General features: G+C 38.6%; 2 protein-coding genes across 4 annotated transcripts; both read left to right on the forward strand.

Annotated features, from left to right (window-relative positions):
• Window positions 1-84468: 84468 nt before the first annotated feature.
• Window positions 84469-85279, forward strand: LOC131036189 (lachrymatory-factor synthase). The gene has a single exon (XM_057968019.2). It carries the CDS (start codon window positions 84578-84580, stop codon window positions 85040-85042), a length of 465 nt encoding a protein of 154 aa, XP_057824002.2. The 5' UTR covers window positions 84469-84577; the 3' UTR covers window positions 85043-85279.
• Window positions 85280-204536: 119257 nt separating this feature from the next.
• On the forward strand, window positions 204537-476817 carry LOC131036194 (uncharacterized). 3 transcript variants are annotated; one of them, XM_057968026.2, is made up of 10 exons: window positions 204537-204770; window positions 253057-253152; window positions 253331-253405; window positions 254003-254071; window positions 332151-332227; window positions 332425-332513; window positions 421431-421560; window positions 475788-475878; window positions 475996-476102; window positions 476285-476612. In XM_057968026.2, exons 1-10 carry the CDS (start codon window positions 204609-204611, stop codon window positions 476307-476309), a joined length of 921 nt encoding a protein of 306 aa, XP_057824009.2. In that variant the 5' UTR covers window positions 204537-204608; the 3' UTR covers window positions 476310-476612. The 3 variants fall into 3 exon arrangements, with proteins under 3 accessions (XP_057824009.2, XP_057824008.2, XP_059068994.1); XM_057968025.2 differs by having other exon boundaries at window positions 204538-204770; window positions 475996-476061; window positions 476285-476817; XM_059213011.1 differs by having other exon boundaries at window positions 204635-204770; window positions 252991-253152; window positions 475996-476061; window positions 476285-476817.
• The last annotated feature ends 31035 nt before the right edge of the window (window positions 476818-507852 follow it).

The following is a 507852-nucleotide window of genomic DNA, read 5'->3' on the forward strand; positions in this document are numbered from 1 at the left end:
TTCATATTTTCTTGCAATAAAATTTGCTAAGACATTAGCATCTGAATACAGGGCCTGAGAATAGAGGCAATGTGTTATATGATTAGATTCACTTATTTTTATTGTCAGAAAACATTTTTATTAGATTTGTAAATGTTATTTTCCATGGCACTACTAAGAAATAACCTGACTTTGAATGATGAAATTTCCATCAGAGTGGGACTGGTAGGATGAATTCCTTAGCTTTGATTGAAGAGTATTGGTGAGTTGATCGCAAAAAATCGTAATGATATTGGCACTAGTTCAACACAACGAAAACAAACATTAATATCAATTCATTTTCTTGCATGTGTGCTCTATTAAATATCTAGCTGTTAGTTTAGTTAGAAAATGACATTAATGGTTTGGCTTTGGTACAGCTTAGGGCTTACTGTTTGGCTCCTTTTGGTTCTCTAGACTGCATGCACGGGACAATCTAAGAGATTACTCATTAATTTTGCCCCTAATTCTGCCCTTCGTGAAAATTTAGTCCATTAAAATGGCTCTTGCCTTACTTTCTGCAATCTTGCTACAGACCATAGGTAGTTGTCCCCGAAGAGAGCATGCAAATTTGTCAAGGTCCTTGACACGGTAATGATAACCCTTGTAAATGTTTCTCTTAAAATAGATGTTAATTTTGTTTGCTAGTTGAATGAGATATAGCTTTATTGCTTATGATGTTGGTAGTGTCTCTTAGAACAATCTCACTACTTCAGTTAACCATACTTGGTAACCCTCTAGCATCAAAGCTCACTAGGTTTTTTTTTTTTTTTTTCTATTTTCTTTGAAAGGCAAATAGGCACACAGTTTCAAACCACTCTAGCTTGTGTTTTTGCAAATCACCCTTTTGGTGTTGTCTCGCTATCATTTGAAGTCTCTAAGTAGGCCGTACTCACCTATACTAGTCAAGCTTTTAGGCCTTGGTAGTTCCTATTCAGGCTGTCTTGGAGCAAATCTTCCAACTTTTGTGGCAATTTATTTGTCATGAGTCATATGTCTCCATTGGTGGGTTTGTGTTGAGGTGAATCTCACCTTTGATCTTAAAAAACTTATAAAGATACAAGCTAGTACCTTTCACTTTTCATAGGTGTCCTATATTATATTCCCAAGTACTTGCTTGAGATGCCATTTTTTGACAATAAAATCAAGGGTTGGTACTTTTATGCCATGTTTGTCTTATGACCTATTGGGCTGGAATACCATGGGAGGGAAGAAGCCCTCAACCTTGATTCTTGTCAAACCTAGTGAGGCGACTCCTTGCAAAACCCAATAGTCTATTTGTAAGAATGATCTAATTCCTTTTGTTATGTGTTTAGTCTCTAGCTATAACACTTAAATTTTGTTAGCTCAAGGTAGTTGATTGTCTTTTGGGACATCCACAATGAAATCTTAATCCTCCATGTATTGTAGCCCATTGCCAAGCAATTATGATTCATCAAGGATAGGTTATGGGTGCAAATGTTGCAAATGTTGTTTGCTTGGTGACTATCTTTTGTCAAACTAGCATGCACTCTTCGGTAGTGTTGGTAAATAGATTTGTCACTGCGGTCGTTTATCTGAAATTGACCCTGTTTGCCTGATGAGCAGTGACAAACGTTCCAACAGTTGGAGAGATTGAAGTGAAACCACAATCTTCTTTTGCGTTTGAGAGGGGCAGCTCCCTCGTATGATAGGGGTATTTATGATTTTTGTGTACTTTTAACTTGAAAGTACATAAAGAAGAAAACATAAAACTAAAAAGAAATAAAGATAGAAACCCCAACAATAGACATAAGACCATCAACTGAGATTTCTCAACATTAGCAACAAATTACAAGGGGAGTTTATAAGGTAATATGCTTAGCCATGAGATGACGATAAAAAAGAATGACAAATCTCAACATACGGAGAGATAAGATACTTCAACACATTCAAACTGAGATACCAAAGGTTGCTTGTGCATCATCACATCAATTGTACAAATCACATATGCATTAAAAGACTACCAATTTGACATACGAGAAATCAACAATGATAACACATGAATACATTTAGAACACACGAACTAAGACGTATTCTTCATTATCCTTTTGGAAATATACAAGCCCAAAATCCTTTCTATACATAGTGCAAATCAAAATGTCATTACAAGTTTCTCCTAGAATTCCAGTAGAGTTTTCCCCTCCGTAAAAAGTCTCCCCTTTACAAATGAAATAGCCTTGCATTTATAGGTTTCCCAGAATAACCACCTTAGTAACTAACTTTGGATAGGTTAATAACTAACTCATTTTTATGCAAAAAGAGATTAGTTAGAAACTTCACTTTTGCGTGAATAAGGTCCACTTTCTAACCTTTAGTTACAATGAGCTACATAATTCACTTTTACAAAAATACAAATTCAGACTCGCAATATCGATGAAGAACCAAGTCATGAGTTATGTTGAGGCACTTCTCCATCTTCATCCACTTCATCTGAAGTTGTCATCATCTTACCATCTACCCATTTGAGATCACAACATGCCCATTCTTTGCAAATTTGCAATCATGTGTTTCATTCGTTGGGATGACATCTCTTTGAGCTCTCTATCGAACAATTCAGGCACCTTCCATATTTGGCATGTATATTGGCCGTAGTATATTTGCAACTATAATATCAGTTGTATTTGCTTTGAAATTTATAAAGCTTTCCCAACAAAAAGATTTTGTACATATCCTTGTTTCGAAGCTCCCATTTAACCACAGGTAGAGGCTTTACACACACCAGTTGTTTGTGCTTCAAAGATTCTTCGACCTTTTCAACAACCGTTCCACTCGAACGAAACTTCTAACTGAACTTGTTTCAAAGGCCAAAGACAATGAAAGCTAGTGTCAATTAAAGCTCGATGATCGAGTGGCTAAAGGCCAAACTATAATTGCGCGTAGCATAGTCATTCTTAATGAATTGCAAAGGTCAATTCCGGATCCTTCCCCAAATTCAAGGTAGCCTCGGTTCTGAACCGCAAACAATGGAAGGGAAATGGAAAGTTGTTAAAAATACGGGGTTGGAGCAAGTTGATAAGGCTTGGGACATATAGAAATACTTGGGAATTTATTTTGTGTATTTTCATATTGCGTTCCATGAGATTGACATCTCTTTGAGGCAATTTGTCGAATAGTTCAAATGCCTTGCCGATGCCTTCACATTTTATGTGCATTCCAAACAGAGCATTGATTGGGGAATTCGGCTTTGCTCTGCCGATTGCATTAGCTTAATGTTGAAGCCCCACCGATAGAGAGATAGTGGATGCCTCTTGGTTGGAATGCTTTTTCTAATTAAGTGTATGGCATGAAACCTGCCAGTCGGCGTGACTTCCTTCATCGAAAGCACCCAGGAGTCCCTCACATCAGATAAAGAATTGCAAAAAGCCCAAATCATCAAAGGAAGGAAGGCCATCCGAGGGTGGAAGAGTGCGAGACTCGGTGGCTAGCCTAACTTCGACTTATTCGAGTAATGACCATCCCATCCACAAATAGATCTCTCCGTTCGCCGAGTGCTGTATTGCCAAGATTCTTGATTCTTAGTTCTGCGTAGCATAGTTAACCACTTGAATTTTCATTGACCCATGGCGATAAAAACACACGAAACATGCACCCCCCATCTACATCAACCATTCAAATTGCGCATAAAAGCACACCAATGCAACACTTAGGAAATCCATTTTGTGCATATCCTGCAATCATTGGATTAAATGAGACCACATTTCTTTAAGGCATTCAGTCAAACAATTCACATGTCGTGTCTAAGCTTTCCACATGGCATATATTTCATGACATTCTGTTAAACAACTCAATGTGCTTTGTCTATGCTGACATATTCTGCAACATTGCAAATGAATCCAAACAGTTCATGTGCAATGTCGATGCTTCCATGATCTGCAATTATGTCTTCCAGTGCTGCCTTGATGAATGTCCATCCTGTTGTTCTTTGTACACACACAAAATCTTCTAGAAAGGTTAAGAATGCTCCAAAATGGAGCATTTCTAACCTTCTTGACAAGGCAGGTCCACAAGGTTAGGAAATAAGGTTAGAGATGCTCCATTTTGGAGCATTCCTAACCTTTTTGCGAGAGGTTATAAATATGGGTTAAGAATGCTCGAAAACGGAGCATTCCTAACCAATTTTTTCTCAAAGGTTAGGATTATGGGTTAAAAATGCTCGAAAATGGAGCATTTTTAACCATTTCTTTTAAAGATTATGACCTTGACCTCCAGAAACCATCGACCATGAAGGAGAATAAAGGAGAGATGAATATGACATTTTAGACAATGTTTTCCCTCAAATGACCACAATATAAAAATAATCTAAACTATTAAATTATTTATTTGAAAAATAATTTAAATATTTTAAATTTAATGTTTAGGCTTGAGAAAAATGACCATATCTTCCAAACGGTAGGGAGTTAGATCCTGAAATTTGAAACATGAGTCGATGGTAGGGAAACGAGCCAACAATATCATTTAGTCATGACGAATCCTAAAATGAGAGATTTTAATCATTTCTAGGTGACTGACACCAAAATTTGAAAGTTTAAAATATGACAAACTATGAACTGGGTTCATACGAAAATTGGCCACATGACATAAAATGATGCCTAAAACCTATCTATCAAATGATTTCCCTCAATTCTTGGAAATTTCCAAAATTCATCCATTTTTCATATTTTGATTGGCAACGACTTTGGACCACGTGCTCACTACTTACGCATAAACACCTATTGGATCTTTACTCGACACTGATATCGATTTGATGTTCAAATTTTATGTAAGCCAAATATGGGGGCAATAGGTAGTATGTCTTGTGTTGCGGTGATTGTTATTTAGTGCCCAAGCTTTTTGAAACTTAGTAGATTGGCTTCGAGGTACTATCTTCTATGGTTTCTAGATATGACCTGTCTTATATTTCTTTGAGTTTATTATTATGCTATCATCAACAAACAATATTTCTTCCTTCCTTGAATCAACAATTCCATTTGAATCAACGAACGTTTTTAAACCTAACAATGTTCTAAAAGTATTAAAGGGCTCTTTCGTTTCAACTACTTCAAAATCTATTATTTGTGAAAGTCCTTAGATGTCTACTTCCACATTTTTCCAAGTTCCCAATGTTTCCATTGTAGAGCCTGTTGTCCTCATTTTTGAGTTTTAAAAAATGTGACAACCCCTACAAATTTTTACCTAAAATGTGTCATTTTTGTATCCAAGGCACATTTTACGAGGTACAAAAGTCACATTTGTTAGTGTCAAATCATTGGTGGGTGTCTTTTCCATCATTGTCCAAGTTTTGGTGAGTTTTGATATTTTTCCTAGCTTTTTGTGCAATTTCGGGTTTCAGAGCAGTCATTGTAGGTTGAAGATTTTACTCTTAAGGCATGCTTCCTGAGGCAAAATTTTTGCTCCTTGGTGAAATGGACTAATCTTTGGTCCATCCTCGATTCACGTTTCAAATTTCATCGCGTTTCGAGTTCGTTTGTTATGTCTTTCCTTCAATTTTGGGTTTTTTTCTCCCTGACTGTAGGTGGGAAATTTTCCTTTGATTGCAAGTTTTAATTTTCTCTTGTTTAGGTGTTGTAGGAAAATTTTAAAACAATTAAAAGTGCACTTTATTTAAAACTTGTCACTTGTAACTTACTTTTTATCTCCCCCTTGCTTTTTATGGCTGTGTCTATTCTGGCTCCAAAATGAACCTTTCGTACAACGTGTTAGTGGCAAGTTAGTCAATCGCAACTGTTAATTGCAATATCGACGGTGTAAAATGACGGTGTAAAATGCGCGACTAACACGTGTTAGTCAATCTGTACTGTTGTTTTGGAGCAAGAATAGATGTGTCCGCTTTTTATGTCTTTTAAGTCATTGTAGGAACCTTTTGGACAAATTACAAGTGAATTTAAAATTATATGTTTAAAAAGAACTTGTAATTTCTTTTAAAAGTTCCGACTTAAGTGATTTTTAGATGTAACCGGGATTTTATTTCCCTATTACATGTTTTATGTCCTTTAAGTCATTTTAAACTTGTAAAGGGGATTTTATTTCTCTATTACAAGTTATTTTGACATGTCTTTTTGTAGTTTCCTCTCACAAACCCGAATTTGCCTAAGTGATGAAAAGTGAAAGATTTAAAACTTGTAGAAGGGTTTTTAAAACCCGATTACATGTCTTTTGCAAAGCATTTTAAACTTGTAGTTTCTTGCCAAGAACCCGACCTGCCTTTCCTTCCAAAGAGTTCGATTTTGGAAGAGTTTGAATTCGATTTTTGTGGGAGAATCCATGAAATGAGGGATGCGTGTCATATTTGAAGCGTTTTTGCTACATCTTGGGCCACGTTTTTTGCCAAATGGAAGGCGTTTTGCTGTTCATTTGCCATGTTTTTGCCTCCTTTCAATCCGTTTTTGCAGCATGTATGGAGGCGTTTTTGGTCTCCTAACCCAAGCAATTAATCTCTTTGCTTCCATATGTGGGTTTGCTAGGCGTATGGACCCGTTTTTTCTTCTCCTTGGGTGCCGCTTTTTAAGGAGGAGGTTGAATCAAAATCCGTTTTTGGCTACCAAGGGTTTTCATCATGTCTATTTATGGAGCATTTCAGTTCTTCCCAAGCTCATTTGTTTTGGTCTAGGGCCTTGACAAAGCAAGGATTCGGGTTTCTAAGTAATCTTCCCAAATGGATAAGTTCTTTGAATGCAATTTGTAAATTTGCATGATTTTTCTCTCTTTCAGATTTTTCCCATTAATTTGATTTCGGGTTTTACAAATCTGATTGCAAACAAGAGTTTTTGCCATTTTCCAAGTTTGCCATTATCGGTTGGTATCATTCTTTCCATTTTCCCCTCATGTTAAAACCCTATTTCATCTTCATCCATTTTTCCCATTTAAAGTCTACTTGCAATCAAAATTTTAAAACTCAATTGCAGTTGTATCTTCACTTGCAGTTAGCCTTTCAGAATCCGAAATTGGTCTAAAATGCACTCAAAAACACTTGAAAATGACTCTTAAATTTCCAATTACAAGTGCAAACTTGTGGATACCTATTACAAATATGAAGTTGCATCTTTGTTCTCCACAATTGCAAGTTAATGCTCTTGTTTTTCTATGCATGTAATGAAATTTCCAGAACCCGAAATTTGCTTTTGAGCCCATTTTTGCATCAATTTATCCCTTCCCTTGTCAGTCTTGTTTGCACACACGACCTACCAAATCAGTGGATTAAGGCATGGGCCTTATTTTGCAAGCAAATTTCAAGATTGGAGGATGATACAAAGAAGAGATACAACAACAATTCATGGATGCAAATTATAGAATGATTTCAAGACAGAGATGGTCATGACATGAAAAGAGGAAGGCAACCCTTTCCCTCTTGAAGAAATGGTACTGCCCCAAGCATGTGAAAGGTTGGAGTTCACTAGTTAAAGATACAAATACTATCAAGGGTGCAAGTTCTTGTTCTGATTCAAGATGTCTTCACCTATCCAAAATACTTCAAGTTCTAACATCTTGTAGCGGCATGAAGATCATAATAGATAAATGATGATGTAGTTAGAGTCGTGCCTTCAGACATATAGAATAATTTCAATTATGCATTTGTAATTTTGTTTTGACAAGTTACATGTAAAAAAAACAGCTTTGTAATTGCAAGTTAACTCATCACTTGCACTTTTGTAATTACATGTAAAGCAACTACAAGTTGAGTTCAATTAGGATTGTAGTTGGAATAAGTCATGGTGGTTGAGAGAATTTCTCAAGTTAGTTAGGATCCTCCCACCTTTTTCTCAAGGTTCCTCTCCTATAAATACTTGAGGGGGTTTATTGTAATTTTTGTCTTTTGGCAATGCAACAAAATTTTGCCAATTTGTATGTGCACTCTAAAACTTTGAGCTTGGATGTAAATTAGATTGCTTTCAATAAAAGAGGCAAGTTGTGTTAAGACGTCGTGCCAATCCAAGTTGTTATATGATGACATTTTCTGGAGTTGATTGTGATTTTTGTTTCATTGTTCAAGAGGGATTTAAATTGAATCTTGCAGACTTTGAGTTGTTAATTGCATTTGGAGATATAGGTTTGATTTTTTAGACTTGGTCTTGTAGACTTTGAGTTGTTTATCACATTTGAAGCTAGTGTAGAAAGCTCGAGCAAAGGGGGTAACTTGTAGACTTTGTGCTGCGTTTATTTCCTATGTTTGTGCGTAAGAGGTGCATCATGTAGTTAGACTTTGAGCTGCTACATACTGTGCTTGGCTAAAAGAAAATCATCTAAAAAATAGGTTGATATGAGAATAAATAGTTGAAGGCTTTGAGCTTTCTTTCTATTTTCCCGTCTTGGGGAAGTGACAGAGGTCTTTGTGCTTTCATGGAAACTTTGCTTCCCTTTATGTTCCAAAATTCCTACAAAAAAGTCTCATTTCTGTATTTGTTGTTATTTATTTACAATCGCTATTACTTTTCTATGAAGAGAAAAGAGTATAGTTTTTTTTGAAAGAAAAACTGTTGTCTCACTCATATTAGATTAGTTTAGTTTGTAGATAGGGGGAGCCTTCCCTAAATTAGGAGAGTATCATACTCACACACTGTGGCTGAAACCACAATTTTGCACATCCCCCAGGTGTACAAAATTTTCAACCAACAAAGCCATCTGCCAAATTGATGTTCATTGATATTTTTGGTAGCTTGGGTCATCCTAATCTCTCCCAAGTGGTTGTTGAAATAATACTTAGTTCCACACCTAAATCCACCATTACATGTTTAGCTTTAACATCATTAAGATGCACAATAATTAAAAGATGTCCATTCTTCTAGTTATGGTCTTCTATGATTTGATGAACAACTTGTTTTTTCTCATTCCAATTCTTCCATAGTTGTTTTAACCTTACCGGTGGGTCTTTTTGTTGGGCCAAAGATGCTAAACTCTTCAACACCATCACTTGTTTTTTGATCGATAAGGGGCGAAAGCCATTAATGCTTTTGATTGGAGCTATGAATCAGTGAGGCCACATTTTTTAGGGACCTCATCCTTAGAGATGATTTTTTGTCACTGCGCGTGCATGACTTCTCCACCTTATCACTCTGTTGCACACTCATGACAATTGACCCTTATATCTCCACTACCTCACACAAGCGAAACCTTATCTATCACCGTGCGTAGGCGTCACCTTATCTCTCCATCGCCATGCGTAGTTATCACCCTATCTCTCCACGGTGGCAGTATTGTCTCCTTATAACCTCCACCACCACCATCATCATGGCCACCTCCACCATATTCTCCACCACCACTTCAATGACCTTCATAGCCACCACTGCCACCATCAGCATATCCTTCGCTGCCACCACCTCCTCCACAATAGCTATCATCGCCTTTGGATTGGGCACAAATTACTTGTCGGGGGTGCTTGCGTGATGAAAGACACAAGTTTTGAACTCATGACCACCCTATCAACAAGGCTCGTGACTTACCGTCACGTTGTGGGGTCATCCCCAACACCATCACTTCTTTTGAAAAACACGCTACAACATAATTTTGTTGCTGAATGATTTGTTGCTTTGTATCTAACATAATCCTGTTATGTTGCTACTTGCTAGGATGAAAGTAATCATACTCCTCTTCTTTCAGACTTGACTCCTCACTTATTCAATTTCTTTTTGTTTATTCTTACCACTATCAACCCCTTGTTTGGTTAGCACAATAGCTTTATTATTCTTATTTCTAGATTTCATCTTCTTATTGGTCCACAATTGTTGTTCTTCATTGAAATACTCCCCATTTGATGTATCAGATGACCATTGATTCATTCTTTGACAACCTCTTACTCCTTGCGGTGGTACTCTTCTTTTATCATCCTTGGTCCCTTATGCTCTTGTAAGTCATCACTTATTAATTGTGGTTTTACGTTTTGATAATATGGTTGTGCTTTATCGTATTTAAATATATTATGGCAGTCATCTCCACAAAATGAGCATGTTTTTTTCAGCCAAGCATTTAATAGCATAATGTCATACCTTTCCACAATTTAACATGTTGCATCATTTCTCTTGTGGTAGTTTCTATTGCATCCTCTTCCTTTGCTATAATATGAATATCTATTATCTCCTATGTAACGTTGCGGTGGATTGTTATGTAGGGCGTACTCATTTCTATCATTTCTTCGAGGTCGTTGCCTATATCCTGCATCATTGGCATATAGTGGTATTGTCACAAGTCCTTTAACATAGGCCATATTTCTATCTATATTCACATCACAATTATTGTTTAATGGGCAATTCTAGACTTAAAATTGATTTGCAGAGTGATTCTTTGTAAGGTGGTTGTCTCATTCTCAACAAGTTTCATAGTATAATGAATTTGTTTTGATCGGTATTGTTTTGCATTCCACTTGTAATGTTGCAACTGTTCTCCCTCCCTAAGCTTTAGGGCATCATTCTGGACATGGCCTTCTCTTTCCTTAGCTTTCTTTGATTCACCTCTGGCCAAAATACCATTTTGTATTGTCAAATTCGCTATAACCAATTGTAGCTTTTCAATTTTCTTTTTTATTCCATCCTTATTTGATCAACCACAAGTTTGGGCCTTTATGTGGTAGGCCATTGTGATAAGATATGTGTAAGTATGAAATATCCTTCCACCTAATGCTACTCTTATATCTTTCTACAATTCAAAGATAAATAATTCAATCTTTCATTATTCTATTTGTGATTCCTCCAATTTGTGATAGATTTCCTTGAATCTCTTGTCATAGGCTTTCACAAACTCATCTTCTTTTTACACCAGATCCCTCATTTTTTTCACACTCTTCATGGGGATATCCAAAGTGTCAAAGTTTTCTAAAAAGTCCTATTTAGCTTCATCCTAGTTTTTTTTCATGCTTTGGATAGGTCTTTTTATACCAATCTAGTATTTTGTTTCGCAAGGAAGATACACAATCTAATAGTTTTGGTTTGTCCTCCATAATGTCTTGTCTCCCCCAAAATAATTCCAATAAGAATATGTGCTCCACGACCTTTGTTATTTCTTTGCCGAAGTTTGGTATTTAATTGATGACTCCCTCTTTGTTTGTTTCTTTTATGTCTTTAGTTTGCGGGTAGCTAGATTATTTTCATTTTCTGTCTTTACACTCTTGACTATATGGGGCTCATGCTCTCTACCCTTATTTCTCTCTAACTTAAAGTATTCCTTTCCAAGTATCTGTTCCCAATCTATTGCTGTCTTCTTTCTCTATTGTCTCTTTGCTTTGTGGTATCTCTTTTACTAAATTTCTCCTACTCTTATAGGAGTTAGGGAATGGGTCTTGATCTGGGGTTGTGACTCTTTAAAACATCTCTCCATATTCTTGTTTGTTAATGCGATTTCATTAGTTGGTGAACATAATTCTTTGTCCAAATTAAATTTAAGCTTTTTTTCTTTTTCTATTTCATTTCTCCTTAATTTCTTATTCTTTTACTAACTAATTCTTCCAAATACTCTTCTTGAAAGGAAAGAACCTTCCTCAAAGTTTCCAATAATTTGATAAATACATCATTCAAGTTTATTGATTTTGATTAATAAAGCAACATTAACCAATGCGCTGACCCTTAACATAGCCAAGAGCTATCAACATCACTTTCACAACACAAACAGTATCAAAACATCAAAAACCAAGAGTTCGAAGAGAGTTTAACAACATAACAAAAGGGTCCAACCCCAAAAGAGAGAAACATAAAGACCAACAACCTAAGACCTAAGGGGCCGATTTACAAACCCTAGTCATGTCCATGACCTTGTCCCAATCATCATAGAGGAACTTGTAAAGTTTCCTAGCCACCTGTTTGTCAACATCATCCTCAACAATTCTTTCGTGTAGGAGGGAGAGTGTTAGCACAGAGCTATGAAGCACCTGTAGGTAGAATTTGTTGACGCTGACCATCTGTTTATCTCTAATATCCAGCCTGTATTTAATTTCCTTGATTTCCTCTTTGAGATCCTTAGTTTCCAGAACCGGTCCTAGGCTATCAATGCGGCTCAAAAGCTCATGGACCTCGCTGTTGAGGCCTTGCAACTCCTCCATACTAGGGTTACGCTTGGGGACCTCTTCCTCCTCATGAATATCCTTGTTCTCTGCTTGTATGGGAAAACTCATGCCACCTTCTTTTTCTTCTCCATCCCTACCAAACTTTGTGTCTTTAACTCCATCATCTCCAGGAACCCTCACATTAGCCTAAGCTCCAATATGCACCTCAAAATCCCTACGAAGAACAAGGTCCACCATTTCCATAATTTTGTCCAGGTCCACAAGGTCAATTTTACCAACTAGTTCCTCATCGTCAGAAATTAAGTTCTCAGTACCTAGAGGGGGCGCAGAGGTATCCACATCCGCCGTAACCATAGAGGCCTTGACAGTCTCTTCATCCGCCAACTCATTCAAATTACCACCACCCCTACCCTTTTCGAGATCATCCTCACAGTCAGTAGCATTTTGGGGTTCACCCTTCTTCTCAGTGGAGCCCTTGGAAGCAAGTCTACAAGACCTTCTTCTACCCTCAGATTCAGGAGAACGGTTTTACTCTTCCAACTTGTCAGAGGAGGAATTATCAATGACAATTCTCTTACGCTTCCCTTGGGACTTGCTTTTCCCTTGTTAGAAATGGGTTTCTTATCCTTCCCGACAGAGGAGGAGGGGAAGGTGTGATGGGCAAGTTCAGTAATAGAAAAAAAGGAGGAGGGGATCGGGGAGGAAGCAAAAGCTTCATTAGAAAGTTGAAACAATCTAGAGGGGACCAAACCACTAGCAAGGGTCGCAAGAGGATGAGAGACAGTCAGCGGGGGTTGAACGAGCATGAAATTCCTGGAGGGGTAAAGAGCGAAGTGGTATCTGTAAAGCCTGTAAATGAGACCCTAGTGAAGGGGGATGGGGGGCTTATCTGCATTCTTAGGGTTGAGGGCTTCCTTGATAGAATTTTCCAAGGAATGCAGATTATAAAAGGGCAAACAAAGTAAATAATTGTTAGGTTTGATAGGTCCAGACTCATTTTATATAAATTTTGGAGAGTTGTGATAGGAGTACAAGCTCCTAATAATAACCTTCTAGATCTTCCATAATCATTTAGGTCCTCCAAATGTTTTAATAGTTGTCCTACTTTTTACCACCTTGAACTTGACTTTTTTTGGGGTCTTCTAATCTTCTTCCATGTTTTATTTTCTCTTCTTTTAGACCTTCACACACTTAACAACACCCTCATTAGTGTGCTCGATCATTGTTTTTTCTACATTCTCCATTCTTTTGCAATATCTTTTCTATCTCAACAATTTCTCTCTATCTCTTTCTTCTACATTTGGGTTTGCCTTGTTCAGTTTTCTCGCTAATTTAATTTTCTCTTTTATTTCTCTTGAATTCTCGTTATCTCCTTTGGCCATGGGTGTGTTTGATTTGGGATTACATTAATCCTTTATTATTCCCATGGTAGTTATTTGGTAACTTTTCTATCAATCACATCTCTTCAACGATTTCTTTTAGAATTCCTCCCATTTCCCATTATCCACCCCCTTGGTGCCTAAAACCCTCTCATAAGGAAAACAGTAAAGAGTATATTATTGCAGATTATCATATCTTCCTCATTCTTCTTTCCTCTTTTCTATCTGTTGATTTTTTTTTAAAATTTGTATGTCCTTGATGTCCTTTATACAACCTAGCTAGGGCCTCAAAAATTGAACCAATATTAGCAAGAAAAATGTGGAACAAAAAATAAAGTTTTGAGCCCCCAATTACTTTACGAGTGTTGTACTTTATACCTTGAACTTAGTTTTACAAAGGAAGCAAGTATTTTATCCTATTAGAATACTAACTAGTCAACTAAACATAAAAGAATATCACGTAACATTTTGTATATATAATTATGGTATATTTATATTATCAGTATCAATTAGATATATTCATTCATCCTTATATCTCCTTTTACATTATCTTTATTCGTCCATATACCATCATATACCTTCCTCTATGCTCTCATATATAATCACATACATACTCCTAAATACACACTATGTCTTACAGATAACTTTTCATACAAATATTTAGAGGTTAGGACGTGACCATATATTCTATGCCTATCCTATATGGTGTCTTTCAAATATTAGTCTCCACGAGCTCCTTGCAGTAGAATGCAGTAAGGTTTGCCCAACTGTGTTTGCTCTGTACCATTAACCTGCCAACAAACCAAAAATAATGATGTTATGGAGATGGATTTTTAAGAACATACTCATTTCTAATTTTCCCGTTTGTTATAACTTTAGCATGGTGATGTCATTTGAGGATAAAGAAGAAACTAGTTGACCCATTGATATGTTAGCTAGTGTAAAACTCGATATTATTCTAAAAATAATTGGGGGTTGTGAGACGTGGATTTGTAGTGGTGGCTTGTCATGTTGAACACCTACATTACATGATCATGCATGGTTTTTGAGCAATATGTGTTCCACCTTTTTGATGATGAGCACTTGAAAGTACATCTAAGATCTTCCTTTTTCATCATTATCCCATCAAATTTCAACTTGTGTGGGATAGTGAGCATTTGCAAATTTTGAGCATTAATTTCTCCTTTAACATATCATTACTTTCTCATATGGGGACTATCTAACTCATCACACTAGCATGTAAATTTAAGTCACATCCATTTATTTTTGCTATCTAAACAAAGTAGTGCAATGTAGTTGTTGTTGGTACCACCACCTTTATAGGGTGGTTAGAAGGCCCTTGAATTGGATTTCCTTCCATGTGAATTATTTAAAGCTACATGGTGTAACATTTGTCTAGACCTTTAGTAAATTCTAAACTATTTTGTTTTCATTAGGCAGAACTGCTTAATGTTTCTTTCGCTTTATCCTCTAGCCACTACATGAAAAATGTAATGCATATCTTAATTATTTCTATCTTAGTTATAAGTTTTTTTACATATAAAAAGTTTAAAGTATTCATGCATAATAAAGTTAAGTTTATATTCAGACTTTAAAAAAAGTTTATAAAGTTTCTTTTAAATTTTTTTTTTAAATATATAAAGTTTTGTTAATATAAATTATTTTATTATTAATAAAGATTTAAAGTTCTTTTAAAATACAAAGTTTGTTTTAAAAAATTTAAATTTGTTATTTAAGATTTGAATATAACATTTTTTTTATATAAATTTTGTTATAGTTATTATTCAAATCTGGTTTATTTTTAAATCAAGGAGGTTAATTTTTTTGTTTTTTTAATCAAAGGGGTAATTTTTTTCTAATCATTATTTTGCTATCATGTCTACATTAATTCCAGAAATTAAATTAAATAGCAGTAATTATCATTCATGGAAAACACATATTTCGTTTATTTTCGTTTCAAGCACCTTTTGGATGTTGCTACCAATAAAAGTTTTGAGCCCGCTTCAACCGCTCCTCAAGCCGACCAAGATAGATGGAAGGCTCAGAATGAGGAAGCACTTGGTTTAATTGGTATTTCAATGGTTCCTAATTTGTATGTTTTAATTGGAAATTGTACAAAAGCGTATGAAGCTTGGGAAATTTTAAAAACAACTTATGATAGCTCAAATGAATCCCGAAAAATTCAGCTTCAAGATCAACTTGAAGATCTCAGGTATACGGATTTTAAAACCATGGATGAATTCTTATTAAAGTTTGATTCTGTTAATAGTCAATTAACTGGTTTAGGAGTTACTCTAGCTGATTTACGTTTAATTCATCTTATTCTTAAAAAATGTCTTCCTTGTCAATTTTAGCAATTTATTACTAATATTCATGCTCAACTTGCTATTCCTAGCTTAGCTACTCAATTAACTTATGATATTTTTCGTAATTTATTACGTCAAGAGGAAGCTAAATTAATTCAATTTGGTACTCTTAAAAGTAGTAAACATGTTTTAATGTTTAAAAACCAAAATCATAATAATAATTTTAGATCCAATAATAATAATCATAATCATAATAATAATCACAAAACTTCTAATTATCAATCTCATTCTAAATCCTATCACACCAATTTTCATAATAATAATCATAATAATTTGTACAATAATCAAAGGAATAATTCTCAAACAAGACCCCATTGCACATATTGTGGGAAAGATGGACATATTACTAATAATTGTTTTAAGAAACAAAATGGTAAAAAGCCCATGAACCAAAATAATCAAAATAATCAACAACATAAACCTCATTATAAGAAAGGTAATAATAATGGTAACTGAGCTTGTCATGCATTTACATGTACTTATAATGTTTCTCACCCACTTGAGTGGATTATTGATTTTGGTGCATCTCAGCGTGTTACTTCTCATAAAGAATGTTTTGAATCTTTGCATCCTAATACTTCTAATATTCCTGTTCAATTAGCTAATAATCATAGTTGCAAAGTTGAAGCTATTGGTGATGTGAATGTTCCTAATGGGAAATTACATGATGTTCTTTATGTTCCTGAATTAAAATCAAATTTGATTTTAGTTCCTAAACTTTGTCAAGATTATAAGATTAACTTTTATAGGGGCATCTGTTCTATCATTGATCCAAAAACTAATCATGTTATTGCTACTGCTAAAATGGATAGTGATAACTTATTCAAATTCTATGAATTTGCTCCTACAAAGTATTCCTTGCTGACTATTGTTGATTTTACTATATGGCATGAAAGACTTGGCCATCTCAATTCTGATTATATTTCATTGATGCAAAAAACAAATATGGTTGATGGATTGCCTACTATTGTTCTTTCTCAAATTGTTTGTAATGGTTGCATGAGTGGTAAGATGCATAGAGAACCCTTTCCTCATGGTCAATCTTGGAGGGCATATACTAAATTGCATCTAGTTCATAGTGATCTCTTGGGTCCCATGGAGAATCCCTCCATCCAAGGTTCAAGGTATGCTCTTACCTTTGTTGATGATTTTTCAAGGAGAACACGGATATATTTCCTTCATAGTAAGGATCAAGTTCTTGATGTGTTTACTGAATTTCATATGTTTGTAGAAAGACAATCTAGTTCTAAAATTAAGATTCTTCGTACTGACAATGGAAGAGAATATGTCAATAATGCATTTAATGCTTATTTGAAAGCTTTTGGAATTAAACATGAGCTTACCATTCCTTATACACCACAACAAAATGGTGTGGCTGAACAGAAGCATATGACCATTGTTGAAATGGCTAGATGTTTATTCATGCAAAAAATATGGATTACAAGTTTTGGGATGAAGCTTTGGCCTGTGCAACTTATTTAATTAATAGAACACCTACCAAATCCTTAAAGGATAAAACTCCTGAAGAAGCTTGGTCTGGTAGAAAGCCCAATTTACAGAATTTAAGAATTTTTGGTTCCACGGCTTATGTTCACAAACCTAAGGAGAAAAGAAAAAAATTAGATGCTAAATCTTCTCCTTTTATTTTTGTTGGCTATGATGAAAATACTAAAGGTTATAGAGTTTACAATCCTATTACTAACAAGGTAAAAGTTGCAAGAGATGTTTGTATTGCAGAAAAAGGCATTCATGATTGTTCTAAAGTGGAGGATGATGAACTTGCTCAAAGCAAAGTTGTGTTTGTGGAGGACCAACCTCCTTCTCTTAACCCTACTCCTAATGCATCTCTTTCTATTCCTTCTAGTGATAGTGATGATGATAATAATAACTCTACTCCTCATGACTCTTCTTCTAGTGATGAATCTATTACTTCTAAAAGAAGACCCAAATGGTTTAAATCTTTAATTCAAGATAGTGATGAATACTTAGCTAGAATGGATAGACTTCAAGCTAGAAGATTTAATTATTGTAATTATGCTTTAAGACTACTATTATGAATTCTAATGATCCTACAACATTTGATCAAGCTAAAAATCAACCACATTGGCAAAAAGCAATGAAGGAAGAATATGATACTTTAATTTCTAACCAAACTTGGGATTTAGTTCCCTTGCCTCATGGTAAAAATGTTGTTTCTTGCAAGAGGCTTTATAAAAGTAAATTGAATGCTAATAATCAAGTTAGTAAATTTAAAGCTAGATTAGTTGCTAGAGGTTTTTCTCAAATTGAAGGCTTAGATTATATTGAAACTTTTGCTCATGTTGCTAAAATGCCTACAATTAAACTTGTGCTTGCTTTGGCTTCTAGAATGAATTGGCCTATTCACCAAATGGATGTTAAAAGTGCTTTTCTTAATGGTGATTTACATGAGGAAATTTATATGTCTCAACCTCCTGGTTTTATTAAAGAAGGTAATGCACACTTAGTTTGTAAATTAAAGAAATCAATTTATGGATTAAAGCAATCTCCTAGGGAGTGGTATTCAAAGATTAATGCATTCTTTCTTTCTCAAGGCTTTATTAGAAGTAAAAATGATTATAACTTGTATATTAAACATAGTGAAGATGATATTAGCATTGTTATCGTGTATGCAGATGATTTGATTCTCACTTCAAGTTCCAATACTTTGATTTCTGATATTAAGTTTCAACTTCATCAAAAATTTCAAATGATTGATTTAGGTCTTTTACATTATTTCTTAGGAATGCAAATTTGGCAAACCTCTAAAGGAATTTTCTTATCTCAAAGTAAATATGCTCAAGATCTCATAGATACGTTTAACATGAATGATGCTCACCATGTTTCAATTCCTATTGAATTAGGCACTAAGTTAATGCTTGATATGCAAACCTCCTCTTGTTGATCCTACTTTGTATAGACAATTAGTTGGAAGTTTGAATTATTTATCTCTTACTAGGCCAGATATTGCTTATAGTGTTGGTTTGGATTCAAGATTCATGTCTAAACCTCAACAAACACACTTTAAAGTTGTTAAAAGAATTTTAAGATATATTAAAGGAACTATTAATGTAGGTTTGTTTTATGATGCAAATTCTGATTTTACTTTAAAAGGTTTTACTGATTCCGATCTAGGTGGAGATCCCAATGATGGGAAATCTACTTGTGGTTATTGTTTTTTTGTTGGTTCAGGAGCAATTTCTTGGAATAGTAAAAAGCAACAATCTACCTCTCTTGGATCCACTGAAGCTGAGTACAAAGGATGCACTAATGCTTCCAAAGAAGCCTTGTGGCTTAGAAGACTACTTGAAGATTTGGGTCTACCTCAACATGAACCAACTCTATTGTATTGTGACAACCAAAGTGCCATTGCCTTGGCTAAAAATCCAGTTTTCCATGCAAGGACAAAACACATTGCTCTCCAACACCACTTTATTAGAGAACAAATTGAAGACAAGCAAGTTTCACTCCTCTATTGCAAGGGGGAAGACCAAGTTGCAGATATTTTGACCAAGCCACTTTGTAAAGAAAAGTTCTAGTTTCATTGTAAAAATCTTGGCTTGCAACCCATTGAAGGGTTTGATGTAAACTCCCCAAGTAAAGCTTAAGGGGGGGTGTTAGAATATTTAATCTTTACTTAGCTTAGGTTTATTTGTATTTAGTTTAGGATATTCCTTTGGAATTCCTACATGTAATTTGTCCTCTAGTACATGTGTGAGGACAAGTCATTTTTTTAATTTTCCTTTATTAAGGAATATTAGATTTCCTCCATAAGAGGATGTGGACACATGGCACACACATTTTATTAATGGTGGCATTCATAGATTTAGGAGTTACTTTGTATCTCCTCATCTCTATTTAAGAGATGTCTCCTCTCTCATTTCTTCTTAATGAAATTATTGTAAAGAGCTTCTCTCTCTCTCTCTCTCTCTCACACACACACACACACACACACACACACACACACACACACACACACACACACACATTTTAGGCATTGCCTCATTCATAATATCACAAGGGGTTTTTCTTTGCTTTTCCCCTTTCAAAAGTTCTTGTGCCTCCTTCTTCACATTTGGGTGATTGCTCCAAGGTTTCTGCATTTCTCTTGGTAACATTTACTTCATCAATAAACTTACTTGGATTTTGTTTTTCTTTCCTTGCTCTTGTATTTCCTTTCACCTCAAGAAAAATCAAGGCCTTCAACAATGTGGCTATCAATAATAAGAAAATAAAAAGGCTAATTACCAGCAAAAATATCACCCTGTTAAATGTCTCCTACATTTGTTCTTAAGACTTCCAAGGCCTTTTCCTCCTTTGCAAATGCATAAAAATAGGTTTAGCAATTATTCTTATACCTTTGTAGAACAATCTACCAAAGTAATGCACTGTATTATCCCATTGAGTATATCACGTAATGCAAGACACAACCTTATAGCCTATGTTGGGACTAGTTATACTACTTTATTAGAATGAAGCTTTAACTCTTCCTAATTTTCTTCCTCACAAATAGTGTAAAAAACAATTAAGCACCAATGATGTAACCATGATGAATTTTGTGGATAAGGATTTTGGGTATTCAAGTGACAATGTAGGAATGAATAATTATTTTACCTACTCAAAGTGACAATGTAGGCATGAATAATAATTTTACCTACTCAAAGAAAAGAGCAATTGAAGCTAGATAGCCTTGTCGATTTCCAAGGTTGTAAAAAATGCACCTTTTTAAAGCAACATGTACCTATCAAAGAGGCAACTTTTCTACCTATTACTCGCAACCATTTTTCAAACACCTAAGAAGTCAATTTAAATGTTCATCCCTCATCAAATTACCATAAGGGTTTCATTTGAAGTATCACAACCTCAAGTTTAAATCACTAAGTAGTGCAATATTATTGAGCTACTAAAGAAAGTGTTTGCAATCCTATCCATATAAGAATTTACATGAATTCTTGGATAGTTGAACCTAGTGTAAAGGTCCATGAAGGGATATATAGAAGGAATCAACAACCACCATATTACAAAGCCTATTGTGGCCCTTAGGTTGTTGGACACTTCATTCAAGAGTTGGGCTTTGGAATAGTTTTAAAGGGTTTCCCCTTGAGCTATTCCTAAGCAAGACAATTTGGATGCACACTATGTGACTACTTCAAGGTCAAGGGTGGAAAGCTCTCTCTCATGGAGCAATCGACAAATATTAAGTGCACACTCATAGAGATATTTTTTGACTTTAACTTATGTTTTAGTTGAACAATGGAGTTGATTCATGTTGAGACTAGGCATCCCAATGGTATTACATTCTTATACTATTTTGAGGAAAAATTTCATATATAGCTTTGACAATAAATATGATGGGCGATGGCATTTTAGTAGGAATTCAACAAGGCCATGTGTAAAATTTCTCCACTATTATAATATGCTCAAAGGTATAATATCCACCAATCATTCCTAGCCAATAGTAAGTTCATATCATGCACCTATAACACCCACAAACACATCTGCTACATCTATACACTCCTTAGACATTGAAAAAGAATAATGGAAATGATGTGAAAACCTTCAAATGAGTCGAGAAACCTCATGTTAGAATATTTAATCTTTACTTGGCTTAGGTTTATTTGTATTTAGTTTAGGATATTCCTTTGGAATTCCTACATGTAATTTGTCCTCTAGTACATGTGTAATTTGGCTTTGTAATATGGTGTAAACCACACATATTGGAAATATTTTGGATATTCTATATAGAGGAAACAAATATTTCCCTATAAACAAGGGAAATTTTCTCAATGTAGATATTGAAAGGTCATTTAATCATGACACAAGATTCGTTTCTTTCCATAGTAATGAATGTTGTTCTATTAGCATAAAGGTAATAGGTGAAAGAGAACAATCTTCATAATTTATTGTGTGAGGTGGAAGTTGCAAAGGAATAGAACCAATCCTCAACTATTTTTTGTTTGTGTGGGACCCTATTCAGACTCTTCTTGTAAAATACCTAGTTTATGGGTTTATTTGAGAGAGGAGTCATTAGGTGATTAAAAATATTCATAATGTAGATAATTCAAGTTTCGCTAGTGCATTGAATGAAATGGAACTTTACATTATATATAAAATAGTTTTGTAATTGTGAGACCCTCGATTAAGGTGACTACAATGTAGTGTACAACCCAAAGTGCAACTATTTACCACAATTTTTAACAATAATACTACTAGCAAGATTAAGGGAATCATGGAACTTGTTGAATAGGTTCCATTGGGTTTACTAGAAACTTTTGAGGTTATAGGAAGATTTACCCTCTTTTTGCACATTCTTGGCGGAGTGACTCTACTCTAGTAGGGAGGCGAGGGAAATATCAAAGGGTGAAGCATAAGAGGTCTCATGTGGGGAAAGTAGAATCCCACTTGACTTATAATAGCTCCTTTGATGATAATAATAAGAAAAAAATCATTCATGTGGTGTGAATTAGTAGACCATGCATTTGGCCTTCTCAAACATGTCCTATGCACCACACTTCTACTTGTGATGATTCATTGCTCCACATAATTTCTCATTGAAAATGAGGGTTTAGGGGTTAATAATTGGGAAATTATTGATGCAAGGAGGATCCTTTATGTTGATTAGAAAGTCACTTGTAGTAAAATATATGGTAAAATCTACATTTGAGAAGGAAATGTTATCCATTGTTCATGTTGTAAGTTATTGGTGACCATATATTTTGGGGAAACATTTCTACATTAGGATGAAATATCACAATCTTAAATATTTATTGGAACAAGAGTTCTATTTACCCAATGAAAAAGATGGTTTCTAAATTATTGCAAATTTAAAGACCATGTTGTGACATTCCTTACCAACTTGAGACTAGTTGCAAGAGGTCAAATAAGACTGACAACATGGTGCATGACAACTCATTCATTAGATCACAAACAATCCTTCAACTATGCCAAGGTAATCTTCAGTTGGATAATACTTGTGTAATAAATGGTGTATTATGGTTTCTTCAAATTTTGCTATTCTAGGAAATTTGTTATAAAAATATCTACATCACCATCCATAGTGCATTTTGACAATATGGATGAAATAAAAAAAGGAATTCCTAGATTGGAATGAAACATGATATTCAAACAATTTGTTGAGTGATAGATGTAGAGTCATAAATGAGCTATTAGAACTCTAGGCACTACTGTAGTATGGAAAATGCATAGCCAAATTATACTTTGTAACCTAAGTTGCTTCATTGTATCATTTCCATAAATACTTTGTGACACATATGTAGTGTCAAAAATTGCATACCCCTTTGTAAGTTGACCTACATCTTTTGTAACCACTTTGGTGTCCATTTCCCTAGCACCTGAGTAGGCTCACTTCAGCCCTTGCATCAACCTTTTCCCTCTCAGGATGCTCGAGAACCCCCCCCCCTTTTCTGGCAACTCCCTCGTGGCAGCAGTACTGTTAGCCGCGTGTCTCCCTTGTCTCATGTCATTTTTGACCGTGATTCATTTGTATACTAGCGCACCATGCAGACGTCCGTGCACCACACATTCTCTTGCAAAATCTCAATGTTCGAATGTCGGTTCTGTGCGCGCCTTTCCACTTGTCACTTGTACATGTCGGTGGAAACGGCCTCGAATCTTTCAAACGGCTCAGCAATCCTCTTTTCTCTTTTTAAACGAATCTTTTTTCTCTAGCTCTCTCTCTTAGACTCTCTTAGACTCTGTTTATCTCTCTTTGGCTCTCTAGCGCTATATCTTTGACTCTATTGGCTCTTACAACTCTCTTATTCTCGTGCACTTGCTACATCAATCTTTCATTTGTTACAACGCTCTAAACCTCTCACCATAATCTCTTTGCATCTAACTTGGCTTTTGTCAAGCCTATTTCGTAATATCTATCTATTTATCCTATCTTTGAGCATCTTGGGATTTACCACATCCCTTATCCATCAAATCATTTATCATTTATCTTATCTTGAATTTATTTTATTTATCTATCTATCTATCCGACTGTCTGTGGAGGTGGAAACACCAAAATAGGGATTTGATTGAGGCAAGTCCCCAAGCAACCCCAAACATTTTTCCTTTCTGGCTTGTGTGTAGGTTGCATTAGAGAAGATTTAGCTGGCTGGACGCTTCATAGCGTGGAACTATTGTTCGTCTATTTTCTTCCATTTTCTCTTATTTCACTTTATTTCCTAGTTGTCTGTATTTTTATATTATCACACTTCTTTAATTTATTTGTATAACCATCAATCCCTTCTTTGTACGGTTCTTTGTTTCTATCTGTACAAGACGGTAGCACGCCAAGCTGGAGTCCTAGTTCCGCATGTTCGTCCTGGTCACAGAGAGCTACCAGAACTATTTAGAAGGTCTGTCTGTCTTGTATTAGCTTAGTTCTATATCTCATATCCCTTGGCTCACCCTTAGTACCAGTTTAGGCAAGGTAGTGGTGGATAGTTTGTTCTTTAAGATTCATCATCTAAGAGGTAACAAATTCCCACCTCTACAACATACTATTTGGTTTTGGTTGTGCAAGGTGCTAGGGATTTCACAATTGTTTGAATGCTAGTTACTTATTAATATAATATCATGATTGTTTTCTTGTATAATGAGGTGGAAATTGGGTATTCACTAGTCTAGCTATGTAAACTAGGAATAAACCTATTTCCACTAATCAATTATATTAAAGGGCTCTCCAAGTGAAGTCAATAGATCCATTCCCAAGAAATAAATACTGATTGAATTTTGGTGGTCCCTTTGTATGAGTTGAAAATGAGCTATGGAAATTTGTAAATTGAATTCTAGATCTAAAGTTGTAAAGTTATCGTAAATCAACATGAATAGGTAGTTTTAGATTTGATATGCAAACATGAATACAAATTTGGAATAAGGAAGCTAAGAAGAACCTATTCCTAAAATCTAAGCCTGAAAGTGCGAGATAAGGATGCTTTGAGCGACCCTATCCTCAGAATGTTGGATTCATACAACATATCTTTTTGGGATTAAAATGCAGTCTACAATGATCTCGTAAAGATTCATTGAAATTTTGTCAGACATAGGTGTGTGGGGCGACCTTGTCCTCCGCCTTTTGTTCCTGCAAAAGCTATATCTAATTGTCCTTGTCTACTCTACTTGATTATGCAATTTTAGCTTTTAGACCTATTCCCTACACACAAAAGAAGAGAAATTGTGTTGGGGATAGAGGTTTGCCAAGGTAAAATCCTTGGTTTGGAATTAACCCTTGAATCGAATTGAAATGTTGAATGTTATACCTAAGATCGGTTGTAATTGCTAAAGATCGATGATACAATTCTCTTTGAATGTGATCACATTGATGCAATAACATAACATGATGTGAAAAGATGTAAATGAAATCAAGCATGAACATACATTCTTAAATGAAGATTGTTGTAATTTTCTACTCCACGATGCCTAGATCTTGAGGGATGCTTGATGGATATGGTGGGATGAAATATTGCCTTGATGCTTGAAGATGCTAGTGAATACTTGAAGGTGGATGATGGATGGATAGTGGATTGATTGTGGATGTCAAAATTAATTAGAAGAATGATCTTATATAGGGTTCTCATGGTATTTCACTAATTAGGCCAACCTCCAATGATCAAATTGAGGCATCATGATTAGGAGTCGACTAGCAGGAAGTGGGCACTGATATATTCAAATTTGAGCCTGGTTTTGGGGGACAAGGACACCCTAGGAACCCTTGGTCCTTGTCTAGGACAAGGGTGACTCAAATTCCCTTGTTTACCCAAAACAGGGTGAAGAAGCCAAGAATGAGGTGCACTCAGCTCGAGAAAGGGGTTCAAATTAACATGCAGATAGATGACATCAATTTGAGGTAAAAATGTTGGAAATAGAATTCAGTAAGAGATAAAAGGGAACACACTGAGGTAGGGGCATAAAAATTAGTGTAAATTGTGTAGGATAACAATTTATGACACTATATTTAGCCCTGACTTTAGCAAGAGTATGAGATTACGCACATACTCATGGTAAAGCAAAAGAAAGAGAGAGATATATGAGAAACTAGGAGCAAGATTACAAAGGGATAAGAAAACACTAAATTCAAGGGAACAAGTCCCCAAGTTTAGGATCTTAACTCACATAATCACATACAAGGACACACAAAATAGGACAAAAACAAATGAAAGGCAAAAAAATAAACAACGACAAAAAGACGAACAAAAAAAGGGGTTAGTACTAATAACAAAGGCTCCAAGTCAACTAGTTGTAGATACCTCGATAACCAAATGTCTCAACCACTAATACAATTATCAGAATGCTATTACAAGAGCACAATGGTCACATGGAAAGAGAAAGAGCATGCATTGGGTGATGAACCATGATCCAACGACTAGCAAGGTATGTTATGCCATGGGTTCACAAGGAAGGAGAAAGGAAACATAGATTCTATAGGCTAGCAAGTTGTATTATGCTTGGTGATCTATGGGAGAGAGGGGGAAGAAACATAGACTCCATTGGCTAGCAATATGTGTTATGCCAAGTGATCCATATAAGCACAAATTCTCATGGGACAACAAGGTGTTATGTTGTGTGATCCATGTGGAAAGGTAAAATCGAAATAGTCTAGCAAGTTGTGTTATGATGGTTCCACTCATCTTGCAAAAGGGGTTCCAAGAAATTTATTGATGAAAATTCGTAGGAAATATTTTTCCAAGAGAATCTTTCTTATCACAAGGTAAATAACTGCAAAGAAGGTGTTACTAGGACACCACAACCAGGATATTTAAACAAAGCATTGTAAGGAAATGTGCAAAAATAAATTGAAAGGAGCGATTTTGCCAAGCGAAGATTTCTTATCACAAGGCAAACAATTGCAAGGAAGGGGCTACTATGACACTACATTAAGGATAAACAAACAAAGCACATTGTTCATAAGGAAAATGCTGCAATATTGAATTGAAAGGAAGCAACAAGTATGCTGCATATATGCCCCCTTTAAGATGCCAACATAGCCCTATGCTGATGTCTTATGGTGAAAAGAAAAGACAAGGATAAACACCTTCAACACCAAGGAGATCTTTTAAGCAAAAATGTACAATACTCCAATCTAAAGAGGCCTAACTCTTTTCAAGCAAGGACGAGATGGTTGTAAAAGAAACGTATCTTGCAACAAGTTTAAATGGACCCTTTTGAGGGATGCATAGTGAAAGGAGGAAGAGGTCTTCACCTAAAAATTTCTACCTCCAAAATATTTAGAGGACATCTTTAATAAAGATGACATCTTTGAAAGGGAAATGAGACTAAGAATACACACCTTCCCTATTGCTAGAAATAGTGGATTCTTGGTGAAGGATTGAACACATTCATAAAGGAGAGATTATTCATAAAATAAGTACCTTCTCAAGAAAGGAGTAGGTCCAAACCTAGGGACACATGTACTCACATGGAGGACAATTCTATGCAAGAAAGGACATCAAGTTATGAAAGATGCAACTCAACAAAGGAAAACAAAATCCTTAAAAAGGGAGGATATTGAAACATTATTCTTGGCCCCCAAGCATGGAGACAAGAATAAGAAAGACTATTGTATTGCTAACAAAGTATAATTGCACATGAAATTGCACCACCACGAATGACAAAGAACCCCCAAAAGGTAAGGTACTAGTGTCACATAGTGAGGAGAAACATAATAGGCAAAGGGAGTACCATTGTACTACTTTCAAAATTGGATCAAGAAAAAGCATGAGATCTGTTGTGATATGTATACAAGCTATATCATATAAATCTTGAACAAATGCTTTAAAATATTTACAATCGGAAATAGAATGAGAATAGTTGTGATGAAAGAGGCAATACACACTATTGTCTTTTTTCTTATAATTATTGATATATGTTACAAAAGGAAAGGTAATGTTTTTATCATATTTGATTTTCCAAAATTTTCTTTTTGCTAGCTTTTCGTGATTATCAAAATGGATACGTCTTGTCCCTTGAGGAATAGAAGGAAAAGGTTTTGGTATAAGAATTGATAAAGGAGGGGGGGGGGATTTTTTCGTTATGATATTTATTAAAATTTGTTATGTATGGATATGTTGAAAGGCCAAAGGGATGAATAGGTGAGGGCGGAAGAACCTTTGTAGGAAGATTGTCATTTCTATCACCATTATTCATATCCACTTTGTTAGTTTGGGAACGAGTTTTTCCATTATCTATTTCTCAATGTTTTATGAGGAGACATGTCATGAATAAATTGCATAACATCATCTTGCCTCAAAATATGTTGGTGATTAAGATAAGCAATAGGGGAATAAAGAGGATCTAGAGTGATTGATGTATTGAGATTAACACGTTTACGTTGTCCCTCTTGTACCAAGGTACCTTTTTGAGAAGAGGATTGTTTAATGTTGCATCTCCATTGGAGAGATCATTGATAGGAGTATTAATTGTTTCCCCATGAATAAAAGGTAATCTAGGAGAGGTACAGGTATGATTCATTTCAATATCATCTCTAAGATAAGAAAGGGTTCCATTTGAAATATCCACCAAATCTTTTATGAAATCTAAATATCCCATTAACTTCTTAAAAAATATCATTATATAGCAACAAAAAACATGTATGAAAGCTTTGAGAAATGACTTAAATGTAGGAAAAATCTTTGAAACCCTCACAATGCAATACATCAAAATTGTATAAATGAATGCAAGCAACATGAAGTGAAAGAAGCTATATTCCAACACACGATTTTGATAAAAATAACTAATAAGCAATGTGATCACATGTGAAATAGAAAACAAATTCATTTTTGTAAATTCCATTACGAAAAATTATATATGAAAACTTCCAATCAGAACTATGTAAAATTCTTAAACTGTCAAGTTCACCAATATGTAATGAGGTGAAAATGAGGTATTCACTAGTCTAGCTATACAAACAATGAATAAACCTGTTTCTACTACTCAATTACATTAAAGGGAGGTAAATTCGATAGATTCACTCCCAAGGGATGAATAATGATTGAATTTTGGTGGTCCCTTTGTTTGAGTTGAAAATGAGTAATGGAAAGATGTAAATTGAATGCTAGATCTAGCATTAAATGTGTAAAGTTATCATAAATCAACATGAACAAGTAGTTTTAGATTTGATATGTAGACATGAATGATATGCAAACATGAATATATATATTGAGTAAGGAAGCTGAGAAGAACCCGTTTGTAGAATCAGAGCCTGAAAGTACAAGAAAAGGATGCTCTAGGTGACCCTATCTTTGGAATGTTAGATGTAGACAACATATATCTTTTCAGGATTAGAATGCACTCAAGAATGATCTCCTAAAGATTCATCAAAAATTCATTGAACACAGGTGTGTGAGGTGATCTTTTCCTCCTCTTTTCACTCCTGCAAAAGATGTATCTAATTGTCTCTGCCTACTCTATCTGACTCTACAATTGTAGCTTCTAGACTTGTCGCCTGCAAACAAAAGAAGAGAAATTATGTTGGGGATAGGGAATTGCATAAATGACCTAATTAACTATCACATTAAGGAGGAGAACAATTTAATATATCTAGCCTTGATAGATCAAGATTCTGATCAGATTCCATCCTCTGGGAAATAGGGCTTTATCCTCCTTGAATTGAATTGAATTGTTGAAGATTAGGGCAAGATACTGAACTATTGAAGCAATCTAACATAAACACTAAGCTATAGATGTCATAGGGAGCCATTAACTTGGATTTGATTAGAAGAATAGGTTTTGGATTTGTTCCTAGAAGTTTGACTTGATTTTTCGAGACCAGGTAGTATCAATTCGCCATGGTCCTTTGAATTTCTAGCTATTGAAAGATGAACCTGTTCGTCTCTATGAATTCTATCGATTCTCCTGATTATAACTTTGTACCTATTCTTACACACAGTGAAAAGGGGAAATATGTTGGGAATAGGGGTTTGTGTTAAATCAAACCCCAGTTTTGAAATTAACCATCAAATTGAATTGAAAATGTAAATGAAAGACTATAGTAAAATGATTTCATTTTCAGGGAAAGATTGAAAATGAATGAAACACTAATAATAGACCTCAATGAAGTTTTATTTTTCTCTACAAAAGAATTAGGGTTTCATGTAGGTTGTCTTCATAAAAAATAGATCATGAATGTCATCTCTAATGCTTGAATCTTGACTTCACTTCTGCTCCAATGCTTGATAGCAGATTGACTGCTTGCTCACTTGAATGTAGGATCTCAATTTTTCTCTCTTGAGTTGATTAGGAATTTGAATTAGAATTAAAATGAGAGGAGTAGACCTCCTTTTATACTTTCTTGTCAAAAATTTGATTGAATATCTACAATAGGCTGATACAGGGCTAGATTTCTTGCTCATCAAAGGTGACTATTAGAGGGGGATAGTTTGGGGCCAAATTAGGAGGCCCATGGCATATATACCTTGGTCCTGATTTAGGACCAACTTGTGGTATGCCATAGTCCTGCAAATTAGGTCTCCAAATTGGGGGTCAGGCTGAAAATTGGGTGAAAATGTGAGATAAATGGGTGGTGTGAGCAAAATCAGTGTTACAATCTAGCCTTGGAGTGTGGAATGCCAAAGTGAGGCCTAAGTGAGGACAAAATTTTAGGCGAGTACAACTTAGGATGCTACACCTAGGTCAAACCTCAGGTATGAAATTAACCCTTGAATTGAATTGAAATGTTGAAGTAAAATGTTAAAATGTTATACCTTAGATTGGCTATAATTGTTGAAGATTGATGATGTGATGCTCGTTGAATGTGATCACAAGTGTTGATGCAATAACATGATAAGACCTAAAGGAAATCAAACATGAACATATGCTTGAATGAAAATTGTCACAATTTGTTGCTCCATGATGCCTAGATCTCAAGGAATGATTGAAGAATATGCTAAGATTAAATATCATCTTGATGCTTGTGGATACTTGAAGGTGGATGATGAATGAGTAGTAGATTGCATTATAAAATTGAGTTATGCTGAGTTGTGTTGTCATTGATGTCAAACTTATCTGGTGTTTGTCATTGATGTCATAGTCAGTTGTATGCAGAAGTGATAAGGTTGTAGCGGGATTTTAGTCATTGTTTAGTTATGTGAATGTTGCATATGGTCCAGAAATATGTATTCAGATGTTGATATGTCGTGTGATAGTGATGTTAAGTAAGTATGAGGTGTTTTCGAAAGGATAGATTAGTGGAGGTTTCAATATGTAGGAAAGAGTATTTAATGTCCTAGTGGAAGAATATCTGCATTCATCCGATTTGAGAATATTATGGCTTGTAGTTTTGGATATAATGTTTATGATCTACGTATATTACACTATCAAGTTTGCAGGTCCTCTATTGCTCAGATGGTAGAGTTGGTTACTACTATTTCTGATAGTGAGGTTATATTTAAAAATTGGTCTGGAGAATGCTTGGTGATTCTCATATATGTGGATTCAAGTGTTGCAGACTTGACAACATGTTCATTTGATTCATGCAATGTTCCATTTCAATTTTCTATTGTTAGTTTGATTGACAAGTGAAGTTATGTTGTTTTGTGTTTGTCTTGCTCAGTTGTGTTGGCTTCTAGCTGACCCAATTGGTTTATCTTATTTGGGTCATGCTCTTTTGGTTTGGATATGCATTGGAGGTTGATTTTGGATGTCGATATGGGTCTCACCATGGTGTGTGTGGATATGCATTGTGTATTTTGCATTGAAGGATGTTTTTGGGCTGACTGGCTAGCGTTCTTTATTAATAATTTACATGTTTCATTTTCGGATGTTGAATTTGAAGGATGTGTTAGTATGTGTAGTTTCTTAGAATCATTTTAGAAGGATGTGTTTTGATTTGTTTGGCTCCTTTATCTCCTAGAGTGGACCAAACTATGTGCTATTGGTCCAAGTGGCCTAATTTATGTAATATTGTATATTTTGTCTATGGTTGATCTACTTGAGGGTTTTAATGAATGATCTTGTATATATAGATGTGTGGTCATATGAGTTGAGCTATAGAATGTGCGCGAATTGATGTGAAGTGAACGTGAATGATGTGCAAGCAAATTTAGTGTAGTAAACATGCAAAAGTTAGTTTGTGAAGAGCTTTGAAGATGATATTTTTAGCATGACAGTATTTTATGATAGTGTTTTGAGAATGTGGTTGATGTTAGATGTGTTTTCAATGATATTAGTCACTTGACACAATGGTTTAAGGACAATTTCATGATCAGGAGATCTTGTTCATTTCAATTCATCTATTCCTTGTACTTACCAAAATACAATATGTTCCTTTTGGCAACTTGTGTAGTCCTTTATATCTTTCCCTGAGATAGTGAGTCTTATAACACAAGTGGGTAAGTGCAAGAAGTTGTCCCCTTTTTTTTCAATTTCATCCCATTTGACCTAAATATTTGAGGCACTTAAAGAATGAATCTTGAAAAAATTCACTAATAGAAAATGTAGTGCTCGAAGTCTATTTTCCAAATATGTAATTTATTTTAATACCCAGATCTTAAAAATAAAGTTTGAATAGGCATTACTAAAACCTATAGTTTAAAAGTCACTTTTCAGGACCATACCATGCCTGTGTACGACAAGCATAATTTGACCTAAATGAAATTTGTAGTCACACAAATCTGTCCAACTTAATTAAATAAATATTCGCTATTTATTTGATTAAAAATCCACTAGCCATCAGTTAATTAAATTAATATTTAATTAATTCATCTCCAAACATTCTTCTATTAATTAAATAAATTATTCAATTTATTTTAATTAGTTCATTAAATCAAATTCAAATCAATTAAATAAATAAAAGCTATTTATTTAATTAAATCCCCTTTTCCTCTTTTAAATAAATTAAATAAAATATTTATTTAAATCATTATCTCCACCCCACTTGCATTTTCCTACAAATGCAACTTGCACACATTTATTGAAATAAATGAATTTTTATTTTAAAAAAATCCTATTTTCCCTCACCCACCAAATCCAATTTCAAAATCTAATCCCCTTCTAGATTCTTCTAACTCCATCCTAATTAGCCTAATCCATCCCCTAATTATTGTCACATTCCTAAGAAAAATGGAGTCACTTCTCAAAGACTCCAAAGTCTTTGAAAAGCATTTAATGCTTTGTGTGTTCAACAAATTAACCCCCAAACTCTTCCAAGACCACTAATGGCTCTTACATGACCATTTATGGCTCTTACATAACCATTTATGGTTCTTTCAAACTTGTCTCCCCAAACATTTATTGTTTTGACCATATTCATCCATTTCACATTTGCACAAGAGTTTATCCATTGGATAAAAGCTTTATTATTTGAATAAAGATTTTATTCATTCAACCAACCTTGACTCTAAACTCCCAAGCTCATGTCAAGCATTTAATGTTTATTCCCTCTCCTCTCAACCTATCTCACATTGACACTTGTCATCCTGGGATTGGGTTGAAAGCCCTCTCATGGATTTGAAATCATTCAATCCTGACCCTTGTTGAGATTGCTCAATCTCAACCATCCATTGCTCCATTTTTCCTATAAATAGAGCCCATTTCCTCATAATATGGATCCTGAAAACTTACATGCATTTAAGCTATAGGCATTTTTAGAGAGCATTTTAGCATAATCAACTAATATCTTATCATTTTGGTTAAAATATATCATTTTAGCATCAATAGCATAGCATTAGCTTTTCATTTCACATTTAGAGCTATACTACAATCTCAATCCTCCATAAGCATCCATAGTGCAAAAAGCTACTGAGAGCTACACTATTTTGGAACTTGGAGAGAAGAGGAACAAGGGAGAAGAAACTAAGAGCATGTTAGGAGGTATTTGGAGATGCCTCATCATGTTTGCTTTGATAGTCAAATATGCTTGCATGTTTTTAGTGTCTCTCTTGGTATGCCTTTTTAGATTAGTTTTTGATTGACTAACACTAACGGTTTCGTGTCTTTTGTGTTATTTGTCATTTACTAACCTTGTGCCATTTAGGAGGGCATCATTTGGTGAACCCGACGTGAATCCAAGCACCAAAAACATATCATTTTTTTTTAACTAACATGTTTGATTGTTGAAAGTGTCACACAGGTTGCGCTTTAGCGCTATTGAACACGTTCTGGCGCTATTGACACTTTTTATTTTAGTGCTATTGCTCTTACAATAGCGCTATTGTAAAAGTTTCAGCGCTTTTGACACTATTTTAGCACTTTGGTCATTCTTCTGGCGCTACTGAAGATCTTTTAGCGCTTTTGACTCTCTGTCATTGTTGTTCTTTCAGCGCTTCTGTGTGAAATAGCGCTTCTGTTTAAACGCAGACTAGCGCTATTGCAACAGAGTGTCGTCCAAATCGCCTTGTAACCACAAAAATGGAAATTCTTAGGCTTGTGGAAGCCCCCCTTGAACATCGATTTTACTAACACGTTTTTGTTTGTGCGGGTTAAAAACTCACCATAAAAACCACAAATTTGTCTTTTGGTGCTTAAAAACTTGACAAAACACAAACTTGTATCGCTTTCTAGTTAGGATAAATTGTCTTTTGGTGCTTAAAATCAACAAATAACTTTGCTTTCCTTGCATCAAACTTAAAAATCACAATCCACACTTCAATTTTTGGGAAAGTAAAAAGAACAAACCACTTGTTTTTGATTTTTGCAAACAAATTTTACTTCAAGCAAAAACGTGTTTTTCATTAAGTTGACCAGGATTTTCGAATTCTAGATTACACAACACATTGCCTTTGAAGTTAAAACAAACACCGTGGCTGTTGGATCAACATCTCCAAATAGTTAGACCACATTTTGAAATGATGGATTAAAAAGAACAAGTGAATTTTGTGTTTGGCACGCTTGTGCACAAAGTCGGTCGAGTGGTCCTACCTCTAACACACACTATCCTTTCCCTTGGCTTTCGTGGTCCTAGGTGCAAGAGAAAAGTGTTAGTAACACTCAAAATTTTATCTTTTTAAGAGAGGCCTGCCAAGAGACACATCACTCTTGGGAACGACCTCGCAGGATAAATCCTTCGAGCCGCTATAGAAATCAGGTGAGAGTCAAAGCTGTAGCCTTGGGTATAGCTGTTCCTACAGTGTAACTGGCCGAAAGGACAAATGGGCCCCACCACCAGTTACAAGGCTCTTAAGTGAGTCACTGCAGAATGAACTTATGTCCAAAAACATTGAACATGACTAAACACCTTTAAGTAGTAGCCCACCCGTTCTATTGATTGAGGATATTTGCGATATAATTTAGTGCAAGAGCATAGATGGTTTTGCTCCCAAGATACTCACCATACATATTTCCTTGAGTAGAAACATAGCTTTTTGAAAAGTCACTTGTGGCTTGATAAAAGTGGTGACTCCCCCATCATAGGGATCATCTATTTGTTATGCTCGTGCAAGACTTAGTATATCACATCCTTACCTGCCACGGCGGGATTCATAAGGTATGTAGTACCAAAGTCGAAGAAATATCAAGATGTGGGCTAAATTTATCACAACTGGCCATTTGACCTTAGGGATAAAAAGTGTTTGAAGTGTGTTCGTTTTAAAGACCTAGTGCAAATTGAGCCAACTTCAGGCTTTGGAAATACACCTTAAAATACATCTAAAGGAAGGGTCATATACAAGTCCAAGGATTGGGTTGATCTAGACCCATACTCATTTTGTGCCTTTTAGGCAACATTCTTGTGTTTGTGTGCTTGCTTTGTTTTCTTGTCAAAGAAAAATCAGAAAATCACTTCCCAAAAACAAAGTATTCATCCAACATTTCTCAAAAACAACCAAACACATCAAAAAACAAAGTGCAAACAAAGAGTCAAAAACTTTATGACCATTCTTCACATCTTGCGAAAGAAGAAGTGTCATCAGAATATCAACTTGAAAAGAAGACCATTAAGCTCAAAGGCTTTGATCAACAGGAGGAAATTCTTCTATATCAATCGACAAATCTTTGTCTCCCATAGAGTCTTTCTAAATCGCATGCGTCTATACATTCAAGGCAAAACAAACGAATTTGATTCTGAATCATTGAACCACAGAGCTTTTATGCAATATAGAGCTCTGAGTTATCACAAAAACCAAGGAGAAAAGATCAATCCCAACTTCTTCCCAAACATCTACATCACCTACAACACAACTTGAGAAATACCTCCAACACCTGAAAGGGAAGAGGTAGAGTTTGTACCATTTGTAACACAAAGTTTTTATTGAAGTTGAAAACATTTTCATCCATCATCTCACTCATACATCATTTCATCATCAATCCGTCCCAACTCTCAAAACATTAAGAGGTTATTGTTCCAAGTTCTCTTTTAGATATTGCTTGAAATAAAACACTTCACATCACTTTTTAGATTGTTTCTACATCTAGGATAAGCTCATCCTAAGAGACACATCTACGTAGGTTAAAACTAGTTCATGAGTGAATCCTCTCATTACTAGGTAGTTCAATTTGTAACACATCTTAGATTTCTCTACACCTTATCACATCAAATCTTATCAAACAAGCAAGCAATTCAAAGAAGGAATTTCGGTTACATCTGCCTTAAAAAGTGTTAAGAGATCCACATACAACACAATTCACCAATCATCGAATCTCTCGTTTCATCAAAAACTCATCATCATTTTCATGCAATTTCAACAAAGACTCATAAAAAAAATGGCTCAAACCCGATCACAGTCACGGCAACGAGAAATAGAAATAGAAGAAGAAGAAGAGGAAAATCTCAATGAATTCCAAGAAGCACTTGGAGGAAATGCAAATGACGAAAACCCAAGTACTCCTACTCCTGCAACAATAGAAAGGGCTCAGCATAACCCCCTCTTTAACAGATTGTTTGACGAAATACTCAGGAGCAATGCGGATGCTCACTTCTTAAAACTCGCTCAAGAAGGAGCCAAACTCCCCTCAGACTTTGATCTTGCCCAATTAAGACAAGCATCAGAAAGACAAAGTCGCCATGAAGAGGAAAGAGGTAGAGATCCCATCAAATATAACATTTCTCGAGGTAACCCACCACCTCCTCCTCCAAATGAAATGGAGATGTTGCGGCACCAAGTCAAGAATCTCGCCCAACAGCTTCATAGTGGTGTCAAGACTAACCAATTCTCACTCAATGACATCTGTCCCTATCCTTTTGATAGGAATCTTTACATGCCACCATTTCCTCGAGGATTCGAAACACCCAAATTTGAAAAATATAGAGGAAAGGGGGATCCCCGCGATCATGTCCGAGAATTTCATTCCGCTTGTCTTGAAGTGGCATATGAAGACACCTACCTAATGCGCCTTTTTCCCCAAATCTTGGGAGGAACAACCACATCATGGTTTTCCCGACTACCAGGAGGCATTAGAACATTTGAGGAACTCATCCAGAAGTTCCTAGCTCATTACTCTCATAACATTGAACACGACATCACCATGGCTGATCTGTGCAACACCAAACAAAAACCAGGTGAACAATTCTCAGTATTCCTCCAACGATGGCGTCAAATGTCTAGCAGACGTTCTCTTCAGTTACTTGAACGAGAACTAGTGGAAATATTCATTTCCAACTTAAACGAAGAAATGGAATTTCACCTGGATGTCAAAGACACAGACTCTTTTAATGATATGATCACCAAGGGTTTAAAATGTGAACGGGCACTCATCAAGAAAGGACTCATCAAAATCTTTAATGAACCAAAAGATGGTCCTCGCCCACGCTTCAATAGCGATAAACCGAACTTCTGGAATAAAAACAAGAATATCGTCAACGATGGGGTTGTGGATGCCTGGACTATCCAAAATGCACGACCTGTGGTGCGGTTTGCAGGACAAAATCCTCCACCTCAGAATAACACAAGCATTCCTTCCAATCAAGGTCGCATCACATCTCATGATGAACCAAGACCTCGTCAGCAAAAACAAAAACGCACATACACTCCCTTAGGGGAACCCATTGAAACAGTATTGCGGCAACTCATTTCTCAAAATTTGGTCACTCTACCTAAACTATCAAACTATGAGCCTCAGGTCAAACCGGCATGGTGGAGAGATACTGAACACTGTGAATTCCATCAAGGAAGAGGGCACAAAACAAGTAATTGTCACCGATTGAAAGATCTTATTCAGGATCTTATTGATCGAGGAGAAATTGAAATTGAAGGACATGACCCAAAAACAACCAATAATGATCATCTGATGTTCAAAAATCCACTTCCATCACAAGATCAAAGGGGTCCTTCCACTTCTAGGCGAGGCACTAATACTACTGATTATACGCAGGCTGCGTACAATTACACTGTAAATCATCTATATGATGCCAATGAACAAGTTACAACCATAACCTTCAAAAATCCCAACTCAAATTGTAATGTTGTTACACGTCGTGGCAAAGTTACCATCAAGGCAGCTCCACAAGGCACCACCTCCATCCCAAAGCAGTACAATCTTGTGGAACAATTAGACAAAACCCCTGCGCTTATATCCATTTTAGAGCTTTTGCGCCTATCGCCCTCTCGTAAAACTATCTTGGATCAAGCACTCCAAGAAGCGTCGGTCCCTGCAAATCTGAATACGGACCAATTTCAAGCCATGGTTGGAAGTCTAAAGTCATCACCTTGTCTCACTTTTTCCGAAAGTGACAACTCTTCCTTCCAGCAACCTCATAACGCCTCACTCCACATCGAAGGATTTATTAACCAGCATAGGATCAAGCGAGTCTTGATCGATAATGGAGCAGGCCTAAATATATGTACACTACAGTTGGTCACAGCATTGGGATATGCGGTAGAATCAGTGGATCCTCGTCAAAAGATCACAATCAAAGCCTATGACGATGCGGAGCGTTCATCCAAAGGAGCTATGGTACTACCAATTTGAGTGGGTCCCGTGGTAAAACACATCATTTGTCAGGTTCTGGACCTTCCTCTGCCATACAATCTATTATTAGGGAGACCTTGGATACATGCCATGCAAGCCGTTCCATCTACCTACCATCAATGTATCAAATTCCCACATAACGGTGTAGAGATCACAATCCTAGGCGATGCAAATCCCTTTGCATATTGCCATAATATCAGCCATCAACTAGAGATTACCGTTCCTAATAATAGCAAAGCCATTTCTTCCACATCATATATAAGTCCCACCTCTCTTGCCCGTTCAAACACCACTATACCCAAGCAAGAAAAGCTTAAGATGAAGATAGCAGAGGAGGGTCCTGGGGAATACAACTTGAGTCAACTCTTTTGTGTGGGACAAATGCCCACTTCTCCTAGAACACATGGTAAACCACAACAGGTACTCCAACAACCACTAAGCATACCAGCATGTGCTTTGACGCCCTTCATTCTTGGAAAGAGTCAAGATGAAGAAACACAAGATGAGGACCTGGCGGAATGGATCTATAAAGATCCCATCACCACTAATATACCGCGAGTTACACTTCCTACGGAACAATATGGCAAAGGTCTCCTCATTATGCAAAGAATGGGGTATGATGGTCAAAGTGCTTTGGGATATTGAAAACAAGGACGACATGAACCTCTAATACCAGAATTCAAGCCTAAAGGTAATACAGGCCTAGGCTTTGAAAAAGAGATCTTTCCTAAACTCAAGTTCAAAGGAAAACCCAGCAAACCATTTTGTCCACCTACTGCAAAGCGGACACCTTTCATAATCAAAGCACCCTCAAGCACCATCCCAACTGCCCCACTGAGGCTCACAACCCCAACGCAACCATCACCAAAGCCATTTAACGAACTGGTAATCCCATCAGCAACACCATTAACAACAACAATTGTATCAGAACCTACAGTAGCATCTATGACACCAATAGTTCTAGTAGAAGTCACTGAGTCAATATTACCGATACTCCCTATACCAGATTCCTTGATCCCCATCAAACTTCCTGTAGCACCGATCATTACAAAGGTACATCAACCAATCACACCTGCAGTATTTAACTCAAAGGACATCCCAGTATGGTATAGTAATCGGATGCTGGAAAGTGATTCAGAGACCGACTCACATGAGTGGGAATTTGATTCAGTACAGCTTAACACTTCAGATGAGGAAGACACATCACCACCTCCACCACGCAAAGACATCCCTTTTTACGGAGAAGCACAGATAAAGACCACTTGGGTTCCTGAGCTGGAAACGTCTTCCATAGACCCTACGTCTCATCCTACGCCTGATTCTGACAGGGAAAGTACCATCAACGACCTTCACCATAACGTCTTAACCCTCACTGATACATCTAACACACTTAACCTAATCGATGAAGTAATGCCCATTATCCACCCTGAACTCATCGAATGGAACCAACCAAATCCCCCATGTCTTGACTTCTTCCAAAACGATGAGGCCATCATTGACTTTTTGGAATTAAGGGATAACCTACCAAGCGGGGATCACAAAGCTGGATTCGCCATTGAACTTAATAGTGCAACATACTTTGGGGCGGATGCCAAACCTTTCAGTTGCAAAAATCTAACAATAAAACATGGATCTTCTAGTGAAAACCACACTGTGGCATTATTTGATCCAACAAAAGTAAAAAGAAAGAGCGTATCCAACGGTGAAAACCTCTCTGAGGCGCCTGAGGATGAAGGGTTTGACATTCTCCCTGATAGTACACAACAGGAACGATCAACGATTCTCATCGAGGAAACCAAAGAATACAATGTGGGGACTCCTGAAAATCCTCATATTATACATCTGGCATCTCTTCTCACTCCAGAGGAATAGCCTAAGTTTATAGCGTTCTTCCAGAAGCGTCAGATCAACTTTGCCTGGTCATATGCAGACATGCCTGGGCTTGATCCTGATTTAGTCATGCATCACCTTACTGTAGCAGAAGGGGCCAAACCTGTCAAGCAGAAGCTTCGTAAGATGCATCCCCAGATTGCAGTGCTAGTCAAAACAGAACTCAAGAAACTCCTAGATGTTGGTTTCATTAGACCAATTGATTATGCAGAATGGATCTCCAATATTGTGCCTGTCGGCAAACCGAAAGGGGGCATCCACATTTGTACTGACTTCAGAGATCTGAATAAGGCCTATCCTAAGGATGACTTCCCCCTTCCAAATATCGACATCATAGTGGATTTGACAGCAGGACATGCCATGCTTTCACTCATGGATGGCTTTTCATGATACAATCAGATAAAGATCGCACCAGAAGATTAGCATAAGACAACCTTCACATGTTTATGGGGCACATACTGCTGGAATGTAATGCCTTTCGGTCTCAAGAATGCAGGAGCAACCTATCAAAGAGCAATGACCACCATCTTCCATGACATGATGCATACCATGATGGAAGATTATGTGGATGACTTACTAGCAAAATCACTCACCAGAGAAGGACATCTCCACATCTTAGATAAGATCTTTGATAGACTGGAACAATACCATGTTCGACTCAACCCAAAGAAATGTGTCTTTGGAGTAACCTCCGGGAAACTTCTAGGATACATCGTCTCAAGCAAAGGTATTGAGTCGATCCAGCAAAGGTAAAAGCAATCATGGATATGCCACCTCCAAAGAATATCAGTCAGCTAAGGACATTACAAGGATGGCTTCAATCCATCCAAAGATTCATTGCACAATTGGCTGATAAGTGTCACCCATTTACACATCTGCTACACAAGAATATCCGCTTTCAATGGGATGCCAAATGCCAGCAAGCATTTCAGACACTTAAAGACTATCTCATGAATCCACCATTGCTAATGCCACCAGATCCAAGAAGACCATTGTTACTCTATATCTCGGCAACAAGTACAGCATTGGGTGTACTACTGGCACAACATAATGCAGAAGGCAAAGAGTGTGCTGTATACTACATCTCTCGTACACTGGTTGGCTATGAACTCAATTACACACCTATTGAGCAAGCTTGCCTAGCAGTAATCTTAGCAGCCACAAAATTGAGGCACTATCTGTTGACACACAAGGTACAACTCATTGCAAAGATTGATCCACTCAAGTATTTACTTAGCAAAGCAGCATTGATAGGTCGCTTGGCCAAATGGGTGATGATTCTAAGTGAATTTGACATTGAGTACGTGGACCGTAAGGCTATCAAAGGTCAAGTTATTGTAGATCAGTTGGCCGATGCACCACTCATAGGCGATCATCCTCTCATTTCCAATTTTCTAGATGAAGAGATATTCATGATCACAACAGCACAACCATGGAAACTATACTTTGATGGCTCGTACACTAGGCACGGCTTGGGGGTAGGCATTCTGTTTATCACACCTCAGGGTGATAGCATCCCAAAGTCTTATAGGCTCACATTTCCATGCACCAACAACATAGCAGAGTATGAGGCCTTGATCACAGGACTCAGGTTAGCCGTACAATGGAAATTACAAGAACTACAAGTATACGGCGACTCACAACTGGTCATTCGACAAGCAACTGATGAATATCAGACAAAGGATGATAAACTCATGCCATATAAGCAAATGGTGGACACTTTAAAGACATCATTTACTACTATCACTTTTGAGCAGATACCAAGAGATCAGAATCGAGTTGCTGACGCTATGGCTACCATCGCATCTCTCCTAGATCTTCCACAAAATTCAACACGCTATGAGTTCTTGGTGGAACAGCTTTGGATCCCCGCTTATGATATCCCTGAATCCGAGATGATATGTCGCCTTGTCAGTCCTGAATCCCCATGGTATGGTGAGTTTTACACCTATCTTCGCGATCATACCCTTCCTCCCAACCAATCGAATAACCAACAAAAAACCTTCATTCGCCAAACTGCTCGATATACCATTATTGCCGAAACCCTATACCGACGTGGTCTTGATGGTACTCTCCTTCGATGTCTGGAACAAGATGAGATAACAAAGGCTTTGGAAGAGGTACACGAAGGAATTTGCGGGACTCATTCAAGTGGTCCATCACTAGCCAAGAAACTCCTGCGAGTTGGATATTATTGGCCATCTATGGAAAAGGATTCCTACTACTTTGTCACAAAATGCAAGAAATGCCAAGTTCATGGCGACCTGATAAATGCACCCGCCCAGGAACTACAACTAATCATGACACCATGGCCTTTTTGTCAATGGGGCCTCGACCTTGTGGGTAAAATCCATCCATCTTCATCCAATGGCCATAAATTCATTATTACCGCCATTGAATATTTCACAAAGTGGATCGAAGCTGTTCCACTTACCCAAGTCACCGACAAGCAGATCGCCTCATTCATCCTCAACTACATCATCTGCCGGTATGGTGTACCCATGTCCATCGTCACAGATAATGGTCTTCCTTTCAAAAATCAGGATGTCCGTGAACTTTGTGAGAAATTTCACATCCAACACCGCTTTTCCACTCCCTATTACCCACAAGGCAATGGTCAGGCTGAAGCATCCAATAAAAACATATTGAGGATCCTAAAGAAGACAGTCAATGATGCCGGCCGTGACTGGCATGTTCAACTAAATCTAGCGCTATGGGCATATCGAACTAGCATTCGAACCCCTACAGGTGCAACTCCTTATTCATTGGTTTATGGTGCAGAAGCTATCTTGCCTATTGAGGTCGAGATACCATCATTACGGGTTTCCTTGCATAATCTAATAGATGATGATGCTTACAGAGTATCCCGTCTTCAGGACTTAGAGTTACTTGATGAGAAGTGACAAGTTGCATACAATCACCTCAAAGCCTATCAACAACGCATGAGTAGAAGCTACAATCACCGAGTTAGATCCCGTACATTTGAGGTAGGTGATCTTGTTCTACGAGAGAATCCTTGCAACCAACCAAACAGAGAACATCAGGGCAAGTTTGAATCAAACTGGCTAGGCCCATATGTTGTCACTGCTGTATTCGGGTCCGGGGCATATCAGTTGGCTACATCAGAAGGAGAACCGCTTGCAGATCCAATCAACAGCATGCACCTCAAACGGTTTTATACCTAAGCTGTACAGAGCATCAGGCTCCCCTGCATACCAGAAAATACCAAAAACATTTAGAAAAATGTCCTGAAGAAAATACAAAAACATTCAAAAACAGTAAAGAAAAATCATGCATCCAAACGGTGCACAAACACTCCGGTGGCACCTTGGGTAAGTACGATGGTGAAAACCTGGCAAACAGGCGCCACTCGTAAAGGCTATGGCTCCATGGTCTTTCAGACTTGTTGCGATCACATCTACTTCATACATACATCCATCCGTCCAAAAACCATGGCCTGTTATTTGTCTGCAATTATGATAATACTTCATGCGTCTAGCATCCCGCTTTTTCATAGTCATGTCTAAAACTGGGGGCAATGCCCTTAACCTATTGATGGAAGTGGATTCTACATTGAATTATGATTCATTAAAGTTCTTCATTCAAGCAATCATCAAAATACCAAAAACATTCAAAAATGTTTCACAAAATACCAAAAACATTCAAAACAATACAAAATCCAAAAACATCACAAACCATTGAAAAATCACACAAAAACATGGCAACACTTTGTACATACTCATCCATACAGATACCAAAACAAGCATTGACAAAATACTCACAAAATGCCCACTTATCAATCAACCACACAATCAACATCAACACTCAACACGGTCTTCAACAAGGATGTATCCTTCCTTTCCAAAACCAAGACAAAAGTGACATTTTCTTTGACAAGAAAATTATGTTAAGCTATCAAATACTTGGTTGATTTGTGAGTACAATCATTCGTTTATCTGTATCGGGATCTTTCAGCATTGTTGTATCTTTTGCGCATTATTTCCGATGAAGTTCTGGGGCATGTACTAATGGTGTCTACGGGGGAAGTTCACTATGTTACGTGATCATAGGCAAAATTGCAGTCATAGATCACTACGGCTTGCTGACTACAGCGTATACCTCGACCATATGAGCATGAACCATTACCAAGGATCCATATTCTTTATTCTTTATGTATATATTGTTTGTTTGCAGGTACAATGCTCTTCCTTTGGTTCCTCCTACCTCATCCCAACGAGATAAAGGTTTTTATCTCTTATTACGGTATGCACTTGTCTCAGGATATGATCAGTCTAAGATCAAGGAGGATGATCCAAGTCATGCATGAACGAAGATAATCCTTGTCTGTTCCGCAGGCAATACTCTGGTCGACTTGACCCTTATATCAAGTCGTTTGTATTAACTTGCTATATTAAAATCCATGAAAGGAATACTCAGGTCATCTTGAATCTTTATGTCAAGTTGCTTGTATTCTATTCCAACATTTTAAAGCTCAATGATGAAAATAGAGCACTATGGATCGTCATTTCATCTCATCTATTTATATATTGCATTCCGTTGCATATCACCCATCCGTTCGCTCATTCATATATAGGCTTTATATGCAAAATGGGAAAATTAAGCTGGTCTTGGATACAATCACGATCGAGTACTCTGATACATCATCAATAGATCATACAAAGTCTTACAAAACCTTGCATTCCTCATGCTCATATCATCCTTACATTTAGTTGCATCTTGCATTAAACATTCATGTCATTTTTAACTTTGCATATAGTTCATTTTCTTGACATTTAGTTTTCATTAATCATTTTGTATCATTGCATCAATCATAAATAATTAGATTCATTCATGAGATCAAATTGTCTTTGATTATATTAAGCCATTTACTATGCATTCCTTTAAGTGTCAGTTATACATTATCATTTTATTATCCTTTATCATTTGTCATTGTATACATTCATTTATCCATTTAGTGAAAAAGAGCATTCATTCATCCATTCCCTAAGTATCTTATTATGCTTATTTTAGGATTCATTCGCATTGCATTCATTATATTCTTTTTAATTGCATTACAGTGCAGTTATTAGAATCCCATTATCATTTTTACATAAAACATATTTAAGTATTTCGAATCATAAATCCATTCATTTCAAAACATTGGTTCATAACATTTTATATCCATTACACATATGCATTCATTTAACACATTATCATATAAACATTTGTACTTTACATTTTGTTTATCCATATTGCATTCATTTAACACATTATCATATAAACATTTGTACCTTACATTTTGTTTATCCATATTGCATTCATTTAACACATTATCATATAAACATTTGTACTTTACATTTTGTTTATCCATCTTACATTCATCTAAAAACATCTAGATGCATAACATCATTCATTTGACCATTGCATTAACATCATCGCATAAATCATCTCATCATTATATCAAAATAGGAAACACCAAAATCCTGTTCATAAATCATCATAAGCATACATCATCATCATAGGCATTACATACATAAAAGCATTACCTCAACAAAATCAAACAAATCATACATATATAACCCTGCATTCATATGTCAGTATCATCATCAAAACATGCATAGAAGAAATATCTCATCACTGCATACATGTACACATATCCATCTAAGCAATCACTCATCATCCCGCATAAACATCCATACATAATCAAATGCATATCATCAAAATATGGGATCTCCTCATATTTCTCATCTCATGTATCAGAGTACAATGAAGTCTACAAAATCAGCTACCAAGAGCCATCCAAGATACAGTCAACAAAACAAAAGATACAATACATATATGCATGCAAAAATGCTCTCTTAAATGCCACTCTGGCCAGATGCTGTCTCAACACCTCCTCCTGCTCCACCACTGGTGCCTGCACCACCTGATCCATCTCTCTGTGGAGGCCTCATCGAACCACCACTCCCTCCTGCATCCCCTGATCTCTCCCTCCTCAAAGGACCCATCACACCCCCACTGCTCTGCATCCTCTGTGATCGCTCTGATCTCGCTTGCCGCATCTGCGAATAACTGAGAGCTCGCTGACTCACTGGCACCACTTGCTCATATAACCCCCACCAGTACTCTGTCTCTGCCTGAGCTCGCCGCATCTCCCTCATAACCTCCTCTGTAGGCCCCTGTGCTCCTACTCCAACCCAGACTCTCTCCTGCAGCTCCGCCAATCTCTCCACTGCAGTATCTCTCTCCCGCAGCACCACCGGCAGCTCTGACTCCCGTGCAAATAGCTGCACATCCCTAGTTGCCACCTCTGCCTCCAAATCCTCTATCCGCGTCTGCAAGCACACTATAATGTGATCCCGCAGATCTCTAGTGGCTCCCTCCCCGGTGTCCATAGCTGCCTCCCCTACACCTCCCTCTCCAGTAGTCCCCTCCCCTCTGTCCATCGGGATCTCCCTCTCCATCCCCCTCCCACTCAGTTGAACTCCTCTCGGTATCAGTGGTCCCTGTGAGATCTGTAGAGGCAGTCCACCTCTCCCTCTCCACTGACTCCGCATCCCCAATCCTCCTCCACCTCCACCACCTCCTCCATCTCCTCCTCCACCTCCACCTCCTCCTCCTCCATCTCCTCGACCTCCTGCCCTCCTCCGTCTCCATCCCCTCTCATCCTCAAACGCTGGGATCGGCTCTGCTGGATCCGATATCTGTAGGATCGGGTGCGCCGCCCGATACTGCGTGTACTCATCTGTAACCCCTGCATCAACGACCCTCGATCGTAGGTCCCATGGCCTCGCCTGCAGTGTCTGAAACTCTACCAGTGCCTGATCATAAGGTAGCACTGGACCCCATGCATACCTCTCTCGAATCACCCGCGCATACTCTCTAGATCTGCTAGGCAGTCCCTGCTGCCGTCCGAACTGCCTCATCACTCTCCCGGGCACCTGTCTCTCTACATGGTAGGAGGTCCTCCCAATGAGGAATCGGGTCATGAAAACATAAGGCAGTGCCTCTGCGTCATCATCCCATGGCTCACACTCCAAGTATGGCTGCCATATCACTGCATCCAAGTCATCCAATGCCCGCCGCCACCACTCTAACTTCCCCAAGTGGGGCTGGCTCATCATGCCACTGTACATAAACATGTACGACTGGTCCACTGCCCGGAATCTAAGACTCACTGGTCGAGTCACTGGTAGGTGCTTCCACGCCCAAATATGTAGCAGCGTCATGCCCACTGCTAAGGAACCCCTCCCCCGGTATACTACCTCATGAAGCTCCTGATACATGTGTGCCAGCACGCACGACCCCCATGCAAATCGGGTCCCCTCGGTCATCATCATCTCGATAACTTGTCCCCATCCCACCGCGAACCCATGTGACCGCCTATCTGGACACAGCAGACCTCCCACAATCCCTGCCAACACTGCTGGAAGAGGCTTATATAGTGCCGTTATATCCTCCCACGTGATCGAGCCATCATCAATGAACACATCCTCATCAAAAATCCTTTGTACTGCCACCGTCCCTCGGGATCTATCATATGTGACCAACTCCCCTCGAATCGGAATCCGAAGGATGCGCCACACATCCTCCAAGGTTACGGTCATCTCCCCCTGTGCCAAATGAAAGGTTCACGTCTCACTGTGCTACCACTTTGCTAATGCTGTAATCAATCCGTGATTCATACAAATCACGGGCATGTGCATCACCTCGTATAACCCAGTCGTGGCAATGCAGTCTATCTCCGCTTGAGTCAATCGGTCCCGCAACCCCTGTGTCGCAGGATGGCGCTCGTGTAACTGCAACACGCGCAGATCCTCCTGCACATAGACATTCATCAATCACTATCAGTTGTTTTGTTTTCAAACTTTCTTAAGTTTAAACCTAGACTATCAACAGATACTTTGATCAAGTATCTTCGGGTCTCAACAAGTAAGCAATCATGGCCACCTAGACTTCAATGGGCATTTATTCTAACAAATGACCTAAGTCTCATCAGGCTGCTATGGTTCAAAACAACTCCCACTTCACATCGCCAACCATCCATCATTAGGCATCGAGAGATTTTCTTCATCCAAACTGGGGCATCTTTTTCTCCTCAAGCAAAAGCGCTATTTAACCAACAAAAGCGCTAGTTTTCAACAATAGCGCTACAACCCTAACAAAAGCGCTCAATCAGCTATACCATAGCGCTAAAACTACAACATCGCTAAATCAACTACGCAATAGCGCTATTTTAACTCAATAGCGCTCAATTAACCCAACAATAACGCCACTTAGTCAATAGCGCTAAAACTTGCATACAGTAGCGCTAATGCAGAGCAAAAGCGCTCAAACAAGGGGACAATAGCGCCATTGCGGCACAATAGCGCTAGTTTATGGAGCAAAAGCACCAAAACCAAAGTTCCAGCGCTCTTGCTCCGACTTGACTTAGACTCAGCTAAAAACCTATCAAAAATGCATAAAAATTAAGTTTTCGAATTTGCGTACCGCTGGTCCGTAGTCATCTGGGCGCTGGAACTGTTGGACTCGCTCGAATCTGTGCTCGGTGATCGAAATCGGTATCGTAGCTGCTGCTCGCTCCTCCAAACGTCACTATCAGAGCTCTCGTTTTCAATCGGTCGTGGTCACAAATGATCCTGTTTTCACTCCTTTCACCCCATTTATACCTTTCGTGGTCACCGTAACTTCTCCCCGCTCACCGCCGTGGTCCCTGTGAACTTCCCGGGCCCCCCATTTCTCCATGTTTCCCCCGTTTTCTTCTCTTTTTCACCCGTATGCCTAACTTTTTCTCTTTTACCACCTCGCCAATTTTCATTCTTTTTCGGCCCATCTCTCGAGGGGGCATACCACCCATTAAATTAACATTTTATGGGGCATTTTCTTCACACCAGTTTTTCTTTCTTTGAAACGACGCGATAAACCGCACCGTCTCAAAGATGGGCAAATGTAGTCACACAAATCTGTCCAACTTAATTAAATAAATATTCGCTATTTATTTGATTAAAAATCCACTAGCCATCAGTTAATTAAATTAATATTTAATTAATTCATCTCCAAACATTCTTTTATTAATTAAATAAATTATTCAATTTATTTTAATTAATTTATTAAATCAAATTCAAATCAATTAAATAAATAAAAGCTATTTATTTAATTAAATCCCCTTTTCCTCTTTTAAATAAATTAAATAAAATATTTATTTAAATCATTATCTCCACCCCACTTGCATTTTCCTACAAATGCAACTTGCACACATTTATTGAAATAAATGAATTTTTATTTTTAAAAAATCCTATTTTCCCTCACCCACCAAATCCAATTTCAAAATCTAATCCCCTTCTAGAATCTTCTAACTCCTTCCTAATTAGCCTAATCCATCCCCTAATTATTGTCACATTCCTAAGCAAAATGAAGTCACTTCTCAAAGACTTCAAAGTCTTTGAAAAGCATTTAATGCTTTGTGTGTTCAACAAATTAACCCCCAGACTCTTCCAAGACCACTAATGGCTCTTACATGACCATTTATGGCTCTTACATAACCATTTATGGTTATTTCAAACTTGTCTCCCTAAACATTTATTGTTTTGACCATATTTATCCATTTCACATTTGCACAAGAGTTTATCCATTGGATAAAAGCTTTATTCTTTGAATAAAATTTTTATTCATTCAACCAACCTTGACTCTAAACTCCCAAGCTCATGTCAAGCATTTAATGTTTATTCCCTCTCCTCTCAACCTATCTCACATTGACACTTGTCATCCTGGGATTGGGTTGAAAGCCCTCTCATGGATTTGAAATCATTCAATCCTGACCCTTGTTGAGATTGCTCAATCTCAACTATCCATTGCTCCATTTTTCCTATAAATAGAGCCCATTTCCTCATAATTTGGATCCTGAAAACTTACATGCATTTAAGCTATAGGCATTTTTAGAGAGCATTTTAGCATAATCAACTAATATCTTATCAGTTTGGTGAAAATATATCATTTTAGCATCAATAGCATAGCATTAGCTTTTCATTTCACATTTAGAGCTATACTACAATCTCAATCCTCCATAAGCATCCATAGTGCAAAAAGCTGCTGAGAGCTACACTATTTTGGAACTTGGAGAGGAGAGGAACAAGGGAGAAGAAACTAAGAGCATGTTAGGAGGTATTTGGAGATGTCTCATCATGTTTGCTTTGATAGTCAAATATGCTTGCATGTTTTTAGTGTCTCTCTTGGTATGCCTTTTTAGATTAGTTTTTGATTGACTAACATTAACGGTTTCGTGTCTTTTGTGTTATTTGTCATTTGCTAACCTTGTGCCATTTAGGAGGGCATCAAAATTATTTTTATAAATCCTTTTGGAAAAAGATCTATAACTCACTCACCTTTGCTGAGAATATTTTTTTGTAATTTTTTTCTTCATTTTTTTTCTTTTGTTAATTTTTTATTGGGCATAATTATTGTTTTGAAAAATTCTTGTGTACGACAAACATAATTTGACCTAAACTTAACATTTTTTATTTTTTTTAATTTTTAAACTGTATAGAATTGTCTCTAGTTTGATGCCATATAAATTTTTTTTCAAAAAACTTAGAGACAAAGGTTATTAAAAAACTAAAAAACCATGTTATTTCGAGTTTATAGACCTCTTTCATTAGTAATTATTTTAAAAATAAAAATATTGATCAATTAAAAAAAAATTACATATTTCGAATCTAGATAGTCTCTACTATAATGGGTTTTCATTGTTTAAATTTTTTTTGAAAATTTGGTGTTCAGATATATTTTTGAAGTCATTATTTTATATGAAGATTGATTTGGCCTTCAAGTTGCAGGTCAAACCAAGTCCAAGCCAAAGGGTCGGCTCTCCAAGCCATTTTTCAAGCCAAACCGAAGCTACAACCGAACCAAAGTTTGAAAATTTTTGAAAAAGGATCCCGTTTACGAAATGAGATCCCGTTTCGTTTTTAAAATAATTAAAAAAACATTTAGCAAACGGGATCTCGTTTCTCGTTTCCCTTTTTTTTAATTTCTTTTTTTTTAAAAAATTAATTTTTTTTTTTAAAATTAATTTTTTTTTTATTTATTTTTAATAAACTATATATACATTTTTTAAAATTTTTTTTTAATTTAAAAAAAAAACAAAAAAAAACTATATATACATGAAATATAACATTTAAGTTTAAGTCACATTTCCCTTTGTCTTTTTCCTTTCTTATACTTTAAGTTATATTTCATGTATATATTGGTAGGATGTTTGAGAGCGCTTTTAGATCTCTAGGAGTTCTAATACAGATTCTATATTTTAGAAGATCTTATAAATTGTAAAGTAATAGGACTTATAATGTCATAATACAACCTATTATGTCATAATAAGTCTCATTGTAACATAATAGGTCATAATGTGACATAATAGGTCCTATTGTGTCATAATAGGTCCTATTATGACATAATACGACCTATTAAGTCATAATAGGTCCTATTATGTCATAAGACCCCTCAAAAGGACCTATTATGACATTATACCTCTTAATAGGAACTGTTATGACTTAAGACCCCTTAGTAGGACCTATTATGTCATAAGACCCCTTAAGAGGACATGTCATGTCATAATAGGTCCTATTATGTCATAAGACCCCTTAAGAGGACATATTATGACATTATACCCCTTAGTAGGACCTATTGAAGGGTATTATGTCATAATAGGACTGATTATGACATAATAGGACCTATGATGACATAATAGGTCATATTATGTCATCATAGGTCCTATTATGACATCATAGGTCATATTATGTCATAAAATCCCTTAAGATGACCTATTATGAATTTATACCCCTTAATAGGACTTGTTAAGGGGTATTATATCATAACAAGACCTATTGTGACATAATAGGACCTATAATGTCATAATACGACCTATTATGTCATAATAGGTCTCATTGTGAGATAATAAGTCCTTTTGTGTCATAATAGGTCCTATTATGTCATAATACCCCTTAAGAGGACCTATTATGACATTATACCTATTACTAGGATACATTATGACATAATACCCCTTAGTAGGACCTATTATGACATAATATGATCGATTATCATATAATAGGACCTATTATGTCATATAGGTCCTATAATGTCATAAGACCCCTTAAGATAACCTGTCATGTCATAATTGGCCCTATTATGTTATAAGACCCCTTAAGATAACCTGTCATGTCATAATTGGCCCTATTATGTTATAAGACCCCTTAAGAGGACCTATTATAACATTATGCCCCTTAGTAGGACCTGTTAAAGGGTATTATGTCATAAAATGACCAATTATGACATAATAGGATCTATGATGATTTAATAGGTCCTATTATGTCATCGTAGGTCCTATTATGACATCATAGGTCATATTATGTCATAAAACCCCTTAAAAGGACCTATTGTGACTTTATACCCCTTACTAGGACATGTTAAGGGGTATCATGTCATAATATGACCTATTGTGACATAATATGACCTATAATGTCATAATACAACCTATTATGTCATAATAGGTCTCATTGTGACATAATAGGTCCTATTATGTCATAATACGACCTATTATGTCATAATACGACCTATTATGTCATAATAGGTCCCATTGTGACATAATAGGTCCTATTATGACATAATACAACCTATTATGTCATAATAGGTCCCATTATGTCATAATAGGTCCTATTATGACATAATACGACCTATTATGTCATAAGACCCCTTAAGAGGACATATTATGACATAAGACCCCTTAGTAGGACCTATTATGACATATGTAGAGAAAGATAAGTTGGTTGGAAGAGAGAGATGGTATGTTTAGAGAGAGTTGAGGGGTATTATGTCATAACAGGACCTATTGTGACATAATAGGACCTATAATGTCATAATGTGACCTATTACATTTAATAGGTCATGTTATGTCATAATAGGCCCTATTGTGGCATAATACGACCTATTATGTCATAAGACCCCTTAAGAGAACCTATTATGGCATTTATACCTATTATGACATAAGACCCCTTAGTGGGACCTATTATGTCATAATAGGTCCTATTATGCCATAAGACCCCTTAAGATGATCTATTATGACATTATACCTCTTACTCGGACCTATTATGAAATAAGACAAACCTTAGTAGGACCTATTATGACATAATAGGGTTGATTATGACATAATAGGACCTATTATGTCATAATAGGTCTTATAATGTCATAAGACTCCTTAAGAGGACTTGTCATGTCATAATAAGTCCTATTATGTCATAAGACCCCTTAAGAGGACCTATTATGACATTATACCCCTTACTAGGACTTGTTAAAGGGTATTATGTCATAATAGGATTAATAATGACATAATAGGATCTATAATGACGTAATAGGTCCTATTATGTCATCATAAGTCATATTACGTCATAAAACCCCTTAAGAGGACCTATTATGACTTTATACCCCTTACTAGGATGGATCTATTATGACATAATAGGACCTATAATGTCACAATGTGATCTATTATGACATTATAGGTCCTATAATGTCACAATGTGACCTATTATGACATTATAGGTCCTATAATGTCACAATGTGACCTATTATGACATAATAGGACCTATAATGTCACAATGTGATCTATTATGACATTATAGGTCCTATAATGTCACAATGTGACCTATTATGACATTATAGGTCCTATAATGTCACAATGTGACCTATTATGACATAATAGGTCGTATTATGACATTATAGGTCCTATTATGTCACAATAGGTCTTGTTATGACATAATACCCCTTAACTCTCTCTAAAAGTACCATCTCTCTCTCTCAACTAGCTTATCTTTCTCTACATATGTCATAATAGGTCCTACTAAGGGGTCTTATGTCATATTAGGTCCTAGTAAGAGGTATAATGTCATAATAGGTCCTCTTAAGGGGTCTTATGACATAATAGGTCCCATTATGACATAATAGGTTCCATTATGACATAATACAATCTATTATATCTTAAGACCCCTTAAGAGGACCTATTATGACATTATACCTCTTACTAGGACCTATTATGACATAAGACCCCTTAGTAGGACCTATTATGACATATGTAGAGAAAGATAAGTTGGTTGAGAGAGAGAGATGGTACTTTTAGAGAGAGTTATGGGGTATTATGTCATAGCAGGACCTATTGTGACATAATAGGACCTGTAATGTCATAATACGACCTATAATGTCATAATATGACCTATTATGTCATAATACGACCTATTATGTCATAATAGGTCACATTGTGACATAATATGACCTATAATGTCATAATAGATCACACTGTGACATAATAGGACCTATTGTGACATAATAGGTCCTATTGTGACATAATACGACCTATTATCCCATAATAGTGTCCTATTATGTCATAAGACCCCTTAAGAGTACCTATTATGACATAAGACCCCTTAGTAGGATCTATTATGACATAATAAGATCGATTATCACATAATAGGACCTATAATGTCATAAGACCCTTAAGAGGACCTATTATGACATTGTACCCCTTAGTAGGACCTGTTAAAGGGTATTATGTCATAATAGGACTAATAATGACATAATAAGATCTATGATGGTGTAATAGGTCCTATTATGTCATCATAGGTCCTATTATGACATCATAGGTCATATTATGTCATAAAACCCCTTAAGAAGACCTATTATGACTTTATATCCCTTACTAGGACTTGTTAAGGGGTATTATGTCATAATAGGACCTATTGTGACATAATAGGACCTATAATGTCATAATGCGACCTATTATGTCATAATAGGTCCCATTGTGACATAATAGGTCCTATTATGTCATAAGACCCCTTAAGAGGATCTATTAAGACATTATACCTCTTACTAGGACCGATTATGACATAAGACCCCTTAGTAGGACCTATTATGACATATGTAGAGAAAGATAAGTTGGTTGGGAGAGAGATGGTACGTTAAGAGAGAGGTAGAGATGTATATTTAGAGAAATATAGGTAGGTAGGGGGAAGGGGAGGTGTATAGAGATAGCGAAGATACAGAGTAAAGAGTTAAGGACGCCATAGAGAGGTAGAGACATAGTTTTAGATTTTGGGAGAGGGGACAAAGTGAGATAGAAAGGGAAAAAAAGACAAAGAGAAATGTGACTTATATATAAATTTTATATTTCATGTATATATAGCTTGTATTTTTTATTAAAAAAAAAAAAAATTAAAAAAAGGAAACAGGATCCTGTTTTAGAATGGGATCCCGTTTTGTTTTTCAAATGGAGTCCCGTTTCAAATTTTGGCTTGGGATCCCGACGTGAAACGGGATCCCGTTTCGTTTCTCATGCGCTTCATGAGATTTGCCATTTTTTTCTAAGTGTAAAGCTTCCACACTAAGTGGACACAATTTTGTGCATTTACCCAAGTCCCTTGTATCTTTCCCTAAGGTTGTGGACCTTAGTCTTGCAAGTATAATCAGGTGCAATGAGCTCATTGGCCTTGAGCCTAAAACATTGTAATCAATTATTCATTATGTGAGTGTGATTCTTAGTATTTTTTTCCCCTTGTTTAGGGGTTTCCACGTAAATTTGGTATTTATGTGTTTACTGTGCTTTATGCTTTCATGTTTCAATTTTTTTGTAATAAGTTAACTGTGCTTTGAAGATTAAAAGATCACAAGTAGAGTATTTTGAGGTCCAGAATAATTCCCCCCCCCCCCCCCCTCTTAGTCTTGTGGTGTATTCAACAAATTTATTGTGGATATCAAAATGAATTAGAAGAATGCTCTTATATAGGATTGTCAAGGCATTTCACCAATTAGGCTGACCTCGAATTGTCAAATTGAGGCATTGTGATAAGGAATTGACTAGTAAGAAGCAAGCTCTAGGATATTCAAATTTGGGCCCAGTTAATGGGGACATGGATGCCTAGGGCACCCTTGGCCCTTGTCTAGGACAAGGGCACCCCAAACACCCTTGTCCACTGAAAACATGGTGAACAAGAAAAGAATGGGGGGTGCACTCAGCTTAAGATAGGGATTCAAATCACCATGCAAACATATGACATTTTTTTTGAGTTAAAAAGGCTTGGATAAGAGCTAAGAGGGAACGCACGAAGGCAGGGGCTCAAAAAGTGGTGCAAATTGTATAGGGTTACACTTTACATTGCTACAATATACAATATTTTTTTATGTATCTTGATACACTTGTTGGTTAATGATTAATTTTGTTAGATTAAATTTGATAAATTTATTGGTCTACTACAAGATGAGAAATTTGATGAATTTTGAATTGGAGATATCCACTTGGGCTCTCTACAATATAAGAACCTCAAAAAAACCTCACACTGAGGATTTTTTTTGGAAATTTAATTTGGCTAACTAATTAAAGTGAAGGGATCGGAAAGCCACAAGCAGAAGAACAAATATCTTGATTAACCATATAGATCTCTTAGATTGGTTATAGTTAGTGGGAAAATATAAGGGGGGAAAATGACAACATTTTGATGACTTGTATTGGATGCCTAGATTTTTTGACTATAGTAAGATTGAGCCCAACTTCAATCCAGTAGAGTTATATCCCTTATGGCCTTAATATTTCTAGAGGTGCATGAGACATTTGTAAAGGCTCCTATTTTCAGAGGCTTTCCACGTGGAGGCCTCATGAAGAACTAAAATCATAAAGAGGGGAGATCTTCAAAGATTTTTTGACAACATGTTGCGTGCCCAAAGGAAAGGAAAGAATGAAAGTTTCCCTACATTCTCTCCAAAGATTCTATTCCCGAAAGTAAATGTTGTAGCTACACAAAGGAATGGAATGAAAACAAAAGAAAAGCCTCACAAACTTCTACCATCATGCCACTTGTTGCAAGACCTCTTCTGTTGCAATATTTTTGTGAGAATTTGGACACAGGGAAGCCCTGTGAGATCCAAGCTCAAATTAAGAAACATCATCCTCATAAATCTTGAGGATGCACCACATGTCTCAAAAACGTGTAGGCCTATAAATGAATCTAGACGCTCTTTGGACCCAAGACAAAACCGGTTGCTCAAATCAGCTGCCAAAGGATTCTATAAGGAATCACATGTCAAAACCTTTTGCTTTTGACTGATAGAAGGTCCAGATGGAAAGATTGAAAGTTTCACTACATTCTCTCCAAATATTCTATTCCCGAAAGTAAATGTTTCATGGAAATTTAGATGTTGTAGCTGCACAAAGGAATGTAATGAAAATAAAAGAAAAGCCTCACAAACCTCTGCCATCATGCCACTTGTTGCAAGACCTCTTCTATTATAATATTTTTTTTAGAAATAGGACACATGGAAGGCTTGTGAGATCCAAGCTCAAATTAAGAAACATCACCCTCAAAAATCTTGAGGATGCACCACATGTCTCAAGAACGTGTAGGCCTATACATGAATCTAGATGCTCTATGGACCCAAGACAAACTTGGTTGCTAAAATCAGCCACCAGAGGATTCTATAAGGAACCACATGTCGAAACCTTTTGCTTTTGACTGATAGAAGGTCCAGATGGAAACAATGAAAGTTTCCCTGCATTCTCTCCAAAGATTCTATTCCCAAAAGTAAATGTTTCGTGGAAATTTAGATGTTGCAGCTCCACAAAGGAATGGAATGAAAACAAAAGAAAAGTCTCACAAACCTCTGCCATCATACCACTTGTTGCAAGACCTCTTCTGTTATAATATTTTTGTTAGAAATAGGACACGTGGAAGGCCTGTGAGACCCAAGCTCAAATTAAGAAATATTACCCTCAGAAATCTTGAGGATGCACCACGTGTCTCAAGAACATGTAGGCCTATAAATGAATCTAGACGGTCTATGGACCCAAGACAAAATTGGTTGCTAAAATCAGCCGCCAAATGATTCTATAAGGAACCTTATGTCGAAACCTTTTGCTTTTGACTGATAGAAGGTCCAGATGGTACTCATGCCTTGAGTTGAGGGGAGAAAACAACACAAGGATCTTTCATGCTGGTGAAATTACAACAATCATCATGATTGATTGAGAACACATGGTGAGTATGCAAAGGATAATTCCGTTGTAAAACTAATTTTGATTCTAGTGGAATGAATTCTATAAAAATCCTTCGAGGATGCCTATATAGGAGTTCAACACTTTTGAATAATAAGGTTCTTGTAACTTTCTGTAGAGAAATAAAAAGAATGTTGTGGAGTTCAATAGCCGACATTTGTGATCTAACCTTAGCATGTTTGTTCTTAAGTTGAGAACTAGACTATGCCTTTGTTTGCCTTTTGTTTGCTTTATTTAAATTTACATGGTCTATGTTGCTTTAATTTCAAATTGGTTGTTGTTTATTCATTTCAAATTCTTTATTTCCCACTAATTTGAAATAATGGTTCATGTAGTGGAAATTATTCTATCATTGTTCTCAGATTAGGACTTGAATTATGTGATTAGAAGAGAATCTTTTAAGAATGGTTAATTATTGTGAAAAATCAAAAGAGATCTTTCTTCTTCCTATAAATCCTTGGCGTATGCTCTCCATGAGAGAATTTGAAAGTTATGTCATATGTTGTAATGTCCCCTTCTCAATGATGTGCTTCCAGTGGACCATTGGCCTATTACAGAGACCTGTAGGCTATGTGGAATGGAGAATTAGGGTTTCAAATGTTGGTGAAGCGAGAACTTACTATTTTTAGTAAGTTAGGGTTTGGTTGTTTCGATGATGTTATCTTATTGATCTTTCCATGTTCTGTGCCTGGGTGCGAAGATCGTACTTGTCAGAGGAGTAATTCATGACTTACTATTTTTTAGTAAGTGACAGTATGGAGCATTTCTATTTTTGGCAGTGGACAAGGTCCTGATCCTACAGTAGTTCCATGGTCTTCTTTACTCCGCTTAATCCTGGTTTTGTTGATGATCAATATGGGAGTCATAAGTGATTTAATTAAATATTATTTCCTTGTTCTAAGGTTTAATATTTAAATATTTGTATTTACTGATTAAATGTATTGAGGATGACTTAGGGAAAACTAATTATATGTTATCAATGTATTATTTTCCTAAGTCAATGGCGTAGTATTTGGTGGCAATTTGGAATGATAAAACATCTCATGTTTTATATTTTTTATGTTGCAAAAAACGTCACCAAAGGTAAAGTTCAAACTTTGCCTAGGAAGAAGGGAAGTGGGCACCATGTTGAGTGGAGACTTGAAATGAAATGAAAAAAGTTTGAGTTGAGTTTGGGTGCCATTTGCATTTGAATTTGGGGGATCATGAAGTTATAAATATGAGCCTTGGGCTCTCATTTTGGCATCTTGAAAACTTGCATCATTATGCTACCGGATTAGCGTATGAACTTGAAGCTTTGGAGTGTGGCTCCCTAGTATTACCAGTTTTGTACTTGAGACATAGTACCTAGCTGAGTGGAGTATTCTTGTGACATTTTCAGTGCATAGTTTCAGAATTGTGGAGTGTGGTGTGTTTTCTGGAGCTACTGGTTTCCTGTGGTTGAAGCAAGTTTCCTATCATACCTCCCTGCCTGAGCGACCGGTCATTCTGGGTATTGGCTCAATCTTTCTTTATGCTTTTGGTGATATATCTTATAAGTTTACAACACCATATTTGGAGTTTTAGATTTTTTATTGCGAATCAAAATTATCTATCTAGGTGTGGTTTTTGGTGAGTGCATTGGGATACGTGTAAGGTGTGTTTGGGGTGTTTGGTAGCTCTTCTTTGGTTTGTTCTTAGTTGTTGCTTGTATAGTGTTAGTTTGGGAGTGATTTGGGGTGAATTGAAGGAGATTTGAGTGAGATATGAGCAATTTAGTGAGTTTATGGGTTGCTGGTTATGCATTTCTAGCTTACTGTTTTTGGTATTGAGTTAGTTTGATGGTCATTATCTTATGTGTTCAGCAATATACTTCTACTCTCTCTTTCCTCTCTATTGTAAGGTTAAGTAGTAGTACTACTAACTGTTTTGGATTGTATTCTTCATATCCCGCTAAAAAGTGGAAGAGGCTGACTTGCCGCCTATGTCTGATATTTTGTAATTCACTCCTCCTGCTGCATAAGCGCTCGAGTTGAGTTGGTTTGTAATTCAGTCCTCCTACTGAAATATTGCGGTGGAGTGATTTGTGTTTGAAGTATTATTCTCTTGGTTGGTTTACTGCCAAGTTCCTTGCTTTCCCACTGGATAAGCTGAAGGGGTTGGCTTGCCGCCCCCCATTATTGTATTTCAGCAGTTCAACAGTTTATCTCTGATGATCCCCTACTACCGTATGCTCTCACCCTCCTAGTCTGGGCTCTCGGTGATCAAAAAGTGTAGGGTTCCTTCCAGTTGTTTGGATTTCATTATTCTAACCCTAATGGGTGGTTGGTGTGAATGTGATATTGCTCTAAAAAAACAAAAAAAAATAGTGGGAATATTATAGTGGTATCAGAGCTGGTTTTCCTGCCAGCGTGTGAGTTTCAGAGTGGTCAGAGTTCTCCATGAGTGACAAAGACGTCCGTTACTACAACAAAGAACAAAATAGATAACAGTTTCAGATTCTTTTAGTGCCGGAAGAAGATACCTTTTCAGAGGTATTGAGAAACAGAGGGAAAGAAATGGATTCTGTAGATTCAGTGGATTCGATGGCAGATAAGGCTACAAAACATAATGAGGCACCTGATAAGAAGGCTGAGAGACAATTCAATGTCGTGATGGATATGATGTCTCAATTGATGACCAAACTTAATCAAAATGTTGTTGGGACCCCTAATCAACCCAACAATGGACCGAAAGCCAGTACTTCTAATGCTCCTATAGGAAATGGAAATGTGAGTAACAATGGAGGTTCAACCCCAAGACCTCTGCAACCTGTCTTCCTACCAAGAGAAGCACAACAAGCTAAAATTGAGATACCTACAATTGATGAAATAAGGAACAACTATATGGAGTATGCTTCTCTCCCTGGAGAGATCCAAGATATCCTCACCCTGGATCAGTTCATGAATCAGAAAATGAAGCGAGGAAGGAGGAATGACAACATATTTTCTTCCCCAAGAGATTATCAACAAGCTCTTGGAAGGGTGACTCTAGAACATTCTGATGGGAGCACTAAGAGCACAACTAGAGCATGGGTGTAGAAGTTGGACAATTATTTGCCCTTGAGGCCTATGCTTGAAGAAGATGCCATAAAGTTCGCCACTTTGCACTTGGATGGAGTGGCCCACGAATGGTGGTACCATGGGTCGGTCACCCTTGGTCATAACTTGATCACCACACATGTTGATTTCACCAACAAGCTCATTGAGAGGTTTGATACCAAGGACCCGAAGGTGAAATTTAGAGAACTTGCTCAACTCAAACATCAAGGTTCTTTGGACACTTACATAACTAAGTTTCAAAGTCTTTCAGTTATGGTTAACAACATCTTAGAGAAAAGGTTGGTGGTCCTATTTACTGAGGGACTTGAAGAACCATTGAAAGGTTGGGTAAAAGCCTTTGACCCACCCACCTTGGCTGATGCAATCAAGAAGGCTCAAAGCAAGGAGTTGGCTACCCCAAAGAACAAATTTTAGTCCAAACCTTTCCCTTTCCGAAAGGATAAGAAGAAGTTTACAAATCAGAGCAAGATGTTTCCTTCATGAATGGATGATGAACTTTGTCAAGAGCTTTAGAGGAAGAATCTTTTATATTCTTGCAGAGAACCTTGGGCCCCATGGCATAAGTTTCATGGGAAGGGCAATTTGCATCAAATGGAGTGCTATTTTGTGGATGGATCGGATTCTGAAATGTCAGAACAACAGACTAAAATTGAGGACAACGAGTATGAAGAGGCCCCTGAAGGGCCTGAAAATGAGTTAGATGACAAAGGAGTGGTTGCTCAACTCTCGATCATTCACAAGAATGAGTCCTTTAGAGTTCGGGGTGTGATAGGACAAAATCATGTCATTTCTCTCATTAACACAAGAGCGACTCATAATTTCATTGATGAGAGTTGTTGCAAAGAGGGGGCTAGTGGCAGAGGAAGTAGAAGGCTTCAAAGTCATGGTAGCGGATGGCTCCACTATATCTTGCAACCAGATGATTTCCAACATGTCTCTGAAGTTGGGAAATCATAAAATTAGAGATGACCATTTTGTGGTTAGCATTGGTGGGGCTGATGATGCGGTCCTCGAGATTCAATGGTTGAGATGTCTTGGTGAGATACCATGGAGTTGAAATTCATGTCTGATGGGAAGAAGGTGGTATTGAGAGGAATGTCGAATGGTAGTCTTAGAGTTGTTTCATTGAAGAAGATGGAGAGGCTAATCAGCCATAACCAAGTGGAGTGGGCAATAGAGTGTTTGGTAATGCCGTCAAATCCATTGGAAGACAAGAGCAGTTACTCAGTAGACATTCAAGCATTGGTCATAGAGAAAAGTAAGGTTTTTGGGAAGGAATATCTTGGTAGACCTCCCAAGATCATGGTCATGCCTTCCAAATCACTAGAGGAGAATCAGAGCTATCTCAAAGACATCCAGGCTTTGATAACCAAGAGAAGTAAGGTGTTTGAGAATCCACCTCCTGGTAGACCTCCTGAAAGAGGTGCATAACACATAATTGAGATTGAAGAAGGAGCTAAGTCGGTAATGACTACTCCATATCGGTACCCCAAGAAGAAGAAGGATGAGATTGAGAAAGCAATCCACGAATTGTTTGACATGGGTTACATACGGCCAAGAAAAATCCCATTTTCTTTGGTTGTTGTCTTGGTGAAAAAGAAGGATGGGACCATGCGCATGTGTGTCGATTACCGGGCCCTGAATCAGAAAACTATTAAGAATCGGTATCCTGTTTCAAGAATTGATGAGCTACATGGTGCGATGTTCTTCTCTAAGATTGATCTTAGGTCAGGGTATCATCAGATTAGGATGAGAGCTTCAGATGTGGAGAAGACTGCCTTCAGATGCCACTTTGGGCATTTTGAGTTCCCAGTCATGTCCTTTGGCTTGACTAATGCCCCTGCCACATTCCAGTCATGCATGAACAAAATCTTCCAGAAATAGTTGAGGAAGTTCGTGCTCATATTCCTTGATGACATACTCATATTCAACAAATCTTGGAAGGAGCACTTACAACACTTGGATGAAGTGTTGAGCATACTGGAATCCAAGTCCCTATTTGCAAAGGATTCCAAATGTGAATTTGGAATGGAAGAATTGCTCTAACTTGGTCACATTATTAGTGTAGGTGGTGTGAAGGTAGACCCTACAAAGATTAGAGCTATCATTGATTGGCCTCCTCTTGAGAACATAACACACTTAAAGGGATTCTTGGGTCTTTGTGGCTTTATCAAGGGTTTGTGAAGGGATACTCTCAGTTGGTTTCCCCCCTCACAGATATTACAAGGAAAGGAGCTTTTGAATGGTCAGAAAAGGCACAAATAGTATTTGATTAGTTTAAGGGGATCCTGAGTTCCTGCCCTATTTTGGCTCTACCTGATTTCACCAAGCCTTTTGAACTATAGTGTGATGCGTCTGGAGAAGGTGTTGGTGCAGTCCTCATGCAAGACAAGCATCCTATAGTCTTTGAAAGAAGGAAGTTGAGAGGCTCTGAAAGGCTATATTCGATAAATGACAAGGAGATGCTTTCCATAATGCATGCCCTTGCAAAGTTTAGACAGTATGTTGTGAGGAGTAAGTTCCTTGTTAAGACAGATCATAACAGTCTTAAACACTTCATGCATCAGAAAGATTTGAATGAAAGGCAACAGAAGTGGGTGAGTAAGCTACAGGCTTACAACTTTGATATCAAGTATGTCAAAGGAAAGAATAACATAGTGGTTGATGCCTTCTCCAGAAGGCCCCATTTGAGCTCACCGTGTGAGCTTACTATTGATTGGAGGGAGTTGTCGCTTGTTGATTATGCCAAAAATTAGTTTGCAACTAGTATCATAGAGGGTACTTTTCATGATGAAAAGTACAAATTGGTTAAGGGATTGATTCTATACAAAGGAAGGATCTTCATTGTGGTTGAATCTAAGCTGAAGGAGAAGATTTTGAAGACTTTCCATGACATTCCCCTTGTTGGTCACCAAGGTTACTTGAAGACATATAGGCAAATCCGAGAGAGGTTTTCTTGGAAGGGGCTAAAAAATGATGTTTTGAGGTACATCAAGGAGTGTCATACATGCTAGAGAAACAAAGATGAGCACAGTCTTCCAGCTAGTTTGTTACAACCCTTGCCCATTCCCAGTCAAAAATGGGAAAGTATATCCATGGACTTCATCACTGGTTTGCCACGGGCTCAGGGGAAGGATAGTGTTTATGTGGTGGTGGATAGACTAACTAAGTTTGCTCACTTTTTTGCCATCACCAAATCATTTACAATAGCTTAGGTTGCTGAAGTGTTCTTTCGGGAGGTGTTCAGGTTACATGGGTTATCGAAGAACATTGTGAGTGATGGGGACAACAAGTTCCTAAGTGCTTTTTGGTAGGAGATTTTTAGATTATGTGGTACTGTGATCACTCCAAGAACAAGTTATCACCCACAAACTGATGGGCAGACCGAGATAGTGAATAAGTGGTTGGAAGGATACCTTAGAAACTATGTCTCAGAGCAGTAGAATACATGGGTGAGATGGCTTCACCTAGGAGAGTATTGCTAAAACTCCCCCTATCACATGTCCATCCAGATGTCACCATTCATGACATTATATGGTTATGAAGCTCCTAGCTTTGCTGACTTGATATTTGGTGATAGCAGAACCCCTCAGGAAAGGATATGATGCAACAGAGTCAAGATATTTTGAGGACTCTGAGGGATAATCTCCAGCCTGCGCAGAATCAACAGAAGTTGTATGTTGATCAACAACGAATTGAGCGCACCTTTGAGGTGGGTGACATGGTTTATTTGAGGCTCCAACCCTACAGATAGTCTACTCTCAAGAAGAGTGGAGTTGAGAAATTGAAACCACAATTCTATGGGCCTTTCAAAGTCAATAGGAGGATTGGAGAAGTGGCATATGAGTTGGAACTACCGGTGAGCAACAGGATTCATAATGTATTTCATGTGTCTCACCTTAAGAAGGCTCTTGGACATAATGTTGTTGCTTCGATAGAGTTACCTCCCCTTGATGAGGAGGGAGAGTTAGTTTTGATTCTTGAAGCTATCCTTGATTTCAGGGAGCATTCTTTGAGAAGGGTGATCAAGGAATAGTGTATCAAGTCAAAAAAATTGCTAGCAGAGGATGCTACGTGGGAAAATGAAGAGATTTTACTACATCCAGCCTTACAGTTGCTATGTCCCCTTCTCAATGATGTGTTTCTAGTGGGCCATTCGCCTATTCCAGAGACCCGTAGGCTGTGGAATGGAGAATTAGGGTTTCAAACATTGGTTAAGTGAGAACTTACTATTTTTAGTAAGTTAGGGTTTGGTTGTTTGGATGATGTTGTCTTACTAACCTTTCCATGCTCTATCCTTGGGTGCGAAGATCATGCTTTTCAGAGGAGTAATTCATGATTTACTATTTTTTAGTAAGTGGCAATATGGAGCATTTCTATTTTTGGCAGTGGACAGGGTCTTGATCCTGCAACAGTTCTATGGTCTTCTTTACTCCGCTTCACCCTGGTTTTGTTGATGATCAGTATGGGAGTCATAAGTGATTTAATTAAATATTATCTCCTTGTTCTAAGGTTTAATATTTAAATATTTGTATTTATTGATTAAATGTATTGAGGATGATTTAGGAAAAAATAATTATCTAATATCAATGCGTTATTTTCCTAAGTCAATGGCGTAATATTTGGTGGCAATTTGGAATGATAAAACATCTCATGTTTTATATTTTTTATGTTGCAGAAAACGTCACCAAAGGTAAAGTTCGAACTTTGCCTAGGAAGAAGGGAAGTGGGCGCCATGTTGGGTGGAGACTTGAAATGAAATGAAAGGAGTTTGAGTTGAGTTTGGGCGCCATTTGCATTTGAATTTGGGGGAACATGAAGTTATAAATATGAGCCTTGGGCTCTCATTTTGGCATCTTGAAAAATTGCATCCTTATGTTGTCGGATTGGCGTATGAACTTGAAGATTCGAAGTGTGGCTCCCTAGTATTACCAGTTTCGTAATTGAGACATAGTACCTAGTTGAGTGGTATATTCTTGTGACATTTTTAGTGGGTAGTTTCAGTATTGTGGAGTGTGGTGTGTTTTTTGGAGTTGATGGTTTCCTGTGGCTGAAGCAAGTTTTCTATCATACCTGCCTGCCTGAGCGACTGGTCATTCTGGGTACTGGCTCAATCCTTCTTTATGATTTTGGCGTATATCTTGTATGTTTACAACACCATAATTGGAGTTTTATATTTTTTTATTGCAAATCAAAATTATCTAGCTAGGCGTGGGTTTTGGTGAGTGCATTGGGATACATGCAGGGTGTTTTGGGGTGTTTAGTAGCTCTTCTTTGGTTTGTTCTTAGTTGTTGCTTGTCTAGTGTTAGTTTGGGAGTGATTTGGGGTGAATTGAATGAGATTTGAGTGAGATATGAACAATTTAGTGAGTTTATGGGTTCCTAGTTATGCATTTCCAGCCTACTGTTTTTGGTATTGAGTTAGTTTGATTCTCATTATCTCATGTGTTCAGCAATATACTTCTACTCTCTCTTTCCTCTCTATTGTAAGGTTAAGTATAAGTACTACTAATTTTTCTGGATTGTATTCTTCATATCTGTTGAAAAGTGGAAGAGGCTGGCTTGCCACCTATATCTGATATTTTATAATTCATTCCTCCCGCTAAAATATTGCATTGGAGTGATTTGTGTTTGAAGTATTGTTCTCTTGGCTGGTTTATCATCAAGTTCCTTGCTTTCCCACTAGATAAGCGAAAGGGGCTGGCTTGCCATACGTTATTGTATTTTAGTAGTTCAACAATTTATCTCTAACGAACCACTGCTACCGTATGCTCTCACCCTCCTAGTCTGGGCTCTCGGTGATCAGAAAGTGTAGGGTTCCTTCCAGTTGTTTGGATTTCATTATTCTAACCCTAACGGGTGATTGGTGTGAATGTGATATTGCTCTGAGAAAACAAAAAAGAATTAGTGGGAATATTACATATGTATGAGTTAGTTTGTGCATCTCTTACACCTCTCAACAATGAAGGATTATGGTGTGATGTTCTCACAGTAGGAATCAATGTCATTTTGTTATTTCACAAAAAAGGGGTATTTAAAGTGTTGTAAAGGCTTTGTATATGATGTATTGCCTATTTTTAACTTCCAGTACTTTTCCTCCTTCCCCTTTCTATTTCCCCCTCAAAATGAAGAGCCAACTTCTAAAATCTCGGAGGTTGCTTCATATATCACATCCAGGTCTGACATTTGTGAAACTTCTAGGCATAAGTTTTCTTAGGGATCAATAGTATGCTTTATTGCTAAACATAGAATCTAGAAGCCTTATGAATCCATTAGGTATAGGAATAATAAGAGAAATAATAAGCAAACAAGGAGTGTTGAAATAACTATAAAATAAGGCACAAGAATGTGCAAGTTGTGATTGGAGGGAAACAAAACAACCTTATCTAACCAACGAGACAAATACTTTAAACAAAGTCATTGAATGGGATGTCAAAATAGCTACCTTTTCTAATCATGTTGAGATTATTTTCATGTTCATGGATAACCTACCAAATTGGGAGAAATGATAGAAACTTAATAGATTGTTGAAGGGCATCCCAAAAATTTAGAATAAAAAAACTTACCCCCTCAAGTTGAGTACGATAAAATCCCTTCTAAAGTGGATGGGTAAGAAAATATTTCTCTCCTTGATTCACATCTTCATTCTTAGGAACAAGCATGACATAGGATAACTTACCGACCTCCAACTAAGCTATGTTCATGATAGGACATCTTATTGAATGCACAAAGTTTAGACAAACAATGTTGAACTCTTGATTGTGCTCTACCTCCTTATTATCTTGCTAGTTGGAATGGTTTAATTTTCATGAATCAATTGTGTATAGGCATATCATCCTCAAAATCATGTTGGTAATGATATTTTGGACTAGGAGATGATGACTTGATCCAAAAGATTGAGAGTTACTCTTCTGACTCATCCCATAATAGGTCTTCATCAAGCTCCTTGATTTTTTCCTATGAGAGGGTTCATCTTGACTTGATAGGACATTTCTTGATAATTAGAAAAAAATACCAAGATTCTTCCCTACAACACATGCTCTTGTATAATATTACATTGTCTAAAGAAAAGATTTGTGCATATCAATTTTTTCATCTTTAAAAACAAGGTTGTTCTCATCTTCTTTTTCAACTTTAGACCTATATTCTTGGACTAGTAACTTGTCAAGCTCCCTCAACATCCTCTAGCTACTCTGGTTTTTCTATTAATGTGAAGATGACTATGAATTATTCACCATAGTCAATAATACAAGGGAGATAATCAAGGAAGAGCATCATACCTTCCCCTCCATCATCACCTACTTGATCAATGTTCTACTATCATTGATTGTGATCAAATTTATCTTATAATATGTCTAATTTTTTAATTTTCATATCACATAATGGTTCAAAAACAACAAGTTTCTCTTTGTGTACCTCAAACATCTCCTTATTTTGTTCATTTAAAAAACTATCCTACTAAACAATTGGTCCACCTTTGAAGAATGGAATGATGTCGAGACAAGCAAACCAATCTAGTGGGGGAGTCTAAAATATTTGTTGGGCCTCTTATGGGATAAAAGACTCTTGAGGAGGCTATTTGTATGGGATAGATGAATAATTATATAAATTTATTGTCTCTTGCAAGGGCTGATGGCCTCTTAAAATTTAAAATTTGAATCAAGGAATTTGTGAGGCTAGTCTAGCTTCTTGCATTATTTGTTTTTCCTTAGCTTCCAACTATTTGATTTGTTCTTACTTAGCAACAAACTTGCTTGCAAGACATTATTCATGATGTTTTATTTGTGTTTATAAATATTTCTCATAGCTCTATTGTGTTTAAATCTCTTTCTAATGAAAATAACCTCAAAAAGCAAGCTCATTTTACTACAAGTTATACTTATTCTCTTTTTCAATTTTTTTCGTTTGTATTATTAGAAATTAAACATTATATCGTTAATGCTAACATTTCCAATTTTTTAATGTTTTGTGGTTAAATGAGAGGATAAGCATGTTGATGGGACAAAAAATAGTCATCTTAGGGTTGACAATAAGCATAGTTGGGTTTCCATGAAGGCTAAGTAGGGGTGGGAGGGAGGTAACTTTAAGAAGAATGCTCATAACTTGTAGTAGGATTATTTGGATTCAAACCAACAAAATTACCAGTATGATATATACACAAGGAGGAATAACATTTTTATTTTCATGGAATAGAGGGAATAGTACATATTGTCCATGATACCTTGTCATGCTAAAGCACCATAGAAGCTATAAATTCATTCAAAAATTCTTTAAACAAGAGCAATTAACTTTGTTCAATCTAAATAAACAAGTACATGCCATCATATTCATCATTTGATTAAGATCATTAAGCACTTATACTGTACGAACCGGGAGATGACCAACATAGTCTCCATGGTGTTGAAGAAACTTCTCTAAAAAGCCAAATGCACTGAAGAGAACACTAGAATCCTTTAGTGGACGATCTAAATCTCATGAAATCGGTCTTGTTGGGCATGCTACAAGTTGTTGTCAAATGAAATGACACCTTTCTCAAACTATTTCAACATTACAGTAAAATAATGAGAATGATCTCAAGGTGGGGACCTAGTAGTTGAGATCAGACATCGAGGGAAGGCCAACACATTCTTTTCTAACATAGATGCAAAGTATTGATTCAACTCAATATTATAATCCTATAGACTAATTCTAATCTAACAACTTGTAGAGGAAATGCGAGAAATATAAAAAATTAAAATGGGTGGTGATGTACATAGACTAAAATACTCCTTCCTATTCACAATCACATAAAGAATCAATAAGAATTTGCTATAAATATTCACCTAGTTCTCTATTACATACTAGCTCCTAGAAGAATGAATAGATGTTAGGGTTTGATAAGGTAGTAAGAGGGAAAATAAGATCCACAATTAGCTCTTACAAAACAAATCCACATAACATAAAAACATATAAATATAGTAAATATTCATTCATACATAGAGGTAATAAAGTTTTACTTAGAATGCAAGAAGAGAGAAGAGGTGAAAAGGATACTTTTTATTTAATAGAAAGGTATGGGTCTATTTATAATTTAGAGGATCAAAATACATGTATCTACTAGAGAAACCATGGAAGAACCCGCTATAAATGAACACCAAGTGCTTTTTAAACCCTCAAAATAGGCACAATAAAAGAGATCATGTAATAGGGAATGAAATCCTAGCCGCGACCTTGCCAATGATATACATACTTGAAATCTCAAGCCAGAGGTATATGAAAATACTCCTAACACCATAGTCATGCATCAACATTGATGAATCTATGGATTGAAATGTAAAAACCTCTAGAAAATCTATTGAAAAAAATGCAACCACAAATGACCCTTTAGTAAAAAGCAGTTTGTGATCCAATAAATGAATCATGGGCATCATTTTCCCTTTGGAATCCATGAAAATGGTTTTAAAATAATTTCTACAACTCCACAGATTGATATTTGCTTTTCATTGTAATTGTTGCAACATTAATGGCATTTTCTAGGAGCTATTTCTTTTGTCTTGAGATGTCACAAAAAATCAACCCTCATTTAGGATATATGACTTTGCTAGTGTTTAATTCAATTTTTTCCTTTTTTAGTTAAGATATGGATATATCTTGTCATCCCTAAAAAAAGGTAATATCCTTGTAACATCATAAATTGCACCCCATGCAATTCCACGTCACATAAACGACTTTGCTTTAAGCTGATTGGACTCGTCTTTCATCTCTTTGTTCATTTGTCCGCATAGACTGTCTTGTCAACTTGGAATATGACCTTTTCTTGACCAAGTTGACCATTGGACTTATAGACACTAGCGCATTGTAGAGACATCCACACATCACAAAAGTGTCCCATGAATATGTCAGTCCATATGTGATCATTTGTGCATTATGCCTGCACCTGGAAGAGTTTGTAACGCCTCTGTTTGCGGCCATCGACGTTAGGATTCTTCCTTGGGCTCTATATCTTACTCATTTGAGATTATTTTGGGACTTCTTGATCATTGGGAGAATTCTTAGGCTCTTGACATTCTATTCTTTATCTTTTACAGGTTTTTCCAGCATTCAACGTCCACCATTGTCACAACTTTGGAGAGTTCTTGGTGCTACTCCTCTGGGTGATAGCTCCTCGGGTATTGAAGGGGAGTTCTATCTCTCTTTGTTCACTCATACATCTATTATTTTCTATCAAGCATATATGTTATCTTGGTTATCTATTTGTATCTTCATCACTATTCTTTTATCTGTGACTATTATCTTGGTTGTCCGTGGAGGTGGAAACACCAAAACAAGGGTATGATCGAAGTAGACCTCTTAACAGAGCCCCAACATTTTCACATAAAAATAATAAAATGTTTACTACTTTGATTAATCTTCAAAATCAAACTTAAGCTAAATGTTAAAAAAATTAATTCTTTATTACTATCAATAAATATCACATAAATAATAATTTTCAATCAACATTTATTTTTATAAAAATATTCTTGATCATATAAGTTCATACAAAAATAATCAATATCTTATCCCACCTTATCAAAAACTAAGCTTGTTTATATAAGTTCAAATGTAAGACAAATTTGAATTCCTCTCATTGTTGTCTTCAATGTTGATTTAAAGAGAAACGAAATTCTCTTGTATTCTCCATCATTTCTTGAATTGTAGCGGGTGGACACCCATTTAAAGATACCACCGCCCAAGTTTGTCCTAACCATTTGGTAGTTGTGACGGCCAAATCAACAAGTTAAATATCTCTATTGTCATCCCATGTGACCGACCGTTACGACCCCAAATCCACTTCTCCATTTTCGTATAATCATTACGTCATATGATTTATGATTTATTTAGAAGAAAATAAAATCTTAATGAATTAGCTGTGTATAGTATTAAGAAGAAATAATATTATATTTAAAAGGTGATGAAAGAGATTATATATTACTTTTAAAATGTTTGGTCATTATTTTTAAGTTTTTTTCATTCTCAAAGTTAAGTTAAGGGATATGTAGTATGCTAGAAATTCTTCACACGAAGAGAAAATAAATAAGGATTACTATTTTTCTTTTTAATTTAGATTTAATTAGATATGTAGATAAAAATTATAAGAGTATTGAAGAAAGATTGGATGTAATTTTAGTAAAGGTATTTCAACCTTGCTTCTAATTTTATATAAGAAGAATGTAATTTTTGAATTGTAAAACATGAAAAGTAAAAGTTTATTTCTAGATTATACAATTTGTTTCTGGATAAAATAAAAAAATCTAAATTGTTTTGCATTGTTTTTAAAGATACATGTTGCAGGGATCTTTTCAAGTCTTAAAATTTTAATAAAGAGGGCCTCCAATAACATTCTAGATCAAAAGTTATGGTCTCTAGAAGTTGGACCTCCGACATTAGGTACAAATATTTAAGACACATAAAAAAGTTGTAAGGAGGATTTGCATTTGTTGACCAACTTAAATGATGAATGTTATGACACATCATAAGACATCTTTGAATGGAGATAATGAAGCCAAAATAGAACTCAAGTTGGTGCATGGATTATGACACACTTATGATATGTGGATGAAATATGCTATTTTTAACTTGTGAGCTCATTTTGAGATTTGGGTGTTAGTTTTTTAATTAGGTATTTAGGTGCCACTCTTTCAGATAGCTTTTAGTTCATGGTTTTTTAATCATTGCTGGACGATTTCATGTACTACTTTATTTATAGGATGTTTAAGATGGAGGTATTACTAATGAGTTTGTAGGTATCGTTATGCCGTTGAAATTAATTTAGATCTCTGGTTGACAATGCTCCTCTAAATGGTTTTCTTTGCAAGCATATTCTAACTATGTTTGGATTACTAAAGAATACAATGGGCTACTTTGGAGTGTCTGCTTTTTCTCTCAAAATTGTATTGTTCATAGACACATGTTGTAGTATATTTTTGTTTATGTTTTATATGTATTTCTCCTTTTTTGTAATTGTAAAGATCTAATTTTGCACAATACTCTCCTGTAATATTATTTTAGAAAACATTTTCAAGTACCTTGCTTCCTTTAAATTGATTTTTTTGGTTGCTAGATAAATGGTTACCTTTTTAGTTAATTGAGAGGTACATTTCGAGACATGACATGATAAACATAATATGTGACGCAGTCATGGTCCAGAGGGTCCTCAAGGAGAACAATCCAGATCATGCAACAAGAGTAACACCATGGAAGCACCAATACAAAATAGAGAAAATGCAAGATTAGACATCCACAATATCATGGAATCATCATAAATTAGTCGGCAACATGCAAACAAACATGCAGGCTTACAAGCCTAGTTACATAATACATTTCATATTACGATCCATCCGGACCTCCAAGAGGTGTTCTAATTACAAATCAAGAATCAATATCATCCTATCTCTTCCATATCACCCAAAGAATCAAATACAACAATATATATAGCATCTGGAACACATCTGGGTCGATCACAAAAGATTACATTCTCCAAGATAGGAAAATAAAACGTGTAAAATAGGTCGGACCCAAAGTGTGAGGATCTCCTCTGCCAAGGACAAGAATGAAGTACGGACCACCAAGGAAGGTCGACCAAGGGCCTGGTAACATTGTGTGTGGTGCTAGTTAGATCCGCAAGTCAAGAAAGTGCTCCACAAGAGAAGAAATCTCTAACTAGCCAATAAGCTCAAACTGCTCCAGGAACTAAGAAACAAATAATTCGAAAGCGATAACTTGCTAGAAAAGGGTCCAAATGAACTAAAAATATAGAACAAGGAACAAGAACAAGTCTAGAAGCCAAAAATTTGATCCGCAACGAAAAATGAACAACTACCGGAGAATGTTGAAAGAACCACAGAAGTTGCAACACAGAACTGAACATGAACAAAATTGAAAACAAATATTTTTTGGTTGATGCAAGTTTGCTCATCAGCCGAGGATGCTCTTGCATCAATATGGATATCAATAAGCTATTAGACAGCTAAGAATACATTAAAAAAAGTATAAAATTATGGACTAGGGCATGCCATGCATATCGATCTAGGGTGTGCCCTTAGCTTTCGCTAATGCAATATTCAGGAATATGTATCTTTTTCTTCTATACATGCTTATGAATGTGGTTATGCTTATAAGAATAGTAGAGCTTTCTTTAAGATGAGACAAGGGATCGTCAAAATATCTCAATGGTAGTGAAGCCTCTAAAGTAGAGAGCATAATGCTATAATCATGTTAAGCATGTAATGTAGATACATAAATGATCTATAGGTGTAATAGTGCATTTCAATTATGCAAGATTTAGCTTCGAGTGCTCTTTAATGTATTTTTTTTATGTGATTATGTGAATCTTTATTATTCCTAATTAGATTCTAATGACTTGGGAATATCCTTAAATGCATGTCCATAGTTATACAATATGAAGTTTTTGGCACATGGGCTAACAAGATAAGAATTGGTTTTCAAAAAGGTTAGCTTTGGATCATGAGATTTACATTTTAAATGAGGTGGACCATTTTATATCATAACAATCTAGTTCATGTAGGACTTGAAATATGTATGAGTTAAGGTGAAGATGTTTCATATAGTGATATTTGGATAATGGGTTTTGGTAGGAGTTAGTTTTGTACAAAATAAGTCAATTGGGCACTATAATTGTGTAGTTATGAGATATATGCAAAGTTTTATAAAATGAAAATCTAAAAATGCATGCTATACTTTTTTTTTTATCTCTTGCAAATTTTCCATTTTGGTGTGTGAATCTACATGAATCATGCATTCCAAAGTAAATATGTAATAGAAAGAAAACAAGAATAAAATGGTACAATGTTAGATCTGTAAATGATACCTCATTGTCTCCATCTACCTATAAAACATGTCATATTTCACACCAACACACAAGTTGATAATCATATATGCATCAAACATTAATGCCATAAAATCTATAATGATCATTTAAAACATGAAAAAGGTGTGGAGCATAGTTTTAAGGAAGTGTAAAATTTGGAGCAATATGATATTGTACATAAGATGATTTGAATTTGGAACTATTGCAACCCCCATAAATTATGCACATGGAAAGTGGTGTAATAGATCATGTTGCATACAACAATATAGAGTTGGAATTGACATGGGCCCCCATTACAATGACATATAAGGTGAATTGGAGTTAGAATTGGTGTGATCTCTAGAAGGTATACAAATAGAAATTCAGATAGTTTGATGTGATTTTATACTACCGTCAAATTGGTGTATCATGGATTGTACATTCACTTAGAAAAAATAGAAACAAAGTTTTGGAATGCCATGATACAACAATGTGATAACCCTAGATATTCCTTATATGATTTTATTAATGCAAATCATGTAATACTAAGAATATGTTGTTGCCTCCAATATTGTCTCCTAAGTAAGGATTATCATTTGTAAATTGTGTGACCATAATCACTAATTGTTAACATGTAATCTATTAATGTAGCACAATATATAGAATGTTGTCATACAAATTAACTATGGCATGTGATAACACATGAGAATGGCATGTAATTGATTGATTTTAATTTCCGAAGGTAGATAAATTATTTGATATTCATGATATAGTTTGATAAATACCCCTAACATGGAAAATAGGTTATATGGTGTAAAAACTACATGACCATGTATTAAAAAAAATCATGTAATAGTACAATAATAAGTGTTGTATAAGATGTCACATATGAATGGTGGTATGATATGGTGTGATAATTTACATAAATGCCCTCAAAGGGGAAACCAAATTGTAATGTGGTGTGTAAGATGATGAAAATGATCGTGGATGAAAGGAAGAAATAAGCCAAGTATAGATAAAGGAACATTGGTAATGAGGCTAAGGCATTAAAAGAAAAGAAGAAAAATAATAAGAAAATGGAAAAGTAAAACACACATGTATGGAAGGAAAGGGATAAACAAATTTAAAAGGGAAAACTTGTAAATAATGAACAAGAGAAGGATCATATGAATGTAAAAGAAAAAACATGTAAGTAATAAATGATAGGGTACACTGTAATTAAGGATAGAGGAATATTGTACACTAATATACCAAACATCATATGATATAAAGTATTAAGAATAATTAGTTTAGGACTACTTGTGGTAATAAGATTGCACATAGTGGTTCTTGTTTGATATAATATAAACCTAAAATAACAAAAATATATATTTTTAATGTATATGTATCTATCTTAATATGATTCAATCAATCCTTACTACATATGTTGGGAAAAACATAATAGAATAAGCTCTATTTAATATTTGTTATGCCACACCAAATCATCATATGTAGTGATAATGATATTTAATAATTATACTGGGTAATATGTCTTTTGATTTAACTATAATTATAATATCATGATTGCACATAGTCTCAAGGCTAGTTTATACTTGTAGGCATCTAAATTCATCACCTTCCAACACTACATCTAACATTGCATCTTGACATCATTTCTAACACCAAGTTACTTTACTAACTTTGACAAGACTACTGTGACAATATCTTCCTAATAAAATTAATTCCAAGCTAATAATCCACTTTCATATACCAATTCGATCATATTGTTGCATTACTAATTAATTAGATAATTCTTATTTATTTAATTAGGATAATTTCCTTCCATTATTCTACATAATAAATAAATTCATTTCCATCTATTTTTTTATTAATCATGCTTGGTCAAAATTTTAATGTGACCGGTGACGTTGGCATGACACACCTTTTGACTCCACGTGAAACACTTTTGAACTAGATTTGTGAACCATCAAGGCCACAAACGAAGGACCTCATCCCCACACTTCACTCGATTAAACCTATGACCTCAATGGCCTAGTGAAGGCACAAGGCCTGCGAGCTCAGCGGCCTACTAGGAATTTGAACCTTGGCGGCCACTTCACCAACGAAGTGTTTTAACTGTGACGCTACAAATCCAAAGAAAATTCATTTCCATTTATTATCTACAAATAAATTTTTTAATTATTCATGTGACCACATACCCTGATTTTAAACCATCTTAATCATCATATTACAATCAATCTTGACCATTCATTTTCTATCTTGCTATAGAAGCCAACACAAACTTATTAAGAAAATCTTAATGCATCTCAATCATTCATACATAATAATTTTTCAATAGCTAAATCTCAACCATTAATAAAATTAAATAACCCAATAAATATCTAATTCTACATTAGCTCTATTTTTTTCTTCTTGTGTCTCGTCATTTTTAGCATATATTGTATGGACACTGACACATCTCATGGACATTCATGCATCACACTAATGTCCCATAATAATTTTTGTTTGGTGGTTGTTTCTAATAATGTTTTCACTTATCATCTTCCCGAGTCCCTGAAAATGGATGCTCGTCAATAACTTTCTATTGCCCCCCTCTTCTCATTTTTTTGACTGACTTTGTTTCTCTTAAAATTGTCAAGCTCATACAAAACTCTCTCAATCTCTACAACTTCTTATATCACTTTTGCAACATTATTTTTAGTGTTAGAGTTATCTTTTATTAGCTAATAATTATTTATTTAATTATTAGTCTATTATACTCTATGTTTAAGCTAAACTTAGGAATCTTATAATTCTTAGGGTTTTCACCTTTAGGGTTTCAAGTATCCTTTTATAAGGATTATCTCTTTGTATTTTCATAACAAGTGTAATTATTGAATTGCATTTTTGTTGCACAATCAATATGAGTCCTCTTTTCTGGATCTCTGAATTCTGGCCTTCATAGCTTTTTTGCTTCTCTCCTTCTATGACAGGTTTGCATGCAGGTGATCTTTGGGAGTTGTAGAGTTGATTTTTCCTCAACTCCAATATTTAGATATATTGTTCTCTTTTTCTTAAGGATATACAAGTGATATTATTTTTGTTTCTTATTGTTATTGTAAGGATTTATTTGGTTTTTCCCTTGAACAACTTGAGATCCTCGCACCCCTTTTCTTTCATTCTAGTTACACATGGCACATTCATAGCTCAAACTATTCTTGGACACACTTGGGATAGATTCATTCACACATTTTTTAATTGATATATCTAATATAGCTATTTGTGGAGGTCAAAAGATTAGAATGGGGGTTTGGTTGAGTCAAACCCCTAAATGGCCCCATCATTTTTCTTTGTTTCTTTACATTTGTAGGTTGGAGTAAGTTTAGGATAAAAAATTTATATTTTGGGATTTTTTAGTTTGACAATCATATGGATGAAAAGGTGACACATAGATCTTCATGTGAGGTGCTAATCTCTTAAGCAATGACTTCCTCAATTTGGCTCTAGGTTCCTTTTCTTGTTCTCTTTTCTACTATGTAACTTACTTTTTATTTTATATGATTGTAGATTTATAAAACCTCTTTTGAAACAATTTATATGATTATAGATTTATTGTGCTAAACATTAATAAACTAGTTCAATCCTACTGTAAAAGGGGAAAATCGTTTGGCTAACTATTTTAGCTAAATAATAATGTTTCCTCTTTTACAAGAATTATGAAAGATAAAAATGATAAAAGAATGTAATAAAATATAATTGAGTAAGTATATATAGGGTGAGATCAAGCTAATGAGGATTGAAAATGACATAAGAGGGGAATATTTTTTCTTAGAAATCAAAGTTTGCTATACTTGGGATAATGATTTGAAGCACTTTTAGATACAATATGAATATAGCGTATTTATATGTAACGTAGAATTGTGAATATAATTTTCAAATATATAATTTATTCTAATATCTAGATGATACAAGTTGGTTAATTGAAGCATACTCAAAAGTGACTTTTTTTTCAACTTTAATAGAGGCAAAAATATGTGCATGTACAAATGACCTAAAGACTAGTAAATGAAATCTTTAAAAAAAATATTTTTGTGGACCAATATAATTAATATTAAGGATTGGGATAGATAATTTTGTGATTATTTACAAAATTTCAATAAATTATTTAATAAGATTAAATATAGAAAATTCAAATGACTCATTTTTTGTTACCATAAACTCATATAATTTTAAAAATAGAAATTAAAAATTAAAAGTTATTAGAAAATAAAAAAGATACCCCAATTCAAATTTTCAAGACATCATGTTTGTAGAGTAATGAATAATTTAAAAATTAATTAGGTTTATTGACTAGAAAATTAAATATTTGAAAAGGAAGATTCCCTAATGCAATCCTTGTTAATTTCATAAAATATTTAGAATATAAGTTAGCTAGTTATATTGTCAAAGTAAGGTTTGTTATTGGATGACATGGAAAAAATTGTAGTTATAAGTCAAGGTTTTGGTTTGGTTTCTCAAGCATAAAAAAAAAATTGATTAATTTAATAAAATATTTAGAATATAAGTTAGCTAGTTATATTGTCAAAGTAAGGTTTGTTATTGGATGACATGAAAAAAATTGTAGTTATAGGTCAAGGTTTTGGTTTGGTTTCTCAAGCATAAAAAAAATCGATTAATTTAATGGTGTGGTGGGGTGGGGTGGGGTGGGGCAATAGTAGGGAAAATTTAAATCTAATAGAAAAGGTATCATATTTATAATTCAAATAGATACTTTAATAGAAAAATATACAATATATTTTTGAATGACTACCACTATGAGGAAAAGTGGGTTGACAAGCTCGATATGTATATTTTAGTTGAGCATCTCAACCTAACAGAATATCCATCCCAATATATTTTCAATTATCATAAGAGAAGACATGATGCCCCACTGTTTCCCACAATTTGGGAAATACAAAATAAAGTGAGCTATACAAGGTGGGTGTGATCATGCTAATATAATTATGGTGATGTAAGCTCTAAACAATGATAATGAAATTGAAGATATATAATAATATAAAGATAAAATGAGAATCCAAGCATGAAAAATATGTGAGACAAAAATGATAATGGTTGAAGTATGTAAGCAAGTTTTTTATTTAGATATTATATCATAAGATAAAGCATTGGTTGGGTTTCTATCATATAAGATTATTGGTTAGAGTATAACATGGAGCATGAGGATAACAAAAACATGTGAATTAAATAAGATGTAATATTAGGTATATGTAATTTACAAAAAATATATTGTGATTATGTGTATAACGATGACACATATAACACATAAAATATAAGTAATACATAAGTAAAAGACAAAGAGGTCAAAAGGTGTAACACGAATCACAATATAACATAATAGTGAGATATCACATTAGAATAAGTAGGATAGTAGAGAAAATGTATAAGGATTAAAAAAAACATAGTATTAAAATGAGGAAAGCATAAAATGAGAAATGTGAAATATAAGGAAGAGGTTCCCTAAATGATTAGAACAAAACATGAAAAAAAAATAAAGAAGGTGAAATAAGATTAGAAAGGCACACCAAACATGACATAAGAAAAGATCAAAATGTGAGAATACATTTGAAGCAAATGATAAAACACATATGAGAAAGGAAAGACAAAGATAATAACATACATAAATACATAAATATGTCTAGTAAAGAAAAAGGGAGAGCTCATAAAATCACATTAGAGGGATCTCCTAAATGATAATCCTCATTCCAAAAAGTAGTATCACTCTCTACATCCTCAAAAAAATGTTTTTCTTCATGAAAAAATGTTTTTCTTCATGATGGTATGTGGCTCTTAGCAAACATGCTTGTTGTGGGTGTAACAATATATTTTTCTTTCTTAGACCATTAGACTTTTAGTTTAAGTACCCATTTAGAAGTATTGACCCTTTGATGAAACTTTGGTTGGTCCTTCGTCACTTCTTTATCTTTTGTTAGATTTCTTAGCATCTATAATTTGTTTCATATCGATCCTTAGAAGGCATGGAAGTATCTAATCTATTAATAATGTTAGATGTGCAATGGTTGGGTTTGTATGTCTTTTTACTTTCTTTAACTTTATATAAGAAGATGCAATAATTATAGGTTCATTAGGTGGAATAAAATCTTGATTCTTTTTCATGTTTTATCTCCATTGTTTTTTTTAATGTATCTTGTATATATCATACAAATTATCCTTTCATTCATAATGGAGTTTCTTGGGAGGCTTTACAAATGTATTCAATGTGAAATGACTCATATAAAATAATGGTCTATAAAATCTTTGTCAACTTTAATTGCTTTACCACCATACATGAACTTAAAACATTAGTGTAAAATGGATAGTATAATTTTCCATTGTTCTATCCAAGGTCTCCCATGTTAAATTTGAAATACATATAAAAATATAGAGATGACAAAGTAATAATCTTTGTTTAGGCCCAATCTTCAAAGCTAAACTAACACATCCCATAGTCTCCACTAAAACAACATTTGTTACCTTTACTAAAATCCTTGAATGCACGTGCAATTATTGTATTATATGATTGTTAGATAGTTACTCTTCAATGCATACACTGAATTGTGAAGCAAGGTCAATATAAAAATCACTAGGTGAACATGCTACATGGGATCCACTCGCTTGCAATTGACCATAATAGTTATAAGCGATGTTTCCTCATAGAAAAATATAGTCAATAGTGTACATCTAGAGGAAGGAGGTGTGTAATTCATATCTTTCATCCAAACACCCATATCACCACATGTATGTCCTTTTGAATTGACATAGTAATAATTTAAAGTACCATGGTCCATGACAACTAAATCTTGTACATCAACATTATTGGCATGGCTAAAGAATGGTTTGGTATATGTTTGCAAGCTTTGGTTTGGAGGTGCAATTGAATGATTTTCACCATCATTAATACCTTCAACATGGATCATATTGTTATTAATAAGATCTTCTACCTTATGCTTGAAATTAAAAATTATGATCCTTTAACTATATAAAAATTATAATTGTTTACTTGTCATAATTCTTGGGAAGTGTTTTAGTTAGGATCACATGGATGAATAGGATAAAGATTAATTAAATTGTAGGTCAATATCCTTCAAAGTATAATATCCAAAGATTTCGACGATTTTGCTATGAATAGTTTGTTTGCCGAAAAGAATAATGTAGGTGAAATTAGCACTTAATGATCATTTTCCTTCATATCTTTGCATAGAGATATATAAAAGAAGTAAATATGCTAAGGTGTACATTATCAACAATTGGTTTGATCAATGTTTGATAAAGATATTTTACAACTTCAAATCATGCAAGGAACAGTTTAATTTAAAACACAAAGAATATAATCTTATGACATAATCATTTATACATTCATTTGGTCCTTAAGCACATTCAAATAAATTAAATTTAGCAACTTGTTTCAGAAGAGAATTATTGTACATAATTAGCAACTTGATTAATTTCTTTCCTATCTTCGTAATCATTTCCCTTACATGATTATGTAGATTTTTTAATTTTGAAGGGTCTGAAGAAGTTTTTGAAGTGAATGATCCATATTTGAAGACATTATTTGGTATTAGCTTAGCTTCAATTACATTAACATTTTTACATGTGCATAGAGATATATAAAAGAAGTACAAATGCTAAGGTATACATTATTGACAATTAGTTTGATCAAACCCTTGATAAAAAGTACTTCACACCTCCAAATTGTGCAAAGTATGGTTCAATTTGAAACACAAATATTGGAATCTTATGACATAATCATTGATACATTTATTTGGTCCGTAGGCACACTCAAATAAATTAAAAATAGTACCTTATAGCCCATCTTAACTTTGAATTGCTTCAAGAATGTCTTGCTCAAATTAGAAAATGTATGTATGGACCCATGAGGCAATGAAAAAACATTCAATAGAATATATATGTTAAAGTCCTTAGAAATAATTTATCATAAATAGAATCTAAATATGTTGTAGTCAAAGAGCATAAATGGGTATTTGGGTCACTTTTCCCATTATACATCTGAAAGTTAGGTGTCATAAAAGCAACAATTAGAGAATATGTAATGACCTCAAATAATAGCATCAATAGATTCATTAGTGTCTTGTCCCTAGGCATATTATCAACTTTTTCTCTCAAACTTGCCTAGCTTTTGAATGCGTGTATATATACATAAAGGAAGGAATAATAACATGCAAGGCTTTGAAAAACATAGGAGTGTATGTAGAAGTTACCTAGCTTTTGAATGCGTGTATATATACATAAAGGAAGGAATAATAACATGCAAGGCTTCGAAAAACATAGGAGTGTCTGTAGAAGCCATAGCATAAGACATAGAATGCAGATGAGTGTGAGGGACATAAAGAGAGGTAGAATGAGGACTGGAATGAGACATGAGCATAGAGGAGGATACACAATAATATATAAGTAATGAGATGAAATGAAAGATTTTAATGATATCCATGAGACCAAGTAGTCTAATGGACCGAGAATCGCAACCTTAAGTTATCTTGAAACTTCTTTCGACATCAGATCTCCTACTATAAATCTTGACTAGGAAATTAACAATTTTGTTGATCCCAACTTCCTCAAATAATTGAAAAGTATGAATAGATCGAAAAAGCGAATGAGAATTAGTCGTGGTGGAAGAAGAAATAGTAGAAGTGAGGACAAACCTAGTTAGGTTACATTTGGGCTCAAGTCCAAATTCTACAAGGTATAAGATATGTACGTCTCATTTGTAGCATAGATAGATGCCTCTTATATAAAATATGAAATAGTCCCATAATACTATAAATCATTTGTATCGTCCAATATCATAACTATAAAAAAAATCGTTTTCCACTTTGTGGGCATATACAATTTGGGAAACCATTGTCTAAGAACAATTCCAAGCCCATCCCTTCACATAGCATCAAGGGCTCCACCATGAATTGTCCTTTTTGAAGACGAATCTCCTTTCCTCTGATTCCTCGACCTGATCCTTTTTCTATTTATCTCGCTTTCCTGCCCTCTGTTTCCAACGGCTAAGCCTGCGAATTGAATTAGAATGGAGAGCTCCAAATGGAAGGGCTGCATCCAAGCTCCTGTGGCTGCTCCTCTGCAGCTTGTGTGGGAGATCACCAGCGACTTCTATGCAATGAAAAAATGGCACCCTGGCCTCGACGTCTGCGAAAGAGTGGAGGGGGCGCCAGAGAATGGCCCCGGCTGCACCCGCTATGTTGCTTCTTCAACTCCAACCGGAACTCTTTGGGCCAAGGAAAAGCTTAACGCCATGGATTCTGCTCACCATTCTTATAATTACACCGTTGTTGACACCAACATTGAGGGTTTTAAGGATTACCAAGCAACCTTTCAAGTGATTGAGGGAGAAGAGCAGGGGACCTGTCTGGTAAAATGGAGTTTTGAGTTGTATCCAATTCCTGGCAAATCTGAAGAGGATCTTGTGAATTATTGGAGCTCTTTGTTATCTGGTGTACTCAAAACACTCCAAGATGCTGTTGCTCCATCTTAAGCGTGTTACAGATCGTTAATTTTTAATTTGATGGTTCTCTGCAATTTAAGAGCGGTTTGTTAGTAACCAAATTTATAGGTTAGTGCTTGTGGATCTACCTCTTTCTACTGTTTGGGGTCTCCCTGGTGAACCTTCTTGTTTTCACCAGGGTAAAAAAATGTTGCAGGTCATATTTCAGATAATAAATCATATTTCTTCCTCACTGGTTTTCTGAGAGTAAAGATGTTAGAGCAATCATGGCGCTGGGTGTTGATAGAATCGTTGAATTGGTTCTGATATCCAATATGTAACATTCAGGATGTACATAGAATGTTGAATTGGTTCTGATATCCAATATGTAACATTCCGGATGTACTTTTCGTTATATTATTAATTAATTAAACTAGTAATTGTATTTTGGTGTGCAATGGGTACGTCGAATAATTGTGGAGGGTCAATTTGAAAAAAGGGTCCATTTCTTGTATACATTTATGCAATACATAACATCAATTGGTAGGCCGTTTAGCAAATGATGTTTTTTTGTGAAAAAGGTATCAATGGAAAAGTGAAAAGCTTCAAATCAACTATGCATCATCTTACAAGGATTGAAATGCAATTGAAGCAAAACTTCTGAATGAGAAAGTTAATTAGATTCCAAGAACAATTGTATATATATTTTGTGCATATTTTACAATCATAGAAAGCCATGACAAGATGTCTATAAGAAATTCTACTAAACAATTTTCTCCCACATAATTGGATCACTTTAACTAAAATAAAGATTATTTCTCTACTTAGAAACTAATATTAAATTAATCTATAAATTATGATGTAATATTAAATAAAATTTTAATGATATTTATTATAAAATATATATTATAATATAATAATGAGTAAAACCTTAAAAAATAAAAAATTATATATATATATGCAAGAGTAATATTAATATAAATAGTTTATTTAGTGTATAATTATAATTCATGGGATCAATTTGTAGCCCATCTAACAAATGTTGTTTGTATGTCTTAATGAAGAAATGATAGCTTGAAAATAATTATGCATCCATTTATAGGGTATGTACACTTATCATGAGTCTTAGAAACAGTGACTCCATATATGGTATGTACACTACGATAATCGTACTCCATGAGATGTGATCACATTCTTCTTTTTTCATATGGGTTATTTATGGGTGTCCAACAATGTTCTATGCTTGACTTGCATGTAAACAACCTGAATTTTAACAAGTCACTATTATTTTCTTGTTCATGATTATAATTTGTTCACTTTCTTGTAATGAGGGATAGACTAGTTGAAAGGTGTTTGCCAAAACAATATTTTATATATTATATATTAATACATATTTAATATATGTATGCATTTAATATGACATATGACATATTAATATACATGTAATATTTATTATATATTAGACAAAAGAAAAATTAATTATATATTCATTATATAATATTTATATGTATTTAATATCTACATATATTTAATATAAAAAAAAAACTAAATAAATATTATAAAAGAACAAGTGTTTATCACAACAATGTTTAATATTTAATAATAAAATTAAATAAAGATTGTACAGATAACTTTTTTTTATTCTTTAATTTAATATTGAATTTACAATACATATTAATATATTATATAATTATAATTAAACCTATTTACTTAAAATTAAAATGGACAACTTTTTAGGCATATTTAAGGCTAGTGTAATGTTGTGTGGAAGGAAATTTTGGAGTCTACCAAACTTGTAATCCTAATAATAAAAAAAAAATTGAAATGTTATCGCTTGTGTTGAAAGATGGAAAAGGTAACATGATTAAGATAGGTATGTGATGTCCCATGCTATAATTTTGTAATATATTAAGCAATACCTATACGGTGGCATATATGAATTTTTAGACATCAAATCGAATTTGGTGTGATGTTTGTGAAATCTGGGATTTCTTATACCAAAATATAAATTAGATTTGAAAAAGGCAATAAATGTATGGGATTATTTAAAACAGTGAATGTTGTGCATTTCCCCATGAGCAATGGCGAAGTGGAGCGACAGGTTAATTTTGTGAATGGTGAACGGTGGATGGCAGTAAAGGAAATGACACACATTCCAACCTTGTATGCACGAGATACAAAAATGAGTGCACAAGATATGAGAAAAAATGAGAAAACGGTGAACGAAACCCTATGAAACCCTGATTACCTTTCTTCATATGCGCGCATTTAGTAATGCATCGGGAGAAGTAAAAATTCCCAAAATAAAAAATTTATCAATGGCGGTAGATGTCCCAATCATCTTGCACGCCTTTAGATAAATGCACACCATTGATTTTATATTGCAAATCGTCCATTTCATAGAAGGAGACGCATAAAAATAAAATAGAACAATTTTTCTACTTTTAGTTAAGTGCATCTTAGGTGTTGCATAGACATTTTGAGTCATGGATATAGAATTGACATGTCTTTATTTGTTCTATTTTGTTTCTAAAGTCAAATGGGTAATGATTTTTTTCTTGATTTGTGGACCATGTGTAATAGTGAGAGGGGTCTTCATCTTTAGTAAGAATATGTTTAGCTAGTTACAATGTTAGTTTAAGAATCGTTCTTAGATTCTTATTTGTTGAATCATTTTTAGATTCCTATCAGTTTAGAAGTGTGAGGTTTCAGAGAGAGAAAATGAAATAGCTAGAAGTATCTATGAGAATTTTGTGTTTATTTTCAAATAGATTATTGATATACTAACACATTGTCTTGAACCAAGAATATGATGGGCTACCGAATTTTCTTGTCACAAGGAATATAAAGTGCAAGAACTTTAGCTATGATTTTGTTAAAGTAAAAGCAAATACAACTTCAACAAAGGTTCTCAAATCAGTTTGATTTGTATGTCAAATAACTTCTAAGAATTTATAGGATGCAAAGAATGATCACTTTATTCCATAATAGTAGACATCCTAGAATGTGGAAAGCATAGACGATAAGAACGACTACAAGTTGTTGAGAAAATACAATTAGAAATTGACTTTAGTAGATGCAACTCAACCTAGTTGCATTAATTGTATGTTGAGATTTTGCTCTTTAGACATAAAGTTTTCTAAACAATGCCTTTGAGAAGCCACACCTTGCCAACTTGTTAAATGTCTTGTAATGCCTTAAGATCCAAACATGTTTAAGACATGCACATAGAATCAAACTATCATTAATTCACCTAACATCATATCTATAAAATAAAATATTAAATATAAAAAATTATGAAGATTACACAAAAAGATGATTTTCATTCAAATGATTTTATCACATTTATTATGTATTTCCTCCAAATATGGCAATCATGAATAAGCTTGCAATTTGTCATACCATTTTATATAGCAAAAACATTGATATGTTTCAACATTGTCATAATAACTCAAAAGTAGCAATTACAATTAATTCACATATTTTTCAATAATGATAAAATGTGGTAAATTTAAAATTAAATGAAAACTAGGAACTCACCAAGATTTTGAATAGAACATCATGGCTTCACTTATAACTAGTGATGGTAAGTCTACCACACAACCATGTGGAGCCCAAAGGTCCATCCCATTAGACTGTACGAGCTCATGGATTGCAAATGCACTAATCAAACACATAAGTTTGGCAACACACTATAGAGAGAGAAAAATAAAAGAAATATGACGAAAGAAATGCAAAATCGAATCCTACCACTACCTTTGATTGAATGAACTAAGAATGCAAACTTGCATAGAAAACTTTAAAAAACAATGGAAACTAATGTGTGTGTGTGTCTATAAATATGTTGATGGTATATTTGACATCAAGTTGTTCTTTGGAGTCCTTTGTGGTAGCATGCACCTACTTCAATGGAATCTTCTCATTTGCATCACTTTTTTCATCCCTTCATTAGTTTGGTTAAGGGATGAGTCTTGATTTATAGATGAGGGGTGAGATGAATGGAGAGCTGAGATTTATTGAGAAACAATGTAAAACTATTACAATAAAATCCTCTACAAATGTATGTGAATTTAAATTTATTTCTTTAAACAAGATTACAATAAGATTTTTAGATGATTGCATACAAAAATGGTGTGAAATAAATCAACAAACCTTGTCAACACAAGTTTCACATAGAGAAGCCCTTTAAAAAAAACTCTACATGATAAAGAGGACACGTATGTATTTATCTTCAAGAATGAGATACTTCTAACACACCAACATTCTCTTCACTCCGATAGCACTTTGAAAACACCTCTATATCTATAAAATAACCTTATGTAAAATCACCATCTCATACTCTCAATATTTAGGCATAAAGAGAGGAAAAAACCATATATGGTATCATACAAAAACCCACATCCACCTTGGAGAGCATCTTTGGAGAATAACATATATATTAATGACTTCACATAGACATCACATGGGCCCAATCATTCGACCCCCCACAATTTAGTAAACACAACCACAAAGGAATCTTTGGTGTCATAACCTTGATGACTCAAATCTTGAACAATAACACTCCAAAAGGGATTGGTCAACTTAGGAGGGTCCCCACAATTTAGTAAACACAAACACAAAGGAATATTTGGTGTCATAACCCTGATGACTCAAATCTTGAACAATAACACTCCAAAATGGATGGCCAACTTAGGAGGATCCCATCCATCATACAAGATTCTCCACTTCTCAATCTTAGTACCTAAAATTTGGAAAAGCAATAAATGAGTCCAAAGTCAACTATAACCACCATCATTGTGTTCCACATTCTTCATGAATGCATATGGAAACTGTATACACATAAAAATTGGCTATGAGCAATTAAATAAATATTTTATATTTATTTAATAATTATTCTTCTATTAAATAGTTAAAATGATTAATTAATTTAATTCATTTTCATGTCTTTCTATTAATTAATATTTTATTAATTAATTAATCTACCCTATTCTTCTAATTAATTAAATATCTAATATTTAATTATTCTTTTAACCAAGTTAATTAAATATCTAATATTTAATTATCTCCTCCAATCAATTAAATATCCAATATTTAATAGTTATTCTCCTATCCTATAGTCTCAAATATTAAATAATTCTCAAAATTATTTAATCCCTTTTCCAACTCACCCTCCATCTCCACTTCATCTTGTTGAAATGTGGCGATTGATCAGCAAAGTACTGTACACTCAGCCGTTTTTCGTTGATGAAAACCGACATTGTAATAAAACCCTAAAAAGGCCGACTTTGTTTGTTGCCCTAAAAACGCATGTTATAAGCGGCTGGGATGCTTAAGGCATTGTAAGGTTGATGTACTGTTTTTGCTGGATAATAAGAAAGATTGGACGGCTGTGTATGGTGGACGTAACCCATTCTGGGTGAACCACGTTAAATCTCTATGTTATCTGTGTCCTGTTTTATTTCTTTATCTTTCGTATTTAAATCTGCATATAATTGTTAGTTCATATTTGCTTCGGATCTGCTTGAAACCCTAACAATTGGTATCAAAGCGAGGTTTTCTGTAAATTGGCAGGACTTTCAGATTTGAGTGGGAGCAATGAAGGATTCCAAATTCAAGGTCAAAAAGTTTAACGGCCAGAATTATCAGTTATGGAAAATGTAGATGGAGGATTACCTGTATCAAAAGGATTTGTGGCGGCCATTGGAAGGAAAGGCAAAGAAACCGACCACAATATCAGATGAAGAGTGGGACATTTTAGATAGAAAGGCACTGGGATCCATTCGATTGTGCCTTGCGTCGTCTGTAGCATTCAATATAACAGAAGCAAAAACGACTGTAGATTTGATGGCAACATTGGCTAAGTTGTATGAGAAATCCTCGGCTTCAAACAAGGTATTTATTATGAAGCGTTTGTTTAATTTGAAAATGAGTGAGGGAGGATCTGTAGCAGAGCACTTAAATGAATTTAATACAATTACTAGTCAATTGTCTTCGGTAAAAATTACCTTTGCAGAAGAGGTTAGGGCTGTCTTGATTTTATGTTCTTTGCCAGAAAGTTGGAATAGCTTGGTTATGGCTGTAAGTAACTTTGTCTCTGGTAAAAATACTTTGGTATTTGATGATATTGTTGGTGTTATCCTAAGCGAGGAAATGCGAAGGAAAAACACAGGTGAGACTCCAACATCATCGGGTAGTGTTTTGAATGTGGAGAATAGAGGAAGATCAAAGGAAAGAGGAAAAGGCCCTGGGAATGAGAAGTCACGAGGGAAGTCAAAGAAAGGACACTCTAAATCTAGAGGAAAGAAAGATTGCTGGTACTGCGGAAAGCCTGGTCATCTAAAGAAAGACTGTTGGTCTCAGAAAAACAAAGAAGGAGACAAAAATGAAAATGACAGCAAGGAAGCTAATATTGCAAGTAATACTTTACAAGATGCTTTAATCTTATGTTTGGATAATGTTAATGATTCCTGGGTAATAGATTCTGGGGCTTCATTTCATGCTATACCCCATAGAAAATACTTTCTAGATTATGTTCAAGGTGATTTTGGACAGGTATATTTGGGTGATGATGAGCCCTATCAAATTGTTGGAAAAGGAAAGATAAAGATCAAGTTGTAGAATGATAATGACTGGTTTCTGCAGGAGGTAAGACATGTTCCTAATTTAAGAAGAAATTTAATTTCTGTAGGGCAACTAGGTAGTGAAGGTTGCATAGTTACCTTCTCAGACAATATGTGGAAGGTCACTAAAGGATCATTAGTAGTAGCTAAAGGTGCGAAGGTAGGCACATTATATCTGTGTACTGGTAACACTTACTCTACCTTAGCTGCTATAGATAAAGTTACTACAAGGACAACAATAATAAATGTTGCAAGAACAGATTCGATAATGTGGCACCATAGGCTTGGGCACATGAGTGAGAAAGGGATGAAAATCCTTCACTCCAAAAATCTATTGCCAAGACTAAAGAAGATTGATTTAGAGTTTTGTGAAAACTGTGTTTATGGTAAATAGAAAAGAGTCAGATTTCTGAAGGTTGGGAAAGAGAAGAAGAGTGAGAAGTTAGAGCTTGTACATTCAGATGTATGGGGACCGGCTTAGGTATCATCTCTTGGTGGCTCTTGTTATTATGTTATTTTTATTGATGACTCAACTAGAAAAACATGGGTATATTTCCTAAAACAAAAATCAGATGTTTTTGAAACTTTTAAGAAATGGAAAGCTTTGGTTGAGAATGAGACAGGAAAAAAATTGAAGTGTCTCAGATCGGATAATGGAGGTGAGTATTGCAGCAAAGCATTTGAAGATTGATGTTCCTTAAATGGGATTTGAAAGCAGAAGACAGTTCCAGGAACTTCACAGGAAAATGGTGTGTCAGAGAGAATGAATAGGACCATCATGGAACGTGCGAGGAGCATGAGATTGCATGTTGGATTGCCCTTACATTTTTGGGCAGATGTTGTACATACTGCTGTCTATTTGATAAATAGAGGACCTTCAACCCCTTTGGATGGTGGTATTCCAGAGGAGGCATGGACTCGTAAAAAGGTAAATTATTCTTTTCTAAAAACTTTTGGTTGCGAAGCTTTTGTCCATGTTGATAAAGAAAACAGAACCAAGCTTGATGCTAAATCTCAGAAATGTACCTTCATTGGATATGGGATAGATGAATATGGCTATCGGTTATGGGATTTTGAAAATAAGAAAATAATTAGAAGTAGAGATGTTATATTTAATGAGAAGGTTATGTATAAAGAACAGATGGAGGAAAAGAAGCATGAACAGGACAAACAAGAATATGTGGTGTTGGATGAGATTCCTGAAAATGAAATGCCACAGGTACCTGATGCTCAACAACAACAGATTGTCCCACAGACTCCTGCAATTGTTAGACGTTCTACGAGGACAAGTAGACCCCCTGAAAGATTTTCTCCTTCTTTGTATTCTATTTTATTAACAGATTCTGGTGAGCCAGAAGAATATGAAGAAGCAATGCAGGTAGATGCCAAACAACAGTGGGAGCTAGGCATGAAAGAGGAGATGGACTTCTTGATGAAAAATAAGACTTGGGACTTAGTCCCTTTACTTGCAGAAAAAAGAGCCTTGCCTAACAAATGGGTTTATTGGCTGGAGGAGGAGGAAGGAGGTCAGAAAAGATATAAGGCCAGACTTGTGGTAAAAGGTTTTGCACAGAAAAAGGGTATAGATTATGATGAAATATTTTCTCCAGTTGTAAAAATGACTTCAATTAGAACTGTACTTAGTCTTGTGGCTGCAGATGATTTACATCTTGAACAATTAGATGTCAAAACAGCTTTTCTCCATGAAGATTTGGAGGAGGAAATTTACATGTTGCAACCATAGGGATATGAGGTCAAAGGTAAGGAGAACTTGGTGTGCAGGTTGAAGAAAAGTTTGTATGGCCTAAAGCAAGCACCCCGACAATGGTATTTAAAATTTGATAGTTTCATGGCTGAACACGGTTATCATAGATGTCATTCTGATCATTGTGTATATTTTAAGAGATTTGATAATGGCAGTTATATTATCCTGTTGCTTTATGTTGATGACATGCTTATTGCTGGGTCTAACATGTAACATATAAATGATCTTAAACAGAAATTAGCCAGGTCATTTGCTATGAAGGATTTGGGTGCAGCTAAGCAAATTCTCGGTATGAGGATTACACAGGATAGGAAAAATAGAACCTTGAATTTGTCCCAAAGTGAGTATATAAAGAAGGTGTTGAAAAGATTTAACATGCAGGATGCAAAAGCAGTTAGTACACCTTTGGCTAGTCATTTCAAATTGACTAAGGAGATGTGCCCAAAGGCACAGGAAGAGGTTAATAAAATGTCTAACATCCCATATTCATCAGTTGTTGGTAGTCTGATGTATGCAATGGTATGCACACGGCCAGATATTGCACATGCAGTGGGAGTTGTGAGCAGGTTTATGAGTAATCCAGGTATGGAACATTGGAATGCTGTGAAATGGATTCTTCAGTATTTGAAAGGAACTACTACGAAGGCATTATGTTTCAAAGGATCTAATGCTGCTCTGAGTGGATTTGTTGACTCTGATCTAGTGGGTGATATTGATTCATGGAGGAGTACTACAGGGTATGTTTTTACTATAGGGGGAATTGCAGTCAGTTGGATTTCTAGGCTGCAAAAGGTTGTTGCACTTTCAACCACTGAAGCTGAGTATGTTGCTGCTACAGAAGCCAGCAAAGAGATGATTTGGTTGCAATGTTTTCTGAAGGAATTGGGTCAGACACAAGAGGATAGCCCATTGTATACTGATAGCCAGAGTGCCATTCATCTTGCGAAGAACTCTACTTTTCATTCAAGGACAAAGCACATTCAGCGACAAAGCACATTCAGCTCAGGTACCACTTCATCCAGACTATTTTGGAGGAGGGTTAGTTACGGCTTGAGAAGATTCACACAAGTGAGAATCCTGCCGATATGTTCACAAAGGCAGTTCCATACAAGAAGCCGATTTCTTCATCAGTTTCTGTTGGTCTTCTTGATTGATAATTGTGGACTTTATACCAGTCAAGTCCTAGTGTTTTATCCAGCGGATGTTGCATGTACAGTGGTGTCATGTAGTATCAGTCTCCAAGTGGGAGATTGTTCGGTGTGGAGCCTGATCAGTCTCCAAGTGGGAGATTGTTGAAATGTGGCGACTGATCAGGAAAGTACTGTACACTCAGCCATTTTTCGTTGATGAAAACCGACATTGTAATAAAACCCTAAAAAGGCCGACTTTGTTTGTTGCCCTAAAAATGCATGTTATAAGTGGTTGGGATCCTTAAGGCATTGTAAGGTTGATGTACTATTTTTTCTAGATAATAAGAAAGACTGGATGGCTGTGTATGGTGGACGTAACCCATTCTGGGTGAACCACGTTAAATCTCTGTGTTATCTGTGTCCTGTTTTATTTCTTTATCTTTCGTATTTAAATCTGCATATAATTGTTAGTTCATATTTGCTTCGGATCTGTTTGAAACCCTAACACATCTTCCCTTTGCCAACTCATCCAACATGTGGCTAAGGAAATTAATATTTCTTAAATATTAATTCATCATTTATCTCCAACTTCCAAAATTAATGAATATTGTGTACGTACACATATTTCATAACCATTTCCTATATTCTCTCCAACACCCTCTACATCTTAGGAAGGACTTGAGTTCACTTGTCCTCTCATGCCTAAATCTTCTCCAACCATCCCTAGATTCCCTCAGTCAGCAACCCAGTCAAGGTGAGATGAGTGACACTTGTCTTCTTCTTCCCCCTTTCTCTCAACCTTCACCTTTGCTCACAACCATCCAAATTTGTAGATCAAATCGTGACCATTGATCTAAGCCACATCATCTCATCCTCTCAAAGACTATAAAATCAAGAGCTTCAGTTGAGAGAGAGTTAGATTTCAAGAGACTTCAAGTGCATTTTGGAAGCTAACCATATGCATCTGTGAGTTTTAGTTTTGAAGCAAATAGCAAATAGCATAATCATTTTAGCATAACGATGTAGTATTTGCATATCATAGTATCAGTTAACTACAAGTTATCAGTCCATTCTTCATATGCCATCTTGGAAGCCATCAGTGCATTGTCTGAGAGCACACCATCTGCAACCAAGAACAGTGGAGTTAGGACACAATGAGACATAAGCCACGAAGGTAAAGGTTGAGTTTGGATTTCCTGTATGCATTTCCATTTGTATTTTGTGAAACTAACTTATTACAGGTAACATTCTGAGGATGAAATTCAAGTCGACACATTTTGGCGCCCACCATGGGGCTGGACCTCGCATATACCTTTTAAAATCTCGCAAAAAGTTAAATTAACGCATTTGTAATGCAGAATCATGCATGTGTCAATTCTGACAATGCTTTTGTTCCAAAGGTTAGCGCATTTGCACTATAGGGTAGCGCATGAGCATTTTAGGTTAGCACTTTTGTCTTAAAATCTGCGCATATGCATTACAGGTTTGCGCATTTATGTCCTAGGTTAGCGCATTTGTCAAAGAAATCATGCTTTTATATCCACAGAGCAATGTTTTTGTAGCCTAGGTTAGCGCTTTTGACCTACAGGTTAGAGATTTTGAGCAAAAAGATAGTGCATGTGTTAAATTAGCGCTTCTGTTTACAAACTGACAAAATTTCTTACAGGTTCGAATGCCCAAGAAATCAAAATTTTCAAACTACTAACATGCATGTGCAGGATGGTGTTTAAGGCAAATTTTATGCATTTCCTCATCTAGTTAATTAAAAGTCTTTATTTGGGAAGTAATATATCATATCTTGTTCATCTAGTTTAACTAAGAGGATGAATTGACAACATGCAACTTGCATTTTTAGTATTTTCTCTAAAATAGTTGCACATAGACTTTTAAAAGGCTAAAATGAACACCATGCTTGTTGGAGCAACATATCCAAATAGGACTTAGCCAACAATTGCTTTGAAAACGTTAAAAAGAATGCTTGTATTTCGTGTCTCGAAAGTGGTAGGTATATGCTCTCCCCTTAATTGGGTGACCAAAAAGCCAAACCCACTCTTTTACACTTTCTTTACTTTCAAGCAATTAAATCCTTTAGAGGGTCTACCTTCCCGAGCTGCCTTGAGGGGGCCAGTGAGAGGGGAACGACCTAAAGTGGAAACGGGCTAATATCGAGTCCTTCCAATCCACTATAAATAAATCATGTTTGTGACGAAAGTCCCAAACAACATGTGTTGATAAGTTCATACCGACACTATGTTTCCCCATAAACCCTATGGAGAGTAACCTCTATAGGCTGGGAACCTTCTATATATACAGAGCTGAAAGTGCCGCATGTATGGCTACATGACCGGAAGCCTTTACTAAAAACCACTTGTACTAGTTGCCAAAATCTTTCTAGTTGTTGGTGCAGGAGGTCGGACCTCTGAAGCGGCTCACATACATATAGTTCTTAGTAGAGATATAAAGTTTGTCATGGGGAGTTTTCATGGAAATTGGTGCTTGGCTACCCCAAAGAAGTGAGTGTTGAGGGTGGAGCCAGTGGGGTCAAGCATCTAAATATCCGCTTTGAATAGTGTAGCCTCGGGGGAAACCCCACCTGAGATTCAACAATTATTGTCTCAGCCTGCCATAGGGATTGTACTTGCTTGTGCATTTTATTTATTAGACACTGTGTCTTCTATGTCTGTAACATGTTCCAAATGGTCAAAAATTGAAGAAAAATGTCATCTACAAGTGAGCAAAAATCCAACAAATTACTGAAAAAGTTTGATTGGAAAGGGGAATACAAAAACTTTCCAACACTTGAAACGCTAGATCAAAATCAAAACATCAAAACATCAATATCAAAATAATTCTTGAAGTAGACTCATCTCTAAACCATCACATATTTTCAAAACTAGCTCAAATAACTAGGTCAATAATCCAACAGGTTATACCCAAAAGGTTCTATAAACATCAACATTCAACAAGCTATTGATTCAAACATCTTAAGTGCAAAAATCAACATCCTTGTCAAGTTTCTCATCAAGATAATCAAATCCTCTATCACGAAGCTTGATCAATCTATACTAGGTTCCTAATCTTGGATATATCTTTCCTAGTTTGAACCTAGGTTATATCAAAACCAGAACCGCACCAACATTGGAATCAAACAAACTTGTGAATTGCCAAATGCTTATATGACTTTTAAGTATCACCTTAAGAAAAGAAACCCCAGTTATAAAGCTACTCAGAAAAGGATAAGATTCTTGTATATCAATCACAAGATCTTATTGAAACATAGGACATTTCTACACCGTTTTCGTTACTACCTACATGGCTGCGGTACCAAATTTGACGGTGAAATTTTGCAAAGACGTGATTTTCAACAAAGAGACGCTTTATCCCAACGAACAAACAGTAGTGGTAAAATCAACAAGGCATATCTTCCTAAACCAATAATCACCTATTGACTTTGTTCTTTAGAACTTTCAACAACTTTTGAAATAATCACATGCCAGTTTGGACTAGAGCCCAACACGAACAACTTAGAAAACAACAACAAATGGAGGAAGAAGATACTCCTGTATTCCACGCTTTTGGATTTACCGTTGTTGACGAAGAAGCAATAAATAGCACCATTAGAGACCTTGAGCAAGATTTCAAATTTGATAGGCTAATGGAAAAATTGTTAGCAAAACAAAAACAAAAATATCTCTTGATGTTGGCAAAATCCGGAGCTAAACTACCACAAGACTTTAACATAGAAAGCTTGAAATAAGATGTGGAGGCAAGTAACACCCAAAACACAGATGATCCAAATGACGAGGATGTAAACAAAGAAAGTCATGAAGAAACAAGGAAAGAAAAGGATGACACAAGAAAAGAGCGTAGTGATAAGAGAACTCACAAAAAAACAAGGAGAAACTATGTGGATAATCCATTGTCAAACCTTACTCAACAAATACGAACTCTACAACAATAGATACAAGACATGCAAAATGGGACAAGCTCCAAGAAATATTCATTAGAAGATATATGCCCATATCCTTTTGATAAAAATCTGAATATGATACCATTTCCGCAACATTGCGAGATTCCTAAATATGACAAATACGATGGAAAATCTGATCCTCAAGATCACATCAGGGAGTTTTGTACTATGAGCATGGAATTTTCTCATGATGAAACTTACCTTATGCATCTTTTTCCTAGGAGTTTAAATGGACAATCAATGGAGTGGTTTTCAAGATTACCATCTGGAATCAAATCCTTTGAAGAACTTGTGAATAGGTTTATTTCACAATACTCCTACAATATAAGGAATGAAATAACAATGCTGGATCTTTGCAATGTTAAACAAAAGAATGGTGAATCCTTTATGATTTTCTTACAATGATGGAAATGCATGTTTAATAGGTATCCCCGAGATGTACCTGATCAAGAAAAAATGGACATATTCATTGATAATCTTATCAGTGAAATGAGTTATCGACTAAGGATGCAATGTCCTCCCTCTTTTGCCAAAGTGATCGAGAATGGTCTAAAAATAGAGAAAGCAATGGTAAAGAAAGGAGAACTAAAACTTTACAATAATTCATACAACAACAACAACAACAACAACAATAATGACAAACCCAAGTTCTGGTCAAAGAATAGGAATGTCAACAATGAAGAGAATGACGATAATAGTACTAAAAAACAACAACAACCAATTTTTAATCTATCAAATCAAATCCCAAGCAATAACAATCCAGAAAACAATAAAGCCAAGTCTTTTTTTTCCAATCCTCGGAGGAAATTCACAAACATTGGAGAATCCTTGGAATCAGCCCTAAAAACTTTTCTTGCCAACAAATTGATTGTTTTACCATAAGCAAGAAGTTATGAACCACCAGTGAAGCCCAATTGGTGGAATGACAATCATTTTTTGCAATTATCATCAGAATAAAGGACACCTAACAAATGATTGTCAGAGATTGAAACACCTTATCTAAGATCTAATCAATAATGGAACCATCACAGTGGATAGCCATAAGACAAACGAATCACATTTGGCTTTTAAAACTCCACTTCCGAATTATGACAAAGGTGAATCATCCCAATTAAAAGATAACAAAGAAAAAGCCAAAGTTAATTATACTTATACATATGATGATGTGGTGAATGTGATCATTGTTAATGAAAATCCATCTTTAGAACCAATCAATGTTATCACGAGAAGCAAAGCAAAGGTTACTTTTCTAGGTATAGCAAAAGACCCAACATCTACATCACAACAATACAATTTAGTCAAGCAATTACAACGAATACCTGCTCAAATGTCAATTCTGGAACTTCTCAAGGTTTCACCTATGCATAAGGAAATTTTGGAGAAAGCTTTAGTGGAAACAACAATTTCAAAAGATTCGGATGTAGATCAGTTCCAAAACATGGTAGGACACCTCATATCTCCTCATTGCTTATCATTTTTTGAAAATGATGACGCATCCTTACAACATCCTCATAATGCTCCTTTACATGTTGAAGTCTCCACAAATAAAACTCGTGTCAAACATGTGCTCATAGATGGAGGAGTTGGCTTAAACATTTGTGCATTAAGTTTGATAAAAGCTTTGGGATATTCAGAGAATGCAGTAGACCTGAAAAAGAAAATAACCATCAAAGCTTATGATGAAGCAGAACGTTCTTCTAAAGGAATTGTTGTGCTACCAATAAGGATATGGCCTGTGGAAAAGGATACATTGTGTCAAGTTTTAGATTTGAACCTCTCTTACAACATTCTTCTAGGAAGGCCATGGATTCACAAGATGCAAGTAGTTCCTTCTACATATCATCAATGTGTGAAATTTCCTCATGAAAGAAAATAAATCACTATAATTGCAAATTCCAGTCAATCCTTATACAGTCAAACCTACCAATATTTGAAAGATCATATCCTTCCTCTTGAATTATATCGTAATTTGTAAGTTATGATACTAAAAGTAAAGTACAGATGCCAATAGCTAACAAGATGAGAGGGGGGGGGGGTGAATCATACAAACTTAATCTTCCATGAAATCAACAGATTCAACCTCGGTAACTTATACTTTAGTAATATAACCAAAAATTGCTAAACATGTTAACTCATAAACACATAATCATCATAACACTCATAACACCAGATTTAACGTGGAAACCCAAATAGGGAAAAACCACTGTGGGATTTCAGACCCACTAAGAAATATACTCTTCTAGAGTATGCTCGGTTAAAAGCAAATCCTGTTAAAGATTACAAACACGTTGCTAGATGTGACCCGGTTAAGGGATTTCCCTCAGATCTGTTAGGATCTTCACTTTGTTAGAAGTGACCTTGTCAAAGGATTTCAAACACTCATTTAGAATGTTACCTTGCTAGAGGGTTTACAAATAAGACTGTTAAGTCCACTCGGTTAAGAGATTTTCTGTCACTTATAAAATAACAGTAATAAAAGTATATCTGCAACTTCACATCTAAAATGCTAAAGCAGATTCTTATTTGCTCAAAACAATCTAGTCATAGGACTTATCTTGTCCCTCTGCTGGGCTCTCTACTCTCTTATTCAAACAGGTCTTCAAGCTTCTGTGCTCGGTAATCACTATGTAGCATCCTTGTGCTTACACTTGCCCGCATAGATTTTTTATTAACAATTCCTTATTTATAAACAATTGCTAACCGCTTAATCTTCTTGATCACATTTCCCATGATCAATCTTAACCATCAGATCCTCAAACTTGACCAGGTTCAATGTATCCTTCTGATCTGAAAATGTTTTACCTTGCCTAGGGACTTGCATTCCCTTCTTGGAACTTGCACAATGTTATTGCGGTTCAATCTGCGATGTAGATCTTCCTGCCAATTTTCCTTTGCCATAGATCCTTAACAAACTTCATGCACTGCATACCAATCATTTATACATCTCTAGCTAATCATTGCCCTTCATTAAATAATGCTTTTATCCATCCAATGTGCACTGTCATAACTCGGTTGCAACTCGATGAATACTCAACTTTACTCGGTAGACATTCCGCCTTCATTAACCGATATCGATAACCTTAGGGTTTACCAACTAGGTTCCTTAGGGTTTACCGACTAGGTTCTTTGCTCGGTGACATAGTATAGTATTAACCTTACAATCAACATCATATGTAGGATATCAAAACAATCTAAACATCATGATCTCATCATTGTCTAACTCGGTAATAGTTGCCCATTGAATAACTTATTTCTCCCCTTATTCATCACATTCTTTCTGTGTCTTTTACCAACATCTTAATTCTCTTCAAATCAATCTTCTCAAGATATGGCAACATCATACTGAATCAGAAAATCAATTTATTGACATCAATGACAAAATAATGTTATAAAGATAGTTATCATCCTTCTTCAGTTATATCAATAATCTCCAACAACCTTCTCAATATCCTTATTGAATATCAACAATCTTTCTTTCTACTGAAAATGCCAACAATCTCCCCCTTTGGCATTGATGGCAAAACCAACAATTAAATGGTAATACCAACAAGATATTCAAATTGATTCGGATTCAGATTGTTGTTAGACTTCTCCTGTTATCCTTGAGCTATTGTCTTGCATTTAGTCTTCTCCATTTTGCAATCTTCTCCCACTGTCATTAGTCTTCTGTTATTTTCATCATTCAGAATTTTACCATTTAGTCTTCCAACCATTTAGTCTTCTCCCCCTTTGACAACAATGCCAAAAAGTAAAAGAACTAAATCATGATTACTTCTTCTATGAAGTGATTTGCCTTGCTATGTATCATCTCAGTCTCGGCCAGAGCAACTTGTCTCTATTCACTATTTCCTGCACAACTTTAGAAAACCTTCTAAAGTGCATAAATTAGCATCAATCCACATACAATATTCTATAGATTCATCGAATTGATGCTTTCACCGAACTCGGTCAGTGAGTAGAAGATAGGGGTAGGATCCCTAACTTGTTTCTGAGATACTCAAAAGTGTCCCTTGGCAATGGCTTTGTGAAGATGTCTGCTAGTTGCTCCTTTGAACTGATATATTCCAACACAACTTTCTTCTCTTGAACTTCTTCTCTAAGATAATGATACTTTATAGATATATGCTTTGTCTTAGAGTGCATTACTGGATTCTTTGAAATGTTAATGGCACTAGTATTATCACAGAATATAGTTACTGGCTCGGTAACTTTCTCATTTATACCTTCCAACAGTTGTTTGATCCATGCTATATTGGTACAATTCAATCCTACAGCAACATATTCAACTTCTGTTGTTGACTGTGAAATACATCCTTGTTTCTTGCTGAGCCAACTTACTAGTCTTTCTCCCAAAAAGAAAGCTCCACCACTTGTGCTTTTCCTGTCATCAATGTTGCCTACCCAATCAGCATCAGTATAAACTTTTAAATCAAAATTATTTCTCTTTTCATATACTAAGCCATAATCTTCAGTGCCTCTCAGGTATCTGAAAATTCTCTTAATTGCTGTCATATGTGTTTCCTTGGGATCTGCAGAGAATCTTGTTACAATACCTACTGCATGTGCTATATCCAATCTACTATGCACAACATATTGCAACTTTCCAATCATAGATTGGTAAAGTGTCTCATCAACAGATGTAGATTCATCATTCTTTGATAGTTTACAATTAGTAGTCATAGGAGCACTTACTGGTTTAGAATCCTCCATTCCAAATTTCTTCAAGATTTCCTTTATGTACTTGGATTGAGTAATGAAAATCTCATCTTTTATTTGCAGTATATGTAAACCTATAAAGTACTTTATCTCACCGATTAGTGACATCTCAAATTCTTTGCACATTTCATTTCCAAAATTCTTGCATAAAGAGTCATTTCCACAAAATATAATATCATCAACAAATATGGCTAAGATCAATATTCCATTGTTCTCATCATTCTTCATGTACATATTGTTGTTTTCACTTGTCCTTATAAAACCAATCTTGATTAAGTAAGAGTGCAGTCTTTCATACCATGCTCTCGGTGCTTGTTTCAGACCATATAGAGCTTTGTTCAGTTTACATACCTGATCTTTACTCTTGTCTTCAACAAATCCTTCAGGCTGTTCTATATAAACTTCTTCTTCTAGTATACCATTCAAAAATGCAGATTTAACATCCATTTGATATACCTTGAAATTTTTGAAAGCAGCATATGCCAACAATGGTCTTACTCCCTCAAGTCTATCCATAGGTGCAAAAGTCTCACCATAATCTATTCCTTCTTCTTGAGCATAACCTTTGCAAACTAGTCTTGCTTTGTTGCGAATGACCTCACCTTTTTCATTTAGCTTGTTTCTGAAAATCCACTTAGTACCGATTACATTTGTGTCCTTTGGTCTTGGGATTAGTGCCCATGTGTCATTCTTCTTGATTTGATCAATCTCTTCTGTCATAGAATTTACCCAATCTTCACTGTTGAATGCCTCTTTCACTATTCTTGGTTCAAATTCAGATATCAGACATGTGTTCGGTCTCAGTTTGTTCCTTGTCATCACTGGATCATCCTTATCTCCTATAATCTGACTTGATGCATGATGTCTTCTGACATATTTGGCTAATATAGGCTCGATAGGTTTTGTATGATCTTCTTCATCACTCGGTAACTGGACATTATCTTCATTTTCTTTAGCAGCTTTCTCGGTAGGACTTCTTGGTTGAACATAAACAAATTCTTCATAATCATCTGGTTCATTGGAATTTCCTTCATCATTTCTTTCTACAAATTCATCAATTTTCACATTTGCACTTTCCACTATTTTGTTAGATGATTTGATCAGACATTTAAATGCTTTACTTCTAGAAGAATAACCAAGAAATGTTCCTTCTTCACTTTTCTGATCAAACTTTCCATTTCTATCATCTTTGTGAACATAGCATCTACTTCCAAATATTTTAAAGTAACTTACATTAGGTTTCTTGTCATACCAGATCTCATATTGTGTCTTCATAGTTCCTTTCTTCAGTTGAACTTGGTTCAGGGTGTAAACTGCAGTGTTGATTTCTTCTCTCCAGAATGTTTAAGGTACCCTCTTTTCTATCATCAGGGTTCTTGCACAATCCACAATTGATCTGTTTCTTCTCTCGGCTATCCCATTTTGCTGAGGTGTTCTCAGTGTAGATACTTGCCTCTTTATACTATGATCATTGCAGAATAAGTTAAATTCATTAGAAGTGAACTCTCCTCCTCTATCAGATCTAAGACATTTCAGTTGTCTTCCTGTTTCATTTTCAACTCTTGCCTTGTACCATTTAAACATTTGAAAAGCTTCTGATTTTTCATTTAAAAACATAACTGACATCATCCTTGAGTAATCATCCACAAATAATATGAAATATTTATCACCATAATAACTTTGAACTTTCATAGGGCCACATTGATCAGTGTGTACTAGATCTAAAATTCCTTTAGAAGTGTAGGACTTACTTGTAAAGCTTGATCTTGTCATCTTACCCATCTGGCATCCTCAACACATAGCATTCTCATGTTTTTCAAGACTCAGTAGACCTCTTACTCGGTGCTTCTTACTTATTTTGATTAGATTATCAAAATTTACATGACAAAACCTTTTATGCCATAACCGGGTATCATCTATCTTAGCATAAAGATACTTGTTCCGAGTTGAGTCAAGATGAAATGTATTACCTTTTGTTTATGTCCCGGTAGCAGCTAACTTTCCATGCTTGTCATGAACTTTGACAATTCCTTTCTGAAATTCTATTCAGTATCCTGTATTGTTTAGTTGTGCTACACTCAACAAATTGTATTTCAAGCCTTCAACCCAGTATACATCATCACATTTAGCATTGTCAAGAAGTGTTATAGATCCTTTACCTTTCACCAGACATGGTGCATCATTACCAAATCTTACATAGCCTCCATCATAATCTTCTAATTTAACAAACTTGTGTTTATCACCTGTCATATGATGTGAGCATCCACTGTCTATGATCCAAGAATCATTATTATTTATGTGAGATATTAGGGATTTTTCTTCATACCTTTCTTCATCAGATCCATCTTTAATAGCCACATAAACAACTTCCTCTGTATTAGTTTCATCAGATTTGTCATCATTTGATTCCTCATCAGCTACTAGACATGTCTTTCTATCTCTCCTTCTGAAGTCTCAGTGTCCTCTGTATTGGTTGTCTTTCTGCCTATTATCTCGGTATTCTCTCTTTTCACTAGATTCTTTGTCAGGGCAGTTAGAAGCTATATGTCCTATTTTATCACAATTGAAACATTTTAAAGGTAGCTTCCCTTTATACTTACCTTTTCCTCTCGGTAACCTTTTGGCTAATAATGCTTCAAACTCTTCTTGCTTCTTGATTTCTTCATACAGTTTGTGCACTTCTTCCATGTTCTTACGAAATCTTTCACTTGCTCCACTATGATTCCCTTCAGAGTACTTACTCATTCTATCATTGTAATCATCTGATTTACCAATATGAAAAGAACTGAATGCAGATTCTACTTTATTTACCGAAGACCCACTATTATCAAAATTACTTAACTCAAATGCATGTAGCTTACCAATAGTAGCATCCAAAGAAACTGGCATGTTAGGTACAGACCTCAATTCATTGATTGCAGAGACTCGAATAGCATAAGCTGGTAGAAGGGTTCTCAACAACTTACTTGTTATATCCTTTTCTTCAATAGTTCCACCTGCTCCTTTAATTTGATTGACAATCTCCTTTAGTCTTGTACTGTATTGGGTTATGTTCTCACCTTCATTTATTCTCATGGATTCAAGTTGTCCTCTTAGACTATCTACTTTTGCTCTTTGAACATGTTCATCACCTCCATACATAGATATGATCTTAGTCCACATTTCTTTTGCATCATTGCAGCCTTCTAGATCATTAAACTCTGAGTCGGTCAATGCTGATGTTATTTCAATCATAGCTTGAATATGTTCTTGCTTTGCCTTTATCTCTTCCAAGGTCATAGGGTTGGTGCTCGGTGCAATGTAATCATTCTCTAGCTAATATGTTGCATATTCTCCAATTCCTGATAAATGGAGCTTCATCCTTTTCTTCCATGTTGAGAAAATTGACTTGTTCAGCTTCGGTGCATCCCTTTTATACATCTTCGGATCTTTGCCTCAAGTACCTTTAAACTTTTCTTCTGGAGTCCAAAGCTTTGATACCAATTGTAAGTTCTGATACTAAAATTAAAGTACAGATGCCAATTGTAAGTTCTGATACTAAAAGTAAAGTACAGATGCCAATAGCTAACAAGATGAGGGGGGGGTGAATCATACAAACTTAATCTTCCATGAAATCAACAGATTCAACCTCGGTAACTTATACTTCAGCAATATAACCAAAAATTGCTAAACATGTTAACTCATAAACACATAATCATCATAACACTCATTACACCAAATTTAACGTGGAAACCCAAATAGGGAAAAACCACTGTGGGATTTCGAACCCACTAAGAAATATACTCTTCTAGAGTATGCTCGGTTAAAAGTAAATACTGTTAAAGATTACAAACACATTGCTAGATATGACCCGGTTAAGGGATTTCCCTCAGATCTGTTAGGATCTTCACTTTGTTATAAGTGACCTTGTCAAAGGATTTCAAACACTCATTTAGAATGTTACCTTGCTAGAGGGTTTATAAATAATACTGTTAAGTCCACACGGTTAAGAGAATTTCTGTCACTTACAAAATAACAGTAATAAAAGTATATCTGCAACTTCACATCTAAAATGCTAAAGTATATTCTTATTTGCTCAAAACAATCTAGTCATAGGACTTATCTTGTCCCTTTGCTGGGCTTTCTACTTTGTTATTCAAACAAGTCTTCAAGCTTCTGTGCTCGGTAATCACTATGTAGCATCCATGTGCTTACACTTGCCCGCATACATTGTTTATTAACAATTCCTTATTTGTAAACAATTGCCAACCGCTTAATCTCCTTGATCACATTAGCCATCAGATCTTCAAACTTGACCAGGTTCAATGTATCCTTCTAATCTGAAAATGTTTTACCTTGCCTAGGGACTTGCATTCCCTTCTTGGAACTTGCACAAGGTTATTGCAGTTCAATCTGTGTTGTAGATCTTCCTGTCGATTTTCCTTTTCCATAGATCCTTAACAAACTTCATGCATGGCATACCAATCATTTATACATCTCCAGCTAATCATTGTCCTTCATTAAATAATGCTTTTATCCATCCAATGTGCACTGTCATAACTCGGTTGCAACTCGGTGAATACTAAACTTTACTCAGTAGACATTCCGCCTTCATTAACCGATATCGATAACCTTAGGGTTTACCTACTAGGTTCCTTAGGGTTTACCAACTAGGTTCTTTGCTCGGTGACATAGTATAGTATTAACCTTACAATCAACATCATATGTAGGATATCAAAACAATCTAAACATCATGATCTCATCATTGTCTAACTCGATAATAGTTTCCCACTGAATAACTTATTTCTCCCCTTATTCATCACATTCTTTCTGTGTCTTTTATCGATATCTTAATTCTCTTCAAATCAATCTTCTCAAGATATGGCAACATCATACTGAATCAATCAATTTCTTGACATCAATGACAAAATAATATTATAAAGATAGTTATCATCCTTCTTCAGTTATATCAATAATCTCCAACAACCTTCTCAATATCCTTATTGAATATCAACAATCTTTCTTTCTACTGAAAATGCCAACATAATCAATGAAGAAACTTTATTCGACAGTCCTCTTGCTATACTATTATTGTTGATATCCAATATAGGTGTGGTCTAGATGGTACTTTGTTGAGATGTCTTGAAAAGGATGAATCTGAGAGAGTTCTTAATGACATTCATGCGGGTATTTGTGGTACACACTCAAGTGGTTTAACATTGGCTAGGAAACTTATTCGTATGGGTTACTTTTGGCCTACTATGGAAAGAGCTTCTTTCACCTATGCTAGAAAATGTAAACAATGTCAAATCCATTGAAATCTCATTCATGCGCCAGCACAAGAGTTATATCCTATGACAGGATCATGGCCATTTTCACAATGGGGCCTTGATTTGGTAGGAAAGATCAATCCTTCATCTTCTAATAGACATAAGTTCATTATGATTGCTACTGAATATTTTACTAAGTGGAGTGAAGAAATGCATTTAACAACAGTGACAGGAAAACAAATATCATCATTCATTTTGAATTACATAATCTGTCGCTATGGAGTTCCTATGACCATTATCACTGATAATGGAAGACCATTCAAAAATCAAGATGTGAAAGAGCTATGTGAACAATTTCATATCCAACATAGGTTCTCTACTCCATATTATTCACAAGGTAATGGTCAAGCTAAAGAATCAAACAAAACTATCTTGAAAATCTTGAAGAAAACAATCAATGAAGCTGGAAAAGACTGGCACATTCAGCTAAATCCTTCTCTCTGGGCATACCAAACTAGCGTCCGCACTCCAACAGGGGAAACTCCATATTGTTTGGTCTATGGATCAGAAGCTATATTACCTATAGAAGTAGAGATACCTTCTCTATGAGTATCCTTGCACGGTCTTATACAAGAAGAACAACAACGAGTCTCTCGACTCTAGGAACTAGAACTGATTCAGGAACGTCGCCAAAATGCAATAGAAAATTTGAAAGTATACCAACAAAGAATGGCAAGAAGCTATAACCATAGATTCAAGCCACATATTTTCCAAATTGGAGATATAATTCTAATGGAGAATCCAAGAAATCAGCAAGACCGGGAAAAGAAGGGAAAATTTGAACTAAATTGGTTATGACCTTTTGTCATAGTAGCAACATATGGATCAGGAGCATACAAGTTATCTACCCCTGAAGGTGATTGGTTTGATGAACCTATCAATTCTATCCATCTCAATAAATTTTATGCTTGAGATATACAGTCCTGAAAAAATCAATAAAAAGCATATAAAATCCAAAAAATGCAATAAATTTTGATGGTGAAAACCTAGTAAACAGGCACTATCTAAGAAGTAGGTTCCTCCATCTATGAGATCGCTTTGCACACCTATCCACTCCATCCTATCACATCTATCGCTTCCATATATCTTAGCTTATCCATTCCATCTTTCGCATCCATTGCTCTAAACCATTTAGCAAGAAATATGCAGCCTACTAACATTTATCAATCTTTGACATATTTGTCGTAGTCATTGTCTTGGACCTTATCAGAATCAATCATTCTGCATTTGTATTCCTCCATGGTTTGGATCTTGATCAATTCATACATCCATAATAAATTTTTGTTTCCACTAGGGGCAAAATCCAAATTCCTTTTGCTAAGGTGATCTTTTGAACCTTTGAAAATCCAAAACATTCAAAAACTTAAAAAAACCAAAAACACCTAGGATTTTGAAACAAATAACGAGCAAACAAAGCAACAAAAATCAAGGCATTTCATCAACAACTGAATCATGCAAATCAGAAACTGAATAATCAACTAACAAGTAACAAAGGATTATCAAAGATCATTCATCAAGATGATTATATCAGTTAATGACCACAAGAACATGTGAATGACATACAAGATTTAGTGTTTATATCTTGCTTTTATTGCTAATCATGTACTCTATGCAACTCAAGGATGTCCATGACTAGAGAAGCTATGATGAGACATGATTATTTTCTTTGATTGTTGTATGTGGTTTATCTCTTACTACAGTATGAACTTGTCTCAGGATATGATTGGCAAAAGATCAAGGAGGACGTTCCAAGTCATGCATGAAAGGAGATACTCCTTGTCTATTCTACAAGCAATACTCAGGTCAACTTGATCCATTAGATCAAGTTGCTTGTATTAACTTGCTATATCAAAATCCATGTAAGGAATACTCAAGTCATCTTGAATCATTATGTCAAGTTGGTTGTATTTTCTTACAACATTTAAAGCTCAATGATGAAATCAAGCACTGTTACAAGATCGCATATGAAGAATGGTGGTACAATTTTTAGTTAGCTCATTATTCAGTTGCATTATAAGCATATCATTTCATTAACAGATCAATGGTCATAAATAAAGATTGAGTATACTTGGACAAACAAAAACAATTTGCATTTAATCATTATAGGTGTATTCATTTCTTATAATTATTTTATTCTTCATTCATTTCATTTAGTTGCATTTTATCATTGCATTAATTTGCATTCAATTAAGTGCATTTCATTCATCATGTAGTGTATCATCATTATTATTTGCATTATCATTCCATTAACGATCATTTAGTTTCATCTTTCAACTTAGATTCATAAACATTACATATAAAATACAAAAACATTTCATGTAGATCATTTTCATCATCATAAGCATTAAAGCAATCATTCATTTGCATTTCCATATAGATCATTACATTTGTCTCATTTACATATCATTTAAGTTAGTAATCATTTTCATTTTGCATCCAAGATCTTCAAAATAAAAATCTAATAAAAGCATTTATCATGGCATCATCATATAAAGTATCATCATCAAATAAAGTAACATGCATAAAGATCATCATCATCATCATATTATCATAATCACTGCATGCATATAATCACAACATATAGATCATCATAAAACAATAAAAGTCCAAGTATACAATGATATCAGATAAACCATACAAATGCCTCATCAAATACAAATCAAGTCATGGTTGTCCTATACCACTACCACCTGACTCTGTCTGTCTCTGTGGTAGTGGATGAGAAGATCCTCTAGATACCTGTCTCCCATCCTCACCACTCCTCTGAGGAGGTCCCATGACCCCACCACTGCTAGTATCCATCAATACAGTGGTATGATAACTACCTGCTCGCTGGCTCTCTGCAACTATCTCCTCATATTGTTGTCACCAGTGGGAAGTCTCCTTCCCAGCTCGAACTAATTCTCTAATAGTGTCAGCCAAGAGAGTACCTGATCCAACCTACTAAATATGATCAAGAAGGCCCTAAGTATCCTATTGTCTCCTAACAGCTCTATCCCGCTCAGTCATAAGAGTCTGTACCTATGCTCGAAGCTGATCAATCTATGCTCTCAGACTGTCTATGGTATCCTACCCTGGCACATCATGCTCTAGTGCATCTTTCTCTAACACATCATGTACTGGTGCATCCTGTTGAGGTGCATGAACCCCAATCCCCTCACCACCACCTTGTCCAACTACTGGAATCTCGATCTGAGTAACTCTACGAACCCGTCATCTAATAAGAGGAACATGATCCTCAGGATCCTCATCATCTCCACCATGCATTGTAATAACCCTAGGGTCTAGCTGAATCTGTCCAAAATCAATGCCTCTCCCGCAACCCCCATCCAGTCCAGTCACCCTGCCTCCTGTCAATGGAAACCCTCTTGGTGATTTCATACATGCCCTGCCATGCTCCCTCCCAATCCATCCAACATCTCTCCCACCCATAGGATGTGCTCTCTCAATCCTACCAGCTGGTCCAAACGGTCCTCCACGGACTCCCAATCGACCTCCCCTCTGTCCAGGTCTCCTCCCACCACCACCTCCATCCCCACCCTCATCTCCACCTCCCCCAGCCTCATGAGTATCTCTAAGCTCTCATCTTCATCTGCGTCTCCTAGAAACTGGATCATCTAAGTCATCATCATCATCTCCTGAGCTAGGAGGAGGATCTGCTGGATCAGTAATACGAGGAAATGGATGAGCTAATATGTACTGAGCATAATCTGCAATAACCCTAGGATCAAGAATGTGTAATCTAATATCATAAGCCACTCTCAAAGTAGCAACAAACTCTACACGAGCAATCTCAAATGACAAAGAAGGTCCCCAATCTCACCTATCTCTGTACCGCCGAGCATATATCATCACACTAGTAGGCATAGGCTGGATGATACCAAACTACTCAAAATACAACCAGTCAACTATCACTCAACAATATAAGGAGTCCGACCAATGAGATATCTACTCTGCATAATAAATGGTAATGTATGTGCATCATCCATCCATGGCTCACAATCAAGATATGGTCTCCAAGTAATGCTATCCAATAAATCAAACACCCAACACCAATACTCCATCTCACCCAGCTTATGCTGAGTAAGAATACCTGCATAAAATACACATATGGCTGCCTCTCTCCATGAACTTTGTGATGGATAGGCCGTGTAATAGCAATAAGCTCCCAGCACCAGATCTGCAATAAGGTACATCCTGTAGACAAACTCGCACTCTCATCATACACTACCTAGTGAAGATCATGATATAAATATGCCAGCATGCAAACACCCCAAGCATATCGAGTACGATGCTGCATCATACTCAAGAGAATCTCACCCCAACCAACTGAAAAACCTCATGATCTCCTATCAGGACATATAAATCCTTCATTCTAACCAGCAAGAATAACAGGAAGAGCCTTGTAATATATCACCATATCTACCCATAGGATCTCTCCTTTACCAATGCTATCATCAGCAAACACGACTCTGCAAGCCTATGTTCCAACTCGATCCTGAAAATCATACTGCACTAGCTCGCCAATCACTGGGATGTGCAGAATCCTGTAGACATCCTCAAGAGTCACACTAATCTCACCCATAGGAAGGTGGAAAGTGTTATGCTCGTTGTGTCATCTCTCGGCTAACATCGTCAACAATCCTCTATTATGCAGTATCTTAGGCATATACAAAAGATGGCGTAAACCACAGGCATCTATATGTCTAATCTTAGCCTGTGTCAAATCTGGAACTAAATGGCGCACTGCCGGTAATTTCTCCCGACACTGGAGAACATCAAGTTTCTCCTATTTTTCAAGAGAAATCAAGTAGTCATCATCTATCTATCTATCTATCAAATCAAACTGAAACAATTATCATCTATCTATCTATCAAATCAAACTGAACCAAATCATCATCTATCTATCTATCAAATCAAACTGAACCAAATCATCATCTATCTATCAACTCAAACTTAATCAAATCGCTATCTATCTATCAAATCAAATTGAAGCAACTTATGCTATCAAAACATTTTAAAACTTATCAATCATGGTTTTCTATCAATCACTGAGTTCATTCAAAACTTTGCTAAGCTCTTACATCAGAAACTAAATTGGTTTCTTAAAGCTACTCTATCAATCAAGCTAATCAAAGCAATCCTATCAATCAATCCAGCAATCAAAACTATCAATCAATCTATCAAGCACACATCGCTGAATCAAGTCACTATTTCATCATCAATGCGTATTAAACACGTTAAATCTAATCATCAAAGTGATTTGTAAACCTTTGCACTTATCAAAAACAACAAATTTGAGCAAAAACGCTATCCTATTGAGCATTTGCACTAAACTATAGCAAATGCGTTAAATCTAAAAGTATTTGTGCTAAACTTGAGCATATGCGCTATTCTTTTGAACAAATGCACTAAATCTAAAGACATACACGCTAACCCATGCAAAAGCGCTAACAAACGATGCATTTGCGCTATCCTATGCATAAGCGCTAACAACTTTAACATATGCACTAACAAAACAAACATTTGCGCTAAAACATGCATTTGCGCTAAACCTAATTGCATTTGCACTAAAACAAATTGTAAAAGCGCTAACCTAACGTCAAAAAAAATTCAAAAATCTTTGAAAATTCAAAAACACGAGAAAACATGAAAATTTTGCACAAAAAATTGAAAACAAAGCTCGGGATAAGATACCTACCGGATATCCATGCTCGACAAGTCGCTGATAACGTCGAACACGCTCAAATCGATGATTCTCCATGGGAATCACCATTTCGCCACCTCAGCAAGAATATTTTCTCCACAAGCTGACAAGGATAACAATGAAATTAAAATTAGCCTTGGTTAATTTTATATTTACTATTTGAAGAGTAATTAATTTCAATGGGGCAATTTAATTTGTTTTTTCCAAATGAATTTAATTGACTTAATTTTTATCAATTATCATGAGATCAATCATTCAAACAAGAATTTTTGACAATTTCATGATCAATCTTCTGAGGGGGCACACAATTAGGATTTTTTATCTTCGCCAGGTGCATTATTGAGATTTGATTTAATCTTTGAAACAATGTTGTCTCGACATCATTTCAAAGAGAGGCAAAATGTATACACATAAAAATTGGCTATGAGCAATTAAATAAATATTTTATATTTATTTAATAATTATTCTTCTATTAAATAGTTAATTTGAAAAGATTAATTTATTTAATTCATTTTCATGTCTTTCTATTAATTAACATTTTATTAATTAATTCATCTATCATATTCTTCTAATTAATTAAATATCTAATATTTAATTATTCTTTTAATCAAGTTAATTAAATATCTAATATTTAATTATCTCCTCCAATCAATTAAATATCCAATAATTAATAGTTATTCTCCTATCCTATAGTCTCAAATATTAAATAATTCTCAAAATTATTTAATTCCTTTTCCAACTCACCCTCCATCTCCACTTCATCTTCCCTTTGCCAACTCATCCAACGTGTGGCTAAGGAAATTAATATTTCTTGAATATTAATTCATCATTTATCTCCAACTTCCAAAATTAATGAATATTGTGTACGTACACATATTTCATAACCATTTTCTATATTCTCTCCAACACCCTCTACATCTTAGGAAGGACTTGAGTCCACTTGTCCTCTCATGCCTAAATCTTCTCCAACCATCCCTAGATTCTCTCAGTCAACAACCCAGTCAATGTGAGATGAGTGACACTTGTCTTCTCCTTCCCCCTTTCTCTCAACCTTCACCTTTGCTCACAGCCATTCAAATCTGTAGATCTGATCATGACCATTGATCTAAGCCACACCATCTCATCCTCTCAAAGTCTATAAAATCAAGAGCTTCAGTTGAGAGAGAGTTAGACTTCAAGAGACTTCAAGTGCATTTTTCAAGCTAATCATATGCATCCGTGAGTTTTAGTTTTGAAGAAAATAGCAAATAGCTTAATCATTTTAGCATAATCATTTTAGCATAACCATGTAGTATTTGCATATCATAGTATCAGTTAACTACAAGTTATCAGTCCATTCTTCATATGCCATCTAGGAAGCCATCGGTGCATTGTCTGAGAGCACACCATCTGCAACCAAGAACAGTGGAGTTAGGATACAATGAGACATAAGCCATGAAGGTAATATTAATATTTTATTTCATATGTATTTCATGCAGTTTCATTGGTTGAGTTTGGATTTCCTGTATGCATTTCCATTTGTATTTTGTGAAACTAACTTATTACAGGTAACATTCTGAGGATGAAATTCAAGTCGACATAGAAACTAATACCAAGAATTTCCATCAAATGTTAAATTATAATTTAATTTGGAATACACCCTGTTGGGTCTCAAATCAACAGATTGGATAGATTCTAAGGAAATGCCAACTCCTATGATCAAACCCTCCAATTGACTTGGCCAACTTATAGAGTGAACCTATTTGGTTACTAACTCTCTCACTTTAGGCTCTGCAGGACCTAGGCGGGTATACCTACTCACTAGTTGTTCCTTCAACTAATGCTTTTTATAGCAGATTTAGTTTCTTAATCTGATATCCCCTAGTCTCAGAATGGCATAAGTTCCTAGAATGGAGATACAATAGATGAGTTCAAGATTGTTGTTGTAGAAGCTATTCGATCTATGTTTCCTAATTACTTCTGTTTGCTTTAAAATAACAAATGGTGAAATATAGTGATGAGTGTAATCTGTTTTTGACCAGTGCCTTCTTTGCTGTTTGGGCTACAGAGTCATTATACTTTCTTCAGGACTTATTATGCGAGCCTGTGAGACAGTTTTTTAATCCACCCTTTTATAGACTTGTCGGTTATTATTTCTTTTGAGATCAATTTGAATGCTTATATCATATGTTGATTGAATGAATTTAACCCTACCTTTAAGGGACCAATCAATGAAGTACTGCGAGGAACAATTACAATTCGCAAGCAAAACTTTTGTTTCAACCTTATAACATGAAGCACAAATTTGATTTCAAGAATATGAATAACCTTATCACTTTAGATAATATCACAGACGATTGCCAAAACAAAGTGAAATAATCCACAACACATACGCAAAGAAAAACAACAATTCATAGCATGTATTCCATCGAAGTTTGTAAAACTTACAGGCTGTCATACATCGCCATCTTTTTATTGTGTATTTTTTTCGTCTCCTTTTTTACTTTACAAAAACCATTCTCATATATATATGGGAATGAAAGCTATTCATGAAAAGACACGTCTTTTCGAAATGCTAATCATTAGTTTAAACATTTCTAACAAACTTAAGCAAAAAGAGATTAAGAATTCCTAAATGATGAATATAATCATCATCTTTAAAGATTTTGATTTTAGCACTCTGTTTCTTCAATTCTTCTCCTTGCGACAGATATTTGAATATCATCTGGTTGACGGTAGGGGCCATGTCTTTACTTCGATCCATTTCTGACAAAGCCCAATCTTTGACGCTGATAAGCTCATTCCGCAAGTCCTCCAGGGATATTACATCTCCTTCTTTATAGACCGAGGGCATTCCAATAGGTCTCCCATCATCCAATTCCTTGAGATCTTTCCTTAGCGCATCTTCGAGTTTAACATGATTCTCCATGTACGCTATCCCTTCAGTCTTCTCCTCTGGCGTCATTGTATCGACACTATTCAGTACTTCATGTAGTCGTGCTTTTAATCTCTCATGCTCTGTTAATGCCTTTATAGTTCCATTATATACCTTCCAATATGGTTCGACATGCGAAAGCATGGTGTTAAACCGATGTCCGATGATATCATTGACCAGTTTATCCATCTTTTGTTGGATACTATTTGCATGTTTGGTGGCTTTATCTGCTTGATACTTCCAGTACAGAGCATCGGAAACATCATCCAAGCTACGTCCTGTGGGATATGAGGTGTATTCGCTTATGGGAGTCCCTGTCTCAAGTTGCAATATTTTTGCTTGCAACTTTTGATTCTCCTCTTTGGATTTTTCATACAACCCCTTATATGTGACATTTTCTCTGACCAAAAATTCTGTCTGGTCCAGGTTTAATCTGGCAACATCCAAGTTCAATTTAGCAGTGACCCTAGGGTCAGTCTTTCCAACCTGATGAACCATGAGGTGTCCAAAGGTTTCTTCAATATCCACAATGATAGGCCTCTTCCCCTTTGGATATAATGCCCATTGTAGGAGAGCCTTCTTGTCAGGATCATATCCAGAGCCTAGGAATAATTTGTCTATCTCATGAGGCAACACCTGTTGATTCAAATCTTGCTTTTTCAGGAACCCGTCAAACAGAAGTGCTGAGTTTATATCCCAACCAGAAAGGATGATTACACCGGCCTCTTTTAGTAATTTTCTCCCTTTCTCAGGGGTCATATCTTTCATGAGGATATCAATCTCATCCTGCAATTTCTTCATCTATTCTTCTTCTGGTCTTCCAGCCATGCTTCGTTTAACACGTGCTCCTTTGTACTGGTACAAAAATGAAAGGAATTCCCTAGAAGAGGCAAATCCATCATCAGCAACAAAATCTTCATGTTCAGTCATCCTTATATCGATGACATCCTTAATATTAATTTCACCAGTGTCCATATTCATCTCTGCTTCAAAAACAGGAGGATAATCTTCTCTAGGAGAATCAGCAGGGATACTACTAGCAGTTGATTTTGGTGACATGTGAGCTAAGGGTTGACTATCCTTCTCAGTATTAATAAAATGAAGGAATTGTGGGGGCACTCTATGCATGATCTCTGCTTCATGTTGAAGCAGCCTTTTAGCCACTTCCAAAGGATCTTGGAGATTTCCAATTAGATCTCCATCTATCATTCCCCTTGCCCTTTTCCATTTGTAGGCCTCCCAAGTCAATCCACTCTTTTCTCTCAAAACCCTGGCCTCTTCTCTTTCAAGATTTTTAATCAGGTCATCTGGCATTTTGGCTACATGTATTCCAGCTTTGAGTTTTTGTGATGCTCTGGCAGCTCTTATATACCCTTCAAGATCGAAGTTCTCTCTAGGCTCACCCAGAGTCATGCCATAGTAATCTAACTTATTCTATAGTAAATGATAGCTTTTTGAACTTTTAACAATAAAGTCAGAAAAAACTAATAAACCTGGAACGATGGACTGCTTACCGGAATCTGTAAGGTGTTTGGCACTGACAATAGATAATTGTCTTACAATCTCCAGGCTAGCCACCCTGTTTGGTACTGTAATTGGAAGCATGTGTGGTTTTCCTTCATACCCAAATACCCTGATTTCTGTGTGATTATCATGGCAATACCAATCACCCCAATTATGATCAATTTGTGACTCTGGAGAGAAGTCCTTTGGCCTGAGGAATCTCTTAATTTCAGGGGACAAAGTATAATCCCTGTGTTGCCCAAAAGCTGCACTAAGAGGTTTCACAAAATATTCTTGAAAGTGCCAGTACTTGTTGTTCATGAACCTCTGGTCCCATGCAGAAATCCATAACTGAACTGGCTTCTTCAAACCATTCTTATCATAAGATCTAATGCAGAAATCATCTAACCAGAAGTTAATCTCTTGTCCACAATAAAGAATAATATGCATTAACAAGGAGTACAACAAAAAATGAACATTCACAAGGTCCCCTTTCAACTTCTCCAACCCATGATTTAAGGCATCTGCAACATAAGTGGCAAAATCAAATGACCTAGGGTCTTTTGACTGTAAATCAGCACACAGAACCATAACCCCAATATCCATGAGTGGATGAGCCTCTAGGCCTAATACTTGGGCTGCAGCATAATATGTATATTTAAAATATGGATGGAAGTGGTTGACATCAAACGACACCTTGTCACCTTTGTTGAACGGAACAAATGACCCACCCACTTTTGGCCGGTGAATAGGTAGTCTCCAAGTCCTGTAGATGTTTTCCAAGCTAAAGAATTCTTGTGAAAGTTTCTGCATATCGATTCTCTCCTCCACCTCCCAGTCTAAATCAAATACCATATCAATAGTTTGTTTGTTAATCACCACTAATGGATTCCCTCTGTAATCGCATATGGTTTTGGTTCTCGGATTATAACAATCTACCAGAGCTTTCATTAATTCAACATCTACAAACACGTTCGGGACTACCAATTTCCCTAAGTTTTTCTTCCATAGATTACTTATGGGCTCAGGAGCATCCCTTCTTTTGTAGCTAAATAAGAACAATTCATGTCCTCTGATTTCAGTCCAAATGTCTCCTAGATTTTCAAATCTATCCTCCAATCCTTCTTCTTTGCTTTTGATCTTTTTAGACCTTACACTAGATGTGGGACACTGGTCTAACAAATCCTGAGTCAGAGCTCTCCCTTCCTTCTTTTGTCTTTTGGGCTTCTCTTCAGGGTTTAGTTCTTTTCCTTTCCTACTCTTTTTAGAAGAAGAAGAAGAAGGTTCCATGATTACAGCAAATACGAGAGACAACACTTACTTGGAGAAATGCCCAGCTCTTCTGATTGTCGTTCACAAGTTTCCGCAAGTTCTTCGCAATTTTCAGTCTTTTGGCATTGATCTGGCTCTTATGAAAATTCAATCAGTTCAACTATAATCGTATGGGCAACTTGTGCACAGTTAATGTTCTGCGTCTACAATGGCTACTCAAGTGTTTAAACTTAATTGCAGATGTGACATTCTTCACTTGGGCCTTTAACTCTTTCGTAGGAAGTATAGTTCGACCAAAATAATCGTAATTCAAGTTATCGATGAAACCCTTGTCTTCGACCGAGTGTTTAAATCTTTCATCGAAAGCCCATTCTCTTCGATATTATTCTTTCGGTGAGTAGCCCATGTCGAGAAGCCACTTTCAAGACTCATCGAAATCATTTTTTCATCGACAAACCTCTTTTTCGATAGGTCACTCGCAAGTTTCATCGAAATCATATTTCGATGAGTTCCTTTCTTCGGTGAAGGTTCATGTATGTTCATCGACAGTCCTTTTCCATCGATATCCTTCTTTATTGATAAAACACCTTTGCTTTTGTTCGACATTATGTCATCGATGAGATTTTGCATTTCGATGAATGCTTTATGAGTTTCTTCAGTAGTTATATTTCTTCGAAATCACTTTTTGCCTTTTGCCTTTTGTTTTTCACTTTTTCGATGAAACTTGGAGTATCGATGAGCGGTTTTCTGTATTCATCGAAGGTGACTTTTTGCCGAAATACTTTTGTTTGGTGCTTTACATACTTTATTTCGATGAAAGTACTCTTTCGATGAAGCTTCTTTTGAAACACTCGATACAATTTATTTGCCGAGAAATCTTGTAACCTTTACGCTTATGGAAATATATATATATATTTTTTTTATTTCAAATATACTGTTCAACACACCCTAGGTATCCAATGACACTTTCCAAGAGTTTTGGAGACACATGAATTATACGCAGGCTTACAATGTAAATGACATCGTAATCCTAAAATTCCCCCACTTGACATTATATATTGCAAATGCATCCATAGGTAAAATAATACAATAATTAAGTACAAGTATCAAGGCCCATGTCCTTCCTACACCAAGAAAACTTATTCATGATTACTAGCTTTTACAAAAATTTACAACACTATAAAAAATATTAACCTTCTCTAAGAAGACCTTGCCACTCTCAGCCATTTCTTGCACAAAGTGATATTGTACATCAACATGCTTAGCATGAGCATGCTACATGGGATTTTTGGTCAAACAAGTAGTACTCTAACTATCACATCTATAATATTGCAATCAAAACCAGTACATGTATCAAGTCTTTGTAATGAACCCACCTCCTAAGATGCATGTGTAGCATCCATATACTCTTTAATTCTACGATGGATAAAGAAACCATGGGATGCCTTTTACACATCCAGTCATTGCACTTCCAAACATATAATAAACATAACCACTATTGGATCTTTGACCATTCGTGTAGCTTGCCCAATTTGTATCAATGAATATATATATATATATATATATATATATATATATATATATATATATATATATCTATATATATATATATATATATATATATGTCCAATGATTTGTCTACATAATTAGTGTCATAACACAAGCATTAATCATAAGTTCACTTGAATGTTAAATACCATCCTAATGAAAGTTCAGTGCTCTTTACCAACCAAAGGATTGTAGCTCAATTGGTTGGGCACAATTAGTGAGGATGATTGTATGAGATATATAAATCCATCCACCAAGGTTCAAACCCCAAAGGCACATTTGGGCCAGGTTTGACCCCTGGGTGAATTTGATAGGCTATATCCCCCTACATATGATTGCTTAGCGTCATTGTAATTTGCTATATAAAGGCAGAGATGTCGACATTTATGTATGTTGACATGTTTCCATAAAAAAATGTTCTCTACCAAAATTCCTATCGCTTGGGTAATATCTTGTCTAGTGAAAACCATTGCAATATCAAACTACCAATTACACCAACATAAGATATATTAGAAATTTCATCAAAATTATGATTAAATTTAAGATACATGTCTAAACTAGACTTAAGTACAATAAAAACTGGAATACTAATTGGTTTACAACCATGCTAATGCACATTTTCTAACTTAGCATCCACAACACAAATTAATTCATTCATAAGAATTTAATTAAACAATTTATCAATCTATTCACAACATCAAGGCCATTCATTTGTTTTTAATATGTCATAACCAATGTTTCAAGATTACAACAGTCGACTTAAATCCATAAACTATTTCGACAATGTTACTCTTCCCCTTATAACTTGATCCTCAAATATCCAACACCATGAGAGCTTTCCAGAATTCTTCCTCAATTTGTCCTTTGAACTTTTCAATAAACCAATGCTTCTTTAGACACCTTACAAAGAAAATTTGTCATTTTACATGGCAATTGAAGAAGTTGAATAGTCTATAGTTAGTTCAATCATTTGACAAACTAAAACACTCCCCAATAAATGTGTTCCCTTCTAGAGCACAAGAAATTTTGATCACCATTATTTTAAAAATCTATCTCTTGTCCAAGTCTTCTATCAACCAAAACCTTTCATGTTTTTTTTTTGTTTTTTTTTGACAAAATGAAACTTTCATGAATCTTTTTTTATGAAATGGTAAGTTCATGAACTAGTGAAAGTGTCCAAAAAAAAATTCTTCTTTCAAAAAAACATTCTTCCGTGAACCACTTCATCTCGTTCATCATCAACTTATATTTTTTTTCGCAATTTTTTTTAATGAATCAAGGAATTTTCAAACCAAGTTCCTTATGAAAAAAATGTTCACAAACATTTTTTTTTGTTAAAATACAAAAAAACATTTTTTTTGGCTAATTGATATTTTGGAAAATTTAGGTTTCAACAAATCAAGAGATTTGCAAATCTATGATTTTACCAAAATGCTCTAACTTTGTCTAAAATACTTCAAGCTTCACCAAATTTGAATTGTAAATACTTATTGAGCTCTTCAAATTGGTAATACATTAGCTTAGTCATTTGAACTTTAGAATTTAACTTGAGGCAAATCATCAAAAAACAAACCAACCAGAACACAGACAAACTGACAAAAACAACATAAAAGATTAATTTTGTTTTAGTTGATGCTAATCACTTTGTGCACCTAGATCTGCTCTTGCATCACATGAATACTAAGCCATCACAAAATGGTATCCAAAAATTTACTCAATCAAATATTTTTTTCTACCCAATCCCTAGTAATCTCCACCCCAATAATAATTTTTATAGTCCTCAATTCCTTCATGTGAAATGTGTTGAAAACTAAGTTTTGATCTACTGGATCACTACCTTGTTGTTACCAATTGTGTGCGGGAAATGAGGGCAACAGAAATGTAAAAGTCAATTTCAAAGGGTCCACACACCAATGAGACTCTTGGTGCAATTTATAGGAGCTATATTGAATAGCTCAACTTCCCAAGGGGTGTCTCATTGTTCTCTATCTCACAGGATCCCTGAAGTCAATGCCCTTGGTCTCAGATCATTGAGAAAAGTGACTTAGGAATGACAACTTCAAGAACAAGTGATGTTTGATTATAAGCATGAATGCATTCCTATCATGTATATGATATTGAAACTATGATGATTAATCTAGCATAAAGATGATGATAAGATTAGCTAATTATCCTAGCAATGATATACTTGTCTAAAATGGATATTCTATGATATTAGAATGTTTCTAAATGCTATTAAGATGATTTATCAAAGAGAGGCTAAAATGCTTAGTAATTAGACTATAAGTTTGATGCACAAAGACTTGGATCTCCCAAAATGAGAGAATGAGAGCTCTATTTATAGGAAAAATAGGGCAATGGATGGTCAAGATTAGATAATCTTAACAAGGGCCAGGATTGAAAGTTAATCAATCCCTGTTCACAATTCTCACCAATGAAATGTGACAATTGTAAACAAGAGGTTTCTTGAGAGGAGATGAAAGAAGAATTAAATGCTTGAGAAGACATGCAGGTTACTTTAAGAGGTAAGGGTTAAGGTTAAACTAGGGTTATCCAATGGATAAAGCTTTTACCCAAGGGGTAAACTCTTGTGCAAGGGTTAATAGGATAACCAAGGTTAAAGCCATGAATGATTGATGAGACCCTTGGGTTAAATGGGGGTTGAGTTAGAGAGAAAGTCTTTAATCATGCAAGAAGGTTGAGTTAACCATTAATGGTTATGTAAGAGCCTTAAATGGTCTGGAAGACTTTGAGGGTTAACTTGTTGAGGACATAAAGCCTTTAATGGTTTTCAAAGACTTCGGAGACTTTGAAAAGTGACTTCTCTTTGCTTAAGATTGTGACAAAATTTAGGAGATGGATTAGCCTAATTTGGAAGTGATTAGAAGAATCTAGAAGGGGGTTAAAGAGGCAAGTGGGAGATGTAGAAAAATGCAAGTGGAGGAAAAATGATTTAATTAATTAAAATAAAATTACTTTATTTCAATCAAATAGATGCATCTTGCATAAATACAAGTGGGGGTTTTAAATAAATAAATTATATTTATTTATTTGCAAGGATCAATTTAATTAAATGTAAATTTAATTAAAAAGGGAGAAAGCGGAATTAATTAAATAAAGTGATTTATTTAATTAAAGGTTAGAAAAAGCTTAGGTGAATTTAATTAAATAAACTGAGTAACTTATTTAATCAAATAGATGAATGTGAATAATTTAATTGAATATAATTTAATTAATAAGGGGAATGAGGTTAAAATGAATATTAAATATTCACTTAGGAAAGTGGTCAGATTTATACGTCTACATTTTGCCCCTCTTTGAAGTGATGTGTGTGCACATGTTGATTCAAAGAAAATTTGTCGGATATGATGTCAAAAATTGATCAATATGATGTTGTGTGTCGAGATGTCAAAATGATGTCCCAAATTTGATGAACGATATTGATGATGCCCCCTCGGGAGATGAATCAAGGATTTATAAAATTTTGTCGATTTGATGAGCGTTTTTAAATTAGTTGCATTTTGAAAATATCGACTATGTTGAATGCACATTATTGATTCATCTCTCGAAAATGATGTTGATAAGATTAAAAATGGAAAAGTGAGGAAAATACATGCCCCACTTATTAACCTTGTTGATTTTACCCTATAAAAAGGTAAAAAGTGACTGTAAAAATATCATTCGCACACTTGTCTCTTTGTGATAGTGACATTCAGCTCTGATGAAGATGTCGGTTCCATATGCTTCGCACCGATTAGAGCGCATCGGGCGACACCGAAGACCCTCCGCCTATGGCCCACCTGTAAGTGATTGAAATCTCTCCATGTTTTTTATTTATTTTGCCTGTTTTGATCACATTTTTTAATTTTTGGTCAAAATTTGCCGATTTAGCGCATAGGTTAGGTCACGCAACGCATACGATAAACAAGTTAGCGCATAGGGTAAACCTAGGTAGGTTAGCGTCTAAGTAGTGTTTGGTAGCGCGTTAGTAGGTTAGGTTAGTGCGTGCGGAGATTTAGCGCATAAGATCTTTAGAAGGGCGCATAGGGTAGATAGAATAGCGCGTCAGGGGTTTTAGTGTGTAGAGTAAAGTTTCTAGTGCATTGGTGGAAAAGGATAGTGCGTAAGTTGCAGCTTAGCATGTAGGAGCCCTGGTTTAGAGCGTAGGATCCAAAATTGGTGAAAAAAGGATGATGAAGAAATCGGCGTGAGTCGAATAGATTAGATAGATGTTGTAGCTGTCGATATGTGTCTGTTGATTGTTCTGTTATGGTTCTTGAGCCAATGTGAGTCATGCTTTGTGATGATGTTTGATTTATGATATGCTGGTGTAGGATGACCTGAGTCTTGCTGCCAATATGAATTGTTGTCGATATGGAGTGCCAAGTTGATTGATTTTTTATGTGGATCCTAATTTTGAGTTTGATATGGATCTTTAATGTTTTCCTTTTGAGTTAAATGTTCGATATGAGTCTCGATTCTTGATTTTCGATATGATTCCTGATTCGATGCTTGCATTATGAGTCCTGATTTGATGCTTGCATCATGGATCTTGATTTGATGCTTGCGATATGGATCTTGATTTTTGATAGGAATCTTGATTTGATGCTTTCAATATGTTGCTTGCGATATGGGTCTTGATGCTTCTTTCAATATGTTGCTTGCGATATGGGTCTTGATTTTTGATATGGGTCAGATTTTTGATATGGGTCAGATTTGATGCTTGCGATATGGATCTTGATTGATGTTGTGTTCTTGAGATGCTTTGTTGTTTCAAGTTGATTGTGCTTTGATTAGATATATCAGATAGATATGGGAACTAATGATGGACACTTGTTGTTTTGCAGGCATAGCTTGGCGTACTTCAGTCACGAGAGCGGTTTCCAAGACCATGGTCATTGATTCCTTGCTTATCACAAGCTGATAGAGATGTGATTGAGAGATGTGGGTTGTCCTCTTTACTAGACATGCCTCGGTACATCATTAACCGAGGTTTGTTGATAACTTTGGCAGAGAGGTGGCACAGTGACACGAACACCTTCCACTTGGCTATGGGGGAGATAACAATCACACCAGAGAACTGTTATCGAATTCTATGGATTCCTATAGTTGGGGCCTTATTTTCGTACGAGAAGACTAAGGAGGGTGGGACAGAGGCTCTCCATTGCATCTTCCAAGATGATCAGATTAGTGGGTATGAGATCTCATGGCAGGAGTTTTTGGATATTGGTTATGCTTTGTTGCCATCTGTACTAGCAAGGTTTATTGGTGGATTTTTGTGTCCCAACTGTAGGTTGAAGGGACTAGTTGTGGGATGGGGATTGGTTCTAGAGGACGTGGTGATGCAGGGATGCAGGTTTTCATGGGGGTCCTATATGTTGGCCCATCTTTACAGAGAGCTTCACCAGGTGGTGTATATGGGATACACGAGTTTATCAGCTGGGGTGACATTACTACAGGTGTGGGCCTAGGAGCACATTCCTGTGTCGAGACCACTTGCAGATAGGAATAGGCCAACTGGGCAAGCTTATGTTTATGGTTATTGAGGTGTAGTTGTCTAGCGTAAGCTAGTAAAACTAGAGCATTGGTAGAGAGCACTGGATGATATTGACATGGTCATTTGGAGACCGCATATGGATTGTGAGGTGTGGGATGAGGACGGGCTAGAGATGCCCTATGTATATATGTCGAGGTACTTGATCGAGCAGATGCTCTTTATTATTGAGTGATTCTTGCATAGTCATGTTCAGCGTCAGTATGGTAGACAAAAAGGGATGCCATAGGGAGCATTTTTATATGCTCGTCAGTGACAGGATGTGCCAAAGTGGGGACCCACTTTAGATAGTGTAGCAGTGGTGGAGGAGTACATGATGCTGGCAGGACAAATCTGGGATGATGGAGTTAGTGTTGTGGATGCTAGGATGATAGAAGAGTTTTCAACGTACTTCATAGCACATACAGTGGAATGTATATATTATCTAGCAGAGATGTTATCTGCCTTTGATGATGATGAGGATGAGAAGCCATAGAGGCGAGGGGGAGCCAGATAGAGAGATGAGGAGGGAGAGGAGTTAGGAGAGGGAGGCGGAGATGAGGGAGGAGGTGGTGGAGGAGGTGGATTTGATAGAGGGAGAGGAGGAGATAGAGGAAGAGGAGGAGATAGAGGAGGTGGTGGATTAGATAGAGGACAAGGGTTGGTTCTTGGTGTTGGTGGAGTTGGTAGGGTAGGTGTAGTGCTAGTGACGGTGGGTGGTATAGAGGATGACAAGCGACCTACCCAGAGGAGGAGATATGATGTTCTACCTCCATCGACGCCTCAGACAGGCATAGGTGTGGGTGGGACCATGACACAGGTACCTATTCAGATTAGGGTACCCACTCATCGACCAGATTCACATATTAGAGCACTAAAAGTCAGAGTGTGGGATCTGCAGGCATAGGTGTTAGCACAACAACACCAGATTATGTAGATTATGGCAGAGTGGGATACAAAGAAAGAGCGTTGGGGCCGAGCAGAGGAGCTTGCTTAGAGATTGGAGAGAGTGATGTCTGGTGCCTCGATGCGGGACATGCTGAGGAAGATATAGTACATGACCAAGGAGGCTAAGTATTATAGGCATTTATACGAGGAGGTGGTCCCTAGAGATCACAGAGCTCCTAGCTATGCAGCTAGTTGATCCGGTCGCAATCATACGAGGATAGAGAGCAAAGGTGTTACGAGGCCTGCCCAACGTGATCCACCTGGTGGAGATCTAGGGGTTGGGACATCTACTACGAGACCGTCACCTTGAGGATATAGTCATACCTGAGAGACCTGTCTCTATTGTATTTTGATCATTTTGTTTTATTTGGATAGACATGATATTCTTTGTACATTTCAACCATTTGCATTGATATGATGATTCTATGATGATGATGTGATGCTTAGATAATAATGCTCTTGATTTTGATGATGATGTATGATTTATGATGAGATGTAAATTTGATGATGTATTGATTTCTTTGATTTATGAGATTTATCTTGAAAATGAAATGTATGATAACGATAATGATGTGAGATGTATCTTGAAAATGAGATGTATGATAATGATAATGATGTGAGATGTATATTGAAAATGAGATGTATGATAATGATAATGATTAATGCAAGATTTAAAATGATATGCAGCTAATGTAAGCTTAAGAATGATATGTAGCTAAATGATCACTTTAATTCTGTCATTGTCATTCCTGTTTAGTCACTTGTTTGTGCTCTGTTTTTGTTTATCATCATTGAGCTTTTGATATGTTGAAAGTTAATACAAGCATAATGGTATAATTGAACCATAATGACCTAAGTATGACTTACATGGATGTTTGATATTGCAAGACGACACAAGCATCGAGGTATAATTGAACCAAGACGACCTGAGTGTTGCTTGCGTAAAACATACAAGAGTTAATCATCTGTATGTGCAAAGTGGAAAATGTATTCAATTATATGTTTCCAATCATGTCTCGAGACACTATTTGCACAGTACGAATGATCGCCTCACAGACAAAAAACTAAAAAATATCAGATTCCTTTGTTGCTTTCTCTAGCTCGATGCATCCTCGAGTAGCTCAGGAGATCTAATGATTCAAAAATTTAAGATACAAAATAGTCAAAACTTCATGCTAGATGTAAACAAATCATAATTCAAAAAATCATCCATCATGTATGTGTTAAAGTTTGCAGTTGGATAATGGTGTTGTTTTCTAGCCTGATGAGCAGTTGTTGACATTGTTTCCTTAGTGTGTTGTGATCCTTGTTGTTTGTTGTCAGAAATGCTTACAGTGAGAGGAATGTTTCCCCTAGTCACAAATATGCATCGATGTGGATATATATATGTTGATCACCAAGCCATGGTGGGATATGATATGGATAAGCATTTTTGGATAATCAAGGACAGTGATTACGCTAAGTATGTCCAGGATAATGTTACGTGAATGAGTGTTGGTTGATGGCCATTAGCTGAGACTTGCATGAGTACTGATAGATAGAGGAGTCGGTCTCTCACAAATAGTGTCCGTTGCTAGGTTTTCACTACCTATTTTTATTGCACTTTTTTTATTTTTGGTTTTTTTGTATTTTTCTGATTTTTTTATTTATTTTTTGTATTTTTTGCTTTTTCCATGCGTTGGACGACTCAAGTGTAGAATTTATTCAGATGGATACTGTCGGTTGGTTCGTTGAGCACGTCCCCTTCTAAAGTTGTTAACTGATATGCCCATGAACTGTAGGTCGATATGATGACAAAAGGACCCAACCAATTAGGTTCAAAATTTCCCTTATTTTCTCGATTCTGTTGATTTCTCCAATTTTTCTTTAGTACAAGATCACCGACTTTGAAATCCCTAGGGATGACTCTGTGATTGTAGCTCTTGTACATTCGATGTTGGTATGCTTTGAGATGGTCATAGGCATGTTGGCATTTTTCATCAAGAAGCTCTAGTTCATGCAACATGTTGACTTGATAGTCCTCATCTGGTATGAGGCCCTTCAAAGATACTTTGACAGATGGAATATCTACCTCAAGAGGCAGAATTGCTCCTGCTCTGTACACCAATGAATATGGCATAGCTCATGTAGGTGTCCAGATACTAGTCCTATATTCCCAAAGTGTCGGATTGAGTTGTACATGTCAATCCTCACCCGCATCATTTACTGTTTTCTTAAGGATTTTTAAGATCATTTTATTTGATGCCTCTACTTGACCATTCCCCTGTGGGTAGTAAGGTGTAGAGAAGTGATGTTGGATTTTGAATCTTTCACATAGCTCTCACACATCTTGATTATTGAAAGGATTCTCATTGTCTGTGATGATGGAACTGGGAATGCCATATCTGCAAATGAGATAATTGAGAATAAATGAGGTGATTTGTTTTCCAGTTACAGTGGTCATCGAGACTGCTTCAATCCACTTTGTGAAATAATCTGTTGCAGTGATAATGAACTTGTGTCCATTTGAAGAAGAAGGATGAATTTTCCTTACTAAATCAAGTCCCCACTGACAGAAAGGCCAAGATGTGGTGAACGGCTGTAGCTCCTGTGCTAGTGCATGAATAAGATTGCCATGAATTTGGCACTTAGGACATTTCTTTGCAAATTGATAAGACTTTTTCTCCACTGTCGATCAATAATATCCCATTCTCATAAGTTTCTTGGCAAGAGTAGGACCACTTGAATGCATACCACAGATACCCTCGTGAATCTCGTGTAAGGTAGAGTCAGATTCATTACAATCAAGGGATCGAAAAAGAGTACCATCTAGACCTCGACGATAAAGGTATAACGAGTGGCTTGCCAGATGAAGCTGCATTTTTGGTTGCGAGATAGGTCGAGTGGAAGGGTATTGTTCTTAAGATAATCATAGATTATCCTGTATAGAGGTGAGTCTAAACCGGTTACGACATAGATGACTTGGGATGCGGAATTGTCATAGGATAGGGAAAACAATTGCTCTACCAAGAACTCGTAACAACTTCATTTCTCTGGAATTTGTAGCAATGAAGCGATAGTGGCCATTGTATTGGCAACTCTGTTGTCCAATCTTGGTATTTGTTCAAAGGTGATGTGTACAAAGTACTATTTGAAATCATCCACCATTCTCTTATAGGGCATTATCTTATCATTCTTTGTTTGATATTCATCATTGATTTGATTGATGACTAATTGAGAATCCCCATAGACTCTCAATTATGTTATTCTCCATTCCACAACCATTTCGATTCCTGTCACCAAGGCTTCATATTCAGCAATGTTGTTGGTGCATGGAAACATTAGTCTATAAGATCATGGAATTGTGTGCCCTTCTAGAGTGACGAACAAGATGCCGACACCCGATCCATGTTGTGTATAGGATCCACCAAAGTATAGGGTCCACTATTTGGGTGTGATAGTAAGTACATCTATGTCTGGAAATTCCACCTGCAATGGTTGTTTATCTAGTAGCAGTGCTTCAGCCAGTTGATCTACAATTACTTGTCCTTTGATAGCCCAACGTTCTGTGTACTGGATATCAAACTCATTGAGAATCATGACCCACTTAGCCAATTGTCCTGTAACAGCTGCTTTGCTGAGTAAATACTTGAGAGGATCATTTTTTGCTACTAGCTTGATTTTGTGAGCTAGCATGTAGTTCTGTTGATGTAATATATAGCTCGTTCCTTGCCTTTTAGATCTTCTTGTGCTAGCAATGCCCCCAATGATACTTTAGTTGTTGATATGTAGAGAATGAGTGGCTTGCCTGCTATTGGTGGTACCAAAATTAGCGGATTCATCAGATATTGTTTGAGCTGGTGGAATGATTCCGCACACTTGTCTTCCCATCTGAAAGGTATGTTTTTGTGGAGCAGATGATTAAAAGGGAGAGATTTATTTGCTAGTTGGGTGATGAATCACCTGATAGACTGCAACCGTCCTTGTAAAGATTTGAGTTGGCAATTGTTCTTGGGAGGTGGCATCTCCATGATGGCATGTACCTTCACTGGATCTACTTCACTGCCTTTTTCTGACATAATGTAGCCTAATAGTTTGCCTGATGTGACCCCGAAGACACGCTTCTTAGGGTTTAGTCTGACCTTGAACTGTTCCAATCTTTGAAAAAATTTATCGAATATGCCCAGATGTTCTGCCCGGGTGAATGATTTAGCCAGTAAATCATCCACATAGTCCTCCATGAAGCTATGCATCATATCGTGGAAGATTATCATCATGGCTCTTTGATGAGTTTCCCCAACATTCTTCAAGCTGAAAGGCATGATGTTCTAACAATGCGTTCCCCATGGACAGGTGAACGGAGTTTTATCTTGATCCTCTGGGGCAATTTTGATTTGATTATAGCCAGAGAAACCGTCCATTAATGATAACATTGTGTGGCTTGTTGTTAGATCCACAATTATGTCGATGCTTGGCAAAGGAAAGTCATCCTTTGGACATTCTTTGTTGACATCTCTAAAATCTATGCAGATTCTGATGCTTCTGTCAGGTTTTGAAACTGGTACAATGTTTGAAATCCATTTAGCATAGTCTATAGGTCGAATGAATCTGACATCTAATAACTTCTTTAGTTCTTCTTTGACCAATAATGCCACATGCGGATTCATCTTTCTTAATTTCTATTTGATTGGCTTACCTCTTGGAGCGATGGACAAATGATGCATGATCAGGTTCAGATCTATTCCAGGCATATCAACATAGGACCAAGCGAAATTGATTTTCTTTTCCTTAAAGAATTTGATAAAATCTGGTTGTTCCTCTTTTGTCAGTGATTCGGCTAGGTGTATGGCTTTGACTACTGCTTTAGTACCGATGTTTATTGATTGAGTTGGCTCAATCAATATGGGTGACCTCTCTTGATAGTGTTCAGAAAGAGTGTCAATCTCCCATCTTTAGGTGCCTCGAAAAGGTTTTCACCTGCAGATGCATCCTTTATTTTTACTTTTTTGTGGTCTAATACTGCCATTGACTAGTTTTCAGTATTAGATCCTTTGTTTCTTTCATTTATGCAATTGAGAGACTTGGCACTCCCCTAATTGCAGATATCATTATTTTGTTCACTGGTAGAGCAAGTTTTCAGGTTGACTGAACATAGATAGTGGATAATGGATTCATCAACTGGGAAAATTGGTATATCATGGTGTTCAGGTTCTTCCCAGTCTATGAGATCAGGAAATACGAGCAGTAAGGGGTCATTTGGTGGGTTGAGATTGGTTTTGGTAAGTGTCATGATATAGGCATCATTATAGTTGTTTGGGATGCTGGTTAGGTTAATGATAATGTCAAGGTCTTCGATGTAGCCTTGTTCATATTCTTGTTGCTCGTTTTCATTAGCCTTGTTGATATGTTGTGGTCCAAATTCAGGTGGTTGAGATTATGTGCCTTGTCCCTCCTAAGAAAGGTGTGTGTGTGAATGGATGGTACCTACCTCGATATCTTTAGTAACATTTGAACAACTACCCCATTCATATTCATTAAAATCAGTTTCAGAAGTACTGTCCTAGAGTCTCTCACTGCTTTCAATAGGTATGTTGTAGGGCGAGAAAAGATCTCTGACAATTGATACCAGTTTTGTAGCTTTTTTTGATTTAGAATTGGAGCCTTCTTGTACTCTTTGCATTTGTTCATACACTGTTTCTCCTCGGGGAGTAGGAATTTCTTTGGGTGGTGGCTCTACTTTGGTTTGAACAGGTTCTTGCACATGATGCACTTTCTTATAAGATGCTTCTTCCCTTTGAATGGCCAATTTCTCTTGGAATTTCTCTTTTTCCTGGTGTTCTTTCTCTTTCCTTGTCATTTCTGTTGCTTGGTGTAGTGCCTCTTTCCATGAGTTTTCATTATATTTCTTCTTTTCTCTCCATTGAGATTTTTGATACTTTTTTTTTTGCCTAGATGGTACATGTTGTCCATATCCCAGTCTTGTTTTGTCTCATGAAAATTGTGAAGGAGGTTGTAGAGGTTTTGTAATGCCTTCTTGACACTTTCCTATAGGTCCTTTGTCATTGCATCCCATATGTTGTATGATCCAGAATCCTTTTCCATATTGTTGTGTCGGTATGGCCACCTCTAGGGTAGCAACTCTGACTTCTTCTTCATCCTTGTATAGCCAGCTAAGGATGTCTTTCTCTTTTGATTCATTGGCTAGTGTGCCCAATTGGATAAATTTGCCATCAAATTTGGCAATGGGTTGTGTTGCTTGATGTGTTGATGCAGAAGGTTGTCCATAAGAATTTGGCGATGTTGGTAATTTTGATAGGCATAAGGGTTCAAAAGAGTACTCCCCCATGCCTTGTTCTTTTATTTTCATATTTTGTTTGAAGTCTATGGATAAATACTTGAGTTTTTCTTGATGCTGATGGAATCCTGAGGGAGCTTGGGCCTCCCTATTGTGTGGAGCTAGGTCGTCTTGAGATGCCCCCATAGCAGTGCAATGTTGAAAAGGGTTATTATCGGCAGATATGGAAATTTCCTGTCCATTGTACGAGAACTTGATACACTGATGGTATATCAAAGGCACTACTTGCATTTCATGTATCCAAGGATGACCCAATAGAATATTGTATGTTAAGTCTATGTCTAAGACCTAGCACATAGTGTCCTTTTGTATTGGTTCTACCTGAATAGGTAGTATCACTGTTCCTTTGGATGACCTTTCTTCATCATCATAGGCCTTGATGGTAATCTTCTTATTTGGATCAATAGACTGCTCAGAGAAGCCCAATGCACAGATAATCTTTAAAGTATAGATATTGAGACCAACTCCTCCATCTATTAACACTCTTTTAACTCGAAGTTTATAGACTAATACTTCGATATGGAGTGGAGTGTTATGCGGATGATTCAAGGAGACATCATCATTTTTAGAAAAGGTAAGGTTATGAGGCCTTGTCATATGAGCCACCATGGCTTGGAATTGATCAATGTCCAGATCTTGAGGAACCTTTGTTTCAACCAGTGCTTGCTCTAACATATCTTTGTGTTTTGGCGAGAGTTTGAGTAACTTGAGTATGGGTATTTGAGTGGGAGTTCTCCGCAGTTGATCAACCAAATTATATTGAGTCTTGGGGATGGTTGTGGATGTTGATGCATTCCGTTTCAAGACGTATTTTGTGCTCTGGTGGTCACATTATCAATGCTTGTTCTTGTTTGTCCTTGATTTTTATGACATTTATTTGGTTGTCATCTGTCGATATGTGATTGATGGTGTTATTGTATAGGTGATTTATACGAGATCCTCCGATATCGTTTGATGTTGAGGCTCCTCCCTTGTTGTAATTTGAAAGAGGATTTTTAAAGGTGTCATGGTCACCATTTGTTTTGAGACCATCAACTATTAAATCACCTCTATCGATCATGTCCTAAACAATGTTCTTAAGCCTCATGCAATCATTTGTGTGATGTCCTTTCTTTCGATGAAAATCACATAAATGCAAGTCATTCCACCAAGGTGGTTTGACCTGGGGTTCAAAGTTGTTTATGGCTGGCAATGTGATGATCTTATGCGCCAAGAGTTCTCGAAACGTTGATTCTAAGGTTTTCCCTAATGGTGTGTAGATGCATCTATACGGGAAAGTGTTGGTGTTGCCTCTCTAGTTTACATTATTCCCTCAATTAATGTTGTTAGTGTTGTTGCCTTGGTTAGTGTTAGTAGTGTTGTTGCCTTGGTTATTGTTGTTGGTGTTTGATGTTGAAGTTCCTTGATTGATATTTTGTGGATAAGTGTTAGTGCCTTGATTAACACTTTTTTTATTTTTGTTAGATGGTGGGTTACTTGATAAAGCCAACACTGGTTGTTTGGACTTCACATTATTAGCATCAAATACCCCATCATTAACAACATTTTCGTTCCTTGTCCAAAATCTGGATTTGTCTAAAGTTTTATTGTTGTTTGGATTGTTAAAGGGGTTAGTGTTTGACGAGTTAACTCCTTCCTTAAAGAACTTCAATGTTCCTTTCTTGATGCAAGCTTCCTCCACTTGGATTTCGTTTTCAATCAACTTGGCAAAAAATGGTATGCATTGGAGTTTGAGTTGATAACTCATCTTACAATTTAGATTAGCGATAAAGATCTCCATCTTTTCCTTTTCAAGCATGTCTCGAGGATATCCCGAAACCATGCGTCTCCACCGCTGAAGAAACACCATGAATGTTTCATTGTTCTTTTGTTTGGTGTTACACACATCCAACATGGTGATTGTGTGTTGAATGTTATAGGAGTATTGCGTGATAAATTTGTTTACCAACTCATCAAATGATCTGATGGGACGTGTGAGTTTAGATAACCATTCCATTGTTTTCCCTCCCAAACTTCTTGGGTATAGTCGCATTAAGTAACTGTCATCGTGAGAAAACTTCAGGCTTATGTTACAAAATTCCTGAACATGATCATGGGGATCACTTTACCATCGTACTTGTCATACTTTGGTATATCTGAATTTGGGGGAAAAGGTACCATGTTCAATCTCCTATCAAAAGGATAAGGATAGATTTCGTCCAAGGAGTATCGCATTGTGGTTCCTTGTTGCATGTCTTTCATTTGTCTTTGCAACGTTTGGATTTGTTGTGTAAGAGCGACCATGGGTACATTTGTACTTCGATGGAGAGCTTCATCTCTTTCATTAAGATTGTCCCAATTGCAGGCATGGTTGTGTTCATGGGTGTTGTTTTGCTCATGTATGTTTTCTAGGTCATGTGTTTCTTCTTCTCTTTGTTGGTCTTGATAGGCATAATTTCTAGACCTTGTTCTTAAAATTCTTTCGTCTATATTCCTTAAGTTTTTGGTATCAAAATCTTTGGGAAGTTTAACTCCTTTCCTAGTTAGCATGAGTAGATATTTTTCCTTGTCTGCTTCAATAAGTCTTTCCATGAGCCTTTGGAATGATGGATTTTCTTGACACTCTTGGAGAAGTTCCTCGGTGATCTTTGTTTCGCCCATATTAGCATACTCATCAAAAGGGTTGGATAATCTATGACCCATACTTGATTCTGGTTGTGATTCTCTTTGTTTGTTTCTCTGAGATCGAGTGACAAAGGGCATTTAGTAAATTTTTACCATGATGAATTCTTCATCTTCTATGGGAGTTCTAGGTGGTGTTGGCGGTTTAGGTCGAGCTTTGTTATATGTGATATAAAACTATGGGAATAAAGCAGGTTTAATCTTTCCTCCATGATTTAGGCGTTGGTTGAATGTCGCTTTCTGAATATAAGCCCTACTTCTTAAAGGTTCCTTGTCAAACTCGTTTGTTTTGCCTTGGATATACAATCGCATGTGATGCGAGAATGCGCGATGTGATGCAAAGAGTTGGTGATTGATATAGAGAAACTTATTCCTTCTTACAAGTGCCTTAGAACTAGGTTGTCTCTTCTTTAACTTAGTTTTGTGATGAAGACTTGTTCTTCTCAAAATATGAAGAGTGGTCATACATGAATGATCAAAGGTTGACATTGATGTTGGATTTGGATACTTCGTTTGAATACTCAAGTTTACTTTATCAAGTAGAGGTTTAGTTAGATTCGCCTCCATGACAAAGTATGTCAAATAATATGGATAAAGTCTCCAGAAATGGCAACTTGATTTGACAACTTAAGGATTAAACTAGGCATGTTGTTTTGATAGAAATCCGTTAGATGGTGGAACCTTGATCACTGTTATGATACTGCCTGATTTTGTTGGATGGAGTCCGATCTCAAGTTGATGATTTGAAAAATTTGTTCTAAGAACGCTTTGTTGGATTTTGGAATTGTTTTCTCTGATGATCGGATTCAAATTTTGACTACTGAGTTTGGTAAAGGATCTGAAAGGGTGTTCAAGACTATCGATGAAAATTTCCCGAAATTTTTGATTTGCTCTCTATTTTTCTTAGTTTTTATCATGCGCTAAGACATAGACTAGATGCACTAATGAATGTTCCAGATGCGCTACAGAAGGTTCTCTATGTGCTAAGTTGCCTCTCCTACATGTTGTTTTAGAATGTTTGAAACTGACTTGGTTGGATGAGTTACGCGCTTATATGTTTGGATTACGCACTACTGTTTGAGCTGAAAGCGCTATGATGTGCCTTAGATGCGCTAAGTTGATGTTTTAATGTGCTAGGATGATGCTGAAAAGCGCTACTAAAAGTTTTACTAGTATGATATTGGTTATGCGCTAATATGTTTGATGAAAGCTCTAAGATTTGGTTGAAATGCGCTATAGAATGGTTGTGACATGCTAGGAAGTTTCTCCTATGCGCTCCTGTCCTGATTTATTTGTTTCTGCCATTTTGAAAACTGACACTTGTGATTTTGATGGATGATTTTCAGAAAATAACTTGAAAAACACAGCACATAAAAGAGATAACAATTTTGCCTATGCTAAACAAGTAGTGTATGTTCTGTGAGGATGTGTTCAAATCCCCTATGTTTTCACAGGTTTAGATAACAAATAAGACAAATCAAGTAGACTCTTTATTCAAAGGTCATCAACAACATTATAGCCCACTAGTCTCGATACTCCGTCAGCTCAAACAACCTTGTCACCCCCTCGAAGGCGCCTATTTTTGTGCCTTTTTCCAGAAATTAACCCAAAGTGAATTTCTTCACAATTGAGTAGTTATCTTGGGAGATATATGGTGAGTGATCTTGGGGGCGGATTCTTCCCCACCCTTGCACTATGATGTTGAAAATGTCTGGTAACTGACTCGACTCAAAGTTTCTAGTGTTAAGGTTCATAATCAGGCGCTTTCATTCGGTCTTCAGTGATAAACTCGCTCGAGAGGCTTCCCAACCTTTAGAACAAAGGCTTTATGTATCTTAAAGATACTGGGGGAAGGCTAATCATTGAGAAAAACCATTGGAGGGGACTTTCGTCACCCTCCACATTTGATTATAGTGGGTTGGAACACTTGGTGATAAAGCCATTTCCCATTTAGGTCGTTCCCCTCTCACCGGCCATTAATGGTGCTCTAAGAGCAACTCAAGAGGGCAGGCCTGCTAAAGGATTTAAAATGCTTGAAGTAAAGAAATCTTTTAAGAGTGGTTTGGCTTTTTGGTCACCCAGTTAAGGGGAGAGCATATACCTTCCACTTTCGAGACAAAGCAAACAAGGTTCTTTTTATCCTTGAAAGCAATGATTTGCTAACTTCTACTTGGAGATTTTGCTCCAAAAAGCATGGTGTTCTTTTTAACTCTTTATAGCAATGATTTTCTATCAAAGAAAATGAAATCCTGGTCAACAAAAGAAATCGCGATATTGGTCAACAAAAGGTAAAGTTGATAAATGGAAATTTATTTTGCTTTGCACAAAATAGAGATGAGGTTCTTTTTATCCCTTGCAAAAAATGAAAAATGAGTTATTTTTATACACCAAAGGAAGATGAAGTTCTTTTTACCTTTTGTAAATAGAAAACCAAATTTGCTTGTTCTTTTTAAACCCAAATTTGAAGTGTTTTTGCCCGACTTGCAAGAATGAAAAGTTTGTTTTGTTGTTCTTTTTATCCAACAATGAGATTCTTTTTAAAACCCAAATGAAGTTGTGGTGAATTTTGAACCCAAAAGACAAATGATATTTATACGTCTACACCAATAAATAACATAGTAGGGTGTGTGCATTGGAATGGTGAAAAAAAGTGTCCAATATAAAAAAAAAAAAAAGCAAACATGAGTGTGTTATTGTGAAAATGAAAAACGTGGTCACATTATGGTTTGATAATACGAAGACATAATGCAAGCACATTTTGTGACTTCCATAATGTGCTCATGTTATGTTGATAAAAAAACACAAGCATATTTAGCCTCAACATAATGTGAGGGCATTTTTGAAATATAAAAACAAACAAAAAATAGGTCCTCATTTACAACATGTGGCTCCAACTCACAACTTTTCCTATTTGCCTTCTGCTCTCCAAAACGAGATCATGTTTTATTAATTTCACAAGAATCTTCATAATGCCACATCAAAGAAGAGGTAAGTGTTCAATTTTAGTATATTAGAATCAAATTTGATTTATATTTGAAAACAAAGAATTATTTTTATTCATTTTTAAAAAATTATTTATAGTAGATCATATAAACCCTAATTTAGAGCCAAATTTAGATGATGAAATGCCTACAACCAACCTTGCAATACTTGAGTCTCCTCCAACACTTATAACAAACATTGGACAAAGCCAAGAAGATTTCTTAGAGTATTTGGAATAAAATAAACTTCAAATTATGGAATTAATTTCAAAATTGAAAGCTTCACTGTCATTTCCCCACCATAGGCCACTTGCTTCATCATTGGAATTAATGATGATCAATGTTGACATAGTGACAAGTCAAATACATATATTGAAAAGACATAAAGATTCATGCCATGAATTTTACACAACAAAATTATCATATGATGAAGTAAAAAATCAAAACATAGAAAAAAATCAAATATGTATTCTTTTTATAAATCCTAGAACTAATTCACCCATTTTTTTTTGACTTCAAGGAGGTTTCCAGTATATTGGTGCAATCATGATTAGATGAAAAAATTATTTTTTGGATAGGTGGTGGATGGTCTTTAACCAACCTCTATGTAATATGCATGGGATGCCATTATATTTTTTGAAAAAAATGTATTGTCAGTTTGTTCTTCACAAAATTCTCAATTATTTTGATATGAGAGAATTTGACGGTAGAGGTGGAGGCTCTATCCAAGATAGCCCAAGAGATCATTAAGTAGAAAACATTCAACAAAAAAGACCACTATCACAAAAATATATATTCATCATGTGACAATTCCATTGCTCATCAAGGAGACTATGGAGGTGCAATCTCTCCATGTAATCTCTAGCCTTACTAACACACTTATAGAGCATGGAACACATATATCACAACCTTATATTTTAGTAGACAGTCTAGTAGGTCAAACATTTAGTTCTAGTGCATAAAATAATATGGTGATGAATTCAATGATATGCTAAATTATTTGTTTTCTCATCACATTCATGTATTTTCATATAAATTTATAATCTTGTATATTTTATACTTAAATTTTGTGAATATAAAATATTTTTTTAATTATGGAATTGAATTAAAATTATGTGCACATTATACATTTCAAGGTGTAATGTTGGAGGGCAGTAGGTCATCAACCATCCCACCACCAAGTTATACTGTTGCATTTGTATCAAAGGTAAAAAATTTATAATATATCAAAATAAAATAATATTTTATATCAAAAAAGGCTCGTTGAGGAGATTAGCTGGGTTAATTCAGCTTTAAAAGAACCAAATGAGGATGTCTGGGAAAAACTAATGGAGGGATGGTGGAAAATTAATTTTGATGGAGCATCTAAAGGGAACCCTGGGCCATCAATAGTCAGTTTCATCGTTCGAGACTGGAAAGGGGATGCTTTGGCATTGGGGGCGAAGAATTTGGATGATGGAATGAACAATGTTGTTGAAGATTTAGCAGATTTAACAACTATTAGATTTGGCAAGAACTTGGGAGCTCAAAAAATTTAGTTAGAGGGTGACTCCCTAATAATCATTTAGGCAATTATGAAGGGGGAAATCAATGCATGGCATCTTCAAAATCCAATTGCAAAAATAATGGAAGAACTAGCTTTTTTTGAAGATTTTCCTATTAGCCATCTTAGGAGATCTGGGAATTCAGAAGTTGGCACTTTATCAAAATGGGCTCTAACTTTTGGAGTGGTTGGCAAATTAAGGGCTGAAGATTTTAGGCACACCTCTTTAGAGAAAATTTGTGATTGAATGGGTGATGTTCCCGCAACATTTAATGAGCTCAAATTTATGATGGCTCAAAAGGAATGCAGTGTATGGTGAAGTGAGATGATGAAGGGCGGTGGAGTAATGAGGACACTTAGCATTATGGCCGAAAATGTAGTGACAATGATGTTTTAATTTAGCTTGTCCCCCATTCTCGATGCTTTGACAAAATTATTTGTGTAGAGGAAGCTTTTGTGTTGATGTGAAGCAGGGTGGCAACATTGTTGTGAAGAGAAATCATGGAGGCAAACTTTACTTTAAAGACCAACAAACAATTGTGCCCTTTCTTTGGTGATGTAACTGAAAGGAGATTGAAGGGAATGTTTCTTTTTAAAGATGATAGATTGTTAAAATGTGTGCAATTGATCTTGGGCAAGGTGTTTGGATATTTGAGGCATAGGTACATAACAAATATGAATATCTACTCTCTAATCATGACATGGGGCTTGTATTTAGGTGAGTCAGAGGAAAAAATGAAAGGGATAATGGAGTCGATTGTGCACAAAGACTGCCTGGATAGAATGGACTCAATTATTGAGTGGGCAATACTGGGTGAAGGTTTTGATGTTCGTGAAGGTGTTAAAAATGATGAGCATGAATGTTTTGAGAAATGCATTTCGTTTGTTAGGTGACCGAAGGGGCGCTTCAAAGAACGTTGTAGAGAGGAGGTGAGACATGGATGGGAGGCTTTGAAATTATTTGTGCAGTTGATGAGAGTGGAAGATTTGATTAAGAAGGCCAAGATAGAATCCGAGCTTTTAGATAGAAGAGGGCTTCGACCAAGAAAGAGGAAGGTGGTGAGCGAGCAAATGAAAAGAGCGGACTCGGGGAGTTCACATGGTGCTAGTTAATGTGCTATGTTCTGTAATTCATTGTATACTTTTTGTCTTTATCTTGAATCACTGGGGTTTAGCCCTATTTAGTCTTAAGATTTATATTTTGTCCGGTTTTATAGGATGGTGGATTGTCCTTTTTCCATTGGCATAAAAAAATTGTTAACTATTTTATTTTGAGCGGATTTTTGATCTCGAAAATGATGTAAAGGCGTTAGGGATGGGTGGTATGCTTGAAAGTTGTTTAAGCATGACCAACTGGTTTTGTGTTTTGTCAGTGGTTTTTTGGGTAGTTGGATTGATGACTAAAGCATCATCTTTCAAAAGACAATGTACTTTTTTTATAGTGAATAATATAAAATCTTATTACCAAGCAAAAAAAAATTATATCAAGAATAATGTTTAATATTTCAAAATACAATTAATTATTGAATTGGTGGGCATTACATCACCATCTAGCATGCTTGTTCATAGGGATGGTGTGACATTGGATTCATTGAGGTACATTAATACATTAAAAAAATTATTTTGTTAATTTCAAATTTGTTGTTAATTTGTATTTATGTTTTTAAGTTTAACCTGCACTCTTTTAATTATTAGATAAATTCAATTGCCATATCTCTTGATATATGAGAAAACTTGAAGTTGGTGTTAGTGATGCAATTTCATTGTCAATGTCCTTAACATAGGTATGACTATATATAATTTTATAATACCTAATGATGTCAATTGCGACAAAATAAATGATATGATTAGGTATTATAAAATAATTGATATATATATATATATATATATATATATATATATATATATATATATGTTATTTATTGATGTAAACACTCCTATATGAGGGCATTCCTCTCTTGATGATGTCAAGCATCATAAGCAATAAGAACTAGAGTATGAGTATGTTGTAAGTGTGTTTATAATGTTTATATCATTTTAAATGAATTTTGTAGTTATATATTTTGACATAGTATCTAACTCGATAATTCATATTTACAAGTTCAGATGCAAAATATTGAGGGAGGCAAGAGATTAGAACAATGCTAGACACCAATTGATATAGGGGATTGAGGTTCAACCTCTACTTGGGAAAAAAGAGGTTGAATGTTTTAGCAATAGTTTTTGATTGATAGGCGAAGACACTATATGTTTGTACATGACACATAGATAATAAATTTGTATGGCTATATGTATTGATGATATTTTGTAGTTAAAGAGATAATACATTAGCCTCATGACATTGTTTGACATTGTATGCCCTCATGGCCTTATCGAGATCAATATTTATAAATATTTTTATGTATATTGACAACTTAAATGGTTTAAAATATTCTCATATTTTATTTATCTCTTAGCAGCATATTTATGAGGACCTAAAAGTTGTAACAATACTTATCTATTTCTATTATCACCACTTGCTTCAACAATGCACTGTTTAAAAATTTGTTTTACCTTTAGCTAAAGAATGAAATTATATTTGATCATATTTGATTTCAATGTAAATTCAAGTATGAGATTTTCATTAGCTATTTAATTTATAGATTTCAATTAGCGAACCCTTAGCCGAAACAAAAAGCAATATACACATAAACACCTACCTCTACCAAAATTAAGCATTTAGATCATGTCACAATACAAATTTGGAAATAAACACCACTTCAAACCTTAGACTAATCCCTATTTTTAGCTCAAAGAAAGGAGAATGTTGAGACTAATAAAAAATTAGTTACTACCACTACATTGGGCAATGATCGCATGCCATATCCAACAAATTGTAAATATGCATGTTCATGTATTTTTCATGCACATACGAACACAAAATAAAATACCCAAAAGTATCTTATCCTCTCTTGAACAAAGTTACTCAAATGCTAAAGATTAGATTGAGGATCACTTGAGATAACTCCAAGGTTCTGGTATGTCAGGTCACGACATGTGGATAAGCACACTGGTTTGATGTGATTATGTTGGAATCACGAGGGGACTTACCTTGAATTGTTGAATGTCTGAATTGTTGGAACTCGATCATCTATTGTTGCAATCTTGTGATTCTTTTATCCTAAACTAGCTTGAATTGAAAAAAGGGCAAAAGATAAAGGGTTGAGGAAGCCTATTATAATCCTAAGAATGCAAGAGAATGGGTGAATGATTCAATGGAATCCTACTAGGTGAGGTCTCGCCATCAACTTGAGCAATTTGACACAAGCTTAGTGCAAACTTCTAAGGGATAATTCAAAGATGTCCAAATTGTTACCATCAAATATTGAATACCATTCAAATTAATGCATAAATAATAGACGTATAACAATTGAAATTAAGCTCATTCAATGCCAATTGATCACACAAGGCACACTTACAATCAACAAGAGGCTAGTGGTATGGAATAAACAGATTCCATGCAAATGCATTCAACAAACTCTTCCATTCAATCTAATCAACATGAGAAGTAGAAACCATGAGACTTGTTGAAATAATACATCTCACCATAACTTCAATGAAAAGAGTATCTCATTTACAAGTCTTTAACAATAATTTCTTCTCCTCCTAAACTATACTAACTTCTATTCTATCTTCTATTCTATTCTTCTCGTACTACTATTAACCTTTACAAATGAAGAGCTTGTGCCTTTTATAATTCTCTCAATAAAATTCAATGGCTTAGATCAATTTGAGATCAATGGCCGAAATTTTACAATAAAAACCCTAATTAGGCTTTGTTACAATAAACTCTATTTTGGCTAGTGAAACAATTACAAAATTTTTGACACATGTCTAAAATATTTGATTAATAGATAATAGGGGTAGGTGTCTCAGAGTTTGTTCCATCATAGGCGAGTCAGGTACATTGCAACTAGACATGTTAATGTGGAACTTCTTTGATTAGTGGAGTGATGACTGGGATGCCAGCTCAATTCGCTTCTATAATTGGAAGATTTGATGCTCAACATTACGAGCTTGATCAATGCTTAGTGTGATGATGTGAAGCATCATTCATCCATCCTTGTTTGCTTATCCTACCTTGAGATGCTTGTATAATCTCTCCCTTATACTTTGGGGTTTTGTCTTCCTCATGTCATTATGATGTGGTGAGAGTTCTTGGATACCTTGAGTTCCTTCCCATGTAATCACCTTCCTTGATATCCCTGTGCTTGTTGACGAAGTTTTTTCCTTGAAGTTGCATGATGGTGTAGATGTTGCAATCTCCTTTCTCCTATGCTTTCAAGGTGCTACTTTTCAATTTGCATCATCTTCCTTTCATATTTGTAAAACAAAACAAGTATGGTATCAAATACTCATGACATATAGCTTAATAAAATCTTTGATTTTTCATATGTTGCAGGTCTGATATAGGTGTATCTAGGGAAAATTCACTCTCATGAAGGAACAAACGAAGTGTTTTTCACTCCTAGAGAGGAGCATTTGATGCAACCATAACCAGTAAAACCCTCAAAGAGAATCAATCGGCTTATGTAGCAAGAGTAACACAACGAAAGAAATAATAAAACATAACAAGATTGCATAAACAATTCATATTATTGCTTTAGAACTTCTGAAAACCATCTGGTTATCATCATATAATCATCAAAGAACATCCGGTAGTTAACCGGTTACATGCAGGTTATCAACCAGATACAATCCAATCAGGGACTCTAAGAATCAACTGGATCCCAAAAAGTGAATCTCAATCCGTATTCTCAATTCTACTTCCTCTGCCCTTACAAATGATTACATAACATCATATTTATACCCACCGGAACATATCTGGGTCGGCCTCATAAGATTACATTTACCAATGCAAGAAAATGAAACGTGTAACTAGGTCGGCCCTATGAATTAAAGAAATATTTTTGGAAAATAACAACCACAAAGTGCGGTTCAGTAGAAAGGTCAACCACATGCCAAAGAACATCATACAAGACCCAAGATAGATCCACATGCCAAGAATCACATCGGTAATGAGGGAAAACAATCGGTAAGCACAAGAACTGTCCCGGAACCCAAAAATAGTCAACCGGAAGCAATAACTGACCGAAAAATAACCCAAATAAATTGGAAATATGGAATTAAGCACATGAACCAGCCTAGAAATTGAAAATAAGATCTGCCATGAAAAGAAATCAACTACCGATGCAAACCGGTAAGAATACAAAAAACTGCATAAAGAACTAAACAAAAACAAAACTAAAAGGAAATATTTTTGGTTTATGCAAGATTGATCATAGACCAGGGATGCTCCTGCATCAACATTTTAAGTTCTCTCAAATATATTCCAATTCCACCCTTCATCACTTCAATTTTGAATACTTTTTCATTCATGCAAGTGGAGGCATCAAAATTACTTGGTAGAGGGTTCTACAAGAAATTCGCTCCTATCTTGATGCACTTGAAGTTCGCTCCAACATTGATGCGCAAGAAGTTCACTCCAACTTGGATGCACATGAGAATTGATCCAACTTGGATGCACATGAAGTTCACTTCAACTTGGATGCTCATGAAGTTCTCTCCAACTTGGATGCTCATGAAGTTCGCTCCAAGATGAGTGCACATGAAGTGATCTTCAAATCGTCATCGAACTTGCTTTCACTCTCTTCCCTTCATTCTATAGGTTCTAACATTGAGTCTTTCAACCATTTATTTGATGAAAACATGACAAACTAACCTTAGGGAAGGCCTCTATAGGAATTTCACTCTGAGTGTGGAGCACATGAAGTTCGCTCCAAGATGGGTGCACATGAAGTAACCCTCTAAGTTTCCCTTCATTATCTCAAATTCAAAATGTTCTTTTCTAATCATGTGAAGATGTCAAAACAGCTCAAGGGAATGATCTATAAGAAGTTTTGCATCTTATATTGGGAAAATGAAGCAAATTCACTCCAAGGTTCATGCACATGAAGTTCACTCTTGAAGGCATGCACTTGAAGTGAATTTCAAACCAAAAATAAACTTTCCCTCAATCACTTCATTGTTTCATCAATTCAATCCTTAGGTTTTTTAAACCTTCATTCACAAAAACATGTGAAACTTACCTTATGAAGGCCTAAAAGGAAAATTTGCTCCTATCTAAGAGCACATGAAGTGAACTTTGCTCCAAAGAAGGAGCACTTGAGGTGATCTTTAAATCAAAATCACACTCACCATCTTCACTCATGATGACTCAAATGCTCTAACTCGCACTCAAATAAGGCTTCTAAGGCACATTCGCTCCAAAGGTGATGCACATGAAGTTCTCCCTTGAGGTCAGGCACCTAAAGTTCGCTCCAACATTGATGTACTTGAAGTGGATTGAAACTTTAACACTTAGTGTTTGCTCACCCACCTTAATTCATTCCATTCATTCAAGTTTGTTAAAATTAGGCTCATGGTGTGTTCTAGGAACAACTTCTCTCTCAACTGAGGGCACTTGAATTAAATTTCGCTCCTCAAGAGGAGGACTTGAATCTTTTTTGCCCTCTACCTTAAGCACTTGAAGTAACTTGAAAATGTACTCTTAAGTTTCATCTCACTACTTCATGCCTTAGTTCATGTTTCTATATACTATAAGACCTTAAAACTCACCTTGAATATGATTTCTCCTTCAACTTGAGGCAAAAGGAGTGAAATTCACTCTAAGAGAGGGACACTTGAAAACATATGAATGAGCACTCAAATACATATTCGCTCCTGAGAGGGAACAAAGGAAATCTTCATGTACTTAGTGAACCACTTAATCGTCTCAAAACTCTTCATTTCACACCTCACATAAGGCTATCTACTTTATTCTTGTCTTCTTGACCATTTGTACCCTTTCAATGCAAAGGCTAATAGCTAAGGACTCTAAAAAAGTGGGGCTCCCCATTTGCAATGGAGTGATGTGTGAATACCTCACAACATCTAGCGCCACCTCAAATAAATGTTGCTTGAACATTTAAAAGATAAAGACTCAATCCTTACCTAGAACCTTCGGGAAATTCAGCCCAACCTATCAAGAGACTAGAAAGTGTACTCAAAGTGGAAGAAGAAACCTGGACTAGATCAAGGAAACTATTCTTTGATTACCCATGTGTGTGCAAGTATATTCATTCCCCTCAACAAGAACATTATGACTTCTAGGTTCCATCGTGATTAGCTACGTAGTTTGTTTAAACTTCATAAGCATCCTGGATAGAGCCTCATTTCCAGTCAAATGTCTATAGCCCTAATGAGGTTATCATTGTATTCCAACGAATATTTCTTCATTGCCAGTCAGGCATCCATAGCCCTGATGAAGTTACTTGCATGTTCCCATAGCCAATTTTTGATATTTCATTTCATTCTACTTTTCTTTTTCTTGATTTTTTTTCTCATCTTTTCTCTTTTGATATCGCTTTATTTTCTTTTATTTTGTCAATTCCTTTGGCTTGTAAGAAATGAAGCTCACTTGGGTTTGACGATTATAGTGGCGTTGAAGCTAGACTTTGGACTTTTCACTAATCATAGCTTTGCCTAAAAACCATAATGACTCAGAGCTTATTAGTGTGTAAAAATATAGTAATCAAAAGATGTCGGTATCATGATACAGAAAGTAATTCCCTTCCAAGTCAAGTACAAGTCCTAACCAAATGATAAAGTTGGAGAGAAATAAGCTCAAATTCAGAAGTACTTCATGAATAGATATCCAAGAAATGAAGCAAACATAAGATCCAAAATGTACCAGTGCATGAGAAAACAATACAAACGCCTTTCTCATTAATGAAGGTTCCCACTTAAGACACATAAATTGAGAAAACCGTCTGACTCGAAAGAAAACTAAAACTAAAGCACACAAAAACAAACTACACTGAGACAAACCAAAAAAAAATGAATTAAAGAAAGCCTACAACTAAACTACTTGAGCCACGTAAGAATCATGAGTCAAATGACTCAAGGCAAATTAAGAACAAGGCTCATTAAGACCTCTAACATAAAAACACATGAAAGGAAAATCTACTCTAAATCTTTCTACAAGGCTCCTAGACTTGACACGACTCAAAGAAGTGAAATATATACATAACTTTACATGATTCCTCAAGGTATGCAACATGAGCATGGTAGAAGTGATACTTCGCAGTCGAGAAAATTCATCTTTAAATATGGAATCAAAATTTCTCACCATCCATCTCTCATATTTAAGCAATTCCTCACGCAAGATAAGCAATTGAGGCAATTCATTAGGACTGTGCTCTATCTAAACGCAAGTTGTTTTTCCTAACCCCCCATAATCAAATTCATAGCATTCAAATTTGAGAGTAGGGAAAGAGACAACTTGGTTTCGTTCATGCTCGAATGGAAGTGCATTGTCGGAAGCGAGATCATCAACTGCTTCCGGAGGTTGTCATTGGTGATGTACCATTACATGAGCATTCACAACATGTTGATCCTTCTTTAAATAAACTTAGTGCCCTTTCGAATAGGTCAACTTTATTTTTTTTTGCAATTACATCTCACTCATCTCTATGCATAAACGACACATCTTTATGAAACTTGGTAAGCATATCTTCAAAAATTAGAGTCTCCTTGATAGATTTATTTTCAGATATTTCTTCTAGCGATTGTTTAAATGCCGATATTGATGGAAATTCCAACTCAAAGTTTATTTCACTTTCTAGCTCCATTTATCCACCTTCAAGAACGTTCAAAAATTCTTTCTTTAGGATGATTTGACATTATTCATTTGATTCTCCTTCTTGTAGTACATATGGATTCTCACCAAGGATTTCATTATCTTGAATATCATATGATAGGGAGGTAGATGCAAGGTGGTTGCCAAGTGGCTAGAATATTTACTAAATGAAAGGCTTTTTCTGTTTTCAAGGTGTAGTCACCAAAATCAGAGTGCAAAAGGCTCAAAGGCAATCTAGCAACTCTCCTTGTTCCACCTCCCTAAGTCAAACTCTCCTTGGTTACTCAAGGGCTTCAACTCCATAGTTGTTGTCATCCTTTTAAGTGCTACAAAACCGACTTATGAAGTCAAACTCACCAAATATGTTGGATTCATGTTAGGTCAACCTATTTCAACTTGATTTGTTGGGTTTCATGCTTTGCAACCTTCTTTGGCATACCCGATTTGACAAAATCCAAGTTTTAGGCCTAAAACGGGCTACTAGGAATTAGCCCTCCTTTTGGGGTTTTGTGCTCACCCTGCTCCAACGATGGACTTCCAGACTAAAAGATTCACATATATGGATACCCTTTTGGGAATTCTTGAAGATTTACTAAGTTTTAGGGGCCCTTAAGCCTTCTCCATGACTGTCCCAAAAATGGGTACAAAAAGGAGGGTTTGCAAGGGTTTTGGTAGCAACTAATGGCTAACAAGTTGGAGACCTTCAATATGGACCAAAAAAAATTGGTTCTACCATGTTACTTGCTAAATAGGCCATGAAAAGACAGTTTTTACACCTTCCAAAGGTTATGGAATAAAATTTGCAAAAGTTGCTCATAAGGCATATGCAACGTTGAGAACTTTTCCCATTATTGTTGTCTACAAGCACATTTTTAGTATGAAAGCAATTACATTTCAAAACATGAGAACATGTCCATCTTTAAAGACACACAAATAACACATTAGCCCTGCACAAAAGCCATTAGGCAATTACAAACAAAGGTTTGTTCACAGTCAAGTCATTTATGACTGCACTTTTCTCTTTTCACTATTTTTTCCACTTTGGACTTGCACTTTACAATGTCAAAACTCTTATTTGAAGGTCTATTTTGTGCTTTCTTAGAAATTCTCTTCCTTTTTATGCTTGATGTCCTTCATACCTGCCACTTGGAGAGGAGAATTTCATGTACAACTTCAACAAACATGTAAAAATCAGTCATACTTGACTGTGGCAGCCAAATGGGCATTACAATTTTGCCTCAAAGATCATCAATTGATCTTGGCAACTTTCCAAACCATGGAAAATACCAAAAATCACTCCTTGTTCTTTTTTTCAAGCAATTAGAAGGAGGTACAAGGCTTAACAAGCCCCAACATGTGGTGGAGAGTAAGCAAATGAATAGAAAATCAACTCTAAAACAGTGACTCGCTGTTTTTTACATCATTTTCACAAACTGAAAATGCAATCATCCTCCTTATGGCTTAGAAAGACTCTTTGACTTGACATACAACCTTAAACATCAAAGCAAGTCTGTCCATCTGACAAATGCATTTTCTATGGAAGAGAAAAGCATCAAACTACTTCAAGACTCTAGCCAAATGGCACACTTGCCTAGGGCTTCATGGCCACAAAAATCCTCACACCTGCAATTTTGAAAAAAAAACAAGTATGTACATATCCTACAAGTTGACCAACTGGTTCTTGGAAATCCATGAGCACTTAGGGCCTCAAGAAGCCAAGTTGGCCAAACATCCTTGCCAATTTCCTAGACAAGGAAGTGAAAATGTCAAAACCAAATATTTTTGCACAAAACTCAAAACTTGATGAAATTAAATGCCACCAAAGGGAAAAGATTCAAGAAACATGAGAGAACATGAAAATGCCAAAATAGTACGGACAAGTACAGCAGGTGTATAGACTGCTGCTCAAATGGAGTCAAAACATAGGAAAAATAAGGTAAAAACTAGTGCAAGTTTGCAAAATGCTTCATAACTTCGAATGATCAACCCTTACAATAGTTAAAATAGGAGATTAAATACCTCTCCTAGTTGGTTAGCCTCTTGTATGGACAGGTACATGTCCAAGAGCACTTAAATTTGACATTTTGATGCCTAAATGACAACTTTTGGTGCCTAGAAAATGCAAGATTGATCTCAAAGACCTACAATCAACTAAGAGGACTACTCACACCTACAAACCAAGCATAAGACATGTCTAAGAAATTTTAAACAAAAACCACATTAAAAACTCATTTTTCCATCATTTTGCTAGGCAACACCAAACTGGCAATTTTGAGCAAAAAGATGAAAACAAGAAACCAAAACCACACAATGAGTTCAAAACTCATCCAAACAACCTAGAACAACTTCAAAAACATGTTAGACAACTTTCCAACTTAAAACTAATAAAAACCAAAATTGTTATCAAACCTGAGATGAAAATGAGACCTAGGTGCTCCTGCACCATCATAACACTCAATTCCTTGTTCTTGGGATGGTGAAACATCAAATGTGTGATAATCTGTCAAGTAATATATGCCTCTTGCATCATTTTCCTTCTCTATCTCTTGATGATCCTCGCTAGTATTTGTGTTTTGTAGAGTTTCATGTCTTGATGTGTCCACACATTGATCTTCACCTGCTAGCATTTTAGTAATTTTAACGTCTTCCACTAAATCTTCATCTTCTTTGGACACAAAGTAGTCTTCACTTGTGATGCCTTGACTGCTTGTCTTATTCGTACTATCCTTTTGCAATTCATCCCATAATGTTTCAGGAGGTAGAAGTTGATGATGAATCACATTACTCACCATAACTTTTTTGTCTTGAAAAGTTTTTCACAGTGATTCCATTCATACTTCTTCCATAAGATCTTTCAGTGGCCCCTCAAATAGTATGATAGTGATGATGTCTTTGAGCACTCCCTCAAATTGTTCTTCATACTTGGGTTCACTTATGATGACTTTCATTTCTTCATTCAACAACTTATGATTGTGTTCCTCTTCTCCTTCAAGGCTGTTACTTGAAATTTCTTGCATTTCATTCTTAAGGATCTCTTTTTGTAGCACAAATGAAAATTCTTTAAGTGATTCCTCTTCTTCTTGCTTGATTTTTTGCTCAACACTTTGATCATCGCTTGCCACTACTTGAACATTCTCAATTGTTTCTTCAAATTGAATTCCATGATACTCCTCTTCATGTGCAAGGTATGGTGAGCTATTTACTATAACACATTGATCATCTGGTGAATTTGTATCATCAACTTGCAACTGGCTCTTCTCACAGTCGGATGATGTAGCAATGTCTCGTTCATATATTCTTGTAAATTTAGCTGCAAGGTGTGCACTCCAAGATCTATTTGCAATACACTCTTCCTCAGATAAGACTAGCAATCCAAACTGGTATCTGACTTGGTTGATAGCCATTTCACATAATGAGCAACTAAATTCAGAGTGAGGTGCATTGTGAATCCTACACCACAATGGTAACAATATGCTTTCTAAATGCATTTCACCATTCAAAATAAGATAATTTTCAATCATCCATAAGAAGCTTGAAAGAGGATACTTTCTCTCTAGGACACTGGAATCACCTTCTTATGCCCCTAGCCTAGGAACATCCCAAAATAAGATCTTTCCTTGTATTGTTGATTCCATCCTTGATAGGTATGTGAAACAAAGCATCTCATCATGTTCATTTGTCTCATGGATTCTACACTACCCTGGCCTTGCAAACTTGGACAAATGGTGTGGGTAAAGCTGTGTATTTAATCCCCACCAAATTTGAGGAATATCAACTTTTTGCTCATCATGAAACTATTTTTGCTCCATCGAGATTTTTTTTTTTGGGGGGGGGTGGGGATATTTCTAGTTTTTCACCTTTTTTTTGTATTTTTGGAATAAGAGAGATCTTAAAAATCTCAAAATTATCTTGAAAGCTCAACTGGTTCTAGTTGTGTGAACTGCTTCCTTTCTTTTGTAATTCCAATGTTATTTTCTTATATAAATTCTGTTGGCGACTGCTTCAAAGTATGACCTAATAAACTCCAGCATCAAATGCTTCGCTCATGTATCCACAATCATGCCCTCCTTGTGCTTCAATTATGTTGAGCGTGAAGAGGAGGATGCAAGTCTGAAATATTTGAGGTATCTTCTCCACTTTGATGATGCTCCACTTGGAAGAAAACTATTTTGATATACAATTCGATGTTCGCCCTCCTTCTAGCACCAATTTTGTTGATGTATTTTTCATGCACATGCGAACACAGAATAAAATACCCAAAATTATCTTATCCTCTCTTGAACAAAGTTACTCAAACACTGAAGATTAGCTTAAGGATCACTTGAGATAACTCCAAGGTTCTGGTTTGTTGGGTCAAAATGTGTGGATAAGCACAGTGGTTTGATGTGATTATGCTAGAATCACGAGGGGACTTATGTTGAATTGTTGGAACTCGATCATCCAATGTTTCAATATTGTGATGCTTTTTATCCTAAACTAGCTTGAATTGAAAAAAGGGCAAAAGATAAAGGGTTGAGGAAGCCTATTCTAATCCTAAGAATGCAAGAGAATGGGTGAATGATTCATTGGAATCCCACTGGGCGAGGTCTCACCATCAACTTGAACAATTTGACACAAGCTCAGTGCAATATTCTAAGGGATAATTCAAAGATGTCCAAATTGTTACCATCAAATATTGAATACCATTCAAATTAATGCATAAACAATAGACGTATAACAATTGAAATTAATCTCATTCAATGTCAGTTGACCACACAAGGCACACTTACAATCAACAAGAGGCTAGTGGTATGGAATAAATGGATTCCATGCAAATGCATTCAACAAACTTTTCCATTCAATATAATCAACATGAGAAGTGGAAACCATGAGGCTTGTTGAAATAATACTTCACCATAACTTCAATGAAAAGAGTATCTCATTTACAAGTATTTAACAATAATTTCTTCTCCTCCTAATCTATTATAACTTATATTCTATCTTCTATTCTATTCTTTTCCTACTACTGTTAACCTTTACAAATGAAGAGCTTGAGCCTTTTATAATGCTCTCAATAAAATTCAATGGCTTAGATCAATTTGAGATCAATGGCTGAGATTTTACAATACAAACCCTAATTAGGGTTTGTTACAACAAACTCTATTCTAGCTAGTGAAATAATTACATTTTGACACATGTCACCTCTAAAATATTTGACTAATAGATAATAGCGGTATGTGTCTTGGAGTTTGTGTCATCATGGACGAGTCAGGTACACTGCATCTAGACATACTGATGTGAAACTTCTTTGATTGGTGGAGTGATGACTGGGATGCAACCTCAATTCGCTTCTATACTTGGAAGATTTGATACTGAACATTACAAGCTTGCTCGATGCTTGGTTTGATGATGGGAAGCATCATTCATCCATCCTTGTTTGCTTATCCTTCCTTGAGATGCTTGTATAATCTCTCCCTTATACTTTGGGGTTTTCCCTTCCTCATGTCATTATGATGTGGTGAGAGTTCTTTGATACCTCAAGTTCCTTCTTGTGTAATCTCCTTCCTTGATATATTTGTGCTTGTTGATGAAGTTTTTACCTTGAAGCTCCACTATGGTGTATATATTGCAATCTCCTTTCTCCTATTCTTTCAAGGTGCTAGTTTGGAATTTGCATCATCCTCCTTTCATATCTACAAAACAAAACAAGTATGGTATCAAATACTCGTGACAAATAGCTTAATATAATCTTTGATTTTTCATATGTTGTAGGTCAGATAGGTGTATCTAGGGAAAACTCTCTCTCATGAAGGAACAATTGAAGTGTTTTTCGCTCTTAGAGAGGAGCATTTGAAGTTCTCTCAAACCTAGTCCAATTCTACCCTTCATCACTTCAAGTTTGAATACTTTGTCATTCATGCAAGTGGAGGCATCAAATTTACTTGGAAGAGGGTTCTACAAGAAATTTCACTCCTATCTTGATGCACTTGAAGTTCACTTAAACATTTATGCACATGAAGTTTGCTCCAACTTGGATGAACATGAATATCACTCCAACTTGGATGCACATGAAGTTCAATCCAACTTGGATGCACATGAAGTTCAGTCCAACTTGGATGCGCATGAAGTTCGCTCCAACTTGGATGCTCATGAAGTTTGCTCCAAGATGAGTGCACATGAAGTTATCTTCAACTTGTTATTGAAATTTCTTTCACTTGCTTCCCTTCATTATATGGGTTCTAACATTGAGTCTTTCAACCATTTATTTGATGAAAACATGACAAACTAACCTTAGGTAAGGCCTCTATAGGAATTTTGCTTTGAGAGTGGAGAACATGAAGTTCACTCCAAGATGGGTGCACATGAAGTAATCCTCTAACTTTCCCTTCATTATTTCAAATTTAAAATGTTTTTTTTAAAGTATATGAAGATGTCAAATCAACTCAAAGGAATGATCATAAGCAGTTCTTCATCTTATCTTGGGCAAATGAAGCAAATTCACTCCAAGGTTCATGCACGTGAAGTTCGCTCCACAACCCATGCACATGATGTTTGCATGCATATTAAGTTCGCTCTTGATGGCATGCACTTGATGTGAATTTAAAACCAAAAATACACTTTCCCCGAATCACTTAAATGTTTCATTAATTAAATCCTTAGGTTTTTCAAACCTTCATTCACAAAAACATGTCAAACTTACCTCATGAAGGCCTAAAAGAAAAATTTGCTCCTATCTAAGAGCACATGAAGTGAACTTCGCTCCAAAGAAGGAGCACTTAAGGTGATATTTAAATCAAAATCACGCTCACCATATTTGCTCATGATGACTCAAACTCTTTAACTCGCACTCAAACAAGGCTTCTAAGGCAAATTTGCTCCAAAGGTGATACACATGAAGTTCGGTCCTGAGGTCATGCACCTGAAGTTCGCTCTAACATTGATGCCCTTGAAGTGGATTGAAACTTTAACACTTAGTGTTTTCTCACTCACCTTGCTTCATTCCATTCATTCAAGTTTGTTGAAATTAGGCTCATGGCGTGTCCTAGGAACAACTTTGCTCTCAACTGAGGGCACTTGAAGTAAATTTCACTCCTCAAGAGAAGGAATTGAATCTTTTTTGTCCTCTACCTTAAGCACTTGAAACAACTTGAAATTGTACTCTTAAGTTTCGTCTCATTACTTCATGCCTTAGTTCATGTTTCTATATGCTATAAGACCTAAAAACTCACCTTGAATATGATTTATCCTTCAACTTGAGCCAAAAGGAGTGAAATTCAATCTGAGAGAGGGACACTTGAAAATGTATGAATGAGCACTTGAAGACGTATGAATGAGAACTCAAAGACGTATGAATGAGCACTCGAAGATGTATGAATGAGCTCTCAAAGACGTATGAATGAGCTCTTGAAAAGGTATTCACTCCTAAGAGGGAGAAAAGTAAATATTCATGTACTTAGTCAACCACTTGCACAATTGCATCAACTATGGTGACTTTTACCTTAAAATTTTGTATTCATATCTTATGAGATGCACAATGACAACACAAACAATGTCTCACCAAGTATATACCCAATTCCATGTGATACATATGGAACCCTAGATATACAGGTCACCCATAATCTATTGTTATGCAACACATCAATAAAAAAATTGACTTATTTCCATCCACATGTGAATCGATCTATAAAATCAATACGAATATTGAATACACCCTTGTAAAGCGGAAAATCGAACCCTATGTGTTCCCCCACTCCATGGAGAGAGAAAGGAGGTCACTAGGATTGACGGTTTTCACTTAGGAGAGACTTTACATTCAAAAAAGGGGTTGAAACCCACAAGATCCAATCCCACACAATGCAAGATTGAATTCTAAATGAGTTTCAAGGGTTGAGACATCAAGGATACCCTCTTTTGTAAAGAATGTAGATAGAAGGATTGAACTAGGAATGTATGTAAAAGAAAGAAAGATTCGCTTGTAGATGGAGATAGGGACACGGGATGAAGCTACGGACCTGAAATTAGCAGTAAAATGTCGAGATGATGTTGTCCTGCAAGTTTGAGCGAAAGTTGACGGGACGATGGCACTCGGAGTGCACACTGTCCTCTGAAAAATCTGCGAAACGAAGGGGGATCTGTTCGTCTCTGCACAAGGATTCTAAATCTTCAATTACAGCCGCGTACTTGCAACCTACACACAGAAAAGAGAAGACGATTGGGGGGTTAGGGATTAGGGGTTTGCCTTCAGGTCAAACCCCGGTTTTGGAATTAACCAAGAAATGAGAATGTTGTAAATGTAAATGTTTGTAATGTAATCAAGTACTGATACCTTGTTGTAAGAATGTTTGTATTCTTACATGCGAAGGTGTAATGATGTTGTATGTTGTATGTTGTATGTTGTAGGTGATCTCCTCTTCAATGGTTGAATCCTTGTCTTGAATGCAACACCTAGTCTTGAATGGAGACTTAGAATGCTCAATTGCTTGAAGGAATGCTTGAATGCTTGAATGTTTGAATGTTTGAATGTTTGCCTATCACTTCCGCCTCTTGCACACATATGTTTTTTTCCTTTTTTTTACTACCACCCTTTCTGGGAGGGGAAATGTAGTTTATATACTTGTCAATTAGGGGTAGGAGACTGATTTTTCTGACCTTAGGCCGACCTAGGAGCATTATTTTCCAAATTGCAAACTTGAAGACCCGATGCCCAACAAGAGACCGGGCCCAAAATAGGGCCAGGGACCAGGGCGCTGGGCACCATGGTCCCACCTCCCGGGACAGCAAGGTGCAAGGAGGATCAGGCCAAGGTGCAGAAAGATGCAGTTTTTGATGTCGCAAACAAGTTTCGGGGTCTCCATTCAAGTTCAACATTGCGCCGCCATCGTGAAGACCCAAATGCAGTCGAAATTGTAAGTGTCACAATTTTATGACACTACAACCCTTCATATAGACTTGCCTCATTTAATTCTACTAATTGTTCTACAGGGCCAAAAAATATTTCATGCACTTGCCACATGCTAGTAATTAATCTTCCCTAATCTTAATCATGAAAATACACAAATAAAATATAAGTCGATATCAAATTACATAATTTCATTGAGAACTAATTAGTTGGCCAGGTAGATTTGATAGGATAGGTTGGCATCTGTGTGTTTACAATAAAACAATCATGATTGTGCAACCCCCTCACTAATTTAGACACAAAGAACACTTGGGATATAAAACCCTACTATATACTTATAACTATTAGCAAGATAAATTTAATAGGGAAGTAAAGGTTAGAAGATGACTAGGATTCAAACTTGTGAAATAATGGATGCAAGAGCACAAGTTAAACATAACTCACCAAGAACTTAAGATCAATTGAATCCCCCAACATTTTCACTGTAGGCAACACATATATGCCCAAAAATGAGCCTAGGAGATAGAAAAACTAAAATTATCACTCAAGTTCATTTTGCATAGATTAGTATAATTAAAAATATATGTGATATTAGTGAGATATATATCATCAACTAGTGGCCCATGCATGATAGTGAAGATATTTATAATTGATATAAAATAATAACATTTTTATTTTCTTATGTTTTACAAACAGAGGTATAGATGTACAAGCAACCTCAAAAATATATAAATGGTTGATTTTTACATGCAATACCCCTCAACAATAATTTAGAGTGAGCAATCAAAAAGGCCATAAGTTTTAGATCTGTGTTGGCACTACCCACACTACACTTATTGACACTATTGATTGAGACGTGTTACTTAAATACAATCATATTCTACCTCCTTGTAGGTGGGATGGTATTGAATGTGGAGGATGTATGAAGTATTTTGTAGATATTAGTGAGAGGAATTATATTAGATTTTTACAACAGTACATTATAGAAAGATTAAGAGTTGCACTAGTGGTTAAGGGTGTAATACCCTAAAAATGGCCATCTAAACCATGAGCCCCTAATCTCGACAACGTCACCAAGGTCCTAACCAAAGGCAATTAAATAAATCTCAAGCACATAATTAATTCTTTAATCATCAAATGTCACATGGCAAAATTAATCACCCAATATTAATTAGATATTTATTTAATTAATTGATCATTCCAAGTAAATCATTTCAAACAATTATCTTATTTATTTTTATTAAATATCCTAGCATATTTAATTAAATAAATCAATTTGCCATTAAATCATCAAAAAAAGAGGAATTGGAAATTATGAGCACAAATCTTCAAAAAAGGAAACAAATAAAAAAAGGAATTAATTGACCAAAAAAGAATTAAAATTTGAGAAAAGAAATCAATTGGAGATAATCTTGAAAAAACAAATAAAAAATTGATAGATAATCTCAGAGAAAGCAATTAAAATAATTAAATATTAAAATTGAATGAAATAGAGAATAAATCAGTTTTTTCCTGATTTTATCTTAATTTTAGTTCAATTTCCTTTAAAACTGAGAAAAGCATCCAATCACATCAATTCACCTGGATTGTGCTTCCTCTTGGAAAATCTTGACCGCTCATCATCATTTGATCTCAGCCTTTGGTTTCTTTCTGAATTTTCTATAAATTCAGGCTCTCATCTCTCATTCAAAAAAAAATCCTGGAGAATATATTGCTATTATGTTGTTTTTGCTCTAGGTTCATTGAGAATTTGCATTGAGATATTGCATATTAGTTACTTCGTATTTCTTAAATCATTTAGCTTAAATATTCATATATTGCTTAAATCATATTAGATTAATCTTGCATATCTAGCTTAAATCTTGCATCCATCTAGCTTGAATTCATGCTCATATAGATTTAAAAATCCTTTGTTTAGGTGTTGTCTAGTCACTGGATAGCTTAGCAATCTAAGAGCAGTCTAAACTCGCATCTACTAGAAGGCAATGGGTTGCTTTGTTATGGTTTTATTATTCATTGATTACTGATTTACTAACCATGCATCTAATGACTTAATTGAAGTGTTGTGTATTCTAGATATAGATACAGGTCCACTTTTCACACACATCTTTGGCGCCTACTGTGGGGCAGGAAACTAATTTTTCTACCTCAAAATCATTTTTTTGTCCTGCAGGTTTCGTCCGTACAATCTCTATGAAATATCGTATGAATAGTATCACTGCATCGTATGACATTATATTGAAGCCTGTCATTTGTCGTAAGACATTATATTGTAGCCTGTTACTTGTCGTACGAATCAGAAAGTGGTGTCGTATGACATGTTGTTCTGATTATCTGATTTTATCTTCTGTCATCCTATGCTTAGTTCTGACTTGTACGATAAGTCTTTTATCATTTCATTCTATGATAATTGTCGTATGATACTATATTTTGTTGGGTAAAAGCAAGTTTCGCTTTTTAGGTCTTCTGTCAAATTTTGATGATACTGATGCTAACCCTGAATCGTCTTCTGTCTACCTGATAATTTCACAGCCTAACTAGTTCCTTGTAGGACGCTTGTCAAAGAATTTATCAATCAAACATACGACTGTCAAAGAATGAAAACAACATGACTACTGATACATTGTTTTTGTAGGTTTCCTAAAGAGAATCAACCAAACATTGTGTATTCTTTAAATTCATTTTTTAGGCACCTAACTTGCTATCTAGTTAAAGAATAAATCTGTATTTCGTGTTTTAAATAAATTTTGAGAGGTAGGAGAGTATGCTCTTGTCTTTTTAGACAATCAAAAATCCAGACCCTTGAGGCATTTTCTTTGTTTGAGATTTGTACATCTTTAGCAGGCCTGCCCTCCCGAGGAGCTCAAAAACTCCTAAAGCCTTTATGGCCGGTGTGAGGGGAATGACCTAAGTGGGAATGGCTAAACGCCAAATACTCCAACCCACTATAAAATAAACATGATTTGATGAAAATCAAGTCAACGATAGTGCTTGGGAATAGCTCTCCTCAGTACCTTCAGGTATATTGAACCTTGGTTTTCAAGGCTGGGAGACCTCTTAATTGAGTTTATACCTCGACGGGCCGAACGGACCCCTTACTAGATCCAATTAAAATTAGAAGCTACCCGATTCACCTTCGAAAGGTTGATAATCTTTGTGCAAGAGAGATAGTAACTCTCCCAAGACACTTGCCATATCGTGCCCCCATTAGCATTTGGAGTCGGATAATACGGTGTCGAGAATCCATTGCATGAGACTCAATGGTCGTATTCTGATTAGCTATTGGGTGTGTACCTAAGTTAGCAAGCATAGGTTTTCTTCTCTAAGCCAACTTCCATAGGGTTTTCATGTTGTGATTGGAGTTACTATTCATGCTACATGTTTTCTGTGTTTTCATCCCTCAAACTAAAACTAGAATACCAAAATTGGAGAAAACAAGAAATAACTCAGTGATCAAAAACTCTGTCTATGTTAGAACTAGTCTACCCTAAGTCAAAATTCTATCCAAAACTAGTCTATCATAGTAAAAAATCAGTCCATCTCAGAATTGGTCATACTCAATCGTCATACTCAGCTATTGAAAAAATCAAAATTTGTCTCTGTCTTGTTAACAATCATACGAACCTGATCATTTATCGTCCTACACCATATCCTGTGTCATACAAGTCTGCTAATTTGTCATCTGAGCTCAATCCTTTGTCATACGAAACCAGAAGTTTGTCATCCTAAGTTAAATCTTGTGTCATACGAAACATAACTGCATTGAATCCTTTGTCGTTTTGGACATGCCCATTTGTCGTACGGTACTAGGCAGCAACTCGTACGAAACAGAACTGTTATTGTCCTGAAGCTGTTATATTGTCGTACAGTCTTAGAAATCCTTTCATACGAGTCTCTAATTTTGCTAGTCCAAAATAGTCAAACCTGCCTTAAACAGTCTACAGCAAGCCTAAAACTGGTTATCATCCTTCTGAGCATAAACAACCTTGATAGTGTACCCCTGTCATTGCGTTGCATCATTTTGTCGATCATCTCTCAGCTAGTTCAAACAACATCTTATCAAACATAAGTTAACTTAGATAATGTCTTACATAGGATAGATCATTCCTGAAACCAGATCAAATCTTAGTAAATTCTCTCAATCACTACGTTAAACGAGCTACTAGCTACAATTTGATCTTGACTTCTGCAACACATTTAGCTACTGGTCCTGTCGATTGTAAATGCCTATTCAAACCAATAACTCTTCTAAAATTTTTGACAAAAGTAAGAATTCCATGACTTCCTTAGCTCAACAAATTTAAGATCTCAAGAGAGAAATATATGACATTCAAGCTCAATGAAAAGATTCAATGACACCTCTTGAGATAAAACTTCATGATATTAAGAACACTAGACTTCAAGAAATTATAAAACAATTACATAAGATGGAACAAGAAGTAATTGACAATTAAAAGCCAAATCTCAAACAAGCTCACAAGGCACCTTCACCAAGACATAAAGATATTTCCTCTAGATATCCTCTAGATAGACAGTTTACACCTTTGGGGAAATCTATTGAGTCGAATTTAAAAGAGCTTCTTGAGCATAATCTTATCATATTGCCTAAAAAGACCACATGGGGATGTGAATTTGTGAGTAATTATTGTGCATATCATAGATAAAATGAACATAAGACTTTGAAATGCATGGAATTAAAGCATAAGATTTAATATGTCATTGATAATGGTGGCATTGAAATTGAAGATCCTAATGACTCGCCGAAAGAAAAAGAAGGAACTACTTCTAAGAAGGATCAAAATCATGAACCTATGTCTAGCAAGGCTCCATATGTGGCCTCCATCTCTTCCACAATGCCTTCATCTCCTAAGACTTATCAACAATAATCCATACCATCTCCTTCAAACAATGAAACTTCTCATGTTTACCTTTAAGGGCTATCTCCTATGGAAATCCAAGTTAATGCCAATATTGATACAAGTTCCTATAAAGATTTAAAAATCCCAGATACTATGCCATCATGCACTCCAATTCCAATCATACCCACTCCAGAAGGCCCTTTCCAAAATGCTTCCCCATCATGTCAAAATATGGAGACCTTCCAAGAATCCCCTACGCCTATGCACAATCCTACCCCTTCCTTAGAAGTGACTCCATGTCAAGAGGATAATTTGAAGAATGAAGAAAAAAGTCCTATTATAAATCAAGATCAAGACACCAAAACTCCTCAATCCCATCTAATGATTAAAAAATATCCTACGTCCCTAGAATCCCATGATGATCCCCTTATACCTTTCCATTTCTTTCAGGATGATCCCTTTCTATCTCAAGAGAAAACCATCCTTCCAAATATCATTCGTAATCCACTTCCTAAGCAAGATCATGATGCCTCTTCCACCTTTTCAAATGGTCCTATTCAAAATGAAGAGTCAAACACCCTTCCTACTCTATCCAATGATCCTCTTCCATGTCAAGATCAAAGTATCCCTTCATCTCCATGTCATAATCCTCCATATTCACTACAAGGATCCATCATGCCTACAAATCCCTCTCATGATCCTATCATTCCTTACATTCCACCTCCATCTCATAATGGACTCGTGCCTTCTTTCCAAAGCAAAGTGTATCCTACAAGTCAAAATATTTATAAAGGCAAAGGGGTAGATCTCCACAAGCAAGAACCCCTCCATATTAAAGAAAGTGTTAAAGGTCATGGCCTCAAGGACATTTATCAAGATGTTGGTACCTCTCATAAATCCTACCTTTCTCTAGTTAAATCCAACTACATGCCTTCCCCTTCAACCCTTCCATCCATTCTAGGTCCCTATATCCCTCCATCCCTTATGCGGGATCAACAAAGGCACACATCTTCGAGTACCTTCCATCCATCTAAAATACCTCCATATCATTCCTATCTATCCACGCATCTCCCTCCAAGCAATTTGGATGCCAAGCATAAAAGTCATAAATCAAGCAATCCACATGTATTCAATGATCAACATGTCCCATCTAATCGACATGTCAAAACAAAGCAAAATATGGTCCAAAAAGAAAAAGAAAAATACAAAATGCCATAAAGGCTCACAAAGAAATAAGAAAAGTCAAAAGTTATATGGGTTCCTAAGGCACTTGTACAAGCAATGCGCTCTAAGGAACTACAAAAGCATGAAAAATCAAAAACCATGTGGATCCCTAAGCGACTGCTTGAAGCACAAAAATCTAAAGAAAAATCAAAATTGGCATCCAAAATTGTTGTTCCTCCATCCAAACCTTCCAAGTCTATTCCTCCATCACCTCCTTCATCCATTTTGGGTTCTTATGCCCCAAAATGTGTAACCTTTCCTCCATCAAAATCTCAAAATCTGAGATTCACTTCTCCTCCATATGTCCACCATCCATCAAGATGTGTGCCAATATTGATCTTTCCAACATTTCCATCTAGCCATACACAGTTCTTCCAACATCCCATCCACTATCCAACACCTCTTTTTCACCCTTCCATCCCTCTTATCCAATCCTTTGCATAAATCCCTGCCCTAGTTTCATTTCATTATCCTGCCAACATCTTTGAGCATACCTTCATAGCCATGGTCTATTGAAACTCATATTCTAAGGGTACCATCCAAAGAAGTGAGACGCTGGAGTCCTTCTTCCATCTCCTATCATGCCTCCACTATCTTCCAAAAGAAAAAGAAAAAAAAATGATGAAAAAATGAAAAAAAAAATCAGAAAAAAAAGTAAAGAGAAATAATTTCGTCCACGAGTGAAAACCACTTCTTGTGATGCCTTGGACAAGTACCATGATGAAAACCTAGCAAACAGGCGTCATGTGTAATTCACTATCATTTTTCACTTTACATTGTTGGAAATTTCCAGCCATGTACATCCTCTATTATCCTTCATCCTCCATTATCCCTCATTCGCTCTATCTACATTCATATCCCTTTTCCACCTTTGATCTTGACGAGGTTAAGGATCTTTATAGGTTTTTTATGTCATATATATTGCACTTGATCCAGACCCTTTAGCTCCTATCCATTGATCTCTTGTATCCTTCATAACTCCCTTTTGATCTTGCTTATCATATTTGCCTCCTATCCAAATCTATCCCTTGATCTTGATCAACACTATGGACAAAATGCAAAAACATGTTTTCCACAAACCTCTTGACATGGACACTTCTTTGGACCATATGGATTCGTTATGCTATATCCTTGCTTTACATCGCTAAAATCCTTGCTTTACATTGCTAAAATCCTTGGTTTACATTGCTATATCTGGACCCTATGCTTGGATTAACGTTGTGAGATAGTCCTTGAAAGCATCCACCATCATTCGATTATCCATTCATGTACTCAAAATACCTTTTGCCTTGCTAGACACTAGGGGAAAACATAAAAATCATAAAAAATCATAAAATGTCCTGAAGAAATCCTAAAAATCAGAAAAAGTCCTGAAGAAATCCTAAAAATCAGAAAAAGTCCTGAAGAAATTCAAAAAAAAAGAAAAAAGAAAAACAAAAGGGAAAAAGAGAGAAAATGCCTTGGTGAAAACCTAGTAAACAGGCACCTTGGTAAAAAAAAATGAATCTCTGCCAAGCAGGTGAAAACCTGGTAAACAGGCGCCTCTTATACTCAAGCACTCCATCTATCAACGCCAACATTGGCATTCCCGCTTTCATGCATCTTTGCTTTCGCTTGTACATATTTCAATCACTTTTTGTGACATCCTGGTTCATTGGAACCCTCATGGCTTGAAACTGATCAATGTCCTAGTCTTAGGGTAATCGACTAATCAATTTACATGTCCTAAGCAGTATCAACCAAGTCATCTTTACGTCAGTGATACTCGGTCATTCACTCCCAGTTAGTCACCTGTCTCCTAACTACTAAAGAGTTTTATCACTGAGTACACAAGCAAAACAAAACTGAAAACAATCACTAAACAATTTGAGCTATGCATGAAATTTTCTTTGTGTGATGTCTTTTATTGAATTTTGATTATTATCTCTTTGAGTAACTCAAGGAAGTCTATCTTGACTAAGAGGAGCAAGGATTGTGGGCATAATATCTTTGTTGTTTTATGCTTGTGGGAATGATTATGATGATCTAAAAACATCTAATCAACTGGGTGTCTATGATAAGTGCCTTCACATTAAGGTGAAATCGCCACACATACCTCGACTCCGCTTATTTGAATGCTACAGGGAGGTTCCCATCATTTCTTTGTTTGTTTTGAGGGAATTTCTTTATTATGCAATCCGGGTCCATGCGTAATCTGTCCAAGGATATGAACGAAAAAAAGGGTCATTGCGAACAAGATAATTAATATTGCACATGAAAAGAAAGGAACTCTAATATGCCTGCTATGTTTGTAAAACGCTCAATGATGAAAATTAAGCTTTTCAAAATCCAGTGAGTAGGTTTCGATTGCATCTCAATCATTCTGCATCTTGTGAATTTAGAATTATTTCGGTATGGTAACAATGATCTCTTTATTTTTTGAATGAGAGCTAGAAGCTTCATCATTTCTTAGCTAAGTGGTCTCTTTTCATTATTTCTCCGATCGAGTACTTGTGTTTTGAGATGTTAGCTACATACATAAGCATTTTATATAGATTCATACATTTCAATATTCCTCATTTGCACCATCTTATTGCATAGAAAAATGAAAAATTTGAATTACTCATTCTCCTCATTTATTTGCATAAAAAGAAACAAAAGTAAACATCCATAATCATTTGCATTACATACATCCATGCTGAAAAAAATGCATACATATAGAATAAAGCATATAGAATGCATCTCATAAACAAATCAACACAAGTACAATGAAGTCAAATCAGATCTCGTATATATATATATATATATATATATCGTATAAAGTCAGAGTACAAAATGATGTCAAATGACATGTACAAACTCTCATCAGAGAAAGAATCGTATGGCTACAAAAAATGGGTGTGTCTACAAAAATATCAGAGCTACAAAAAGAATATCTAGCTCTCAGCCTCTCCCTCATTGCCTGGTGGAGGAGGTGGAGCTTGCTGACCAAGATCCTGATGAGGTGCCCAAGCTCCCTCCGACTGTGCCATGTAATGTGAGTAGGGGACAACCTGTTGCACAAATGGAACTGCTAAGTTGTACGTTGCAACATAATAAGCTGCCCTACTCATCTGGTGAAGGACCTCTTGCCGCAAAGCCTTTTTCTCTTCTCTCATCTCTGCGACCTGACGGTCACGCTTAGCCCTAAGCTCTGCTAGTTGTCGGTCACACTCCGCCAGCTGAGTTTGAGTCACTGCGAATTCTGATTGCAGCTCCGTAAGATGTTCTCTCATCAACCATCCCACGTCAGTCCTCTGCTCTCTTGTAGGCTCTCCACCCCCATCTCCACCTCCACCTCCCTCCATTGTCGGACCTTTCTCAATGCTTCTCTCTCCTCCCCAGCTTCGCTCAATCTCACGCCTATACTCTCTAGGGATCCACCCTCACCCCTTTGTTGTCCAACACCAGCTGGAACCCTGCTGCTACTAGCACTAGGATTGCCACCTGCCCGCCTCGGAGCCTCGACTATCTGTCCCTGTCCTTGTCCCTGCCTCTGTCCTTGTCCCTATGCAGGGGCATCATCCTCAATCTCCTCGATACAAGGAGCCTGCTCAGCTGGATCTGTCAACCTAGGGAACGAATGCTGCTGGAACCAATCCCTATACTAGGGAAATACCCCTGCATCCACAACATCATCCATGTAGTCCCATCTCAAGCATTGCAAACTAGTGAGCTCCTGCATACTCAAGGCATAGGATAACCTTGGTGACCATCCCTTCCTCTCCTCATCAACATATCTTGTGTATGTTGTGAGATCCCCTGAGGCCTACCATAGTGCCTCATCACTCGAGATACTACAAATCGCTCCACCACAGTGGGCGCGTAACAAAAAAGATCCCTGCGTACTAGTCGCCAGTCATCCCATGGCTCTAGGCCCCTGTATGGTCTCCATATCATGGCTATAAGGTCATCTAATTGCCGCCGCCAAAAATCGGTCTTGCCCAGATGGGGCTGTGTAACATAACTGGCATACCTATATATAATCGACTACCCAGGCTCTCTACTATCATCTATAATAGGCCGACAAATAGGAAGGTGCTCCCAAGCCCAAACCTGTAAGATCAACACACCAGCGGCCATGCTCTTTCCCTCCCTGTACACTATCTCATGCATCTCGCGATACATGTGGGCTAATATGAAAGAACCCTAGCCAAGCCTCTAAGGGGTCTCCATCAATCTCTCCAGCATCCTACCCCAACCACACTGGAATCCCTGTTGTCCCCTATCCGGCATCAAAAAGCAGCCGATAAACCCTGCTAGGACACAAGCCAGAGGAAAGTCCTCACTGTACCTGCTCATCATGATGTCCCAACTAATGGAACATGTCAATATATCAGGATCCCTGAAGACATGCCTAACTGCCTTTAATCCGGGAAGGTGTGCTGCATCATAATCCACCTTATCCCCAGGAAAAGGGATATAGAGGATCCTATATACATCCTTGGGAGTGATGATCATCTCCCCAACTGGTAAATGAAATGTGTTATGCTCTGAATGGAATCTCTCTACCAACACCGTGAGCATACCGTGATTCACATGGATATCAGGTAATCTAAGAAGGTGCGTCAAACCGCACAATTCAATGTGAGTCTACTCAACCTCTAAAAGCTGCCGAACTAATGTCATGGTAGGAGGATAAACACATATGAAGAGCACAGGAGGTAATCGAACCTATAAAACAAAATCAAACAACGAAGCATCAGAAAACATTCCAAATAAGCCTACAAGAGAAGCAAAACATCACGCAAATCCAACTATGCCAATTACAAAATCAAAATTTCAAGTTTAGACATTGAAAAATGCTCACTGTTTTCCAAATGACAAAACACAGAAGGGCAGCAACTCATACAAGTCAGGATTAGGCCCCGTACGAAAAAAGACTTGCATACAACAAAAGATTAGACTTCAGACAACAAAATGGTCTTTTATGAAGGTTGTCATATGACATAAGGGTGGGGTCCGAACAACAAAACTAATGGCCTCAAACGACAAAACCAAATTTAGCAGTTTGTCGTACGAGACAAAATCTTGTCTCGCACGACAAAACGAGATCGGCCGACTTCAAACGTGCTAAAACTTGAAAAATGAACAAAAAAATTCAAAATTGAGAACATAAAGAGGCTTAAGATTGATCGCTTACCGCTGGCTCATGGTGTCGAGGTTGATTATGTCATCTCTGGTGCTCGAATCGATGCTCACGAGTAGGGACCACCATTTTCTTCACAGAAGGCTTTTTGAATTTTCACACTTGGGAGGTTAAAATGAATTGAAAATGACACTTTTACCCCTTATATAACCAAAACCCTAATTTTTCAACTTGCTCTGATGGACATCAAAATTGTACCCTTAGCTAATTCGCCCATTCTGACTCCATTTTCGGGATCGAAATCAAAATTTGAGATCATCTTGCTAGTCAATTTCACAAAGTTTGGACCACTTAGCGCCTTTTTTATCAAAAGCTCATTCTTTCTCCAATTTGCGCTCAAATTCTCATAAATCAACGTTGAATCTCAATTTAATTTCTACAAATCAACTTTGCACTCAATTTCTTATCAATCAACGCAAAATTTTGAAAAATTCCTTTGAATCAATTTGTGCTCAAACAACTTATCATCGCTCAAAATTGCCTATAATCATGTACCCTCACTATCTTTCAATTTCTCTCCTGAGGGGGCATACTCATGACCTTATGACCTCACATCTTCAAATGTCGAGAAAATTTTCAAATCTCCATCGAAAGTCGAGCAAAAAAAAATCTTTTTTAACTAAAGAAAATCAATCAAGACCTCATTGCTAGGGGCATCTTAACTTCATCACTTTATATCAAGTTGAGATTTCTTGATCATCTAAATCAAATCAATCTCTAGGGGCATATCAATTTCATCACTTCAAATCAGGTTGATATTTGTCTTTTATCTTAATCAATCTCTTAACGTTAATCAGTTTCATCGGTTATCATCAAGTTGATTATTCGTTTAAACTCAATCAAGGGTTTAAAGAGTATCTTCGATCACACACTCAATCTAAGCAGGTGTTCAATTTCATCACATCGAATCAAGCTGGACAGTTTATCTTCACTCATCATATCTTGATCAATCAATTTCAAGGTCAATTTTATCTTCACTCACTATGTCTAGATCAATCAAGTTCTAGATCAGTAAGATCTACTTCTTGATCAATCAAGTTCAAGTTTGGTATCTTTTGTTTTCTATCGTTCCTAGTTCAATCAAGTTCAGGATCGGTATCGCTTTAATCAACTTTGTTCAGTTTCATTGCTTCAAAACAAGCTGAATACCTCGCTCTTCATCTAGTTCATGATCAATCAAGTTCAGAACTGGTATCTGCTAGACATCAAATTTTCTTTGAACCAACGCGCTGCTTGCACATTAATTCAAAGAGGGGCAAATGTAATACCCTAAAAATGGTCATCTAAACCATAAGCCCCTAATCTCGACAACGTCACCAAGGTCCTAACCAAAGGCAATTAAATAAATCTTGAGCACATAATTAATTCTTTAATCATCAAATGTCACATGGCAAAATTAATCACCCAATATTAATTAAATATTTATTTAATTAATTGATCATTCCAAGTAAATCATTTCAAACAATTATCTTATTTATTTTTATTAAATATCCTAGAATATTTCATTAAATAAATCAATTTGCCATTAAATCATCAAAAAAAGAGGAATTGGAAATTATGAGCACAAATCTTCAAAAAAGGAAACAAATAAAAAAAGGAATTAATTGACCAAAAAAGAATTAAAATTTGAGAAAAGAAATCAATTGGAGATAATCTTGAAAAAACAAATTAAAAAATGATAGATAATCTCAGAGAAAGCAATTAAAATAATTAAATATTAAAATTGAATGAAATAGAGAATAAATCAGTTTTTTCTTGATTTTATCTTAATTTTAGTTCAATTTCCTTTAAAACTAAGAAAAGCATCCAATCACATCAATTCACCTGGATTGTGCTTCCTCTTGGAAAATCTTGACCGCTCATCATCATTTGATCTCAGCCTTTGGTTTCTTTCTGAATTTTCTATAAATTCAGGCTCTCATCTCTCATTCAAAAAAAAATCCTGGAGAATATATTGCTATTATGTTGTTTTTGCTCTAGGTTCATTGAGAATTTGCATTGAGATATTGCATATTAGTTACTTCGTATTTCTTAAATCATTTAGCTTAAATATTCATATATTGCTTAAATCATGTTAGATTAATATTGCATATCTAGCTTAAATCTTGCATCCATCTAGCTTGAATTCATGCTCATATAGATTTAAAAATCCTTTGTTTAGGTGTTGTCTAGTCACTGGATAGCTTAGCAATCTAAGAGCAGTCTAAACTCGCATCTACTAGAAGGCAATGGGTTGCTTTGTTATGGTTTTATTATTCATTGATTATTGATTTACTAACCATGCATCTAATGACTTAATTGAAGTGTTGTGTATTCCAGATACAGATACAGGTCCACTTTTCACACACACAAAGGGTGTTTTTTTCATAGAGATCATGATGGGAACATCATCTAGGAGGTGTAAATGGCTAAATTATTCAATGTTGTTTTATTCATTCTTCAAAATGGATATTGGTTCACATACTATGGTCTCATATAACTATGTGAGGAGGTAGAGGAGTCACATATAGTGCTCACATGAGGTTTTTGTCTCCTATTTGATCCCAATGACTTTTTCCATATGTTTGTTGATTATTGTGTTATGTCTCCATGAAGGTCATCCTTACATTGGTACCAATTTCTAAGGTGATTTATTTAAAAATTAAATGTATACTTATCTCCTCATAGAACTAATATATTTCACCTTGTTTCTTTCATAGATTTCACATAATTTTGAATTTAGATTAAATAATCTATATTAACTCCAATGTGAACAACTTAGCCCTCCTATGAAAGCTTTCCCTTGTTTGTATATGCATCAATTGTGATTTTGCCTTTCATGGGTGAACATTTTTCCCATTCTCTATTACAAAAAAATTAAATGAGGCCTTATCCTTGGATGGATAAGACCAATTCAAATGATTCTCACCTAAAATAATGATGGTCAACATCACATTCACTATTACTAGCAAATTTATGTGGATCACTTTGCACTTGATGTGTCAATGGGAACTAAAGGTTTGCAAGACCATTCATCAACCCACTCTTTTGATTGATAGTCTTCCAAAAAATATCCATAAATGAAGAAAATAATATGCCATATCTCTCATGTAAATAGTCAATGAAATTGCATTTGAACTTCTAAAAAATTGCAACTCACTCAACCCCACAACTACACAACAACCACAAAACTTTGCAATATTGCAATCATTTACCAACCAAACATATTTGCAAATTATAGACTTACATTCATTACCTACTCCTATTTTGAAGTTACACCATTACATGATTGTTGTTGCATCTATCTACTTAGCACCACCTTTTTCCTTCAACTCTTCTCTTGCTAGAGCTCTTTTTATACATGCTCTTGCACCATCATGATCCCCCTTTCCATGTCACCGATGAGGAGGGACCTCAAAGAGATCAATCCGGACCAGTCAGCATGAGTAACACAACTGAAACACAAAGATATGATGGAGGCAATGTAGAACAAATTATTTTATTTCATGAAAATTGATTACAACCAACCGGTAATAACCAGGTTACAGCTTAACTGACTCACAGGCCTAATAGAACATGCATAATAGGTCACAATCGGGACCTTGAATCTTAAGATCTATCTTCTATGCACAGTCTTGCTACTTTATTCTTTGATCGATTATATTCTAATGTGCAACTACAATTATATATATCGATCCAAAGAATCCAGGAGGCCCCAAAAGGGATCAAAACCCGAAGAATAAGACCTGACGTGTAAAATTAACAAGGTCGGCCTCCACCAAAAGATTCCTCTGGAAAAATGCAAAGGATGAAACATAGATTGTGGGAAAAGGCTGGCCACACGCCAAGGAACATTGAAATCAATGCCCAAGGCTCCGCAAGCTTCAAAAGGGGTTTCGGTAGATCACCAAAATAGGTCCAGGCAGTTGGTAATAAGAACTGTCAACTAGTAATATGAAATTGTCAACAGAAATGATATCGATATCTTGTTGGAAAATGATCCAAATGCGATGCGGTCTAGAAATAAGAAAGGTGATGAAGTACTCAAGTAGAATCCAAGTCCACAGGATCCAGTGAGCCAAAAACGAGACACACAGAAAGAAAAATTAAAACTGTAAACAAAAAACAAACAGAAAAGAAAATGTTTTTGGTTGATGCAAGATTGCTATCAACCGGGGATGCTACTGCAACAGACATTTGGGGCTATTGAAAAAGTGAGTCTCTCACTTTGCTGGGGTCAGGGGAAAACCAAGGCAGTCTACCTCTGCCTGAGAAATCCAAGATGAATCTTCAACTGGTCTATCCTTCAACTTCATAAGATATTCCTTATATTGACTGCCACGGGTACTACACCCAATCCTATTGTCAAAAATTTGTTCAATCTTATCCGGTTCTTTTCGGGGCAACTATTTCTCCAAGTCTGCAATATTATCCTCAATTAATTCTGGTTCATGATACTCACGAAGATCTACAATGTTAAACAAAGGTGAAATACTCATACTATCAGGTAAGTCCACTTCATATGCATTTCCAGAACTGAACTTCCTCAAAATCTTGCAAGGTCCAAACTTCTTCATTTGCAATTTGTTATAAGTTCCAATCGGGAATCTCTCTTTTCTTAGATATATCATTAATTCATCGCCAACTTCAAATTCCTTATATCTCCTCTTCTCATCTACCTTCTCCTTATACTTGGTGTTCATGTCTTCTAAATGTTGCTTAACCTGAATATGCAAGGCTGTCATGTGATCTGCAAAATATTCTTCTTCTGAACTTGTTCGGTCTTCACTGCTAATATCTCTCAATTCTAATATACTTCTAGGATGCACTCCGGTAACAATCTCAAAAGGTTTTCTTTCGGTACTCCTGTTCACTGAATTGTTGTAGGCAAACTTTGCTTATGCAAGGACCAAATCCCAAATTCCGGTTTTTTCAACAACTAAATATCTCAACAAGTTTCCCAAGATCCAGTTAAATACTTCTGTCTTCCCATCAATTTGTGAATGAAAAGTAGAATCAAACTTCAAATCTGTCTTCATCTTCTTCCAAAGCATTCTCCAAAATAGCCAACAAACTTAGTATCTCTATCTAAAAATATGCTCTTAGGTAATCCATGCAATCTCACTACTTCCTTGAAAAATAGGTCTGCTACATGTAATGCATTTAATGACTTCTTACAAGGTATAAAATGAGCCATCTTCGACAATCTATCCACTACCAAAAATATATAATCATTCTCTCTCTTTGTTTTAGGCAATCCAAGTACAAAATCTATGGTTATATCCTCCCAAGCTCTTGCAGGTACTGTCAAAGGTTTATACAATCCCACATTCTGACTACTACCCTTTGCAACTTGACAAACTTTACAAATTGCACATATCTCTTAACATCCTTATGAATCTGGGGCCAAAAGTACTGCTCAATCACCAGTGCTACTCTTTTGTCAATACCAAAATGTCCAGCTACATCTCCACTATGTTTCTCCTTTATCAGATTCTCCCTCATAGAACTCTTAGGTATGCACAAATGAACTCCTCTAAATAACATCCCATCTCGAATGAAGTAATCCAACCACATGCTTCTATCTATCATAACCGGTTCTCTACCAACTTTCCAAGGTTCTACAAAATCCAGGTCATCATCATACAAGGTCTTCAAATATTCAAATCCTAATACTGTCAGTGTCATCTTTGTCAATAGATTCCTTATCCTACTCAATGCATCAACAACTTTGCTAGATTTTCCACTTCTATGCTTCAACACAAAGGTGTGAATCTTCAAGAATTCTACCCATCTCATATGTCTCTGATTTAACTTGCTCTGACTATTCAAATACTGCAAAGCTTGATAATCTGTATACAACACAAACTCCTTAGGCAACAAGTAATGTCTCCACTTTTTCAAGGCTTGAACTATGGCATAAAACACTTGATCATACACTGAAAATCGCCTCCAAGAATCATTCAATTTCTCACTGAAATAAGCTACTACTCTCCCTTCCTGACTCAAGACTACTCCTATTGTTGTTTCACTTGCATCACAAACCACTTGAAATACTTTAATGAAATCCGGTAAAGCCAACACGGGCTACTAGACCACTTTCTACTACAACAATTCAATACTTTTGGTTGCTCCTGTGGTCCACTTAAATTCCTTCTGATCTCCTCGCATGGTCTCGGCCATAGGGTTACAAACTGAACTAAAATTTCTGATAAACTTCCTGTAAAAACTAGCCAATCCATGAAACGATCTTGCCTATCCAATGCTTTCCGGTATAGGCCACTCAACAATTGCTTTCACTTTCTCAGGGTCCATCTTCAAACCATCCTCAGATATCACAAATCCCAAATAGACTAACTCATCCTTCATGAAAGTACACTTCTTAATATTTATTAGCAAATTCTCCTCTCTCAACCTCTACAAAACTTGTCTTAACTACAACAAATGCTCCTCTTTTGTCTTACTAAAAATCAGAATGTCATCCAAATACACAATAACAAACTTACCCAAGAATTTCTTCAATACCTCATTCATTAGCCTCGTGAAATTACTTGGTGCATTAGTTAATCCAAAAGACATCACCAACCATTCATACAGTCCTTCATTTGTCTTAATTGATATCTTCCACTCATCTCCTTCTCTGATCCTGATCTGATGATCTGCACTCTTCAAATCTATCTACGTAAAGTATTTTGCTCCACTCAAACAATTCATTATGTCATCCATCCTAGGCAAAGGAAACCGATATTTCATTGTGATCTTGTTTATTGCTCTGGAATCAGTACACATTTACACATTCTCCACTCTCCATTCTTCTTAGGTGCTAATACTACTGGTACTGTGTTGGGTGAATATTTTGTCACCAACGTACTAATGACAAAATATATAATTCACACAACGCTATGCCGAGAAATTAATCTCTCCTCTCATCAAGGGGAGGTTCCCTATGAAATTTCTCCTCTAATTAATATGAAATTAAATTTGTGGGTTGATGTTGGGCATATAACTCTCTTTTTTCAGAGTTTATGTATTCTCCCTTCACCTAGTTACAATTTCTCTACCTCTTTAGATACTTAAAGAAAAGAACTATTAATCTAACAAACTACACCAAGAGTTACTATTAAGCAACACAAAGTCTCCTTTAAGGTAACACTAATTCACACTGATCGTTACAAATTAAACAATTAGAAACTTAGCTTAAAGCTCAAAGTCTTCAAGTATAGATTTCTAATCCATTAAACTACAAATAACCACATCAATACAAAGCTTACCACAAGTTACTTAATTTATCAGCAGATTTCTCAAGTATGCTAAGAGCACAAAGTCTACTTTGCAAGATTTGAGAGCTCTCTAACCAGGTAGCAATATCTTAAAGATCAAAGAAGTAAAGATAATATAGATTCAATGGACATAGGAACATTAAATTATATAAATGACTTTCTTGATACAACACAAAGTTTGTAATCAACAAAACTATTTTCTTTATTTGTTTGATTGAATTTTCACCACAAAAGCCCAAAGTCTTAATTGGGATAAAAATTCAACAGTTTTGCTAAGCATGAAAAAGATAAAATATTTACAAAAAGGTCCTCCTTATATAGGAAAAGAAGTTGAGAAAAAGGTGGGCACAGTTGACTTATTCAACTGCACAATCCCATTTTACTACAACTACTACATAAAGAAAACATGCAGCTATGAGAAAACTTGCAGCATATAACAATGAACTACATGAAAAGAAAGTGTCAATGTGACAATTTATTCATTTTTCTCCTCATCGGATTTCTAAAATTCTTCAAACTGAGCCAAAGCAAATTATATCTCAGTTTTTTCTGATGCCATATCAGTAATCTCATCAGCACATCTTTTCTTTGTTGTTTTGTTGGGAGAGGGCTCAAATGTTTCAACATTGATCATTAGTATCTCGAAGATCATTAGCATCAGAAGGGAAAATTCCATCAATTGGGATGAGAATCTGGGGTCAAAAAGAACTTAGGAGAAAAACTAGGAAAAACTTGCAGGTCGTACTTTAAAGTTCGACTTGTCAGTCACTAACACGACTAACTGACATGACTAAGAAAAAAGTCTGACGTGTCAGTCACTAACATGACTAACTGGCATGTCAGAGAAAAAAGTCTGATGTGTCAATCACTAACATGACTAACTGACATGTCGGAGAAAAATGTCCGACGTGTCAGTCACTAACATGATTAACTGACATGTCGGAGAAAAAAGTCCGACGTGTCAGTCACTAACATGGAAAATTCTAACTTCTAAACGACTAAACATAAAGACGAAAAAAATGAAAAGTGACTAATCGACAAGGTCGATTAGCCTTTCCCGAAGCTCGTGAGGTACAAAACGGATGAGTTTTGTAGGGTTGCCTCACAATTTTGGCCATGCCAAAATCACGGACAACAGTTGGCTCTGACTGGGGAACAAACTTCACCACTTGAAGATTGTAGAATCTGGAACTCCAAGTGCCTGTATCCATTGAGCTATAGAGTCAAGCAACAAAGACATAGACAACAAGAGTGACACGAAACAACCAATTGAAAACAAGACAAAAACTTATGCAATTTTTGATTGAAAATGGAAACTAATCTAACCTAAATTAACTGACCATAGAAACCTTCCTAAATGAAACAATTCACGGGTTTACCAAAGTAGCTGCCTTTCTTTAGCAGCTTGCATTTCCTTGCATGATCATTAGCAACCACAACCAATAGAAGCATGAACAATTGTACTAGGACTTGATGCAACACTCCTTGGAAAAGATGAACAAATTCACCTTCCTCTTGAAATGAATCATATGTATTGCTACTCCAAAGTAGATATTTGAAACCAGATTGCTCTTTCTTAGCTAAAAATGCATGTTTGGTCTCTTCCTCAAGTGTATCTTCAAGATCATATACAAGTGAAACCTTTGGCTCTCCATTGGCTTCCAACCAAGCAAGATGTCTAATTGGACATCCTCTTGATGAGGCAAAACCAAAATTCTTCTTGTTGATTATACCTTTATCAGCTGCTTCTTCAATTACAACCTCATGCTGAAAAGAATGAGTTTCTTCATGTGAGTCAATTAAAAACATGACCGCATTGCTTACCTCAACATGTTGTTCACAAACTTCAGATTTGAGAGGATCGTCAATAAGACTTGAACAAAATTCTTCTATAGTACTCATGAAATGATCTTCATCAAGTTATGGGGTAGGTCTCTTATGCATGATATGTCCAAGTTCATGACCTTGGAACATGAATGCATTCATTTCAACTTGAATGGGATCTTCATGCATGTTCACCTTTTCACATCTCATGATGTGATTGTCCTCCTCCATGGTACCTGCCATGGTCTTTTCTTTTTGTTCAATAGCTTTTTGGAACTGCATAAACCAGATTTGAGAGTCACCAGCTATGTCTGCTTCCTCCTCTTGGAATAGACTAGCAAGATCATTTTGTTCAGATTCAGAGTCCTCCACTACTGCATTTGTTGATGTTGCCTCAAGTGCAAGCCCTTCTGGTGGCGAAGGAAGCTTGTCTTGATTTCTAGCTACATAACTAGGAGTAGTATTTGGATATGGCCTCCTAGGAATGTCTTCATAAGGGGAAGAAAATACACCTTGAGCTATTTGCTTTTTGAGGGCAAGCAACTCATTAGCCAACCTTTGCACCATGGTATCTGCTCTCTTGGTAGACCATGGTCCGAAAGAAGAGTTTTCTTTGGACCCATTTGGCTCTATCTTTATCTTACCCGCAAGGATAAGATCATCTTCAACCTCAACTGCTAAGGTTTGTGCAGTTGCAAGGTCTCCTGGAACTGCTCTTCTCAACAAGAAACTCACCTCAGGTGACTGAGCATTCATGAAGAAGCACTTCAAATTTGTAGCAGTAGGCTGAGAAGCAACCGGGATGTGGTTATGTAGCTTGTTGAATTTAGCAACAAATTCCCGCATGGGCTCTTGCAGTTCTTTCTTCATTTGAGTTAATTGTGCCAATAAAGCATGATCATCTTCAGCGGACTTGAATCTCACCTCAAACAATGTTCTGAGAGTTGCCCAATTTGTGATACAAGCATTAGTAAGATGATAGAACCAATCAACAGTAGCTCCATGGAAAGTCTCAATGAATAATCTCATTGAAACATCTTCGTGTTCAACACCTAGGACTTCACATGCGATGTAGAAGGCAACAATGTGTTCGTCTGGGTGCTGAGAACCATCCCCAAAAAAATTGGGTAAATTTTTTCGTGTACCTTTAGGAAGTTCATGCAAAGGTGAGGTCAAGTTCAGAGGACCAAAAGCAGTGCCCCAAGGGCCAGCAGCGGCCATCCTTAATGGATTATAGGGTGGTATTACAAAATGATTTACAAGTTGAAAAGTTGAAACTTGCAAACTTGATGCCTCACTTGGTACGGGAGATCGCCGTGCAGATGGAGGAAAACTTTGTGTCCGCTGCAAAGGAGAAAGTGTCCATGGAGGTGTCACAAAGGGAAAATTAAATTGCTGCAATACTTCAAAACTAGGATCAACGATTCCTGCTAATCGTTGCCCACGAGTGTAACTTTGATCAGCCATATTATGATTTGAAGAAAAAACAGCAATATGGAAATTACAATGAAAGCACATTGCAACCCAAAAGACAAATCGGTTGCACGTCGCTCCCCAACAGAGTCGCCAAAAAACTGTTGGGTGAATATTTTGTCACCAACGTACTAATGACAAAATATATAATTCACACAACGCTATGCCGAGAAATTAATCTCTCCTCTCATCAAGGGGAGATTCCCTATGAAATTTCTCCTCTAATTAATAGGAAATTAAATTTGTGGGTTGGTGTTGGGCATATAACTCTCTTTTTTCAGAGTTTATGTATTCTCCCTTCACCTAGTTACAATTTCTCTACCTCTTCAGATACTTAAAGAAAAGAACTATTAATCTAACAAACTACACCAAGAGTTACTATTAAGCAACACAAAGTCTCCTTTAAGGTAACACTAATTCACATTGATCGTTACAAATTAAACAATTAGAAACTTAGCTTAAAGCTCAAAGTCTTCAAGTATAGATTTCTAATCCATTAAACTACAAATAACCGCAGCAATACAAAGCTTACCACAAGTTACTTAATTTATCAGCAGATTTCTCAAGTATGCTAAGAGCACAAAGTCTACTTTGCAAGATTTGAGAGCTCTCTAACCAGGTAGCAATATCTTAAAGATCAAAGAAGTAAAGATAATATAGATTCAATGGACATAGGAACATTAAATTATATAAATGACTTTCTTGATACAACACAAAGTTTGTAATCAACAAAACTATTTTCTTTATTTGTTTGATTGAATTTTCACCACAAAAGCCCAAAGTCTTAATTGGGATAAAAATTCAACAGTTTTGCTAAGCATGAAAAAGATAAAATATTTACAAAAAGGTCCTCCTTATATAGGAAAAGAAGTTGAGAAAAAGGTGGGCACAGTTGACTTATTCAACTGCACAGTCCCATTTTGCTACAACTACTACATAAAGAAAATGTGTAACTGCGAGAAAACTTGCAGCATCTAACAATGAAACTACATGAAAAGAAAGTGTCAATGTGATAATTTATTCATTTTTCTCCTCACTGGATTTCTAAAATTCTTCAAACCGAGCCAAAGCAACTTATATCTCAGCTTTGTCTGACGCCATATCAGCAATCTCATCAGCACATCTTTTCTTTGTTGTTTTGTTGGGAGAGGGCTCAAACGTTTCAACATTGATCATTAGTAACTTGAAGATCATCAGCATCAGAAGGGAAAATTCCATCAATTGGGATGAGAATCCGGGGTCAAAAAGAACTTAGGAGAAAAACTAGGAAAAACTTGCAGGTCGTACTTTAAAGTTTGACTTGTCAGTCACTAACACGACTAACTGACATGACTAAGAAAAAAGTCTGACGTGTCAATCACTAACATGACTAACTGGCATGTTGGGGAAAAAAGTTCGACGTGTCAGTCACTAACATGACTAACTGACATGTCGGAGAAAAAAGTCCGACGTGTCAGTCACTGACATGACTAACTGACATGTTGGAGAAAAAAGTCCGACGTGTCAGTCACTAACACGACTAACTGACATGTCAGAGAAAAAAGTCCAACGTGTCAATCACTAACATGGAAAATTCTAACTTCTAAATGACTAAACATAAAAACAAAAAATGAAAAGTGACTAATCGACAAGGTCGATTAGCCTTTCCCAAAGCTCGTGAGGTATAAAATGGATGAGTTTTGTAGGGTTGCCTCACAATTTTGGCCATGCCAAAATCGAGGACAACATACTGCACAAGGACTCAAACTTTCCTTGATCAAATATTTCTTCAACAACTACTGCACTTGTCTATTCAATTCTTCATTCTTTGTTGGTGTCAACCCGTGTGCAACTTTATTAGGCAAACTAGCTCCGGGAACCAAGTCCATGCAATGACTTATACTTCTCACAAGTGGAAAACCATCGGGTACATTATCTGAAATGATGTCTTCATATTTTGTTAGAAAATATTTTATCTCTTCCGGTTGTTCTCCTTCCGGTTCCGATTTCTCAGTTTTCTTAGGAATTAAGGCAAAACACTCATTCACATTTCTCAATCCATCTAGGAATTTCCTTCCATCTAGCAAACAAGTTCTAGCATTCATAAAAACTTTATTCTTCAAAGGTTCCTCCAAAGGGAAGAAGGTTTGCTTCATCCCATTGGCCACAATAGTGTATGTATTCTTCCTCCCATCATGTACTGCCTGTCTATCAAACTGCCAAGGTCTACCCAACAAAAGATGACAAATATCCATAGGCATAATATCACACAAGACTTCATCATGATAATTCTCGATTTTCAATTTCACCAAACATTTCTCACTTACTAACAACTTATGTTCATCCTGAATCCATGCTATCTGATAAGGCTTAGGGTGTTTCGATTTGTCCAAATTCAACTTATTCACCATCTATTCTAAAACAAGATTATCTGAACTACCACTATCAATAAGAACTTTACAACACTTACCGGATACCTTATATCTGGATTTGAACAAATTCTTCCTCTGCAAGGTCTCTTCATCTCCTCTAATATGACACAAATCTCTCCTCATCACCAACAGTTCTCCATCTTATGGTTTATTGTCTGATTTGGTGGGGTTTTCTACCATCATTGCTTCTCTTCTAGTATTCTCTATCTTCTTACACTCGAAAGCACAATTTCCTTCTCCTCCATACTTATAGCAAGTTCCTCTAAATGTTCTCTTGTCTTGTCTTCCAAAATTCTCATTTTGGTAACCATCTGGTTCTGTCCTCTGGTAGAAATTTCTATCATCGTTTAGATATGAATTACCTTCTTTGTTCACTTCCTTGTCCTTGTTCTGATCTGTGTAGGTTCGTCTACGTCCGATATATGCTCTTCCTCTTTGAAATCTTCTTCTAGTAAACCTTCCACCTTTGCCTCTCTGCCTCTGCTCATATCTTTTGTTTAACTTCTCTTCTGCCTTTAGGGCATACTGGTAAGCCTCTTCAACACTCTCCAATTTGATCAAACTGAGTTCATATTGTATAGACATCCACAATTGATTCAAATATCTTGCAATTCATTCAAATTCATCAGCAACATGTTTGGATCTGATGTTCAACTTGTAAAATGCTTCGGTGTACTCCTTCACACAAGATTCCTTCTATCTCAAATTCTGCAACTTTCGGAATAGGTTCACTTGATAATCAACTAGCATAAAGTTTGACTTTAACTTAGTAATCATTCGATCCCATGTCTTAACCTTCTCTTTACCTCTTCTCTGTCTATCAACTTGCAAATGCTCCCACCAAAGGGATGCATGACCTTTCAACCAGGTATAGGCATATTTCACCTTCCTCTCTTCTGCAATGTTTTTCAAAATCGAAATACTTCTCCATCTTTGAGATCCAATCCATCAAATCATCCGAATCTAACTTCCCATCATATTCTGGTGGGGTAAAATGAGGTTTAGTATTCACCCTACTCAAAACCCTCAAAAAACTTTCCTCATCCAGAACAACCGTCGGTGGGTTTTCTTGTTCTTCTGGGGCTTCTTCTCCTTCATCTTCACTTACATCTTTGATATGTCGGCCTCTTCTCTGGGATGTCTCGATGACTTCCAACCAGGCTGCCATACCTCACAACATTTCCATCACAACAGGGTTTGCATTCCCATGCGCTACACCATTCCTAGCTCCTTTTCGCGCTATCGTTCACACTGGTCCTCTGCAGCTGTAGGTTGGATCCACAATCCACCACCCTACAACAAAATTTTAGGACACACAACCTCCAGAATGAAACTTCGCTCTAATACCACTTGAAGTAGTCACTGACGAGGAGGGACCTCAAAGAGATCAATTCGAACCAGTCAGTAGGAGTAACACAATGGAAACACAAAGATATGATGGAGGAAATGCATAATAAATTGTTTTATTTCATGAAAATTTATTACAACCAACCAGTAACAACCAGGTTATAGCATAATTGGCTCACAGGCCTGGTAGAACATACAAAATAGGTCACAACCAAGACCTTGAGTCTTAAGATCTATCTTCTATGCATAGTCTTGCTACTTGATTCTTCAATTTATTACATTCTAATGCACAATTACAATTATATATATTGATCCAAAGGATCCAGGCAGCCCCAAAATGGATCAAAACCCGGAGAACAAGACCTAACATATAAAATTAACAAGGTCGCCCTCCGCCTAAAGATTCCTCCGAAAAAATCCAAAGGATGAAACATAGATCATGGGAAAAGGTCAGCGACATGCCAAGGAACATCATAATCAATGTCTAAGGCTCCACAAGCTTCGGAAGGGGTTTCAGTAAATCATCAAAATAGGTCCAGGCAACCAGTAACAAGAACTGTCGATCGGTAACAGGAAACTGTCAAGGGAACCAATTACGATATCTTGCCAAAAAATTATCCAAATGTGATGCAGTCTGGAAATAAGAAAGATGATCAAGTCTTCAAGTAGAATCCAACTCCATAGGATCCAGTGAGACAAAATTGGGACACACAGAAAGAAAAGATGAAATTGCAAACAGAAAACAAACAAAAAGGAAAATGTTTTTGGTTGATGCAAGATTGCTATGAACCGGGGATGCTCCTGCATCACCAGATATAATGAATTTTCAAAAACATTGAACACCATTTGTCACATGCATCTTGCTCAACCAATAGAACATCCTTGAATTCTTAAATTGTGATGTGTAGTTATCCAACCATATGATGTGTTGACTATATGTGATTCTTTTGGAGCTAAAATTATCAAAGAAATTTGAAAGAAACCTTGCAAAAAGTCTGTGGAATGAGTAAGATAGTCACTAGTGTAGAAGTGATGCTCTTTTAATATGTTTCCATCTTCCTTTGTGCTATTACGTGCATACATGAATGATTTATATACATAAATAGTAACTTGAATAGAGTTGTAGTACTGACATTGAGTAGTGCATAAGTCAACCTTTTTAATGTGGAAGTTGATAATTAATGTTTTGAATCCATAAATATCATTATTGCTCATCCCATAGCTTATCTCACTCTTTATAATTCCATTTTCCTACATTGGGTAAGATATGTGTATAGTACAGGGTCTAGATTAGTTCTATGCAATGGATTTGGACCGCACATTTTAAAAATTCTTAAGAAAAATTCAGACCTTTGCTACCTTTTTCACTTTATTGTTTTTTATTAAGAAAACAACAAGAACAAGGGTGCTAACCCTTAATACAACAACCTGAAGGCAGTATGAGAGACAACAAAACAGTGGAGAAAACCCCCAAAAACACATGGTCAGATATGCCAAAAGAAAAAACTTGTCAAACCAACAACAACCCAAAACCCAATTCAAGGAAGGGGAGAGACACATGAACTTTAACAAGGGGGGTTTGGGCAAGAGGAGAAGACTTCCCCTTCTGCTTATGACAAACCATGATCCACACAATACTATCATTAGGACCAATAAAAGAGAGATCAAGCAGGGAGGACCCCGCCAGGTTACAATCAGAGGTAGCAACAAAATGTTGCTATAAAGGAACAACATCAGGAGCAGAATCAGTAGGAGTAAAATGAAGTTGCAAAATAGGCTCAATAGGAGTTGAATCCTCAGGGATGGTAGCAATAGCACCGACAACAACTTTAGCGACAATAAGAGGCACAACTTCATCTTGAGAGGAGGTATCATCCTCTTGAGAGGAGTCAAAAAAATCAGAGTTAGACACTGACAGTCAAGTGATCAACTATAGCATCCTTCCACCAAGTAGCAACACCATTGTGATGCGGAAGAGAGCACTTTGAAGCTAAATGACTTGTAGAGAAGCATTTTCGATAATGAAAGGGGAGACCCTCAAAATCCAACGATTGAGTCCAAGGCCTATCCCCAACCATAAGAACCACATCCCCAGTGAGAGGTGAAGAGATGTCAATATCGATTAAGATGCGGGCAAAGGTGAAGTGGCCCATGGAAGATGTGGCATCATCAACTTTCAAGAAATGACCAATAGAGTTATCGATGGCCTCATAGCAAGAATACTCCCAGAAATAAAGGGGAAGATTCGAGAGGTAAACCCAAACCAGATGAACATTAAGTGGTTTAGTAAGAGGGTTAAAAGAAGTTGTTCAGGGCTTAATAGAGAGAGAGAGAGAGAGAGAGAGAGAGAGAGAGAGAGAGAGAGAGAACTCCCCAAGCCCACAACTTGCCCAGTATCAAGTCACAATCAGATGAAGAAGCAAAGGAAGCAATGAAAAAGCCTTTAGCACAAGGAAAAAACTCAAGAGTATGAGCAACCAAATGCTTTCAAGAATCACTCACCCGATGATGAAGGTCCGATAACAAAGGCCAAAGCCTAGAGAATCTGCACACCGAGGCACAATGTTGATAGAGCCCAATGTTATCCACAACATCCTATCCAGAAACCATCATAGGGGAGGAGGCACAGGGAAGAGGGCAAACCTCCTTAGGGGGCTGGGCAGTAGATTTGGCCACACAAGAAAAGTTGCGCTTACTAGCGAAAGAAGAGGGTTTGGGTGGGACCTTAGCACCCACAACAAGGTCACCATTAGTAGTAACATCACCAGACATAGGAGCAGCACCACTGGCTAAAGTTTCCACAACAACATCAACCCTAGGGAGGGCATCCACGAGGGGGAGGGCACAAACCACCCACAGCTAGAGCATAAGCATTGACATCCGCGCAAGGGGGAGGGGGATCCGATCCTCCCAATGGTGAGGGCATGAACATAGGAGGAACATTGAATGGGGCCTACAATGCAGGAGCATCATTCAAACTTGAGTCGGAGGGAGCAACATTCAAACTTGATTGGGCAAGAGCCATCGATATTGTTTCACTTGATTATTATGTGCCAACTAAAATACAAATTTTCCAAATTTCACGCTAGGACAAGTATTTAAAGACTAACCTTATTTTAAAATAATTTCCTAAAAATCTACAAAGCACATCTAGAATTCTATTTGGAAATGGATAAATAGACTACATAATCATTGCATCCTCATTTTCAAGTAATATTGTTGCTTGTTGTTCTTTACCTTGGTTCATTATTGTTGAATTGATCCATCTAGGGGTTAACTTAGGAGAGTGATCCTCACATCTTAGTCCAAAGGTGTTACAAACATTGCCAATCTTTATGCATATTTAAAACATTTACAAGGACAAAAACAAGTATTAAAAAACAAACATTTGCTAGATTAGATTCACATGTTACAAATTAAGATCCACTTATCAAATTAATTTCCAACTCATTTAAATCACATCCACACTTGTATAAATGACCCATATCATACATAACTAGATTTAATGATAAACAACAATTACCAAATAAATCCTAAACTTATACCAGATCTTGAAATCCAACCATACCAATTTCAATATTGAAAGGCTAAATGAATTCAACCACAAAACCCTAGCCTAACAACAACAAAGATCCACCATAACATATGAAGATTACCTAAGACAATGCAAATCAAATGAAATCACAAAGATTATACCATCACATGTCCAATAGGGTTTTGATCTCCATTCTTCCTATCTCCATTGATCTTGCTTGATATATTTGCTCTCAGATTTTATGTGCACAAGAGCTCAACAAAGAACGGAATGTGGTTGCAAGTAGGATCGTAGTGTAGTCAAAATGATCATTAGGGCCTTAAGTCATTAGCTCATCAGCTCATTAGGGTTTGATAATGAAGAAGGCATCTCCTTAAATAGAAGACACAATAAGAAATGGAGGGATAAGATTGAGAGGTGCAAAAAAGGAGGTCGGCTAGGTAGAAGAAATAGTAAAATAATGAAAGGGGTAGGTAGTGTATGAATTAAGAGATGAATGACATGTGTCATGGGTAGAAAAGCTAATGAATTAATTAAATAAATAAAGATTTATTTAATTAATAGAAGAAATGAGATCAATTAAATAAATCAATATTTATTTAATTTAGGAAAAGGATAATTTAAATAAATAAATGTATTTATTTAAATGAGAAATAAGGCTAGAAGAGGATAAATGAATTAATTAAATAAATAAAGATTTATTTAATTAATAGAAGAATTAGGCTTAGATAATTAAATAAATAAAATATTTATTTAATTAGACTGGACAATTTTAGGTGTCTACATTTTGCCCCTCTTTGAGACAATGCGGCTTGTCGCGTTGTTTCAAAGAAGATAAGATGAACTGATACAGAGTTGCCCCAGAATGGGAATGATATGCCCCCTCGAGAGATTGGATGAAAATGTCTGAAAAGATTGCAGACAATCTCTTGATAAGAAAGAAAGGCTAGAATGGATTGACCGGATAAAATGACAAAGTCACGGGATAAAGAAGACTGACTCAGGAAATGAAGGTGAGTGCTAGGGTAGGCTATAAGATAGACCACGGGGGAAAATACATCCTCATTGTCATCTACACGTCCACGAGATCAAAGTGCAGAGCGAGAAAAGAGCAGGAGCAGTCAGCAGCGATGGCTTTCGTGCATAGATTCGACTGTGTTCGCCGATTTCAGAGGCCAGCAGAGGCAGGAGAGCCGGTAAGTACCACCAAACCTCCTTGTGCTTTGATGCATTTAATTTTGTCATTAATGCATGTCGAATAGGGTAATAAATGCGCTTAGACTAGGGTCCAAAAAGTGTCAAAAAACGTCCAGGCGCGTCTGTGCAGAGCATAGGCACGTTTGTGTCAAGAAGGCGCGTCTGTGTTTTTTAGGCGCGTCTATGCAGTCTTTGAGCACGTTTATGTCATGTAAGCGCGTTTGCGTTTGAAAAGTATGAATTTGCATCTTCTAGGTCAAATCGGCAGTTCTGTGATGAACATATGCTGTCGATTGGATAAGCTGCTGAGAGGATACACTCAAGCAGGTCCTCTAGGAAGACTAGGATAGATCAAGGCACTTTGTGATGAACAGTGAGTACCAAGATAGAGTACTTTGTGATGAACAGGGAGTACTGAAATATGAGCAGCACTTTGTGATGAACAGGGAGTGCGAATGTGAGTAACACTTTGTGATGAACAGGGAGTGTCACACACGTAGTACTTTGTGATGAACAAGGAGTACTACTAGGATAAATAGCAACACTTTGTGATGAACAGTGAGTGTCCCTAGGGTAGATAGCCATATGCATTTAGATAAAAAGTAGCATTTTGTGATAAACAGTGAATGTCACTATAACTGACATGATTGATTTGCTTGACTGCAGGAGTATTTGCCGATGCTGGAGTCACGGGAGAGATTCCCGTCGACACAGAGGTTGCGACCTGAGTTGTCGCTCGAGGACAGAGTTGCCATCAAGGAGATGGGTTTGAGACATGTGCTGTATGTGCCTGAGTTTCGGGCAAACATGGGTTTGCTGACTGCGCTTGCTGAGAGATGGCATTCTGAAACGTGCACGTTCCATTTGCCTATGGGTGAGATGACAGTCACCCTAGAGGATGTATACAGGATTCTGCGGGTGTCGATCGATGGGGAGCTAATCCCATACGATCGAGATGGCGACAGAGAGGCCCTGAGATGAGTATTCCAGGACCCTGGATTAGAGATGAGGGCAGGACACGTGGCATGGGATACCATGAAAGTCATCGGGTTAGCATTGTCGGCAGTGATCGGAGGAGCTATCAGTGGGTTCCTGTGTCCAGATAGGGCGACACGGGGGTTGGCTGTGGGCTGGGGGGAGCACTAGAGACGCTGATGACACAGCATACCAGATATGCCTGGGGACCGTGTGTGCTGGCACACTTGTATTACGAGCTGCATCAGTTTGTTTATCACGGGTCAATGGGATTGGGCTGCGGAGTTACATTGCTGCAGGTATGGGCTTACGAGCATCTGCCGGTTACCCGACTGATACACTTTTGGGGCAGAGGTCATGGGTGCATCTTCGTGCATTTATATGATATGATCACTCCGCAGCCATGGATTGGCAGGCTAGAGTACTGGCGGCGAGTGAATGATGACATTGATGAGGTCATATGGCGACCTTATCTGGGCTACGAGCAGTGGGAGGATGGTGCAGTCGAGCTACCGTACACCTTTCAAAGCAGGTACCTGATTGGGCGGACGCCCTATGTGCTAGAGAGGCAGCTGGTAGACAGGATTGGCCGACAATTTGGCCAGATTTAGAGGATGTCGTGGGGCTTAGGCATGTATGCCCGTACCGTGAGAGATCAGGCACAGTTTGGGCCGTTGCCGTCGTATGATCAGGTAGTGACACAACTGGTGGAGATGATACCTCTACCCTCGGACATGTGGCCAGAGATCGAGGATGCCGACATGGATGCCGAGTATACAGCTTATTGGGCAGAGCATCCGTTCCCACGGTTGACAGATCCAGGAGAGGAAGTGGAGGGAGATGGTGGTGACAGTGGAGGTGATGGGGGTCGAGGCCGACGGAGGAGGAGGGGAGTAGTTGGAGAGAGGAGGGTTGCACCTCGGAGGGAGGGTGATGAGGAGAGACCGGCTCGGGTGGTGAGGGGTCGCGGTGGATTGCCGCTACAGGTACCAGCAGCACAGGGTCCCAGATAGGTATAGGCACAAGGACAGGGACAAAGATAGGGACCAGTACAGGTACTAGTATAGGTACAGGTACAGGTACAAGGACAGGGGGAGCCACAGGCAGAGGCAGAGGCAGAGGGGGTTGATCCAGTGGAAGTTTAGCTACTGGATCTGAGGGAGATCTGCCAGGGACAGGCAGATGAGATTTAGGAGCTGGAGAGGGAGAGGGATCGGCTCAGGACGAGGCTCAGAGATATTGAGCGGGAGAGAGATCAGGCGATCCAGCGCTATACAGAGGCCGAGACAACACTGAGGGCAGGGAGACAGGCGGCAGAGGATACAGGGGCAGGATATGCATATGTCCTGCGGGCAGGAGAGGAGATAGGCTACTGGAGGGACCTCTACTATGGTGCAGTGCCAGCAGATCAGCGGGCGAGGAGCTTCCATAGACCATCGCGTACAGCGACAGCTACGGGGGGGAGCCGGAGGAGACAGGCATCGAGTGGTGGGGTCATGGGTCCTCCACCACCACCAGATAGAGGGGACAAGTAGGATGATCCTAGGGCGGGTCCTTTAGGGGCTCAGATTCCACCAAGGCCAGGCGGCTCCGAGGGAGGGAGTTCATCATAGCCTTAGAGGGCTCCCTTTGTATCAGTTTTGTACCATTTTTGTATTGTAGACATCTGCGGGTGCTTTTGTAGCCATATGATTTTGACATCATTGTATCATGACACTTTTGATTATATATATGAGATTATTCATCTTTGCGGAAGCTATATGCATGTGTACCTATGTGATGAGATGTTCTTATGTGATGCTTATGATATGGATGCAAATATGTATATGATGCAATGCAATATTTTTTTATTTTTCTTTTGGTTCGTTTATGTTTTATATGTGTATGCATGATGCAAATGTGAATGTAAGTAATGCAGATGAATATGATAATGCAAATGTAAATTGTGCTAACAGGTGTTGTGTGCAGGATGTGATGCAGTTGTGATATCTATATGTATGTATGAAATGCTTATATGTGGTAATGCAGGTGCAACTACATGAAATGCAAATGTTTTTGGTGTGTCATTATACTCAGTCATCTGATAGTAGGCTACACGGACTCGAGAAGGATGATGGAAGTCAATCAAGAAAGGGGGGATGGAAGACAAAAGATATGAAAGTGAAAGAGCTTCTTGTGCATTATCATCATTGAGCTTTATTATGGCAAAATAGGTTATGACAATCAAGGCATATGTTCGACCCAGAAAGTCATTGTACTTGTTTGCATGGAGATAAGACAGTCACAAACAAGGAATGCCCCACTTCATACTAGACTCACAATGTCCTCATATCCTTGGACAAGTCATAGCATTACTAAGAGACAATCCACAGACAGCAAAAGAAAATAGGTGACGATACCCCATCCTCGCCTTTCTAGTCAAAGACATCCTAGAGATAGAATCTCTAGTCAAAGACATCCCGGAAAAACTAAAAGACATGTCACCAAAAAAAGATGAAATCAAAAGAAAACCAAGACTCGACACCAACATCCACTGTAGTCCTCAAGTTTAGTGTCTCTTGTCACTTGTATAAGTCTTATTTGATTGTGGTCACAATGTTTACTTTCACAGAAAGGATAGATAGCACTGAACCATAATGTTGTCTGAGTCTGTTGAAAGATTTGATTTGTTGAAGCCCTTTGTTGCTGCTGTGTCTCATCTGAAACTGACTGAATCCATGAAACTGATACTTTATTGCGAAGAAGACGAAACTTTATTGCGGATCTGCGATGCAAATGTTGCTTTACTGCGGATTGTGCACGGATAGACTGAAGGAAGCTGGAAGAAACTGTACTCCTCGAAACATGTGATGTTCTCAGTTCCACACCCATCACTAGACATAGGATTTGCCTTAGCCATAGATAGGATTTGATTTATTATGGATGGAAAGGGAGGTGAAAAGGGATGTTTATTATGAATGGCTAACCAATCTTGGGTAGATCAATAACAAGCCATGATGGGAATGGGTAAGTTTATTATGAACGAATAAGTTGTGAGTGTGTGCAAAGTGAAATGATGAAGGAGAATCCTGAAGGAGGGAGGAGCAATGTCTCTACGCATGGTGCTAGTGACCCAGTTTTCACCATGGTACTTGCCCAGGGTGCCACCGAAGTGGTTTTCACCGTTGGACGAAATTATTTCTCTTTACTTTTTTCAATTTTTTTGATTTTTTTTTTGTGTCACAAGGCGCCTGTTTGCCAGGTTTTCACCAAGTAACGATTTTTTTGGTTTATACTTTTTTTTTGTATTTTTGAAATTTTTGATTTTTTTTGTATTTTTGAATTAGGATATTCTGAAGAGCTATGTGTAAAACCTGCGAAGGTGCATGTTTTTGATAGGATCCTCTAAAGGTTCACCTTCTGTAGTTGAGAGATGATATGCCCCAGATCCATATGCTACTGTAATGATGTAAGGACCAAGCCAGTTTGGTTCAAACTTGCCCTTCTTCTCTCTGTCTTGCTGATTTTTGGGGTTTTCTCGGAGAACCAAGTCACCTACCTCAAATGTACGAGGCTTGACTTTGTGATTGTAGCTGCGACTCATTCGTTGTTGGTAAGCCTTGAGATGATTAAAAGCAGTTTGTCTTCGTTCATCTAGCAGTTCCAGTTCTTGTAAGCGAGAGACTTTGTAATCTTCATCAGTGATGATGTTTTGCAAAGAGACCCGTAAAGAGGGTAACTCGACCTCAATAGGCAAGATGGCTTCAGCGCCATAGACAAGTGAATAGGGTGTATCTCCTGTAGGTGTGCGAACACTTGTGCGATAGGCCCAAAGTGCAAGATTAAGTTGAATATGCCAATTACGGCCAACATCGTCGATTGTCTTCTTTAGGATTTTAAGGATTGTTTTATTAGACGCCTCAGCTTGGCCATTGCCTTGGGGGTAATATGGTGTGGAGAAACGATGAGAGATATGGAAGCGGTCACAGAGTTCGCGAACATCCTGATTTTTGAAGGGACGCCCGTTATCAGTGATAATGGAAACAGGAATACCATATCGACAAATGATATAGTTAAGGATGAAGGTAGCAATCTGTTTTCCAGTGACTTGTGTGAGAGGCACGGCTTCAATCCATTTTGTAAAATACTTTGTGGCAGTGATAATGAATTTATGACCATTGGAAGAAGGAGGGTGAATCTTGCCTATGAGATTGAGTCCCCATTGACAAAAGGGCCAAGGAGACGCAAGTGGTTGTAGTTCTTGTGCTGGCGCATGTATGAGGTCTCCATGAATTTGACATTGCTTACATTTCTTGACAAACTGATATGAGTCTTTTTCCATATTGGGCCAGTAATATCCAGTTCTAATGAGTTTCTTGGCCAAGGTAGGACCACTAGCATGTGAACCACATATCCCTTCATGCACTTCATGTAACACAATCTGAGCTTCGTCGCTTTCTAGACATCTAAGAAGAGTGTCATCTAGACCTCGCCGGTATAGGATATCAGCTAAAATGACATATCAAGAGGATTGGCGAATGAAGGTGGGGCATTGGTTATTTGATAGATCAGGAGGTAGGATATTGTCATGAAGGTATGTGAAGATGGAACCATATAACTGGGATTCAGGACCAACAACACATATCATTTCAGTAGGAGTGATCTCATATGATGGAACCAAAAGGTTATCCACCAAGAACTCATAGCGGGTCTCATTTGGAGGTAAATCGATCAATGAAGCAATTGTAGCCATGGCATCTGCGGTGCGATTTTGCTCTCTTGGTATCTGCTCAAAATCTATCCTTGTGAAGTATTGTTTCAGATCATCCACCATTTGTTTGTAAGGCATTAATTTTTCATCTTTTGTTTGGTAATCATCAGTTGCTTGATGGATGACAAGTTGAGAATCCCCAAAAACACGAAGTTCCTGGATCTTCCACTGAACTGCAATCCGTAATCCAGTTGTTAATGCCTCATATTCCGTTATATTGTTAGTGCAAGGAAATGATAAGCGGTATGATTTTGGTACAGAATCCCCTTGAGGAGTTATAAAGAGAATACCAGCTCCTACCCCATGCTGTGTGTATGAGCCGTCAAAGTACAGTTGCCATGGCTTTGCATGTGATACTGTTAAAATGGATTCATCTGGAAATTCTGAACTTAGAGGAACATCATCGATCACGGGAGCATCTGCTAATTGATCTACGATGGCTTGTCCTTTTATTGCTTTTCTGTCCACATACTCGATGTCGAATTCACTCAGTATCATTACCCATTTGGCCAGTCGCCCAGTAAGTGTTGCTTTATTGAGAAGGTATTTTAATGGATCAATTCTTGCAACCAACTTAGTCTTATGAGTGAGCATGTTATGTCATAATTTCTGTGAAGCAAAGACCACGGCGAGACATGCACGCTCGATTGGTGTGTAGTTTAGCTCATATCCCACCAATGTGCGACTAATATAGTATACAGCCTTTTCCTTGCCCCCAGCAATTTGTTGTGCTAAGAGTGCTCCCAGTGCTGTTGGAGTAGCTGATATGTATAGTAGCAAAGGCTGATCTGGAACTGGTGGCATCAGAACAAGCAGATTCAAGAGATAATCCTTGAGCGTTTGGAAAGCCTGTTGACAGTTATCATCCCATTTGAATTTGATATTTTTATGTAGCAGGTGTTGAAAAGGATTACACTTATCTGCAAGTTGTGCTATGAATCTTCGTATAGACTGGAGTCTCCCTTGTAAGGATCGAAGTTGACTGATATTTCTAGGTGGTGGCATGTCCAAGATAGCCTTGACCTTTGCTGGATTGGCTTCGATTCTTCTTTTGGACACAATGAATCCTAGGAGCTTCCCGGAGGTTACTCCAAAGACACATTTCTTGGGGTTTAATCTTACTTTGTATTTTTCCAACCGATCAAAGACGACTGAAAGTATGTCCAAATGTGTATCTCTGTCTACTAATTTACCCAAGAGATCATCAACATAATCTTCCACAGTTATGTGCATGAGATCATGAAAGATAGTAGTCATTGCTCTTTGATATGTAGCACCTGCATTTTTTAGTCCGAAGGGCATGACATTCCAGCAGAAAATTCCCCAAGGACAAGTGAATGATGTTTTATGTTGATCCTCGGGTGCAATCCTGATTTGATTATAACCAAAAAATCCATCCATCAATGATAACATTTCGTGACTTGCCGTGAGATCAACAATCAAGTCAATATTTGGTAATGGGAAGTCGTCTTTTGGACAAGCTTTGTTGATGTCTCTGAAATCTGTATATATTCTGATGCTGCGATCTGGTTTATTGACAGGTACCAAGTTGGAGATCCATTCAGGATAATCAATTGGGCGTATGAATCCGACATCGAGTAATTTCTCAAGTTCTGCTTTGACTAGTAATGTCACTTGTGGATGCATTTTTCTTAATTTCTGTTTTACTGGTTTTGCCCCCGGTTTGACTGTCAGATGATGCATTACCAAATCCGGATCCAATCCAGGCATATCAGCGTATGACCAGGCGAAGTTGATTTGTCGCTCTTTGAAGAAATTTATGAATTTTGACCTTTCAGACTCAGTCAATGATTGAGCTAGGAATATGTTGTGTGGAACCTCTTCTGTACCGATGTTTGTTTTGATAGTCTCCTCTACCAACATGGATGATTTTTCCTCATATGATGCTGGGAGAATGTCGAACCTTCCATCTTCGGGCGCCTCAGAGAGGTTCTCACCCTCGAATACGTCCTTTCTTTTTACTTTTTTGGGGTTAGATAGCACCACAATGTGGTTTTCGCTATAAGATCCTTGATTTGTTCTTATTTTCACATTTTTGCGACTGGAAGGTCTGACACCCTCACCAAAATATGCCACGCTATTGAGTTCTATGGTGTATCCTGCTTTATGGTCTCCAAGGGGAAGATCATCTCGTATGCCTAGATAGTCAATAAAAGCTTCATCGTTTTGAAATGTATCCAACTGTGCAGTTCCTTCATGATCCCAGTCAATGAGTTGGTGGTGAACAAGGGGAAGGTCGTTAATGCCTTCAAAGTTAGCGGGGATAAGAGTGAAGATGTGGTTATATTCGGGTATGTCAAGGTAATTATCGAGGTCATCAATGGCACTCTCTTCATCAGTCTCGATCACGAACGAATCCAAATTGTCATCACTAGTAGCGCATTCTGGGACAGGTGTTCTCATCCTATGTGATTTCAACCTAGAACCTTGAGACAAGGACTGTGTAGACTCCTCATGGGTTGTTTCTTGACCAACGCTGAATTTGTTATAAAACTCCTCCTCTTCTGTGGGTTCACCTAGCTCTCTGAATGTTTTGGTGAGCTCGTAGTCACTGGAAGACTTGTCGGAACCCCATTCCCATTCGTTGGAATCTGTGGAATAGCGATTCTCTTGTTGAATCTTGGCAGCTTTGATTTGTAAGGCTTCTTCTGTCCTTTGGGTGTGGACCTTGGAAGTTAAGAAACCAAGTCCTTTCGAGCGTTCCTTCTTGAAAGTCAATTCAGGTTGTAAAGGTTCAATGATGCCTTCCTTTCGTAACCCCAGAGGGCTTTTTCCATCGTACCCGAAATTTTGTAGAATTTTGAAGCCTTTGCCATATTTCTCACATGGTAGATTGACGTGATCTTGTGTTTCCTCTTCATTATCTCTGAAAAGCATTTGGTATAAACCTTCCTCTTCTAGTTCGCCCCATCTTTGAAAGATAGTAGGGTCCCATTTGAGCGTCATGATGGAGATTTGCTTGTTAGGATGTGGTCTTCCATATTCTTTTGGGGAACTCATGACTTGTCTTAAGTACATGGTCTGATTGAAAGTATATTCCCCCATGCGTTTGTCCTGAAACTTGCCTCTAAGCTCACCTTGTTTGGATGTCGAAGGTTTTAATGACTCAGGATCAATGTATGCCGACGAAGGAACAACCTCCCGATTACTAGGAATGATGGTCTCAGTCTTTGATTTCAGGTTATTGCAATATATGAATGGATTAGGATCGCCATTAACTGTTACTTCCACTCCATTATGAGGAAACTTAATGCATTGGTGATATGTGGATGGGACTGCCCTCATTTCATGGATCCATGGATGTCCTAGTAATATGTTATAAGTGAGATTTAAATCCAGGACTTGACAGACCACATCCTTTGTAACTGGTCCAACTCTGAGAGGTAAGATGACTGTACCCTTGGATGAACGCTCTTCATCATCATATGCCTTAATGGTGATCTTGTTTGTAGAATTTACAGCTTTATCAGAATATCCCAATTATGTGATAGTGCTTAATGTGCAAATGTTTAGACCTGCTCCTCCATCTATTAGGACACATTTTATTCGATGTTTGTGTATGAAGGCTTCAATGTGTAATGGTGCATTATGTGGCTGACTTACGGAGGCATCATCGGCTTCTGTGAATGTAAGGGAGTGTGGAATGGAAAGGTATCCCACCATGGCTTGAAATTGGTCCATGTTTAGATCAGTAGGAACAACAGTATCTCTCAAGATTTTATCAAGAATGGCTTTATGTGCGGGAGATATGCGTAAGAGCTCAAGAATGGAGATGAGTGCGGGTGTCTTCCCTAATTGTTCTACAAGGTCATAGTCAGGTTTAGTTGATGAAGAAGCAGTGTTTTTAGTTGAAGCACCTGGCAAAGTAATTTTACCTCGACGGGTTGTAACATGACACTCAGAGGTAGGCTCGGAAGAAGATCCAACACCTCTTAGGACAATCTTGGGTCTCTAAGGAGGATTCTCAAGGTTTTTGTCCTTGATGATAATAGTAGAGACATGATTATCCATTGAGATGTGATTGATAGTTGAATCATAGTTGTAAGGTGCTCTAGTATAGTTGGCTTGATCATTTGTGACTTTAGCTTTTCCCTTGTCGTGCTTTGGGAATGGTTCCTTAAACATCTCATATTCTTGGTTGGATGAGTGTCCCTCAATCTCAATGTCACCTCTATCAATGAGATCTTGCACGATGTTCTTTAGTCGATGACAATTTCCTGTCTTATGACCCTTGCTCTTATGAAATTCACAATACTCATCGTCATTCCACCAATTTGGTTTGACCTTTGGTTCATACGGAGGGAAATCTGGAACTGTGATTACTTTGTTTGCCACTAGCTTCTTGAAAACTGACTCAAGTGGTTCTCCCAATGGGGTGTACTTCCTTCGTGATCTTGAAGTTGTTTGAGTATTCACTTGATTGTTTGTAGAACTTGATCCTGAAAAGATAAATTTGGGTCGCACTGTGTTGGCATCAACAACACCATCATTGACTGTGTTCTTGTTTTTATTCCAAAATCTTGGCTTGTCTTTTCCTTTATAGTCATCTTTGTTTTCCTTAAATATCTTAATGACTCCTTGTTCAATTAGGACCTTTTCTGTTGCTAAGCCTTTTTCGATAACGTCCTTGAAGGTAGACAAACAAGCTTTCCTTAGATCATAGCCAATGTCTTTGTTAACATTTTGTGTGAACATCTCTACCATTTGTTTTTGTGGAATTTCACAAGAGCATATGCTAGCTAGATTTCTCCATCTTTGTAAGAATGATGCAAAAGATTCTCCCTCTTTTTTCTTGGTGTTGCACAAAGTAGTGACTGATATGTCTATCTCTATGTTGTAGGAGAAATGTTGAATAAATGCCTCTGCTAAGTCACCCCATGACTTAATTCCTGGTGGAAGTTGGGAGAACCATTCCATAGCTTGATCACCTAAGTTTTGTGGGAATAATCTCATCAAATATGTCTCTTCTGCTGCTACCTCAATGCAAGCTGTGAAAAACTGTCTTATGTGTGCCTTAGGATCCCCTTTTCCTCTATACTTATCAAATTTAGGCATCACAAAGTGTGTAGGAAAAGGAGACATTGGAATGCTCTTGTCAAATGGATAAGGACATATGTCTTTCATTGTGTATGTTGGCTTCGGTGTATTTATGTCCTCCATTTTCTTTTGTAAGTCCCTGATTTGTTGCTCCAAATTACTCTTAGGTGGAGATCGACTTCTTGGACCATACCCAATGCTTGAGGCACCAATTGGAGGAGGAGCATGTTGCATATATGGATGATATTGATCATACACATGTTCATATGGAGGAGGTCTATAGTGATGCTGCGTATATGGACCACTTGGTATAGATTCATGTTGAGGAACACCATATCTATTTTGTGCATGTATACCATACTCTACAAGCATGTCATGTTCTATTGTATTGCCCCCAAATTTGACATGAGGTTTCCTTGTGTCCAAATTTTGAGCATGCCTTGGAATATCCCATTACTTTGGTGGTTGATCCTTAGCATTGATATGTGATTGAGCATATTTTTCTCCATAAGACTTCCATAATGGTCTGCGAAGGTGAGTATCATATGTTTGACCATGTGTATGTGGGACCTCTGGTTTTTGAAGCAAAGCTGATGGTGATTCAGGTACCATGTGTGGTCCTCTATTTCCTCCACTATTAGGTCTCCTTTGATCCATGTTGGAGTGAGGTTGTTGCAAAGGTCTATGTTCCATTATTTGAGACATGTCAAAATCATGAGGTATCTTGGCTCCACTTTGTGCCATCATGTGTAAGAAGTATTGTCTATCTCTCCTCATTATTTCCTCAACCAATCAATTGAAATGGGGATTCATAATGGATTCTTCCACATCTGCTGAATGTATTGAAAAGTTGTCCACATTGTCATTTTGTGTAGCATTGTTGTTTATAGTGTCCATGTTCTCAACATTTGGAATGTTTCTATAGACATCCATGTCAGGTAATGTAGTGTGATCAGTGTTGAAAAAGATATCATTCTCATACTCATAAGAACTCATGTTTGCGGACTCTTGAGCCTCTTTAGTTTCTCTCCTAGATTTTTGAAGACGGGTTTCAACCATGAACTAGGTATTGACCAAGATGTGAGAGACTAGATGAAAAATGGAAAGAGTCTAGAAGACCAAGAGTTGGATGGAATGTAAATGAATCTGAAGTGTACTTGCAATGTCCAAGTTGAAGACCAAGTATGTATGTAGTAGAGTAGGTGTGACTTCCAAAGAGAGGATAGTTTCTCTTGATGAGGTAAGCTGACCTTGACTCTAAGTAAAACCAAATGAGACCCAAAGGTAAGAAACCTTGATGAGGGACCACTTAGCAAAGTGTTGTTGTATGTAGTATGTTGACAAAGTATGATGAGGACAAGCAAGTGACCTTTTGACTCAAGTTTAGACAATTGTGAATGTAATGAGAGATGTAAAGCAATGATGGACTTTGTGAGACCCAAGGACAGGTTGAATGCTAAATGAAACCTTAGAGAGATGATCTAGGAAGCTCAAGATTTTTGAAACTGACTGTGTTTGCTTGCTGGACTGTAACAGTTTTTCAATTCTGGACACAGACGCGACTGTATACTTCACAGACGTGGTTTCCTGACACAGACGCTACTCTGTTTAACACAGACGCGCTTCTGAGATTTTCTTGTTTATGTTTGCTGGACTGTAACAGTTTTTTTTTTTCAATTTTGGACACAGACGCGCCTGTATACTTCACAGATGCAGTTACCCGACACAGACGTGTTTATATTCAACACAGACGCTGTTATAAACACAGACGCTATTCTGCCCTTCACAGATGCACCTAGACAACACAAACGCGGTTAAAACAGACACAGACGCGTTTCTGTAAAATTTGTGCAATTTTTTCCAATCTGTGAAGTCGTTTTGTTGTGACTCAATCTGACTGTTTGATTGATTTTCGTGACAAGAGGACACAGTGTTGATGAAGATCCAATGTTTGCAAGTGTCTAGACTCAAAATGACTCCAAGAAAAGTGTGTTGTTTGATGTAAAATTGTTTTGCATACACTTGAAGACACAAAAGACACAATGTTTTGCTGTTTGGTCTTGAATGTTTGAATGTTTAAAATATGTCAAGCACAATTCTTATATCTGGCCAAGACAATAGTTGTTGATCCCACATAGGGTTTTACCCCCGAGGCTATGCTATTCAGAGCGGATACTTAGATGCTTGACCTCACTGGCTCCACCCTCGGCACTCACTTCTCGGGTCAGCCAAACATCAGTCCCCATGAAAACTCCCCATGGCGAACTTTGTATCTCTACTAAGAACCGTATGTGTGTGGGCCGCTACCAGAGGTCCGACCTCCTGCCCCAACAACTAGAAGGATTTGGGCTTCTAAAACAAAAAGGTGCTAGTAAGGGCATCCGCTCGTGTGGCCATACATGCGGCACTTTCAGCTCTGTAAATACAGAAGGCTCCCAGCCGGTAGGGGTTACGCCCTATAATCGATCAAATAAATTTGATCAAACGGGTTTATGGGGAGACATAGTGTCGGTATGAACTAATCAGCACACGTTATTCATAGTTTTCACCATGAATACATTTATTTATAGTGGTTCGGAAGAAGATGGCTTTTCTTTTGCTACCACTTGGGTCGTTCTCTTCTCACTAGTAGTCCTAATGACCAGACGAGAAGACAGGCCCTCTAAAGAATTAAACAAAAAGAGCCTATTGCTCAAGACACAAAAGACAATGATTCAATTTTAGTGCACCAATGGAAGTGTTTGCTAGTCTATGAAAACAAGACACACAATAAAAATAAAAAAAACCTTGCCAAGGACCTGCAACAAAGAGTTGTTAGTAGTTTGGATTGTTTGAAATAATCACCCCTTCCTGCAAACACACAAGTTAGGTAAATTTTAAAACCCAAAAGACTTTGTGAAAATAGGGGCCTTCAACCAAACGATTTTGCTTTTAAGACAAGCTGCACCAATTTTGTTAGCTAGATCTGAAAATGTTAGCTCAAAATAAACTAGATCTGAAACCCTAAATGCAAAATCCGAAAACTGAATCAATAAAATTTCAAAATTTTGAAACAGGCCATACATAGACGCGATTACCCCCGACGCAGACGCGACTCTGCGACACAAACGCGGTTTTGTGAGACACAGACGCGAGTAAAAATCACAGACGCTCTTTCCAAACACAGACGTGGGTAAAAATGACACAGACGCGCTTCTGTAACACAGACGCGCCTCCCTGGAACCTGCAAAATGAAATATTGCCAAAACACAGACACGGATCCAGTTGTCTCAGACGCGCCTGAAAATCAAAAACGCGATCCGAAAGTGCGCAGACGCGAAAATACCAAAAATGCTGCCGAAAATGTCCGATCTACAACTTCAAAAACACAAGATCTGCAACAAGGAGGTTAAATGCAAAGGGACAAGGGTCCCATCGGGCGTGCCAAAATGTGTATGGTGAAAATGGATAACAATAATAACAATATTGAAAGGCTAAATGAATTCAACCACAAAACCCTAGCCTAACAACAACAAAGATCCACCATAACATATGAAGATTACCTAAGACAATGCAAATCAAATGAAATCACAAAGATTATACCATCACATGTCCAATAGGGTTTTGATCTCCATTCTTCCTATCTCCATTGATCTTGCTTGATATATTTGCTCTCAGATTTTATGTGCACAAGAGCTCAACAAAGAACGGAATGTGGTTGCAAGTAGGATCATAGTGTAGTCAAAATGATCATTAGGGCCTTAAGTCATTAGCTCATCAGCTCATTAGGGTTTGATAATGAAGAAGGCATCTCCTTAAATAGAAGACACAATAAGAAATGGAGGGATAAGATTGAGAGGTGCAAAAAAGGAGGTCGGCTAGGTAGAAGAAATAGTAAAATAATGAAAGGGGTAGGTAGTGTATGAATTAAGAGATGAATGACATGTGTCATGGGTAGAAAAGGCTAATGAATTAATTAAATAAATAAAGATTTATTTAATTAATAGAAGAAATGAGATCAATTAAATAAATCAATATTTATTTAATTTAGGAAAAAGATAATTTAAATAAATAAATGTATTTATTTAAATGAGAAATAAGGCTAGAAGAGGATAAATGAATTAATTAAATAAACAAAGATTTATTTAATTAATAGAAGAATTAGGCTTAGATAATTAATATTTATTTAATTAGACTGGACAATTTTAGGTGTCTACAATTACCAAATAAATCCTAAACTTATAACAGATCTTGAAATCCAACCATACCAAAATCAAAATTAAATACCCAAACATTTGATTTCCATATTTATAAACATTAATTATAACATTTATATAAATTACCATCTCTTTAATCTAAGTTAATTGTTTGCTGATTGTTTGCAGTTTTAATTTTTAACTAAAACATTCGATTGTTTTAAATTTGAATTAGAGGAATACAACATTATCCTTTGAACAGCATAAATTAATACCGTGTACAATGGCGAACCACTCGGTTCAGTAAGCAGTATGGACGCTCTCACTCTCCCACGCTGGCAAATTGCTCTTCCCAGTACACTCAGCCATGGCAAGGTCCACAGAAGCAAGCACAGGCCTAATCTATCTCAAATTAGAGCTGCAACTGCTGGAGTGGATACAGACTTAAAGAATTTAGAAGCTGCCATTATAGCCGTAATTTTTTGATCATCTATCTGTTTTAGTATAATTTGATTGCCAGTTGGGTATTTTTCATGTGCTAAATATAAAATTGATCTATAACGAGTCACTGGCATTTGTTTTTATTTTATATTGCAAAACTTGAAAGCCTTTAGCGGTGAACCATAACAAACTACTAACATTTTTGCTAGAAAAACTGAAAACCCTCAATCAATTTGGTTGATTTTCTAACTTTTATTGGTAAAGATATTTTTACCATTTCTAAATTGCTTTTTTCTTTTCAAATCACACTTATAATTTCCCAGAGACCTGTGTAGTACACTTCATTTCCAGGCATCTGCTTGCGGTGAAGGCAGCACTATATAGAAAATTTTCAATTCACAAGCACGTTTCACTTTTAGCAAATAATTTAAACGAATGTTAAATAAATTTACGAAAGTCAAAATTTAATGAAAATATGCATTTAATCTCAGAAGAACATTACAATTGATACAGAACCTTGAATTGGAAAGCATGATTCACTCTCTATCACATAATTTAATCGAATTTTAAATAGATTCACCAAATGACTAAACCTAAACAAACGATGAAGATGATCTCAGAAGAATGTTGCAATTTGATACTGTTGAGACATGGACCAGCTAGGACTCGAACCTAGGACGTTCCATACGCTGCTGGAGTACTTTACCACTGAGCTACTGGCCCTCTTGGACCAGTCCATCGTCGGTCTGGGTGTGGCTTATTTCCAACACCAACAGATACAATGTAAACAAAAAGCTCTTAAATATAAAATTCACTCAATTTTAGTATAATTACACAATGGTGCCATTTAAGCGGCATTTAGATGTTTCACTCAACAGGCACTGCAAAGGAAATTTCAGAAGCATATGTTATATAATTCTTTTGACATAATTAATAAAGGGTTTTCTTGAAGAGAAAATACCAATAAATCTCTCGGGAAGAAGCAATGCTTACAGAATTTTAAAATGCAACAAAATAAAAATGGCACACCCACATTATACACAAGATTTTATTCTAGGAAAACTTAAAAAAAGCCCTATCAAAACAAAAATCACTTTATGTACTAACTCAGTTATTCATAACATGATAATATATTATACTTGTGTTCAATCCTAATCCATGTGTGATATTTCATATTATAGACACACTAATGCAGGAAACGACTAAGAGGTATTACAATACAGCAGGTATAAAAGTGTGGACTGAAAAGCCACCCATAAAGGTCCCTAATTGTAGCTGGGTGTATAATCTGCAAGAGATGTAAAACACTAAATGTATACCACACATATCCAATATACAGGATGCTACAGCTGTAATAAATTAACTTGTACAAGAGAAGAATATAAAAGGAGATATGTCACAAATATTTGATTATAATAAGTCATTTTGAGGTGACAAACCTCCAAATGACTTCAATGAAAACACAATTCATAATATAATGATAATAAACTAAACATTAGCTCCTCTATATTCTCATGCCACCTAGGTTAATTTAACTACCAATATAAGACTATATGAACAATCATTTTGATAGACACAAGCCAACTACTCATAACTCTATGCACACTATAGGATTAATGGCATAGCATGCCTCCGTCGTTCTCACAAGCATTGTCCTCAATGTTGATCAATTGTGGATATTTTTGCACAAAAGCTTTATCATCCTATGTGACATTTTTGACTGGTAAATTCTTCTATTCTATTAGTGTCCTAGTCCTTGTCTCCTTTGTGCGTGTTGATAAAATTAATTTAATTTATAAGATGGAACTTCCTTCTACATCTAGTGTAGGTAGCACTTTTTGTGTTAATTTTTTTTTGCTGATTAACTTGTTGCTTCATTTTGTTTTGTGCCTTTGCCTTGTTGTCCTTCTGACTAGAGAGTGCCTCTTGTTGGTGCTGAATGTGTTTCTCCATTGCTCTATCGTTTTGGTATACCTTGAGAAAAAAGCTAAAGTATGGTAGATAGTACCCTATTATTGATTGATTGATCTGCTGAGGATCTCTTTTAGGAGATAATCTTCTTGGCCCACCTTTCAAAAATAGCTTGCAGATTAAGCAATGTAAGAATCATCAACTACTGCACTTCCAATGATAATAATTGAGCCACACCTCTATCTACCCCATCGCTATCATCTTTTGCATTCGGTGCAAGCTTACCATTTGTGGATACTTTGCATGAAACCCTTCTAATTCAAATTCTTTACCCTCTAAGAGAAACAACATGAACAACTCCTAGAAGTTCATCTTAATTGTTCCGAAAGTGGTGAACCATTGGATTCCCAAAACAATATCTACTCAAGCCATGGGGATATCAAACACAGGACAATCAAGCATGTAGTCTCCCATGGTAAGTTTAATACAATGGTATTTCCTTGAATAACTGATTGTACCTCCATCTGCAGTCATAACTTGAAATTCTGGGGTTGGGTAAACAAAACAGCTCAATTATTTTGACAACTTACTATTGATGAAGTTATGATTACTCTCTAAGTCAATCAATTCTGTTACCTTTTGATTTCAAGGGAACCCAATGCCTTAGGGATTTGTGGGGTACTAATACTCGACAAACAATGGCAAGACTTAGTTGGCTGGACATCTTTTGAGTCCTCTACCACCACTATTGCCTTTTCTTCACCCCATTCTTCATCATAGGTGCCTTCAATGTAGAACAATCTCTCCTTAGCACATTTATGTCTATCATTGTATTTTCCATCATAGCTGAAACATGGTCCTTTGGCCCTTTTCTTTCATTGTATTGATGCGTCAATCTCATAGAAGTCAATTTTGGCTTTCTTGACAATGCATCTGCCACTATGTTCTTCTTACCTTTGACATACTCTAAGTCAAAACTGTAAGTTTGTAGCTTGCCCATTCTTTTTTTTTTTAAGCAAAAGGCCAAGGCCTATAATATATTAATTATAATATAAAAGAGATTACAATATATACGGAATAGACGAGAGGGAAAGAAAGGACACCCTCCATTCTAGGATGATAGAAACATTTGACCCCTAAGCTACTAAATCTTCCACAATATGAAGGACAGAGAATACATTACAGCCCGAAATACATGGTAATAGTATTGCAAAATAAATCTGATCGGGAAGGATGATCAGAGAAGAAAGATAATGTTCCTTAGCATCTCCTTGACTTCTACCATTACTAGCTGAAGACACTACATCCTCCATCAAAATCAACCATCCTCTGATAAAATGCTCAAAAACAGAGAGGCTTCGAAGCCAACCATTCAACCAACCTCCAGCTGAGACGACCAAGTAGGGATAAAATGCCTAGATATCATTCACGACCACTACTCACTCAAACCGACCAAAACCATCTCTGGCACTTCCCAAAAGCTAAATATCAGTCTGCTATCTCCATCAAAACACCCGAGCTCTCCACCAAAATCTGCAGTGAGTGCACCTACTGAGAAAGCCTCGACCCCAAAACTCTGTGAACACTGACTATTGTGCAATTCCTGATTCGTGAGAAGAAGCTGCTTCACTTGGCCGAGGAAAGGAGATTGAAAGCCCAAAGAAGTCAATCATTGCAAACTCCCTCAAGATCCATACCTCTGTGAACTTGTAAGAACCTCAAAAGGCCCTCAACTGAGACAACTAACGTTTTGCTGAACTTGTTGCGTTTCAAGTGTGTTCTTTGCAAATAATGACAACAAATAGAATTTTGACAATCTTAAGCACAAAAGCAACTAATTGTATTTGCTGGAAATCAATTTATATTCAACAACACTGATCAAACCCTCATTACATCTGTTCATCATTTATTTAATACTCAAATAAAAATAACAAGAAGCTAGAGAAGAACTGATAAATACCAGTATATTCTGTTAAAACCCTTATTTTTCCTATTGCTGGTCATGCACAGATTTTATGACAGCAAGCTGCAATTTATTTTAAACTAACCCGAAATACTCGCATGTTATCCTGATGGAAAGACATTGGCAAGGCGTCCCTTTTGGCATTTGTTTCGGAATTTTTGGACGACTCCTCAGCAAAAATCGTACCCTTTCAAGGAAGAAAGGTACGGCAGATCAGCAAGCTGTACATGCACAAAACCCCCATCTGTCACACACTTATTCCTGCCTCTGTTCTAACTCTGCGGCTGCAATCAATCTTTTGCATAAAAATTAATAAACCCCTTTCCAATCTGTTCAATCTTGGTTTCTGGATAAAACCAACTGAAAGGGCAAGATCAGCTAATATTTCACAACCTCTGATGTTGTTGCACAAGAATCCCACGTTTTCCTGTACCGATACCTCTGATCACTGCAGAAGAATCTTCTGTTGAAACCCTAGGCCAACACTCCTCTCAAAGCTCCAAACAAAAAATATCAAAACTTAGCATAATGAAAAGAAGACCTAAAATCTTCTTTAATCTTCTCCATTTAGGGTTGGCGCAATTCCCAAGAAAGGTGCGACTTGGCCTTTAATGATGTTTTAACTTTTATTATTTATTTTTGACTATTGAAGTGTCAAAAATAAATCATCTTCCATTTAATATAAAAACTGGCCCCATCTGATGAGAAATAGACCCTCACTTAAGTTATAACTTAGAGTGACTTTTTTAAAACATTAAAACATTAAAGTTCGCCATTTAATATTTAATTAAAAATAATTAAATATTAATATCTCTCTAAGTATTCATCAGAAATGCCTGCCGTCTGAATTGGAGACTGCCAAACCATAATCTGTCCTTGCCCAACCTACTAGCTATAAAGAGCAGGACTGCTAAAAATAGAAAGTATCTCAAACGGAGTCCTGGAGACCTCAAACGAAGACCAGACCTGGAGTGCTTGCTCTGAAGGTGGTGAATCAAACTTTGGAGGACCCTCTACCCAACCTCATCAACCTACGAGGGTCAGTGATAGGCTAATCTACTCAGCTGACAGATGTCAACTAGAAGGGGACATTATAGAACTTAGCTACCACTATTGACATTAGTGGTTCTCCAATTAACCATGCAAATTGATGTACCCAAGAAAGGAAGGGGTGATGAGAAGGGCAATTTATACCATGGATGAAGGAGAAGCACACTACCTTGGGGGTGGAATCAAACAGAAAGTAATCCCTATTCAAGAAGCCTCCCCACCATATATCTCCATTGAACATATCGTATTTGTCCAATTGGAGATTCAATTCATCCCAAGTATAGGCAAAAGAATGAGCGAAAGCTCCCATTACCAACTTAGTGAGTTTCTGCGACTGTGATAAGTCCATAATATTAGTTGCAAATCTGGATGCGACGATGTTTGGTGAAGCGAGTGGGTTTGAAGCTATCCACTCTTCCCCAATAATAGTCCTTACCGCCCATTCTATTGTACCCCTCGAGATTGCAAAAGTGTCTGACATGATGATCTGGTGAACAAATGCAAACCGCATTGGTTTGTTGGGACTCCCTTGCAGATGAATTCGCAAAGCCATGAACCGACGAAGCAAATAGAGCCCAGAAGCACTCACAACACCCACCCAAACCTTACCGCAAACCACCTTGGACTGCTGCAAAACCACCCTCGACAGAAACCTTCCACAAATGGAAAAAAATTGGCTTGAATTAATAAAAATACCAGCCAACTTGCAGGACCCGATAAGCCTGATTGTAGAAATGCCCAACCTATCTTTGGCCTCATATTTCAAGAACTTTCCCATGTGCAAAATCCTCTGAATTCCACAATATCATGTGATCAATCTGAAACCCGAAGCTTGGAATGACCTTCACCTAGCGTTGCTGTACTATGCAATAATCTCTGCCCTAGATTCATAGATAATCAACGTAAAATTCATTATTGTTTGATAACCCTTGAAGCCGCCAATTTAGAAAAAATGTGGGAGTAAATCCTCGATTAATTGGAGGCTTATCTACAACTCGTTTAAGGCTACGATTATAGGCTCTCTACTCCCGCTTGTCAAAGTATAGTTCCTATGATAATCTGTTGCCACTTAATCTCCTGCCATGTGCACTATTACGCTATGAAATGACTTTCCCATAAAATGTGGATGAAGATCTCTGAATTATATACACTATTAGTGCGAAGGACTCCTTAGATTGATTGCCCACATGGTACCTTTCAGATGTCATATCCAGATGACTTACAAAGTAAATTGATTTGACGGTAACTGCACTTCGGCCTACAAAAATTATATTCTGCCGAAAGAGAGGAGATTGAGGAAGTTCGTGCCAACACTTTTATACGTGCACATGGGTAGAGCCCCTTATGAAATTAGGTATTTTTGCGTGTGAAATCCTTCCCATTTTTTGAAGGATATAAGTAATTGCCCCCTAGGTAGTAAACCACAACTATGCCAATTCTGCAATCATCACAAAATAAGGTTAAAGAGAAGATTATTAAACTTGAAACAAATCCCTCTCTGATTGCTCCCTTTGTGATTTGATTTTGAGGAATTCCATCTGAGATAGCACCACCTTTTTTGATTCTTGTTCACACCCCATATTTGCCAAAATATCTGCCAACCTATTAGCTTCTCTGTTACAGTGCACAATTTGATAAGGAACTAGAGAAGGAATTAATTCTCTTGCTTTTTGAATAATGTAGTCTAACTACCAATTGGGAGTTTGCTTCTTTAGGAGTGCAGATATGATATTCTGAGAGTCCCCTTCTATTATTAGATTGTTGGCCTTATATTTGATTGCTAATTTGATACCGAGAAGGAGTGCCTTTGCTTCTGCAATGTTATTAGAACCATTCAGGATCCTCCCATAACCTGCTACCAGGATTTTGCCCTCTTGATTTCTGATGACACAACCAATTCCTGAAATTCCTGAAATTCCTGGGTTCCCTTGAGCTGCACCATCAAAGTTCAGTTTTGAAAACCTGTCATTGGGGGGTTTCCATCTAATTTCTTTTCTGTCGATTCTAAATTCTTGTTTGCACATTAGACTCCCCTTGAATGGAAGCTTAATGTATTTCCATTTTTTCAATATGTTATCATCCCAAGACGAGAAGAGTGAGTTTAATTTCTTCTTTCTGGTTGTGTATGCATTAACTGCCTCTAATATTGTTGTCTCTATTCTGAGCTTCATATCTGATATCTTATTTTTCTCCTTTCTAAAGATACGTTTGTTCCTTTCCCACCAAATATTCCAGATCAAGACTACTGGGGCTACTTCCCAAATGACTGCCAACTTGGACTCTTTATGAAGTCTAGGCCAAGCGTCAAAGACTTCTGAGACTGACTGTTGTAGGGGGGAAGTCCAATCTAGTTTGAGGAGAAGCCAATTCCAACATTCTTGAGCTACTTCACACTGTAAGAGTTGATGATATGTAGTCTCAATGTTTGTATTGCACAATATGCATTGGAAAGGTGGGGCTATTCTCAGTAAAGCCAATCTGTCACTAGTAAAGATGCACCCTTTTAAAGCAAGCCACGCAAAAGCTCCAGCCTTTTGCAAATTACAATCATTCCAACAGAAGGTAAACTTTCTTGGTGAGGGAGTGGAGTCATGATTAGAGAAGACTTTCAGACCTTCCTTGACCGAATAAGCCCCAGATTTTGATGGAGTCCATACAATTCTATCATCATTTTCTTTGTAGAAGATATGTCTAAACTCTAGTTCTGAAGCAAGTTTCTGTTTTTTAAGTTGGGGAACTGGTAATTGTGCAAAGGATTTCCATTTTGCTTTCATCTTGCCTTTGATAGAGATGACATTAAAGTAATCCCTCATTGAACAACCCCAAGCATTTTGCAAGAAAATTTTAATGTCCTCTAACCCCTGGATGTTGATCAAGGCCGGGTAATTGTTCCATGGGTCCTCCCAAAATCTTGCTAGTCTTCCATTATGCACTACCCAAGATAGATTTAGTAACATGTGCCCTCTACAGCTCACAATAAAATTCCACATTTTTGATCCTTTGGAGGATTAGACAGAGTGAAGATCCTTTCAGGTTCATTGGAATCAAGATATTTGCCTCTAATAATAGAAGCCCGGATGGATGAGGAATTTCCATAAAGTTTCCATGCTAGCTTTGCACCAAGAGCAATATTCATGTCTTCAAAGTTTGGAATGCCCACTCCCCTGTGCCTTTTAGGAACACACACCTTTTCCCAAGCTAGAAGGTGAATTTTATTCTGGGGGTCTCTATTTCCTTTCCATAAGAACTTCTTGAGATGAGACTCAAGTTCATCTCTAGTTTTTGAAGGCATAGGTAAAACTAACATGATATAACTGGGGATAGAAGACAACAGTGACTTGATTAGTAATATCCTACTAGCAAGAGATAACCAATTACTCTTCCAAGAGTCCATCTTGTTCTTAATAGTTGAAATGATTGAATCCCAATACTGATTTCTGTTCACACCTGAGAACAAAGGGATACTCAAATATTTACAGGAAAGCTTGGCCTGTTTGAATCCTAGGGTACTGATCAATTTTTTTACCAAGATGGGAGAGCAATGAAATAAGAAAACTTTGGATTTTGCCTCGCTCACTTTCCGACCAGACACTTCACAATAAGACTAGAGGACTTTTTTGATGTTCTTGGCTACCTTAACCGAAGCTTCCCCAAACAGAATAGTATCATCAGCGAATAGGTAGTGAGTGAGGACTACTTGTGTTTGAGGAATATGAATCCCCCTCCATATTGTGGACTCCTGACTTGCTGATATCATTCTGCTTAGGGCTTCGTCCATAATGATGAAGAGAGACAGAGGTAAAGGATCTCCTTGTCTCACACCTTGAGAGGACGAGAAAAAACCCACTGGAGATCCATTCAACAAAACTGAGAACTTTGCACCCGAGATGCAAGAAAGAATCCATTTGCTCCAAGCTATTGAGAACCCACATCTAATAAGAACTTGGTGTAAGAAGTTCCAATTTACTCGATCATATGCCTTTAGCATGTCCAGTTTGATCATCATTGCTTCTATTTTATGCTCCATGATTGTGTGAACTGCTTCATGTACCACCAGTTCTCCTTCTGCAGTTTCCCTACCCTGGACAAAACCCCCTTGCTGTTTCGAGATGATCCTGGGAATAAATTGTGCCAACCTCAAAGAAATGGTTTTTGAGATGATTTTATAAATCGTGTTACATAACGATATCAGTCTGAAATCTGCAAAGGTTGAAGGATTGGACATCTTAGGGATGGGAACTATAAGAGTAGTATTAAACTGAGATAGCATTTTGCCATTTTTCTTGATTCCTCAACCACTCTCCAAATGTTTGATCCCAAAAAACTCCAGCATTTTTTGAAGAAGAGGGTAGGGAAACCATCAGGCTTTGGAGACTCGTCCGGATGCATAGAGAAAACTGTCTGTCTTATTTCTTCTAGAGAAAAAGGTTTCAAGAGGAGCAAGTTGTCTTGGTCATTGATTAACTGGAGGATATGCTGGAGGATGTCCTTTGATTTTTGTTTGATATCTTCCCTTTTTGGAACCCCATTTGTAAATAGTGTGGTAAAGAAGGAAACTGCTTCTTGCTGAATCTTTTCTACATCCACTATGATATCACCAACCTCATTCTTTATTTGGTATATTTGATTGCTAGCTCTCCTCATTTTTACCGAAGCATGGAAATACTTTGTGTTTCTGTCTCCTTCTTGTAGCCACGTTTCTCTAGACTTTTGTTTCCAATATAGCCCCTCTCTTGCCAAGATCTCTTGAAGCTGAGCATTTAGGTCATTTTGCAGCTTGTAGGTGTTCTCATCTATTCCATCTTGGATGATGAGTACATTTAATTCTTTGATCTTGTTTTCTATTTGACTTTTTGCTTGAAAGATGTTTTGGAAAGAAGATATGTTCCACTCTTTAATTTTTAGTTTTATCCATTGAAGCTTTTTACAAAACTGAAACATCCGACTTCCTTGAACAAAAGGCGCATCTTGTTACCTCTCATTAAGATCTTTTTACCTCTCATTAAGATCTTTTTGGTTAGGAAAATACTTTAGACCATTATGATTAGTTTTGACAACAAATTTTCCTCCAACCAAGTATTGTCCAAACTTAGTCAAAACATTCATGACGGCTAACATTTCTTTATCATAAATGGAATAGCTTCTCTCTACCCCTCTCAACTTCCTACATTGAAAGGAAATTGGATGCTTATTTTGCATCAATACATCACCAATCCCTACACCTAAAGCATCACATTTAAGCTTAAAAGGCTTTGTGAAGTCTCTTATGGCCAAAACAGGACAAAAGCTCATCACCTTATTGAGCTAATCAAAAGTTTGCTGCATTGAATTAGTCCATGAAAATGCTCCCATTTTTGTCAAATCAATAAGAGGACCAGCCAACTATGAAAACCACTTCACAGGTTTTCTGTAGAAGCCACATAAACTAAAGAATCCTCTGAAATGAGTGAGAGTCTTTGGTAGTGGCCAATTCAAGATGGCCTGAATTTTCTCTTTATCAACTTTTACACCATTAGAGCTGATTACATGTCACAAATACAAAAATTTGTCATAGAAAATTCACACTTTTTGGCAAACAAATGTTGGCCTCCAGATTCCCAATAAATCATCCAATGCCTCATGTGCTCTTCCCAAGTCTTACTATATATTACAATATCATCAAAGAATACTAAAACAAATTTTCTAAGCTGCTATTGAAGACTTGGTTCATGCAAGATTGGAATGTTGCAGGTGCATCAGTCAAACTGAAAGGCATGGCTAAGAACTCATAATTTCCAAAGTGACATGAGAATGCAGTTTTATGGTTGCCTTCTTTAACTCTGATTTGCTGATATGCAGATCTTAACTCTACTTTGGAGAAATAGGCTGCACCATGTAACTCATCAATGAGCTCATTAATCCTTGAAAGTGGATACCGATTCTTGATGGTCTCCATGCTTAGAGCATGATAATCTATGCACATGCACATAGTTCCATCCTTCTCTAGTACCATAAAAAATGCAAAGGGACTTTTGCTAGGACGAATGTGTCCCATCTCAGGGAGCTCCTTAATAGCCTTTTCTATCTCTTCCTTATTCCTTCTAGGATGGCAATAAGGAGTGGTAATGATGGGCTTTGCTTCTTTGTCTAACTCAATTATTTGCTTTATTCCCCTACTGGTGGTCTTCTTGGAGGCATTCCAGTAAAAACTTCCTTGTGCTTATCCAACAAAGTTAGAACATCTACATGATATTCTCTCATATTTCTTCAAGAATGGGTAGGCATGATCAAGCATTGGGTTTCCCACTCTACTTAGTCATGATGTTAATGTCCCATCTATCTTTGTTCTAAATGAAACCCTACATTCACAAATTATATTTAGAGTAAGAGAGATGACTTACAAATAATTAATTCTTCATTATACCTTTAAATAGATATCCTGCAATCACCATATGGAGAACACAAGTGCATATACATATGCATAATACATATAAATCCAATGATATGGTTAGAATTAATAAACATGTTTCCTTCGTTTCTATTTATTATCAAACAATAGTGTAATTATAGAGATGGGTTCATGATAGGTTTGACCAAGCTATCCCATACTAAGCCCAAGAGTGGGACTTTGACGCTCTTGGCTTCGGTGGCAGGACTTCGACATCCACCCAAGATATCCCACTTAGTGGGATACTTGTCTTGCTTCCCTATCCTTGACTCATCCCCTAGAGTTAATAACCCTTTATGGTAAGGAAGGCATGGAGAGCGTAGTGGGGTCCTTTGTTGTCCAATCTAAGCCCAAGAGTGGGATTTTGACCCTCTTGGCCTTGGTGGCAGGACTTTGACATCCACCCAAAGTATCCTACTTAGATGGCAACCTTCCACCCTCTTACCTACTTCTCCTCCCTCCTATCTATGAAGAGATTCGTTATTAGATTACATATAAATTAAGGTGACTATTCTATCAATTGTTGCCATAAATACTGATATAATGGTGCTAAGTTCCTACTTATACAAATTATTTGATAGTGATATTGCAGTCATTAGTGCTATATATTTATTATTTTTAGTGAATCAGAATTGGACTGCATTTATAATCCTACTTCCTCAATTATCTATTTAGTGTTTATCAAAATTACCAGAGAACAATGATCATATCATTTAGTGTTATCATTAATAGCAAGTGAATGTTATTCACACTATCTAGTGCTGTTTGAATAACAATAGAACAGTGATCATATCATTTGGTGTTATCATAAATAACCAGTGAAGAGTATTCAGACTATCTAGTGTTATCTGACTAACAATAGAAAGTGATTATATCATTTAATGCTATCAAGAATAACAAGAGAGAATCATCATATTATCTAGTGTTCAGAATAATAATAGATGGTGATAATACTGCATCCAAATTTATTGTGAACAAGATTACAGTAATCTGGACAATGCTAGGTGGTACGGACTGTTACAAGACATTAGTTGGGGGGTGTGATATCCCCGATGTAATTAAATAATAAATCTAATTACTTTGTTGTAAGGCTCAATTTTAATAACAAATATTTCGGGCCCTTTTTAGTTAATTAGATTAGGCAAGTTTTGGTTGGTCATGTCAGCCCGTTTGTAACCCTTCGGGAAGTTTCCCGGAGCCCATATATTTGGCCGTGTTAGTCATTGTTGGGGGTATGGGAGTTTTGATATTTATTTTCTCTTGTGCGAATTCCTGTTGGAGTTCTGGTTACTGCCATTTCGGAGGTGAAAGACCCTCCTTATTTGGTACTTGCAGTTTTGGTGGGATTCACCTCTCACCCTATCCTGCCTTGTATTCATTCCGGATCTGGCAAATCTTGAAATATATCATTGCTTACTTTCTCCAGTTGCGTATCTGTTAATTTGGATTTACATGCATAAGGGGAACAAATAATATTCCGAACCCGTTACTCCGGAAACCCACAACACAACTGCTGCAGTTCACCAAACCTCGGCATCTTTACCCAATCCGCACCACCGTATGGCCTTCACCGTACACCTTCAGCACCACCGCACAGCCTGCTCTGCAACACCGTACGGCCAGCCCTACACCATCATGCGCCGGCTCTGCACCACCGTACGATTAGCCCTACACCACCGTACGACCTGTCCTGCACCACCGTACGACTAGCCCTACACCACTGTACGACCTTCTTGGTGCTATCGTACGGCATGCCCCTGCACTACCGTGTGGCCTGTTGCGCCACCGTACAACTTCCTTGACCCTACCGTACGACCAAACCACTGTACGACCCTGCTCCAACCCCACCGTACGTTTGCCTCCCTCGCTGGTGCGGTCAGGGAACATTACAGGGGGACAGTGTATCAGTTCATACCTGCGACCCTTCTGGCCTAAATGCAACTTACAGCTTCTGCAGTGGCTTGGGAACTTCCACAGTGGGTGTCTTTTCCTTCCTGTATTTCTTCGATGCCCTCCCAAAATGGTTGGGAGCCTTCTTTTACTGTTATTTGCAAAAGATGTGTTCCTTCCTATCCAACCAATGTTTCCTTTCATTGGTACGTTGCATGACTTAAACTGATTTGTTAATTCTAATAGGATCGCCGTGTTACTACAGATCATCTTTTGTTAAGATCAGATTATTAATAGGTAACTGATGTTAGTTGCTAATCGGGTAGTAGTATTGTTAAATTAATATTATAATTAAATAATCAAAATGGATAAATAGTCATGACCATAATAAATTAATAATCATAAGGAATAAATAATATTGCTTAATACAAATATGTATATTGTCATACAATTATTGTGTTACATCAGCAAGGTCGACCAAGACTTAGGAATTGATATTTATAGTAGAAAGGAATTAATACATCTCATTAAAGGGTCGGGGTATGACATGATGGAATAAACTCTCCATCCTTTTGGTTGTAAGAACATGAGGAGTTCCATTCGAAATACCCCTAAACACCACCTTATCATCAACATGGTTTCAAAATTTTGAGTAATTTCACCCAATGAGTGAAGCCATTGGACACCCAACACAACAACTATGTCTCCTATGCTCACCACATAAAAATCATCCTTCACTTCATAATTCCCAAGTAAGAGGCTTGTAATGTCCCCTTCTCCGCAGTGATTAGTTTAGTTGGCTGTTAGCCTATTTCGGAGGCCCGTAGGCTAGTCAGGAGCAGAAATTAGGGTTTCTTATTTTCTAGGAGGATTCTTTGGTGTTTTTAGGGGGTGTATGTGGGAGTTTGACAGTTTGGGTTCTGGATTCCTTCTGGGTTTTCAGAGAGCTTCAAGATGGTTCAACATGCATCTGCATCGGGTGACTTTTTTCGGACTTGCTATTTTTAGTAAGTGTGACGATTGCTCAAAATGTGGTTAAAATCACTTTGGAAACACTTACTATTTTTAGCAGTATGCTATTTTTAGTAAGTACTATTTTTAGCAGTTCTTTTTTTAGTAGGATGTCAGCAGACCTATTCAGATGGCTATTTCCGACAGGTCAGTTTGAGCAGTTGGTCTTCCAAGCATTTTTTGGTGCTATTCTTGGCAAGGGTTCTTCAGCTGAGTCCAGTGACTATTTCTGGTAGGGCAATTCTCTCGGGCTTGTTTCCCCATATCCTTGGAGCTTGTTTTGGCAGGTTTAGTATTTGATGAAAAATGGTGTTTTGAATTAAATTATAACTTAAGGCAAAGGTTGGACGATTTATTTAAAGGGATTGCTTAAGTTATATTGATATCTAAGTCATTTCCTTAATTATATATTGGGTGTAATGTCCCCATTTTAGCAGACTTGGATTTTGTGAGATTAGCCTATTATCTTGACCCTCGTGGGCTAATGTGTTGGATAGAGGGTCTTTTGAGGATTGGTATCATCTCCAGTGTTCAGAGTGCTTCAGTTTGGTCTTCGTTTGGCATCATTCGGACATCATTTGCTCTACTTCCTATTTTTAGTAAGTCTTGGGATGTTAGAGATGGACCCCTGCTATTTTTAGTAAAGGGGGTATGGTCATATGCAGCTTCATCATGTCAGCTCCCAGTTCAGACGACGTTCAAAATTGTTGAATATTAATGGAGATATTAATGTTTATTTAGTTTAAATAAACATTAATGTTTTGAGCTTATATTATTAAGTTATGATATAATTTATATTATAACTTAAGTAAGGGTCCAAGTATCATTAAAGGGGACCATTTAATTAATTAATTGTGGCTCTTTTACCAAGGTGAAATATTAAATGACAAAGTGAAAATATTATATTATTAAATGTCATTTAATATCATTAATTGATTTAAGGCCTTATTGGAGAAAATCAAACCTTCATGGGAAATATATATAAGGCTTTTGAAAAGAAGAGAAGGGGGATTGATTATGTGATTGGAGTTTTTGATTGAAGTTTCTCTGGAGCATTGAAGTGTAGAATACCAAGGGTTTCTGCAGGATTCAAGGCTTGTCGGCATTGGAGAGCGTGGCTTCTTCATTGTAACAGCATATAGAGGGTGTGCAATATCATCTGATTCTGCTTGTGAGAATTGGCTTCATCCAGAAGTCAATATTGAGCTGATTGGAGGGTTTATTTCAGAGTTTGTTTGCAGATTGAAAGAGACTACAGTGCGCTACAGTGCCATGAACAGTGCGCATGAACAGTGCGCTACAGTGCCGTGAACAGTGCGCATGAACAGTGCGCTACAGTGCCGTGAACAGTGTGCATGAACAGTGCCATGAACAGTGCGCTACAGTAGTTTGAGTTCTATAGAAGGGGATTTAGAAAGGTTGAACAGCTATATATATTTGACAAGGGATTTGCATATAAGGAGAATCAAACCAATATATCAAGGCAGCCATTGAAATTCCAGGTTTTCTATCTATGGTCATTGTATTAGAAAATCATTACTTCATTGCATCATTTTCTATTATGATTATATCATGAAATACTTGGAGGTTGCATATGTTTAATGGAGATATAATTTGCACATTCCACATTCATGGTAACATTCAATATTGATCAGCCACTTAGCTTTCATGCCAATTGTTTGCTTAAATGCCTAATGGCTGTAGGTATACATTGGGATGCATGACAAGTGTTTGTTTTAATGTCAACTAGCTGTACTAGTTAATTTCAGTCATTACATATGTGTGGAAAGGTCTAAAACAGCTAGTATATCATTTCTATAACAACTTTGCATTGTTAGAAGCTTTCCATAACTTCATTTGCAGCCTACAAACTCAGAGAAGATAATAAAAATTCATAATAGCGGCTTCAAACATTGTATGCCAAGTGTTTGACAATATTCCTTGGGGTTCAAATAAGCGAAACAGGGTCAGATTAGCCAAGGGATATTACATTGGGCGATTTATTGTTGAGGAAAAATACTTTATAAAATGAAATATTAATAAGGCAAGATGGGCACCTTATGGAGAAATAAGTTAATTTCATAATATATTTCACTTATCTACCTTGGATGCCACATTATGATTTTATTGTCATTTTTATAAAGTATATTTGGTCCTATGAGAAGGTCGATTTGGAGAAAGGAGAAATGAAATGTAATTTCAAAATAATGTGAAGTGAATGTGCGTTTGAGTTTGGCGTTCATTTGGAGACACAAAGTCTATAAATAAAAGTGTTGGGCTCTTGTTTTTGGTATCCAAGAATTTTTATAATGAAATGCTGCTGAAATGTAGAGTGAAAGCTTCGGGGAACACTTACCTCCTAGCCATAGCTTGATTTCTTGCTTGCAATACAGCAACTAGTCGAGCCAGAGACTGCTCTTCATTCAGAGGAGTGGATTGAAGATAATTTTGCAGATTTATATATTAGATTTCTGATTTTTGGGAGTGCTGTAGTGTGTTCTTGTTGCTAGTCGCGGAGTGTGCTGAAGTGGATTTTGGGTCACAGGTCTCAGTGTGTCATTCTCCTCGTTTTGGGTATTTCACCTATCTTTCTTTATGGTTTAGGCGATTCATTTTGTAAGTTTATAGAGCTTAAAATGGTGTGTTGGATTTTATTTTTGCAAAATCGTACCCCAGCTGGCCGTACCATGTGGCTGAGCGCTTTGGAATGCATGCATAAATTATTGGGGTCGGTTTGCCATGTTTTGTTGTCCTAGGAATGATCGCCTACCTCCTAGTGATCATTTGCTTTCAGTTTCGTGTCATTTGGTTAAGAATTGGGTGAGTTGTGAGTGTTTTAGTGAGATTTGGTGTTGCTGGTCTGTGTGTTTTCAGCTTGCTAGGAGTATATCAGAATTAGAGTTTTTGGTGTTTGGATTTGGTTTTGGGGTGTGTGAGTTCATTGGTGTGAAGAGAAAGGACTTGGTTTTTGTTGTGCGTATTGCACACCTCGCCCCATTTTCTTCAAATAGGGGACCCTCGTCTCTGAAATCTTCGCAGTTGAGAAAGTTCGAGTCAAATACCGCTAAAGCCAAATTCGGCCTCTAAGGCCAAATTACAAACTCCAACCCCGAAAATCGTGATTCACAGAAGATAAACTTAAAACAAGTTTGAAAATCGGCCTTATAGCCCAAAATATAAGATCAAGTTTCAAAATTGGCTTCTAAGGCCGAAAACCCCTCACAAGTCGAAAATGCAAAACAAAGACCAAAAGCTCACAAATCGGCTAAGTAGGCCGAAATGTAAGACAGGGCTCACAAACACCTTAATAGGCCAAGTTTGCAAAGCACTCGAGATGCCTGAAAATAGAAAAGCTTGAATCCCACATTTCTCAGTCATAACCCGAATTTCAACTTGCTGAAAATGAATAAAAGCTTCAAAATCGCGCCAAAGAACCTCCTGAGCTGAAAAAACATGAAGGGGTCTAATTCGCGCAAAATCTCCTTCAAACTCGAAAATCATTCAGAACCTCCAAAATTGACTTATAGTCCGAAAATGGGAAGCAAAATGAAGATTGTAAAAAGAGAGCTTTCAGGGCCAAAAGTGTTTCAAGTCAAAATCGTGCAATGTACATATTTGATCCGAAAACCTTAAGGACTCGCGAAAGTAACTCTTTAGCTGAGATGAAAGGTGGTCTCCAAAACTCGCCAAATCAGTCTCAGAGCCGAAAATACCAAGTAAAAACTAGGAAACCCGGGGATGCGTACCCTACCTGAAAACCCCCGTCCCAATCCCAGGGACGTTTCGGGGACTTGGGGACGGCTAGGGGACATCCCTCCCTCCCGTCCCCAAATTGTCAGAATTTTGAGGGGACGTCCCCGAAATGGGGGGACGACTTCCCTAGCTGTGGGGGACGTCCTTATGTCCCGGGGACAACTGGGGACGGATTGGGGACGTCCCAGCCGTCCCCCACATCTAGGGCTAGGGAAAAATATTAAAAAAATTAAAAAAAGTTGCATTTTCAATTTTTTTTTTTTTCTAACATGGGCCCTCTATCAATTCAAAATTTTCAAAATAGTTATATAAAAAAATTGAAAATATGACTATCTATATTTATTATTTTTCTAACATTGGCCCTCTATATTGAAAAATTTAAAAATTTAAAAAATGAGTATCAATTTTTTTATTATTGAATTTGAATAGTTATGAAATCAAAATACGACTATCTATATTTTTCTAACATGGGCACTCTATCAAAAATTAAAAGGCAACATTAAATTTATTAATTCATATCAAATATTTACAATTTTAAATTAATTTATATTATAAATTTTAAAATTTATAAATAGAAAATAATTAAATAAATTAAATAAATTAAATTAAAATAATAAAATATTAAATAATAAATTGTTAAACGTTAATGGTTTTGAGTTTTTATATCTATGTTTTATTGTTTCATAATTCATATCAAACATTAAAAAATTTAAAATTAATAAATAATAAATTTTAAAATTATAAATAGAAAATAAAAATAATAAAATATTCATAATTTATAAATTTAATTCATAAGTCTTAAAGACTTAGAGTAACTTGTTACTTATATGATTATATCATACGATATAATCATATACGATATATGAGTATATTGTATGATATAATCATATACGATATATGATTATATCGTCGTAATATCGTGTATTACTATTATTTCATCGCTGTGGAGTCATGGACATTGGGCGATTCCGCAGGAAAAAAAAGAAAATGCAGGGCGGCGATTTGTAGCCTGCAGGGCACCAAAAACATTCCAGCTGGTCGGAGATTTTGTGTTTGCAAGGCGAGTCTGAGATTCTGTGGTTGCATTGCCTAGGGTTAAGGAGGATTTCAATGTTCTTTTTGGTCTTCAGGGTGCGGCAAGTCGGTAACGTTTGGCAAGGTTTGTAATTTTTTTTTAAGGCTTTTAGTTTTAAGTTTTCTGTTTGTTCACCATTGTCATTCCTAGTGGATAAAGAGTTGAAATTTATTATTTTTATTTACAGTTTTAAGTTTTATGATTATCTATTTTAAATTTATAATAAAACTTCAAAAATTTCTGAGAATCTTTTAGCACCTGATATATTATGAGATAAATGTCTGATTTTATTTTATTTTATTAGTTCATTCAAAGAATCAAAATAAAAAACAATGAGCAGCAGTGGGAGTGACAGTAGTAGTGACAATGAAGTGGAAGTGGTTGGTGGAAATACAGGGGAAAGTGCTTAGACTGAGAGAAGTAGTGGGCAGCAACCTAACATAATTAAATGCCCCTCAAAAATTATGAGCACATATGCAAAGGGCTCTTTTAATAAAGACAAACCTCTTCTCCAATTTGCTACACCTAGGCCTAGAGGTGAAGGGAAAAAAAAATCTGGAGGGAGTAGGGTGTGGGGTTGTCATGTTTGTTTGAAAGAATTTAGGGGCAGCTACACAAGGGTAAAGTCTCACTTCTTGGGTGTTTCAGGTAATGGGGTCATAGCTTGTCCAAAGTTAACAGATGAGGAGAGGATAGAGTGTCATAGATTGCATATGGAGGCAGAAACGGGGAAACAAGGTGGGGCAGCCCTAACACCTTCTTTTGCATCTTCACAAGCATCTGGGCCTATGACATCCACTATTGGCAGTAGTCAAACTGAGACAAGAGGAAAGAGGAAGGTGAGTAGTGATAAGGGAAGGTCGGTAGACGCTTTGTTTAATATAAAAGGACGTGAAGCTATAGAGTCATCAGTTGGTAGATTCTTTTATGCTAATGCCATCCCATTTCATGTGGCATGCTCCTCTTACTTCAAACAAATGGTCATGGATATAGCCACTTTCGGTCCTGCATTCACACCCCCTGGAGATCATAAGCTACGAACTACTCTCTTAGACAAAGAGTATTCCAAGGCTAATGTGTTAATGGAGGATATGAAACGAACTTGGATGAGGACAGGTTGCTCTATTGTGATGGATGGGTGGACTGATGTTAGACATCGGCCACTCATCAATGTCATTGTCACATGCCTTGCTGGTTCTTATTTTTTGAAAGCTGTGGATTGTTTAGGGAAGCGTAAGGATGCAGAGTTCCAGTTTGGCATTTTGAGAGATGCCATAGAGGAGGTTGGGGCTGCTAATGCTGTACAGGTGATCACTGATTCAGCATGTGTGTGCAAATCAGCAGGTTTGATGGTGGAGGGTGCTTACAAACACATCTTTTGGACCCCATGTTGTGTTCATGCATTGAACAATGCATTAAAAGACATAGGGAAAATAGTTTGGTTGAAGCAAGTGGTGGCAGAAGCTAGAGACATTCGAATGTTCATTTGCAACCACCACACCTCACTTGCTCTCTTTAGATCATTTTGAAAGGAGTTCCTTAAACCCGTTGAAACAAGGTATGCTAAATTGCTAATGTCACATAATTTTTTTATTATTTTAATGAATGTAGGTATGCCACTTACTTCATCTTGTTGGAGAGGATGCTTGAGGTGCATGATCCTCTATAGTTGATGGTGGTGAATCCTGAGTGGGGTAGATGGCGGGAATCAAACTCTATTGAAGGAAAATCTGCCAAACAAAAGATTCTTGATGACAATTGGTGGTCCACTGTGAGGTAAGACATCGTTGATTTTATTATCAAATTGTTGATTGTTTTAAAAATTAAATATTAGATTGCTGATTTTCATATTCTAATTTTAATATTTTGAACTTTGCACTTGTAGATATGTTTGCTTTGTCATCTACAATAGGTGTCATTAGATATGCTAATACAGACTCTCTTAGTCTTGGAGAGATATATGAATCATTTGACAGTATGCTTGGGAAGATTAAGCAAACAATTTTGGCTAAGGATCCTACTTTGGGGTTCTATGAGCAACATATTAGGCCCATTGTGACACGGAGGTGGAACATAATGAACACCTCGCTTCATATGGCAGCCTATGCATTGAATCCCAAAAGGTATGCACCAAAGGATGGAAGGGTGCCTCCATGTGACGATGATGAGGTTTTAGATGGGTTCACGCGAGCCATTGATAAGATATATACAAAGGAGCAAGCTTCCATACTTTGTGCACAATTCCTTGACTTCACAAATCTTCGTGGTCCTACATTGAGTAAACCACAGGCAAGGTTGGACATAGCTATATTAGCCCAGTGAGACCCTATTGGATGGTGGACATGGCATGGGAGGGATACACCACAATTGAAATTGCTTGCCACTCGCTTACTTTCATAGGTTGCTAATTCCTCTGCTGCAGAGAGGAATTGGTCCACATATGGCTTTATCCACTCTATCAAGAGGAATAGACTTGCCTCTAGACGAGTAGAGAAGCTAGTGTCCGTGCATAGTGCTTTTCGACTTCAAGATCGTCAGATTCCAGAGTATCGACAAACTCTAGCTTTATGATGGGATGTTGATCCCGAAGATGTGGCCCAGGTTGATGAGGAGGAGACACCACAGGGATTGGTTGGGATTCCATTGGACGAGGTGGATGTTGACCAGGACAATGGCATAGACTCAGAGGACTCTGATTTTGATGCAATGTTAGGAGATGCAGATTAGGGGCAGCATTATACTGTGCTTTTTAGTATTTACTTAGTACCATTTTGATTTCCATATCGCAATTGACAATGAAACAATATGGTAGTAGTGTAGCCTTTGGGCATTTTGTATGTTATTTCTTTTAATATCTATTATGATATGCATATTGACAATGTGAATGAATTGAAATTCTGAATTATGAGTGCATATTGAGTATTGACTATTGAGTCTATTGATAATGTTGTATGTTCGATGTTTGCATCCTAAAATGTTTTCATAGTATCATACACATGCTATATCCATGTTTTCATATGAATATAAATATTTTAAATTTTCCCTATATTTTATATAGCTGTCCCCCCCCGTCCCCAAATTTGGCAAAAAAAATGGCCATCCTGGAAACTCGTCCCCCCGTCCTGGAAACTTGGGGTAACGTAGAGTAAAACCAAAAGTCCCGAGCATAGTGAAGATTGCGCAAACACAACATTTCGCCCGAAAGTCGTTAAAAATCTAAATTCATATTTTAAGTCAGTAGGCCAAAAAACTGTGAAGGAATGAAATCGTGTGAGAGGCCCGAAGTTGAAGACTTAAGGCAAAAGGAGACGCCAAAGTAGATAGCTCACAAATTCTCCTGTTAGGCCGAAATTCACCAAAGAGTGAAAACCGTGTAGAATTTCCTTGGAGGCCGAAGTTCAAAAGCCCGAAAATGAAGAAACACATTAAAACTCGCGAAATTCTAAGAGCCCAAAATCACATTCGCCCCAAGTGACCCGAAATAAACCAAAAGTTTTCCAAATCGTGCAATTCCATCAAGTAGGCTAGAAAAGAAAGAAAAATCACACAAAACAACTTCAGTAGGCCGGAAATTAGAAAGGGACATTAGGTTCGCATTTTAGCTTTATAAGGCCCGAAAACATTAAAGTTTGCAAAATTGGCATTTAGACCGAAATTGCTAAGAAAGACTAAAATTGCGAAAAATAAACTTATAAGCCAAAGATGAAGTAAAAGAAATAAATCGTGCATTTAAGGCGTTCAACCTGAAATTGGAAGGCAATACAAAGAAGTCTCGCAAAGTAGCCCCAAAGGCCAAAATTCGAACATTAAGGGCCAAAAAGAGGAAAGAGTTTTAAAATGCCTAAAGCTCACGAAATCTCTCAAATTTGCCGAAGGGTCCGAATTTCATCTAAACAATCCGAAAATCAAAGCAAGGCTTGAACTTAGAAACATCCCATAGTTCACCTCTCAGGCCTGAATTTTGTCTAAGTTGGAGAATGAATCAAGACGAAGAATCAGGATTTCACGTTAGAAGAGAGGTATTTAAAAGATACATCTCACAAAGAGCTTCTCGAGCCCAATCTCTACCAGGACATAGCCTGACGTCGTTAAATAAAATTTAATATTTGTCAAATTAATTTAATTAATTTTTCAAATTGATTGTAATGTCCCCTTCTCATTGATGTTCTTTTAGTGGTCCATTAGCCTATTCTTGAGACCCGTAGGCTAGGTGGAATGAGTAATCAAGGTCTAGCATCGATGAAACGAGGACTTACTATTTTTAGTAAGTCAGGGGATGACCATTCTGGTGCCACTGCCCTACTGAGCACTCCTTGCTTTGCCTCTGGACGCGATGATCATATTTTTCTGAGCATTAATTCTTGACTTACTATTTTTAGTAAGTGGCTGGGTGGCATATTTCTATTTTTGGCAGTAGACAGGGGTCTGAATTCTGCAGCAGTCTGTGGTCGTCTGGGCTCAGTTTCATCTTGGTGGTGATAATAATCAGTGCGGGAGACATTTGCAACATAATTAAATATTATTTCCTTATCCTAAGGTTAATATTTAATTAATCTATTTATTGGCTACTGGTTTATTAAATTTGGAATTAATGCCTGTTTAATCCTAAGTTTGGGCGAAATTCAGTTGTTTTATGGAATGTGAAATATTTTAGAAGGGATATTATTTCACTTTGCATCGCTAACATGTGCCTAAGTGTTTAACGTGGGTCCTCCCCTTTCTTGGGCGTGACTTTTGACTTAGGAAGTTGGGCGCTACACTTGGGTCCACATGAAAGTGGAATGAAATTCAAATGCAAGCGTGGAATTTGGAGGGATGTCATTTGAATTTGAAGAATGAAGTTATAAATATGAGGCTTGGGTTCCCATTTGCATCATCTTGAAAATCTGTAATGTTATGTTGCCGGATTGGCGACAGAACTTGAGGCTTCGGAGCGCGTCTCCCTAGTGCTACCCGGTTTCGTACTTGAAATACAGTACCTGGCTGTGCCTTGTATTCTTCTATCGTTTTCAGAGCTTTGCCATAGACATCTTGGTGTTGCAACAATTCTGGACTTGCTGGTTTTGCCTGTGGCTGAAACACATTTTTGCTCACATCTCTCTGCTGGAGCGTCTGACAGTTATGGGTATTATTCCTATCTTCCTTCTCAGCACTGGCAAATAAGTTTGTAAGTTTTTAGCACGTTTGTTTGAGTATTGATTTAATTATGCAAAATCGAAATTCCTAGTCTAGGCGTGGGTTTTTTTGGTTGCATTGGGATGCATGCAAAATAAAAAAAGGGTTGTTTGGGGTGTGGCTGTGATTGGTTGTCATTGTATTGGATGTACGGTGGGATTGGGCTTGATTTGAATCAATTCGGGTAAAAATTGAGTGAGTTATGAGTATTTTCATGTTTTCATGGGCTGCTGAAACTGTACTTTCAGCCTGCAGAGCAGTGTAACAGAAAATTACAGTATTGTGTAGAAATTTGCAGTTAATCTTCTCATCTCATCTCCATATTGTAAGGTTGTTTCAGTAGTACTGAGCATCCCATTCTATCTGCTTTTATTTGTAATTCCCACTGCATAAGTGGAAGAGGTTGGCTTGCTGCCTTCTCAGTTTTGTAATTCAGTTTTCTTTGATAAATAGTCCTCCTGCTGAAATATGCGGTAGAGTGATGGTTTAATGTAATGTCCTCCCGCTGAATAAGTGGTCGAGTGATAAGTTCAATGTTTTTGGTCCTCCCGCTGAAATATGCGGTAGAGTGATTGTTAATGTAATGTCCTCCCGCTGAAATACGCGGTAGAGTGATTGAACTTCTATTTCTTGTAATCTTTCCCTTGGTCGGTTCACCGCCAAGAAGTTTAGTTTCTATCCTGCTGGATAAGCAGAAGGGGATGGCTTGCCGCACATGCAGTGGATTCAATGGCAGATAAGACTACAGAAACAAATGAGGCACCCGACAAGAAGGCAGAGAGGCAATTCAATGCCATGATGGACATGATGTCTTTACTGCTGTCAAAGCTCAACCAGAACGTTGTTGGGACCCCTAATCAGCCCAACAATGGACCAGAAGCCAACACTTCTAACATTCCTGTAAGCAATGGAAATGGGAGCAATAACGGGAGTAACAATGGAGGTTCAGCCCCAAGGCCTTTACAACCTGTCTTTTTGCCCAAAGAAGTACAACAAGCTGAAACAGAGATACCCACAATTGATGAGATAAGATATAGCTAAATGGAGTATTCTTCCCTTCCTGGTGAGATCCGAGATATCCTAACTCTGGATCAATTCATGAATCAGAAAATGAAAAGAGGATGGAGGAATGACTACAAGTCTGCTGCCCAAGAGATTTCCAGCAAGCTCTTGGAAGAGTCACCTTAGCACACTTTGATGGGAGCGCTAAGGGTACTGCCAGAGCATGGGTACAGAAGTTGGACAATTACTTGTCCTTGAGACTAATGCCGGAGGAGGATGCCATCAAGTTTGCTACCTTGCACTTGGATGGAGTGGCCCACGAATGGTGGTACCATGGGTTGGTCACCCTTGGTCACAACTTAGTCACCAACTACGCTGATTTCACCAACAAGCTAATTGAGAGATTTGACACCAGTGATCCAGAGGTGAAGTTTAGAGAACTTGCACAACTGAGGCAACAAGGTTCCTTGGACACTTACGTGACTGAATTCCAAAACCTGTCAGTCATGGTGAGTAGCATCTCAGAGAAGCGACTGGTTGTCCTTTTCACTGAAGGACTTGAAGAACCATTGAGAAGATGGGTCAAAGCTTTTGATCCGCCCACACTGGCAGAAGCTATAAAAAAATCCAAAAGTATGGAGTTGGCTGCCCCTAAGAGTAAAATTCAGTCCAAGCCTTTCCCTTTCAGAAAGGATAAGAAGAAATTCACTAATCAGACCAAGAGGTTCCCTCCGCGAATGGATGATGGGCTCCATCAAGAGCTCCGGAGAAAGAATCTATGCTATTCTTGCAGAGAACCTTGGGTTCCCGGGCATAGGTGCCATGGAAAGGGGAATTTACATCAAATGGAAGGCTATTTCGGAGATGGATCAGATTCTGAAATTTCAGAACAGCAGACTGAAGTTGAGAACAGCGAGTATGAAGAGGCTCCTGAAGGGCCGAATTTGGGTCAGAAGATAGAGGAGTGGTTGCTCAACTCTCGAGCATTCACAAGAATGAGTCTTTCAGAGTTCGGGGTGTGATTGGAGAGCATCATGTCATAGCTCTCATTGACACAGGTGCAACACACAACTTCATTGATGAAAGAATTGTTGCAAAAAAGGGACTAGTGGCAGAGGAAGTTGAGGGCTTCAAAGTCATGGTAGCAGATGGCTCCACTATATCCTATAATAGACTGATTTCCAACATGTCTCTGAAGTTGGGAAATCATGAAATCAGAGATGATTTCTTTGTGGTAAGCATTGGAGGGACTGATGATGCAGTCCTCGGGATTCAATGGCTGAGATCTCTTGGTGAGATCACACTAAACCTACAAACCATGGAGCTGAAATTCATGTCTGAAGGGAAAAAGGTAGTTTTGAGAGGAATGTCGCATGGGGGACTTAAGGTTGTATCCTTGAAAAGAATGGAAAGGCTGATCCGCCATAATCAGGTGGAGTGGGTAGGGGAGTGTTTGATAATGCCTTCCAATCCATTGGTGGATAAGGGCAATTATTCCTCAGACATTTCAGCAATGGTCAAAGATAAGAGCAATATTGTGGTGATACCTTCAGAACCACAACAAGAGCACAGAAGGTATCCTGAAGACATTCAAGCTTTGATAACTAAGAGAAGCAAGGTGTTCGAAAAGCCACCTCCTGGCAGACCTCCTGAAAGAGGTGTTGAACACATTATTGAGCTTGAGGAAGGAGCTAAGCCAGTCATGACTACTCCTTACCGATACCCCAAAAAGCAGAAAGATGAGATCGAGAAAGCAATTTAGGAATTGCTTGACATGGGTTACGTCCGGCCTAGCAAAAGTCCCTTTGCTTCGGCTGTTGTTCTGGTGAGAAAGAAGGATGGGACCATGTGCATGTGTGTGGATTATAGAGCACTGAATCAGAAGACCATCAAGAATCGGTATCCTATTCCGAGGATTGATGAGCTCATTGATGAGCTACATGGGGCAGTGTTCTTTTCCAAAATTGACCTCAGATCGGGGTACCATCAGATTAGGATGAGAGCTTCAGATGTGGAGAAGACTGCTTTCAGGTGCCACTTTGGGCACTTTGAGTTCTTAGTCATGCCCTTTGGTTTGACTAATGCTCCTGCTACATTCCAGTCATGCATGAACAGGATCTTCCACGAACAGTTGAGGAAGTTTGTGTTGATATTTTTTGATGACATCCTGATTTTCAGCAGATCATGGAAAGAGCATCTTCAGCAGTTGAATGAAGTGTTGGGCATACTAGAATCTGAATCCCTGTTCGCCAAGGAATCCAAGTGCGAATTTGGGATGGAAGAGTTGCTCTACCTGGGTCACATCATCAGTGCAGGTGGTGTGAAGGTAGACCCTGAAAAGATTAGGGCTATCATCGATTGGCCTACTCCAGAAAACATAACACATCTGAGAGGATTTTTGGGATTGTGTGGATTCTATTGGAGATTTGTAAAGGGATACTCTCAGTTGGCTGCCCCCCTTACAGATCTTACCAAGAAAGGGGCTTTTGAGTGGTCCGAGAAGGCATAGACAACATTTGAGCAGTTTAAGAGGATCACGAGCTCCTGCCCAGTTTTAGCATTGCCCGATTTTACCAGGCCATTTGAACTACAATGTGATGCGTCTGGAGAAGGTGTTGGTGCGGTCCTCATGCAGGATAAGCACCCTATAGTTTTTGAGAGCAGAAAGTTGAGAGGTCCTGAGAGACTATACTCCATTTATGACAAGGAAATGCTTGCCATAATGCATGCACTTGCAAAATTCAGACAATATTTGGTGGGAAGTAAGTTCATTGTCAAGACTGACCACAATAGTCTTAAGCACTTCATGCACCAGAAGGATCTGAATGAGAGACAGCAGAAATGGGTGAGTAAGCTACAAGCTTACGACTTCGATATTGAGTATGTAAAAGGGAAAAACAATGTGGTAGTAGATGCCTTATCACGGAGGCCCCATTTGAGCTCACTCTGCGAGCTTGCTGCTGGTTGGAAAGAGTTATTGCTTGCTGATTATGCCAAAAATCAGTTTGCAATCAGTCATGTAGAGGGCACTTTTTATGATGAAAGGTACAAATTGGTTGAAGGATTGATACTGTACAAGGGAAGAATCTTCATAGTACCTGAATCTAAGTTAAAAGAGAAGATTTTGCAGACCTTCCATGACATTCCCCTTGCTGGTCACCAAGGTTATTTCAAGACATACAGGCAGATCCGGGAGAGATTCTCTTGGAAGGGGCTTAAAAATGATGTTTTGAAGTACATTAAAGAATGTCATACATGTTAGAAGAACAAGGATGAGCACACTCTACCTGCTGGTTTGTTACAACCCTTGCCTATTCCCGGTCAAAAATGGGAAAGTATTTCCATGGATTTCATCACGGGGTTGCCTCGGGCTCAAGGAAAAGATAGTATTTATGTGGTGGTGGACAGACTTACAAAGTTTGCTCATTTCTTCGCCATTACTAGCTCTTTTACAGTAGCACAAGTTGCTGAAGTGTTCTTCCGAGAGGTATTCAGATTGCATGGTTTACCGAAGAACATTGTGAGTGATAGGGACAACAAGTTCCTAAGTGCGTTTTGGCAGGAAATTTTCAGATTGTGTGGTACTGTGCTCACTCGAAGCACCAGTTATCACCCCCAAACTGATGGACAAACCGAGATAGCGACTAAGTGGGTGGAAGGTTATCTCAGAAACTATGTCTCGGAACAACAGAATACTTGGGTGAGGTGGCTTCACCTAGGGGAGTATTGTTACAATTCTTCCTATCACATGTCCATCTAGATCTCACCATTCATGGCACTATATGGTTATGAAGCTCCTAACTTCGCAGACTTGGTATTTGGTGATAGCAGAACCCCTCAGGAAAGATATGATGCAGTAAAGTCAGGATATTCTGAGAATCTTGAGGGACAATCTCCAACATGCACAGAATCAGCAGAAGTTGTATGCTGATCAACAGCGTATTGAGCGCACCTTTGAGGTGGGTGACATGGTTTATTTGAGGCTCCAGCCTTACAGGCAGTCTACTCTCAAGAAGAGTGGGGTTGAGAAATTGAAACCTCGATTCTATGGGCCTTTCAGAGTCAGCAGAAGGGTTGGAGAAGTGGCTTATGAGTTGGAATTACCAGCAAGCAGCAGGATCCATAATGTATTTCATGTGTCTCGCCTTAAGAAGGCTTTGGGACATAATGTAGTTGCTTCAGCTGAGCTACCTCCACTTGATGAGGAGGGAGAGTTGGTTTTGGTTCCAGAAGCTGTCCTTGAATTCAGGAAGCGAACTTTGAGGAGAAGAGTGATCAGGGAATACTTGATCAAATGGAAGAATCTACTAGCAGAGGATGCTATGTGGGAGAATGAGGAGATTCTATTGCATCTAGCCTTACAATTGCTGGAGGACAAGCAATTTTGGGGAGGGCGGACTGTAATGTCCCCTTCTCATTGATGTTCTTTTAGTGGTCCATTAGCCTATTCCTGAGACCCGTAGGCTAGGTGGAATGAGTAATCAGGGTCTAGCATCGATGAAACGAGGACTTACTATTTTTAGTAATTCAGGTGATGACCATTCTGGTGCCACTGTCCTACTGAGCACTCCTTGCTTTGCCTCTGGATGCGATGATCATATTTTTCTGAGCATTAATTCTTGACTTACTATTTTTAGTAAGTGGCTGGGTGGCACATTTCTATTTTTGGCAATAGACAGGGGTCTGAATTCTGCAGCAGTCTGTTGTCGTTTGGGCTCAGTTTCATCTTGGTGGTGATAATAATCAGTGCGGGAGACATTTGCAACATAATTAAATATTATTTCCTTATCCTAAGGTTAATATTTAATTAATCTATTTATTGGCTACTGGTTTATTAAATTTGGGATTAATGCCTGTTTAATCCTAAGTTTGGGCGAAATTCAGTTGTTTTATGGAATGTGAAATATTTTAGAAGGGATATTATTTCACTTTGCATTGCTAACATGTGCCTAAGTGTTTAACGTGGGTCCTCCCCTTTCTTGGGCGTGACTTTTGACTTAGGAAGTTGGGCGCTATACTTGGGTCCACATGAAAGTGGAATGAAATTCAAATGCAAGCGTGGAATTTGGAGGGATGTCATTTGAATTTGAAGAATGAAGTTATAAATATGAGGCTTGGGTTCCCATTTGCATCATCTTGAAAATCTGTAATGTTATGCTGCCGGATTGGCGACAGAACTTGAGGCTTCGGAGTGCGTCTCCCTAGTGCTACCCAGTTTCGTACTTGAAATACAGTACCTGGCTGTGCCTTGTATTCTTTTATCGTTTTCAGAGCTTTGCCATAGACATCTTGGTGTTGCAACGATTCTGGACTTGCTGGTTTTGCCTGTGGCTGAAACACATTTTTGCTCACATCTCTCTGCTGGAGCGTCTGACAGTTATGGGTATTATTCCTATCTTCCTTCCCAGCATTGGCAAATAAGTTTGTAAGTTTTTAGCACGTTTGTTTGAGTATTGATTTAATTATGCAAAATCGAAATTCCTAGTCTAGTCGTGGGTTTTTTTGTTGCATTGGGATGCGTGCAAAAGAAAAAAAAGGGTTGTTTGGGGTGTGGCTGTGATTGGTTGTTATTGTATTGGATGTATGGTGGGATTGGGCTTGATTTGAATCAATTCGGGTAAAAATTGAGTGAGTTATGAGTATTTTCATGTTTTCATGGGCTGCTGAAACTGTACTTTCAGCCTGCAGAGCAGTGTAATAGAAAATTACAGTATTGTGTAGAAATCTGCAGTTAATCTTCTCATCTCATCTCCATATTGTAAGGTTGTTTCAGTAGTACTGAGCATCCCATTCTATCTGCTTTTATTTGTAATTCCCACTGCATAAGTGGAAGAGGCTGGCTTGCCGCCTTCTTAGTTTTGTAATTCAGTTTTCTTTGATAAATAGTCCTCCCGCTGAAATATGCGGTAGAGTGATGGTTTAATGTAATGTCCTCCCGCTGAATAAGTGGTCGAGTGATAAGTTCAATGTTTTTGGTCCTCCCGCTGAAATATGCGGTAGAGTGATTGTTAATGTAATGTCCTCCCGCTGAAATACATGGTAGAGTGATTGAACTTCTATTTCTTGTAATCTTTCCCTTGGTCGGTTCACCGCCAAGAAGTTTAGTTTCTATCCTGCTGGATAAGTAGAAGGGGATGGCTTGCCGCCCATGCAGTTGTAATGTTCAGTTTGTTTATTGATGCTGACGATCCCCGGAACACCGTATGCTCTCACCCTCCCAGTCTGGGCCCTTGGTGAACAAAAGGTGGAAGGGTCCCCTTTTAGTTGTTTTGCTTATTACTCTAACCTTAATGGGTTAATTGTTGTGTATGAATTGCTATTGGCCTGAAAAAACAAAAAAAAAATTAGTGGGATATTACATTGATTGATTAAAGGTGAAATTGATTGTTTGCAGGTCGAAGGCATCGTCGGGAAGAACCGGGAGAAATCCTGAAACGCAAATCGAAGAAGGATCGCGATCAAAGCCAGGCGCTGGAAGTTGGAGAAGAAGATGCAAGAGCGCAAGATGAAAACCAAGCATTGGGAAGCGTGCCATTGGATGACAAGTTAAAGTCCACCATCGATACCAAAAGACAAAGAACACAGAATGTTACCAAGTCTATACATTCTAGAATAATGCACAACTCGCCCATGCCCCCACTATGGATAGGGAGCTTCCTTATCAGAAATTAGAGTGTGGGCCCTACTATATAACGTCGGGGGCCCTTTCATCTCGGGGGCCCTACTCGGCTAATGGGGCACTTGATAGGAAACCAACCTCTATTGAAAGGCGGGAAGGAGTCTCAGGGGGAGGGAGCCCCCTTTCTGTAATTTGGGGTTGGTGTTAATTCTAGAAATTCAGTTTTGAAAACTAAAATTGTTTATTGTAAAGGCTGCCTGTGGGTTCCGCTCAAGATATTTTGAAACAAAGTGGAACACAGGTCAGTTGTGGTTAGTTATGTCCAACTACCGGATAGACCCAAATTGAAGCCAAACAATTGCCAGTAGTTGAGATAGTGGTTGGGTAGATAACTGAGAATTGAGTGGGCATGGGTTAAAGCTGTTAGCTTCTGGAAGGTAGATCGGGGCCCTTGGATGCAGTCAATCCTGGCCTCTAATTCAATATGTAAAATCTATAAAAGGCAGAGGCCTGTATTTTGTAAAGGGTTAGATAGTTAGAGATTTTTGTTAGGCTGTTAGATTTCAGTTAGAATAGGTTAGAGATTGTAGAAAGTTAAATTTTAGTAGTAGCATAGAGATGCTACAAAAATTGTTGTAATGGCAGCTGAAGCAAATATATGAACATTGAAGAATGGTGTTTATTGTCTTTGTTTTCTTCTGTTTGCATGGTTTCTTTCAACATTTTAGATAGTCTTTCTGTTTTGGGTGTGCAGGTATTTGATGGATTCAAGCTCATACCGTTAAGGATATACTAATTGTATGTTCTTGTGTATGGTTAGTCTGAGTCTTTAATTGCGTTTAGTTCAATTGCAGGTGTCCGTCTGAGCTGCGCTAGAACTGGGTGCTTAGCCATGCATTTGTAGTCTGAAAATCTTCCAAGTCCCTTTGAAGATTGCACCGTTCCTGTGAGGTTGTGAGCCATTTTGGCCAAGCAGAGATTGGTCATGTTGAATCTATCTACACGCATACCAATCTTGTTAGTTTTAGGTCTCCTATCCCTTCCACTTTGCTTTTTCTTATTTCGTACTCTGAGAATTGCAGCTAACCAGCTTGTTGCAAAACGTAAGATCCCTTGTGCTCCCAGCAAAACACATCTACTGTTGAGCTATCCCGCAGTCAAAAACTAACATTTGGAACCTTGAGGTTGTCCCCTTTGATTAATTAAAAACAACATTAGGGCTTTCTTATACAAGAGAGGATAGGATACTCGGTGAGATCATTCTATTCTGCGTTGGCCGGATGAAGTTTTAGCAACGCGACTTTAGCCACATCAACAGTTTCATTTGCAGCTGTTGGTCATGTTATTGCACTTGGTTCATCACTCTTATATGCTATGATTTATATTGTAATGCTGGTAGTAGTACTAACAACAGTTTCTATTGTTATTTCTTGTCCCACTGCATAAGTGGAAGAGGTTGGCCTTGCTGTCTATATTTGAAATAGCGATTTCCCTTAAATTGTAATCCATATTGTGCATTGTAAGGCTGGTTAGTAGTACTAACAGCTATCTAATTGGATTATTGCTCTTAGTCCCACTGCGTAAGTGGAAGAGGTTGTCTTTGCCACCTATTTTGAATATTGTAATACTATCCTCCCGTTGCATAAGCGGTCGAGTTGATTGTAATTTCATTTCTAGTCCTCCCGCTAAACAAGCGGTTGAGTGATTGCATTCTTCAGTTCTTTAGCTTGTCCTTGACTGGTTTACCGCCAAGTGATTGCATTAATTTCAGTACCCCGCTGTATAAGGGGAAGGGGCTGGCTCGCCGCCCGAAGATTGTAATCATTTTCAGTTATTGGCATCTAACGATCCCCTCGACATTGTATGCTCTCACCCTCCTAGATTGGGCTCTCGGTGATTAGAAAGTGGAGGGTTACTTTCAACAACATTTGTTTTTCATTTCCTAACCATAACAAGTGTTGTGTTGAATGTAATTGTGGAAAAAATTTGGGAAAAATTAAGGGGGATATTACAAGGCTCAACTTAGGAATACTTTAGTACTCTGAAGAGTAAAGCCATCAGCTACTTTTACATCAAAACCTTCAATTTTTCCTTTTTCCAGCCCTCTTCTAGCAATAACTCCATCAATTAAATTACTAATGGCTCCAGAATCAACCGCCGGTGGGTTTGCTTGTTCTGTCGGGGCTTCTTCTCCTTCATCTTACACTTACATCTTCAATATGTCGGCCTCTTCACTGAGCTGTCTCCATGGCTTCCAACCGAGCTGCTATACCTCGCAACATCTCCATCACAGCAGGGTTTGCATTCCCACACGCTCCACCATTCCTAGCTCCTCTTCGCCCCATGTTCACTCCAGTCCTCTGCAACTGTAGGTCGGATCCGCAATCCGCTACCCTACAACGAAATTTTAGGAAATGCAACCTCCGGAACGAAGCTTTTCTCTGATACCACTTGAAGCAGCCACTGGTGAGGAGGGACCTCAAAGAGATCAATCCGGACCGGTCAGCAATAGTAAACACAACGAAAACACAAAGATATGGAGGCAATGCAAAACAGATTGTTTTATTTCATGAAAATCGATTACAACCAACCAATAACAAGCGGGTTACAACATAACCGACTCACAGGCCTAGTAGAGCATACAGAATAGGTCACAACCGTGACCTTGAATCTTAAGATCTATCTTCTACGCACAATCTCGCTACTTGATTCTTCTATTGATTACATTCTAATGTGCAATTACAATTATATATGCGATCCAAAGGATCTAGTCAGCCCAAAAGGGATCTGTTGACGTGTTTTTTGTACACAGCCAAACACAGAATAAAATACCTAAGGGTACCTTATCCTCTCTTGAATAAAGTCTCTGAATGCTAAAGATATCGCGAAAAGGATCAATCAGGATGACTTCAAGGTTCTTTGCTGTAGGATCTCTACGTGTGGATAAGCTCTCTGTGGTATGATGTGATTTGCTGGAATCACAAGGGGACTTACACTTGATGACTGAATGTCTGATTTGCTTTGAATATTGCTGGAACTGTAATATCCCTTGGCTAATCTGACCCTGTTTTGCTTATATGAACACCAAGGAATATTGTCAAACATTTGGCATACAATGTTTGAAGCCGCTATAGTGAATTCTTTATTTGTCTTCTTTGGGTTTGTAGGCTGCAAATGAAGTTATGGAAAGCTTCTAACAATGCAAAGTTGTTATAGAAATGATATACTAGCTGTTTTAGACCTTTCCACACATATGTAATGACTGAAATTAACTAGTACAGCTAGTTGACATTAAGACAAACACTTGTCATGCATCCGAAAGTACACCTACAGCCATTAGGCATTTAAGCAAACAATTGGCATGAAAGCTAAATGGCTGATCAACGTAGAATGTTACCATGAATGTGGAATATGCAAATTATATTTCCATTAAACATATGCAACCTCCAAATATTTCATGATATAATCATAATAGAAAATGATGCAATGAAGTAATGATTTTCTAATACAATGACCATAGATAGAAAACCTGGTATTTCAATCGCTGCCTTAATATATTGGTTTGATTCTCTTCATATGCAAATCCCTTGTCAAATATATATAGTTGTTCAACCTTTCTAAATCCCCTTCTATAGAACTCCAACTACTGTAGCGCACTGTTCATGGCACTGTTCACGCGCACTCTTCACGGCACTGTAGCGCACTATTCACGGCACTGTTCATGCGCACTGTTCATGGCACTGTAGCGCACTGTTCACGCGCACTGTTCATGCGCACTGTAGCAGCAAGAACAAACTTGCAATTTGCTCTTAAAACCTTGAATAATTTGTTGCCAAATAAGGATGATTCACAACCAACTATAAATGTTCTTCAACAATAAACTTCAAACCCTTGTAGAAAACTTCACCAATTTGCACAAATGAAAGAACTGAAGTATTCTTTCCCACAACTGCAATAATTCAGGGGTTATTTCACACCTTCAAAATTGCTATCAATAGGAAGTTTTCGTTTCCTATGATCAAAGAAGAAAATTGCGAAAGCCCTAGGCTCCACAATAAAAATCAATCAAAATACTATTCATCAACTGGATGCTGAGAATGAACTCTTGCCTTTCCTTTTATTCTTTCCTTAAGAGAGCTCAAACACCTTCCTGGCCAATGTGGGATAAAAGATTTATTCCCACATTAAATTATTCACTTAACGCACTTTATTATATTAAAGTGACTTTATTATTATAAAGTTACTTTAGAACTTTATAATAATATTAAAATATTAAATAAATCACTTAAGTCACTTAAACTTTAATATCTCTTGATGTACTTGTCTGATTGCTAAACCGTCTGAGCCAGGAGTCGACTCTCCCTGTTTTCCATGTGATTGGATGCCTGTCTAAAAATAGAAACCCTGAATAGTGACTTACTATAAATAGTAAGTATGTGGAACTGAGTCTAGAAATAGCTGCAAAGGCCCAATCAAGGTTGACACTGCCAATAAGCTCTGCTCAGGTGTCTTTCTATTAATAGGAACCCTGACTCTCCCAAAATAGTAACTTACTATAAATAGTAAGTGTGCCAATCTGAGTCAAAAAACCTGTGCAAAGGCCAAAACCTGAATCCAGCTGAAGAGTAATGTCTCTAATCACCAAGTAACTGCCACACGAGGCCCTCTATCAATAATTATTAGCCTACGGGGGTCAAATGATAGGCTAATTCTTACAAACTCTGATGCTCGCAAAATGGGGACATTACAGTCCGCCCTCCCTAAAATTGCTTGACCCCAAGCAATCTCCACTGCAAAGAAACTCCAATCCTCGGGAGGCCCAAAAGGAGAATTGTGAAATGTCCCACACATCCTTAACCGAGTCCTGTAGCACCAACATAAACATAGTTGCGCACAATATTCCTGGATCCCAAACCTGGAATGGAAGTCTGCCAAGCCTAATACCCTCTGACTTCCTCTGCACTACTCTGATCTCAACTTCACCATGCCAGAAGTGGTGAAGCCAACCAATGGGACCCATCCAATACACTGTGCCAAACCTGTCGCCTCCTGGATCCCAAAACAACTGAACCCCACATCCATTCACCATATAGAGATAAAAATATCTGGAAGCGTCTATAACACAATATCTCTCTACAGCTCTCGGTAAACTCCCATGGATGTGATAACTAACCAAACCATCATGCCCACTGACACCATAGTCATCCTGTAACCATGTACCCATAAGAAAACTTTGTGACATAGAAGTAGCAAACGCTGTTGGATACATATCAGCATGATGTATAACTGACAGCTGTCCCTGCAAGTAATCCCCCATAAACTGCTGAGTCAGGCGCTCGCAACTGCTAATCCCATCTTCTGAAGATGATGAATACCCATCCCACAAAGGATGGCATCTCGGAGCCAATCCACACGGATGCATCATCAAGTCCTCTGTGTGTGGATCAAAAGAAAAATGACGAGCACTCCTCACTGTGTAGTCACGGTAAAATGCTCCAACCTCTGTCAATGGCTCATCACTAACAACACTTGAATCGAGCAGCTGATCCATTTGATTCTGAAAAACAACAAGTTGGCATCCAAAATCAGCTGCATGGGATGAAGTGACAGATTTGCTTCCAGAAGATGGGAACAAATCAACATGGGAGCCATACTCCCAACTAGATGACACTCTGCAAATGCCCTGTGAGGACGGAGTAGCATTGTGTACTACCACACAACTCTCAAGAGAATCCACCATTGTGACACAAGAGCTACCAGTAAACTGTCCTGCATCAACTGTCACAGTATTGACCTCAGGAGAACTTGATGCAACTAGTGGTTCTCTACTGCTCTCAACCAAGGTACTCATCCCAGCTGAAACTTTCGTACCTATATCTGTGATAGATGTAACCACATCTTCACTACAACCAGTGGATATAAAATCCTCATCAACTGCCTCTGTATATAACTGTACTATATCTGCAGTTGGTGGAGACTGTGCCAAACTCAACTCCTCGGTAAGCTTCTCAATCTGTAACTGTGACTCTTGAAGAGCCAACTCGGCACTCTGCCATGAGTCCATAGTCACCTCAAGCTCATGAGTGAGCTCATCGACCTGCTCCTCCTTTCCCTTCAATGCATCATAACAAATGCAATCCCACTCGAGAAGAAAATCCCTATCCGCAAGTAGTTTTAGGTAATTTTGTTTCATCATTCCAATTGCTTCTCGAAGTGCATGTATCTCTGCAAGGGAAAAACCACTATCACCATGCTCATCTGTCAAAGGAGTACTCCAACCATAGGTAGCCAACATTTGACGAGCAACATCAAAATGCTCAATGGTTGTGGCAATCATATTGTCATTCACTTTTAGTTGCCCAACCAAATGATGAGGATTCCGTAGCTTATGACCCCCATACAAGTTTTCCGGTTCACAATATGCACTATGATATGAGGCTGATTCGTCATCACTTACTACATGATAAGCAGCATCATGTGTGCTTTCATCCATGCACACCTCAACATCTAAGGTACTGCTGCTTTGTACCTCAAAGGATGGCTCAACTGATAAGGTAGAAGTTGCTGGTATGACAGTATCTTCACACACCTCCACTCTCAAAGTAACTGCATGCCCATCCAAAGCACGATCTTGGGATTCCGTATCAACATATGAATCTTCTAGCTTGTTTTCAAAGGTCTGATCTGGAAAATCAGACTCACCATGACATGAATCCTCCACATACAATGCATCATTAGTACCCAATTTTTGAGTACTTTCATGTGACAATTCAATAGGATCATTTTGCACATGTGAAAACACTGCTGTCTCATGCTCATGCAAAGTTTCATCATCGCTGTCATGAAAATCAGAAGTAGCCTCTATATTAGAAACTTCTTGAGTCACCTCTTGCAAGGATGATGTAGATAAATCATTACCCGAAGCTGTGCTAGTGTCTTCTTGAATCAAATCAGCATGTCTATCAAATTCATCATATAAATTTCTGCATACTTCATAGGAATTTGAAGATACCAAATCATTTTGATGAAGAGTTGTATCATCCTTATGTGTAGATTCTCTATCCATTTCATGTGTAAACAATTCATGAGCTATAGTGTGATGTTTCTTCCTTGCAAACTCTGTCTTATGGCAAGGACTCGGGTGCAAATCCATGTAACTCATGAAAGGAAGTTCCTTCTTAATTTTTTGAGGAAGAGTGCTATACTCCTTAAACATGCTAATCACTTCTTCTTCTTTGTTTTGTGGTGTTTGACCTTTGCTGGTAGGAAGTGAATTGAATCTTTTAGGCAACCCAAACTTTGAAAGCGTTTGCTCTAAACGCAACAACTCTCGGCTGAGCTTGTATTGTGATTGTTCAAGTTCTTTCAGTGCCTGTTTATCGCTGAACAATGTTGTCATGTAGCCCATTTACACTACCCAACTGAAAATCAAATCAAAACTGATTTGTACACGGATGATTTTCCCACCAATTGAATGCAACCATCACCCAACAGGTTGGCAGGAAACCGCTCTGATACCACTGTAATATCCCTTGGCTAATCTGACCCTGTTTTGCTTATATGAACACCAAGGAATATTGTCAAACATTTGGCATACAATGTTTGAAGCCGCTATAGTGAATTCTTTATTTGTCTTCTTTGGGTTTGTAGGCTGCAAATGAAGTTATGGAAAGCTTCTAACAATGCAAAGTTGTTATAGAAATGATATACTAGCTGTTTTAGACCTTTCCACACATATGTAATGACTGAAATTAACTAGTACAGCTAGTTGACATTAAGACAAACACTTGTCATGCATCCGAAAGTACACCTACAGCCATTAGGCATTTAAGCAAACAATTGGCATGAAAGCTAAATGGCTGATCAACGTAGAATGTTACCATGAATGTGGAATATGCAAATTATATTTCCATTAAACATATGCAACCTCCAAATATTTCATGATATAATCATAATAGAAAATGATGCAATGAAGTAATGATTTTCTAATACAATGACCATAGATAGAAAACCTGGTATTTCAATGGCTGCCTTAATATATTGGTTTGATTCTCCTCATATGCAAATCCCTTGTCAAATATATATAGCTGTTCAATCTTTCTAAATCCCCTTCTATAGAACTCCAACTACTGTAGCGCACTGTTCATGGCATTGTTCACGTGCACTGTTCACGGCATTGTAGCGCACTGTTCAGGGCACTGTAGCGCACTGTTCATGCGCACTGTAGCAGCAAGAACAAACTTGCAATCTGCTCTTAAAACCTTGAATAATTTGTTGCCAAATAAGGATGATTCACAACCAACTATAAATGTTCTTCAACAATAAACTTCAAACCCTTGTAGAAAACTTCACCAATTTGCACAAATGAAAGAACTGAAGTATTCTTTCCCACAACTGCAATAATTCAGGGGTTATTTCACACCTTCAAAATTGCTATCAATAGGAAGTTTTCGTTTCCTATGATCAAAGAAGAAAATTGCGAAAGCCCTAGGCTCCACAATAAAAATCAATCAAAATACTATTCATCAACTGGATGCTGAGAATGAACTCTTGCCTTTCCTTTTATTCTTTCCTTAAGAGAGCTCAAACACCTTCCTGGCCAATGTGGGATAAAAGATTTATTCCCACATTAAATTATTCACTTAACGCACTTTATTATATTAAAGTGACTTTATTATTATAAAGTTACTTTAGAACTTTATAATAATATTAAAATATTAAATAAATCACTTAAGTCACTTAAACTTTAATATCTCTTGATGTACTTGTCTGATTGCTAAACCGTCTGAGCCAGGAGTCGACTCTCCCTGTTTTCCATGTGATTGGATGCCTGTCTAAAAATAGAAACCCTGAATAGTGACTTACTATAAATAGTAAGTATGTGGAACTGAGTCTAGAAATAGCTGCAAAGGCCCAATCAAGGTTGACACTGCCAATAAGCTCTGCTCAGGTGTCTTTCTATTAATAGGAACCCTGACTCTCCCAAAATAGTAACTTACTATAAATAGTAAGTGTGCCCATCTGAGTCAAAAAACCTGTGCAAAGGCCAAAACCTGAATCCAGCTGAAGAGTAATGTCTCTAATCACCAAGTAACTGCCACACGAGGCCCTCTATCAATAATTATTAGCCTACGGGGGTCAAATGATAGGCTAATTCTTACAAACTCTGATGCTCGCAAAATGGGGACATTACAGGAACACAGGATTTCACTGCCTTAGATTTGAAAAAAGGAAAAAAGATGAGGGTGAAGAAAGGATCTAATCCTAATACTAAGAATGTAGGAGCAATGAATGATCTTTGATGAAATTCTAACTAAGTCTTGTTTTGACATCACAGGAACATCTCCACAAGGTTAGTGCGATCTTCGAAGGAAAGCTTTATGATGTTCATCATCACTACAGGCATAGACACCATCAGACTGATGCATATCAATGAAGAAGCGACAATTGAAGTTAAGCTTAAGCTGAATGATTCCAGTTGACTACGCAAGGCAAGTCTCCAATCAACAAACTGCTAGTAGTATGGATATACGAATTTCACCATTAATCAAGCACATTTCTTCCATTCATCTAATAACATGAAATCAAACATGAGAAGTATAGAGACCATGCGAATTGTTGAATCGACCCATAAATTTCACCATTTCTTCAATGAAGTTTTACAAGTCTTTTACAACAACATCTTGGCAACAATCTTTGCCTTCTCTCTCTACTCTACTCTAATTGCTATTCTATCAGCTGACTAGTTCACTATTCTAACTACTGACTCTCTATCTTCTATTCCTCTCTAACTATATGCCTTTACAAAATGAAGAGTCGGGGCTTATATAGTGCCCTTAGTACAATTCAATGGCTAAGATCAATTTGAGATCAATGGCCAAGATTCTACAATGAAAACCCTAATTAGGGTTTGTTACAACCATTACATAACATTTAATGCTTGACCAATGATAAAATTGTATTAATTGGACACATGTCTTCTCTGGAAAATTCGACCAATGGATAGTTGGGGTAGGTACATCGAAGTTTGTGCCACCTTCCATGAGTTAGGTACATTGAATCTGGACATGCTGAGGTGGACCACACTGACTGGAGAAGTGATGACTGGGATGCCACCTCGTCTGACAGTTATAACTTGGTAGATATTCAATTTGATGATGCTGAGAAGCTAGCTTTAATTAATTCATCTGGAACTATCTGCTTCTTCAACGAACCCTTTGCTCTGACTTCTTTTGTCTTTGATGTGCGGGATGATGATGTACCTCGCCTTGTAATGCTGGATTGGAAGAGGTCGCCCTTGTCCTTGCTTGATCTTCTTGGAGGAGACCTTCCTTGATCTGGCTTGATTTTCCAACTCCGGGATCTCCATTTGATGCCTACACAAAATATTAAAGTTAGTCTTTTGAGCATCAAACCTTAAAGCATGAAATTTAAGACCTTTCAAAGGTAAAACTTAAGATATTAATTTGAAAAAAGTCATGATAAATCAAGAATTACACATTTTCAAATTAATAATGAATGGAATTTGGATCTTCAAGACTTAGACTTTACAAAATTGCAATGGGATCACAATAAGTCTTGAATAAGAACTTCAAAAATGATTCTTCATACCTCCTCCTTTGAGTGCTTAACTACAAAACCTTAAAAAAAATGATGAGAGAAGACCGGATTTTGATGGACAAGGCTTAGTTTATAGTCCTCCTTTGGATGAATTACGCCTCCATTAGTCTTCAAAAGAATTTCGCCCTCCTTAGTCTTCAACACTTAGTAGAAATTCGCTCCAAACAAGCTATATTTCGCACTTAAAGGAATGATTGAATGATTTGAAATGTGAAGCAACACTCATCCAAAATATAGAGCGCTCACCTTCCACTTACCCATGAGGTCGACCTAGCAAATAAAAGGTGAAATAATAAATAAAACCTCAAAAGGAGTAGGCCGACTTGTCAAATAAAGGCAAAATAATGCCTTGTGTGCTCAACTTTTAATTTTTTTTTAAATTCCAAAATTAATTTTAGATGCCTCCAAGGGAATTTTTTATTAATTTCAAGGCTTAAAAATTAATTTATTAAATTCAAAATGCCTTAATTTAATGTGAATTTGATTCAAAATCTCCAAAGGGCTCAAAATTAGCAAATTTGGTGAATTCTTTAAGAATTTCAACGCTCAAGCAATGTAGAAAATGAAGGATATCACAAATTTTGCCCTGGGCCCTTGGTGAAGGCCAGAAGCGATTTTTCCATTTTTGCTCAAGATTAGCATTTTTCAACGTCCAAGACCTCTTCAAGACATTCCAACTAGGTCTTGTCACTGACTCGCAAACTTGGTTTTATCAAATTTTGAGGAAAAAGTATGATTTTTAAGTTTCTCGCCCTGGACCCTTAGCAAAGGTCAGGAGCGATTTTTTATTTTGTGACTAAAATCCTCAATTTTCAAAGGCAATATAATATTCATCAAGTTTCTTGGGGTCCTTTTGCCTTATCTCATCCTTGCCTTAGCACAATTTTGAAGAAAAGTTGTAGTTTTTTTGCAAAAATCGCTCTGGGCCTTTAGTGAGGGTCAGGAGCGCTTTTGCAAATTTAAGGTTGTCCATGCCTTGTTGTTTCTCCAAATTATCTTCAACGGATAGAACACACCCTCTTCCATTTATTTTAATCACAAAACTTGTTTTGTCCTTGCAAGAAAATTGTACTTTTAGAATCTAGCTCCGGACCTTCAATGAGGGTTAGGAGCGCTTTTGCAAATTTAAGCTATTTTCTCTCACCTTTCCCTTTGAAATCACCTTGATAAGGAAGAACTTTCCTTTTTCATGCTATGAATAAATCTTTAAGCCCAACAAGTGATAAAATAATGTGTCTTTCAAGAAAATCGCTCTGGACCTTCAGTGAGGGTCAGGAGCGCCCTTTTCGCTTCTTGGTATATTTCCTTATTCTTTAGACTCCCAATCGCTTCTAAAAACATCATCTCTTGATCTTTAAACGAGTTTGGGGCTTCATCATGCTCATTCCACCGCTCATCTTGCCTTTAATACCTCATCTTGATCACAACAATGCTAAAAATGACCTTCATGGAGAATTTCGCCCTGGACCCTCAGAGAGGGTCAGGAGCGATTTTTCAATTTCAAGCTTATCTACCTCTTGTTGGCCTTCCAAATTTTCTTCAATGGGTAAAACATACCTCTACGCATCCATTCCAACCATAAAAATTGCTTTGACTTTGCAAGAAAAATGTACTTTTGAGAATTTTGCTCTGGACCTTCAGAGAGGGTCAGGAGCGATTTTCTCTTTGTTGCCCAAAATTCACCATTTTTCAAACTTTCAAACTTTCAAATGCATCCAGTAACGTCCAATCTTGTCTCCGGGAAACCCTACACAAAACAAGTTAGCCAAAATTAGCGAGAAATAAGCTTGAACAACATTTTCGCCTTGGACCTTCAGCAAGGGTCAGGAGCGAAATTTGCAATCTAGGCTAAATTGCTCAATCTTTTAGTTTCAAACCACTTCAGAGGGCAAGGTAAGATCATTTTCAAGGCCAGGAACAAGGTTTCAAATTCAAGCGAGTTGGCATATGATGCCTACAATGAATTTCGCTATGGACCCTCAGCAAGGGTCAGGAGCGAAATTTCTAATCTTGGAAAAAATTCATCATTTTCTTCAAGGTGTTCAATCAATTCCAAAGTCCAAACAAAATGCTTTGCAAATCAAAATTTGGTCGAATAAGGCCAGAAATGAGTCCTAGGTTGATTTTCGCCTTGGACCCTCTGGAAGGGTTAGGGGCGAGACTCGCTTTGGACCTCCTGAGAGGGTCAGGAGCGAAATCCGCTTTGGACCCTCAGGAAGGGTCAGGAGCGAAATTTGACTTTTTTGAACTCGCCGACAGGATAATTTTATGGAATATAACATTTAAGTATAAGTGACTAGTTTTTTTGATGTTTTTCAGTTTCCAGACTTATTCAAATTTCAGGATCAGGACATTCCAGACTTAGCCAAATTTCAAGATCAGGACTTTCAGACTTAGCCAAATTTCAGGATCAGGACATCACTCAAGCAGGACTTGCTATCCATGTGATCCCCTTGGCGACACTCAAAATGCAAAGGCTAATGGACAAAACCCTAAAAAACCTAAAAACAAACCCTAGAAAGCAAAAAGCAGGGGTCCCCATTTGCAATGGGGTGATGTGTGAATACGTCACAACAGGATCAAAACCCGAAGAACAAGACCTAACGTGTAAAATAAACAAGGTCAGCCTCCGCTAAGAGATTCCTCCGGAAAATCCAAAGGATGAAACGTAGATCCTGGGAAAAGGTTGGCCACATGCCAAGGAACATCGGAATGAACGCCCAAGGCTTTGCAAGCTTCGGAAGGGGTTCCGGTAGATCACCAAAATAGGTCCAGGCAACCGGTAACAAGAATTGTCAATCGGTAACAGGAAATTGATAGCAATATCTTGCTGGAAAATGATCCAAATGCGATGCGGTCTGGAAATAAGAAATATGATCAAGTCTTCAAGTAGAATCCAACTCCATAGGATCCGATGAGCCAAAACCGGGACACACAGAAAGAAAAGCTGAAACTACAATCATAAAACAAAACAAAAAGAAAATGTTTTTGGTTGATGCAAGATTGCTATGAACTAGGGATGCTCGTGCATCAATTCAAGTAGTGGTAAACCTGAATGAGGCTAGGAGGCCGAATGGCAGATGCCATTAATAAGCTCTTGGGCTTGATGGGTAGACTCAATGTGCCTTGTATGATCTTGAAGGTGCTCCATAGTGTGGATGGAATGTTGGGAAAAGCCCTAAGGGAATCTCATGTACTTTAAGAGTATTATAATGATGAATAGAATTCCCTGTGGAACATTGTTAAAATATATGTTTATTTTCTATTGATGACTGAACTGGTTGTGGATTTGTTATGTTGCAAACATGCACGCCCCATTGCAAATGGGGACCCCCACTTTTCGGTTTTAGCTTAGGTGTTTTTGATTAGTTGTCTTAGCTTGGTAGGTCCTAGTCATTAGTCTTTGCTTGTGAGAGGTGGGATGATGTCAGTGTTAGGATTGAAGGATGTGAAAGATGCATAAGTTGTTAGGTTGCAAAATGTTGTCAAAGTGCAAGAAATTGTTTTGAGTGGATTGAAGAGTAAGGAGTGGTAAGTTTGCTTGTAGTTCCGTCAGGAACTGCAAGCATGATGCCTAGGGTCACGCATTTCAAGACCACATTATGTAGGACCTAGGAGGGAAAATCATGGAAATTTGTCTAAGTATGGGGTCAACTCCCTCCTAGCATGTACAAATTTGTGCAAGGTCAGGGGGGTAGATTGTGCACTAATGTCAAAACCAACCTCATGATCAAGTTCTTAACAATCTAGATGTTGCATCAAGGGGCCTTAATTCCCCCTAAGGGGTATGAGTTGTGTGCATCATCATGCCATATGTGCTCATGACATTCTATGCAAGGGGACCCCCTTCATGCGCCTTAGTTTGTGCAAACTGACCCTTCATATGCACTTCTGATTCATTGTGCAAGCATATGTCCTAATTACTCCCTCATCTACTTGTGTAGATAGGGGTCTCAAACCCACCCTCAACCTACACCTTAGTTGTACATGCTTACACCTTGAATGTGCTCATCCTCTTTGTAGTGCAAAGCAACATGTTAAGTGCGATCAAGGAAATTAAGGGGTGAAGTATGAAACTGCCTAAGTATTTTGTGGAGCAAAGCAACATGTTGAGTGCAATCGTGGAAATTAAGGGGTGAAGTATGAAATTGCCTAAGTATTTATGCAACCCTTGAAGGCCGCTCCAAGGATCAAGTCACATATTTGTGCAAGCTCAGGTCTAGAACCCGCTCAATTTTGTGCAAGGGTACTAGCTATATGCACTCAAGCTAAAAAGGGGGAATTGTGTGCAAGTCTACCTTGCATATGTGCTCCAACATTAATACAAAGCTCCACCTAAAATGTGCTCCACTTTACTTGTGCAAGACTTCATGCTAGATGCACTCCTTTAACTCATGCACATAGGCACCTAAATCCCGCCCGTCAAGCCTTGGCAACTTTGTGCATGTCTCCACTTCAAATGCACCCATGAGGAGTAGGGTAAGGATCAAGGTTGTGCAAGCATACTTCTATGATGCGCTCAACCTACACCCACTTGTGCATGTCTATATACCAAATGCACTCCACTTGCCCTACTTGTGCACGCTAGCTCCTGAAATGCACTCATAAACTGCACATGGTAACCCTTCAAGTGCACTCTCCTTTTGTGCAGAGGTAGCCTCTAAACCCTCTCTGCCATGGAGACCTTAAAATGTGCTCAGCCCTTGGGAATTGTAAGCCAGACTTGAGACTTAAATCAGATCTTAGAAAGATTAAAATCAGACCTCAATCAATAAATCAGACCTAAAACATTGCGAATCTGACCTAGAAGCATGTGATACGTGAATTGGACATCACATCAGAGGTGTCTAGATCACCTTGGATATGATTGTCTCAGAAGACCATAAACTGTCTGTCCTGTTTTCTTGACCTGAAAAACTCTTTGGAAATGATCATGAAGAAATGCTTCTTGAGTCACATACTTTGTCTTTGTGAGAATATTTTATCTTATCTTGGCAACACTTCATGATTCACTTTGGATCATTGTTACCACTTCAAGGGGCAATGGCCTATTACAATAATACTCAATGTGAGGCATCCTTCCTTGAACATAGAATTTTTATTTATGTGAGAGAATAAGTATGTCACATGCTACATAGTATATGTGGGATAAAAGAACAGAAGGATCAAGAGAGAAGGGAACAATGTGAAGAATATGAGAGGAGGACAGAAAATTGAAAAACATAGGAGGTAGGAGGTGGGTATAATATATAAAATATTTCTATACTCATCATGCCCATAAATTCTCTTTCAATATTCACAGTGGTCCTGGTTAACTCTGAGCACCTATATGCCTATTGGTCTATCTGATTTTGTTGCCCTAGCCCCTGCCAATGAATTCCTTGCTTTTTATTAATTCATTTGGATTGTCTTTACTGTTCTATCTATTATTGTCCAACAATTGCAGATTATTAGAATGCATTGCACAAATCAGGGTGGATACAATCCAGGTGTAAGGTTGCAGCATGATACATAAAGACTGTGTAGATTTTCCTTGCATAAATTTGAGGTTACCGATTTTCAATAGTTTTATGTTATTTGTGTCAGTGGTTTGTGAATTAATACCTTTTCTTATTTGTTAAAGTTTTGGATGCACACTCATGCATTTTTCCAATTATAAGGAGTATGTGTAAACATGTCCTTGTGTGCACATGCATGCAATTTGATCTTAGTCAATATAGCTAGTTTATGGTTTCTGGTCCTTATTTATCTACTTAGAAAATCATTTTCTGGGTTTATATCTAATGATCAGAAAGAATAATATCTGATAGAGGGGAAATGCAGAAGGATGGAGATTCTGTCAAGGAAGCAATGGACCAACTAAATCAAATTGGATGGGCAAAAATATGGAATTCTCAGCCTTATGTCTCACGACGCACGGTTAGTCACTAGTTCAAATTGCCATATGGCAAAATGATTGAAAACTTACTGCTTGCAAGTATGCATTTCAGGCACTTAACTTGTATATTCAATATGTTTGTTACATGTGTAGCATAAGTTGCCAGTTCTTTTTATCTTGTATATTTTCTTTCACTTACACTAATTTTTTTTGATGCAGACATTTATGCGTGAGTTGACTTCTCTGGGAATAAAAAATGCAGAAAATTTAGCAATCCCAAGCACTCGAAATGATGTACAGTATCCAACAGATATCTTCTATATTTTGTTAAAAAAATCTGATTATTTTAAATTGAATTTAAGTTTATTTTGTTTATGATGTTTTTTCTCAACATATGGGTGACTGCTAATGTTGGTTTGTAATTACCCTGTTTCTTTTTTTGGTCTTATCTTGTATATAACATTTTGACTATGAAGGATTTGCTTGGTTTGTCAAATTGAATTTAAGTTTATTTTGTTTATGATGTTTTTTTTCAACATATTGGTGACTACTAATGTTGGTTTGTAATTATTCTGTTTCATTTTTTGGTCTCATCTTGTATATAACATTTTAACTACGAAGGATTTGCCTGTTTTGTCATTTGAGCAATTTTTTGTTTCACATGATTTTTCTCTAATAAATGGTATTCTTGATGAATCAATTGCCAATACACAAGATTTGTTTTTAACTAAGATTTAAAATTATATATATAGCACCATGGTCTACATATTCTGAAATTGATTCAAATTTATAAAATTACTGTTTCATAAATCTGTGCCATTCTTCTATCTTGTTACATTTTTCTTAAATAAATTTATAATCTCCTTTGACATCTCCTTTCCGGTTGTGCAGGCAGCTTTCTTGTTCACTGTGGTGGGTAGCACAGGATTTATAGCTGTTCTAGCTGGCCAGCTTCCTGGGGTACTATACTGCATATAATGAAGTTCTAGTTGTCTAATATTAGATCAATGAAAAGAAAAATCCTTAAAATAAAGATTTCCAGGTGCTGCTTCTCATAAGCATCCCTTGTTTGTCTTTCCTTTTTGAAAATGCAAAGATGTTTGAAACAATCTTATGAATTATGTTTCTTCCTCTAACATAGGCATTTTGTTATAAATCCTCAACTAATCCAACACAACAATAGATTGACACACATTATTAATGAAGTTTCTGGTATAGGTCAGTAGTTTGCCAAAAAAATTCCCAAGTTCTGTATGATTGGGTTTTGAGCATTAACATATATGTATGTGTGTATGTTACACACACACACACACACACACACATATATATATATATGTAGTACTATAGATAGATAGATAGATATATAATGGTAACCGCAATTTGCACAAAATTCAAATACAGAAGATAGCTGATAATTGATAATTGATAATTCAATGCCAATTTTCAAGTGTTAAAGATAAATCAAGATATTAGTGCAATTAAACATGGAAAATCAGTACAAATCATCATATTAATCTTAATTGCGAGCATTGACATCATTAGTTGATTCATTAGAAACACAAGCAGCCTTGTGCCAGTGATCCAGACAAACTGTGCAATAAAAGCGTCCAAGTTGGGATACTCTGCACTATGGTTCTGTTTTTGTTACCAGATAATTGCATTTAATTGAGTTGATAACGGAGTATAGACTATAGTTCTACTCAGCTGGAGAGGAACTTGAAAAATGTAGAGATTCAAGACAAAAAACAATACAACATTCAAAATTATAGCTGCCAAAGACCAGAGTTAAAAAAAAAAAATAAAAATGCCTAGGATAGAGTTTTGGTGGCAAGACGTTATAGTTAAATAGATAATTGCCATGGAGGCACCAACACACTAGTGTCCTTTTTGTACACATTGAAGCTACAAAATTCCCAAACTTGCCCATGATTATGTTGTCTACACCTAAATCAGGTAAATGTTTAGTGAATGTTTCCTTGTACCCTCACTAACTTTAACATCTTTGTATGGTAGCAACCCATTGGAAAAAGGAAGTATTTGGCACTATAATACTTATGGTTCAAACAAAATACTAGGAGATACGATGAGGTGGTCATTTTGTTCTATTGATCAATTACAAATTTTTGCTCTTCCTTCAAAAATATTTTAGAGGGGTCTTGCTGTTCAGCTACTATTAAACTTCTTTTTTCATCATGGAGTCAATGCATCATAATTTTTGCCCAAATATGGGTTATTTGTATCAATAAACCTGATCATACTCATGATGGGATCAATGAAACTTAGCATATACTTCACACAAGCCCATCAGTCATCATCTGAGAACAATGCTTTGACTTTTTGGGTCCTCTTTGTATCGCACTACCTCAATACACTCCAAAGGTTGTTGATTATTGTGGCACCCAATGGCTTTCACACCTTCATGAGTCATCTCAAGATGATTGTGTGTGAGACAAACCAAGTCTTAGCAATCTAATATAGTGTAGAAAAAAATAAAATCCCAAGTTGAAAACATTATTCACTTAATTTTTAAATTTTCAAAAAATGTAGATTAAAATTTCAAAACTGAAGTAGATAACAAACAAAATTAAATTTTTGACAATTGAGAGTGAAATTGTTATGTCCCCATCTTTGCACCTCCCTAAGCATTAGTCGTTCCTAGGGGTTAGCTTGTGACTTTGGTGTAGGCTTTTAGGGGACCTTTTGTGGGTGTTGTGGGGCTTTCCAGCTAGCCCTTGGGTTGTTTATTTTAGTGCGCTTCATCTTAGAGATTCAATTTTTTGGTGGTTTGCTTTCCAGAGCTTTTTCAAGCTGCATTTGAACATACTATTTTTAGTAAGTCTCTTGAGAATTTTGGTCCCATACTATTTATAGTTAGTCTCTTGAGAAATTTGGACGGTTGGAGGGTACTCTGACTATTAATGGTTAGTTGGCAGATTAAATTAAATGCCCCAATATTGGCATTTATTGGAGTTAATGATTAATATTAAATTATTGAAGTCTCCACTTTAATAATATTAATCAAATTAATGACTTTATATAATAAGGGGATATAAGGGGCCTTTGTTGCATAAATTATATTGATTATATAAAGTCAATTATTAAGCCTAACTGGGATGCCGACTTTATTAAATGCCATTAAGTGAAATTAAATGCTTTTAATTGCCTAGGGGTTGTGGGTTTTGAAGAGGCATATAAAAGTTTAATTGAAGTCTTTTTTATCCATTCATTCACTTATTCATTTTGGAGAAAATCGATGGAGATTGAAGAGCAACGGTTTTGCTGAAGCTTCAAGCTTTTTGGGAATGAAAATTCTTAGAGGGGACAGTACCTGCAGGTGTGAGATATCATCCTAGAGTATTTAGTGGATAATATCATCCAGAGATTATGCTTGTGCATTGGATTTTGATTTACAGAGTTGCAAAAGGGCATTCAGAGGATCAATTCAAGGGCAGATTGAAGATCAATCATTTGCAGATTTTAGACAGTTTAAAGCTAAGTCACGTTTGCCGAATTTCAGCTATGACATTCAAAATTTGGCGGACCTAAAAACACCTAAAAAATTTGCTAGAATTTGCCCATAAATTCGTACAAAATAGGGCTTAGCATTTTATATTAATTTTTTTTTAATTAACAATTTTTAAGTGCAACGCGGTGATTGTGTGAGCCGGAAAGTTCAGACATTTTGTGTGATTGAGGTCATTTGAAAGTTCGAGATCCGATTTTGGGTTTTTCACGGAATTTGATAGATGATTTGCACAACTTGGAGCCCGTGCCTTTTGTTCGACACCCTACCTTTAGCGGGGGAAATCCTCCACTCTATCATTGACCATCTGCGTGGGAGGAGATAGATTTAGCAAGGGAGAGATGCGATTTTGATTGGTCTTTCGAGAATCATCCAATCCAATGCGTCAATTTAATATTTTAAAATATTTAGATTAGATTTTATTTATAATATATTTATTATTCATATATTAATAATATTTAAATCAAAATTTTAAACATATTTGAAGTACTCAAATTGAAATTTTTAATATTTTACTATATTATTTATAATATATTATATATTACTAATATTAAAATTAAAGTTTTGATATAATTTATTATTTATAAAGTTTAATGTATTTATTAGCTATTTATTAATGACATTTAAATTAAAATTTTAAACATATTTAATATTATTGCGTTCTTTAATTTATTATAATGTAGTCAAATTGAACATAAAAGTGTTCTATTTATGGATTTATTATTTATATTTTTTTAAAATAAATTTATATCAGACAAATTTAATCTCGAATTTTTTTCCAATTTTTTTTCCCTCGCTGAATTTCATCCAAATTTTCTAGTTGCCGAACACGAATTCAAATTCGAACCTTGTGACTTAGGTTTAAAGGTTCATATTTCAAGTCGTTCCATCTTCCAAATCAGGGTATACTTTCTCAAGGGTTGGCCGTATATGGTCCAAGTTTGCATTGGGTTTTTGAAGTGAGTTTTCAGATCTACTGTGTCGTGCGTTCTGCACACACACCCCTGTTGCAGGGGACCCCCATTTTTTTTGAAGTTTGTCCGATAGAGAGAGAGATGTTTGCAGAAGGAAACAAAGCATAATCGTACCGAATCCTCAAAAAGCCCGAAATCACTAAGGCAAGAGGGCGTCAAAAATGAAAATTGCGCATATAGGCTTCATAAGCCGAGGGATCAAAGATGCAGAAGTTCGAAAGAAACAAGTAGAATTGCACAAAACAACTAATCTGCTTGAAAAATCATTTGTAGAAAAGGGCAAACAAAACCCTAAAGTCGTGCGTTTTTTGTAAAATTGCCGAGTTTTTTATTTCTTAAGGCAAAATCAAGTTTGCGCATTTTAGGCGAAATGGCCGAATTTCGTATTGAAAGAATAGGGATGTTTGAAATAAAAACTGCACGTCTAAGTCAAAATGCCTGAATTTTAGGGCAAAGTGAGGGGCGTTTAAAAGAACATTTTGCATTTCTCATAAATGGCCCCAAATTGGCAAACAACCCGAAATTTATAGAGCAAGCATTTTAACTTAAGTTTCAACAAGTCTAAATCGTGCAAGGAAGCCTATGAACCGAAAAAGACATCAAGTTCACGCTATTCGACCGGTAAGCTGAGATTCACCAAGAGGGGAAGGGCATACAAATTTTAAAGCACACATTTCGTCCTAAGGAACCGAAATGCATAGGAAGGACGCTGAAACCATAAGAGGCAAAAATCGTGCAATTTCACCTTAAAGGCCGAAAAGTAACAAATCGGCTTCAACTAGCCGAAAAGGTAAAAGGGCGTTGAAACTTAAAATTTTAAAATCACGCAAATGATTAGAACAGCCCAAAGTTTTAAAACTTAAGGCGACATAACCTAAAACAAAAAGTCGCACAAAACATATCAAAGGCCTGAAATTCATGAAAAGGGCGTGTATAAGCTTAAGTGCAAAATCATGCAGAATTCATTCTCTCGAAGTTTTGAGGGGGCATTTTAAGGTGTATTAGCAAAAAAGTCGTGCAAAAGGCCTTGATAGCCCGAGGTTGGAGACAAAGGGCATTCAATCAAAAGGGCATGAATTTATCAAAATTGCCCATTCTACGCTAAAACCCGAACTCGCAAAAGCCAAGATAAGCCCAATTTTTTTTATGAAAGGGGGAAATCGCACAACTAAGTGAAAATCGCACATCTTGATCAAATGACCGAAATTCAAAACTTAGGCATTCGTAGGCAAAGTCTCTCTTTTCATGATGCAGGAGCATCCCTGGTTCATAGCAATCTTGCATCGACCAAAAATATTTCCTTTCTGTTTTGCTTTTTGTTTGCAGTTTCAGCATTTCTTTTTGTGTTTCCCGGATTTGGCTCACTGGAACCTGTGGAGTTGGATTTTGCTTGAAGACTTGATCATCTTCCTTATTCCCAAACCGTGGAGCATTTGGATTGTTTTCTGGCAAGTTATTGCTACCGGTTTTCGAGACAATTTTTTGTTACCGGTTGCCTGGACCTATTTGTTAGGATTAATGATAGTCCCAAAGATACTGAGAGGGGGGGTGAATCAGTATCTAATCGGTGTATAGAATATTTAACCTTATTAAGTATTTTGCATTCCAAAACAGTGTACTAGTAAATAAGAATTAATGCAGTAAACAGGAACAATAAAGACAGCATAGAAAACACACCATAACACAAGATGTTTAACGAGGAAACCCGGTGTGGGAAAAACCTCGGTGGGATTTGTGACCCACAATATTCATTCACTGGCCAATGAATAAATATTACTTACAATGAGGGGCCTGCACATGCAAGAAGGCCAATTGCCTTGAGCTCACTGCTCAATCTACAAAATAGAAGTCTCACTAACTTACAAAATGGATTATGAGAATCCAATACAATGTACTGCTTCAAATCAGCATCAACTATGCCAAGTTCAGTACCGGTTTAAGCTCATACTATAACCATAAACCTTATACAAAATCTGTCTTATGCATTCGCATATATCTTCCTTATTATTCGCTCATTCCTATTCCATCTCATATCTCAAAATGATTTACAAGATCTCATACATATATGAGTCTATTACAATATGCCATGTCGGCTTTACAAAAGATAATTATAATTAAATACAATAAACAAAAGTTTATTCCTGTCGGCTGGGGTGCCGGTATGCATTGTTGCCACTGCCGGTGAAGTGTCTGCCGGTGCCGGTGCTTGTTGGTGGTTTACTAGATGAATGCCACATGGTTGCCTGAAGGTTGCCATCAATGACAACACCATCAATTCTCATTAGAGTGTAGAATGCCAACAATCTTCCTCTTTGGCATTGATGGCAATACTCATGAGAAAAATCCAAAAACTGTTCCAAAAAAGTGAAGTCCAAAAATTTACCAAAAAGATGTGCTCCCCTTGAGCAGATGATCTCCTCTTAATAGCCATTTTTCTCTGTCCACTACTCCCCCTTTGACATCATTGACAAAGGTTGTCAAAAATTGTTAAACGAGTGCAAAATTTTACCTTAAGGTTTGTAACCGGTTGGTTACAATCTGAAATATATCAGCCAAAACCAAATTTAAACTCTGCATGAATCTGTTGCTATCATTCATGGTTGCCTCAATTTGTTGGATCGTGCCGGTGAGATGATGCATATGCTCTTCCGGTGATCTTTCCCCTTGAATTAATGCCGTAGAGATCTCATTTCTCAGAGAGATAAGGTTATCCAATTTAGGACTAAGTTTATACTTAAGCTCTCTGGCATTTGCCTTGATCCTTGCTTTTTCCTTCTCAAATTTCTCCAACTTTCCCTCAAATCCTGCTATTTCTTGCTCAATAACTGATATAGGTTCGGATGAACCAATAATGTTATCAGCTATATCATCAATTTCCTTCTGTACTCTGCTTATTTCTTTTTCAATGTCCTGGGTCAACAGATTTGACTTGCATGTTTCTTTGTACAGTTCCTTATACTCCAAAATTGCTGTATTCAGTGCCGGTAAAAGTGTGTTAATATGTTCAATCCACTTCTTTATTGTCTCCTCAAAGAATTTTTCCTTTTCTTTTTCCATTTTCTCTTTGAATGTATCCTCATTTACTCTATCAACTGTTATTACATTTCCAGCAATAAAGTTAGACAATGTGTCTAACTGACTAAAGAATCCTTTACATGATCTACATTACATTTTGGTGCAATCATCTTAAGAATAGGTATTGCATCATCAATTGCCTTGTAGGCCAATGCATTACAGTCAGTTATCTTCTTAATAGAGTCCAGAAGTACCTCAGTCACATTAGTAGGTCTGAATTTGTCCTTGTCCTTCTGATATACTTTGAATGTTTTCTTAGGTCGGTTTAATTCTTCCTGTTTTTCCTTTTCTACAAAAAAGATATCCCATTTATTAGCCATTTCCTCTGCAATTTCATTAACTCTACCAGCCATTAAGCTTACTTGCCGGTGACCGCTAGCAAAAACTGATCTGTTAGCTTCATAGATTAGGTCATCAATTTCCTCTTTTGAGTTAACTGGATGTACAACTAGAAGTTTTTCAACCTTAAGTTTCTTGTCTAACTCCATTACTGCAATCCTCTTTGCATCTAACCTTCTATATAGATCATTTGGTAAGTCATCTACCACTTCAATTAACACTTTATTGTATATGTCCAGATGTAGAATAATACTGTTTCAACACTTTCCTTTTCTGAACCAGTGAATGTGTTATACAATTTGCTCACATTTGCCAAGTTACCGTCATCACTGATTCATTCAGTAAATTATCCAAAGGTGGTATAACCTATTTCTGTTTCTTTTCGGGTGTTAACTTCTTTGCCGGTTGTCTTACCGCTTGTTGCTTTTTTCTCAGAGTTCTTGTTTTCTTGGGTGAAGGAGAGGGTACCGGTGAGGGTTTTCTCTTCCTATTAACTCTCTTAAATTCAGAAAGTATCTCACTGTCAGATGATGTGCCAATCGGTGAAATATGTGCCTCCGGTTGCAATCCTTCCAGTTCACTTTCCTTTATTCCAGTAAGGTTCATAACATTTTCTTTAATTTCCTTTACCTATTTTGATGCACTCTTTATGTACTTTTCTCTTTTCTTTCTTTGTTTAATTGTTTGTACACCACTCTCAATTGTTTCTGCACTACCAGAAACTTTTTCTGGTGGTTCTCTAGGTGCTTCTAACAGGGCTTTAGCATAAGTCTCAATAATATTCACATCAGCCTCATACCCCATTTCAATTACCCATACAGTTCTAGGAAGAACTGCTTCCATCCATATTTCATCTTTCTTAATCACAAAATAGATTTCCTTATCATATTTATCTACTATACTCTGTGGTAGTCTCTCTCTGGTTTTCATTTTGGCTTGGAAAGATTTGAAATATTCAGTTATGTTGTTTTTCCTAGTAGTACCCATGCCGGTGAAAGCTTCTTGCAATTGTTTGCCTACCGATATGTCATATCCAAAATCTTTCTGTCCAATACCGGGAATTTGTTTTGAGAAATACAACATAAGGCATACCAAAAGATTACCAAAACGAAATGTCCCTTTCTTTTCACTTTTTATCTTTTTCAAGTTATCTACTAGTTCATCCTTTAGCCATTCACACACATCTATTTTTGCATTATTATTTACCATGTCATAAGCACTTTTAATGCAAAGACTAGAAACTGAATTAAGTCGGTTTGCATGTGTAGTCTTGTAACCTAAAATCATACTTATGAATCTCACATTGATATCCTTGATGTCATTTACTCTCAGAGATCTACTATCAGATATTGCTCCGGTTAAGGGCATGACTGTGTTGTTAGGTACCTTCTTTGTCTTGTTTGGTCTGCTGCCGGTTGAGGGTGAACCTGTCACTGCCCTAATTGCTTGCCGGGTGAATTTGCAGACTGAATCTAACCAAATAAATTTTCCATGTGCCCTACATAGGACAATTCTCACTACTTCCTTCAGAAATTTAGGGATGTTCAAGATTTCCACAAAATGTAAAGTCTCAATAATCTTGTGCTCGGGTTTGACATTTCCATTTTCATCACAAATTACGGTTCTAAACATCTTTAACACTTCCTCAGAACCTAATTCTTCAATATTGCAGTGAATATAAATCCTAGGGTCTTCAGCATAAGCTACACCTTTAGGAATTTTTGAAAATGCGCCTATGGAATCATCTTGCTTAGCTATCTCGGGAATAATTTTGAAAACGGGCCTAGGGCGTTTTACAATTTCCACAATAGTAGGGTTTGCAATAAATTCGAGAGCAGAAGAGGAAGCCATTTGAAAAATACCTTAAGCTGCCTGATAATGTTTGAGTGCTTGAAAGAAATCGCTTCACTTCTTCGCCTTGAATGTCTTCGCTCGGATTTTGCGCTCTCTGTTAATTTGAATGCTCGGTGAATCAAAAATGAAGGAAAACCAATGATTTATAATGAAATTTCTTTCAACAACCGCAATAAATGCTCGCCGGTTAAGTGGAAAACTTAACACATCTGCCGGTAAACAAGAAATCTATCTTCTCACCATCAACCGAGGGTAATTTACATGATATTCAACTTGTTGCAATACCCCCAAAGGGTTACTTCTCAATTGGATGAAGAATTTCCTGCTGGTGGAGTAATACTCTGTTCTACGGGTGAAGAAATAGTCTCATCAACTTTCTGACGTGTCTTTCTAATCCATTGTTTTGAAAATTCTTGCTTTACTTCATCAACCTTTTCTTTGCCTTTCAAACTGGGTCCTTTATTGTTTGCCGATGAAGTCTTACTTCTACAAAATTTTGCAATATGTCCAATCTTGTTACAAGCATAACAAGTCACATTATTCTTCTGAATAGCCTTTCCGTATCCTATGCCAGTTTGTGTTCCGCATTGATTAGATAAGTGCCCAAATCTTCCACAAACATAACATCTCACATTTATTTTGCTGTTTTCTGAATTATGACCAACTTTGTTGCATTTGGAACATTGACCGGTGGGTGCATTAATGTTCTGATTGTTTCTAGATCTACACTGATTTTCTCTATGACCATACTTGTTACAGTTAAAGCATTTCCCATTAAATTTGTAAGCATTAGGTTGTCTTACCGGTTTACTGTGATCATGATTGTTTGCAATACCAGAACTTTCTCCAACTTCAAATCCAAGTCCATTAGTATCTCTATTAGGTTTCTGACTTTTTAGCATATCATCAAGTTCTTCTGAACTTTTCTTGAATTTCTCTTTATGTTGATTTGCAGTACCCAACTCATTTTCCAGAATTCCCACTTGTCTCATAAGTTCAGTTTTATCATGTTGCATGTGAATCAGATCTGTCTTTAACATATCATTTTCATGACTGAGTCTTAGATTTTCATTTCCAACATCATTGAGTCTCCTAGTCAAGTCATCTTCATTCTTCTTCCTGTCTTCAATGTCTTTACAAAATCTCATAGTCATATCTTGCATTTCATTCCTCATAGTCACGTTTTCTTGCCTCAATTTGTTCACAAGCTCATTAAGAGTTTCCTTTTCATCATTATCATTCTGCATCTTCTCACGAAGTTCTTTTCTTTTATTTCTAGCAATAGTAAGATTCTCTTGAAGTCCTTGAATGAATTCCTGTGCAATCCTCAGATCATCTTCAAGTTTGATATTCTTCAACTTCTCTAAATCATAGTCTACAAGAGCTCCTTCTAATTGCTTTCTTAAGTTCTCCATCTGCACCGGTGTCAGAATCTTCCTCAAGCTGTTAAGCTTTTGATAATAGAGGACCAGGCTTTGATACCAATTGTTAGGATTAATGATAGTCCCAAAGATATTGAGAGGGGGGGGGTGGTGAATCAGTATCTAACCGGTGTACAAAATATTTAACCTTATTAAGTATTTTGCATTCCAAAACAGTGTACTGGTAAATAAGAATTAATGTAGTAAACAGGAAAAATAAAGACAGCATAGAAAACACACCATAACACAAGATGTTTAATGAGGAAACCCGGTGTGGGAAAAACCTCGGTGGGATTTGTGACCCACAATATTCATTCACTGGCCAATGAATAAATATTACTTGCAATAAGGGGCCCGCACATGCAAGAAGGCCAATTGCCTAGAGCTCACTGCTCAATCTACAAAATAGAAGTTTCACTGACTTACAAAATGGATTATGAGAATCCAATACAATTTACTGCTTCAAATCATCATCAACTATGCCAGGTTCAGTACCGGTTTAAGCTCATACTATAATGATAAATCTTATACAAAATCTGTCTTATGCATTCGCATATATCTTCCTTATTATTCGCTCATTCCTATTCCATCTCATATCTCAAAATGATTTACAAGATCTCATACATATATGAGTCTATTACAATATGCCATGTCGGCTTTACAAAAGATAATTATAATTAAATACAATAAACAAAAGTTTATTCCTGTCGATTGGGGTGCCGGTATGCATTGTTGCCGCTGCCGGTGAAGTGTCTGCTGATGCCGGTGGCTTACTAGATGAATGCCACAAGGTTTCTTGAAGGTTGCCATCAATGACAACACCATCAATTCTCATTAGAGTGTAGAATGCCAAAACTATTTGGATTGGTGATCTACCGGATCCTTTCTGTAGCTTGCAGAGCCCTGACTGTTGATTCCGATGTTCCTTGGTGTGTGACCGACCTTTCCCTGTGATCTACACTTCATCCTTTGGATTTTCTGGAGGAATTTCTTTGGTGGAGGCCGACTTTGTTGGTTTTACACATTAGGTCTTGTTCTTCGGGTTTTGATCCCTTTCTGGGTTGACCGGATCCCCTTGGATCGTATAAATCATTGTAATAGAGCATTAGAATGTATCGAAGGAGTTAGAAAGAGCATAGAAGATAGATCTTAAGATTGGAGGTCCTGGTTGTGACCTGTTCTGTATTTTTAGCATGTTTTAGCAGGCCTGTGAGCCGGTTACCATAACCCGGTTGTTACCAGTTGGTTGTAATCATTTTTCATGATATAATTCAATCTGTTCTACATCGCCTCCATCATGTCCTTGTGTTTTTCATTGTGTTTACTCTTGCTGACCGGTTTGGACAGATCTCTTTGAGGCCCCTCCTAACCGGTGACTGCTTCAAGTGGTATCAGAGCTAGCTTTCGTTTTGGAGATTGCATTGTTGTAGGGTGGTGGACTGTGGATCCGACCTGTAGCTGTAGAGGACTAGCACGAAGATGGCGTGAAGAGGAAATAGGAATGGTGGAGCGCGTGGTAATGCAGACCCTGTTGTGATGGAAATGTTGAGAGGAATTGCAGCCCGGTTGGAAGCCGTGGAGACAGCCCAGAGAAGAGGCCGACATATTGAATATGTAAATGAAGATGAAGGAGAAGAAGCCCCGACAGAACAAGAAAACCCACCGGGCGATTGATCCGGATGAGGAAAGGTTTTTGAGGGTTTTGAGTAGGGCGAATACTAAACCTCATTTTACCCCATCGGAATATGATAGAAAGTTGGATTCAGATGAATTGATGGATTGGATCTTGGAGATGGAAAAATATTTTGATTTTGAAAACACTACAGAAGAAAGGAAGGTGAAATATGCCTATACCTGGTTGAAAGGTCATGCATCTCTTTGGTGGGAGCATTTGCAGGTTGATAGACAGAGAAGAGGAAAAGAGAAGATCAAGTCATAGGATTGGATGGTTGCTAAGTTGAAATCAAAATTTATGCCAGCTGATTATCAAGTAAATCTGTTCCGGAAGTTGCAAAATTTGAGACAAAAGGAGTCTAGTGTGAAGGAGTACACCGAAGCATTTTACAAGTTGAATATCAGATCCGGACATGTTGATGATGAAGTTGAACAAGTTGCAAGATATTTGAATGGATTGCGGGTGTCTATACAAGATGAACTTAGTTTGATCAAATTGCAGAGTGTTGAAGACGCTTACCAGTATGCCCTGAAAGAAGAAGAGAAGCTAAACAAAAGACATGAGCAGAGGCAGAGGTGGAAGGTTTTCCGGAGGAAGATTTCAAGGAGGAAGAGGATATACTAGAGGTAGAGGAACCTGTATGGATCACAACAAGGACAAAGAAGTGAGCAAAGAAGGTAATTCATACCAGAAAGATGATAGAAATTTCTATTGGAGGAGAGAATCGGATGGCTACTAGAATGAGAATTTTGGAAAAGATGACAGAAGACAAGACAAGAGAGTGTTTAGAGGAACTTGCTATAAGTGTGGAGGAGGAGGACATCGTGCTTTCGATTGTAAGAAGACAGAGAATACCGGAAGAATAGTAGTGGTGGAAGAAAACCCCACCGGATCAGCTAATAAACCGGAAGATGGAGAACTGTTGATGATGAGGAGAGCTTTGTGTCATACTAGGAGAGATGAAGAGCCCTTGCAGAGGAAGAATTTGTTCAAGACCAGATGTAAGGTATCTAGTAAGTGCTGTAAAGTTGTCATTGATAGTGGTAGTTCAGATAATTTTGTTTTTGAAGAGATGGTGAATAAGTTGAAATTGGAAAGATTGAAACACCCTAAGCCTTATCAGATAGCATGGATTCATGATGAACATAAGTTGTTAGTAGGTGAGCAATGTTTGGTGAAATTGAAAATTGGGAATTATCATGATGAAGTCTTGTGTAATATTATGCCTATGGATATTTGTCACCTTTTGTTGGGTAGACCTTGGCAATTTGATAGACAGGCAATACATGACGGGAGGAAAAATACATAGACTGTTGTGGCCAATGGGATGAAGCAAACCTTGTTGCCCTTGGAGGAGCCTTTGAAGAGTGAAGTCTGTACGAATGCTAGAATCTATTTGGTGGATGGAAGAAAATTCCTGGATGGATTGAGACATGAGAATGTGTGTTTTGCCTTAGTTCCTAAAAAGACTGAGAATCCGGAGCATGAAGAAGAACAACCGGAATAGATAAAAGATCTGTTGACAGAATATGAAGATATCATTTCAGATAATGTGCCTGATGGATTGCCACCTGTGAGAAGTATCAATCATTGCATGAGCCTGGTTCCCGGAGCTAGTTTACCTAACAAAGTTGCACACCGGATGACACTGACAGAGAACGAAGAGTTGAATAGACAAGTGCAGGAGTTGTTGAAGAAAGGTTTGATCAGAGAAAGTCTGAGCCCTTGTGCAATACTAGCAGTATTAGCACCTAAGAAGAATGGAGAACGGAGGATGTGTACCGATTCCAGAGCAATAAACAAGATCACAGTGAAATACCGGTTTCCTTTGCCTAGGATGGATGACATAATGGACTTTTTGAGCGGAGCCAAGTACTTTACAAAGATAGACTTGAAGAGTGGATATCATTAGATCAGGATCAGAGAAGGAGATGAGTGGAAGACAACATTCAAGACAAATGAAGAACTGTATGAATGGTTGGTGATGCCTTTTTGGTTAACTAATTGTTGTGACGTTTTCACACATCGTCCCATTATAAATGGGGACCCCTACATTTTGCTTTTTGGGTTTTGTTTTTCTAGGTTTTTTAGGGTTTGTCTATTAGCCCTTTGCATTTTGAGTGTCGCGAGGGGGATTACTAGGATGGCAGGCTCTGCTTGAGCCAGGGTGAGTCCATAGGGCCCCAGAATTAGAGTTTCTTCGAGAGTCTTCCTTAGGGCTTGGTTTTGCTCTTGTTGCTAATTGTGTCTTGCTTGGTGAGTGAATATCATCTTTGAAGGTCCGAGTTAGGTCAAGTTGGTGAGTGATGAAGTCTGGAATGTCATCCTGATCTTCAAATGCCCTGAAATTTGGCTGTCTGGAATGTCATCTTGATCCTGAAATTTGACTAAGTCTGGAAAATTGAAGAATCCTCCAAAAACTAGATTTTGCATTATAACTCCTGGAGGTCCGAAACCACTCTCAAACATCCTGACAGTATATATGGAATATAACTTAAAGTATAAGTTCTTATACTTAAATGTTATATTCCATAAAATAATCCTGACAGAGAGGCCAAAATGTCAAATTTCGCTCCTGACCCTTCCAAAGGGTCTAGAGCGAAATTCTCCATAAGACATTCTAGTTTGACCCAAACTTAGAACTAACTCATTCCCAGGCATGATTGAGGGCAAAACACTTGTTTGGATGGAGAAATGTGAGGAATGAAGTCAAGATCTGAGCCTAAATGTGAATTTCACTCTTGACCCTTCCAAAGGGTCCAGAGCAAAATTCTCCCTAGACACCCTTTTTCTCCTTGTTTGCACTGGAAACCTTGATTCCTTGGGCATGGTAAGGGAAAATTGACATATTCTTGCCTTAGGAAGTGATTTGAGGTGTTTGCAAGTGTGGATTTCGTCTAAAGCATGAATTTCGCTCCTGACCCTTCCAAAGGGTCCAGAGCGAAATTCACCTTTTCCTCTATTTTGCTCTTTCATATGACCTTTCTTTGAATCATCCTTTATACGATCATATTTTTTTTCTCTATTTCTTTTATTCCCCATTACACAAAGTATTGAAATTTTCTTTCCTAGAATCGCAAGTGAATACTCCTTAAGAAAAAAATCAACTCCTTTGCAAAAAATCACCTCATTCAAAAAAATCGTCTCCTTCCTTGAAAAAATAGACCAATGGTGAAAATCAACCTAGAATGGAAATTTCGCTCCTGACCCTTCGAAAGGTTCCAGAGCGAAAATCCTCATAACCCCCATTTCCTTCCTAATTTTAGCTAAAGTGTTGGTCTCTAAGGCATGTTGGAAGGTAGATTGATGTGTTCTTGCCTTGGGGGATGATTGAAAGCGTTGAAAAGTGAAGATTTTGCCTAAAGTGTGAATTTCGCTCCTGACCCTTCCAAAGGGTCCAGAGTGAAATTCATTATAAACCTCATTTGATCCCTTGTTTGGGTTTAAAACTTTTTTTTCCTTGGGTGAAAACGATGAAATTTTGTCTTGCAATGAAGAATGAGATTGAAAGGATGAAGAACCAAGTCAAGAATGAGATTTTCGCTCCTGACCCTTCCAAAGGGTCCAAAGCGAATTTTCTCAAAACCTCTCTTTTCTCTCAACTTTGTGCTAGATCAAGTGTGGGCTAAGGTAAATTCAAGAAGGAGATGTCCCTAAGAATGACTTTGAGTTGTTGGTGATCCAGGAATTTGAAGGAATTGAGCAAAATAGTGAATTTTGCTCCTGACCCTTCCAAAGGGTCCAGAGCGAAATTTCTAAAATCACCTATTTTCCCTGCAGGTCAAGTCAAACTTTGAGTTTTTATAGCTTGGAGGAGTGTGAGGAGAGGTGTTCTTGCCCTTTTGAAGTTGATTGAGGTTGAAAGATGGGGGAGTAAGCTCAAATCATGAATTTCGCTCTTGACCCTTCCAAAGGGTCCAGAGCAAAATTCTTCAAAGCACCTATTTTCTCCTTGGATGAGGTCAAAACTTTGGTTCCTATGGCATATATGGAAGTGGAGTGATGTATTTTTGCTCGGAAATATAGATTGGAGCTCAAGAAATGAAATATCAAGCCTAGAATGCGAATTTCGCTCCTGACCCTTCTAAAGGGTCCAGAGCGAAATTCCCCAAAACCACTTTTTTCCTCAATTTTATGCCAAGTCTAGGGTGGTTCAAGGTGAATTAGGATTGGGAGTGTCCTTAGGTGTGACCTTGACTTGCTAGTGATTATCAAAATGATGGAAATTAGCCCAAACCAAGGATTTCGCTCCTGACCCTTCCAGAGGGTCCAGAGCGAAAATCCTAGGATCACCTATTTTCTTTGCAAGACAAGTTTTTGGTTTTTATGGCCTAGATAGGAGTGAGGTGATGTGTCCTTGGTCTTGGAGGTGGATTGGAGTTGAAAGAATGAGGAAATAAGCTCAAAACAATATTTTCGCTCCTGACCCTTCCAAAGGGTCCAGAGCGAAAACCCTAAAATCCATCTTATCCTTCAAATTTTGTGCTAAGTCAGGCCTAGATCTAGGTGAGAGAGGCCCTTTGGATTGCCTTTGAATGATTTTTGATCACCAAAAATGCAAGTTTTGAGCTAAAACATGAATTTCGCTTCTGACCCTTCCAAAGGGTCCAGAGCGAAATTCTGGATAGGTCTTGTCCTTGGCTAGGATTTTGAGCGAATTTTCCTATTCAAGCCGTTTTAGGATCAAGCAAATGTTGCCAGGTTGAGAAATGGATTCAAGTGAAGGAGTTTAGAGGAAACAAAGTGAAAAGAATGGAGCTAGGTAGGAGAAGACGAGCAAAACATGAATTTCGCTCCTGACCCTTCCAAAGGGTCTAGAGCGAAATTCTTCAAACTACCTATTTCCTCCTTGTGTCAAGTCAGGACTTTGAGTTCTAAGGCCTGGTTGAGGTTGAAATGATGTTACTTTGCCTTGCAAGATGAAAGTGAAGTGAAGGAGATGAAGAATCAAGCCTAAGACTTGAATTTCGCTCCAAAGGGTCCAGGGCGAAATTCACAAAATGTCTGTTTTTCCTTCACGTTTGAGCTAAGCCAAGATAGTGGTCAAGGAGGATTGGACTTGGAGATTGCCACAATCATGCATTTGAGTAAGTTTTGGGTCCAAGAGGTAAGGATTTTAAGCTAAGACTTGAATTTCGCTCCTGACCTTTCCAGAGGGTCCAGGGCAAAATCTTTTGAAACTCCTATTTTTCACCTTGTTTGGGCCAGGCAAAGAGCTAGTTGTGAGATAATGTTGAAATGGGGTCTAAACTGGGCAAAATGCAAAATTCGCTCCTGACCCTTCCCTTATAGGGCTTGTCCCTGGGAAGGATTTTGAGCGAACTTTATTTTAAAGTCTTCTTGTTGATGATTTAAGGTGGAAAATGCTTTGTTGAATGAACATGTCATATGTACTTAATCACCTTTTGGTTTATTTTGCAGATGGAGAAAACTAGGCCAAGGCAAGGACGACCACTTCTAGTCCATCATCATCAAGGACGACCACTTCTAGTCCAACATCATCAAGGACGACCAATTCCAATCCATCTTCGTCAAGGACATTCCACAGGCAAAAGGGAAGACTCAAGGTGTTCAAGGAATTGCCAGCTATCTCCAAAGCCCTTCACTTCGCCACACTAAGGAACCACAAGATGACAAAGAAAGGCGATGCCAGCATTTCAAGGAAAGGTACACCATCCATCCAACACATCAAAGACAAAGGAGGTCAAAGCAAGGGTACGTTGAAGAAGCAGATAGTTTCAGAAGAGTTAATTAAAGTTAGCTTCTCAGCTTCATCAAATTGAACATCAACCAAGTTACAAGTGTCAGACAAGGTGGCATCTCAGTCATCACTCCTCCAGTTAGATTGGTCCACCTCAGCATGTCCAGATTCAATGTACCTAATTTACTGGAGGTGGCACAAACTTCGAGGCACCTACCCCTGCTTCCTATTGGTCCTCACTCCTGGAATGTAATTTTCTCATTGGCTAGAGGAAGTTTGTTGTAACAGACCCTAATTAGGGTTTCTATCTTGTAATCCTAGCCATTGATTCTAAATTAATCAGAGTTGTTTATTTGTAAAGGGTTTCTCTATAAAGCCCTGGCTCCTTATTTGTAAATAGTTAATAGTTAGTTCATAGAGGTTAGAATAGCTAATAGTGAATAGTCGGAGAGTAGGAAATAGTTAGAGTAGAATAGAAAGAGAAGGTAAAGATTGTTGCCAAGATATTGTTGTAAAAGATTTGTAAACTTCATTGAAGAAATGGTGAATTCTATGGGTTGATTCAACAATTTGCATGGTCTCTATACTTCTCAAATTTGATTTCATGTTATTAGATGAGTGGAAAAAACGTGTACGATCGATGGTGAAATTCGCATATCCATACTACTAGCTGTTTGTTGATTGCACACTTGCCTTGTGTAGTCAACTGGAATCATTCAGCTTAAGCTTAACTTCAATTGTCGCTTCTTCATTGATATGCATCAGCCTGATGGTGTCCATGCCTGTAGCGATGATTTGAACATCATAAAGCTTTCCTTAGAAGATCGCACTAATCTTGTGGAGATGGTCCTGGGATGTCAAAGCAAGACTTAGTTAGAATTTCATCAAAGGCCATTCATCGCCCCTACATTCTTAGTGTTAGAATTAGATCCTCCCTCGCCCTTATCCTTTTTTCCTTTTTCAAAATCTAGGCCAATGAAATCTTGAGTTCCAGTAGATCAGACGCTCAGGCAGTCGAATGTAAGTCCCCTTGTGATTCCAGCAAAATCACATCATACCACGAAGAGCTTATTCACAAGTAGAGATCCTACATAACAGAACCTTGAAGCTTCTCCGATTGATCCTTCTGCGATATCTTCAACATTCGGGAGCTTTATTCAAGAGAGGATAAGGTACCTTTAGGTATTTTATTCTGTGTTTGGTCGTTTACAAAAGACACATCAACACTAATGCACTGAGTACTTTCATGAGGTTGATGAATGAGGTATTGAAGAAATTCTTGGGTAAGTTTTTTATTGTATGGTTGGATGACATTCTGATTTTTAGTAAGACAAAAGAGGAGCATTTGTTGCATTTGAGACAAGTTTTGTAGAGGTTGAGAGAAGAAATGTTGCTGATAAATCTTAAGAAATGTACTTTCATGAAGGATGAGTTAGTCTATTTGGGATTTGTGATATCTGAGGATGGTTTGAAGATGGACCCTGAGAAAGTAAAAGCAATTGTTTAGTGGCCTACACTGGAAAGCATTGGAGAGGTAAGATCATTTCATGGATTGGCTAGTTTCTACCAGAAGTTCATGAGAAATTTCAGTTCAGTTTGTAATCCTATGACTGAGACAATGAGGGGAGATCAGAAGAAATTCAAGTGGACCACTGGAGCAAACAAAAGTTTTGAACTGTTGATGTGGAAAGTGACTGAGCAGCCTGTGTTAGCTTTACCGAATTTCAAAAAAGTATTTCAAGTGGATTGTGATGCAAGTGGAACAGCAATAGGAGCAATCTTGAGTCAGGAAGGGAGAGTTGTAGCTTATTTCAATGAGAAATTGAATGATGCCTGGAGGAGATATTAAGTGTTGCAAGTGGAACAACAATAGGAGCAATCTTGAGTCAGGAAGGGAGAGCTGTAGCTTATTTCAATGAGAAATTGAATGATGCCCGGAGGAGATATTAAGTGTATGATCAAGAATTTTATGCCATAGTTCAAGCCTTGAAGAAGTGGAGACATTACCTGTTGGCTAAGGAGTTTGTGTTGTATACGGATCATCAAGCCTTGCAGTATTTGAACAGTCAGAGTAAGTTGAATCAGAGACATATGAGATGGGTAGAATTTTTGCAGAGTTACACCTTTGTGTTGAAGTATAGAAGTGGGAAATCAAACAAAGTTGCTGATGCATTGAGTAGGAGAAGGAATTTGCTGACAGAGATGAGAGTAACAGTATTAGGATTTGAGGAATTGAAGATCTTGTATGATGATGACCGGATTTTGTAGAACCTTGGAGAGCATGTAGAGAACTAGTCATGGTAGATAGAAGCAAGTGGTTGGATTACTTCATTCAGGATGGGATGTTATTCAAAGGAATACAGTTGTGCATACCTAAGAGTTCTATGAGGGAGAATCTGATAAAGGATAAACATAGTGGAGGATTAGCCCAACACTTTGGTGTTGACAAAATAGTAGCATTGGTGAGTGAACATTACTTTTGGCCCCAGATTCATAAGGATGTTAGGAAATATGTGCAAAGTCGTAGAGTTTGTCAAGTTGCAAAGGGTAGTAGTCAGAATGTGGGATTGTATAAACCTTTGACAGTACCGGTAAGACCTTGGGAGGATATAAGCATGGATTTCATATTTGGATTGCCTAAAACACAGAGAGGGAATGACTCTATATTTGTGGTAGTGGATAGATTCTCGAAGATGGCTCATTTCATACCTTGTAAGAAAACATCAGATGCATTACATATAGAAGACCTATTTTTCAAGGAAGTAGTGAGATTGAATGGATTACCTAAGAGCATAGTTTCAGACAGAGACACTAAGTTTGTTGGTTATTTTTGGAGAACACTTTGGAAGAAGATGACGATAGATTTGAAGTTCAGTTCTACTTTTACCACAGACTGATGGATAGACAAAAGTAGTTAACCGGAGATTGGGAAATTTGTTGAGATGTTTAGTTGGAGGCAAAAGTGGAAGTTGGGATTTGATTCTTGCACAAGCAGAGTTTGCCTACAATAATTCAATAAACAGGAGTATCGGAAGGACACCTTTTGAGATTATTACCGGAGCACACCCAAGAGGTATATCAGGATTAAGGGATATAACCAGTGAAGACTAGAGAAGTTCAAAAGCAGAAGAATTTGTAGATCACATGAAGGACTTACATATTCAAGTTAAGCAACATTTGGAGGATATGAACAACAAGTATAAGGAGAAAGCAGATGAGAAGAGAAGACATAAGGAATTTGAAGTTGGGGATGAAGTGATCGTGTATCTGAGAAAAGAAAGATTACCGGTTGGAACTTATAACAAGTTGCAGCTGAGAAAGTTTGGAGCTTGCAAGATTTTGAGAAAGTTCAGTTCTGGAAATGCATATGAAGTGGAGTTACCGGATAGTTGGAGTATTTCACCTGTGTTTAACATTGCAGATCTTCATCAGTATCATGAACCAGAATTCAGTGAGGAGAGTATTGCAGACTTGGAGAAACAGTTGCCCCGAAAGGAACTGTATCAGATTGAAGACATTTTGGACAGTAGGATTGGGCGTAGTACCCGAAGTAGTCAGTATAAGGAGTATCTTGTGAAGTGGAAAGACATACCAGTTGAAGATTCATCTTGGATTTCTTAGGCAGAGGTAGATGTTGTCGAGTAATTATGTCATATTGTAATTAGAAGGTTACGGGTGTTAAGGGTCGGTGGTTATGTGACGGTTGTCGGTAGTTGGCACTAGACAACCTACACCGACACCTATATATATGTACTTGGTTTCCTATTTCAGTGTGAAGTTATTGTGGAACAAAGTGAGGTTGTGAATGTACTGGCATTGACATTAATGAATACATACATCTGAGTTCTTTTGTTTACTTGCATTGTTGTATGCTGTCATATATACTACATTTCTGTACTGTTATGCACTATTGAAACACACACCCCTCGGGGGAAAACATCTGGCCGCGTTGCCAAATTAAACTTGGAATGACGGGAATATACTATATGGCATGACAATAATGGGGCAACCAGTGAGCGAGGGGACCAACAACAATCCCGAGGAAGAGTCGACAGAGTTGTTTGAAGGAGAGGGAGCACTAACAAGGGATTTCACTTGCATTCTATAATCATCCGTCGAAACTTACGTATGGAGGGAGGCCACGACTGAGGACGTCCGTGAGAGCTCAGTGTGGAGTGCCCTTGGCATAAGTCTGACCGTAAATCGGTTGATGAACAACTTGCCAAGCTTGTTGGCACAAGCGTTCCTTGCTCTCCAAACTCCCTGGGAAGAAACCTACTGCGAGACCCGTAGACTACAAATTTTGCAGTAATTTGGATACGACGAGAGGAGGAAAATGACAAAAGCCGTCAACGAACCTTCAACCCCACGGAAAGAAGGAATTGAATCTCGTGACGCTAAATAAGGATAGAAACAGTGTGCCGAGGGAGAAAGAAGATGCGCACGAGGACGCTGAGGTTAGAACAACAAGCAGAATGTTGGCGACGATTGAAGAATCTTGCGGAAGAAAGCACAACTGGCAATGATGGCTCGAGTTTTGAGGGCCAAGTTTCCGTACTAATAGAAACCACCAAGAAGCAGTTAGGGGATTGTTAGTGAACAGGTTTTTGCCTTTCTTTAAATTAAATTGAAGTTTTTCAAGTTAGCTCCAATGCTTAAAGCATCTGACATTGAACTGTAGGATAAAATACCCAATTGAATAGGAAAATGATCTTACCATTTATCCTTGGGTTGAGACCTCTTAATCACGGTAGCCAGCTGCCTACAAATCTTAGCCAGAACAAAGCAATCTGAACAAAAATGGGGAAGCCTGAAAGGCTCTTCCTTGAAGCCGCCTACTCTTATGTAGCAAAAGTGGGGAAACTGAACAAAGAAACTACCGTATTTCTTCACCTTTGCCTGTGCATCCTCAGACATCCTCTTGGTTTTCATGTTCATTAACTCGTAACATAAATCTCCCAGGAAGGCATTATGTACTTTCCTAAAGTCTTGCAAAGCATTATCCCTCTGTAACATAGGGTAAAAATCATACACAGAAACCTCTCCCTCAGCAAGCTGTCGAGGTATACCCACTATATATTTAACACATGCCAAGCAGTATATCAGATATGAGGACATAAAGAAATTCTGCTTGAACTGTTTGGCCATGCTCAGTTGCTCCCTCATGGAATCAGCAATCATCTCTGCCCAATCAAGATACTGCTTCCCTTCCAGTACTAGCTGTACATAGCAATAAATCCAATCATCGAAACTGTAGGCCTCTGCCGAACCTCTAACTCGGTGTAGTAATAGCATGACATCGTGAATGTGGGGGAGCATATGGTTCTTGTTGGGATACTTGGGTAATCTGGAGCCACCCCTCTGAGGAACCTTCAACCAATACTTTGCTACATTATTCCAGTGCCTAGTTTTGTCTGTGTTGAACTCAGCAATTGATTAGGCGGGAGAAAAGATTGAGAACTGATAATCAGGTAATTTGAAAACAGAGGAAATAACTTCCCGATTAATTGCAAGGAGGGTTTCACCATTATCTCTTTTGATGGTTTCGGAGATGGGATCATACCTCGCAATACATTCTCTAACTAGTTCCGGGCAAGGGATAGCGGGAGGAAAGGCTACTGCTTCTATGAGACCACTACTCAGAATTTCTACATCAAATGTACCATCAATTCCTTTGAACACCCTTTCCTTTAAAACTTCTAGATTTTCTCCTTTCAAGTCTGTATCACTGACTATGGGCTCTGTACATGCAAGACTAAACATATTCCTGAAAAGGTGCAATGTGGACTTCATACATCATAAACAACAACCCTTATTTTTCCAGCAAATCTTATTACTAGAGAGGAAAAGTAGGTAAAAATCACTTGAGAGGACAGGAAACAAACTCACCTTCACAGTTGAGATGAAATGGACGACTACCAGCAAATAAAACTTCTATCCAAAACTCTGCAGCAATGAAGAACAAGTTCTCAAAAATTAATCACTTCATACCTTATAGTGAAAGAAGTGATACAAACTCATTTAGTTCATTAATTACAATTGTAAACTCAAATGTGTTGAGCATTGGGATTGGACATCACACACGTGCATTGAATGCACGGTGGCGTTTTTGGAGTAACGGCCAATTCTCAAAAATGATTACTTGCCTTGAAAACTCAACCAGTTGACGTCACCCGAGATATGGTTCAATCTCCTGCATACTTAGCAATAAATGATCCATCATGTCTTTTAGCACATGGGACCCATCTGATTTGAACACGCATGAACAATCTGAATTGAGTTCACGAGAGTTCAAGTAGTTCAAAGTGTACACTGCGCCAAGAAAATTCTCCTTGAAAAGATTAGCTCTGTTAAGTACTAGCGGTCTTTTGAACTGCTTTGAACATGTCGAACACCACTAAACAGTTTGAACTAGGTTCAAAAGGTTCACGACTTGGAGAAAGAGGATAGAACACATCATCGGCAACCATGAAAAAGAACCACTGCAAAACACTTTGAGTGAATGTTAGCGTGAAAACCTTTCTAACACATTATAACCCGCGGAACCTAAATGAACATTATGAACTCCCTTCAAAATGGTTCAATGAGTTCATGGGGTTCAAAGAGACCATTAAAACTTGGCGCTACGAAATAAGAGACAATTTACAAACGAATTATGGATTGAAACAAAGGATTTCCAGAAAAAGGACTCAAATAAATTTTTTTAGGGTGACTTACTCTTGCTATGGAGGATAAATCACGAGATAACATTGGCTTTGACTGGGGATTGTATTTTGTGAAAAATGCAAAGAACTCGAAATCTCTGGTTTCGCACAACAAAAATAGAAAGGGGGCAGAGAAGACACACACCAAACAGACACAAAACAAACATCTAATCTACTATGTACATGAACTCTTAACCAAAGATTTCATAGTTTGTAGAGCTTGAGGTCCTGCCCATTGTAGGTATAGGGCATAACCGTTCCATTGTAATAGTTGAGTCTGAAAGCATTTTGTCCCACCATTTCATAGATCTTGAATGGGCCTTTCCACAATGAGTCAAATTTACCGTGAGCACCCTTTGTTTCTTTCCTTTTATCCCATAACAACACTTCATCTCCTTTAAGGAAATCTCTTGGCCAAGCTCTCATGTCAAAGATCTTCTTCACTCTGTTCTGATGCTCAGTAATTCTATCCACTAACATTTCTCTTTTCTCTTCCAACCTCATTAGATACATGACTCTCTTCTCAAGAGCATTTTGGAAAAAAGAATCCTTGATTACAGTTTGAAGCTTGGCTGTCGATAATTCCAGGGGTAAAGAAACTTTCGCACCAATCACATACACCAGCTCAAAAGGTGCCATTGCAATGGCTCTTTTAGGTGTAATTCTATCTGCCCATAAAGCTTCATATACCTTTTTATGCCAATTCCGACCATTATCATCAACTAACTTCTTCATAATTGCCACCAGGTTCTTGTTGCTTGATTCTGCCAACTCATTTCCTTGCGGAAAGTAATCGGAGGAGTGTGAAAGAGTAATTTGATGTTCATAGCAGAACATAGTCAATTCTTCAGAGGAGAAATACGATGCATTGTCTGCGACAATCTTCTGAAGGACCCCAAAACGGACAAGGATGCGATCTTTGAGAAAATTACATACGACCTCTGAGTTCGCCTTTTTAGTGGGAACAACCTCCACCCACTTAGGAAAATAATCCGTTGCTATCAGAATATACATATGACTGGCACTGGAATGAGGATTTATCGGGCCAATGAAATCAATACCTCTCTGTTTGAAGGGTTCATCCACTACCACAGGCCTTAAAGATAGAGCAGCTAAATGTGGTTTCCTAGAAAAAAGTTGACATTTTTCACATCCCTTGACATAAATATATGCATCACGAAACATACCAGGCCAATAAAAGCAATTTCTTAAAATCTTAAAAGCGGTTACTGAGGATTAGAAATGTCCACTGCAGGCTTCCCCATGATAAACTTCCAGAAGTTTTTGTTGCTGAGGCTTATCTACACACCTCAAATAAGTACCATCCAACCCTTTTTTGTATAGAACATCTTGCCAAATAACATATTTAGCTGCTTTTGACTTGAGATTCCTTTGTTCTTTAGTTGACAAATGACTCGGACAACTGTCGTAGGTCAAATAATAGGCTACATCAGAAAACCAGGAATCTTGCAATCCAATGAACAGAGTCAATGGTGGCTCTTTTTCTGTCTGCGTCTTATTTTCTGCTATTAATTTGCATAAGCCTTGTCCTTTAAGTGTCTTTGTAGGACGAATATCCAGATCATATTCCTGAATTTTTGTTACCCATGTCGCCTTTTTATTAAGCCCGACTTCTTGTTGAGTCAAAATACTTGTTACTGCAGAATGTGGAACAAAAACCATAGGATGAGAATGCAAAATGTAATACCGGAATTGTTTTACAGCTTTAACCACGGCGAAGGCTTGTTTCTCTGAGAGCGAATACTTAAGTTCATGCTTTTTGAGAGGGACATTCATGAATGCTATAGGTGCTTCAACCCTAGATTCATCCACCTGTAATAATATTCTAGACATTGTATGTTCCGAGGCATAACAGTATATGACAAAGTCCTTTCTAAAATATGGAGTAATGAGAGTTGGCGCGTTGGCAACCGAATTCTTGATTTTGTCAAAAGGTTCTTTGGCATCGTCAGTCCATTTAAAGGGATACCTTTCACTCAACAAGCTAATGATATGCTTGGTAGTTTCTGCAAATTCAGGTACAAATCTTCTTAGGAAGTTCACCTGGCCGAAAAATGACCTTACTCCAGTCCGATTCGAAGGTAGGCTGAGATGTTGAATTGCATTGACTCTATCAGGGTCAATCTTGACACCTTCCTTTGAAACAATATGCCCCAATAACTTGCCCTCAGTTACACAGAAAACTGACTTCTTTGGATTCAGGGAGATACCATGTTCTCGGCAATGCTATAGAACTCCCCTTAGATCTTTGAGATGATTCTTTCTGTCTTTAGAAAACACTGTCAAGTTATCTAGGTAAACAACAATAATTTTGTCACGAAAATCCCTAAAAGAAGAATCCATGGCCCTTTGAAAAGTGGCTCCGACATTAATCAAACCAAATGGCATACGATTATATGCAAACGTTCCCCATGGAGTGATGAATGCTGTCTTATGTTGTTCATTCTTTGCAACACTAACTTGATTGTAACCAGAAAAACCGTCTAACATTGACATCATTTCCGAGCCAGCTACTGTCTGCAAAATATGATCCATATTGGGCAAAGCATAGTTATCCTTAAGACTTGCCTAGTTCAGATTGTGAAAATCTACACAAATCTGAATTTCCCCGTTCTTCTTCCTCACAGGCACTATATTGGCTACCCAAGTAGAGTGATGAATTGGATATATAATTCTGGCTTTAAGCATTTTATCTACTTCGTTGGAAATTGTGTCTGCCATTACGAGATTGAAATTTCTCAGCTTCTGTCTAAAAGGAGAAACACCAGGTTTCAATGGAATTTGATATTGAAACTGGCCATTCCTAAATTCCTTCAAATCATCATAAGACTAGGTGAACACATCAATTTATTCTTCTAGTAATTTATCAAGCATTCGTTTTTCCTCAGAAGAGCAACACTTGCCAATTGTTACCATTTTAGGATTAGATTCATCACCAAGATTAATCCTTTCACAACTTCCTTTTCCATCATCATTAGGAGCTTTCTTGCCAATGAACACATCATTACGGGTGAAGAACCTTTCTAGAGTCACCAAGCCTTTCGGAATTTTATTCCCTTTCAGAATTTTATTCCCTTTCAGCTGAATAAAACTTTTATCAGAATCAATGCCAGGGTCTGGACAAAATTCTTTGCAATGATCTTCAGAACCTTCAAAATACGATTGGGCAAATGAATGAGTGCACTCCAGAAAATCTTTAATCTGAGCATCTGTATCAAATACTTGCTAAGCTTATGTTATCTGATTCTCCTGAATCTATAATACAGATGAAGGCATTATGTTATCTGATGCTCCTGAATCTATAATCCAATTGCTAAGCTTCTGACCATTCAGGAGAAGAGAGATATAAAAAGGTTTGGGCTTCAAAACTTCAACGTCAAGCCTATTTTCAGCATTGTGAAAAGCACAGGGATTAATCAAATCAATACAAGGGACGGAACAGATGCGGTTTTTTAGCAGTAAACAAATCACTATCCACCACACATTTATGCACTGAGGACTCTGAGGAAGAATCTCCTTTTAAATACTTGACCAGTTTGTCTAGTTCCTTCGGGTTCAGTTTCAAATATTCAGCAATAGAAAGTTGAACAGTTGAAGCTTTACAAAATTCAATTATGTCAAAGGAGGAGAAAGGAGAAGAATTATTTTTACTTTCAAGATTTCTTTGTGAAATCTTAACTTCAGGAGTCTTTGCATGAGAGGAAAAATCATTACTTGTGAGGTCCTTACCCTTTGAAATTAGCTCCAGAAGAGCTCTCAAAAGGAGCAGGTTGGGAGGTTTGTTGATTCCTTGTAAGGATTGCACATGCAGGGTCTTCAAGAGTAACCAAAATATTACCACCTCTTTCTAAATCTGACTCATATTCAAGGTAGAATGATCCAAAGTCGCTAGGTACTACTTGAATTTTCTCTGCTTCAGTGAACTCACCTAGTTCATCCTTTGTGTTTTTCATTTGAACATGCCTTATCATATCAGGACAAGAACTCCCATCATGATCTGTAGTGAGGTGAAAAGAGCACATAGCACCCTTATTAGGAGGAGCGTCTATTTGCAATCTTTGCGGGGCCGCAGGCAATTGCAAAGATCACCCATAATTCTACTGATTTGGTTGCTTTCTACTTATATCTTGATAGGGTTGTGGATAGGGGACTCCAGGTTTTTGTATCTGCCTCTTCAAAGCAATCATATCATTGACTAGTCTTTGGACAACTGGATCGGTTGAAGAGGTGGAAGCTTGAGATTGACCTTGAGGAATTTGCACATCCTTTCTCCACTTCCCGGCTGTTATTAAATCATCTTCAAGCTCTATAGCTTGATTTTGTGCAGTATCAAGATCGGCTGGCCTATTTCTTCTGAGATGGAAACCAACATCGGGAGGCATAGAGTTTATAAAGAAGAATTGTTGATTATCATCGGTTGCTCTTTTAGCGTAGGGAATTTTATGGATAATCTTATTATACCTAGCTACATAGTCTCTCATTGGTTCATGAATCTCCTTCTTCATTTGTGTGAGCTGAGCCAAAAGTGAGTGCTCATCATCGGCACTCTTGAACCGTTTCTCAAAAGCCGTTTTCATTGTTTGCCAATCAGTTATAGATCCGGCTTGCAGATGACTGAACCAGTCTGCTGCTCCCTCGGTAAGAGTTTGAGCGAAAAGCCTAACAGCCACATCTTCATGCTGTACTGCCAGTATCCCAGTAGCTACATTGAAGGAATTCAGAAGTTCTTCAACTAGGATTTTCCCATCTCCATTAAACTTAGGTAAAACATCTTCAGCCCCTTTTGGAAGTGGATTGTGGGCTCTGAGAGCAAGAGGTCCGACTGCAGCACCCCATTGTTGGGCCATAATGAAACCAGGATAAATAGTTACAAGGGGAGGGGCTTGAATTCCGGGAAGCGTTAATGCTTGCTAGTGGCTTGAAAAGGAAGGTACCCTGGGAGTGGTTCTGGTAGGAGAAGATGGTCTACTTTTTGCATTCCTCTTGGGAGTGAAATTTGTGGAAAATGATAACCCTTGTAATTCCTCAAAACAATCATCCACAACTCCCTCTCTCCTTTGTGATCTGGTATAAGGATGAGAATCTAGTGTTGTCCCCACTAGGATCCTTAAACAATTCTTTTGACCTCTTGTTTTTAAAACTGTTTCCAAACAAAGCGAACTTATTGATACTGTTGGTTATGAGTTCAATTCTAACATGCAGGTAACATATTGATCTATTGAATGTTTGACATTTTCCCCAGTAGAGTCGCCAAAAATCTGTTAGTAAACAGGTTTTTGCCTTTCTTTAAATTAAATTATTTCAAACCCTGTTACCTTCTTTGAAAGACAAAAGTTCAACTTAACAGTTGGGTAAGTGTGACATACACCACTTCCCTCTGAATTTTTCATAGGTACAACTCCCTCCATTAGTTATTCAAGGAATAATCTAATTAAATTAAATTGGTATACTTTTAACCTGAAAGCACATAAGGCTGCCTACTTCATTCTTGGATGAGAGGCTAATGGTTTACAAATATTTTAGAGAAAACTATTCTTCAAAACGTTTCAACATGAAAAACAGAGGTGATCGAAAAAAAGTTCAGAAACACCAATTCAACATTTCTTAAAAAACAAGAGAGAGAAATAAAATCTCTTTTCAAACACATATCTCTTACAATCACATAAAAAGGTGTCCCAGATTAATAACGACATCTATCATCAGAAAGGTAATTACGGTCATTTAATTGGATTAATATTTGCAAAGAAATACCACTCCACGGATTCAAAACTCAAAGATTTTTCCTCCTCAAAAACGCATATGATCTTTATATATATATGTATTTCATGCATCAAAGGCACAACAATACCCGTATAAGTCCTTTCTAAATTCAGATTTCAAAAATAAACTGATGATTTCTTTTCCAACAAACACAAAAATTCTAAAAATCAAAACCTAAGCTACCTATTCTAACCTTTTCTCCATCTATCTTCATCTAGTTTATAGTCTTAAAGAACAGAGGAGGTCTTCCTTAAAACTCGACCTCCTACGAAACAGTTATAAAAACGAATAGAGTATTTTAGGGAGAGATGTCCCGAAGTCATTTGCAAGATCATGAAAACACATAAAATAAAAACAGAGCATTATCAACATCTCATGCTTCTTTTCCATCATCATCCTCTCCTCCACTTTATTGGGCATCGTAGGCAGTTGCAAGTTCCTGTATTATAGATTAGCTCGGATTTTTCATGGCATTGATTTTTGTTTTTGCGGCTTCTTTGTCCCATCTATGCTTCACCATTTTCTCGGCATGCTTCGGTAACTGATCGTTATCGATAAATGTCATGGACTCGATCCGAGCGACGTGTGTTATATCTTTGGGAGTGAAATTGCCTTTGGCCTTAACTTTCTCCATGTATAGCCCAAAAGCCTTTATTGCATCCTGCGTGTTCAAACCACAAATTCCCAGCTGCCAATCATGGTCCGGATTAACCACCTTGTTGTCATTAACCAAGCTGCATTGGAGGTCCTGAAGTTCATAAACAAAGGTTTTGGCATTAGAAATCACAGATTTGAATGTGAGTACCGGCCACATTATAGTCTTTTTCAGTACGAAGAGTTGGCACTCATCGGTTACTAGCTTGATTGAGTTCTCTGCTAAGAATTTGGCAGCTCCGTACTCCACTATCTTGGTGAACATAGGCAAGACATTTTCCCACTTATGCTCTTCTTTCTCCCATGGCATGATTTGATTATGAATTTCTACAATGAAGCTTTGCATTTCGTCGCATAACTTCCTGGAGCTTGTGATATATTTTTCACCATCTTTAATCACTCCCTCGATCGATTTTTACACAACACCCGCAATGCTTTTGGCCCATTGAACTTGACCCATCAGCTTCTTGTTCTCTGGCATAGTGCGGTCAAAACTCTCCGATGTATGCGATATCGGAAGTTCTCCAAAGCAGCCGATACTATCAATGAATTGAGTGAGAACTTTGATATGCCGCTTCAGCTCTCTTTTCTCCTGCCCATCTTTTTCTAACCTAGTGAGCATCTTCTTAGCCTGTACCTGGAAAAGGTGATTATCTGAATCTCTACTAATATTTCCGAGCTCCACCTTGGTGATCTCAAAGTCCTCTTAATTTACCTCCTTGTTCTCATCTTTAGGCTTATAAGAAGCAATCTCAGCAACCCACTTCCCAGTCTCTTCATCAGTATACAATCGGGCAGTTGTCTTGAACTTCTTTGGTTTGGGACCCTTCTCTGTGTACTTAACCACCATGTCCTGAATTGGGATGGTTACTGGAATGAAACTCTGCTTCTTGCTCACTGAAGTGGTTAGCCATTTAGGGGTGGCACTCGAACTAGCTGTTCCTCCGATCACCTTAGGTGGCGGCGTCATGGCTACAGTGACTGCATGAGAGCCCATGGTATTGACAATGTCACTGTTAAGGTCCTCTACTTCGAAAATCTGAGCATCAAGAATTTTGTCCTTTGCCACTGTATCTTTGGTTTGGTCCATTCTCTTCTGTGCAACACTCCGTGACTTGGTATATCGAGGAGCAACAAAATCCAGAGCCGGATTGGGCTTGTGCTTGGTGTAAGATGGCTTCTTATCTTTGCTTGTATGAACAGGTATAGAAGTGGGGTTAGAAAAATGTTTTGGGGAACGCAGAGCAACCTCACTACCTCTTGCAGGACCAATCTTGTTGCCTAGTTTCATTGTTCTTCTCTTGTTAATCCATTCCGAAGTTCTTTCCAAAACCCTCTTTGTTTTATGCTGTATGTCATCCTCTTCTTCTCCGTCCCAATTAATGCAGGACGTTTTGAGTTTAGCTTGGTCTTAGTATCTGGGTTCAAAAAGCTCCAGATAATCTTCTTCAAGCCCACTTAATTTCAAGTTTCACCTGCAGTGAAACTACCTGTTCCAAAACCATTCTCATGTTTGCCCTTTTGAAAACCTCAAGTTGATCATTGCAATCTTCCCAGAAGTCCTCCAGGTGTGAGATTGGAAGGTGCAGCATCAAAGCAAGACTCCGTGAGAAACCCTTATTGTCAAAGCCCTTTCTTTCATGATATAGTGAAAAATTGAAGTTTTTCAAGTTGGCTCCAATGCTTAAAGCATCTGACATTGAACTGCAGGATAAAATACCCAATTGAATAGGAAAATGATCTTCCCATTTATCCTTGGGTTGAGACTTCTTAATCACGGTAGCTAGCTGCCTACAGATCTTAGCCAGAACAAAGCAATTTGAACAAAAACGGGGAAGCCTGAAAGGCTCTTCCTCGAAGCCGCCTACTCTTATGTAGCAAAAGTGGGGAAACTGAACAAAGAAACTATTGTATTTCTTCACCTTTGCCTGTGCATCCTCAAACATCCTCTTGGTTTTCATTTTCATTAACTCGTAACATAAATCTCCCAGGAAGGCATTATGTACTCTCCTAAAGTCTTGCAAAGCATTATCCCTCTGAAACATAGGGTAAAAATCATACACAGAAACCTCTCCCTCAGCAAGCTGCCGGGGTATACCCACTATATCTTTAAGACATGCCAAGAAGTATATCAGATATGAGGACATGAAGAAATTCTGCTTGAACTGTTTGGCCATGTTCAGTTTCTCCCTCATGGAATCATTAATCAGCTCTGCCCTATCAAGATACTGCTTCCCTTCCAGTACTAGCTGTACATAGCAATAAATCCAATCATCGAAATTGTAGGCCTCTGCTGAACCTCTAACTCAGTGTAGTAATAGCATGACATCATGAATGTGGGGGAGCATATGGTTCGTGTTGGGATACTTGGGTAATCTTGAGCCACCCCTTTGAGGAACCTTCAACCAATACTTTGCTACATTATTCCGGTGCCCAATTTTGTCTACGTTGAACTCAGCAACTGATTGGCCAGGAGAAAAGTTTGAGAACTGATAATCAGGTAATTTGAAAACAGAGGAGATAACTTCCCAGTTAATTGCAAGGAGGGTTTCACCATTATCTCTTTTGATGGTTTCGGAGATGGGATCATACCTCGCAATACATTCTCTAAATAGTTCTGGGCAAGGGATAGCGGGAGGAAATGCTGCTGCTTCTATGAGACCACTACTCAGAATTTCTACACCAAATGAACCATCAATTCCTTTGAACACTCTTTCCTTATCCCGACCCTTGTATGGAGAAGGAGAGATTATGGGAGGCAAAGGCCAACATTGAGCACGAGATGACGGCAGAACGACAAAACAATGCAGAGGTTGTGAGTACATCATCCCGTACTGAAGCTGAAAACAACATAATTGGGCAAGTCTTGCAGATGGAGGTGCCGATAAGGGTGAAGGAGCTTCTAGACACAATGCTACAACTTAGGACCGCCATTTTCAGTTCCGTACAAAGCATCACACATGCACCTTCAGGTGCAACCCAGATGGAAGTTTCGGTCAGCCCCTCCACTAATCCAATGTTAGGGGCCATAAATAGTGGTCGACATCCTGCGGTAGTAGAAATGGGAATCCTCGGGGCTATTCTTAAGGACACCATCGTGGATGGAGGTTCTAGGGTGAATGTGCCGTCGGAGGATACATGGAAGAAGCTTGGGAAGCCAACACTTTGGCCACCCACATTCAATTTGGTGGGAGTAGACCAACACGACATCAAGCCACTCAGCACCTTGATGGCCCAGCGTGTGACCATTGGCACACAACCCCTCCCATTGGATTTTGTGGTAATCCCACTTAAGAAGAAGGGGTATGACGCCATCTTAGGGAGAGGTTGGTTAGTTACAGCAAAGGTGAACCACAACTGGAAGAAGAACACCCTTTCCATGGAGAAAGGGGGGCGGAACTACATCATTGACCTGAGGACCTAGGTTGTCGGCGAGGAGCTTGTATCATCCGACTCTGATTCAGAGGACTCAAATAGATAGGAGTGGGATTCCTATGAAGGCAAAGACAAGATGGAACCAAACAATGAAGAATGAAGGAGTGCTTGAACTCGATGGCTGCTCGGAAGATGACATCTGTTCATTGAATGGACTCTTCCACTGGCAAATGGAAGATTATGAAGTGTTTCACCTTGCTTGTCACATGCTGCAAATTGAAGAAGAGCCAAGCGAGGAGTTCCCGCCAGAATACAGGGAATATAAGGAGGGAGACGCCAAAGTAAATGATGTCCCGACGTACGAATTTTCAAAGGAGAGACCAATGAGGTACGAAGACCCCACCGTGAAGGAGATGAACTTAGGAGACACTGCCACCCCTGGAAATATCTCGGTAGGAGACGATTGAAGCCCTGTGCTGAAGGCCACAACATTCAAAATCTTCATGGAATACAAGGACGTGTTCACTTGGTCCTACAAGCATCTGAAAGGGGTCCCGCCAGAATTGTGTGTCCATCGGATACCATTGGTCCCGGGAGACAAGGTGAACGAAGAGATTGTGTAATGTCCCTACTATTTAGAGATCATTAACCTGCAGAACAAATTGTTAGAACATAACAAACATATAAATATATATATAAGTAATTTAAATTGCAATCTAATTTCAATGCTCAATTAACCTAATCATAATTTTCATTTAATAAAAAGGATACGAATGCCATACAAAGTATGTCCTTAGGCGGCCGTGAGGCTCGCCTTCTTGGAACCCCTTGGTTCCAAGCCCTCTAGGAAATCGAAGATGAGTTCGAATCCTGTCTTGGGTGTAGTACACCCAAACCCTCCAAGGAAGACCCTTGTCTTACTTGGCCTTGGGTGATGCCTTCATCACCCAAGTCCTCAGAGGGGATCGGCCTGACCTTTGAATCTTGTCTTGGGTATAACCTCTTACACCCAAGCCAACCAAGGAAGACCCTTGCCTTTCCTTGTCTTGAGTGATGCCTCCATCATCCAAGTCCTCAAGGGAATTGACCAAATCCTTCTCTTCTTGGTTGAACTTAATCAACCAAGCCGTGTATATATGCATATAGATATTCAGTATATACTGCCCTAGGGATTATCATAATCCTCCCTTAGACTAAGAGAGTTTCCTCCCTATAGCCTCCCTCATGTGATTTCATTCATAATACATTCCTTTGCATTTTCATTTATTATTTCCTATTTCATAATCCACATGTACATAGTCTTGTATTCATTACCTATATTCATAAAATGTTCATTAACCATTACTCACATGTATTCCTTAACATACATTCCTATTACCCTGATATGTATTTTTCCTATCATTCTTTACTATTTAAGAATCATTCTTTATATATGCTTACAACAAGTTCTTCCTTCCTATTTATTAATATATATATATATATATATATATATATGTTAACTATTCCTCTATGTATTAACGTATATATATAATGTCACTATCTATCTTTATGCATTTGTATTTATTAATGTATATATATTAATTGTTCCTATTAATATATATAATAATCCATTGCCTATCTTTATATCTCTATATCTATTAATACATACTATTCCTATTAACCTATATAATATATAGAATAGCATATATATATATATATTTTTATATATAAATGCAACAACTATTATTATACCCAATCCCTTACCTATCTGCCCGTAACCTTCTCTGCAGTGCCTCGTCACCCTTCCTTTTTCCCTCCTATCTACTGCCCCCCTCCTCATTTGACCGCAGCCTCCCTTTATAGTTTGTGAGGGGTTGTGTCCCCACGGGCCCCCTTCTGCATGAAGGGGTGCGGAGGTAACCGTAGCCTAGGCTGCGGTTACCTATGCACCACTTCGTGCGGAGGTACCCAGCCCATTCGGGATACCTACGTCCCCCCCTTTTAATATATAAAATATAAGTTTAATTGCATTTCATAACAAATTTCCTTTTAATTATTAATTGCATAATATATTATTTCTTTTTTTAATATATTAAATATTAATTGCATTTCATATATTATTTCTTTTTAATATATTAAATATTAATTACATTTCAAAAGAATATAATTTCCTTTCTTTTTTTATTTTAAACATATACATTTCTTTTAAATATATTCGATATTACATATCAAGAATATATTTAAATACCTTTCCATTTAACTATTTAAATAACTTTCCCTTTATTAAATAAATTAAATATATTTCCTTTAGATTATTTATTTCAATTTATTCCTTTACCATATCCTTAACCCCGTAGGTGATATCATGGGGTTATCACAGATTGAACGGATGCTTGAGGCCAGTATCATATTTCGGGTGGAGACAAGTGAGTGGGTCTCGCCGATTGTGATCTCACTGAAGGAGGCCAACTAGATCCGCATCTGCGTGGATTTTCGGTGCCTCAATGCAGTCACCATCAAGGATCCGTTCCCTATACCTTTCACAGACAGCATCCTGGAGGAGGTGGCTGGCCATGAAATGTACTCATTTCTGGATGGCTTTTCTTGATACAATCAGATTTCGATAGCTGAGGAGGACAAGTTGAAGACCACCTTTGTGGTGGAGGACGGAGTCTATGCGTACAACTGGATGTCGTTCGGGTTGTGCAATGCTCCGGCAACCTTCCAGAGGATAGTCCTTCAAATCTTCGATAAGATGTTTGTGGGAAATTTTAAAGCCTTTTTGGACGACTGGTTGATTTTCAGTAGCGAAGACACTCACTTGGTGGCGTTGAGAGAGTGCATGGAGAGATGCCGAAGGGCCAGGCTGGCCTTGAATCCGCGAAAATGCACATTTATGGTACCACAAGGAAAGTTGTTGGGACATATCGTTTGTAAAGCTAGACTGAAAACTGACCTGAATAAGGTACGGGTAATTGTAGAGATGGAGTCGCCCATTGATGTGACGGGAGTCAAGTCCTTCTTGGGACATATAGGATACTATCGAAAGTTCATCAAGAACTTTGCCCAACTTTCATTCCCACTGGACAAACTGACAAGAAAGGGCGAACCGTACATATGGGGACCGGCACAAGGGGAAGCATTCAAGGAACTCAAGAGGAGACTGGTGGCAACACCCGTTCTGGCCTATCCAAACTGGGACTGAGAATTCCACGTACACGTGGATGCCTTGAACTATGCCATTGGGGCTACGCTAGCACAAGAGGGGGACATGGGTTGGATCATCCCATCTATTTTGCCAGTCGGTTGATGTCGAAAGCCAAGAAGAACTATAGTACCACCGAGAGGTAAGCCCTCAGAATGGTCTATGTCGTACAAAAATTTCGGCACTACTTGCTGGCGACACCCTTCACCTTCTATGTGGATCACCAAGCGTTGATGTACCTAGTAAATAAACCCATTATCCAAGGCAGGATAAGTAGGTGGCTACTGTTCCTTCAAGAGTTCACTTTCACAATAATTGTATGGCCAGGCAAGAGCCATGTGATCGTCGATCGGTTGTCTCGGATTAGGTTGGGGGAGCCACCGGAGGGAGTCAATGACGATTTTCCTGATGTACATTTGTTCCAAATTGCGGCACTATCGTCGTGGTATGCGAACATTGGAGAATACTTGTCTACCTCTCAGTTCCCAGTCGGAATGTTACCGAGCGAGAGAAGGAAGCTGGTCTTGAGAAGCAGGACATTTCAGCTAATTAATGGCTGCTGTATAAAATGGGACCCAATCAAGTCCTCAGAAGGTGTGTCATGGAAGAAGAGATTTCGGAAGTGCTTCGGGAAGCACATGAAGGGCCCACAGGAGGTCACATGGGTCCAGACACCACCGCGCACAAGGTATTGCTGACAAGACTATGGTGGCCCACCCTGTATAATGATGCACGGGAATGGGTGGTGGGCTGTGATACATGCCAGAGGGCAGAGAAACCATTAAAGAGGGACTTTATGCCCCTCAATCCAACCCATGCCCAGGAGGAGTTTGAACGCTAGGGTCTGGATTTCATTGGACCTCTGAAGGTCAGCCGAACACGGAGATGTCGTTACATTGTGGCGGCGACAAAATACCTTAAGAAGTGGGCTGAGGTGCGAGCACAGCAAAACAACTCAGCTTTGAGTACAGCCAAGTTCATTTATGAATAAATTATTACAAGGTACGACATCCCAATGCAACTGACAAGTGATCGCAGTGGGCACTTTGTGAATCATGTTGTCAAGCTGCTCACGATGGAATTTAAGATTTTTCATTCCTTGTCAAGCCCGTACTACCCGAGGGCCAACGAGCAGGCAGAGGCGACTAACAAAATACTGGTGTCGGTGATCTATAAGTCCTGTGGAGTTGAACAGGAAGATTGGGAGGAGAAGTTGCCGCCGGTACTATGGGCATATAGGACCACCTACAAAGTCACCACAGGCCAGACACCCTTTCAGCTAATGTACAGGCAGGAGGCTATTGTGCCGGTAGAATTCATGGTTCCGAGTTTAAGGATCGCGATCAATAATCGCTTAGGAGATATGGAAAGCCTGCAGGAACGACAATACACTTTAGGCAAGTTGGATGAATGCAGAATGATTGCTCAATGGGCCACTGAAGCCGCCCAACAAAGACGAAATTTTTTGGCATGACAAGCATATCCGACGCATGGAATTTCGGCTAGGACAGTGGCTGTTGAAGTATAATGGGCGGAATGAGATCAAGCCTGGGAAATTTAAAGTCCGATGGCTAGGGCCATTTAAAATCCGCGTAGTAGTTGCGAATGGAGCAATTAAGTTGTCAACATTGGCCGACCAGCCGATAAAGGAGACGGTAAACGGGTCGAAGTTGAAGATTTACCACCACAGGTAGCAGCGGAATGATCCAGTTCGTCCGAAGGCGGGGCCCAGCCGGACAAATTGAAGAGGTAATTATTTAATCTTCTCTTAAAATTTAAAAAAAATAAAATTTACGACCGTACAGAAAAAGAGCATGTACATCCGTACAGAAAAATTTAAAAAACATAAAATAAAATTAAAAAAAATAAAAAATGAAAAATTTGTACGGCCGTACGAAAATGAGAAAAGGACCGTACCGTATAAAATCCGTACTTTCATGAAATCATATGCACATTTTGATTCCGTACGGTAAAAAGAAGTGTTCGGCAATTTGTACAAGAGAGATAATTCGTAATTTCGTACATCCACCAGGCAATCATTAAAGAATTGGTACGGTTCAAGAAAAGAATAAAAAATCGGTACACCAGTGAGGTTGGAAATTCCGTAAAACATGAGGAACAGAAGAATTTTGCACAAGTCATGCAAAATAACGAAATTCAAAAAGGTTTCTTTTAAGTGCTGGCACTGGCAATTAAAACAAATTGATGGAGTTGGGAAAATCAAGACTGAGAAAACTGGACTAGAGAAAACAGTTGCAGCAATTAAACCAACCGTCAAAGTCAAGGAAAATGGCAGAAGGAAGCATGGCAGCCAAGGACAAGGGGAAGTGAGTGTTGCAGTCAGGAGTGAAAATTGCAGGGTAAGCAGATACATGAAAAGCCAAGAAGAAGGCAATGGCGGAGAAACTCACACCTAACACTATTACATTTGAAGGATTGAGCAGAAATGTGTGCAGGACCGGGTGGTTGGAAACCTCGGATAATTATGCAATTAAAGAATCTCTCAGGAAGGCACAGGTACATTGGGCAATTCAAATGCCCATCTTCGCCATTAGAGATTTCGAATCTTGTCTGCGGATGATGGTGGCTACATATGACAGTGCGACCAGGGCATCTACTTTCTCGTACCAGCAGAGCACTGTGACCGTCTCCTTTGCACCCGACGATTTTGCTAGGGTACTTGGCATCCTAGACGAGGGCAAGAAAATAGACAAGAATGCCACGAAGATGTCGCCAAAAAGGAAAGAACAATTGTTGCGGTTAATTTGCCGAAGTGATCTCTCAGACCGGGAATGGGCTGCGATCAAGGCACCCAAGGGCAGAGGGTTGAAGAAGTCCTACATTGTTCCAGGAGATTGGCAGTGTCTGTTGGATGTTATGAAGAGCAGACTTACGGGAGCCAGCAGGGCATCTAACATGGCGGTACCCATGATTGCATTGATGAACGGTTTGAGGAACGGGACGGTGTATAATTGGGCAATAGTTTTATCTGACAGAATCCACGAATTCCTGATGCTGCGACACAAGGCTTTCTATATGCTGTTTCACGCCATAGGGTTGTTCCTCGACGTAGTACACACACAGGTGTCGCCGGAGAAGCATGTCTGGAAACCTCGGGAGACGAGGGACTCTTCACAACCATTCATTTTTTATTGGACCCACCTAGATACCATGGCAGGTAGGGGGGAAGCCCATTCTAGCAGGAAGCGACAAAGACCACCATAGGTAGACACAGATCAGGAGACGGAGACAGTTGATGAGGATGCAAAAGAGGCTGACAGTAGTGCAGAGGGAGGGGACGATTCCAAGGACACTTCCTTCTCGGAGCAGTCAGAGTCATGACACATTCCGCCTTGCCAGCAGGAAGGAAGTAGAGAAAGCCCCGAGTACAGAGGAGAGTAGTGGCTACGCAGTGTCTTTTGGACACGTGACGAGAGGAATCCGAGGATTACCGGCAGGTGGAGTGCGACTTGCGGGAGTAGGCCAACTGGTGTATGCACCAGTAGTATTGACTCAGGATGGAGGATTGATTCCTCTCCAGACTTCGGGGGTGACGATAGGAGCCATACCAGCCGTACCCATCCCAGGATTTGGGCAGTTGAGACTCCGACCTTCAATGCCTACACCTTCTAGGGTTGCCACAACAGTTCCAACAGTTCTTGCGAAGGACGTTCCAGCAGTGTCATTGGTTCCCAGCGAACCTCCTTGCATTGAATCTACCGTACAGAAGGAACCCGTACATATGGAGGTCTCGGCAGTAGAGGGTACAGTGACCGGGGATGATGATGCCACCATGGATGTGTGGCTAGGTCGCTTTGAGATGCCTCCCATGACACCACTAGGACCCTCGCCTACCTCACCCCAGCCACGTCGTTTTTCGGAGATTGTGGATCTCGATGAGGGTAGTTCTCATAGAGAGGTCGGACAATAGGAGTTGGTGATGGATTTCCTGCAAGACATCGTTGGGTTTGAGGGAGAGATGGCAGAGATGTAGCAGCAGGAGTAGGCCACTACGAAGAGCCAGCTGGAGGGCATCGAGGTATTTTTGGCAGAGATGGGAGCCAATGCGCGGAGGTTTGCAGCAGAGGTTGAGGCTAGCGCAAGGAGATTGGCAGTCTCTCTCCAGGAGCGGACTGTCGAGCAGTCTGCCGTCAAGGGACTCCTCGCCTTTGTCACCGACGCGTGTGCTGAGGAGTTTGGGTGATGTTTTGAGGCCAGGGGTTGGCCTGCTGTGGAATCTTCTGAGATGTTGGCAGATTGGAGGTGTGAGGATACGACTGAGGTTGATGGAGTACACTTGCTGCTACAACGGGTAGAGCAAGCTTTCAGGGACGGGTACTACCAGCTCAGACATACCCAACATGGTGCCTCGACAGCAGAGATAGAGCGGGTGGCGGCCATCACAGCTTGGGAGGAGCTAGCCACTCGCCTACATATGATGGAGATGGAGCCGGCACAACAGAGAGCCTGAGCGACCAGCCTAGAGGAGGAGTTGGCTCATGCCAAGACAAACTTGGCCCAGGAGACGACGGGGCGTGCACATGAGGTAGCAGAACGGGCAGCCCTTGAGACCCATCTCACATCTACTTTGGAGGCATTGGATGGTAAACAGAAGGAGCTGATGGAGGCAGTTTTTATGGTGAAACGATCCAAGGAAAGGCAATTGGTAGCTGAGTGCGACCTCCAGCATAGGACACAACAGGTTCACCAGCTGAGGGAGCAGTTGGCAGCAGCACCACCACCGACCCCTTCTTCATCAGGGACGCCCTCTATACCCCCTCAGCTTTGATTTTCATGTTTGGTCTTCGTGTCATTTCCCATTTTGTTGTATGTTGTCAGGAGACGACCTTCTTTTTTGGGGGGGATGATGTTGTCGGGTAATTATGTCACATTGTAATTAGAAGGTTACGGGTGTTAAGGGTCGGTGGTTACGTGACGGTTTTCGGCAGTTGGCACCGAACAACCTACACCGACACCTATATATATGTACTTGGTTTCCTATTTCAATGTGAAGTTATTGTGGAACAAAGTGAGGTTGTGAATGTACTGGCGTTTGACATTAATGAATACATACATCTGAGTTCTTTTGTTTACTTGCATTGCTGTATGCTGTCATATTTACTACATTTCTATACTGTTATGCACTATTGAAACACACATCCCTCGGGGGAAAACAATAGACCACCTTGGTTTTCCTCTGACCCCAGCAAAGTGAGAGACTCACTTTTTCAACAACCCCGAATGTCTGATGCAGGAGCATCCCCGGTTCATAGCAATCTTGCATCAACCAAAAATATTTCTTTTCTGTTTTGCTTTCTGTTTGCAGTTTCAACATTTCTTTTTGTGTTCCTTGGATTTGGCTCACCGGAACCTATGGAGTTGGATTTTTCTTGAAGACTTTATCATCTTCCTTATTCCCAAACCGTGGAGCATTTGGATCGTTTTCTGGCAAGTTATCGCTACCGTTTTCCAAGACAATTTTCTATAACTGGTTGCTTGGACCTATTTGCATTGGTGATCTACCAGATCCTTTCCATAGCTTGTGGAGCCTTGAGCGTTGATTCCGATGTTCCTTGGCATGTCGCCGACCTTTCCCTATGATCTACACTTCATCCTTTGGATTTTTCGGAGGAATTTCTTTGGCGGAGGCCAACCTTGTTGGTTTTACATGTCAGGTCTTGTTCTTCGGGTTTTGATCCCTTTCTGGGCTGACTGGATCCCCTTGGATCGTATAAATCATTGTAATAGAGCATTAGAATGTATCAAAGGAGTTAGACAGAGCATAGAAGATAGATCTTAAGATTGGAGGTCCTGGATGTGACCTATTCTGTATTTTGAGCATGTTTTAGCAGGCTTGTGAGCCGGTTACTGTAACCCGGTTGTTACCAGTTGGTTGTAATCAGTTTTCATGATATAATTCTATCTGTTCTACATCGCCTCCATCATGTCCTTGTGTTTTTCGTTGTGTTTACTCTTGCTGACCGATCTGGACTGATCTCTTTGAGGTCCCTCCTAACTGGTGACTGCTTCATTTCATCTCGCAAAAGCGTTGAAATCCCCGAAATTTAAAACAAGGAGTTTATAAGTTAAAAGAAAGTTTGCGCATTTCAGGCGAAATGGCCGAATTTGAAAGAGGCGTTTTAAGTGAAACATCACATGTAAAAACAAAGGTTTGCTCGATTTGATTAAATTGGTCGAAATTCATGTTTTGCGAGAAAAAGCTTTTAAGCTTAAAACCAAGATCGCGCATTTTAAATCTTGAAACCCTAATTTTGCAAAGGAGGTTTTATATTGTTTTAAGGCAAACATTTTTCGTCTTCGCCAAACAAAACCCAACATCGCCTAAAATTTAATATGATTGTTAAATTAGTTTATTTAATTTTTCAAAATGATTATTAAAAGTGGAATTCATTGTTTGCAGGATGATGTTGGGAAGAGCTAAAGCGAAAACCTAAACGCAAATTGAAGACCTGATCGCAATGAAAGCCTAAAGAGCGAAAATGCAGGAGCGCAGGATTGAAGCAATAAAGTACGAAGAAGCGCGTCACCGCTGAATCATAGTTGAGATCCACCCTCAAGATCAAAGACAAAGAACATTTAGAATGCAACGAGTGCATGCATTCTCAGAAATGCACAGCTAGAAGAAATTCCAAAAAATCAGTTTAAAAACTGAACTGTTTTATTTTAAAAGAATTGTCTGTGGGTCCCATTCAAGATATTTTAAAACAAAGGAACACAAGACAGTTATGTCCAACTACCGGATTGACCTGAATTGATGTCAAATAGTTGTAGGTAGTTGAAAAAGTGGTTGGGGGATTAAATGAGGATTAAATGGGCATGGGTTAAAGCTGCCAAGTTCTAGAAGGTAGTTCAGGACTATTGGATGCAGTCAATCCTGGCCTCTGGTTCAATCTGTAAAATCTATAAAAGGCAGGAGCCTTTCTCTTGTAAAGTTAGTTTTTTAGAGTTAGACAGTTAGAGCAGTGTTGACGTGTCTAAAGTCGCATTGCTGCAACTCTATCCGGCCAATGCAAAATAGAATGATCTCACTGAGTATCCTATCCTCTCTTTTATAAGGAAGCCCTAATGCTGTTTTTAATCGATCAAAGGGGACAACCTCAAGGTTCCAAATGTCAGTTCTTGATTGCAGGGTAACTCAATGGTCAATGTGTTTTGCTGGGAGCACGAGGGGACTTACGTTTTTGCAACAAGCTGGTCTGCATCCTACGATGCTATGATTCTCAAGCTGCGAAATAAAAGCAAAAGAGGAGGGATAAGAGACCTAAAATTAACAAGGTTGGTGTGCGGGTAGATAGATTCGATAAAACCAATCCCTGCTTAGCCAGAATAACTCACAACTTCCTAGGAATAGTGCAATCTTCAAGGGGACTTGGAAGATTTTCAGACTGCAGACGCATGGCTAAGCACCCAATTTTGGCGCAGCTCAGACAGACATCTACAATTGAACTAAGCACGATTTAAAGGCTCAGACTAACCATACACAAGGATAAACAATCAGCATATCCTCAATGGTATGAGCCCGAATCCATCAAATACTTGCACACCCAAAAGGAAAGATCTACCTAAACTGCTGAAAAAAAAACGTGCAAACAGAAGAAAACCAAGATAACAAACACCAAATCAATGTTCATATATTGATTTTGACTGCCATTACAACAATCTTTTGCAGCATTTCTATGCTATTCCTAAAGTTTAACTTGCTACAAAACTCTAACCTATTTAACTATCTAAAAATCTAACCATCTAACCCTTTACGAAAGAAAGGCCTCTGCCTTTTATAGATTTTACAATATTAATCGATGGCCAGGATTAACTGCATCCAAGGGTTGCAATCTGCCCTCCAGAAGCTGGCAGCTTTACTCCATGCCCACTCAATTCTCAGCTATCCCTTCAACCACCTTCTCAACTACCGACAACTGTTTGGCTTCTATTTGGGTCTATTTGGTAGTTAGAAATAGCTGACCTATGTCCCCTCACTCTGAATTCATTATATGGGGCCCACATGCAGCTTTACATTAAACAATTTCAGTTTTTAGAAATTGAACTTCTAGAATTAAATCTAGCTGTGCATTTCTCGAGAATGCATACTTGCTGCATTTTGAATGTTCTTCAATCTTTGATCTCGGTAGTGGACTTCAACTTGGGGGTTCAGTGGCATGCTTCCCAATGCTTGACTTCGATCTCGCGTTCCTGCATCTCCTTCTCCATCTTCTAGCACTTGGCTTTGATCTTGTGTTAAGTTTGTTTGCCCTCTCGGGTAAACGGTTAAATGCAGAAAGTAAATGCACAGAACATAATGGAAATACATTAAATAACCAGTCTCTATATTAATTCAACAGTCCATGTACATCAAGTGCTTATAACATTACATTTGACACGACTATCCTGATCCTTTCGAAGAAAAGGTACACAATATATAATACCCGAAGGGGTACGACACAACCGTCGCGACTCCAACTACCTACCCGTCGGCTAACCAACTGACCGCCGTAACTCATTATTACCGACGACAACATAAACATAATATAACAACATAACATAATGATTATTCCCGGCAACATCATCCCCCCCAAGAAAAGAAGTCGACTCCGACGACTTAATACAAAATAGAGATGAACGGCAGGAACTACTGACGCCAGTCGGGCCCGGATCTTATACACTTGCTGCGTCCTCGCCTGAAAACCCTTTTCTGCTACCATCCGATGCTCAAGTGTGGATTTCACCAATATTGCTTCCTTTGCCATCATAGTCCTCCTGTGCCTAACCCAAACTTGTCTGCAAAACACGTTTTTCAGTCTCAGCTTCCACCAACTGCTACTCAATTGATACTGTCTCCCTAGCCAATTTGTCCTCGATAGCCACCCGTGCTGCTCTCCCAACATCCAACTCCTGGGTGTGCTGAACTAAGTCTCACGCGACTATTGCCTCCAACCTGGTGGTCAGCTCCTCCCGAGCCCTCTGTGCATCCACCAAGGCAACCTCACGTCCAGCCGAGACATACTCTGAGTTCCTCAAAGCGTACCAGTCATGCCTGGAGGTGGCCACAATCCGCTGGCACAAATGCTAGGAGACACCTCAAATCCTCCATCACACTCCCCAAAGGCTAAAAATTGAATTGAATAACTCCCTGGTGTCATACAACTGCACGGACCTGCAATGCCTTCCCTCAAACTCTGTTTGTTCCCAACCTCCAAATCCGTCTCCCTCTACGGCTTATGGCTTCCCCGCCAATGCTTAGCTGCAGGCTTTTTTCTCATAATACGGACAACCACAACACTTCTCGTGGTCTGCTGTAGCTCAAAATAAACTGGGGGTCTGGGGGCAACGCCCCCAGCGGGGTCGAGGGGCAGCGGCCCTCGCGGGGTCTGGGGCAGCGCCCCAGCGGGGTCGAGGGGCAGTGCCCCAGGTGCGCTCCCCGCCGCCAACACCAATTTACAACCTTCAGAACCCCACGAAAGTCCATGGCGCGCATCATTTCAGTAATATTTTAAGATGCCAAAAACCCTTCTTTTCCAGTGTCCTGGCTTCAAACTCCAGCGAATCATTTTAAATTTGGCCGCCGTCGTTTTTTTTTTTGGCACTGTAATTTCTCCAATGGCATCCCGGCCATACAACCTTCCTGTACGGTCAACAACAACACTGGCACCTCCGATCGTGCGGTCAACACCCTCCACCGTACGACTATGTTTGTTTGTGCGGGGGTTGCGTTTATGTCTTCGTGCTCCGCGACAGCAATGGTTTCCACCGCACGGTGGTGGACGTGCTACCGTATGATGGTTCCACCGCCGGTGTTGCCACCGTACGATGGTTCCACCGCACGGTGGTCCCACCGTACGATGGTTCCACCGCACGGTGGTCCCGCCGTCGGTGTTTCCACCGCACGGTGGTTCCATTGTCGGTGTTGCCACCGCACGGTGGTTCCACCGCCGGTGGCCCCACTGTCGGTGTTGCCACCGTACGGTGGTTCCACCGTCGGTGTTGCCACCGCACGGTGGTGCTACCATACGGTGGTTCCACCGTGGCTTTCTTCTCTCTCTTTTTTTTTCCGTACGGTCAGCTGACCCGTACGGCCATACGATTTTTTTTTTTTTCTGCTAGAGAGTCTTCTACTGGGGTCCCCTGTCTCTGAGATCACCCTTCATCCTTCTCAGTTTTCCTTGCCCAAGGGTCTCCTGTTGTGGTCCTGTGCCTCTTGAGTCGCCTGCCTCGCCTCTTAGGTCCCCTTCCATCCGCTCAGGTCCCCCTTTGGGCTCTCGGGTGTCCGGCTCGGGTCCCCTGCGCACTTCGCGTGGTAGGGTTTCAATTTGTACCCATTGGTGGCAAGTCTATTTTCCATGGCCATCCGAAGACCTGGAACCACAAATTCTACAGGGACCACGACCTCCTTCCCGTACATAAGAAGAAGAATAATAAAGATTTTGAAGACTGCGGTCTTCCACACAGGGTTCCAATCGTTGCCAACACTCTTCGGATTCTCTACGTCGCCAGGGTTTGGGGCGTCTCCCTTCCAATATTCTTTGTATTCCGGCAGGTACACCTCTGTTGGTTGCTCTGGTTCCTCTACTTCGAGCCTGTAGCTTTGGAACATTTCATAATCCTCCATTTGCCAGTGGAAGAGCTCGTTAAGTGAGCATACCTCATCTTCAGAACATCCCTCCAATTCGAGCACCCCTTCACTGTTCGGCTCCATCGCGTTCTTGCCCTTGCTTTCATCGGGGCCCCCTTCCCCTTTATTAGAGTCCTCTGAGTCCGAGTCGGAAGAGGCGAGCTCTTCGTCGACATCTTGGGTGTGTAGGTCAATGGTATATTTCCGCCCTCCCTTCTCCATGGAAAGTGTATTTTTCTTCCAGTTGTGGTTTACCCTCGCGTTGATCAACCACGCTCTCCCCAGGATGGCATCATAGCCTTTCTTCTTCGAAGGAATAACCACGAAATCTAACAAGAATGGTTGCGTACCAATTGTCACTTGCTGGGCCATCAACAGGCCGAGTGGCTTAATGCCGTGTTGGTCCGCTCCCACCAGGTTGAATGTGGGTGGCCACAGGTGTAATGTCCCCATTTTGCAAGCATCAGAGTTTGTAAGAATTAGCCTATCATTTGACCCTCGTAGGCTAATAATTATTGATAGAGGGCCTCGTGTGGCAATTACTTGGTGATTAGAGACATTACTCTTCAACTGGATTCAGGTTTTGGCCTTTGCACAGGTTTTTTGACTCAGATTGGCACACTTACTATTTATAGTAAGTTACTATTTTGGGAGAGTCAGGGTTCCTATTAATAGAAAGACACCTGAGCAGAGCTTATTGGCAGTGTCGACCTTGATTGGGCCTTTGCAGCTATTTCTAGACTCAGTTCCACATACTTACTATTTATAGTAAGTCACTATTCAGGGTTTCTATTTTTAGACAGGCATCCAATCACATGGAGAACAGGGAGAGTCGACTCCTGGCTCAGACGGTTTAGCAATTAGACAAGTACATCAAGAGATATTAAAGTTTAAGTGACTTAAGTGATTTATTTAATATTTTAATATTATTATAAAGTTCTAAAGTAACTTTATAATAGTAAAGTCACTTTAATATAATAAAGTGCGTTAAGTGAATAATTTAATGTGGGAATAAATCTTTTATCCCACATTGGCCAGGAAGGTGTTTGAGCTCTCTTAAGGAAAGAATAAAAGGAAAGGCAAGAGTTCATTCTCGACATCCAGTTGATGAATAGTATTTTGATTGATTTTTATTGTGGAGCCTAGGGCTTTCGCAATTTTCTTCTTTGATCATAGGAAACGAAAACTTCCTATTGATAGCAATTTTGAAGGTGTGAAATAACACCTGAATTATTGCAGTTGTGGGAAAGAATACTTCAGTTCTTTCATTTGTGCAAATTGGTGAAGTTTTTCTACAAGGGTTTGAAGTTTATTGTTGGAGAACATTTATAATTGATTGTGAATCATCCTTCTTTGGCACATGGAGTTATATCATTCTTGTTGGGAGAGATTATCAACAAATTATTTAAGGTTTTAAGAGCAGATTGCAAGTTTGTTCTTGCTGCTACAGTGCCATGAACAGTGCGCTACAGTGCCGTGAACAGTGCGCATGAACAGTGCCGTGAATAGTGCGCTACAGTGACGTGAACAGTGCCGTGAACAGTGCGCTACAGTGCCGTGAATAGTGCGCTACAGTAGTTTGAGTTCTATAGAAGGGGATTTAGAAAGGTTGAACAGCTATATATATTTGACAAGGGATTTGCATATGAGGAGAATCAAACCAATATATCAAGGCAGCCATTGAAATACCAGGTTTTCTATCTATGGTCATTGTATTAGAAAATCATTACTTCATTGCATCATTTTCTATTATGATTATATCATGAAATACTTGGAGGTTGCATATGTTTAATGGAGATATAATTTGCATATTCCACATTCATGGTAACATTCAACATTGATCAACCACTTAGCTTTCATGCCAATTGTTTGCTTAAATGCCTAATGGTTGTAGGTATACATTGGGATGCATGACAAGTGTTTGTCTTAATGTCAACTAGCTGTACTAGTTAATTTCAGTCATTACATATGTGTGGAAAGGTCTAAAACAGCTAGTATATCATTTCTATAACAACTTTGCATTGTTAGAAGCTTTCCATAACTTCATTTGCAGCCTACAAACCCAAAGAAGACAAATAAAGAATTCACTACAGCGGCTTCAAACATTGTATGCCAAGTGTTTGACAATATTCCTTGGGGTTCAAATAAGCAAAACAGGGTCAGATTAGCCAAGGGATATTACAACAGGGTGGGCTTCCCCAGCCGCTTCCATGTTTCTTTTGGTAGTACATTCACCCCAGATCCACCGTCCACAATGGTGTCCTTTAGAATGGTCCCACGGATACCCATTTCTACCACAGCTGGGTGTCTACCACTGCTCAAGGCTAGTAACATCGGGTCAGTCGAAGGGCTGACGAAAACCTCCACCTGTGGTGTACTCTTCGAAGCGGTGGCGGGAACCCCTACCTATGGTGCACTCGACGATGCGGTGGCGGGAACCCCTACCTGTGGTGCACTCGACGATGCGGTGGCGGGAACCCCTACCTGTGGTGTACTCGACGATGCGGTGCTTTGCACATTGGTGAGGATGGCAGTTCTCAATTGTGGTATAGAGTCTAGAAGGTCTTTTACCTTTATCGGCACCTCAATCTGCAAGATTTGCCCAATGATGTTATTTTCCGCTTCCGTACGGGATGATGTACTCGCCACCTCGTTGTCCCGTCGTTCGGTCGTCATCTCACGTTCAATATTGTCCTTTGCCTCCCGTAATCTCTCCTCCGTACGGGGTTCGGGATAAGTGGCTTTTTTCGTCTGGGCGTGGGTGATCGCCAGTACTTCTTTCTCACCAATCTTCTTAGCCTGCTCAATGTTGAGGAGATTAACCCCTGCCTACGGGCAATTTGCGTCCTCATGGTCGCCTGGCCCACACCAATGGCAGAGGTGTTGAGGGGTGGCTTCCTTCGTGCAATCACGGGCGAAGTGCCCCCACTGATTACAGGCCCTACATTGAATCATCGGCCGGCCCTTGGCATCGTACTGGATCCGGTTTTTGTTGTTGCTATTGTTATTATTTCTTCCGCCGCCGCGTCTATTATCCCGGTATCCTCCAGATGATGCCGTTGTGTTAGTCTGCTGGCCCGTACCCACTGGTGTGGATGTTGTGGCCTGCTCCGTGAACAACACCTGGTTCGTGCTTCGGGTTTTCATATTGTATGGGCACTCCTTGGTGGAGTGTCCCATCATTTGGCAAATCTCACAGAATGCCTTGTTCGGGCAAGTACCCTTTGTGTGTCCGTCACTCCTACAGTCTGTACACCACACTTCATTTTCTTCCGTCTTACTTGTACTCCCTTTCATGGCTTTGAATTCTTTCAACATTCGTTTCATGTCCTTCTGGAGCGCGTGTACCTTTTTACCCGATTCGCCACCGCTACTGCTCTCCCCGTCAGAATCTTCATCATTGTCAGATGAATATCTATTACTTTTCTTCTTCCTTGATGTTTTGTATTCGCTTTCTAGATCCATCGCCCTGTTATAGGCGTCATCATATGATGTCGGGGGTACAATCTTCATTTTTTTCCGTAGGGAGGATTTCAATCCTTCCACAAACCATCGTTTTTTTAAGCTGTCAGCCGGCTGGCTCTCCATTTTACCCAAGAGTTCTTTCAGCCTCCGACTGTATGCCCGTACTGTCTCCTTAGTACCTTGCTTGGTACTGTATATCTCTGTTACAATTTCGTTGTCATCACGGAGCAACCGAAACTCCTCCGTGAATTCCTTCTGTAGGGTAGCCCATGTGGCCACTTTTTGCTTATCTACATCAGAGTACCAATCTATGGCAACTCCTCGTAACGTGGCTGGGAACTGCTATACCCAGTCATCCTGGTCTGTTACTCCGTTGGCGGACCAAATGGTTTCACATGTACGGCAGTGCCGTAAGGGGTCTTCCTTGCCGTCCCCTGTGAACTTTGGTAATTTTTGTTTGCTCGCCATCCCTGGTCGTCTTCCTGGAGGCGGTTGTGTCTGTGTCTGTGGCCCTGCGCTGCTACCTCCAGTAGTGTTGGTGGTGTGTCCTGGGGGTACGGTGTTTTGCCGGTCGCATGTGGCACCTACACCCGTATTGTTGCCCTCCCCTTCGTTTTGACACGCTCCTACTCCTGCTTCCCGTTGGTGATCTTCACTCCGTGGCGTGAGGGATAAGTTCCTAAATTGATCCCGAGTCTCCTCGACTAGATTTCGCCGTAACCTTGTTTCTTCTAGAAATTCTTCGTGGCTCCGCGTCCTACGATGATCTGGCGACGCGTAGAAATTTTCGTCGACCTCTGCACCTTCCGTGACACCTCCTTGGTTCCCCTCGGGCCCCCCTTCGGCAGGTCGTCCTTCGGCAAGTTGCCTCAGCCTCCGTCTACGTTCTACTTGCTGCTCCAGAATCAAAGCCCTCTGCGCGGCCTCCCACTCGTTCGTTTCCGGTTTTTTATTCCTATCTTTATTCAATAGGTTTGGCATTAATTGTCACACATCTCCATAACTCTCAATTCTTAAATCAAAACATCTCTTTATTAATTCATCTGCTCAAGTACAACTCGTGTCAATGACACTTTTATTTGAAAATAAGAAGTTCACAGTTCAATTCCCTCCTGGCCTGGCGCCATCTCTTTCTGTTTCCTGTCGGCTGTTCTCTTCGTAGTGTTGCAGGATTTGTTGTCGTCGCTCTTCCTGGGCAATCTCCTCCAGGCAGGCCTGTTGTGCCAACGATGCCTGTGCAAGCAACCAGGGGAGGTGGTTCATTAACCGGTTTACTGCCAGGCTAACCTCCAGCGCTGTCCACACGGCACTTGGTGGGATTTCTGCCTCCGCCGCTTCTCGTCGAACGTATGTCTGAATGGCTACCTGGAGCAAAATCGAAAATTCTCGCGTTGCCGTGTCTTCTCCTGTGTAAAGTTCTGTCCGCGCGTCGTCGGCCTCTGGGTTTACTTCACCAACGGGTAGGCCCATTGTGTCTGTGCGCCATCCGTGTCTTCCGTTCCCGAGTTCGTCTAGGCAGTGGCGCCAAATGTTTGCCCTCTCGGGTAAACGGTTAAATGCAGAAAGTAAATGCACAGAACATAATGGAAATACATTAAATAACCAGTCTCTATATTAATTCAACAGTCCATGTACATCAAGTGCTTATAACATTACATTTGACACGACTATCCTGATCCTTTCGAAGAAAAGGTACACAATATATAATACCCGAAGGGGTACGACACAACCGTCGCGACTCCAACTACCTACCCGTCGGCTAACCAACTGACCGCCGTAACTCATTATTACCGACGACAACATAAACATAATATAACAACATAACATAATGATTATTCCTGGCAACAAAGTTGTCACTTTAGCTCCTCTCGATGTCGTTTTCCTGCGAACAATCAATTTCACCTTTGATCAATCAACTTGAAAAATTAATTAAATTAATTTCACAAATATTAAATTTTATTTAACGTCTGGCTTTGTCTCAATGGAGTTTGGGCTTGAGAAGATCTTGGTGCGACTTGACAAGTTTAAAATGCACTCATTTTGAAAGTTCGCCCCCTTAAGTGAATTTCGGGCTTGTGAAGTCTTTTGCAAGTCTTTGAATTTGTAAGTTTAAAAAAAAAAAAAAGTGCTCCTTCAAAATTCGGGCCTAAAAGACCTTTTGAGAGATGTGCCTTTTTTTCGGGTATATTGGAGGTTTCGAGAGATTCTAGTTTTAAGTTTCACTCCTCTACTTTCTCAACTTTGGGCGAAATAGGTGGAATGCGAGATAACTTAAAACTTGAATTGCAACAAATGTCTTCCTTTACCAATTTCAGGAATTCTAAGTAATTTGAGAGATGCTTTTGTTTTGTTAAAGTGCCTCTCTTTTCAATTTCGGGTGAAATAGACAAAATGAGATGTTTTTTAAAGATTATTCACCCTCAACCATCGAATTTCGAGCTCTTTACTCAAAATGAGAGGTACTTTTTAAATTGAAATGTCTTGGTTTTAAGATTTTCGAGTAAAAAGGGTGAAATTCAAGATTTCAATTTATGAATTTTGCGCTTTCTCATTTTCGGGTATTTTAAGCAAAATGCGAGATTTCACTTAAGTGTTTATTTTGCCCTCTTTTGTTTTCGGCCTGGAAAGCGATTTCAAGAGACCCTTCTCCACATTTCGGCTTGGGAGAATTTTGCGCGATTTTAACTTGAACAACCCTTTTCATTGTTTTCATCCTACTGAAGATTATCGCACGAATCGGTCTCTTCTGTCAAAATGAGTTAAAATGCCAAATTTGTTCAAATTTTTGGGTTATTTGGCCAAAGCAGGGGAACAACACGACTTGGAGATTTTCGGCTTGCACAAAAGAAACGCGTGATTTTAAAAAGTTATGAAGTTTCGGCCTTTGAAGAAAAACACGTGACCTCTTGAACTAAGCCTTTCGGCCTATCAATACTTTTTTGCGAGCTTTGGCTTTATGATTTTTGGCCTATTAAGATGAAGCGAATTTGGAGATTTTCAGCTTGCAAGGTCAGTTTGCAAGGTTTCTGACTTCACGTTATATTCCGGCCTACTTAGCTAGATCGCACGACTTGGAGATTGTAATGTCCCCTCCTCATTGATGTCTTTCTAGTGGTCCATTAGCCTATTCCTAACACCTGTAGGCTAGGTGGAATGAAGAATGAGGGTCAAGCATTGATGAGGCGAGAACTTACTATTTTTATTAAGTCAGGGGCTGGCCATTTTGGTGGTACTGTCCTACTGAGCTCTCCATGCTCTATCACTGGGTGCGAAGATCATGCTTTTCGGAGCAGTAGTTCATGACTTACTATATTTAGCAAGTAGCAGTATGGCATATTTCTATTTTTGGCACTGGACAGGGTCCCGATCCTGCAGTAGTTCAGTGGTCTTCCTGGCTCAGCTTCATCCTGGTTTTGGCAATAATCAATATTGGAGTCATAAGTGATATAATTAAATATCATCTCCTTATCCTAAGGTTTAATATTTAATTAATTTGATTGTTATTACTACTGATTAATGACTATGGAAATTGCGCATATTATCTCCTAAGTGCTAGGCGGATTTTATGTCTAGAAAGGGACGCCAATTTGATGTGGGAGATATTATATTATTCACCACAAATGTTTGCTAAGTCAAAATCGTGGTCTTGTGCTTTTTGGCGTAATTCTTTGACTTATGGTTTGGGTGCCATCCTTGGGTCCACGTGGTAAAGGAAATGCAAATGAAGAAGTCGAATTTGGGCGAATTTGTAAGCATTTGCATTTGGTTTTGGGGAGTTAGAAGTTATAAATAAGAGCCTTGGGCTCTCATTTTAGTTATCATATGAATTTGCATCGTTATGTTGCCGAATTGGCAATTGAAAATCTGAGCTTCAAAGTGTGGCTTCCTAGCTAAGTCTCTGTTTCGTACTTACAAGATAGTACCTAGCTGTGTCCATGTATTTCCAGTGCTGTTGGTGAGCGAGTTGTAGATTGTGGAGTGTTTTGTGTGAGATTGGAGTGTTTTCTGGTTGCTGGTCGTGGAACGGCTGAAAGTGTATTTTGCTCATACCTCTTGGCCAGGCGATTCCATCATTCTGGGTATTGGCTCATCCATCCTTCCTATCACTGGCGATGCATCTTGTAAGTTTTTAGCATCTTATTTTGAGTGGATTTTTATATTGAAAATTGAACTTCCCAGGTTAGGCATTGGGTTTAGTGAGTGCATTGGGAAGCATGCAAAATAAATATGGGTGTTTTGATAGCTTCCTTTGGGTTTGTTTTCTTTATGGCTGGTGTAGCATTAGTTTAGAAATGATTTTGGGTGAATTGGGTGAGTAATGAGAGAGTTATGAGCGTTTTAGTGAATCCATAGGCTGCTGGTTTTGCATTTCCAGCCTGCAGATTTTGATGTTAGCAGAAATTTCATGCTTATTATTTGGATGTTCAGCATTACTCTTCTTCTCTCACTATCTTGATTATTGTAAGGTTAAGTAGTAGTACTACTAACCAATTCTGGCTTGTAACTCTCATCCCACTGAAAAGTGGAAGAGGTTGGCTTGCCTCCTATTTCAATTGAATTGTAATTCAGTCCTCCTGCTGCATAAGCGGTAGAGTGATGATTGATTGTAATGGTCCTCCCGCTGTATAAGTGGTTGAGTTGAGTTTGTTTGTAATTTTAGTCCTCCCGCTGAAACATCGTGATCGAGTGATTTGTGCCTTTGTATGTTTCTCTTGGCTGGTTCACCGCCAAGTTTCTTGCATTCCCACTGGATAAGAGGAAGGGGCAAGCTTGCCTCCGAGTATTGTATTCCACTTCATTTTCAGTAGATTTGAGATCTAACGATCCCCTATTCATTGTATGCTCTCACCTTCCCACATTGGGCACTTGGTGATTCGAAAGTGGAAGGGTTGTGTTTTTCAGCAAGTTTTCAGTTTATGCGTTCTAACCTTAACGGGATATCTATTTGTGGATGATTATTATTGGCCTAAAAACAAAAAAAAATAACTGGGATATTACAGAGATTTGGGCGAATTAGACTCTTTCTGTGATTTTCGGGCAATGAAGCCATAATATGGGATTGGGAACTTAGCATTTCGACACTTTAAGCCAATTTTGAGATGCATTTTCACTTGGAACGTGAAATTCGGTCAGTTTGTATGTTTTGTGCGATCAACCTTTGACCTCGACCTTGAATGTTTAAACGTCTTCTCTCTTCTATCGGGACAGACAGACACAAACTCGGGGTCCCCTGTCGATGATGGGGTGAGGTGTGCGAACACAACAAGCAGGTTAGAGTTTTTGTAGAAGGTTAGAATCTAGTAGTTAGGAATATAGTAGAACTGCTGCAGAAATTGTTGTAATGACAACCAAAATCAATATATAACATTGAAGTATGGTGTTTGTTATCTTGGTTTTCTTTTGTTTGCATGGTTTCCTTCAGCAGGTTTAGATAGATCCTTTTTGGTGTGCAGGTATTTGATGGATTCGGGTTCATACCATTGGGGATATACGAAGTGTATCCCTATGTATGGTTAGTCTGAGCCTTTAAAATCGTTCTTAGTTCAATTGCAGGTGTCCGTTTGAGTTGCGCCAGAATTGGGTGTTTGGGCATGCATCTACAGTCTGAAAATCTTACAAGTCCCCTTGAAGATTGCACCGTTCTTGTGAGGTTGTGAGTTATTCTGGCCAAGCAGGGATTGGTTATGTCGAATCCGTCTACTCGCACACCAGTCTTGTTAATTTTAGGTCTCCTAAACCCTTCTCCTTTGCTTTTATTTCCCAGTTTGAGAATTAGATGTAGACTAGCTTGTTGCAAACGTAAGGCCCCTTGTGCTCCCAACAAAACATATCAAACCACTGAGCTATCCCGCAGTCATGAACTGACATTTGGAACCTTGAGGTTGTCCCCTTTGATCAACTAAAACAGCATTAGGGATTCCTTACACAAGAGAGGATAGGATACTCAGCGAGAATATTCTATTTTGCGTTGGCCGGATTGAGTTGTAGCAATACGATTTTAGCCACATCAACATTGTGGACTCCAATAATCAGCAAATATCATCATTCAAGGAGGCATTGGAATTTATGCATTAGATTTGTATATTTAGCATCAATGATATTATCTATAGCTGATAAGGGTATGTACTGTTAATCATTTAAATGCAATATAGAGTCAGGGGTTTGAAGGAATTGTTGTTAAATTGTCTGGAATTGTTATTTTATTTCATAGCACTATTTCCAAGCATTTATATATCAGTATTTATACATCAAAACCAAAAAATTGGAAAACTTAGACAAGGTAGAAAATTTTTAAAAAAAAGACAAAATATTCCAAAAATTGAATTCAAAAGTATAGAAAATGGTGGGATATTTCAGTGGTCTTAGAGTACAGTTTTCTTGCCATCCTATGTAGAGAAAATTCATGAGTGAAAAGTTTCAACAGTATCACAAAGGAACAAAACAGTGGCAGCCACCACAGGCTCCAGAAGGTGAGATAGTTTCAAGCATCATTTGTCTTCATAGCATTTCATCCAGTGACAATGAAAGTGTTATAGGGCAAATAGCTGAAAATGACAAGGGACAAGCAGGATTAGTTAGTCCTAACACCAGAGCGGAGAGGCAATTTAACACCATGATGGACATGATGTCCTAGTTATTAGGACAATTGAGGTAGCATAATACATCCTAGCACGCCAGTGAGAGGATTGAGACTAGTATGAGTGCCAATTGGCATACTGCAGAGAATAGGGGAACCTTTACAAGTTTAGTGCTTAGACCCCTACAACCCCCTACAACCTACTGTTGTGACCATTTCACACATCGCCCCATTGCAAATGGGGACCCCCTCTTTTTTGCTCGTTTTTCGCTCGCTTTTCGCTTCGCTTTTAGGGTTTTGTTAGTCAGTCAGTTGTCTGGATTTAGGGTCAAGCCTTAGGGTTTTAATTGTTGTCTTTTCAGGCCAGAATCCAGTCAATTTTGAGAGCTTTTGAGCTTCTTTTGTAAGAATGCAAATTTTGAATGCAATGAATCCGCCAGAATGGTCTATTTTCAATTGGAATTTTTGAGTGCAGAGCTTAAATTTGTCTAAGTGTTGATGATGAAATGTGAATTTTGTCCAATTGACTAATTTTGACCAAATTTTGACCTTTTTGATTTTTGATCCCGGGCATGGGGAATGATTCGTTTTTGCCTCGTGAATTGATTAAATGTGCAAAATCATGATATTTTGGCCTGTAGGAGCAAAATCGCTCCTGTCCCTCAGTGAAGGACCGGAGCTCGTTTTCAAATATCTTACTGTCCCTGCAGAGTCAAGATGAATTTCGAATTGCAAGTGGTGAAGAATGGCGTGATCTTTCCGTTGAATATAAATTGAAGAATTTCACGAACACGGAAGTACCTCCAGGAGCAAAATCGCTCCTGTCCCTCAATGAAGGACCGGAGCTACAAATCAAATATTGCTTTGTCCTTGCAGGATTTTGATGACTTGACAATTTGAAGATGTCCAAGGAGATATGTTTTATCAAATGAATATAACTTGAAGTGCCGAGATGAAGGAGAGTGGTCCAGAATGCCAAAATCGCTCCTGTCCCTCAGGAAGGGACCAGGGCGAAGTACATTGTAGCTCCCGTCCCTCTCCCAGGGACCAGAGCGATATTCTTCATAGGGCATGTCCTGGACGAAAATCAAGCAAGTTATAAGTTTGAAGGCAAGAAACAGGGTGAAATGAACTCATTGAAGATAAATTGAAGATTACCAAATGTCAACAAAAGACCTAAACGCCTAAGTTCGCTCCTGTCCCTCTCGAAGGGACCAGAGCGATTTTTGTCTAAGACAAATTTCTTGCTAAGTTACAATCAAACCCAAGGCATGGATGAATGGAATGGAATGTTACGAATCCGTTGAAGATAATTTTAGAGGTTAGCAATGTGATGTGGAGCCTACAAGAGCAAGATCGCTCCTGTCCCTCTCCAAGGGACCAGGGCGATATAATGATTATATTGCTATTCCTCCAAGTTCAAACTACTTCAAGACAAAGAACAAGGTGGCAAGGACATTTTAAGACATCTCCATCAAGCACAAAACATCAAAGGTCGCCAAGTTAAAGAATTTGCATCAAGACACCTAATTCGCTCCTGTCCCTCAGGAAGGGACCAGAGCGAAATTTGCATAAAGGCATAGATTTGAAAGTTTATCAAGCATCAAGCGATCAAGAACGATCAGGGATCACGTTTTACCCAATGAGGACAATTGCAAGTTGAAGAAAGCAAAGACAAGTCCAAAACCTTGAAGTTCGCTCCTATCCCTCTCCAAGGGACCAGAGCGATGTTTATTATATTGGCCAAATCCCTCAAAAATCACGTAAGGTCAAGGTTTTGCAAGGTCGTATGAGGTCCAAGGCATGATTAGAGGGTGATATACAAAGACTTCAAACGTTAAAAGATCCTCGAATTGAACACAGAAGCTATATCGCTCCTGTCCCTCTCCAAGGGACCAGGGCGATTTGCTTAGGATTCTTCATTTTCCTTCAAGTTCATGCCAAGTTAGGGTTTTTTGCGATCACACAAGGTATAAGGTGTCTTTTGAAGATGATATGCAAGAGTTTTGAACGTCAAAGTGTTACCAATTTGTGCAAGGAACTCATATCGCTCCTGTCCTTTGGACAAGGACCAAGGCGATTTCATTAAAACACTCATGATCCTTTAAATGCATGTCAAGGCAAGTGCATGTGAGATCAAGGGCGTCCTTCAAGAGGCAATGAACGAAGAATCAAGGTTGAAAGATCACACATTTTGGCTAGAGCTTCCAGATCGCTCCTGTCCCTCTCCAAGGGACAAGGGCGATAATCTTTCTAAAGTCTAAATGCCTTGTAAAAATCAAGTGGAACAAGCATGGAATGAACAAACAATGTTATTATTCGCCCTACAATGAAGATTAGAGATTAAAGATGCCAGGTCAAGGAGAAATTATTAAGATCGATCCTGTCCCTCTCCAAGGGACCAGGGCGATATTTGCCAAAACATCTATTATCCTTTAAAGATCACGTTAAAATAAAGTTGCACAAGGTTTGAAACGTCTTCTAAAAGGTGATGAAGGAGGAGTTGATATCAAAAATGGAGAATTTCAAGTAAAAACATTAAGATCGCTCCTGTCCCTCTCCAAGGGACCAGGGCGATAATACATCCAAAGGCACTCATGCACACATGCAAGTCGATCTAGTTCGAAGGACCTAGCGAAAATGGTAAATCCAACGTGGGGATGGAGACCTTGGACGTAAAAATTGCAAGAATCAAGACAAAAGTGATGGATCGCTCCTGTCCCTCAGTCAGGGACCAGGGCGATAAGGTTAGTATTTTCCATCTTCAAAAAATTTGGCGATCAAGCAAACATTTTTTTTAATTTATTTTAAATGCTAAGATCGATAAGTTTGAAAATCCTATTTAATTAGCATTTAAATGTTGCGCTTAACATTTATTAATTATTTTGCCTTTAAAAAATCGAATTTGATAATTTAAAAACAAAGGCATTTAATTAATTAATAAAAAATCAAAAAGAGCGCTAAGATATGGAGGTCGGCCTTTATTACTTATTAAAAAATCATTTAAAAATTGCTTTATTTCACCAAAGTCGGCCTTGGGGTGAATAAGGGGTGAGCGCTATAAAGGGAGAGGTGAAAATCATTATTTTCACATTATCATTTTCATCTCATATGCGATCAAAGGAAGAAGTGCGAATTGATATCCAAGGTGGAGCGAATTTCATTCCAAGCAAGGTGGTGCGAACTTGAGGTTTCCATTTGTGCGAACTTGTCAAATCCATTGGAGATCACGTCAAAAACTTGAAGGGTGGCGAACTTGATAAGAGGAACGTTGCTTTGAAGATCACATCGAGGACATATCAAAAGGTGGTGAAATTGATATTTTAAAGGAGAGATTGCGTTGAAGACTATTTATACGTCAATTTTGCCTAGGCGATTTTGTTCTTTTTGCATTCTAGAGTTAGCTCTCGGTTTGAGGTATGGCGATTTGGTTTTATTGTTTTATTCGTTAACCGTCATAGTCTAAATTTTGAAATTTTGAATTTTGAATTCCTTGCTCAATCGTTTTATTTTAGGAAATGATAACTCAAAGACTTATCATGAAGTTTCCTAAAATTTACTCTCTAATCTATGTTATTTATTGCAAAATCTAGCTTCTCATTGTGAAATGTTGTGTAGGTATGGCAACCCCAAAGGCGGGAGCATCCACCAGTCGTTCAGCTCTCATGAAAGAAGATCAAAAGACCGAAGAAGTGGAGACTAAGATCGTGTCGAAGTGGAGCAACATTGGAGATACAAATTTAGGCAACTTCAGCACGAAGAAGTTTCGAGAGGTCCCTTACATTGGCAAGCCATCACCCGTCGCCCGGAGAATAATCGAGAGTGGCATCATTAAGGCGGCCGGCTTTCCTCCAGCTGTTCAGTGCCATGAGTTGATGATCGAGTGTGCTCGTCACTATGATCCACAGTCCAGAACGATCGTGTCCAATGAGGGAAACACTTTGGCATATCTTTCAGAGGAAGCTATAAGTGAAGCTTTCCATCTTCCAGAGCACAGGGACATGATATACAAGAGCATAGAAGGAGCCAGATCAATGTACGAAGATGATCCAGATGCTTGTCTAAGCATTATTAATAAGAACTGGTTACTCAAGAGCCGTCCCCGTCTGAGCAAGGTCCCGAACACACCGCACAGGATTGATTTCCAGGAGGAATACAGAGATTTGATTACCATGCTCAACCGAGTTACAGGAGCCCCTCATGCCTTCTATTTTGAGAAGTGGATGTTTTACTTCATCCAGGTGATTGTTCAGGGAAAGGGTACGATACATTGGGCTAGGATGATTAGCCATTGCTTGGACGTACAGTTGAGGAGACTCAAGGCTACTAAGTCCTTCCACATGAGTTCATACGTCATCTATGCCTTGATCAGGAGTGTTGAGTACGCAGGATTACCTCACAGAGGAGTGATTGGAAGAGGACCCAGCGAGGTCAGAGCTTGTGATTCCTATGCCTACTTGCATCATCCGCCAGGGAGCAACTATAAGTTGGTTAATGATACTTTCACGATGCACATCACAAGGACGTTGCAAGGTGGAATTCACAACAGATTATCTCAGGATGCCCAGGAATTCATAAAGAGGTACGGTGCTTGGTTCATTCAGTTTCCCAAGTTCACTTATATTAGAGTGCATGGATGTCCTTTACCTCCATACATGTTGCCGAGATATCCGACAGACAGAATTGTGTTACTTGAAGTAACAAGACAGTTGGCAGCATATGCGAAGGCATTCAGACACAGACATCAGAATGGAGTTCCAGTACCTATCATTTTGGGTAATTCAGTTGAGGTATGTCCTAATGCTTTAGCCATGGATGACGCAGAGAAGGAGTTAGCCTTGTATTCTTTTTCATCTTTTGCTTTGAGAGAAAGCTTTGATCCACATGGACATTTAGAGGAGACAGTCGGCAGAAAGTTTAGGCATGAGTACCAAATAGAAGATTTTATGATGAATCTTTTAGATGATCTTGAAGTGAAACGGAAAATGCATTCTAGATTGCCTTTGGATTTCATCAGGAAATGCAGGATTTATAGAGTGGCCGACCAAGCTCAGGACAGTGGCAGACATATCCAATCTTCCTATGATCGAGAAAGCAAAACAATAAGGTTAGATTGGAATGAGCCCGAGGTCGTGGATTTAGATACTTTGATGGCACCAGTCTTGTCTTGTACTCACAGATGGGTTGACATACAACATCAAAAGTTGAGAGAACAAGGCATAGCTATGACTTTCACTTTGGAAGAGAAACCAGCCGAAGGTGGAGCTAGTGTGAGTGAAGGCAATCCTAATCCTAGAAATTCAGGTGAAGGAAACCTTCGATGTGCCAGTGAGGGAAATCTCCATCCAAGAGGTTCGAAGAGGAAAGAGAGACCTGGAAAGAGAGAATCTTCCAAGAAGAAACAAGAGACTAACAGAGATCGATCATCCGGTACTTCTTCTAGACCAGAGAAGAGAACAATTCAAGTGGAAGATTCCATGGAATCTATGGTACAGAATGACAGGCAGGAAGGAGGACAGGCACAGCATGGGTCACCAGATGGATCTCTCCAAGATTATGAGTTAGATGAAGATAAAGAGGACAATGAAATGACATCTCCTCCCAGACAAGAAGAAATAGTGTATAAAGAGATTCAAGTTCAAGAAACAAGATCGATTATCCCAGATTGGTTGAAGGAAAGATTAACCAAGGTGATCGTAGTAGAGGACGAGGACAGTGCAATTGATTTAGAGAGCCTTGTTGGACGTTCACACGAAGAAACAGAAAAGAGAAAGGCTACCAAGATGTCCAAGATGCGAGATGAGACTGGATCCAGGAAATTGCAGATAGCTACACCGGCAGTAGACAAATATGAGGGTGAGATCCTAGCAGAGGAATATGATATACAGACATTTGAGCTAGGACCATCCACAGCAGAGCAGACATTGGATGATGCCACCGATTCATTTGAAGCATTGAAAGACAAGCTTAGAGAAGAAATGGAGAAGAACAGAAAGCTTGAGAGAGAGGTCGGTGCATGGAGGACATATTTCAATCACATCAATGAACCTTTGGGACGTCAGGATCCAGCTAGATCACCAGTGCAGGCACTTCCACTTCAATCAATCAATGAGGCAGAAAGATTCAGGAACATGGTCCAACGTACAAGTAGTTGGATGGATAGATCTCATACAGTGGCCATAGAATTTGTAACAAGGATGATGAAGATTATTCATCAAGCTATCCAAGTTCTTGAGATAATCCACAATTTGATGATAACAGTAGCTGCATTTGCCCATACCAAAGATGTCATCATTCCTGTCTTGAAGGTAATTAGACACACATCAAGGAAGGTTTTAGCGCAAGAGAAGATCTTGGATGGAGAATCTCACAGTTTGTTTCAGTGGTCAACCTTACTCCATATGAAGAGTGTTTTCTTCGAGGACATCAGTGTTAGATGTGGCCAAGTTGAGGAGGTGATCAATCCGATCCAGGACAGAGTATTTGAGGTACTTCGTACCATTCTTGGCAGAAGGATCGAGGTCGAGACAGATGTGGATATGCAGGAATTAGAGGATAGAATCAAGGTCATCTTTTGCAAGGACGCAAATGTTACAGATGAGCAATATGATCAAATGTTTGCCACCATGCTCCTGATTGAAAGAACAAAGGAACTTGAATCTACTTGGGACGCAGCTCTTCTAGATGCATTCGATCAGGTCATCCACTTGGAAGAGAGTATGAAGAATCTTCCCGAGATTCCAATTGCAGAAATCGAAGGAATCGTGACAAGATTCATTGCATATGCCAAAAAAGAACATTGGAAAGGGAATAAGATTCTAGATGAAAGGTTGTTATAGATGACATGGCATCTTATTTGTCATTGGTTTATGTCTCCTAGGTTTTTGTGCCAAATTTAATATTTGGCTATGTATTTAATATTGTTCAGTAAAAAGGAGGCCATTTGTAACAAACCCTAATTAGGGTTTAGGTGTCATGATCTTGACCGTTGATCTACTTTCGATCTGGACCTTTCATTGTAACTGGGGATGCTATTTATACCCCCATTTTTCATTTCATTTAGTAATAGTTAATAGTCAATAGTTGATGTAATAGAGAAGAGAGATTAGAGAGATTAGAGTTAGAAGCAATTTTATTTTGTAGCAAGATTGAGTTTTGAAGAGAGGAATTCAAGCAATTGTTGTACATGATGACTTGGAAATCAATAAAATATTGAAGTTATGGTGTTTTGTTGCAACTTTCTTGGTTATCTTCATGGTTGTTTAATCTACTTGAATCATGCTCAATCAAAGTAGTGTGTTAATCTGAAGGACATAGTGTAAGACTTGATATTTGGTAGGATTCGTAATCCAAACCACTAGCTTCTTGCTGAATGTAGGAACGCCTTGCGTGGTCGACTGGAGAATACTTTGAGTCCCTTAATCTTCAATCATTATTGTATCTTGGATATGTGCCTTCGTGGTAGTGTCTTTGATCTTTGATGCATTTGAATATCATTTTGTTACCTTAGAAGATCGCACTAATTTCAATTGAGTTGTTATCTCATGGCGAAATTGAAATTGGTTGAATCTTGCCAAGTCTTGTCTACACGAAGTCATTCTTAGGGTCAGATTAGATTAGACCTCTTTCAAACCCTATCCTTTTGCTATTTTTTGAAAGTTTCTTTAGTTTTAGTAAAATCTTTGAACTTTCGGAATACGTAAGGCCCCTTGAAGGAAACAGCAAATCACATCATACCGCTGGAAGCTTGTCCACACATAGAGACCCTACTAACAGAACCTTGGAGTCTTCCTAACTGATCCTTTATGCGAATCTTCAGCAGTTAGAGACTATTTTCTCAAGAGAGGATAAGATGCCTATTGGTATTTTATTCTATGTATGATGGTGTATAAAATACACGTCAACACCTACCTTTGCTCATAGGGAGGAGACACCAGTTTCGTAGGCTCAAGTGCAAGAGCCCCAGATTTCTATGGCTGAGGTTAGATTGTAGGACGTAGAGTATATGACATTAACCCTAGAGATCAGGCAGATGCTAATGTTAGAGCAATTTCTGAATTAGAAGAGGTTGAGATCAGGTGCAACAGATAGGACAGAACACAAACCACCTCAGAGTTAGAGGGATTTTTAATAGGCTGTGACCAAGGTAACCTTGCCACATTTTTGATGGCAGTGATAAATGCATTGCAAGAGCTTGGGTCCAAAAGTTGGACAAATTTCTTTCTTTGAGGCCTATGCTAGAGGAGGATGCTATTAAGTTCACTACTTTACACTTGGATGGTGTAGCACGAGTGGTGGTACCACGGTTTGGTGACACTGGGTCACATTTTTATTACCACCTATGATGAGTTTACCACTAAATACATCGAACTAATTGACAGGAAGGATCCAAAAATGTATTTTAGGGAGCTTGCCCAGCTCAATCAGTATGGTTCTTTGGAGACTTACATTTCCGATTTTTAGAGGTTGTCCCTGATGGTGCCTAGTTATAATATTCCCACTAATTTTTTCGGTTTTTGAACACAACAAATACTACAATGCACCCGTTAAAGTTAGGAAATATAATCCCAATACTGCTGAAAGTAACCCTTCCACTTTCTGATCGCCAAGAGCCCAATGTGGGAAGGTGAGAGCATACGGTGATAAGGGGTTCGTTAGCTCACTGATCTGCTGGAAATTATAATGCAAGTAGAATACTAGGCAGCAAGCCAGCCCCTTCCACTTTTCAATGGGATGTAGACCAAGAACTTGGCGGTAAACCAGCCAAGGTAACAAGAGCATAACCAGAACCAAATCACTCTACCGCTTATGCAGCAAGAGGACTTTTACATAAAAGCTATCACTCAATCGCATATTTCAGTGGGAGGACAATATCACTCAACCACTTACTCAGTGGGAGGACAAAGCTGAATTACAAAACATGAAGGCGGCTAAACCATCCTCTTCCACTTGTTCAGTGGGAAATACCGTATAATGCAACTAGAATGATTGATCAGTACTACTGAAACAATCTTACAAAGATAGAGATTCAAGAGAAGATAGAGTTAAGTACATAGCTCAATTATTCAATATCAAATTCTCACAACAAAATCACTACTTGTTGTTTTGAAATCAGAGTCAATAAAACGCAGAACCAGCCACTCCCAAATCCACTAAAATGCTCGTAACTTTCTCAAAACTGAATGAAATCATGCCAAACCAACTGCAAATGAATAGTATAACATTGGCGATCAGTTCAATACCTTGAAACAACAACTTGAGAGAAGCAAAAGTGATGCACGCAACCCAATGCAAATCTAGAAATGGTGATTTAACTGAATATTTCGATTTGCAACCATAAATTGGAGAGTCCCCCAAATGGCACGCCAATGTAGGAGAACTATTGTCTCTCCGATACGCTTCCAATGAGCCTTCACCCAAAATGATGCACCCAACACGCAGATAGGTACGAACAAATTACACTTCCAGCCAACACACACCAGCAACACCAAAAAACGCAGCAGCATGCAACTCTTCACAAACAAACCCAATGCAATCCCAAGTATCACCAAATAGTTCACAAATTCGAACTACAACTAGGAGTGATGTCTCACACTCAAAACTGGAAAGAAATATCTAGGAGGTTTTCACCCTCGAAGAAGTCTGGAGTCATTCCGACAACATAATGATATATTTTCTCTGGATGCTCAAATGAGGAGCCAAACACCTGTATATATAGCTTTTCAAGTCTGGAATTCAAATGAAATTGCCTTCAAATTCACCTCTTTCAAATTGCATTTCATTTCATGTGGTGGACCCTAGTATGGCGCCCACTTCCCAAGTCAAAAATCGTGCCTAGGAGAGAGGACCATGATTTTGGCATAAAATAACTTTGATGTATAAAATAAAGTCTCCTTTCAATCACTAAATAATTTTCCCAGGCATGACTTAGGAAAAATATCATATTATGCACAATTCCCCATAACATCAATCAGTAATAAAATAATTAAATAATAAACCTTAGGATAAGGAAATAATATTTAATTAAATGGCTTATAATTCCAATACTGATTATCAACAAAATCTAGATGAGGCTGAGCAATGAGGATCACTAAACTATGTTGGATCAGGACCAAATCTTGGACTACCAAAAATAGAATGCCCAAATTGCCACTTACTAAAAATAGTAAGTCATGAAATAATGCTCCGAAAATCGTGATCTTCACAACCAGAGAAAGAGCTTGGCGAGCTTAGTAACACTGCACCATCCAAACAGCCAAACCCTAACCTACTAAAAATAGTAAGTTCACATTCCACCCCTGAGAAGCTTGGTAAGAACTCCATAGAATATGGAAACCCTAATTTCTCCTTTCCACATAGCCTACGGGCCTCCGGAGTAGGCCAATGGACCATTGAATGCCTCATCACAATGAAGGGGACATTACAATCCGCCCTTCCCAAAAAATTTTGTCCACAAGCAATCTCAAGCCTGGATGCTGTAAAACCTCCTCATTCTCCCATGTAGCATCCTCCACCGATACGTCTTTCCACTTAACCAAATACTCTCTGATGGTCCTCCTCAACAATCGTTCTCTGACATCAAGGATGGCCTCAAGAGCTAGCACCAATTCTCTCTCTTCATCCAAAGGAGACAAATCAGAAGAGACTCACATTGTACCCAAGTGCCTTTTTGAGGTGTGACACGTGGAAGACATTATGTACTCGGCTACTCGCTGGTAGCTCCAACTCATAAGCCACAACTCCCACTATCTCGATGACCCTAAATGGTCCATAAAAGCGTGGCTTGATTTTTTCCGCTGCACTCTTCTTGAGAGTAGATTGTCTGAAGGGCTGGAGTCTCAGGTAGATCATATCATCAACCTCAAATGAGCGTTCAGTACGCTGCTGATCAGCATACAACTTCTGCCAACTTTGTGCAATCTGGAGGTTGTCCTTCAATGCCTTCAAAATATCCTGACATTGCTGAACCATATCTCTAGCATGAGGTGCTTTGCTATCTCCAAACAACAAATCAGAAAAACTAGGGGCCTCATAACCGTATAGTGCCATGAAAGGTGACATCCCGATGGACATGTGATAAGTGGGATTATAGCAGTATTCACCAAGATGTAGCCATCTTACCCAGGCCTTCTGCTGCTCTAAAACGTAGTTCCTCAAGTAACCTTCCAACCACTTATTTACCATCTTCGTTTGTCCATCTGTTTGGGGATGGTAACTCATGCTTGGGGTGAGCACAGTACCACACAATCTGAAAATCTCTTGCCAGAAGGAGCTTAGGAACTTGCTGTCCCTATCACTCACAATACTTTTAGGCAGCCCATGTAGCCTAAACACCTCACGGAAGAACAAATCAGCAACCTGAGCTGCTGTAAATGAGCTAGTGATGGCGAAAAAATGAGCAAATTTTGTAAATCTATCCACCACCACATAGATACAATCCTTCCCACTAGCCTTCGGCAACCCAATGATGAAATCCATAGAGACAATTTCCCATTTTTTATTGGGAATTGGCAATGGTTGCAATAAACTAGCGGGTACTGTGTGTTCGTCCTTGTTCTTCTGACAAGTATGGCATTCCCTAATGTACTTAAAGACATCTCTCTTCAACCCTTTCCAAGATAATCTCTCTCGGATCTGCTTGTAAGTCTTAAAAAAACATTGGTGACCAACAAGAAGAATGTCATGGAAAGTTTGCAATACCTTCTCCTTCAACTTAGATTCAGGTAGAAGAAGGATCCTTCCCTTATACAAAATCAATCCATCAACCAAACTATACTTTTCACCATGAAAAGTGCCTTCAACAATTCTAGTTGCAAATTGATTTTTGGTATAATCAACAGGCAATAGGTCCCTCCAATCAGCAGTGAGCTCACATATAAAGCCTAGATGGGGTCTTCGTGAAAGTGCATCTGCCACTATGTCGTTCTTCCCTTTGACATACTCAATGTCAAAGTCGTAAGCCTGAAGCTTACTAACCCACTTCTGCTGTCTTTCATTCAAATCTTTTTGGTGCTTGAAATGCTTAAGATTGTTATGATCAATCTTAACAACGAACCTACTTCCCACCAGATACTGCCTGAATTTCGCAAGGGCATGTATTATGGCAAGCATCTCCTTGTCATAAATTGAATATAGCCTTTCAGGTCCTCTCATCTTTCTACTTTCAAAGACAATAGGATGCTTGTCTTGCATAAGAACTGCACCAACACCTTCTCCTGATGCATCATACTATAGTTAAAAAGGCTTGGTGAAATCTGGTAAGGCCAAAACCAGGCATGAGCTCATGATCTCCTTAAACTGATCAAACACTGTTTGTGCCTTTGCAAACCACTCAAAGGCTCCTTTCTTAGTGAGATCTATGAGAGGGGCAGCCAACTGAGAATAACCCTTCACAAACCTTCTGTAAAAACCACATAGACCCAAGAATCCTTTCAAATGAGTTATGTTCTCAGGTGGTGGCCAATCAAGGATAACTCTAGTCTTTTCAGGATCCACCTTCACACCCTCTGCACTGATGATGTGCCCCAAGTAGAGAAACTCTTTCATTCCAAACTCACACTTAGATTCTTTGGCAAACAATGATTTAGACTCCAGAATGCTAAGAATTTCACCTAAGTGTTGTAAGTGCTCCTTCCAAGACTTGTTGAAGATGAGGATGTCATCAAAGAATATGAGCACAAACTTCCTCAATTGCTTCTGAAAGATTATGTTCATGCAGGACTGAAATGTGGCAGGAGCATTAGTCAAACCAAAAGGCATGACTAGAAATTCGAAATGCCCAAAGTGGCATCTGAAAGCAATCTTCTCAACATCAGAAGCCCGCATTGTTGATTTGATGGTAGCCCGATCTGAGATCTATCTTGGAGAAGTACACGACACCATGCAGCTCATCAATCATTGGAATGGGGTATCGATTCTTGATGGTTTTTGATTTAGGGCTCAGTAATCCACGCACATATGCATGGTCCCATCCTTCTTCTTCACCAATACAACAGCTGAAGCAAAAGGGCTCTTGCTTGGCCTAATGTAACCCATGTCTAGAAGCTCCTTAATGGCTTTCTCAATCTCGTCCTTCTGCTTCTTTGGGTAACGGTAAGGAGTAGTCATGATAGGCTTAGTACCTTCTTCCAACTCAATGATGTGTTCGGTACCACGCTCAGGCGGCCTACTAGGGGGTGGATTCTCAAACACCTTGCTCTTTGAAATCAAAGCCTGAATGTCTTCAGGATAGCTTCTCCGTTCTTCAAGTGAGCTAGATGGCATGACCATACACTCAGGAGGTCTTCTAAGTGGCGGATTTCCAAAGACCTTGCTCTTGTTTGTGATTAGAGCTTGAATATCAGTAGTGTAGCTGCCCTTGTCTTTTAATGGGTTTGATGGCATTATCAAACATTCTGCTGCCCACTCCACTTGGTTATGACGGATCAACCTCTCCATCCTCTTCAGGGATACAATCCACGGGCCTCCATTAGGCATCCCTCACAAAACCACCTTCTTTCCTTTAGTCATGAACTTTAACTCCATGGTTTGCAAGTTAAGAGTTATCTCACCAAGAGATAGCAGCCACTGAATGCCAAGGCCCACATCATCAGTCCCTCCAATATTGACAACATAGAAGTCATCCTTGACTTCATAATTACAAAGCTTCATTGACATGTTTGACACCAACCGTTTACAACAAATTGTTGATCCATCAGCCACCATGACCTTGAAGTCTTCAACATCATCAGTGATAAGGCCTCTCTTGGCGACAATCCTAGCATCAATGAAGTTGTGAGTTGCTCCGGTATCAATTAGAGCAACAAGTCGATGCTCTCCCAATGCTCCTCGAACTCCGAATAATTCATTCTTGTGGAAGCTAGAGAGTTGGGCAACTATACCCTTATCATCTTGATCACTTTCAGGCCCTTCTGGAGCCTCTTCATACTCACTTCCCTCTGAATCAAGTTGTTGTTCTGAATTTTCAGAATCTGATCCATCTGCTAAATATGCTTCCATTTGCCGATCATTACCCTTCCCATGGAATCTACGACCCGGAACCCAAGGTTCCTTGCATGAATAACCCAAATTATTCCTCCGAAGTTCTTGACGGGGCTCATCATCCATCCGGGGAGGGTACTTATTAGGCTGATTAGAAAATTTCTTCTTGTCTTTACGGAATGGGAAAGGCTTTGACTGAAATCTACACATAGGGGCAGCCAACTCCATGCTTCTAGCCTTCTTGATTGCATCAGCCAAGGTGGGTGGGTCAAAGGCTTTTACCCACCCTTTCAATGGTTCTTCGAGTCCTTCAGTGAATAGGACTACCAATCTTTTCTTCAAGATACTACTAACCATAACTGAAAAACTTTGAAATTCAGTTATGAAGGTGTCCAAAGAACCCTGCTATTTGAGTTGTGCAAGCTCTCTAAACTTCACCTCCGGATCCTTGGTATCAAATTTTTCTATCAACTTGTTGGTGAATTCAGCTTAGGTATGGATCAAGTTATGACCAAGGGTGATCAACCCATGGTACCACCATTCATGAGCATCTCCATCTAAGTGCAAGGTGGCGAACTTGATGGCCTCTTCTTCGAGCATAGGTCTCAAGGACAAGTAATTGTCCAACTTCTGCACCCAAGCTCTAGTTGTGCTCATACTGCTTCCATCGAAGTGTGCTAAAGTAACCTTCCCAAGAGCTTGTTGATAATCTCTTGGAGTGGAGTAACGATTATCATATCTTCCTTCCCTTCTCTTCTTTTGATTCATGTATTGGTCAATAGACATAGCATTTCAAATCTCTTGGGGAAGTGTTGCATACTCCACAAAACTTGCCCGAATCTCCTCAGCTACAGGGACTTCAACTTCAAGAAGCGGTGTTTCCCTTGGAAGGAAAACAGGTTGCAATGGCCTACTCACCGATCCAACAGGCATTCCATTACTATTGCTGCCATTGTTGTTGCCATTTCCATTACCACTGGAGTTGTTGGAAGTGCTGGCATTATTACCACTCATATTCTGATTTGGATCTTGATTATGCCCTCCTCCAGCACTCTGCCTAAAGGTGGCTATCGTCTAAGACATCATGTCCATCATAGTGTCAAATTTCTTCTCTGTTTGCTCTACAACCATAGCTGTTTCATTCTGTCCAAATAGTCTTTCCCCCATTGAATCCGCTAAGTCAACTGAATCAACTTCCATATCTTTGTTTCTCAAGACTTCTGAAAAAGTCTCTTCAAAAGGTACTGCAGGAATCTGATACTGTTGGTGTCTCTGTTCTCTGTTGTAGTAACAGACGTCTCTATCAATTATGGAGAACTCTATTCACTCTGACTTCACAGGCTGGCAGGAAAACTAGCTCTGATACCACTGCAATATTTCCACTATTTTTTTCGGTGTTTGAACACAACAAATACTACAATGCACCCATTAAAGTTAGGAAATATAATCTCAATACTGCTGAAAGTAACCCTTCCACTTTCTGATCACCAAGAGCTCAATGTGGGAGGTGAGAGCATACGGTGATAAGGGGTTCGTTAGCTCATTGATCTGTCGGAAATTACAATGCAAGTACAATACTGGGCGGCAAGCCAGCCCCTTCCACTTTTCAATGGGATGAAGACCAAGAACTTGCCGGTAAACTAACCAAGGTAACAAGACCATAACTAGAACCAAATCAGTCTACTGCTTATGCAGCGAGAGGAACTTTACATAAAAGCTATCACTCAATCGCATATTTCAGCGGGAGGACAATATCACTCAACCACTTACTCAGTGGGAGGACAAAGCCGAATTACAAAACATGAAGGCGGCTAAGCCATCCTCTTCCACTTGTTTAGTGGGAAATACCATATAATGCAACTAGAATGATTGATCAGTACTACTGAAACAATCTTACAAAGATAGAGATGCGAGAGAAGATAGAGTTAAGTACATATCTCAAGTATTCAATATCAAATTCTCACAACAAAATCACTACTTGTTGTTCTGAAATCAGAGTCAATAAAACGCAGAACTAGCCACACCCAAATCCACTAAAATGCTCGTAACTTTCTCAAAACTGAATGAAATCATGCCAAACCAAATGCAAATGAATAGTATAACATCGGCGATCAGTTCAATACCTTGAAACAGCAACTTGAGAGCAGCAAAAGTGATGCATGCAACCCAATGCAAATCTGGAAATGGCGATCTAGCTGAATATTTCGATTTGCAACCATAAATTGGAGAGTCCCCCAAATGCCACGCCAATTTAGGAGAACTATTGTCTCTCCAATACGCTTCCAATGAGCCTTCACCCAGAACGATGCACCCAACACGCAGATAGGTACGAACAAATTACACTTCCAGCCAACACACACCAGCAACACCAAAAAACGCAGCAAGATGCAACTCTTCACAAACACACCCAATGCAATCCCAAGTATCACCAAAGAGTTCACAAATTTGAGCAACAGCTAGGAGTGATGTCTCACACTCAAAACTGGAAAGAAAGATCTAGGAGGTTTTCACCCTCGAAGAAGTCTGGAGTCATTCCGACAGCATAACGATATATTTTCTCTGGATGCTCAAATGAGGAGCCAAACACCTGTATATATAGCTTTTCAAGTCTAGAATTCAAATGAAATTGCCTCCAAATTCACCTCTTTCAAATTGCATTTCATTTCATGTGGTGGATCCAAGTATGGCGCCCACTTCCCAAGTAAAAAATTGGTGCCTAGGAGAGAGGACCACGATTTTGGCATAAAATAACTTTGATGTATAAAATAAAGTCTCCTTTCAATCATTAAATAATTTGCCTAGGCATGACTTAGGAAAAATATCATATTATGCACAACTCCCCATAACATCAATCAGTAATAAAATAATTAAATAATAAACCTTAGGATAAGGAAATAATATTTAATTAAATGGCTTATAATTCCAATACTAATTATCAACAAAATCCGGATGAGGCTGAGCAATGAGGATCACTGAAGTGTGCTGGATCAAGACCAAATCCCGGACTGCCAAAAATAGAATGCCCAAATTGCCACTTACTAAAAATAGTAAGTCATGAAATAATGCTCCGAAAATCGTGATCTTCGCAACTAGAGAAAGAGCTTGGCAAGCTTAGTAACACTGCACCATCCAAACAGCCAAACCCTAACCTACTAAAAATAGTAAGTTCACATTCCACCCTTGACAAGCTTGGTCAGTACTCCATAGAATATGGAAACCTTAATTTCTCCTTTCCACATAGCCTACGGGTCTCCGGAATAGGCCAATGGACCATTGAATGCCTCATCACAAGGAAGGGGACATTACAACACCTTACAGGGTATGACGTCTGCTCGTATCCTTCTCTTCCTCCCTACGGATCCTCTCTTTGTATCTTTGCAGTATTTGTTGCTGACGTTATTCATGGTTGCTTTCCTCTCGTCAATCTTGCAGTTCAATCAGATTCTGTGCCAACAACCATGAAAGACTTCCGAGAAGATCGAAGACGACAATGTTCATTGTGAGTTTGCCATGCACCATGCCTTCAGGGACCACTCCCTTGCGAGCTTCCCTTTGCACGTATTGGGTGACAGAAACCTCCCACGGATCTACCAAGTCTTTTGTCAATTGATCCTCCCATACTTTTGTTTGTCACTTCTTGGGTGTCACTTTCGGTCACAAGTAATTGTTGTCGGAATGGTCGGCCCATTATGCGTGCCCACTACCTACAGCCATATTGATCTTTGAGTTCGTATCAACAACGATGCCAAAATGTTTACTCTGTATGGGGTATGTTCTTTAACTACCAAAAGTAAATGGGAAAGGTACAGCGCATGAACAACACAACACATAGAACTTAGAACAACAGATGGCAAAATGACATCTTTATTTCCAACATGTAATGGATACAACAATGATCGGTCCTGTTCCCAATACAATATGACATATATATACCACCCTTAGGTTGGTTGAGATACCAACCGTCGACAACTACCCACTAACCCCTACAGGAACATTACATTGCCATTTATTTAAAACTAAACATAACTAAGTATAATTTAACGCATCATATTTGCTGCCTACAGTGAATAGGGTTAGTAGATACAAGCACCCCACTTGGTAGGCCACGTCGAGTGGATGTCCAACGTGCCTGCCACTAGGGCCAAGAGGGTAAGTGTTTGCTCTTGGGCTTAGTGCAAGGATGGCTTTGGGCTGACCTATCATGCTTCCTCCTCCAAACACTTCTATGCACTTGCTTGTTGCAAATCCAAACGCTTCTGTCTTTTTTCTTGATCCTGCCTACTTGTAGGGTAAAAATAAATTAATGGACGCACTCTAGTCAATAAGAAGGAATCTAACAATACATGTACTGGCGTGTATGCTCTGTGTCTGCATATATTCATGTGTATTCTTCATGTTTGGTTCAGACCTTATATGTTTTCAATGATTACTATAAACATATTCCTATCATCATATTTGTATTTTTGATTTGATGAACACTAACTTTACTTTATGACAAGAAAATTTTGGGAAGGGTGGATTGTAATACCCTCGCCTAGGTAGTATGAATATTTGAGATAGGAATCAGCATACTCAAGACGACTATATTCTAATTGACAACAATTATTCCGAGAAAGCAATTAGGTTAAAGCAACGATCATAAGGTAGCAAATTAATTAAGAAATAACAATCGAGTCGTAGTGTTAAGAATTAATTAGTAAGGGGCAAATGGAAAAGACAACATTCTTTGGAAAGAATGGTAATTGCTTAAGAGACATAACATTTCAAGGAAATAGAAGGGTATTTAAGAAGGAAGGCATCATTCCCAGGGCATCAATTAAAAGAAAAAAAAAGGGAAGTAAACTGAAGGAGATCAAGCAATCATTGGGAGAAGAGCATCTATAGAATCTAACATCTACAACAATCATCCAATTAGGCAAATATTATTGTGAACAACAAAGACAGGCAAAGGATCAGATTTGTAATAGATCAGATCCAAATTCCTCATATCAAACCAGTGATAGCATTAATAACTATTGTTGTTGGTGGTGTAAATTATACCTCATAATTACACTTTACTTAAGTTGACTTAGGGTAATGCATTTCATAGTAGTTTGGATATGAGACACTTAGGGAAGTATGCACATAGGGAAGTTGCTTGTAGGAGAAATTCCACCTTTTGTGGTCTTATTTCGTTGTTACATTCCACCTTTGGTGGGTGATCCACCTCTTGTGGAATACTTTATTATTTCTCCTACCTACCCTCACCTACCCTTGTTTCTCATTGAGCCACATGTCATGATTGTGTGCTCACATATCCATATAGCCTTGCCTTTATAAGCAGGCTCATCTTCATTGTATGTAATTTTGTTAATTCAGTTGATGGTATTTTGCATCTTGGTTAGAATACAATTTATTCTTATCAATATTGTGTCTCTCGTATATGTGCTATTCATTGAGCTCTTGATCTTGGCTATTTTTGACAAATTCTTATAGTTGTGGGCAAATTTTAGGGTAAATCAAGAAGGGGACATCACATTTTTTTGTCCAATAGTACCAGAAGTTAGACAAGGGCTTTATTGTATAGATATGCCCAATAGGCAAAATTCATTACACTAGAAGCTTACTGTTAGTCTAGTTTAGCATGAACTACTTATTGTTTTTTTATGCTTTGAATTTACAAAAAGGGAGTGGTCCCTAGTCTAATTCATCTATCAAAAATATTAAAATTATTAATTAAAAATTCATATTATTAACAATAAATTTAATTTAAAAATGATTAATAAACAATTAATAATAAATTATTATTCTAAATTAAGTTAAAATTAAAATTGATGAACAAGCTACAAAGTTTTGATAATACAACACTCTTGATTTTGACATGGTGAGGTTGACCAGAAATGACTATTTCCAATTTTGACTTTGACACACAAATGACTGGTTTACTAACAACCAAAGATTATGCAGCATAATCAAGTTTCAGGTTGGGTACAATATGTGGGACTACAAATTGTTGTTTTCTTTGAATTTTTTTTTTTTCGTAAGTTCCGAGATAATTAGTGAATTGCAAATTTGTACTTATAAGAGAATTGGCAATGAATATTTGCATGAATTTTGCTATGAAAATATATCTCACTACTGTAATTTTTAGGACTGGGGATTCTTTGTACCATATTTGGTCGGAAGTATTTCTTTGGTGGTATTGGCTGTTGGAAGCACTGCTCCAGGGTAAGTCCTATATAGTCTTCGTTTCAATTTCTGCAAAATATAATGTTTTAAAGAGTTATAATTCATGTAATACGTAAATTTTGGTACATGTCTGTAGTGAAGGCAGTTGTCGTTTTGGCTGCAATAGTTAGGCTATGTCTTCAAAGACTTTGTCTTATCAGTGATGGTTAATGTTAAAATAACACTTTTTTCCCCAGGCTGCTTCAAGCTGCAATTGATGGTTTTTCATCATTCTTTCCTGATTACCAAGAGCGAATTGCCAGTCATGAAGCAGCTCATTTTCTTGGTAAAATATGCCTGAATAGCATACTCATCTAGGTGAAGCACTCAATAACATTGTTGTAGTTTATGAAGAATCAGTATTTCCTTGACATTTGCATATTTTTTATGACAAGTTTCACTTCTTAGACCACAAACAGTTTCTCAAATAAGACAAAACATATTATGTAGACAACAATTTTCAAAAGCTATGCTTCCATTTGTGTTGTCAACAAATCATCAGTTTGTGAGCTCAAATGATAGGATATGCTACTTAACGAAAGTCTCTAAATTTTTGTCTGTGTGGGCATGCAAATGTACGTGCTTGCATTGTATTTAATCAGAAACTCCAGTTAAGAAGGAGGACCACATCCCATACCTGCAATTTTTGGTGACTAAATTTATATATGATATAGTCATAATTTTTTTCAACTACACATGTATCCTACTTTTAATGGCATCCCTGTCTTTGTACCAGTACCTATACCTATTACCATCACATGTGCAGGTAACTATGGTTTGCATCGGTAAGGGGGACTAATTTGCAAAGGGAGTTTAGGTGAGGAAAATTAGCTTGTACTTTTCTTTTTCATTCCATGTTTAATATATTGGCACCGATAACCTGCAATTTGCAATTGCTATAGCAAAAAAACATCAGAGCATGAACCCGCCAAATAGTTTGAAGCCATTTTTCTAGAATATAGCTGCTAACACTTTCTGGCTCTCAGTAAAACTCTGAAATTTTCTATACCCTGGCAGAAATATTCATCAATATAGTTTGAATGAAATATTTTTTTCTGTCAAATTATATGTGCATCTCTTTTAGTACATTAAGTCCACAGCATTTGTTCCCACAATCTTGCCAATTTGCATTTGTAGACACAACAGATTGTCCCTTCACACAACTATTCATCCACCAAATGTACTTCTCATTCTTGGTGTTATGATTTGAATCTCTCAATATATACATGATCTCTCTTGCTAGGTGTTACTTGGTTTGTGGTCTGACATGTCCTCTTTCTTTGTAAGAAATTAGTACAGAGCAGGTTGGGCCCTTAATTAAATTCCTGCATTAGCACTGATGAAATTATTCATCCCCAATTCCTATTAAACCCCCACAATCCTTGTAGTCTTCTGATCTAGACTTTGGATTCCTCTTGTCATGTTCAAAGCATCAGGCCTCATTCACTTATGTGACATAGGGATATTAAACTCTTGCTCAAACCCTTTTTCTCATATTTAGTCATATTAACGTTATTATATTTGTACATATTCCCAGTATAATACTTGCTATCTACACTTTGGCTCCTGTTATGGTGACCATATCACTAGGCCCCATTAAATATATACCACATGGTGCTCCCAAAGGATTTTTGTCTCACGTTTTTTATACACTAAAATTATGAGCCTTACAGTTTACTTGTTTTGACCATCTATCAAATGCTGATTTGTCAGTTGTTCAGACTATTGTCTGCATTTGTACAAGGATATGATTCAAAAAGAATCATTTTGCAATCAAGGATCAAAATACTTATAATGTGACATTGAAGTATCACAGTTCCTTTGGATGATGCTGATTTAAATGAACTAATTTCTTAAGGAAGATCTTGTTGGAATTGTTTGTCATTGATGTCAAAAGTATGGAGAAGGACAAAGGCCAAAGGCTACTAAGAGATATACATATTAATCAATGTTCATATTGGCCTACAAGGATTGAATGTGAAGTTTGTGAAGATCATCTTATATGCAGCAATAAGTTTACAAGACAAAACAGATCTGGTCGATCCAGTTAATGACCAACATGAACCATTTTCTGTGTAGGAGGCTGATACAATTGGAACCAGATATGCATTATTGTAGTATATTCAAGGATGAATAGAAACTAAGGACGTTGATTAGATGTTCAAGGAAAAATTGATTATTGTTTAAGGAGAAAATAATGCTGACTAAATGGTTGATGTAATACATAGTCTTTAATACACAACAATATTGATGAGATGACTCCATAAAATGTAGTGTCCCCTTTTTAGATCGTTCCTATTCTTGAGTCATTAGCCTATCATTTTGACCCTCGTAGGCTAATAATTGTGGATTGAGGGTCTTCTGAGGCAAAGGTATGGTTAATGGAGGTTCTTTTCTTCTCCAGAATTCAGTATGTTCCAGTTTGGACTTCATTTGGCTCAGATTGGACTTCGTGTGGGCTCAGATTGGACTTCATTTGGGCTCAATTTCATATACTTACTATTTATAGTAAGTCAGGAGATGATCAAGAGGGACCCTTTCTATTTTTAGTAAGTCAGTGGGTTGGACAGAGGATAAAATGATCAACTCCCCGGTGCAGACAGAATGAAGAAATATTGATTAATCATGGAGTTATGCTTATTTGATTATTAATAAAGTGATAACTTTATTAATAAATTTTATTATGGGGCCATTTAATGCTATATTATAAGTTATTATTATTTCATAAAGAAAGGGTCATGTTCTTCATTAAAACAAGGCCATTTGAGGAATTAATTATAAAGGAGAATTTTAATGAAATATTAAAAGTATTCTCTAAGTCTCAATGAAATAACATTTTAAATGTTATTAATGTATTTTTTAATGGGAAATCAAGCCAAGAGGGAAATATAAATACTCCTCCGTGAAATCGTACAAGTTATTCTTTGAGCATTTGATTTCATGAAATTTTCTTGGCATTTGGAGAAGGGAACCCAAGGGTTTCTGTATTTCAGCAAATCAGGGCATTGGAGAACATAGTATCTTCATTGTGACGGCTACTTGAGGTAGTGAAATATCTTTTGAAGGTTGCTTTTGAGTTGGCTGTAACCAGCAGTCAAATTTGTGAATATTGGAGGTCATTTTGGAATAAATTGGAGGTGTCTCAAGGCTGCAATTAATTAATTTTGAGGACTGATATACTACAACAAGGGCGGCATACATAGGGGTTACAATTTCATCAAATATTGTGAGGTTTCATCAGCATCAAGGGCTGCTGCATTGTTACAGAGCATATTGATTTGTACATCAGGTCCTTTGTTGTTTATTTGCATTGTCATATCAATTTGCAAGTTGTTGGTGTAGATGCACATTTTTATCAGACTTGTGTTGGCATTTAGATTGTGAGTGTAAGAACCCACACCTGGTGGACTCTAACCAACCACAATTTTCTGCCTTTGTTTGATTTTTCAATGTTTTCAGTGTTTGGGTTTTGCTTGAGTTTTCAATGATGTTTCACCAAAGAATAAAGAAAGTGCAAATAACATATGTTGCAAACTAGAGTATGGAAATGAGAGCTACAACCATAAGCATTTTATCGAACATTTGCCATGCAATTCCTATTATGAAATGTTGACTTTCAGCTAGGGACATTAAGACAAACAGTTATCTTGCAAACTGAAATAAATACTACAAATATATCATATGCAACTCCTTTTTATTGATGTCCCAATTACCACAGATATGAAAGGGCCAAGACTCTTGGCTGACAGCTGAATATGATATGAAACAAAATACCCAGGTCTGAGTACAATGGCAGCATACAACCAACTTCGAATGTCTATTAAATACTGAAATTAAATGCAAGAGAACCTGATCCAATGAAGCGCCTACGTTGTGGGTAATGTAGCAACTCAAATACCATGTAAATTGTGAAGCAACATGTGTGGCTGCTACTGCTATAGTACGGCCTCCAACAATTATAAATTCTGCCCAAATTCCAATGTCATGACAGCAGCAACTAATCTGGAAATGAGCAGCAATTAAAACCCTTGAAGAACCCTTGAGTAGACTTAACTAAGATGCAATATACTGTAGCGATTTTACTATTCACGTATCACTGTAGCGTTTCACTATTCACGAGTTATTGTAGCACGGCACTATTCACGTGGGTACTATTCACGCGAGTACTGTAGCAGTGGATGAAAAAACTTGCAATCTGCTCTTAAAACCTTGAATAATTTGTTGATAATCTCTCCCAACAAAAATGATATAACTCCATGTGCCAAAGAATGATGATTCACAACCAACTATAAATGTTTTTCAACAATAAACTTCAAACCCTTGTAGAAAACTTCACGAATTTGCACAAATGAAAGAACTGAAATATTCTTTCCCACAACTGCAATAATTCAGGTGTTATTTCACACCTTCAAAATTGCTATCAATAGGAAGTTTCCGTTTCCTATGATCAAAGAAGAAAATTGCGAAAGCCCTAGGCTAGAAAATGATGCAATGAAGTAATGATTTTCTAATACAATGACCATAGATAGAAAACCTGGTATTTCAATGGCTGTCTTGATATATTGGTTTGATTCTCCTCATATGCAAATCCCTTGTCAAATATATATAGCTGTTCAACCTTTCTAAATCCCCTTCTATAGAACTCAAACTACTGTAGCGCACTGTTCACGGCACTGTAGCGCACTGTTCACGACACTGTAGTAGTGGATGAAAAAACTTGCAATCTGCTCTTAAAACCTTGAATAACTTGTTGATAATCTCTCCCAACAAGCATGATATAACTCCATGTGCCAAAGAAGGATGATTCACAACCAACTATAAATGTTCTTCAACAATAAACTTCAAACCCTTGTAGAAAACTTCAGCAATTTGCACAAATGAAAGAACTGAAGTATTCTTTCCCACAACTGCAATAATTCAGGTGTTATTTCACACCTTCAAAATTGCTATCAATAGGAAGTTTTCGTTTCCTATGATCAAAGAAGAAAATTGTGAAAGCCCTAGGCTCCACAATAAAAATCAATCAAAATACTATTCATCAACTGGATGCCGAGAATGAACTCTTGCCTTTCCTTTTATTCTTTCCTTAAGAGAGCTCAAACACCTTCCTGGCCAATGTGGGATAAAAGATTTATTCCCACATTAAATTATTCACTTAACGCACTTTATTATATTAAAGTGACTTTATTATTATAAAGTTACTTTAGAACTTTATAATAATATTAAAATATTAAATAAATCACTTAAGTCACTTAAACTTTAATATCTCTTGATGTACTTGTCTGATTGCTAAGCCGTCTGAGCCAGGAGTCGACTCTCCCTGTTCTCCATGTGATTGGATGCCTGTCTAAAAATAGAAACCCTGAATAGTGACTTACTATAAATAGTAAGTGTGCCAATCTAAGTCAAAAAACCTGTGCAAAGGCCAAAACCTGAATCCAGCTGAAGAGTAATGTCTCTAATCACCAAGTAACTGCCACACGAGGCCCTCTATCAATAATTGTTAGCCTACAAGGGTCAAACAATAGGCTAATTCTTACAAACTCTGATGCTCGCAAAATGGGGACATTACAGTGAGGCAAGAATCTTAGCATTGAATATTTGTCATAACCCCTCTTTGGACATGGGATTAAATAATACGATAATTAAAACATTTATTAATTAACATTTAATAATATTGGAATATCGTCTCATTTATGAGACTTCACGATTTTCCTCTAATATATGATTATTAATGTTTATTAATTGTTATGATTATTATTTATTATTATTGTTTTAATATAACGTTCATATTTCAATTATTAATATTATATTAACTATTAAAGAAGTTTTACCATAAAATACTATTAAAACATAAAATAGATATATTGAATATATTACACTTACCATATAACGTGTTATTTAATAAATATAAAATATGAACATGAATTGTCAAAATACATTATAAGTATTATTTGGAATAATATCGTATTAATACAATGCCATTAATAGAACCGATATACAATATAAATTATTTATGCTCTCCTTAAACCACACTTAAGAAGAGCGAATATAAAACCTGAATTAAATAATTATTATTAATTTAATATTTATTAAATTAATTGAAATCTCTTCTTCTTTTACTCTATTTCATTCACTTGTATTTTCCTTATACACTATATCTTGTCACAAAAAGAAGACGGTGGTTAAAAAACTTACACTTGGATTTTATTCAACATCAAACCCCCGCATCAGGTATGTTACATACTCAGAACCATCATTGTATGCGTTTGAACTACGTAATCGTTGTATCAGTTTACACTGATTGCGGTCGTTAAATCATTAACTACGGATAATCTTTGATGTGTATAGTGCATTGAAATTAATCAAATCGAAAGAATCTTTTGCATACGGGATATATAAAAAGGGAGGATATTATTCAGGTGAGGTTGGGGGAGAGATACTCTGTGTGATAGCAGAAGGGAAACGAGGACTTCAAATCCATAGCCGACAGCTGACAAATACAACTCATACCCCAAAGACGCCAGTCCGATGCAAGCATCAGACGTTAAAGGCTAGAGGTCGAATCACCTATGTCATTGACACCCTCACCTTAATCATATACTCTGCATGGCCGAAGGCCAAATGCTGTAACCAGCTGCGACAGTTCATCGATCCAATAAGACTCGGATCTCTTTAGCGAAGCGATCATAAAAAGGACGATAGTACCACTCAAATAGCCACTACATCATTGCCTGTATCTCAGACATAGCAGAAGATAGTCTATCATATCAGACGGGAAGGGCTTGCACGTTATAAAACAGAATATCAAATCCATTATAAAATTGCAATATAAATATATGAGGACCGACTTATCTCTTATATCTATACATCGTTCATCGTTCTCATTACAAGTGATATTTACTGTCAACTATATCAGTTTCTTGATACTTTCTTAAAGAAAAGATTCTTGTAGTTCAAGTATTAGGTTCTGTCCCAAAATTCATAAGCCATCCTAATAAGGGACATTACAGGTTGATATCTAACCGATTAATATTTAAGAGGTAAGATTTAGTGTCTCCACTGAATATTCTTAAGAAAGCTACAATTTGTTTATGATTAGTAAATTATTCTCTAAAGGTTGCGATTAAGGAAGAGATATGATTTTGATCAGTTGTGTCTATTTAAAAAGTGGTATCCCTAAGAAAACGAGAATATATTAAAGGAGATTGAAACATCATCTGGATCACCATCGACATCTTTTATTCTTATTTTATCGTTTGTGGATTTGCTCTTATTGAGGAAACAGCCCCTTGGTTTTGGATGCATATTTACCAGCGATACATATCAGATATGGTGCCTTTGGAATTGCTATAATTCACAAGATAAATCAAGCAAGCATCCATATCTGGAGACCATATAGAATCGCTACTTAAGCACATATATCAGGCAAGCATTCATATATAGATCGAAGATCTTATTTGACCAATGCAAAGTTTAGTGCACATCGATAGAGCCAAATTAGACATAGCAATTACCTGATTGCTATAAGCGATAATCGAGGAGATCATTGCATACTTCAAGAGTCTAATCAGAAACAGCAAATGTACATCATCGCTATAAGTGATTGAGAAGAGAACATATAGCATATTAACATCGATATATCAGAAAAGGCTACAAGCAGTTGAGAGGTAACTTGCAGCATTATCTGCAGTCATATCAGAGATACTCTCTCCATACTTAGCATTGTTTACATTGCATTAAGTACAGATAAAATATATAGATCAAGATGATCTTTGCATACAATTAAGTGTTAAATCAGAGATAGCAGTGAGATTGGTCCTTATATCATTGTATTGTAAGTGATAGCAATTGTGTATCAAATCTATCATTCTTGCATTGAGTAGTATCAATTATCATTATTTTAAGTTTTATTATAGACTTTGTGGAAAGAAGTCCCTTGCAATTTCTTTGGAAGTCAGTTGTTCTCTAATTTCCTAAACAATAACATTAGGGGACATTACAATATTGGATAGTTGAAATCATCATAAGCTGTGATGAACCCTTGCAAGTTCAACTCTTCATCCTGTTGTAATTTGTAGATCTTCTTTGTAATTTTGATTATTAAGATGGTCTTTCAGAAATAGACAGAAATTGCAGAAGGGGGTTTCTTTAATTTGCAACACATATTGAAATAATACATGAAATTAATCAACTGAAAAAATAAACTGGAGAATTTAGAAGCATACCCTTAGGTCCTTAGCCAATTTATTGAATTAAAAGAATTCAATCAGCAACTTACAAAGTTCTGATTTTTATTCAAAAACAATTCAGATCTGCTCTTATTTAATACTAAGACACCCAAACAGTGGAAGATGGCGCCAATAAATGAGCAAGTTGTGAGTTTGCGAAAAAGAAGCCTCCAAAGCACAGAAGAATTAACAACAAATAGTAAATAGGAAACCTACAACAAATTTGCCTTGTAAGAAGCCAAATCTACCCCAATTTAATTCAATTTGACTTCTGAATGAAGCCAACCAAGCTGCAAAAATTCGATTGATCTTTCACAATCTCAAAGCCACTAAATTCTAAAGAATGCATGCTCTCCAAAACAGGTCCAAACCCTAGCCGCCAAAGCCAAGTGCTCAAAAGAAATGTCAAATGCTCAATATCAATGAATGAGGTTTAATTCCCATCTTGGCTGCCTAAATACCCAAAAAGTACGATTTTTGGCAATTAGGGATTTAAAAATCATAACTTGCTTTTAGGGTTCCCAACTTAACCCTAAAAGCAATGCCTAGCTTAGGAGGTATTATTTTTTCACTTAAATAAATTTAAGTGATGCATGTTTACCCCGTGGGGTGTGTTAGTAATATTGCATATCAGCAGTTAGATAATAACCATGGAATAGAATAGTAAACAGAAACTCAGAGCAATGCTTTCATTAATGCAAAAATGTCTAGTACAATCATCATTCTCTGCCTCCGTGCCTCCAACATGTCATGTCCCCTCTTTAGCTCTATCTAGCAGAGGCATTTGAGTCAGCTTATTATGGGGTCTTGTAGGCTGACAGTGATAGAGACTCAGTGTGGTAATACAATGTCTGGGACTTGGTGTTCTGGCAGTAGTTGATCATTTTGGAGCAGTTCCTTATTTTTAGGAGACCGTTCCTACATTTATGGAAGATATCCCTACTATTTAGGAGGTTAAGACCATACCCAGGGTTGGGTCTCCTTGAGATTATTCCTTGGGTTCAGTTTCAGAGGATTTGGGTTTTGTTTCCTAGTTTCTAGGAGCATCCCTAGATTTTAGGGATGAGACTGCCAGTGGATCCTTGATTTCCGACTTCAGTCACAGACAGGTGGCAGGTTGACTTTCTGGTTTGTGGTGTCATTTGAGCATTTTGCAGCTATTTGGGTTATATTTTTAATATTTCCTAAGTTAGCGTTTATTATTTAAATAAGGCTATGTTTATAGCCATTTTGGAGTAATAAGGGGTTTTTGGCCTCATCTGGATGTGTATCCCTTGGTGTAATAGCTCATTGGAAAGGTCTTGGACTTTTCTAAATATTTCTCTTTTGACTCAAATCCTTTCGATGAACGGATTTCTTTATATTTGAAAAAAGGTCATTTTCTATGCACTTGGCAACTTAAAATGAGAAATATAACATTTTAACCCTAAATGCCCCATTGAGTCACTTTTAGGGTTCGAGCTAAGTGGGAAGGTGTTATAAGGAAGTTGAGATCTAATTCTTTTTATCCTTTACACATTTTACATCTTGGATTTGAGATTTGGCTCTGGAAGAGCTTTTTAGCATCTGGGATGCCAACCCCAATGCCTTGCCTATTTGGGACGTAGCCCCCAATACAGTGGTTTGGATTTGCTTGCAGCTATTAGCATCTTGGAGATTGTATGGCATTCTTTCTGGAGGTTCAGCGATTCTGACAGAGTTCAGTGTGGGGTTTGGGGTTTCTAACCAGTTGGGTGTACTTGGCAGTCGTACGGCTGTACCTGGCAGCCACTTTCCTTCCCACGTGCAGCACTTGGAGGGCTGGAATCTTGCCATAGCTTCATTCCTAGTTATGTTACTTTTTCAGCATTCAGGTTGGAATTATTCCTGATTGTAATCTTCCTGGAATTATTGGAAATCTTCATCTGGTCAAATATTTGATTTTATATTCAGAAATCTGCCTTGAATCGAATTTGTTTTGGCTGTATATGAACTTCATTTTCAGTACTTTGTTCATGTACTTGTACTTCATTATTTACTTGTTGAAAAATCATCAAAATACAAAAAGAATCCAACCCTTCTGCAACTTCTGTCTATTTCTGAAAGAAAATATTAATAAGCAGGAAAAATCAATTTAAAATAATAAAAATTACAACAGATTAGTAAAAAAGATCCATTAGGTATCTTTCAGTGGTATCAGAGCTATCATCCTGCCAACCTGTAGGGTTTGTGTGGAATTTTCACACTAGGGTTACATATCATTCTATGCATCCGGGTAGAGAGGAGATACACAGGTATTATACACGCAAGGTAGCTCAACAGGAGCGTGAGATTTGAATTGAACAGGTACCCAGCATGGCAAATGAACAAGGGGGTGCTAGACAGAACCGGGTTGAGGATGAAGAACGGGAGATGATGAGAACTCTCATCACTACACAGCCCAGGATAGTCCAGACACTTGACAGATTACAGGAAACTTTGGCACGAATGGAGTTGGATAGAAATAGGGGCAGACATGGGCGGAACAAATCAGTTTCAGTGGCAGGCAGTCAGCATAGCCATCAGTCCCATTCATCAGTTGGGAGCTCCCTTCATTCCTTTAGGCGGGAACACCATCGTACACCTGTTACGGATAGACCTTTGCTTCCTCAGTTTGTACCAGGTGAACAACCAGCACAGGAAGATCCACCAAAGGTTGGGTTCCAAGAATCAGTTTTGGCAGCCACAGCTGAGTGGAGAGCCCTACCCCCAGAGGTTAGGGATGTTTTCCCTCTTCCCCAGTATTGTGCACAACGTAGAGATACAGCTAGGTTCCGAGGAGATCGTAGTTATAGACCACCACAACAGCAAAACTATGACCTCAATAGAGCTACTGGGAAGATCACATTGGCTACATATGATGGCTCTGGTGATACGAGTGCACGAGCTTGGGTGCACAAGCTGGACATATATCTATCCTTGAGGCCCATGCCTGAGCGTGAGGCTATTCAGTTTGCTATGTTGCATTTAGACGGGATTGCCTATGATTGGTGGCACCATGGATTGGTCACCCAGGATCACGCCTTGGTCCGTTCCTATGCCGAGTTCACTGAACGACTCATTACACGATTTGACCGTAAGGATACAAAGTTGTACTATAGAGAGTTGGCACATCTTAGACAGACCGGGCATGCAAAAGCTTATATTAATGAGTTCCAGTGTATTGCGGTTATGGTACCTAATATGCCCCAAAGGCGGAGTGTGATGTTATTTATTGAGGGGTTGCAAGATAGACTTAAGGGATTGGTACGTGCTTTCCAACCGGCCACTCTTAAGGAGGCCATTGATGTGACATTGAGACTGGATACCGTTCCCACTTCTTATCAGGCAGATAAGAAGTCATGCAGGGACTCTCGGCCTGCACAGAAGGCCAATACTTCACAAAATAAAGGAGGGTCATCATCTAGACCCCCTTGGATGAATCAGGAGACGAGGAACGAATTAAGAAGGAAAAAGTTATGCTTTTCCTGCAAGGAACCCTGGGAACCAGGACACCATTGTATGGGTAAAGGAAAGGTTCATTTGATTGAGGTGACATCTGAGTTAGGGGATGAGGAGGTACCCGACACTGACACTGAGGATAGCATGGAGGATGTTGAGCAAGTGCAGACACAGTTGGAGTTAGATACCCCTGAGCCTTTGGCGACAGCCAAAGTAACTATGGCTACCCTCTCCAGTTATCCTAAATTTCATGCCTTTAGGTTGAAAGGTACACTGAAGGGCAAGCGGGTCATGAGCTTGGTAGACACAGGTGCCACGCATAACTTTATTGATCAAAAGTTAGTGGAGAGGCATGGATTACAGTATGAGGAGTTTGGTGGTTTTGGAGTGAAGGTGGCAGATGGTGCAGTTTTGGGCTGTACTAAACGGATTCCATAGCTTAGTATTCAGATGGGGGATTATACTCTGACCGATGATTTTTATGTGCTTCCATTAGAGGATTATGATGTGGTCTTGGGCATGCAGTGGTTACAGGGTATTGGGGGTTACATTATTGATCACCACCGTATGTAGTTAGAGTTTCTTTCTAGGGGGAAGAAGACTATCTTTAGGGCAGCTTCAGATGGTGGACCTAAGGAGGTGTCTTCTCGCAGGATGGAGACTATTATTAGACATAATGATGTGATTTGGGCTACACATTGTTTGGTGAAGTCCAAAACATCTACACCTCAGGATGGAAGGGTATTTCATGTTGATATTTAGTCAGTGATGGACCGTCATGGGAGAGTATTTGGTGACATACCTTCTGGAGTGCCTCCAGATAGGGGTTTTTGAGCATGGTATAGAGATGGAGGATGGAGCGAAGCCAGTGATTACCACCCCATATCATCATCCTCGAGCCTATAAGGATGAAATTGAGAAGACTATTCATGAGTTGTTGGATATGGGCTTCATTCGGCCTAGTTCTAACCCCTTTGCTTCTTCTGTAGTGCTTGTTAAGAAGAAGGATGGGACTCTACGGATGTGTATAGATTACAGAGCCTTGAACAAGAAGACAATCAAGAACAGATACCCTATTCCACGCATTGATGGGTTGTTGGATGAGCTTCATGGAGCTATCTACTTCTCTAAGATTGATCTTCGTTCAGGTTACCATCAGATACGTGTACGAGTAGAGGATGTACACAATACTGCCTTCCGTTGTCACTATGGGCACTATGAGTTTCTGGTAATGCCTTTTGGCCTTACCAATGCACCGGCCATTTTCCAGTCCTGTATGAACCATATCTTCAACAAGCAGTTGAGGAAGTCGGTTCTAGTGTTCTTTGACGACATATTGATTTACAATCGTACTTGGGAGGACCATCTTAGACATGTTGAGGAGGTACTTAGCATTATGGAGAGTCGGTCTCTATTTGCTAAGTTATCCAAATGTGAGTTTGGACTTAGGGAGGTTTTATATTTGGGCCATGTGATCAGTGCTGATGGGGTGAAGGTGCATGAGGAGAAAATTCAGGCGATTCGAGATTGGCCCCGCCCTCAGAACATTACTGAGTTACGTGGGTTCCTTGGTTTATGTGCTTATTACAGAAGATTTGTGAGAGGTTTCTCTCAGTTGGCAGCACCTTTGACAGACCTCACAAAGAAAGGGGCATTCAGATGGATAAAACAGGCACAGGGAGTCTTTGATAGACTCAAGGATGTCATGAGCACTTGTCCAGTTTTGGCATTACCTGATTTCTCGCAACCATTTGTCCTAGAGTGTGATGCTTCAGGTTTGGGCATAGGAGTTGTGTTGATGCAGAACAGACACCCCATTGCCTATGAGAGCCGGAAGCTGCGAGATAATGAGAGGTTGTACTCTACCTATGATAAGGAAATGTTGGCTATTATGCATGCTTTAGCCAAATTCAGACAGTATCTTGTTGGCAGCAAATTTGTTGTAAGAACTGACCACAACAGTTTGAAATATTTCCTAGATCAGACAGAGTTCAATGATTGACAACAAAAATGGGTGAGCAAGATTCAGGCTTATGATTTCGATATTGAATTCACAAAAGGGAAGAATAATACTGTGGCTAATGCACTCTCTAGGAAACCATCACTTGCTGCCCTATGTTCGTTGAGCGAGATTTTAGCAGATTGGAAGGCTCAACTTTTGGTTGAGTATTCCAAAAATCAGCATGCTTGTGAGGTCATGGATGGTTTGATAGTGGACGACAGATACAGTGTGGTAGATGATATTATCTATTACAAGGGCAGGGTTTATCTTGTTCTGGGTTCACAGTTGAAGGAACAAATTTTGCATGTTTTCCATGATACTCCTACAGCAAGACATCTAGGGTATGTTAAGACTTACAGAGCGGTTCGAGAGAGATTCTCTTGGAAGGGTCTCAAAGATGATATTTTGCGGCATGTCCGTGAGTGTATGACTTGTCAGCAGAACAAGTCGGAGCATACTTATCCTGCTGGGTTGTTACAGCCCTTGCCTATACCGGAACAGAAGTGGAGTGGGATTTCTATGGACTTCATTACAGGTCTTCCTCGGGTGCAAGGGAAGGATTGTATCTATGTGGTCGTGGATAGGCTAACAAAATATGCCCACTTCTTTCCCATTGCAGTTGATTTTACAACATCTCAGGTGGCTGAGCTATTTTTCAGAGAGGTGTTTAGACTCCATGGTCTTCCCAAGACCATAGTGAGTGACAGGGACAGTAGATTCATGAGTTCTTTTTGGCAGGAACTTTTCAGGCTAGCAGGCACTGAGTTGACACCTAGTACTAGCTACCACCCTCAAACAGATGGACAGACCGAAATAGTCAATAAGTGGATTGAGGGATATTTGCGTAACTATGTGTCAGGGCAGCAGAAAGCATGGGTACGTTGGTTGTATTTGGGCGAGTATTGTTATAATACTACACACCATATGTCCATTGGTATGACGCCTTTTCAGAGCTCTCTATGACTATGAGGCATTATCCTTCACTGATTTAGCTTTGAGTGACAATAGAGTTCCTTTGGCTCAGGATTGGTTACAGGAGAATCAGGATATCATGAGATCTCTCGGGGAGAATTTACAGCATGCACAGAATCAGCAAAAGATATACGCTGATCGGCATAGGATTGAGAGAGCATTTGAGGTGGATGACATGGTTTTCTTGTGCTTACAGCCATACCGGCAAAGCACCCTTAAAGGGGGGGGAGCTGAGAAGCTCAAACCACGTTTTTATGGACCATACAGGGTACTTAGGCGAGTTGGAGAGGTTGCTTATGAGGTTGAGTTACCACCAGGCAGTAAAATTCATAATGTGTTTCATGTATCTTGCCTGAAAAAGGCCCTTGGACAGCATATTACAGTTTCACCCAATTTGCCTCCCATGGATGAGGAAGGTAAATTGACTTTGGTTCCTGAGGAGATTCTTGAGGTGAGGGAACGGCAGTTGAGAAGCAGGGTGATTCGTGAGTATTTGGTACGTTGGAGAAATCTTCCCATAGAGGATGCCACTTGGGAGGGCGAGGCTATTTTACAACATCCAGCATTATAGTTGCTTGTGGGCAAGCATCTCCGAGAGGGGAGGACTGTCATGTCCCCTCTTTAGCTCTGTCTAGCAGAGACGTGAGTCAGCTTATTATGGGGTCTTGTAGGCTGACAGTGATAGAGACTAGGTGTGGTAATACAGTGTCTGGGACTTGGTGTTCTGGCAGAAGTTGATCATTTTGGAGCAGTTCCTTATTTTTAGGAGACCGTTCCTACATTTATGGAGGATATCCCTACTATTTAGGAGGTTAAGACCATACCCAAGGTTGGGTCTCCTTGAGATTATTCCTTGGGTTCAGTTTCAAAGGATTTGGGTTTGTTTCCTAGTTTCTAGGAGCATCCCTAGATTTTAGGGATGAGACTGCCAGTGGATCCTTGATTTCCGACTTCAGTCACAGACAGGTGGTAGGTTGACTTTCTGGTTTGTGGTGTCATTTGAGCATTTTGTAGCTATTTGGGTTATATTTTTAATATTTCCTAAGTTAGCGTTTATTATTTAAATAAGGCTATGTTTATAGCCATTTTGGAGTAATAAGGGGTTTTTGGCCTCATCTGGATGCGTATCCCTTGGTGTAATAGCTCGTTGGAAAGGTCTTGGACTTTTCTAAATATTTCTCTTTTGACTCAGATCCTTTCGGTGAACGGATTTCTTTATATTTGAAAAAAGGTCATTTTCTATGCACTTGGCAACTTAAAATGAGAAATATAACATTTTAACCCTAAACGCCCCATTGAGTCACTTTTAGGGTTCGAGCTAAGTGGGAAGGTGTTATAAGGAAGTTGAGATCTAATTCTTTTTATCTTTTACACATTTTACATCTTGGATTTGAGATTTGGCTCTGGAAGAGCTTTTCAGCATCTGGGATGCCAACCCCAATGCCTTACCTGTTTGGGACGTAGCCCCCAATACAGTAGTTTGGATTTGCTTGCAGCTATTAGCATCTTGGAGATTGTATGGCATTCTTTCTGGAGGTTTAGCAATTCTGATAGAGTTCAGCGTGGGGTTTGGGGTTTCTAACCAGTTGGGTGTACTTGGCAGTCATATGGCTGTACCTGGCAGCCACTTTCCTTCCCACGTGCAACACTTGGAGGGCTGGAATCTTGCCGTAGCTTCATTCCTGGTTATGTTACTTTTTCAACATTCAAGTTGGAATTATTCATGATTGTAATCTTCCTGGAATTATTGGAAATCTTCATCTGGTCAAATATTTGATTTTATATTCAGAAATCTGCCTTGAATCGAATTTGTTTTGGCTGTATATGAATTTCTTTTTCAGTACTTTGTTCATGTACTTGTACTTCATTATTTACTTGTTGAAAAATCATCAAAATACAAAAATAATCCAACCCTTATGCAACTTCTGTCTATTTCTAAAAGAAAATATTAATAAGCAGGAAAAATCAATTTAAAATAATAAAAATTACAGCAGATTAGTAAAAGAGATCCATCAGGGATCTTTCACAACAACAAGTACAAGAGCATATATAAATACACGGTCGAGGGTTGTGGTTACCACCCGTGGGGAACCATCGTGCAACGAACAACTACCCTCGACGACACTAACATACTTAACCAACGTAGCTTAACAAGTAGTACAAAGCCCATTTTACGACCAACATCATCCCCCTCCTAAGAAGAGTCATCTCCGAACGACAAGGACAAAAATATGGGTCTAACACAACAAAATGGGGATGAAGTACACTATATACAATAAGAAAATCACTGAGAAGAAGGGGCTGAGGGGGCGTCCTTGAAGGAGGTAGTTGCATCGCCGATGAAGAAGATGCAAGGACTGCTGATGCCAGTCGAGCTCGAAACTCATACACCTGTTGCGTCCTCGCTTGAAAACCCTTTTCTGCTACCATCCGATGCTCAAGTGCGGATTTCACCATTATTGCTTCCACAAGGAGTTCTTTTTTTCCTTGACATCAAAGTCCTCCTGTGCCTAAACCAAACTTGTCTGCAAAACACGCTTTTCAGTCTCAGCCTCCACCAACTGCTACTCAAATGATACTGTCTCCCTAGCCAATTTGTCCTCGGTAGCCACCCGCGCTGCCCTCTCGGCATCCAACTCCTGGGTACGCTGAGCTAAGTCTCATGCTACTACTGCCTCCAACCTGGTGGTCAACTCCTCCCGAGCCCTTTGTGCATCCACCAAGGCAAGCTCACGTCGAGCCGAGACATACTCCGAGTTCCTCAAAGCGTACCATTCATGCCTGGAAGTGGCCACAACCCTCTGGCACAAAGGCTAGAAGATGGCTCAAATCCTCCATCACACTCCCCAAAGGCTGATAACTGATCTGCATAACTCCTTGGTGTCGTACGACTTCGCGTTCTTGCAATGCCTTTCCTCAAACTCTGTTTGTTCGCAACCTCTAAACCCGTCTCCCTCTACAGCTTACGGCTTCCCCGCCAATGCTTAGGTTTAGGCTTCTTTCTCATAGTCCGGAATAACCCCAACACTTACCGTGACTTCTCTGATGCCTTTTCCCAATTCAAAAGTGTATTGTAGATCAAAAGTAAACTGGGAGTCTAGGGGCAGTGCCCCCAGCGGGGTCGAGGGGCAATGCCCCTCGTGGGGTCCACACGGAAGTCCATGGCTCACATCATTTTTGTGATATTTTAAGACGCCAAAAACCACCTTCTCCACTCTAATTTTTTCGGTGTCCTGGCTCCAGACTCCATCAAATGATTTTTCAATCTGGTCGTCATTTTTTTTTTTTTTTATAATTTAAATGCATGCTTGTTTGAATGTCGGTGCATTTTTCTTTTCACGTGCCATCACCACCGTTTATCCCTGCCGTGCCATGGTATTTTTCCTTTCACCCTTTTTAAACCGCTGTCACTATTGTCGTGCTCCTTCAGGCCTACGGTCTGTAATGTCCCGAGCCTGTACAGAGGTTATCTGTCGCACGGTGGAGTGGTCTGCCGTACGGTGGCTGAGTCGTACAGCGACTGGGGTCACCCAAAGGCTTGGTGTCGTATGGTGATTGGTCTCCCGTACGGTGGTTGGGAAGGTCGTACGGTGGATGTTGTCCGACCGTACGGGGTGTACGGTAGTGGTCGTACGGTGGATGAATACCTGCCGAGTTCTGCCCTCAGAGGCCGGTGACCTCCATTGACGATGGTTCCACAGCACAGTGGTCCCACCACCACTTTCAAAAAAAATATTTTATTACCTCCCTATGGGTAGGTTCGATTCACTATTTCTTCGTTCAGCGCTAAATTGTTTCCCTTTGAATTACATACGACATCTTTTAGTCGATGGCAATTGAAATATTTCTTTGAAATCTTACATACAACATCCACCGTATGACCTTCCCAGCCACCGTACGGGAGACCAATCACCGTACGACACCAAGCCTTCGGGTGACCCCAGTCGTCGTACGACTCAACCATCGTATGGGTTCAATCCACCATATGACAGACCACTAGCCTTGGTGTCGTACGGTGATTGGTCTCCCGTACAATGGCTGGGAAGGTCGTACGGTGGATGTTGTCTGACCATATGGGGTGTACGGTAGTGGTCGTACGGTGGATGAATACCCGCCAAGTTCTGCCCTCAGAGGCTGGTGACCTCCGTTGACGGTGGTTCCACTGCACAGTGGTCCCACCACCACTTTCAAAAAAATATTTTATTACCTCCCTACGGGTAGGTTCGATTCGCGATTTCTTCCTTCGGCGCTAAATTGTTTCCCTTCGAATTACATACGACATCTTTCAGCCGATGGCAATTGAAATCTTTCTGTGGAGTCCGCCTCTATCCAACACCCTTCGATAATATACCCCTTTGGCTTCCAAGACCCCCTTTGGCTAGCGTTTTTATTTGCTTCTTTGTTAATTACTATCCTTCGGCGACTTCGTATCTCTCTTTGGTGCTTTTCTTATGGCAAAATCTTCTTCTTCCCTATGGCGTCGGGTTTCCTTTACTCCTTTCTGCTGCAATTTCTTTTTCCCTCACGATTGTGTCTTTGGCTGGGGTGTGGGCACTTCTATTTTCATCTCGACGGTTAGTATAATAGATTTGTCGGGGCCTATCCACGGTGGACAACGACCGCACGGTGGTCACCAGTGGTGGTTCCACCGTGGCTGCCAATTTTTCTTTTTTTCAATTTTTTTTTTAATTTCCTAATCTAATTTTCCAGAGAGTCTTCGACTCGGGTCCCGTGCCTCTAGGATCGCCCTTCATCCTTCTCGGTTTGCCTCGCTCGAGAGTCTCCCGCTTTGGTCCCGTGCCTCTCGGGTCCCCTTCCATCCTCTCAAGTCCCCCTTCGGACTCTCGGGTGTCCTTCCGGCCTCTCGGGTCCCCTGCACGCTTCACGTGGTAGGGTTTCAATTTGGGCCCATTGATGGCAAGTCTATTTTCAATGGCCATCCGAAGACCTCGAACCATAAATTCTATAGGGACCACGGTCTCCTTCCCGTACATAAGAAGAAGAAGAAGAATAAAGATTTTGAAGGCTGCGATCTTCCACACAGGGTTCCAATCATTGCCGACACGAATGATCTTGGGATTATCTACGTCACCGAGGTTTGTCTCCTTCAATTTTACCTCTTGATACTTGATGGGTTCTTCCTTCGGGAACTGGTGTGCGGTGGTGTCACTCACACGGGCATCTCCCTTCCAATATTCTCAGTATTCCGGCAGGTACACCTCGTCTGTTACTTGCTCTGGTTCCTCTACTTTGATCTTGTAGCTCTGGAACATTTCGTAATCCTCCATCTGCCAGTGGAAGAGCCCGTTCAATGACCCTGTCTCCTCCTCGGAGCACTCTCCTAGTTTGAGAATCCCTTCGTCGTTGGGGTCCATGTGGCCCCGTCCTTCGTCCCTTAGGTCGCCTTCTCCTTCACCCTCCGATTCCGAAGATGATGCCAGTTCCTCACTAACCAACTGCATCCCAAGGTCTATGATAAACTTCCTTCCTCCATTCTCCATAGACAAAGTTTTCTTCTTCCAGTTGTGGGTGGCCTTGGCTGACACCAACCACCCTCTCCCTAAGATCGCATCATACCCTTTTTTCTTTAGTGGGATTACCATGAAGTCCAGTATGAAGGGTTGCGCCCCAATGGTAACTTGCTGGCCCATCAGTGTCCCGATGGGTTTGATTCCATGTTGATCTGCTCCCAAGAGATTGAATGTAGATGGCCACAGCGTTGACTTCCCCAGCTTCCGCCAGGTTTCTTCTGGAAGAACATTCACTCCTGATCCACCATCGATGATGGTATCGGTTAGAATGGTGCCAAGGATACCCATCTCCACAATGGTCGGGTTCCTTCCAGTGTTAACTGCTAGCAGCCTGGGGTCTATTGCAGACCCCCCAGGAACATCCGTGCGGTGGTTGGTATTGGTGCGTGGTTGGGAGAGATTATTCAACAACGCCGTTCATAATTGAGGCATCTTCTGGAGGAGGTCGTGTACCTTCACAAGCACCTCCAGTTTTAAAACTTGATTTAGTATAGCCTCCTCTGCCTCCGATCGGCTGGAAGTACCCGCCGTACCCTTCGCCTTCACCCCCTCTCGTATCTCTTTCTCAATTTCTTCCCATGCTTCCTGTACCCTTTGCTTCTTCATCTCCAGGTCTAGGCACATTGCTTGTCTGGCTTGGGCGCGGGTTACGGCCAACACTTCCTCTTCTTTGGTTTCCTCGATATTGAGCAAGTTGACGCTGGACTTGGGGCAGTTGGCGTCTTCGTGGTCTCACGGTCCGCACCATTTGCACAAATATTGTGTGGCCTCTCCCTTCGGGCAGTCTCGAGCGAAGTGCCCCCACTGGCTGCACGCTCTGCATTGTATCATCGGTCGGCTTTTGGAGTCGTATTGGATCCGGCTCCATGTATTGTTATTGTTGTTATTGTTGTTTCATCCTCCCCACCAGTTATCTCAGTAGCCTCCCAATGTTGCATTGTTGTTTGCCTGGGAGCTGTCGATACCGCCCGATGTAGTTGGTTGTTCTTGCGTAAACAATACTTGTTGGTTTTGTGTTTTCATTTTGTATGGGCACTCCTTGATGGAGTGTCCCATCACTTGGCAAATCTCACAAAAGGCCTTCTTCAGACAAGTACCCTTCATATGTCCTTCCTCTTTGCACATTGTGCACCATGCATCCCCTCCGGTCCGACTCGTGCTTCTCATTGCTTTAAATTCTCTCCTCATTCGCTCCATGTCTTTCTGGAGCGCTTGCACATTTTTGTCGGACTCGTCATCGCTGCTGCTTCCCTCGGAAGAGTCATCATCCTCGGACGAGCTATCCTCCTTCTTTTTCTTCTTGGATATCTTGGTCTCTCTCGAGATCCATCGCTCTATTATATGCATCTTCGTACGAGGTTGGTGGAACAATTTTCATCTTCTTGTTCTTGTTCTGCTTTGTGCCATAGATTTCGGCTACTATTTCATTCTCGTCTCTGAGGAGGCGGAACTCTATCTCGAACTCCTTCTTCAGGTTGGGCCATGTGCCGACTTTGGCCTTATCCGTATCAGAGTACCAGTCGATGGCCACTCCCCTTAAGGTTGTTGGAAATTGTGTTACCCATTCGTCCTGGTCGGTAACACTGTTCGCTGACCATATGGTTTCACAAGTGCGGCAATGGCAGACGGGATCTTCCTTCCCGTCGTCGTTGAACTTCGGCAGCTTCTGTTTACTTGCCATCCCACCGCTGGGTCTCGCTCCTCTGGTGCCTTGTGTGCTTGTACCTGGTGATCCTCCGCCTCCGCCTCCTGCACCTGACCCTCCACTCGTGGGTCCTTCAGAGAAGGTTGCTGACCTCTAACCGAACAAATTGCCTCTCGTACGGTACCCTTGTGCTCCCCCGGCACCTTCGGCCGTACCGTCACCTTCGGTTGTCTCCCTTCGGTTGTCCTTCGAAATGGACAAGTTCTTTAGTAGGTCTCTGGTAGCGTCGATCAGGTTTAGACTTCGCCTTGTTTGTTCCACCAACTCTTTGCGACTTCTTACCCTACGGTGGTATTCTGGTGAACTGTAGTATTTTCCTTCAGCACCCTCCGTGACTCCTAGGTTCCCTTCGGGCAACACTACGACAGTGTAGAGAGTGTAATTCTCTCCGTCTATCTCTGCCTCCGCAACCTCCGTGACACCTCCTAGGTTCCCTTCAAGCAACCCCTCGGTCGGTCGTCCCTTAGCAAGCTGCCTTAGCCTACGCCTTCGTTCTATCTATTGTTTGAGATTCAACGCTCTTTGTGCCACTTCCCATTTGTCACTTTGTATCTTTTTATTTTTGTCCTTATTTAGTATATTGGGCATAAATCACTTCCGTACATAGCAAGCACACACCATGTACACAAAAAAAAACTTTTATTATTTTCCCTTTCGGCCACAATTTATGTCAACATTGTGTCGGGATTATTACAAGGTTCAATTTCCCCTTCGCCTCTTGCCATCACGCTCTGCGTCCCAACTATGATTGTTTTCTTTGTACTATCGGAGGACTTGTTGGCGTCGCTCCTCACGGGCAATCTCCTCCAGGCGGGTTCGCTATTCCAGTGATGCCTGTGCAAGCAACCGGGGGAGGTGGTTCATCAACCGATTCGCAGTGCAGTCCACACGACACTTGTTGGGACATCAGCCTCTGTGGCCTCTCTTTGGACGTAGGTATCAATGGCCGCCTGAAGTAGGATTGAGAATTCCCTCGTTGCAGTGTCCTCTCCATCGTAGAGTTCCGTTTGTGTGTCGTCAGCCTCTGGGGTAATCTCACCGACGGTTAGGCCCATCGTGTCCGTACGCCATCCACTCCTTCCTTTCCCGAGTATGTCTAGGCAAGGGCGCCAGATGTTTACCCCGTGGGGTGTGTTAGTAATATTGTATATCAACAGTCAGATAATAACCATGGAATAGAATAGTAAACAGAAACTCAGAGCAATGCTTTCATTAATGCAAAAATGTCTAGTACAATCATCATTCTCTGCCTCTGTGTATCCAACAACAAGTACAAGAGTATATATATGTTAATGCATGGTAGCTTATGCAAGATAAGATATTTCTAACCTTCCTTGTTCTGTTATTTACATGCTTCATGTCTAAACTTATATTGCATATGATTATCGGATTTTACAAACATTGCTTAGCATATTAAATGCTATAAGTTATCGGGTTATTAGCCGATACATACTTGCTATCGGGTGCATAACTATTGGCACCGATCCACATCTGTTATCGGGCTTAATCATCGGACATATTTGTTATCGGGCTTAATACATACACCACTTCATTTGGAATTAACAGTGGTTAACAACTGCACCGGTTGGATTACATACATCGTGCATTTTGAATCATCGGTGTTTACATGAACCGATTCATTATCTTGATCAATCATTATATTATATTACAATATGCTATCGAGGTTTTGAACCGATAAACAGCCTTGTGTTAATAGTATAATTACAAAGGCACCGATCAATGGGTGCATTGATCGGTCATGCCTAAAAGGCATGACCGGTCAATACACCAATTGACCAGTTGCCTAAATGATATATATACCAATTGAATTCATTTGGAGGAGACATAGAAAACATAAAATGATCTCTCTCTTTCAGACCTGCAGATAAAATCAGAATTATTAAACTTCAACATAATTCCTCATATACATTTATAGCATACATAGTTCATAACTTGTTCTTTAATTGAAATTGAAATAACTTTACATGGTATCAGAGCCAAGGTAATCGAACCTAAGGCTATTCAATTTTGATAAAATTCAAGGACTAAGTTACAAACTACATCACATTTCCATAATGGCCAACGCTATCAGATTCGAAGATAGACTTGGAGGTAGCGAAGATTTTTCAGCTTGGAAGTTTAGAATCAAAATGATTTTAAGAGAAAACAAAGTTGATTCATGTGTCCAAACTGAAAGTGCACAACCAGAAGATGAAACCGAGAAATCCACATGGATCGAGGGAAATGATAAGGCTATTAAAATAATAGTGGATGGGGTAAGAAATATTATAATGCCCATCATTAGAAAGCAGGAGACGGCTTATAAAATGTTCAAGGCACTTGAAAAGACATTTGAGATATCAAATGCAAGTCGTACTCTAGCACTAAAACGAGAAATAAATCATATCACCATGAACAAAGGGGAGACAATCAACGCCTACTTCATGCAGATATCAGTTCTAAAAGATGAACTTGCAACTTTGGACTACGAGATCCGAGGCAAAGAACTAACACTCATTGCTTTAGATGGGTTGCCTAGTGGATGGAGCACATTCGTCCAAGGCATCAGTGCAAGGTCCAAATATCCTAAGTTTGAAAGACTAAGAGATGACTGTCTACAAGAAGAATCCCGATTGAACAAAGTAGGAATAAAACAGAAGAATATAGATGAAGACTTGCAAGTCCTAAATACAAACATCAATAAAAGGTACAAAAAGAAGCAATTCAAGAAAAGAAAAGCCAAACAAGGCAAGAACACTTCTAAGAAAGACCTATCACATGTTCAATGTTATAGGTGTGACAAATTTGGACACTATGTTGCAAACTGTCCGGAGAAAGGGAAGCAAGCCACATTTGCAAAAGTGAAGAAATCTAGAAAAGAAAATGACTCCGAGAACTATGTCCTCTACACAGCACTTTCAAGCCATACTTCAAACAAATCTAACTCATGGGTGATCGACAGTGGTTCATCCAGACACATCACCGGCTTTAGAGAAATACTAGACTCCATGATAGAGAAAGATGATGAGGAAGTAACCATCGGAGACGATTCTTCACATCCAGTCAGAGGAATTGGAACCCGCACCATCAAACTGAAGTCAGGCATGTCACTACGACTTGAAGAAGTACTATATGTTCCAGGCATCAAAAGAAATCTAATCTCCATATCAGCACTAGAAGATCAAGGATACAGAGTGACCTTCATGGAAAACAAGGTGTTGGCTTGGCCAAAGAGATCCTCCATCAAAGACGCTAAGGTCATTGGTCGAAGACAAGGCTATTTGTATGAGCTATGTACAGAGCCCAATCTAGCATTGATCCATGAAGCAACTAATGCAAATGAAGTATGGCACAGGAGATTAGGTCATCTGAATTATAGAGCTTTGTCAACCATGGGAAACCTTGTCACAGGTCTACCTAAGTTGAAGCAATATCATTCAGAGGCTTGCAAAGGGTGTGCCTTAGGTAAAAATACCAAAAATGCATTTCAGAATAGTACTAGGAAAACTAGCAAAGTTTTGGAGTTAATTCATTCTGATGTATGTGGACCTATGTCCGTACCCTCGCTAGGGGGATTTTTGTACTATGTAATTTTTGTTGATGACTACTCTAGGAAGACGTGGATCTACTTTCTGAAATGTAAAGAATCAGAAGAGATCCTAAGTAGGTTCAAACAGTTTAAAACATTAACAGAAAATCTCTCTGAAAACAAAATTAAAACCTTAAGAACTGACAATGGGGGGGAATACACATCAGAACTATTTAAAGACTTTTGTAAAAATTCTGGGATTAAGAGGGAGTTATCAATACCTTATAATCCACAACAAAATGGAGTAGCTGAAAGGAAAAATAGGACCATAGTAGAAGCTGCCAAAGCCATGATACTAGATCAAAGTCTAAACTTGAACCTTTGGGCAGAAGCAACCAACACTGCTGTGTACATACAAAATAGATGTCCTCATTCACACCTTGAAGATAAAACTCCTGAGGAAGTCTTTACCAAAACAAAACCAGATATCAGCCATCTTAGGATATTTGGGTGTCCGGTCTATATTCATGTACCTAAAGAGAAAAGACTAAAACTAGAACCCTCTGGAAAAAGGGGAATACTTGTAGGATACAGTGAAACTTCTAAAGCCTACAGAATCTATGTACAAGGACAGAGAAATATTGAACTCAGTAGGGATGTAATCTTCGAAGAAGATTTAGCCTTCAAAAGGGCTCAAAATACAATAGAACCTGAAATTCATAATCCTACTTCTAACCTAGAAGAAGAACCTACTCCTGAGCTTTAGAGGGAGTATCTTGAGGAAACTATAAGTGAAACACAAAACCCACCTATAGATAATCACAAGAAAAGACCACTATGGGCCACCAAAACTATAGCAGAAGCTCAGAAGTTCGCTGCTCCTTCAGGAACCTTCAAGGAAAGCAAGAGGCCTAATAAATTCATCAACTATGTTGCACTTATGAATGATCTCTCTAAAGCTGAACCTAACAATGTTTCAGATGCACTCAAACATAAAGTATGGATAGATGCCATGACTGAAGAATATCAGTCCATTATGAAGAATGATGTTTGGGAGATCGTTCCTAGGCCAACCAAGAAGTCTATCGTGTCTTCTAAATGGTTGTTTAAAATCAAGCATGCTGCAGATGGTAGTATTGAAAAACACAAGGCCAGATTTGTAGCTAGAGGGTTCTCACAAAAGGAAGGAATAGATTACGAAGAAACATTTGCACCTGTTGCCAGGTACACATCAGTAAGAGCTGTCCTAGCCATTGCAGCAGCAAAGGGGTGGAAGGTACATCAGATGGATGTTAAGACAGCATTCCTAAATGGCGAGATCATGGAAGAAGTCTACTTAGAGCAACCTGAAGGGTTTGAAATTCATGATGCAAAGTCTCATGTGTGTAGACTCAAGAAAGCTCTTTATTGGCTCAAACAGGCTCCCAGAGTTTGGTATGAAAGAATTGACACCTACCTCTCAAAGCTGGGTTTCTCTAAGAATGATGCAGATCCTAATCTCTACCTCAAAAGAAATAAAGGTGATATGTTAATTTTAATTTTATGTTGATGACTTATTAATTACAGGAGATAATCACCTAATAGATCAATGCAAGAAAGATCTATCCACAGAATTTGATATGAAAGACTTGGGGCTTCTTCATTACTTCCTAGGATTGGAAGTATGGCAGAATTCTGATAATATTGTACTGAACCAAGGGAAGTACACCTTGGACATATTGACAAGATTTAGAATGCTAAACTGCAGACCCATGACCTCTCCTATGGAAACCAACTTCCATAAACTTAAAGAAGCAGCAGCAGAATCAAGACCTACTGACCCCACTCAATACAGGAAGATGATTGGGTCCTTGATGTATCTAGTAAATACAAGGCCAGATATCTGCGATGCTGTTAATGCCTTAAGTCAGTTCATGTGTGAACCTAAGGAGATACACCTGGTTGCAGTAAAGCATATAATGAGATATCTACAAGGTACCCTAAAGCTTGGTCTTAAATATGAAAAGGTTGACATAGATCTACATGGATTTACAGATTCAGATTGGGCTGGCAGTGTGACTGACAGAAAGAGCACTTCAGGGTGTTGCTTCAGTTTAGGGTCAGCCATGATATCCTGGATCAGCAGAAAACAATCTTCAGTAGCTCAGAGTTCCACAGAGGCTGAATATATTGCAGCTTCAATGGCTGCCCGAGAAGCAGTATGGCTAAGGAAATTGCTCGTGGGATTATTTGGAGAACCTATGAAACCTACAGTTATTCAGTGTGATAATCAAAGCTGTATAAAACTTTCTGTAAATCCAGTATTTCATGACAGGTCCAAACATATTGAGATTCCATATCACTATGTACGAGATATGGTTGATAGGAATGTGATAAAGTTAGAATATGTGTGTACAGGAGATCAGACTGCAGATATTCTGACCAAACCACTTTCCAGAGTGAAGGTTGATCACTTCAGAAAGGGTTTAGGTATGATAGAAAGGTAATCTGCTTTGTAATCTATACTTACATATATTTAAGATGTTTAATGTGTAAACTTCTTTGTCATGTCTGGACTATCTCTTGGCTTCTTGCCACCTGTGTTCATATCTAAGAGGTGACGATCTCTCAGATACTGAACACTTGTATGTAGACATCATAAGGTGACGATCTTATGATAGTCAAACCAGTAATCATGTTGGATCACTGGTAAGTCATGGATGTGCCATGACCATGTTGTGATACAACATTTGCACAAATGTTATTGCATTATCACAATTTGGATATAATGAGAAATTAAGCACTTCTCATATGGTTATCCTTGTATTTCGTGTTAGGCAATACTGATATCACGTGTAGGTGATATCTCAACCATTGATCATGATTGGATCTCTGGTAAGTCATGGATTTGCCATGACTATGTTGTGATAAACATTTACAAATGTTATTGCACTTATCACAACTTGGATATGATGAGAAACTAACCTTTCTCATAGACTTATCCTTAAGTATTGCGTATTAGGCAATACTAATATCATGTGTTAGATGATATCTTGATGAATCTTACAAATCACATGTTTTGGTGATTTCTCACATGATCAGGTGATGATTCTCTTACTTTTATCACATGTTAAAATAATACTTTATGTCACATACTCAGGTGATGTTCTTCTATTTTGTATCATATGTCTTGATGGTACTTCTCATGTATAAATGATTTTTGTTGATTGACATTATCTTAGTTATGAAAAGGAAATGTGATGCAGGTTGCCTTATCTATCTTCCAAAGCTAAGAGGGAGTGTTAATGCATGGTAGCTTATGCAAGATAAGATATTTCTAACCTTCCTTGTTCTGTTATTTACATGCTTCATGTCTAAACTTATATTGCATATGATTATCGGATTTTACAAACATTGCTTAGCATATTAAATGCTATAAGTTATCGGGTTATTAGCCGATACATACTTGCTATCGAGTGCATAACTATTGGCACCGATCCACATCTGTTATCGAGCTTAATCATCGGGCATATTTGTTATCGGGCTTAATACATACACCGCTTCATTTGGAATTAACAGTGGTTAACAACTGCACCGGTTGGATTACATACATCGTGCATTTTGAATCATCGGTGTTTACATGAACCGATTCATTATCTTGATCAATCATTATATTATATTACAATATGCTATCGAGGTTTTGAACCGATAAACAACCTTGTGTTAATAGTATAATTACAAAGGCACCGATCAATGGGTGCATTGATCGGTCATGCCTAAAAGGCATGACCGGTCAATACACCAATTGACCGGTTGCCTAAATGATATATATACCAATTGAATTCATTTGGAGGAGACATAGAAAACATAAAATGATCTCTCTCTTTCAGACCTGCAGATAAAATCAGAATTATTAGACTTCAACATAATTCCTCATATACATTTATAGCATACATAGTTCATAACTTGTTCTTTAATTGAAATTGAAATAACTTTACAATATAAAGACACGGTCGAGGGTTGCGGTTACCACCCATGGGGAACCGTCATGCAACGGACAACTACCCTCGACAACACTAACATACTTAACCAAGGTAGCTTAACAAGTAGTACAAAGCCCATTTTACGACCAACAATGCACTTTGTGATTTTATTTTAATGTTTCATGCCTGTGGAACCACTTAAAAATTCATATCTCTCTCATTATTGCTCGAAAACTGAATCTGTCAGAAGCTGGGGCCACAGTTCGCCATGCCAATGAAAATAGGACCATATCTATTTTTAGCAGGCTTTCCCTAAAAATTAGGAAATCCTCATATAATGTCAGAAACTGATGAGACGAAGACCATAATTGAACTCAACACTGAACTAGAACAAATAGACAGACCACTCCTCAAGATACTGCATTACTGACCCCCTTATCCATACCCTGTTAGCCTACAAGGGTCTAAAAATAGGCTAACTCCTCAAACCAATGTCCCTGACTAGGATGGGGACATTACAGTCCGCCCTCCCAAAATTTGCTTGTCCTCAAGCAAACTCAATGCTGGATGCTGTAAAATGCTATCACGCTCCCAAGTAGCATCCTCTATTGGTAGATCCTTCCATTTAATCAAAAATTCCCTGATGACACTTCTCCATAAATGAGGCTCTCTGAACTCCAGAATGGCCTCAGCTACTAGCACTAACTTCCCCTCATCATCTAGGAGTGGTAAAATTGTAGAAGGAACTATCTGTTATCCCAATGCTTGCTTAAGGCGTGACACATGGAACACATTATGAACTTTACTATCAGCCGGTAAATCTAACTCATAAGCCACCTGGCCAACTCACCTGGAAATCCTGAAAGGACCATAGTAACATGGCTTGAGTTTCTCTGAGCCCTTCCTCCTAATAGAGGACTGTCTATAGGGTTGTAGCATCAAATACACCATATCCCCAATCTCAAAAGATCGCTCAACCCTCCTTTGATCAGCATATTGCTTTTGCTGATTCTGAGCCTTCTAAATATTATCACGAAGTGCTCTCATAATATCCTAGTTCTCCTGTAGCAGATTCCCAACACTCAGTACTCTGCAATCGGTCATCAATAAATCCAGAAAACTAGGAGCATCATATCCATACAAAGCTCTGAAAGGTGTCATCTGAATAGTCATGTGGTGAATGGAATTATAACAATACTCGCACAAATGTAACCACTTCACCCAAGCCTTCTGCTGCCCTGAGATGTAGTTCTGTAGGTATCCTTCCACCCATTTGTTGACAATCTTTGTCTGTCCATTAGTCTGGGGGTGGTAACTGGTACTCGGAGTGACCTCTGTCCCGCAAAGTCTGAATTACTCCTGCCAGAAGTGACCCATGAACCTGCTGTCCCTATCATTGACAATACTCCGAGGTAAACCGTGCAATCTAAATACCTCACGAAAGAAAAGATCAGCCACCTGACCAGCAGAATAAGTAGTCGTGTTCGGGAAAAAATGTGCATACTTGGTCAACCGATCAACCACCACATAAATGATGTCTCTCCCTTGGGCTTTTGGCAAGCCCGTAATAAAGTCTATAGACACGCATTCCCACTTCTTGTCAGGAATAGAAAGTGGCTGAAGTAACCTTGCAGGAAAGTTGTGTTCCTGCTTGATTTGCTAGCAAACAGAACACTCTTTGACGTATTGAAGAACATTAGACTTGAGACCCTTCCAAGAGAATCTCTCATGTACCTACCTATAGGTCTTAAAGTACCCAGGATGTCCAGCCATAGGTGAATCATGGAAAGTCCTCAATACTATGCACTTCACCTCAGAACCTGGGACTAAAAATACCTCTCTTTGTAAATGATGAGGTCATTAACAACAGAGTACCTGTTGTCCTGTACTGCTCCATCAATAATACTAGAGGCCCATAGATTCTTGGCATACTCTGCTATAATCAAGTGTTTCCAATCTTCGGACACAATTGCCATGGATCTCAATTGGGGGTGGCAAGATAAAGCATCAGCAACAATGTTCTGAGTCCCTTTGACATAGGAGATGTCAAAATCATCTCCTATTAGATCCCATTGTCCAAGAAAATGCTTCAAACTATTATGATCAGTTTTGACACAAAACTTGCCGCCAACTAAATATTGCCTGAACTCGGCCATTGCATGCATGATGGCCAACATTTCCTTATCATAAATTCTATAGCTCCTCTCCAGACCCCGAAGCTTTTGGCTCTCATAAGCTATAGGATGACGATCCTGCATAATTACTGCACCAATACCCTCTCCACATGCATCACAATGAAGCTCAAAAGGTTTGGTGAAATCGAGTAAAGCAAGAACTGGACATGTAGTCATCAATTGCTTGAACTTCTCAAAACACTCCTGTGCGAGAGGTGTTCAAACAAATGCACCCTTCTTGGTCAAATCAGTGAGTGGTGCGGCATGCCGTGAAAAACCACTAACAAACTAATGGTAGAAGGCACATAAACCAACAAATCCCCTGAGTTGAGTTAGGGTCTCAGGCGTAGGCCAATCAACAATGGCACGAACCTTATCAGGATCCATGCGAACTCCCTCTTTGCTGATTATGTGACCCAAATACAAAAGTTCTACCATTCCCAATGCACACTTGGACTCTTTGGTGTAAAAGGACTCCCTGTCAAGTATGCCTAAAACAGTATCCAAGTCAACCAAGTGCTCCTCCCAAATTCTTCTGTAAACCAAAATGTCATCAAAGAAAACCATAACAAATCTCCTCAACTGAGACTGGAAGACCCAGATCATAGTGGACTGAAAGGTAGCTGGTGCGTTGGTCAACCCAAAAGGCATAACCAAAAACTCATAGTGTCCACAATGACATCTAAATGTAGTCTTCTCAATATCCTGCTCCCTGACACTGATCTGATGATAACCTGTTCTCAAGTCAATCTTGGAGAAGTAACAAGCTCCGTGAAGCTCATCTAACAACTCATTGATGCGAGGAATGGGATACCTGTTCTTTATAGTCCTTCTATTCAGCATACGGTAATCAATGCACATTCTGAGTGTACCATCTTTCTTCTTCACCAAAACAACTAATGAAGCGAAAGGAGATTTACTTGGCCTTATGTGGCCCATTGCTAGAAGTTCTTTGATGGTTTTCTCAATTTCATCTTTCAACCGCTTGGGGTGTCGGCAAGGTGTAATCATAATGGGTTTGGTGCCCTCTTCAAGCTCAATAATGTGTTCTATGCCTCTATCAAGAGGCCTACCGGGAGGTATGTCACTAAACACCTTTGTATGCTTAACTCTAAGCTCCTAAATATCTGAATGGTAAGGTGTTTTATGCTGCTCCTCATAAGTAGGAATTAGTTCACACTCTGCTACCCAATCCACCATGTCATGCTTGATAAGTCTCTCCATTCTTTAAAGAGTGATTAATTTCAAGTTGCTGGCCTTTATAGCTTTAAGAACATGATTAGTCTCATCAACCCTGAATTTCATCTCCATATCTCTGAGGTTGAGTGTAAATTCACCTATGGCATGAAGCCACGTCATGCCAAGGACCACATCCATGTTTCCCATGTTAACCACATAAAAGTCATCTTTGAATTCATAATTATTGAGTTTCATGGGTAAGTCTGAAATCGTTCTATCACAAGTCAGCACATTACCATCAGCAATTTTCACCCTTATGCCTTCAAATTCTTGAGTTTTAATCCCACACTTCTCCAACAACCGTGCATCTATGAAATTATGAGTTGCACCTGTATCAAGTAGAGAAATGACTCTTTGACCAGCCAAGAGTCCACGCAACCTAAAAGAACCTTCTCCTTGCATGCTAGACATATGAGCTTCCCATAGATCGAATTCTCCTTCATTTTCAACTTCCTTTTCTGAATTTTCAGTCTCAGAATCATTTTGATCGGCTTGTTGGTCTGTGTTATCAGTCATGTTTTCTCCCTCATAAAACCACTACATATTTCTATTTTTGACCCTTAGGCTTGAAGGGACAATCATGGTTTTGATCATAAGGGCCCTTACAATGAAAACACAACTTCCTTCTATGCAAATCATTAAGTGTTTCCCTATCCAAAGGCATTGTAAACTTCTTCCCTTGGTCAACATTTTCTAATTTCTTTTGATCAGACTTGTTGTCATTAAATGATGAGAATGGTTTTGAGTTGTTTGGAGTGAACTTACTATGAGGAGCGGTAAGTTCCATGCTACGTGCCTTCCTCATGGCTTCTTGCAAGGTAGGGGGATCAAAAGCCTTAATCCAACCTTTCATAGGCTCATAAAGACCTTCAACAAAAAGAATGACCAGCCTTCTCTCTGAGATGTTAGTTACCATAAATAAAAGCTTCTGAAATTCACCAATATAAGATTCCAAGCTGCCCATTTGTTTCAGCTGAGCTAAATTCCTGAAATACAACTCTGGATCTCTTTTATCAAAACGCTCAACCAATCTATCAGTGAATTCTTGGTATGTAGTAATAAGGTCATGATGCAAAGTCACCATCCCATGGTGCCACCAATCATGGGCTACCCCATCCAAATGCAAAGTTGCAAACTTAATAGCATCTTCTTCTGACATAGGATGTAAGTTCAAGAAGGTATCCAACTTGCTAATCCAAGCTCTGGTTGTAACTCTACCGCTGCCATCAAAAGTAGAAAGTATGAGCTTGTTGATTGCATATTTGAGATCAGTAGTTTTGTTCCAAGGTTTCCTGTAATTCCAATTCCATTTCTTGTTGTGTTCCCTCTTTTGACTCATAAACCTGTCAAAGTTAAGATGTTCCTTAACTCTTGGTGGTAATGCATCCCATTCATCATGAAGTGTGGTCACGTTAACCGTAAAGGCCACCTCATCTTCCTCCTCAACCACATCCTCTTCTTCAGGTTCATTTCTAACAAGGGTTGGGCATGTAGGCATATCATAGGTGTGTGTGGGAGTCACTCTTGCCCTTGGGCGACCAGCAACACTACCATTTTCCTCCTGGTTCTGATTATGCCCCCTTGGCACAGTGATCTGTTGCATGGCTGTAGTCAACTACTGCAACACATTTGCCACCTATTGCTGCCCTGTTACTAAACCCCTCATAATAACTCCGGCCTCTTGGTCCTCATTGTTCACAGCCTCTCTGTGTGGCTCACCATCATTCCTGTCCCCCATAATTTCCAAGGGTATTACTTCAGTTTGATCAGGATCACCCTGTAAATCAGGTCTCCTGCATGTGTAATACCTATGAGGCCCAGTTTGTTGTTGATGCAAAAAAAATTCTAACCCTCTAGGATGGTAGGATCAAAGCTCTGATACCACTGTGATGAACCCTTGTTGGTTCAACTCTTCAACCTGCTATAATTTGTAGATCTTCTTTGTAATTTTGATTATTAAGATGGTCTTTCAAAAATAGACAGAAGTTGCCGAAGGGGGTTTCTTTAATTTGCAACACATATTGAAATAATACATGAAATTAATGAAGTGGAACAATAAACTAGAGAATTTAGAGGCATACCCGTAGGTCCTTAGCCAATTTATTGAATTAAAATAATTCAATCAGCAACTTACAAAGTTCTGATTTTTATTCTGAAACAATTTTGATCTGCTCTTATTTATTACTAAGACACCCAAACAGTGGAAGATGGCGCCAATAAATGAGCAAGCTGTGAGTTTGGGAAAAAGAAGCCTCCAAACCACAGAAAAATTAACAACAAACAATAAATAGGAAACCTACAACAAATCTGCCTTGTAAGAAGCCAAATCTGTCCCAATTTAATTCAATTTGACTTTTGAATGAAGCCAACCAAGCTGCAACAATTCGATTGATCTTTCACAATCTCAAAGCTATTGAATTCTGAAGAATGCACGCACTCCAAAACAGGTCCAAACCCTAGCCGCCAAAGCCAATTGCTCAGAAGAAATGTTAAATGCTCAATATCAATGAATGAGGTTTAATTTCCATCTTGGCTGCCTAAATACCCAAAAAGTATGATTTTTGGCAAATAGGGATTTAAAAATCGTAACTTGCTTTTAGGGTTCCCAACTTAACCCTAAAAGCAACGCCTAGCTTAGGAGATGTTATTTTTTCACTTAAATAAATTTAAGTGATGCACTTTGTGATTTTATATTAATATTTCATTAAAATATTAATTGCCTATGGAACCACTTAAAAATTAAATCCTCATATAATGTTAGAAATTGATGAGACGAAGGCCAGAACTGAACTCAACACTGAACTAGAACAAATAGACAAACCACTCCTCAAGATACTGCATTACTGACCCCCTTATCCATACCCTGTTAGCCTACAAGTGTCCAAAAATAGGCTAACTCCTCAAACCAATGTCCTTGACTAGGATGGGGACATTACATAAGCGTTGTGCATTCCAACTTGTATTTGGTTTAGCATAAAATGAGGTAGTGCAAGGTTGCATGCCATCTGTTTGTCAAAATGCTTAATTGCTGCATATTGATTATCTTAGGATGCTTGGGAAGTGTTTGGCAAAATGTCCATTGGCTGTAGGTGCACATTTTACATGTAGAAATCATATGTATGCATTTCAAAAGACAAAAATGATTGCATTTGCATTTTTAGCTTTGGGCCTAGATGTCTTAGTAATCTATTGCAAGCATTTAAAGTTCATTTGAAACCATTCCAAGGAAGCAAAAACAATCTGAAAACAAAAGACAAGAAGATAAACGTTTCATGACAACTGTTTGACAATATTCCTTGAGGTCCAAGTTTGTGGGTAATCCCACGGCTATGGGGTGGAATCCACAACATGGGCCCACAGACCTCCCTTCTTGCTAATGTGGCCAGCAAATTAAATTATATTTAATTTAAGTTTTTTTTTAATTAAAATATTAATATATATATGTATATATTGTTTTGCCCCCGAGGGGTGTGTGTGCATCAGTGCATAACAATACAGAGATATAGGAAATGTAACAGTACACGAAGATGCAAGTAAGAAGAACTCATGTGTCTATATTCATTGATTCCAAAATGCCAGTACATTCAAAACATAATTTCCTTAAGCAATATCCACATCCTAAAATAGAAACCCAAGTGCATATATACAGGTGTCGGTATAGGTTGCCCGGTGCCAACTGTCGACAACCGTCAGGTAACTACCGACCCCTAACACACTTAACATTCTAATTACAACATGACATAATTACCCGACAACATCATCCCCCCCAAAAAAGAAGGCCGTCTCTTGACAACTTACAAACAAAATGGGGAATGGCACTAAAACAAAACAAGAAAAATCAAAGCAGAGGGGGTACAGAGGGCGTCTCTGATAAAGAAGGGGCCGACGGTACTGCTGCTGCCAACTATTCCCTCAGTTGATGAACTGCTGTGTCCTATGCCTCAGATCTCGCTCGGCTACCAACTGCCTCTCCTTGGATTTCTTCACCATAAAAACTGCTTCCATGAGCTCCTTCTGCTTTTCGTCCAACTCCTTTAGGGTAGATGTGAGACGGGTTTCAAGGGTTGTCCATTCGGCCACCTCCTATGCTCGCCCCGCCGTCTCTTGGGCCAATTTTGCCTTGGCGCAAGCCAACTCCTCCTCCAGACTGGTCGCTCAGGCCCTCTGTTGTGCCAACTCCATCTCCATCGTGTGGAGGCGAGTGACTAGCTCCTCCCGAGCTGTGATGTGTTGACGTTTCTAAAGTCGCATCGCTGCAAACTCCATACGGCCAACGCAGAATAGAATGTTCTCGCTGAGTATCCTATCCTCTCTTGAGATAAGGAAATCCCTAATGCTGTTTTTCGTTTGATCAAAGGGGACGACCTCAAGGTTTTGATTGTGAGGTTACTCAGTGGTTTGATGTGTTTTGCTGGAAACACAAGGGGACTTACGGTGAGATGAACAATTGCTGGATGAGTTCCCTAAAATTCTAACAGTCTCATTATCGGTTGATTTCAGTTGGATCGATACTAATTCAGTTGGACTGTAGATTCTTCTTGGTAAAAAAAAGGAAAAAAGAGGGATAAGGGGAAGAGATACAGAAAATCTAACTAATTAACCAAGATAGCATGTTCAAGAAAAACAGACAGACACCTCCAAATAACTAGATTAAACACTATCAGCTATTTAAGCACAACATTTGTAAGAATCTAGTGTGATTTTCAAGGGAAAATAAGATTTTCATGCTATTAAACATAGATTCAAAATTTTATATTCATTCACTAACCGTTTAATAACCGAACTAAGCATATGAGAAGGTTCAGATTAACCATGCAAATGGAATGACAATCAGTCGGTCCCTAATGGTATGAACAGCGAGGATTCTATCAAATGTTTATCTAGAAAATGCTATAGAAAAATGAAAGACATAACAGAATAATTTAAATGGTGAAGAAGGAGACCATGCACTCACAATGAAATAGAAACAGCCTTAACTTTGCATTAAATCTTGTTTAAATTTCGCTAGAGCTTCAGCAACAATCCATGAACTTCTTACAAAATAGGGGAAAACCAGTCCCTTTAAATAGACTTCCAAAAATAGATGAATGGCCAAGATCTAAATTAAACAAGTGGCCCAGATTCATCTTTAAAAAAGGTACCCATACCCATAAATGGAGGGTAAATATCAGCAACCACCCAAAAGGGAGCAATAACTACCCAAAAAAGGTAATTAAAAACTATCCATAATAAATCAAAAAGTGCACATGCACAAAGTTTAAAACTTTTAAAGTTTACAACCGACTTGAAAGTCAAATGTGAACTTTTGGCCAAAAAATGCTTTTTTAATTTTGAAAGAAAAATGCACTTTTAAGAAAGCACTTTTTCTTTTCCAGCTGTAGATTCTCTTTCTAAAAATTCATCTTCGCCATGCAAATACTCTTTCCAAAGGTCCAGACCTGTTGCACGTTCTTCGCAAACATACTCTTGGAACCTGATGCACAATTGGAATAGCAAACTGAACTGAGGCATAGGGGGATGACGAATTTTATACTGCATGCCCTCTAGATAACGGTCTACGTGCTTCAAACCATCCTGCTGCACGTTCTTTGCAAACATACTCCCGGAACCTGATGCACTGTTGGAATAGCAAACTGAAAGGCATAGGGGGATGACGAATTTTATACTGCATGCCCTCTAGATAACGGTCTACGTGCTTCAAACCATCCTGCCAGCTGGACCGATTATGCTCAAAACACAACATGTCTGAATGTAGTTGACTGGTAAAACCAAGGTCCTCGGTGGAGTAGGCGATCTTGTCTATTCTCAATCTTTTTTCCCAGTCTGGGTGCATTACAAGGTTGCATGCCATCTGTTTGTCAAAATGCTTAATTGTTGCATATTGGTTATCTTAGGATGCATGGGAAGTGTGTTGCGACATATTCACACATCGCCCCATTGCAAATGGGGACCCCTACTTTTTGCTTTCTATGGTTTGTTCTCTTGGTCTTTTAGGTTCCTGGCTTTTAGCTTTTGCATTTGGAGGGTTGTCAGAGGGATTATTTAGATAATAGGCTCTGCTTGAGCTAGGGTGAGTCAGTAGGTGGTCTAGGTCAGGGTCTCATTGAATGCCTTCCTTAGGTCAAGTTTTGCTCTTGTTGCTAGTTGTGTCTTGTCTGAGTTTGAGGAAGTCAATGAAGCCTTGTGAGTGAATATCTTCTTTGAGGGTCTGAGATTGGTCAAATTGACGAATGATGGAGTCCTGGGCATGGATTGATGAGAAGCTAACCTATTTATCCTTTGAGGGCGCCTTGGACAAGCCTAGACTTGGAGATTTGATGAAGAGGTCAAAATTTGAACCTAAAAGATCGATTTCGCTCCTGACCCTTACAAAGGGTCCAGAGTGAATTTCCTTGGATCTTCTTCCCTGGTCCTAATTTGCATAAGAAACCTTGTCCTTAATGTGGTATGAAGAGAGCGTTAATGTTTGCAACAAGGAGAAGTGATGAAAAGTGAGGAATTTGGACATGGTTGCAAATTTCGCACCTGACCCTTCCAAAGGGTCCAGAGCGAAATCCTCCTTATTGCTTATTTCTTCATTAAGGACATCAAATAATGGACTTGAATGGCAAGGAGAGGATTCAAGAAGATAAGTCTAAAGCATGATGAGTGGAAAAGGTCAAGAAACTTGAGCCAAGCATGAATTTCGCTCCTGGCCCTTCCAAAGGGTAGAGAGCGAAATTTCACAGAGGACCTAAGATTTCACCTAAGTCATTGGTTGGTTGGATTAATTTGCAAGGATATGGAAGCAAATGTATTAAGGTTTGAGTCTACGGCGAAATCAAGTCAGTTTAGAGGTGAATTGAGCCTAAAATAGGAATTTCACTCCTGACCCTTCCAAAGGGTCCAGAGCGAATTCCTTCGTAAGACATTTTACCTTGCCCCAAACTAAGAACTAACTCATTCCCAGGCATTATTGAAGGCAAAGCATTTGTTTGGATAAGGAAATGTGGGAGATGAAGTCAAGATTTGAGCCTAAGGGTGAATTTCGCTCCTAACCATTCCAAAGGGTCCAGAGCGAAATTCTTGTAGGACCCTATTTCTTCACAAAATCTTGAATTAAATGCCAATTTGAGGAGCAAATTTGTTAGTGTAGGTTTTTATTTTCCTAGTTGGGTTTATTATATTCCCTTTTCTTAGGTTTTTCCTACACTTTATTTAAGCTTGCTTAGGTTAATAAAACATGTTTACTTAAGACAAGTGGGTATTGAGGTGTCGACATGCTATGAGGAGGTGCATTTACTATGTTTAGACCATCATGGTGGTCTCTCCTCATTGGCCAGTGCTGCCACCTCCACCCCTCTCTTGAGTCTATATAAGCATGCTACCTTGCTTGTATTTTGATATAGTTGGAGATAGTAATCTGATGCTATTTTGCCTTGGAGCACTTCACATCAGTTTTCTCTCGGTATCACTGTTATGCTGTTTATTTCATTTGCATTTACAGTTTATTTGATATATCTCTTTCAATTCAATTCTGGGTTGTAATTTGTTTCTCAGATTTTAACATGGTAATGTTGTTTATTTCATTTGCATTTACAATTTATTTGATCTATCTCTTTCAATTCAATTCTAGGTTGTAATCTGTTTTTCAGATTTTAACATGGTATCAGAGCCTGTTTTGAAAGATTAGATTATTGTAGAGATCTTGTAAAATTTTGCTGTGTTTTCTTTTGCATTTTGCATGATCTGAAAAACCAGCAAAGGTTTATGAAGATCCGGTAATATTGTTTTACAAATTTTTTTTTTTGTAAAACAAAGCTTTTTGAAGCTTAGATTTGTGAAGAAACTTTCAAATAGTGTGTTTTCAGGCCTATAAATTTTGTGCAGATCGGACACCAGAAGCTTTGCATGTCGTTTTTTCCTTGTTGAAGGCGTTTTTTAACACTGTGGCCCCATCTTTGGAAAGTGATAAAGAAAAACGCTTTTTGGGTTTGTTTCACCGCTGAAAAAAACCATCTGGGTCGTCGTCAGATTTGTTATTGGCTCAACAAATCGTTTGAAAATCGCATCGGAAAGCTTCAGCCAGACCCCTCACCATTGCAGTTTTCAATTTGGCATCTGATCTTCAAATGAGGTTTTTTTAGTCATACGGAGGTATTTTTTAGGTCAATGTTTTTTGAAATGGGGTATTTTTTCATGCTCTTTGCAGTGGTGCAATTAATTATTTCTTAGAAGTTACCAATTTTCCAGAAATTAAGTTTTATCAACAGATATGAAGGGTAGTCCCTATTTTATGAACTTCAAACCACTATAAATTTCACATATGATCTCGGATTCAGGTCATTCGTTTTTTGAAAGTGGATATTTTTTCAATTAAAATACATTGATGTTGGTTTTATGCTCATATTCTGAGATATTATTTTTACCTTCAGTATTTGTGTCCATTTTTTGGACTTGTAAAACTCTGGAAAATAACTCCAGCATTGTAAATGCACTAAATTATAAAGTGCCACCTTATAGTATCTGGGGGGGGGTGATTTCTGATCTAGTACAAAGGGGGGGTGGTCCAGTGTGTTCTCTCTAAGTTTTTCGTTTCTCTTTCCTACACAAGCAATCTTACTTTCTACAATAAAATGGATCAAAGTACAGTACCAATACTCACACCTTACAACTACTATGAGTGGAAATCAAAAATGACAATCTATCTTAAGAAGTTGGGGTTGTTTAGAGTATGGGACTTGAAATTGAACCAACACTAATTGCAGAAAAGCCAAAATGGTTTAACAAATGTGATGATGCTTATGGTACTCTATGTATGTCTGTATCTTCTTATCTTCTTTTTCATGTTGAATCTGCTACAACTCCAAATGATGTATGGACAATATTAGAAGGGTTGTTTGGTAAACAAGATGAGTTAAGGGGGCACCAATTGGAGAATGAGCTAATAGGGATAAATCCATGTAATTTTGATACAATTCAAGACTTCTTCACAAAGCTAAAGGTTGTAAGATTGCAATTGAAGGCATGTGGGATAGATAAGAAAGATTCACAATTGATTCTAAGCATTCTTTCCAAACTTGGTCCAAACTATTCAGTTTTTGTGTCTACTTTCTCTGCTACAAAAAGTGCCTTAGGAACCAGCTTTAAAATGCCTTATCTTGATGATTCTGCAAAATAACTCACACAAGAACAGGATAAGCTAATTCAAATGGGCACAATTAAGCCCTCTAAATCTCAAGCCTCGGTTGCCAACCAAGGTATAAAAGATCAAAATGGGCTTTCTAAGCAAGAAAAGAAACAAAAGAACCAAGGAGAAAAGAAGCAAGAACAAAAGCCAATTACTTCAAAAGCACCTAATGATGCATCTTCTTCAAAGGGTGACAAGCCCAAGAAGGAGAAAACTAAGTGTTCCTATTGTAAGAAACCTGGTCATGATGAACATAAATGTCTAAAGAAGCAAATTGATCATTTGACTCATCTTCTAAAAAAGAACAACATCAAGGTGCCTGATTCTGTCAAACCGGGTTCATCTTAGGAATCTTCAAAGGACACAAGTAAGGGGAAAGGAAAGGGCAAGGCCCTTGTTGCTGTTGCTTCCCAGCCTAATTCTTGGATTATCGACTCGGGTGCTTCGCATCACATGGCTTCATCAAAGGATAGTTTTTCCTCCTTGGAGTCATGTTCTATGCCATTTATTCCTGTTGGGTGATGATACTCCTGCTGAAGTCCATGGGAGAGGGTCTGTTGACGTGGGCGAAGGAACATTTCAAGATGTCCTTTGTGTTCCATCTTTGTCAACTAATCTCCTATCTGTCTATCAGATCACTCGCACGGGCTCTAGCAAGCAAGTTGAGTTCACTCCAGACACAGTTGTAATTAGTGAGATGCATAATGGGTCTACAATTGCAGTGGGAAAGGCAGATCATCAGTCCAGACTGTATCACTTTTCTCACTTTGTTCCTGATTCTCCTTCACTTGCATTGCTTACTCACTCAGATGAGGTGAGTCATTTGTGGCATCAGCGGTTTGGCCACTTGAACTACCGCTACTTGCAGCAGCTCAGTCAGCATGACATGGTTATAGGGTTGCCTTCTATTCGATTTCTTGATGGAGTTTGTCAAGGATGCATTCTTGGCAAGCACCCTGAAGAAAAATTTGATAAAGGCAAAGCATGGAGAGCCACACAGCTTTTGGAGCTAGTTCATAGTGATTTAGCAGGACTATTTCCAAATCCTTCTTTCAGCAGGGCCAAATATGTCTTGACATTCATTGATGATCTTTCTCGTGACACCTTTGTATATTTTCTCAAACAAAAGTCTGAGGTCTTTGAGTCTTTTCAGGAATTCAAAGCCTTTGCAAAGAAGCAATCAAGGAAAACCATCAAGGTTTTGCGCACCGATAATGGGGGGGAATATGTCAACCAGAGGTTTGAGCAGTTTTGTATCTCAGAAGGCATTGATCTTCAACACACAGTTCCCTACACTCCACAACAAAATGGAGTTGCAAAACGTAAGAATCGGTCCTTGAAGGAAATGGCTAATTGTATGATCCACTCCATATCATTGGCACCTCAGTATTGGGCAGAGGCCATCAACTGTGCATGTTATATCCAGAATCGAGTTCCTCATCGAGCTGTGAAGGGGGTAACTCCTTTTCAAGTTTGGACAGGTCGGAAACCCATAGTCAAACACTTCCGAGTGTTTGGGTCTTCTGCATGGGCCCACATTCCAACAGAGAAACGCAAGGCTATGGATCCACAGAGCAAGCCTTGCATATTTGTTGGGTATCCAGATGGTGTTAAAGGCTACAGGCTTCTCCATCCTACCACACATGAGCTTTTCATTGAGAGGAGTGTTCGTTTTGAGGAGGATACTTCCAATTCTTCTTCTACCACTTCTCCATCTTTCATTCCTATGGAGACATTGCAACTTCATGATGACAGTTCTTCTGAGGATTTTAATCCTCCTGATCCTTCTGAGGAGTCTTCTTCCTCCACTTCCGATGACGATGGCGAGGATTCATCTTCCTCGTCTCTTAGTCATCCTTCAGAGGGTGATGATTCTCCTCCAGATTCTCCTCATTCTCCAACTACTGGCCTCTTTGGGCTCATCAGACATTGGAGTCAGCAGGTGATTGGGTTGGTGATCCTTCAGATGAGAGAAGAACACGGTCACAATTTGAGCATGCTCCACATCTCTTCTTTGCTACAGCTTCCGATCCACAGACCTTTTGGGAAGCTTCAGGTGTCCTCGAGTGGGATGCAGCTATGCAGGAGGAGTTCAATTCCTTGGAGAGGAACCATACTTGGGATTTAGTCCCTCTTCCTATCGGAAGGAAACTTGTTCGGTGCAAGTGGATCTACCAAACAAAATTTGTTGCAGATGGGTCGGTTGATAAGTATAAGGCTCGTCTGGTCGCTAAAGGATTCTCCCAGGTTGTTGGGATTGACTACTCTGAGACTTTTGCGCCAGTTACCAAGATGAATTCCATCCAACTTGTCCTTTCTATCACTGCAGCCCATCATTGGGAAGTTCATCAGATGGATGTGAAGAGTGCCTTTCTTCATGGTGACCTTCAAGAGGAGATATATATGGAGCAGCCACAGGGGTTCGTCCAGGATCCTTCACTTGTTTGTTGCCTTCAGAAGTCTCTCTATGGCCTTAAACAGGCCCCTCGTGCCTGGTATGCCAAGATGGACTCCTTCCTTCTGTCAGTTGGGTTCACTCAGTGCCATTCTGATCCAAACGTCTTCATTTTGCAGTAGGATGATACTCTCACCTTCCTTGTTCTCTATGTTGATGACTTGTTGATCACTGGGGGTCGCTCATCTCGTATCAAGGCAGTCAAAACTGCCCTTCATGATCGCTTCTTGATGTCTGACCTAGGCCTACTCCATTACTTCTCAAGGATTGAGATCACTCAGTCACCTTCTGGTATCTTCATTGGACAGCCTAAGTATGCTCTTGATATGCCCTCAAGATTTCGCATGGCTGATTGTAAGCCCGCACCGACTCCATTTCTGTCAGCAGTCAAACTTGAGGCTTCTTGTTCCTCACTCTTGGCAGATGCTACCTTGTATCGTCAATTAGTTGGAAGCCTCATATATTTGACTCACACAAGGCCTGATATTTCATATGCGGTGGGCCTGGTCTCCAGGTTCATGCAGGAGCCACATGAGCTGCATTGGAAAGCAGCTAAGCGGATTCTTCACTATGTACAGGGTACTCACAGCTATGGGATTCATTATACAGTGGGCGTGGATATTGACTTGGTGGGATATATAGATTCAGATTGGGCAAGTGATTCTCAAGATCGCAAGTCCACTTCAGGTTATTGCTTCTCTCTTGGTTGTGGTCCAGTTTCTTGGTCGAGCAAGAAACAATCTGCTATTACTCTTTCATCTACTGAGGCTGAGTATCGAGGAGCAGTTAATGCTGCTACTAAGGCCATTTGGCTTCAGAACATTCTCACTGAGTTTGGCATTTCCTTTCGAAAGCCTACAATCATCTTTTGTGACAACCATAGTGCTATTTAGATTTCTCACAATCCGGTCCATCATCAACGGACCAAGCACATTGAGATTCACATGCACTATATTCGAGAGCTGATTCATGAGCAGGTTCTTGATCTTCAGTACTGTTCGACATTAGATCAAACTGCAGCCATCTTCACCAAACCCTTCACTGAAAGCAAGTTCATTCATTTGAGATCTTTGCTTGGGGTGCGGTAGGTGTTCTCTTTTGTTGGGGGGGCTTCTTAATTCTTTTTTTTTTCTCTCTCTCTCTATTCTGGGGGGGTGTACTCTCCTTTGTTGGGGGGATTCTTCTTTGTTGGGGGGAGGGCTATGTACATGGGTAGCTCACCAGGCTTCATTTGTCGGGACCCATATTTTCACCCACCTAAGCTATGCTTAAGGGAGGTGTTAATGTAGGTTTTTATTTTCCTAGTTGGGTTTATTATATTCCCTTTTCCTAGGTTTTTCCTACACTTTATTCAATCTTGCTTAGGTTAATAAAGCATGTTTACTTAAGACAAGTGGGTATTGAGGTGTCGACATGCTATGAGGAGGTGCATGTTCTATGTTTAGACCATCATGGTGGTCTCTCCTCATTGGCTGGTATTGCCACCTCCACCCCTCTCTTGAGTCTATATAAGCATGCTACCTTGCTTGTATTTTGATATAGTTGGAGATAGTAATCTGATGCTATTTTGCCTTGGAGCACTTCACATCAGTTTTCTCTCAGTATCATTGTTATGTTGTTTATTTCATTTGCATTTACAGTTTATTTGATCTATCTCTTTCAATTCAATTCTAGGTTGTAATCTATTTCTCAGATTTTAACAAAATTCACTTGATGATGATTGAAGGAGGCTTGAGAAGTTATGTCCAAAGCATGGAAAGGAGAAAGGAAGTGAGAAATGAGCTCAAGATATGAATTTCGCTCCTAACCCTTCCAAAGGGTCCAGAGCGAAATTCACATAACCTCTATCTTGCTACTTGTTATGGCCAAGTTTTTGACTTCTAAGGCATGGTTGGAAAGACTTTGATGTGTTCTTGCCTTTGAAAGGTGGATTGAGGCGATGGAATAGTGAAAATCAACCCAAAATAGGAATTTCGCTCCTGACCCTTCCAAGGGTCCAGAGCGAAATCCTCAATTTGACATTCTATTTTGCCTAAGACATTGAAAATTGAGGATTTTGAGCTAAGTGGATGGAAAATAGACTTGATTGTGGTGAGGAGAGGTGAGTTTGATCATGTTTGAAGGTGGATTGAATTGAAGAAGTGTGAAATCAACCTAGAACAAGAATTTTGCTCCTGACCCTTCCAAAGGGTCCAGAGCGAAATTCTCCATAAACACTATTTTTCTTCCTTGTTTAGGCCATCATCCTTGTTCCTTGGACATAGTGGGGGTAGATTGATAGTTCTTGCCTTAGGAAGTGATTGAAAGTGAAGGAGATGAAGGATTTTGTCCAAAACATGAATTTCGCTCCTGACCCTTCCAAAGCGTCCAAAGCAAAATTCCTCAAAAGGTACCTGTTGACGTGTCTAAAGTTGTGGAACTACGACTTCATCCGGCTAACACAGAATAGAAATGCTAAGAATCCTATCCTCTCTTGAGATAAGGAAATCCCTAATGCTGTGTTAATTTGATCAATGGGGATGACCTCAATGTTTCGGTTGCACCAGGTGTCTTTGAGGATTCTACCACCGATTTAGGCATTTATCCTGCACAACCGGACATGAATTACAAGACGAGATGAAGGAAGTGAACGGGTTAGTCAAAACAGAGGATGATGTTAGCATATTGTAAAACCAATGATCAAATCGAATTCGAAACAGCGTGACGCTTTAATAAAAGAGCTTGATTAACTGGAAGTGAAACGCTTATTTGAAACAAGAAATTAAGCTGGCTCTGTTTAAAATTTGCCACTTGGTTGCAGTTCGGGGCTGGGGTGTTTAATGATTGCCAATTTTCGCACTTGGAGAAGAGTTTTGCTTAAGTTCAGTTTTTTCAAAATGTTCAAAATTTCCCTAAGTCTGAATTTTATATTTCAAAGTTAATTTTCCTAGCTGGCTCTGCCTTTGTGCTATGCTTGATACTTTAAAATTAAAATTATGATCTACAAAAATTTCACCATCTGATCAATTCTTTGATCCACTGTTTAAGCATAGTGACCAATTTTGCATTCATTTAATGACTTTAAAGGAGACAAAACAAACTTACCTCGCGAATAAGGTGGTTACCCCACGATTTCTCCAAACTTTAGGTTAGAAAAACTTTGTGCGAGTTCGGCCTGCAAGGCCCTTTTGTAAACTTTGAAAACGTCGTCCTCCTACTAGCATTTCGCGATTTTTCGACTACAAAGGGTTGTGAAAGGCTTTTGCAAGAATTGAAGGGTTTAACGAAAACGCCATACTTTCCGCAAACTTTGCGCCAAAGGAAGACTCTGCAAACTTAGAGACTTAGCGCCTTACTTTCTCTCCCTTTTTGCTTGTTTCGGCCTTAAAAGGCTTTTTGCAAGAATATGAAAATGCCCTATCACGCGACTTTTGGGCTGAGGAAGGCTTTTGCAAGAATGTTATTAATCGCTTTCCACCTCTTCTCGCAATTTCAGGCTGAGACGTCCATTTGAAAATGTTTTGAAGTTTAAAGAGTGACACCTTTCACCTTGTCTCACAATTTCAGCCCAAGAGGAGGTTTTGCCAAATTTCGCGTTTTACTTGCTTTGCCCAATTTTGGGCTAAAAGGCATTTTCGCAAAGTTTAATGAAAGCTAAAACGCCCAACTCCATTTTCGGGCTGAAAGGCTAAAATGTAAACGTTAAATCGCCTTTCACACGATTTCGCGACTTCATCGATTTTTGCCCATTTTCGGGCTAGGAAGTCTATTTGCAAACTTAGAGACTTAACGCCTTTTTCATTTAGCTTGCGATTTTACTGTGTTCGGCGATTTTCGGGGTACCATGACCTTTTGAAAAGGTTTTGAAGTTTAATTGTTATAATGTCGCCTTTTCACCACAACTCGCTATTTCCACTTCCTTGTGTTTTTTGGCCAAGAGGGGCCTTTTGAAAAGTTTTTGAATTAGACGCTTTACTACATCTTCTCCATTTTCAGCTTGGAAAGCACTTTTGCAAGATTTTTAAACCTTAACATTCTCTCTCCCTATTAGGCGATTTTCGGGGTAAACAGGGAGTTTGAAAACTTAAAAAAGTGAAACGCCCTTTATGTTTGCAATTTCAGGCTATGAGACCCTTTTGAAAAGCTTTGAAGGTCGTCGCTTTACTTCATTTTAATTTCGGGCTAAAGGGAATTTTCGCTAAGTCATGGGCAACTAACACTCCCGCCTATTGAGCCGATTTTTAGGCTTATGCTAAAACCTAGTCTCCCTTGGATTGATTTTGAACATTTCAGATTGAGAGACTCTCTGCAACATGACCTCCCGGGTCATGTGACTTAAAACTAACCGACGCCCCATCTCCTGATGGTTACATAGCTCATTGCTTCACTACTACCCGCTGACACTCAAAATGGCGGATAAAAATCAAAATCCTACATAGAGCAAGACGAAGACTGGAAAAGAAACGAGGGGGACCCTGTCGACGACAGGGAGTGTGTGCAATGCACAACAAATGGCGACTTTGTTGGAGAAATGCTTCTAGTCATTTCAGGGACGTTAGTCTGGACCGAACCCAGAATCTTTGGTTAACCACCACAATTTAGACGAGAAGATAGAGAAAAGTCTTTCAAAACCAAATAATGTTGCGAGTCAAATCGAATCACGTGTTTATCGGATTAGCCAGTGTGTGCAAGTGAAGTTCATTCCAGCTTAGAAAGAGTTGAAGCATCAACATTTCACTATGTCAAGTCATCCAGCGGGCTAATACTTCAAAAGCAACCTGGATAGAGCCCCGTTGCCAACAAGCGTTCATAGCCCCGACGGAGTTATCACCTGTTAGCTCACAGAGATTGCTCTATTTCCGGTAGAAGAAATTTTTATTTTCTTTGTTTGTTCAATACTGGCAGAGATGCCTACATTCCTTGTGCCAAATTCTTGCTTGAAACTAAATTGCGTTCCAAGTTTTTACTCTTGATCTTCTTCTTTTTCTTCTTCTTTTCTCTTTTTTTTGGCATTGTAGGCAATGAAGCCTACGCAGGATTGAGCGTAACAGTGGTCACTGAAGCAGAGCTTCGGATCTTATCATCGACGTAATGTCCCTTTGACGAACAACTAATTGTATGCGATTGTTAAAATATATCGTGCAGTAATCACGATGTCGGGGATAGGTTTTGACAAGAAACAAGATTTTGCGATGAAAGGCTATCTAAATCAATCCGACCTCTCTATGGGGTGCTCCGACAATTAAGTGTCCAACCCAAGCTAAGATATTTAGAAGCGAAAGGTTGCCAAACTCTGACGTTGCACACCTTTTGTTGTGCGTTGCACACACTCCCTACCCAAGCTAAGATCTTTAGAAGCGAAAGGTTTCCAAATTTTGTTGACGTGTCTAAAGTCGCAGAACTACGACTTCATCCGGCCAACACAGAATAGAAATGCTAAGAATCCTATCCTCTCTTGAGATAAGGAAATCCCTAATGTTGTGTTAATTTGATCAATGGGGATGACCTCAATGTTTCGGTTGTTAGGTCTTGACTGCAGGATAGCTTAGTAGTTGATGTGTTATGCTGGAAACACAAAGGGGACTTACGGTTAGACGGAATTGGTTTCGTACAGGTTCCCTAAAGTTTTACCATCCTATATCATCTAATTTGCTTCTAATTGATGTCATTTCAGCTCGACTGGAGGGTTTCTCTAATGGATAGCATATTTCAACACATAGACGGAAGTCTTATAATAACTAGAAATTACTTTGCCAGCTAATTAGCACAACTAGGTAAAAACCAGTGCAATCATCTAAGGATTTTGAATTTTGAAGCTATTAGATACAAATGATAGACTCTTACACCCATTCATCCAAATCTAATAACCGAACTTAGCTCAAAAGGGGCTTAGACTAACCAAGCAAAGGAAACAATAATCAACTATTTCCTAATGGTATGAACCAAGATTTTCCATCAGATACATGCATAAATAACTGTCTGAAAGTAAATACAATTGCAGAAATATGAAATAAATGGAGAAGAGGACCATGCACTCACAGTAAAACAAACACAGCTTTAACATCCATTAAATCTTGTATATATTTCGCCAGAGGTTTTGCAACAATCTTTGTTTTCTACCCTTACAAAAGAGGAACTAACTCCTTTATATAGAATTCCCAAAAATGGATGAATGGCCAAGATTTAAACTTAAACAAAGGGGCCAGATTCATCCTTTATCAAAACTGCCCATACCCATAAATGGGAGGCAAAATATCAGCAACAACAAAAGGAGAAACAATAACTACCCAAAACGGTAATCAATAACTCCCCAAAAGCTGCTCCAAAAAGTGCACATGCACGGAGCTCAAGATTTATAACTGTTTTGGTAGTTAGAAATGAACTTTATGTCTAAAAAGTGCCTTTTAAGATTTAAAAAGAAACTTGCACTTTTAGGAAAGCACTTTCTCCTTTCCTGCTGCGGGCCCTTTTTCCAAAAATTTCATCCTCTTTGTGCAAATATTCCTTCTAGATGTCCCGACCTGCTGTATGCTTTGCCCGAACATATTCTTGAAATCTGATGCATAGCTGGAACAACACCATGCTTTGGGGCATAGGAGGATGGCATATTTTATATTGCATACCCTCCAAGTGGCGATCTACATGCTTTACCCATCCTTCTAGTCGGACCGATGAGCCTCAAAACTTAATATGTCCGAATGCAACCCACTAGCAAATTCTAGGTCCTCCATGGACCATGGAGTATGCAACCTTATCAATTCTTAATCTATCCTTGCAGTTTGGTTGTACTTGATTATCGGACAAACTATTTTTCCAGCCTAGAACCATTGATCTGAGGATCTTTCCACCAAGATCCCTCATGTTTTTCAAAATTTCCTCGCATTCCTCTTGCTCTTTATTAATGGTATCTTTTGTGTCATTCTTCATGTTGGCAGTCCAGTACCATTCTTTGAAAATGCTAATGTCATAGGGATCCAGGATAGCGGACAATGTGGGAATCTATGTGTGGGTCCAGAAAAGAGCCCTTATGAGGGGAAGAATTGTACCAACCACCTCATGGACCCTGAAACACTCCCTCTTTACTTCAAACAATTTGACAAGAATGGTCTCTCAGTGGTGGGCCATTTCCTTTACGTCTTCAATGATCCGCTCTCCCTTTTCCTTAATGTCCCGAATCCATTCCCTGATGGCCTTGACGGTATCACATACTCCTTCAAACTCTGTTGTAGTCCTTTGTGCCGATGCCAATGGGGGAACATGGGATTCAGGGGCATGTTGCAATGGTTTCGGTACGTGTCTCTCTCAGCAGTCATTTCGTCAAGTTGTCTAAGCATATTCTGCACGGAATCCTTGAACTCTTCCCTTTCTTGCTCTTTGGTGGCTCGCCCTATCGAGATGGTTGTAATGCTATAATCGGCCAATGCAATCTGAATGGATGGCTTATCTATAGGTGGGGTAGCGATATGAATGGTGCGGTTCCTTTGCTCATCCTTAGTGATCCGGGAGTAGGTCTTGGGCTTTTTCTTACCTTTGGATTTTATCTCTCCTATGTGAGAGAAGATATCCTCCAAGTTGATAGGTGGCTTGATAGCCGCTTTCCGCTGTGCACGAGCAATTAACCAGTCTTGAGGGATGGTCTGTCTGAATGTTATTGCCAAATTCTTACTCTGTTCCTTGGAGGTTTCAGCTGGCTCACTGCCTACCTGCAATTGATCGGTCATAGAAGGAACGGACGCAGTATCCAATCCCTTATGGCTGAGTTTTCCCCTACCTCGCTAAACAACTATCGAGTATCCCCTTGCGATGGTTGCTCTTCAGTTTTGCCGAGCTCTTGGGTCTCATCCCCCTTTTGTTCTCCCTCAACAGTGGTGTCATCTTTGCCGACACTATTCAATTGTAATTCATGTTGACTTCCCTGTGTGAGCTCATGCTTACCAGCATCTTGATTAGGTGGAATTTCTCCCTCCTCAACTTGGTTCTCAGGTTTATAGGAGCCGATGATCCCGACCTCTGCATCTGGCTCACCTTGTGCCGGAGGATTATTAGCCTCGAATGCATCAACATCACTCTGGGAAGGCGGAGCAGGTATATAGTCAAGTTCAACTTCATCATCCTCCGAACTGGGGTCTTTGGATGACGAACTGACTTCCGACCTCCTAATAGGGATCTTTTCTCTTCTGGTTCTTTTTGATGCTCGAGTCCCTCTATTGGCTTTGGCTTTCTTCCTCTTCTTTCCAAGTTTCTCAACCTCCTTTGGTGCGCTTGAGGTTCCCTCATCTTCCGAAGACTGGGAATTGAGACTGCCCATCATATTGTATGTAAATTGAATCCCTTCATGGATCAGTTTCTTGATTTCCTGGGATAACCAGTGATCGATATACCTCCCTGGAGCTTCCATAACTGCCTCAAAATCAGTAATTGGATCTTGAGACCAATCAATGCTTGGCAAGAGGTCCTTAACTGCCTCAAACTCTTGGACTTGCAAGCAATTGCCATAATCTGTTACCTGATCTGGGACCTGATGATACTCATAAAGCCGCATTTTCTGCACACTTATCCTAGAATACTCACACCGTCGAACCTCATAGTCATCGGAACAGTTGCTCCAATAATCCTCAATTGATGCCTTCGCTCTGTAGCGCCTGCCATAGGCTCTCTTTGCCAAATTGTCATGATCGAAACACTTCCTCGGGAAATGTTCCTGTAGGCCATAGGATGCTAATTCAGCAAATGACTAATCGACTTGCATCGAATTTTTGAAATGCACATCGAGGTCACCCAAGATCATGGGGAAGGTGAATCCGGACTATTTCTTATCTCTGAGTAAGCTACCAGCTAGGTGTGCCTGTCTTGCGACTTCCATAAGGACTATTTTGTCTATCGGATAGCGTGGAAGTCGGAATGGCTCTCCCTCAAAGCCTGCTATCCTGAGGTAAGTGAACCTGGGGAATTGAATAAACCATGCGCCATACTTTTGTATCAAAATGGTAGCATGCTCTGAAAGCCTTATGTGCAATCCTCCTTGCATTAACCTGACTAGGCGCATTGTAAAGGCGTCATTGACACGCTCATACTGACCAATTGTGTAAGCAATGTTGTTCTTTTCTCTTTGAGCTATGTCATAGTAATGCAGTTGAGGGTAGCATTCATACACCTTTACCTGATTTGGGCCATTCCCGATCTCACCTTTCTTGATTAACCCTGTCAGCGGCTGGTGTCGGACAAACATGTAAATCAGGTAGGAAGTCATGGCGAAGTACTTCTTTTCTTCAAGCTCAACTAGCTGTGTATGGATATTATTGCTGATGATCTGAGCCCAGTCGAACTTGGACTTCCCGGCAAAGACTTGTTCAATAAAGTAGAACATCCATTCCTCAAAGAAATTGGATTGAGGGAGTCCCATAACCCGACTAAGTAAGGTGACCATGTCGCCATACTCACTATAAAAATCACATCTGGGGGTCTTTTTACTGATCCTAATGCTTGGGGGTCTTCTTTCCTTGAACCATTCTTCGTTAATCAATGTCTTGCATTTAGCAGGATTTATGTCGTAAGCAACCTGTGCCTCATCAATAGTTGTAGCAACAGGATTATCGGGAAATGGGATGTCAAATCCCTCCCCAATGGCCTCAGGTGTGAAATCAGCTAGCAACATATTTTCTAGGACCACTAATCTGGTCTCTGGCTGATAATGTCTAGCAGCCTCAACTACTAGTTCATAATTTTGCACGGATGGAGGGAAACCTGTTTCCTGAGCAATACCACTCTCCATCATTCTCCTGGGCTTACCATAGGCATTCGGAGAGTATAACCTGTTCCTGAAATCTTGAATGTGTATGTGCCCAAATCAGTATCACCTACATTCTCCCATATGCTCTGGACTTTTGACTCCCTAACTCCTCCCTTTTGGTATAGGTACTTCATTTTCTTGCCTCTGCGGGCAATGTCAGATTTGGAGACTCGAGATGTTCCGGTTGAACCAGGTGTCTTTCAGGATTCTACCGTCGATTTAGGCATTTATCCTGCACAATTGGACATGAATTACGAGACGAGATGAAGGAAGCGATCGGGTTAGTCAAAACAGAGGATGATGTAAGCATATTTTAAAACCAATGATCAAATCGAATTCGAAACAGTGTGACACTATAATAAAAGAGCTTGATTAACTGGAAGTGAAACGCTTATTTGAAACAAGAAATTAAGCTGGCTCTGTTTAAAATTTGCCACTTGGTTGCAGTTCAGGGCTTGGGTGTTTAGTGATTGCCAATTTTTGCACTCGAAGAAGAGTTTTGCTTAAGTTCAGTTTTTTCAAAATGTTCAAAATTTCCCTGTGTCTGAATTTTACATTTCAAGGTTAATTTTCCTAGCTGGCTCTGCCTTTGCGCTATGCTTGATACTTTAAAATTAAAATTACAATCTACAAAAATTTCACCATCTGATCAATTCTCCAATCCACTGTTTAAGTGTAGTGACCAGTTTTGCATTCATTTAATGACTTTAAAGGAGACAAAACGAACTTAACTGACGAATAAGGTGGTTACCCCGCGATTTCTCCAAACTTCGGGTTAGAAAAGCTTTGAGCATGTTCGGCCTGCAAGGCCCTTTTGTAAACTTTGAAAACGCCTTCCTCCTACTAGCATTTCGCGATTTTTCGACTGCGGACGGTTGTGAAAGGCTTTTGCAAGAATTGAAGGGTTTAACGAAAATGCCCTACTTTCCACGAACTTCGCGCCAAAGGAAGACTCTGCAAACTTAGAGACTTAACGCCTTACTTTCTCTCCCTTTTTGTTTGTTTTGGCCTTAAAAGGCTTTTTGCAAGAATATGAAAATGCCCTATCACGCTACTTTCGAGCTGAGGAAGGCTTTTGCAAGAATGTTATTAATCGCTTAACACCTCTTCTCGCAATTTCAGGCTGAGAGGTCCATTTGGAAATGTTTTGAAGTTTAAAGAGTGAAGCCTTTCACCTTGTCTCGCAATTTCAGCCCAAGAGGAGGTTTTGCCAAATTTCACGTTTTACTTGCTTTGCCCAATTTTGGGCTAAAAGGCATTTTCGCAAAGTTTAATGAAAGCTAAAATGCCCAACTCCATTTTCGGGCTGAAAGGCTAAAATGTAAACGTTAAATCGCCTTTCACACGATTTCGCGACTTCATCGATTTTTGCCCATTTTCGGGCTAGGAAGTCTATTTGCAAACTTAGAGACTTAACGCCTTTTTCATTTAGCTTGCGATTTTACTGTGTTTGGCGATTTTCGGGGTACCATGACCTTTTGAAAAGGTTTTGAAGTTTAATTGTTATAATGTTGCCTTTTCACCATAACTCGCAATTTCCACTTCCTTGTGTTTTTTGGCCAAGAGGGGCCTTTTGAAAAGTTTTTGAATTAGACGCTTTACTACATCTTCTCCATTTTCGGCCTGGAAAGCACTTTTGCAAGCTTTTTAAACTTTAACGTTCTCTCCCTATTAGGCGATTTTCGGGGTAAACAGGGAGTTTGAAAACTAAAAAAAGTGAAAGGCCCTTTATGTTTGCAATTTCGGGCTAGAAGACCCTTTTGAAAAGCTTTGAAGTTCAACGCCTTCATTTTAATTTCGGGCTGAAGGGAATTTTCGCAAAGTCATGGGCAACTGACACTCCCGCCTATTGAGCCGATTTTCAAGCTTATGCTAAAACCTAGTCTCCCTTGGACTGATTTTGAACATTTCAGATTGCGAGACTCTCTGCAACATGACCCCCCAGGCCATGCGACTTAAAACTAACTGACGCCCCATCTCCTAATGGTTACATAGCTCATTGCTTCACTACTACTCGCTGACACTCAAAATGGTGGATAAAAATCAAAATCCTACACCGGGCAAAATGAAGACTGGAAAAGAAACGAGGAGGACCCTGTCGGCGACAGGGAGTGTGTGCAATGCACAATAGCACCTTTTTTCCTTTATGTGATGTCAAAACCTTGGCTCTTATGGTGTGGTTGAGGGTGGAGTGATATATTCTTGCCTTTTGAGGTATATTGGAGTTGAAGAAATGAAGAATCAAGCCTAAATATTGAATTTCGCTCCTGACCCTTCCAAAGGGTCCAGAGCGAAATTCTCAAAATCTCCTTTTTCTTCCATTTTTGTGTTAAAACAAACGTTGACCAAGGTGAATTGGGCTTGAATATGTCCCTAAGCATGCAGTTGAATAACTTGTGACCACCAAAAGTGAAGATTTTGAGCTAGAGTATGAATTTCGCTCCTGACCCTTCCAAAGGGTTCAGAGCGAAATTCTAAATAGATCCTATCCTTGTCCATGGTTTGGAGCGAATGTCTCCTTTCAAGCCTTCTTGAGGGTCAAACAAGTGTTGCCTTCATAAGAGAGGGATCCAAAGGTGAGAATCAAGGTAAAACAATGTAAGAAGGAGGAATTCAACCTAAATCAAGAATTTCGCTCCTGACCCTTCCAAAGGGTCTAGAGCGAATTTCTTCATAAGACACTATTCCTTGCTCCAATCTACAAGCTCGTGCATTCCCAAACAGTTTTGAAACCCAAAGGCTTGTTCTTAATGACTTAAGGGATGAAGAATGGAGCTAAATGAGGGAAAACAAGCAAAGTATGAATTTCGCTCTTGACCCTTTGGAAGGGTCAGGAGTGAAATTCTCAAAATCACCTAATTTGCTCATGATGGAAATCAAGATATGGATTCTTAGGCCTCTGTGGAGAGAAAACTAATATATTTTTGCGTTGAGATGCAATTTGGAACAAGAAAGTGGTGGATTGATGTCTTAATCATGAAAATCACTCCTGACCCTTCCAGAGGGTCCATAGCGAAATTCCTATAGGGCTTGTCCCTAGAGAGGGTCCTGAGCGATTTCTATTTTGATGCCTTCTTGTTAATGATTTAAGGAAAGAAATGCTAGGTTGGGATAAATATATCATGTGTACTTAATCATCTTTTGGTTTGTTTTGCAAATAGAGGAGGATCATGCCAAGATAAGGGCAACCTATTCCAGTCCCATCATCATCAAGGACACTCCAAATGCATTGGGATATTTCAAGTGTTCAAGGAGTTCTAAGCTATCCTCAAGGACTCCATTCTACCACAGGATGACAAAGAAGAAAGATCTTATAAACACTTGAAGGCAAGATATGCTACCGGAGAAAGAAAAAACTTGACAATAACGAAGCCTCACCAAGCACATAGAGAATCAAGGAGTGCATCATTCATCGCATCAAGGACAAATGAGGATCAACCAAGGTCAGTTCAAGGGTACAGTGAAGAAGCATATAGTTTCAGAAAAGTTAATCAAAGATAAGCTTCTCATCAAATATCAAGAGATACAAGCAAGTACCAGACAAGGTGGCGTCCCAGTCAGACAGGTTCACCTCAGCATGTCCAGATTCAATGTACCTAACTCAACAGTGATGGCACAAACTTCGGTGTACCTACCCCTGCTTCCTATTGGTCCACACTCATTGAATGTAATTTTTTCGTTGGCTAAGGAGTTTGTTATAACAAACCCTAATTAGGGTTTTCCATCTTGTAATCCTAGCCGTTCATTGTAAATTGATCAGAGTCGTTGAATTGTAAAGGGCTCTCTATATAAAGCTTTGGCTCTTCATTTGTAAAGGGTTAATGGTTAGGAGCTAGCTAAAAAATGGAATTAGTGAATAGTCAACAGATAGAATAGCAATTAGAGTAGATTAGGAGGACAAGGCAAGAGATTGTTGCCCTTGATTGTAAATAAACTCCATTTTCATTGAAGTCATGGTGAAATGTGTCGTTTCTTTGCAATATGCATGGTCTCTTGTTGAATCTTCGTATTAGATGGTAAATAATTAGATCGAATGGAGAAAATTGTTGAATACACTTGTGTGGAATCCGCCTAGTCCAAACCACTAGCCTCTTGCTGACTGTAAGTGCGCCTTGCGTGGTCAATTGGCATAGAATGAACTTAATTTCAAGTCATTACATGTCTATTGTTATGCATTATCTTGAATGGTGATCAGTGTTTGATGGTGTATGATTTGAATCTATTTGAAGTATCCCTTAGAAGATCGCACTGAGTTGGTGTCGGGTTGTTCAGTTTGATGGTGAGACCCAGCCCAGTAGGACTCCACCTAGTCATTCATCCATCTTCTTACATTCTAGATTAGACTTTCTAAGCCTTTCATCTTTTGATGTTTCTTTATCTTCCAGCCAGTAGATAGGATTCAAGTTCCAGCAGATTAAACACTCAGGCCATCAAACGTGTCCCCTTGTGATTCCAGAAAAATCACATCAGACCAAATTGAGCTTATCCACATGTAGAGACCCTACATATAAGAACCTTGGAGTTGCCTCGATTGATCATTAGGCGAAATCTTCAGCATCCGGGGAAACTTTGTTCAAGAGAGGATAAGATACCTTGGTATTTTATTCTGTGTTAGCTTATGCATAAAAAACACATCAACAAAGTGTTTGGCAAAATGTCCATTGGTTGTAAGTGCACATTTTACATGTAGGAATCATATTTATGCATTTCAAAAGACAAAAAGGATTGCATTTGCATTTTTAGCTCTTGGCCTAGATGTCTTAGTAATCAATTGCAAGCATTTAAACTTCATTTGAAACCATTCCAAGCAAGCGAAAACAATCAGAAAACAAAAGACAGGAAGATAAAGGTTTCATGACAACTGTTTGACAATATTCCTTGACGTCCAAGTCAGCAATTAGGGATCAAATATAGCAAGGGATATTACATAAAAGCAATACGGACCAGAATTAATAAACACAGTATCTAATGAAGTCAATGGCAACAATCACGATTTATGAAAAGGTATTATAGTCGATTGTATAATGAAACAATCACTATTGAGAGGAAGTAAAGTTCATAATGGAAGTACCCATGTATGTATTAAAGATAAATTGATAAAATGGTGATTAAGTTTAGATGTAGCAGCTGATTTTAGCTAAGTTAAAGGATTCTTCTAGTTTAGCTCGGGTCCTGGTACTGGTACTGTTCAGGTACTGGTACAGTTCGGGTTCTCCCTAGGTACATCTTGGATTCTTCCAGGGTACTTGGGTTCTCGATGGGTCCTTCTGTGAAGAACCCACAGAGAACCTGTAATGTCCCTACTAGTTAGAGATCACTGTCCTGCAAAACAGACTGTTAGAATGCAACAAATATATATATAACTAATCTAATTTGCAATTAAACTTCAATTACTTAATTAAAACTAATCTCAATTCTTATTTAATAAAAAGGATACGAGTGCAGTACGGGGACACGTCCTTAGGCGGCTGTAATGCTCGCCTTCTTGGAACCCATCTTGGTTCCAAGCCATACCAAGAAATTGAGGGATAATTCGATTCTTGTCTTGGATGTAACATCTTACATCCAAGCCTACCAAGGAAGACCATCATATATGATCAATTCCTTGCCTTGGATGATGCATCTTATCATCCAAGTCTACCAGAAAGGACCGGCCAAATCCGTCTCTTCTTGGGTGAGCTTTTGACACCCAAGCCATAACATATATGCATATCCATATTCAGTATATACTACCTACCAGGGATTATCATAATCCCTGAATTAGGCTAAGGGAATTTTCTCCCAATAGCCCCCATCATATAGCCACATTATTCATATAACATCCTACAATTCATTATCATTTTTCAATCCATGTGCCTACATTTACATGATCCTACATACATATAAATATTCTGCATATATAGCTATATTCATTGCTACATACACATGAGATAATATCACTATCCTACTATAGCTTGTTAAAGGAATTAGTATATATTTATGTACGACAGAATATTCAGTAATATATATGTGTGTGTGTGGCACACACGTCCACACACCTATATATACCCCTGAGGCCAGTAAATACCGCTTACCTGTTCGCAGTCCGCAGTTGCCGTTTGCAGTTTGCAGTCCGCAGCTGCAGTTTGCAGTCCTCACGTCTTCGTCACCTCCTCCACATTCTGCAGCTTCTCTTCCTTCATGTTTTCCTTCTTCCCCTCCTTACTTGCTCTACGGGTTGTATCTGTTATATACCCGTGGAGGGGAATGGTTGCATCCCTCCACGGGGTCCCTTCCGTGGGAAGGGGTGTGACGGTGGTCGCAGCCTAGGCTGCCGCTCCCGTCCCACCACTTCCCACGGGGGGGTACCCGTGGTGTTTAACTCCTCCCCCTTTAAAATGTCGTAACTTATATTAAAACCCAATTTCATGTAATATTTTAATATTTTAATAGTTCATCTTTCCATCATTTAATATATTTAAATATATTAATATTTTCTAATAATTTATTTCTTATATTAACCTCATTTATATTGTTTAATAAATCATTTCCTCTTTTAATATATTAACATTATTTAATATATTAACATCATTTTAATAATTGACTTTACCATTATTGGTGTATTTAATATCAGGTGATACAGTAGGGTTATCACAGAACCCAGGCATCACGTAAATACCAAGGGTCGTACCCAAGCGTAGTTTCATAAACTAAAACCTCAGTTTCACTCCCACAACTTTGTGACAAGATTTTTTATCAGAATATGCCAACAGGCAAGCAATTAAATATCATTTCAGTTGCTTTTGCGAGCTATACATATGAACACTGGGCTATTAAACTTTTTATTAGCAATACTGAGATTGATTTCAGTTGATTTACATTATGCATACGTAGCAGTTGTTTGCTTATGTTTTGTGAAATCACTTTCCTTGTGTAATGTTTGAAAAATGAAATTAAACCAGCTCCTACACTTGACACAGCTAGTGTTAGTGGCAATCCAATTGATTGTGGTTCAAATGAAATTGAACCAAATGTTGATATTGACCTTGACTTTTCTGATGAAGAACATGAATATTAAAATCAATTATAATTTGAATTTTCATTGTGTAATAACATTTTGAAACTTGAGTATTTTCATTTTTGCAAATTATGAATGAGATATCAAAATATTCTATTTTTTGATATTTATTGCCAATTATGGATTTATGAGTATCACTCTTTTTGTAGTTATACAATGATATAGTCTATAATGTTTGAACATACATACATACATACATACAAACATATATATATATGTATGTATGTATGTATGGACGTACCCATACCCAAGGAAAAAAAATTGCCGTACCCATGAATCCTTACCTGTATCCGTATCCATACCCGTACCTGAATCAGTAACTTAGGGTTTTAGAGATTCATTAAAGAGATCTGCAGCAATTTGTTATTATTAGATAAGACAAAAAACAAAAGGAAAAAAGGGGAAAGGACAAAAAGAAATTATAAAAGAGATAACGATTCATATAAAAAAAGGTTGTGTTTGTAATTAAAACGCAGCGCTTGAAATATAGTTTGCAGCAACTAAGAATAAGACAAAAAAAAGGGAGACAGTAGATAATAAGTCAAAGTCATATTTTTAGAAAAGACAACTTTGAAAGACAAGTCAGTATTTGCAAAACCAAAAGGTGCGATTTAGTTTCCTCAAGTGGTGCAATTTGTATGAGATAAATTACTATGCTGGGAAATATGATAAAGTACGGCTTGTGAAAAGAAGTGTATTTATTAAACAAACAATTGTTATTTGAAAGGTCAACACTCTATGGTGTATAAAGGCAGAAAAGGTTACGATTAGTTCTTGAAGAGATGTGAATTATTGTGGGGTGTGTCTGTAATGAATGATGATGTCTTTTAAAATACATCCCTCTTGGTAATGGTATATGGAGACAATTATAATTGGTGGCTGTTTAGAGTAGTGGAGAGTAGTGTGAGTGGGTGTGGAGACATATAGAAAGGCAAATCATTCAAGGATAATAAATATGTGCGAGATATTAATTAAATAAATAAGTTATGAAAAGGCGTGTCTTTTAGATAAAAGGATAGTTTAAAGGTATATAGGGAACAAGTTAATTGTGAATGAAGAGTGTGCTTTTCAATGTAATGCAGGTTTGATAAGAAGAACATGAGAAGATAAGATTGCAGGTTTGATGATGTTGGCAAGAGTTTACCTATATCCTAGGTTTTGCCGTCATCTTTCAATTTTTGTGTTCTAGTTCATGTCATGATCAAGGTTCATTTTGGGCAAGTTAGTTCTATGGTAATTTGTATCCTCGTCTTTAAATGTAAGGTCGGCAGTTTGTAAAATGTGTACCTTATTGAACTTATGTGAACCTGTTTGAATCAGCATGAACTGCCTTGAACTTTTTGTTTTCGTTCAAGTCGGTTATTTCTCCTTTCTTTTGAATATAGTCGGGAGTCTTTCTTGATAAATACATAAACATGCTTGAACATGTGTGAACTGACTCGAACCTTTGTGTTCAATGGGTTCGTGGGGTTCAATAAGGGAATGTTATGATTCATTTTGAACGCCCAAGACTCTTCTTTCAAAGACAACAGTTGGCGCCAACTTTTTCAAGGCACATGATTGGATGTTTGTAATCATGGAAAGTTAAGTTAAAGACACGCGTCAAAACAGTTGCAATGAGTGGAATGAGTGAGGTGACGGAAGTTAAGAGATTGCATTTAATGCTTGTCATATCAAAATCTTCGGCATGTGAGGTAGATTTGTTTCTCAATGAATTTAAATTTGATATATGGCACCATTATAAGCGATGATTTTACCAACATGTTGTCCTCAATTTTTTATTTCAAAAATTGGACTATCACATAGAAATTTTTGTTAAAAATGAAAAATTTTACTCTATGGCATGCTTCCCGAGGCATAAATTCGCCCCATCCTTGGACTGGATCGATCGTTGATCCATCCCCAAGCTACGTTTTGAATTTTGTTGCATTTCGAGTCTGTTTGCTATGTTTTTGCTTCAATGTAGGGGAATTTTTCAATGATTACCAGTAACTGGTAATTTGTTTTTCAAAACCCCCTTGAAGCTTTTAGGCTTGTAGGGGAATTTTTCTCCAATTGCAAGTTTTTATTAAACTTGTAATGGGGGTTTTAAAACCCCCATTACCAGTAGCTTGACTTTAAGTGTTTATAAAACTTGTAAATGGGATTTTAAAACCCCTTTACATGTTTTAAGTGAAATCACTTGTAAAGGGAATTCTATTTCTCTATTACAAGTAATTTTACTTGTAATTTCTTTTCTAAAACCCGAAATTTGCCTTAAAGGCAAAAATATGAACATTTTGTAAAACTTGTTTTGTTTCTAAAACCCTAAATTCTTCCATGTCATTGCAAGCTGATTTGGGTTCGAATTTTTTGGAGGAAATTTAGGGATTCCTTCCAAGTGTGGATTTCCTGCAACTTTGAAGGATTCAAAACCCATTTTTTGTGCATTTGTGCAAACCGTTTTTCGCCATTTGTCTTCTTGAAGCCGTTTTTTCTGAATCATGCATTTATGCGTTTTGCTATGATTTGGGGGATTGAATCCATCTATTCTCAAGGCCTTTTTGGCTCTACCATAAATGCGTTGGATTCTAAGCTTTGATCAAACCATTTTATGCGCATTTATGGTTTCGGATTTGCAAAAAAGGCCCTAAAAAACAGTCACGTGTTTTGCTAAGTTACGCACTCTTCACCTTTGAGGTATGCTTACAATCCTAAGTCATTTTTGCTTTGTCTTGTGATTAATGATGAATGAAATCAGTTTCGAACCATTTCATTAGCATTTTTATAGCAAATCGGTTTTTCTATTGTCACAATGCGTGGCTAAGTTTTTTCCATTGTTTAAATTCTATTTAAAGGGCTTCATCTTCCATGTTTGATTGATTCTTCAAGTTTGGATCTCTTCTCAACTTTGCAAGGTAATTTTTATTTTTGTCTTTCTTTCTTATTTCTTTCCTTGCATTTTCTTGTTTAGTTTTAGTTTTGTTCATGTTCATAATGGGTTTATGAGAGGAAATTCCCCATTTTACAAAGAAATTTGTAAAGTGAAGTTGTTCTTCCCCTTTGGAATTTCTCCTTCTTTACTTGCAATCGGGTTTTAAAAACCCGATTGCAAGTAAGAGGAAAATTAGTGTTCTTCCCTTTTTGGACAAAGACTTAACCTTTTTTAGTCCAAAAATCAAGCTTCAATGATTAAAAAAAAATCAAGTTCTTCCCAATTTCGGGTTTTGAAATCCGGATTGCAAGTTGAAAGTTCTTCCCATTTTTGCATGGCAAAGTTCCAAGTGATCTTGAAATTCATTTTTACCTATCCGCTTCCAATTCCCTCATCCGTACTTATCATCTTCGTCATTTCCTGTATGCCTAAATACCATTTTTTCATCCATTCCTTCGATTTTCAGTTTGTAAATAAGTTTGCATTTGGATTTAGAAAACCAATTGCAAATGTGTTCTTCCCAACTTCCAAACTGAAAATTCATTCTCCTTTCATTTATTCATGCTTCGTGTTTTGCGAGTATAGTTGCATTCGGAATTTGGAAACCCGATTGCACGTTTGTACTTCCCTCTTGTGTACTTGCAAAACATGTTTCAAAACCCGAAATAAGTCAAAAGCTTATCTTTCCACCTCTTATATTTCCTCTCACAAAGCCAAAGTTCGAAAGTTGAACTTTCCCATTGGGAGGAGTAAAAATGTCTAAAGATAGTGACTCTGATATTGCCTTGATACTCTTGGATTTACATTGCAGCGTTTCCAGTTGTTTTCAGATGACAGATGTACCATCATCTCCCACTCCAAAAAAGATGAAATACAGGTATGACAAATACCAAAATGAAGTTTCGCAGTCACAGGTTTCCTCCTCCCTTGATCATATCAAGGATACTGAGATAGGGCATGTGGACATGTCCGAATTCATACAAAGGATTGAAGATCCGAAGGAGGGGGACATGCAACGGTTGTTGGACAACCATATCCATCATACCACATCCTTTCCAGTTGCTGCCCTAGAACCGGAATTTGTTCTAGCATGTGCCCATCATTTTGATAAAGAGACACGAGTTATTAAAAATGATGATGGAGAAGTGATCATTCGCCTGGATGCAGAAGCTATAGAGAGGGTTTTCAAAATACCTTCTGAAACCATCTATATAGAGATCTCCAAGCAAAGTGCAGCTGAATACTTTGCCAAAAGGGAGAAAGACTGTAAGCGTCATATCAACAAATGGATTCATGAACCTCGCACTACTCTTACCAGATGGGCTAAGTTATATCAATCTGATTTCAAGAATGAGATCGGCGATACTATTACCCTTCTGAGTTGTATGATGGGATTGGAACATTCCAATGTTTTTGAACCTTGGATATACCAATTTATTATGTTAATAAGGCAGTCTCAACACATCTGTTGGGGTGAGCTCATCAGTGATGCTTTGTGTGAACAGCTTGCAGTCGTCCCTACTACTTTCACCTTCTACATGAATTCATATCTTGTGTATATCGCTGTGTCACTTAGACATTTCCCAGGTTTTTCTACCAAGGGTGACCGCATGCTTGTACCGGTTTGGGAATGCTATGATCTGTTGCCTCTAAGATCAAGTAGGTCTCATTTCAGAAGGGTTCAGGACGCTTTCTTTGGTCATTACTTGTGTCAATTTGACAAAAACCTGAAGAACAAAAGAGTCTCAGATGAAGCATGGGAAAGGGTGAAAGAATACGGTTGTTTGTTTCTCCAATTTCCAACTTTTACCTACATGAGAGTTGGATGCTATGGTGGGCAGCCTTATATGCTCCCACGATACCCAACCGATAAGATTATTCTTATGGAATTGGAAAGACAGATCATGGCTGTGCATACACATTAGTCAATCAGGCACAAGGTTGGCATGGGTATTTCTTCCAACAACCCATTGAAGATTGGTCAATATTCTCTAATGACTTCAATCAAGGCCAAGGCTATGGAGACTGAGTTGCAAGAAATCAGACTCAAAAGATTCAAACCTAGAGCTGATTTCAATTACCGAGGCATGAAGGAAAAGATCAAGAAGACCTTCATCCATGTGCATCGGATAGATGATATCTGGGTTGATCTCCGTACGGAAAAGGAGATTCGCAAGATGGATTACTGGCGACTCACTGCAAAACAGATTGTGGATCTAAACCTTGTGGACGTGCCACAAGGGATGATTGATGATGGAAACATTCTTGATCTTGAGTTTGTCAATTAGAATGTTGATGAGGCTCCACTTCCTTCTATCCATTGGTCCCATAAGGAAGGCACTTCTATCTTGGATAGATTTCGGCCAATTCTTGCCAATACCAATACCTGGCTTAAGAACAATGGTGTCAAGCTCATTAAGATTAAGGTTGGGAAAGAAGATGATTCTACAGGTCCTCTTGGGCAGAAGTTTGAAATTCAACTGGACAATAAAGAAGGTGCATCCTCTTCTAGTACGAGGATCAAACTGCGAGTCAACCGTGAAATGGTGCTTCCTCCCCAGGAAATAACAGTCCCAGGCAAGGAGAAGCCACAGCTAGAAATTCACGTGATTGATCCCGAAGCTTCAGAGGAAGAAACTCAATCTGATAATGCTCCTCAGTCGCCTTCTACAGAGTCCCCACATAATTCTCTTTCTTCACTTCCTATTGAGGTACCCGTGCTTCCTCCTGTGATAGATGTGAATTCCCAATTAGCCCCTGTAGTTTCAGAATCTTCGCAGGACGTTCTTCCACTTTCAGCAGCAGAACCATCTCAAAATCGTTCTCAAGAAAATTTGCTGAATATCTTTTCAGATGATCCTTCATATGTACCTTTATCTAATATTGATACTTCTATGACCTGTTTTGATGAGTTCATGACATCTTCATCACATCCTGTCGTCACTCAGCAGACTATGGTGGCTATTCAGACAGAAACTTCTCCCAAGGTCACCACAGTTGTTCAAACAGAAACTGCTTCTCCCTCTTTCCCAGAGTCAGAGTTAATGGCTTTACCTCCATGGCTCAGTTCCTTTACTACAAAGAGGAAGAAGCAGGTGATCTCACTTGATGCCTTTGACTATCGACAGTTGAAACAATCAAAACCTAAAGCTGTTAAGAGGGCAAAGACAATTTCGAGGGTGACCGTTGATGAAAATCGGATGAGAGTGGCAGAAATTGCTGAACCAATATCAGATAAACCAATTGAAGAAATGCAAGCAGCTGATTATCGGATCACAAAAGTGCAACTGGGTAAGCAGACTCATGAGGTTGTCAAACATGATGCTCAGCAAACAGTGGCTACATTGGTACAACGGTATGATGAGGTTTTGACCAAGAAAGATCAGTTAGAAGTAGAGAATCAAAGACTCATGGCAGCCATCCAAAGTATTACTCAACCTTCAAATGGAGAAGGCCAAGTACCTGTTTCTTCCAAGGCCAGTGAACCAATCCAAGGTATTGAGAGAGCCGCCCAAAAGGTTCAAGCCTTAGACACCTAGGTTGATCAATTGCATGACTTATGTTCACAAGTCATAAGACAGGGATTTGAAACAATGGTTAAATTGGAAATCATTGAAGATAAGTTGAAACAAATCTTGGGTGCTTTCAAACTAAATTTAGAGAAGGTTGAAAGAAATTTAGTTTCCTGGCGAAAGATGCCTCAACAACAATTGAGCGTTCTTCAGGTGCATGACGTAATTCCTTCCAGAGTCATGTACATTGAATATGAGGAACTTCTGGAGAACAAATCCCTTGTTCTCAAATCACTCATTGAAGAAATTGATGAGACCTTAAGGTTGCGTGAAGCAGTCTTTCAAGATGTTACCTCCCACTGTAAAAAGGCATCCTGCGACATTCTAAATCAGAATGATGAGTTGCTGCCCGAGGAAGAAGTTCTTGCAGATCTACAACTCAAGATTCATGATGAATGGAGAAGTGAGCAATTTTCAGTCGCTTCCATTCAAATATTGATTAAGTATCAAACTGAGTTGCAGGAAATCCGATCCCTGTTGGAAAAGGGCAACTCCACGCTATGCCAATGCCATGATGTCGTCGTAAAGACTAGGGTGGTGGCTATGAACACTCATGAACCAGATCCTGATGAATTGCAGAAAGTTATTCGAAAGTTCGAATTGTTCATGACTTCAAGAGGTGCAACTTAAGTGTTTTTAACACTTGGTTTTAAATTCAAAATTGTAGTTTCCCTTTCGACAAGTTTACTTGTAAAAACATTTTTGTAATTGCAAGTTGTCATCACTTGCATTTTTGTAATTACAAGTAGGCAGGTTACAAGTCAATTTGGAATAGGACTTGTAACCTTGAATAAGCCATAATTAGTTGTTGAATAGATCTTGGTGGTTGAGAGAATTTCTCAAGTTAGTTAGGATCCTCCCACCTTTTTCTCAAGGCTCCTCTCCTATAAATAGAAGAGAGGGTCCATTGTAATAATCATCTTTTGGGAAAGCAAGCAAAACTCTGCCAAATTTACAGCAAGAAGTCTTTGAGCTTATGTATGTGAATTGAAAGTTTTGAAGAATAATAAAGAAGGATTACTTAAACTTTGAAGTCTTTGAGCTACATGTTTGAGTTTGAATCTTTTTATTTCTTCCATGCAAAGTGTTTCTAAAGGAGCCTAGTCTAATCTGATTTGAAGTCTTGGAGTTGCAAGTAGAGAAGATTAATTAAAATAGGAAAATCTCTAGAAGGAGCAGCAAGTCTTTGAGCTTGCGTCTATTCTTGAGGAAAAATTATTGTTTGATAAGAAATAGTAGCAAGTCTTTGAGCTTGCATTAGTTCTTGTCTTTGTGTTGAAAGAATAGATTATTCCAGTCTTTGAGCTGTTGTCTTTTATTCGTTGTAAAATTTAGTATAGCAAAGGGTAGATAGGACTTCCAATAGTCAAGTCTTTGAGCTTGATATTGTTGTCCCGTCCCGAAGGAAGTGATGGGAGTCTTTGAGCTTTCTGGAAACTTCATTTCCTTTCTCTCGTTTTCATTTGAAGTTGTTACCATTATTATACATTTTCTTGCTATCACTTTTCTAAGGAGAGAAAAGGATATAGGCTTCCTTGAAGAAAGAAGGAAGACTGTTGTCCCATCCTGTTTTTATTTCAGTTTTAGATAGATAGGGGGAGCCTTCCCTTAATTAGGAGAGTTTCATACTCACACTGTGGTTGGAGTCACAATTTTGTTTGCTTTCATGAGTGTACAAAATTTTCAACCAACACAACAGCTCAGTCAGTTTTTGATAAGGCGCTGGAGGTGGCGAGAGGTAAACTTTTTCTGCAAGCATAGGGATTTCAGGTTTTTGTTGACACAAGGTGAGTTCAGTTCTTCCGTTTTCCTGTTGGCTTTTACTTCGGGTTTTTTCCTGCTTGAGGAATTGTATTTTAATGGCTGAGTTAGTGAAAGTGAAGTCTGCCTTTCATTTATTCGGAAAAGCTGCTAGTCTAGAATGTGTGCATCCTGAATTCAGTGACACTGCCCTAAGAGATTTTGACATGGGGGACCTCTTAGAGAGGTTAAACAGTCAAATGTCAGAACCATTCATGACTGAGTTAGCAAATAGTGGTTTGGTGGAAGCTATTAATGCATGGTAGCTACGGTAAGATAAATGATTGAATGAGAGATAAATGAAGTCTCTCATTCAATCATTTATCCTATCGATTAAACCAGTAAGAAAAACTTCAAGCTATATTATTTATGATTATTCCTCATGTATATCAATATCGATAATCATTTCATGGCATATTGGTAATCAACGATATTAACCATCTATCCCGATCTATATCGGATGTGTTCTCAACAAGAGATTATTACATTGCTATTGGGTGGCATAGTGATGCACCGGTTAATGATTATAATCCTTAGTTAGTGATCTGTGTCGGTTAACATAGACACCGATCCACTTCGGTTAATTTGCAATGCCAAACGCCATCATTAATACCAATTGGCATATCGGTTAATATGCTAATATGATTACGTGAGTCTCGATTAATATCAGGTTGGTAAATATGTTATATGCTACATAAACTTCAATTAATATCGGGCTGAGAAATATGTTTAACACCGGTTGATACTATATACCAAAGGGTGCGATCAAGTAGTGTCTTGGTCGGTCATGTCCATAAGACATGACCGGTCAAGGCACTGCTTGATCCTCCCCTCTCATATATATATATATCATTTGGCATTTGAGAAAGAGGATATCGAAATCAATAAATACTCCTCTTACCTGCCAAACAAAGAAGATAGTCAGAATCATAATTGAGACAAAATACATAGATATATAAAGAATAAAATTAGAATACATCTTGCATATTGAATTGTAAATTGAATAAACATTTACATGGTATTAGAGCTATAGTTAAATCGAACCTGAGGCTGTTCAATTTCATGTAAAATTCAAATCAAGCATATATTCAACATCACAATCCCATCAATGGCTAGTGCTATTAGATTTGAAGATAGACTCGCAGGAGTTGATGACTTCTCCGCATGGAAATTCAGAATCCAAATGATTCTAAAAGAAAATAAAGTCGAATCATTTGTAAAAACTGAAACTGAAGAACTTGAGACTAAACCTGACAAAGCAATTTGGAGAGAAGGAAATGATAAGGCTATCAAAATCATAGTTGATGGGGTAAGGAACAACATTATGCCCATTATAAGGAAACATGAAACAGTCTTCAACATGTTCGAAGCACTTGAAGACGCTTTTGAGATATCTAATGCCAGTAGAACCTTGGCTCTAAAAAGAGAAATAAATCACATAGCCATGATAAAAGGAGAATCAGTCAATGCCTACTTCATGCGAATATCTACCCTAAGGGATGAACTGGCAACCCTTGGATATGAGATCCAAAGCAAAGAATTAACCCTCATTGCTCTAGATGGGTTGCCTAGCATATGGGAAACATTCATCCAAGGCATCAATGCAAGGGATAACTTCCCAAAATTCGATAGGCTAAAGGCTGACTGTCTCCAAGAGGAATCAAGGCAAAATAAGAAAGGGATCAAACAGAAGAATATAGATGAAGATCTTCAAGTTCTTAATACGAACACAAATAAGAAAGGCAAGCAGAAGCAATTCAAGAAGAGAAAAGGTCGTCACGGCAAGAACTCCTTCAAAAGGGACCTCTCTCAGATACAGTGTTACAAATGTGACAAATTTGGGCACCATGTTGGCAAATGTCCAAAAAGAGCTAAACAGGCCACATTTGCCAAAACAGGAAAATCCAAAAGAGAAGAGGACTCCAAGAAATATGTACTCTATTCAGCACTCACAAATCAAGCATCAAATAAAGTGAACTCCTGGGTGATCGGTAGTGGCTCATCCAGACACATCACAGGATTCAAAGAAGTACTAGACTCAATGAAAGAAGAAAATGATGAGGAAGTAACTATCGGAGATGACTCTACACACCCTGTCAAAGGAGTTGGAACTTGCACCATCAAACTAAAGTCAGGTGTATCATTACAACTTAGAGGAGTGCTATATGTTCCATGCATCAAGAGAAATCTAGTCTCAATATCAATAGTAGAGGACAATGGATACAGAGTAACCTTCATGGACAACAAAGTATTGGCTTGGCCAAAGAACTCATCCATCAAGAAGGCTAAAACAATTGGTCAAAGACAAGGCTATTTGTATGAGCTATGTACAAAGCCCAACTTAGCCCTAATTCATGAGATCACATATGCCAATGAAATCTGGCATAGAAGACTAGGCCACCTAAATTTTAGAGCTTTATCATCAATGGGAGACCTTGTCACAGGTCTACCCAAGTTAAAGCAATATCATTCAGGGCCATGCATAGGATGTGCCCTAGGTAAAAATACTAAGGGTGCTTTTCAGAATAGTACTAGGAAAACAAGTAAAATTTTAGAGTTAGTTCATTCTAATGTATGTGGACCTATGTCCATGCCTTCATTGGGGGGATTTCTGTATTATGTAATATTTGTTGATGACTACTCTAGGAAAACTTGGATCTACTTTCTGAAATGTAAAGAATCATAAGAGATCCTTAATAGGTTTAAAGAATTCAAATCACTAACAGAGAACTACTCAGGAAATAAAATTAAAACCCTGAGAACTGACAATGGGGGGGAATACACATCAGAAATACTTAAAGAGTTTTGTAGAAATTCAGGGATTAAGAGGGAGTTAACAATACTTTATAACCCCCAACAAAATGGGATAGCTGAAAGGAAAAACAAGACAATAGTTGAAGCTGCCAAAGCTATGATTCTTGATCAGAATCTAAATATCAATCTTTGGGCAGAAGCAACTAGTACTGTTGTATATATTCAACACAGATGTCCCCACTCTAATCTTGAAGATAAGACCCCTGAGGAAGTCTTTACTAAATCAAAACCTGATATTAGCCACCTTAGGATATTTGGATGCCCTGTCTATGTTCATGTACCTAAGGAGAAAAGATTAAAACTAGAACCTTCTGGGAAAAGGGGAATCTTTGTAGGATATAGTGAAACGTCCAAGGCTGACAGGATCTATATACCTGGTCAAAAGAATATTGAACTAAGCAAGGATGTGATCTTTGAAGAAGACTTGGCCTTCAAAAGAGCCCAAAGCTCTCTAGACCCTGAAGTCTATATCCCCAACTCTAGCATAGATAGAGATCCTACTCCTGAGCTTCAGAGGGAGAATCCCGAGGAAACTATAAGTGAAACTCAAAGTCCACTTAGAGAAAACCTCAAGAAAAGACCACTATGGGCCACCAAAACTGTAGCAGAAGCTCAGAAGTTTGTTGCTCCTCCAGGAACCTTCAGGGAAAGCAAAAGGCCTAACAAATTCACTAGCTATGTTGCCCTTATGAATGATCTCTCTAAAGCCGAACCAAACAATGCATCAGAGGCTCTTGAACATCAAGTATGGAAGGATGCAATCTCTGAAGAGTATCAGTCCATTATGAAAAATGATGTTTGGGAGATTGTTCCTAGGCCAACTAAGAAATAAGTTGTTTCATCTAAATGGATTTTTAAAATCAAACATGCTGTAGATGGTAATATTGAAAAACACAAGGCCAGGTTTGTAGCTAGAGGGTTCTTTCAAAGAGAAGGAATAGATTATGAAGAAACTTTTGCACCTGTCGCTAGATATACATCAGTAAGAGCTGTATTAGCCATTGCAGTAGCTAAGGGGTGGAAGGTACACCAGATGGATGTTAAGACAACATTTCTAAATGGTGAGATCTCAGAAGAAGTCTATCTAGAGCAACCTGAAGGGTTTGAAATTCATGATGCAGAGTCTCATGTGTGCAGACTCAAGAAAGCTCTCTATGGACTTAAACAGGCTCCCAAGGCCTGGTATGAAAGAATTGACACCTATCTCTCAGGACTCGGCTTCTCTAAAAATGATGCGGATCCTAATCTCTACTACAAAAGAAATAAAGGTTATATGCTAATGTTGATTGTATATGTTGATGACTTATTAATCACAGGAAATGATCATCTTATAGATCAATTCAAGAAAGATCTATCCAAAGAATTTGATATGAAGGACTTAGGACTCCTTCATTACTTCCTAGGATTGGAAGTATGGCAGAATTCAGACAACATTATACTAAACCAAGGAAAGTATACCTTGGATATATTGAAGAGATTCTGAATGCTAAACTATAGACCCATGACCTCTCCTATGGAAACCAATTTACATAAACTTAAAGAAGCAGCAACAGAGTCACAACCCACTGACTCTACTCAATACAAATAGATGATTGGGTCCTAAATGTACCTAGTGAATACAAGGCCAGATATCTGTTATGCAGTTAATGCCTTAAGTCAGTTCATGTGTGAACCTAAGGAGATACACCTGGTTGCAGTAAAACACATCATGAGATACCTACAAGGTACCCTAAACCTTGGTCTCAAATATGAGAAAGTTGACATAAACCTACATGGATTTACAGATTCAGATTGGGCTGGAAGTGTGACTGACAAGAAAAGCACTTCAGGGTGTTGCTTCAGTCTAGGTTCAGCTATGATATCTTGGATCAACAGGAAGCAGTCTTATGTAGCTCAAAGCTCCGCCGAGGCAGAATACATTGCAGCTTCTATGGCTGCCCGAGTGGCAGTATGGCTTAGGAAGTTGCTTGTGGGGTTGTTTGGAGAACCTATGAAACCAAAGCTGCATAAAACTTTCAGTAAATCCAGTGTTTCATGACAGATCCAAGCATATTGAGATTCCATACCACTATGTGCGAGATATGGTAGACAGGAATGCAATCCAATTAGAATATGTTTGTACAGGAGATCAAACTGCAGATATTCTGACCAAACCTCTTTCCAGAGTGAAGGTTGATCACTTCATAAAAGGTTTAGGTATGATAGAAAGGTAAATTGTTTTGTAATCTGTATTTGCATATCTATAAGATGTTTAATGCGTAAACTTCTTTGTCATGATAGAACATTTTTGGATTTTATCCCCTGGGTTCATATCTAAGAGGTGACGATCTCTCAAGATAATGAACACTTGTATGGAGATATTATAAGGTGACGATCTTATAATGTCCAAACCAGTTATCATGTTGGATCTCTGGTGTATCATAGATGAAGCCATGATTGTGTTGTGGTAAAACATTTATATGAAGTGTTAGTGCACCTACCTCAACTTGGATAAAGATGAGAATGGAATATTTTCTCATATGATTATCCTTAGGCAATACTGATATCACGTGCTAAGGTGATATCCTGTCATCACAAGATTGATGTGATGGTCTTTTGTATCATGTGTTTAGGTGATACTTCATATCATGTGATTAGGTGATATGATTTCCTAGAAAGTTAGATTGTGTAAAGAATGCTAACTATCATTTAAAATTGTGATGCTTGATACACTGCTCTCATTTATCTTACCTAGCTAAGAGGGAGTGTTAATGCATGGTAGCTACAGTAAGATAAATGAAGTCTCTCATTCAATCATTTATCCTATCGATTAAACCAGTAAGAAAAACTTCAAGCTATTTTATTTGATGATTATTCCTCATGTATATCAATATCGATAATCATATCATGGCATATTGGTAATCAACGATATTAACCATCTATCCCGATCTATATCGGATGTGTTCTCAACAAGAGATTATTACTTTGCTATCGGGTGGCATAGTAATGCACCGGTTAATGATTATAATCCTTAGTTAGTGATCGGTGTCGGTTAACATAGACACCGATCCACTTCGGTTAATTTGCAATGCCAAATGCCATCATTAATACCGATTGGCATATCGGTTAATATGCTAATATGATTACGTGAGTCCCAATTAATATCAGGTTGGTAAATATGTTATATGCTACATAAACTCCGATTAATATCGGGCTGACAAATATGTTTAACACGGGTTGATATTATATACCAAAGGGTGCGATCAAGTAGTTTCTTGATCGGTCATGTCCATAAGACATGACCGGTCAAGGCACTGCTTGATCCTCTCCTCTCATATATATATATATATATATCATTTGGCATTTGAGAAAGAGGATATCGAAATCAATAAATACTCCTCTTACCTGGCAAACAAAGAAGATAGTCAGAATCATAATTCAGATAAAATACATAGATATATAAAGAATAAAATTAGAATACATCTTGCATATTGAATTGTAAATTGAACAAACATTTACAGAAGCTGCAGCCTTTCCTTTAGCGATCATTTGTCCGGAATTGGTGAGGGAATGCATCAATAGGTTTGATATTAGACATCGATGTATAAGGAAAGATGATGGTCAGGTCTTGTTAGCAGTGAACCGAGAAACAATCGTTTCAGTATTTAGAATTCCTGAGAGGGATGCATACTCTGAATTTACCCCTTCTCTCTCTGTTACAAGATTTCATGAGAAGGTAGACAAGCATAGAAATGTTATTGCTAAAAGCTGGTTGATTAAACCTCAGAGAGGCGGTTCTCGCTTACCGAAAACCTTGAATAGAGATCATGTGAAACCCTACATTAGGGATTTGATAGTTTTATTGCATAAGGTTAAGGGAGCGGTTGATTCTTATCTGTTCGCGGAATGGATGTATCATTTCATCCAAGTCATCTTAGAAGGAGCCTGCCACATTGATTAGGGAGAGGTTATTGCAGAAGCGCTCCAGGATCAATGGAAACAAGCGCGGTTCGGGGATAAGGATTTCTACATGTCTTCATATCTTATATATTGTTTGGCATGCACAAAAGAATGGCAAGCAGTACCTCGAGCCTTAGTGTTTGAAGGAATTTGGGTTTTTGAATTCTATCCCTGTTTTCAGAGTGAAAAGGCTTTGGAAAACTATAGGCGGGTCCATGATGTTTTTACTGGAAGAATGTTTGTAGAATTGACAGGAAATCTAGAAAGAAGGATTTCTGAAGAGGCTCAACAATCAATTAGAGTATACGGGAGCTACTATATTCAGTATTCCCACTTCACTTACCTTCGGGTGGGTGGTTTTGAGGAGGAACCCATGAAATTGCCTTGGTATGCTTTTGATTGTTTTGTGTTAGCAAAGCTTTGTAGACAATTGGCCCATGTGATTAAAAAGTATGCAGATTTAAGTGATCGTAAAGCCCTCTTTCCCCTTGAATTAGGTTCTTTTTCTTGCAAGTCATTTGCAAATGCAGCCAGTGTTGGAGTTGATTTAAAGAATTTCAATTTTGGTTTCTATTAAGCTAGAAATAGTTTTGATAATAAACTCTTTGCTGTTCAGACCTTTAAATTAGGAAAAAGTTATGCTCCTTTGCCCATTTGGAAGATTTTTGGGAGGATTGTAAAGATGAGTTTGAAGTCGGGTTAAGAGACTATAGCAGATTGAGGATCCAATAGATTATTGATTGGAAGCTGGGGGTGAATGTTGAGGGGGTTATAGATCATGATGAAGACGTCCTTGATCCTGAATTTGATAGAATCAAATCAAAGCCTTTAGATGAGATAAGTTGGATTGAGTATGAAAAGGATGACATCGATGTCAGGGCAATAACCGTGATTCAAAGAACCGTACATTGACTTTCTAGAATGAGACAATTGGATGCTCAGAGTTCAGAGTCACAAATGATTAAACAAGCTGTTTTTAGGGCTCTTGATGCTAACATTTCTGAAAATATTTGTCTTGCAGGAACAGAAACAAAAACCAAGAAATCTTCTCACCATAAAAAACTCACCTCTATAGCTAAAGAGGCTATCAGATCACCTATTTCTGTTCGTGTGACTAGATCAAGGACCAAAACCGATGTGAGCGAACTGCAGGTCGCAAAACACTTTATTGATCTAGATCTGAGTGAAGAAGGTGAGAAGGATAAGTTGCCAGAAGAAAGTAACTTGTCAAAGATGGATCACTTCGGTGACAATATTGATCTAGATTTTGCTGAAAACCTTGACACTTCTCTTGATTTTAAAGAATAGACTCAGGAGAAGTCTTTAATCCTAAAGGATTCTGTTGTTAGTTCTCCCCAATGGCTAGTGTCTTTTGTAAACAAAAGGAAAAATATTGTTCCCATCGCCTTGCCAATCGGCGATGTTGTGAGTATGTGATGAAAACACCTCAGCCAAAAAAGGCAAAGGCAATGATAAGGTTAGGGATTGATGATAAAACAGGTAAATGGATGGCGGAGGTTGCGAAGCCAAAGGTTGATGGAGGAGCATCTGATCTTTCTGCCGATAGTTACCATGTGGAGAAAGTAGATCTTGGAGTTGCTGACAGGGATACAGATAACCATCACTTTGAAGTTTCTACAAAACGCATGCTAACCCGATCGCAAAAGGATGAGAAGGATAAGGAGCTGAAGCAGACGATCAGAGTGCTAGCGGATTACATTGATGCCACTAGCGGTGTATCTTCTTCTCCTAAGCTGTTAGCTCAAGCTTCCCAATCTTTTGATCCCACATCACGTGCCAGTCAAAAGTTATTGAGTCAGATCCAAAGGGGAAAGGCCATCGCAGTTGTTTTTGACGATTGGGTGAATGGAGTCATTAATGACGGTTGCAAATTTATTCGAGAATCCAGAAAAGTGTTTCATGAAACCTCACTGTTAATAGCAGACATTCAGTCACAGGTTAAAATGTGGGAGAGTGAAGAAACCAAATGGATGTCTGCCTCTTTACAGATTTATGAAATTCAAAGGTATGGAGTGGCTACGTTTCTGATTAAAAAACCACTTAAAACAGTTGATGAATCAGTCTTGTTCATTGGTAAGCGCAATATTGATTGGAGGAATGCAACACTCAAGACAGGATGTGTGGAATTCATCAAATGGGAGAAATAATTAAAGGGAATATGTCAAAATTTGGCAACTGAATTAAGACATATTCATACCACTTATGCCTGGGGCGATGGCCAAGTAGAAAAGAACATGAATGTGGTTGTAGAACTTTTGTGTGATACTATGAATGAAGTTAAGAAGAATGCAGCACTCACGAAAGCTGATTTCACAAAGGTTGCCAGAGTTGAAGCTGTATTATACATTTACGCATATCAGTTACCTAACTACGTGGATAAAATCAAGAAGATTCGGCTAGAGAAAGAGGTGTGGAAACAGAGGATGACATCTATTAAAATTCCCAGTATTCCATCTTTACAAGAGTTTGCCGCAGCGTACAAGGAATGGAAGGCGGCGCTGAATGTGAATGCCGAGGATGGCACAACTCGAAGATCCCCAATGCCTAGTTAGGATTTGTTTTCATTTCAAAGGACGTGTCCTCTTTTATCTCGCTCAAAAGACTTTTTCTGTTATTTATAGTTATATTTTCAAACTATTTCTATTGGTAATTGTTTACCACAGAAAATTACTCAGTAAGGGTAAAAAAGAAACAATGGATGTTATTTAAGGAAGGTTTTGAAACTGAAAGGGGGTTCGGATTTTTGGAGAAATCCAAAAGGTTTTGGGTTTATTACTGTTTGTTGTATGTTTCTTTCAGGAAGATAATCATGTTGAATCGTTATTTATCTTTGAATAAATGAAGAAAACAGATATTGGCTGAAAGACTTGAATCTGTGTGTTCAATCTTGAGCATTTGCCTCTTTGTGGGTTTAATTATCACTGAATCATATCTGTTTATGTGAATGATTTATCTGAGAAAGAATATTATCTAGCAAAACTGATTTGCCAATTCCTTGTTTATGTGAAGTCTGAAATCTGTGAAACTGTGTTTTCATGATCAAAGGAAATATTTACATATGTTATGATCATTGCATGTTTATGAATGAATGTATTGCCTTACTGCTTTCTAGTTAAAAGTGGGCACAAATTTATATCGAATGATTCATTGAATATTATATAAGGGAGTTGTACCTGTTTTAAAACTCAGAGGGAAAAGAAAAACTGTGTTTTTCCCAATTTGTTAGTTTACAATTGTGACTTCGTGAGGGCATGGAGTTTACTTGAATAAAAATCAAAGAAGCATAATATGTTAACTAACAGATGAGAAGAATAAAAGAGTTTGATAGCAGATTTATATGAGTTAGACATCATTTCAAGGCAGATTTGAAGATCAAGTTGGGAGGAAGAATTATAGTATAAGTTTTGAAGAATAGGATCATCTATCATCCGTTAAAAGTTGGAAATTTGAATGAGGTATTGGTGCCTCTAGTGGGTTGATATCTATGAGTTTGTAAAAGAAATTTTCTATACATAAGTAAGCTATTTAACATGGTTTTCTCCTATAAGGGTTTCCACATATATATCTTGTGTTCTACTTGTGTTACATGATAGTTAAATTTAATGTGAATGTTTATATGAAATGAACATGCTTTGGGATTAAGTAATGTGCTTTTGTTATTAAGTTTAAAAAGTAAAAGTTTGACCTTATACTGATTCACCCCCCGCACCCCTCCCTTCCCCTCCCCCTTAGTATAATTGTGTTCTCAACAAAGCTTGCCATAGGGAAGAAGATTCTGTACATGCTTGTTTACTCTCCTATCTGATAAAATGAATGCTTGAAATAATGAACAAAATTAATAATGAATACCAAACAGAGGAGTAAAAGTATATCTTTCTTTGCACATGAAGTTATTACAAAAGTAGACCAAAGTTACTCAACCAAGGATAAAAGTCGATCTAACTATATCAAACTGCCTTCCTTGATGATACAAAAATCTATTTAAAGAACTATTGTGACCATTTCACACATCACCCCATCAGGCTGGGGACCCCCCTTCTTTTTCTTTGGGTTTTGCTTTTCCTTAGTTAGTTTTTCTCTCTGCTTGTTGGGTTTTAAGTGAGTGAGTGATTGCCTAGGCTAGCTAGATTAGGGCTAATCTCTGAAAGATCGTTTTAGGGTTTCTTCCAAGCTGAGTCTGGCCTAGTTTTTGGAGGTCGTTAGTTGTCTGCCTGGGACCTTAAGTTTGCCTTAATGAAGTATTTCCTTTCAAGAGAATCAGGATGGTGAGACTGAAGAGCAGGGTGAATAGGTCTAAGGTCAGGATAGGTCTAATTTGATGGTTTTCTTGTTAGAGTCATGTTTTCTTCCAGGTCTGAGTCAATTGAGCAGAGTCAGTGATTAGAAGGAGATCGAAGTGGTGATTTCAGAAATTGATGAGCAAATGTACCTGATGATGATTGAAGGAGTTTTGGAAGAATATGACCAAGATTGTTGACTTCTGAGGCATAATTGAGAAAGTTGGTACATTTTTGCCTTGAAAGAGAGTTTTTAAGCTTTGAAATGATGAAAGCCAGTCTAGGAGGAGATTTTCGCTCCTGACCCTTCCAAAGGGTTCAGAGCGAAATCTCCCTTTCCTGCCTTTCTTTGGCCCTAAAAACCCAGTTCGACCTTACCTAGACCAAATTGGATGGAGATTTGTCTTGATTGTGAAGCAGGGGAGTTGATTTGATCAAATTTGATGGAAAAATGAAGTCAAGCAAGGTAAAGAACTAGCCAGGAATATAAATTTTGCTCCTGACCCTTCCAAAGGGTCCAGAGCGAAATTCTTGAAAGCTCTCGTTTTTACTTGGCTAAAGGCAGGATCTTGATGGGGATGCGTGAAGAAAGGTTTGTGTTCGCCTCTCAAGGAGGATTAGAGTTCAAAAGGTCAAGAATCAAGCTAAAATCTTGATTTTCGCTCCTGACCCTTCCAAAGGGTCCAGAGCAAAAATCCTTCTAGACCACCTTTTCTTCTCAGTTTTGGCTAAATGTTGCTTTCTAGGGCATGTTTGAGGGTGAATTGATTTGATCTTTCCTTGAGATGGAGTTGGTGGATTTTTGAAGGACAAGATTTTGACCTAAAGGAGAATTTCGCTCTTGACCCTTCCAAAGGGTCCAGAGCGAAATTCATCATAAACCTTGTTTCTTGCCTTGAATGGGTTAGAAACCTTGTTCCTAATGTGGAGAATGATGTAATTTTGCCCTATGAGGTGGTTTGAGGCTTGAAAAATGAGCAATCTGGCCTGGAATGAGATTTTCATTCCTGACCCTTCCAAAGGGTCCAGAGCGAAAATCTTCCTAAAGCTCATTTCATCCTAAGTTTGGCTAATTTTTGATTGGCAGGGTATCTTGGAAGGAAGGTTGGACATTCTTATTGCCTTTGAAAGGTTTGAAAGCGTTGAAAATGAAGGATTTTGGACCAAAAAGGGAAATTTCGCTCCTGACCCTTCCAAAGGGTCCAGAGCGAAATTCCTAAAAGCTCTTACTTTTGCAATAAAGGAAGTCAATTTTTTGATTTGTTATGGCATGGATGGAAGAAAAATAACTTTCTTTTGCCTCTTGAGGTCGTTTTGAAAGGGAGAAATGAAGGATTTAGCCCAAGAAGGGATTTTCGCTCCTGACCCTTCCAAAGGGTCCAGAGCTAAAATCTCTCTAAGAGACATTTCTTGCCTTATTTGGCCTCGTTTTGGTGTCCAAGACATGATGAGAAGAAGAATGAACATGTTGAAATCCTAGGGGATGTTTAGAAGTTGTGAAAATGAAGGATTCTAGCTAAGAAAGGGAATTTCGCTCCTGACCCTTCCAAAGGGTCCAAGGCGAAATTCCTTATAAACCTACCTTTTGACCTTTCTTGGACATGAAACCTTATTCCTAGGGTAATGAAGGATGAAATCCTACCTTGCAAAGAAGTTTCAAGTTTAGAAAATGATGATTTTGGGTCAAAAATGAAAATTTCGCTCCTGACCCTTCCAAAGGGTCTAGAGCGAATTTTCTCAAAACTTCTTTTTGCTATCAAGTTTTTGCTAGGTCAAGTGTGGGATAAGGAAAAATCAAGAGGAAGTTGCCCTTAAGAGTGACTTTAAGTTGCCAGAGACCATGAAAGATGAAGGAATTGAGCCTAGAGGTGATTTTCGCTCCTGACCCTTCCAAAGGGTCCAGAGCGAAAATCCTTAAAAACATCTTTTTTTCTAAATTTTGAGCAAAGCCAAGCTTGGAAAAGGGTGTGAGAAGGCATTTGGATTGCCTTAGAGTAGATTTTGGTTGCCAAGAATGCAAATTTGAAAGCCTAATGAAAATTTCGCTCCTGACCCTTCCAAATGGTCCAGAGCGAAATTTCTAAAATTCACCCTTTTTCCTTGCAATTCAAGACAAGATTTTGGTTTTTATACCCTAGAGAGGAGTGAGACAAGATGTTCTATGCCTTGGAGGTGATTTGAAGTTGAAAGAATGGCAAAATAGCCCTAAAACAAGATTTTCGCTCCTGACCCTTCCAAAGGGTCCAGAGCGAAAATCCTAAAACCTACTTATTCCTTTCAAATTTATGCTAAGACAAGACTAGACTAAGGTAAGAAATGCCCTTGAGACTACCTTTGAGTTGATGTTTGTTTCCAAGAGTGATGATTTTAGTCCAAAGGAGGAAATTCGCTCCTGACCCTTCCAAAGGGTCCAGGGTGAAATCCTCAAAAACACCTATTTTTCATCTTTGTTAGATTGAGTCGAAGGCAAGTTGCAAAATTGTGAGGGCAAGAGCATGGGAGATTGCAAATCTAGGTTGTGAAGATTTTGATTCATGAAGTGAACAAGCCTAGATAAAAAATTCAATTAAGCCTTGAAATAATTTAAGCCTCCATCACTTTGAATATTTTTAATGCCTAAGGAGAATAAAAAATTCATCAAGCCTTAATCAAGCTTTAACATTCCTAAGCTAGCCCATAATTTTTCACTAAATTAGCCTATTAAAAGACATTTGGGAGGCTGAAACAAGTTCGCATGAATTAAGGCATTTTTAATTTAATTAATTAATTTCTAAGCCTTGAAATAAATGAAAAAATCCACCTTTGAAGCTTTGGAATTAATTTTAAAAATAAAAAATTATGCTTGAGCGCTCAACACTCATTATTTTGCCTTTATTTGCCAAGTCGGCCATCCTTAAGAGGGGTTTTATTTCATTTTATTCCCTATTTGCCAAGTCGGCCTCAAGGAGAATCAAGGTGAGCGCCCTATATAAGGGAGGTGTATTGTGGCAAATTCAAATCATTCATTCATTGTTCTCATGCGAACTTGAAGAGCAGATCTAGAGGAGCGAATTCTAGCTAAGTTGGAGGCGAATTTCTTGCTAGTTGGAGGTTGATTTCCAGAATTTGCCAAGTATTTGAAGGCTTGTAGAAGACAAAATTCTTTTGAAGGCTGATTGGAGCATAATTCATCCAAAGGAAGACCAGAAATTCAGATCAAACATCCTTGCCCAGCAAATTCATCATCTTCCTTCTTTCATTTTTCAAGGTTGATAGCTAAAATTCAAGAAAGAGGTATGAAGAATCAGATTTTTGAAGTTTTTATTCAAGATTTAGTTTGATTTTCCATAGTAATCCTTTGAAAAATCTAAGTCTTGTACAATCTAATTTTAATTTAATTTGAAAATTCATAATTCTTAGATTTATCATTATTTTCAAATTAATAGTTAGTTATTTCCTTGAAAGGTCTCAAATCTCCTGTAATGAAGACATTATGCTCAAACCCTAATTTTAAGCTTTTGTGTAGGTATCAAATGACGACCCCCAAAGCCGGAGGATCTACTACTCGACAGGCTCTCATCAAGGAGGATCAAAGGAATGACGAATTGGAGACCAGGATCGTGTCCAAGTGGAGCAATATCGAAGACATCAACCTAGGAAACTTCAATGTGAAGAAGTTTCGGGAAGTGCCCTACATCGGCAAGCCGTCACCTGTTGCAAAGAGGACAACTGAGAGTGGCATCATCAAAGCTGCAGGTTTCCCTCCCGCTGTCAAGTGTCATGAGTTGATGATTGAGTGTGCCCGGCACTATGATTCACACTCAAGGACGATCGTGGCCAAGGATGGAACTCTCTTAGCCTATCTTTCGGGGGAAGCTATAAGTGAAATTTTTCATCTCCCGGAACATAGAGACATGATCTACAAAAGTCTAGAAGGAGCTAGGTCTATCTATGAGGATGATCCTGATTCCTGCTTGAACTTCATTAACAAGAATTGGCTACTCAAGAGTAGACCTCGCCTGAACAAGATTCCCAATACACCGCACAGAATCGACTTCCAAGAAGAATTCAAGGATTTGATAACCTTACTCAATTGGGTCACGGGTGCCTCTCAAGCTTTCTTCTTTAACAAATGGATGTTCTTCTTCATACAACTAATTGTCCAAGGAAAGGGAATGCTCAATTGGGCTAGAATCATTAGCAACAGCCTGGATGTGCAGTTGAGAAGACTAAGACCTACCAAGTCATTTCACATGAGTTCATATGTTGTATATGCCTTGATCAGAGGTTTTGAGTATGCAGGACTACCTCACAGAGGAGTTGTTGGAAGAGGACCCGGAGAAATAAGAGTTTGTGATTCTTATGTTCAACTACATCATCCGCCCAAAAGTGACTACAAGCTAGTCAATGACACCTTCACGGTGAATATTACCAGGATATTGCAAGGTGGGATTCACAATCGACTATCTCTGGAGCACAAGAGCTCGTGAAGAAGCATGGTACATGGTTCATTCAGTTTCCAAAATTCACATACATTAGAGTTCATGGGTGTCCTTCACCTCCCTACATGTTGCCAAGATATCCTACAGACAGGATAGTACTACTTGAGGTGACTAGACAATTGGCAGCTTATGTGAAGGCATCCAGACACAGGCATGGAAATGGAATTCCCATGCCCATCATACTAGGGAACTCAGTTGAAGTGTGTCCTAATACTCAAGCCGCGGAAGATGCAAAGAAGGAATTATCTCTATACTCATTCACATCCTTTGCCTCAAGAGAGAATTTTGATCCTCATGGTCATATAGAAGAAACAGTCGGGAAGAAGTACAGGCATGAGTCTTAGGTGGACTTTTGGATGAATGTCCAAGATGATGTCGAGTTCAAAAGAAAGATGCATTCTAGGTTATCCTTGGATCTCATCAGGAAATGCAAAATTTATAGAGTAGCCGATCAAGCCCAGGATAATGGTAGATACCTCCAATCATCTTATGAGAAGGAAGATAAAGAAGTGAAGATAGATTGGAATGAGCCTGAGGTTTTAGACCTAAGAGCTTTGATGGCTCCTGTTTTATCTTGTACTCGCAGATGGGTGGATGTACAGCATCAAAAGTTGAAGGAGCAGAATGTATCTATGACATTCACCTTGGAAGCAAGACCAGAAGAAGGAGAGGCAAGTGTGAGTGAGAATACTTCTCATTCCAAAGTGTCAAAGAGGAAAGAAGGACCTGAGAAGAGAGAACCTTCCAAGAAGAAGCAGAAAATAAATCCTGATCACCCACCAAGCACATCTTCTAGGCATGAAAAAGAAGCAAGTCAAGGAGAAGATCAAAGGCAGATAGTGTATGAAATTGATGAGTCTATGGAATCCATGGTACAGAATGATAAACAAGGAAAAGGACAAACACCTCAGCATTCATCAAGTCAATCTCCCCAAGTTGGTGCTAATGAGCAACAAGAAGAAAAGAATGATGATGAAGCAACATCTCCTTTCCGGGAAGATAGACCTCTACCCAAAGAAATACAAGTGAGGAAAACAAGATCTGTCATTCCCGATTGGCTGAAAGAGAGGCTGACAAGGGTAGTTGTGGTTGAAGAGGAAGAACATGTATTTGACTTGGAAAGCCTTATAGGAAATTCTCATGAAGTAATAGAGAAGAAGAAGGCCACAAAGATGTCAAAGGTAATTAGAGATGAGACAGGATCCAGAAAAGTGCAGATAGCTACACCAGTGGTGGACAAATATGAGGATGAGATTCTAGCAAAAGAATATGATCTAGAAACATTTTATCTTGGTCCACTTACCACCGAGCAAGCTATGGAAGAAGCAACTGATTCACTGAAAACACTCAAAGACAAACTCAAAGAGGAAGTGGAAAAGAATAAGAAGCTTGAAAAGGAGGTCAGTGCTTGGAGGAATTATTTTTGCCATCTTAACCAGCCTTTGAGACGACAAGATCCAACAATATCTCCTTTACACGCACTTCCTCTTGAATCAATAAGTGAGGCAAAAAGGGTGAAGAGCCTAGTTCAACTCATGAGTTCTTGGATTGATGAATCTCACAAGGTAGCCATTGAATTTGCAACAAGAATGATGAAGACAGTTCATCGAGCTATCTAGGTCCTTGAGATTATCCATAATCTAATGATAATTGTGGCTGCATTCACTCACACTCGAGATGTTATCATCCCAGTCTTACAAGTGATAAGAGAAACACCAAGACGGATTCTAACGCAACAAAATATAATGGATGGAGGAACCCATAGCCTCCTGCAGTGGTCAGCTCTGCTCCGGATGAAGGAAGTCCTTTTTGAAGACGTCAACACCAGATGCAGCCGAGTTGAAGGCATCATCCATCCAATTCAAGACAAGGTGTTTGAGGTGTTGTGTACCATCCTTGACAGGCGGATTGAGATCGAGACTGATGTGGACATCCAAGAGTTGGAGGACAGAATTAAGGTCATCTTTTGCAAGGAAGAAAACATCGTCACAGAAAGGCAACGAGATCAAATGTATGCTACTATGTTCCTGATTGAGAAGACCAAAGAACTTGAGCCTTGGTGGGAGACGACTCTTCTCACTGCTTTTGATCAAGTCCTTCACTTGGAAGAATGAATGAAGAATCTTCCTGAGATTCCCATTGCTGAGATTGAGGGAATTGTGTCCAGATTCATTGAATATGCTAGAAAAGAACATAGGAAAGGGAACAAAGTTCTAGATGAAAAGTTGTTATAGGATGATGTGGTAACTTAATTCCTATTGGTCTATGTCTCCTCGGTATTTGTGCCAATTTTTTATTGGCTATGGATTAATAATGTTTATCTAAATGGGGACTTTTTTGTAACAAACTCTAATTAGGTTTTAGGTGTCAAAATCTCGGCCATCGATCTTCTTTTGATCTGGGCCGTTCATTGTATTTGAGGATGCTATATAAGCCCTCACTCATTTCATTTTAGAAAGTTAGAGACAGAGAGAAAAAAGTTAGAAAGTTGGAGAGAAATAAGTTTAATTTTGTTAGTAGCAAATTTGAGTAGTGAAGAGAGAGTTGAACAATTGTTGTTTATTTGGCTATGAGATCAATGAAATATTGAAGTTATGGTGTTTTGTTGCAATCCTTGTGGCTATCTTCATGGTTGTTTATCTTCTTGAATCACTCTTAGTAGAAATATCATTTAGATTTTAAGTTTGAAGGACGAATGTTGTGCCTGATCTTTGATAAGACTCACATTCCAAACCACTAGCTTCTTGCTGATTGTAAAAACGCCTTGTGTGGTCAACTGGAAACATTGAACTTGATTAAGAGTTCAATTATCATTGGAAGTATTGGTACGTATCTCCCTGATAGTATCTATCTCCTTGGTGATTTGAAAATCGTTGAATACCCTTAGAAGATTGCACCAATTCCAGTGGAGTTGTAATCCTTTGGCGATACTGAAATTGGTAGAATCTTATCAAGACCAATCTTCATCAAGTCATTCTTAAGATTAGTTTAAGTATCTCTTCCTTGAAACCCTTATCTTTTGATTTTTCTTTTTTGAAAATCTGTTAGTATTAGGAAAATCCTGTTTCCTCATTTGGAAAGATAGTAACATGGACAAGCTTTCTTTGAAAGTACGTAAGGCCCCTTGAAGAAATAGCAAACACAACGACCACTGGTGCTTATCCGCGAATAGAGATCCTACAAAGCAGAACCTTGAAGTCCTTCCGATTGATCCTTTTTGCGATATCTTCAGCATTCAAAGACTTTACTCAAGAGAGGATAAGATACCTCTGGGTATTTTATTCTGTGTTTGGTCGTGTACAAAATACACATCAACAAGAACCCAACAATTGCCAAGAGGAACACAACAGTCAACTAACTCGCTCTTGTAACAACTTGAAGTTGACAAACCATTAATACATAGTCGAATAAACCATATTATTGAAACATAATAATAGGCATTGTACTTTAATTACAATGCTTTGGGAGAAAAAGATCAACTATAAATAGGTAACAACTCTCTTCAATTTTCGTCATTATTTTGTATTATATTTGATTGTTGTGATACGCTAGCTAGAAAATCATTAAAGAAAACTTTTTAAAGTATCTTTCTAACCACTTCATCCAAGATTGCTATGAGAAAAATTAATGACTGCTCTCACCATCTAAAACTAGATATATCATTTGGACTTTATTCCTTGAAAATCCCCAAAAATTCTGTCCTATAAAAATCACAAAGTTTCCTATATGTTTTCTTAAAAATAACAACTTTTCCCTTTTTACAAATTTCCTATATTTTCAAAAGGAAACAAATAACCCAAAACACTGATTAATCGGGAAATTCTGATTATTTTGGTTAAAAATGAACAAAAATATAAAATAAAAATTCCGACAACATTATTGCAACTTTGTTTTCAATAAAATTAATAAATTGAAACTTGAGCGTTTCTGAAATCTATATTTTTGAATTTTGAATCTGGTGGCGAAGCAAATCCAGCTGAAGGTGAACAAAATTTTATAGAAGTATAAATGATAAAGTGGTCTTTTATGCCTCTCTGAATGTCTCTGTCTTTGTCAATATTAGCTTACATTTCAATTCAGGTATGTTGGTGCGACCTTGAGAAAAATTTCTTTGTTTTTGCAAATGTGCAGTTGCATACTTGTTAGGGGTTCCAATTGTGGGATATTCGTTGGACATTGGAAAAGAGCATGTAAACCTGGCTGATGAAAAATTGCAAAAGCGTTTATACAGTGGCCAGCTCGATGAAAAAGAATTAGACAGGTGAAGAACATGGTGCATGTCAGTATAAAGTTATTGAAAGAAATGTCAGGAGATTCTCTTATTTTTTATGTGAAACTAAACCATGTATTACATGCAAAATAAAGTACATATAATGGTAACACTGTCATTGCAACACTTGTTCCCCCTAAGCAAAAGGAACAAGCATCTTCTATTGAGCCTCTGCAATCAAAAGATATCATATACCTCCCATGTGATAGGAGCTTTTTCTTAACAACCTGATTAGCTAAGCCATCCAAAAATCTAGCAAAATTCATGCCACAAAATGTCTTATTGGAACCTTCAAAAGTAACATCACATTTCTCCTTCCAATGGTATAAAAGAAAAAGAAGAGCATGCTGTAAACAACAACCAAAATGAACAGTTTTGCAAAGGATAACATGATATCATTGACCACTATGAACCACAACTGTCCAGGGAATTTAATTCATGGTACCAAAAGATATGCTTTGAGTTCTCATTTGCCAGACTATAGTACACAAAAACCATAGTAAGAGTGGTTCTAACTAGCCTATACAATGGTACATGGACTAAAACCTATCACCCTAGGAGTCTAAGCTGAAAGTAAAAATATCTGGGCCAGGAAGTGTTAGATCATCCTATGCTAGTGTTCCTTATCATTCATAACCAACCTCTAGAGTTCTAATTCACAAAAAAATCTAGGTTTGCACCTAATATTCATTTAAATGACATGTGAGTCAAAGCAGAGAATTGATTTTGTAATATTTTCCTCTTAATATGGCCAAATATGGCCTTTCTACCTTGGCTCAACATCTTCAAGGCCTTCCTTAAATATGTTGTCAAAGTCAACTATGTTGATCATGTGTATCATCAAGGATCAGATCCCTGGAAATATCCCTATGTGAAAACCAATCAACCTACTTAGATCTCCCATTATCATTTCATATACAAACCTCTTTCCTTGATAAGAATATACTAATCATTCTGGGAAGAGAATCAAGACATCCTAAAGCAGTTTGAAGACACCAGATACAGCCACTACCAAGATGCCATTTATGTCTAATACTGCACCAGTTATGAATTATGTGGAAAGCATATTTAGTGAGCTCTGTATATTCTCTTCAGGGCAAAAGAATCCTACCTCTCTACTATTAAATATGATAATATTTTAATAACTGAATATCTGCCATGGATTGAAGAAAATTGTGTTAAAACAGTATTGTGTAGTGAAATCATGTAAATATGCTAGTGCCATAGCCAAACAAGTGCCATCTCCTGAAAACTTTACTCAAAAGCCTGTTATTCCTGTTGCGGTGAATCCCTAGTGTGCATTGGTTCATTCTGTTCCTATCTTTATGTAGGGAATTTTATTTGAAAATAATATCTTCTTGAGCTTTTAGTGAAGCATTCTCATGAAAATAGTCAAAGTGTTGCATGTTTCATGATGTTTGTCTTAACAAAATTGGCACAATTATAAGATCTTAATTACTTACAAACTTTATTGAGCCACTTTTTATAATGGACAACCATTCCTTTGTATAAATATTCCCTTACATCATCCATTTGGTAACCATATCTCAGGATTATGTTGCTGTGCTGCTTTTTTTGTTGTGTTGACCACTGTCCAATGGTGATGTGTCCCCCTCTAAAATCTATCGTTTCTAGGGATGGGGACAACTAGGTATTGGGGACTTTGGAGGGACTTCAAGGCATCCTTGATACTCAACGGAAGCTCTTGGGTGTCTCTTGTATTGTCTCCAAGGCTATCAGCTATCCTATGCACCAAACATCTCCAAAAATGTAATGCCCCCTTCTCCTTAGTGATCACTTGGGTATTTGATTAGCCTATTTGTAATGTCCCAACCCCAGTGGAACATTGAAATCTGAAACTGAGTAACCTGCCTGTGAGTTCTAATTTATTAATCTTTGTTCTCCTGTTATTTGGTGGTCTTTTAGAGCTAGACAAAAGTTGCAGAAGATGTGTTTTCTATGATTTCTTTTGAACTTTTTGAAAGAGTGATAAATACTTTCTTTTACAAAAATGAAGCAAACTGAAAACTAAATTGAAAATTACATTCAAGCTCGTCTTTGTATCAGATTTCTATTGAAGATGAGTACATTAAGCACTTTGATATGAGTGCTATTACAAAGCCAATGAAGTCTCAAAAACACTAACTACATACCCGGTAGCTTGATGCAGATAAAGTAAACTTGAAAGGTAGCACACAACCAAGCTGCACACTTAGAAAATGAGGTGTTTACTCAGAAAAAGACTCACAGAGATCAGAAATATGATCCTTTCCTCTTCAAATCACTAACATATGATGGTCTGCTGAAGGCAATAATGATGGAATATATAAACTGTACTTTCCCCTTGAGATGGAGTTTGTTGTGAGCTCCAAATCCTTGTATGGGACAGCTTGCTGATGGACTGATTTTTATGTCTTTAAATAACCTTTAGACTGCTGCAACCTTTCAAAACTCGTCTGTTGTGTTTAGATGATTGTGTGACAATAAGGAACTGATGAGAAAGAAGTTTGTATTAGAGTATTGACCTTGCACAAGGAGAAGAGTGGGTTGGCTAGGCACACAAGCACCTCACTCAGCCAATCCACAAATAACTTCTAACTGTTGTTCCAAATACCACTAAAGATTGTTGTATGGTATTCAACATTTAGACAAAGTGTTGCTGGTGACAAACATAACAACTATGGTGCTGAAAACTATATTTCTTGAGCTCCCTCTACCCTGACACGGTATGGCCACACAAGCAAATAGGTGGCTTCAGATTTGCTACAACTTATCCAACTTTGATGCCCAATGGAAACTTCAAAAAATGAAGCTTCTCCTCACACCCTTGGCTGGTCTCTCGCAGCTGTAGATGTGCACTGGTCTCTCACTGCTGTAGATGTGCAAACAATGGAGGTTTCCGTCTCCAAAGTTCTCAAAACCCTGAGGTTGCCAAGCTCCTCAAAGGAGACATGAAAGAGAAATGATATCCAAAAACATGAATAGAAATGAGTCTCGAATGACCTTTAAATAACCTTTCCTCAAGTTGCCCTAATTAGGGTTGGAACCCTAACACCTCAATTGAATTAATGAATTAAATAATAGTTACTTTATCCTCATAATAATTGTCCCACTTGGGACATACACTTTATGTTATATGATTTTTCCATTTATACTAACCTTTTATCTCTCTCTTCCCCATTCACACTCTTGCTAGGAATAGGTGCATAGGAAAGGTGAAATTTAATATTATTAACATGTTTTAAGTGACCCAAGGAGAGATTATAAAGTAATATGCATCAACTTTAATATCTCTTTTAATTTGCTTTTTTTTCTCTCTCCTCATGGACACCTGACAAGGAAGCACCTCACTCTCTCTCTAGACTCATGTATGCCTTTGAAGGAGATTTTCTAGGGTTTAATGCAGTTTTAGACGCGGCGACTTGGAGATAACAATAATGTCGACTAATTCCACCCATGTTTACTCTAAAGTTCCCTCTGAAATAGGAGAAATCACCAGTCCAGTGTCCTCTACCCATCCTTATCAGTCTACGAGGACTTCGTTAATAGACTGATCTTGATATGTGGATTCTGGCTAAGGGGACATTACAATCCGCCCTTCCCAAGATTGCTTGTCCACAAGCAATGCTAATGCAGTCCTGGAAACAACTGCCTGAAACCAAATGAGAATATGAATGATCCCAGAGTCCCAAATTATTCTCAAGAATAATCCACCTGTTGGCATTATGTGAACCGGTATGTGGACATAATGACATTGTATGTTGTCATTGATGTCAATATGTTGAAGAGGTATGAACCGGCATATGTGAGAACCGGTATAACACTGTGAACCGGCATTTGTGCCAAAGTGAATCGGTGTGCTTGTTCAAGATGAACTGGCATATGGTTATGGGAACCAGCACATGGAAGCGTTGTATGACTATCGGTTAGTAGTCTCAACTTCAGGGTTTCCGGTTGAAGTGCTTCAAGCCTGTATGGCTCAACCGGTGACATTGTGTGATGAGTTAGCATTGTAATGAAGAACAGATCATGTTGCCACGTCAGCCTTGTGCGCGTGAAGGATCTTGCATAAAGGAGATTGTTCCTATCTACCTCGGGAATGTGCGAAGTCTGTAAACGGTGATAACGTGTGATGGGTTATCAGCCGCCATGAAATCGGTGGAAAACAAACGATGGAGAATGTCTTGAGATTGGATCAAGACTGTTGCATTCAATACAGTATGATCAACGATCAGGATTGAACCGTTTGAATTCCTTAACCTAATAGGTCTAGGGTTTAGGGTTTATGCTACCGACCTGTCTGTTGTCCTATAAGGTCAATGTTGTGATTCTTTCAGAGGTTGTTGGCAAAAGTTGTGTGTGAGTATCCAAGAGAAGGGATACGAGATCCTTGCCAGACCAGAGGAGAGAAGTGATACCTGCAGAGTGTAAGTGCAGAAGGTGAAGAGGAGCTTAAGCGGATCTGCATTGGCATTGAGTGTTGTTACCAGATTATTGTAATACCTGTTGATCTCTAACCACCTCAACAGTTGGAAAATCCCCTAACAGGGTAGCCTTAACCGGCTTGTTGTAAATCCCTTAACAAGGTAACTCAAAGTTATTGAGATCTGGAAAGCTAGAGAGCTCTGGAAATCCTTTAGCTATTGAGTTCTTGAAATCCTCTAACAAGGTACCCTTAACAGGGTTTAACCCTTAACCGTGTATTGTAGCCATCCTTAACCGGGTGATCTCTAACAGGATCGGTTCCTAGCAGAACCTTTTGTAATGTCTTTAACTGGACAAGACTCCTAACAGAGCGGACTTCCAAAGAGTTCAACAACAAGCTTGTGGGTATTCATCCCCACCATGGTTTTTCCCAGTTGGGTTTCCATGTGAAAAATATGTGTCATGTGTGATGCTTTGTTATTACCTGTTAAGCATATGATGGTTCTGTGTTTTATGCCTGTCAACAAAACATGTTGAACTAGCTGTTGTGAAGATATGATGATAGATTACCTGTTCATACATAACGGTGAAATGGTAGTGTAGTTCTGAGTTGAGTGGAAAGCTAAGTGAGTAACCGGTTTATGATTGTTTTAAGTTGTTCTGGGTTTTACCGGTTGCACTCTGTTTCAAACCGGTGTCACTGTTTGCCAGTCATTTGGAGTAATTGCTGTTGAACCGGTTTAGGACTGTATTTTGTCTATACTGATTCACCCCCCCCCCCTTCTCAGTACCGGTTTGGTACTATTTGCTCATCATTGAGCTACCCAGAGTCCCAAATTATTCTCAAGAATAATCCACCATGTTGTCTCTATGCCACTCTGGTATAAATATCGTCATGCCTTGAATGATGGAACAACTCATCCCAATCCCAAAGAAGTAGAGCACTGATCATGATGATGTCAGGATCCCAAATCATCATATCACCCATGCTGGAAGCAAGGAGATAAATGTATCTCGAGTCGTTACACATCTATTGTTCATGCATTATCTTGAATGGTGATCAGTGTTTGATGGTATACGATTTGAACATATTCGAAGCATTCTTTAGAAGATCGCACTGAGTTGGTGTGGAATTGTTCAGCCTGATGGTGAGACCCAGCGCAGTAGGACTCCACCTAGTCATTCATCCATCTTCTCACATTCTAGGTCTTAGAGTAGACTTTTTGAGCCTTTCATCTTTTGATATTTCTTTATTGTCCCGGTGAGTAAATAGGACTTGTGTTCCAGCAAATCAGATGCTCAGGCATTCAAATGTAAGTCCCCTTTGTGATTCCAACATAATCACATTAGACCAAATTGAGCTTATCCACACGTAGAGACCCTACATATAAAAACCTTGGAGTCTTCTCGAATGATCCTTAGGCGAAATCTTCAACATTCGGGGAAACTTTGTTCAAGAGAGGATAAGATACCTTGGTATTTTATTCTGTGTTCGCATGTGCATAAAAAACACATCAACAATACCCTTGTTTTATATTGCATTAATAAGGGGCCCACGGGTAGTTATTTACATTAAATCAATTCAGTTTTACAAACTGATTTTCTGAAATCAATTCCAGCTGTGTATTTTTTAGTATTCATACATTTGTAGCATTCTGTGTGTTCTTCATTGGTAATGCTCCGTGATCACCATCTTGATCCTGCGTTCTACATCTTCGCTTCCCTGCTTTGATTGCAATCATGTCTTCAATCTAAACTTCGAGTTTTTCCTCAGCTTTTTCCAACAGCATCGATCTACAAAAGCAAATTTAAATTGAATCAATCACCTTGAAAAATTAAAGTAATTTTGACAAATATTAAATGCTTTCAAGGCAACGCTGGGCTTTGATCTGACAAAATGATCACACCACTTAGCCTTTTGAGGGAAAAACTCGGCTTTGCAAGTTTGAATGCCCTTTTATTTTTACTTGGTTTTGCCCCCTTAGATTTTTAGAATACAACTTGTTGAGTTGGTGAGGGGAGAATTTCGGCTTTTTTAGGGAAATTGTGAAAAGTCGACTCCCTCTTTTCTTCTTTTTTACTTAGCCGATTCGAGAAAAGGGTGAAATTCGGTCATTTGAGGCAAAATGGGAATGGGATTCCTTTTTTTTAAAACGCCCCCTCCTTTATTTCCAAAATTGCGATTTAGCCAATAAGGGAAGAAATTCGGCTTTTTGAGGAAAAGTGTCAAAAGACACTTTAGCATTTTTTAAATGCCTCCTTTAAATGCTTCAATTTTTATTCATGTTGAGGCTCTATGTTTTCAACATATTATTGACTTTTAGAGGCAAAAAGAACGACGAAATGATTTCTCTTTGAAGAAATAAAGTTTGAACTTTATTTATTCTTTCCTTCAAAATTTACGTTTTGGGATATTTTCGGCCTATAAGGGGAAAATGCAAACTTTCCCTTTTCCTTTATTCTTTTAACTTTCATTTTGCATGTAAGGGGAAATTTTGGCGATTTTAAGTGAATTGCAAGAGGGTGATAATAAAGGCTTAAAAAAACCGTAGTTATACGTATCTTTTCCTCTTGACTCGGAAATATAAGTCATGTCGGATCCCTGTTGACCTTTGTAACTAAAATATCATTTGAAGCTTTATCTCCCTTTCATCGACTTTATTAAAAAAACACTCAAATTGTAGATATTTCGCCATCATTTTTTATGGGTATATTTTTGGGTTATGTAGGCTTAGGTTTTTTCTCGACAATTTTAGAAGCTTTGAAAGAGCAAATTTAGTCGTATTCACTAGGCTCGAACTTACCCTATTTCAAATGTCCAGCCATTCGGTATTTTTACGGCGATTCCAGAGTTGGGGAAGACAAAGAACATGATTGATGCAACCAAGAAGAATGCAGGAACTCTCTGCTTTGCATATGAAGGGTTTAGTTCAGCGAATAAGAGGAAATCGTGACTTCACTCTTTGCATTTTGATGCCCTCAAAACTTCACGCGCGATCATTTTGGGGGAGATTTTTGGGTATTCTTCGATATTTTCAGGGTTTTGTTTCAAAACACATGAACCTCAATACTTTGCTTTGACCCTCTAATATTGAACATGGCTTCTGCTCGAGATATTTCCATTGATTTTGGACATAATGGCGACCTATGATTTCGCCATCCTTCATGTCTGTGATTCGCGACTTCAAGCCCATTTTCTAGCTTAGACTAAATTTGGCATATATCAAGAGATTGTAGGGAGTTTGCTGACATTTGTAGAGGCGATTTCAAACATGGGCCTCTATCTCTATGAGGCAAACCACACACACAAAACAGGGGACCCTTGTCATGGACGGGGTGATGTGTGCGAGAACAACACTAAGGCTCTATGGTCCATACAAGATTTTGACGAGGATTGGAGAAGTAGCATATGAACTCGAGTTACCACTTGGTAGTAAGATTCATAATGTTGTTCATGTGTCTTGTCTCAAGAAGGCACTCAGGCAACATGTTTTCCTTCTCCATATTTACCCCCTTTGGATGAGGAGGAGATTGGTATTGGTTCCTACTGAGATCTTAGAAGTGAGGGAATGGAGATTGAAGAGTAGAGTGATCAGAGAGTATTTAGTGTGAATGGATAGATTTGCCTTTGGAAGACACCACATGGGAAGGAGAAGAAATTCTACTGCATCCAGAATTGCAATTGCTTAAGGCCAAGCAATTTCGGGAAGGGAGGACTGTAATGACCCCTTCTCCTTAGTGATCACTTAGGTATTTGATTAGCCTATTCCATCATTCTCATAGGCTAATTTTGTTGGAAAGGGAATGAGTTGTTGGACTTGTTGATATATTGGCCAAGGAGAAATTAAAACTGGAAATATTATTTTAATGAGCCTTTATAAAATAATATTATGGGAAGGATTGGTAATGCAGGGGAAAGATGCTAGGGTTAGGGTAAGGCTTAGATTATAGCAATAGAGCTGATAAATTAGACCTTGATGAAGAGGGAGACCTTTGGATTTAGACTAGACCACATTACCAAGTGGACAAGAGAAGAATGTATCCAAAAAGCAAAGTCAATTTTCAGATTGTGCCTAAAATTGCTTAACATGGGAAAAAGCTTAGAATGAAGTCATTTAAATCTTCCATCCAAGATGATGTACCTCATGAGATTCTCTACAATGAATAGCCACACCCCTAGTAGGGTCCTCGTAGTTAAACCTATTCTGCAAACAAGTAATCTTCTCATGTTTCTTGAGGAATTTTTTGAAATCCTTCTTCCTTATAGTTACCTTTAGGTTTTGTAGGGATGGAGACACCTTCCATGGGGAGACCGATAGCAACCGAAACTAATCGATAGTTACAATATTATATGGAAAGAAATTAGGTCACTTAAAGCAACTGAAATTAACCGATAGTTACAATATTATATGGAAATAAATTATTTCACTTAAATAACCAAGTTAAGTATTTTGTCGAACAATTATCCATCATCCTAAAATAGAGCATTTTATCAATAATTTGAAGGTAAAATTAATAACACATAAAGACATACCCGAATTTTGTTGATATCATTGAGTGTTGATCAAGTATTGAAGTTGGCCCAATAATCTGATAAACTGATTATCTCCAATATAATTTCCAACATCGAAAACTATAGTTGTAGCAATAGAAGACAAATTATAGTGCAATAAAAATTGCCTACAATGAAAATGAAATATTCCCCTTAAATTTTTTGATTTTTCAATAGCAAGATTACAATCACACCAATCACCCGTTAGGGTTAGAATAATGAAATCCAAACAACTAAAGGGAACCCTACACCTTTTGATCACTGAGAGCCCAGACTGGGAGGGTGAGAGCATACGGCAGCAGGGGATCGTTAGTAATAATTTGTTAAAGTGCTGAATACAATAATGGGCGGCAAGCCAGCCCCTTCCACCTATCCAGCGGGTGAATCAAGAAACTTGGCGATAGACCAGCCAAGAGAACCACACTCCCAAAACACGAATCACTCAACCGCAATGTTTCAATGGGAGAACTGAACACACCAAACAAGCTCAACTCAACCGCTTATGCAGCAGGAGGATCATTAAAATAAACCATCACTCAACTGCTTATGCAGCAGGAGAACTATTACAAATAGATATCACTCAACCCCTTATGCAGCGGGAGGACTAAGTAACAACTATCAAAATATAGGCGGCAAGCCAGCCTCTTCCACTTTCCAGTGGGAATGCTTACAATCCAAAAATGGTTAGTAGTACTACTACTTAACCTTACAATATAAAATAGAGAGATAGAATAGAGAAGTAATGATGTCCGATGCTGATAAATTTCTTCAAACAGTTACTAACTCCGAAAAGGTCCTTCAACATGAATTTATGAAATCCTAGGATCAATAACACTCAGACCAGCAGCTTCAAGAAACTAAGAAATGCTCAAATCTCTCTCCGAACTCACCCCAAAACACCCCAAATCACTCTCAAATCAACTAACCAACTCACACTACAAAAGGCACATCCAAACACCAGCTTCTGGAAATCTGTAATTTTATGATAGCAAGCTGAAATGCACAACCAGCAACACCCAGACACACCAAAATGCATAAAAATCACTCACAACTCACACCAACATCCCCAAACAACTCCCAAACTGCTAATATATCATTAATGACCAAGTACAATCAACAAACTGACCTCCAAATATCCCATTCAACTCAACTCGCTTCCAAAATGCCCACATAGAGAAAAACGCCAAAGCTGGAAAGTTCGATTTGCATAATAAAAATGATTACTCAGAGATTAGAGCCGAAAAATTACAAATGTCATCACCTAGGACATAGAAAAACAAAGAGCCAATACCCATAAGCAACAGGAGATCACACGGAGACTTATGAACAGAAGTATGCTTCAGCCATGACGTCCCCAGCAGCCTGGAAACACACCAAAACTCGAACTACAGAAGAACCAGCAATCCCACACTTCAACAAACTCACAAAGATCACTGAGAGAACATGGAAAACAGCTAGGTACTATCTTGCAAGTACGAAACTGCACTTAGCTAGGAAGGCTCACTTCGAAGCTCAGATTTCTATTGCCAAACCGGCAGCACAACGATGCAATTTTTCAAGATATCCAAATGGGAGGCCACGCACCTCTATTTATAGTTTTTTCCTCTGAAATTCAAATGTAATTGCCCCCAAATTCACCTCCAATTTGCATTTCATTTCATTTCCCAAGGTGGGCGCCCAAGTTGCACTTTTTACCAATAATTTAAACAAGTTCTAACTTGCCTAAGTCTTCAATAAGAGCATAATGCATTCTTCAAATTTCAATGCCTAACTTAGAAAAATATAATTGATATTAAATATAAATGTCTTTTCCTAAGTCACCCAATATATCATTAATTAGTAATAAAATAATTAAATATTAAACCTTAGGATAAGGAAATAATATTTAATTAAATCACTTATAACTCCAATACTGATTATCAACAAAATCCAAGATGAAGCTAAGCAATGAAGACCACTGAACTGCTACAAGATCAGGACCCTCTCCAAATTGATAAAATTAGAATTGCTCAATACTGCCACTTACTAAAAATAGTAAGTCATGAAATACTCCTCCGAAAAACATGATCTTCGCACCCAGAGAAAGAGCTTGGAAATCTCAATAAGACAGCATCATCCAAACAGTCGAACCCTAACTTACTAAAAATAGTAAGTTCTCACTTCACCAAAGAAACAAATGCATGTTATGCCACCCTGGAGCTCATGAAAAACCCAAAAGGAAACCATAGACAAAACTGAAGAATTCCCTCCTGGTAAACCCTAAAAAGCTCGAGCAGAACTCCACAAAAGTTGGAAACCCTAATTCTTCTTTCCACATAGCCTACGGGTCTCCAGAATAGGCCAATGGGACCACTGAATGCACATCATTGAGAAGGGGACATTACAGTCTACCCTCCCTAAAATTGCTTGTCCTCAAGCAATCGCAAACCAGGATGCTTTAATATCTCCTCATTTTCCCAAGTAGCATCCTGCACTGCTAAGTCTTTCCACTTAACCAAATATTCTCTGATGGTCCTCCTCAAAAATCGTTCCCTAACATCAAGGATTGCTTCAGGAACTAGCACCAACTCTCCCTCTTCATCCAAAGGAGGTAGATCAGAAAAAACTATCACATTGTGCCCAAACGCCTTTTTGAGGCATGACACATGAAAGACATTATGTACTTGGCTACTCGCGGGTAGCTCCAACTCATAAGCCACAACTCTCACTCGCCTGATGACCCTGAATGGTCCATAAAAACGTGGCTTAAGCTTTTCTGCTCCACTCTTCTTAAGAGTAGACTGTCTGAAGGGCTAGAGTCTCATGTAGACCATATCACCAACCTCAAATGAACGCTCAATTCGTTGCTGATCAGCATACATCTTCTGCTGATTTTGTGCAATCTGGAGGTTGTCCTTCAATGCCTTCAGAATATCCTAACACTGTTGAACCATATCCCTAGCTTGAGGTGCTCTGCTATCTCCAAACACCAAATCAGCAAAGCTAGGGGCCTCATATCCGTAGAGTGCCATGAAAGGAGACATCCGAATGGACATGTGATAAGTGGAATTATAGCAGTATTCACCAAGGTGTAGCCATCTTACCCATGCCTTCTGTTGTTCTGAAACATAATTTCTCAAATAACCTTCCAACCACTTATTAACTATCTCAGTTTGTCCATCTGTCTGAGGATGGTAACTTGTGCTTGGGGTGAGCACAGTACCACACAATCTGAAAATATCCTACCAGAAAGAGCTTAGGAACTTGTTGTCACTATCACTCATAATGTTTTTAGGCAGCCCATGTAACCTAAACACCTCACAAAAGAACAAATCAGCAACCTGAGTTGTTGTAAAGGAGCTGGTGATAGCGAAAAAATGAGCAAATTTCGTTAATCTATCTACCACCACATAGATACAATCCTTCCCACTAGCTCTTGGCAACCCAGTGATGAAATCCATAGAGTTACTTTCCCATTTTTGACTGGGAATCGGCAGTGGTTGCAACAATCGAGTGGGTGCAATGTGCTCATCCTTGTTCCTCTGACAAACATGGCATTCCCTGATATACTTCAGAACATCCTTTTTCAACCCTTTCCAAGAGAATCTCTCTCGGATCTGCCTATTAGTTTTGAAAAAAGCTTGATGGCCAGCAAGAGGAATGTCATGAAAGGTCTGTAATCCCTTCTCTTTCAACTTAGATTCGGGTAGAAAAAGAATCCTACCCTTGTACATAATCAGTTCATCAATCAATCTATACCTTTCATCATGAAAAGTGCCCTCTATGATGCTGGTTGCAAACTGATTTTTGGCATAATCAGCAAGCAACAAGTCCCTCCAATCAGCTGTAAGCTCACTCATAGAGCTCAAATGGGGTCGCCGGGAAAGAGCATCTGCCACTATGTTGTTCTTCCCTTTGACATAATCAATGTCACAGTCATAAGCCTGAAGCTTACTAACCCACTTCTGCTGCCTTTCGTTCAAGTCCTTCTAGTGCATGAAGTGCTTAAGACTGTTATGATAAGTCTTAACAACGAACTTACTCCCCACGAGATACTGCCTGAACTTCGCAAGGGCATGCATTATGGCAAGCATCTCCTTGTCATATATTGAATATAGCCTTTCCGGTCCTCTCAACTTCCTACTTTCAAAGACAATAGGATGCTTGTCTTGCATAAGAACTGCACCAAGACCTTCTCCTGATGCATCACACTGCAATTCAAAAGGCTTGGTGAAATCTGGTAAGGCCAAAACAGTGCATGAGCTCATGATCTCCTTGAACTGATCGAACACTGTTTGTGCCTTTTCTGACCACTCAAAAGCTCCCTTCCTTGTAAGATCTGTAAGGGGGGCAGCCAACTGAGAGTATCCCTTCACAAACCTACTGTAAAACCTACAAAGACCCAAGAATCCCTTCAAGTGTGTTATGTTCTCGGGAGAAGGCCAATCAATGATAGCTCTAATCTTTTCAGGGTCTATCTTCACACCTCCTTCACTAATAATGTGACCAAGGTAGAGCAATTCTTTCATTCCAAATTCACATTTGGACTCCTTTGCAAATAGGGATTCGGATTTCAGTAGGCTCAACACTTCATCCAAATGCTATAAGTGCTCCTTCCAAGACTTGTTGAATATGAGTATGTCATCAAAGAATATGAGCACAAACTTCCTCAACTTTTTTTGGAAGATTTTTTTCATGCATGACTAAAATGTTGTAGGGGCGTGTTGTGCGTTGCGCACGCTCCCTGTCGCCGACAGGGTCCCCCTTTCCTGTTTTGAGTTTTTTGATCGTTATCCCGAGGATCCAAGCAGAGTTTCTCGTCTCTCTTCGAGCGAGTTCGTGATCAGTCCATAAGCTGATCGACGTTGGAATAATGAACCAATGAGTCCTCCTGACTGATCTGGCTTTCGGGCGAGAATGCCGAAAGTTTGTTCCAAAATTTCAAAGTTTAACATGATGCATCTCCTTTTCGGACCCCACGTCCGAACTTCGTGAAAAGTGAAAGTCTAGGAATAATGTAAACACTTTTCGGACCCCAGGTCCGAACTTTTACGAAAGTAAAAGTTTTAAAACATGAAGGCAAGTTTAAACCGAATGCGCTCCTTTTCGGACCTTAGGTCCGAACTTGGCGAAAGTCAAGTTAAGGTAAAAAAACGTTATGCGCTCCTTTTTTGGACTTAAGCGTCTGAAATTTCGAAATTCAAAATTTAAAAACATAAGGTGACAATCACTTTCGGACCCCAAGTCCGAAATTTCCAAATTCAAGTTAAAACATAACACTGTGCGATCCATTTCGGACCTTAGGTCCGAACTTCAACAAAGGCAAAGTTTTAAAAACATCACGCGATCATTTCGGACCCTGAGGTCCGAACTTCAACAAAAGTCAAGTTTTAAAAACATCACGCGATCATTTCGGACCCTAAGCTCCGAACTAACACAAAGGCAAAGTTTTAAAAACATCACGCGATCATTTCGGACCCTGAGGTCCGAACTTCAACAAAAGTCAAGTTTTAAAAACATCACGCGATCATTTCGGACCCTGAGGTCCGAACTTCAACAAAAGTCAAGTTGAAGTTAGAACATAGTGCGAATATCGTTTTCGGACTCTAAGCCCCGAACATAGTGCGAATATCGTTTTCGGACCCCCACGTCCGAAATGGCGAAGTGAAAGTTTAAAAACAAAACATAGTGCGATTATCGTTTTCGGACCCCCACGTCCGAAATGGCAAAGTGAAAGTTTAAAAACAAAACATATTGCGAATATCGTTTTCGAACCCTAAGCGTCCGAAATTTCGAAAGTCAAGTTGAAGTTAAAACATAGTGCGATTATCGTTTTCGGACCCTAAGCCCCGAACGTCGGCGAAAGTCGAGTAAAATAACACTGTGCGATCGCATTTCGGACCCCAGGTCCGAACTTCGGCGGAGATGGAAGTTGAAAGCAACGCGATCATTTTCGGACTTTAGGTCCGAACCAAAAAACGAAGGCGAAGTTAAAAACCAATGCAATCATCTCTTCCGACTTAAGCTCCGAAGTTCTAAAACGCAGAAAGCGAAGTCCTAAAAAAGCAAAGTTTTCACGCAGAAGGCACAGTTTGTAACACGGAGGCCAGGGCGAGCAAAAACGTAGAAAGCGAAGTCCTAAAAAAGCAAAGTTTTAACACAGAAGGCACAGTTTGTAACGCAAGAGCCAAAGCTTCAACAAAGGCACAGTTTTAACGCAAAATCTACTATTCAGCGCAAACCACACCCTTTACCCCAGGTCCGAAGTCCGCGAAGGTTAAATCCGAAGCCTCCAATTTGTCAAAATTCAAAGAATGCAATTCAAAATTTGAAAGAGCTCTCAAATCCGAAAACAAGGAGGTAAGACACCGCATCATCCTCCCATCAACCATTTAAAATTCAGATTGCTAGGCACAGAACTATGTGAAATTGATAAATCCTCTTTCATCCTCCAAACCGCGAAAATTTAAATAGGAGGGATAACCGTTGGGATTCAAATTTTGCAAGATCATCCGCTCGCCCCGCGCAACAAGGTCGGGCAATCACTCATCATTCGCTCCAATCAGGTAAGTACGCTTTATCGCGTACGGTCATTTAAAATGTGTGAATCAAATAGGCAAATACGCAAAATTTGAAATGCTTGGAGTCTGCATCTCCGTTATTCGAACATCCGAAATTTAGGATTCATTCCCGAGGTTTGGCCGGAAACTGCATCTCTTTTCAAAATTCTCATGTTTTGCCTTTGTTGAAGATTAATCCAAAAATTCGAAAGTGAGAATGCTTAGTCATAAATCTTCAGGGATATGATGCTCAAATTGTTAGCCAAAATGATATTTAAACTAATCCCGGTCTGTTGAAGCACTTCTGTTATTATCTAACCCGCATTATCGTTCTTGTATCACCTTGTAATCCGTGTCTGGCTGTGCAGGATAAATGCCTAAATCGGCGGCAGAATCATCAAAAACACCCGCTGCAGCCGAAACCTCACGAGCATCCAAATCAGACATCCCGCAGAAAGTTGAAAGAATGAAGTATCAGTATCAGAGGGGAGGATTAAGGGAGTCAAAGGTCCAGAGCGTCTGGGACAACATTGGTGACACCGACCTTGGCCACATTGATATTCAGGATTTCAGGGATCGGGTCTTCTCACCCAAAGCATATGGCAGGCCTAGGCAAATGGTGGAAAGTGGCATCGCCCAAGCAGCAGGTTTTCCTCCAGCAATCCAGAACTATGAATTAGTAGTGGAGGCTGCTCGGCATTACGAACCAAAGTCCAGATTAGTGCTTCTGGAAGATATAACTATCGCCGACTTCTCCCCTGAGGCTATTGGTGATGCATTTGATATCCCCTTTCCAAATAATCCCATAGCTACAACAATGGACGAGGCACAAGGGGCATATGATATGAACCCGGCCCGATGCAGGGCATTGATTAACGAAGAATGGTTCAAGGAGAAAAGGCCTTCAAGCACCAGGATTGTGAAAAAGACCCCCAGGAGTGACTTTCATAATGAACATGGGGACATGGTCACCTTACTTAGCCGAGTCATGGGACTTCCTAAGTCCAACTACTTTGAAGAATGGATGTTCTATTTTACAGAACAGGTCTTTGCCGGAAAGTCTAAGTTTGACTGGGCCCAGATCATAAGTGATAACATCCACGCTCAGCTAATTGAACTCGAGACAAAGAAGTATTTCACCATGACCTCCTATTTGGTCTATATGTTCGCAAAGAACCAGCCACTGCCAAGATTAATAATGAAAGGCGAGATCGGGAATGGGCCTGGCCAGGTAAAGGTTTATGATTGCTACCCGCAGCTGCACTACCAGGATATAGCTCAAAGGGAAAAGAGCAGCCCGGCTTACGCGGTTGGTCAATACGAACGCGTCAACGACGCCTTCACAATGCGCCTAGTCAGGCTAATGCAGGGAGGGTTACACATAAGGCTCTCGGAGCAAGCTACCATTTTAGTGCAGAGGTATGGGGCCTGGTTCATTCAGTTCCCAAGGTTCTCCTACATCCGAATAGCTGGTTTCGAAGGTGCCCCCCTTCGACTTCCGCGGTACCCAACCGATAAGGTAGTCCTCATGGAGGTGGCAAGACAATCACACCCTACCGGCATATTATTACGAGAGAGCAAGCAGGCTGGATTCGCATTTCCAATGATCATAGGCAGCCATGATGTCCAATTGAGAACCCCCACCCTAGCAGAGGAGTCCCTTGCAGAGCTGGCCTCTTATGGCCTACAGGAACATTTCCCAAGGAAATGTTTTGATCATGACAATTTGGCAAAGAGAGCTTATGGTAGGCGCTACAGAGCAAAGGAGTCAATTGAAGATTATTGGAAAAATTGCTCCGATGACTACGAAGTCAGGCGACGGGAATATTCTAGATTGAGTGTGCAGCAAATGCGACTCTTTGAGTACCGTCAGGTCCCGGATCAGCTCACAGACTCGGGGAACTGTCTCCAAGTCCGAGAATTCGAAGCAGTAAGGCATCTCTTGCCAGGCGTTGATTGGTCTCAAGACCCAATCACGGATTTCGAAGCAGTCATGGCAGCCCCGGCAAGATACACAGATCAATGGTTACATCACCAGATCGAGAGGCTAGTCCATGAGGGTGTCCAGTTTACTTACCATCTGATGGGCAATTTCGACTCTCAGTCTTCCGAAGACGAAAGGTCATCAGCTGAAAAACCAGAGAAAAGGAAGAAAGCTAAGGCTTGCAGAGGGACTCGGACGTCCAAAAGAACAAGAAGGGAGAAGATTCCCATAAGAAGGCCAGAGACCACTTCATCTTCAAAGGACCCCAGTTCGTCCGACGACGCCATAGATTTGGATTGCATACCTGCTCCGCCTTCCCAGAGCGACATAGAGGCATTCCAAGCCAATGATCCTCCTGCTCCAGATATGCCGGACACCGAGCAAAAGGGCCCCAATCCAACTAAGCCGGGTGACCAAATAGAGGAAGGAGAAATCCCATCCACCCAGGGGATCGAAGTGCATGAACTTACCCAGCAGAGCCGCCACGAATTGCTACTCCTCCATGCAGCCAAGGAGGACTCGACTGTCGAAGGGGAACAAAGAACAGACGAGATCCATGAGCTCGAGGGAACCAAGGAACCAACGTCACCTGAAAGAAAACCGTAAAAAGTCCCCGGGAATTTATACATGGAATTGCCAATCAAACGTAAGTCCCCTTGTGTTTCCAGCATAAACACATAAAGCCACTGAGAGATCCCACAGTCAAGACCTGACAAAAGAAACCTTGAGGTAGTCTCCTTTGATCAAACTTAGAAAACAGCATTAGAGACTTCCTTATCTCAAGAGAGAGTAGGATAATCAGTCGGCTATTCTATTCTGCGTTGGCCGTATGGAGTTTGCAGCAATGCGATTTCAGACTCGTCAACAGAATTGGCGCTAGAAGGAGGGCATTCCGAGCAGTCTAGCTCAAAGATCATATCAGACTACTCTCAGAAAGGAAGACGCAGAATCAGCTTTTACCCTTTCTTGCGTACAACAGATACTAGGAAGGCAGCTCAAGATGCAGCATGGTGTTGCCCTGTGAATACTCACGTAACCTTCCCTTGAACAGCCAAATCAGGGGCTGAATCAGTCATACATTGCGGATTAGTTACACTCCCTGGCTTGGAAGTCAGAGGAAGATCATACCCTCCTCAGCCAGAGAAGGATCCATACCCCATCCACCAGATCAACTCCCAAGACAACTCACGCTGGAACGAATTGGGTCTTTTTCTCCTGAAAGATTCGAAAGAGTCCAAAAATCAAGCCCAGAACGAGAGAGATTTTTTGGTTTTCAGTTCTACAGACGCAGGGGTTATCGCCAGCCTTCAGACCCCAGTGAGTCCAGCTCGGCGAATCAGCAGTTCGCCGTTCCAGGGAGTTCAGTTTTTACGGTTCCAGTGGTTACAAATCCAGTTCCTATCACAACACAGATAACTCAGCCACAGATGGCCCACAATCCACCTGCTCCAAATGGTGCCACATGGTTGGTAGACAACCCGTCACCGCTAATTTTCCCAGCTTACCATGATATGCCCAAGAGCCCGGACAGATTCTGTTCCGTTTTTCATCCAAATGACCCAAACAGGACAGCGGAAGAGCATATCAAAATATTTGTGGATGCGTTGCGCAATAGGCGAATTGAATACGCGGATGTTGCATGCAGGCTTTTTCCTTATTCATTGGGTGAAGACGCATTTTACTGGTTCATACATTTACCGATATCTTCTATCGACTCTTGGGAAAAGTTGAAGACAGCCTTCACAGGAAAATATGGCATCCCTATAACCCCCACAGAGCTGTACAGGCAATTTGTGGAAGTCAAGAGACAAGAACACGAGCCTATAAGTTCTTTCAACAACAGGTTCCATAAGGCCTTCACTCGATTGCAGGATCCGTATGTGGTGAGTGACGCTTCGGCAAGAGAAATCTACTATTCAGCGCTGGATTATTTAACAGCCATGTTCGTCCGACAATCACATCCTGCGCCGACTACACTGACTGAGGCCTATGCTAAGGCTATGGAAATTAGTAAGGGGCTAGGCCAAAATATCGCCGGGCCCTTGATGCAATTAGGACCCCCTGCTGCGTCCAGCCAACTCCAGGGAATCAGTCAGGCTTTGGCCCACCAAACGCCCATTTTAAACCCAATCCCACAACCGGCATATCAGCCTCAGCAGCTCACCAGCCAACTGGTACTTCATCCAGGACCACCTATATCCCAAATCCTTCCTAAGCAGCCCATCTATCTACAAAATACCACTGTGTCATCAAGAACCCAAGAGGAGAAGGATGAGATGCGGGAACTGACTGACCAAATGAAAAGGCTGTCCTCTGAAGTTACTCATCTGCGAAATCAGAATAATCAGTTGCAAAGTAATCAGAGGAACCAACACCAAGGCCAATACCAGAATCAAGGATATCAAAGACCTGCAAGGACATGGAACACCCGTCCCAACAATGGAGGAGTGCCTACTCCGCTTGACAATCCGCCAGCATTAGAAAACAGGCCAACGGATACGGTATTTTTGGCAGAGGCAGCACTTTCTAACTGGTGCAGGTTACACAACACTAACCAGCACTCAGAGTTACAATGCGACGAATTTCAGGTTGCCGCCAGCATATTCCAGCGGGAGGTGGAAAACACAATACCTCAACCAGTGCTCCCTCCCTCTGGATTTGAAATAGTGCCGTCACCAAGGTATGACACTGCGCTTGTTCTAGAAACCTACATTCCCCCATTTTTCTTCCCCAATCAGGATGAAAATGAGGTGGCCGACCCGAATCAGCCCGTCGATGTAAATGCATTTCAGCAGTACCAGCGCGCAAATCGGGGGTATTACAACAATAACAACCAGAACAGCAACAGCAACCCCTACACCACTTCCACACCTCCCAAGGACATCCAGGTCCCTCCCGATCAGAATGCTACTAATAACCCAAGTTATCCAAAGGCATCGCAACAGTACGCAAGCCAAGGGCAGTCCCAGAAGGCCCCCCCCCAGCCAAGAATGCTCGTTCCGCAGAACCAGCCAATTACTGTCACAAATCCAGGCTCCAGTGATAGGTCGTCCAGCAATATAGAGATTGCTAAGCTAGGCCAATTGGTGGCAGACGAATTCAAAAGGATGAAAGTCAACTTACCCCTTTTTGAACTAATGAAAGTCTCCGAAGTCAGGGACATGGTCTTGAATAGTCTTAAGGAACCCACACCGACTCAACCCAAAGGGATGGACGATCACTCCGGACAGAGAATGGTACAAGGACAACCCCAGAAGATCAGTGGTGAGGTGAGAGGACCAACAACTCCCAGGGGTGCAACAGTGAATTATGCTGCACCACCTGAGTTCCAAAATGATCAACCTATGGAGGCTGGCTTTGGAGCACGTGCACGGGGAAGGACTCAGGATATCTCAATTATGAACAATGATACCTTACCATCGGAGCCTACAATAAGCTTGTTCACCGAAAAGCTAGAACCCCCCCCTTTTCTATTAACTCTTCGAATCTTTGGTAAGAACTTGCACAATTGCCTCATTGACTCGGGAGCTTCAGCAAATGTTATGCCCTTGTCAGTATGTAGTGCTTTAGGCCTGACCCCCACCAAGACTAACCGAAAGGTTACCCAGTTGGACAAATCTGAAGTAACTGTAGTGGGCGAGCTAAACAACATACACATGCAACTAACAGCTGACCCACGTATTCAGATGTACATCGATATTCAGGTGGTGGACATCCCGGGGGCCTATGGCATGCTACTCAGTCGAGATTGGACCCGCGTCCTGAACGGCTGGCTGCATTCTAGTTTCACCCATATGTGGCTACCATGGAGAGGGGTAGCAAATCAGATCCGGATTGAGTCCGAACCTCGGCTCAAGCTGATGATTACGGAATATAATCAGGCTAATGAAACCCTATTCTTAGAATCAGACCTGGGCACATATAGGGCAGACGTCGGGTCAATGAACGAAGTCTTGTTGGTACAATGCTCAAACCCAGTCCAAAATTTCGGGCAAATTGTAGAAAGTTATGAATTAGTAGTGGAGGCCCCGTCGCCAGAGGAAGGTGAGTTATTCGGCAGCCTCAGGGAATTCTTTTGCAAATGTGAAGGACCAGCGTCCCAGCTTAACTATCAAGATTCTATTGCGAATTTGCTCCTAACCAGTCGGTGCAGAGTTCACAATGCTGCCCATTCAGAAACAACTTGTTCACTATGCAGGGCAGCGTTGAGTCAGGCATGCAAGAGACATTCAGAGGTGCTACAAACTCATACCCTCAGGCCGGAAGTCACCACACCCCCTGAGCGGCAAAAGTATGAAATTACAGGTCCGGCAACCGCAGCAAGCAAGGTTACCAGCCCAAATCAGACTTGGACCTTAAGGTTCGATGGCTCTAAATCCAAGAGAGGGGCTGGAGCAGGGGTAGAACTGATAAGCCCCACTGGTGAAACCTATTTAGCTTCCTACAGGCTACAGTTTCACTGCACCAACAATATAGCAGAATACGAGTCTTTAATTCACGGTTTGCTATTAGCCACTAAAAAGGGAGCCCAGATCCTGCATTGTTTCGGAGATTCCGAAGTAGTAGTCAGGCAAGTTCGAAGACAATACACCTGCCATGACAAGAGACTCGGCCTTTACCGCAATCGCGTATGGGACATAATGGAAAGCTTTGATGCTTTTAACATCAAGACCATATTCAGGTCACAAAACCAGGTCGCTAATTCATTAGCCCAGGCCGCAAGCGCGCTTGAGCCACTATCAATGTAAAGTTTGAAGAAATTTACAGTAGAGTTAGCCTCAGTTCCATCAGTCCCAGACAACGTTACTAATTTTCAGGTGTTCAATGATGACAAACACATCATCGACTTCATTACAAGCTCAGATGTGTTTGCGACTCAGATTATAGATGAGGAAGAACCCCAAGAAGCCGAGATTGACATAGAGGGGGTCTTGAATCTCAGAACAAATACGATTCCCAAAGGTATGGTGCAGTTAGAACGAATTTTCGACTGGGACCAGCTCAAGTCTCGCAAAGAAGGCACTGCAGAAGGAGGCGCCTGTGATAAAATCAATATAGGCACGCAAGAAAATCAAAAGAACGTACTGATTGGAAAAGTGTGTACGCCCCAAGAAAGAGACGGAATCCTCAAAAATATGAGGGAATTCCCAGATATCATCGCTTGGGGGTATGAGGATCTCAAAACCTATGATACATCTGTGATAACTCATACCATACCCCTCAAGCCAGATTCAAAACCTTTCAGGCAGAGACAGCGTCCAGTGAATGCCCTCCTCGAACCATTAATATATCAAGAGGTAAAGAAGTTGCTGGCTGCTCGCATCATTTTTCCAGTGCGACATTCTACCTGGGTCGCTAATCTAGTCCCAGTAAGAAAGAAGAGCGGGGAAATCAGACTGTGTGTCGATTTCCGTAATCTAAACAGAGCATCAGAAAAGGATAACTACCCGCTGCCCTCCCTTGATGAAGTCCTGCAGACGGTCAACGGATCCCAGATGATGTCTTTCCTGGATGGTTACTCCGGGTACAACCAAGTAATGGTCGAGTACGAGGACCGGCTTAAGACTGCATTTACCACTAAGTGGGGGATATTTGCTTATCGGAGAATGCCCTTTGGTTTGATCAACGTAGGGGCTACATTTCAACGCGCCATGGACATCGCATTCAAAGACCTTGTGGGTCGCTGCATCATCGTCTATATGGACGACTTGACCGTCTTCTCCAAGCAAAGGGCAGATCACGTGAATGACCTAAGAAAGGTTTTCCAGCGCTGTCGTCGATTCGGGATATCTTTAAATCCAAGGAAATGTATGTTCGGAGTGACCGAAGGCAAGCTCCTCGGCCACGTTATCTCAGAAAAGGGCATAGCAATTGACCCTGATAGGATCAAGGCCATACTGCAAATCAATCTCCCTGCAAGTAAAAAGGAACTTAAGTCATATTTCGGAAAGATAAATTTTGTTAGAAAATTTATAACTGGGTTTGCCGAAATAGTTCGCCCTCTCAACGATATGTTGAAAAAGGACGCCAAGATAGAATGGACCCCAGTAACCAAAAGGGCGTTCGAAGAGATCAAGCAAGCAATCGTCCAGGCGCCGGTTCTGGTAAGCCCTGACTACCTAAGGCCGTTTTACATTTATTCCTTCGCCTCCGAGCACACCTGTGCAGCAATCTTAACTCAGCGAAAGGAGGAAAAGGGTGAGCACCCGATAGCGTTCATGAGTACTCCGTTGAAGGAGGCTGAACTAAGATACCCAAACATTGAAAAGCAGGCCTATGCGCTAGTCAAAGCCATCAGGAAGTTCCGGCATTATATACTAAGGAGTAAGATATATGCCATAGTACCAGATGTTGCAGTAAAGACATTATTGATGCAGAATGAGCTAGGTGAAAGGAGAGGCAAATGGGTGACCATCATTCAGGAATATGACATTGAAATCCAGCCTATGAAGCTAGTACGAGGTCAGGCCTTGACACAAACCCTCGCGTCTGAATGCTCAGGAATCGTACATCAACAGTATCTGATTGAACAGGTCTCTCTAGGCAGGTGGTATGATGACATAATTTTCTACCTTCTTAATCAGAAATGCCCATCACACCTCAACCCAGTGCAGAAAAGGGCACTAAGGATGAAGAGTAGCCGTTTCATGCTGCAAGGTGCCGTCTTATACCGCAGAAATCATGAGGGCATTTACCTGAGGTGCGTGAATGAGGATGAAGCACGCCAGATTATGGAGCAGTTCCATACCAAGTTTGGAACCGGCCACGGATCAGGCCTAGCAACGGCTCACCAAATCCTCAGGGCAGGCTATTATTGGCCTGCCTTATTCCGAGACACCCACGAACATGTAAAGAAATGTCATGTGTGCCAAGTATCCGCAGCAAGGGAGCGAACCCCAGCTATGCCACTCCGACCAGTCATAGAGGTAAAACCATTTGGCCAATGGGCGCTCGACTTCATAGGTACGATCAACCCGCCCTCCTCTGCGCAACACAGGTACATTCTAACCGCTTCTGATTATTGCACAAGGTGGTCCGAAGCTCAATCATTGAAACAATGCAATGCTGATGCTGTTATTAAATTTTTAGAGGAGAATATTATTACACGTTTTGGCTGTCCTCACGCTCTAGTCTGTGATAATGGTTCTGCTTTCACGTCATTAAAATTTTCAAATTGGGCCTTCAATTACGGGATCACTTTAAAATTTTCATCTAATTACTACCCCCAAGGTAATGGTTTAGCGGAATCCACGAACAAAAACCTCCTGAGTGTGATTAAAAGACTCCTAGACAAGAATCCGAGAGATTGGCACACCCAACTCCGATTTGCCCTTTGGGCAGATCGTACCCGATGCAAGGCCGCCATTGGAACTTCTCCATACCACTTAGTATATGGTCTTGACCCCATCTTCCCGATACAATTGAGAATACCAACTTTGCAGTTCATGGGCGAATACCTAGGAATCAATGACGTTGTGGAAGCCAGGTTGTCCCAGCTGTTATACTTAGAGGAAAAAAGAGACGACGCTATAAATAATTTCGCCAAACACCAAGAAGTAGTCAAGCGTTGGTTCAACAGACGGGCAAAAGTAAAGGCCTTTCGCATTTCCGATCTTGTCCTTTGTTGGGACAAAGCTCATGAAAGAAAGGGAGAGCACGACAAGTTTGACAATCTGTGGCTCGGTCCTTTTCAAATTTCAGAAATTTTGGGAGAAAATGCATTCCGACTCAGGACCCTAACAGGCGAGGACGTTCCCTTGCCCGTGAATGGTCAATTCCTCAAGCATTATTTCCAGCCATAGGCTTCCCCAAGCCTTTTTCATTGTGAATAGTGGCTCCGTTTTCCTTTCTTGTCTTAGCTTAGTTTCCTATTTTCCTGCTCCGTTTTGGGACCCCTATCATTTTCTTGAAGGAGGCCTTCGCCATGCACAACGCTGGTGCGACGCCAGATTGCTGCTACCATCTGTTTTTGGAATCCAAGCTCAGGGAGACTTTTGATTAATGGAGCACCCCATGATACGTCCGGTTAGATATAGACGACCTTTCTCTACAAAATCTTGTCCTAGTCAAAACCTATCCCCAATATCGTGATTACTGCACAAATACATATTAAAAATTGCATACAATCAGTTGCTAATCAAAGGGACGCTATATCGATGAAAGGTCCGTGGCTATGCTTCAGCGACCACTGTTACGCTCAATCCTGCGTAGGCTTCACTGCCTACTATGTCAAAAAAAAAAAAAAAAAAAAAAAGGGAGAAGAGAGGAAAAGGAAATTGATCAAGCACTCTGAAATCAAGTGTTAAGCGCAAAATTGGCAAAAGGGAATGCAGGCATCTCTGCCGGTATAAAAAGAAAAAGGAGTAAAACCTTCTTGCCGGAAACAGAGCAATCTCTGTGAGCTAACAGGCGATAACTCCGCCGGGGCTATAGACGCTTGCTGGCAGCGGGGCTCTATCCGGGTTGCTTTTGGAGTATTAGCCCGTTGGACATCTCGACACAGTGAAACATTGATGCCACAACTTTTTCTAGGCTGGAATGAACTCCATTTGCACACACTAGTTGATCCGATCTGCGTGTGGTTCGATTTGACTATTCACACTATCTTGTTTTGAAAGACTCTTCTCCTTCTCTCCTCTCAATCGTGGTGGTTAACCAGAGATTCTAGGTTCGATCCGAACTTGCGTTCCCGAAATGACTGGGAGCATTTCTCCAGCAGAGTCGCCATTTGTTGTGCGTTGCACACGCTCCCTGTCGCCGACAGGGTCCCCCTTTCCTGTTTTGAGTTTTTTGATCGTTATCCTGAGGATCCAAGCAGAGTTTCTCGTGTCTCTTCGAGCGAGTTCGTGATCAGTCCATAAGCTGATCGACGTTGGAATAATGAACCAATGAGTCCTCCTGACTGATCTGGCTTTCGGGCGAGAATGCCGAAAGTTTGTTCCAAAATTTCAAAGTTTAACATGATGCATCTCCTTTTCGGACCCCACGTCCGAACTTCGTCCAAAGTGAAAGTCTAGGAATAATGTAAACACTTTTCGGACCCCAGGTCCGAACTTTTACGAAAGTAAAAGTTTTAAAACATGAAGGCAAGTTTAAACCGAATGCGCTCCTTTTCGGACCTTAGGTCCGAACTTGGCGAAAGTCAAGTTAAGGTAAAAAAATGTTATGCGCTCCTTTTTTGGACTTAAGCGTCCGAAATTTCGAAATTCAAAATTTAAAAACATAAGGTGACAATCACTTTCGGACCCCAGGTTCGAAATTTCCAAATTCAAGTTAAAACATAACACTGTGCGATCCATTTCGGACCTTAGGTCCGAACTTCAACAAAGGCAAAGTTTTAAAAACATCACGCGATCATTTCGGACCGTGAGGTCCGAACTTCAACAAAAGTCAAGTTTTAAAAACATCACGCGATCATTTCGGACCCTAAGCTCCGAACTAACACAAAGGCAAAGTTTTAAAAACATCACGCAATCATTTCGGACCCTGAGGTCCGAACTTCAACAAAAGTCAAGTTTTAAAAACATCACGCGATCATTTCGGACCCTGAGGTCCGAACTTCAACAAAAGTCAAGTTGAAGTTAAAACATAGTGCGAATATCGTTTTCGGACTCTAAGCCCCGAACATAGTGCGAATATCGTTTTCGGACCCCCACGTCCGAAATGGCGAAGTGAAAGTTTAAAAACAAAACATAGTGCGATTATCGTTTTCGGACCCCCACATCCGAAATGGCAAAGTGAAAGTTTAAAAACAAAACATAGTGCGAATATCGTTTTCGGACCCTAAGCGTCCGAAATTTCGAAAGTCAAGTTGAAGTTAAAACATAGTGCGATTATCGTTTTCGGACCCTAAGCCCCGAACGTCGGCGAAAGTCGAGTAAAATAACACTGTGCGATCGCATTTCGGACCCCAGGTCCGAACTTCGGCAGAGATGGAAGTTGAAAGCAACGCGATCATTTTCGGACTTTAGGTCCGAACCAAAAAACGAAGGCGAAGTTAAAAACCAATGCGATCATCTCTTCCGACTTAAGCTCCGAAGTTCTAAAACGCAGAAAGCGAAGTCCTAAAAAAGCAAAGTTTTAACGCAGAAGGCACAGTTTGTAACACGGAGGCCAGGGCGAGCAAAAACGCAGAAAGCGAAGTCCTAAAAAAGCAAAGTTTTAACGCAGAAGGCACAGTTTGTAACGCAAGAGCCAAAGCTTCAACAAAGGCACAGTTTTAACGCAAAATTTACTATTCAGCGCAAACCACACCCTTTACCCCAGGTCCGAAGTCCGCGAAGGTTAAATCCGAAGCCTCCAATTTGTCAAAATTCAAAGAATGCAATTCAAAATTTGAAAGAGCTCTCAAATCCGAAAACAAGGAGGTAAGACACCGCATCATCCTCCCATCAACCATTTAAAATTCAGATTGCTAGGCACAGAACTATGTGAAATTGATAAATCCTCTTTCATCCTCCAAACCGCGAAAATTTAAATAGGAGGGATAACCGTTGGGATTCAAATTTTGCAGGATCATCCGCTCGCCCCGCGCAACAAGGTCGGGCAATCACTCATCATTCGCTCCAATCAGGTAAGTACGCTTTATCGCGTACGGTCATTTAAAATGTGTGAATCAAATAGGCAAATACGCAAAATTTGAAATGCTTGGAGTCTGCATCTCCGTTATTCGAACATCCGAAATTTAGGATTCATTCCCGAGGTTTGGCCGGAAACTGCATCTCTTTTCAAAATTCTCATGTTTTGCCTTTGTTGAAGATTAATCCAAAAATTCGAAAGTGAGAATGCTTAGTCATAAATCTTCAGGGATATGATGCTCAAATTGTTAGCCAAAATGATATTTAAACTAATCCCGGTCTGTTGAAGCACTTCTGTTATTATCTAACCCGCATTATCGTTCTTGTATCACCTTGTAATCCGTGTCTGGCTGTGCAGGATAAATGCCTAAATCGGCGGCAGAATCATCAAAAACACCCGCTGCAGCCGAAACCTCACGAGTATCCAAATCAGACATCCCGCAGAAAGTTGAAAGAATGAAGTATCAGTATCAGAGGGGAGGATTAAGGGAGTCAAAGGTCCAGAGCGTCTGGGACAACATTGGTGACACCGACCTTGGCCACATTGATATTCAGGATTTCAGGGATCGGGTCTTCTCACCCAACGCATATGGCAGGCCTAGGCAAATGGTGGAAAGTGGCATCGCCCAAGCAGCAGGTTTTCCTCCAGCAATCCAGAACTATGAATTAGTAGTGGAGGCTGCTCGGCATTACGAACCAAAGTCCAGATTAGTGCTTCTGGAAGATATAACTATCGCCGACTTCTCCCCTGAGGCTATTGGTGATGCATTTGATATCCCCTTTCCAAATAATCCCATAGCTACAACAATGGACGAGGCACAGGGGGCATATGATATGAACCCGGCCCGATGCAGGGCATTGATTAACGAAGAATGGTTCAAGGAGAAAAGGCCTTCAAGCACCAGGATTGTGAAAAAGACCCCCAGGAGTGACTTTCATAATGAACATGGGGACATGGTCACCTTACTTAGCCGAGTCATGGGACTTCCTAAGTCCAACTACTTTGAAGAATGGATGTTCTATTTTACAGAACAGGTCTTTGCCGGAAAGTCTAAGTTTGACTGGGCCCAGATCATAAGTGATAACATCCACGCTCAGCTAATTGAACTCGAGACAAAGAAGTATTTCACCATGACCTCCTATTTGGTCTATATGTTCGCAAAGAACCAGCCACTGCCAGGATTAATAATGAAAGGCGAGATCGGGAATGGGCCTGGTCAGGTAAAGGTTTATGATTGCTACCCGCAGCTGCACTACCAGGATATAGCTCAAAGGGAAAAGAGCAGCCCGACTTACGCGGTTGGTCAGTACGAACGCGTTAATGCAGGGAGGGTTACACATAAGGCTCTCGGAGCAAGCTACCATTTTAGTGCAGTGTAATGTCCCCTTCTCAAACCTGATCCTTTCTGCAACCGTTGGTCTCTTTCTAGGAAGCTCGGAGGCCAATCGGAGGGTAAAATTAGGGTTTCCTATTTTTGAGGAGGTCTTTTTGGATGGGTTCATCGTCGGCTTTTTCTGATGGTTCAGAGGGCTTCGCAACGATGTCTTCATCTCAGTTTTTGGAGCAGTTTTCAGAATTTACTATTTTAGTAAGTTCTATTTTTGGCAGGGCTCGCGTGGCATCGGGCAATCTCTACATCCTGTTCAGTTAACTCCAGGAGCATGGTCAGGTTCTAGCTTCAGATTTTGGAGTTGTGTGGTCAAGTAACTTTATTTTAATTAAATAATCATTATAATTATAAAGTTGCTTATCCCCCCTTGGCCTAGTCCAACAACTTAAAAACATCACTTAAAAGGGGGACTTTATGGGTGGCGCGCTCATGGAGGATTTAATTAATATTTTATCCTTGGCCAAAGTCAAAACATGGCGAAACTTACTAAGGTGATATTTTTATATTATTTCATTGACTTTTTGGCTAGGTGTGATGGCGCCATGTTGAGGAGGGGATTAGGGTTTGCCTTGGAAATCGAATTAGGGTTTTGAGGAGGCAAGTGAAGCTATTTATTGGAGTCTTGGGAGGATTGAAGGGATCTTTTGGCAGAATTTGTATTTGGGCAGCCGTCTGGCTCTGGACATGCTTCAAGGAATGGAAGCCTTCTAGCATAGGCATCTCTTCTTGCTTGAAAGATAGCAACTAGGGTGATTATATTCTCTATGTAATTGCATTTAGCCGTAGTTTATCATCAGAGTTTTCATTGTAATCATTTAGGCTTATAGTTCATTCAGTTTTCTGCATCTAGAATTCCCGCGACTAATTTCATGTTTTGTTCACAACCAGAAAATACAAAAAAATTGCATTGTGGGTATTAGTTCTTTGCATTTGCCTCACCTAGGCGTTGCATTTCCTAGGGTTTCAGCAAGTTTGGTTCATGCATTTATTTTTAATGACAAATCGTATTTTGCAGCCAGCCGTACCATTTTAAATGCATTGGAAATCGTGCCATTTTTCATTGTGAGGGTTTTGCAGTGTTGTTTGAGTCTTTCGCAGGTTTTCACGTCACCAAGGCATTTTGCAACTAGTTTCCGGAGGAAAGAAGATTGTACGAGGAAGAAATGAGCTGTTGGCAATGATCCATGGGTTCGCGGTTGAATGTGTAGATTTATGTTGAATCAGAAACTCTCTTCTAAAAGGGGAGTTGTGAAAGAATTTCTTTTGATTGTAATCTGACCAGTAGTACTGGCAGTCTTGAACTGTGATCTTGGTTGTAATTGTCAAGCTAACCAAACTTATCTTATCTACCTCCATCCTATGGTAGCTCCTCTCCCTGTTGGGATTGAAAGCACATCCTGGATGTCGAGTGTCTTTTCAGTTTCTGCAATCAATTAAATTCAAGCATTTAAGTTTCACTCCGTCATATGGTAGCCCCTATCCGTCTGGAGTGGGTAGCACATACTTGGCGTTGAGTTCCTTCCAGTTCTAGATTTCAGGGACCCTCTGACCAATGCTCGCCATCCCGGCGCCATACTGGTTAGAGTTCTTTGCATAAGCAACTAAGATCCTCTGACCAATGCTCATCCACACGGTGCCATTCTGGTTAGGGTTGCTTCAGCAAATCAAATACTTTTTCTCAGAACTAATTGATCACTCATATAGTTGTTGTAATTAAGTTGATCAAAAATTTTTAAAAAAAATTGGCTAGGGATATTTCAGTGGTATCAGAGCCAAGATCCTGCCATCCTGTGAGCAACTTGTCTATGAGTGACAGAGAAAAACGATATTGGGCAAGAGAAGATAAGAAGGTTGGGAAACAATTCCAGTTTCATCAGCCTCCTGAGGGTCAAACAGCCTCAGAAGTCTTGTGGGCTCACTGGGAGTCTTCTCAGGAATCCGATATGGCAGAAGGTGAAAGATCAGTTGGGGGTAATGAGAGGCACACCCACAACAGAGAAGATAGCGGAAAGGAAAGGGAAAGATCTCTGAGTCCCGGGAAGAGGTTTGAAAGAAAGATGGATGCTTTGATGGACATGGTCTCCCTCATGATGGGAAAAATGGGTCAGAACACCACTCCTCAGAATAACTCAGGCCATAGAGGAGAGTATAGTGCTTCCAAACCGCATGATGAGCATGCAGGCCGGATGGTGCCTAATAATACCAACATTTCTTCCAGACCCTTTAAACCCACCTTTCTGGCACCCGTAGTTAATCAGCCTGATCCCGAGGAGAATGCTTCATTTGTGGAGCAGTTGAGACTCGGTCGAGCAGAGTATGATTCTCTACCTGACGACATCAAAATGGATATGTCCTATAATGATTTCATGGATCATAAAAGGAAAAACAAAGGACAAGGGAGATATTATGATCAGAGGAGACCATTAAATCAAGGAGACTTGTACCAAGCTGTCAACAAAGTTACACTTCCCCACTTTGACGGGAGTGATTCCAATTCAGCCCGAGCTTGGATTCAAAAGCTGGATAACTATCTAGCTCTCCGACCAATGGCAGAAGAAGAAGCGATCAAGTTCGCTACGCTACACCTTGATGGGGTGGCGCACGAGTGGTGGTACCATGGCCTCATCACCTTGGGTCATAGGTCTATCACAGCATATGATGAGTTCACCACTAGGCTCATTGAGAGATTTGAGAAGAAGGATCCTGAAATCCACTTTAGAGAACTTGCACAACTAAGACAGTATAGCACAGTCGATGCCTACATTGCAGAATTTCAACGGCTCTCAGTCATGGTGACGGGAATCACGGAAAGGAGATTGGTGATTCTTTTCAGTGAAGGGTTGACAGAACCTCTCAAGGGGTGGATTAAAGCTTTCGATCCCCCATCATTGCAAGAGGCCATGAAAAAAGCAAGAAATATGGAGTGGGCCACTCCTAAGGCCAAATTTCAGTCAAATTCCCCCTTTCAGAAAAGGGATAAGGGAAAAAGGCCTCAGCATAGACCGCCCTTGAGACCTCAACACCAAGAGTTCAAGAACCGCAATCCCAATGTCACCCGGTTGGATCCAGAAACCCTGAATGAACTCAGAAGAAAGGGGTTATGTTTCCGGTGTAGGGAAAAATGGTCACAAGATCATGTTTGCCAAAAGGGGGTTAAGTTCAATCAGATTGAATATTATTCTGCTGGTGAAAGTGGGTCTGATTTATCCGACCAGCAATCTGATTATGAAGAAAGTGAAGGTGATAGAGCCCCAGAAGAATCTGGAGATGAAAAGGAGTGTGGTGGAGTCTTGGCCCAGCTCTCTAGTTTTCAAAGAAACGAATCATTCAAGGTTCATGGGATGATCAAAGGGCAGCGAATTGTTGCCTTGATCGACACCGGAGCAACACATAACTTCATTGATGAAGTTGTAGTAGCCAAGAAGGGGCTGCAAACTGAAGAGTTTGAAGGGTTCAAGGTCATGGTTGCAGATGGATTTCATATCTCTTGCACCAAGAAGATTTCAAACATGACCATGCAGTTGGGAAACTACGAAGTCAAGGATGACTTCTACGTAGTACACATTGGGGATACTGATGCTGTCTTAGGTATTCAATGGCTGCGATCTCTTGGAGAGATCTCCTTGAATCTGCAAACTATGGAGTTAAAGTTTCAATCAGATGGGAAGAGAGTAGTTCTAAGAGGCATGTCTAATGGAGGTCCGCGAGTGGTGTCATTCAAAAGAATGGCAAGACTGATCCGTCATGATCAAGTTGAATGGGTTGCCGAATGTATGATCCTCCCTGCAAGTCCCATTGAGGCTAAGCGTGATCAACCTCCTGATATCCAGTCTCTGCTTGCAAAGAAGAGTGCAGTTTTTGCCGACTTGCCTCCTGGACCTCCCCCTGAACGGGGTTCAGAACACATTATAGAGCTCAAGGAAGGAGCTAAACCAGTGATCACAACTCCATACCGGTATCCAAAGAGGCAGAAGGATGAAATAGAAAGGAATATTCAAGAACTCCTGGAGATGGGTTTCATTCGCCCAAGCAAGAGTCCCTTTGCTTCAGCAGTAGTGCTTGTTAAGAAAAAAGATGGGACCATGCGCATGTGCGTGGACTATCGTGCTTTGAATCAAAGCACCATCAAAAATAGATACCCCATTCCCAGAATTGATGAACTCATTGATGAGTTACATGGGGCCAAGTTCTTTTCGAAGATCGATCTGAGGTCGGGCTACCACCAGATTCGGATGAGGGGATCTGACGTGGAAAAGACAGCCTTCAGATGCCACTATGGCCATTTTGAATTCCTAGTCATGCCCTTTGGGTTGACTAATGCTCCAGCCACCTTCCAGTCTTGCATGAACCGTGTCTTTCAGAATCAGTTAAGGAAATTTGTGCTGATATTTTTTGATGACATCCTGATTTACAGCAAGACTTGGGATGAGCACCTTAAACATTTGGAGGTAGTGCTTAGTACCCTAGAGTCAGAAAGTTTGTTTGCAAAAGCTTCCAAATGTGAATTTGGAATGGAGGAGTTATTGTACTTGGGACACATAATCAGTGCTGGGGGAGTAAAGGTGGATCCGGAGAAAATAAAAGCAGTAATGGATTGGCCACCTCCCGAGAACTTGACTCAATTAAAAGGATTTCTAGGTCTATGTGGTTTTTATCGGAGGTTTGTTAAGGGGTATTCCCAGAATGCAGCTCCTCTTACTGATCTCACCAAAAAGGGGGCCTTTGTTTGGTCCGAAAGAGCTCAAGAGGTGTTTGATAAATTTAAGAAAATCATGAGCTCGTGTCCAGTTCTAGCCATTCCAGACTTTTCCAAACCATTTGAGTTGCAGTGTGACGCATCAGGTGAAGGAGTTGGCGCTGTCCTGATGCAAGACAAACACCCTATCGTGTTTGAGAGCAGAAAATTGAGGGGTGTGGAGAGATCCTATTCAATTTATGACAAAGAAATGCTTGCCATTATGCATGCATTAGCCAAGTTCAGGCAGTACTTGGTGGGAAACAAGTTCGTGGTAAAAACAGACCACAATAGCCTCAAGCATTTTATGCACCAGAAGGATTTAAATGAGAGGCAACAGAAATGGGTGAGTAAGCTGCAAGCTTACGACTTTGACATTGAATATGTCAAAGGGAAAAATAATGTCGTGGCCGATGCTCTTTCCAGACGGCCTCATCTTAGCTCATTGTGTGAGCTTACTGCAGATTGGAGAGACATGTTGCTTGCTGATTATGCCAAAAATCAGTTTGCAACCAGCATTTTAGAAGGTACTTTCCATGATGAGAAGTATCAGGTGGTTGAGGGATTGATTCACTATAAGGGAAGAATCTTTTTGGTGGTTGATTCTAAGCTCAAAAGAAAGATCCTTGTGAATTTTCATGACATCCCAGTTGCTGGCCATCAAGGTTTTTTCAAGACCTATAGGCAGATCCGCGAAAGGTTTTCTTGGAAAGGTCTGAAGAAGGAGGTGCAACGCTACATTCAGGAATGTCCTGTTTGTCAAGCGAATAAGAATGAGCATACATTGCCCGCCGGATTGCTGCAACCACTTCCCATTCCCAATCAAAAATGGGAAAGCATTTCAATGGATTTCATCACTGGGTTGCCCAAGGCCCAAGGGAGGGATTGCATTTACGTGGTGGTTGACAGATTAACCAAGTTTGCTCATTTCTTTGCCATTACCAGTACTTTTTCTGCAGCCCAAGTTGCAGATTTATTTTTTCGAGAAGTGTTTAGGCTTCATGGATTGCCAAAGAATATTGTAAGTGATAGGGACAGTAAGTTCCTAAGTACATTTTGGCAGGAAGTCTTTAGAATGAGTGGTACTGTGCTGACTCCAAGCACAAGTTATCACCCCCAAACTGATGGGCAAACTGAAGTTGTGAACAAGTGGCTGGAAGGCTACTTGAGAAATTATGTGTCAGAGCAGCAGAAAGCTTGGGTTAAGTGGCTGCATATAGGCGAGTATTGCTACAACTCTACCTATCATATGTCAATCAAAATGTCTCCCTTCTTGGCACTTTATGGGTATGAAGCACCCAGCTTTGCAGATTTGGTGTTTGGGGATAGCAAAGCCCCTTTAGCCAAGGATTTATTGCAGCAGAGTCAAGACATAATGAGGTCCTTAAAGGATAATTTGCAGATTGCACAGAATCAGCAGAAGTTATATGCTGATCAGAGACGGGTAGAGCGTTCTTTTGAGGTTGGGGACATGGTCTATCTCCGGTTACAACCTTATAGACAGTCTACTCTCAAGAAGAGTGGAGCTGAGAAGCTGAAACCGCGCTTCTATGGACCATTTAGGGTCATCAGGAAGATTGGGGCTGTAGCTTATGAATTAGAGCTACCTTCAGATAGCAGAGTGCATAACGTCTTCCACGTGTCTCGCCTCAAGAAGGCACTTGGACACAATGTGGTTGCTTCTTCACAGTTGCCACCGTTGGACGAAGAAGGACTATTGATTCTAATTCCCGAGGAGATACTTGATGTCAGAGAACGTTCTTTGAGGAATAGAACTGTCAGAGAATATTTAGTGAAGTGGAAGAACCTACCTTTGGAGGATGCAACATGGGAAAATGATGAGATATTGCAGCATCCTGGTTTGCAATTGCTTGAGGGCAAGCAATCTTGGGGAGGGCGGACTGTAATGTCCCCTTCTCAAACCTGATCCTTTCTGCAACCGTTGGTCTCTTTCTAGGAAGCTCGGAGGCCAGTCGGAGGGTAAAATTAGGGTTTCCTATTTTTGAGGAGGTCTTTTTGGATGGGTTCATCGTCGGCTTTTTCTGATGGTTCAGAGGGCTTCGCAACGATGTCTTCATCTCAGTTTTTGGAGCAGTTTTCAGAATTTACTATTTTAGTAAGTTCTATTTTTGGCAGGGCTCGCGTGGCATCGGGCAATCTCTACATCCTGTTCAGTTAACTCCAGGAGCATGGTCAGGTTCTAGCTTCAGATTTTGGAGTTGTGTGGTCAAGTAACTTTATTTTAATTAAATAATCATTATAATTATAAAGTTGCTTATCCCCCCTTGGCCTAGTCCAACAACTTAAAAACATCACTTAAAAGGGGGACTTTATGGGTGGCGCCCTCATGGAGGATTTAATTAATATTTTATCCTTGGCCAAAGTCAAAACATGGCGAAACTTACTAAGGTGATATTTTTATATTATTTCATTGACTTTTTGGCTAGGTGTGATGGCGCCATGTTGAGGAGGGGATTAGGGTTTGCCTTGGAAATCGAATTAGGGTTTTGAGGAGGCAAGTGAAGCTATTTATTGGAGTCTTGGGAGGATTGAAGGGATCTTTTGGCAGAATTTGTATTTGGGCAGCCGTCTGGCTCTGGACATGCTTCAAGGAATGGAAGCCTTCTAGCATAGGCATCTCTTCTTGCTTGAAAGATAGCAACTAGGGTGATTATATTCTCTATGTAATTGCATTTAGCCGTAGTTTATCATCAGAGTTTTCATTGTAATCATTTAGGCTTATAGTTCATTCAGTTTTCTGCATCTAGAATTCCCGCGACTAATTTCATGTTTTGTTCACAACCAGAAAATACAAAAAAATTGCATTGTGGGTATTAGTTCTTTGCATTTGCCTCACCTAGGCGTTGCATTTCCTAGGGTTTCAGCAAGTTTGGTTCATGCATTTATTTTTAATGACAAATCGTATTTTGCAGCCAGCCGTACCATTTTAAATGCATTGGAAATCGTGCCATTTTTCATTGTGAGGGTTTTGCAGTGTTGTTTGAGTCTTTCGCAGGTTTTCACGTCACCAAGGCATTTTGCAACTAGTTTCCGGAGGAAAGAAGATTGTACGAGGAAGAAATGAGCTGTTGGCAATGATCCATGGGTTCGCGGTTGAATGTGCAGATTTATGTTGAATCAGAAACTCTCTTCTAAAAGGGGAGTTGTGAAAGAATTTCTTTTGATTGTAATCTGACCAGTAGTACTGGCAGTCTTGAACTGTGATCTTGGTTGTAATTGTCAAGCTAACCAAACTTATCTTATCTACCTCCATCCTATGGTAGCTCCTCTCCCTGTTGGGATTGAAAGCACATCCTGGATGTCGAGTGTCTTTTCAGTTTCTGCAATCAATTAAATTCAAGCATTTAAGTTTCACTCCGTCATATGGTAGCCCCTATCCGTCTGGAGTGGGTAGCACATACTTGGCGTTGAGTTCCTTCCAGTTCTAGATTTCAGGGACCCTCTGACCAATGCTCGCCATCCCGGCGCCATACTGGTTAGAGTTCTTTGCATAAGCAACTAAGATCCTCTGACCAATGCTCATCCACACGGTGCCATTCTGGTTAGGGTTGCTTCAGCAAATCAAATACTTTTTCTCAGAACTAATTGATCACTCATATAGTTGTTGTAATTAAGTTGATCAAAAATTTTTAAAAAAAATTGGCTAGGGATATTTCATGCAGAGGTATGGGGCCTGGTTCATTCAGTTCCCAAGGTTCTCCTACATCCGAATAGCTGGTTTCGAAGGTGCCCCCCTTCGACTTCCGCGGTACCCAACCGATAAGGTAGTCCTCATGGAGGTGGCAAGACAATCACGCCCTGCCGGCATATTATTACGAGAGAGCAAGCAGGCTGGATTCGCATTTCCAATGATCATAGGTAGCCATGATGTCCAATTGAGAACCCCCATTCTAGCAGAGGAGTCCCTTGCAGAGCTGGCCTCTTATGGCCTACAGGAACATTTCCCAAGGAAATGTTTTGATCATGACAATTTGGCGAAGAGAACTTACGGTAGGCGCTACAGAGCAAAGGAGTCAATTGAAGATTATTGGAAAAATTGCTCCGATGACTACGAAGTCAGGCGACGGGAATATTCTAGATTGAGTGTGCAGCAAATGCGACTCTTTGAGTACCGTCAGGTCCCGGATCAGCTCACAGACTCGGGGAACTGTCTCCAAGTCCGAGAATTCGAAGCAGTAAGGCATCTCTTGCCAGGCGTTGATTGGTCTCAAGACCCAATCACGGATTTCGAAGCAGTCATGGCAGCCCCGGCAAGATACACAGATCAATGGTTACATCACCAGATCGAGAGGCTAGTCCATGAGGGTGTCCAGTTTACTTACCATCTGATGGGCAATTTCGACTCTCAGTCTTCCGAAGACGAAAGGTCATCAGCTGAAAAACCAGAGAAAAGGAAGAAAGCTAAGGCTTGCAGAGGGACTCGGACGTCCAAAAGAACAAGAAGGGAGAAGATTCCCATAAGAAGGCCAGAGACCACTTCATCTTCAAAGGACCCCAGTTCGTCCGACGACGCCATAGATTTGGATTGCATACCTGCTCCGCCTTCCCAGAGCGACATAGAGGCATTCCAAGCCAATGATCCTCCTGCTCCAGATATGCCGGACACCGAGCAAAAGGGCCCCAATCCGACTAAGCCGGGTGACCAAATAGAGGAAGGAGAAATCCCATCCACCCAGGGGATCGAAGTGCATGAACTTACCCAGCAGAGCCGCCACGAATTGCTACTCCTCCATGCAGCCAAGGACGACTCGACTGTCGAAGGGGAACAAAGAACAGACGAGATCCATGAGCTCGAGGGAACCAAGGAACCAACGTCACCTGAAAGAAAACCGTAAAAAGTCCCCGGGAATTTATACATGGAATTGCCAATCAAACGTAAGTCCCCTTGTGTTTCCAGCATAAACACATAAAGCCACTGAGAGATCCCACAGTCAAGACCTGACAAAAGAAACCTTGAGGTAGTCTCCTTTGATCAAACTTAGAAAACAGCATTAGAGACTTACTTATCTCAAGAGAGAGTAGGATAATCAGTCGGCTATTCTATTCTGCGTTGGCCGTATGGAGTTTGCAGCAATGCGATTTCAGACTCGTCAACAGGGCGTTAGTCAAGCCAAAGGGAATGACTATGAACTCAAAATGCCCAAACTGGTATCTAAAAGAAGTCTTCTCTACATTTGATGCTCTCATCCGAATCTGATGATACCCTAATCTGAGATTGATCTTTGAGAAGAACACTGAACCATGTAGCTCATCAATGAGCTCATCAATTCTCGGAATAGGATATCGATTCTTAATAGTTTTCTGATTCAAGGCCGATAGTCCATGCACATGCGCATGGGCCCATCCTTCTTTTTTACCAAGACCATAGCCGAAGCAAATGGACTCTTGCTTGGCCGTATGTAACCCATATCAAGCAACTCCTGGATTGCTTTTTCGATCTCATCCTTTTGCTTCTTGGGGTAACGGTATGGAGTAATCATTACCGGTTTTGCTCCTTCCAACTCAATGATATGCTCAGTTCCTCTTTCAGGAGGTCTTCCAGGAGGAGGATTTTCAAACACCTTACTCCTCTTGGTGATCAAAGATTGAATGTCTTCGGGATAGCTTTGTTTCTCTTCTGGTGATTTGGAAGGCATGACCTTGATCTCAGGAGGTCTATCAAGTGGTGGTTTCCCAAAGACCTTACTTCATTCTATAATCAATGCTTGAATGTCTGCAGAGTAGCTACCCTTGTCCTCCAATGGATTTGATGGCATTATCAAACACTCTGCTGCCCACTCCACTTGGTCATGGAGGATCAGCCTCTCCATCTTCTTCAATGAAACAACTCTAAGTCCTCCATTTGACATTCCTCTCAATACCACCTTCTTCCCATCAGACATGAATTTCAGTTCCATGGTTTGCAAATTTAATGTGATCTCACCAAGAGATCTCAGCCACTGAATCCCAAGGACTGCATCATCAGTCCCTCCAATGCTAACCACAAAGAAATCATCTCAAATCTCATGGTTTCCCAACTTCAGAGACATGTTGGAAATCATTCGGTTGCAAGATATAGTGGAGCCATCAGCTACCATGACTTTGAAGCCTTCTACTTCCTCTGCCACTAACCCCCTCTTTGCAACAACTCTCTCATCAATGAAATTATGAGTTACTCCTCTGTCAATGAGAGCAATGACACGATGCTCTCCTATCACACCCCGAACTCTAAAGGACTCATTCTTGTGAATGCGCGAGAGTTGAGCAACCACTCCTCGTGTAATGTCCCCTTCTCCGCAGTGATTAGTTCAGTGGTCCATTGACCTATTCCGGAGACCCATAGGTTATTTGGAAAGGAGAATTAGGGTTTCCAACTTTTGTGGAGTTCTGCTCAAGCTTTTTAGGGTTTATCAGGAGGGAATTCTTCAGTTCTGTCTATGGTTTCCTTCTGGGTTTTTCATGAGCTCCAGGGTAGCATAACATGCATTGGATTCTTTGGTGAAGTGAGAACTTACTATTTTTAGTAAGTTGGGGTTTGGCTGTTTGGATGATGTTGTCTTACTGAGATTTCCAAGCTCTTCCTCTGGGTGCGAAGATCATGATTTTTGGAGTATACTATTTTTAGTAAGTGGCAGTATTGAGTGTTTCTATTTTTAGCAGTCTCGGACAGGGTGCTGATTCAGCGCAGTTTTGTGGTCTTCGTCGCACAGCTTCATCCTTGATTTTTATTTTAATCAATACCGGAGTTATAAGTTATTGAATTAAATATTATTTTCTTATCCTAAGGTTTAATATTTAACTATTTTATTACTGATTAATTGTGTTTTGGGTGACTTAGGGAAAAGGATAAATATATGCTACTAATATTATTATCTCCCTTAGTCAGGTGGTGTTGAGAGTGATTAAACATGTCATGTTTATATTGTTTTAATATTGCAAGTTGTTCACCTAGCAAAAGTTCGAACTTTGCCTAGGGAGTTGGGAATAAGTGGACACCATTTTGAGGGGACATGTTTAATTAAATTCAAATGTGTTGGGTGCCTTGGAGGACATGTAATTTGGGCGTATTTGTGTGCATTTGCATTTGAATTTGGTGGAGCAAGAAGTTATAAATAAGATCCTTGGGCTCTCATTTTGGCTATCTTATGAAATTGCATTGTTATGCTGCCGGTTTGACGATTGAAAATTTGAGCTTCGAAGTGTGGCTTCCTAGCTAAGTCTCAATTTTGTACTTGGAAGATAGTACCTAGTTGTGTTCCTGTAATCCCAGTGTTGTTCGTGAGTGTTCTACAAATTGTGGAGAGTTTTGTGTGGATTTTGGAGTGTTTCCTTGTTGTTGGTCGCGGAGTTACTGAAACCATATTTTGCTCATACCTCTTGACCAAGTGATTGCATCGTTTTGGGTATCGGCTCTTTGGAAGCGTACTGGGAAGACAATCATTCTCCTATCTTGGCGTGGCATTTGGTCGTCATTAAAAATTTTTGGTTGCAAATCTAAATTTGTTGCTATAGCGCCATTTTCAGACTTACCTTGGGATGCGTGCAACACATTTGGGGCTTCCAAATTGCTAGTTTGAGGCATTGGATTGGTTGCCTATGTCATATTAGTCATTTTCATTTTATTTGGTGTGATTCCAATTAGCTTTGAGAAAGTTATGAGTGTTTTGGTGTTTCCGGTAGTGGCTGGATAGTGTGTTTTCTAGCTTGCAGAATTAGAACAGCAGTAGTGTTCAAGTGTGGAGTGATTTTGATAGTGGATTGTTTGAGATCAGCATTAAGCTTCTTATCTTATCTCATATCTCTATTTTCTAAGATTGTTGCAGTAGTACTGACCAATCATTCTTGTTGTTCTTATTTGTAATTCCCACTGCATAAGTGGAAGAGGCTGGCTTAGCCGCCTTCTTGCTTTGCAATTCAGTTTATGTACTCAGTCCTCCCAGTGAATAAGTGGTTGAGTGATAAGTTTTATGCAATTGTCCTCCCGCTGAAATATGTGGTAGAGTGATAGCTTAATGTAATGTCCTCCCGCTGAAATACACGGTAGAGTGATTGAGTTTCAGTTTCTTGTTATTTCCCTTAGCTGGTTTACCACCAAGAGTTCAGTTTCTATCCTGCTGGATAAGCAGAAGGGGCTGGCTTGCCACCCATGCATTGTAATTTCAGTTTGATTTATGGTGCTAACGATCCCCGGAACACCGTATGCTCTCACCCTCCCAGATTGGGCTCTCGGTGAACAAAAGGTGGAAGGGTTCCCTTTCGGCAATTTGGATTATTTCTCTAACCTTAACAAGTTATGGTGTTTGCTTGTAACTCTTATTGCTAAAACAAAAAAAAAAAAAAAAGGGGAATATCACACCTCTGTCTTCTAACTCAGTTTTAGGCCCTTCAGGAGCCTCTTCATACTCGTTGTCCTCAATTTCAGTCTATTGTTCTGACATTTCAGAATCTGATCCATCAGTAGAATAGCACTCCATTTGATGCAAATTGCCCTTCCCATGACACTTATGTCCTGGGGCCCAAGGTTCTCTGCAAGAGTAGCAAAGATTCTTCCTCCGGAGCTCTTGATGAAGCTCATCATCCATTCACAAAGGAAACTTCTTGGTCTGATTTCTAAACTGCTTATCCTTTCAGAAAGGGAAAGGCTTGGACTGAAATCTGTTCTTTGGGGCAGCCAAATCCATGCTTCGAGCCTTCTTGATTGCATCTGCCAAGGTAGGCGAGTCAAAGTCTTTTACCCAACCTTTCAACGGTTCTTCAAGTCTCTCAGTAAATACAACCACTAACCTCTTCTTTGAGATGCTACTAACCATAACTAAAAGGCTTTGAAACTCAGTTATGAAAGTGTCCAAAGAATCTTGCTATTTGAGTTGAGAAAGTTCTCTAAATTTCACCTCCGTGTCCTTGGTATCAAACCTTTCAATGAGTTTGTTGGTGAAATCAGCATATGTGGTGATCAAGTTATGACCAAGGGTGACCAACCCATGGTACCACCATTCGTGGGCAACACCATCCAAGTGCAAAGTGGCGAACTTGATGGCGTCTTCTTTAGGCATAGGCATCAAGGACAAATAATTATCCAACTCCTGCACCCACGTCTAACTGTGCTCTTATTGCTTCCATCAAAATGTGCTAGAGTCACCCTTCCAAGAGCTTGTTGATGATCTCTTGGGGCAGAAAATTTGTTGTCATTCCTCCTTCCTCACTTCATTTTCTGATTCATGAACTGATCTAAGGTGAGGATATCTCGGATCTCTGCAGAGAGAGATGCATACTCCATATAACTGTTCCTTATCTCATCAGCTGTAGTTATCTCAATTTCAGCTTGTGGTGCTTCTCTAGGTAGGAAGACGGGTTGCAAAGGTCTTGGAACTAAACCTCCACTGTTGCTCCCATTATTACTCCCATTTCCATTTCCTCCAGGATTATTAGAAGTACTAGCTTACGAGCCATTGTTGGGTTGATTAGGGGTCCCAACAACATTCTGGTTAAATTTGGCCAGCAATTGAGACATCATATCCATCATGGCATTAAACTGTCTCTCAGCCTTTTTGTCAGGTGCCTCATTCTGTTCTGCAGCCTTCTCTGCAAAATCCACTTCCTTCCCTCTGTTTCTCAATACTTCTGAAAAGGTATCTTCTTCCGGCACTAAAGGAATCTGAAACTGTTGTCTCCTTCGTTCTCTGTTGTAGTAACAAACGTCTCTGTCACTCATGGAGAACTCTGATCACTTTGAATTTCACAGGCTGGCAGGAAAACCAGCTCTCATACCACTGAAATATTCCCCTTAAATTTTTTGATTTTTCAATAGCAAGATTACAATCACACCAATCACCTGTTAGGGTTAGAATAATGAAATCCAAACAACTAAAGGGAACCCTACACCTTTTGATCACCGAGAGCCCAGACTAGGAGAGTGAGAGCATACGGTAGCAGGGGATCATTAGTAATAATCTGCTAAAGTGCTGAATACAATAATGGGCGGCAAGCCAGCCCCTTCCACTTATCCAACGGGTGAATCATGAAACTTGGCGGTGGACCAGCCAAGAGAATAACACTCCCAAAACACAAATCACTCAACCACAATGTTTCAGCGGGAGGACTGAACACACCAAACAAGCTCAACTCAACCGCTTATGCAGCGGGAGGATCATTACAATAAACCATCACTCAACTGCTTATGCAGCAGGAGGACTATTACAAACAAATATCACTCAACAGCTTATGCAGCAGGAGGACTAATGAAAGATCCCTGATAGATCTTTGCTGTTAACCTGCTGTAATTTTTTTATTTTTAATTTTGTTTTCCTGTTTATTTAAGTTTTTCTTACAGAACTAGACAGAAGTGCAGAAAGGGTTGTTTGTTTTTGTGTTTTTGATTGTTTAATAGCATAGGAAGGAATAGATAACAGCAAATATGAAGCAATACTGAAATAAATGAGGTATACAGCAAAAGTCAGAATTATTGCAAATCGTACCAGGCAGATTTGTCTGAATTACAAAGCCAAACAATGAATCCAATGTATTTCCCAAGCTCTCATACAAATTCGAAGTCAAATTGGAAGATGAAGAATGTTCTCCAACCCCACATACACTGGAAGTGAATACAAGCAATACCCTATACACCACGTGGTGTATTTGCTGCAAATGGCATTCCTCCAACTGCAATGAACCACGTCTCCACTGGAAAGATGGTAGGCTACGCTGAAACCCTACTGAGAATTGATGCCTCTTTCCTTAATCACCACGCACAATGCCTTATAAGTCCGGTGCCAAAGATTGCTGAGGGCTACGTCCCAGCCAATCCTAATCCTGGGGTTTGCGTCCCAGTCTAGAAATCGCTCTCTAGAGCAAATTCATACAAGTTGTCAAATATGCAAAAGATGATCATAGAATGAAGCTCCTATCCCCTTATAACCCCTCTCAATTGCAAATCGAACCCTAATTATCTCCAAGTGGCATGGTCTAGTGGAAATGTTATAATTTCTTATTTTAAAGTGGTCATGTTACTAGAAAATGACCTTTTTCCCCATAGACAGAAATCCGCTCACTGAATTGCCCTGAGACCAAAGAGAAAGATTTAAAGAATTTCAAGATCTTTCCAACGAGCTATCACACAATAGGGTGCGCATCCAGATGAGGCCAAAAATCCCCTTATTACTCCAAAATGGCTAACAACTTAGCCTTATTTAATTATTAAACGCTAACTTAGGAAATATTAAAAATATAACCCAAATAGCCATAAAATGCCCAACTGACATTACAAACCCTAAAATCATCCTGTCACCTGTCTGTGACTGAAGTCGGAAATCAAGGATTCACTGGTAGTCTCATCCCTAAAATCTAGGGATGCTCCTAAAATTTAGGAAACAAGCCCAATCTCTCTGAAACTGAACCCAAAGAGGCATCTCATGGAGACCCAACCTTGGGCATGATCAAACCTCCTAAAAAGTAGGAACTGCCTCCTAAAAACAAGGAATGTCTCCCAATTGATCAATAACTGCTAGAACACCAAGTCTCCAACACTGAATAACCATACCGGGTCTCTGTCCAACCCTGTCAGCCTACACGACCCCATAATAAGCTGACTCACATGTCTCTGCTAGACAGAGCTAAAGAGGGGACATGACAGTCCTCCCCTCTTGGAGATGCTTGCCCACAAGCAACTGAAACACCAATCCTCCACCATCCCAAATAAGACGTAAACAAATCATTGCATGTAACTGTTGCTCATCTCTGATATAAACAACATGCAATACCTCGGTCTGGAATGGCTCCTCAAAATGCTGAAGCACCTGTGCTGTCAAATCAACACTGCTTGGGTCCCAGAGCGAAGCATAGCTCCCGCTGAATACCTCAAGTGAGCAATGGAAAACTATATCATCTCCATAGATCAAATATCCATAAATTCCAAGATCACTAGTGTGTCGGTGATCACCAACATGCATAACATCTGTCATAATATCTAATGAATGCCAATCCATGGAAGACCCTCTATGATCTGACCCCATTTGACACAAGTGACACACAACTGCCACACACTGCTGCTGATGTGCTGGAAGATCTAATGCCAACTCACTAAACAATATATAATACTGACTAAAATCATCACTGTCCAGACTGGCATCTAAAAATATGTAATCACCAACCAGCAATGAAACAATCACCCTGTCTAGAGAATCAGGTGAAACTGCCACATCAACTGGCTCAAAGTACTCACTAGGAGTAACATCACATAACTCATCCACGTTAGCTATCTGATGACAATCAACCTGTGGATCAATTGTTGTCCCACTCTGCTCGATAAACTGAGATGGATAGTGGGTAAACTCCAGCTCCATCCTCATGAAATTCCGAACATACCGTCCAAGTGTCAACAACCACTGTACACCCATGACTACATCTATACATCTGAAGTGAAGCAACCCATGTAGGATCCACGAAAGAAAGGTATTACACATGTCTATACCATGATCCCACACAAACCACCTGTAGGACATAAACTGCTCCTGCTGCTCTCCTCTGATATAAGTGCCATATAATCTTAATATTTGGAGCAACATACTATAATCCCTATAAGATGTTTTATCAAATGAATCAACACCTGGATCCCAAATAAAACTAAATCCACATCCATTTGTCATGAAGAGACAATGATAGTAAGAGGCATCCTCGATACCGTGTCTCTCTACAGCCACTGTGAAACTCTCACACCTGTGATAACCATCCACAACAACACACCTGCTAATCCATGCATCATCCTTCCCCCATGATCCTGGATGAAGTCTCTGTGTCAAGGAGATGAAAAACTCTGACGGTCGCTGCTCATCATAACGGTTGATTGTTTGCTGATCCTGCAAACAATCCATCCCAAACTGCTGGATCAGGTGCCTGCAATCAATAACTCTATCCTCTGAAGATGGGAGAGCACTATCGCAACACGGATAGTATAAGTCCCGAACCAACTCACATCTGCGAGCCATCCAATCATCTACAATCGGACTAAAAGAGAAATGAAGTGCACTCCTCACGAGGTAATCTAAATGGACTCTCGTAGGCTCACTCAATGGCTCTGTATCATAATCTTGTCCATCAAACTCATCATCACTCCCACTGCTCTCAAACCATGAATCCGAAGACAACTCATATGTCTGAGATCCAAAATCGATAATACACCTCAACTGAGCACTGTGGCTCTGCGGTGTAACATACTGGTTTCCCTCGTCAGCTGTAAGAGGTGTAAAAGAAGATTTGCTTTCCAGAGAAGGAAACAAGTCAACAGGAGTATCATACTCCCAACCAGCTGACAAACTGCTAGTCGCCTGTGAAAACAATGATGGAGTAATATCGTGAGTCAAATCACAACTCTTTGGTGAATCTCGTAGTGTCACAATAGAACACTGTACTGTATCTATCGCTGATGATGTCTGTGCCACTCTCAATCTATCAGAAAGCTCCTCCAATCTGGAGTTCGCTTCTTGAAGGGACAACTGGGTATCCTCCCATGCAACAACAGTCGCCTCAAGCTCCTGAGAGAGGATATCAACTTCCTCCTCTTCCCTCAACAAAGCACCATAACTAATAAAATCCCTCTGAAGGAGATAATCTCGGTCAGCCACTAACTGTAAATACTCATGTTTCAATATCCCAATGGCTCCATAAAGAGCATGAAACTCTGGTAAGGAAAAATCACTGCTGCCCTGCTCATCAATCATGAGGGTGCTCCAACTATGTGTAGCCAACAACTGGCGAGTGACATCGAAATGCTCAATAACTGTGTCTATATGCCTGTCATCAACCTTGAGTTGTCCAATCAAGTGATGAGGAGTCCGAAAATGTTGGCTCTCCTGTACCTGTACAAACTCAAAATCTACATTGTGGAAAGAATTTGTATCTGTATCCTGTACCTCTCTGTAGTCAACATCATGTATGCACTCGGCCATGGATACAACCTCATCCAAAGTACTGCTGCTCTGTGCCTCTGAGAACACCACATCTATCAATGATGATACTGCTGAAAATGCACTGTCATCACTCTCTTCTGCATCCCATGTGTCCGCACAACCCACTGGCTCACGATCCTGGGGTCCAGTGCTACTAAGAGAACATACTGGGCTGGATTCTAAGGTCTGATCTATAAAATCAGAATCATGATGATATGAGTTCTCAACATTCCAAGCATCATTGGTACCCGAATTTTGAATACCTTCATGTGACAGCCCATTGGCACCATCTTGCACAAGTGTAGACATTGATACCTCAAGCTGATGCAAAGGTACCTCACTGCTGTCATAAAAATCAGAATTGCTAACCTCTAAATCAGTTGCCTCTTGGGAAATCCCCTGCATGGAAGGTGAGGACAATTCATTATCCAAAGCTGTCCTAATGTCTCCTTGAGTTGAATCCACATGTCTAACAAAATCATCACATAAATTCTTGTCCCACTCATCGGAACTTGAGGGCACCAAAACATTCTTATGTAGAGGTATATTACCCCTAAATGAAAGTTCTCTGTCCATTCCTAATTCCTGCACCCTTGATTCTTCTTTCCTTCTTTGCCACTGACCTGAACTTGTAGCTACCAAGTTATTTTCGTCTGCTCCGGGTACACCCATAAATTGTGTGAAGGAAAGGAGCTCACGTATCATCTTAGGAAGAGAACAATACTGATGATAGCTGCTCATAACTGTATCATTAAATATCTTGGCAGGAGGCATCCTTCTTTTACGTGCTGGAGAAGATGAAACTTTTGAGTGCCCAATTTTAGTTCTAGCCATGGTATTTACCTGTAACTAAACTAATATCCCAACGGATCTTGAAAGTCGAAATAAAAGTTTGTTCTCAACAATTTTGGGACTTTGGCCAACGTATTGTCTTACTAGCTGTCGACTGTAAGCATAAATGTGTAGGCTGACAACTACCCGGTTGCTGATATGAATTATCAAAACCTTTTATCCAGTATCCAGATGCTGAAATGAATTATCAAAACTTTTTATCCAGTACCCAAATGTGATAATTTCTCATAAACCCTACAGGCTGGCAGGATGCAGGCTCTGATACCAGTGAAAGATCCCTGATAGATCTTTGCTGTTAACTTGCTGTAATTTTTTTATTTTTAATTTTGTTTTCCTGTTTATTTAAGTTTTTCTTACAGAACTAGACAGAAGTGCAGAAAGGGTTGTTTGTTTTTGTGTTTTTGATTGTTTAATAGCATAGGAAGGAATAGATAACAGCAAATATGAAGCAATACTGAAATAAATGAGGTATACAGCAAAAGTCAGAATTATTGCAAATCGTACCAGGCAGATTTGTCTGAATTACAAAGCCAAACAATGAATCCAATGTATTTCCCAAGCTCTCATACAAATTCGAAGTCAAATTGGAAGATGAAGAATGTTCTCCAACCCCACATACACTGGAAGTGAATACAAGCAATACCCTATACACCACGTGGTGTATTTGCTGCAAATGGCATTCCTCCAGCTGCAATGAACCACGTCTCCACTGGAAAGATGGTAGGCTACGCTGAAACCCTACTGAGAATTGATGCCTCTGTCCTTAATCACCACGCACAATGCCTTATAAGTCCGGTGCCAAAGATTGCTGAGGGCTACGTCCCAGCCAATCCTAATCCTGGGGTTTGCGTCCCAGTCTAGAAATCGCTCTCCAGAGCAAATTCATACAAGTTGTCAAATATGCAAAAGATGATCATAGAATGAAGCTCCTATCCCCTTATAACCCCTCTCAATTGCAAATCGAACCCTAATTATCTCCAAGTGGCATGGTCTAGTGGAAATGTTATAATTTCTTATTTTAAAGTGGTCATGTTACTAGAAAATGACCTTTTTCCCCATAGACAGAAATCCGCTCACTGAATTGCCCTGAGACCAAAGAGAAAGATTTAAAGAATTTCAAGATCTTTCCAACGAGCTATCACACAATAGGGTGCGCATCCAGATGAGGCCAAAAATCCCCTTATTACTCCAAAATGGCTAACAACTTAGCCTTATTTAATTATTAAATGCTAACTTAGGAAATATTAAAAATATAACCCAAATAGCCATAAAATGCCCAACTGACATTACAAACCCTAAAATCATCCTGTCACCTGTCTGTGACTGAAGTCGGAAATCAAGGATTCACTGGTAGTCTCATCCCTAAAATCTAGGGATGCTCCTAAAATTTAGGAAACAAGCCCAATCTCTCTGAAACTGAACCCAAAGAGGCATCTCATGGAGACCCAACCTTGGGCATGATCAAACCTCCTAAAAAGTAGGAACTGCCTCCTAAAAACAAGGAATGTCTCCCAATTGATCAATAACTGCTAGAACACCAAGTCTCCAACACTGAATAACCATACCGGGTCTCTGTCCAACCCTGTCAGCCTACACGACCCCATAATAAGTTGACTCACATGTCTCTGCTAGACAGAGCTAAAGAGGGGACATGACAACTAAGTAACAACTATCAAAATATAGGCGGCAAGCCAGCCTCTTCCACTTTTCAGTGGGAATGTTTACAATCCAGAAATGGTTAGTAGTACTACTACTTAACCTTACAATATAAAATAGAGAGATAGAATAGAGAAGTAATGTTGTTCAATGCTGATAAATTTCTTCAAACAGTTACTAACTCCCAAAAGGTCCTTCAACATGAATTTATGAAATCCTAGGATCAATAACACTCAGACCAGCAGCTTCAAGAAACTAAGAAATGCTCAAATCTCTCTCCAAACTCACCCCAAAACACCCCAAATCACTCTCAAATCAACTAACCAACTCACACTACAAAAGGCACATCCAAACACCAACTTCTGGAAATCTGTAATTTTATGATAGCAAGCTGAAATGCACAACCAGCAACACCCAGACACACCAAAATGCATAAAACTCACTCACAACTCACACTAACATCCCCAAACTGCTAACATATCATTAATGACCAAGTAAAATCAACAAACTGACCTCCAAATATCCCATTCAACTCAACTCGCTTCCAAAATGCCCACACAAAGAAAAATGTCAAAGCTGGAAAGTTTGATTTGCATAATAAAAATGATTATGCAGAGATTAGAGCTGAAAACTTACAAATGTCATCGCCTGGGACATAGAAAAACAAAGAGCCAATACCCAGAAGCGAAAGGAGATCACACAGAGACTTATGAACAAAAGTATGCTTCAGCCATGATGTCCCCAACAACCTGGAAACACACCAAATCTCAAACTACAGTAGAACCAGCAATCCCACACTTCAACAAACTCACAAAGATCACTGAGAGAACATGGAAAACAGCTAGGTACTGTCTTGCAAGTACGAAACTGCACTTAGCTAAGAAGGCTCACTTCGAAGCTCAGATTTCTATTGCCAAACCGGCAGCATAACGATGCAATTTTTCAAGATATCCAAATGGGAGGCCATGCACCTATATTTATAGCTTTTTCCTCTGAAATTCAAATGTAATTGTCCCCAAATTCACCTCCAATTTGCATTTCATTTCACACACACATGGCGTCCAAATGACATTTTGTTTCATTTCCCAAGGTTGGCGCCCAAGGTGGGTGCCCAAGTTGCATTTTTACCAATAATTTAAACAAGTTCGAACTTGCCTAAGTCTTCAATAAGAACATAATGCATTCTTCAAATTTCAACGCCTAACTTAGTAAAATATAGCATTGATATTAGATATAAATATGTCTTTTCCTAAGTCACCCAATATATCATTAATCAGTAATAAAATAATTAAATACTAAACCTTGGGATAAGGAAATAATATTTAATTAAATCACTTATGAATCCAATACTGATTATCAACAAAATCCAGGATGAAGCTAAGCAATGAAGACCACTGAACTGCTACAAGATCAAGGCCTTATCCAAACTGCTAAAAATAGAATTGCTCAATACTGCCACTTACTAAAAATAGTAAGTCATGAAATACTCCTCCGAAAAACATGATCTTCACACTCGGAGAAAGAGCTTGGATATCTCAGTAAGACAGCATCATCCAAACAGCCAAACCCTAACTTACTAAAAATAGTAAGTTCTCACTTCACCAAAGAATCAAATGCATGGTATGCCACCCTAGAGCTCATGAAAAACCTAGAAGGAAACCATAGACAGAACTAAAGAATTCCCTCCTGGTAAACCCTAAAAAGCTCGAGCAAGACTCCACAAAAGTTGGAAACCCTAATTCTCCTTTCCACATAGCCTACGGGTCTCCGGAATAGGCCAATAGGACCACTGAATGCACATCACTGAGAAGGGGACATTACAGAAAACAATAAAACATTTGAATATATGTTGCAACTGGGACATGAATTTTCTGAGGTCTGAAACAATAGAGAACTTCAGTTCATTATTTAATAGCAGCTATAACACCTCTCAACAAAGAGTGAGGATTGTACCCAAGTATATAGCCAAGATTAAGTAGTATGACCCAAAAATGTTATCCTTAATTAGCATGCTAATGAGATGTAGAGCCAACGGAGCCAACATAGATTGATGATGATACAACACATATAGGGTTGGTTGGTATTGGTTTGGAGGATCTTGAACTTGAGGAGCCTAGCAGTTCAAGTGATGAGGAGTTTGGTGTGGACTTTGGAGATGACAGATGACTAGAGGCATTTGGACATTGGTCAATTGTATTTGGATTTTAAATGTAATTATCATTTTTAATATATTATAAATATACTTATTTTTGGCATGTTCTTGTTCAATGCAAGATGTTTGAATATTTTAAAGTTTAATATGTTATTCTTTATACTTTTTTTTTAATGCTATATATATTTGCATTATTGCTCCCCTATCATCCCCAAATTTGGGGCCTTGGTCCTTGAGACTTGTCCTTGTGTCCCCCCTCCTAAGACTCGATGAAACATAGGTGTTAACAAAATTGGTTCTCTTCAATGGTTAATGGTGGTTGCAAACTTAGAATCATAGAATACTTAACAAGCCAAAATATTGCAACTTAGATAGTACTTGGCGGAACTTGGCAACTTAACAAACACTTAAATTTTTGAAAAAAACATAAATTATATGCAAAATACAACTATGCAATGTATCAAATGAGTTTGTTGGGGGTCTAGGGGCAACACCTCTTGTGGGATTGAGGGGAAATGCCCATTTTAGGGGTCTAGGGCCAATGTTGTTGGTGCATTCCTTGTCACAATATAATGTGGGGTTGAGGGGCAAAGCCCCTACCACAAGCCCAAATTAAAACTTTCAAAACTACACAAACCTTCATAGTGCACAACATTTTCATAATCTTTTAAAAGGGAAAATACAATTCTTATAAAGCCAAGAGAAATTTTTGGAGTAGTTAACTTACCTTTTTTCCATGATTTTGACATGATGCTAGCATGGCAAGTAAAGCAGGAAAACTTGCAGAGTTTTTGGCAAGTATTCACCAAAACCTCAGCAAAAATAATCGGTGGGTAAACCTTTTGAGTACTTGCAGAGTTAAAAAACTCAAGTACTCAACAACTTGTCAAGTACTCACCAAGTTTGTGAACTATGGTGGTAAATTCTAATGAGTTTTCACCATTTTATTTAATGTGAATTTATAACAAGCATGGACATAGTGGATCACTACTCTTACAATGAAAGAGAAATTATGAAGGCTGCAGCATTGACTACCACATTTTCGGCTTTTAACTAGTTTCTTTGGATTTATTCTCTTGCTCTGGTCATGAATATCATAGAAAATTGAAATATTCGTTCAGATGATTCTCTTACCTAGTTATATAATATTCATGGCATGACATGTGGTATATATGGGAGCTATTCTGGAGTATATAGGGTGTAAATGTGGTGATGTCTTTAAAGTGAATGAAATTGAAATATTTCTTCTCACGAGTCTTTGAAATGGATGAAAATGGATACACCCATGGAAATTAAATGAATGCTGAGGAATTTTAATTGTAGTGAATTTTCTGGAACTTCTTTTCTTTTCATTGTAAGAACACAAATGGTAAAGTTTCTTTGTCTGTATATGTCTAACATATGGAATCTTTCAGATTGGCTGTTGTATCTATGGCAGGATTAGCGGCTGAGGGCTTAAGATATGATAAAGTTGTTGGCCAATCTGCTGACCTTTTCTCTCTTCAGGTTTCACTATTTTCTTTCTATAGGTTTTCAAAATTGGTAGATGCCAATTCTGATTTTTTGTTTTATCTAGATTTTTTGAATAAGCTAACCAAGTTACTAACAGTGCCTCATCCACAGAGGCTCATAAACAGAAGCAAACCTCCACTCAGTAAAGAACAACAACAAAATCTTACTCGATGGGCAGTATGTATTGTGCCAATATTGAATTATTCCAATATAACATGGTTAGCTTAAACAAATACACAAGATTCTGATACTGGTTAAAGTTTCTTAAATTTTTCAGTATGATTAGATCTTTATTTGGTTTTGTTTCATGTGCATTTCTTACATTCACAGGAACATGAGTAAATAATTCAAGCAAGTTAAGTTTTGACTTGAACTGTCATTTCCCTGTGAATTATTCCAGGTGCTATTTGCTGCTTCACTTTTGAAGAAGAACAGTAAAACGCATGAGGCACTGATGTCAGCGATGTCACAAAAATCCTCCCTCATAGAGTGTATACAAACAATAGAGAAATCTGCATAAGTAGTTGAAAGGACCGATCCTTCTTGAGAAGGCAGAAATTAGTAATTAGTAGAGCAGGAAGTCTGAATCTCTAGTGATGTGTATGATTTATTTGTGAAGTATATGCTTAACTTCTTTGTGTGCATTTTTCCTACCCAAATATATGCCCTTAGCTCCTAAGAGCCTGTTAAATTTGTCCAGAAATCTTATTAACAAAGAGAGTGCACACATAATCTTCAGACGTTTCTGACGATGGAAAATGCAGAAGCATAGCATAACATGTGCATTCTAATCTATCCATTTGTAAGTATGAATTGTTAGTGTTCAATATTTCAATCATATGACAAACAAGACTCCTTTAAAGGAACGTCTTGAATGAGAAATCTTGTCCTTTATGAAGATAATGAGTACTCAACCTTGATCTCTTCTCCCAATGTTTCATGGTGTAATGGTTCTTTGTAATCCTATTCCTATAGGTCAAATACCTTGGTTGAGTGCATAAATGCTTGGAATGATCGAGTGCCTTGAGTGACATCATACAGGAAAATACAATGAATACCCAAGGTTTGTATAAACTCATAAAGTTATCCCCAACCTGCTTGACTATGGCTTAGTCAAGATAACCAACTCACTTAAACTACTTGGTGAAAAATGAACATGTTTGACTGAGAATATATATGAAAATTTTCTCAATGCAAAAGGTCAGTAAGTTTAATTATGGAAAGTACTAAAGCAAATACACAATATCTTGCCTCAGGATTTAGAAAAATATATAATCACATCTACAGAGTAGAGAGACCTTGAAACTATTGCCCCTAAATCTGGACATAATAAAAATAGATCCCCTTAAAATTGCTTTAAACAAAGGCTTTAACAATAATTTGTACCATTTTTCTATTAAAAGGAACTCTTAGGGAACATGATCATGAAATATGTTTTGCCTATACTCTTGACTAACAACAAATCATGTTATAAAGGTAGCTTATTTCACACAGAGAAATCATTATTGAATTTAACATGTTTTTAGCATTTCTTTAGACTACTTTCTTTATCCTTTCCAACAAGTAAATGGCTTATGGATTGCTTGTTCTTAATTTCTTTGTATTTTATTCATTCGCAAAAATTAATATAATTTCTTTATCAAGGAATCATGTAATGGGAAAAAGCTCCAAACCTTCTATTATGTGTTTTGTTTACAAAATGCTAAAGAAAAATAAACATATAATGGGAAAAAGTATCAAGATGTGAATGGAAGCTTAATTGCATCTTTTATAAGAATATGTCATGTAGATTCAAATGGAAGAAAGGCTATTCCCGACTTGTGGATGCAACTAATGCTGGTTATTTCATTAATCTGTGGATGTGTCAATCTTTCTTTTGCATTGTATGATGGTCAATTCACAAGGTGATCTACTAGGTTTAATAAAACATTTGGTCAACAAATGTTGATTTTCTTCATGATCTTTTCATTGTACCTATGATGTTTAACTTAGAAATAAGCTGGCAAATGCAAAACTAGAAACTAGGTCTATGACTTGGTCTATATCACACTATGATTGCAAACAAATGATATCATTGAAGACCTTTTTGTGTTTCTACAAGAGTTCTTCGAGTTGGCAACATCAAAAGTATTGTGCTTCCACCTTGGATGTTGCAATGACAAAGCATGTAATGGATTTGGAACAAGGAAGATGGTGAGGACAGAAACTTCAGTATTAGTTATGAAATGACACATGTTTGTTATCAACACTAATGCAAGAGACTTTGAGTCCTTGTGCTGCGAAGATGAATGTGCCTGCCTTTTGGTGCACATATTAACAACACTTTGTCTCTTGTTAATATATAGAGGCTAGCAAATATGTAATGACATTTCTATATTATAGAACTGAAATAACATGGATTTATTAAAAAACCTTTGATAATAGCATACAAAAGAATACCAAATATAGTATAAGGGCAAGAGGAGTTAGATCCAAAATGATAAATTATCACTAAAGGATCAAAACATAGAAATAAGATAGTTGAGCCATATTGAGGGGAGGACTTCCAAAATCACCAGGCCAAGAGATGGATTCATATGCATTCCACATAAATTCCTAACTCTTATTTATATGGCTAATCAAGTCTAGACACCCTCAATTAGTAACTAGGTTCAATAAGTGTGAGCACTTTAATTTGTCTAATGCTAGACAACAAAAAAATAGAGCAGCACATATGGAAGAAGTATTCTTCAAGTTGAAAGGGGAAGCTCCCTAAGATCTAAATGAACCTAAAACTAACATACTTTATAAGTATCCATATTGTAGAAGATTTAAAAGGGGGTTTTACATAAATAAAAAGTATCTAACTATGTTCTAGCCTTCAATGAAACAACCATACTATCAACAATCAAGACTTGTAGTGAGATTTTAAGATTAAAGGGAGAATAATCTTAAGCACAAGTGGATAATTTCAACCTCCTATTGGTTGAAGCAAAGAGTAGTATTTGTTGGTAGGGTGGTAGTTGTACCACAAATATCTTTAAACAACCTTCTATGAGAGCATCTTATGTTGCAAAGGGTTTGTGATGTTGTGCAAAACAAGGATGTCCTACAAAGACAAAAGAGAAAATGGTACAATATCACCATTGAGATCTTGTAGTACAACATATGAGCATTAGACACTTAGTAGAGGGATGTTTTGATTAGGTAAACTCAAGAAGGGCCCAGTTCCATAATTCAAAGAACAATTGGAGCAAAAAGTTGGAAAACAATAGCCTAAATGGCAAACACAACATATCTCATGAGAAGAGAGACAAGTGCAAATAGAAGCAAACAAAAAATGCTTTTTACTAAAGCATGTAACCAAAAGAAGCCCTTAAAGATTGAGAGAACAACAAGGACCAGCAATAGACTCTCAAGGTGCTTTTAGTCCCATCTTCACCCAAGGCCTTTGAATAGGGGGAGGGTAGGGATGAAAAGCCTTTTTAGGAAACTCAATTGGAGCACTCTCAAGGACGCAACTCTCAAGGACATCTGCAAGTTTCCTCTTGACATGACAAGGGGAATCTAAGCTCACATTAGCCTTTTAAACTCTTCTAGTAGAATCTAGACTCTTCCATTACAATGAGGCTGAGGACAAACCTCTTCAAACATGAAGACCTCATCGAAGTCCACATTTTCATGAAAAGCTTGGCATAACCAAGAGAAATGCCCATCACTATGGAAGTGATATTGCCATGAGGTCTCAAAAAAGAGTTACTATTCCCAAACACCCAACCTCGAGTACAACTTAACTTTGTTGGGTAACTTCGATCCAATTCCCACATGAACACAAAATCTAGCAAAAATCAACTTGGTTCTAGACTTTGTGATATCGTCAATGGAGATGAACTAACCAATAACATCAACAATACTATAAAGTCCTCATTTGATTTGTAAAGCCAGTCAACCACGAACAATGCTTTCGGCCCACAGCATGGCAAATAATGGATGTTACACGCATCAAATAAAGTTATCACTGTCGAAGAAATGAATATTAAGTTCGATTAAATGATAATCAACTCATTAGTGTTATTATTAGTTAAGGACCTAATTAGGAGAAAGATATAATTAATTAAGTTGTTTGTAAAAGACATGGATGTAGGAGATACAACTCACATCATGCATCTTCAAGGAGTATAAGGGAAGCATCAGGTATTCTCAAGGGGGCATTCAAATTAGTTTTTTATTCATATTCAGTCCAGATTTAGAAGCGCTCAAGAAAAGCCACAAATAGCCAAGGCAAAGGTGGTACTCCACCACCCCATTAGCAAGGCTAAGGTGCACAAACACAAGGACAATATTCAGACATAGCATCAAGAGGATATCGCATGAGCATAAGTTTAAGAATTAGGGAAAGCGATCAACTTGAGACCATTGTCTCTTACATACATATACTTGCAGGATTACAGAGATATCACTCTAAAACAACAATTGCATATATAACATATACATTTACAGTCTACTCCATAAGGGAGGATTGATTCGTAGTTATATCAGACATCCTTCCTTTCTCAGATCGATGCACATATTAGAGTTCTTACTTGGAGCGAAATTGCAGAATCTATAATAAATTTGATTCTTGTCATCATAAGAGCATTTGGCAATAATATTAATTGAATTCCTCACTCCTTTACTAAGCCATTGGTATAAAATATATAGATATATAGACACACACACATCAATACAATTCTTTAGAGATCATTGATTCATTTGCAATATTAGACACTTAATCATTAATAAGTAAGGCAAACTTAAATTGGATCTACAAGGGACATTACAATGGTATCGGAGCTGGTCAACTTGTTGGCATGTTGGAGAAACTTCAAAATTGATTTTAGACCAGTTGTGGGAACGTAGAAGATGAAGATGATTGAGGAAATGGTGTTGAAATTGAAATTAACTATCCAAAGGGGTGATAAAAAAATTAGCCAAATGGGGTGAGTCAAGTGTTGAGCTAAAAAGAAAAGTGAAAGAAAATGAAGAAGGATCTTCTAGTACAAGAGATCTTGATAGTAAGAATGACTTATGCATCGGAGAAGTACTAAAAGTCACAAAAGGACAGATCGGAAAAGATCACCTATCCAAACATCACAACTGAAGACTATGCTAATAATAAACCTACGACTTCTCGAAATCTTGTACCATCATTTTAGAAGTTTCAAAAAGAGGAAATAGTCGATTATTCATGTGCTTCTCCAATTACAAATGAAATGTGTACTTTGATTCATGAGGATTATGAGACAACCATTATTGTGGAGTTGATGCATGAGGTGATAGTTCTGATACTTAATGTTAAGTACAGATGCCAAGCTAATAAGATGAGAGCGGGGGGGGGGGGGGAGGTGAATCATACAAACTTAATCTTCCAGAAAAACAATAGATTCAACCTCAGTAACATATACTTTAGTAATATAACCAAAACTGCAAAACATGCAAACTCAAAAACATATAAACATCATAAAACTCATAACACCAGATTTAACGTGGAAACCCGAATAGGGAAAAACCACTATGGGATTTCGGACCCACTAAGAAATATACTCTTCTAGAGTATGCTCGGTTAAAAGCAAAGCCTGTTAAAGATTACAAACACATTGCTAGATGTGACTCGTTTAAGGGATTTCCCTCAGATCTGTTAGAATCTTCACCTTGTTAGAAGTGACCTTGTTAAAGGATTTCAAGCACTCAATCAGAATGTCACCTTGCTAGAGGGTTTTACAAATAAGACTGTTAAGTCCACTGGGTTAAGAGATTTTCTGTCACTTTACAAAATAGCAGTAATAAAAATCTATCTGCAACTTCACATCTAAAATGCTAAAGCAGATTCTTATTTGCTCAATACAATCTAGTCATAGGACTTATCTTGTCCATCTGTTGGGCTCTATACTCTGTTATTCAAACAGGTCTTCAAGCTTCTGTGCTCGGTAATCACTATGTAGCATCCCTGTGCATACACTTGCCCGCATCCATTGTTTATCAACAGTTCATTATTTATAAGCAATTTGCCAACCGCTTAATCTCCTTGATCACATTTCCCATGATCAATCATAGCCATCAGATCTTCAAACTTGACTAGGTTCAATGTATCCTTCGATCTGAAAATGTTTTACCTCGCCTTGGAACTTGCATATGTTTCTTGGAACTTGTGTTAGGGTATTATGGTTCAATCTAAGTTGTAGATCTTCCCGCCGATTTTCCTTTGCCATAGATTCTTTAACAAACTTCATTCACGGTATACCAATCATTTAATCATAACCAACTCATCAGCTTAATTCATTAAATAATGCTTTTATTCATTCAATGCATTCTATTATTACTCGGTTGCAACTCGGTAAATACTAAACTTCACTCGGTAGACATTCTGCCTTCATTAACCGATAGCGATAACCTTGTTGTCCTCATTTTTGTTTCCAAAAATGAAGGACCACTACATGAAATTTTTGTTAAAAAAATGAAAAATTTTACTCTGTGGCACGCTTCTCGAGGTAGAATTTTGACGAATCCTTGGGCTGGCTTAATCCTCAGTATATCCTCAAACTACATTTTGAATTTCACCAAATTTTGGGTTCGTTTGTTGTCTTTCTTTCAATTTCGGGTTTTAAAACCCCGACTGCAGGTGGAGAATTTTCTTCAAACTGCAAGTTTTAATGATATTCATTGTTTTGGTTGTTGTAGGGGAATTTTTAGCTTATTACATGTACATCTTTATTAAAAGATGTTACTTGCAATTTGTTTTAAATTTCCCTTTCATGTTTTTGTCTTTTTTATTGTTTTTTGGTCTTTTTTAGTAAAATAGGGATTTTTTGACCCAATTACAAGTAAACTTGCAGTTTGGTCAAAAAACCCCTACTTTAATGGTTTTTGCATGTAATAGGGATTTTAAATCCCCATTACATATGTGCAAGTATTTCTAACTTGTTGTAGGGATTTTATTTCCCTTTTACAAGTAATTAAAACTTGCAGTTTGCTACAAAAATCCCAATTTTGCCTTGTAAGTGGAAAAAGTGAAATTAAAACTTGTATTCTTCTCCCAAAAACCCGATTTGCATTCTCTTATGCAAATTTGAACTTGTCTTTTGCTCCAAAAAACCCGAAATGCAAGGAAAAACGATTTTTGACCATTTCAAGTCAAATTTTGTGGAGAGATTGTTGGAGGAAGGAGGCGTTTTGGTTTGCATCCTATTTTCATGCATTCATGGACATCTTTCACGCCAAATGAAGGTTGCATTGACTGGTTTTTCGCCCTAAATCAGCAACCACATTTTTCATAAATGCGACTTTTTGAGGGATTAAATCTTCAACAAACTCCACTCTCCTAAATCATTTTGCCCTTTCTCATCTAGGCGTGGAGTTTAGGAGGATTGTTGAGCTATTAAATGATGCCATTTGGTGTGCAAATGATGGCCACGTTTTTTCCACGTGACTCCTTTGGCTACACTTTGCAAGCAGAAATCATCATTTCTTCTACATCCTCCTTAGGCGTTTTGCTCCAATCCTTTTAGGCGTTCTCTCTCATTGGCACTTTGATCTTCCAAATTTGGGATTGCTGCTACATTTAACAGTTTGGGGCATTTTTACAAAAACGTGTTAAGGGTTTTGGCATAGTGCATTGCTTCTATTTTTGGTCTTCCTTCTTTTTTCCAAAAATTGGTTGCATTATTGGAGAAGCATTTGCATTTTTAAGAAAGGTATGTTCTCTTTCCTTTCTTTCCTTCATTTTATTATTTTCTTGTTTTCTTAATTTTCGTTCTTAGTTGCATTTTTTGGCATGTGTTGTTCTTCCCCAAAAAATCGATTTTTGTGAAAGAAATTTTCCCCTTGGTATGCAATTTTTGAATTGCATTGTTCTTCCCAAAATTCCCTCTTTACTTGTATTCAAGATTTTTAATCTCAATTACAAGTTCGCTAGAAATTCTTGTTCCTCCCCTACGGTTAAGGAATTTAACCAATTTTGGTTAAAATTCCAAGTTAAAAAGTTTGAAATACCCCTCCCTTGCAAATTCGGGTTGTGAAAACTGGATTACATGTTGAAGAGTTCTTCCCATTTTCATCAAAATGACTTTTCTGGATTTTCCCATTTCTATCCATTCATGTTCCCCATATCCGTACTTTCCATTTCTGTCATTTCCCGCAAGTCAAAATCTCATTTTTCGTCTATTTCTCCATTTTCAAATTTACAAGTGTACGTGTATTTGGGTTTTAAAACCCCGATTGCATGTATGTCCTTTCCAACTTGTATACTTGCAAAAATTCTCCCAAGATCCGAAATTGGTCAAAGACAAGATTTTCTCGTTTCTACATATTTCCCGTCTTCCTCTCACAAAATCGCGAAATTCAAGAATCAAAGTTTTACCCATTTGGAGAAGGAAGAATGATATTTGCAACTGACTATGATGTTGCCTTAACTCTTTTAAGTCTTCATCACAGCATTCCAGGTTCACAATCGATGTCAGATTTGCCGGCATCTCCAACTCCAAAGAAAATGAAATACAAATATGACAAATATCATAATGAGGTTGCACCTTCCTAGGTTTCTTCTCCTTTGGATCGCATCAGAGACATGGAGATAGGGCACGTTGATATGGCTGAATTCATCAACACGGTAGAAGATCTATAGGATAATAACTTGCAGCGGCTGTTGGACAACCATATCCATCATGCATCTTCCTTCCCAGTGGCTTCCCTAGAACCTGAGTTTGTTCTTGCATGCGCCCATCATTTTGACAAGGAATCAAGAGTCATCAAAAATGATGATGGTGAAGCTATAATTCGTCTTGATGCGGATACAATCGAGAAGGTCTTCAGAATACCTCCTGCACCTGTTTATATGGAAATCACAAAAGAAAGTGCAGCGGAATATTACGTGAAGAGGGAAAAAGATTGCAAGCGGCACATCAATAAGTGGATCCAAGAGCCACATCCTTCTTTCTCAAGGTGGGCAAAGTTGTACCATTGTGATTTCAAATGGGAGATAGGAGACACCATCACTCTTCTTAGTAGGATGATGGGCCTTGAGCATTCGAATGTCTTTGAGCCATGGATGTATCAGTTCATTATGTTCATACGTGTTGACGTGTCTGAAATCGCATTGCTGCAAACTCCATACGGCCAACGCAGAATAGAATAGCCGACTGATTATCCTACTCTCTCTTGAGATAAGGAAGTCTCTAATGTTGTTTTCTAAGTTTGATCAAAGGAGACTACCTCAAGGTTTCTTTTGTCAGGTCTTGACTGCGGGATCTCTCAGTGGCTCGATGTGTTTATGCTGGAAACACAAGGGGGACTTACGTTTAATTGGCAACAAGCTAGTCTGCTGTGATTCTCGAATTATGCAATAAAGAGCAAAAGGAAAGGGTTAGGAGATCTAAAACTAACAACACAGGTATGCGGGTAGACAGATTCAACATAACCAATTCCTGCTTGGCCAGAATGGCTCACAACCTTGCAGGAACGGTGCAATCTTCAAAGGAACTTGGAAGATTTTCAGATTGGAGATGCACGGCTAAGCACCCAATTCTGGCGCAGCTCAGACAGACACTTGCAATTGAACTAAGCACAATCGAAGGCTCAGGTTAACCACACAAAAGGATACACAATCAGCATATCCTCAGTGGTATGAGCCCGAATCTATCAAATACCTGCACACCCAAAACATAAAGATCTATCTAAAATGCTGAAAGAAACCATGCAAACAGGATGAAAACAAGACAATAAACACCAAATCAATGTTCATATATTGATCTCAACTGCCTATTACAACAATTCCTGCAGCATCTCTATGCTACTGCTAAGATCTAACCTATTCTAACTCTAAAATCTAACTATCTAGCAATTTCTAACAATCTAACAATCTCTCTCTAACAATCTAACCCTTTACAAAAGAAAGGCCTCTGCCTTTTATAGATATTACAATTTTGAATCAGAGGCCAGGATGGACTGCATCCAAGGGCCCTGATCTGTCTTCCAGAAGCTGACAGCTTTGACCCATGCCGAATTAATTCTCAGTTATCCAACCAGCAACTATTTCAACTACCTGCCACTATTTGGCTTTAATTCAGGTCTATCCAATCTTCTTGGTGGTTGGGAATAGTTATCCACAAAAATATCTTGCACGGGAGCCATAGGCAGTTTACAATAAAGCAATTTCAGCTTTAAAACTGAATTTTTGGACTTAAATCCAGCTGTGTGCTTCTTTGAGAATGCATAAACTTGCAGCATTCAGAGTGTTCTTTTGCCTTTTGCCTCCAATTTCGCCAGTGGACTTCATCTATGTTCAACGGCACGGTTCCCAATGCTCGGTTGCTCTTGCGCTCCTGCATCTTTTCTTTTCCAATCTTCAGCGCCTGGCCTTGAATTGCGATCCTTCCTCGATTTGCGTTTCAGGACTTTCTCCTGGTTCTTCGATGACGTCCTGCGATCAACCAATTTCACTTAATTAAATAATTTAATTTTAACAAACATTAAATTTAATTACGATGTCTGGCTTGAGAAGCTCTTTGCGGGATGTATCTTGAAAATGCTTCTCTTTCTCTTCGATTGTGAAATCTGATCCTTGGTTTTTTATTTCTGCGTATTTTACCTTTGGAGTCTTGGACGTTTTAAATGGGTTTATGGCGCGATTCTGGAGGTTTGGAGAACTTCTGCAGATTTTAAAACTCTAACTCTCATGCTTTCTTGTAAATTTCGGAGCTGGAGGGCACCTTTTGAAATTTGCAAAAAACTTCGGACCTTTTGGCGTTCTTTGCAAATTTGGAGCATTCATACTATTTGCAAGTTTTCAAAACCTTTCACTTTTGGCTCATGGGTCCGATTTTGAGGACTTAAGGCGAATTTCGGACCTTGCCATCCTTTTGCAAAATAAGTGAACTTCGGACCTAAACATGTTTACAAAATCGGAGTTTGAAGGCGTTTTACAAATTTCTGAGTTTTAAAATTTTGGGGCTGGGGTCCGAAAATGGGTGTCCAAGGCAAACTTCGGATCTGGAGGAGCTTTGTAGGATTTCGCACCTTTATACCTTTTTTTCGATTTCGCCCCATGGTCCGAAAATGGACACTTTAAACGATTTTTGGGGCTTGAAGCGCTTTTGGTAAATTTCGGATCTAAAACGCGTTGTTTTTTTTTTGTGTTTCCTAAACTCGACGCACTTTCTATTTACCTCCGAGGGTCCGAAAATGAGGGCGCTTAAGTGGTTTTCGGACCTTGTAACATATTTCGCAAAATCGCGTTTTCACTTTTCGAACCTAAAAACGCGTTTGGAAATTTAGAAGAAACTTCGAATTTCGGCCCTAGGATCCGAAATTGGTGCTTTAAGTGAAATTCGGACCTGAAGGCACGTTTGCAACATTTCACTTTTTCGGACCTCCTGCCAGTTTTATCAACTTTTTCACTTTTTGGCCCAGGGTCCGAAATTGGACAACTTAAGTGATTTTCGGACCTCTGGGGCATTTTCGCAACTTTTGAACTTTTTCACATTTTGGCCCCAGGGTCCGAAATTGGGCATTTTGGGCGATTTTAAACGTTTCCTCAAGAAGTGCGAGATTGGGCGCTTGGGCAAGTTTGCCCAGATCTCCCCGGAGGATCATTTAATGGAATATAACATTTAAGTATAAGTGACATTTCCATATGTCTTTCTCCTTTCTTATACTTTAAGTTATATTCCATATATACTTTCAGGATGTTTGAGAGTGGTTTCGGCCCTCCGGGAGTTACATTGCAAATTCTAGTTTTTGGAGGTTTCCTCAGTTTTTGGAGGTTTCCTCAGTTTTCAGAGTTAGCCAAATTTCAGGATCAGGGAATTCCAGACTTAGCCAAATTTCAGGATCAGGACAGAAAGGCACAAACTGGGGGTCCCTGTCCAAGACGGGGATGGGTGTGCGATTCGCACAACAATACGCCAGTCACATCACATTTCATGGGGGGAAGTCATCAGCGATGCCTTGTGCGAACAACTTGCAGTAGTTCCTACCACCATGACCTTCTTCATGAATTCTTATTTGGTATACTTGGCAGCATCACTTAGACACTTTCCAAGTCTTTCTACCAAGGGTGATCGCTCGCTTATACCAATTTGGGAATATTATGACCAGTTTCCATTGAGACCCGACAGACTGCATTTTAGAAGGGTCCAAGATGCATTCTTCGGATATTTCATGTGTCAGTTTGACAGAGATCTCAGGAACAAAAGAGTATCAAATGAGGCATGGGTCAAGGTGTCTGAGTACAGGTGTTTGTTCCTGCAATTTCCCACCTTCACCTATATGAGGATAGGATGCTATGATGGTCAACCATACATGCTTCCAAGATACCCAACCGATAAGATAATTCTTATGGAGTTGGGAAGACAGATCATGGTTGTTCACACTTTTCAGTCTGCTAAGCACAAGGTTGGAATGGGGATCTCTACCACAAACCCACTGAAAATTAGTCGATACTCCCTTGTCACATCTATGAAGGCTAAGGCCATGGAGGCTGAATTGCAGGAAATCAAGCTTAAAAGGTTCAAACCTAGAGCTGATTTTGATTATAGAGGTATGAAGGAGAAGATCGACAAATCCTTTGTGCATGTTCATCACATTGAAGACATCTAGGTAGATCTCCGCACAGAAGCCGAAGTCCTCAAGATGGATTACTGCAGGCTCACTGTTGTGCAAATTGTTGACTTGAACTTGGCGGATATCCCACAAGGGATGATTGATGACGGGCATATACTTGATCCTGAATACACTTCACGGAGGGTTGAGGAAGCTCCACTTCCTTTGATCCAATGGTCGCACAAAGAGTGCATCTCCATCCTTGACAGATTTTAGCCTATCTTGGCCAACACTAACGCATGGCTAAAAAGTAATGCTGTTAGACTTATCAAAATCAAGGTTGGTAAAGAAGATGATTCTACGAGGCCTCTTGGATGGAAATCTGAGATTCAGATTGACAACAAGGAGGGTGCTTCATCTTCGGGCACAAGGATCAAGTTACGAGTCAATCATTCAGTAGTGCTCCCTCCTGAGGAGACAACTATTCGTGGAAAGGAAAAATCACGATTCCATGTTCAGGTGATCGATCTGGATAATCCAGAAGAGGGGCAGCAATATGATGACGCTCCTAAGTCTCCAGTTTCAGACTCGCCTCATGAGGCCATTCCTCCAGTTTCCATTGAGATGCCTCTTTCTCCTCCTGATTTGCTTGTGGATGAGTCTCCTCAGAATGCAATTCCCATTTCAGCATACGAGCCATCTCCTGATCATTAACAAGAAAGTCTATTGAAAGTTCCTGAAGATATTCCTACTTGCATTCAGTTATCAAAAATTGATACTTCCACTTCTGGTTTTGAAGAATTCATGAGGCAATCCTCATGCCCATTGGTAACTGAGCAAACCATGGTTGCTGTCCAAACAGATATTCCTCCTAGGATGACCACGGTAATTCAAACAGAAACTGCTTCTCCTTTGCCTACGGCTGCTACTGGAAGAGAGTTGATGACTTTGCCTCCATGGCTTAGTTCTTTTACCCCGAAAAGGAAGAAGCAAGAGATCTCACTTGATGCCTTCGACTACCAGCAACTCAAACAGTCCAGATCCAAAGTTGCTTAGAACGCCAAGACTATCTCTAGGGTAACTGTTGATAGCAACAAGATGAAAGTAGCTGAAATTGTGGAACCTATTGTAGATAAGCCACTTGATGAAATGTCAGTTGTTGATTATAAGGTTACGAGGATAGATTTGGGCAAGCAAACGCATGAGGTCATTAAACATGATGCTCAGTTTTCTGTTACTTCATTGGTCCAAAGGTGTGATGATCTTCTTGTGAAGAAAGACAAGCTAGAAGAGGAAAATCGACAGCTTATGGCAGCCATTCATAAAATCACAAAACCTGCTGCTGAAGGGAGTAACTCCATAGGTTCTTCTGGTTCCCAAGAATCGATTCATGGAGTGCAAAGGGCTGCTCAAAAAGTACAAGCACTGGATTCCTGGGTTGATCAGCTTCATGATCAATGTGTACAAGTAATGAAAGACATTTTTCAAATAATGTCTAAGTTGGAAACCATTGAGGAGAAACTGGATCAGACTTCTAACACTTTCAAAAAGAATCTCGAAAGTGTTGAGAAATGTCTAACAATCTGGCATACCATGCCCCAACAACGGCTGAGTATTTTGCAGGAGCATGCCATCATCTCTTCCAGGGTCATGTACTTGGAATTTGAAGAACTCCTGGAAAACAAGACCCTTGTTCTTAAATCCCTCATTGAGGAGATCGGTGATGCAAAGAGATTCCGGGGTGAAGTTTACCAAGGTATTGTCTCACATTGTGAAAAGGCCTCTTGCAACATAGTAAGTCAGGATGGAGAGCTGATTCCAGAAGAAGAAGTTCTTGTTGATTTACAGATGAGGATTCATAATGAATGGAGGAGCGAACAATTCTCGGCAGCTTCGATTCAAGCATTGATAAAACACCAAGCCTTTCTGCATGAAATCCAGTCTCTCCTGGATAAAAACAATTATGCGCTCCTCCACTGTCATGACACTATTGTGAAGACTATAGTTGTTGCCAAAAATACCCATGAACCGAATCCCGATGAATTACAAGCAACCATCCAGAAATTTCAAGGATTTTTGTCTTCACAAAATGCAACTTAAGTGTTTTTCAACACTTAGTTGAATTTTCCCTCTTTTGTAATCTTTAATTGTAATTTAGTTTTGGCAAGTTACATGTAAAAAAAAAAAAAATTTGTAAAATGCAAGTTACACATTACTTGCACTTTTGTAATTACATGTAAGGCAACTACAAGTTGTGTCCGATTAGGACTGTAGTTGGAATAAGTTTTAATGAGTTGGAGTAACTCTTAGTTAGTTAATAAAGTCTCAGTTATTTATTGAATGAGTCTTGGTGGTTGAGAGAATCTCTCAAGTTAGTTATGATCCTCCCACCTTTTTCTCAAGGCTCCTCTTCTATAAATACTTGAGGGGTCCTTTGTAATTATCATCTTTTGGGAAAGCAAGCAAAAACTCTGCCAAATTTACAACAATAAGTCTTTGAGCTTATGTATGTGAATTGAAGGTTTTGAAGAATAATAAAGAAGGATTACTCAAGTTTTGAGTCTTTGAGGTACATGTTTGAGTTTGAATCTTTTTATTTCTTCTATGCAAAGTGTTTCTAAAGGAGCTTAGTCCAATCTGATTTGAAGTCTTTGAGCTGCAAGTAGAGAAGATTAATTAAAATAGGAAAATCTCTAGAAGGAGCAGCAAGTCTTTGAGCTTGCGTCTATTCTTGAGGAAAAATTACTGTTTGATAAGAAATAGCAGCAAGTCTTTGAGCTTGCATTAGTTTTTGTCTTTGTATTAAAAGAATAAATTATTCTAGTCTTCGAGTTGTTGTCTTTTATTCGTTGTAAAATTTAGTATAACAAAGGGTAGATAGGACTTCCAATAGTCAAGTCTTTGAGCTTGATATTGTTGTCTCATCCCAAAGGAATTGATGGAAGTCTTTGTGCTTTCAGGAAACTTCATTTCCTTTCTCTTATTTCACTTAAAAGTGGTTACTGTTGTTATTCAATCGCTATCATTTTCTGTGAAGAGAAAAGGATATTGTCTTTCTTGAAGAAAAAAAAGAAAGATTGTTGTCCCATCCCATTTTATTTTCCAAGTTGTATTTAGATAGGGGGAGCCTTCCCTTAATTAGGAGAGTTTTTACTCGTGTGTTGTGGTTGAAACCACAATTTTGTATATTTCCCAAGTGTACAAAATTTTCAACCAATAGTTTTTTGGCGACTCTGTTGGGGATGGAACGCATTCGGAAGCCTCACACTTTCATTTGAAGACTAGTGTCTTGTTGTTTTTGAAAGAAGAGCTTGGAAATTCTTTCATTTCTTTAAGCTGGAAAGTTTGCGTGTTTACGTTCGTCGAAAGAAAGGTGAATATTCAGAAGAAATATCTGCTGCTGAAATAGCTAGATTCTTTTTACTCACTAGTACATCTTGCCTATCACGAACCAATAGTTATCCTCCCTCAACAAAGAAGAAATCTATCCCAAGTCAAAATTCCTCTTTCTTTTTCAAACCACTGATACCTTCACTATCTAATATGGCTAATCCACCTCCGCTTCCTCCTCCCGGTCCATGGGGAGTAGCTTTTGGTCCTTTGGCATTAACCCCACCTCTTCATCCACTTCCACAAGGTTCTCGCAAAAATCTTCCCAAATTTTATGGCGATGGAAAGCAACACCCCGATGAACATGGCAAGTCTTTTTATATGGCGTGTGGTGTTCTTGGATTTGAACATCAAGATGTTGTTGTTCGGTTGTTCATAGAGACTCTTCAAGGTATTGCAGCAAACTGGTTTTTCAATCTTACTGTTGGTTCGATTGTTTCATGGAACTCGTTGAGAGACAAGTTCGAGGAACGTTTTAAGCCTGCGGAAGATGAGCACGCCTTGTTGGCCCATGTGACACAAATGAAGAAGGATACGCATGAAGGCATGCACGAATTCATTGCTAAATTTAACAAATTAGCAAATAGAATTCCTGGTAATTCTAAGCCTACTCCTAAGAACCTCAAGTGTTTTTTCATTAACACTCAGTTGCCCGAGGTCAATTTCTTCTTAAGGCAAGCATCTCCTACTGATTTAGAAGTTGCTCAATCAATGGCTACTGAAATTGAGGATGATTTGATCCTAGCTGGTAACATCAAAAAGGATTCTAATCGGTCCAAAGGAGGTTCACATATGGATGGTTCATTTTCTGGTTCTACTGATCCTATGGTACAAAAATTAGCAAATGAGCTACATGCTCTAAAGAAGCAAGTATCTCAGAATTCCTACCCCGCACCATACAAGGATATCCCAAGAAGGACATATCCTAATACTGCTGCCAGTTATGCTACCAAGAATCAACCCAAGTTGCCTCCCCCTCTAGAGAGACTTGCACTTGAGACACCTCCTTCAAAGGCAGCGGTTGGCTATTATGAGACTGATCAAAATGAGTCTTCTTATTTTGATTATCAATCCGACGAAGTTGCTCTTCCTCGACAAGAAGAAGAAGAATTGATTGGCAACTCTACTATACGTTACATGCACTATGATGACTCTGATGCTGCCGAAAGGACTCATAGCCAAGCATTTGTTGTGACGACAAGATCCTAGACCCGGTTGGCCCAACAAGAAGAAGCTGCAAAGATTGCAAGTGATTTACAACCACCTATTATTATTGCTAAAAGAGGAACACCGCTGCCCTATATTCCAAAGGATGCAGCGAAAATCCAAGTAAGTAACAAAAGTCCTCCTCTTGCTTCATCTATTAATCCCAAGCCCAGTATGCCCAACCCCAAACCACTATCGGACAATTTTAATCCCTTTCTAGCTGGTTCATTTCAAGCCTTTGATATCATTGACCATGCTAGGAAGACTAAGATTCAAATGTCTGAAGTTGAGTATTTACAAGCTAATCCCGATCAATTTGATAGATTAGCTGATTTTGTTAAAAGTAAGGAGATTCATCCTATACTTGAAAACACTATCCCACAAGAACCCAAGAATTTGCCCAATCATTTGGTGACCATTCCATCTACCACCCAGGGAAAAATAGAACCTTTTTACATTTCCTTGTTTATCAATGGTTTTCAATTGAGCAATTGTGTCTTGGATTATAGTGCTTCTGATAATGTCATGCCCGCAAAAGTTGCTCAAGCTTTGGGGCTGACCTTGACCAAAACTTTTGGTCATTGTTATTCCATGGAGAACAAGAAAGTGCCTCTTATTGGGCAAATCAAGGATGCTCAATTTGCATTTGCTGTTTTTCCGAATAATAAAATAAAGATGATTGTCTTTGTGGCTAACGTTCCTGCGTCTTATGGAATGTTACTTGGTCGTAATTTTTGTAAGGATGTTGGAGGTGAACTCAACATGGATATGACGGAAGCAAGAATACCTGTCAAAGGTGTTGTGCAGAAGTTAATTCCTGAAAGAGAAACCAAGTACACAGTTGTCAAGTCCAATGACCCTCATGCCTAGATTCTTTTTGAATCTTCGGGTTTTGGGAATTATTATCTCCATATAGATGAAATTTCAGAATTTGTTGAAGATTATCCTTCTAGCAGCTCCGACATTTCACTACTTTCAGCAAATGAAAATTTTGTTGATACTGATCAGGATCAAGCATCAGAAGATGGGTCATCCAGTTCGTATGTTATGGTTGAGGAAGTCACATCTTCACTTGCTAATGAAAGTATTCCATTACCTCCTCAACAAGATGATTTTCAATCTTTGTCTATTCAAGAGGAAAGTTCATCCTCTCCTATGGAAGAAGATGACAACTTTTCTTTTCATAATGCGCCCATCTCAGATGAAGGCAGCTCTAATCATTCCAATGAAAACAACTATTCAAATGATGTGTGGACTCTTGAATTTGATGGCAGCTATGCTATGAATGGATCCAGAGCTGGTGTAGTTCTTATATCTCCCAAGGGAGAGATCTTCCCTTACTCTTTCAAGTTGCAATTTGCTAATACTAACAATACGGCTGAATATGAGTCGCTTTTGTTAGGAATGAGTGTTGCATTGAAAAGAGGAATCAAAAATCTTCATGCCCAAGGTGATGCATAATTAATTGTTTGTCAAGTGAGAAACATATATCAAACTAAGAACGATAGACTCAAGCATTACCACAATTTGGTATGGGAAAATATTGAAGATTTTGATTCTTTCAATATCTCAGTTGTTCCTCGTGAATACAATGATAGAGCTGATTCTCTTGTTGTTTCAGCTACTTCATTAATTCCCCATCTTGACTTTGGTCAAGATAAGTATATTATTGAGATAATCAGCAGACCTAGTGTGCCTGACAATTGGTATCATTGGCAGATCTTCAATGATGACAAGTAGATCAATAATTTCTTGCAAGCTGAGGATGGTTTCAACAACCTGTATTTTGAAGGAAGTAATTCTCCTATTTCTTTGTCATCAGATTCAATGTCTGATACCTCATCTGAATCAGATGAAAATATTCTTCAACTGAAAGGAAATAAGATTCCCAAGGGGTTGGTTTCTCTTGAAAAACTTTTTGATCAACATGATCGTTATATCAAGAGACGACAACAAGAAAGTGTTGATTCTCCTATGGGATATGAGAAATATAATATTGGATCTGATGAAGATCCAAAGTTTGTCAATATTGGCAATAACTGCACTTCAGATGAGAGAGATCAGTTTATTCAGCTTTTGTGCCAATACCATGATGTCTTGGCATACTCATGTGATGATCTAAAATATTTTCAACCTAAGGAAGTGCAGCATGACATTCCTCTCAAGCTTGGTGCAGAACCTTTGAAATAGAATCAATGCCAGTATAATCCAAAGATTTCAAGTACTATTCTTTCTGAAGTTCAAAAAATGCTTGATGCTCGGATTATCTTTCCCATCCATCATTCAACATGGTTGGCGAATATAGTACCGGTGCGTAAGAAGAATGGAGAAATACATATCTGTGTTGATTTTAGAAATCTTAATCAGTTATCACTCAAGGATAATTATCCATTGCCAATCATGGATCAAGTTTTGCAAACGGTGACAGGTTTCGAAATGCTATCTATGCTAGATGGATTTCCGGGATACAATCAAATTGAGGTTAGTGAACCTGATCAACACAAGACTGCATTTACTACTCCATGGGGTACATTTGCATACCGCGGAATGCCTTTCGGGTTGATCAATGCAGGGGCTACTTTCCAACGAGCTATGGATTTGGCATTCCATGGTATTGTAGGAAGGTATATTGTAGTGTATCTTGATGATCTTACTATTTTTTCTAAAGATTGTGAGAATCATCTTTTTCATCTACAAGATGTACTTGAAAGATGTCACAAGCACGGCATCTCTCTTAATCCCAAGAAGTCAGTTTTTGGGGTGACGGAGGGAAAACTTCTTGGTCATATTGTTTCCAAGGAGGGTATAAAAGTTGATCTTGGGAGGGTTAAATCTATTCCGAATCTCCCTTTGCCATCCAACAAGACTATTGTTCATTCCTTTTTTGGTAAGGTAAATTTTCTGTGAAGATTCATACCTGACTTTGCAGAGAAGACCCATCATATTGTGGATATGATTAAAGGAAAGTCTACTTTCCATTGGAATTTTGAAGGAAGAGCAGCATTCAATGAAATCAAAGATGCAATTGCTCATGCACCTGTGTTGGTTTGTCTCACTTACACCAAGGAGTTCATCATGTATAGTTATGCTTCCGAGCATACTTTGTCGGCTATTTTGATGCAGAAAAATTTAGAGGGGATTGAATCTCCTATCGCTTTCATGAGTTGTCCTTTGAAGCCTCATGAACTCAAGTATTCCTCTATTGAGAAGAATTCCTATGTGGTTGTTAAAGCAATTAAAAACTTCCGTTTTTACATCTTGAATTCTCATACCGTTGTGTTAGTTCCTGATACATCAATCAAATCTATCTTAACACAACAGGAGTTTGGCACAAAGAGAGGAAATTGGATTGCTAAAATCCAAGAGTATGACTTGGAGATCAAGCCTACAAAGCTTGTTCGAGGAAGAGGACTCTGTCAGCTGATGGCGGAAGGTATTCCAGAGGAGCGAGAATTGGATGATTCTGAAGATCTTCCCAAGGTGTTGTTTGTTAGTACTACTGATGAATGGTACTCTAATATAGCATTTTTCCTTACTTATGGCGAATGTCCACAACATTTGTCATTCAAGGAAAAAAGAAGTATCAAGTTGAAAGCTGTGAACTTTGTATTATGGGATACTGGTTTGTACAAAAAAGCCATTGACGATACTTTCCTTCGTTGCGTTGACAAAGAACAACAAACCAAATTGCTGGAATCTTTCCATGACAAGGCTTGTGGTGATCATTTTTTTGCGCCAGTGACCGCTCACAAAATTTTGAGAGCAAAGTATTATTGGCCTACGCTCTTTCAAGATGCTTTCCGGTGGGTGCGTAAGTGTGTACATTGTCAGCAGTTTGTAGGCAAACCAAAGCTTGCAGCATTACCATTGAAGCTGGTTATTGTTGAAGAGCCTTTCCGGCAATGGGGCATTGATTTCATTGGTGTGATCAATCCCTCTTCCAGTGAAGGTCATTTGTATGTCCTTACAGCTACTGATTATTTCACCAAGTGGGTGGAAGCAATATCGGCAAAGAACACCACTTCTGAGGTAGTATGCAGATTCCTCAAGGAGAATATTATTTCCAGGTTCGGTGTTCCATTCAAAATTGTGACTGATAATGCAGCCACCTTTTCTTCCTCAAAAATTTCACAATTTTGCTTTGAGTATAATATCTTGTTAACTCATTCATTTGATTATTATCACCAAGGTAATGGTCAGGCGGAATCTAGTAACAAGAATTTGATTACTATTATTCGCAAACTTGTGGAGGAAAATCAAAGGTCCTGGCATAAGGCTCTTTTTGATGCTTTATGGGCGGACAGAATTACACCCTAAAGGGCTATTGGTATGTCACCATTTCAGCTTCTTTATGGGATCAATGCAGAAATACCCATCACTTTGGAACTTCCTGCTCTCAAGTTGGCTAAAGCAATTGAAGATCAAACTTATGAGAATGCTTTAGACAAAAGGATCATGTATCTTTCTCAGCTGGAAGAACAAAGAACACAAGTGGTAGACCGAATTGCTCAGCATCAGCAACAAGTCAAAATTCTTTTTGATAAGAAAGCAAAGCAAAAAGGATTCCAAGTTGGTGATCGTGTTTTGCTTTGGGATAAGCGAAGGGAACCGAAAGGTTTACATGGCAAATTTGATTCTCTTTGGCGAGGACCCTTCACTATTCACCGTGTTGCTGGAGAAGATAGTTTTATCTTGGCTTATCATGATGGTACACCATTTGCGCTGCTTTATAATGGTCAGCATTTGAAGCATTACTTTGAAAGAAGATTCGAGATAACTTCTTGTAAATAATGTCTTTCTCTTGTTTGTTTTGCGTCTTTTGTTTGTTTGTTTTTGCTTTTTTTGACCCTATGACCCAATGGATAAGAGGAAGGCACTTAGAGTTCTGGATTCTCTTTTTTCACAATCTTGAAGGATAAATGAAAGAATTCCCCAGTCAGAGCCAGTTGTTGTCCTCATTTTTGTTTCCAAAAATGAAGGACCACTACATGAAATTTTTGTAAAAAAATGAAAAATTTTACTTTATGGCACACTTCTCGAGGCAAAATTTTGACGAATCCTTGGACTGGCTTAATCCTCAATCTATCCTCGAACTACGTTTCGAATTTCATCAAATTCTGGGTTCGTTCACTATGTCTTTCTTTCAATTTCGGGTTTTAAAACCCCGATTGCAGGTGGAGAATTTTCTTCAAACTGCAAGTTTTAATGATATTCATTGTTTTGGTTGTTGTAGGGGAATTTTTAGCTTATTACATGTGCATCTTTATTAAAAGATGTTACTTGCAATTTGTTTTAAATTTCCCTTTCATGTTTTTGTCTTTTTTATTGTTTTTTGGTCTTTTTTAGTTAAAATAGGGATATTTTGACCCAATTACAAGTAAACTTGCAGTTTGGTCAAAAAACCCCTACTTTAATGGTTTTTGCATGTAATGGGGATTTTAAATCCCCATTACATATGTGCAAGTATTTCTAACTTGTTGTAGGGATTTTATTTCCCTTTTACAAGTAATTAAAACTTGCAGTTTGCCCCAAAAATCTCGATTTTGCCTTGTAACTGGAAAAAGTGAAATTAAAACTTCTATTCTTCTCCCAAAAACCCAATTTGCATTCTCTTATGCAAATTCGAACTTGTCTTTTGCTCCAAAAAACCCGAAATGCAAGGAAAAACGATTTTTGACCATTTCAAGTCAAATTTTGTGGAGAGATTGTTGGAGGAAGGAGGCATTTTGGTTTGCATCCTATTTTCATGCATTCATGGACATCTTTCATGCTGAATGGAGGTTGCATTGACTTGTTTTTCGCCCTAAATCAACAACCACGTTTTTCATAAATGCCACTTTTTAAGGGATTAAATCTTCAACAAACTCCACTCTCCTAAATCGTTTTGCCCTTTCTCATCTAGGCATGGAGTTTAGGAGGATTGTTGAGCTATTAAATGATGTCATTTGGTGTGCAAATGATGGCCACGTTTTTTCCACGTGACTCCTTTGGCTACTCTTTGCAAGCACAAATCATCATTTCTTCTACATCCTCCTTAGGCATTTTGCTCCAATCCTTTTAGGCGTTCTCTCTCATTGGCACTTTGATCTTCCAAATTTGGGATTGCTGCTACATTTATCAGTTTGGGGCATTTTTACAAAAACGTGTTAAGGGTTTTGGCATAGCAGATTGCTTCTATTTTTGGTCTTCCTTCTTTTTTCCAAAAATTGGTTGCATTATTGGAGAAGCATTTGCACTTTTAAGAAACGTATGTTCTCTTTCCTTTCTTTCCTTCATTTTATTATTTTCTTGTTTTCTTAATTTTCGTTCTTAGTTGCATTTTTTGGCATGTGTTGTTCTTCCCCAAAAAATGGGTTTTTGTGAGAGAAATTTTCCCCTTGGTATGCAATTTTTGAATTGCATTGTTCTTCCCAAAATTCCCTCTTTACTTGTATTCGGCATTTTTAATCTCGATTACAAGTTCGCTGGAAATTTTTATTCATCCCCTACGGTTAAGGAATTTAACCATTTTTGGTTAAAATTCCAAGATAAAAAGTGTGAAATACCCCTCCCTTGCAAATTCAGGTTTTGAAAACCGCATTACATGTTGAAGAGTTCTTCCCATTTTCATCAAAATGACTTTTTCGGATTTTCCCATTTCTATCCATTCATGTTCCCCATATCCGTACTTTCCATTTCTGTCATTTCCCGCAAGTCAAAATCTTATTTTTCGTCTATTTCTCCATTTTTGAATTTACAAGTGTACTTGTATTCAAGTTATAAAACCCCGATTGCATGTATGTCCTTTCCAACTTATATACTTGCGAAAATTCTCCCAAGATCCGAAATTGGTCAAAGACAAGATTTTCCCGTTTCTACATATTTCCCCTCTTCCTCTCACAAAATCACAAAATTCAAGAATCAAAGTTTTACCCATTTGGAGAAGGAAGAATGATATTTGCAGTTGAATATGATTTTGCCTTAACTCTTTTAAGTCTTCATCACAGCATTCTAGGTTCACAATCAATGTCAGATTTGCCGGCATCTCCAACTCCAAAGAAAATGAAATACAAATATGACAAATATCATAATGAGGTTGCACCTTCCCAGGTTTCTTCTCCTTTGGATCGCATCAGAGACATGGAGATAGGGCACGTTGATATGGCAGAATTCATCAACAAGGTAGAAGATCCACAGGATAATAACTTGCAGTGGCTGTTGGACAGCCATATCCATCATGCATCTTCCTTCCCAGTGGCAGCCCTAGAACCCGAGTTTGTTCTTGCATGAGCCCATCATTTTGACAAGAAATCAAGAGTCATAAAAAATGACGATGGTGAAGCTATAATTTGTCTTGATGCAGATACAATCGAGATGGTCTTCAGAATACCTCCTGCACCTGTTTATATGGAAATCACCAAAGAAAGTGCAGCGGAATATTACGTGAAGAGAGAAAAAGATTGCAAGCGGCACATCAATAGGTGGATCCAAGAGCCACGCCCTTCTTTCTCAAGGTGGGAAAAGTTGTACCGTTGTGATTTCAAATCGGAGATAGGAGACACCATCACTCTTCTCAGCAGAATGATGGGCCTTGAGCATTCGAATGTCTTTGAGCCATGGATGTATCAGTTCATTATGTTCATATGCCAGTCACATCACATTTCATGGAGGGAAGTCATCAACGATGCCTTGTGTGAACAACTTGCAGTAGCTCCTACCACCATGACCTTCTTCATGAATTCTTATTTGGTATACTTGGCAGCATCACTTAGACACTTTCCAGGTCTTTCTACCAAGGGTGATCGCTCGCTTATACCAGTTTGGGAATATTATGACCAGTTCTCATTGAGACCCAGCAGACTGCATTTTAGAAGGGTCCAAGATGTATTCTTTGGATATTTCATGTGTCAGTTTGACAGAGATCTCAGGAACAAAAGAGTATCAGATGAGGCATGGGTCAAGGTGTCTGAGTACGGGTTTTTGTTCCTGCAATTTCCCACCTTCACCTATATGAGGATAGGATGCTATGATGGTCAGCCATACATGCTTCCAAGATACCCAACCAATAAGATAATTCTTATGGAGTTGGGAAGACAGATCATGGTTGTTCACACTTTTTCAGTCTGCTAAGCACAAGGTTGGAATGCGGATCTCTACCAAAAACACATTGAAAATTGGTCGATACTCCCTTGTCACATCTGTGAAGGCTAAAGCCATGGAGGTTGAATTGCAAAAAATCAAGCTTAGAAGGTTCAAACCTAGAGCTGATTTTGATTATAGAGGTATGAACGAGAAGATCAACAAATCCTTTGTGCATGTTCATCACATTGAGGACATCTGGGTAGATCTCTGCACAGAAGCCGAAGTCCTCAAGATGGATTACTACAAGCTCACTGTTGAGCAAATTGTTGACTTGAACTTGGTGGATATCCCACAAGGGATGATTGATGACGGGCATATACTTGATCCTGAATACACTTCACGGAGGGTTGAGGAAGCTCCACTTCCTTTGATCCAATGGTCCCACAAAGAGTGCATCTCCATCCTTGACAGATTTCAACCTATCTTGGCCAACACTAACACATGGCTGAAAAGTAATGTTGTTAGACTTATCAAAATCAAGGTTGGTAAAGAAGATGATTCTACGGGAACTCTTGGATGAAAATCTGAGATTCAGATTGACAACAAGGAGGGTGCTTCATCTTCGGGCACAAGGATCAAGTTACGAGTCAGTCGTGCAGTAGTGCTCCCTCCTGAGGAGATGACTATTCGAGGAAAGGAAAAATCACGATTCCATGTTCAGGTGATCGATCTGGATAATCCAGAAGAGGGGTAGCAATCCGATGATGCTCCTATGTCTCCAGTTTCAGACTCGCCTCATGAGGCCATTCCTCCAGTTTCCATTGAGATGCCTCTTTCTTCTCCTGATTTGCTTGTGGATGAGTCTCCTCATAATGCAGTTCCCATTTCAGCATACGAGGCATCTCTTGATCACCAACAAGAAAGTGTGTTGAAAGTTCTTGAAGATATTCCTAATTGCATTCAGTTACCAGAAATTGATACTTCCACTTCTGGTTTTGAAGAATTCATGAGGCAATCCTCATGCCCATTGGTAACTGAGCAAACCGTGGTTGCTGTCCAAATAGACATTCCTCCTAGGATGACCACGGTAATTCAAACAGAAACTACTTCTCCTTTGCCTACGGCTGCTACTAGAAGAGAGTTGATGACTTTGCCTCCATGGCTTAGTTCTTTTACCCCGAAAAGGAAGAAGCAAGAGATCTCACCTGATGCCTTTGGCTACCAGCAACTCAAACAATCCAGATCCAAAGTTGCTAAGAAGGCCAAGACTATCTCTAGAGTAATTGTTGATAGCAACAAGATGAAAGTAGCTGAAATTGTGGAACCTATTGTAGATAAGCCACTTGATGAAATGTCAGCTGTTGATTATAAGGTTACGAGGATAGAGTTGGGAAAGCAAACGCATGAGGTCATTAGACATGATGCTCAGTTTTCTGTTGCTTCTTTGGTGCAAAGGTGTGATGATCTTCTTGCGAAGAAAGACAAGCTAGAAGAGGAAAACCGATAGCTTATGGCAGCCATTCATAAAATCACAAAACCTGCTGCTGAAGGGAGTAACTCCATAGGTTCTTCTGGTTCCCAAGAATCGATTCGTGGAGTGGAAAGGGCTGCTCAGAAAGTACGAGCACTGGATTTCTGGGTTGATCAGCTTCATGATCAATGTGTACAAGTAATGAAAGACATTTTTCAAATAATGTCTAAGTTGGAAACCATTGAGGAGAAACTGGATTAGACTTCTAACACTTTCAAAAAGAATCTGGAAAGTGTTGAGAAAAGTCTGACAATCTGGCGTACCATGCCCCAACAACGGCTGAGTATTTTAAAGGAGCATGCCATCATCTCTTCCAGGGTCATGTACTTGGAATTTGAAGAACTCCTGGAAAACAAGACCCTTGTTCTTAAATCACTCATTGAGGAGATCGGTGATGCAAGGAGATTCGGGGGTGAAGTTTACCGAGGTATTGTCTCACATTGTGAAAAGGCCTCTTTCAACATAGTAAGTCAGGATGGAGAGCTGATTCCAGAAGAAGAGGTTCTTGCTAATTTACAGATGAGGATTCATAATGAATGGAGGAGTGAACAATTCTCGGCAGCTTCGATTCAAGCATTGATGAAACACCAAGCCTTTCTACATGAAATTCAGTCTCTCCTGGATAAAAACAATTATGCGCTCCTCTACTGTCACGACACTATTGTGAAGACTATGGTCATTGCCAAAAATACCCATGAACCGAATTCCAATGAATTACAAGTGAGCATCCAAAAATTTCAAGGATTTGTGTCTTCACAAAATGCAACTTAAGTGTTTTTCAACACTTAGTTGAATTTTCCCTCTTTTGTAATCTTTACTTGTAATTTAGTTTTGGCAAGTTACATGTAAATATATTTTTTTTTGTAAAATGCAAGTTACACATTACTTGCACTTTTGTAATTACATGTAAGGCAACTACAAGTTGTGTCCGATTAGGACTGTAGTTGAATAAGTTTTAATGAGTTGGAGTAACTCTTAGTTAGTTAATGAAGTCTTAGTTATTTATTGAATGAGTCTTGGTGGTTGAGAGAATCTCTCAAGTTAGTTAGGATCCTCCCACCTTTTTCTCAAGGCTCCTCTTGTATAAATACTTGAGGGGTCCATTGTAATTATCATCTTTTGCGAAAGCAAGCAAAAACTCTGCCAAATTTACAACAATATGTCTTTGAGCTTATGTATGTGAATTGAAGGTTTTGAAGAATAATAAAGAAGGATTACTCAAGTTTTGAGTCTTTGAGGTACATGTTTGAGTTTGAATCTTTTTATTTCTTCTATGCAAAGTGTTTCTAAAGGAGCTTAGTCCAATCTAATTTGAAGTATTTGAGCTGCAAGTAGAGAAGATTAATTAAAATAGGAAAATCTCTAGAAGGAGCAGCAAGTCTTTGAGCTTTCATTAGTTCTTGTCATTGTGTTAAAAGAATAAATTATTCCAGTCTTTGAGCTATTGTCTTTTATTCATTGTAAAATTTAGTATAGCAAAGGGTAGATAGAACTTCCAATAGTCAAGTCTTTGAGCTTGATATTGTTGTCTCATCCTGAAGGAAGTGATGGAAGTCTTTGCGCTTTTAGGAAACTTCATTTCCTTTCTCTTATTTTACTTAAAAGTGGTTACTGCTATTATTCAATTGCTATCATTTTCTGTGAAGACAAAAGGATATTATCTTTCCTGAAAAAAAAGAAGAAAGATTGTTGTCCCATCCCATTTTATTTTGCAAGTTATAGTTAGATAGGGGGAGCCTTCCCTTAATTAGGAGAGCTTTTACTCATGTGTTGTGGTTGCAACCACAATTTTTTATATTTCCCAAGTGTACAAAATTTTCAACCAACAGTTTTTTGGTGACTTTGTTGGGGATCGAACGCATTCGGAAGCCTCACGCTTTCATTTGAAGACTAGTGTCTTGTTGTTTTTGAAAGAAGAGCTTGGAAATTCTTTCATTTCTTTAAGCTGGAAAGTTTGCGTGTTTACGTTCGTCGAAAGAAAGGTGAATATTCGAAATAAATATCTGCTGCTGAAAGAGCTAGATTCTTTTTACTCACTAGTACATCTTCCCTATCACGAACCACAAGTTATCCTCCCTCAAGAAAGAAGAAATCTATTCCAAGTCAAAATTCCTCTTTCTTTTTCAAACCACTGATACCTTCATTATCTAATATGGCTAATCCACCTCCGCTTCCTCCTCCCAGTCCATGGGGAGTAGCTTTTGGTCCTTTGGCATTAACCCCACCTCTTCATCCACTTCCACAAGGTTCTCGCAAAAATCTTCCCAAATTTTATGGCGATGGAAAGCAACACCCCGATGAACATGGAAAGTCTTTTTATATGGCGTGTGGTGTTCTTGGATTTGAACATCAAGATGTTGTTGTTCGGTTGTTCATAGAGACTCTTCAAGGTATTGCAGAAAACTGGTTTTTCAATCTTACTATTGGTTCGATTGTTTCATGGAACTCGTTGAGAGACAAGTTCGAGGAACGTTTTAAGCCTGCGGAAGATGAGCATGCCTTGTTGGCCCATGTGACACAAATGAAGAAGGATACGCATGAAGGCATGCACGAATTCATTGCTAAATTTAACAAATTAGCAAATAGAATTCCTGGTAATTCTAAGCCTACTCCTAAGAACCTCAAGTGTTTTTTCATTAACACTCAGTTACCCGAGGTCAGTTTCTTCTTAAGGCGAGCATCTCCTACTGATTTAGAAGTTGCTCAATCAATGGCTACTGAAATTGAGGACGATTTGATCCTAGCTGGTAACATCAAAAAGGATTCTAATCGGTCCAAAGGAGGTTCACATATGGATGGTTCATTTTCTGGTTCTACCGATCCTATGGTACAAAAATTAGCAAATGAACTACTTGCTCTAAAGAAGCAAGTATCTCAGAATTCCTACCCCGCACCGTACAAGGATATCCCAAGAAGGACATATCCTAATACTGCTGCCAGTTATGCTACCAAGAATCAACCCAAGTTGCCTCCCCCTCCAGAGAGACTTGCGCTTGAGACACCTCCTTCAAAGGCAGCGGTTGGCTATTATGAGACTGATCAAAATGAGTCTTCTTATTTTGATTATCAATCCGACGAAGTTGCTCTTCCTCGACAAGAAGAAGAAGAAGTGATTGGCAACTCTACTATACGTTACATGCACTATGATGACTCTGATGCTGCCAAAAGGACTCATAGCCAAGCATTTGTTGTGACGACAAGATCCTAGACCCGGTTGGCCCAACAAGAAGAAGCTGCAAAGATTGCAAGTGATTTACAACCACCTGTTATTATTGCTAAAAGAGGAACACCGCTGCCCTATATTCCAAAGGATGCAGCAAAAATCCATGTAAGTAACAAAAGTCCTCCTCTTGCTTCATCTATTGATCCCAAGCCCAGTATGCCCAACCCCAAACCACTATCGGACAATGTTAATCCCTTTCTAGCTGGTTCATTTCAAGCCTTTGATATCATTGACCATGCTAGGAAGACTAAGATTCAAATGTCTGAAGTTGAGTATTTACAAGCTAATCCCGATCAATTTGATAGATTAGCTGATTTTGTTAAAAGTAAGGAGATTCATCCTATACTTGAAAACACTATCCCACAAGAACCCAAGAATTTGCCCAATCATTTGGTGACCATTCCATCTACCACCCAGGGAAAAATAGAACCTTTTTACATTTCCTTGTTGATCAATGGTTTTCAATTGAGCAATTGTGTCTTGGATTCTAGTGCTTCTGATAATGTCATGCCCGCAAAAGTTGCTCAAGCTTTGGGGCTGACCTTGACCAAAACTTTTGGTCATTGTTATTACATGGAGAACAAGAAAGTGCCTCTTATTGGGCAAATCAAGGATGCTCAATTTGCATTTGTTGTTTTTCCGAATAATAAAATAAAGATGATTGTCTTTGTGGCTAACGTTCCTGCGTCTTATGGAATGTTACTTGGTCGTAATTTTTGTAAGGATGTTGGAGGTGAACTCAACATGGATATGACGGAAGCAAGAATACCTGTCAAAGGTGTTGTGCAGAAGTTAATTCCTGAAAGAGAAACCAAGTACACAGTTGTCAAGTCCATTGACCCTCATGCCTAGATTCTTTTTGAATCTTCGGGTTTTGGGAATTATTATCTCCATATAGATGAAATTTCAGAATTTGCTAAAGATTATCCTTCTAGCAGCTCTGACATTTCGCTACTTCCAATAGTCAAGTCTTTGAGCTTTATATTGTTGTCCCGTCCTGAAGGAAGTGATGGAAGTCGTTGCGCTTTCAGGAAACTTCATTTCCTTTCTCTTATTTCACTTAAAAGTGGTTACTGTTGTTATTCAAACGCTATCCTTTTCTATGAAGAGAAAAGGATATTGTCTTTCTTTAAAAAAAAGAAGAAAGATTGTTGTCCCATCCCATTTTATTTTCCAAGTTGTAGTTATATAGGGGGAGCCTTCCCTTAATTAGGAGAGTTTTTACTCATGTGTTGTGGTTGAAACCACAATTTTGTGTATTTCCTTAAGTGTACAAAATTTTCAACCAACAGACCTTAGGATTTATTGACTAGGTTCCTTAGGGTTTACCGACTAGGTTCTTTGCTCGGTAACATAGTATAGTATCAACCTTACAATCAACAACATATGTAGGATATCAAAAAAATCAAAACATCATGATCTCATCATTGTCTAACTCGGTAATAGTTTCCCATTGAATAATTTATTCCTCCCCTTATTCATCACATTCTTTCTGTGTCTTTTACCGACATCTTTATTCTCATCAAATCATACTTCTTAAGATATGGCAACATCATACTAAATTAGTAAATCAATTTCTTGACATCAATGACAAAATAATAATAATATTAATACAGTAAACATCCTTAATCAGTTATATCCATAATCATCAACAACCTTCTCAATATCCTTATTGAAATGCCAACAATCTCCCTTTGTCTGTTATAATGCCAACAATCTCCCCCTTTGGCATTGATGGAAAAACCAATTGATTTGACCTAATTGATTCAGATTGCTATTCTGAAATGTTGAAATGCTCTCCCCCTATCATCAGTCTTCTCCCCCATACATTAGTCTTCTCCTCTTTTCTTTTGTCTTCTCCCCCTTTGACAGTGATGCCAAAAAGTAAAGAACGAAAACATAATTTATTCCCGTATGAAGTGATTTCCTGTTGTTATGTGTCAACATAGTCTCGGTTAGAGCATTTTGTCTTGAATTCTTGTTCCCTGTTATTGTTTCCTATACA

This window comes from Cryptomeria japonica, chromosome 10 (assembly GCF_030272615.1).
Source record: "Cryptomeria japonica chromosome 10, Sugi_1.0, whole genome shotgun sequence".
In the NCBI taxonomy this organism is placed as follows: Eukaryota; Viridiplantae; Streptophyta; class Pinopsida; order Cupressales; family Cupressaceae; genus Cryptomeria; species Cryptomeria japonica.

Bases quoted from the DNA above. Each gene is read 5' to 3' on its own strand.
- LOC131036189 (XM_057968019.2), top strand. From the start codon at position 84,578: ATGGAGAGCTCCAAATGGAAGGGCTGCATCCAAGCTCCTGTGGCTGCT.
- LOC131036194 (XM_057968025.2), top strand. From the start codon at position 204,609: ATGGACGCTCTCACTCTCCCACGCTGGCAAATTGCTCTTCCCAGTACA. The intron at 332,228-332,424 runs GTAAGTCCTATA...TTTTTTCCCCAG, and splicing joins GTTGGAAGCACTGCTCCAGG to GCTGCTTCAAGCTGCAATTG. The intron at 475,879-475,995 runs GTTTCACTATTT...CCTCATCCACAG, and splicing joins CTGACCTTTTCTCTCTTCAG to AGGCTCATAAACAGAAGCAA.